The sequence below is a fragment of the Pelodiscus sinensis genome, chromosome 2, assembly GCF_049634645.1.
Source record: "Pelodiscus sinensis isolate JC-2024 chromosome 2, ASM4963464v1, whole genome shotgun sequence".
Lineage (NCBI taxonomy): Eukaryota > Metazoa > Chordata > Testudines > Trionychidae > Pelodiscus > Pelodiscus sinensis.
The window spans coordinates 61045105-61619572 of NC_134712.1; the positions used below are offsets into that span (position 1 = coordinate 61045105).

The window sequence follows — 574468 nt, forward strand, 5'->3', positions numbered from 1 at the left end:
TGGATGCTGAGCAGCCATTTTTCTTCCTGTTAGCCCAGCTGACAGAATTGGCACCAATGTAATCAGAAAAATGTGATGTAAGGGCTAGCACTGAACTGAAATTCAGGAGTTCTATTCCAAGCTCGGTTACTGGCCTATCGTGACCTTAGGCAAATCAGACCTCTGTCAGTTTCCCTATTTGTAAAATGAGGATATTGATGCTTTGAGATTTACTGAAGAAAATTTCTGTATAATTTATTATATACTAACATTGTGCAACTGGATAGATATCCAACCTTTTCTTCTTTTAAATTAGAAATTACACATTATTTTCTATGCACATAATGTTGGATAACTGTCACAGTAATTATATTGCTTGTGCATAACTACACTTTTCTTGGGGTGCATGTCTCCCCAGGCACACTTGTATTATTTGTAAGGAAGTTCATGAAAGCCAGTAAGTCAATGTAAGCAAAACCCTACCTATGCATCTTTGCAACTGGAGCCAGCAAGCATATTTGCACCTCCTACCATAGACTCCATGGGTTCTATGGGGCTGGAGCACCCCTGGGGAAAAATTGGCCAGTGCTCAGTACCTGCTGGCAGCCTTGCTCCTGCCTTCTGTCTCTTCCTTTCATCTATAGTAACCCACCCAGTGGCTCTGCTGACCAACTCTTCCACCTCCTTCCTACCTGCCAGAACACAGCGGCTGCTGCAGTGGGACAGATGCTTAGGAAGGGTGCAATGGGGGCAGGACATAGTTGGAGAAGAGGTGCTATTTTAGAGGAAGGGATGAAGTGGGGGCAGGGCTGGAAAGGAATGGTTGATTACCCCCAAATTACAGGTGGAGCCAGTCCCTATGCTAGTTTCCCACCATTTTCCTTCCCCATATTCCTATTTACATTGCCAGTGGCTGAGCCCCCTGCTTGCCCCACCCAGGTTATAGCCTAGAACTACAAACAAGGCCCCTACGCAGGAATTTCTGTGGGGGTGGGAGTGCTTTTTTTTGTAAACGTGGAACACAAAGGTGTGAATGCACCACCACACTCCCCCAAGTAAGCAGAGAAATCAGCCCCAGCCTTCTCCAGACCTGCCAGAGCATGGGGAGGGAGGATCTAGCAGCACGCTGCTCCTACCTTGCTCCTGCCTTCCTCTAACTGGCTGGAGCATGCTTACTTGGTGGACCATGGGGGCTGCTTTTGCAATCTTTCAATCCCCCCTCCCGCCGTACTGGCCTGCAACACATACAATGATTCTGCCTCAGCCTATGCACATTGCCCTTGACTCCATGCCGCCTGTGGAGTTGAGGCTATTCAGTCAGGCTTGGGGGGCAGTTACATGGGCAAAAGCAAAATGTAAGGCTGCGTCTACACTGGCACGATCTTGTGCCAAAGCGGCTACTCTTGCGCAAAAACTTGCTGCCTATCTACACTGGCCATGTGTTCTTGCGCAAGTAAATCGACGTTCTCATGTATAAAATCAGGCCTTCTTGCGCAAGAACTATCATGCTCCCGCTAAGGAATAAGCTCTCTTGCGCAAGAGCTCTTCCAGAAGAGGCCAGTGTAGACAGGCAACATGAATTTCTGTGGTTAAAATGGCCATCAGAGCTTTCTTGTGCAAGAGAGCATCTACACTGGCATGGATGCTCTTACACAAACGCACATGCCAGTGTAGATGCTCTTTTCTGGAAGAGTTTTTGCACAAGAAGCTGCCAGTGTAGATGTAGCCCTGCAGGTCCTTTACCAAAGTTAGGTTGAGGTAAGGTGTCTTGCCTGGGTCGTGCCCTGCCGCGTACACCTCCCGTGGGTGCACAGCAGCATTAGCCAATTGCAATAGCTCCTGTGTCACCAACACAAGCGTCCTTACCCCAGCTAACTGAGCACCCCTGGGACTGGTTACTAGAGGTAGGGAAACTGAGGCACGGCGGCTCACTCAGCAACGCAGCTGAAGCCTGGCTACCCCACACTCGGCCAAGCCGCCCCGCCCACGGGCGCCCCTCGCTCAGGGGCAGCGCGCGCCGCTCCTGCTGGGTTGGAAGCTGAATCCTCGCGAGAGCGCTCCCATGTTGCCACGTTCCAAGCGCCCGGTTTCGGCACGGAGAAAGAAGCGCAACGCATCCCACCCAATCCTTTTGTCCGTACCAATAGAACGCACACGATGCCCCGCCCCCTTCCGGCGAGAGCGCTGCGATTGGTGGAGGTGGCTCTCAATCGGCTTCCGAAGGGGGTGGGTCCTTTGGCCTCAGCCCCGCCGCTCACGTAGGGTCGGTTGGGCGGGTAGCGGCTCCTCCCCTCGCGAGCGCGCGCAGTCCCCTCCGCTACCTGACAGACGGTGACATGGCTCCGCGCAAGAGCTCCAAAGGCACCGGTGGCGGCAGCAGCCCCAGTCAGGGGCCCAGGAGAGGTCAGTGCCGCCCGCCCGGCCGCGGCAGCCCCGCCCCGTGTCCCGCGCCGGGGCTGGGCTTGAGCAGCAGGCTGTGGGGGCAGAGCCGCGGGACGGGGCGGCTCCTGGGAGCGCAGGCGGGGTGCGCCGGGCAAGGGGATGCCGCTCCCCGAGTGCCCGGCGGCGGGGGCCCGTCGAGCCTGCAGCAGCCTCGGCCCCTGGTGCCCCGCGGGGAGTGGGCGGGGCGGGGATGTTGGGGCCCCGCGGGACTGTGGGCGCCGCTCGCTGCGTTTTCGAAGTTGCCGCTCTCTTGAGTGTCTGGCTCCGGTGGCCGGGCCTCGCTGCACGCTGGGCTCGTGCGGGAGTCCCGGGGGGCAGGAGGTGAAAGCGGCGGGTGGGTGCGGGAAAGCGCCGGCGGGGTTTGTGCGCGTGTATCTGCCTCCCTCTGACTGCCTGGTCACCTTCAGCCTCCTCCATGTGTTTACGTGTCAGCTCAGCGCTTGGAGGGAAGGGAGGTCGGAACAGATGGTTTAAATCTGTTACTCAGATTTCATTTATTCCCCTTTTTGCTCGAGTTTGAAGTGGAGGAGAAGCTTAGCGTGTAGCTGAGCAAACAGAGGAATTCCTCATTGCAGAGGATTAATCATGAGTAGAGCTGCATGTATTACTAGGTGTGCTTAGCCCAGTAATTTTAAACTTAGAAGTCTTAGACAATCAAGTCTAGGAGTGTCTTAAATTCCTGAATAAAAAGCAGGCTGCTTTTTGCAAAGAACTTTACAGTGAGCGTTGCAGTGAGTGAAAAAGTGCACTTTGGCATATTTTTAAAATAAGACTGCTTTTAGTGACTTGATACCACCATGTATAAAATACTGATGTCAAAATATTCTTTTGTTACCGTAACTGTCAAGTTTTTATCTCTAGTAATCTGAAGGCTTTTTAATTAGCTGTAAATTAGAAAGTGCAGATATAAAGGAAGATTTATTTTCAGAAAGTAAGACATGAGCAACTTGAAACTGGGTTAACAAAACTAACAATAGAATTAATAATTTTTTACAGTAAACTCACATAAAACAAAGTAAACTTCTGGGAGGAAAATACATGTCAGGTGAAAGTATATTAATGCCTTTCTGGTAGTTATATAACTGTACAGGTTGTAAAGAGCTGATCTCGTTAGCTTTACGGTGAGCACGCTTTGTGCCTATACATTGTTAGCTCTGTGGACTTCTAATTTTTCAGTTTTATTTATCACTACTAGCATAGATACAAGGTTGATCACGTGATCTCAGCCATGTGCATAGTACTAGTAGAACTTACAGTGCTCTATCAGAGGTTTATACATATGGCATTGTACTTATTGATCATTTTGATAATTGAGTACAGTGGTTTCAAATGACTCTAAAGAAACAATGTGGTTGAGGTAATATCTTTTATTGGGCCAACTTTTGTTGGTGAGACAAGTTTTACAGTTATACAGTGTTTAATTAGGTTAACAGCTGGTATGCCCCTTAAATTTCTCTTGAACAATTGATCTGGGAATTATGGGTGTTTATTATAATAATCATACAGCAACAGGAAAGAGCTTATTTCAGTTTTAAATTCTGTAAAATGCGTCTTTTGAAAAACAAGACATTAAAAATGCATCCTGTATAGAATCTGGGCTACTATAGAGAACTCCAATACACCTTCCAAATTTGTTTTAACATTTCAAGTTAAAAAAGCCTGAAACTCTTGATCATATTTACCTATGATGAGTAAGAACTTTTCCCAAATATTTATTAGGGATGTTAAAATGCATTTATTTAGGTAAATGTTTACCTGCTGAAAATTTCAGCAGATACACATTTACACATGGGGGGAGGGAGGGGAGTTGGGCAGCTCCCTAGGAGCTGGTGTGCGAAAGACAGCTCCCTGTGCATACTGGCTCCCACGGAGCCACATCTTCCCCACACGCTGCTGCCTCTGCATCTGATACAGTGTGGGGGGAGGAGGCTACATGTAACCGTTTACACATTCATATCCTTAATCATGTGTGCAGTTGACCTCTGTAAAATCTGTCCTTTTATTTTAAAAAAGACTTGGCCCGTATGCTTACATAGGATCCCCTTCAGTTGTGAATGGTGGAAACTAGTGTTTCCATATTTTATTTGGCCAAGGAACTCTTTTAAAATTTAAAGAATTTTGTAGAACCCCTAATAACAGTCTAATATAGGCTGCTAAAAAATAGACCACAAATTAGCATTTGTTTATTATTATACTTACTTAACAAGGTCATGAGATCAACCTTTAATTTAATTGCACATATTTAAAAACAAAAATCACATATTATTTTTTAAAATCATAAAACGTTATTGTAATGGAATTTTCTCGCGGAACCCTTATTTTCACTTCGTGGAACCCAGAAACACCATTTGGGAAACACTGGTGTAAACAGAAGTAAGGAAGGGGTGTCTGCATAAGGCTAGGTTCATAGTAGACCCAGAAGGTTGGCTTACGGTAAGTCAATGGGGAAGTTTCTTCCATAGACTCCATGGTAACTTGAATTAAAGTCTCCAGCAATGTTATTCATGTAGTTGGAGTTGTGTACTTTAGATCTACTTTCTGTAATATTGTAGGCATAGGCTAAGAGCTCTTCACTCCAGCTCCCAGAAAAGAGAGATGTGATGAAGTGGGGAAATAAGTTTTACATTTGCAACATGAGGGTGTCGAAGACGGAGTCCTCTGATTTGTGTGCATCACCTAAGAAAGATTCCAGGTATCCTTTTTTCTCAGAAACTAATGAGGAAAGACTTGTCTTCACACCTATGCATGGCCAGGGACGCTGGAGTCAATGAAGTCAGGAGGAACTGCAATAGCATTGAATATCATGATATTTGAGCAATCCGTTAGTCATGAAGGTCTGACCCATTGTGGCATTAGTCTCACAAGTAGGAGATGAAATCTGAAACAGAATGAGTTTCTGAAATTGTTATACAAAAGTTGAAATTAATTTAGACTTTGAAGTTGAAATTAAAAAATAGAATTGACTTTTTAAAAATAATGTACTTTTAAGATTACAGAAACTGAATAAAGTGAGTAGAATTTTACCATTCTGAAAAATGTAGATGTTAAAGTATCTTTTAACATAATTTTGATGTATTCATAAGTAGGTTTTTTTTCTGTCATAGATAGGAGTTTATCTACGGTTATTGGTGATCTTCCTGGAAAGTCACACTAGAAAACTTGCACGTGTGTTAACCAATGTAATTCAGTGCATTGGAGCAGAAGTCAGAAGATCTGACCTGTAAAAGTTTTGGAGCTTAATTTCTCTTGAAACAGAATAGATCAGTTATGTTACTATAGTTAAACAAAACAGTGTCTTCTTTCCAACTATTACAGTAGACTTCTGATAATCCGGCACCCTTGAGACCCAGGGGGTGCTGGATTATCGGATATGCCGGAGTTTCGGGAAGTACTTCGGCGGGGTCTTTCAGGACCTGCACTGCGTGGGGGGGTTGGCAGGGAACGGTGCGGGGAGGGGCGAACCCTCCGCTGTGTTGCAGGAAGGGGGTGGAAGCCCCACACAGCTGGCTTGCGAGTGGCGGCGGTGGAGAGGAGGCAAGAGGCAGGCAGCTGTTTAAGGCGGGTGGGAGGTGTCGGTGGGGAAACGGCGTAGCAAGGGGTGAACTCTCGTATTGCGGGGAGGCAGTGGAAGCCCCGTGCAGCCGGCTTGCAAGCGGGAAAACTCAGCTGCTGGCTTGTAAGCGGCGGCGGCGGAGAAGGGGCAAGAGGCAGGCAGCTGTTTAAGGCGGGCGGGGGTCAGCGGGGAATGCTGCCTGCCTCTCACCACCTCTCTGCCGCTGCTTCTGGGCAGCTCCAGTTGTCTGGCTGGCAAGAACATTTCCGGGTTCCAGTAGGTGCCGGACTATCAGGAGTGCCGGACCACTGGATGCTGGACAATTGGAGTTTTACTGTACTTAGTTATCATTGCAAGAGGGACCAATTGAGAAATACATGCCCTTTGAAGAGGGGTAAAGTGTATTAGTTCCTGGTTTAAATCTAACTATTTAGCATTTGTATAAAGCATCATTGTACAGGATGCTTTTTGGGAAGAGGCATAGTATTTACCCCAAGGAACTTAAAATGAAGGGTAGTGAAGCAATATAGGGAGGGTAGCCAAACTTACTGACTGTCTATGTTGCATACAACAGTCTTGAGAAATTCAAGAACAGGTGCACACCTATGTAGTGTCTTGGCTTCAGCCCTGCTCTTGCGGAAGCCCTGAGCCCCAGTGGGTGTGCCCTGCGTGGCTGAACCCAAGACCCTCTTATCTGTGGGACAGAAGACCCTTCCTCTACTACCCTGCTGCAAGGTAGAGGTTCCAAGCATCCTCCCTCTCCTCGACTGGTATGTAGAGAATAGAGAGAGGCATGGCGGGCTCTGTGAGATACACTTCAATGGTAAAACAGCCGCATGTGGCTTGCAAGCCACAGTTTGGTCACCCTTGCAAGATAGTTACATGGTATGGGGCAGAGGACAAGTAGGGGAAGAAGTTTTGTACACGTTAATCTGAGGTCGATTTGGTTTACAAGATATTCATCACATGAGTTTCTTCATTGGTGTAGATTTTGTAATTGCCATTAGAATGTGAAAGTCATTACTGACTGCTTCACATCTTTAGATATTAGTATGAAGTAATCGAATGCTTATGTTCTTTACATTGAGAAATTATGGTGATTTTCCTGCAACTGTTTTTTCCTCAAAGTTGGTACAAACAAGCTGCTGGGCTCTTACTACATTTAAAATGCAGAGCTGCAATGCTGGTGGTTCCCAGAGCCTGCATGAGCCGGGACCATTCAGTCCTGGCTTGAGCCAGCTCCTGGCGCTACCCCTGCTATGACTCTGCAGAGCAGTCCTTATCGACTAATCATATAGTCAATATGAATTTTATTAATGACATGATTATTCAGATAATCACAATTTAACATCTCTATTTAGGATCAGATTTATGGCATTTTCATTTGGATATGGCTTGTTATAAAAACTTCTGTATTAGAGATGTACTTTAGTAGTGAAATGGATTAGAAAGAGAAGATTGGCTATAAAGGTTAACATTCTAAACTAGAGTTTTCAGCATGTTAGAATGTGCATATCAAGGGTTTGTGATATGATAGAGCAGGCCTAATATATGTATCTCTGCAAATTTGCGGGTAGCCTTTTTTTATTCACCCTCCCCCACTAAAATCTAACTCCTTATTAAACATTTGCAGTTCTCTCTGAATCATAACTATAACTCTCCTTATCAGAACAATGTTCTATTTATTTTCATTTATTGTCTGAGACTGGCTTTCGGAAAAAGGTTCAAGAACCTTCTTATTGGTCAGTTAAATATAACCTAGGAAGTATTTTTCTAACCCATGTCAGTTGGTGGCTTGCTTTTGCCCTCATCTAAGTCCTTCACATTTCTCTTATAAAACTTGATTTAATATCTATATGCATAGAATCTAGACTCCCCAATGAGTGACTGATACTCCATTATGCTATGGACTACCAACCAAACAATAAAAGACAGCATCTGATGTCTGCACCAAGTTGCTTACAGTTTACGTATACTAGATAAGCTCAGAGATTTCCTGTTGGAAAATTTCTGGGGGCTGCTGTTAGTGGGGAGGTTAATGGATGGTTAGTGGGGAGGTTAATGGAGGAGGGTGATGAGGTGGTATGTCAGTCCTATCCTAGGGGATATATCTATATTGGTGGGAGGCTGCGATGAACAGGAAAGTGTTCTGCACTGATGGCTGGCCCAGTAAAGGGCCTGGCTCACTCTGTACTCAGCTCTTTTCTAGGTTGTTACTACTTCGGTCCATCTGAGATTGATAACTTGGTGATTATGATAACCTTCCCCTCACAAGCATGGAGGAGACATTCAAGCATCAGTTGGCAAAGAGCTATGATATATGTTGCTCCCCTTTCTCATAGCAAATGATGTTCTTGGACAAGAGAGACTTATGTTCAGTCTGGCTTTCAATAGTCCTTACAAGATCAGAGGAGGATTCTCCAGTTATTTCAGATTAGTGGAGTGATTAGTTCTGTTGTTTTTCTTTTTCTGTAGTTTCCTGCAAACTTCTTTAAAGGCAAGATTGGAGACCTTTACCGTCTCTTTAATTTTATCTCTTATTGCAGAACTACTGTTTGTGGTATGTAACTATTGCTGAAAGGTAGCTTGTGTAATATTGACTCTTAAAAAAGGGCTTCAGAGGTAATCCTGGCTGTTAGAGGCTGGTGAGCCTGACTTACGTACCAGGCTAATTGGTATAAATCCTAGTACAGAGTAGAATGATGAGACACCGAACACAAGATATTGAGGAAAAATAATCCTGGCTTTTTGTAAAGGAAAGTTATGCCTCGACAATTAATTAGAATTTTTTGAATGTCAGCAAATGTGGGCAAAGGTGATCTAGTTCATATAGCAGATTTGGCTTTTTAGAAAGACTTCTATAAGATTCTTCATCCAATGCTTTTAAGGAAACTAAGCGGTCAAGGTATTACAGAATACTGTCATACATCAGTAACTGGTTAAAATATAGGTAACTAGCTGGACTTACCCGGTATTGCCCGGGAAGCTGGAGGAACAAAATTTAGAAAAACAGAAGCTGGTCCTGACAGCCTCCTGCCACACCTCAGCTGCCAGTGCCTGACATCTGGTCATTATGGCAGACCCCCATGCTTTTCTACTGCTGCATAAAGCAAAATCTCTGACTCAAAAAAGAGGCATTGCTATGTTGAGAATCAGAGTTATTTGACTTGGCAAACTTAGATATGAAAGTCACAATAGAAACTATGTCTCTGTTTTCTTCCTGTGGGCTTCATTTCTCACTCACTCCCTGCAGGATTGTCCAGCCCCACTTCCTTCATCCTCCTACAATCCTGCCCTCTCCCCACTCGCTCCCAACGGTCCAGCCCCCCCGGACCAGCCCACTCCCCAACGATCCAGCCCCCGCAATTCTGCCCTCTCCCCACTCGCTCCAGCCACCCCATTCATTCCCCGCTCTCACTTCTGGGTCCCCGATGCATCACCTTCCAGGCATTTTTTGAAAGTGGCAGATGAGCGGTAACACCAGTCCCGCCCCCTCCACCTACAGCGAGTCCCGGCAGCAACCCGCCCGCCCATTGGTCGGCCGCCGGGCCCTGAGCCAATCGCACTATTGAAGAGGGGCCTCCACATGCTTCCAGAAATGGCAGGGCAGTTTTTTTCCCCGCACTACCAAGCTCTGTGCAGCCCCAGGGAGAGGTGTCGGTCTCATCTCTTCCCTCCCACAGTACCTTAACCTTTCTTCCAGGAGAGGGTTTTATCCCAGGGTGAGTTTGGTTGCGGTAGGTCTTATAGTGTCCAAGTTATTAGAACACAAACATTCTCCTTTATATATTAGATAAAGGGTAGCAATAAAAATTCAATTTTCACAATGGCTAGAGACAGTGTTCCCTCTAAACTGTGCACTTGTGTGGCCACTTGAGAAATTTAGATGCTGCCCAACTGGTTAGCAGAGTGCCCATAGCTAGATTTTGTGTTGCTAATGGGGGTAACAAACTCAGAGCTGGTAGGTAAGGTCCCATGGGAACCAAGACAAAGGAAAAACAACTGAAGAGAACTGGCAGTTTTTCAAAGGGACGTTATTAAAGGCCCAGAAGAAAACTATATCATTGTGTAGGAAAGATAGAAAGTATGGCAAAAGACCACTTTGGCTTAACCATGAGATCTTGCATGAACTAAAAATAAAAAATGAGTCATATAAAAAGTGGAAACTAGGTCAAATTACAAAGGATGAATATAAGCAAATAACACACACATGCAGGGGCAAGATTAGAAAGGTAAAGGCACAAAACAAGTTCTATCTAGCTAGAGACATAAAGAAGACATTCTACAAATATATTAGAAGCAAGAGGAAGACCAATGACAAGGTAGGCGCATTGCTCAGTGAGAAGGGAGAAACAATAACAGGAAACCTGGAAATGACAGAGGTGCTCAATGAGGGAATAATACCCTCCTCGCCACCTCAAAAAAACCTCAACACCCCTCTGTTCCATACTTTCCTCACCCATACCCAACAACTATCCAAATTCACATCTAGACTCCTTTCCAGCAATTACTTCCTTCTACCTCAACTCTTCTGTTATATTTGCACTGCTTCTGAAGAGTATGGGAAATATAGTATTGTACTGTAGTTTAAATGAATTGTTATTCAGTGTTCTGTATTAACATATCTAGTAAGGAATTTGCTTGTCTAAAACCATTTCTTGAATATTTTTTTGTTGCCTGGAGTGTTACAGGCACACTTGCTGACAGGAATTTGAAATAATTAAAACTGGTGTTACTATATTTTGGTTTTTGCCAATAAAATATGCAGAATTGGAAAATATTGTGAGCAGAATTTTTTTAAGTTTTTGGTGGAGGATTCCTCCAGGAGTAATACTAATATGCATGCATACTAGGATGATATACTACTTTAATTATCTGTTTGAAACTGAAAATAAAGATATACAAAACTGTAGACAAATCCTGTATCTTTGTGTTGCCTCATCTCCCTTCCCTGTTCCCTCCAAGGTCTTTGAGGAAGCTGATTTTTTTTTCTAGTGTTTTGACTTGCTCATGTGTCAAACACCTTGTCCTCTTCTCCACTGTTTTGTCTACATTATGCCCCTGGCTACATCTTAGCCCTCAGATCTCATCTGTGCTTTGCTCACCTTCTTTTCCTAATCTCATCGCATAGCTTTTTCACTGCTTCCTGCTTCTGGAATGGCACACTCTTTATCATTCAGCATCCTCACTCATTCTCTCTTGAAATCCCTCCTGACACCTACTTTATTGTATCTCCTGGTTTTTTTTCTTGCTCTATTTCAGTCTCCTATGCCTCCCTTGGTCTTCTTTTGATTTATAAATTCTTGAAGGTAGCAATTTTTTAAAAGAACTTTGTAAAGACTTACTTAAAGTTAGTGCTATGTAAGTGTTAGGGCTGGGCTGATGGCCCAGTGTGCCTCACCCCATTTCTAAATTATGTGCCAGAATTAATTGTACTGTTCAGTTAAATCTGTTCAGTTTTTTATTTCACTTTTAAATCAAGATAAAATCTTTTCTTCACAATTTCCAATAGCAATTACTAAAAAAGTGTGGATCTTACTTGATCACTTAGTACAATTTCACTACAATGACAGAATACCTACTATTTGTACTTCGTTAGTTTGGCCCTTATTGACACCAAGCTGCATTATGGGAGTTTTGAAACACCTGTTTTTAAATTTTGCAGATACTTGAAAATGAAGAGATGGATACTGCATTAACAAGCTACTAGCTGGGGGGGCTGATCAAATCACTATTTAATTAGTGATGTTGGCATGTAATTGAATAGTTGTGTAACTGCATCAAATTTTAGAGGTTATATGACTATTTGATAGTTTCCAGGGGCAGGGCTGGCAGCCAGTGTGCTCCTGGCCTCACTCCTGGAGGCCTGGGGAGCCCCCTGCCACCCTGTGTTGTTGCCTCTCTATCAGAAGCAGAAGTATGGGGTGGCAGGAGGGAGCCAATAAGCATTGGAAGCCGGTTTAAAAAACTGTTTTCCATGCAGACCAGCTCCCGCCTGCTGCCTCTTGCTGCTGCCTCTGTCTGTGGGAACTCAGGCCCCACCCCCCCAGCTGTCCATGTTGAGCCTGCACCTGCAGTAGATAGAGGCTACCTTGTAGCAGCCTCCCCTTCCCCTCCTAGGGTACGTCTAGACTACAGGCTTTTGTCGACAGAAGTTTTGTCGACAGTGTCTGTCGACAAAACTTCTATCGACAAAGAGCGTCTAGACACATTCAGTTCTGTCGACAAAGCAAGCTGCTTTGTCTATAAACCCTGTAGTCTAGATACAACCCTACATGCAATAACACCTTCTGTCGACAGAACTCTGTTGACAAAAGGCGTTATGCCTCGCAAAATGAGGTTTACCAGCGTCGACAAAACTGCTGAGTTCTGTCGACGTTATGTCGACAGAACTCAGCGGTAGTGTAGACACAGGTATAGTTTTGTCGACAAAAGTCCACTTTTGTCGACAAAACTCTGTAGTCCATACACACCCCTACTGTGCTGCTGCCTCTCATAGAGGCAGCGGTCCGGGGGGAGAGGAACAGGTTGCACTGTGGAGGTGGTGCTGGGGGGAGCTGGCTTTTAAGCCACTCCCCTAGTACTAGCTCCTGCCTTCCTCCCTGCCCCCTGGCCTCTGTAGGAGGCATCAAGGTGGGGGGCAAGCTGGTCAGTGAAGCTGGCACATGTGGCAAGCCATCTCCCTATGTGTATTGACTTGGTTGCACTCCATGCTGCTGCCTCTCTTAAAGGCAGGAGTGCGGGGGGAGGGGACAGGTGGAACCAGTGCTCATGGGGAGCCATCTTAAAGCCAGTTGCACATGGGCTCCATCTCCCATCTTCCCCCCTCCTTGCTGCCTATGTATCGGGGGGAGGGAGGATGGAGAATGCATGTAGTTGACAAGTGTCATTATTGAGGGTTAGCCAGCAGCCTGGGGAGCAAGGGATTAACTACACCTAGCCAGTTAGTGGAGTGGCCAGTAGAAATGTAGGTAGGAATTTCAAACTGGGACAAAGGAATTTTGGTTTTTCCCTCCTTGGTCTCTCTGTGTGAGTTCCTCTGCGTGTCTCTGTGAGTTCCTCCACATGTCTCTGTCTCTCTGTCTGTCTCTCTCTCTCTCTCTTTCTCTCTCTCTCTCTCTCTCTCTCTCTCTTCCCCCCCCCCCCCCCAATAACACAGTTGTTCACTTTCTGTAAGTAGGGTAAAGTTTAGATAAATCTGTTAGGTTTTCTTGTTTTATGGTTTGGTTATGGAATCTGATGTCTGTGCACTGTTTAAAAGATGTTTTGGCTTTTGTTTGTAACTAAGTTCTAGGCCCATGGAGTTCTCTCTGAGTATATTTTGTTACCTTTCCATTATGCTTGCAACAGGAATATTGTTGTAATAATAAAAGTTCTTTCTCTTTTCTTTTTATTAACCTGGGACCGGTTAATTGTGTGCCCTGATTTTTACTTTAGGGGTGAGATTTCCCAAATGATCTTTCCCCTGATTTCTTTATTAATACTTGGGTGGTGGCAGCGGAAGTTTTATTCCCAAAATCTAGGCTTTAAGATTTTGGGGGAAGTTTTATAACAAAGCCTGGTAGATAAGGTTTCGGGGTACACTTGCTGGCCCCCACTTTTGCATTTATCATAACAGAGTGGGGAAGGAGCCATGACAACAGGATTAACCAATAAGCCTATGCTTATTGGTTAATCATGTAGTCTTCTATATGTTAACATCCCTACACTTAATGTGGGCCTCTAGTTCTATTTTTAACTACTAATTGATAGAAATACTTGGTTTTTGGTGTCTTAAACCACCAAATATGCCTTCTGATTTTGGACATTGTCATTCTAAACTAGGGATGTCGAATTTCAATTAATCGGCTAATTGAATAGTCAATGGAATTTCTATTGACTACAGGATTATTTGATAAAGGGGGAGCTCGCCTCTGTCATTGAAATGTACAAGAGTGGCTCTTGTACATTTCAAAGCAAGGGGTTCTGCAAGGAATCCATGCATGTGGAATTCAGACCCCTTGCAGACAGGGGCTACTACAGCCATGTGCGTGGGGACTGAAGCAGTTCCCTCTCAAGTGGTGTTCAGACTGCTGTGCCTCTCCCATTGAAATGTACAAGAGCTGCGGGTGACTCTTGTACATTTCAAAGGGAGAGGTGCAGCAGGCAGGACCCTGCTTGAGCGGGGACTTCTTCGGTCATGCTCTTGCTGTTTCTCCTGCTGTTCCCCCATGGAGATGGTGCTGGGAGGAACCGACTAAGTTGCCTTCCCCCTGCACCTGCTCCTCCGCCCTCAGTGCCTCTGATACAGAGGCAGCAAGAGAAGGGGGGAAGTGACTAGTTGAGTAGTGACTTTATTACTGGATAAGCCTAAGCCTAGACACTTACATTCCTATTCTAAACTAGTTTGTCTGCAAAGATTGTAAGTAACTTGTCTAGCTGATCCTGACACTGTCTGTTTGGTTCTGAAAGTCAGTGACTTTACTAGCCACTGGTAAAGTAGTGTCTATTAATTTGGTTTAAATTATGAGAAGAGGAAATTGCATACTGAATGTGGTAGTCCTAGCTCTTAGTATTCCAGAGGAGTTCTTGGATGGACAGACAGATGCACAGACACACAAACTTTCTGAACTATATGTAGATACATGTTAAAATAACCAATTTTTAAATGTCAGTATAATAGACATTTCTTCAGCCTAGTGCAAAGATACTCTTTGCTCAATCTTTGCTCCACCGTGAGACATAAAAATGACTCCTAACCTCAATCCAGAAGTAGAGAATGGGTACTAGAGCTACAAAATCCACCAAAACTGATACAGTTGCATGCTTAAGAGCAATCCCCCAATGTTATAAATATTTAATGATAAATACTTGTGATGGCTGAGCAGGGAACTGAACAAGATACAGCCATTATTTGAGTAGATAGTGGATTACTCTGTTGTAAGTAGCCCAAAATATGAAACAGTTGTATCTCCTGTTTGTCTCCCTCCCTTCACAATTTCTCAGGCTTTTGACACTAACCAGTCACAAGTGAGATCTTCCAGCAAACAGGACTCCCATGGTTTCAAACATTTTTGCCACCACTTTGTCTAATTCTGCTCAGAGGAGGGGGTTCTCCCGGCCCCCTGGCTAACACTTTTGCTAGCTACCTAAGTTTAACCCCTCAGTCACCAGATGCTGGTGAGCACTCCTCCTGTCTATTACATCTATTCAGTGACTGGCTTTGTATCTGGTAGCAGCATAAGGTGAATATGTCCGTCATCCTGCAATGTCACTGTGAACAAAATGAAGAAAAAATGATCAGTGTGATTCCTAAGGCACGGGATTATGGGTTTAAATAAGCAATGGCAACTGAGTCACAAAGCTTCTGTCATTCACAGGTGTGTAATGCCCTCCCCCAACAAAAGCTTTGTTGAGGCAAGTGTTAGTGCTTTGTTGGAAAGATGGCTCAATGCCACTGGTAGCGGGTGGAAGATTTTTGTCTGCAGTACTGGCAACCTGCGGTGTTTACACTGCCTGATTTTTAGTGACTAAAAGTTGTGCAGTGTAGACATACCCTAAGAAATCCATAATGGAGAAGTACCCACATTTCTTGGGTATTCTACGGCTGTGAGACAGCATGTTAACTACCTATGTGTGCCAGAAAGAGTTACTTAAGTGTTGCAGAGTAAGGGTAAGTAGGATACTATGTTTACATATAAAGTTGTATTGGACAAAGACACAAAAGCTGCTGCATGTTGATTTGTGTAATTGGTTATGCTTACTCTGTCCTATCTACTAAATTATAGGTCCAGCTTTAGTGTGTAAAGGGCCATAATAAATGTTCTCATGCTTGGTATCTGTTCTCCAGGTATGGCTCTACAGTAGAAGTCTCCCTGGTAGCAGTCTCGCTCCTGGGGAGCCAGTGAGTTGCTCCAACCCCCTACTGGTTAACCGATTAACCATGTACATCCCTAATACAGGCCTGCCTTTGAAAATCTGAGCAAGTAAAGTTTAGAATCCCAGATATTCAACTGTTGCAATAAAGACAAACTTGTGTAAGTGTATACAGTAAACTTCCGATAACCCGGCACCTTTAGGACCTGGGGGTGCCGGATTATCAGATATGCTGGACTATTGAAGGTGGGGTGAGGGGGATGGAAGGAGCGGCGTTGCGGAACCAACCCGGCAGCACCCCAGCTGCTCTGCCCTGGGCTTCCCCGAGTCAGCCACTGGTGAGTTTCAGCAGCAGCTGACTCGGGGAAGCCCGGGGCAGAGCAGCTCCAATTGTCTGGTTGCCTGGAGCGCTTCTGGGTTCCAGGAGGTGCCGGACTATCAGGAGTGCCGGACCACTGGATGCTGGACAACTGGAGTTTTACTGTATTATGTAGTAAAAGGTGCCACAGGACTACTGCTTGTATATTATGCAGTGATAGTTTAAGTGAGTTTAAGTCCGCTGTTTCTGTAAACTGAAAATAAAGCTTTGATGTACATATGGTCACTAAAAGAATAGTTCAGTCTTTTAAAAAACTTCAATTTTTAAAAATCTGCATTGGAACATGTTACCTCTGCTTAGTGCCCTTGCTAATTCCTTTATTGGATTTTTCATTGTAGAGATCTTATGCAGTGAAGTTCTGATTCTGTTCAGTTGGTTCTTTCCTGATGAAGATCATAATCTGGTAATTTGTGTGGAAAGCATGCAGTGGTTGACTTGTTTTTTTTCTTTCTGCTCTAACTGCATCATATGGACTGTCTTCCTGCATGTAGAATTTTTTGTGACTTTGAAATGAAAAGTGAATATTACCTGTATGAACTCTCTTGCAAACATTCCAGTATGAAATGATCAGGTACCCATATGCTGAACTTCTACAGACTGTAACTTTTGTACAGTTTTTGTTCATATTTTTAATGTTCACAAGAGATCCTAACCTGTGCCTTGGTACATATTATAACTTGCCTACTACTGCATAGTGCTGTTGCAGGTTTATATCTATTTATGAAAAAGTTTAATACCAAACACTAAGAATGTTGTTGAGTGAAATGAGCTACTGTTTTACTGTATAAACAAAGTGTTCTTTTTAAAATATAGGATGTTGATTGCTTTAAGGGAGAAGAAAAGAATTAAGTTAACCAGAACTTAAATCATTCAAAATTGGCATGATTACTCATCCCCAACTAGTTTGATACCATTTTATTTCCCATACTTAATACTATGAAAAGATGTGAACAGTATTTGGAAAAATATGCTCATGGAAATTGAATGCTATTAAATGAATTCTTAAAGACTGATGGAGAGAAGTGTTACATGTTCTATTATGGATGATGTGAAGAGTTAAAAGTGTTCTAAAAGTTAAAATGCCTAAATAGTGTTAGAGGCCAGAGTTAGACTTCTAATTTATCTATTAAGGATACTTACTTCCAGGGCTCGACAAATAATGTAATCTACTCGCCTAGTCTAGGCTACGTCTAGACTATATCCCTCTGTCGGCAGAGCGATGTAAATGAAGCACTTCGAAATTGCAAATGAAGCTGGGATTTAAATATCCTGTGCTTCATTTGCATAATCACATAATGATGCTATTTTTGAAATTGAAACAGCAGTCTAGATGCGGTTCTTTTGAAAACAGGGCGCTTTTTGGAAAGATCCTGTAAACCTCGACCTGTTTTTGAAAGAACCGTATCTAGACTGCAATTTCAGTTTCAAAATTGCGTCATTACATGATTATGCAAATGAAGCGTGGGATATTTAAATCGCAGCTTCATTTGCACTTTTGAAGTGTTTCATTTACATCTCTTTGCTGACAGAGGGATGTACTCTAGACACACCCCTTCCGTTGAACACAAAGGGAGGGATGTAAAAGAGTAGTTGAGCTGACTATTAGCACCCCCCACCCTTTGCTGCTTCTATATCAGAGGCAGCAAGCCGGGGGGAAGCAGGAGCTGGTGATGGTGGGAGCCAGCTTAAAAGCTGGTTTCCCCCCAACACTGTTTCTGCAGTGCCGCTTACCACCGCTCCTGCGCTGCTTCCTCTATTAGAGGCAGCAGTGCCGGGGGGAGGGCAGGAGAGGCTGCTCTGGCAGCAGCCCCTGTTTGCAGGAGTGGGAGCGGGGAGGGAGGTTCCTCTGTCCACAGCAGCAGCCACTGTTCACAGTGAGCAGGACTAGCTGTAGACAGGCGCTGCTGCTGGAGCAGACTGTTTGCAGCCAGCCACTGTGAACAGGGGCTGCTGCCAGAGCAGCTTCTATTTGTGGTGTCTGGGGCTGGCTGCGAACAGAGGCTGCTAGACCTGGGATGAGCTGGGACTGAGTAAGCCCAGCTCAGTCCTGGCTCATGCCAGGTTCAGGAGCAACCTCCACTGTGGCTCTAAGGATGTTGGCTAGTTGTTAAGAAAGGGTTTAAGTGCCACTTCTTGCTCAGGCTACGTCTGAGCACAACTCCAGGCTGCCACTCTGCACTCTAAAAGGGACAGAGAGGAGCTGGTGTGCAAAGATGCTGGCTCATTCTCTGATCCCCAACCAGGTCTCAGGACAACCCTCATGTGGCCCCTCTGCATTTTTAAAGGGACACAGCAACGGCAACCAGCTTGCACTGAGACAGACAGTAAAACTGACCAGCGGCTGAATCGGGGAAGCCGGAGGCAGAGCAGCTGGAGTGCTGCCGGGTAGGTCCCGTAGCGCTGCCCCTCGGGGCTGCGGGACCAGGAAGCCCGAGGCAGAGCAGCTCTGCCACGGCTTCCTGAAATCAGCCCCTGATCAGTTTCAGCAGCAGCCGACTTGGATACACCTGGGACAGAGCAGCTGGGGTGCTGCCGGGTTGGTCCCACAGGGCTGAAGAGCTGCTCTGCCCCAGGCGTCCCCAAGAGCAGCTGGGGTGCTGCCGGGTTGGTCTCGTCGCGCCAAGGGTCGGCGCTACCAGACCAACCAGGCAGCACTCCAGCTGCTCTGCTGCAGGAGTCCCCGATTCAGCCGCTACTGAAGCTGACCAGCAGCGGCTGAATCAGGGACGCCTGGGGCAGAGCCGGACTATCGGAAGGGGGGCTATGAGGGGTCTGGGGTGGCATCCCCCCACCCCAACCCAGACTACTCATAGCCCCCCCCCCCTCCGATAGTCTGGCATATCTGATAATCTGGCACCCCCTGGGTCCTAAAGGTGCCAGATTATCGGAAGTTTACTGTACTTATTTTTTTGTTTTTTTGCTTGCTTTTTAAAAAATGACTTGCAAGTTAGTCAGTCTGTTTCTATTAAAATAGTGTCCGTGTCTGTGCCTAAAGTGGTATTTGTAACATACTTATTCAACCATGGTAAGCCGTGGATGAGGAGGTGGGTAGGGAGTCAGTAGGGGCTAGGAGAGGCACTGGGGTGATGAGCCTTGGGCTGGTGCCAGAACACAACTGGAGGATGGAACCCTCAACCCAAGAGCTAAAGCCCGAGGCCTGAACCCCACAAACCCTGGGCAGGTGGGGAACTTTCACTAGCTGCAGGCTCCTCTAGTGTTTGTGACTCCACTTCTTGTTCCCCTCTCCCCCTGCCCCAATCTCTGCCCAGGAGGTTGTGGTTACAAGAAAAGCCTTTTGTGGCCATATTTGGGTAACATTAACATACTCAAGTAAAATATTAATGTGTCCAACACACAAGGTATCAATGTTTTCTTTATTTATGACAGGGGTGGGGTACCTTTTTGGGGGTTGGGGGCTACTGATCCATAGAAAAAATCAGTTGGGACCACGCAAGTGAGACGCTAAAAACCTCCAACTCTCACTGACGTGGCCCCAACTGAGACACCTCACTCCTCTTATGCTCCAGCCCCACGGAGTGAGGGGAAGGGACAGGGAGGACTGAGATTCAGGGCTTCCCACAGACCAGATTTAAACTTTCTTGGGGTTCCAGAGTTAGTGGGACAAAAAATGAGGGGTTCAGTGTGGTGGACAGGGCTGCCAACAAGTGGGATAGGGATGGGGGTACAGAAGGGGGTGGGAGGGTGCACAAGCAGGCTGGGAGTAGGGTATCTGGCTGGAGGGAAGGGAGCAAGAGCGAGGGAGGGTGCAGGAGCAGGGTGGGGGTAGTTGTTTGGTCGGGGGGAAGTACAGGAGCAAGGTAGGGTGCAGAGGCAGGCCAAGAAAGAGGTTGCAGGAGCAAGGGATGGTTAAGGAGCAAGCTGTGGGTATGGGGTCTTGGCGGGGGGAGGGGAATGAGTGTGGGGGATTGGAGTGCAGGTGTCTGGGCATGAGAGGGAGATGCTTACCTGGCTTCGTACCCTGGTACAGTGGAGTAAGCTAGACAGTATGTCACTGTGCTGCTGTGCCCCAAGAGGATGGGGGAGGGGAGGGAGCTTAGCTCCCTCCTGGCCAGCAAAGAGTCCTTAGGCTCCCCAGTCCCATGACTGTCCAGTTCGTTTACCCAGCCAGAGATGTTGGCTCCCAGCACCCCCCCCACAGCAGGACTCTCAGGAACGCTTCACAGGGTACGAGACAGCTAGGGACTGTGCAGCATTGACACTAGGGATGGTAATACAGTGATCTCTCACCTGGTACGGAGAAGCAGCTGGCCCTGAGGAAGGGTAGGGGAGCTGTTTAGGCAGGGATCCCTTGCTCAGTGCTGAGATGCTGAGTCATTCAGTGGTTTCAGGAGGAACTGTTGGTTGATGCTGACCTCAGTTATCTCACGGGATGTCAAAGAGGTTGATGTTCTGTCCCCATGTGGGAGAGGGGGAGGTGAAGTTGTCTAGCTTGTTACAAAAGGGGGTGATTTCAGAGAAATGGACTGACCTGGGCATCCATGTACTCCCTGAGAGCAGGCCAGGCCTCGCTCCACCCCCTGCATTGGTCCAGGGCTTGTGCTCTGACCATCGGTTTGTGCCCTGCTCCTTGGTATGGGTCAAGTTGTGGGCAGTCCCCGGGGTCTGCTCTTTGCACAGCCTTGCTTGTGGAAGGGGTCACATGTTACCATGTGCTCTCAAGTTCTACAATCTCTGAGCCTGACCCCATCACACCATAGTCTCTAATTCCCCCATTGCCTCCTCACCCGGGCCCTCGGTTTCCCTGCCCCTGATTCCCACCCCATTGCTCCTCCTACCCCAGGCCCTCCACTGCCTCATCACACTCCCCCAGCTTCACCATTGTCTCCTCCACCTTCTTGTTTCCTTGGACCTGGCACCTTCATATCCCCCAGCATCAGACACCCCAGATCCCATCTGTCAGTCTTGTGCAGTGGCAGCTGCCAAGAGCTGCAGTGGCATGCTGGGAGCCTCAGTGCCACAGGGACGTGTGTTCCAGCTCTGCGTGGGGTTCCTATGCTGCCCAGCAGTGGTGGGCAGGGAACGGGCAACTCTTGGGGGCACCAGGGGCAGATGTGAGTGGGGAGCTGGGTCTGGCAGGGAAGGTTGGGGCTTTTTTCATCCTATTGGGTACCCTCCCAGTCGGGGTTGGGGGGAGGAGAATGAGCTGAAGCCACTGACCACCTGGAACTCACTATGACAACTAGGCTATGTCTACACTAGTGGCTTCTTGCGAGAGTAATATGCAAATGAGGCTAAGCGTGGAATATCACCAAGCCTTATTGGCATACCTAATGAGACACCATTTTTTTTTTCAGAAGAGGCTCTTGCGCAAGAAGGAGCGACTACACTGCCGCTTCTTGCGCAAGAAAAACCCTCTTGCGCAGTGCCGTTCTTCCTGAAAAGTAATAGGTGTAACAGCACTGCGCAAGAGGGTTTTTCTTGCGCAAGAAGGGGCAGTGTAGACGCTCCTTCTTGCACAAGAGCCTCTTCTGGAAAAAAATGGTGGCTCATTAGGTATGCAAATGAGGCTCGCCGATATTCTACGCTTAGCCTCGTTTGCATATTACTCGCACAAGAAGCAGCAAGTGTAGACATAGCCCTACTGTTCTAGAGCAACGATGTGGCTACTATTGGTAAAATCAATGAGTTTTGTAGAAAAATGCTAATTTTAAGTACATTTTTTGTATTCATGCTGTTGAGTTTGTCATTTTGGTTTGAGAAGTCTCTCTCTATTCCTTTTTGCTAATATAAAATGACCAGTAGCCCTAAACAAAGTTAAGAATGTTAGAGATGAAGGGAGGGAATAGATCTGGAAGTTACGCAGAATATATATGAACTAACTCCTGCAGGCTCTTTGTAGAGCAGGAGTCTTACTTATTTACAAGTAAGGATGTAAAATCCTGTTTAATATGGTTAACCAGTTAAACATAATGTTTAAGCTGTTGACTGATTAAAGGGGTGGGGAGTGCTGGAGCATGTCTTCCCCCTTCCCCCGCTTCCCCCACCATGGCCAGGCTGGAGTGGCCCCCTCCCCTGCTGTTAAGAGCAGGGACTGCTCATGCTGGGCTGGAACACCACCTATCTGGCATGGCCAGGCCAGGCAGGACCAGTCATGGGCATGGGCTGCTCACTGGGTTGGAGCAGCTCTCTGCTCGGGATGAACAGGGAGCTGCTCCAGCCCCACCCGTTAACCAGAACTGGTAAGACTCACCTATTAAGGTTAACCATTCACATCCCTAATTTCAAGAGAATTTTCATTTGGAGTTGTTTGTGTTTTATCATGACTGTAGAAAGTAATAGGTATCAAATTGACCCAGGATATTAGGAAAAAGTTTACTGTGTATTTGTCAACACAAAGCAAGTTTCCTGAGTAAAGTCTAGCTTTAAAAATGCTACGTAGACAAACTCTAGGTCCAGACTTTCATTTTAATTTATGCTGCTGGAGTTAATGCCCTTATAACCTAGGCACTGAGGCATGACTTACTACAAAAAATACAGCAGCACAGTTTATTTCATTCCCCTGGCATGTTTGGAGTTCAGGGATTAAAGAGAGGAGACAGGACCAACTATCCAGAATGCCTTGTGAAGGGGAGGGGGTAAATTTGATTGTCGTCAGCAGTGGATTTCCATATGAGTATTTAAAAGCCTGTAGCTTGTCAAGACGGTTGCTCTAAAAATAGCTTGTGAGAAGAGTTTGCAGTCTGGTTTAGTTTCAGATACTAGCTGAGCTAGCTTTATTAAACTTTTTTTTTGCCACCCTCTCAAGACTAGAACGAGGGTAACTTGTTCCTTGTTTCGCCTTGGATGTTGATTTTTGGACTCAAGTATATTTATTTTATCCATGGATAAAGGATACTAATGCAATGGCTGAAGATTCAGGTATAATTCTAACCTTTGGCAGAAACAAACTAACCAAGAAACAATTGGAAATGCATAATTATGTATTTGTTTGGGTCTGTCTTTTGTTCTCAACAGAATAACCAGTTTATTGTGGTGTGTGACTGCTTTTGACTCTGTTCTCTATTTTGCTCTGCATCAAAAATTGCTTTTATTTTTGCTATTTTAAACTAATTCTGAAATAGATTTTTTTTTTCTAGGTTTTATGGCAAGTGGTCAGTCATATCCAATATAGTTTTGTAGCATAGTATTCTTATTAATGGGAAGCATTTTTTACATGGGAAGATTTTACTTGAACATGCTATTTCTGAACATGTTAAATATAAGAAAATTAACAAATTTGTTCCTACATAGTCTCTTTATTCATAGAAACCAGTCATATTTAGTACCTTAACATTTGTTTTTGAGGAGTATTATGTGTTTCAAGACTTTTATAGTGTCTGTTTGAAGGCATATGTCAGGGTAAGCAGAGGCTTACCAGATATGGAAACTGACCTACTTTCTACATAGCTAATGATATATGCAGTGAAGGGCTTCATAGTGGCATTAACTCCCTGGAATGAGTTCAAATCCAGAGTTGTCATTCCTTAATGGTTTGTTAGCTTTAATCTCTGACTCTGTATATGTATATTTGCCTCTGTAAATGATGACTGAATCTTATGATGAAGAATTTTAACATTTGCTTTTAAAGAAAAATTGTGACAAGTTAGCGCAGATATGTTTTGTTTTGAGTTCTTCGTAACAAAAGTGTTCAAAGCACCCAGAGATTAGGAATCAACGCTTGTAAATGGAAGCTGCACTTGTAACAAATGTTTGTGTTGTAGCAACTGATTGTGGAAGGTGTAGATAAAACTCTTCACTAAATGTGAAAATCTGCAGTAATAATATTTGGTTATGTATTTAATTAAAGACAGTGTTATTTAGATGTTCTGTCTTATTGCACTGTGGTACGCAGTCCTTTTTTCAGAGACAAATAGTGGTTAAGATGTTACGGGAGAAAAGAGTATACAAAAGAAATGAAAGTATAAAATGGAATCATAACTCTATTTACTTATGCCAGTATAGTTTCAATATATAATATAGTAGTGGGGATAGATTACCAACCACCTGATCAGGATAATGACTGTGACTGAAATGCTGAGGGAAATTAGAGAGGCTATCAAAATATAAAACTCAATAATAATAATGAGGGATTTCAACTATCCCCATGTTGATTGGGTTCGTGTCACTTTAAATGGGATGCAGAGAGAAAGTTTCTTGACCCCTTAAATGACTGCTTCTTGGAGCAGCTGGTTCTGGAACTGTCAAGAGGAGAGGCAGTTCTTGATTTGGTCTGAAGTGGAGCACAGGATCTGGTCCAAGAATATAGCTAGACTGTGGAAATAGTGACCATAATATAATAAAATGTAACAGCCCTGTGGTGTGAAAAACACCATGGCAGCTCAGCACTGAGGCATTTAATTTCAGAAAGAGGAACTACACAAAAATGAGGAGGTTAGTTAAATAGAAATTAAAAGGTACAGTGCAAAAAGTAAAATCCCTGCAAGCTGCCTGGAAACTTTTCAAAGACACCATAATAGAGGCCCAACTTAAATATATATCCCAAGTTAAAAAACACAGTAAGATAATAAATAAGTGCTACTATGGCTTAGGGAGCAACTAGTCAACTACCCGATAACCATTGGCTTATCAGGCAATTGAGTTACTATTCGCCCCATCCCCCCTGCCCCCCGCTGCCTCTGTATCAGAGGCAGAAGGGGGGCGGGAGCAGGAGCTGATGCTGGGGGGAGCCAGCTTAAAAGCTGGTTCTTCCCCATCACCATCTCTGTGGGGAGAGGTGTGGGGGGAGGAGGAGAGGCGGAATGGGAAAACTGCGTGAATGGGCACTGAAGCCCCATGGGGCTTGTGGTACACTTCACAGGCAGAGGCACAGCAGTCAGGGCCCTGCGTGAGCAAGGACTTTTTCAGGCCCATTCGCTCTGGGTTCCCTGCTGCACCTCTGCTTTCCCTCTCGCCTCTCTGTGGAGATGCAGTTGGGACCCGGCAGGAGGCCCTGGGTTCCCTGCTATGCCTCTGCCTTTTAAATGTAGCAAGAGCACCACGGGGCTTTTACTACATTTAAAAGGCAAAGGTGCAGCCAGGATAGTGAGCGTGCTACCCTACCCCTTGATTAGTTGAATAGTCGATGGAATTTCCATCAGCTACTCGATTAGCTGATTAATCGGAATTTAACATCCCTGCTGTGGCTTGGCTTAACTAAGTAAAAGAAGCAGTGAGAGATGAAAAAGGCATTGTTTTAAAAATGGAAGTTAAATCCTAGTAAGGAGACTGGAAAGGAGCATAAACTCTGACATGAAGTGTAAGAATATAATTAAGAAGGCCAAAAAAGAATTTGAAAAACAGCTAGCCAAAAATTCAAAAAGCAATAGCAAAATGTTTTTAAGAACATCAGAAGCAGGAAGCCTGCTAATTAAACTTTGGGGCCACTGGACAATTGAGATGCTAAAGGAGCACTCAAGGATGATAGGTCATTGTAGAGGAACTAAATGAATTCTTTGCATTGGTTTTCATGACTAAGGATGTTAGGGAGATTCCCAAATCTGAGCCATTCTTTTTAGGTAATAAATCTGAGCAATTGTCCCAAATTGAAGTGTTGTTAATGGAGGTTTTGGAACAAATTGAAGAACTAAACATTAACAAGTCACAGATAGCTAGTGCGGCACCAATCTTTAAAAAAGGCTCTTGAGGTGATCCTGGCAATTACAGACTGGCAAGTCTAACTTCAGTACTGGGAAAATTGGTTGAAACTATAGTAAAGAACAGAAGTGGTCAAACACATAGGTGAATATAACATAATTTGTTGGGGAAAAATAAATATGATTGCTCTAAAGGGAAATCATGCCTCACTAATTTACTAGAATTTTCTGAAGGTATGAAAAAAGCATGCGGACAAGCAGGATCTAGTGGATATAATGTACTGAGATTTCCAGAAAGCCTTTGATAAGGTCCCTTACCATATAAAGAGATTAAAAAGCCTGGGATATGCCATATGAAGAGAGATTAAAAAGACTGGGACTTTTCACTTTAGAAAAGAGGAGACTAAGGGTGATATGATAGAGGTCCAAAAATCATGACTAGTGTGGAGATAGTGAATTAGGAAAAATTATTTATTTGTTCCTATAACATAATTTCATTTGGTGACCCCCAGTTCTTAATAGGTAATAGGTTTAAAACAAACAAGAGAAAGTGCTTCTTCACACAATGCACAGTTAACTTGTGGAACTCCTTGCCATGAGACATGTGAAAACCAGGACTTTTTAACAGGGTTCAAAAACAATCTAAATAAATACATGGAGACCAGGTCCATCAATGTCTATTATTCACGATGGATAGGAATTAGGGATATGGACTGGTAACCGATCAACCAGATACTCAGTAAGCATCACCCTTAACCGGTCATGGTCTCTGTGTAATGGTTAACTGTTACCTAGGAGCAGGTCTGTGCCTATGGGAGCCAGTGTGCAACCATTAATTTTTTTTAGCGGCTACCCAGTTACGATAATAACCGTTTAACATTCCTAGTAGACAGCTTTACAAAGGTTTATTGAGCACTTGATAGTATTGAAGTACTCATGATACAATACTTTACTTGCACAGTTTGTAAAACCATGTATACTTGTATAATAAAATACTGTATCATATTATAGTAATCCAGTTTTCATGTTGACACATTTTTAACAGAGACAAAACATGGAGGAAACAAGAATGGGAAGAAAGAAGGCCTCTCTGGAAGCTCATTTTTCACCTGGTTTATGGTAATAGCATTGCTTGGAGTTTGGACATCAGTAGCAGTTGTTTGGTTTGAACTTGTAGATTATGAAGAAGTTTTAGGTAAGAATTTCATGTATCAATATGTGTAATGTAGTAAATCAGAAAATGTGTTACCTGTATCTTCGTTTAATTAAATAGAAGCATTTTCTGATTTCAGGAGGAAAGACTGAAGACTTAATCTTGCCTTTAGATAGGTGGGAGCACATAATCAATTTGCAAATTAACGACTATACATATATTTGCAAGTGTGTTATATTTACAAGACAAATACATCAAAGGACCCTTGATATCATAGGATGCATACTGTGCTTTGTGTATTGTTTAAAATTTACAGTTCTAATTGATCTAAAAAAAATTCTTATTTGTTAGGAGCGAAGAAATGTGTCCAGTTTTCACCTCATATTATAAATGCAGATGCTTTGTTAGTTTATCTCTATCTTTGATGTGGGTGAATCTAGGAGAATTAGACTTGAACTTTAAGGTACAGAAAGCATCTGATTTAAAATCTGATCAGGGTCTGATGATACAAATAATGGTTTTTGTATTTTTACCATGCATGCAGCCAAAGCAAAGGACTTCCGTTATAACTTGTCAGAGGTACTTCAAGGTAGGCTATTGGGAAACAAACTTCTTTCACTCTCCCTGGGATTAAAATTTATGCTTATCATATTCTGCTTTACTTTTTACTTTAACTTTTAATTTTTTTTCTGTTCCTTCAGTCGTCATTCAAATAAGACTCCAGCACACTATTATTCTAATTTTTCTTTCTATTCTAGAAAAAAAATATATTCTTGTTCATTAGGTGAATGTTACTTAGAAATTTTGTATGTGCTTTAACTTGAAAATCAACAGCAATAATTTAGTTTTTTATTGTTGCGACAGAGTGGTGATGGCTTATTTATTGTCTGTTCTCCACCTGTTCCTATCTTACTTTCAATACTGTGCTTTAGTTTGTTAAAATATTTTCTGTAAGATTTATTGAGAACAGGAAAGTAGCAGTTAACGCTTTGTTTTGTAGATATTTTACTGCTGTTGTAGTGATTGGTGACAGTTCTTTCATCCACGAAAAAGCAATGGCATGCTCACAGGCAGTATGAACCTCTTAACTTTACAGCTGCTGCCCGTGACCTTATAGCATTGAAATTTACACTTGAATTTTGCCATGGTATTAAGGCTTTATCAAAAACTAATTAAAACATTAAATGACCTACTAATTCAAGTGTTGATCCCATTAAACATCTACTTTTAGATGGCACAGTTTTAGGTTTCTTTTTCATTTTCTAAGAGCAACTACGTTCCCTTGAGTGTTAACTCTATGAAAGTGGTAGGGAACCGTTTTTGGGTCGGGGGCCACTAACCCACAGAAAAATCATTTGGGGGCCACACACAAGTGAGAGGCAAAAAGCCCCAACCCTCCCAAAACAAAATGCAAAACTTTTACTGACATGGTCCCTGACGGAAAAGATGCCCCCCAGATTCCCGTCGCACACCAGAGCATGGGGAGACTCAGCCTAGTAGATTTTGTGTGCTCCATCCCCATGCTGAGGCAGTGCTGGGGGATCCTGAGCCTTAGGGGCTGGACCCAGGCAAGTTGGAGGCTGCATCCGGGCCTGAGGTTCCCCACCCCTTTATAGCTTCTAAAGGTGCAGTGCCTGAAATAAAAAATTGTATATTAAAAAAAACTTTACTCATTATTACTGAATAAGACAGCTACCATTTATGATGTGTTGCTTTTGCTTATCCATGTATACCAGGGCTCATGGCTAGTAATGATGGTATACCCTGGATAGTAAGTTTACTGTAGCTAAGAAACTAATAGCTATTGGTGACATGTCTGTGAATTCTTGTACATTTTCAGTGGGATATGGGCTACTTATGCTCCACTAAACTGGTACTGAAACCAGCCTATTATAATTTTAACATTTGTATATGGGAAATGTCTAGAATAGCAGTCAATATGAAGAAATAAAAATGGTAATTATCTGAATGTCCTGAATTCAAAGTTAGCTACACAAAAGGCAATCTGAAAGGATGCAATGAAACACGTTTATGCAATCATATAAAGTGCACAATTTCAAATTGAAATGTATATCTACTGTTTTGTGTAACATAATAAAGAAATTGTACATTGAAATAGATATCGACTTATGCTTCAGTAAGAATCATGTGTAGACAACCGTGTTTGTGTGTATGGAATGTTTACAAACAGCTGTATAATGAACACATGTTAAATGTGTTTATTTGGTAGCATGTTACTGAATTCCTTCATTCTTACCCCTTTTTTTATATTTTAGGCAAGCTTGGGATATATGATGCTGATGGAGATGGAGATTTTGATGTGGAAGATGCCAAAGTTTTGTTAGGCAAGTACACAAACAACTTTTTGGATTACAATCTGAAGTCTATGTAATATAGCTTTCATATTTCGGATTGCTTGATTTGTCTTAGTTTATGATACGAAGTGATAAAATTGGGAATTAGGGCAATACCTTAAGACTGTAATTCATTTCATGAAAATAATATGAACTCTTTTTTTTTGACCTAGTATTTTTAAAATATAGATAGAATTATGTAGTACCTTGTATTGTTTGACTTTAACGTCTTAAAGTATTGATTTATCAAGAAATTTTACCAAGAAATGTTTTGAAGTGTTTTGCTTTATGTAATATGGACACTAGTACTTAAAATCCTCACAGTATTACAGCGTAGTGCAAAAATCCTCACAGTATTACAGCATAGTTCAAACACACAAACCTCAGATACATTGTAAATCAGGTTGTTCCAGAAGTATATAAATACATTCTCTATGGTTAAAGTAGGAGCGTTTTGCATTTATTTTCTGATTTTTCTCTGAGAGGGGTCTCAGAAAGTTCCAGAGACCACTGTTTACTTTTTGGCCTTCACAGGTCTTGCATAACATTTACTATCTCTTTGACATAAAGAAAAAAACTAGTCTAGGCTTCCTCTGCAGCACACCAGCATTGTTCCGTATGTGACTAGAGAATACCTTTTCTTGTACTCATCTGAAATCTATTTCTAGAACATAAACTTCAGGTAATATTCATGGGAATGCATTATACCAGATTCACAAAGGCCATTGAACCACCATGCTTCAAACTTGGATCAAGATGCAAGAATATTTCATATGCATCTGAAATTAAATTCCCTGGTGGGTTTTGACTAGCTTTTTCTTTTTTCTTCTTGTTTGTTCAAATTAATCCATTTAGAATTTTGTGCACATACAGAAATATTTTGAGTAACAATAGTAACATACTAGTTTGACTGTGTCCAAAAAAAATCTTTCGGAATTTCTCCCACAAGACCCTTCTCCACTATCAACTATTTTATAACATTGATTGTTACAGTCTTCTTTAAAAAGTAAATAGAGTAGATCAGAGGGCAAAAAGAAGTAGGAATGTTGATATCAAGTAATTTAGTAGTCAAATAGCCGAATGAATTCTTAACAGTTACTTGACTATTTGACAGTCCTTGATAGCGGGACTGGCAGCCAGTGCTCTCTGTATCAGTGGCAGGTAGGAACCAGGGGAACCAATTAAAAAACCATTTCCCTACGCAAACTGTCTGCCGTCTGATACAGAGGTAGCAGAATGGGTGGCAGCAGCCCCTGTCCATGGGGGAGGGGGGTTTCGAGCTTTTAAGGTGGCTCCCCCCAGCACCTGCTCCAGCCCCCCCGCTTCTGTAGAAGGCAGTAAGGGAGAGGGCAGGCGAGTCCACGGAGCTGGCAAGTGTGGGGAGCCTGCTTGAAAGATGGCTTCCTGCACGTATCTGCTCCATCCTGCCCCATCTCACCTTTCACGCTGTAAGAGGCAGCAGCATGGGTGTGCGAGGGGGCAGGTGGATCCAGTGCTCATGGGGGAGCCTGCTTAAAGCCAGCTCCTCACAGGCACTGCCCCCTGTTCGCTCCTTCCAACCCTCTTTGTTGCCTCTGGCTTACCAGTTGATTGGGGAGTCATGTTGACATCCCTAATAAGGAGCAAAATATTTATAGAAAAACTCACCTCACTTTTGAAAATTTGTGGTGGTGTTGATTATAAAACTTTGAAAATTGATATTCATTGTACGAAGCTGAAGAAATTACTTGAAATTTTTCACTATCTCCAATTCCATTTGAGAAGGTGTAATATCCTGAAATGACCTTCAGTCTTTGCATCTTGATGTTGGATCATAGCAAAATATTACATAAGACCGTTAAGACTGGCCATACTGAGTCAGACCAAAAGTCCGTCTGGGTCTGTATCTTGTCTTCTGAGAGTGGCAAATGCCAGGTGAGTTAGAGAGAATGAACAGTACAGATAATCAAGTGAGCTATCCCCTGTTGCCCATTCCTAGCCTCTGGCAAAGAGAGACTATTGACATCACCTGGCCTGGTTAATAGCCATTGATGGACCTATTCTCCATGAATGTATCTACTTCTTTCTTCAACCCAGTTATAGTTTTAGCCTTCACAATATCCTCTGCCAAAGAGTTGACTATGTGTTGTGTGAGGAAATACTTTATTTTGTTTTGTTTTAAACCTGTTGCCTATTTCTTTTGGTGACCCCTAGTTTTTGGATTGTGTTATATGTTGATGCCACACTTTAGTGCAAACTTCCAGTATAGTGTCAGGATGTTGTATATGCTCTCTGACCAGCCATTTATTGCTATTCTTCCCAGTTTCTGTCTGAAGAGATAGGCAGGAATCTTTGTTCATAGTCCATTTGTTTAGTTCTTTTGTGTAAGGAGAGAACTGCTGAGATCAGAGCTGCGTTCAGTTGGCTGAAGATCAGATAGCGCAAGGAGAATTCTAATCAAACCTATGGCTCTGGGAGAGCTACAGATTGGGAGCTATCATTGATCATTACATATACTTGTATTTTACCTTGTTTTCTGTCAGTTTATGATAAAACCGTTAACAGATTTTTCTTAGTCTTTCTTCAAATCTGAATTTTCTCATGGTGTATTCAGATAGAGTATTCTAATTATTGCATTTCATGACAGTCTCATTCTGACTGCACAGCTGGTAGCAAGATACTTGTGATGCTCTTAGATACATCTAACTTGATATGGTTGGGGATTCTGCCAGTTCTGTGACACTGTTTCTATAATAATCTCACCTTCCCATGTGCATAAAACATAAATACATTCTCCTTTTAAATATACTATAAAAGGTCACAGATCAGTTACTTCCCCCCAAATACCAATTTTTAAATATAATTTTACTATTAAATTACAATAATGTGTGTTGGAGGATGGGAAAAAAATAATTGGTGGTTTTAAGAAGTTCTGTTGCCCATTCATATGCAAACTTTAGGAATTAAAAAGTAAAACTGATTAAATGGTCATAGCATGATTTAATTGCAGTTCACCTTTTTTGAAAGAAACAGTAAACAAAGTGCTTGGTTCTGTATATTATCTATTTATACAAGATTATTATCCTATGTATTCATAGTGCTCTAAAGTTATGACCCTGCCCTGAGAAACTTGTAGTAAACAGTTAAGTCTGTTAAGCTAATGAAGACATGTATATTAATAAGAGTAGTCCACCTGCTTGTGTGTGACTATCCAAAAACTTTCATGATGTGACTATTTTACTATGTACCTTATGTTATTTTTTATTAGAATATTTTTGTCAAAGAATATATTTTGTGATGTATAGGGAGATACAAAGAGATTGTTTCCATACTGATTTAATACTGTCTCAATAACAAGATGATTACTGTATGATATTTAATGCTATTAAATTGTCATTTTCTAATTTTTAATTAGTCTTCAAAGCAGGAGAGAAACCATGGTGCTTTAAAATCGCCGATATTGATACCTCCTACTTGCAGCACCATAGGTGGTGTGCACTTACAATATTATTGTGGTGGTCAGTAGGAGGTTTCAAATGTGTTTAAATTAAGAACTTAATTATAAATACAATTTTATATTTTCTAAATAGTGAAAAGTCCTTCTTACCAATGTGCTTTCAAGAGGAGCAAAAGAAGTGTAAGTTTTTATTGCTGAGGTTTGATCAGTAGTTGATTTAATATACTATGTGCTACAATAATTATGTACATTGGAACATTAGGAGAAGGCAATATCAATCTTAAATTTCTCTTGTACTGATTTTTGGACCCTATTCCTGTTGGAGTTATTGACTTCATTGGGAACAAGGTTGGGTATTTGTGTACTACCCTTTATACTTCTGAAACAGTAGCATACACATGGGCAGAGAACTTGTATCCTTCTGCCAAAACAAAACACTTTTTCAGTCCTTGAACTGTATGTACAGGCAGTCCCCAGGTTACATGGATCTGACTTACATCGGACCCCTACTTACAAACGGGGTGAGGCAACCCCGCACTAGCTGCTTCCCCCCCCACCAGACCAGGGAGATGCGAAGCCAGCGCCCCTCCCCCCCCGCGGACCAAGGAGACGCGGAGCGGCTTTTCTCAGCAGACACCTCAGCTTGAGAATAAAGGACTGAGGGAAGTGAGGTGTGGGAGAATAAAACTGAGCTCTGGAGAAATGTTTGGCTAGAGTTTCCCCTACAATATGTACCAGTTCTGACTTACATACAAATTCAACTTAAAAACAAACCTACAGTCCCTATCTTGTACGTAACCCGGGGACTGCCTGTACATATCTGATGCCATCATTTGCAGGCCCTTATTTTCAGGTCTGAATTGATTTTTTTTTTTTTTTTTTTTAAATCTTTGGAAGTTGAATGATATATTTTATAGAAAAAACATATTGGAAATGGTGACATAGAACTACTATATGAATCATTGGGCTTGCACTGGTGTAATGGAGGGCAGAATTATGGTACTCCGAACCTATTTCTTAAACTTTAAGTAAATGTAAGGTTTTTGTATTATTTTTGACTGAAGTAAATAAATGTGTGGCTAATTAAAATCTATATGGGATTTTTCCATATTTGTTATTTTTTTTGTTTCTTTTAAAAATGAGTGCAGAGCATCATGTTCTAAATTGCCCAACCATGCAGTGAATGAGGTAATCAAGAACAGAGAAAGTTAGGTTTCTTAATTGTGCTATTCTTTCTATGGTATTTTACATGCCCTCCTAAAATGAAGCTTAACTAGTCCATTTCCTAAATTAGTTTCTTGTGTGTCCACTGGTCTAGCTATTGTATTAATCTTCTCATTCCAAATGATAGAGACTCCTTCCAAGACTTCTTGTTCCATTTTTCCTTACTTGCTAGTTCCTCCTGTTGACAGAATTGCCATCTCAGTCTTGTGCACTGACCCTGCTTAGCAAAAAGGAATATCCTCGTCTGCTGTTCTTAGAGCATGAGTTATTGGTCCTTTTTTAAACTCTTCCCTTGCTTTCATCCTAATTGACCTGATTAGTAGTGAAGGAGAATTTGCTTAGCAATAGATTTCTCCTCTAGTGCTCCCTCCTGCTACAGATAGAAGTGGCTTCAGTGAGACTTGAAAGAGACATGTGCTTAGCATTGCTTAGTGCAGAAGTTGCCTTCAGGTCATGTTTTCCAGGCTTATTGGGAACTATTTAGGAAAAATTGTACAAGACTGAGTTTTTAAAAAAGCTGCTCCTTAACCACACAACTAAAACCTGTAACTAGTTGATAAAATGGCCTTGCCATGTGAACAGGACTCCTTGGAAAATGTTACATATCCTAGAGACTGAAATTTACAGGCACTGCAAGTTTCTTATGCACTTCTTCACTAGCACATTCCCTTTACTTATAGAAATCTAAATTCAGCATTCTCCCCATCTGTCTGAATCATGAACACCATTTGGAATATAGAATAAGATATACTCTTTTCTGGGTTATTCCAGGCAGACCTTCCTGCAAGGTTGCAGCATGATCAGTATTCTAGAAACTCCATCAATATACAGTAAAACTCCGATGGTCCGGCATCTGATGGTCCAGCACCATCAGGAACCCAGAAGTGCTCTGGGCAGCCAGGCCATTGGAGCTGCTCTGCCCCCAGCTTCCCCGATTCAGCCGCTGCTAAAACTGACCAGCGGCTGAATCGGGGAAGCTTGGGGCAGAGCAGCTGGAGTGCTGCTGGGTAGGTCCTGTAGCACTGCCCCTTGGGGCTGAGGGACCAACCCGGCAGCACCCCAGCTGTCCCCGATTCAGCTGCTGCCCCAGGCTTCCTGGAGTCAGCTGCTGATCAGTATCAGCAGCAGCTGACTTGGGGACGCTTGGGACAGAGCAGCTGGGGTGCTGCCGGGTTGGTCCAGTAACGCCGAGGAGCAGCGCTGCGGGACCAACCCGGCAGCACCCCAGCTGCTCTGCCCCAGGCGTCCCCAAGAACAGCTGGGATGCTGCCGGGTTGGTCTCGCCGCGCCAAGGGTCGGCGCTATCGGACCAACCAGGCAGCACTCCAGCTGCTCTTGTGCAGGCGTCCCTGATTTAGCCACTGCTGAAGCTGACGAGCAGTGGCTGAATCAGGGATGCCTGGGGCAGAGCTGGACTATCGGAAGGGGGAGCTATGAGGGGTCTGGATTGGCATCCCCCCACCACACCCCAGATTCCTCATAGCCCCCCCTTCTGATAGTCCGGCATATCTAATAATCCGGCACCCCCTGGGTCCTAAAGGTGCCAGATTATCGGAAGTTTATTGTATTGCTTTTCTGGATTCCTGAATATTTATCTTTCCATATAGAAAGTGGATACATCTTATAGTCCTTTCAGAAGCATACTCCCAGTCTGTGAGGCAGCAAACTCCTTCTGAGTCACAGACTTTTATGTTCAGTGCAAAGTCCTTGTAAGCAGAAGGAAGAAGAGAACAATCAGAAAAGTCTCTGGTCATGTAACATCCAGGTAGTACCATGCAGAAGCAGAGCTTTTTGTAGCTCTCAGTCTAATTGTAAGATTCTGTTCTCAATATTGCATCTTCATATATGGAAGATTGGCACGCTCATATTCTGTTGAAGAATCTGTGGGAAGAAAATGCATTTCTTTATTTCTCTTGATGACAAATATGTATCCCAGCCCCTTCTTCCCTCCAGGGGAAAAAAAAATCAGTCTTGACACTAAAGCAATTGTACATAGCACACTTTACAGTCTGTGAAAACTCTGATTGCCTATGTTGATAGTGCTATTTGAAAGCAACATCTGGCTTCTTCTGAGATTGAGGATCTATTTAATCAAGGACAATTGACTGAGCCTGATCTACCTAGCAGAAATTTACCACTTGGGACTTAAGAACAAGTTCTTAATACTAAGTTTACTTCTAGATAAAATAGAAGAACTTCTAGCACTTGGGCTTATGTAAGAATCTGGACTTCTTATCTTCTTTTACTCCAGCAAAGGCATATGTTTCTTGTTTTGGTCTAAAACACATTATGAAAACCATCCAAGAGAAATCCTATATGCAATGTATACTCGCTTTTGGTTTTGTATTTGTTGTAAAGACTAAGGCCTATCTTTCTGAAGTTATTTTTGGCAGTTTTTCAAGTTCACTTCTAATTACCTGTTAATTGGCTGATTGTTGCCTTTTCCTATATTGTTGAAACACAATTAATTTCTGGCTTCTTTCTAATGGTACATAACCAGCGCTGTGGCTTCTTTGTGCAAAAACTGTACAATCATTGTTTGTATTATTTCTTCCGGAGACCCCACTTAGTTCAAGTTCCAGTGGTGTATGGTACCATGCAAACATTTAAGTCTCTCCCTCAAAGAGTTTACAATCTGTGCACTTATAATTTTGATTTCTTTTAGTAGCTCTTCACTGCTCTGGAGAGTCCCCGCTCAGAATACTTTTGTTTTAAAATGAATGAAGATGCTTTTGTAACATAAGAAAGCTAAAGTATAAAAAAGCATCTGTGTTTATCTCTGGTTCCTGCAGATCAGGTATTTTCTTGTGTGTGTCTATCCTCAGCTTTGGTAACTCGCTTTGAGTAGGTAGTTCTATCAGTATTCCAGCTAGAAGAATGTTAAGCAAGTAAAAAAAAAAAATTATGGTTATGGTACTATAGAAGACTGAGATAGAAAGGATAGAAAACAAGAAAAAGCAAATCTTTTCATACCCAACTCCATATATAAGCTGGAATGGGCAGAATAACTCCAGCACTTAATCAGGCCTGTGGATACTGTGAGAAATCATAATTACATATGATAAAATACATTTTGCTCTTTTATTGTGATTAACTTTTGTTTAAAATGCACAGTTGTTATCCAAGAACAGTGTTTAGTTTGTTGTGAGGGATTTAATAATAAAGCTCCAGAGTTTGATTGCTTTAAATTGGATTTGATTTAAGCAGGGACGCTTAGTTTTTTCAAGTGCTTGCTCATGTCGATTCCATGTTCATGGCTGCTTGAGGTATTTTTTCCCTAATACTATCCTTAGGGCCAGCTGTAGTACCTCCTGGAACTCCATGCCATGCATCAGTATAATGGATGCTGCCAGCCCGTTGCCCTCTCAGTTCCTTCTTACAGTCCTGTGATAGTTCCTGGAACATATTTCTCTCCTGTGCTTACAAGTATTCCTAGTTTGGTCTCTGTTTCTTGTTTATTGTTACCTATTAGTTGTTAGTAGTTAGATTAGTTGGTATATATAGTGGTCCCATTGCAGGAGGTTGTCCCAGAGATGTGGCATGCTCTGGTCTCTGGGTTTCAAAGTGGCGTGCTGCCTCTCATAAATCTATGCCAGGGAGCGATCCTTATGCAAGATGCTTCAAGTATCTTAGGGAAGCACATGTGAAGGGGCTTCAGGCCATGCAAGCAAAAGGACAGGAACATTCATTTGAAAGCCCTTTACAATCATCTGTTACTGGCATCTTGATTCCAGATTCTTTGGCATTCTCTTTCATCAAGCACTGATTTCCTTCTTTGTGATACCAGTCTCTGGAGTCATGACGCCAGTCTGCTTCCCCCAATCGCTACTTCCCAACGTAGGTGGCAGGGAGAAGCATTGACTGTCTAACCATGGTCTCCGAAGTAGGAGTGCTCATTGGAAGTAGAAGGAGGAATCCATTCCCTGATCATAGACACATGATCCGCCATATACACTGGACTTTGGGGTCATTCATGCAGCAGGTGTCTGGTCACTAGGACACTGGCCAACACTTTGGCAATATTGGAACTCTTGGGGGGGGGGGGACCCTGATGCCAGGACCCCACACGCTCCTGTTGGTCATCTGCGGCTGCAGCTGAGAAGCGAGTCATAGCTCATGCAGCTGCAGGAACCTGACTTGGACTCCAGTACCAAAACTCTAGCAATGGTTTGAGAGGAAGCTATGCCAGTCATCAAGGAGATTCCAGCTCTTTCCACAGCGTTAACGGTGTTCTCCTCATCCCCACTTGAGGTGGTGTCTGATCCTGCCCATCTGCTACTGTTGAATAACGTTTGGGTTCACTAAGAGCTCCTTAAACAGGTAACTTTGAATTTGGAGCTAGAAGTGGAGGATATGGAGTCCATAGACAGCCTCATTTACATTCTGGCTGCAGCAATCCCCTGTAAGATTGCACTGCCAGGCAGTGAAGAGGTGCTGAAATTGGTCAAAGTACTCTGTCAGGTTCAAACATCGAAAAGGACACAGAAAAAGTATTATGTCCTGGCCAAGGGTTATGAGTATATGTGTTTGCACCAATCTGTTAGTGTCTCTGTTAGTGTCCACTGTAAATAAACAGGACAGTCAGGGACAGGTGAGCACCATGCCTAAAAATATGGATGCAAACTAGACTTGTTTGGAAGAAAAACTTATTCCACAGCCAGCATCCAACTCAGGATCTTCAACCACTAGGGATATAATGCTATAATATTTAGGACTCTTCAGTAAAATGTAAAGGCTCCTTACCTTATAATTTAAGGCAAAAATGCCTCCCATTGTGGAGGATGGCAAAGCAGTAGCCAGGGCCTCCCTTCCAGGCACCTTGAATACAGCTGATTGTGGCCATAGCAGTGTCCTTTGCAGTGCAGCACATATTTGCAGTCATCTGGCCTTTCTCCTAAGACCTCACTATTGAGGACAATGTCCTGTTCTCTGAGCTGATGGACATTGAACAGTGTGGGCTGAAAGACTCAAGGTCCACATGATGCTAAATATGCCCCTGATCTCCAGAAAACACTTCTAGCTGCAACCAGCACACAGGTTCTCGGGATCTCCTAGGCATGAGCCCTTCAAAAAGAAAGGGAAGGGCTATAAAAGCAGAAAGCGTACACCTTCCATTTCTGTCTCCTGGTTGGGCTTGAGTTGATACCCGGCTGGCCCTAGGCAGACGTATTAAAGCTGCCTGGGGATGGCATGCCAGACATAGTCCAGGATCCTGGTTTTGTATTGTTAGTTTCGCTTTCATATACATAGTCCCAAATAATTTTGGACCACTGGGTGCTCTCCATTTTGACATTCAGATACACCCTACAGTTTTTATCCCTCACTCCCTGCTCCTTTTCAGGGACCCTTTTCATGAGTATCTCCTCATCTAGGAGATAGAGACCCTTCTGCTTCTAGAAGTAATTCCTCAAAACTTAGGGATTTTACTCCAATATTTCCTAATTCCAAAGGTCGATAGACCTCAGACCCGTCCTAAACTTGTGTAGCATTAACAAACATCTCAAGAAGTTGAAATTCTGCATGGTGTCCCTGGCCTCCCATCATTCCCTCCATTTTCTGTGGACACAGGAGATTCCTTTGATTTGTGGTGGGCCACTGCCAATACCAATTCACCACGCTCCTTTTTGGACTTTAATCAGCCCCAAGGAATTTTATGAAGCCTATTGAGGTAGTTAAGGCTCATCTGAGATGTTGAGGCATACAGATTTATCCATACACTGATGACTAGGTCATCAAACTTAGATTCAACACCTAAAGCTGAATTATCAAGATTTCAGTTTTTCATTTTGAGACTTGGTTACAGGCCTGAGGTGGGCCACTGGGACTTCAGCTATGCTTTTTCTCCCCACCACCACCCCATCTGGGGCATTGGGCTCAGGAAAGCACAGGCTTCAATCCCCCCTCCTCGACCCATGGAGTAATTTTTATTGTCAGAAGGGATCACATTGAAATGAAGTTTGATAATCCCTGCCTTAGGTGTGTCCCCTGGCCTTCTGTATTGTGAGGACTAGACCCTTCCATCAGTCAGTGCTGCTCTTTGTGTTGATAGTGGACAGGGTGAAATGTTATGTCATTCCAGAAGACTTGCTCTAGGTAACTGCCTGCATCAAGTTTTGCTAAAAGCTTACAGAAGTTCCATTCCTGGACTTCTTGACTGGCCTATTCAACAAAAATTCAGTTTGTCTGAAGTCTTCTTCACTTAAGTTATTATCCTGGACATCTGCAGAGCCATGACATGGTCATCTATTCATAACATCGCATCCCAGTGCACTATCAGGAATGGGACAATGCACACTTTGTGAGAGTAGTGTTACAGTCAGCATGCCTGTACACTCTGCACCTACAGGGGTACTGCTTGTGAATCACCTAACATGGAATCAACATGAGCAAGTGCTTGAAGAAAAAAAAGTTACCTACTTTTTGTAACTGTGCTTTGAAATGTGTTGGTCATGTTCATTCTGCGACTTACTTTCTTTCCCCTCTGTCAGAGATGCCAGAAAGAAGGGACTAAGAGGGCATTAGGACATTGGTGCTCCTTTTACTGGTGCACGAGCACGGCACTCTCGAGGGGCGCTACGACCAGCCCTGTGATACCATTAGGGGAAAAATCTCCATCAACTGTGCACATGACAGTATGCACACCTAACACAGAATGGAATTGAGCAATATATATTGAACAACAGTTTGGAAAACCATTTTTTCCTAAGATAGTGCTTGCATTTCAATATCAAGTGCCGCAAGAGCCAAGATGAATACGAACATGATTCAGTTTGCTTACAGGGAGAAAGGTGTGAAAGAGGACCAGATTTGCCTTGTTGCCAGTGCCCGTATTGTCCAAATTTGAATCTCTACTTCTTTGCAGGATGACGTTATAACCTCTTTTTTCTTTTCTTTTCCAAATTGGCATTCCTGTAAAGACTATCATACCATAAGATGTCTTTCATAGATTCCCCCTTCTTCAGTTTCCTTTTTCCACCTAACTGCTCTCCTTTTTTCTCTTTCTCTCTTTCCTCTATTCTTGTGTAGGCTTGACCAAAGATGGCAGTAATGAAAATATTGATTCCCTTGAGGAAGTCCTTAATATTTTAGCAGAGGAAAGCTCTGATTGGTTTTATGGCTTCCTCTCATTTCTCTATGATGTAATGACTCCTTTTGAAATGCTAGAAGAAGAAGAGAGCGAAGCTGCTGATGATGTTGATGGTACGTCACAGAATGAAGGGGTTCAGGGAAAAAAGACTTGTGTTATTTTGGATTTGCAGAACCAGTGACTAAATCAGGGGCTAATTTTATTGGCCTGTGAAAATGTTCATGAAATAATCAGTATTACTATGGCAGGACTTTATGGCAGTTGGTGGAGAAGGAAACAGACCAAACCCTGAACATTATTTAAATATGAGCTAAAAATCAGCCATTTGATCTAGTTTTACTACTTGAAAAGCCTTTCAGTGACTTTCTTCATTTTGTGACAGGGAAATTAACATTACACATTTGTGTAATTATGCTTAGGATAAAACAATTAAATAAAAATTGTCTGCAATTATATATTTGGCTTCTGCATAGTTTTACTTCAGTTTGCGCATTTTGTATACTAAAGTTGCTGAACTAACTATAGTAAGCTGTACTGTTACCCCTTACAAACATTTGTCCTTCTAACAAGCGTTAATTGAGGCATTTTGTAATGGGCTTGATTACAAGATATTCTGGCATGATTAATGTTATGTAAATATATATTGATATGTTAATCCTTACTAATATAGCTATTATACAAATGAGAGTTCTTATGAATTATTATGATTAATTATTCATATTTTTACTTTAAAATTAATTTTGTGATTGGCTCATTTCTCAAATACTTGCTTTTTATCCATTTAATTAGAAGCACTTTATTAATAGTGCTTGTAAAATTATAGAAATTATTTGTTGTAGGTTAGTTAACATACCTTATTCAGGAAATAGCATGTCAATATGATTGTGTAATTTGAAATAGTTTTCAGTCTAATTTTTTTGTATAATAATCACACCCTCAGGGCTGTTCTGACTTGTTTTCAAGAGATTTTTTTAGTGGGCATTTTATGAATGTGGGAAATTGTGAATATGTATTAATGTAATGCTGAATATATTAAAGGTTACTCCACAAAAAGTAGATTTTAATGTCTTCTATTTCTTGCCAAATTGAACAAACATGATTTCATTTTAAAAAGGTTAATCTTTTTTCTGTGAAATTGATTAATGCATGTTTCCAAAGTCTGTTTTATCATGCATGGATTGTTGATACTAACGTAATTGTTATAGAAAGGAAGGTTTTCAATAAGCTTTCATTCTTCTGTAGTTCAGAATCCTTGACTTGAGATCTCATTTTAAAAATACAAATATGGTATATTCAGATTTTTTTATTATTGAAAAGACCATAAGGACTTTATTAATGATGGCTTCTAACTTTCCTATGCTTATGTTTCAAAAAATTTCCACTATGAAACCTTGGATCACAGGGTTTTAATTTGTCATATCTAGCTGAAACTTCATGTGCTTTATTTTAAATAAATTTTGAATTGACATGGATATTTTAACGATATATAAATAGTTCTGTAACTCAGACAGCATTGATACACAATTCAAAATAAGACTAATGAAAGTATAAACATAGCTGGCGTGTTGAACTGCAGCTAAATTGCAGAGTGAGATGCAGAATTTGTCTAGAAATATTAGGGAATTGCAGACATCAAAAATTGGAAATAATTACTTAGTGTAGGGTATATGTAAAGTAGTAAAATGAAATGAAGAGAGGGAAAGGTCTGGTTGAGTGTAATGAATGTTAATCATCAATAAGACATACAGTAAAACTTCAGTAGGGCATCTAATTGTACGGCACTCCCGATAGTCCGGCATCAAAATGGCAAGAGCCTAGTGAATGAGCTTCGGCAAAAAACGAGTCACAAGGCAGCAGCGGCATCAACTGAACTAAACAAAAGGGTAAAAAAAGGGTTTAAAAAAACTAAAACATTAGAGTATACTGTATACAGTATGTACAGTAAAAAGGGTTAAAAAAAACTTTATATACTGTATGGTGTGTGTGTGTGTGTGTGTGTATATATGTATATGTATATAAAAATAACCATCTTATAGTACCTCCTGATAGTCCGGCATATCAGATAATCCGGCACCACCTAGGTCCCAAAAGCTGAAGACCATTAGAACAGTAGAAAATACCTTAGACAACAGGCAGAGGGATGGACTAGAAGATATCCTACTAGAGTTCGTCTCTCGGATGGGTTTTTTAAAGAGTGCTTATTATTGTCCTTAACTCCGTTCCTGTTGAAATCAACAATATGTCTACATTGTGAATTAAGATGTGACTGTAGTGTGGGCACATATATCTGCACTAACTGTAATATAGCCTCTGTGGGTAACAATCGTAGCGAAGATGTGCTGGCACAGACTTCTGTGTGTGTTAGCATCCTGAGAACATGTCCAGAGTCCATAGTTAGCTTGTTATGGGCAATGTTATAGTCATTGCTGAAGCACCTACATCTCTGGTGTCTTTGTTACGCAGTAACCTGATTATAGCTAATGTGGGTATTCCTGTGTTACATTTACACATTAATTTGAGGTGTTGATGTACCGTAAAACTCCCTTTGACATCAGTAGGAGCAGTGTTACGTCAGTGCTCAGCAGTTGTAAAATCCCACTCCAAAAGTCTATGATAAAACTTAGTTTCATTGCTTTGAAATAATTTTATTATCATCTGACAGTGTGAGAGACTTAGGTCTTCAGGGTCCTAATAAGTTTGGTGAGCTTTAATTTATTTTAGTATTTTTTAAAATAGGTTTGTTTTTGTTGGGATTTCCCTCAGAGACCTTTTGCATTCAGCTTATCCAGAACACCTTCACCAGTTTTGGGAGAAGACTTCATCCGTTTCTTTAGGATCCAGGAATAGACTTCATTCATTATACGGCTAGACTGGGGGGTGGAGGGGTTTGGATACCAGAGATATTGTGAAAAAACTCCACCACGTCCAGGGAATGCATTTGCTCTTCTGCGCTTTTTTTTTTTTTTTTTAGCAGAAGAGCAAACGTGCGCTTTTGGAAGCCCCCGTATTCCTCGTTCCATGAGGAAGAAGGAGGCTTTCGAAAGAGTTTTTTTTCCCCCCTGAAATTTGGCCCAGTCTATATGGGCCAAATTTCGGAAAAGCATCTTCTGACAAAAATATCGGAAACAGATACACATTTTGTGTATCTTTTTCCGATAGATCCTCGCAGTCTAGCTGTACCCTCAGCCGTACCTAGCCGTTGCTTAGTTTTGCATATAGCAAAGCTATGCTGAGTAAATCAGATTCAAGCATAAGGAATGGGTATAGTGCATACCACATACCAAAGTTACACGGAAACCCTCTTTCTTTATATGCATTTACATATAAGTTGCATCACCTGTCTTGATTGGCTTCATTATCTTTCAGGAATCTATCCCTGTACAATCTGCTGGTCATATAGAACCTGATCTTTGCATTCCATGTTTATCTTGTCCATTGTCTTAATATCAAGATGTTCCTGCTAGCACAGACATCCTTACTCCAACATGCTACTACATGTTAAGATCCTACTTACAGTCTAACCTACCACTCACCTTCCCAATCATGCCCATTAAGGAATGATTGAAATTACTTATGACAGGGCAGGCCTACAGTTATATTCAAATTAGCAAGGGAATAGTTTGAACTGAAACTCAATGCTATCATGTCTCATTGCAAACAATATACCTGAGCTTTGTGTAGTTTATTTTGAAATGCTTATAGAACACAATGGGGAGCTAAAGCTTTGCTTAGGTTTACTATACCTCAGGTTCACAAAGAGGACACTGCCAAAGGGGAGATCTGTGGGAAGGAGAGGAGGGATAGGTTTGGGGGTACAGTTAGGGGTACAGGAGGAGGTTCCTGTGTTGGTGTACTCACTTGAGGTGGGGGGCAGCATTGCTCCCTGTCACTGTGGCAGAGTGGCATGTGCAAGCCCAAGATCTAGCAACAGCTATCAGTCAGCACCTGCCTGTGGGATCTCTTGCTCTAGTTCTGAGATCCATCCAGGACCTGGGTAGGTGAGATGTAGCAGCTGTGGCTTTCAGGAGAATGGACAAATTGGGTGCCGGGTAGGGAACAACTGAGAAGTGGAGAAATAAGGACTTTTTCTGAGTTGCAGCTTGTCTGCTCTGCAAAAACCTAGAAAATTTTCTGTTTATAAAATCCCCATAAGACAGAGAAAGGTGACACAAAGAGAGGCCCTGTCTGGGGAAAAATCTAGTCATATAGTAATTTTTTGTGGCTTCATATTTTAAATACACAGAGTATATTAAAATATTTTACAAAAGCCAAAAATCCTACGAACAAGATACTCTGACAAATTGCATTTATAAAATTAAGTTTTCCAGAGAGCTCAGAAAAGCATTAGGAACTAAATTATGTGGCACTTGAAGAGCTGGGCACACTCCCTCAGTTTAATGGATTGGATCTGAAAATAAGTAGTTATGAGATTACAAACAGAAATCTTAATTGTAAATATGAAATGTGATTCTTCTAATTTGTGCAATATTATATAATTTTATTCTGAAAGAATCAGGTTAATTCTGTTTTATTATTTTTGTTTTCTGCAGAAGGGTTAGGGGAGCACTGTTAAAATGGTAAGATGGTAAAAATACTTAACTTCTGACCAGCTTATTTAAAATGCTGTTTAGTTTGCTGAGCTAATAAATGCTGGAAAGTAGTCAATTTATGTGCATAAGCTTTTGCTTGCTTTGCTGTGATACTAATAAAAACAAGTTACATAAAAGTTTATATTTCTGTTCCACCCACAAAAATTATAATGGCTGATCATAATCATATATTTAAAGGCTGAACTCCTGATTTCTGTGACACCTTCAACCGTACTTTTTTGATTGTACATCTTTTGAGATTACTATTGCATATATTTTGGAGCCTTTTTTCAAAATATCTTTGAAACTTTCTCTTAAACTGTTTCAAGGGCAGTTGATAAGACTACGCATTTTTAGATAACACTTCATAATGTTGTATCATTAGTTAAAGTCTCCAGTGACTTACCTTAGAAGAAATTAATTTTTTGTGGATTATTCATTTAGGTTACTTGTGGGGGTGGAGGGAAGGAAGGGAAGGCATTGAATGGCTGGGGATGATGCATCTTCTGTTGTGCAAAAATAATAGGACAGAACAAATCAATTTTCTAAACATTTTTTTGCTTACTACTTTGAGGTGAAAAAATCTGTCACTATGGTTCAATCAGTCTTCAACTGATGTGTTTTTCAACTCCATAGCCATTCAGCAAGGTAGTATTTGATTAATTGCGTGCATGCTGCACCACTACTGAGAGGTTTTTCAGTTTTTACATTTGTTACACTTGTGAATAATTCTTCCATTCTAGTGAGGCTAATAGGTCTGTAATTTATCTTCAAAAAAATAAATCCAACCTTTTTAAAGACAAATTTTCTATAGAGAGAAGATGATAATCTGAGTTATGACTCTCTTCTAACAGCATACCTTCTCTCCCAGAGATTCTTGGGATCCATACAATTGAAGAAAGAATTTTTAACTGATTTTTTGGTCAAAAATTTTCAGATGAGAAACCCTGATGAAATATACACTGGCTACTACTTAGTTAGATGAGCAGGTAAGCAAGTGAAACTTGAGAGAGCGTACTCTGGATAAATTGACAACAGTTCCTGCAATCCGGTTATACTAGCTGTGTAAACTGCAAAGCCCTCTTGCATTTGGGTGTGTGAGAAGAACTTCCCAGGCTCTTATTTGCCTGGCTGTGAAAAGGACCTGTGGAAGTTGGTAGGAAGTAGAAGCCAATTTGAGGTAAGTGATAGCAGGTTATAAGCAAACTATCTTGGTTGAGTAGATAGCCATACAATTCAAATGTAGTGTGTTGCAGAAGTCAGTTTTCTCTTGGGAAGCTTCGGGGGAAGCCAAGTTAGTCTGTACAGAAAAAAACAAATGGTCTGGTAGCACTTTATAGACTAACAAAACATGCTACCAGATCATTTGTTGTTGTTTTTTTCCTGGGGGTTCTTCTGTAGAGCATAGATGTGCAAAACCCAGTATTCAAGATCAGTGGATTTATAATCTAAAGATTAATTTATTGCTTGGAAACTTACTTTTGCAGTCTTCGTTTCACAATTTAAATACCTTCATTTGTCAACCTTCTGCTAGAGATAAACTTTCTGTATGCAAACTAAAGCTGGGTAGTTTGGGAAACTGCTTATTGGTGGACTGACATGAAACTCTTCTTTCTCCTACTCTGAGGTGCATGATGGGACTTTCTAGGGTATGGCAAAAAATTGCTTAGACTAAATGAGAACAAAAATTGAGTATGAAAATATAGCCTTTGATGTTGACTTAGAGTTCTAGTAAATGTGCTTTACCTTTGTAGAACATGGATAGTTACAAATAATGTTAATGCCAGTAATGGTTTTGAGGTAATTAAACTCTTAAAATGTAATTAAACAAGTATGCTACAGCTTTAATATAATTAACTAGAAGATTTACTTGTCGATGCTTAAGCCTTTAGTGCTAAGTTTTTTGTTTTTCTTCATTTAAATAATTGCTCTGGGGCTAGAGATAAGAGGTTCAGTATGCAGGATACCCCAAGGAGAGAGGACAACCCCAGCCGTGCAGCAGCTTGGTGAAAAAGCATCTGTCGGTGGCTGCTGCAGCAGGCACAGCCTGAGGAGGAGTGCTGGGGGGACAGTCACATAACTTAGGGAGAAACTCTCTGAAATGAATAGTAGATAACTGTCTCTCACCACGCCTTTCCCCCTGCTGGCCCAATTGAGGTTATAGCTGTCCTGATTTCTAACTCTGGCCCCTTGCTGCCCCTGCCCCCTTGTGGTCATTTTGCAGTATAACTGTCTTAGCAGGCACCTTGCTTTCAATTTTATGAAAAACATTCAAATTCCAGGTACATCCCATTTTCTTGACACAACTAAACCCTTACCTTGTTTTAAGTTATGATAAGAGGAAGCTGCATACCAAATTGGTGGTCCTGGCTCTTATTTAGAAGTTGTTGAACAAACAGACTTACAGACAGACATTTCTAAAATGTATAGTAAGATTATTAAGTTCAACATTGTGATTCTTGGGAATACAGGACTTTCTCTTGTTAGAAGCCAGCTCAGAAATATCTACAGTTTATCTTAAACAATCCACCTAAGCCTTGAAGTCCCATCAACTAGAAATTCTGTCCAAAAATCTGACATTTTATGACCCAGTGTTCATTTTTTAAAGAAAAAAAAATACCATCCTTAATTATTTTTGAATAGCCACAGGATTAGTAGACCCTACTAAAAAAAAAATCCTTGAATACAAAACAACAAACTGTACTAGCAGTTGTCTTTAGAAATATATACTGACCTCAGATTGCAGAGTGGTGGCCATATTAGTTTGTTTTAGCAAAAACAAAAGGAGTCTGGTGGCACTTTAAAAACTAGCAAATTTTATTAGGGTATTAGGACATAAGCTTTCCTGAGTTACAACTCACTTCTTCAGAGCCTGAAGATAAAAGGAAAAAAAAAAATGTATACAGACATGGGACTATGACATCCATGCTAATTGATCAGAGTGGATGTAGCTTATCTCCAGCAGCAAAGGAGAAGGTGAGAGTACCTGAATGGGAAAATACCTTTTGTAATGTGAGAACCACTCCAGGTATCTTTTTAAACATTCTCGCATTACAATAGGTGATTGCCACTAGACTCCTTGTTGTTTATACTGACATATACTCCTTGTTGTTTATACTGACATTAGTCGGACATATGATCGTTACTATGATGACCGTCGATATTGTCGTAGATCACAATCCCCACAACCCACTTGTCCAGCGTCTACACTTCGCGCGTCTTCGCCGAGAATTCCACCTGTGCCTGCAGAAGACGCTATCTCAGTTACTGATCAGGACGGGCATGAGAACAACTATACTCCAAATAAGGAACCGGAGTCTCCAGCCAATCATTCATCATCATCCCCAGACGATTCTGTCTTCCCTGGAGAGTTATCTCCCACAGAAGACCACAAGCAGTTTCAAGAGCTCTTTGACAGGGTTGCACAATCTCAGAACATTCAAACTACGAACATACAGCAAAAACAACACCCTTCGCTGAAAAACTTGCAGCCCTCACAAAAATCAAAACTGGCTCTGCCCTTCGATGAGGCTATCTTGGAGATCGCAAACGATATATGGCAGACTCCCGCCGCTTCCTTACCGAAGAACAAAAGGGCGGACAAGAAATACTTTATAAACCAAAAGGGTATGGACTTTTTGTTTACGTATCCCCAACCCAATTCCCTTGTTATGGATGCCGCCCAACAAAGATCGAAGACGGCTCAGAATAAAAACACTGCAAGTGACAAGGAGGCTAAATGCCTAGACATTTTAGGAACACTGCAAGTGACAAGGAGGCTAAATGCCTAGACATTTTAGGTAGGAAAGTATATTCTTCGGCCACTTCAGTCCTCCGTATGTGTAACTACGTGGCTCCCCTCGCAAATCATGATTTTTGACAATTACTCTAAATTAGTCCCCCTCCTAGAATACCTACCAGACTCCAAGTGCCAAATCTTGAGGGCGGTAATACAGGAGGGCTACACAACGGCCAGAACAGCACTTCAAATCGCCCTGGACACAGCAGATGCAGCAGCTAGAGCCACGGCTACTGCTGTAGTCATGTGACGTGTGTCCTGGCTGCATCAGGCAGCTGCCCCTAAAGAGTTGCTCAACAAAGTAGAAGACTTACCATTCGATAGACAGTCTCTTTTCGCCCAGGCCACGGATCAGGTGTTCCACTCGGGCAAGGACTCCCAAACGACTCTTAGAACGCTGGGGATGTATACGCCTCCTTATAAACGCAAAAGGTATACGCCCTATAATAAACAGAGACCCTTCTCTTATGCAACGTTCCGCTCCAAGCCATATGAACAACAGAGACCAAGGCAACGCCAGCAGAGACGAAGACAGCAACCTGGCAAGACATCCGGTCAACAACAGGGCCGGCAACAAGTTTGATGGGTCAGTAGAGGGACTGCGGACAACCCCTTTATCGGGAGCATCACAAGTAGCTTTATTCCATCATCGGCTGAGACCTTATCAACATCGATGGTCTCTGATTTCCATCAACGACATAGTAGTTTCAGGATATGCCATCCCTTTCAACTCCATCTCCCCCCCCCCCCCACTCCCCAACCTCCCCGTCCCTTTTCAGGGACCCTTCTCACGAGATTCTTCTACAGCAAGAGGTGTCCCGACTACTTACTATAGGAGCTGTGGAGAGAGTACCCGTTCAGTTCTGGGGGAGAGGTTTCTACTCCCGGTACTTCCTCACCCAGAAGAAATCAGGGGGTTGGAGGCCTATTCTGGACCTGCGTCGACTCAACCGCTACCTGCGGAAACAAAAATTCAAAATGGTTACGTTAGATTCTATCATCCCGGCTCTCCACAAAGAGGATTGGTTTGCGTCCCTCGACTTACAGGACGCCTATTTCCACATAGCAATTCACCCGGCCCACAGGTGATTTCTTCATTTCGTGGTGGACATAGAACATTACCAATACCACGTCTTACTCTTCGGTCTGTCAGCAGCACCACAGGTATTTTCCAAAACCCTAGTGGTGGTGGCTGCCTACCTCAGACGCCTCAATATTACCATCTTCTCGTATCTCGACGATTGTCTACTAAAGGCCCCTACCCGCCAAGAGGCGGCATGGGCAGTGACCACCACTACCTCATCAGTATTCGAGACGTTGGGCCTTATAATCAATTTCCGCAAATCGTCCCTAACACCAAGTCAGGACTTGGAATTTATCGGCGCAAGACTCGATGCACTGAGTGCAAGAGTGTACTTATCTACGGTAAGACTCCAGTTGATCCAGGATTTGGTGCAGTCTGTCTCAATTGCTCCCAGATCCAGCATACTCACTTGTCTAAAATTGCTGGGGCACATGGCTGCCACCACATATGTGGTGCCACATGCAAGACTTCACCTACGCAGTCTCCAGCATTGGCTGTTCAAGGTGTACACGCTGGGGGTACACGCTGTGAGCAAGACAGTGTCCATTCCTGGACGCGTCGAGGCTTCCTTGGCATGGTGGGACAACCCCAAAAACTTATCAGGCATACCATTCCACGCACGCAGGCCCACGGTACAGATCACAACGGATGCCTCTTTGATGGGCTGGGGGGCACATCTGCAGGAACATCGAGTTAAAGGGCTCTGGACAACACAGGAGTCCCTGCAACACATAAACCTCCTCGAACTGCGGGCCATATTCAACGCATGCAGACATTTCCTGCAGATGATCCGAGGTCTTGCAGTCCACGTTCTCACTGACAATATATGCATGATGTACTATATCAACAGACAAGGCGGGGCGCGTTCACGGCCCCTTTGCGCAGAGGCCATACGACTGTGGAATTGGGCAATCTACCATGGTATAACCCTCACCGCATCGTACCTCCCGGGCAAGGACAATACCATCGCCAACACCCTGAGCAGACACTTCCTTACTCAGCACGAGTGGGAGTTACACAACGAAGTGGTTCACGGTCTCTTCCATCTCTGGGGGTTCCCATCACAACAAAAAGTGTCATCAGTATTGTTCTCGGGCGGGTACTGGCAAGAATTCCCTGGGGGATGCTCTTCTGCTCAATTGGGGCTCTCACCAACTTCTCTACGCGTTTCCGCCTCTTCCTCTTATTCCGAGAGCACTGGAGAAGATAGCGACGGAGGGCGCAACAGTGATCTTCATAGCACCCTATTGGCCTCGTTAGACTTGGCTGACACAATTGTCCAGAATGTCGGTTGCTCAGCCACAACGGCTTCCACTGAGGCCCAACTTACTGTCTCAACGGCACGGTTCAATGCTGCATCCGAGCATCAATCGCATGCATCTTACGGCATGGCTCCTAACTGGTTTCAGCCACCGGAAATGACTTGTTCTCAGGAAGTGAAACATGTACGGATGAATAGCAGACGCCATAGCACTCGCAAGGCCTACACCTACAAATGGCACCGGTTCCAAGCGTGGTGTCTGGAAAGGGACTTGGACTCTTTCTTTACCGGTGCAGCATACTTTGGACTACATCTTCCATCTGAAGACGGAGGGCTTAGTGAACGCTTTGTTGAAAGTGCACTTGGCAGCAATCTCGGCCTTCCGTTCGCACATCGACGGACATTCACTGTTTGCTCACCCGTTAGTTAAAAGATTCCTAAAGGGACTTGATAACCTATATCCGACCTTCACAATCCCTCCGGAGCCGTGGGACTTATCTTTGGTACTGGACGCACTAACTCGTTCCCCCTTTGAGCCTTTAGCAACTTGCGACCTGCGCATGCTCACAATGAAGGTATCTTTCCTTCTAGCAATCACATCAGCACGTTGAGTTAGTGAGTTGGCGGCTCTTTCAGCCGATCCACCATACACTTTATTTTCTGAACAAGGAGTTCTGCTTTGCATTCATCCCCCCTTCCTGCCGAAGATAAATTCTTCCTTCCACATAAACGAGCCCATAAGTCTGCCAACATTCTATCCGAAGCCTCATTCCTCGCCAGAAGATTCACGTTTACATACCCTTGATGTTAGACGGGCACTGGCTTATCTACATAGAACACGCGCCTTCAGGAAGTCTCTGCGCCTTTTTATAGCCACGGCGGAGCGCTCCAAGGGTCAACAGTTCTCCACACAACGTATTTCCAATTTGATCACCTCCTGTATCTCACGTTGTTATGCCCTACGGCACAAATCCTTGCCAGGACAACCTCGCGCTCATTCCACCAGAGGCATGGCCGCATCTACTGCGTACCTTAGAGGGGTACCCTTGCAGGACATATGTCGTGCAGCAACCTGGTCATCCTCTCTTACCTTTGTCAAGCATTATGCTCTTGCAAAAATATTGAGGAATGATTCAGCCATGGCGCAAGCAGTCTTGGCCACAGCACAGAGATCATAAGTCCGAAGCACGCTAATAGTGTTGGACCACTGCTATGTACTCACCTCGAGTGGAGCACCCTTGGGGACACTACTCGACGCAGAAGAGAGGGTTACTCACCCTGTGCAGTAACGTCTGTTCTTTGAGATGTGTGTCCCCGTGGGTGCTCCACGACTCACCCTCCTCCCTGTTTCGGAGCTTCTATTTATCTCTTTCAGATGCTTCCGGTTGGGAGGAAACTGACAAGCCGGCCCGCGCTCAGCTGTAACAGTGCGAACGGCACGAGGCAACAGGAGTGCATGCGCGGGCCGGCATGTAATTGCCAGGATCACCTCTAGAGCCCTTTTTAGATATTGGCGTCATGTTAGCTATTATTAAGTACAGAAGCTCATTTAAAAGATAGGTTACAAATAACAGTTAATAGTTCTGAAATTTCACATTTGAGTACTTTCAGAACTCTTGGGTGAATGCAGTCTGATCTCGGTGACTTGTTACTGCTAAGTTTATCAGTTTGTTGCAAAACCTCCTCTAAGGACACCTCAATCTTAGAAAATTCCTCAGATTTGTCACCTAAAAAGAATGGCTCAAGTTTGGGAATCTCCCTAACATCCTCAGCTGTAAAGACCAAACCAAAGAATTCGTTTAGTTTCTCTGCAATGACCTCATCATCTTTGAGTGCTCCTTTGGCATCTTGATTCTCTGGGGGGGAGGGGAGCATCTCACTGTTTGTGTAGCAGGCTTCCTGCTTCTGATGTCCTTAAAAACATTTTGCTATTACTTGTTGATTTTTGGCTAGCTGTTCTTCAACCTCCTTTTCTGCTTTTATTATTATATTTTTACACTTAATTTGACAGTTTATGTTCTTTTCTATTTTCCTCACTGGGATTTAACTTTTTAAACAGTCTTTTTTTATGTGTCACTTATAAATGATAATGTTAAGCATTTAACTGATTGATATGTGGCTAGGGTTTTGTTCTGTTTAAATTATATGTTCACTATAATTGTCTCTAACAGAACAAAGCTAGTACTGATCCCACAAGTTTGTAAAACATTCAAATTAGATTAAAATATAGCAGTAATTTTAAAATGTAGTGTTCTTAGAGAGATGTTATTGATAGAATCCTGTGACCAAGAATGATGATAGACATTGCTTGGAAGTATTATCTGTTAGTTGGCTTGCTAAGTAGAAACACAAAATTTTACAACTGAGGGCTACTGTAAGAACTTGCTCAGAACGTTAGAACTTGCTGTTTTTTGCATAAAAAGAGCTAGATATCTGTAAATTATGGGTATCTATAAACAAGTGAAACATCCATAAAACATGAATAAGTTGTTTGCTGAGTGTTCTCTCTGTGACATATGCACATTTCAATTTGAAATAAAAATTTAAAATTACTCATCTTTTGGGAAATGGTAAACTTAAGTTCTGTATCTTTTTCTAATGAAATCACGCTCTTATTTCTGTAGAAAACTTTTGAAATAACCAGATTTTTTTTACTATCTTTGATTATTAAAAACTGTAACAACTTCAATAGACTTTTCCATGTCTGTGTGCTTCAGAAGTTTGCTAAATAACTTGTATTACTTCTGACTTTTGCATTGGTTCAGTAGTACCCCTCCTCTGCTTCAACAGAATGATTTATTTAGTTCTTATGGCAATTCACTGGAGGTAGTACAGTTACACAAGTGCAGCCTAGTTAAACCTTAGGTTTCACGCTGTTCTGTGCATGCGCAGATCATTCTGCGCCAGCTCTTCCGGGTTGTAATCTACTCGCCGGGGCGAGTAGATTACATTATTTGTCGAGCCCTGCTCATGTCCTTTTCAGTTAGGTGTGCATGCGCGCCCTGTGCACAAATTCCAGGGCTTTTTCCCAGGAGTGGCGCTGGCATATTGGTGCATATATACACCTGCTGGCTTCTCACCCTCTCAGTTCCTTCTTACCACTGGTGATATCCGGCACCGTGAGTTGCACCTGAACTGGTGCCGATGTGGGCTTTGGGTCAATGGACCATACCAGCACCAGTGCAGAAGTTGGCACCAGTACCGGCACTACCACCGGTACCAACTCTGTCAGCAGCACCGCCACAGGGTCCAGCGCCGCCCCCGGTACCTGCAATGCCCATGTTCCCATGGACTGCATCGGGGGGTCTGATACCGCAAAGTGTTCCTGCACTGCAGGACTACTTGTCTACCCAACCGCCAGCCCCAGACCAATGTACTCAAGGAGAGTGATGCTGCTACATCCAGTGCCATCAGAGCAGGAGCACTTGACCCCAACACGGATAATGCCTCCATAGGCACCGGGCCCAGTACATAGAGGGAAGCTGGCAGCCATGGCCCAGCACCAGAGAGGGCACCCGGAGGCAGCTCCCCCATAGTCTTCCTCTGACTACTCATCGGAGTCCGAGGCAGAATCTGTATGCTCGGCCAGGTCATCATACAAGTGGAGGTCTTGGAACCATTCCTGCTCGGATCATATATTATGGCAATGGAGCCCCTCGAGTTCGTACACTTGGCCACCTCAGTGGCAGCCACATCCTTGGTGGCCATTCTGGATTCTGTGGGCATACCACCAGGCCCAAGACACACCTCCCCTGGCATCAGTGTTTGGGTCACCAAGCAGGGGGAGTGTCCACATAGCAGCTCCCCTACATAGAGCCCCACCATTGGAGGAGAGCCAACCAGAGGACAACGACCTAGCAAGACCCCCAGTCCTAGGGAAAGATCCTGGGGACATAGCTCCTCCGTCAGTGGCAGGCCAAGTGGAACCCCCAGTGATGGGAGTACCACAGATGACGGAATTGGGCGAGGAGCAAGTGGGGGTAAGAGAGTCATTGTCATTCTCACCAGATGAGGCCTTGGTGGACCCTGCTCCAATACTTCCATCAGTGGATGCTAGGGCTCACCAGGACCTGCTTAGGAGATTAGTAGCTACCCTGGGGGGGGTCTGAGCTGAGGAGGTCCAGGAAGAGTTGAACCCCATGATGGACATCCTGTAGGCAGCTGCCCCGGGCAGGATGGCACTGCCGCTCAACAAGACGGTGGCCAAACTGTCAAAAACCTTGTGGCAGATCCCGGTCTCTATTCTTCCCACACAAAAGGGGGTGAAAAGGTGCTACTTTATTCCCTAGGTAGGCCACAAGTACCTCTTTATGCACCCATCCCCCGGCTCAGTAGTAGTGCAGGTTGCTGGGCAGAAAGAGCGTCAGGGCCCCCCCATGGCTCACGCCCAAAGCCAAGGAGCCTGGAAAGCTCGACCTCCTTGGGAGGAAGACCTATGCCATGGGAGGTCTTCAGCTCGGCATCGCCAACCAGCAGGCGATACTGGGGAGAGAAACCTACAACACCTGAGCAACTATGAACAAGTTTAAAGATCATCTCTCTCAGAAGTCGTATCAGGAATTTGGTACTATAACAGAGGAGAGCAGAACAGTTGCGTGAACAGCGCTGCAGGTGGCCCTGGATGCTGCCAACTCAGCAGCCCACACAATGACCACGGCCATATTTATAAGGAGTGCATGGCTACCGGTGTCAGGCATCCCTCTGGAGGTGCAAACCATGTTACAGGACCTTCCCTTCGAGGGGCGTGGGCCTGTTTTCAGATCAAACAGACTCAAAGCTTTGTAGTCTCAAAGACTGCAGGGTGACCTTGAAATCCCTGGGGATACACGCTCCGCCGAGAAGGCCTCACAACCACAGACCTAATGTCAGGCTCTTCCAGCATGGGTTCTGTTCTGACCAGGGTAGGAGGAGAGGCTCTAATAATGGCTGGAATGATCCACCTAGAAATAGGCGCAGAGGCTCGAGACCCAACTCTGATCGAGGCTCCGCCCTGCCCCAGAGCCAACAACCCAAGCTTTCATTTTGAAGGTACGGTTGGGGACAGCGTAACAATCACACCTCTGACACCCCCCGTTTGGTTGCCATTTGTCCCTTTTCTACCGGCCTGGTCTGGGATAACATTTGACAAATGGGTGTTAGACCTGTTGGAGAAGGATTATGTTGTTCCCTTTTTGTTATCCCTTCCTCCCACCTCTCATCCCCGTCCCTCTTCAGGAACCTATCTCATGAGATTCTGCTAAGACAGGAGGTGTCTACACTTCAGCTTGGGGCAATCAAGCCTGTCCCAGAAGAATTCAGGAGAAAGGGGTTTCTATGCCTGATACTTCCTTTTTCCCAAGGCAAAAGGGGTCCTACGTCCTATTTTAGACCTCAGGGACCTGAACTTGTTTGTGGAAAAAACAAAGTTCAGGATAGTCACCCTGGCCTCCATTATCCCTTCCCTACAGAAGGGAGACTGGTATGCTGCCCTTGATCTAAAGGATTCATATTTTCATATTTCAGTGATCTCTGCCAACAGAAAATTTCTAAGGTTTTCAGTAGTCCAGGATCTCTTTCATTTTCTGATCCTCCCCTTTGGCCTCTTCACAGAACTGAGAGTGTTTACCAAGTGCATGGCTGTTGTAGCGGTGTTCAAGAGACGCCTCAGAATCCAGGTCTTTCCGTACTTTGATGATTGGCTGGTAGGGGGAATGCCCTGGGAACAAGTGATAAGCTACATTGGGGTGACAAGGAGACTGTTGACTGAGCTAGGTCTCTTTATAAATGAGGACAAGTCACAGAATAGAGTTCATGGGGGCATGTCTGGACTCTACTATCGAGAGGGTGTCCCTGCCCAGACACAGGTTTCTGACCATGAACTCGATGATAGCGGACCTCCACAGGTCCCCTATGACCACAGCAAGAACATGTATGAGGCTACTGGGCCATATGGCTGCTTCCACTGATGTGGTGAGCCACGGCAGGTTAAGACTCTGACCCCTACAGCAGTGGCTTAGGAGTGTACACAATCCAGCGCAGTCACCATTGGACACAGTGGTTACCGTGCCAGAGTCAGTACTCCGCTCATTGGACTGATGGAGGCGGGAGGAGACTGTGTGTGCAGGGGTGCCATTTACCAGGCAGAGTCCATCGGTGCAGCTGTACATGGACGCATCGGACATGGGCTGGGGAGCCCACACAGGATCCCTCAGGACTCAAGGTATGTGGTTCCCAGGGGAGAGTTCCCTGCACATAAAAGTCAAAGAGCTCAGGGTGGTCAGGCTGGCGTGCTAGGCCTCCCTCCCCCAACTGGAGAACAGAGTGGTCGCAGTACTTATGGGACAATACGACCACTATGTATTCTATCAAACAAACAGGACTAACAAGATGGTTTATTAGGTGATGAGCTTTTGTGGGCCAGACCCACTTCCTCAGATCAAATTGTGGAAGAAAATAGGCATGACCATATATACCAAAAGGATACAATTAAAAAAAAGTGAACACGTATAAAAAGGACAAATCAAATTTCAGAACAGAGGGAGGATGGGGGGAGGGAGAGGTAAATGTCTGTGAGCTAACGATATTAGAGGTGATAATTGGGGAAGCTGTCTTTGTAATGGGTAAGGTAATTAGCATTTTTGGTAAGACCCCAGCGTAAAGTGTCAAATTTAAGCATGAATGACAGTTCAGAGGTTTCTCTTTCAAGTCTGGTGTGAAAATGCCTTTGAAGCAGTATGCAAGTAATCAAGTCATTAGAGACAATGCCCTTTCTGGTTGAAATGGCAAGAAACTGTTTTTTCTTTGTGATACTGTCTGATATCCATTTCATGTGCATTGATTCTTTGGCGAAGTGTCAGAGATGTTTGTCCAAAGTACATAGCAGATGATAATATAAATTATATTTCTGGATGAGCAGGAATATGTGTTCTTGATTTTATAACTGAATTGGTTAGGTCCAACAATGGTGTCAGCAGAGTAAATATGTGGACAAAGCTGGCAACGGGGTTTGTTGCAAGGAAAAGTTCCAGGGTTGGTATTAGTGTGGTATGTCCTGTGGTTGTTGGTAAGAATCATCCTGAGGTTAGGTGGTTGTCTATAGGAGACTATGGGTCTGTCTCCCAGAGCTTCTCGGAGTGTAGTATCCTGTTCTAATATAGGTTGTAGTTTCTTGATAATATGTTGGACGGGTTTAAGTTGGAGAATATAGGTGATGACAAGTGGTGTTCTATTGTTGGTTTTCTTGGGTCTGTCTTGAAGTAGATGGTTTCTGGGTATTCGTCTGGCTCTTTCAATTTGTTTTTTTATTTCTCCATCTGGGTAATTGAGGTTTATAGAGATCCTGAAGTTTCTGGTCTCTCAGTGGGATTAGAGCAGATGCGGTTGTATCGAAGGGCTTGGCTATAGACGATGGATCGTATGGTGTGTTCTGGATGGGAGCTAGAGGCATGAAGGTAACTGTATGAGTCAGTGAGTTTTCTGTAGAGTGGTGTCTAATTTACCATTGGTGATTTGTACTGTGGTATCCAGGAAATGGATCTCTCGTATAAAATGGTCCTGGCTGAGGTTAATGGTGGGGTGTAGGTTGTTGAAATCTCTGTGGAATGTCTCCAGTGTTTCTTGGCCATGGGTCCAGATCATAAAGATGTCATCGATGTAGCGTAAGTATAGAAGGGGTAAAAGGGGACGGGATCTAAGGAAACATTGTTCTAAGTCAGCCATAAAGATGTTAGCGTACTGTGGGGCCATGCGGGTACCCATGGCTGTGCCACTGATCTGGAGGTATAAATTGTCCTCTAAATGGAAATAATTGTGAGTGAGAACAAAGTTACATAGGTCTGTTGCCAGATTGGCAGTGGTGTTCTCTGGGATAGTGTTTCTAATTGCTTGTAATCAGTCTTCATATGGGATGTTGGTATATATGGTCATGCCTGTTTTCTTCCACAGTTTGATCTGAGGAGGTGGGTCTGGCCCACGAAAGCTCATCACCTAATAAACCATCTTGTTAGTCTTTAAAGTGCTACATAGTCCTGTATTTTGTTTCAGCTAGACTAGACTAACACGGCTATGTCTGTATTAGTATTATATCAACAAACAGTTTGGGGCTCCTTCCTCTCTCCTTTGCAAGGAAACCCTAGAGCTCTGGGAGTTGTGCATTTCCTGGAATATCCACCTGGAGGTATGATGTCTTCCCGTGTCCAACAACGTTCTGGCGGACAGGTTCAGCCGCTCCTTTTGTGCCCACGAGTGGACCATCAGGGCCAGTTTCTATGGGGAAGTCTTCCAGAGGTGGGGTTTATCCCCATCTGGACCTGTTTGCCTCACAATAATACACGATGCTAGAGCTACTGCTTGTTCATAGGCCAAGGTCTTGGGTCTCAGGGGATGCAATAAGAACATAAGAACGGCCATACTGGGTCAGACCAAAGGTCCATCTAGCCCAGTATCCTGTCTACCGACAGTGGCCAGCACCAGGTTCCCCAGAGAGGGTGGACCGAAGACCGTGATCAAGCGATTTGTCTCCTGCCATCCCTCTCCAGCCTCTGACAGACAGAGGCCAAGGACACCATTTTATCCCCTGGCTAATAGCCTTTTATGGACCTAACCTCCATGAAATTATCTAGCTTCTCTTTAAACTCTATTATAGTCCTAGCCTTCACAGCCTCCTCTGGCAAGGAGTTCCACAGGTTGACTACACACTGTGTGAAGAAGAACTTCCTTTTATTAGTTTTAAACCTACTCCCTATTAATTTCATTTGGTGTCCTTTAGTTCTTCTATTTAGGGAACTAATAAATTACATTTCTTTATCGGCCGTCTCCATACCACTCATGATTTTATATACTTTTATCATATCCCCCCTCAGTCTCCTCTTTTCTAAACTGAACAGTCCCAGTCGCTTTATGGGACCCGTTCCAAACCCCTAATCAATTTAGTTGCCCTTTTCTGAACCCTTTCCAAGGCCAAACTATCTTTTTTGAGGTGAGACCACATCTGTACACAGCAGTCAAGATGTGGGCGTACCATACAGGGGCAGTAAGATATTCTGGGTCTTATTAATACACATCCAGTGGCCCCAGGGGATGCTGTATGTGTTTCCTCTTCCCTTCCCCCCAGTCCATGAGACCCTCATAAGTGTCAGGCGTTTCAGGGCACAGGTGGTCATGGTAGCACCGGTGTGGCCCTGCCATCACTGGTTCACCACTCTGTTGGAGTTAGCGGTGAAGGACCCGGTGAGGTTGCGGCTGGTCCCAGACCTGATCACCCAGTATTGGGGAGGGGGAAAAGTGCTCCACCCGAACCTAACGGCCCTCCACCTGTTGGCATGGTACCTGCATAGCTGACCTGCTTACAGCGACTCTTCTCTCAGGAAGTATAGAAGGTGTTGCTGGAAAGTAGGAAAATTTCCACCACTGTACGAGGCCAGGTGGAGGCGTTTTTGCCCTTTGAACAGAGGCAAAGGCCATAAGCCTGATGCTGGCCACAGTCTCCCTAACCCTAGAATACCTGCTGCAGTTTAGGCTGCCAGGCCTCGCTACATGCTCACTAAAGGTGCATTTAGTAGCAATCACAGCCTTTCACTCGGGGGAAGGTCACAGGTCCATGTTAGTTAATACAATGGTAAAACAGTTTATGAAAGGGGTAGACAGGCTGTTTCCCCACACACGCCCCCCGGTACCTTCCTAGGATCTCAATTCTGACAGGTCTTATGAGGGCACCCATTGAGCCCCTACAGTGGTCTCCAACCTTTTTATGCCCAAGATCACTTTTTAAGTCTCAGAACAGGCGAAGATTTACTGCCCCGCCCCTTCCTTGAAACCCCGCCTAAATTACATGAGGAAATCTAATGTAAATGTACTGCGCAGGCACGCAGTTCAGAGAGGGCTCAAGAGCTTCTCTTAGAGCCCCTGAGATCTACTGGTAGATCACGATCTACAGGTTGGTGACCACGGCCCTAGACACTTGCTCTCTTAAACACTTGTCATGGAAGATAGCATTCCTGGTCACAATTACCCTCCAAGAAGGGTCTTGGAACTGAGAGCCCTCATTTCAGAGCCCCCCATACCTGATTTTCTTTAAGGACAAGATTAGAATGTGTCATCACCCAAGCTTTCTTCCCAACGTGGTATTTCGAGTAAGTGTGTTCCACGCACAAGTGCCGATCCTTGATATCTGTAGGGCCTAGGGTGCCGCTGGCTTGGGGCATCTGGGTGCCCAAAGATTATGTTGTGGCCATTGACGGCTATGCAGGTGGGGGCGCCGATCGTGCCTTCCACCTGGGGCACCAGCTGCCGCAGCCGGCCTCGGACTGCTCCTGTGTAGGGCATCCATGCGGTCCTCCAGGCATATTTTCTCAGAGCACTATGCGATAATGCAGTAGGCCAGGGCAGATGCAACTATTGGCATGGCAGTGTTGTAGTCTGTTAACATGTAAACAGTGTTAGTCTCCGACCCCGCCTCCTAAGTCACGGCTGGGGAGTCACCTAATTGGAATGGACATGAGTAAGCACTTGAAGAAAAAACTGTTATTTACCTCGTAACTGTTGTCCTTCAAGATTATTGCTCATGTCTATTCCAAATCCTACCCGCCTCTTCTTCGTTGGAGGAGTCCAGCAAGAAGGAACTGAGGGGATGAGGGCCCAGCAGGGGTATATATGTGCCGGTATGCCAGCGCCACTCTGAGGGGAAAAAAACTAAGGGAAAAAGCTCTGGAATCCGCGCACACGGTGCGCACACACCTAATTGGAATGAACATGAGCAACATATCTCGAAGAACAGTTACGAGGTAAGTAACTGTCTCGTTATCACTGATGTTAAAGCATGAGAAGTAGAGAATGCAGTTTGTCTTTCAGATCTCAGATTAAGTTTGTAGGGCTAGCAGTTCAAAAATTCTTTTCCAATGTAATAGGTTTTTTTTTTTTTTTCCAGCCTAAATTACCCAACTTAACTGTAGAGGTCGAAAGTGTTGGTGGTTTCATTTAGTAGTTTGAAAGTTGTTTCAATTAAAATACTTGTAGCCCAAGACACACACATTGTACTTGGTGTTCAACTCACTGATTGTCTATATAGTAGCAGATTTTACAATTTATCTACTGAAGTAAGCTTGCCCGTAGGTAGGGAAGGCTACCATCACTTTAGTGGTAATGGTCTTATAAGGTTTTTTGTTTCCAGGTTGCGAGATGAGTGCAGGGGTCTGCTTATGTTTGGTATTTTACCATTTATCTGTTCCATGAACATTTGATCTTAATTTGAGCTTAGTCCTGCGATCCATGCTGTCTGCAACAAACAGAAGTATAATGAAGAGCTCTTATTTTAACAAATATATAACACAAAATATATTTTGAAATGGTTGGCATTTGGAAGAAATCTGAAACTCTAACTACCATGAAGAACAAATGAAATTTTGTTGCACTAGATTGGTAAAATATGTATGTTTTTTATTTAATGTATTGAATATCCCAACCTGTTTCCATCTTATAAACATCAGGAGAGGAGCCAGGAGGGGTAGACAAGAGAAAAACTAAGGCCAAAGGTACTTCAATGCTTTTTGTTAGTGGGTTTTGTGCAAATAATTGCTAATGCGTGAAATGCATGAATTTTGCAAACCAGGTAATTGAAGTCTGGCTACTAATGCTAGCTATAATGGTTGTCATTTTAGTTGAAGATGCAAGAAACAAATATTGTGCAAATTATCTCAGTGAGAATTTCAGTTTCCTGTTATCAATCTGCAGCCAAGCTGAGTGCTTTTTCTAATACAGGATTTAATGAAATGTAAATTGATTGAAAAACACTGTGCAAGTTTGTTTGCATGATTTTGTTGATTATGTCTTATATCACTTTTGTTTCATATTGTGTATGTAGAGAGATACATTTTTCTTTTTTCCTAGTCCTCTTCAATGACATCTTTTGCTTTCAAATATTTGAAGGATTTATAGATTTTTTTTTTTTTTTTTTTTTCCAGGCAAAAGAGCGAGTATTAGTATCATATAGTTTGGAAATTTGCGTGAAATAATCCATAGACTTTCATCCAGTAATTTTTAAGTGTGGTTTAGAGATTGATAGAGTTTAGTGGTTGTTCTCATTATAATTGGATATTACTTCCAGGGTTGTTTGCAGGAAACCTTCGGGTTGTGTACTGGTGGCTGCTGGGTTAGGGTACACCGCCCAGTGCCTTCCCTCTCGCCACGGCTATTGAAAGAGGCATGTCCTGCCCCGCCACTCAGCCAACCAGCGCCAAGCAGGAGCGGGGTCTTCTGGATGCGGAAGAGTGGCTTACTGTGCCACAGGAGGGCTGTGCAGAGCCCTGCAACCGCGACCCAGGAAGCAATGCTCAGCTGGCAGCTGGGAGGCAGCACAGGGCTAGGTGAGCATGGCAGGGCAGGCACTGGAGTCTCCAGTGGTGGGGCTAGTGCTGGGAGGCTCTAAGAGGTGAGGGGCTGGCACTGGGAGGGTTCTGGGGATGAAGCAGTATTGGAGGACTCCGGAGGCGGGGCTAGTACTGGAGAGCTCTAAGTGGTGGGGCTTTAAGCGGTGGGGGACAGGCACTGGGGCATCTGGGGTGAGGAACTGGCGCTTGGGGGGGCTTTTAGGGCCGGCTAGAAGTAGAGGGGGTTATGGGGACAGGGCTGGCACTGGGAGGCTCTGGGCACTGGGCTAATATTGTGGACTGGGGGCTGGCACTGGATGGAGTGGGGCTCTGGAAACAGGAGGCTGGCATGGGGCGGGGGGGTCTGGTGGTGGTGGTGGTGGGCTCTAAGGGGTGGAGATTGCCTGTGAGGCATTTGGGATTCAGGACTTGCACTGGGGACATTGGGTATAGGGACTTGGGTCAGTGCATGGCGCTGGGGAGTAGTGGAGGGGTGGATGGGCTCTAGGGGTTAGGGTTGGCACTAGGGAGTCAGGGTTTACCCCAAACCAGGACCCCATAAACACTGAAAGCTGGCTTCAGCTGCGGCAGCTGGCCGCTCTGGTGAGGCTGGGACTTTTGGCGGATCCATAACATTTTATTGGAATATTTATTTGCATAATAAATATGCAAATAAGATGTTACCATCCACCAAAAGTTTGTGAATGGGTTTGCCAGACTGCAGTATAAAAAAGATTGGGAACCACTGGTCTACAGCACCAAATTAATTTTGTGAATTTACAGTGGAAAGATGGTTTAAAAAAAATTGTATACTGGTGAAAGCTCTCATGCACATATGAATACTATTTTTATGAACTTTGCATGCCAGCTGAATTTCATAGCCTTTATTTTGCATTGTGTTTGTAATAACTTGTTTTGAAAATGTCTGTTTCCAAAAATATTATTAATGAGCCATTTAATTACTAATTTTTTGGGTTCCTCCTGAAGGATGTTTTGGTATTGTAGTGGAAGAATGTGAAATGCTTTCAGTCCATTTACATCACATGGAGAACCTGTTGGGGAGGATATATGGTGGTTGAATTATAAATTTTATGAATTGAAAGAATCTAATTCTTTTAATATGCAGAAAATGTTTTGAGAAGCTATTGGAAAACAGGTAGTAATATACTACTATATTACGGCTTCCACTCTTATTTACTCTGGCAAAACTTCCAGTAGGTTTCAAGGAGATAATTTCCTGAGTAAGGATTGAATAACTGCTTCAGTTAAAGTATGTAGGTAAAAAAAATTCCTATTGCTCTTGCATAAGGAGAGACCAGACTTCTTTCTTTTATTTGTAGTTATAAATAGGGCTGACTGTAAACTGCTTTTTTCCCCCTATGTTGAATCTGTCATAGTCAGCAAGATATTTGCCTAGTTTTTAGGTTTCTACATAAAGTGGAAGGTTATTTTGGCATTGATTTTTTTTTTTTTTTTTTTTTTTTTTTGCACAAAGTTTGAAAGTAAGTAATTTTATTTTGCTGAATAGTCTTTTCTGCATATTAAGGAACATTAAATATTAAATTCTTCAAAGTGAGGATAAACATTAGCATAAATATTCTGTCCTCTCTTGAAATATTCAACTGGTTTAATATACCAAATACTTTATATTTCAAATGAGGAATACCACTGTAACTATTTCTTTTTTTTAATTGTACTTTCAGTAATTAAGGCTGTGTTGATCTGCTGTTTGCATGTTACCTGGCTGTTGCATTACAGTCCTAATCTTCTGTATTTTAAATTAACTGAGAAAAACTAAGTATAAAAGGGACAATGTCAAGTTAAAATAGTAATGAAAACACCAAAATTTTAAAGCAGATTTACCTCTCATCATGTTAATTTGCCTTCCATTTGTACAATGAAATCAGACAGATCACATTTCTTTTCCATACAGTCTGTTTCTAGTAATAGCCATTTTGGTTTTAATTCACTAAAAGTTCTGTTGGATTCTCAACTTTTTCTTATTCGTATTGATTTTTAGGTAATCTTTGGCCTAACTAAGGTGACAGTGTCCCTAAAGTGTTATATTGTAGATACCTGTATTAGTTACTGTAAATTGCTTGCTGTTTCATGAGGCTGAAAAATTGATGAGCAGATCCTTATTTTAAAGAATTTAGCTTAAAATGCAATACTTGCTTGATCTTAAGATTAAAAATACCAGGATCATGGAGATATTGTACAGTCATTAAAAAGCACAATTGTTCTATAATAAAATATATGCATAGTATTAGTAATAGAAATAATTTTCTTAAAGTATGAAATGAAAAATTCAGCAGTTTAATATAAGATTATTATTTTCTGCATCTGCTGTATGGTTTGAAACTTTAGTACTAAACTTGGATCTAATTTTGTTTAGTTTTATAGATGTATTAATAGCTTTAAATTGCCATCCTAATTAACAAGTAGTTAGGCATCAAGAGATCTTTCATCACAATTATTTCATTAATTTTGTTATGGTTTAATTAGAATAAAAAATAGACTGCTAGCTATGTGAGCATTCGATGGGCAGAGAGAAAAGAGAGAAAAATAGTATGGGATGGTATTCTTAGATTATTCACTTTGGAGCTGCAATTGACATTGAGTTGTGTAGATAACTTGCCCAAAATTGGTATTCCACAATCTAAAAATGGTGCTCTTAAATTAACATTTTTCCTTTTTTAAATGGAAATCTGAAAAGTAAAAGAAGCAATCAAAGAACCACTCAAGAAAACGAGAGAGAAAGAAGCGTCCAGGAAGAAGGAAAAAGAAGTTGAAGCAGAGAAAAAGAAAACCATGGAAGGAAAAGATGGTGCTGACCGAAAGGATAAGAAAGTTGTTGAGGTGGCTAAATTGAGGAAAGAGTCTGACAAGGGTAAAAAAGACAAAGCCAAGGAAAATGAAAAATCAGGACTAAAGCATCAGGGGAGACTGAAAAAATCAGCCACTGAAAAGGAGGTTACCCCTTCTAACTTAGAGAAAGACAAACTAACTAAAAAGATAGCTAAAATCCCTTCAGGAGTTTCTGAAAATTTAGCAAAAGAAAATGAGAAGAAAAAACAGCAATAGGAATTTGATGGGGAAAGAAACATAGTGCTTTGGTGACATAATTTAGTGTATTAGTACCATAATTTTTCTTAAAGCCATTAGTGTGAGTAGAGGTTATGAGACTGCTTCTGTGTGCGTGCATTTGTAAACACAGCACAAAGAAATATATCGGCTGTGGAGCTCAAATGTGAACATAATGTATTTGATGACGAGTCCTGTACATTAAAAATGGTTGGTGTAGCTTTGAAATCTGACTTTGCATACAGTCAAATCCTTAAATATATGGCTCTGAGTTTGTAGTAAAATTTTACCTTTTCCTTGTAGATATGTGAAAAGTGCAAAAACTTTGTGGATCATATGCAAATATTTATTAATGTATTACTAGAGGATAATCTGGACATCACCTAAATGGAGAAAATTCCTGTTGTAAGACTCTTAATTCTCATTTCATTAGAAAGTATGCAAACTAAGGATGGTAACTGGCTGTTAATTTACTAGTCGAGTTGTTGATGGAATTTCCATCGACTAGTCGATAGACACTTCCGCATTCCTCCTTTGAAATGTACAAGAGCCCCATTTCGAAGGAGGAATGCAGAACTCCATGTGCAGCCTGGAGCCAGCATGAAGTCCCACTGACTCGGGTTGCATATGGCCATGCCATCTTTGAAATGTACAAGAGTCCTCAGCGGGAGCTGTTGTGCATTTCAAAATGGAAGCACCCTTACAGAGCCCGGGGTCAGCAGGAGACTCTGCGCTGCCAATTTGAAATGCCATGCGGAGTCCGGGGTCAGGTGGGGACTCCCCAGCTGACCGCGGGTTCCACGCGGCTGACCCTGGGCTTTGCGTAGCACTGTTGCTGTGAAACGCCGAAAGAGCGTTTCAAAGGAGTGGCGCCACACAGCTGAGCTGGGGATCAGCTGTGCGGTGCTGCTGCTTTGAAGTACCTCTCTTTTGTCCCCCTTTGCTGCCCCTATCTGACAGAGGCAGCAAGGGAGAGAGGAATCAACTAGTCATTAACATCCTTAATGCAAACTCTGATAAAAATGTGTTTCATTGACGTCTATAATTTGATGCTTTTGAGTGTTGTAATGTATTTTAGTGGTCCTGTGACCATTTGTTTGTTGTTGCTATTATTATGCTAAATTACTGTAGACTTCATTTTTGTCTGAAACTTTTATTAGTTTACTATAGGCAAGATTTTCAAAGTTTTCAGCATCCTAAATTGTGGGGGAAGGGCGGAGGGAGACACAGATTTCAAAAGCTAGCATGATTCTTCTCAGTGGAAGCTTCTGTATGCTTTCTACTTTTGAAAATCTGGACAGTTACTGAGTTGTCTAAATGGCAGTTGTTGCATGCTGCTCAAATTTTTAGGAAGCTGATATTGTACCATTATCTGTATTTTGACTGGACTGTAGTAGAGAGCTAACTTGTGTATTGCAGCCACTAATAGAATAACTTATTCCTACAATAATTTTAGGTGTTCTTTTTCTATAGATTAGCTCACTTTTTGAATTGGGTGCTATTCTTGTTTTTAGCAATGAACAGTGTGAAGTATCGCAGTCTTATTAAGTGGAGTAAATAGGATGTTACAAACTGTCTTTAGAAATAGTGTATTACAATATGTTACAAAATCTATACTTAATTCATAGTTGGCATATTATAAGATACTTTATAAATCCCGACTTTATTGAACAGGAGACCTGATTTTATGCTGAATGAATTGCATAATAAAGTTACAAGACTAAAACAAAATCTGAAAATGATACTCAAGGGTCACTCCTGTAGTACTGAAATCTCACTAATTACTTTCTAAATACTTGGAAAATGAAATAAAGTACATACACATTGATCAGGGTACATTTTAGAAGTTATTAGCAAAAATGTGAGAATTAATATAGAAATGTCTCAGAACAACTCTGGAAAAAAATAATCTAAACCTCTTTTGGAAATGGAGATTTGCATAACAAGCCCAGACTTCTCCTAAGTTTAAGTTTCTGTAACAGCATTAACACTTACATTGTAGGCTGTTGGATGTGAAGATAAATATTTTATCAAGAAATACTTTTGTTGTAATTAGGTATTTAAAGTAATGTTATTGGCAAATTACACCTATGTCCCACAGTATATGGATTGAGGGTGTACACATCAACATTTTTTTCGTCTGATGCAATGAAAAGTACACATGGAGAAAGACATCAGGAATGCCTCCACTCTGTTCCAGTATTCAAATGACCCTATTGCAGTTAACAGCATCAATTATTTTACATTGCTTTTTTTCCTCTCCTTCTGGGTATTTGGAACAGAAGCCTCTGTATACAAAAAAAGCAACTTTCTAGATTTGAAATAAAAAAATCTTCAGTGTGAATAAAGCTGTTACATACTTATACATATTCTTATATATTTTTTAAATGGCACACATTGAGTGATATTGAGAATTAACCCTCCTTCAACCCCCCCAAAAAACCCCAAAACAAACAGTTCATCCTCTTAAATCCCGCTCTTACAAAGATTATACACATGGAAAGACTCATTAATTTCACTGGGATTATTCCCATGCATAAAGTTAAGCATGTGTGGATCTTTGCAGCAATGGGACATTAGTTAAAATGCAGTTGTTTGAAAGCAGCTTCATTACAATTTCTGATGTAGTTCAGACTATCCTCTTTCTCTAATAGTTAATCTAATTTTTTTCTGTAAATACCAATATGTATATAGTTTTAAATGGGATAAACATACAGGATCATGGTGTTGTGAAAGGTTAAATCACACTCTCGCTCTGTAATCTAATACATGGGATTGGGTCTCAAAACATCTTTCATTAAAATCAAACATCTAAATCCATCAGAGTTGTTTTTATATAAAGGCATATTTAAGAGCTTCAAAATAAAATGTGCAGAGTGTTTCAATCAGGGAAATTCTACTTACAAGGAACATCACAACAGAAGATGGTTCAACATTGTTTGCCTTCTTTTTGGAAGATGTTGATGTTGATCCTTTGTCATATTCTGAGGTCATTTGTCACTTTGTCTTGCATAAATATGTGGCAGTAGAGTGACCCAAATGATGTAGTCAGTTTTTTTAAAGTTGCTTGGTTTCCATGTATATAGTGTGTGTGTGTGTGTGTGGGGTGGAGGGGGGGGGGGGGGGAAGACAAATATGTAATGCTCATCTTTTTAGCTTTGGATTTGCGGATCCGCAGTTACGAACGGGGTTTGCTGCCCGTCTCCCTGGTCTGCTGGAGACCAGCAGACCAGGGAGACGGGGAGCAAAGCCGCAGAGCACGCGGGCAGCGGACAGCCCAGACGCGCCGCGGCTGCCCCGCTGCCAGCGTGTTCCGCGGCTTTGCTCCCCATCTCCCTGGTCTGCTGGCGCTACTGGACCAACCCGGCAGCACCCCAGCTGCTCTGCCCCAGGCGTCCTGATTCAGCCACTGCTGGTCAGTTTCAGCAGTGGCTGAATCAGGACGCCTGGGGTAGAGCAGCTTGGGTGCTGCTGGGTTGGTCCAGTAGCGCCGCACAACCCAGCAGCACCCAAGCTGCTCTGCCCCAGGCGTCCCCAAGTCAGCTGCTGCTGAAACTGACCAGCGCTGACTATAGGAAGCCCGAGGCAGAGTTGCTCTGCCCCGGGCTTCCTGGAATCAGCCACTGATCAGTTTCAGCAGCAGCTGACTTTGGGACGCCTGGGGTTCTTAAGTTGAATCTGTATGTAAGAACTGGTGTCGAGATTCAGCCTGTTGAAACTGATCAGCGGCTGATTCTAGGAAGCCCGGGGCAGAGCAACTCTGTCTCGGGCTTCCTGTAGTCAGCCGCTGGTCAGTTTCAGCAGCAGCTGAATCTGGACGCCAGTTCCGACTTACATACAGATTCAACTTAAGAACAAACCTACAGTCCCTATCTTGTACGTAACCCGGGGACTGCCTGTAGTTCACTTTGGAGCAATCTGTTTGTTTCCTGATTTGCCATTGCATAATTACAACACATCTGTTGCTCTGCCAGTTTATACTTAAAGACAAAGGGAGAACCTGAAGCGACGAAACCAAAACATAGGCACATACTTTAACATGCATTTTGTGCTCTGTAGATCTACCAAGATTGTAAACTGTTGATATTTTGAAAGATCTAAATCTGAGATTTTTTTTCTAGACTCTGTAGTAGAAGTCTAAATTGCCTTTTTAAAAATGAGTAGAAGTTAGTATACAAAGTGATGAACGGCAGTTTTTTAAATAATCAGGCTTCAGATATTTTAAGTACTGACTAATTTCAGCTGTGCTTGTGACTATTAGATCTCACAGAGCTGCTGAACTACTTGGTCATTTCTCTGTCTTAATTGTTCATTTAGTATCAATTTTGACTAAGTTCTGTTGAAAATAAATTTAAAAACCTATATAATCTAAGATGTCTAGGAACACTGGAAGTTTTGTTGAGTAGGGATGTTAGAGTGTAACAGTTTAACGGATAAGCCCGTGTTTATTGGTTAATGATGTCAGACTCAGCTGGCTCCTGGAGAGGAGACTTCCCAGTGGCAAAGGAAGCCACCTCCCTGGGAGCCAGGCTGACAGGCCCTGCTCCTGGGAAGGTTTCACAGGTGGCTAAGCTTTATACTGCAGAGCCTGCAGCTTGTAACCAATGAGATTTTCAGCAGTTACATGGTTACCTGTTTTAATCATATTTTAACATCCCTAGTCCAGATTAGGGATGTAAAGGGTAATTGATTACCTGGTAAGCATTGTCCTACTGCCATATTTACTGGTGTAACCAGTTAACTGGTGTTCCAGCCCAGTCGGGCTTGCTGTGCTGCAGGTAGGGGGCTGTTCTAGTGGCTCCCTGCCCACTACACAGTGGGCCGGTTAATGGTTAAATGTATAGTTCTCTGGTTAACATATTAAACCGGATTTTTACATCCTTATTGTTGAGGGACCTAAAGTTTTCACTGCTCCTTCCTTAAGTTGAGACATCAAAAATTAGTCCTATTAATGAACCCTGTTCAGGGAGTAATGTTGGATTTCGTTAATCATAAAACAAATCTGATGTATAATCAATTTCAAATCTTATGAGTTTGGCACTTTAGGAATGTTTTTATTAATGTGAGAGAATACAATTTTAAGTGTTTCAGTGAGAACAACACAGGACATGTACAGATAGATCTTGTAGTGTGGTTACTGAGTAACAATTCTTTTAGAGCGTGCCTACACAGCAGGGCGTAACTCGAAATAAGATACATAAATTGAGCTATGTCAATTGCATAGCTGATTTTGAAATAGCTTATTTCAAAATTGGGAGCATCTACAGAGCACTAATTTTGAAATAGAGCACTCTTCCTCCAACTTCCCTTACTCCTCTTACAGTGAGGGTTACAGGAGTACGAGTAAGAAGTCCTTCAGCTTGACAGTATTTTGACATTAATTTTGAAATAACTGCCTGCTGTGTGGAGGTGGACTAAGTTATTTCAAAGTAATGCTAGTCATTTTGAAATAATGTTGCTGTGTAGATGTCCTTATAAAAACAGAAAATTTAGGTTTATTGTCAGGATATTTTTCTTGATTGTTCTCAATATAAGTGGTTCAAACCTTTAACTTGTTACTTTCTAAAACTTAGCATAAGGAAGTTTAACAAATCTGCACTGGACACATGAAAGATGGGACTAGTTGGTCTTCTCACCTAGAAATTCTGTGATCCTTTTAACCCTGATGCTGATCACTGTATGTTTACAGCTCCTTTGTTTTCATCATGGTGAGATCCAGAGACACTTATTTAATTTAGACAGCAACTCTTCCTACATTAGGGGAACCTTTATCCCAGAACTTTGTAATTGTAGTTTTGCTGTAGTACTTATGGACTTGATTTGTGGACTGAGAACTAAAGGATCAATTGCTGAATCCAAAGGTAAAGCTATGCTCATAGCTTTCTTTAGAATTTATTGAGCTATTTTTATAAGCCTATTCAATTGTAATGAACTATGTGCTATGACTGTTTTTAGAGGAACTCAAGATAAGACAACCTTAAATATCACACAAACACACCTATTTCCAAATATTAGAAAAGGGTGAAGTGAAAAGAAATATCTGTTTTTATTAGCATATAGTATTTTGCAAAACCTATGAATGCATAATTGTGATGTGTTTAAATCATTGTGGATTTTGTTCAATAAACTTAAACCAATAAAAGAAGCTTGGGCATCTTTACCCATTTTTCTAATCTCATGTGTATATATTCTTATTCATGTTGAGAGGATTAATTTTTGTCTTTGCAGAGAATGTACTCTTAAGTAACTTAGAACAGTATATTTCTAGAATAGATGCTGAGGTGCTCACACTGTCCACTGAGGTGCTTTGATTTATTGACAATAGAATCAAGATGATCTCATACTGAGATATAATGAAATCAAGACCAAAAAAGCCTAAAGTTAACTTTATAACTGAAAAATGCAGGACTTAAAGAAAGATCTGTCCCAGCACAGTCAACACCAGCAGAATCTGAGGAGTCCATTCAACCTGCCGAGCAGTCATTCGTTACTTCAGGTAAGGTGTCTGCTAAATTGCACATGAAAACATAAGGCACACAGTACACTTGAATTATGGTTTGTGTCTGTTGATGTAATGTATGACCTTTCATTACAGATTAAAAAAAGTGTTCTTTCTGTTCCCAGCAATTTGCCAATTATCTTAATTTCAGTTTACTGTATTAATTTAGTCAGACTATTCGGCAATCACTAAATACTCAGCACTGATGTTCAGCACTAAATATTACACCTATTCAGTTTTTCTTGGCTCAGACAAATTCTTCAGGTTGAGCAACTGTGGGCTAGGCTCTGGACAAGGACTTCCTTTCTGAAAAATTAATCCATTTTACGAGTAATATTCTAATCTTTTGAGAAGCTTAAATTGCTCAGCTTGACATGAATTTGTTGTATATGCTCAGTATGTATAAAACTGAAGAACCAGATGGTATTGAAGGCTTATTGGTTTTACTAAGACTTATTAGTTAATATTTTGTTTACCTTTTGTTATGTTTAAATTTCAAATTCAGAATAAAATTCATGGAAAGATTAATAAATTAGTATTTTCTTTCCATATCTCATCTTTAAATATATAGGTAGGGGTGTGTGTGTGTGTGTGTGTATCTTTATAGATACACACTTCATAATATGAAATTATCTTCAGTTGATCGAGCACTGTATTTTTCTGAAATTCTAAATTGAAATCCCTGGACTCATCTTTCTGGAACTTAAAATGATCTGATGACTTGAAAATGCTCAACCTTTATCCAGACTCTGTGTGCTGTAAGAAGAAATAGTATCTAGAGTAACAATATGTGCCAAATAATGAAAGCGTAGGGAGATGCTATTGTGCATACAGGTGTTCATAACTTGCTATCGTCATTAAAATTGGGTATTCTTGTATTCACCTTGTAGTTGAGCACAAAGTGGTGAGGTGCATCTTGGATGTTTTTGGTTTAGCCTGTGCACAGTAAGTGACTTAGGTGTATATGCACATATGCAGTTGCCCATACCTAACTGTGGTAATCCGTTTGTGTATCCATCACATGGAAGATGAGATGATAAAGGAAGCAAAAAATAATATTGGAAAATATTGTGTTTTCACAGTTATGGAGCTGTAGAATTGCTGCAATAAGAACATAAGAATGGCCGTACTGGGTCAGACCAACGGTCCATCTAGCCCAGTATCCTGTCTACCGACAGTGGCCAGCACCAGGTGCCCCAGAGAGGGTGGACCGAAGACAATGATCAAGCGATTTGTCTCCTGCCATCCCTCTCCAGCCTCTGACAAACAGAGGCCAGGGACACCATTTTATCCCCTGGCTAATAGCCTTTTATGGACCTAATGAGAGCCAATTAGCTGAAACAATTTTTAATATAGATGGGGGGGATTGGGGAGAAGGGAGAGAGAGTGGAACAAAGGTTTTACCATAAGTAAATGGGTCAGAAATAGGACAGTTGTGTAAAAACATCAAGTACTTGGAGGTCTTAACATTGGAGAAATTGACACCACTTGCCTGTTATTTTTACAAAAAAACCCACCTCATTATCTTGGATAGTATTTTGCTGTTCTACAGCCTGACACACAAACACCATTGCCCATAAGGTAAGAGTGTTTTATTTAAGGGATTTAAAATAATGTAGGTTTTGAGAACCATTAAAAGTAATAATGAAGTGGGTAAGATACAGAGCTTTGCTGCTACTTAAAGCTGTTTTAAATTCTTTTCGGTGCCTGCCATTTTAATTTTTAAAAGGTATGTGGGATGTTTTGTTTTTGTTTTTTGTTGTGTATGTTGCAGTAAATGTTTCTGCATAGGTTGAAACCAGAGAGTTCTTGATAATTACTATATGGCAGCTGGAATGCAATTATCTGGAGTCAGTAGTGATACTGTCTCCTAAAAATATACAGAAAAGTTAATGATCTTGACATACTAAAGCATAAAACATAGGCTTTCAGTTAATCTTCAGTAAAACTGTGCTAGAAGCCTGGCAAATCTTTTGGAAGCTCTTCAGTTTTACTGTTTAAAAAACGCAACCTGTTTTATCTCACATCCTACCTCAATCCAGTTAATTAGAGGTGAAAGGAAAACTACGGTCAATTAATATGGTCAAGAAGTTGCTTTACTGAATATGTTCATCTTTTTACTACAAACTAATTTCAATAGTTTCAAAATATAAACTTTGTTGTGCTTTTCACCTATCTTTGACACATTTTATAACCCATTTAGAGCACAAGAAGGTTGAAGCAGAATTAGAAGAGGAAATCCAGTCCATTCTTCATGAAGCACTTCATTCACAGCCTGGTATGACTTCAGACAATAAGTCACTGGGGAATTTATAAATAGCATACAAAATTGAGAGAGATTCTTGATGATGGTGCACAGCATTTCCTGTCAACCCTATGTGAGAAGATAGCCAGCAAGTTGTTAACACCCTTGTGGTTTAGAGGACAAAGCCTGATGATTGGCTTGATTTTTTTTCAGAGGTTCTGAGTAACTTTGCTCCTATTGACCAGTCTACAAATAATGTTTCAAAATTTTGCATCTTGCCATAGCAAGGAAGGATAGGGATGGTGCCATGTCACAATGGTTCTCCCTCCTAGCTGTTTCTCCAGTGGATTGATGTACAGGCATTTTAGAAGTACATTCTAATAAGAGCCTACTGAATTACTGGACCTAAGAACTACTAGAGATAAATGGAATGTGGATTATTTGCTGGAACTTTAATTCAGGGGGTGCTAGGTATGGTGTTTACGTCTTCTTTACTTATTGTTAATCAGGAGAAAGGCATGAGGAAGGTACAGAGGAAGAATTAAATGATGACCAACTGGAGAAGGATGAAGTATATGAAGAAACTTTTGAAATTCCTACAACAGATGACCTTTATGTAGCATTAGAAGATGAAATGCCTGAAGCATCTGAAATACCCCCAGTTCAGGAAGGTATCTGAACCAATGAAAATGTTTCTAGTTGATTCTTGTAAAAATAATAAAATTATTATAATGGAAATTCCTAGTATAGCAAGAAAGAAATTCTTATTGATGTTTTTTCAGTCCTTTCTTTTGTGACAGGCTAGTTACTGCATTTGTGTACAAACCATTAACTGAGAACAGAACAGGTCAATATTCACAAGCAAATATGCTTCTGTTCACCTATCAGAGTGTACATTGCGATTTATTAGATGTATGTAATGCCTGCCTTTTAAGAGTGTGACTCAGTCTAAATTTCAGTATGATATAGATCAGTGACAAATGTTAAAATTAAACAAAAGCTATTCCCAAATATAAATATTTTGCAAATCAAAACAAAATTAGTGCATTTTAATTACTACCATATTAACTGATCCTATTGTCTTAAGCTTTTTTTAAACAAGATAATTTTTTGATTCCTTTAGATTTTTTTCATTCTACCTACACATTGTTTTATTCTTCAAATGGTCTTACTGTGGAAATTTACGGGCTGGGTTAAAGCCTATTTGAAATTTGACACAATAACTGAAAATAATTCTTTCGTTGTTGTTGCTCAGAAACTGACAGTCACAATCAGGTAGAAGAACACGGAGTACGTGAGCCTGAAGAAGTTGATATTCCCGGTACAAATACTTTTTTTTTTTCTTAATGGCACACTATTTTTTTTGCCTTACTGATGAAAATAAAAACAGAAAAGTAAAATAGATGTCACTAATCTAATGTTAAAACAAGGAAGGAGTCCTGTGGCACCTTAGCGACTAACAGATTTATCCGGGCATAAGCTTTCGTGGGGAAAAACCCATTTCATCATATGAATTGGAGTGGAAGTTACAGAAGCAGGGGTATAGATAGCAAGGAAGAAGTTGCTTATGTTAATAAAGCTAATTAAATCAGGGTAGAAATGGGTCATTCACAGCATTTGGTGTGGAGATGTGAATATCCAGAGAGGAAATTTTTTGTAATTCATTAACCACTTGAGATCCTTATTCAGTCCTAAGTTGATGGTGTTGAATTTGCAAATGAATTGCAGTTTAGCTGGCTCCTTTTGTAATCAGGTTTTGAAATTTTTGTTAAATTTCTCAGCTCATTCTCTTGTTGTCTTAGTCTGTCTATTCATAAAAAAACATGTTCTGTGTGGAATTTTACTATCCGACATACATGAATCGAATCACAGAACAGATGCAGTTGCAGGGCCTCAGTTTGTTCATTCAGTTGGTTTGTTGTCCCTATGTTCACAAACATGTTGGGGGTTGTATGCAGTGATTGAGAGCAGAATATGGCCACTCATGAAAATAACAGCTTATTTCATTAAGTATGAAAAAACAGCTTATTTCTTACTTTACAGATCCATATGAACATTTAATGGATGTAGAAGAGCTAGAAGTTTCAGGTTCGTACACTATTAAGTTCTTCCTATTACAAATTATTTGTATTTTTTATATACAGGCAGTCCCCGAGTTATGTGGATCCGACTTACGTCAGATCCGCAGTTAGGAACGGGGCTTTTCACGCCCCAGAGGACTCAAGTGGCGGGACGCCCAGATGCGCCGCGATCCCGCCACCCGCGTCCTCCGGGGCGAGAAAAGCTGCTCCACGTCTCCCTGGTCTGCTGGGGGGGGGGGGGGGCAGCAGACCAGGGAGACGCAGAGCAAAGCCGCGGAAGTTGCAGGCAGCGGGACAGCCGAGACGCGTGGTCGAAAAAACTGCCGCGTTCTTTCAATTTACTGGTAAAAAGTATTATGTTCCACCCAAGGGATCTGAATTTCTCTTTACTCACCCAATACCTAACTCTTTTGTGCTGGAGACTACACAACAGAAAACCAAACAGCAACAATGTCAGTCCACTCCATTGGACCATGATTGCAGAAGACTTGACTCCTTTGTTCGCAAAATATGCGTGTCTTCCACTTTACAATTTTGCATTTCTAAATATGCGGCTCTATTAAGCAAATATGACTACAGAAATTACACCAAACTTAACGACTTTATCGCAGATATTCCTGAGGCTAAAAGACAACAGTACAAGCGTTAGTATCAGAGGGTCACACGATTGCCAGAACAGCATTGCAAGCTATTGCATGATTGATAGCAACAGCTGTAGTCATGAGAAGGGCTTCATGGTTTAACTCTACTCCCTTCCCCAGAGAGATCCAATCTACAGTAGAAGATCTTCCTTTTGACGGTCAGAAGTTGTTTGGAGCTAACACCGATGAAATTCTCCATTCCATTAAGGATTCCAGAGTTACGCTTCATTTTTTAGGAATCCACAACTGGGCAGAAGGCAATAGGAGAAGACAATATAGGTATCAGCACTACCCAAGACCGTAATATCCTCTATATGCTCAACATTACAGCAGACAAGACCAACTCCAACAGAAGAGGCTGAGGCAGAATTCAATGATGCCCTTCTTCTACGAACTCACAACAGTTGCAGCAGTCCAGTTAGCAAATTTGAATATCAGTTTGAGGGTCGTAAGAGCCTCTCACCTATTCCAGCGGCATCATCACAAGAAAACTTGTTCCATCATTGACTGTTACCCTTCTTCAACAACTGGCAATGTATAACCTCTGACAGATGGGTCCTCCAGGTAATTGAGAGAGGCTATCTTATTCAGTTGGTGTCTACCCTGTTTACACCCCACTTCACAGTCCTCCTACAGGGACCACTCTCACTGGATTCTACTTCAAAAGAGGTAGAGCATCTCTTGGACATAGATGCGATTGAACCAGTTTCGAAACAATTTAGGGGCAAAGGGTTTTACTCCCATTACTACTTCCTGATGGAAAAAAGATCAGAAGGTTGGAAACCCATCTTAGACCTCTGGGCACTCAACAAATTCGTTCAGAAAGAAAAATTCAAGATGGTAACATTTGCCACTATATTACTGGTGATGGAACAAGGTGATTGATGTTAGTCTCTCGACTTGCAAGTTGCATACTTGAATATTTCCATCCACCCTGCTCACTTAAGTTTTCTTTATTTAAGATCATTTCTTCTTAAGATCTTCATTTCTTTGTAGATTCTCAACACTACCAATACAAGGTACTTTCATTCGGATTCTCTATGGCCCGAGGATCTTTCCAAAGGTTCTGAGCATATCTGAGAGAGCAAAGCATCATCATATTTCCTTTCCTGAACAACTGCTGCCTCAAAGCACGCTCACACATTTCGTGACGATCATTGTCAATCACAATACACCTATTCTGACACCTCACCCTGCAAGTGAATGATGCCAAATCAACGCCATCTCCTACAGAAAAGATACAATTTATAGGGAACATGCCTTGACTAAACAAGGGCTACCACATTCCTCTCTACAGACAGTTTACAAAAAATTTTGGCCTTGGTGAAAACCTTATGATCCAGTTTCCACACATCCGCATTCAAATGCCTTTGGCTGTTGGGGCACATGACAGCGTACTGTTTCGTTGTCAACAATACTTGCCTTCACATGAAATGTTTACAGAGCTGGCTGGGGCACGTTTACAGACCTATTACCCAAATCCCTAGATCTCCTAGTGGTAGTAAAGGAATCCCTACAGTGGTGGTTGAATCCACAGAACCTTTGTTCCGGAGTTCCCTTCCACCCACCAGAACCATCTGTCTCTATGACAACAGATGCATCTCATACAGGATGGGGCACGCACCCATGACATCACACATCCCAGGGTCTGTGGTCCAGCAGCGATAAGAACCTACATATAAACATTCTGGAACTCCATGCGGTCAGGAATGCATGACCAAATTCCTCTCGTTCACTGCCAACAGTCACGTAAGACTGTACGTAGACAATGTTGCAGCAATGTTTTATATAAAATGTCAAGGCGGAGCACGATCTCGAGCACTTTGCACAGAGGCCATAGCACTTTGGAACTGGTGCCTGAAATACAACATAAATATTATTGTGGTGCACCTTCCAAGCACCCTGAGCGCAATGGCAGAGGCATTCAGCAGAACCCTTCCGACCGAACGTGAGTGGCCACACGCATTGGCAGACATTTTCCGACAGTGGGGTCACCCCACCATAGATCTATTTGTCACGCAATCCAACAAGAAATGTTGCCTATTCTGTACCAGGGCAAGCATCAGCAAGGGATCAGTGGGAGATGCCTTCCTCATCAGCTGGTCATTCCATCTAACAAACGCGTTTCCTCCTATAACCCTATTGAATAAGGTAGTCCACAAGACAAGGAGAGACAAAGCCCACCTAATACTTATAGTCCCAGCATGGCTACTCCAACCATGGTTCCCCTTTTAAAGGCGATGCCCCGTGCGTCACCGATCCATTTACCTTACAGCAAGGATCTCCTTCATCCGGGCCCTCACGCCACCCAACCCACCCTAACCTCCACTCACTACACCTAAATGCGTGGCTTCTGGATGGTTCTCTGAGCTAGAATTGACTTGCTCAGAACAAGTACAGACAGTCCTTCTACGCAGTAGGGCACAGAACTACTTCAGACTTACTTTCAGAAATGGAAGAGATTCTCAACGTGGTATGTGCGCCACCAACTAGCACATTCAACATCTTCCTTAACTATCTTTGATTACCTTCTGCATCTTAAACAGGCCTCACAGTAAGTTTCATTAAAATTCATCTTGTTGCTATTACTGCCTTCCACTCTAAGATAGATGACTCATCCATATTTGCACGTCCACTCATTAAGAGGTTTTTAAAGGGTTTTCAGGCACTTTATCTGGACATCAATCCACCAACACCACTGTGGGACCTGAATTTAGTACTGAACGCTTTAACTCGGCCACCTTTTGAATCAATGGCCACCAGCTCACTATTACATTTATCCATTAAAACTGTTTTCCTCATATCCATTACTTTGGCGAGATGGGTGGGAGAGGTCGCAGCCCTAATGTCTGATCACCCATGCACCACCATTTTTAAAGACAAGGTCATTTTATGTACCTATCCCAAATTCCTTCCTAAGGTATACTTATCCTTCCACCTCAATCAGACAATACACCTTCCCACCTTCTTCCCCCAATCGACAATGCCAGTTCCTTCAAGATGAAAATGCACACCTTGACCTGCGCAGAGTGCTTTCTTTTTACCTGCAACAAACTAAACTTTTTGAGCATCTCCAAGACTGTTCGTGTTGATAGCAAACCACAATAAGGGCCAGGATGTCTCATCGCAGTGGCTTTCCCACTGGATTTCAGATTGGGAACAACAGAGCTTGATACAATCAGAGGTGCCCCCCTCCAGACAGAATAATGGCACACTCATCCAGAGCCATGGCTACCCCTCAATACCATTCCTCCGCAGAGTACCTACAAGAGACATTTGCACAGCTGCTACATGGTTGTCTGACCACAAATTTGCAAAGCACTATGCACTTATCCAGTGTCCTCTCTCCAATCTGAAACTTGCTAAGGCAGTCCTTTCCATTGCATTTCTGCAAGATCCAAAGCCCCTACCTCCCTAACAAGAAATAGCTTTGTAGTCACCCAGTGTGGCACACCCATGGGGACATCTTTCTCTCTCTCGAAGAGGTTACTCACCTTGATAATAAGTGATGTTTTCGAGATGTTTGTGCCTGCGGGTACTCCACAACCCACCCTCCCTCCTCTCTATTTCGTGATTCTGGCCTTCTCATAGGCATTGTTCTGGGGTAGAGAAGGAACTGGGGGGATGGAGGGCTTGTGCATGTGCAATGCCTGCCATGTAAGAGCACGTGACTGCACACACATGCATGGTCCCCGGGAACACTGCTCTGAAATCTCCAATCTAAGGCATGACGGCGGTGCACCAACCTAATGTGAAGCACTTATGGGGATACTCGTCTCGAACATCAGTTACTATCAGCGTGAGTAACCTTCTCTTATCCACCATGTTCTCTAAGTTCCTTTGGAGTTTCTGTTTTCCAGGGTGTAGTCCCCTCGTTTTCTGTAAGTCTAACCATTGTTCATTTTTCCTCAATGTATTACCTTGCATTTGGCTACATTAAAGTGTTCAAGTGAGTCCAGTTTATTTGATAATCCCAATCCCTTTATATTAATGACCCGTCCTTATTTATGACTTCATCAGTCTTTGCTTTATCTGCAAACTGTATCGGTAAAGATCCTGCATTTTCTTCCAGATCTCTGATAGATATTAAATAGCACTAAGACAAGAGCAGATTCAGGAAAGGCTACACTAGAAGTATCCCCAGTTGACGAGTCCTAATTAATTATTTTTTCAATTGTCAGCCAGTTTTTAATACAATTAATATGCACCACTTTGTTTAGTACTATTTTTAATCAAAATGCCATTTCACATAGTATCGCATGACTTGCAGAAGTCTTAAATATACTGTGTCAGCTGTTATCTTTATCACCCAAACCCCTAATCTCATCTAAAAAATATATAGTTTGCAAAACAGTATCAGGTTCATAACTTTATCCTTTCTTTCATCTTGAAATAATTCTTACCCTGTTTCTGATACCACAAGAGAAATGAAGGGGGGGGGGGGGGGAAGTGTTGTCTATTAAGAAACATTTTGTTAAATACAAAAATCTTATCTTTTTTTTTAATGCTTATTTGCTTTATAGTTATAAATTCAATTCTCTAGGTTCCAATCCTACAAATACACATATGCTTCATTTGATTTATGGAAATAATCCCACCAAAGTTAATAAGGCTGCTTGCTCATGTGCTTAAAGCATCTGCATAAAATATTTCCATGACTGGGGACTCCTATTATAGAGTGTGGACATGGATACTTATTTATAAAACTACATTAGTTCTACATTTGAGATGTAGGCAAATAGTCAACTACCCATTGCACCCCACCCCTTGCTGCCTCTGTATCAGACGCAGCAAGCGGGTGGGGAAGCAGCAGGCGGTTCCACCAGCACCATCTCCATGGTGCCGTCTGCCCTCTCCCCTGCACTGCTGCGGTGGACAGAGGCTGCTCCAGATACCACAAGCAGTCTCTGTCCGCGGCAAGCTTGGGCCCACTGTGGGCAGCAGCCCCTGTTTGCTGCGGCCCAGGCCACAGCAGGGGTATGTCCCGGATCCAGTGCGAGCTTGGATTGAGCTGGGTTGCCTTCCTGTATCAACTAATCAAGTAGCTGATAGAATTTTTGACTACTCAATTAGCCAGTTAACTGCATCTTATCCCTATTAAACATAAGATTTCATGATTACAAATACTATTAGCATTCCTATCAGGAATATAATTGTAGTGGGGTTAAATGTTTATCCTCAGACTATTTTTGGTTATTGCTGTGTTCCTTGAGTTTTTGATCGATTATTCTAAGCAAAGCAAGTAAATGCATCTTTCTTTTTAGATGAATTAGCACTGGAAGATGCCCTTGAACATCATGAAGGTAGTGTACGAGAAGACGTCTTTTTATATCACGTGGTTAAAAAGTTGTATTTCACTGGGGGGAGAGTATCATTTCTTCTTAGAGTTTAAGGACTCCATCAACTTTTTCAGTATTTAAATTTATATTATCGTGTCCATCCATGAACATTGTATAACTGTTACCTTTAGTGAACATATTGATCATGATAAATTTGGCTTGTTCTGCCATTTTAATATTTCACCTTCTTCTTTTTTGTAAAACTAGACCCTCCTTTCACCTCACATCCCTTTCCTCAATGAGAGAGCCTGGAAAACATAAACTAAATATATTGGTCTGGATGCTCATCAGTTGATGCTTAACATCAGCAACATATTAGAACCGCTATGTAATAAATAGACAATTCTTAAAATTCTAATCTGCCTGACAGCAGAATAATAAAGCCTTTCAGACAATTAGTCATTCCTCTCCAAAGACTTGAAAGAAAAAAATGGCTCTTAAATTATGTATAAATCTATTCTGCATATCAACGATGATTGTTCTGAGTATTTATCTCTGCTTGGATCAGTGTCCTGAAATGTAACTTTTTCATCTTATCTGGTTGAATGAGAGAACCCTTTTTGAACATTCATAGAGCTCTTGATTTATTTATTTTTAATGGGACATTAATCCAGTTATGATTGCTCCATGTGTCCAGTTATGATTGCTCCATGTGCGGACTTCCCCCTGATTTTAGTAAAGGCTCTGTGCATTTAGAGCTGCTGCATAGACAGGCCCCAGAACTTTTATTGGGAAATACACTGCATACACTTCATTGATTAGATGCATTCCAATTCTGTCATCTATGTTTATCACATGAGATCTATGTTATGTTTTAGAATGCTTTGCTAAATCAGATCCCCTCCGAACTTTTGATTGATATTAGTTTCTTTTGGTTTTTAGAATCAAAATATGGAGAAGAGCCTGAGACTCAAGATACAGGTAGAGATAATACTATTATTTTGGATACCTGGGAAGATATTTTGGTTCATAAACATGTGATTAAAGTGATGTTAAACTGTAAATACCAATTAAACATTATAATATTTTAGTTTAAATTAAGAATAATTAAGCATTAAACTTTAGATACTACTTAGTTAATGCTACCCAAACAACTTCAATTTCAACCTACAATCCAGGTGTATTATTGTGTGGAATCTGAGTTATGTCAGAAAGTTGCAAATAACCTCAATCAGAATATAATTTGGGTGGTGGAAAAGATGGATTATTCTCTTCAGCTAATGGTTGGGATAATGAGACTTTACTTATGAACAATATTTTGAGGGCTAAGAGATGAAGCATGTTTTTTAAGATAATAGCCTCAAAGGGTTCTTATCCTTCAGGTCTCATCACTAAGAGACAGGTTGGGAACTTCAGTAACTCAAAGCTTCTTGGAGGGCTTGCTCTGGCAGCTGTTTTGTGGTAGTTTAGCACCACTCCCTTCCACTTACTGGTTTTGTGCTGCCTGCTACCATTACCTTAGCCCTAAAACCTTCCAAGCCATTGCTTATTGACAGCAGTCAGGTAAGGAGCTACAGAACGTTCAATCAAAACCATTTGGAGCTGCCACTAGTTGCTCTGCTTTGACCCATTAATCCTGCTTTCACCAGTAGAGGCCCTTCATTGGTCTCTGTACCCTCTTGGCAGCATCAATAAGTTTATTTTTTTGGGACTCAGTGTGCTATATTCAGGAATATGAGGCTTCTTTTAGGCCTTTCCACATGAAAAGAGGTGGTTGAAAAGATTCTGTTTAGATTTTGAAGATGGCAAATTAAGAATAGCCACAATGAAAGTACAGGAAGTCCCCGGGTTACATCAATCCGACTTACGTCGGCTCCCTAGTTACAAACGAGGGGGGGGGGGGGGAGCGCAGCTAGTGCGGGATGCCTGGAGGCCGCAGCCCGGCGCAGGGCTGGGTGTTTAACGGCGGAGGCGGATTCCCCTTTAAATCTCCCCGCCTGCCCCTCCCCCCCCGCCCCCCCCGCAGGTCTCCCTCTGCGCTGCCTGAATGGAAATGCCGCCGCCGGGGCGCAGCTAGTGCGGGGTGCCTCCCCCACTGTCGCTGCCTCCGGCGGCGCGGGGGGCGCTTCCCCCCAGCAGACCACGGAGACGCGGAGCTAGCCCCCCCCCCCCCCCCCAGCAGACCAGGGAGACGCGGAGCGGCTTTTCTCGCCACGGAGGACGTGGGCGGTGGGACCAACCCGGCAGCGCCCCAGCTGCTCTGTTCCAGGTATCCAGATTCAGCCGCTGTTGAAACTGACCAGCAGCAGCTGAATCGGAGACACCTGGGGCAGAGCAGCTGGAGTGCTGCCGAGTTGCTCCCGCAACGCCGCTCCTCGGCGCTAATGGACCAACCCGTCAGCACCCCAGCTGCTCTGCCCCAGGTGTTCCCAAGTCAGCCGCTGCTGAAACTGATCAGCGGCTAATTCCAGAAAGCCCGAGGCAGAGCAAAGCTGCTGCGCGACTCCCTGGTCTGCTGGGGGGAAGCGCCCCCCGCGCCGTCGGAGGCAGCGACAGTGGGGGAGGCACCCCGCACTAGCTGCGCCCCGGCAGCGGCATTTCCATTCAGCGCCCGGTGCATTGTGGGATTGGGCTGGGAGTCCCGTTCGCGGGAAGAGGCGGAGGGAGGGAGAGGAGTGAGCTGGTAAGAGGGAGACCTTGGGGGGGGGGGGGGGGGATGGTGGGGAGATTTAAAGGGGAATCCGCCTCAGCCGTTAAACACCCGGCCCTGCGCTGGGCTGTGGCCTCTGGGCGCTGCAGCGGCCGGTCGGGGCGCACGGGGCACACTTGGCCCCAGCTCCAGAGACCGGGGGCGGGGGAAGGGGATGCGAAGCGCCGCCGGGGCCACTTTAAAAAAACTCCCCGCGCCGAGGCCGACTTGCATCCAAATTCAGCTTAGCATACCAGTTCCGACTTACATACAAATTCAACTTAAGAACAAACCTACAGTCCCAATTTTGTACGTAACCCAGGGACTTCCTGTATCTAATATAGCAAATGTTATAGAGATGGTAGGTCATGAGCTTGTTTTCCCTGTCTCTCTCATAAGAATGAGACAGTTGGTTAGATTAAAAGGTAGCAAGATCACTTTTTAATTTTAAATTAGAATTGGCAAATTTAGAAAAGGAAATATTTTTTCCACACTGTGTATAATCCAAGAATAGAACTCATTGCTACAGGATATCTTCAGAGCCAAAAATGTCACAAGTTTCAAAGAGAGACTGGTGTTTATATGGATGATAATAATACTGACAGTTTAATTTGTTTTGATTAACTGTTTTTGGAGGAGGTTAAGGCTCCAGCCTTAAGGTTTAAAAAGAGTTAAGTCAGTGTACAGCCATTTCTGTAATTAAACCATTGTTGCCTATCCACATTATGCCTCTTTCGTTGGCAAAATGCATCCATAATAGCAGCTGTTGCATCGACACAGAGAACAATGTACCATGGATAGCTATCTCACTGTGCAACTGGCTGCAGGGTGGTGTGCTGTGCATTATAAACACAAGGCTATAAAAAGAGTTAATTGGAAGAAGAGTGCTATTTGGCTGAGGGAGGCCTCGAAGGAGCATTTTAACATGGAGACACTGTAATGGGTGCTGCTGTAGTGTGTTGAGCCTGGCATGGTTTGTTATGCTGTGCTGTAAACTTTGTAATGTTTGCTGGGTATACCTCAAAAGCAACATATTTTAAGTCACTTTTCAAAGTAGCACTCGATAATGTGACCAAACTGACATTGCTGAACAGTAACATTAGAAGTCCACAGAAGTGTATGTTGGGAGAAATGAGTGAAAAGTTGTGTGGTGAGGTGGGGTAGGTATCTGAGTGTGTATGTTGGCATATTGTGTGTCAAGTGTGGTTGCATGCCTGCCTGCCTGTTTCCGCTATCATGGGTTTCATAGGGTTCTGTGTTTGGCTGTCGTATTTAATCTCTGCAGTGCCCTTGGAAGTTAGATGTATAGGATGGGTGGTAGTATGTGTAGGGCATTCTTTGTGGTGCTGTCCCCCTGTGTCCCTACACTGATTTCTCCCCATAGATGCAGCCACAGATACATAGGCTCCTCTCCCCCACAGGCTCAGGAGAACCAGAAAAGCAAACAGGAAGAGCAGTTTCTAAAGTTCCTGGGGCTTTAAAAAATGAGGAGCAGTGCACAGCTATGAAGTTGGCTGTGGGACAGCAGAGTTCAAATGGTGGGCATTGTGGGATGATACTTGGAGGCCAGCTATGACAGTGTAAGAAGTTCTTTGTCTACTCTGATGCTGGGTACTGTAACTACATTGCAAAAAGCTCTATGCCTCTCATCAGGTTGGTTTTATTATATCAACACAGCAGATGAATTCAGTTGGCAGTGTGTATACCTGCAGTTTTATTGACAAAAGCTGCCTTTTATCTATAGAACTGTGTGGTGTAGACAGGGCCTACCAATAAAGGAGTTCAGAGGCAACCTGGTATTAGGAATAGATAATCCCAGAGCTGCCTAAAGCAAGATTTCATATATTTTCTGAAGCTCACACAGGACACTGAATATTGGGCTAGAATATGGACCAGTGGTACGATTCACTGTAGCAGCTCTTACCTATCTATAAAAGTAATAGTAAAAAAGAGTAGAGAGAATTGGGGGTAGGGGATGGGTGGATTGACTCAGGGTTAAATGTAGTAGTATGTTAAATGTATTTTTATGTGCACTTATGAAAATAATTTAAATAACATTATATCCCCTGAGTATATGCAGAACTGGAGAGTGGAAAAACAGAAGAAACTGCAGGTAAACTGCTTTAGGAGAGCAACCTTTAGATATAATTAAATCTCCCCAATGCCAAAATAGAGAGACAACAACCCCAACTACTATTTAGTGTTGTTAGAGCCAAAAGGAGTTGGTTTTTTAAACTAGGGCACAGTTAACTTAAAATTCACTCTGAAAAAACTATATTTTTAAGTAACATCCAAGGTTACCATTACTGAAAGATTAGAGAGTGAAGTTAATTTTTCTCTGCTTGTAACCAAAAATGTTTTTGGTGCATTTACAATTGCTGTATATAAGTAATTTCACTGTTCTGCCTGCCTAGCCAGTTGTTTGCCCATATTTTTATAGCATGCGGAAAAAGGTAATCATATTAAAAAATAGGAAAATGATTTTGTTGTATATCTATGAAATTTGGCAGAGAGATTCTAGGTCATGTTAATATCTAAAACTAATTTTAAGGCAATTAACTTGACAGGGTTTTGAGCTAACATCTTTTTGTAAATTACACTGTAAATGACATCTTGCTCATGAATTGTGCATCCAGATGAAACAGGTAATTTAAAAAAAAATTTCATGTATCCTTTGAATGTATCCCCATTGCAGGTAAAGAGCCTATAAATGAACACTACTTTGAAGAAAGCATACAAGGTGAAAATAAATACATTTGTTTTTTTATATTACATTAATATGGAATAATGTTAAATGAAGATTGGGACTCTTATCATATTGACATGATTACTTTCTCAGTCTTGTTAGGAATTTTAGCCTCTTTAAAACTAAGCACAGTTTAAATTAATCCCCACTGAAATAGGCTCTATGTAGACTCTCTCTTCTGCTCTGGATAATGCAAGCCTGTTTGCATTTGTTGTTCTCTTTCAACAAAATCATGTACTTGTTTCCATTTTTAAAGAGTATTAGAAATTTCTTAAAATTGGAGAACATTTTTTCTTCCTTAAAATAACCTTTTTTTAGCATTTCACATTTTATAAATGTTCTCTTTACATTTAGCTATGATGTTGGCTCAAAATAATAAATTTGAAACTAAGAAATGTTGTTCCCAACAGAACCACCTGAGGATGCTGAAAAGGAAGATGAAAGTGAGTATAAGCAGTTGTTTAAGCCCTTCTTTCAAAGAGATGAAAAGATTATTTTTCTAAAGTCACTTACCTTAATAAAAATAGAAGACACTTATTAAAAATGTAATTGGGTTTTTCCCCTGTTGCATATAATAGTTTTAAATAGCTAAGTTCCCTTGAAAAGTAAAATTTGTTAAAAATAAGCATCCTCCTTACCCCATTTATAACAAAAAGTTTATTAACCATTCAATTGCTTATTGCCTCTTGTGGATCTAAGATTCTGGATGTGGTATCTGAATTCCATGTAGTTTGTACATCAAAGGGTGTCCCTTTCCATTCTCCCCCACCTCAGAGTGGCTCTGTGAGCATCCCCTTGCCTCACTTTCCCTCTTCCGAGAGGCTTATTGACCTTCCACAATCTTTTGTAGGATGGCCCCCACCTGTGGTAACTTCGAGATGCAGGTCACAATATGACATACCTTTGGGCCTCGATTTCCCCTTTCTCCTAGAGTCCCTAATAGCACCATCTACATTCTCTATGGGTGCGTCTAGACTGGCAAGCGGTCTACACTGGCTGCTTGAATTTGCACAAGAGCACTGACTTTAATGTACAAAATCAGTGCTTTTTGTGCAAATACTTTCACACTCCCGCTGGGGGAAAGCCCTCTTGTGCAAGAATACTTGCGCAAGAAGGCCAGTGTAGACTGGGAAGAAGTGTTTTGCGCAAAAAAAGCCTCGATGGCTAAAATGGCGATTGGGGCTTTCTTGCGCAAAATCGCGTCTAGACTGGCCACGGATGCTTGAACATACACTTCTCACGAAGGAGAAGGATGGTCTATTGGTTGAGGTGCTAGTTTGGGAATCAGACATAAACTTCAAAGACCTTCCTTAACTCAGTCCTGTAAGGTTTGGGAGCCTTAGAAATTAGCCTTAACTTAGAAAGTTGTCGCAAGTTTCACCAGTGTAGAACTTCACATTAGGTGTTGCTACAAATATTGTGTCTTCTCAGTTGCAGGAGTTCTTCCAGAACCAGTAAATGAAGATAGAGAGCCAGGTATATATATTTTTAATAATAGTCTTGCACATATGTCGTGTTCTTTTTTGCAGTCTTTGACTCTAAAACAGCTAATAAAATTTTATTTTATTTTATTTTATTTTAAACCTTGAAATCTAGATGAAACTCCTGAGGATGTAGACATTAATAAAAAACCACCAGGTATGAATATTTGTTTTGTAAAAGTATTTATTTTCATGTTATAACTTCTATATCTGTTCACTAATGTAAAAAAGGAGGAATGTAATTAATGTTACCTGTAGTGCATTAAAAGAAATAGTTTGAACTTTTAGGTCTCCCAAAATAGTGTTAATTTTGCTCATTGATGCACAAAATGTAAATATTTTAATTACTTGCAGATATGTATTTGTGTAATTTAATAGATTGTGTGTATGGACTCTTAATTCAGAATGCAGTGTTATTGTAGTCATGTTGGTCCCAGAAAATTAGAGAGAAAAGGTGGGTTAGGTAATCTCTTAGGCTCTGTCTAGACTGTAAGCCTCTTTTGAAAAGGAGCGTCTAGACTGCAACCGGTACTTTCGAAAAAGCACAGTTTACATTACATAGCATTACCTTTTTTTGAAAGAGCACTTTTGAAAAAAGGCGTTCTTCCTTGTAAATAAAGGTTTTCAGTGGTCGAAAAAACTGCCATGTTCTTTCGATTTATTGTCTACAGAACGTGGCAGCAGTCTAGACGCCGCAGGGGAAGTTTTTTTTAAAAAGGCCACTTTTTTCTACAAACAACCCTGTAGTCTAAACAAACCCTTATTTGCCCAACTTCTGTTGATGAGTGAGAAAAACTTTAAGTGGTCCAGTAATATTACCTCATCAATCTTGCCTCTCTTAATTTTGAAGATTATTTGAAAATATACAAGTTTGAAAACCTTCATATTTGTGACTTTGTCGTTGCTAGCTATATTCTTGTTGGGCTGAACATAATACAGAGTAGTGGTCTTGGAAGGGCCACTTAATATGCCAGCTCACTACACATGGAATTTCTCATCTGGGACTCTCTGGTCTGGTGACATCCATGGTCCAGTAGGACCACGGGTATTGCTGGACCAGAGAGCCCCCAGACCAGAGGGCTAGGTGACCAAGGGGTTGGCTGTGGCAGCCTTGGGACATTAGAGCCATGGCAGCCCAAGGAGCAGAGCCACGGCAGCTCCAGAGGCTCTAGGTTAGTGAAGCTACGGAAGCACTGTCAGCCCCAAGGAATGGAGCCCTGGTAACTCTGGGGTCATCACTGCCGCAGCAGCCCTGATGCCCTGCGCCCTGGCAGCGCTGGAGCCAGAAAGCTGCGGAAGCCCCAAGATAAGGAAGTCCAGCATTCCCTGGAAGTGGAGCCCTGGTAGCTCCATACCCACTGCAGCCCCGGCACCCTGGAGCTGTGGCAGTGTTGGTGCCTGAGAGCTGTGACAGTGGAGTCCCAGCAGTCACTGGGCGTTGGAGCTGTGGGTGAGCTGGGAACTAGGTCTGCTGACAGATCCTGGGAGAGCCCAGAGTCCTGTCAGCAGAGGGATGGAATTGAGCTCCCTTGGTCCAGCAAACTCCCTCATTTGAGACAAGTCAGATCCTGAAGGTGCCAGACCAGGGAGGTACAACCTGTATAAGAAAAATCTTACAAACCTTCCTCTGTCCTTGCTCAGGCAGTATTTCTAGCCAACTAACTAACTAACTAACTTTTTTTTTCCCCCGAGTAATGTCTATAGGATTTGACCCTGTATTAATGTACAGTAAAGTCTCGGTTATCCGATTTTCACTAATCCAACCTTCCGTTTTATCTGACGGTGCTGCCTGTCACGCGACAGTATGGGTCTCCAGGGACACTTCATACCACAATGGCACACAGCGCGGGCTCAGCAACTCTATCTCCGCACTCCACGCCTGGGCCAGCTCACGTCCATGCTGCGGACTCACCCAGGCCCAGCATACCTGAGCGCTGTGTCCCCCTTGGGGCCCAATCCTGGCCATCCTGCCGCGTTAGTGGCTCCGCTTTTAGAAGCGGGCCTGGACCCGGCCGGAGCAAGCAGGGAGTCTGGGCCGAGGCAGGAAGGGTAGGGAAGGAGGGTGTGTGGTGAGGGGAGGCAGGAGCACCGGGGCCTTGGGCTCATCCGGGAGGCCTGTGGGAGGAAGAGGAAGGGGGAGGCTGGGGGCAGAGGGGGAGGGAGAGAGTTGCCTCTGTGCGGAGCGAGCCCTGCTCCCGGCCGTAGCAAGCAGGGAGTCCGGGCCAAGGGGAGGAGGGTGTGTGGCGAGGGGAGGCAGGAGTGCCGGGGCCTTGGGCATGTCTGGGTGGCCCGGGGAAGAAGGGGGCGGGGGAAGTGGCATCCAGAATCCACCGGGGAGGGGGCAGCACACGCGCCAACTGCCCCCGAGACAAAGAGCAGAGCCTGCTTGGGAGGCTCCTCCCTCCCCCCCCCCCCCCCCCGCACCTCCCTAGCTGCCGCTGTCCCTGTTGTTCGACATTTCCGGTTATCCGACCATCCTCCGGTCCCGTTTAGGTCAGATAACCAAGACTTTACTGTAGCTTTTTTTCTACCTTATGAAAATGTTTGTTTAGTAAACTTAAAATCTTGTTCTAATATAACTAACTGAAAGTGTATATTTCAGTTGGTATTTCACATTACAATTATTTTAACTTTTTCAGTAAATTGCCATAGATTAAAAGATACTTGTTGTGAAGAGGCATTAAAACTATTGCTCATAAGAGATTTTAATAAGTAATGTCTAGTATCATACCCACTTGTCTGTTGTGTCTGCAGTTAGTGTCACATAAGTAAACTTAGGCACACAATACTAAAACTGTAACATTTTTTAATTTCTTTGCAACAGAGAAAGAAGAGCATATAGAAGATAATGTGGCAGATGAAACTCAGGAAACAGGTTTGTGTAGACACTCTTCTGCAATAAATCTCTACACTCCTAATTTTTGTATATAATATTTCTGTTGTGAAACATAAGGACTAAGACTGCTATAAAATGCAGTCCTGTTCTATAATTATAATAAGAGCTAATTTTTTTTGTCACCAGATTTGTTCTGCAAAGGTTAACAGTATTACAATGCATGCTATTTTTGAAGCTCTTAGTATTTACATTTTTGTAATAATACCTTTGCTATAATATATGTAATACCTCTTGTCACTCAGCCTCACTGTTTGATATTTTTTGGCTTTGAATACATAAGGACATAAGAATGGTCATGCTGAGTCTGGCCACTGGTTCATCTAGCTCAGTATGCTGTCTTCTGACAGAGGCCTGTGCAAGATTCTTCAGAGGGAGTGAACATTCTTTCCCTATTGTCCATTCCCAAATTCTGGTAGTACAATATATTTAATTTAAAATTGTTTTACTGTACATAAATAGGTGAAAGGTATTCATTACTGCAAAATGGATGACCAATGTACACGCACATTTTAAAATATAAACTAGGCTCAGTGTCCCCATTACAGACCCCTAGCAAAATCTTCTTTCTCCCTACAAGCCCTAAAAATAATCTGTTCAGCAGGCATTTTGAAAGAGTATCCTGTATTAATGAAATAGTTACTACTAAAAAAATACATGCAGAATTAAGAGTTTTGAAAACAGACACATTATATATAATTGCTGAAAAATTTGATTTACAGAAGTTCGTGCTGAAGCAGAGAATTACTCGAATGATGATTCAGTAGGTGAGTAATTTTTAGAGTATTCTTTTCTACTAAGCTTAAACTTTTTACAGTTGGAAAATTTAGGAAGAAATCATGCGAGAGAAAGTGAAGGTGCTCAAACATTATGACTTGAGATTGCTTTCTGTTTCTCAAGTAAGTCTTATCTTAATCTGCAAGCAGTTATCATTGAGTCAACAGCAAACAACTTCAGACAGCCCTATTCTAATGAATTTTAATTCATATTTTAAATAAGAAAAAAAGTTGCCGTAACAAAAATGGACTATCCAACTGCTAAAGAGATAAAATGTGTGTATTTGAAGAAAGCAGTGTATTTTTTAGTGTAATTTCTATATCCTTGTCTGGTGCAGAGACTTAGATGTATTGCTGAGTATTTTTGCCTTTGTCATTGGTTAACTGGGCCACTCCAGAACTTATAGTTCCTCCATTCATTATTTGAACGAACAGAGTGTTGCATAGTGTTTGTCACACCCATAAAGATGCTTCAGATCTGCAGAACTTAGACTATTTACTTTTACAAATAGGAACATCATTTGGTTTCTTCATTACTGTCCAGTAAATTGAACATTTTGCACATACTTTCTTTGAGTCCCACTTTTAGAGTTCAATATCATTACCAGTTTTTCTTTTAAAACAGGGTATACAAGTTCTAAGAGTACAGTGCAGAAGTTCATACAAAGTGATGGTTAGGCCTTGCAATTCAGAACAACAGATGTGGCCATCTGACTCTGGTTGCTCTTAGGGGAACCCTTTGTTTGAGGTAGATTCTGGAACACTCTCTGTGCTGCCCAGAATCTCTGAAGTATTTGTTTTGTGATGCCATCCCTAGCTATGTCTTGGAATACCCTTTTCACTAGAACTTGCCATGACATCCTTGACATGCAACCTTATATATATCTTCTACTGTAGCTGTGCTGTAGGAATCTGTATCTGACAGTGTTCAGTACTTCTAAGATCCATTTATGCAACTCCAGGCTTTTCACCTGGCATAAAAAGGCTGAAGTAGAGGTGACCATCAAATCTCTTATATTTGGGGGGGGGGGAGGGAACGCGCCGGGCGTCATATTTCCTGTCTCTTCTGGGTACAAGTCTGTTTCTTCGGTCTTTGGTCAATCCAGTAGAGTTTTAGACACAGGGCTAATATACTTTTTAATTTGTACCACTTAGAATTTGTCAAGTTTTTGTTTTTCAAGTACAAAATATTGTCTGGGTTTATTTTCTGGTACATGACAGAGATAGGCTCATCCTTTATTCAGTTTTCAGCAAGTTCTGTCTAGAGATTTTGGACATATATGTTAGTCAGTATTTAGTTTTATTCCCATTATTTCAGTTAATTCTTCATTTCAAACGGTTGAGCATCTTAAATTATACCTGGAGTCTTAGATATTTCATGTAAAGGCTATATTTCTGATTAAAGTTTTCATTATACTACTTTTGAATGCTCTGTTTTTAAATGCAGTCATATTCTGTTCAGTTATCATCTAGAGCAGTGTTTCCCAATTTCATTTGGCCACGGAACCCCTAGAGTTGCCTTAAAAAAAAAAAAAAAAAAAAAAAAAAAAAGCCCCTTCCGTGTTTCATTGAGGGGAAAAAAAGAGGAAAAAAAAACCCTTCGCCATGGTTCTGTCTCTTTAACAGGGGGCAGGGGAGTTCCGGCTCTTTGTGGAACCCTTGCTTTCACTTCACGGATCCCCAGGGTTCCCCGGAGTACCAATTTGGGAAACACTGATCTAGAGCATAAGTGGTTCAGTGGTTAACTTCTCGCCTGCTATTCAAGGTACCTGCATTTGGTTCACTTTTAGTCAATGCAGGAATGAAAGATCCAAGAACTCCGTGCTGTGACTTTTTAAAAATGAAATAGTTTAACCAAATGATTAGTGTGCTAAATTACATAATGAATTTTGACTGAGGGAATGTAAAATGTTTCTAATTGTACATAATCCTATATTGACTATGAAGTTTACCTAACAAAGGTATTATTAATCCTGGCATGGTACCTGCCACTGTATGACATTGGTAGTATCATTGTTGTGAGACTTATCTAAAAATGTAATTTACTTAATTGTTTAACAGTAGCTGTTTTAGAAAAGGTTTATACACTGAATAAGATGTGGCTGATGTATATCTTTGACAATAGTAAATTCAGTGAAGATAGACAGTATCTAGATTTGGTACGTTTTTGTTTTTGAGGTAGCAATCTTAGTCCAAGGAAAGTTACTTGTCAAGGCTGATGTGTTCCATGGAAATATTTCTTCTGCAGTACGAATAACAGTACTATATGGAGTACAATAATAAAGATGCTAACATTTTATGGCTCTGGTGTAATTAGTCTATAATTTTCAAAGTAGAGAATTGTCCCACTCAATATTCTGCAGCCCAGTACAAAATGTAATAAGATTACCTTGCTGCAGGATTTGCATACCATTTTGAGTCTGAATTCAAATTCCAGTCATCAACTTGAATTTTGTTGATTTTTGGTTTTGAATGATGGCATTCCTGAAATTTAGCATTATTTCTAATGTGATTTCTGCCTCAGTCACATGGTAGTAAATGTTTCCAATAGTTGCCCAAAGTTAAATGACGTATGTTAAATACTCCTATTGTTCCACATGTGTTACTATGTAAACCTGTTACTGTTAACAAAAGTGTGAATGAATAATGTGGAATAAATGTACCCTGATTGTTTACTGTGTGTGTTCCATATGTTCTGGTTTAAAGAGAGCCTTTAAAGTTGTTGCAGATTTTCATAACCCATGCTGAGACTGGCTCAGAGGTAGGCCAGCATTGTAGTGTCTAGTGAATCCATGTCTGGAGAAATTGTGTTTTGCTACCAATACAGAAAATTACAATAGCTAAAACAGTTTGATTCTGGTCTCAGCAAGTACCCCTTTTTCTAAGATAACACTTTGGCTGTGTCTACACTGCACTCCTTTTCCGGAAAAGGGATGCAGATGAGACAAGTTGGAATTGCAAATGAAGCAGGGGATTTAAATATCCCCCACTGCATTTGCATGAACATGGCTGCCGCTTCTTTTCTGCTCGGGGCTTTGCCGGAAAAAAGCGCCAGTCTAGACAGGGATCTTTCGGAAAATAAAGCCTTTTCCGAAAAGTCCCTTATTCCTTTAGGGACCTTTCAGAAAAGGCTTTATTTTCCGAAAGATCCTCGTCTAGACTGGCGCTTTTTTCCGGCAAAGCCCCGAGTCGGAAAAAAACAGCAGCCATGTTCATGCAAATGCAGCGGGGAAAATTTAAATCCCCTCTGCATTTGCAATTCCGACTTGTCTCATCTGCATCCCTTTTTCGGAAAAGGGGTGCAGTGTAGACACTTAAGTCTGAAGATGTTACTTTCTTTTACCAGCATTAACAAATAATTTAGTTTAGCATAGCAAACATGTTCTTCAAGTGATGTCCCCATGGGCGCTCCACTGTTGGTGTTGCATCCGTCCTGGTGCTGCTGCAAATCGGAGATTTTTCAGGCAGTATCTGGTCTGGCTGGGCATGCGCATTGGGGCACATGCCATTTGTACTCACAGACCATCCCCTCACAGTTCCTTCATTGGTCGCAGACAGAGCTCAACCCCTCTCCTCTACTTTTTGTTCTTGTAAAGGAGAATAGAGGTTGGCGAGTTTAGTTTAAAAATTGTTTTAGTTTCTTTGATCAGAATGTTTTAAAAAAAGAAAGACACACAGACTTTTCCTCATGTAAATAGTTTCCCCAACACCACTGCATGGCAAAACTGGGCCTAATGACGACCCTCTTGAAAAAAACAACAAAAAAACCCCCACATTCCACAAAGAGAAGAGAAGATTGCAAGAATAAACTTGGGGTCTTCTGGACTATAACACAGCAGTGAGAGACCTCAGATTGGTATGGCAACGCCGAGAAAAACTCAGCAAAAAACCCCCAACCCCCACATTTTATGGAAATAAGATACAGAAAGAAGACAGACATAAGGGGAAAAACTAATCAGGATGCCTGGTTCTCCCGGGTTTAAGAATGAGACAAGTATTGTGACCCGATGCCCACTTCAAATGGCCACAGGTCCTGTATTCGGTGCTTGGGTGAAACGCATGTTCCTCAGAAATGTGTGCACTTGCTGTAGCCACACAGCAAGGGCACAAAAGGACAGTAAGCTCAGATTAAGGATGCTCCTCTTTGATGTTTTACATCATCAGATGCTCTCAGCCAACATTTTACAACAGACCATGAGTGGGAGAGCCATGCGTGCATCCTATATGCCCCATTTTCCCAGTGCGGGTTTCTGACAGTGGACCTTTTTGCAACATATCAGAATACTAATTGCCTCAGTACTGCTCCAGAACAGGAATAGGACCAGGCTCACTGGTAGGCGCTTTCTTAATCACATGGGAGGCTCCCCTCTGTTATGCATTTCCCCCAATCTCTCTCATACCGAAGGTTATCACAAAGATCCAGTCGAACGATGCCCGAGTCATCCTTATAGCCCCAGCATGGGCCAGACAGATATGATTTCCCTGTCTTTATCGAATGTCTTGTTGATCTCCTTATCCTCTTCCAGTTTATCAAGACCTCCTTTCTCAGAATGCAGGCACCCTTCTCAATCCCCAACCAGAAATGCTACACTTCAAGGCATGGTTTCTCTCTGGTTCTCGGAGGCAGAAAAGAGATGTTTACAGCAAGTGAGGGATGTCTTGCTTCATAGTGCATGACAGACTACTCTCAGTACTTACCTGCAGAAGTGGAAACATTTTACAGCAGGGGTGAGCAATAATTTTTGAGTGGGGGGCCTACCTGGAAGGAGCAGAGCCTTGGATGCAAAGGGTGGAGCCTTTAAATAGCAGGAGTTGAAAGGGCTCGTGCCTCCCCTGCGGCTCCCAGGAATCATGTTAGCTGGCAATTAGAACTGCAAGTCCTTTCAATTCCTGCTATTTAAAGGGCTCTCCTCCTGGCCTCATTGCTAGTGTGTTGTCTGGGAGCTGGGGGCACATCAGCACTTTCAACTGCTTCTATTTAAGGGGCTCATGCCTTCCCTGGTGCTGTTGCCTGATTGCTGCAGGGAAGGCAGGAGCCCTTTAAATAGAAGGATTTGAAAGGGCCCACAGGTCCCTGGCTCCCAGGCAATGGGCTAGCGTGGGGCTGGAGGTGTGAGCCCTTTCAGTTGTTTCTATTTAAAGGGCTTGCATCTGCTGGGTGGTTGCCAGGAAACACAGCTGACCAGGAGATGAGAGCCCTTTAAATAGAAAGAGTTAAAAATGCTCGCAGCTCCAGCACCACTAGCGTGTTTCCTAGGAGCTAGAGACATACAAGCCCTTTCAACTGTTTGTTTAAAGGGCTTGCACCTACCCCATGCCTATCAGGCCACAATTGACATGCCCTCTCCACCAGCACCAATGCTGCCTCCTTTGGCACCTTGCTCGAAGGCACTGAGGGAACCTTCTGATTTTTGCCACCACTCGACACACACGCATAGCTACTATGTATCAGTGCTGGCTTCGGGACCGCGCTACCAGGTCACCACACAATGAGGTCCACAGACAATCTTCTCAGTCCCCATCACCGGTTAGGGGTTCTCACTGTTTACCGAGGTGACCAACCCACCTTGCACTACACTGGCTATGACGATGATTGCAGGAATGTGTTCTTGTCCCAACACTCCTTCTCCAACAAGACCAAGCACACCTTACGATAGACACTGACTACGATACTCCCATCATCCTCCTTGTTATTCAGACTGGTCCTACCATCCTTACCACCCATCATGGTGATCACCATGCCATCGTTGTGTTCCATTGAGGCACCATTCAACATCTCACTACAGGTCTGTGCCAGTCTCATGTCCTCATAGCTCCTCTCTTCTGACGAAGGATTTAGACACGCAAGAATGCATGCACGAAGAAACTGAGGAGAGGCAGGCTGTGCATGCGAACTCCAGGGGCATGAAGAGCATGCCCCCCCTGCGGCGCATGTGCGGCCTGACTAGACATTGCTAGAAAAATCTCCGACCTGCAGTGTCGGGACAGACCCAACACCAACAATGGAGCAAAGGGGGACACATCTTGAATAACTGTTGTTACTGCCCAAGGTTAGTAAAACTTCCCTTTTTAGAACCTAAGGAAAGCAGGATTTCATTTCTATATTAGCCTCCATATTTTTATTCATTGAAGTAACTGTTCTATGAAGGGTAGTTTAGCTGAGCTTGAAAGGCATTTACTTTCTCTTAAGTGAGCCTACATTGGTTTGTGTACAGAGTTTTAGAAATCTTATATGGTACAAGTTAAAAGGTCCAAATGTTTAATTACTGTAGATTTGTCATGGTTTCTTTGCTGGTTAGGGTTATCCTTCCGTTGTATTGTTTTATCTTTAATGCAGCCCTTCTCAAACGCTGAGATTGGACTTCTTGTACATGTTATTTCTCTTCTGGGAAAAGCTGGGAAACGGAGAGGCGAAGAGAATGTTTTTCTCTTTCTTCTTGGGACTTGGAATAAACTACATTTTTTTTAATTAGAAAATTCAGTGCTGATTACTAAATATAGTATAAAAATAAACTATTCAAAATGAAATGTCCCACCCAATAAAACGAAACAGGCTACCTTGTCTATACATACAGTACATAAGCAAAGGATTAAGTATTTTTCCTCACTCAGATGAGAAACTTTGGCAAAGTGTGGAAAATAATACTCATTTAAGAAAATACATATTGTAAGTAAAACTTAGTTTTATGTCAGTATGCAGGTTACAAATCTACAATTAATTAATTAGTAAAAGTGAATGTATAAAGGAAGTAAGTGTAAAATGTATGTCTTGCCTAAATGTCTGCATACATGAGAAGTGGATTTTGCTGTTACTGTATGGCATGTACATATGGCAGGTGAATGAAAAATATTCAGCACTCGTGTCATTTCAGATTTGACCAAGTAGAACTGTTAAATGGAAACACACATGTTACAGTCAGTACTTGGTAGTGTAACTTGTTCATGATGGGGAAGGAGGAAAAACTTCCTCCCAAATGCTGACATGAGTTAATTCTCTTTCAACCCCCGTCTTACTACAGCTGGCGAATTTCCCCAGCTCTTGTATGCCTCTCATGGCTGGTGTGCATCAGCTGCCATCTAGTCCTTTCACTAATTGATGGCTTTTCTCTTGTGTTTTAAGCACCCTAGCTTTCCATTTCCCCAACCCTAGTTTTTTATGGCATTCTGTGAGCATTTTCTGTACTCATTTGTCATTTTGGGGAGGGGAGGATAATTTTTATACATTTCTAACTGGATATGTAACTTTTGTTCAAATATAAATGCTACTTTCAAGGCATCAGACTTTCCTGGCTCCTCTCTTGTGTGAAAGCTTCTTTTCATATTTCTCTCTTCTCTTTTCTACTTCCTCCACTTATAAACAATTTTAACAAACATTTTAGAATGATTGAGTGTTCTGTCTTTTTTCAGATGGATACAAACCATTTTTAAATGATGAATTTAAAGTTTATAAATAAATACATACATACATAAATAAGGCCTTAATACTGGATGTCATCATTTTAAAATAATCTGTTAAAATCACTTAAATATTTATCAGAATAATAAAGCAGTCGTAGCATTTAAAAGACTAACAAAATAGTTTATTAGGTGATGAGTTTTTGTGGGGCAGACTCGCCTCTTCAGTTCATATTCTGAAAGTGAATAGGCCATGACCATTTTATAACAGAGGGAGGGGTACAATGAAAGAAAGTGGTAAAATTACAAACTGACAAATCAGCTCCATAGAACAGAAGGTGGAGTGGAGGGGGGAAATGATAAGGAAGGAGGAAATTGCTTATTGTCAGAGTCAGTTAAGTGGCTAATCTGGGGTCACTACGAATATCAAAAGGTAGGGAATTAACTCACAAACATCCCACTCTCCCCACCTCTAATATCATCAATTCAGACACTTACCTTCCTTCCTTCCCTCCCCCCCCCCCCCCCGCATCCCCCTCCTGTTCTGCAGTGTGATTTGTCCTTTTCATGTGTTCATTTTTTTAATTGTATCCTTTGGTATATATGGTTGTGACTATTTTCTTCCACTATTTGATCTGAGGAAGTGGGTCTGGCCCACGAAAGCTCATCATCTAATAAACCATCTTGTTAGTCTTTAAAGTGCTACATTGTCCTGCATTTTGCTTCAAAAGGTAGGGAGGCTGTCTTTGTAATGCGTAAGATAATTATCATCTTGATTAAGGCCCATTCACAAAGTGTCGAATTTTAGGATAAATAAAAGTTAAATATTTACCAGTGCATGTTTGCTGCTGAAGTCTTAAAGTCAGACCTCTGAATTGGTGGAAGTCACTGGTCACATACTTGGAACCAGAGTTTGTTGAAGTGCCAAACTATCTTTGACAGCAGTAGCCTCTTCTGCAGATACACAGGGAATATTTCTTTCATTTCATTTTATTCAACTGTTTAGCACAGTTCTGTGCCTAATTGATTGAAAGTTAAGAAACTATTTGGGTGTTAAAAAAACAGGAAAGCATGTTTTTCCTCTTGGTGAATACAATTTAGATATAAGAGGATAAAATCTCTTAGTTCTAAAATTGTGAAGGACCTAGTGACCAGAAATGACCAGTTCATTTCACCGAATATAGATACTTTCTTTGTTTAATCCAACAGGTAATTCTGAAGTCAAAATACGCTTTGACAAAAGCTTTTACTTTTGTATTCAGCGTGTTTAAGGTAGTTTTATTTAACTACAGATTGAACCTTTCTAGTCTGGCACTGTCGGGCCCTGACAAGTGCCGAACCAAAGAATTTGCCAAACTATGGGAGGTCACTATTGTCTCGGAAAATTACCAGCCCTTCCACTGTTTACTGGGCTCTTACAAGACTTGTAGGGTGTATATTAGAGCTAAATAACAGCACAGGACACTGAGAGCCAGAACTGGTGGCTGTAAATAAACTTTATGGGACCAAGGCACACTTGGCCACGTAAGTGCGCATCTGTCTAACTAAAATCATGTTGGACCGGAGAGTTGCCGGGTCACAGAGTTCTGGACTAAGGAGGTTCAACCTGAAGTAAAAAAAAGTTTTAAATTCCAATTTTCATTCAAATAGACTTTGATACAAATCATGAGTAAACAATTATTAACAAAGTAAAAAATCACCATTTCTAACATCACAAATGTAAAAATTAAGAACGTGAATAGATGTAGCTTAAGCTGTTTAATAACTTATATCTACACATTTATGTAATCTTCTAAATGTAGTGCAAAGGCTGTCTTTAGTTGTGACTCAGCATATTTAGAAAACAGCCAGTGAGATTAAACCTTTAAGAAAACAGAAAGCACAAATGCAAAACAAAATTAGAATCTGTGAAAAGCATTTACAATAAAACTCCAATTGTCTGGCATCCAGTGGTCTGGCACTCCCAGTAGTCCGACACCAACTGGAACCCGGAAGTGCTCTGGCCAGCCGGACAATTGGAGCTGCTCCATGCCGCTTCCTCAAGTCCGCTGCTGCCGCTGCTGAAACTGACCAGCTGCGGACTTAGGGAAGAGGTGCAGAGTAGTGCAGCTGGGGTAGTGCCGGGTTCGTCCTGCAGCGCCGCCCCTCACCCTCCTGCTCGTTGCTCGGCAGCATCCCATCTGCTCTGCCCCATGGTTTCCCGAAGACCGCCGCTGCTGAAACTGACCAGCGGCGGATTTGGGGAAGGGCGGGCAGAACAGCGGGTGTGCTGCCGGGTTGGTCCTGCAGAACTGCCCCTCACTTGAGCGGCGCTGCGGGACCAACCCGGCAAGTGAGGGGCGGTTCTGTGGGACCAACCCGGCAGCATCCCAGCTGTTCTGCCCCACGGCTTCCCCAAGTCTACCGCTGCTGAAACTGACCAGCAGCGGACTTGGGGAAGCCGTGGGGCAGAGCAGCAAGGGTGCTGGTGGGTTGGTCCCGCATCGCTGCCCCTCACCAGCACCTGGTTCGCCTCATGGCGTGCATTCTCTGCCCAGACCCTTCCCCTCCCCCCCCCCCCCAGGACCCATCACAGCCCCCCTGCTGGAGTACCTCCTGATACTCCGGCATATCTGATAATTCGGCACCCCCTGGATCCCAAAGGTGCTGGATTATCGGAAGTCTGCTGTATTTTAAGGATGGAAGGGTACAGTGATGCTCAAATGTTTCTTCCTGTAAGGGAATATGCCTGTCCCCCATCCCACCTCCCTTTCCCCTTTGGTGCTGAGGGTATGGTGGTATATCCTCTCTGCCCCCTATGGAGGTTGGCCCAGGTTTCACTGTACCCTCCTAGCCAGTTGCCCCACAGCTTGGGAGCCACTGAACTAGTCTGATCTCCTGTAAAACAGAGGTCATAGAATTTTCCAAAATAGTTTAAATCAATTTCATGTTTTCTGATTTTAAATCAATTCATCATATCCTTTTATGTTACTGTGTCACTGGAGTAGGGTTGTTCAGTATGAATTTCCTGTTGGTTTAAAATGCAACAGAAGCATTTTTTCAATTCAGTGTGCTTTATTTGTGCATGTAAGTGTCTTTGGAAAGGTTAGTTACTTAATATTAAATATATTTGATCTGCTTTGGTGTAAACTGAGAGATCCAGTAAGTTTCACAGGCATATAATAATGTCAGCAGGGTTGGCTTGTGGATATAGGGCCTGATTCTTCCCTCATGTAAAACTGTCAAGCTTCAAATAAGTTAACTTGAGAGACTTACACCAGCTAAAGATCAGGCCCATAATGTGGGAATCTTTCAACAGAGGGGTTTGTGTTTGTATAGGAGAAGGGGGTTTAGATAGGACTTGAGTATATTGAAGTTCTGAAACAGGATTCTTAAGGATTTTTGGAAAATGGAACCTCATTGGAAATCCTGCAAGCACTACAGCACAATAATACTTCTCAGAGATAGACTTGAATACATTGTGACATTCAAAGTTATATAGTATAATTGCTAAATATATTTTTTAAAAGCATGGAACTTCAAGCCCCAGTATTGATAACTGTAGGGTAGATCATAAACACATTTCATTTAGTTACAGGGAATAAAATTAATGATGTTTGGTTTAAAAAGAGTTTCAAAACCATAGGAATTGTGAGGTAAGGAAATGTAAACAACCCACAGTGTTGTCCTTGTAATTCGGGATGGGTAATAATTTTTGAAGGGGAGGGGAGCTACTTCACAGATTTCTAAAGAGGCACTGGGCCACCCTGGAAGGGGTGGGGCCAGGAGACTTCCTGTGCTCCCCAGCCCACAGACCCTGATTGGCCTGGGGGTGGAAGAGTGCATGAAGCTTTTACCCCCTGCTCCCATCCAAAGGGTGCACAGCAACTAGAGTGAACCACTGATGTCTAGGTGCTGTGCACTCCTGGCAGCGGGAGGAGTTTTCACGTTTAAAAGCATGTAAAGTCTCCCATTCCTTGACCCCACCCTGCCAGGCATGCATGGTGCCTAGAGGGAACCAATACCTGTTTTGAACAGCTGACAGTTTGTCTTGCCCCCCCCAATGTTACATGCCCCTGGTGGGAGGAGGACACTTCATGCACTCCCCTGCCCCAGATCTTGATTGGCCTGGGGTCGGGGGAGCAGCAGGGTGGCTGCAGGCGGGATCCGGCTTGCGAAGGCTGTCTTGCACACCCCTGCTATAATTCCATGTACCCTCCCCACTCATTCAGAATCTACACAAACTCTGTTTTTAATATTGATAATAAAATAGATACCTGTATTAGACTGCGTCAAACATTATAATCTGATGTAAGTAATATTCACCAAAGATATGTCTGATCTATGTTAAAGATTGTCCATTAAAAAATCCTCCATTATCAAGAATGTAAGACCAAATGCCTGTCAATTTCACCTTCCCCAAAATAACTGAAAAAGTGCAGTTTTTGGAATTTTTATAAATTGTTTTAAAACCACTGTGGTCAGCCTTTGCAAGGATGGGACTCTTACACTTTTGTTGTTCAGATTCTCAAATTCATGTGGATAAACTGTACCTATACAATCACCAGTATAATTGAGCCCACACTGGGGAATTATATCACTTGAACTGTATCTGTTCCTAGACCAATATTATTACAACAGCTCAAGCCATTTCTCAGGGTCTCCGAACAACCATTAGTAACCATAGCATGTTATTTACTAGAGACATAACACATCTTATATGAAGGGATCAGTGTGGCAAGGATAGAGGGAAGGTTCAGTATGACAAAGTTAAGATTATTCTGTATTTACAGGCTAGTCAAAACTTTCCCCAGCTTTCTGATTTTTTTTAAAAAACTTCAGATTATCTTGATTTTTCCTTTTATTATGTTGTCCTGTGTTGACATCTTTAAGTTTAGCTTAACATTTGTGTTAAAATCCCTTTCTCCCCTGTCACAGGTTCTTCCCTTCCACCTGTCATTGACTTTTAAATGTATAACATTTTTGTTTGAATATGGCCCTAATTTCCTTTGAAAGTTAAAATAAGCACAGCATATTCAAAGATCTATTCTTCAGATCAGTATTTAAAATTTGGGAGTCCCCATCTTCGATAGCAACTTTGTGATTATTCTTTAAGTAGTATAGCTGCTGGAAATGATAGCTTTCTCTAAATTAACTACATTGCTACAAAGTTGCATTTTTTTTTTTTTAGCATGTAGAGTTGATTTTTTTTAATTGTGTTTTGGTTGGTCCTTTAATTTAGATTTTTCCCCTTATTTTTTCAGATACTTAAAGCTTCAAAAAGACTGTTCCTACAGCAGGAGGACCAGCCCTAACCATACGCTACACAAGGGGAGCAGATGGTTGTGATAGATCTCATGGTGTAATTACTGAGCAGTTCAGGATCTTGGGAAATGAACACTAAAATATTATAAGTGGGTTGTAGCCAACTGTCATTTTATTACTTTTTTTTAAACATTTAGATGTTTAAATTTACATTCCTGTCTAACTTTGTCAGGTTTAGTGCATTCGTTTATTTTATTTCTCTTTCTTCCCTCTTTGTGACAGCTGTGTGTTTGACATTAATTTTAGATGTGCTATTGAAGCAATTTAATATTCTATTTATGACAAAGCATCAATTGATTTTTTCGAATATTAATATTTATGTGTTTGTTGTGGGTACGTACAGTAAAAATTGGGAACTGATTGGGCAACCAATGTAAAAATGTGATCATGACTTAAAAAACTTAATACTAATGTAACATGAGCTAACTGCATTTTTATTGGAAACACTAGTGAGACCTTGAACTGTGAAGTTTTGATTTGTATCTGTCTGCACTGATATCATGTCAACAATTACACTACATGAGCTTCTAATCATTTAAAATTCCACAGTCTAATTCAAAACATACACTTCTAATTCAAAACAATATATAGACAGATTATTACATGGCATTTTCCATAATCCTTTATATCAAATTTCAAATAGCTTATTTTATTCTCATTTGATTTTAAAACTTAAGGAACTTGAAGACTTCAATTCAGTCTAGCAGGAAGGCAGGGTGGGTGTATATTGGCGCATATGTACGTAATTGGGATCAGTTTGGACTTAGTAAGACATTTTTATTATCCAGAGCACTGACTAATATCATAGTTGGAATTTATGTTGTGTGATACTCAATTAACTATTTGGAAAAGGAAAAACAAAATAGATTTGCATAAATACCCAGCTATTAAATTTAAAAGCTGACTCAGTCAGATATTATTTACCTAAAAATAAGATTTTAAAATTTAAGAATATTGTAAATATAAAAAACAGTTTTAATGACTCAATTCTATTTAATTTAGGTTTTGAATGAATGAAACTTTTAATAAAGCTGAAATATTGTCTACCTATTGCATGCTGCTGTTCTACAACTGTAAAGACATCTTTTCATTCTTGGGCCTTTTCTGTGTTCCTTTTTGGCTCAGGAATAGTTGCTGTGATTATAATATTGTGAAGTCTGACATGGGAACTAGAGAAAATAAAGTACACTATTTTAATATAGGGTATCAGTAAAATAACAGAGATTTTGTTTTAGTTGGCAGGGAGATTTTTTTTTTTAATATTGTTCTGAGATTGTTTCTACATTTACACCCATAGGAAAGGACGTATATGCTTATTTGTGTGGGACTCCTATCACTTTGAGTTCCATGAGAAGAACTAGTATAAAATATGCCCCAAAAGATTTCTTTTACACTTATCAGGTTAGCAATAATCTTCTTAAACTGTGATGTGGGTTGAAGCAGAGTATGGTATTATTTTTGGTGTAAAAGTCTCAGTGATTGTTAATTGCAAAAGCAATACATTTTACAAAGCCATATTTTGTAGGGAGTTTGGGAGTAAAATTTAAGACTTGTAAAGAACAGAAACGTTACTGAATTTTTGTGTAATATAACATTCTGTAGAATTTATGGGACTATGAGGATGTGTTGTGATCAAATTTTGAACACTTGGTAATTAGGTATGTGATTTTTATGAGCTTCTTGTTTACAAAAGTGTGCCAAGCTGGGAACGGTCAAGGGGATCTTAAAAAAATGATTTCTTCTGTTTTAATGTTATCTGCAATAAAAGACAGAAGATTCTCTTTGCTTTGTGGTCTCTTTATTTTGTATTAAATACAGAAATCTGGTGTCTATTGAAGATATTTCAGTGCCTACTTATCTACGAATTAATATCACCATCTGTGTAAACATTTAATATACAGGAAGGATAAAACTCTAGCAAAATATAATATTTATTTTGGTTCTGGGGAGGGAAAATAAAGGGAGGGCAATCTGTTGACATTGTCAACTAGAATGTTGTTGCGTGTTTGCTATGCTTTTGAATCATGTCTGTCCAGTTTTAGAGACAATTGGTTGGCCAAAATTTGGTCTGGGATGTATATATTTTTTTCTTAGAAGGGATGACATTTTATTCACTGAAATATATCAGTCCTTGGTAAAAAGGTCACACGTTCAGTGTAAAATTTCTGGAGGATAGTTGTGCCAGATTTTGAGTTAGAAGTGTAAAATGAATTCTGTGTCTCTACCATTTTGAATGAAGCATATATAAACAAACAGGTCTGGTACGCTCCCCTGATTTGTGGATACTCCTGTGTGCTAATTCAGACTGGACCATATCTCGGTAAAGGATTCTAAGCAAGGTACATCCCTATCCTTCCCTGCACTTTTCCATGCCTGCTCTGTTGTGCCCTCAAAGACCATGGATTCTTGGATTTGGCTGTCTTTTCAGTAGTGTAAACCTGTAATTAAAATGTGATAGTAAGGTTGAAAATATATTATCACTTAAATTTCCTCTGCACACTGGGGAAGTACAACTTATATCAAGCTAGTATGAGATGGGTATATAATTGGTTGGAAAACTGTTCCCAAAGAGCAAGTACTTAGCAATGGTTCACAGTCAAACTGAAAGAGCATATCAGATGGGAGCCTGTAGTGATCAGCTGGTTCTGTTCAACATCTTTATCAGTGATTTAGATAATGACATAGAGAATACCTCTTAAAGTGTTTAAAAGTTCTATGGAGAATAGGATTAAAATTCAAAATGATCTGGATAAACTGGAGAAATGGTCTGAAGTATATACCTCTTACTGAGTTTCATCCTATTTTAGTTGCGCAGTAGAATAAACTTCCTGTCAGGATTGTTAACCACTGGAATAAATTGCCTCGGGATGTTGTGGAACCTCCATCACTGGAGATTTTTAAGAGCAGTTTGGACATTATCCACTGTCAGGGATAGTGTACCTAATACTCAATCCTGTCATGATTGCAGGGGACTGGACTAGAAGACCACAAAGTCTGTTCCAGTCCTGTGATTCTTTGATTCCCACTAATTGGAGATGAGCTAGTGATTATGATGTAACTCTTGAAAATAGGAAATTCTGGAATATACTGTAGGCATAATTCATATATTTGCATCAACATATATTTTGTCACATTTGATATAAAACTGTAATAAAAGTATTTGTAAATATTGTAATATAATTATTAAAAGTAACGACAGACTAATAGCTTGTATATTACAGGTTATATGTTTATAGGTATAGTTCATGTTAATTATATATATGGTTGTGTATTTAATATATATCTGCAAGATAGTGCATGTATTTGAATCATGAAAAGGGACATTTTTTCTAATGTGTAAAATATATTCAATTTTAGAAATACTGTTTTTGATGCTACATGAAAAGTAATTAGGTAAATGTTGTGGCAACATCTTTGTCTTCATGGGGGAGGACATTACATTTGCACAACCACTTGCTGACTGCTGAGAGCTGCTCTAGTTGGTACAATCAGTTTAAAGCAAGTTTACCCAAGTGTCTGTGTTAGAATCAGGACACTGGAGTTTTTTTTCAATAACTGCACCATGCTATTGCTCCAGAAATGTTCACTTTTGCACATTGGTCAAAATCAATGATGGCATTTAAGTGTTATAAGCCAGGGTGACAGGGAAATGGAGGTGCTTTGTATGAGAAACAGGGAAAGGGGTTGATGGGTGTGAAAGAATAAGTTGCTGGCAGGACACTTGCAAGGAGATGTCCAATCCTACATCAGATCTGGAGGAGGACAGTTGTTTGCAGTGTTGTAGATGTTTTCAATCCCGGATGTGAAAGACAAGAGGGGTGAGAATATATTTTGTGTAAGATAATATATTTTAAGTCTTCACCATGAAGAATGTATTTAAAACCGTGTGTACACATAAGATCACCTAGACATAAGTAGCATGGGAATGCAGAGGGGAACACTCAAGTATGCAGAAAACAAGGTAAGATGAAGAGCCAAAGGACAAATTAAAGGAAGGTACAATTGATGTCAGAAGTGAGCAAAAGATCAAGGAGAACGAGGATGGAAGAGAGACCTTAAGAATTGCCCAAGAAAAGGTAATTAGTGTTTGAGAGCAAAAGCAGCAGAGAGGACAGAGATCAGATTGGAGAGAATTTAGGATGTAGAGGAGGAACTTGAGGCAGTAGTTCTAGATGGCACATTGAGTGAACTTAGAGATAAAGTGGCGAGGGAAAATAAGATGAGAATATACCTTTTTACTGAGAGAGGAAAAAAACCCTGTAGAAGTAAGCCATGAATGGTAAGGGAAGACAGGTGAGGGGAGGAGATTATTGTACTGGATAGAGGGTGTTGTAGAAGAATAAAGCGTGAGAAAGGAATTAGATGAGTGGGAAGTTAAATTATTCATTATTCATGATTGCATCATTTACTATCCAGTCTTGCCTAATGATTTGTGGGTGGAGTTGAGGTGACAGAGAATTCCACATTATTAAGTTCTATGATTCTATAATAGTCAGATGCATCATTTTGTCAGTTGGAGACTAGGTTGTAAGTCTCTATCAAATACTTTATCAAATACTTTTTCATGGAGACACTGAAGCAGGGACGTAGAAAAATATTTTGTTAAAATGATGCATGCAAATAAGGCAAATGTTTTGTGCAAACAGGTTACTACTACATCTATGAGGGTATTATCAAAAAATGTATTCCCTATCCAAGTGGACTTGTAGAGTTTGAATATTTGGACTTGTGAATCTTTCCCCTTTTCTAATTACTATGGTAATTTGTAGTTTGAAGATTTTTATAATTTTACAGAGGCAAATAATTCTTGCACTCTGACGTTTACTTAATTTACTACTTAGTTAATAACTAAGTACTCTGACGTTTACTTAATTTACTACTTAGTTAATAATTTGACTTGTGCTCTGTAATATAAGGAAAATCCAGAGAATTGAGCGATTTGGACATATTGAAGTAACAGTAACCACTCCATAATTAACGATAGAGAGATCTTCAAATACTAAGCCAGCATTTGGCATATGCACAGGTGTAGTTTTCCTCATAATTTGTGTGTGTGTGAGATTTTGTGCTGCAGATCATTCCAGGATAAAATTTCTAGGAAGTTTAGTAAAAATGAGAAAAAGTTCTAAAGATGTAGTATGTTGAAAATGTAGATATACCTTACTTATTTGTTTCCTTTTCATCAGGTCTCTTGGCCTAGAAATTTCTAATTGGTTTTGGGGGTTTTTTTGTAGTCCTTGCCCAGGAGAATTGTCTTGTAGTATTTTGGAAAGAATTAGGGTGTATGTTACTAAGAGAAATTCTATGAAAACTAGAAATCATAGATCTTGGGCAGACTGCATTGGTGCATTCTTTCAGGCAGAGTTGTATTCTTGATTTTTTCAGTATAAAGCTGACCGAAGTACTAAGTAGGAAAATCAATATATATCACAGATAAAATGTTCATAAACATCTAAATGACTCAAGCCTAAGTTCCATTTTTCAAAACTGACTTTGCACCAAGGATCCAAACTGAGTGGAAGTTAATGAGACATAAACACATTTAAAATTTTTACTCCTATTTACAAGTGGAAGTGAATAGTTAAAATTAAGACCAGTTAATAGAAGCTATAGTACAAATGTAATCAAACATACGGTGGCTGATGAGCCTAGAAGAATTGTATAGTATGTCTGTGTGTGTGAAACTTTTATTTTGAAAAGATTAGAATAATGTTACTAGTTAGCAACCGTCTCTTAGATAAGCTATAAAATACCCAAGTATTTTTGATCAAAATTATTTAAGTGAAAATATGCTGCCATCCAATGGATTATTTGTAATTTAACTGTATCCTTTCCACAGGTTTTGATTTTCCCATAGCATGTTTATACTATTCTTCGCTAAAATGCTTATGGTATTTTTATTTTTAACCTTCCAGGAAAAAATAAAGAAACTGAAAAGGAACAAAAAGAAAAAGGTATTTTTTTTCCTCTTAAGAACTAATATAGTTATTTGACATTGAAGAACAAAGTTATACCTTCTAGGAAATGTGATTTTTTTCAATAAATATATAATTTCAAGTTAGACATGCATAACGTTTGTTTGCTTTTGCAAGTACATTTAATCTTAAAGGAGTTGAGAGTTGTGTTCTCTCAGGAAGTCTCACTAAGGGCTCGTCCAGACTACATCCTTCTGTTGAAAGAGGGATGTAAATGAGCCTGATCAAAAGTACAAATGAAGCATGGATTTAAATATCCTGTGCTTCATTTGCATATTTGCGTCCAATCGCTGTTTCGAAAAAGGGTATTTCAAAAGTGAAACCACAGTCTAGACGCAGTTCTTTCGGGGGGGGGGGGACCCCGCTTTGTTTCTCCTTTGATCGGGCTCATTTACATCCCTCTTTTGACAGAGGGGTGTAGTCTAGTCATAGCCTAATTGTTCTCATACACGTGATGCAAAAGATGGGAATAGCTAATCACAAATAGTCCCACTTGACAAAGATTGAAGCACATTAGCAGAATAGCATGGTGGGAGTTTTTACTATTTCATCCCATGCTGTTCTTCTGTAGATAAGCAAACTATCAGGCACAATTAAAATTGCTGTGTTCTTATAACACAGTCCCTTTGTCCCTCCTGGGAGTACACAGGTATTCTGTATGACAACGTATTTTCCAGAAGAAGTATTTTGAAGGGTTTTCAAAACTCGCTGAAACAAGGATTGGGGCAGGAACAGTGTTTGTTCTGTGTTCGTAGATAGTCTAGCACAACAGGGTCTTGGTCCATAATTGTGGTTCCTGGGGGCTACTATTACATGTATAATTTATTGTTACTAGTACAGACTTTGGAGGGAAAAATTACAAAGCAAATGTTTTCCTATGGAAATGCTACTTAGATATGGAGCTAAAAGCAAATTCTTTGTCCAAAGAAAATCAAGGAGTTTTCCCTTTCTTTTTCCAAACTCCCATTTCTATCTCTTAAAGGTCAGGATACTGTCCCTTAATTTTGTATCTGGTCTGGGATTCAATATATTTCATCCTCAGAGTCCGACACGTGAACCTGTGGGGAGCGAAAGTTCCACATTTAAGATGTAAAGAAGGAAATGTTTGGGTGATAGATTATTTTAAAGTTATTTGAAGTTACTTATGAATTTAGAATATTAGAACTTGTCTGAAGGAGATGAATCACTAGTCATAGTGGAAGTGAGGCTGGCAAATTATATATATATATATATATATATGCTAAAGATAAAAGCTTTTATTATATGGCTGGCTCATATGTGTCATAACCACACATACAGTATACCTGTCAATGAATTTAAAATCCTCGTACAGGAACTTTAGATATTTGTGCAGCAATATAGACTATGCTTAAAGCATGGCTGCATTAGTTAGTACAGTATAAATCTAGTATGAACTAAATCATATGCTAGGTTCAGAAATTCATACTTAACATCATATGCTTGCATTCAGTCTGGAAAAGGGGAGTATATCGTTTAGAGAAAATGGTTTGTGCATTAAATGGACACCAGATGGCAGTAAAAACATCTCTCATTCTACTTTGCTTACAACAGTGCATGAGTCACATTATAATAAGGCATCTCTACTTTACCACCAGGGTTCCTCCATATGTGACTGAATCCCCTGTGGTCAGGCAATGCACATTGAGGCCATGTTTATACTAGTGGATAAGTTTGAATTAAGATAGCTGGAGTTCTGTATGTTACGTGCGTAACTAGAATCAATGTACCTAGATTTAAACTTTGGCGATGTCTCCACAGTGGGAGATTGATGAGAGAAACCCTCCCATTGATCTCCCTTACTCCTTGCGATGAGTACGAGTACCAGGACCGAAAGGGAAGCCCTCAGTATTTGATTTAGTGGGTCCTTACTAGACCGCTAAACCAAACATCAGGTAGACCTCTGGATTGTTGAGCTGCCGGTACGTATGTGGCCCAAGTAGTATTGACTCCTTCACTAAGAGGCATCTATTTCTGCATATAGGAAATGGGGCTACAGGGCTTCCCCCTCCCCTTTCCCTTCTTCCCTTGCGGAAGCATAATTTGTATGTTTCCTGGCTCCTGAGTGCTTAGCCATGCATGTTTTCTTTCAGCATAGTGGATTTTTTGATGAAATTTCCATCAAGATTTTCCCCTCTTAAACTAAGCCTCTCTAGATTGTCGGAGTGTGAGACTGTCTATTTCAGGTGATGTTTCACCCTTTCACCCTCTATTCTTGGGGATGGGGAAACGCTTGACGTATCCTCCCACCCTGCAAGCAGCACATGGCGCTTCAGAGCGTTGCATGCTACTCACAAGGTGGGAGCAAGCTTCACACACTCCCCTGCCCCAAGACCCTAATTGGCCTGGAAGCAGGAGAGAGGCAGGACCTCCATGTGCTGAATCCACCTGCTTGGCGGGACAAATCCGGCCCGGAGGGGCCCTTTTGCCCACCCCTGGTTAAGATGCTTAAAGGATTCTGGGGAATCTGTGGTGTCACGGATTGGGCTCCTGTTTGATCAGATCCTCCTGCTGAGGTGTCCAAAAGCACTGTCAGCTCTGTTGATGGCAAAGAATCTTAAGATTAAACTCTTGGTGTCAGATGTGTTGGTTCAGAAATAGGGTGGTAGGAGAGAAAATGGCCACTAACCTGTATTTAAATATTTAAAAAATAATTTTTTTAGATCATGGACAGAAGCCCTTTTGTCAACAACTGATAGATTGTTACCTTAGACAAGTGGTTCCTAGAAATAATAAAGGGCAATGCACTGCAGTTTGAAAAAATACCCTGTTCCAATTCCCCCATACTTCCCTTTTCAGGGCATGTTCTCATGAGGTTTTTTTTCTGTCAGAAATTCTTCTGATGGATAGGGAGAAGGAGGTACTCAGACATCTGTGGGATTATGGATTTTATTCAGGATACTTCCTGTTGCAGAGAGAAGATTGGTATTAATCTAGTTTAGATTTACAGAAATGGATCAAATTCCTTGGGATGTTTCTCTTTCAGATGCTTACCCTGGTCTCCATTAGAAACCATTAGGAAAGGAATACATAAAATATTATAGAAAATACCACAAGGTCACTTATAATTAGTGACCACACATCCTGTTTTTAAAGGGACAGTCCCATATTTACATCCTCCTGCAAGTGTCCTGAGTCTTTCTTAAAAGCAGACAAATTGTTCTGAATTTTCTGTGTCTCCACATTAGTACTAGCAGGTTCTGCTGCTGCTGGTCAGATCCCTGCTTGACCAATTATGGTGATGGGTATGTAAAACTGGTGGCGGGGCAAAACTGACCACCGCTCCCCCTGCTGGTGCATCAGCACATGGTCTGCTGTATGCCAGCTCTGGGCCAGTAGAGCCCCATCCTCCATCCAGTTTCCAAGCAGCATTGACTGCGCACTGAGCAGCGGTGGCTGGTGACTGAACAGGGACCAGATGGCAACCAGTTACTTGTTGCCTCTGCTGCCCACTTGTCCGTCTTTTATGTGCTCCCCTCTTGCTGCCTCTCACTGCTATGCTCTTTCATGCTCCTAACCCCAGTGCTCCTGCATATCCCCCTCTGCAGAGTGCATCTTTTCCCAATGACCTGTGTACCCCTTGTGTTGCCTAAAGAAGATGCAGCTCCAGGCACTAGGTGGCTCTGCCCTAGGGGCCCAGTCAGGCAAGGAAGGCTGGAGAGTTCTGGCCAGGGAGTGTCAGGTCGGTCTGTCACCCTAGGCCAATGTGAGAGAGGGGTGCGCGCGCGTGGGGGGGGATGTTTCTCTGCCCATGGAACCCTAAAGCCTTAAAGATAAGATAAATAAAAATAATTCAGCTATGCAATATTTGTGTTTAACAGTGTCTCAGTCAACTTGATGTTAATTTGGAAGTTTGTACTGCACAATTCTATTTAATTGCCATTGAACTCACCTGAATATGAGTGATTTTTACCAGATACACTATACACAACATAGGGAAATACGGACACTGTACACCAGCACTTTGAATACCACATGCTGTTTTGATTATCTTATCTCAGAAAAGATGTATTAGAAATGAAAAAGGTGCAGAGAAGGGCAACACGAATGATTAGGATATGGAGTAGCACTGTCATCTTAGGAAAGAGCAGAGGGGAGAGGTGATACAGGTCTATAAAATGATGTGGAGACACTGAATAGCGATGTGTAAGAATGAGAGGACACCAGTAAAATATTAATAGGCAGCAGAGCTGAACCAAACAAAAGGAAGCATTTCTTCATATAACACAGAGTTATGAGGTGAAACTCATTGCTAGGAGATGTTGTGAAGGCCAAAGTGTAACTGGGTTCATACAAGAAGTAGCTAAACTAATGGAGGATAGCTATTAGTTGGTTGATTAGTGATGCAGCTCCATGCTCTGGATGTCCTTAAAGCTCCAACTGGCAGAAGCTAGCAGTGCATGAGAGATGGGTCACTTGAAATTGCCCTAGTCTGTTAATTCCTTTTGAAATATCTGGCACCAGTCACTATCAGAGAGCATACTGAGCTAGATGGACTATTAATCTGACCCAGTATGGCTGTTGTCTCTGTTCTGATGGTCCCTGCACTGTGTTGCTTGGTCATCGCTTCTTAATGGGAGGGTGTCTCAGAATCCCTTTTCTAGTACCAGTTGCTTTGGGATGTGCTCACCCAGTAGTGCCATGTCCTGGACTAGTGTGACACTGCAGGCATTCGTTTGCTGAAGTTTTACTTCTTTCAGGGCCCCTTAACAATTCCATACAGCCAGGGCCAGCTCTAGGCACCAGCAAATCAGGCAGGTGCTTGGGGCGGCACTTTGCCAGGGGTGGCATTTCAGGTAAGCAACCGGTGCCGCCCCTGGCAACGCCTGACCCAGCCCCACCGATTTAAAGGGCCGCGGTCGGGAAACACAGAGAAGCGCAGCCAGCTGGCAGCACCAATGTGCCCTGGAGCCTACTGGCCGCCCCTGTCTTCTCTCCTGCTCCTCACCTCCCCTGTCAACACCTAGCCCCACCCCGCCCCACTGATTTAAAGAGCTGCGGCTCAGTGCTCCCCGGAGCCTGCTGGCCAGTCCCGTCTCCTCTCTGTCCTGCTCAGCCCCGGCAACGCCTAGCCCCACCCCTCCAATTTAAAGGGCTGCGGCAAGTGGCCCAGTGCTCCACGGAGCCTGCTGGCCACCCCGTTTCCTTTCCTGCTCCTCCTCTCCCCCAGCAATGCCTAGCTCTGCCCTGCCCCACCCCGCCCCGCCAAGTTAAAGGGCTGTGGGCTGCGGCTGCGCAGCCAACACTGGCACCATGTGCACTTGGCTCCGGAGCCTGCTGGCCGGCCCTGGCTCCTAGTCCTGAGTCCTGCTCCTCCCTGGTGGCCGCTACCTCCAAGAGCCTCTCCACTCCAAGCCATCAGCCACCCCTCCGCCTACATAGTATGGAAATGCCAGGTAAGATGCCCCCTTTCCGTCTAGGCTTGCCATGTGTCCAGTATTTTTGTTTCCTGTCTGATTTTAAAAAAAATCAGAAAATACTGAACACCTGGCAAACCTACAAACACTCAGCCTGCTGGCCCAGCCCCTGACCTCTCCCCCCAGGCTCCAGCCCTCGACAGTCTGTCCCACAGACCCTTTGAAGTCTGTTCCTAGTATATTTTTCTTCATGTTTGTAGTAGAAGTAGAACCAAAAAAGGATCCAGCACACACATGAGAGAGAGAGAATATGTTTTACACTCTTCAAAGAACCACACATGCTGTTTCATAGATATTTCTTTAAAGCATTAAACTTTGTTGATCTGGGTAAACTTCTGTTTGATGTCTCTAAGGCAAGCTTCATTCCATATATAGGTTTATTGAGCACATACATCTCTCTACTTTCTCTAACACCTCATAAACTTGAATATATAATGGCTACTAACAAGATGGACACAAAAATAATGTGCACATGCACACCCACTGATCTCAGTTTATCTGATAACATAGATGTGTTAGAGCCACATAAGGAGCCACTGCATTTCAAAACAAATCGGCTACGTCTACACTGGCCCCTTTTCCGGAAGGGGCATGTTAATTTCAGCGATCGCAATAGGGAAATCCACGGGGGATTTAAATATCCCCCGCGGCATTTAAATAAAAATGTCCGCCGCTTTTTTCCGGCTTTTATAAAAGCCGGAAAAGAGCGTCTACACTGGCCCCGATCCTCCGGAAAAGGGCGCTTTTTCCGGAGGATCGGGGCCAGTGTTGACGCTCTTTTCCGGCTTTTCTAAAAGCCGGAAAAAAGCGGCGGACATTTTTATTTAAATGCCGCGGGGGATATTTAAATCCTCCGCGGATTTCCCTATTGCGATCGCTGAAATTAACATGCCACTTCCGGAAAAGGGGCCAGTGTAGACGTAGCCATCTAGTTTAACAATACAACGATTTATTGATGTAGTTTAGATGTCTTATGTGCTATAGTTATCATAATTGGTTGACAAGTATGTTTAAACAGAGTGGTATTGTTAGCTGATTGTAATTGGTTTGAAGATTGATTAAGTATAGCCATAAACTACTTGAGTTTTATATGTGGCACAAGTTCTCCCTTCTATTTTTGGTACTTAGTTAAGGAAATATAAACTATTTGTGTTAATAGTTTTTCATGTATTCAAGCCACAATTAAAAAGTAGCCTATTTCTATAAGAACAATAAAGTAGAGGTTTAAGGTACATTTCCCACTCTTGAAAAAGAGCTTTGTGTGAGCTGGAAATCTTGTCTCTGTCACAAAAACAAAACAAAACAAAACAAATTGCCAAGTGCAAACGTGTAAAAGCCAACAAAAAGGGGGGAGGCGGGGCAGCCAACATTTTTTTTTTGCTTGGGGCAGCAAAAAACCTAGAGCCGGCCCTGCATACAGCCTCAAAGTGTGTAAGACTAAAATTTTCCTACTGAGGTTCCACTTTATTTCAAGTTAATTTGGATATAATAAAGTCTTTTTGTTGGGCTCATGGATTGCACTCCTCCTTCGGCCTGTGGTTCTCTGGTCTGCAAATGCCACTCTCGGGTTCAGAGCGTATACAGCTTTACTCCCTGGGGCCTGTGTTTCTTAGGGAGCTCCTTTCCTTTAAAAGAGGATCTCTCTCTTAGCACCTTCTTGGAACTGAGTCCTGATGGCCTTGTATAAGGCTCAGGTGTTTGTTTTTCAATTAACTATTCATTAGCTTGTCGTGAGTTTGGCTTTGCTACTCTTAAAGGGGATAGTCACCATACGACATAGGTTATCAATTTTAATTTTTGTCCTTCCCTTTGTATTTTATCTGTCTGAAAATTGTCTTCCCTTCCAAGGCTTTTCTACCTCTTCTGCTGCACTGAGATGGGGTATCACTCAGAATCTAGCCTAGTCTGCTTTTGAAGATGCATAGTTTTTATAATTCAGATTTGGTTTTGACGTGAATTTTACACTCTCGCTTACAAATCACAAACATATTACTATGCAGACCCTTGTAAAAATACTGCAGAATCTTCTTATAAAGCTCTGTAACTCATGCTAACCCTGTGTGTTCATGCCCATTATTAGACTACTACAGTGTATTATTATGGAAGTCAATATGGACATCTATTTCTGGACTTAATGAGGGATGTATAATCACTTCCTGTGGGTGAAGCCAAAACTCATTAAGAGGTCTGGGCTGATGAGCAAAGAGGGGCTATACCAAAAAATGCCAATACCAATAAGTAATTGTTCTCGGTTATGAGCACCAGCATTAATGTACATTAATAACTAGTTTTAGCAGAAACCCCGAAGAACATTTTATGCTGCAGAGAAAGTCACACTGTGGAATAGCTGCTGCTAAAGATTTATTATAGTCATTAAATCCAACATCTTTAATAGTTCTAAAATACCTAAGCATTTATTGTCTTGATTACATCTCTAGATAAGTTAATTATGGGACATTTTTTGACCATTACACTAGTATAATTTTGAAAAAATCTTTATTCATTGCATTTCTAGCACTTTTAAATAGTCCTATCACACATTTATTTTGCTATCTTCTAATTTTTCATTTCTAGAAACCTATAGAATTATCTGATTATTAGGCCACCTGTAGCTCACCAAGTGAATATTTAGCCCACCAAACTATAGGGCTATGACAGGAGTATTCCATCATCATCAAATTCCCATTTTTCTGCTGCCAGTCGAGAGACAGAGCAATTTCAATAGCTAATTTGTATAATGATGAAGACATAGTTGGGAGCGAAGAAAAAACAGTATTTCCTGAGCAAGTTTTGAATTTCAAGTATAAAGTAGTTAGTGTCCTAGTTTATATGCAATACATAGTAGCTCCTCTTACTATCATTTCAGTGTAGCCTTTGTATCTTTGAAAATAGGACTTAATTTTACTCTTATACTGGAAATACTAAGCTTAATATGATATCTAATGCTAAACGGGAAATTTTTAAGGATGACTGCCGGAAATATCTATTTATTATTACTTTCTCTCTCTTCTGAAGAAGTGAAAAGTCCCCATTCACAGCTCAATGGCAGAAGGACATTCCAGAGACCCAGATCCTTACTGAAAAAGTCCTGCTAACCAGCCTCTCTCTTATATTTAGGAGGACCTAACATCACTTCCTCCATTGATCCCAACTATGACAATGTATCACAGGAACAGACCTTAAAACCACAAGAAGCAGCCCTTGTCTCACTGTAGGCAAACCTGACAACTGATCAAAAACCTAATGAATATTTTGAAACAATAAAAAATCCAGCACTAGCGGCTCCACATAATCTAACAAATAACTAAACATTTTTCCTCTTCAATTACTCTTACACTGAATGGCTCATTTTGCCTGAAAGTGAATACATCAGGGCTGTTTCAGGTGAAGCACCACAAAGTCAAGAATCCTTCAGGGAGAATGCTTTTGTATATGGGAGAGCTGCTTTCTCTCTTATTCTCTGGCCTGCCAGGTGTACTAGCACAGCTTCTCGTTTCTCGTAACAGGATAGTCATGCTAATAGTCTCTTGTCTCTCTCTTCAGGCATGTCAACACTAGGAAATTATTTCAAAATCACTAAAATCAAAATAACTCCCAAAATAACAAAATTGAAATAGCCTTATTCCCCAAGGAAAAGCAGGAGTACAGATTTTGAAATACCCAGTCTGTTATTTCAAAATAACCCCTTAGTGTAGACCAGGGCTTAATGTACTATGGAGTATGGAGGTTCCTCTTATTGTCCTCCTCTGTGTTTAAACTTACTGCACTCATCTGGCTCATTCTTGTTTCTCATTTAGTGCAGGAAAATTTCATACATTTTCAAGCACATGGATTTAATAAAAGTCCTTCAGGAAGCACAGACTAAAGTTTTATTTGTTTCTCAGTAACCTTAAGAAGATCAAGATCACTAGGTTACTTGTGGTGGAGTTTCTGTTCAACAACAGTATCTGAAGACAGACAAGCCCTCAGCCATGTAGAATCTGAAAACATTTCACTAGAGCAATATCAACAACTTTGGTAGAGTGATCTGAATACATGTTTAAACAGCAGTAAGTCAAAGCAGAGTAGCAGGGTCCATGTAGGTGATTAGTTCATGGCATGTTATAGTAGACCACTGTAAATGTAAGCTTGCTGTGCACTGTTTACCTAGCCATGCCCTAGGAGAAGGAACTATTAGCGCTATGCAGCATTAGTCAGACTATTCTTGGAATATTGTGTCCAGTTCGGGTATCCACTCTTCAGAAAGGATGTGGACAAATTGCAGAAGGTTCTGAAAAGAGCTTCAGTAATGATTCAAAGTCTGCACAACTTAGCATTCAGAGAGAGACTAAAGAAGTTCTTATTAGTTAGTTTAGCCAAGAGAAAGTTAAGAGGTGGCTTGGGTACATTTGACAGGGAAGAAATTTCCAATGTCTATTCAATCTACCCAAAAAAATGGCTGGAGGGCCAATGGCTGGAATTTGAAGCTAGATGAATTCAAATGAAAAATAAGGTGCACATTTTTAACAGTGAGGATAAATAATCATTAAAACAATTTGGCTAGGAATGTACATTTTTCCTAGGTATCTTCCTAAAAGATACTATAACTGAATAAGAAGTGACAGGCCTGATATAGAAACTCTCTGACCTGTGTTATGCAGGGGATCCAATCATACTGACCTATTCTGTCTTTCAGATTTGTTATTTTATGAAAGCTTAACTTATTTGGAACTGGTAATGTATCTTTCACTACAATTGTGCTTCATTATGCAGTGTAGATGCACTGTTGCCATTTGTTCATGATGATTCAATTAAAAAATGAGGAAGAGGAAAGACCATTCAATTTGATTCAGAGGGGTTACCGTGTTAGTCTGTTTTAGCAAAAACACTAAGTCTATGTCTACACTGCAAATGAGATGAAGCGTGGAATATCGCCCCGCCTCATTTGCATAATTAATGAGGCTCTGCTTTTTGCACAAGAGGCTTTTGTGCAAGAGCAATTTTTCCTCTTTTCAGGAAGAACAGCTCTTGCACAAGAGGGGCGTTTGTGCAAAAGCCTCTTGCGCAAAAATTGAGTCTCGTTAATTATGTAAATGAGGCACGCGATATTCCATGCTTTGCCTCATTTGCATATTTTTTGTGCAAGAGGGGGCAGTGTAGACCTAGCCTGAGGAGTCCTGTGGCACTTGAAAGACATTTATTTGAGCATAAGCTTTCATGGAGTGGATTCTTCAGTTTTGCAGGGATCTATACAAACGTGCAAAGAAGGAATGTTATGTTACTCTGAAAAGGACCAGTGCTAGTTCAGTCAGGTATTTTCACTTATCAACTGTGGGGTGTGCCACATCCACCCTGATTTTTCCTGTTTTAAGGACAAGAGAGGGGAAGGTAGTCTGGATCAAGTAAACAATCCTTGGCTCTTGGTGTGTGAGCACAGGCCCCACCCTCACTGGTACAACAAGACTATCAGGGTGGACAAAGTAGTTTCCTTCTTGCCTTGGTGGCCCGTTGGCAGATCTGAAGTGTGTGATAGAAAGTGATAGGGAAAGCTAATCTTTCAGTGGTCATAAAGGGGTCCTCCTCAGCTTGGTACGTACTTGGTGTACAGAAGTTCCCTCTCTCTCTTTTGTCTGGTTTGTCTGACATGTTATTACTGTTCTAGAATTATTAAAAATTGTTTATCTTTAAGAAACGCTGAACTAGAAGTATGTCCTGCGGCACACCAGTTGGAGGTGTGCTGCAGAGAGAACAGAATTTTTTTTTTTTTTCCTCAACAACTTTTCCCTGGGGCAGTGTTTCCCAAACAGTGCCCTGCAGAACCCCGGGGTTCCATGAAAAAATTCTGCTTCCCTGCCCCTGCAGAGCCCGTAGGCAGCTCCCGCTGTGGCTGCCCCCTCCCCAGCCCGCAGGACGGCCTCTGTCCCAGGGGGGTTCCACTGCTGCCTGTGGGGAACCCGGCTTGGGCTCTGCTGCCGCTCCCCCCCCCCCCCCCCCGCCTGGGGCGCACTCGAGCTCTGCTACCCCTGATGTGCTGCTGTTCTCTCTCCCCTGCACCCCTCCCCAGCCTGCTGGGGAAGTGGCAGAGTTTAATCTGGTGGGGATGGTTGGGGTTTCTACTCCCTGCCCTGCCTGGGGTGTGTGGTGTGTGTGTGTGTGTGTGTGTGTGTGTGTGTGTGTGTGTGTGTGTGTGTGTGTGTGTGTGTGTGTGTGTGTGTGTGTGTGTGAACTGAGCTCTCCACCCGATGCCCGCCGCCCCCCCCCCCCCCCCCAAGTAACAAGAGCATGCTCCCTGGAGGCTTTCACTGCTGCAGCAGGGTGCCAAGCCAGGTAAGTTTCCCCACTCATGCCCAGACCCCGCACCCCAACCCCTGCCCCACCAAGAGTCCACATTCCCAGCTTGCTCTGACACCCTGCCCCAAATCCCCTCCTGCACCCTCCCTTCTGGCCAGGCACCCTGCCCCAATACCCGCTCCAGGCCAGACATTCTGCGACAAGACCCCTCCTCTACCCTCCCTCCTGGCCAGACACATGACCTTATTTAGCATTTGTTTATTATTATCCTTACTTTTTTGTGGCCTATGATTTCAGCTCCATGTACCAGACTCTTATTAGGGCAGTCTTCCTGGGGGAAGGGAGGGGTAAGTGACCCATTTCCACCCCCCCCCCCCCAAGTCTCCTAGGTCCAGTGGTTGGGTTTTTTTTTTGTTTGTTTGTTTTTTTCCCCTCAACAAATTTTCCCTGGAAGCGGCTTGCTTTTTTTGTGTGTGTGCGCGCGCTTGATTACTTGACAAAAAACCCCTTGGTCTTACCCATTAAAAAAAAATTGTTTGGTGTTCCTCAGTCTTGCAATAACAGCCTGGAGGGTGTTCAGTTACCATCCTGGATAAAGAAACAGTTCTAGTTTCTTCTGATGTCCTCTCTTGGGTGAGAAAAAATTATACTGGTGCTTTTAAGCAAAGGGATAAAATACTGGACTATAATAGAGTTTAAAGAGAAGCTGGATAAATTCATGGAGGTTAGGTCCATAAAAGGCTATTAGCCAGGGGATAAAATGGTGTCCTTGGCCTCTGTTTGTCAGAGGCTGGAGAGGGATGGCGGGAGACCAATCGCTTGATCATTGTCTTCGGTCCACCCTCTCTGGGGCACCTGGTGCTGGCCACTGTCGGTAGACAGGATACTGGGCTAGATGGACCTTTGGTCGGACCCAGTACGGCCGTTCTTATGTTCTTACTGTATCCTGGAGGGACAAAATATACCTCCTCTTCTGAGCCTGATATATTGCGCTACTGGTATCTCACCCTTTAACTTTTCAAAGATGTGATCAGTTAAAAGTGCCTATATGTAAATATTGTTGATGAATATAAATAGTTGATGAATCGTGTGTATAAGAGGGCAATTAAAATAACTTGCAATCTATTAAAACCCAAATGATACAATGCTTCTTGACATAAAAATAAGATATGCATTATTCATCAGCGTTAATATTACAGCTTATTTTGTCTTATTTTGATCAATGAAAATAAGGTCTTCCTTTAGGTGACATGTTCCATAATTAGAAATGAGTCATGGACTATGAAATCTGATCTCCTCTGTGAAATCTGTCTTTCGTAAGGGAGGGGCAAAGCAGGGCTGGGGAGCTTGGGAGTTCCAGCCTGGGCTTGGGAGGGACGGGACGTGATTCCCCTGCAGGGGCCACTTCTGGAACAAGAAAAGACCTACCTTAACTAACCTCCCACAACTGCAGGAAGCTTCATGGGGGTGCCTGGGATAGCCCCCAATTCAAGTGGACAGGCTGCAGCCAGAGCTGTCACCCCCCCCCATCTCATTAACCCTGAAATTGATAAGACCCTACCCATTGTTGAACAACAGAAATTGTTTTGAGAGAGGTGTTTATATGCCACCAACTCATTTTTGAGTAGTTCTGTTACTGGGGATGTGTCTAGACTACATGGCTCTGTCAACAGAGCCATGTAGGTTAGTTTACTAGACATACCCAAATGAAGCAGCGATTTAAATGTCTAGTAAACTAATCTACATGGCTCTGGCAACAGAGCAATGTAGTCTAGACACCCTGGGTAACACACGTGTTCCTTTATCCAGGATGGTAATTGAACACCCTCCAGGCTGTCCTTGCAAAACCAGAGTGATTAGTGATTAGCATGATTATTAGTTTGGTACTTGAACAGAGAATGGAAATCTCCTCAGTGGTCATATCAGTCTGTATTTGTTTAGGAAGGGGTTTTCCCCCCAGAAACCAGATTAGTTAGATTCTTTCTAATGTCTAATTTAACAGATGTGACCTCAGCTGTTAACTTCTTTCAAGTGTAATAATCCTTTATGTATAATTTATCAAAATACCCCTGCAGGGAGACTACAGACTACATTTAATATACTGGAATACTTGATGGTTATATTGAAAGCCCCCAGATGAATCCTGCAGCATCTCACTAAAATGAGCAGATGAAAATGATTGCCCTTTATGTAATCTTTACTGTGTCGTTTTAGTTAGTGCCTCACAGCTGAATAATGTTTATGTTAACAGTTTGTTTTCCACTTTGCATATTGGCTTCCTGCTGGTATAGAATTGATGTTTAATTTTAAGGGGAATAAAAATATTATTTTGTTGAAACAGAGGAAGGACTCTTCCAACCCTCATCTAAACCAGATGTCAGGAAAAAGGAAGAATTCTTCTCTGAGAAAGGATATACCGAGTCTCTATCTGCCCAATTTACAGTGCTAGGTTTTTATCCTTGTAATTTCTTTTGTGTTGCTGTTTTTCTGATCTCCCCTTTCTTCCTTCTCATATCTGTATGTACAGCATTGTCCTCCAATCAATAGGAGTAGCTCTTGTGTGGGGCAAGCTGTCCCTTTTCCCCCTACAGAAATTTACCATTCCCATCCTCAACAGGTTTGAGAAGGGCAAGACCCAAAGTGTAAAGTAGCTCTGGTGTATGTTACCACTAGGCCCTAGTCATGAGACATGCAACTTTCCTCCATTAATGATGGTGGCCAGTTTCTTTGCAGTTAGTTGTTATTTCAGTTACATCCTGATTGATGCTGTAAGAACTGAGAAATAAATTCTGAAAGGTCACAAATCTAGAAAGTTTTTCTATCTTTTTTTTCCGTAGACAGAGTTCTAGTGCCCACAATTTTGTTACTTCTAGTATTCAGAGCCAAAATTAACTCAAGTACAGTAGTATTTAAAATCAAGTCATATACAGTAAAACTCCATTAGTCCGGCATCCAAAACTCCGGGATTCCTGATGGTCCGGCACCCGGAACCCGGAAGTGCTGGGGCAGCGGGACAGGCTTCCCCCATTCAGCTGCAGCTGAAACTGACCAGCAGCTGAATCGGAGAAGCCGGGAGCAGAGCAGCTGGGGTGCTGCCGGGTTGGTCTTGTAGCACTGCCCCTCAGGGCTGCGGGATCAACCCGGCAGCACCCCAGTTGCTCTTGGGGACGCCTGGGGCAGAGCAGCTGGGGTGCTGCCAGGTAGGTCTCGTAGCGCTGCCCCTCGGGGCTGCGGGACCAACCTGGCAGCACCCCAGTTGCTCTTGGGGATGCCTGGGCCAGAGCAGGTGGGGTGCTGCCGGGTTGGTCCTGTAGCACTGCCCCTCGGCGCTGCGGGACCAACCCGGCAGCACTCCAGCTGCTCTGCCCCAGGTGTCCCCAAGAGCAGCTGGGGTGCTGCCGGGTTGGTCCCGCAGCCCCGAGGGGCAGCGCTACGGGACCAACCGGGCAGTACCCCAGCTGCTCTGTCCCAGGCGTCCCCAAGAGCAGCTGGAGTGCTGCTGGGTTGGTGCCATAGCGCTGCCCCTCGGCGCTGCGGGACCAACCCGGCAGCACCCCAGCTGCTCTATTGCAGGCATCCCTGAGTCAGCTGCTGCTGAAACTGACCAGCAGCGGCTGAATCAGGGACGCCTGGGGCACAGCTGGACTATCGTAAGGGGGGGCTATGAGGGGTCTGGGGTGGCATCCCCTCCCACCCCACTCCAGTACCCTCATAGCCCCCCCTTCTGATAGTCCGGCATATCTGATAATCCGGCACCCCCTGGGTCCTAAAGGTGCCAGATTATCGGAAGTTTACTGTATTTAGAATCCAAAAGCATATAAGCTAATGGGTTGTCTCACCAGAACAACTTTGTCATGAAAATATTGTGCTGAAGGCACATCTTCGGTTGCTCATATGCCATAAATCTTTCTTTTTAACAGGTACAATCCTAAAGATAAAGAGAGGGAGGGAATATGATCTATTTGGAGTCCGAATACCTGATTTCTGTTGGTGGTTCATCCACTGACTTGCTGAATTTGGCAATTTGATTGATCTTATCTGTTCTTCAGTATTTAGATTATAAGCTCTTTACAGCAGAGACTATCTCTTATTTATATTTCTGCACATAACACAATGGTTTTAATCTCATTTGGGTACTAGAGATATTACTGTAAGGATATCAGTGGAGGAAAGCCTTTGAAAATCCTGTCCTTAAAATGGACAGGGATTCTGTGCATTTAAGCAACCCTAGATATTTTGGGAGTAATTGGCGACTACATGGATAATGAGACAATCCAAAGGCACATTAGATGAGTGAGGAGGAGGGAAATGTTATAAAGCCTTGCTTCAGGGGCTATACCAATCACTAGCTGGTGGGAAGATTTCTAATGGCAAGATTTTTCATAATTGTTCATTACTAGGTTTCTGGCACTATATAGCATATAGTGCTGGTCTGGATGATCCACCAACATGGTCCTCTTGTGTCATAAACCTGTTCCTCTTGTGGTGTAGATCAGTACAAAAGAGAGACCTAGCAAGACAGAATATCAGCTTAGACCACAAAGTAAAATGAAGATTTATTAAATCCTCCACTGGGATCAAAAGAACTATACTATATTATGTATGTTAATGGTTTTGTGTTAAAGAGCATTGCATTTTTCACTCCAAACCATATTCACTAGCATAGTTCATATGACATTGTGCAATTTGAGAGAGGCTGGTAATGAAATAATGTTCTGTGTTTACATATTATGTAAAACACTCAGAGGATCAATTTGATTATATCATAGTTATCTTGATGGAGTTATTTTCTTCTGTACTCATCTACAAGTGTTCATTTCAAAGAATGAGAGAGAGACAATTAAATTGTTAGGAAAGCAAAAACAATCAGTTAATGAAAAGAGATTTTCAGTTTCTTCTCTATGTTGTTTAGTAATAAATACTAAGTAGGAGCAATTTTTAAAAAAAATATTTTATAGGTTCTCCTTTTCTTACAAAGCAATTTTTGAAACCCAGTTAATCACGGTGTTCTTTCAGGAATCAATCAATAGGCTTAAAACAATGGTAAAAAATATGTGCTTTTATTGTATTTTTTTATCTAAGGATCCCAAAGTGCTTTATGTACTAAACATTTCAGAACAGCCGCTATAAGAGGGGTAAGATACTTTATGCAACTTTTAGATATCACCACCTCTGAAATGTAATTTAGCTATTGTTTAACAGTTCACAGTAATGCTAGATAACGGCTTATAAAGAAAATATAAAAGAATACTCTCTCCACGTGAAACTTCAGGAGGTCATAAAAATGTAATTACTAGAATTAAAGTTTGGATCAGACACAAGAGTGTTACGCAAAACCTGCATGTTTAATTAACACAAGCAGTTAGGACTAGGAGCAAGTAAAACATTTTAGCTAATGTTATATTCACTAAAAAGTACAGTTTTGGTCAATTCAAATGATTCATAACTTTGTGTTGCGTTAACTAAATAGTTAGGACTGAACTAAAAATCTTAATATATAAAGGAGAATGTTTGTATGTTTGTGCTTTGATAACTTGGGAACTATAAGAGCTACCTCAACCAAACTTGGCATGGGGTAACCTTTCCTCCAGAAGAAGGTTTTAAGGTACTTTTGGCAGTGCAGGGAGAAGCAGCTTCTCAGGGGAAGCGTCGGGGACAGTCACTCACTAAGGCTGGTGGTGGAAGGGCCACGCTCTGAGTGGCAGCTGCCCGGCTTACCTCTACCAGCCTGTTCCACTACTCAGGTGCCCCCCTCCTCCCTGCCACCCATGATGTCACTCGGCCCAGGCCTGCCCCCTCCCCTCTGGTGGTGGCCGAGGGTTGCCAAGCGGCGGGGTGGAGCTCGCGGCTGCTGCTAAGGGGTGGTGGCAGGTGCAGTGGGACAAGCCCAGCGGGGAGGTGACGGTGGCGGCGGCGGCGGGAGCAGCCCAGGGTCCAGTGCAGCTTCCTGGTCTTGTGGTGGGGAGCCTAGCACCTGCTTGCTGTGGCCCGCAGGAGAGGGGAGCCCCCGGCACAGCCCCATAGTGTGGCAGGTAGAGAGGCAAAAGTTTTGGGGCGGGCAGTGGGGTCGTTGCCCCCCACGGCACCTGCAGCCCTGGGCAAGAGCTGGGTCGCCCCACCCACCCTAGGTCCTGTGCTTGCCCTCTTCCATCCTCCCCTCACATGGGGCACTCCCAGCAGGACCCCACCGCCCACCCCGAGCAATGCCGGGTAACTCCAGCTAGTATCAATATATTTCAGTATCATGAGCTTTCATGGGCAAAATTACTTTTGCCCATGAAAGCTTAAGGTGCTACAGGACTACCTGTGGTTATTTTTAAAGTTACAGACTAACCCGGCTACCCCTTTGAGACTTTTAATATATTTTAGAAATATGTAAATGGAATGTTTTGTTTCAACTCAGCTTGAAAATGTTCATTTATATTTTGGCTATTTTGGAGGATGCTGTTTAATCTATAGCTCAGTCATTCAGACACTTGCTGGGGATGTGGGAGGGACTGGTTTCAGGTTCCCCCTCTGACTAAGGGATTGGAACATAAGTGTCTCACATTATACGAAATGGATATTCTGATGGGGTGCATCTACACAGCACCTTTAGTTTCAAATAAGCTACACAATTTGTGCTACGCAAATTGCGTTGCTTATTGCGAGTGTATTTTGAAATAGCTTATTTCATAATTTGGTACTGTCTACACGGCACCAAATTTCGAAATAACTCACTATTCCAAAATGCCCCTTAGCCCCCGTGAAATGAGGTTTATCAGGATGTTGTAATAAGCTGCCTGTTATTTCAAAATCTATTTCAAAATAACGGGCTGCTTTGATATACGCAGAATAGCCTGCAGCCCATTTTGAGAAACACTGTCTGAGAGAGAGAAGGTGATTCAGTAAATGGCACCTTTGCTAGAGTTTCATAGCAATATTGGTTTAGGGCTAAGCTATACATATTGGGCAAAATTGTGTCCTTAGCCATGGGAAATATGGTGTTTATTTTTAACTGTACTGTTACTGCATAGCACTGGCCCCTTAGAAGGGAAGAGACCCATACATCTGTGACTGGTCACTCCCAGTTGGACTTGACAAGGCACTTGGTGCCTACAAAGAAAGACATCAGGGGAGTCATGGCAAACCAGACCTTCAGTCAGCCAGAAGAATGGCATTTAATTTCATTTGCCATTTTGTCTCCTAGTCACCTAATTTTGTGAGATCCCTTTGTAACATTCCACAGTCAGCTTTGGACTTACCTATTTTGAATAATTTTCTATTATCTGCAAACTTTGCTGCCTACCTGTTCACCTCCCTTTTCTAGATCATTTATGAATATTTAGTGTAATGAGTAGGTTAAGAGGTAACAAGATAATTGAGAGAAAATTTCTGATAGTAGAGGATTCTTTAACCAAACATAATCAGATCCAATAGGTAGAATCCATTCTAGCTAGATAAATTTGAATTCAAAATAGATTTAAGTATCTAGCAGGATAATTTACTATTTGAAAAATATACCAAAGGATGAGATGGATTCTGCATCACAAGAGATCTTTAAATCACGATGGGATACAAATCCCAGTGAAAAAATAATTGTGGCATGGGAAAATATGTTTCTGTAGAGTATATGTTGTTAAACTAATTTAGAGTGTTTTCAGTCAAAAAATATGTCTGTATATGTCTAAGTAGCAGTTTGGCAGAAAAGGGCCTGGAGATTACAGTGGATGAGAAGCTGGATATGAGTCAACGGTATGCCCTTGTAGCCAAGGAGGCTAATGGCATATTAGGGTGCATTAGGAGGAGCATTGCCAGCAGATCTTGAGAAATTATTATTCCCCTTTATTCGGTACTGGTGAAGCCACTTCTGGAGTATTGCATCCAATTCTGGAGCCCCCCATTATAGAGAGGATGTGGATGCACGTGACCTACAAGGAGAGGCTTAGGGATTTGGGCTTATTTAGTCTGCAGAAGAGAAGAGTGAGGGGGGATTTGATAGCAGCCTTGAACTTCCTGCATGGAGGTTCCAAAGAGGATGGAGAGAGGCTGTTAGCTGTAGTAATGGATGGCAGAACAAGTAGCAATGGTCTTAAGTTACAGCAGGGGAGGTCTAGGTTGGATGTTAGGAAAAACTATTTCACTAGGAGGGGGGTGAAGTACTGGGATGGGTTATCTAGGGAAGTGGTAGAATCTCCATCCCTAGAGGTTTTTAAGTCTCAGCTTGCAAAGCCCTGGCTGGGATGATTTAGTTGGGATTGGTCCTGCTTTGGGCAGGGGGCTGGACTCAGTGACCTCCTGAGGTCTCTTCCAGCCCTATGATTATATTATTCTATGATTCTGTACCTTATCGGGTTGTGATTAAAGGAATCTTCCAAATAAAACTCTTGTCAGAGAAAGTTCAAGGGAAAGTCATAGTGGATTTTTGTCTTTTTCCTTAAACATTTCTAGCTGTGAAGAAGAAACCCAAACTCTTTAACAAGTTTGATAAGACTATTAAAGCTGAACTGAATGCTGCAGAAAAGCTACGTAAAAAGGTAGGTTTGAATTCTTTCTCTGGATAATATAAACCATGGCTACAAACTAACAGTCACAAAAATAAAAGGGATAATGAATTTGATATTTGTTTCTGTTTTTCCCTAAGAATTTGACACACATTTGATTGTACTTCAATGTTCATTTTAGCTTGGTCATTCACCTTTCATCCTTTTAGATCATAATGAATGTTCCATCATGTCTGTCATAGACTGTTTTGTAAAATTTACGTCTTAACCATTAATTGAATTTTGTAAATGTTTGCATCTTTGTCTCTAGGTGCATATACAAAATATTTTAAAAATTTGAAGACCCTGGTCAATGGATATACTGACAATGCATATCCAATTGTAAAATAAATATACTTTTCTATCACTGCAGGTAAAAACCTGAGTGAACAGACTCATTTTACAAATTGTCTTGAAGATCAATAAATTATGGCTCTGTCTTACTAATGGGTACACATAGCACCTATCCCTCTAGTGACATGTGCAAATTGAATCACTGCTACCAAAAAGCACACTGGCTGATCTCAGTTATCTTTAAAGCGATTAAGGAGATAGCAAATTCTGCAGATAAATAAAATCATATCAATTGATGACACCACCACAGGTTAAAATCTTTTAAAATCTTATTTTATTTTTATGAAATATAAATGCAAACAAAGCAAAAGATATAAAATATATATGCACAAGATGAAAAAATCACATGGATAACAAAATTCAGTATTCATTTTTTGTAAAACATGGGGAAAAAAACTAACCCAAACCCATCAACAAAAAACCCTAAACCCATAGAGACCACACAGGGCATCGGTTGTTAAAGTAACTAAATAAATATACAAGTGAGAACACAACCTATGAGTTTTGGGGACTAATATATATTAAACTGCAAATGGATGTATTAGTTAGCCTCTTCCCCCCCACAAGTATTGCTATTTTCTATTGATGCAGTAATAAGGCAATCTGTGTAGGAGGAATGAATTGTAGATTTCCATTTTCTGATAACTCTTTTGGCCACTAAAACACTGTAATCCATTTTAATGTGAACAGGTAATGTATCATTCTGCACCTCTTCAAAGCACAGGCTTGGAGAAGGAAAAATAGCAACACTTAAAAATAGCACTGACTATGGTGTTAGAGAACACGAATGTTTTTGACAGAAATTGATGATATGTGAAAGGTTGGTATGGGGCTGTTGGCCTCTCCAACATTCACTGCATGTTACCGATGTAGCCTTAAGCAAACTTTCCGGAGTCTCGTAATGCCTTTTTAATATCTGGTTCTGGAACTTTTGAAGTATCTTTCACATTAAGCCAGATACCCTCCCAGGTTTATGTTGTTACAATAAGGCTAAGTTCTTTTCTCCATTTTTCTTTGAGACCCAGAGTGAGTGAGTAATGCAAAGCTTTAAGCCACCTATAAGTAATTCCTTTTGTTTCCAAGTTTCTTAACATGTTCTGCTAGAGGTGAGAGAGTTGAAACAGACCAATTGCCCCCCTCCGTTGCATGAATCCTTCAGCATAGCTGCTGAACGAAAGAAATCCCAGGCTCTGGTATTTGTTGTACGTGTAATCAAGGAGACCAGTCTATTATCTTGTATCATATCTTTAATTATTGTTAATGTTTTTTCTAGCCATATTATTTAAGTGTAGATCTGGCTTTGATCCTGAGGGCAGGGTAATTCCATAGTGGTACAAGAATTAAGATCAGAAGCTGTCATCATCTTCCCAGGATGCCCCAGGGAAATGCACAGATTGGATTTTTCCTTACGTGTGGGGATAGTCTCTTAAAGAGGGAACCAAATAGCAAGGCCATTGTGGGTGCGGGGCCAGAGAACCGTTTTTCTGTGAGGGGCCGTTGACCCACAGAAAAATCAGTCGGGGACCACCCGCAAGCAAAAAAAACCCCAAACCCCTCACATGTGGTCAAGGCTTGGTTAACTCTTTTGGTTGCCTGGAGCTATTAGATTTGGTGGGGCCAAAAATGAGGAGTTCAGAGAGTGGGAGGAGACTGTGGATGTGGGAAGGGGTGTGCTCTTTGGGGTGGGGATGGTATTGAGGTGTTTGGGATGTAGGAGGGGACTATCGGGTAGCGCCAAGGGGCTTGGAGTGTGTGAGGAGACTCGGGTTGGGAAGTTGGACTGCAGGGGAGGGGTCTGGGCAAGAATTAGGGTCCTGGAGTGGGCTCAGGTGCAGGGCACAGAGTTGGGGAATAGGTTGAGGCAGCTCCTATTCGGTGTGTGTGGGAGGAAGCAAGTGGCTTACGTGGGCCAAGTTGATCTGCTCTTACCTGCAGCCAGGGATTCCTGACCAATGGGAGCTGCAGAGGCAGAGCCTGCAGGAGAGAGCTGTGCGGGGACAGAGCTTCCCCCGGTGCTCACGGCCATGTGTGTCCAGCTCGGTGGGCGGAAGTGCTTGTAGCCGCTTCCCCCAGCTAGGCGGGGCTGGATAACTCGCTAAGTCTTTAGTGCGTATAGCCCAAGGTCCTGAGCTAAGAGAACTTGCTAAATGATCTGGACTTTTGTGAGGGCTTCCTTTAGCCTGGGCCCCTGGGCTGTAGCCCCTAAAGCCTCTTCCTTAATCTGGCCCTGTCTAGTGGAAACGGGCTTGGGGTACTGGCACTTGTGCTCCGAGGCTCAAGGTTTCTGGCTCCCTAGCACAGAAACTTGCTGTGGACCTGATCAAATTAAGGAGAGGGCCAGAAGTTCCCCACATCTACTTCAAAGCCTACATTTCCATCCAGTCTTCCTTTCTGTTCAGCCAATTGCTCAGACAAACAAGTTTGTTTATGTTTACAGCAGGTAATACTGCCTGCTTCTTATTTACATCACCGGAAAGCATTTACATGACACCTTTGTTGTTCCTCCCTCCCACACTGTTGTTCCTCCCTCCCACACATGGCTGGAGCTGTGTTGCTATGGGCACTGTGCAAAACTTTGTCCTCGTTTTGCTCTTGCCTGCATGCTCCACCACTGTAGCCCCCATTGGCCAGGAATCCCAGCTAATGGGAGCTGCAGCAGGCAGTGCCTGCAGGAGGGCTAAACACATTATGGCCTTCACTGAGCCATCTGCTTCCCCCACTCCCAAAGGGGAGCTGCCCCATGTAAGTGCCCCCACCCTGATCCCCTGAACCAGCCCCAAGCCCCCACCTGTGCCGGTAAGTCACTAACTCCTTCCCAGACTGCAGTCTCCAGCCCTGAGCCCCTCCAGCACCCGAATTCCTGCTAAGGCCCTGCACTTCCTACCCCTACCTCTTGTCCTGTGGTTCCCTCCTGTACCTCAAATGATGTATCCCCAGCCCTACTGAAAGCCCTCCCTCCCATACCCACGCTCCTGCCTCAACCTGCAGCCCTCTCTGGACTCTTAGCTTTTGGCCCCACCACAGAGCTTAGGAGTCCCCCCAATAGCCTCAGGCACCAAAAGGAGTTAATCCAGACTTGCTAGATACAGTCATCTATTTTTTGTACTGCATTTTAAATTCCTTAATTGACCACTTTTGACCAAATTTCCTTAATGTCTAATGTGATTCACCTTAGTGTCTAGTGTTTCACAGTACAACTTCAACCCAGCTAAGTGGTTTTTTTCAGCCACTATAATATAAAACAATTGGTTTTAGCCAAGAACAGCTAATTATATTGATCTATATGTATGCACAAAAATGGATGTCTCTGGAATTTGCAGCCAATTTGGTCAGATGGTGTGTAAGAGAAAAACCTGTAATAAACAATATGAAATACTTTCTGCTTTATTTTATAGAATTGGGAGTAGTAATCTAATTACACTACACTGTTTATCTTTCAAGATTCTATAAGGGCTTTGCTATAAGATAAAGTATTTAGCAGAAATATCTTCCTTTCAGGGAAAAGTTGAAGAAGCTATGAAGGACTTTGAAGTATTAGTGAGCAAATATCCACAGAGTCCACGAGCAAGATACGGGAAAGCACAGGTACCACTGAAACTGTTGTAAATGCAAAAATAATATTTAGAGTAGCGGTTCCCAACCAGATGGGAACCCATTTTGACAATTCAGGAAGACTTGGTGACCCAAAGCAATTAAAAAACCGGGGGAGGAGAGGAGGCAGAGCCACCTGGGGAGACACTTGGCGACCTTTTTGAAATGTTATGGGGACCCATATTTGGGTCCCGACTCATAGGTTGGGAAACCCTGGTTTAGAGGTTATCTAATAATCGGGTCCTGTATGGAAAGCAGTTTGTTTCTGTATTCTGTACAGTGATCCCAGGTTTTAAGTGAGACTCCTCTTCTTGGTTATTTCAAGTATCCTCCTTCTGAAGATACTGGAAAACAAGCTCTGACTTTGTAATAATTCTTTGATATAACAACTCCAAAACAGAAATATTCATTTTATTTTCATAAAGCATGAAATTCAAAGGAATAGGTTTAATAAGAATCCATTCAAACTCATTAATCAAGATAAGCAAAGTGAAACCATCACAGCAGAAGGGCGTTGTGTGTGCTACAATTAGTAAGACATTCCAACCAGACTCTCCATCAGTTTTTATAAGGTAAATAAAGATGATGAAAAAACTAGTGCATGGACCCAGGGGTCAGCAACCTTTCCAAAGTGGTGTGCCGAGATTTAACCCACCTCCTTTGGACTGCGTCACTCTCCTGGGGGGAGGGGAGGGATTCTCTTGACTGCGTGCCCTGCTTGGTCCCCTGCCCTGGGCTCTGCTCCGGCTTTTCTATGGGGAGGGGAGGACCAGCAAGTGTGCATGCTTCCCTGGAAGATGGATATAGTATGGAGCCTCGGGGCTACCCCTCTGCCCCACAGGAAGCCAGCACTGGCTCCGGTCATGCAGGGGGTAGAGCTGGATCACCAGCACAGGTTGGGGTCAGGATGGCTGGGAGGGGAGTGGTTCAGGGAAATGATCAAGGCAGGAGCGGGTGGGTAGATGATCCCAGGATGTCCAGCCCTGCTGGGGGCGAGGTCCCGTGGGGGTCCAGTGCATGGCGTTCTCACCTTCCTGCCAGGGATCCAGAGGCCAATGCAGCTTTGGGGTAGGGAGACCCTCCCACGCATTATCCACTCCCCTCAGCTGCCCCAGTTGCCACCCAGCCCCGGAGCCGCAGCCCGGGCAACACTCTCCCTCTGACAGGGGCCTGGTGGCAGTGGTACTGGCAGCTGGGTGTAACTTTGGTGCCGTTTTTAGCCCACCTACTGGGGGCACCATGAGGCAGAAAGGGAGGCAAGCAGAGTGGGAAGTGCTGAGGCTGCAGGGCTGAGGCTGTGAAACAGGATGGAGAGTGGCAGGCTGGAGGAGGCAGGGATGGACTCCCAGGTGAAGGCACCTGAGGGGTGGAAGGTGGCTTCACCAAAGCAGGAGAATAGCACCCCACAGGGAGCTCCCCTCCTCCCCACGGCTGCCACACCCTAGTCCAGCTCCAGCCTGTTCCCAGCAGCCAACTTGGGGGCTGCCTCGCTCCCATGTGGCTTAGCCATCCCCAAGGCAGTTCTGCTCCCCAGAGCAGCCCCACTCCACCAAGTGGCCTGGCTGTCTCCGGAGCAGCCCTGCTCCTCCTTGCTGGCTGGCCGCTCCTGGAGCAACGCTGGCCTCTGAAGCAGCTGTCCACCATGCAGTCCCCCTGGCTGCCATAGGAACAGCTTCCACGGCCATGTGGACCAAGTCCTGGCCCTGGCCAATGAGGAGTGACCACCGTGGCCATATGGCCTAAATTGCACCCTGGCCGCTGGAGAAACTTTCCCAGCTGAGTCCCCACCACCACCAGCAGTAGTGGCTCACTGCTGTACGGCTGCAACAAATTGGGCAGGCAGAGAAGGTGGAGAGCACCAGCCACTCACACAAAGCCCAATCTGCAGCCTCTCTGCCTGCCCCCCAGAGCTGGTAGCTGTGGCTTCACACTGGCCGGTGTCACACCCAAAATTGCACTTACTGCACACATGTCTACCCCTGGCATAGACACTAATTCACCATGGACCAAATTCTCTGGTCAGGGAAACGGATGAAATTCTATTTAAACCAATGGATCTACACCCTTTTACACTAGCAGAACATTTGGCCTCAGTCTGAGCCTGTCAGTCATGATGTGCTGAATTGATTGTAGAAACAAAGAACTTCATTGAACATTGCAAACTTCTAAAACATTATGAAGCTGCAGGTAACAAGTTCCCAGGTTTTAACTATTGACAGCAACAATATGCTGCTAATGTGAAGCTTTTTTAAAAATTAATGCCAGTATAGTGGATAAAAGATGCCAGTATAGTGAATTCAGATTGACCTATATATATAGTTCCATTATTGAAGTACTTGTGATGCATTAAAACTACTAATTAGCAAGATATGAATGGAACCCAAGTCAGAGAAAATAGGAGAGGTTAGGAGGGATTCATAGAACACTACTAATCTGACTTAGCATAGAAAGCATATAAAATAATATCCATACTTTTAAAATTACACATGTGAGATCAGTCTAGCTTCATTTCATTACTGAAAAGTGCTTCACTGCAGACAAAGGGGAGAAGTTCCATGCCAGGGATGAAATCTTGGTTTGCCTGAAGTCAGTGAGATTTTTGCCATTGTCTACAGTGGAGCGCAGATTTCACCCTACATTTCAAAATGCATCTAAATCTGCTTTCAAACATGAAAAACAAAATAAGGTTCACAGAACATTCTTAGTAGAATTCTACTGGATCTTCGTAGGTTGAAGTTGGGGACAGGAAAAAACAGTTGGGCATAAGCGAAGAAACTAGGTAAAGGGCCAAGTGAGACTGCACCAAGTGCAAGGTATATGGAAGAGGTAAGGGTAAAAAGCGTGATGAACAGAGAGAAACAGGTTGGGGACCAGAAGGGTTCCAGTAGTGAACAGAAGCTGGGAAGGCAGCAGTCAATGGCAACACAGCAACCAGAGGGGAAATATCTAGACTTCTCATGCTGTCAGAAGGCTGAGACTGTGTCTCCTGGCTGTTTCCACCTCTCTGGGAGAAGAGCCTTGGCTGACTGCTGCTTTCTTCTTTGAAGGAGGAGTCCTGAGCGTTTGGGAACTGTCATTTCCCTTCCCTCCCCCGAACTCCTCTTGGCTATGGCTGCTGTTCCCCATGTAGTGAGGGGGTTTGGATGGAGGGGAGAAAGTGATGGATCCATGTGCTCTGGGCACTTTTCTAAGCCTTGTAGAATCAATGTTTTCATTCACATGATGCTTAAGTGTAACAACTTGTTTTTAAATAACACAAAATTTAGCTATAGCAAGGTAGATGCCTCAAGCTACTAGAAAATAATTAAGTACCTGGCAAATGGTGGTATCACCTTAACAGTAACTCAGATATCTTTCAGCTCCTGGGGCTGCTTCTCTTGCTTTCTCATTAGGCAACATCTGGAGAAGTTTAAAAAATTAGGCATTATCCACAGATAGCTCTGATCTGTGTACAACATAATCCTTACACATCATTAATATAGTCTTTTTAAAGCAGAAATTCTGATTTTTACCATTGTCACAGCTGTTCCCCACTCTGGCACTCTGAGTGCAGAAAGTGAGGGCCCACAAAAGACCTTAAATACCTCTATGGGCTCTACTTTTCTCTATGGACTCTGCTTACCAAAAAAAAAAAAAAAAAAAACCCTCCCGAGAGTCACAGATGCATTGACTCTGGGGAAAAAAGGCTGCCACCATCAAGTGATTTTCAAGAAACTTGAAAAACCAGGAAGGAACAGTTGAATTCTTTCCCCAGGGGTACCCCAAACACTTCTGCCACAAGAGAGCTTGAAAAAAGAAACAAAAGAAAACACAGAAACAAACTGTGTCTTTGACAGCTTACTTCTCAGGCCAGGCAGGCACACACACACAGACCTATTACCTTCCAGGACACAAGAATCAAATCATTGCCTTAAAATAGTTGATTTTATTAGCAAAAACAAAAAGATATCCTTGATAAAGCATACTTGGTTGCTAGGTGTTACAGAGCAATTGGAAAAAACAAATTAAAAGATAGAGAACATGGTATCCCTGGATACAGCTTAAATATAGTGAATGGGCAGGGGAGTACACATGGATTTTATACAGAGAAGTTTAACCAAACAACCAAAACAAAGAAAATACCCTGAATGTGACTAAACATACATTCCTCTCTCTGCTCATGATCCGCGCTGGTCTGTAGATCAAGGCCCAGTTTACTCCCATGCCCAATATTCCTTGTAGGCATGGTAATTCTGATTACTGCATGTTGCTCTCCCCCCCTCCCCCCCCCCCCAGCCATGAACTTAGAACTCGCACAATGGAAGAAGCAGCTAGGGTATCTATATACAATTCAGATGTCAATAGTCTTTCCCATTGGCTTTCCAGACTTTCTGCCAACATCCCTGCTAGCTACCTGAGTTTAACTCTTTAGTCACTGGGTGCTGGCCAACACTCCTCCTATCCATCACAATCACCCACAACATTTTTAGAATTTGGTATTATGTATTAGCATATGACCTTTGAAAAACTACAAAATGACCAGTTTTCAGTTGGAATAACTCAGTGACTTCGACTAAATATTTGTCCCAAAATCTCTCTGTATTAAGAAATGGTCTATGATGCTAGACCGTCTGAAATAAGAATGTTGTTTCATAAGAACATAAGAACTACCGTACTGGGTCAGACCAAAGATCCATCTAGCCCAGTATCCTGTCTGCCGACAGTGGCCACTGCAGGGGGCCCCAGAGGAAATGAACAGAACAGGTAATCATCAAGTGATCCATTCCCTTTCATCCATTCCCAGCTTTTGACAACCAGGGACAGGGGCCATCACCTCTTCCAATCCTAGCTAATAGCCATTGATGGACTTATTGTCCAACAATTTATCTAGCTCTATTTTGAACCGTGTTATAGTCTTGGACTTCAGAACATCCTCTGGCAAGGAGTTGACTTTCTGGCATAGATTGTCTCCACTATGTGAAGAAATACTTCTTTTTGTTTGTTTAACCTGCTCCCTATTAATTTTATTTGATAACCCCCTAGTTCTTGTGTTAGGGGAAAGAGAAAATAATTCTTTGTTCAGTTTTTCCACACCAGTCATGATTGTATAGACCTCTACCATATCCCCCCCTTAGGCCATGTGTATACTTACCTTATCAATCTTATGGTGTTCGATTTAGTGGGTCTAGTAAGAACCCGCTAAATCAAATGCTGAGGGCTCTCCTTTAGATCCCAGTACTCCTCCTCTTTGTGAGGATAAGGGAAGTCGACAGGAGCATTTCTCTTGTCAAACTCCCGCTGTGGGGATGGTGCCAAAGTTTGAATTAAGGTACACTCACTCCAGCTATGCAATGAATGTAACTGAAATTGCATATCTTCAGTTCAAACTTATCCACTAATGTATACCTCGCCTTAGTTGTCTCTTTTCCAAAATGAAAAGTCCCAGTCTTATTAATCTTCCCAAATATAATAATGTGTTATAACAATTTTGTGATTCCACCTAGAGTGAGGATGATTTGGCTGAGAAAATGAGAAGCAATGAAATACTGCAAAAAGCCATCAACACCTACGGGGAGGTTGCTAGTCTGCCAGACGTCCCTGCTGATCTGGTAAAATTGAGCCTGAAACGAAAAGCAGACAGGCAGCAATTTCTTGGTAAGATTTAAATATGACTTACATGTATGAATTCAGTGTGCAGAATTTATGATGGAGGTATTCAAATGTGCTTAAGCCAATGCTACTCAAAGTGGTCCACGAAACTACTCTGAGAAACCAGCTAACTAGCCGTTACAGCATGTTTATTTACCAGCTCCACAGCCACAGAGCCTCATGGCTCCCAGTAGCTCCAGTTTGCTGTTTGCAGCCAAGGGGAGCCTTGGGAAGCAGTGTGGGCCAGGCCACCACTTCCTACCGGTATACCAAACCTCTATACTTGCTGTGTATATGTGGCCTCAGGCAAGGTGCTCCCAAGGTTAAGTGTTTACACAGAATCACTTCTGGGCAGCCAGCCAAATAACCCTCCCCCTTTAAGATGCAGGATGGTGATTTTAGAGAGACAAGGTGGGTAAGGTCATATCTTTGACTGGACCACCTTCTGTTGGCGAAAATGCTGACTCTGGCTCACTTGCACCCGAAGAAGAGCTCTGTGTGAGCACCAAAACAATCTCTTTCACCAACAGCAGTTGTTGCAATACTAAAAAAAATCACCTGTTTATTTAATGGATGGGGTATTGATAGCATACAACTGTAATCAGTACATTCATGGATAATTAGGTAATCTACCTCTAGATTGTCTAATACATATGTTATCTTGTATACTTTTCCATGTATATTTCTGTGTCTGGGTTTTATAAAGTAGCCCATCACTATGGTATCTGAATTCTTACATGGTTTTTGTAAATAGCTCATACTTTTCTGCTAATAACTTAACTTATTACATTGTCTTCTTTACAGAACAATGAAAGCTTAATCATTATAGGCATGAAAAATATCTGCCCCAACCCTTATGCTGCATAAAATAAACTTTAAAATCCCTTCCCTAAAAAAATCGGGGGAGTTTTGGAATTTAAAAAAAAAAAAAAAAAAAAAAAAAAAAGTCTGAGCTCAGGGTCTGATAGGATTGTGGGTTCATCCTCGGGGTGGCCCGTCCATATAGGCGGACTAGATGGTCGCCTAGGGCACCAAGTTAAATGGGGTGCCAAATGGTGGCACGATATCATTGAGGGGTTTGGAGGTGGGGGCGTCGATTGCATGGTTTGCCTAGAGCGCCAGATGCTGGCAGCTAGTCTAGGGCCACCCCTGTTCATCCTATTTATTCCTTCCCAAATCATTATATTGGAGAGATGTGGTTTAGTGGAATGAGTAAACACCTTGGCATCAGGAGACCTAGGCTTGCACACACTGGCACTGACACTCCATGATTTGAAAGGAATCCCTTATGCACTGATTTTGAAAAGTAAATGTTGAGTGCCTCAGGTTTTTTCGTTGCCTAACTTTTGATTCAAATGACCTGACATTGAGTTGGCAGCATCAATATCTTCCACTGATTTCAGCTGCCTGGACTTGTGGGTGCTGATAATCACAGTGTAGGAATTTAGAGCTGGGACCCCAAAACTGAAGCTGCCAAACTAGTAGACACTTCTGAAAATTTAGATCCCAGTCCTGTGATGATCCAGGCTGACTCCTGCACTCGGGTGCGTCTAGACTACAGGGTTTTGTTGACAAAAGTGGACTTTTGTCGACAAAACTATACCTGTGTCTACACTGCCGCTGAGTTCTGTCGACATAACGTCGACAGAACTCAGTAGTTTTGTCGACGGCTGTAAACCTCATTCTACAAGGAATAACGCCTTCTGTCGATAGAGTTCTGTCAACAGAAGGCGTTATTGCATCTACACTGTCCTTTGCGTCTACACTGCCATGTCGACAAAGTGGCTTGCTTTGTTGACAGAACTGGATGTAGTCTAGACGCTCTTTGTTGACAGAAGCTTTGTCCACAGTATCTGTCGGCAAAACTTCTGTTGACAAAAGCCTGTAGTCTAAATGTACCCATATTGACTTCAATAGGCATAAAGGTCCATCCAGCTGGGTCAGATTTCAGGACTGGCTTGCTCATCATCTCTTTGTTCATCAGGAAAGTCCTAGTCCAGGAAAATAGTGAAGCACATACTTTACATTAACATGTGAAACAACTGATTTCAATAGAACTATTCTCACACTTAGTTAAGAACATGCGTAAATGTTTTGATTTATCAAGGTCAAAATTTGAGTTGAAGTGCTTTCCTGACTATGTGGAGCACTTTGAGATCTGCAGAAGATTAATAATTACAGAAGTGTAAAGTATTATTACTTGTACTGCACTACATGTGATTGTCCACGAGAGGCTCTCATAACACTGAAAGAAATGTACAGTTCCATCAGAGATTTGGTAGCTATTGCTTCTAAGGTGAAAATGAATTAGTTAAATGTATTCACATGTAATGAAGTCCACTTTTATGTTCTGCGTTATCCATGACCATTAACGAAAGGTAGGGTGCACAATTCTGAATTTGGGTTTTCCAGAATATGTAATGTCAGTTGTCTTTGAGCATTTATTTATCTTTTTTGTAACCCTTGTTATAATTTACTCTTGTCTAATCAAATTAGGTCACATGAGAAGTTCTCTGGTTACTCTTCAGAAACTAATTGATCTATTTCCCAGTGATATCTCATTCAAGAATGACCTTGGAGTGGGTTACCTCTTGATAGGAGATAACAGCAATGCCAAGAAAGTTTATGAGGAGGTGAGCTTCCCGTTCATATCAATTGAGAAAAAATACATTGTTAACATATGTATTTAAAAAATTGCGTACTTAATTTCCTTAATGTTTTGTAAAGCAAATCATGTGTATGTATAGCTCTTATGGGTTACCATAAATAACACTTTTAAGCTGATCTTAAATTGGTTACTCAAATGTTCCTGTATCAGAGGGGTAGCCGTGTTAGTCTGAATCTGCAAAAGCATCGAGGAGTCCTGTAGTACCTTATAGACTAAAAGATTTATTGGAGCATAAGCTAGTCTATAAGTTGCCACAGGACTCCTCGTCAAATATTCCTGTTATCAACATATTAAACACTCTTCTTTATAGATAAATAAAATTCAGGTGAAATTTTTTTCACATGATTAACATAAATTGTCTCCTTATTCCTTAGGGTAACCAGCTATGTATGTATTTAAATATATATACACATAGAAATAATAATCTTTATGATGGGAGATGAAGACTTCTGTTTGTGTAGGACAGAATGCAGCACAGATCCCTTACTTTCCTCAGTGTGCCTCTGCCCTGTTCTGGAGGGACAAATAAGTAGGGCCCTACCAAATTCACAGCCCTGAAAAATGTGTCATGGACAGTGAAATCAGACCACTTGTGTGAAATCTAGCTATTGGAGGAAAGGGGGATGGGCAGGGCTAAGGATGTCTCTGCTGGGACATCTACTATTCACTGGGGTCCAGCTGCTAATCTGCAGTGCTCTTGAGGATGGGATTTTCTCTTCCCTTGCATGGCTTCTTTTGAGGGAAGATGAGGTACTCTCTGGGTACCTCCTCTGGCTGCAGGAAGCTCCCAAGGGCCATGCAGGGGAAGAGGAAGTCCTGGTCCTCCCCAGCCTGGCTGGGACTAGAAGCTAGGAGCCCCTGGCTGGGGCACTCCCAGTAGCATGGCAGGAGGTCAGAGCTACCTCTGAGAACCACCCCTGGCTGCAGAAAGGTTCATGGGGCTCTGAAGGCAGCACAGAAGTGAAGGTGGCAGTCCTGCAGCACCCTGCAACACCTTTACAACCCCCATAACTTCCTTTCAGGTTTAGACTCCATCGGCCACACCACCAGGAAAGCTCAGATTTCAACATCTGAAAATATGAAATAGACCAATTTTAAAACCGCTATCCATGAAATTGATGAAAATGGAACATGAATTTTGTAGGGCTCTCAGGATGCGATAGGGTGGTCCAATCTCTGACCTTTCAAACCTTGCTCACACTGCCAACACAAGTGCCAGTCTAGTCACGTTTTTGTGCGGCAGCTTTTGTGCCTTGGATTGCTGCTGCTTGCCTGTCTCACACTGTAGCTGAATGGTCTGGACTGGAGCAAGCTCCACCCATCTGAGAGGGTTTCCCTGTCCACTGACAGAGAAAGCAGGAAACCCCTTCCACCATGTGTGGAACTGCATCTGGACTATCAGGTCAAAGCTCAGTCTGGGTAAGGGGCCCTTTCTTGCTGACCGTCCTTCCCCTGACAATGCTGGTGTACTTGTTGGAGCACCTGAGCTACAAGATTAACTAGATTGGCTGGCACAGAAGAAGCCTGTTATCCAAAGTGAGAAATAGGGTCTACGCTGTTGGGTGCCACAAGCTGGGTCCCATAGGGTAACCAGTTGCTATGGCAGCAAATAAAACTGTTGCTATACTTCACACAGCTCTATGTCTCCCTCTCTTTTGGGAGGTAGAGAGCTCTCCTGTTCCATTTGGTGCCCCAATTGGGCTAATGAGCTGTTGGAGCCAGGTGCAATATTTATAGGAGGGTGTAGCTGGAGCAAGGAGCCCAGTCCCAGCACCCAACACCACATGTGTTCTTAGTACAGTGTTTGCTGTGGTGCTGGAATCTTTTATAGACCCAACCTCAGAATGTTTATGTTCGTTAATATTTTGGCACGTCACCAATGTTTTCTTGAGGAACGTGAGACTAAAAAATTGGCAGCTTTAATAGTTTGTGTATCAAACAAATCTGCATAGAATTTCATGGAATGAAGACAAGATATGTTTCTAGCCCAAAGTCTGTCGTCCTTCTGATGTAGTTACAAACAATGTAGGTGTTAGAGCTTGTTAAAAAAGGTCACAAAATCCTTTATAATGTCAGGGGAGGAAAGCATAAGACAACCTAAATGTAGATAAGAGGTTACGATCAGCTCTACCTATAATTATTTTGATATGAGTACATTGTACACATTTTGCTGTATCATACCAAATACTGTGATGGAACCCAAAAATATTGTTCTGAGTAAAACTAGCTATGCTAAGTTATTGCTGGTCTGTTTTTAATGTCTGTTGCCATGCTGTTGTAGGCTTCATCCGTTACAATTATTTCCTTTCGCAGTTCACTAGCCAGTGTAATGAAGAAGACCACAATAACGCTTTGTCCTTGTAAAAGATCAGCTATTGCACCATTTGATAGCTTGGCTGATGTTCTATTTGAAAAAATGATCCCCCCACCTTCATATTCTGACACTCTTGTGAGCAAAACCCTGACATCTATACTCACAAAAAACTTTCATGGATTTCTTCGATATGATTGGTTAATGCAAGGGCTGTACCTCTGAATTCACTTGCTGATTCTACCACAGAATTCTTGTGTGTCACTTCTTCTCTCTGTGTCTCAGTTCCCCTTCATTAGTATGATGGTAATAGTTACTTTCTCATGTCTGTTTGGTTAGTTTACAATGTTAGCTCTGAGTACTCAGGAGCTGTTTGTCATGGGACAACACCTAGCACAAAGGAAGCCCATTTTTTCTGGGAGCCTTTAAATGCTATTCCCGTAATAGAAACAACTGTAAAAAACTCTAATCACTGCTTTCCTTAGTAAGAAATAAATTTGGATCTCAGTATTTGGCATAGTGTACAAGAAGCAAGATTTTTCTTTATTTGCTTCCCTTGAGTAACTTGAAAAATGTTGGATGATTCCTTCCCTATCACTGATATCACTATCACTTGGTTACAAAGAGGCACTCATCATTAGAGGATCAAGTCCTAAAATCCTAAATCAGTAATGTTACTCCAAAAAATTCCCACTGGAGACCACCCAGGGTTACACTAGCATGGGTTTGTTTGAGGAATTAGCACTCCACTGTATGCACTACAGAAATAGAGCTGCCTCCAAAGGTTTATACTAAAGAAGATACAGAACTACCACCAAAGGTTTAAACTAAAGAGGGAACCACCTATCTCTCACACACACTCATTCCTGCCCTCAGGCACTCTCACACTTACACAGGCATATGGGTGGCAGAAGGAGCCAAGGCATGTAGATTCTGGAGGGTCTGTCTGCTCATCATGGCTGGGGAGCTGGTCATGAAAGAGACTTGTAGAGAGGAGTTTCTCAGGAGCAGGGGAAGAAAGAGAGAGTCTCGCATGTGCTCCCTCTCCTTATATTGTGTCCGTATTGCCCCTGTGACTCATCTACCTCATCACCAGGGAGCATGCCCAGATTTCCCTTTATCCAGCAAAGCAGCAGTCTCTGATGACTCATCACCATATGCTCCAGCCTTAGCATTGCAACTTCAAAAACACACTCTCACTCACTCTCTCTCTCTCTCTCTCTCTCTCTCTCTCCATCACTCAGGGGAGAATGCAGTTCAGAGCAAGTTACAACCAAGGTGGCTGAGAGTTACAAGGATTACTAAATTTTACAAAGATTACAGCAAGTTGCAAGGTTTGACAAAGGTTACAATGAGTTGCAGTTTAAAATCTTAGACCTTATAGTTAGTATATTTTCAGAAAATGCATGTGTAAAATCAAGTAAGCTCAGACGGAGGCTTTTTATGCAATAAGTAATGGAATATATTTTGATTTAGCTTTACATAATCTACATTTAAAAATATTGGTGACAATCATTTGTCAGTTCAAGTAGTGATATGAATTCAGGTCTGTAGATTTTTTTTTTCTTGCAACAGCAAATGACATCTCCTAAGAAAATGGATGGAGATATTTATAAGTATTAGAAGTAATGCAAAGAAAATAATCTGAATTTGGGTCTTGGCTGATGAAGGCTTTTCAATTTTCATTTCTTTTCTCATCTTCTTATTTGTCATTGAAGTTGTAATCATTTTTGTAACAGCTGAGTTGGATACAGAAAATGAGATCAAACCAGAACTGTTTTAAAATCAATTTTATAAAGTTTCCATAAGGAGTCAGTGGCTGAAGAAGTACTATGGTGTGGTTTTAATTTCACAGGTGATCAGCTTAAGTGCAATAAGTCCTTTCTTTTCACTTCAAAGATGGCGAACCTGAACGTTGTACTTTGAATTAAGAGTTATATGTCTATAGCTAGAGTTTAATATGATGGAGAATATGCCCTATTTGACAAAACTGTGCACTGTGCTACAATTGGAAGGGAATGTTAAGAAATAGACAACTTTTTCCTCCTGTTAAATGTCTTTCCTTTGAATATTATATTTAGGAATTTAGGAACAGGACATTAAAAACAATCTTTGGAGAAATCACAGATGCATTTGTTTTCAAAGGTCTGTAGATCATGATTTAACACTCTTCATGGAATTCCTCATTTGCAGAGCAATTGCTCTGAAGGCAAATTCTCTGTTTGCACTTTTGTGCTACTGATTGGCTATTATTTTGAATAGTCCCTGAGGTTTATTGCTATATCCATGATTAATATTTAATGAACTAAGCAGCAATTTAGCATAACTTCTTTCTAAAAGTAATTAATATTCTATGTAACAATTGGATTAGGTTAATATACATAATTTACATTAAATGCTTCAAGTGTACTTTCTGTTGATTTTTATTAAATCACTCTCTTGGAGTGGTCATGAATGTAAATTCTTGCCTTAATGTAGATGGATAACTTAAGTGAACTATCATGCCAAATGATTTGTAAAACTAAGTCAGATGTTGTATGTTTGGCTTTTCTACTTTAGTTAATCAGATTAACAAAATTATATGGTGCATAAATACTTTTTAAACTCAATTTGTGTGGTCCGCTAGGCACAGCTTGTTGGAACAGAGTTATTATCTATGGAATATTGTAACCAAAAGATGTAAAATCAATAGCAATACCATTTATTTTCTAAACGGATGGTCAAACAATTTTTAACTGTGGTTTGCAAGTCCATATTTTTACCCTTTCTTTAATTCTGATAGAATGTTATAGATTTCCAGATTCTCTGTTTGGTTGAATCTTTGTAATCATTTATTCCTGAGCAAAGTGGATGTAAAATGCTATCATTCTTAGCTAGCATCATTTTACACACACTTTGTCCTTAGTTTACAAAGATATAAATGACTATATAAGGTGAAAACAGCACAGAATCTGGTCCTAAGGAATGAAAGAGAATTTACTTGCTCAAATAACTTTTTAAGGGGCAGGATTTTGTGTTAAGTTAAACAATATCTGGAGAAACAGGGAAATATGGGTGAAATCAGTATGTGCATTGCTAAGAACTTGTATATAACTAGTAGTTTCAGGAATGCTTGTGTACCATAGATCTGTAACTGCAATTTAAAAATATTGTGGGCTTCGCTATTGCCTTAGTCATGGTCTACACTTAAAGTTAAATCAACCTAGTCACATTGCTCGGGGAATAAAAATTCACGTCTCTGAGCACCGACACTGTCATTTTTCTAGGTGAGTGTTCCATCCTTGCTACATCCCGGGTCCTGCCCCTGCAAGTGCACCCTGTCTTCTTGCTGCCCCCATTCCATCTGCTCTGCTCCCTCTCCTGGTGCATCCTGTCCCCACTCTTTCCTCCTTCCCCTCAGCGCCTGCCTGCCACCAAACAGCTAATTGGCAGGGCTTACCAAGCAGCTGATCTGCAGATGATTGGTAGGTGCTGGGCACTCACTAACTTTTTTTTCTGTGTGCGCCCATTTCCCTTAGTGCCACCAGTAAGCCAGTGCACTATTGACATGACTAGGTCAATGGAAGAACACTTCAATCCATCTAACTATTGCCACATGGGGAGGTAGATTACCTACATCAACGGTAACTCCCCTACATCAGTGTAGCGAAAGGCTAGGCTATGGGGCTAGACCAGCAACTATGCTGCTGTTCCACTGTAATACCACAAATAGCACTGAAGTAAATATATATATATTAATCTAAAAAAAGAGGAGGTAAAAGCGGAGAGTGTAGTTTGAGGGTAGTGGAGCTTAGATCCACCTTCTTTGTTCTTCACCTTTTGCCTGAAACACTGCCATTATACAGGGATGAGAAGATGCATGTGATGTTGTGATGCTTCCCAGGGGAACCTTGCTACCACCTGCCCTTATCCAGGAGAACTGACAGCTTGCACAGACCCATGGGAAGGGTGGAGGCTCCATGCTCGCAGAAGGGGCAAGCCAGAGCACTGTACTATCCATCCACACCCCTCCCCAGCCCCAGCCCTCAGCGGTAACCAGAGCATTGCCGCATGCTGCTTCAGCGGCAATTTAAAGGGCCCAGGACTCTGGCGGCTGCTGCTGCCGCTGCCGCCACCGCCACAGTAACAGTGCAGCAGCTGGGAGACATGGACCTCTTTGAATCGCTAGGCTCTGGGGCAACTGTTTAATACACAGCACTTAAATTTGTTTATAGAAAAAGCACAAGTATACGTGTATTGAACAAAGACCAGAGAGTCAAATGAGAGCAGGCTGGAGTACCGGAAACAAAGGGTTATCTCTGAAATAGAATCCTAACATGCATGCTAGAACTTAAGCTTAACTAATAAGACATTGCCATGTCTAAAGCAAAGGCTCACCCCAAATCCTTCCAGGATACAATGGTAACTTTTGGCTGCGATCCTCCATTTTGTAATGATTGTGAGGACCGGTATGACAGACTCTCATTAGAAACCTCATGTGACACCCTTTGAACTACTATGTAGATACTAGACTCAGAGGATCCCTGTGCCCTCTGTTAGCTGGCACCAAAAGATCCCTAGGTCACAAATACACCTCCTACTCCTGTTCTCCAAGCCACTTCAATCTGTCCCTACCAACATCTCATTTCTCTGTTGTCCTGACTACAAACTTGAGTACTGCCCCCACCTCAAGTCTCATCCACACACAAAAATCCTTTAACTTGAATGCCCTGGTTCTTTTAACTCAAGCTGGCTGTCAAGTGTTATAGGCCCACGGTTCCCAACCGCCAATCTGCAGACTGGTGGTGAGCTGCAAACCCCTGCTTGCTGGGCCGCAGCACACTGCCAGGCCATTCCCCCAGCTTTTGATTAGCCCTGCCTGTTGGGGTTCCCCATAAGAGAATTCCTGCCCACTTCACCACACAACAACAGGCTGAGTGGGGCGGTGGGCAGCCACGTGTTCTGTGGCTGAACCAGGACCACAGTGAGGCTGTCCCTATCGGGGCAGCCTCCCCATGGTCCTGGTTCTAGCTCTGGCAGCTGCTATGCACCCAGCTCATGGGACCGTGTGAAGAGTGGCTGCGGCGCTCAGGGGGTCGGCTGTGGCCACATGGTGGGCAACTGAGGCCTGCTCCAGTGGGAGAGCTGGGACCTGCCGCAGCCACATGGCATGGGAAGGTGGGACTTGCTGCATGGTGGGGGGGCATGGTGGGAGGGTTGCTCCTACTCCAGTGGGCCTACTCTGGCGGAGGGCCGGGGCTTGCTACATTGCGGGATGGAGCCTGCTATGGCCTCGTGGCGGAGGGCAGGACCTACTGCATCCATGTATCGGGGAGGTCCCTGCTCTGCTGGGGGGAAAAAGGTGGGACCTGCTGTGTGGCAGCGGGGCTGGGACTTGCTCTGCCCGGCGGGTGCCTGTTCTGGCAGACGGGGCTGAATAACTTCATATGGGGCTGATGCAGGAGTCAGGGTTGTAGTGTATGTGGTAGCTGGGGTACATATTTTGATGAACCACAAACATTTCATTTGCATATTCATTATTTATATAACAAATATGCAAATAAAATGTTGCCAGTCTGCCAAAAGTTTGTGAATGGGTTTGTCAGTCCACAGTATGAAAAAGGTTGGGAATGACAGTTATAGGCTATAGCTAGAATTTGCACAGCTTGTCAGATGGTAACACAACTGTGCTGCAGTGTGGACAGTCTAGCTCCACCTGAATGATGTAATTCCCTTTGTGTGCCAAGAAAGGACAAATAAGTTCTCCCACAACTCACTGGGAAGAAATTCATAGAGCAGTTCAGTTTGCTGCAATGCAGAAATCCATGGGATGGACACCTACATGAAGAAGGGTAGTATGGGCATAGTAGCTCAGTGTTATTTTTGCAGTCTGACCACTCTCACCTGAACAAGGCAATCCCCAGAGAATTAATTCCAGTGTAGATCATTCAAGTTAACTCTGCAGTGAAGACATACTCTGAGACCTCAGAGAGGGGAAAAGAAAATAAAGAAATGTAGATGAACAGCTAATATATATGCAGATAATGTTAATTTCTGGAACTTTGGGTACAGGGGTGCCATAGCACCCACTGGCTTGAAGTGCTTTTCAGTATATACTGTACAAGACTTTGCTTGATTCCATGGATCACAGCACCCCTGTTATAAAAAATTGTTCCATCGCCCCATGTGTGCAGCTTTTGATTTCTAACCATAAAATTGTGCTTGTTGCCATTTTACTGTGCACATGAATTAGTGTAGCGAGAGACCAAAGTACAAAGAATGAGCCTGGAAAAACTTGAATGAGTCAAGTGATTCTTAAAGGGTTTGAAGCAGATGTCAGTATTTGTTTTAAACCACAACACGATTCTTAGTGTGCCAATCTCAATTAATTTTGTAATGAAACCCATTTATTAATATGTAATAATTACTAATTTGCTTTACACAGGTTCTGAGTCTGGTTCCAAATGATGGCTTCGCCAAAGTACACTATGGCTTCATCCTCAAGGCAGAAAACAAAATAGCAGAGAGCATTCCATATTTGAAGGTATTACTCCATTAGTTCTTCTCTTTCTTTCATTGAAGATACATTTTACTGGTAGAAAAAATGGGGAAATTGTGATAACACAGGTTTAGCAATGAGCACAATAGTTATAAATAACCATTTATATGATCCCAAAATATATTCATAACTGCACAGATTTATAAACAGAGACTTTGTTATACAACCAAGTTTCATCAAGATTTAAACATACAGTATTACTGTTTCCTCGGTCACTAATGAATAGGACCATTCATGATGGAAAGATTTCAGTTTCAAGCTGTTTTGAGGCTGGCAGGTTGGAGCCAATCTTGAGATTCATGAGTGTTCCCAAATCTTTGGTTTTCATACTTCTGATTGTTTGGGAGGGAAGTCTATAAAATGAAACCTGTCTTGGAATTTCCAGATTTTCTTTTTTAAAAAATGCCTTTTTTGGAGATTTTATGGAAGAGGAGGAAATTGAAAAAACAATGTTTTCAAGAATTTTTTGGCTGACGTGTTATTCATTCATCCGTAACTTCAGGATAACAAAATATTTTACTTCTATATAGTTATTTACGAATATATTTTACATGCCTATTATTTTACATGCCTATTCCTTGGATTGAATGGTCTGCTTGCTGTAACAGCTACATGAACTGTTTTACTGGTGTTTATTTCATTCTTTCTCTAGGAAGGACTGGAGTCTGGTGACCCTGGCACTGATGATGGCCGCTTTTATTTTCATTTAGGTGATGCCCTGCAGAGAGTTGGAAACAAAGAGGTACAAGTTTTGCATGTTTCTTGTTCTAAAAAATGCAATCCTGCAAGGTGCTCTGCACTCTTTTTCCAGTCCAAAAAAAGCATGTAAGCATGGTCTTAACATTGTGAACCTGAGTAATTTCATTGATTTAACAGCCCAGGATCTGGTGGATCTCAAACTGTAGGACATCAGCAGCAGAAAGTCTGCCTGGAATGTGGGTGCACAGCAGCTGTTAACAAATCTCAGTCTACTGGCAGGGAGGGAGCAGGAAGGGCACACACTGCAAGCCAGTCTGGGCATACCAGTCAGGCAAGTCAAACATGGGAGGGCTAGTCAGGGAACCAGGGAAATTCATAAATTCTCAATACATGAAATTTTTGACTAAAAGGTATCTTGCTACCACTACAGCTGGTACCAACCCTGGAGCTACAGGATCTTTTCCCTCAGGGGCAAAGATAAATGAATACTGTGTATATGTGCAGGTTTAATGCAACACACTTGCTCAGAACTCTGCTGTGGGAGTAGGTCTCTTGCTGCAACAGATGTATAAGTATTACTGGATTTTGGGAGATTTGAACCAGTGCACTGGTTTCCTGTATTTGTTTGTGTAAGATTAGCGGGCAAGCCAGAATCTTAGATCCTCAATATTATGCAAGGATCCTTTCTCCAAGAAATAATGAGCATAAAATATAAGGCAATGAAAACCAAGAGAGCTTTTCCTCTTTTATCTAATTTGGGAAATGGAAAGTTACACATGTAGATTAACCCTCCTTCTTTTGAGAGAAATCAGAAGATATGAGTTTTTTAACTATGAACACTAATGTTGACATGAAAGTAAAGAAAGCTTCATTCATAAGGAATATGGATAGCTGAAAACAGATAAACACTGTCTTGAGTCATCTTTTTGTATGTTATCAGTGGCATAAAAATATTTCAGAAGCATTGACATTCACATTATTTTCGAAATGCAGACCTCTTGAGTATCTTGTGTCCAAACAGTGTAACAAATTACCATATATATTGATTCATAAGTCGACTTTTTTTGGAAAAAATTCCCACTTGGGACAGGTTTATGAACGGATTCTAAAAAGGCAGAGCAGCAGCGACTGGGACCCAGTCCGAGCCGGGACAAAGCAGTCCTTGCTCGTGCTAAGTCCCAGCTGCTGTCACTCTGCCTTTTAAACATAGTTAGAGCCTAGTGGCTCTTACTACATTTGAAAAGCAGAGCTGCTGTGGTCTGGGAACTGACACCCACCCCCACCCCAAACTTACAGAGAAAAAAATGGTAAAATGTCACTGGCCTGTTTATAAGGTTCTAGACAGCTGTACTCTGAAGTCCACTTATAAACAGGTCAATTACTTTTTTTACCATTTTTTTCTGTAAATTTGAGGGGTTGGCTTATAAACGAATGGGTTTAGAGTGTATACGATAGTCTGCTGGTGGCATTTATGTAGTCAATATAAACCAGTGGCTATAATCAGACTTTGGTGATCTTAACTAGAACCAGATCACCAAACATGACAGGCCTTCAGTTATTCAATAAAAATCTTTTAGAACGGTGATTGTAATTTTTCATAGCACAATTACTCTGAAGCTACATTTCCAGATCCAGGTGATAACATGCTAGTCTGAAAAAGTTGGGGGTCTCTCCTGTGGAAGAATAATAAAAAATACTTTTACTGAATTCTTATGGATTTAAAAGTTCATTCACAAGTAAGAATTGGTTGGTCTTCCTTTATATATCTATGTATCTATAAATAGATACGCAAAATTGAAATGCTTTTATGCTCAACGAGGAGAAGATTAAGGATTTGCTCTGGAATAATAAGCTTGCTTGTAAGGCAAGAGCAGGGGTGGGAACTTTTTTTGAGTCAAGACTGTTGACCCGCAGCAAAATTCTGTGTGCTCCGGCTCCACGATGGAGTTGCAGGGTGGGCCCGGAGTCTCAGTATATGGATCCAGGCAAACCAAGGTCTGCATCCAGCCCCTGAGCCAGAGAATTAAATTATTGACTATGCTGATGTTTCCTCATGGACAGTTAATTTATGCCAGAGAAAGATCTAATCAATGAACTAATTGTGGCAGAGGAAATTTAAATTTGTCCCAATGGAAAGTCCCCTGTTAAGCTACATTTCTCTACCTGGCCTTGCCAGACTTGCTGAGCTTACAGATTTAAACAAGAAAAGAGATGGATGCATAAGGAATATATGGAATTGTCATCACAGAAGATAGACATTTATCTATTACAGCTAAATTAAGAATTCAGCTTTGGTAAATTGCAGAGGTAGAATGGAAGAGGCTCTTTCCAACTCAAATAATACTATAAAATGGTACAATAAATAATAAAAACATAAAATCAATGGAAAGGCTTATATAAACAATAGGTGGAGTAAGTGCTTTTCATGGGGAATATATGGACTAAAAATGTATTAGACTATTAATCAATTGGAAAACATTATTTCTACAGTTACCTTGAATTGTAGAGTGGACAATGCCTAATTTTTCTCTACATTAACAGATGTATTTGAAATAAAAATGCTTTTAATATAAGCTAGCAATAATCCCTACATATAAATAGCACTAGCGATCTCTCTCTACAGTCAGTAGTTGAAACAGGAAATTCATACTCTTGTCACCTTAGCTAGCTTTAGGTGTATTGCACCTGAGTGCAGGCAGTGAGCATTTAAAGTCTATTGATAGTGGAGATGAATGTAGGAGATAGCTGTGTAGAGAGTCTCTGGGTTAAGCTAAAAGGGGTAAAAAACGAGGGTGATATCATGCTAGGAGTCTACTACAGGCCACCTAGCCAGGTGGAAGAGGTGGATGAGGCCTTTTTTAAACAATTAACAAAACTATCCAAAGCCCAAGATTTGGTGGTGATGGGGGACTTCAACTATCCAGACATTTGTTGGGAAACTAACACAGCGAGGCACAGGCTATCCAATAAGTTTCTGGACTGCATTGGAGACAACTTTCTGTTTCAGAAGGTTGAAAAAGCTACCAGAGGAGAAGCTGTTCTGGATTTGGTTTTAACAAATAGGGAGGAACTAGTTGAGAACTTGAAAGTGGAAGACAGTATAGGGGACAGTGATCACGAAATAATAGAGTTCATGATCTTAAGGAAAGGTAGAAGGGAGACCAGCACAATTGAGGTAATGGATTTCAGGAAGGCAGATTTTGATAAGCTCAGAGAACTTGTAGGTAAGGTCCCATGGGAAGCAAGACTGAAGGGAAAAACAACTGAGGAGAGTTGGAAGTATTTCAAAGGGACGTTGTTAAGGGCCCAAAAGCAAACAATTCCGCTGTGTAGGAAAGATAGAAAATATGGCAAAAGACCAGCTTGGCTTAACAAGGAGATCTTGCACGATCTCAAAATAAAAAAGGAGTCATATAAAAAATGGAAACTAGGACAACTAACAAAGGATGAATATAGGCAAGCAACACGGGAATGCAGGGGCAAGATTAGAAAGGCAAAGGCACAAAATGAGATCAAACTAGCTACAGGCATAAAGGGAAACAAGAAGACTTTTTATAAATACATTAAAAGCAAGAGGAAGACCAAGGACAGGGTAGGCCCACTGCTTAGTGAGGAGGGAGAAGCAGTAACAGGAAACTTGGAAATGGCAGAGATGCTCAATGACTTCTTTGTTTCGGTCTTCACCGAGAAGTCTGGAGGTGTGCCTAACGTAGTGAATACAAGCAGAGAGAGGGTAGGTTTAGAAGATAGGATTCACAAAGAACAAGTTAAAAGTCACTTAGGAAAGTTAGATGTCAGCAAGTCACCAGGTCCTGATGAAATGCATCCCAGGATACTCAAGGAGCTGATAGAGGAGGTATCTGAGCCTTTAGCTATGATCTTTGAAAAATCATGGCAGACAGGGGAGATTCCAGAAGACTGGAAAAGGGCAAATATTGTGCCCATCTATAAAAAGGGGAATAAGAACAACCCAGGAAACTATAGACCGGTCAGTTTAACGTCTGTCCCAGGGAAGATAATGGAGCAGGTAATTAAGGAAATCCTATGCAAACACTTGGAAGGTAATAAAGTGATAGGGAATAGCCAGCATGGGTTTGTGAAGAACAAGTCATGCCAAACTAATCTGATAGCTTTCTTTGATAAGATAACGAGCCTTGTGGATAAGGGAGAAGCGGTGGATGTCATATACTTAGACTTTAGTAAGGCATTTGATACGGTCTCGCATGATATTCTTATTGATAAACTAGGCAAATATAACTTAGATAGGGCCACGATAAGGTGGGTGCATAATTGGCTGGATAACCGTAGTCAGAGAGTTGTTGTTAACGGTTCTAAATCCTGCTGGAAAGGGATAACAAGTGGAGTTCCTCAAGGGTCTGTTTTGGGACCCGTACTGTTCAATATCTTCATCAATGATGTAGATATTGGGATAGAGAGTACGCTTATTAAGTTTGCGGATGATACCAAACTGGGTGGGGTTGCGACTTCTTTGGAGGATAGGGACATAATTCAAAATGACCTTAGCAAGTTAGAGAAATGGTCAGAGGTAAACAGGATGAGGTTTAATAAAGAGAAATGCAAAGTGCTCCACTTAGGAAGGAACAATCAGTTCCATACATACAAGATGGGAAGCGACTGTCTAGGAAGGAGCATGGCAGAAAGGGATCTAGGGGTCATAGTGGACCACAAGTTGAATATGAGTCAACAGTGTGATGCTGTTGCCAAAAAAGCAAATATGATTCTAGGTTGTATCAACAGGTGTGTTGTAAGCAAAACTCGTGAAGTCATTCTGCCGCTCTACTCTGCACTAGTTAGGCCTCAGCTGGAGTACTGTGTCCAGTTCTGGGTGCCATATTTCAAGAAAGATGTGGAGAAATTGGAAAGGGTACAGAGAAGAGCAACAAGAATGATTAAAGGTCTAGAGAACATGACCTATGAAGCCAGGCTTCATGAACTGGGCTTGTTTAGTTTGGAAAAAAGAAGATTAAGGGGGGACATGATAGCGGTTTTCAAATATCTAAAAGGGTGTCACAAGGAGGAAGGCGAAAATTTGTTCCTCTTGGTTTCTGAGGACAGGACAAGGAGTAATGGGCTTAAAGTGCAGCAGGGGAGGTTTAGATTGGACATTAGGAAAAAATTCCTAACTGTCAGGGTGGTCAAATATTGGAATAAATTGCCAAGGGAGGTGGTGGAATCTCCCTCTCTGGAGATATTTAAGAACAGGTTAGATAGACATCTGTCAGGGATGGTGTAGGTGGAGCTTGGTCCTGCCTTGAGGGCGGGGGGCTGGACTCGATGACCTCTTGAGGTCCCTTCCAGTCCTATTATTCTATGATTCTATGATTCTATGATAGCCATAGTTATTACAACCCACAGGCTGAGGAACATATGTTGAAAATCGTCCTGTTTCCATTCCAGATAAGCTTAAACTATAAAGATATACAGTGTAATACATAACATTTTTATGATCCGTCCTAAAGACACAACTTTAAAAATCTCCTCTGAGAAACTTGCAATATTTTATAGCAGTCAAAAGGAAAAGTTCCAAGGCTGTCCACTGTTGTTGGATTTGTTAACATGGCTTTTCAGTGCTTCGTATATCTACTGGAGTAGCACATTTCGCAGCAATTCTCTTCTTCGTAGATCATCAGATTTTATACACCAGAGAATCAGGCAGCATTTTGAGAGTGAGGGAAACTTAAATGTAGACCTCCAAAGAAATAATTCTCTTTGGTTTCATAGTGCTTGATGATTATTTAAAACGTTTTCTTTGAAATCCGGCATAGCCATTCAAATGTAAAGTGCTTTTTTTCTTTGAAATAAAGAAAAGTAGGCTTGCCAGGTGTCCGGTATTGACCCCAACAATCGGGTATTTTCGCCTCCTGTCTGGTAAAAAAAAAAAAAAAAAAAATTCAGAAAATACTGGACACCTAAAATGTCCGGTATTTTCTGATCTATTCCCGGCCAGGAGGTGAAAATATCGGTGCTTACCTGGTTCCACGGGGAGCTGTCTGGCCCAGAGCAGGGAGACAGGATGGCAGATGGCCGCTGGCAGCCTGTTAGGGCTCAAAAGCGTTTCTTAAAGGGGCCATTCTGATTGCTCAACAACTTTGGTCTCCCCGTTTTTTTTCCCCTTGACAGAATTTTTTTCCCTGGTGGAGTTTTTTTTGGGGGGGGAGGGGCGGCTGTTCGGTATTTTTGGTTAAACTATCTGGCAACCCTAAAGAAAAGTTAGAGTTTCCAACCACCAATCTGTGGACAGAACTGCTGACTGTTGTGCCAAGGTGGCGGCCAGAGCTCAAGCCGGCTGTTCGTGGTGGCTCAGCTCCAGAAGCCGTGGGGGCTTTACAACAGTAACCTTTTTTAGGCAGTTTATTATGTTGGCATTACTGCCCGCTGCTAGATGGCATGTCAAATGTGCTCAGTTGGTTGTGTTCATATCTGTAAGAGACAACCAAAAGTGATTGTCCTTTCACTGAAGTGGTAAACACCTTTATTTCCACTGCAAACAATCTTGGGCTTTTGTCCTTTGTACCATGTGTGCAGTGACTGCATACTGCCAGGTATTCATTGTAACTGAAGGGGTAAGGGGGCTATTTTCTATTCTATGTTTATACTGTGTCTAGCACAAAGAGCCTTGCCAAGGCCTTTGTGTTACTTGAACACAAATAACAATTCATACAACATCAAAAAGCAAGCAATGTTCCACTTCCTGGTGAGTTCTCTTTGAGGCAAATCATCTTTTCTTTTCCTTGGATCTGTATGCTAGTGGCATAGAAAGGCAAAATTAACCAGCTGATAAAGGGTGCAAGCCTACAATTCCTTTTTTTATGAATAGTCCCACTGAGGTCAAGCTTGTAGGATCAGGCCAAAGCAAAAGTATGAGAGTTAGGCAGAACTTACTGTAGAGCAAGGCTTTGCAAATTCGAGCACACTGGGTGCAATCAAATGAGTTTCCATAATTGACTCAGTAAATCAAAATGTGCACAGCCACATGAAGCTAGGCAGAGAGAAGGCTGCCAGTCAGCATTCTGCCTTTAGGGGTTACTGCTCCCCTACTGGACAACCAGGACACTGGAACTGAGTCTTCTCTCTGGAGTCATCTGATCTTCCACCTCTGCCTGGACTTCTGCTCCCTAGCTGGCTTAGAGTGGCTGAGTCATGATAGAGGGGCTGAGCCTCCTGCTTGGCCTGTGGAAGCAGCAACTTCTCTGTTCCCCACTCTACAGACAGGGAACTAAGTAAGGCACAGAGCGGAGGATTGCCATGCTCATGGGGAGGAGCAAGGGGTTGAACCCCCACGTGAGCCCCTGAACTATTGGAACAGCCCCACTCTCTGTGTGTTAGTTTCCACCTGTGTTGGTGAATACAGACTGGAAGGTCGCACAACGCTGGTTGATCTGAGCTACCTACGCTATTAGCTTTTTTTCTTAAGTGCTTATTGCAGGCCTAACATAAAGGATTAAATGGTGCTCCTATAGGAAGCCTATTACTTTTCCAAGAGGGAGTGTCATTCAGATGTGTTGAAATGCCCTTTTAAAATTAGTAAATTATTCTTGTCTGATGAAGTTGGGCTGGTGCAAGTTGGTTGTAAACAACTGTGATCTTCTAGGCATACAAATGGTATGAACTTGGGCACCAGAGAGGTCATTTTGCATCAGTCTGGCAGCGCTCTCTCTACAATGTTAATGGACTAAAAGCTCAGCCTTGGTGGACAGCAAAAGAAACTGGTTATACTGAATTGGTGAAGGTAAGTGAGTTTCTCCCTCCTCTCTTTCTTATTCCTTTTAATATGCGTTGGAGTTTATTTTGATCATAAACTAAGTCTAAGGTATTTAAGTGAGACAATCCTAGTCCTTGGAGAAAGTGCAAATGAAGAGCTGCTGACCACAAACCCCAACATCAGCCCTGATATTCACTCCAGGAAGTTTAATTAATAGACTATAAAGCTAATTTCAGATGCTCTACAAAGGATATATAATAGATTGGACTGAAGTGACTGAAATAGATTTAATCAGTAAATACAACATTCATATGATAGGCCATTGAAGTTTAGTAAGTGCAAAATGACAGCAGAACCTCAGTAATTTTTGCCTATAATGGGCACCCCCTATGGATTGCTTAGTTTTCTAATTAGGTAGTAAGGCCTATATCCTACCTCCTTTGTACTAGTGGCTTTGTTGGGAGTTTAAATAGCATCAGGAATTTAAGCTGAGGTCCTAAGTGATGGATACAATTAAGGACAGCAGAATAATACTGTTTAGTTCTTTTAATGTGCTTTACTCATTTACTTGGACAAGTGTGGTTCAATTTTAATCTTTATAATTATGTGCAAAAGTGTATTCTAGTATCTCTTGTAATGAATATTGCCTTAAAAGAATACCTCACTGCAGCAGACCGCTATTAAATCTTGAGAAATGGGAAGAAATAGCAATTTTTTGCGTACTTGTGTGTCACAGGGTGTGAATTAGCAACAGTCCACTGTGTAGGCATTTCTATGTAATGCACTATATATTTTCATGATGAAACACTTGTTCCTTCTCAGGCAGCCTTTTATATTATGTTTGTATATACAATTTTACAACTTGTATTATAACCTACTGTGAAAGATTTAGTTTTAAAAGAAAGATAATTGTCCTTTGTAATTTTCCAGTTAAAGAAAAACAACACATTTTCCTGAATATAAAATCTGTATGTATCAACACATGTGCACACACACAATGTATATGAAGAAAAACAAGTAGGACCATATATTGCCTGGCATAAGGGAGGTCAGAACACAGGTTGTCCCATGGAGGAGCTGTGCACTGTGGAAGTCCTCAAAGCAGTGTCCTTTCAGAGCTAGTTCAAGAAAGATGGAGCCGGGCTTCTATTCCATCCACATCCACCAGCAGAAGCACAGAGGGGAAGTGAATACTGCATCCTCACCAAGGACAATGCAGTGGTCATGCTTTCCCAGCACTTTGGGAATTCTAGGAGCTGTTGTGCCTGGCTTTCTGAAGTACAGCGTCTCTCTGAATTCCTCATGGGGTGTGGTGTGGCACCTCCAAAGCATATTTAAGCCCACAGCATATAGCTATGTAACAAATCAGCAAGGAAGTAGAATCCCTGAAGGCACAGAAGTACAATCACAGTGAATGACAGCAGAGAGTAGGAACAATAAGAGGAAGAGCAATAATATAAGGAAGTGAAACAGTAATTGGGACAGATGGATGCCAAGGAAAAACTAGAATTTCTGAAGCCTGATATGAATTACTGTCTGCAATTTTCAAGCTTTTGTTGATTTGGATCCGAAAGCTAAGTATGGACAATATTTTTATACTCACATTATGTCTCACATATTAGTTGTTTATGATATTTATTTTATTTCAGATCTTTCATTTATCTATTAAACATATTGACCATGGTGGAATGTTAAATATTTTCATTTGTAGTTGTACACGGTTGTAGTTATACACAGAGCTGAGCAATATGGTCCCCGCACCATGTAGCATCACTACAGAGGTAGTCAGGTCAGTCATCTGTCCAAATAACTGTGAAACTTGTCCCTTTAACATTTATTAATTACTGTGAGCAAAATAATGATTAAAAGAAAAAGTTAAATCTGGTCATATGCACAGTACAACAAGGCAATGAGTAATAAAACACTCAGAGGTATTGCAATATTTAGTTCCTCGGCTGTGTTATTGGTTACAGATTGTCATTGCACTTGTACTGTATTACTGGGCTTGATTTATCTGTACATTTCACTTTAATTGGGGAAAGAGGTGTTTTATATTCTTTAAGGTAACCTTCACAATTGCTAGTGTGAGTCCAAAATATAAGTTGAAGGCATCTTCAAAAACAAAAGTTTGTTGTATTCTCTCCCACCTACTACCATTGCCCCCACATGACCCAATACAATAATTTCAATATTTTTAAAAAGCTAAAATTAATTCTAAAAATCTACTGCGATGCAAGCAAAGTGTGCAGTAGCATTTCCAAGATAGTGATAATAAGCTTAATAAAAACAGTTGTTTTATTAACTTAAACATTCTTGTTAGAGAAGAAACAGGCGACCCAGGAGTGGATTGGGTAGAAAGGACTACTTTATTGCTTACGCATGTTTATCTCAGACATTCATCACAATGTCGGGGTGGCAATAACCTGGTGACAATCACACCCTTTTATCTTTTTTAGTATGTTAATTCATATGTCTATCACTACTTTTCCTAAAGCCTTATTTAGTAATGTTAACTCCCATAAAATGAATATTAATAGACAAATAATGAATACAGTTATACCCACCCCTAATTACTGTTTATAGAACTTCCAGTCAAATCAACACATCCCCATACTACAAGATAACAGATTACAGAGATTACAAGGGATTTTGACCCTGAAAATATGTTATGCAGAGCCAATGAAGATAAGCAAAATCCACAACAAAGTCAAGCTGCATGCTTATCTATTTTCCAAGGCTGCCAGGAGAAAGGGGAAAAACATGTTTGAAAGGCAATGGCAATGCCTTTTCTGGCTATACCCCTTACCCACTAATGTAGAGCCATTTCAGACCCCTATTAATTTTTACATCCCCCAACAATTCTGACTTCTGTTTTTTGTTTAAAAGGAAGAAATCAGTGCAATTTCTCTATCCCACACAATAAAAACCCATCTGTACTCATTCTTCACTACTTTGCATCTTTATAGTCATTTAACATCTGTGCAAGAGGGATGTAAATTGCAACCAAACCAAATAGTAGAGTATTACTCTTCCATTGCATAGGGTACATGGCTTGGCTACACAAGGTGCAAGGCAGTGGATAATCAGGCCTGTTCTCCCTCAGAGCTATTCTACATACTATGCTGAATATAATTTTTTTTTTTTAAAAACAACGAATAGTCTAGTAGCACTTTAAAGAATAACAACACATGTAGATAGTATCATGAGCTTTCGTGGGCACAACCCACTTCTTCAGGTCATCTGAAGAAGTGCCCACTGGCTCACACCTCCCCTTATCGACTAATTGTGTTGTTAATACAAATTGTATTGACTACATGATTAGTTAGTTAACCACTTCTTAACATCCTTGCCTTATACCATTCTTTTTGTTTGTATTTTTGTTTAACTTTTACTTTCCAGCTGGTTAGTTCTCATTTAAGATGGACAAGAAGTAAGACATTTTCTGTACCCTGAAGTCATCTTTGCTAGTCCTACATAAGTATCCTCAAGATAACTTTATCCTTTCCTTATAGTATAGATTTGACATCTGGAAAGGATCCTAGTAATACTTTGCCAGCAATGTACTACAGTGAGTGGAAATCATTGCTTAAAGTGGATCATGTACTGTCAATTTTCTCTGACAATGTGGATTTTATTAGTTAAGAATGTCAAGCCATCCTCTAGAGAAAATTAAAGTGCTAGCTATCCTACCACGTGTCTGCAATCCATAATAGGCCTTGAAAGGGCTGCTAGGTGGTTAAATAGAACCTTTTGCTGGTCATTCTGACACCTCAGTTGAAATGGTTTAGAAAACAAAGGATAAAGATTAAAACTTAATTTACAGCTTAATTTCACCATTAAGACAAGTAACTATTTAATATAAAAAAGTTGGTGAAGACTTTAAGGAAAGCCCTGTCTCGCAAAGAGTAAAGGTATTAGACATTTATTTCTGTGACGCTAGTGATGGCTATAGATTAAATAGGCTTTGGAAAAACAGAGTGAGGATTTCTTGGTATGCTCAGTAATATTTTTTCTCTAAAAATCAAGTTCAAGTGAAGAAAAACAGTACCTGAGTGTAGTAAAGTGTTTAGAATTAAAATCTACAGGATAATCAGATGTAAAGCAACAATAAGATGCAATTAGTTTTTTTAGAAGAAGACATTGAGGAAAAATGTGTAGAGGTTTATAGAAATCAGCTCTTTTTAAACAAATGCTTATACTCAAGGTGCTAGTCACATCTGGATTCTTGGTTCGAACTAATATTGGATCCACAACTGAAAAGAGGTGTCTGGTCGTACACTGATGTTTGAAATTGTGCTTATAATACAGCCTAGTAATTTTTAACATTTTCCTGGGAAATGCCACGACTTGGAATAACAGCAAGACAGTTGGTCCCAGTCCTGCAAACACTCAGGCTCTTGACTTCAATTGTGCGTAGTTAAAGTTCGGTACACTTGGAAGTAACTTCAAAACCAGGCCCTTCAGGATAAACACTGAGTTGAGTTTAAACTTCTCCAAGTAGTGCTCAGGTTCCTGCATTCACTTTCCTTCTTCAAAGAAACAGATTTGAATATTTATTTGAAATGGAGAATTATCAATTTGCTTTGGAAACATAATCCAAACCAGTTGCGATTGCTTCCACAGAAACTGGTTGGAATACAAAGTCTTAAAAGGAGTGTACAAACACCTGTTGGTTGAATGTTGGCCTGTTTTGCTAGCAAACTTCTAGAAGTGGTAGTGAAGATGATAGACACAATCTGTAATATACACCCATGCTTTTCATGCTAGCAGGAGGAGGGGTGCTGGGGGTCAGTTATTGTCAGGGATTCACAGTGTCTCCTTTTGGGAGGGCAGGATACAGACCTTTTAGCAATAGATCCAAGCAGTGGAAGCAGTGCTTGATATTGATGTGTCAGGTCAAGCTGCAGTGGTTTCCTTCATCTCTTCCTGCTAGTAGATGATCAGTTATCTATTTTCATCTGGAATAGCTGGCTTTTACAGCTTTGAGCCTGAAATGGGGTTCACTCACCTGCCACCAATGCTCCAGTCTAGCCTTTCAAAGAAACTCTCAGTGGCTGATGCTGTCCATAAACTATTCTGCTTTTGGTTTGCAAAGCTCTTTGATATGCACGTAAGGCAGCTATAGTTATTTAGTACTACACTGTTATCTGTATTCTAAACGCAGCTCTCTTTCATCAGATCTAAGCAGTGCAGTTTTTCTCATCAGATTGGACACTATGGAGGTATACCAGTGGGGAAAAATGAAATCTCCAACGGGCTTGCTAGGGTTTACATCTGATCCTTCTACTTACCCAGCTTTTTGTCAAGGATATTTCCTATCCTCTTAAACTCCTGAATTCTCAAGCAGCAAAAGCCTAAGATTTTTTTATCAATATATATCAGGCTACGACACTAAACTTTTTAGCTTCTAGGACTTCTCCTCTTCCCCTCACAGCCAGAAAGAAAAGTGAAGCTGTAGTTTTTGTTGGAAAAGGATTTTTTTTTCCTTGCTGGAGTTAAGTATTCAGCAAGATTGTGGTGAAACCCACATGAGAAAAAAGGCTAGAATGAGCTCAGTAGGCAGCAAAATAATTGCCAACACTGTCTTTTATATTGGAGAGAGAGTAAATCCTAGTCACTGGAAAGAAAAAAGGAGATCTACAAAAGAAAGGGAGTTATAATCCTAACTTTCCTAGATCTTGGCTCCCCTACACAGTTTCTCAGAAAAGAGCTGGTAAGCATCAGTCATTTCATTGTTGAATACTGAGAGAATTCTAGGAATTTTGTTTCTAATGCTCTTTAGATACAATGTGCTGCACAGGTGGTATTGTCACATGGCTCGGTATAAACAGGTTTAGTTTTAATCTAGTTAGCATAGGTAACAATAGCTGTGTAGATATGGTGGCATGGATTTCAGCACAGCCTAGCAAACCAGAGTCCAATTCCTCCAGAACACGTCTTCATTGCAACTGGGAGTATACCTCTCAGCCTGCATAGCCAGACTAGCTTGAGCTAGCCTGTCTGACTCCTGTGTTCGAAGTTGGGTGGTTGGCCAAGCAACCATCTATGCCTCAACATTCACAGTGATATTTTCAGAGTTTTGAGTGACGCTGGTGCCAATCTGGCATGCTCCCAGCTGCAGCGTAGACTTGCACCAGGGAGGTGGGGTATATATTCAGGTTGCTAGCTGGTGCCACTGCATCAACACTGCTATTGTTGTTGGATTCACAAAGGGCTGTCCTTAGGATTAATGGGGCCCTATACAGAGTTATTCAACAGGTACTCCTATGCTCAATGGCAGTCATGGGAGTGGGGGATGACTTTTTAGAGATGTGATTTTATAATATTGAGCAGCACACCAATGTAATATTTGTAAAGCAAATTTTAAATTAAGGTCCTGTTGACTTACACAGCAAATTCAGAAACTGACAGTATGTACCTAGGGTTGGCAAATGCCTGTTAAATGGCTTCATTACAACTGGAATAGTTATTTCATGGGTTCACTGTTCAGCTAATACCGTGGTCCCCAACCCGGTGCCATGGCGCCCGCGGGGGCATTTCAATGCGCCCGCCAGGTGCTCGGGGCTGGCCTGGCCCCGGGCACATGGCGCACGGGCGCTTGCGGGGAGAGCGCGCTTGGCAGGGGGAGCGCCGGGCGCGCGGCACTCGGCGGGAGGCGGCGGAGGGGAGCGCCGGCTCCGGGCGCTCGGCACTCGGCGGGGGGGAGAGGGAGCGCCGGCTCCGGGCGCGCGGCCCTTGGAGGGGGCCCCGCCCCCGGGCACGCAGCTAGGTGGGGCCCCGCCCCCGGGCGCGTGGATGGGGGGGGCGCCCCGGGGCCCCGCCCCCTGGCGCCCGGCGGGCAAACGGCCACGCCCCCTGGCGCCCGACAACCTAAAAAGGTTGGGGACCACTGAGCTAATAGATCTGGCAGGTTTTTTCGCTTGCAAGTTAGAGTGTATCTGGCAGAACCAAAGCTACAGAACAGGGATACGAAGAGGCAGGTGGGTGGATTTTAAGCCCCAGTGGTGCCCCAAATTTTCAGGTGCCTTATGCAGCTGTGTATTCTGCTTACGGTAAGGAAGGCCCTGGATTCACACATTTTAAGGATAGATGGGACCATTTTGATCATCTACTCTGACCTCCTGCATGAACACAGGTCTTAATTTTGCACAGCAATCCTTGCATCAAGCCCATCACATTGAAACAAATGGTGTAGAGACAAACCAGTGAGGGTCCATTTTTCATGTTATTGAATTAAAATATTCCTACAGAAGTTCTTTTGTTTTCAAAAACTGGAGGGAGGAAATGCAATATTGCTCATGCAAAATGTGGTTTAGTGAAACAAGTAAATGGCTGGGAAATAGAAAATAATTTTGTATCATTAGGTCCCGTTGTTACTGTATTCACTTTTAGGAGTGTAAAATTAAAATTGATGGCAACAATTTCGATATTAGTTCTGTAATGTATAAGATTCTATGCAAACAATGTTCTAAGGGAACAGAGAGGAGTGGAGTTTTAAATTTCTCATACTAACTTTTGGAGAATGGTTCAAAGTTTTGAATGCATTCTGGATAAAAAGAGTGACAGATGTTTATGATTTAAACTTGCCCACCATTTTCACGGAGGGTGTGTATGTAATACTTCTGCTGGATTTTCAAGTCAAATATCTTCCTTTTCAATAGCATCAGTGTTCAAATAAAGCTCAGTAGACCTAACTGATGTTCTAACTTGTAATTGCAGAGTTAAGTGGAATGCTTATATTGTTCCCTCAGAGCTGTAAAACTCAGCTGGCACTCAAGTTCCAGATTATGGTAGTGGGCGGGTCTTGAGAGTTTGCTAAGTACTCGTGTACTGAGACTGAAGATCAGTGTATATATATTAACTTGCAATATAAAATGATCTGTTACACAGCCTTAGGCTAATCAGAAAGCAAATTAAAGTGGGGGGTCAGTCTGTGAGTTGGCTAAGAGTTATTGGAATGTTTATGATAGTAAAGTAATTGTTTCTGAAGAACACCACGATGGTTGTTTTTACAGCCTTAACATGCCTTGGTAGAAATTGAAAATAAGGAAAGTTGACAATGATGAATGCTGTTCCTGATGTTAAATTAGAGGGCGGGGGGGAACTAAAGCGAGAACACAAATTCTTAGTACAGGTTGAACCTCTCTTGTCTGGGACTCTCTGGTCTGGCGACATCCATGGTCCGGCAGGATCACGAATATTGCGGGATCAGAGAGCCCCTGGACCAGAGGTTGGCCATGGGGTTGGCCATGGCAGCCCTGGGACAGCAGAGCCGCAGCGGCCCCAAGGAGCAGAGCCCTGGTGGCTCCAGAGTGGTGGATCAACAGCAGCTCCCGTTGCCCCAGGGTAGCACAGCAGCAGAAGCCCTGGCACCCCAAAGGAGCGGAGCCCTGGTAGCTCTGGGGAGTGGAGCTCTGGCTCTAATACCCCAAGCCCTGGCAGCACTGGAGCCAGGAAGCTGTGGTGGGGCTGGGATAACAGAGTCCAGCAGCTGTGGGGAGCGGAGCCCTGGGAGCAAGGGAGTTCCACTAGGTCTGCTGATGGACCCTGGGAGAACCCGGACTCCCGTCAGTAGAGGGATGAAATTGACCTCCCCAGGTCTGGCAAACTCCCTCATTCGGGACCAGTCAGGTCCTGAGGGTGCCAGGCCAGGGAGGTCCAACCTGTATAATAATTGTGGTTCTCACTGCAGTCCCTAGAAAAGAACTGGAAGCTTGTTCGTGATGAAGGGCTTGCGGTGATGGATAAAGGAAAAGGGCTCTTCTTACCTGAAGATGAGAACCTGCGAGAAAAGGGAGATTGGAGCCAGTTCACATTGTGGCAGCAAGGTAAGTTACCTATCGATTTACTTTATTGCTTCCTTCTCCTTCCTACAAAACCAATAATATTTTATTACATTGCTGTATCCGTCTTTTGAGCCTGTAGAAGGAAGCCAATAAAATGGCATTTGCACCCAGAGCATAATGAGCAAGAATACTTCATGCTAAATCACATTGCCCGGTAGCACCTGCAGAATCCAGCACTACAAATAACCATCTTTTGGCAAGGTTGCCAAGATTTTGTTCTAGCAAAGTCAATAGTGCACAAGTACAAATCAGCCTGGAGGAAGTAGAGAAGTCGGGAAGGAAAAAAAAATCTATCTCTAGCCTTTTGTCACCCACCAACTGCAGTTCTGTCATTCAGAAATGATATGAGCTACAGTATGTGTTTTAATAAGCCAGCTGTTCTTTCTCTGAGCTGTGATGCAGGAGGCCTGAATATTGGACCGACCGTAGGGATTTACACATTAGAAAGAACTTTAAGAATATTTCAGTACTAAGGTATTGTTTGTCTTGATAGGAGTAATTTTTACCTTTTCTTGCCATCAAGCCTCATTCATAGGCTTATGACTTATCCCGCAAATGGATGATTTAAAAGCAGAGTGCAATAACTTTATCTGATATTACAAGCCACCTCTCTTTGCTTTCATTTCAGTTTCTGTCTTCTCTTTGCTTCTGTGAAATGGCATCAGTAATATAGGCACAGCTTCTGTAGAAAGCTCTTTGGAATCTTTGGCTGAAACCTGCTTGTATGAGTGGGAAGTGTAGCAATGCTTGTGTACTAAGTGTTTCACTTGCCAATTTGTTTTGTTAGGAAGAAAAAATGAAAATGCGTGTAAAGGCGTTCCGAAAACATGTGCTTTATTGGAAAGATTCCCTGAGGCTACAGGGTGCCGAAGAGGACAGGTACTTACTGACCTGCTTCATTGCTGCTGCGCAGGAGGGTGGGGTAAGGTGATGCTTAGGAGTACACACAGGGAATGCTTTCTTGAGCAGAGTTCAGTCAGTGGACCAGATCCACTGAGCCTGGTTCTGGGAGTTATAAACTGTATCCACTTGCACCAGCTTGGCTGCATAGGAGCATGAAGATTCGCCTCAAAGCTACTTCCACATGTCCTTCCTTGGGTTTTTGAGGCAGCTTTAAGACTCAGTGCAGGTTGCCAGCAAGGAATGTTGGCAAAGTATGTATCTCATCCCTGTCCAGTGCCTGTTCCACATAGAGGATAACAGCCTACTGCTGCTACCAGTTACTGTATTGTTAAGGATCTAAATGCCCAGACCCAACTGATGACTGGAGTCAGCATGATTCTATAGGATGAAATGTTGGTTTTTCAATGTTTTAACTAGGGACTTACATCCAAAAACTACATTCCAGGGATGATAGGGTTGCAAAATCAAACATTCAACATTTAAAGTACCATAGAAATGTAAGGCTAAAAAGGACCTCAAAAGGTGACCCAGCTGAGGCAGAATTAAGTATACCTAGGCCATCCTGGATAAGTGTTTAACGTGTTATTAAAAACCTCAAATGGCAGGGATTCCACAACCTATTCCAGTGTATTTCAGTGCTTGGCTTCCTTGTAGTTTAGAATTGTTTTCTATTATCTAATGTAAATCTCCTTTGCTGCAGATTAAGCCCATTACTACATTCCTACGTTCAGTGGACGTGGAGAATTCTTGACTACCATCCTCTTTATAACAGTCCTGAAGATATTTGAAGACAGTTATCAGCTCCCTCTCAGTGTTCTTTTCTCAAAACAGATGTATCCCTTTTTAACATTTCCTCATAGGTCAGATTTTTTAAACCTGGTATCATTTTTGTTGCTCTCCTCTGACCTCTCTCCGGTTTGTCTACATCTTTCTGAAAGAGCAGCACCCACAAGTGAACACACTACTCCAGCTGAGGCCTCATCAGTGTGGAGTGGAGCAGGACAGTTATCTCCGCTGTCTTACATAAGACACTCCTATTAATGTACCCGAGAATCATAAAACACTAGAACTGGAAGGGACCTCAAGAGGTCATCAAGTCCAGTCCCCTGTCCTCACAGCAGGACCTAAAACCATCTAGATCACCCTGATAGAATAATTATATTAGCTGTTTGCAGCTATTCAAGCTGTGGAAGGGAGGGGGAAGTAGCAGGCATGGATCATGAATCAGTAGATTGGTGCTCTGAAAGTGCTGGGAGGGAGGAGGAGTAGTTGGAAATGAAGGGCTCCAGTGCCCCAGTGTGTGAGGTGTGTGTGTGGGGGGGGGGAGAATGGGGCAGATGGGGTGCACAAGCTGTGGGTAGAACCCCAGTGGGCTGCGGTCTGTCCACCACTAGATTTTAATCATGTGGCTACTCAGTAATCTTGGTTGCCTATCACTGTCTTAGAGTACAGGCAGTCCCCGACTTACGTGGATCCGACTTATGTCGGATCCGCACTTACGAATGGGGCTTTTCTCGCCGGTCTCCGTGGTCTGCTGGGGGGGTCCAGCAAAGCCGCTGGACCCCCCCAGCAGACCAGGGACACCCGAGCAAAGCCGCCGCCTGGGCGGCTTTCCTCGTTTGCCCAGGAGCAAAGCCGCCCAGGCAGAGGGACCCCCGCCGCCTGGGCGGCTTTGCTCCTGTCCCCCTGGTCTGCTGGGGGGGTCCAGCTAGTGCGCCCCCCCCCCAGCAGACCAGGCTTTTGTTGCGGGACGCCTCGGGTAGAGCAGCTGGGGTGCTGCCGGGTTGGTCCTGTGGGAACCTACCGGGCAGCGCCCCAGCTGTTCTGTCCCAGGGTCCAGATTCAGCAGCTGTTGAAACTGATCAGGCTGATTCCAGGAAGCTGGGGGCAGAGCAACTCTGCCTCCGGCTTCCTGTAGTCAGCCCCTGGTCAGTTTCAGTGGCAGCAGCTGAATCTGGAGCCAGTTCCAACTTATACAAATTCAACTTAAAAACAAACCTATAGTCCCTATCTTGTACGTAACCCGGAGACTGCCTGTATATGCTAACTACTTTCATTAAACTCTCTGTTTAATCTTGTATTTAGCTGTGGACACTCTTAGGCCAAGTGTACACTAAAGCTACGTCTACACTACGAGTTTTCTCGGCAAAAAATATGCTAATGAGGAACTAATTTGCATGAGTCACAATCTCATTTGCATATTTTTTGCCGATCCATTTTTTCGCTAGGGTTTTTGTGCAAAAACCCGATCAGATCTTGCGGGAAAAAGGGTTTTTGCACAAAAAGAAAAAGTCCGCACTGCTTGTTTTTGCACAAAAACCCTAATGAAAAAACGGATCAGCAGAAAATATGCAAATGAGATTGACTCATGCAAATAAGTCCCTCATTAACATATTTTTTGCTGAGAAAACTCGTAGTGCAGACACAGCCTAAGAGTTTACTGTGGCGCAGCTGAACTGATGCAACCATGCTGCTATATGATATTTCGTGTAGCTGTTCCATGCCCACAGAAGAGAGCTGTCTTATCAACATAATTATCTACCCCCAATGAGCAGTGGTAACTGTGTTGGTGATAGAAACTTTCTTGCTGACAGCACTGTTAATACTGAGACTTGTGTTGATATAACTTGTGTTGCTCAGGAGGCTGGATTATTTAAACTCCTGAACAATGTAAATTATACTGACACAAGTGCCAGCATGGACCTTTCCCAGACCTGATGCAGAACTTGGTGTCATTCAAAAACTTGTCTCTTTCACCAACAGAAGTTGGTCAACTAAAAGAGATTAGCTCACCCACCTTGTCTCTCTAATATCCTAAGATAGACACAGTTACTGCAATGCTGCATATAGCAATTTTGGTCTGTCATCTTGGATCAGAACTGTAAAGTTCTGTTCTTCTCATGAAAGGTTAGTGAAAATGACCTTATTAAAGAATTGTATCTCTCTTTGCAGATCAAGTATTCTGTCATGCACCCAGGAACTCATGTTTGGCCTCACACAGGTCCTACTAACTGTAGGCTAAGGATGCATTTGGGCTTGGTTATACCAAAAGAAGGCTGCAGAATTCGATGCGCCAAAGAGAACAGGTATATTTTTTTCCTTCTCTTCCCTAAGGCATAAATAATTGGATTTCACTAGCTTACAGATGTGACTCACAAAACAAAAAAAGACAGTTCTGACGCATGTGTACTATTAGCTGATGGGTCTTTTGTTTGTTTATATATAAAAACTAGCAAACTTGTTTCAAATACATTAGTTTCAGTTGTCATGAAGTTATGCAACACTCTTGAGATGAAACCTCTTCTTTGCTATCATAGTCATTTATTTTTCTCTTTGTAACTGTGTCCATAGCCCAAAGGTTTTGAATCAAAGGCCTCAAATCCAATGATGTTTACCAATTGAATACTAGAGTATTCTCTTTCTTGTGCTTGGAGGTCAGTCATCTTGATCACCAAAATGTAGGCTCTAACTGCAGCTCTGCTTGCTTCTTTACTACTATGGATAATGAGCACTCTAGTCTGCCCGTACAGGTCAGGCCCGCAGCTGGTCTGAACTGACATAGTTCCATTGATTTCAGTTGAAATTGAAGCTAGTGAAGCTATGCTCATTTTACAGTAGTAGAGGATTTATCCCACTATGTGGCTTTGATAACAAATGTTCTTAATTTTAAAATGCATTAAGAAGGAAAACTCCTTTCCAATAGGATATGTTACATTGAATCTCTGTTTGTTCACCTGACGAACCCGTAACTATATATTTGAGCTCGGGGCTATATTCCCCAGAGGAACCTATAAAAGACCAGGTGTTAGCATCCGATGCCTGCCTATGGCATTATAAATAAAACCATAAAAATATAAAACTGAACAAAGGCAAGGTCTACCGTGAAACAATTTTAACAAGTGACCTTGCAAAAATTTGCCTTTCACTTGCAGATTCTTATTTTCTGAGTCTGAAACCACCTCTGGAATTCTAAAGCTATCTGTTGTTACCCTGAGAATTTTCAGAGATTGAGGATATTTCGTACTGCATCTGAGTGCATGCTTCTACAGTGGAGAGGCATTTGGTGATGAAAAACAGATGTCAATCATGACGACAATGTGTGGTTGAGAGAAGTGTTCTGTAAACCAACCAGAGCAGATGACTTATAGAATTTTGAGAGTAGGAGTTTTCAGCTATCAATAATCTAACTGTTATCTCTGCACAAGTGTTGGGGCTCCTGCTAGCATGTACCTTATATAAATATTCTGTGCTGGAGTCAGCATTGCAACTAATGCAGAATGTTCTGTCTAATCACTGAGGAATGCATTTTTTCTCAGCTTTCCAGCTCAATATTTGGAATAGGTTGCAAGCCCGGTACACATCTGGGCAGGAAAGAGTTGTGGCTAGATAGCTTAGAGGATTGTTAATAAGTGTGGAGCTTTTCACTTTTCAGTCACTGTTCTGAATTCAGGTCAGTAGTCACTGAAAGTCATCCAATGGCTGTTCAATGACCTGTGTGAAACTAAGTGGTGGTCACACTCCAGTTCCAAGCGAACCAGTGTCCACCACTCTCAATCCATTATCACAACAAGCATCCCTATTTGTCATAATCTGAGCAGACAGCTTAGCGGCACGCAGACTGAACTACCTTCTCTTAACTATCGCACTGGTCCCGCCACATCAGGTACTTGTCAGGGCGGCATGGGGAGGTGTGTGTTGCTACTGCTCTGCACAGAGAGGGCTTCAGGCCTCTGTGCTCTGCATCTGGCACATTCTGCACAGACTAAATTCACTAATTACAAATGTAAAATTAATACAGAAGGGCCGGCTTCTGCCTGGGCTGATATGTGCAGCTCTGGTCTACTTCAGCAGGAGCTGTAGATTCATTACCAAAGACACAATTCCCCCCTCCAAAATGATATTATTTGTCATAATAAAAATTAAGGGTTATGCACATGGTTGGCATCTAAGGAGGCATGATGAGAATAGTGAGGTGAAGGAATTGTCTCTGACAGGTACAATTCCCTCTCTGCTTCTTCCTTGCTGGTTTAGTCGTCATCTTCAACTAATATGCATAGTCTGACTCCCTGCCTGCCCCCTTCCACTTGTGTAGTGTGTTGCTTATTTGCTTCTAGGTACCCAGAGGCAAGGCAGGGTGAATGGGTGGTGAGGAAGTGACAAAGAAGGCGAAAACCACTAGTGTGACAAGGCCATGTAAAAGACTAATGCAATTCTAGGTCAGGTATTTCCAGTAGAGACAGGGACATTTTAGTACCATTAGACAAGATGCTGGTGAAACCTCATCTGGAATATTATGTGCAACTCTGATTACCTGTGTTTCAGAAAGATGAATTCAAGCTGGAACAGGTGCAGAGAAGGGACTCTAGGGTGATCAGAGGAATGGAAACCTATCCTGTGAGAGGAGACTTAGCAGCTTGGCTTGTTTAGCCTAACCAAAAGAAGTTAGAGGGGAGATACGATTGCACTGTATAGAAACATCAGAGGGATAAGTATCAGGGAGGGGAGAGAAGTTATTTAAATTAAGTCCCAGTATAGATGCAAGGACAAATGGGGGTCAGGAAGGAATTTTCTCCCGGGCCGCCCTTCCCCTCCCTGAGTACTCACGGTGTCAGCTGAACAGCCCTGCGTGCCTCCTAGATTTAATCAGGGGTATATAGTACAAGTCATGGGCTGTGAATTTTGTTTAGTGCCTGTGACCTGTCAATGAATTTTGCTGAAAATACCCATGACTAAAACGGAGCCTTAATCTTGGTGGTCCCTTCTGACCTTTGAGTCTCTGCATCTGTGAGGCAGGTTTTCTTCATACGATGTCCTTTCAGAAGACATGCATAGGCTCACAGTCTAGCCTTACATTTTACTCTTCACCCACTTCAGAGTGTTTGCTGATGATGAGTCTTTGTTTACGCTGTCACATTGTGATCAGCTCTTAGGGTGGCAGGAACAATCCCAGGTCATTTTTCGTGTATTAAAAGCTGCAGCATGCAAGATGCTTAATCATGGTGGTAAAAAAAAAAATTCAGTGTTAAAATATAATGACATTGTCAACGATTGCAGTTGTGATTTGTAATGAGAGGGAAATATGTCCCTTTCATAAAGTCAAGGTAAAAACTTCTCATCTATAACAGGTAGTAAAAGCTCTCTTCTGAGCAAATGATACAGAAATCCTTCCCAGACTAGCTCCATTCCATATTACCTTTTGGTCATAATGTGATGATTTTCTCACAGAATAAGGCATCCGGAAGATATTTATTTGCATTTCAATGGCAAGTCTTGTAGTAGATCCAAATGAAAGATAATGGCTCTGACAACTTTATGACTTTTTTTCTGTGTGTTGTATAAATCAGTCTAACCCACTATGATGCAAATGATTGAGCCTTCTTTTAACCTCTGGTGGCACTCCATTTGAAGGTTTGTTCTCCAGAGTACAGCTCCTCTTTCAGACTAACTAGTGAAGGAAGTGCTTTTCAGATGAAATTTAAAAAAAACATCATAGGCCTGATTTTTTTACTCTCTTATATCGGCATGTAACAACTTTGACTTAATTAGAGCAATATTAATGTAATACCTGGCATAAGAATCAAGGAGTATATTGCTTAAAACAGGTATAAATTTGGAATAACTGAGCCTTATTTAAAAGGAGCGTGCACATACAATACCTTTCTGAATCTGCATTTATCTATTACCAAGGTGGCAGTGAAGTTAAGAGGCAGTCATACTAGAAATCTGAAAAGATTCACTGTCAAATAGATCAATTAATCTGGGCCTTGGATGCTGACATCCATTTGACAGCCAATTTGTGATTTTTGTTACTTCACTGTACCTGCTGATTTCTCCATGTTTGTTTCAAATTTGTGTCTCAATCATGTTTCTGCCATTTTTCTTAGGAGACTATTGCATAGGCTAGTAGTTCTTAATAGTGGTTTGTTTCCTGATGGTGGGTAAAAATTTCAAAAGTTTCAAAGGATTTAGAAACCCAAATTCCATTTTCAAAAATGACTTAGGCCTTGTCTACCCTCGAAAAAAAGGATGGTTTGTTTTTCTAATTGAATTAGCTCAATGAAGCTAACATAACTCAGTTGAAAACCCAATTTAACCTTTGTAGACACAATTGAATATCTTTAATCCTTTCCCATCCCTTATAAATATTCTTCTTGTATCCCAACTAACTTTCCAATATATTTGGTTTTCATGCCTTTAATATGGTTAAAGGATTAACCAATAATGGTAGGTCAAAATTTTCAAAAGCGACTAGTGGTTTTGAGTGCTCACCTTGAAACACCTTGGGCCTGATGTTTAGGAAATGCTGAGTATCCTCTGAAAATTAGGCCTTTTTAAAGAGACTCAAGTGAAAACAAAGCATTCAAAATCACTGGTTACTTTAAAAACTTTTGGCCAAAAGTCATTTCATCTCTCCTACTCTGTCAATCCCTATGGCTTAATCAGTTTTGTTACTGTACTCTGAATTGTGTCTAGTTTTCCAAACCTTTGTGGTTATGAGGTGCCCACAACTGTGTGCAGTATCCACAGTACAGTGTCATCAGAATGCAGGGAGAAGAGACTATCACCTCCTGTTTCCATGAAGTGATGCCTTTTCATCTGTAGCTGAAAGTCACATTAGCCTTCTTAAACAACGAGAAGTCCTGTGGCACCTTATAGCTAACAGATTTATTGGAGCACAAGCTTTTGTGGGCATGCATGCATCTGACGAAGTGGGTCTTTGCCCACAAAAACTTGTGCTCCAATAAATCTGTTAGCTATAAGGTGCCACAGGACTTCTCGTTGTTTATGCAGATTCAGACTGACACGGCTACCCCTCTGATATTAGTTTTCTTAAATCCTGCACACCATTGCAGAGTGATACCAAATTTGCTATGTGCTCTCATCATAAGTCTCCTTCAAAAGGTTCAGCTTTTTCCTTCCCATTGTTATTGCCTTCATGTATTGTTACCCAGGTATGTTAGGTTGCACTTTTTAAAGCTGAACCTCATTTTATTTCCTGTCCATATTTTAACTTCTTCACCTCCCTTTGTATTATTACTCTGTTCTCAGTAGTGTATGCAACATTTCCTTCAACATCTTGGAATTAAGGCCCTAATCTTGCAAATTAACATGCACTCATGCAGGCGAATGAGGTGGTTGCCTAAGACACCAGGCTTTAAAAGGTGCCAAATTAGATGAAAGTGATTTTTTTCTATTTAAAAGTATATAATATGTTATCTCTTTATATATGAAAGTATCGAATATTATACGTATAAAACAGTGCATCATTGCCATGTCATTGAGTTATATTATTTATTTCACATTGGGGAGCACGGCTGTGTGTGTAAATACAGTAAAAATGTGTCAAGTCATAGCTTCAAAGAGTGCTGCCGGGGTCAGGGTCTGGCAAGTCAGTCATTCTCAGTAATCCAGGGTTGGCCAGTCATACAGTTGGGTTTGTGAGGCTTGCTGCTTAGTGAAGGCTGGACAGAAACCCACAGCAGCTGTTCTGCTGTGTTATAGGCTGTGATCCCAAAGATGCTGTGCCAGCAAAGAATTTGCATTGTGTTGGATTTGAAAATTTTGGTAAGAGGTTTGAATAAGATCATAAAAGGAGAATCACAAGTACTTGTAAGATTAAGCTAGAGTCGGCATTTCAACATGGAAATTCAAAAGATATTAATGCAGTAGATTTGTGAAGTGAACTGAAGGATATTTCATGACAACTTCCAAGATGTACTGAAGTTTATTTCTGAATGCAAACTCAGACAGCTTTCCCAACATCTTAATGACTCTTTGAATTCTCTTGACTCTTCCACTTTCTGTTCCTAGTTGGGTCTGTAGCTTTTCAAAGTTAAAGTTGATCAAGATGTACCTTCATTCTTCCATCTGAAAGAGAGACTTGCTGGCCTGGCCATCTCAAAATAACACAAAATAGCTTCAAATCTTTCAAACAACTTATTGCTCAATTTGCAAAAGCAAAAGTACAAAAAGCAATGTTCTAAATGTTTACACCAACAGATGGACCAGTGCAAAAGGGTTATAACTCAAAAACAAACTTCATTCCGTATCAAGGGATAAATATTTTCATAGCTTCCCAAAAATTCAGTTCCTATGGAAGGAAGACAGTTGCAGCTTGAAATGCAACTGTTTAGAGCACTGACCAAAAACACTGTGTACAACGCAAACTAGTTACAACTTTAAAGTGTCAGCTTCTAAGCAGTTTCCCTGTACAGTATAATTGTTTTAGAATTAATGAAAATAGAAAAAAATCAATACAAATATTTATTTTTGTTTTGGCATTGTTAATTCCGAATGCCAAGTAGATAAATTTCATTCTAGACTTCTCATTTTTCTTTATATTGAATCGGGAATCCTATTGACTTTGCAGCACAGAGCCCTTACTTAACATGCCATTAAATTCCTTTTCAAGGTCATCAATGAAGATGTTAAAACTGCACTTAACTGTGATCCTCCCAACTAATTAGATACCCCTGTTTCTCATACATTGCTTCTCACCATTCTCCTTTAAGTTTTGGTCTTCAACTTGTTAAAGAATGTGACTGCTCATACACAAGCCAGTTTGAGTGAATTGTCTGTATTATGTTTTGAGAGATACTATCAATTTTTTGCACTAAAATTTAAAAAATGTAGTGTTCCCTCCCTAAGCCCATGTCTACACAGGAAAATTGCACTTCAATAAGTTTACTTTTCCTGCTTGGCTGTGCTTTATACCCTGGAATACCCACTAAAGGTATGTCTACACTGCAAGCTTATTTCGGAAAAAGCTATTCCGGGAAGTTATCTTCCAAAATAGCTTATTTTGAAATAGAGCGTTCACACAATAGGGAAGCCTCCTAATGAATTGGTGCCAGGCTCCCCTAATGTGGATTTAGAGCCCCAGGGGGCACTGGGGAGGAATAACTTAGAATGGCCGGGGGGGGAGGGAGTTATTTTGACATAGCAGCAGTGAAGTGTCCACACACCCTCTTCCGAAACAGCTTTTTTGGAAGAAGCATTATTCCTCATGGAATGATGTTTATCAATGTCAGAAAAAGCCCTCCATTATTTCGATTTTCTTTCAAAATAACACAGTTGCTGTGTGGACGCTAGTATTGTTTTTCTGGAATAACGGCCGTTTTTCTGGAATAATGGTGCAGTGTAGATGCACCCTAAGAGTGCTCTCTTTTTGTGTCCGTATGGTGTGTCACTCCATGGAAGCAGTGCTTAGTAAAGCACAGTAGAACCATGGCTTTAGAAATGCCAGTCTTAAAAATGACCAGTTGTATAAACTATTGTTCCCATTTGCGGGGAGGCAGGCATCACATAATGGACGCGATGTCAATGAAAAGCAAGGTGGCATCCCATCACATTGCAGTGCTTTCAGAGCATTGGAAAACAATGGTAGTGGTTGGAAGGACAAGAAGAAAGCGATGCAGTGCACAATGCTGCAATTTATGCATCATACAGAGTATAATTTTGAAATGTTTTGTATTTTTATGAACTCCTCAATCCCCATTTCGCAAAGCAGAGGTTCTTCTGTAGCTTAAAGGGGCTTGGACAGAGCAGCATTGATCTGCCCTGTTGATTTAGTTATATCAGCATAATTATGCCAAAATAAACTGAACTAGTGCAGCTTTTTCTCCCCTGTAGACAATCCCTACTGCAGAGGTTTATGCAATGAGTTTATTCACATTCTTGAAGTTAAGTATGAATCAGGGCAATTCTGTTTTTTTAATCCAGTTTGTTTGACATGATTTGTTTATTTTTAAACCATGCTACTGGCTATTGCACATCTTTCCATTATTCTCTAATGTGTACATGTCTGAAATGCAAGTAGGGGGCTTGATATAAAGAGGCTACATAATTGAGAACGGTAAATGCTCAGTGCTTCCTAGACTCTCATTCTTGCATATGCCTATATGCATACAAAGAGGGTGTGTCTACGCAGCAGGGCTTAACTCAAAATAAGCTACGCAAATTGGCTACGTCAACTGCATAGCTTATTTTGAAATTGGGAGCGTCTACTCGGCACTTATTATGAATTAAGAGCACTCTTCCTCCTACTTCCCTTACTCCTCGTACAGTGAGGGTTACAGGAGTCAGAGTAAAAAGTCCTCCAGCCTGTCAGTATTTCAACATTATTTCGAAATAACTGCCTGCTGTGTAGATGTGGACCTAGTCATTTTGAAATAATGCTAGTTATTTCAAAATATTTTTGCTGTGGAGACGTACCCAGAGAGAATATAAAAGTACAGCTCAGTTTTTGGAGCTGCATCAAATTGAACTTTTATAGTTATTTCATTCAGAGCTACGATACAGGCATCTCATATCTCTTTATTAAATACTACATTCCTTAAAGTAAAACCATGCTGATTATACCTTTTCCGTATCTCCAAAGCAAATACCTGCCCAGATAAGTGCTCACTATTGGGTACCCAAAAAACAATAATAAAGGATGTTCTTCTCTATTACAGAACCTGGGAAGAAGGGAAGGTTCTTATCTTTGATGATTCTTTTGAGCATGAAGTGTGGCAGGATGCTGACCGTTATCGGCTGATATTCATTGTGGACGTGTGGCACCCTGAGTTAACACCTCAACAGAGACGCACCCTTCCTGCCATTTAAGAGTAAATTTCTGATATAAGAAAAAGATGAGGTTTAATTCATTGGAGTTCGCGAATATAAATATACAACACTAACTTGGATTGCCGTGTGGAACAGGTCAGCCTTCTAGGGGCTAGGAGATGTGAAGAAATTGTTCCACATTTACTATGGACTTATCTCAAAACGTTCCATTCTGTTTCACACTAACATGGCACTGATCTAATGGATTTGCTTATACTCAGCCAAAGAGCTGAAAGGCCAGATTTTTATAATGAGGAATGTGCAAATGTTTGTGACATGTCTATGTGATATGTACCAATACTACAGACGTATATATGCACATAGCTAGTCAATCATCTTATTGGCTATGTTAATGCACAAATATCTGATTTGTACATGCACTGTTACCTGGAAATGATGCGTATACAATAGATGTGCATAAACATTTGCAAACAGCTAGTTTTGGAAATCTGTCATACAATTTCTAATCATAAATGTTTTAGGTATGAAACATTATGCATATAGGAGCAACTGTAGATAATGTGAATGGATTGTTTTATTTCGTATTTTTCTACATGAGTAATTGTATTTTTCTATCAGAGCTGTACATGGATCACTTCCTTTTGTGAACCACTAATTTTTTTAAAAAAATGTGTACAATAAATGCACCTTCAGCTTTTAGCAGGAGGAGGAACTTTATAGGAACAGATCTTACTTTTGCGAAGTGTGGCAGCCTCTTCTTGCCATCTGTAAATGTAGGCTGTAAGATGAGTTTGAAAACTGATATGCAATCAGTTGTTTTCCTACAGTGAAAGAGTTCTTTAAATCTCCTTCAGCTACAAGTTTCTTTTCAGTTCTAGGACCTGATCCTGGGAAGTACTGAGCATCTGTGATATCCATTAACTTAAGTGGGCCTTGCAGGTGTTCAGGAGTTCAAAATTTAGAATTATGTTAATTGCTTTGTTCCCTATCATTTCAAGGCCCTTTGTGTCATGCCATCTTCTGTCCAAGAGTTGGACACAGCTCCATCCAAGGTTAACTTCTAGATTGACCTGAGTGGTCATTCCTCAGAATAAGAACCTAAGCAGAAGAGAGACAGAATTCCCTCAGCTGGGAGCAAAGTTCTGATTTGGAATTCTGATCCTTGCCTGGAAGCACTGACTTTTTGCTAGAATGTGGTACCAGATAAGACGAGATTTGAGCACAGTTTTCTTCATTTTATTAATTTCCATGTCAGCAATTAGAGAGTTTAGATTTTTGTTCACTATATCCCCAGAGAAAAGAATGGGCTGCTTACCCTCTCCCCATCTTAGTCTTGGGAAGCATTCATATTGCAGTAAATTGTCAAATGTCTTGTATTACTAAGGTGCCTTATGGTTGTAACTAAGCACCGTATGCACATACTCGGATTTTGGATATTACTAGGTCATATAGTACCATATAACACATTGCATGTAACTCTTTTTTTTTTTTTTTGGAGGTGTGCACTTTTATTTCCTTATTTCCTGCAAAATGTAGTGGTCATGCACTGAAGAAGACTTCAGTCTCCGCTAAGTATGATCCAGAAAAAAGCTCGAGTGTGCTTTCTAACCTAGAGACAACTGTGTATCCACCTGAACAGAAATTCACAACTCTCAGGTGAATTATCAGGAGGTTCTAAAATAATTTTATTCATTTCACACTTTGAAACATGTAAAATGCTTATTGAGGGTTTAGTATACGGGCCAGATCCGGACCACCAAGTTGCTAGATCTGGCCCATGGCCCAGCAGGAGTCTGTCAGTTTCCTGGCCTGCCCCGCCCCCACGTACTGCTCTGAGCAGTGGGCTGAGCATGCTGTGGGTCTGTGGGAGGGGGATGAGAGGCTTTGTGAGCTGTCCCTGCCCAGCACAATCTTGCTGCTCTCTTTGGTCAAAGCTGCCAGGCGGCACATGAAGTACCCTCCCCCTGGGCTTGCAGCATTCGGAGCAGCACATGATCTCCGCCGGTGGCTCTTCTGAGTGGTGTGCGGGGGTGGAGCAGGCAGGGAACCTGCTGGGATATTGGCCAGGAGCCACTTAGGTAAGTGCCTCCTGGCTAGAGCCTGCCTCTGGCACTCCAAGCCCTCTCTGCCCCCAAACCTCAGCCCCTCCCTACGTCCCTACCCTATGTTACCCAAGCCCTCTGCACCCCCACTTCTGCACCCATAGTCCTGCCCAGACCTGCACCCCAGTCACCTGCCCCCAGTCACAACTCAAATCCCTGAACCACTGCTCTAGATCACAGCCCCCCCTACATCCCTTTTCCAGGTCACAACCTCCTCCCAGACCTTGTACCCCAATCCTCTGCCCCTGGTCACAACCCAAACTCCTGCGCCCCTCCTGCACTCCTGTCCCAGATCACAACCTCCTCCCATACCCCGCCCCCTCCTAATTCTCCTCCAGGTCAGAATCCTCTCCTGCATCCCAGACTCTGCACCCCAGTTCCCTGCCTCAGATCACAATCCACTCCTTCCCAGACCCCACACACCCTCTTGCATTGCAGTTCCTTACCCCAAGCTCCCTTCTGCACCCAACTTCCATCTCAGACCCTGCACCTCCTACTCCAATATCATGGAAGAGTGCAGCCCTTGACATCTTACTGAAGTCATGGAGTGGACCCCCATCAAAAATTATTGCCTACGCCTGGTTTAGTAGAACAGTGTACGAGAACTATTTATAAATGAAGTGCCCACTATAACTAGGCTTACTGGGATGCTAGTTGCGTGGCATATTTTGTGATACCATAAAAAAAAACAAGAACGATAAATAACTTTTTTTTTAAATTGATCAAAAAGTGTTTGGCTTTGAACCAGAATTGCTTTCTTTTAGAATATACTTAATTCACTTTAGACTACATTGCAGTTTGCATTGCTTGGATTTAAAACCCAGTCTCTAGAGGTATAACAGATGTGGTTTAGTTTTTAATTTGTGAAAACTCATGTGCTTTTCTTGTAGCTCCGATTGTTCCATTATTGTTTAGTAACATTTCTTTTCTCTTCCTCTGAAGGTAGATGTTTTATCATTTGATATTATGATTGGCAAATACATTACACTGAAGCTGCACCCACAAGCATATTAATGTTCATTAAATAGTGTGGGCTGCTATATTGTGCATTAAAAACTAGAGTGCTTGGAATGTGGCAATTCGGATCATGTGGCTTCATTATTAGTAGCTTCTGCTCCACTGAAATTGCCTTGCCTCTGTTGTTTTGATGACAGGGAAGAAAGAACGTTGTGCATCCATTAAGCATATGGAGGAACTTATAAAATTGTACAGTGTATATGTGACACCTCATTTTAAGCCTTTTAAGTTGCAAACTGATGTTTCCTTAGAAGAAAGAACCTTTCTACATTGGAAATTCTAATGAAAGAAACAAATGAAAATACTTTTTAAAGTGAAAAATATCCTTAGGAAAACATTTTGTCCTTCAGGTGATTTGACAGAGAAGTACCATACAAACTAATCATAGAACTGGAAGGAACCCCAAGAGGTCGTCCAGTCCCCATGCCCTCCAGGGGGAGCTGTGAGGTTCCATGGCTATGGAGCCTTGAGATAAACAAAGCGGTGCGGGCCCGTAGCCCACATTGAGAAACACTGATCTAGACTATCCCTGCTCTTAAATCTCCAGTGATGGAGATTCCACAGCCTCCCTAGAAACTTACTCCAGTGTTTAACTACCCTGACAGGAAGTTTTTCCTAATGTCCAGGAGCAACTGGTGAGGAGGACCCAGGAGGCCACCAGCCATGTGACACCTCCCTCCCCACACAGCCTAAGGAAGGGCTGGGGCAACCCCCCTCTGTCTCAGGCTCCACACTACCTCTTCCCCCAAACTGATGCAGCCCAGGGACTGGTATGGGTCTGCCCCCCCCCCCCCCCCCCACTCACTGGCAACAGCATGGGAAATGGAGCAATGCAGCCCTGGCTCGCTCTGCTTCCTGCCAGGAGTGTGGCGGCAATCCCACCCTTCCCCCAGGTGACATGCCTGGGAGAGCAGAGTGAGCTGGGGCCATTGCCAGTGAGTGTGGGGGGTTTGGACCCCTGCTAGGGACACCAGGCCTCCCCGCTAACCCTCCCACTGGCTGCTGGCCCTTTGCTGCTCCTGCCCATGGTGGTGGTGGGGTGGCACATGCTGCCTTGCGCCCTTGTATGCATCACCCCTGCTAATGTCCGGCCTCAATCCCCTTTGCTACAGTATAAGTCTATTGCTTTTTTCCCCCCTCATCAGAACTTGAGGAGAATGATTTCCCCCCTTACTCCATGTAACAACCTTGTAGGTATTTGAGAGTTATTATGTCCCCTCTGTCTTCTCTTTTTCCCTAGGCTCTGTTTGTCAGAGGCTGGGTATAGGTGACAGGGGAGGGATCATTTGATGATTCCCTGTTCTGGTCACTCCCTCTGGGGCACCTGGCATTGGCCACAATCAGCAGACAGGATACTGGGCTAGACGGACCTTTGGTCTGACCCAGTTTGGCCGTTCTTATGACTAAACAAACCCAGTTCTTCTAGTCTTCCCTCATAGGCAGTGTTCCCTGTAAGCTGAGTGCTTGGGCAGACACTCAGGAGAGATTCAAATGCCACCCAGGTAATTAGCAGAGCACCCTTAGCTGGCACCATGTGTGTGTTTGTAGTACATATCTGCACACACTTTGCCACACACAACACAATTTATTTTGCGCATGGATGGAAAAAATTAGGGGGGAATGTTGCTCATAGGTCATGTTTTCTAGTCCTTTAATCATCTTCTCCAGTTTCTCCACATCTTTCCTGAAATGTGGCACCCAGAACTGAATACAATACTCCAGTTGTGGCCTAATCAGTGCAGAGTAGAGAGGAAGAATGACTTCTCGTTTCTTGGTCACAACTCTCCTGTTAATGCATCGCAAAATCATGTTTGCTTTTTTCGCAACAGTGTCACACTGTTGACTCATATTTAGCTTTTGGTCCATTAAGACCTCCAGATCCCTTTCTGCCGTACTCCTTTCTACACAGTCGCTTCCCATTCTGTATGTGTGAAATGGATTGATTCTTCCTAAGTGGAGTACTTTGCATTTGTCCTTATTAAACTTCATCCTGTTTACCTCAGAACATTTCTCCAGTTTGTCCAGATCATTTTGAATTATAATTCTATCTTCTAAGCACTTACAGCCAGCTTGGTCTCCTCCAGAAATTTTATAAGTGTACTTTCTATGCCATTATCTAAATCATTGATGAAGATATTGAACAGAACTGATCCCTTCAGAACCCCACTTGTTATACCCTTCCACCATGACTGTGAATCGTTGATAACTACCCTCTGGGAATGGGTATCCAACCAGTTAAGCATCCACATTAAAGTAGCTCCATCTAAGTTGGGTTGCGCAGTAATTTTTGCAGGGAGGCCACTTAATGAAGTTTGCAATATGGTCATGGGCCAGCTCTACCCCCTGGAAGAGGGCCTAGGGTGGAAGGGGTGGGGCTGGGACTAGCCTCTCATGAGAGTAGTTTGAGGCTGCAGGCTCTGAATTAAATATACAGCAAAGGGCTTGTGGCTCCCAGCCTTGCCACTACCCCATTGCTTGGCAGCTGCCTGGGATTACTTCAGCTTTTTAAAGGCTCACTGCTACGGCTCCTGCCAAGGTAGTGCCACAACTGGGAGCCGTGAGCCATTGAAATAGGATCCTGATGGCTGAGCCACTGCCTGGAAATTTGCTGGCACAGGCAGTAGGATATAAATAGAAAATGGCCAGATCCAGTCCACTGGATCAAAGTGTTAGGTAGGCTGGTTCTGGCCCCCGGGCCACATCTTGCCCAGCTCTGATCTAGGTTGTATTCCCTAGTTTGTTAGTGAGAGAGCCATGCAAGATTGTATCAAATGCTGTGTTAAAGTCTAGATAGATATACCACATCTACTGCTTCCCACTTATCCACAAAGCTTGTTATCCTATCAAAGAAAGCTATCGAGCTGGTGTGATATGATTTGTTCTTGTAATATTTGTATTGTATTGTACCAATAAATCAATAAAACATGTTTCTTTTTCCTGTTCATAGTTATGTACCTAAGCACAGAGTTAAATGAGAGCCACCATCTTTTATTCATGCACTGATATATTGAGATATATATTACAGGGCAATAGAGAAGTTTATTCATGTCACCACTGTATGTAATAGTCATAACTTCTTAATGGTCTCTAATCTTTTCTAGAGGCTGATGCTCACTCACTAGGAATTCAGTGGCACTCAAAATGTTTGAGCCGCACGACTCTTACTGAAATAAACTCAGGCTATTAAAATGTATTGCAGAATTCCGCAGATAAGATTTTCTCAGTTTTCTTTCTCTCTACCTCATGACTTACAAAATGTTAGCACACTCTTCTTCTGAGAGCATCATTTCAAAGCCAGCACAGGTAAGTGTCTTATCTAGGAAGACACTAAAACAAGGGATTGAGGCTATCTCTACCCTAGGAAACTCTTTTGAAATTACTAAATTCGACTGAAGAACTCCCGATTTAACAAATTCGAAGTAGCATGTTCTCACTACCTTGGACTTAGTGCCCCAAGCACTAGACTTAGAAGCACTCTAAGGAGCTGCAGGAGGCCTCCCAGAGGCCAATAAGTTTCAATTAGTGGCACTGGAGCATCCACACTACCGTCATTTCAAAATTACGATTTCAGAATTAGTATTACTCCTGATGAAAAGCAGGAGCACAGAGTTCAAATTCCATGGCCTGTTATTTTGAAATAATGGGTTTGGTAATGAGGATACATCTCTTATATATTTGACTTTGGAGGGGTTTCTTTGAAATAAGGTCCTAGTGTAGACCAGGGCTGTGAGACATTACATTACAATTTCTATGGAAGCCAGTGCTTTGTTAAACTACTTGCCAATCTGCCTAGTGCATTCTACCATGGATTCTCATGAGGGGAAACATCCCTAAGCTATATGGTTTCAATCTTACAACATGCTGTGTTCTCTGTGATTCTGGGCACTCCTGCAAAATGTGTAGGGCCCTCAATACTTGCTGACATCTGCATCACCTTGCAGAGCTCCTACCACCCTGCAGATCAAGCCCTATAATCTACCCCATACTTCTGAGAAATATAAACCATACAGAAATTGTACTCTTTCTGCAGTTATTCTGCCTGTACCATTAGTAGCTTTATTAATAGCTCTTAATCCCTACTTGTGTGTAATAGTGTCTGACAGACACCCCCATCTGGCCAGGTGTAAGTGTGATATTCTATGTCAGTTAGAGGTGGCACATTTTGCTTTCACTCATTAGAGATGACTGTGTCAGTTGAACTACATCATCACATCAACGTACCACTCATGAGTTATGTGGCCCTCCCTAAGGCACGGTTAAAAAGAATATTATGCTGTCTACTGTCAATGCATGTTGTGTATCTGACTTACATTGCCTTATTTGACACATGGGCACGGAACGCTTGTCCTAATAAAAGCTACATAATACAATGAATGGAAGGTAAAAAGTGCATGCAAAAATCTGTATAACTGTTTGAGAAAATAGTCACTGCAGATGAAATTTCTTAACAGTGGATTTTTTATTTTTTTAATCTATTTCCATTTCAGTGTAAGGATGGGATTCATTTTGTAAGTAGAGCATAGAGAGAAATAACAAACTGATCTTTGGCATTTCAGTTCTACATTTCTTTTCTTCCACATTTCCTTCCAGTCAAAGCATTATTTTATATAATTCATTCTAAGAGTTCCCTTTCCATTTTAGCCACAGCCTTCATCCGCAATCAATATATGCCTCTGGCTACACCTTTTGCTGATTGCAGGAGGAAAGAGGGTTAAATGGTTTTGCAGAGCTTTCATTTGCAGTAGTGACCTAAATGAAACAATCTGGATTGAGCCATTCATCACCAGTGAATGTTTCCAGTGAATTCTTCCCCACCCACACACACACAAGGCTAACAGGATGTTGAGCTGCCTGTGGAAAAACACATTAATGAAATTAAATAATCACATTTCAAATTGTGTGTGTCTGCTGCCCACATAGCTCATTACATTTATCTGACAGTTTTATAAAAGCTTCATAAATAAAAAATAATCTTTGCAGGTACTGAAATAAGTGAATCCTGCAAGTAGCCGGGGTGATATCACATACTGTAATGTTGAATAACATTATGCTGGTGATGTTGTGGGTAAAAAAGAAAAAAAGCTTGTTAGGGATTCAAAGGTATTAGAGATGTTATCTCGGGTCTCTGAGCTACATTAAACCTAATAATTAGACTGCACGCGATAACTTCAAAATACTGTACTTTAAAATGCACTTAATCTAAACATCATTTTAGGAAAACTGCAGCGCATCCCAGAAAAACCTCCATCTGTGCATCATTTGTATGTGTACAAAGGAGTCTGTCCTTCACTTTTCAGTCATTTTAATGTTGCAAAACTAAAAAGAAAAAAAATAAATGAATAATTTGTTTTTTACAACTAGACTCCTTACGATATCTGAGTTAGCATCCTTCACCAAAAGAAATCTCTGTGTAGCTTTGGCTGAACAGACAGGGGGCTTGTGACAATTGTTACTTGGTCTGGAAAAATGGAGGTCCTGTTTTCAAGCAAAAAGAGTGTGTGTGTTTGTTTAAAGCGTGCTGTGTGCTTTGCAGGTTTCTGATGCTGTTGAAGTTTGGCAATACGTTTGTGAGAGTTGGTAATGCAGAACTCAGTCTAGAGCCAGTAGAAGTTGGGTGTTCTCGCTCTCACCCAGTTCCTCATGTTTCATCGTGCCAGGTTCCACCACAGACTGAGACCTGAAAGCAAAAACACATCCATGCTAAGTGAGAGTGAGCAGAAATACTACCATCTTCAACCCACCTTAGGCTTCTTCGGAATATTGTGACCTTTCCTTTTTCTATGGTGCTCAAATGAAATGCATAAAAATACTGGGTTTACTATGTACAGTTGATATAAAATAATTGGAAAACATACATCTAATTGTGCTCCCAACATGGCAGGTGTTCGGTTTAGTTTTATGAGAGCAGCCCTTTCCTTAGGAATATTCCATAAGTGAGAAGCTCCCTCCTGAGATTAACTTGATGTCCCAGAGAATGAGCTCTCCCTGACAGAAGAAAGGCACATGGTGTGTATAGTGCATGGGAGGGAATAGGAGCCACAATACAGGCAGTCCCCGACTTACGTCGGATCCGCACTTACGAACGGGGCTTTCTCGCCCCGGAGGTTGAGGTAGCGGATTGCTACCTGTGAGCTCCGGGGCGCGAGAGCCCCGTTCATAAGCTGCTCCGGTGCCCCTGGTCTGCTGGAGACCGTCTCCAGCAGACCAGGGGCACCGGGCGGGTTCCCGCGCTTCTGAGGCTTTGCCAGAGCAAAGCCTCAGAAGCGCGGGAACCGCCGCTGCTGCCGCTTGAGACCGGGTGCCTGTGGTCTGCTGGGGACGGTCCCCAGCAGACCACAGGCACCGGGACTGAAGCCGCAGCTGCGGGGGGAAGGGGTCCCGCGCCTCTGAGACTTTGCCAGAGCAAAGCCTCAGAGGCGCGGCACCCCGCTGCCGCTGTGGCTCTGCTCCCCGTGTCCCTGGTCTGCTGGGGGGGGGAGCTAGTGTGCCCTCCCCCCCCGGCAGACCAGGCTTTTGTTTTGGACCCTGGAGCAGAGCAGCTGGGGCGCTGCGGATTGGTCCTGCAGCGCCCGCTCTGGGCACTACTGGACCAACCTGGCAGCATCCCAGCTGCTCTGCCCCAGGTCCTGATTCAGCCGCTGCTGGTCAGTTTCAGCAGTGGCTGAATCAGGACACCTGGGGCAGAGCAGCTGGGGTGCTGCTGGGTTGGTCCAGTAGCGCCGAGGGGTGCTACTGGAGCAACCCAGCAGCACCCCAGTTGCTCTGCCCCAGGCGTCCCCAAGTCAGCCGCTGCTGAAACTGACCAGTGCTGACTACAGGAAGCCCGAGGCAGAGTTGCTCTGCCCCAGGCTTCCTGGAATCAGCGCTGATCAGTTTCAGCAGCAGCTGACTTGGGGAAGCTTGGGGTTCTTAAGTTGAATCTGTATGTAAGTCAGAACTGGCGGTCAGTTTCAGCAGTAGCTGAATCTGGACGCCAGTTCCGACTTACATACAGATTCAACTTAAGAACAAACCTACAGTCCCTATCTTGTACGTAACCCGGGGACTGCCTGTACATATATGTGCATATGTCATCCTGCGCCCAATGACTAGGCCTTTGCTCCTGCCCCAACCTCCCTTCAGTCTGAGGTAACATAGCCTGACTGTACATTGAAAGAGCACTCATCATAATATACTTGCCCACTAGATACACTGCAGGGCAGTCGTTCACCACATTCAAGGCCACTGCATAAACCCATTACAATCCTCAGCACATTAAAACAACGCAGACAGGGACCCAGTCTCAGTGTTATCTGTGGCTTGGCTCTGACACTAATCATTGGTTTTCCCTTTGTCTTCATCAGACGCAGCTTAGTACCGCCCCTCTTCTCGCCCTCCCCCGCAAAAAAAATGTTCAGACCTTTCTCTTGAGCTATCTTTCTAATACTTAAATCCTGCTTAACCCCAGGGCAGAGTATTGATTTAAACAATCAGCACAGCATGCCTGATCTCAACAGCACTGAACAATCACAACAAAGAACCAGCCCTCATGTTTGGATTTTTTGGTTTTCTAAACGCAACAATTTTTATTTGTTGGCTTACCTACAGACAGCCCCCCCGCAACCTGAAGTAAATTCTTTCCAGCAGCCACACACGAAACCTCAGACGTACTCACCCAGGAACTATCCCTGCAATGAACCCCACTGCCAACTCTGTCCACACATCTATACAAGTGACACCATCACAGGACCAAACCTCATAAGCCACCACATCAGAGGCTCCTACAACTGTACATCCTCTAATGTGATCTATGCCATCAAGTGCCAAGCAATACCCCTCTGCCATGTGTATTGGCCAAAATGGACAATCTCTATGGCAAATGATAAATGGACACAAATCAGATATTCAAAATGGTAACACAGAGAAACCCATAGGAGAACATTTTAACTTACCTGGCCATTCCATTAGTGGATTACAAGTAGCCATTCTTCTACAAAGGCATTTCAAAAACTAACTTCAGTTCAGAATTGGCCTTCATATGCAAATTTGACACTCACTTTCATCGCTTGAGCAAAGACCTGAACTGGCTGGGCCATTATAAAACCTGCTTTCCTTATATTCAACACCCAATTGACATCAAAAGCTAAGTTTGGGACACTTCCAGCCAACTCAATTAGCCTCATTAGCACCTGCACTACAATTGACAGATACTTCCCTCCCTTCTTTTTCTGTTATAAATTGTAAGGGTCCCTCCTTTTCTGTCCACTTTGCTTAGCTGGGGAAGTGAGTTGTAACCACAAAGGCCTACTCGTTGTTTTTTTTTTATTTTGTTGATGTTGTGTATTGCTTTTGTTTGTTTCAGTTGGTTGGTTTAAGGAAGGAGTTGGGAAGAAAACAATGAAACAGTTGTTTATGTTCTCAGTTTTTTTCAGGTACATAGACTCTGTTAGTTAAAAATGTAGCTCTTAAATGAATGTTGTCCATTTACACCAATGAAAATGTCTCATAATGTTCTAGTTTTCATAGCAGCAAGATGACCATATTTACCAAAGGGAAACTGAGACAACTAATCAAGTTGGCATGAGCCAACCAGATGAATGTCCACTTTTGCCAAAACAGTCATGATAGCCAGAAAAGGGCTTAAAATTGAATGTCCCAGTCAAAACGATATGTATGGTCACCTTAGGGCAGCAAGATAATATGTTGCTCATATTTATAAGATGGTACAAATTGATGGAAGGTTTGTAAAATGAATGCATTAGTGTTTTAAATACAAATTGAAATGTTATATTCTTTATTTACATTTCCTAATTTTAGAAAGATCATAGAATCCTAGGGTTTGAAGTGACCTCAGGAAGTCATTGAATCCAACCCCTGCTAAAAGCAGGACCAATCCCAAATAATCAGCCCAGCCAGGGCTTTGTCGAGTCAGGACTTGAAAACCTCTAGGGATGGAGATTCTACCACCTATTCCAGTGCTTCACCACCCTCCTAATGAAATAGTTTTTCCGAATATCCAACCTAGACCTCCCCCCACTATAACTTGAGACCACTGCTCCTTGTTCTGCCATCTGTCACTACTGAACAGCCTCTCTCCATCCTCTTTGGAGCCTCCTTTCAGGAAGTTGAAGGCTGCTACCTAATCCTCCTCGCTCTTATCTTAAGCCCAAATCCCTTAGCCTCTCCTCGTAAGATTATTCCTCTAATAAAGGGGAATAATCACTTCCTTAGCTCTGCTGGCAATGTTGTTACTAATGCACCCCAATATGCCATTAAACTTGGCTACAAGGGCATACTGACTCATATCCAGCCTCTTATCCACTGTTATCCCCAGCTCCTTTGCTTAGCTAGTCAATACCCAGCCTGCTGCAGTGCATGGGATTCTCTGTCCCAAGTGTAGGACTCTGTACTTGTCCTTGTTGAACCTCATCAGATTTCTTTTGGCCCAATCCTCCAATTTGTTGAGGTCACTCTAGACCGTATCCCTACCCTCCAACATATCTACCTTCCCCCTAGCTTAGTGTCTTCCACAAACTTGCTGAGGGTGCAATCCAGCCCCTCATCCAGGTCATTAATAAAGATGTTGAACAAAACCTGCCCCAGAACCTACTTTGGGGCACACCGCTTGATATCAACCCACCAACCAGACATCGAGCCATTGATCGCTACTCTTTGAGTCCAATGTAGCCACCTTTTTGTCTACCTTACAGTCCATGTGTCCAAGCCATACTACTTTAACTTGCTGGCAAGAATACTGTGAGAGACCGTATCAAAAACTTTGCTAAAGTCAAGGTATATCACATCCACCACCTTCCCTGTATATACAGAGCCAGTTACCTCATCATAGAAGGCAATCAGTTTGATTAGGCATGCTGTGATCTATTACAGACTGCCTGCTTATTGATTATAATACGATGCACCTTTAAAAACCAGTTAAAATAAACAAACCACCTATTTTATAACAATGAAACTCTCTCTCTTGTCTCCTGTTTCAGGGCCTATTTCACGACACTAACAAATGCTTTCAAACCATACAAATCAGTTATGGCTTAGATGTGCACAAATTGAGTGAACTCTGCATTTGTGAATTCTATGCTCAATTTAATATTAAAACTAGGATTCACAGTAATTTTTTTTTTCAAAAATGTCAAAATAGATGAAGGCATATTGATACTTGCTTCACAGCAATTCTGTATCAATCACTCATTAAAACCTAGCAATGGAATGTAATCAGGTACACTGCCCAATTGTATCTATAAATTGTAGCTCCGCTACTTAACAACCAGTTAAAGCCACTTTGATTTTAACTGTTCAACGAGCAGTGCAAAATTTTTAATTACAGTAGATGAGTTTACCTTGACTTATACCATTAAGCCTGATAAAAATCAGGCTGTTTTCCTATCAGCACAATGCAACACTCATAAGAACATAAGAATGGCTGTACGGAGTCAGACCAAAGGTCCATCTAGCCCAGTATTCTGTCTGCCGACAGTGGCCAGCACCAGGTGCCCCAGAGAGGGTAGACCGAAGACAATGATCAAGTGATTTGTCTCCTGCCATCCTTCTCCAGCCTGTGACAGAGGCCAAGGACACCATTTTATCCCCTGGCTAATAGCCTTTTATGGACCTAACCTCCATGAAATTATCTAGCTTCTCTTTAAAACTCTATTATAGTCCTAGCCTTCACAGCCTCCTCTGGCAAGGAGTTCCACAGGTTGACTACACACTGTGTGAAGAAGAACTTTCTTTTATTAGTTTTAAACCTGCTCCCCATTAATTTCATTTGGTGTCCTCTAGTTCTTCTATTATGGGAACTAATAAATAACTTGTCTTTATCGGCCGTTTCCATACCACTCATGATTTTATAGACCTTTAACATATCCTCCCTCCGTCTCCTCTTTTCTAAACTGAAAAGTCCCAGTCGCTTTAACCTCTCCTCATATGGGACCCGTTCCAAACCCCTAATCATTTTAGTTGCCCTTTTCTGAACCCTTTCCAAGGCCAAAATATCTTTTTTGAGGTGAGGAGACCACATCTGTACACAGTATTCAAGATGTGGGCGTACCATAGTTTTATACAGGGGCAGTAAGATATTCTGGGTCCTATTTTCTATCCCTTTCCTAATAATTCCTAGCATCCTATTTGCCTTTTTGACCGCCGCTGCACACTGTGGAAGTTTTCAGAGAACTGTCCACGATAACTCCAAGATCTCTTTCCTGATTTGTCGTAGCCAAATTAGCCCCCATCATACTGTACGTATAGTTGGGGTTATTTCTCCTGATGTGCATTACTTTACACTTATCCACATTAAAATTCATTTGCCATTTTGTTGCCCAATCACTCCGTTTGGTGAGATCTTCTTGGAGTCCCTCACAGTCTGCTTCTGTCTTGACTATCCTAAACAGTTTTGTATCATCTGCAAACTTTACTACCTCACTGCTTACCCCTTTCTCAGTAAATGGAAGGCAAAAATGAATGGAAGTTCATCTCCAAAATATTTTTGTTGCCTTTACGTGATTACCTAATGACAAATTGAGAAGCAAAGAATAAGATGGTATAAGTTAGATTTCCATGACCTGTGAATGCCTGCTCTATATCTGTGTCTAAGTTACATGCAAAGAAGCCAGAAGATGTTCATTAAAGAAGAATGGAGAATACTGTAGCTTCTAGACTCTCAATGTGTAAGGCAGACCCATGCAGACTCCCTTATGCACGAGTAAAGCAGGTATAATTAAATGTACCTTTCTGAAGATATCTCCCATGCCCCAATTCACTCATCATGTAACTCCAATTCATGTGCAACTAAGTTAGCTGGCTCTGAAGGTCATTTTCAGCATGCACAAATAGGATATTATACTCCAATTATGGTATATCCTACTAGGAGGCTAAACTTATAGCCAGATCGTGAGTTGGGTGGAATTCAATGATGCTGCACCAATTTACACCAGCTGAGGATCTGTACCTAAGTGTGACATTTTCACATTATTGATTCCCATGGTGTAAGACGGGTAGGCAATAATTTTTGCCCAGGGACCACTTCAAAATTTTTTGAAGTAGGCCCAGGCCACCCTGGAAGGGGCGGGGCTGCCACACCCCCAGACCACGATTGGTCTGGGGGTGGGGGAGACCCTTTGCCCCCTTTCCACTAGGTATCCATGCCCTGGAAGAGGCTTCACAGGGTCGGGAGTGCAGGAAGCCTCCTCCCACCCTGCGAGGACCATGTGGCACTTTGAAGTGCTGTGGGCTCTTTGCAGGGCTGGGGCAAGGTGAAGGAAGCTTCATGCAGCTCCCCCGCCCGCAGGCCCTAATTGGCCTAGGGGCAGGAGAGCACGTAAAGCCTCCTCCACTCTCCCCTCCCGCCCTGCAAGCAGCGTGCGGCGCTTCAAAGCTCCACGTGCTCCTGGCAGGGTGGGAGGAAGCTTTGCATGCTTCCCTGCCCCCATGTCAGTTAAGGCATGGGGGGTAAGGGAGTGCGCAAAGCCTTCTCCACTCTACCCGCACCCTGCGCACAGCGTGCCACGCTTACCCTAATTGTCCTGAGGCCGAGGAAGCAGCAGGGCCTCTGCAGGCCAGATCCACGCAGGCCCACAGAGGCCCTTTTACTACTCCTGGGGTAAAAGAATGGTCTGGACTGATTTATAACCTAGATATTGTAAATTAACCTGAATGTTTTATAAGGTACAATAATGGCTTACTCCATTGTGTGTCCTCAAAGTGATAACTTCAGAAGTCATGGGGTTATGACTAGCTGCTGTTGAGGAAAGATTAGCTCATAGGGCCAGAGTATAAACTGCAGCCAGAGAAACAGATTGAATCTACGCAATTATGCTTTCCTGCCCCTCTATAATCCCCTATTCTCTATATTCAAGAAAATAATTCAGTCAATTCCACACCGTTGTGTGTGTGTTTCCTATTGAGTTAGGGAATGTAGCATTTTGATCAATTTAATTTAAAATTTAATTTAGTGTTGTCTATCCACTTTTTGAAAGAATGTTCTTCAGTGTATTTAGCTCTTGTGAATGTCAGTGGATAGACAGTCATGGGTAATAATGACCTTTGTTCATGTATGGAACAAGTGCAATGGAAAGGCAGGTGACCCAAAATCCCTCCAGTGTGTTTGTCTTTGTCTTTGGCCTGGATGATAATTCAGTCTCCCTGTCAACTAATTCCTATACTTCTGCAGTACGATTATCAAAGATGCCAACTGTGATATGAGTTTGGTGGTGTGGATCTCTGCTTGCTGAGGCAAAGGCAACCAGTCACTTCCAAGTCATTGTGTCCTATGCCATATGTGAACCAATACTCTAAATGGTAATGAAAAAGGGGCTAATTAGCCAATTTCTGGTCCCTCTGGCCTGCTTCCCCACCTCGTTATTTTTAGTGATTTGGTTGCTGGTTTTGTTCTAAAGCATTGCAATGAGTATCTTTTTGTCCATGTTTTTCATACAGCAAACCATAATTGACTGACTAAACTGAAACACCTCTGCTGAATGCCAGCATCTCAACTCAAATGAAGGTTGTGGATATATTACCTGCCCCAGTGGCACATGAACACTTCGGGCCTACTTGTGCTCCCAGAGAAGCTAATGGAAATTTTGGTGACGACATTGCATGAAGGATTGGGTCCTTCCTGTGCATTTCAGGAAAACATGAGTTACGAGGGAGGAACAGGAATCCTGAATGGTTGTGAGCCTGAGCAACTGAGTCATGTATTCACTCCCTGCCTCCTTTGCTAACTTCATTGGGATTCATGTTGCTTCTGTGGTAATTGAACATTCTGTACTAAACCCACAGGGGGTTGTGCCAAGTGATCCTCCACACACATTTCACTTAGTGCTGGTGACTCATTCCAGTTTAATACCATCCAAACATTAGTTGGATTTAAAGAGTATGAATCATCTTCCTGATAATATTATCTGAAGGTATTGATAAATGTGCCAAGCTAAAATGCTAGGGCTAGTCAGAGAAATGTGTGACTGCTGTCTCCTTAAAACTCAGTGATTTAAAATGGATGCAGGTTTACTTTATATTTAGAAGTGAGATCTGCTTGGGGGCAGGAGCTGGATATTTCAAATTCTGGCTTTGTTCTCCCAAGATCACAGTGTTCCTCCCACTGAAGGAAAGTAGAAAACATTTTCTACCCCTGGAATTGTTTCTTGTCTCAAGGTAAGCCTGTGATGTTCACTGATTATTCATGCAATACCCTTTGCTTCTGCTACTAGGGGAGAAAATCCACTTTCAGCAGTAAGATGCAAAAGAAATATTCTTGGAACTTCTTTTAATGGTATGATAGGAAAGAATAGTAATGCCCCAAATGTCTCATTGTCTAGGAATTTTGGAGCTATCAATACTAAATCTCAATGAAGTGTTCCTTTCAAGAATAGCATTAAAAGTATTTATTCTTATGCCACAGGCTCACAGCATTCAATCAATATCTATATTTTAGAGATTTGTGTGTCTGTCTGAGTCCATCCGTCTGTCTCTATTTGTTCAAGAACTAAACAGTAAGTGCTAGGGCCACCAAATTTGGTATGCAGCTTCCTCTTACCCTAATTTAAAACAAGGTCAGGGGTTTGGTTGTGCCAGGAAAATGGGAGGTTCCCAGAATGGGACTGTTTTCCAGAACATGGAGAGAGTGCAGAGAGGAAAGGCGCAATACCCACAGTTACTACTGGGTGCAGCAAGCACAGGGGACAGCTGTACTGCAGAGTGACCACTGGGGGAAGTTGCACCACCAAGGGAATTGCCAGCTGGGGCCAGGACTCGCCATCTTGCCTGCCACTGGCCCACATAAGTGGCCCCTGTGGTGGGGTGTATCTGCCTCCCTCCTTCCCCCGCACTGAGCATAGGGCATTAACTCAGCTGTGAGAGCAGAAGAGACCATACCGCCCCCCCCCCCCACCTACACTGCCAGGCACTGGCCATCCTGCATGGTCCCTCCTTATTTTTTTCCCCGGGCCTGGGGAATGCTGGAAGGAAGCCTGCATGCCCCCAACCCTGGGCAGGACTTGGCCATCGCCAGGTAAGTCTCTTTGTCTTCAGTAAATAACATTCTATTTAAGATGTTTTGAAGCTTTTTCTTCCTGGACACTCTGCCTCACTTAAACCAATGAAAGACCAAAGACACTAGTGAGGCTGCTTTGCATGAATCTAACCTGTAATCTTGCACATGTTCTTTCAGGGCCTGTATGTCATCAGCAGATTGGTACAGAGTACACAATTTTTATGATGAAAGAATCAAGGGTGGAGAGTTTTAAGGATCAAAATTAACATGCTTGAGCAAGGTCATTCTGTCTAGCTACAGGAGAACCTCAGAGTTACAAACACTTTGGGAATAGAGGTGGTTTGTAACTGAAATGTTTGTAACTGATCAAAACATGCTGGTCATTCTTTCAAAGGTTTACAACTGCAAATTGACTTAATGCAGCTTTGAAACTTTACTGCGCAGAAGAAAATGCTGCTTTTAATGATTTTAATGTAAATGAAACAAGCAGAGAAACAGTTTCTTTGCCTTCTCAAATCTTTAACCTTCCCTTTATTTTTTTAGGAGTCCACATTTAACACAGTACATCACTGCATTTGCTTTTTTTCTGTCTCTGCTGCTGCCTGATTGCATAGGTGTGTGGTTGACACAGCCAGTTTGTAACTCTAGTATTTGTAACTCTAAGCTTCTACAGTACATACATTTTAAAAATAGGTGGATTTATTTGAAATTATGCATAGAATGTGCTGTCACTTTTACAGTGTGTGATGGTGACAGCTGTAGTCCTCCTGAGTCAAGAAATGGGTGATTACACTGCTTTAGGATTTCTCTCATCTGAATCTTCAAGTAGTTTTTTGTGGTGGACTTGGAGTAACTGGGACTTCAAAACCCAGGCTGGGTTATCATGAGAGGAGCAACATCATTGTTTATTGGTGCTGGAGAGGGAGACAGAAGCAATTTCAGAATGATGTCTAGGACGAGAGCGTGCTCCCAGAACTCCTCTCTTAAGGGGGAGTTCCAACAGTGCAGAAGAAGGGGGTAGACCATTTACATTGTTATTTGGGGATAACCTGTAGAAAGACCCGAGTCTTGAATAGTACTCAGCAGTGACAAGATACATGCTCATCCTGATGAGCCTTAAGAAGTTCTGCAGGCCTGGGATCCTCCATCCCAACTAGCAGCACAAATGTTTGCACTCACTGACTGGTTAGTTACACACTGAAAGTCTAATATTTGTTCCCACAAGGGATGGCAGGCCATTTTAAAGGTGATTATAAAAAAAAAAAGCCCTTGTCTTAAATCTTGCCTTATCAATCGGTGTTTCATATATATTGGAAATAGATGGGGATTTGTACTGTATCAGTAGACACTTATTCACCAACTCCTCCTCTTGTGGAGGACCACTGAGCAAGTCAATTTCGGCTCCGGTGTTTAGTAGGGATCAGGTGACTCCTCAGCAGCCTGCATAGCCCTTCAGGCCCTGTGACACGTGCACAGAACATGGCCCTGATTCAACAAAGCACTTACATCTCACAGGAGGAAAAAGAGTCTTGTTGAATGGGGACTTTAAATTGAGAAGAAATAGTTTTCATCTGTTGCAGTTATACCCCTGCTAAACTTAGGCCTTTTTATGCTACTTACGTGCATAGTTAGGGGTGGGCACATCTGAAGCCCAGATTCTGTGGCTTTTGTGCAATAAAACTGTTCCATAAATCTGAGCATGAAACTGCTTAGGTGCATGAAGTGCTAGGAGTGTGTGTGTGTGGAGGGGGGGAGAGAATAAGTTAGGGGGGTAAGCTGGAGTTTAACTCCTTGGCAGAGTGTCACATTCACTACATGTAAAAAGTTTTCTGTGTAAGGTCCTGAGCTTGCAAACAGATATGCGTGTGTTACATTTTATGCATGCAGGTAGTTCAACTGATTTCAGTGAGTCTCTTCTCCTGTGTACATGAATGTCTTTCCAGGACTGGGAAGTAAGCATACGTCTTGTTCAGAGCTATTCAGTGATCTTAGACATCTCTAATGATTAACCTTGCTTAGAAGAGCAAATACAAAGAGGATAGAAGAGTGAATCCTCATGCACATGTCTGAAGCTTTAAGTAATACTCAAATATATTCTTACTATTGACAAGGGAAATGAAAACAAATGGGGGAGATTACCTCCTCAAGTGGGGATATTCTGAAGCTGGGAAAGCCAAGAAAACCCTGCTGTTTCTCCAGCAGATTAGCCCGAGTTTTCAAACGACAGCATGATGGAGCGATAGGTACACAAATATGTGAGAGAGTGCACATGCCTACATATCTGTGTGATGACTTTAATGTGATGACATTACATTCAGGCACAGACCCTGAAACAAGGGCCTGATTACTACTCTGTCAATCCAGTTTTATACTGCTCTAGCTCCACTGACTTCGGAGATATTACTTCAGAGTGGGGTACAACTGAAGTGAAGCAGCAGTCAGGAGTTTGACGGCTGAATTGCACTTCCAAAAGGCTTTATAAACCAACACACCCCCATTAACATCCTCCCGACATGCTCACCTTGCACGCCACCTTTTCCAGCTTTATGCCGCCTTATTTAATCTTTCCTTCCTGCTGCTAACAAGCTGATGCGCCTTTGCAAACATGCCAGTCCTGCCAAGGATTTGACTTGTTGTTTCTGGGCGTGAGAGGCTTTCAGCCTTTCAGACAGACACATTGTGGTGCATCAATCACACCACATCGTGAAACACAATTCTTTTACCTCTCACCTCCCATCTGCTCAGTTCCCTCTCCTCTGCCGCCCATTTCATGAGCACCTCGGGGCTGCTCATCTTGCAATCATTTTTTCCATTTGTAGAAAATAATAAGCGGGGAAAATGTTTCTGTTAAACGCACACCCATTCATTTTCTTACTGACAAAGCATGAGGTATTCCCCCAACCCATGCTGTGAAACCTGGCAGGGGTGGGAGAGAAAATGGTGGTTGTATTATACAGTATGTTTCCAAAACTAAACCTTCCCAGGAGGGAACCCAGTTCTTTCTTCTGTTTCAGAGGTCAAAGGGAATACAAGAATGATTGGAGCAGGACAAAGAAGTATAGATTATGGGTGATAAAAGGTGGCAACTTTTTAAATATGAACACATGACAATGATTGCCAATGGGCAGCAAGATCTTAAAAGATAAGCAGAGAAAATGCCATGTCCTTTCCTTGCAACTCTAATGCATGCATGCATGCCCCCTTCCATCAGCTCAGGGCCCTGCAATCCCTCACCTGAGATGCCAGATGAAGCTTTCCCTGTTTTAAAGTATGGAAGTCTGAAATATCAACCTGGCTCCGGATCTTATGCAAATAAAATTATACTACTGATCACCACCACTAAGATTTCCCTTGAGCAAGTCATGTCATCTTTCCATGCCTCGGTTTTCCCATTGATAACTGAAGTTAATTCTTTCTCCTCGCCTGTTGCTTTGTCTGTTTAGAGTGGACCAAAGACTGCCTTGTACTCTGTGAATGTGTAATGCCAATGGGCTCCTAAGGCCTCTCAGTTTTGTTTTGATGCAAATAATTATTTTGCACATTTACAGCACCTCATACCCATAGGTCTAAAGTGCTTCACAAAGGTGCATGATCATTATGCAGGGAGATAACAGAAGCACAGGAGTTAAGTGATCAAGACGCACAGTGAGAGAGTAGCAAAGCAAGAATAAAACAGAGGTCTCCCAGTTTCTCACTTACTGCCATTCCCTAATGGTGATCTTGGTTCCTAGCCACTGGGATGGTACTCACTTAATCACCAGCCAGTCAACATTTTGTTTTCTCAGTATTCAGTGAGGGCCTCAGGGCCTTATTTACTGCACTGCCGTTATGTGCTGATCTGAAGACAGTGTGATCAGTTTCTTCATATTAATGTGTCCAGATCTGAAGAAATGCTCTGTGTAGCTTGGAAGCTTGTATCTCATGCCAACAAAAGTTAGTCCGATATAAGATATCACCTCACCCTCTTTGTTCCTCTCATTTCTTCACATACATTAATGAATTTATCTTCACGGTAGCCCGTCGGGCGGTGGGGGGTCAGGAGATATTAGAACTGAGACACAACCAGAGAGGTGGTCAAAGGTATCCATTCAAAGGACTTGATTTTTCAGAGTATTTCGAATTACATAGCACTTAATTTGTCTTAAAGCACTGCTCCCACTCACTTCACTTTGCAACCATTTCTGCAAATCAGGGCTCAGGGGCTCAAGTCAGGCACCCAGAAAATGAGAGGCCACTGGCCAGGCTCCAGAAGGACTCCATGCTTGAATGAGCACAGACTCTTCTGCTCCATTCCCTTCAACATGTCCCTGTCTGGGTAAACTGGGACAAGAAGTCTGGTCAAGCTGGGAGTTGGGGAGAGAGAAACTGTGGGCGTTGGAGGATGGAGAGGGACGGGGGACTGGGAGTGGCCAGGGAAAGTGGGAGGATAACCCATGTTGGTTTCATGGGGGGAGAGACTCTTTATTGCAGCTGCATTTTCCTTGCTGACCTAGTCCAAGTCTCACCTCCTCCCTATACTCACCCCCAGCCTCCTTCTTCAGCTGGTTCCAGATCCCCATTGCTGGATCTCCTCTCCTCTGTCTTTTCCACCCCCATCCGCCTGTACTGCCTGTCAGTCTGCTGCCCCAGGGTCCTCACACCAGCTCAGTCTCCCAATTCTTTCCCCAACCTCTTTGTATAGGCAGTCCCTGTTCTCTCCTCCCAGCACTGCACCCAGCTCTTTGTCGGAGCTGTCTCTCCTCCCATCCCTTTCCCTCCTGCACTCTGTTCTCTACCCACTCCCAGTCCCCCGGCCCTCTTCATCCTCCAACACCCACAGTTTCTCTCTCCCCAACTCCTAGCTTGACTAGACTTCTTGTCCCAATTTACCCAGACGGGCATGTTGAAGGGAATGGAGTAGAAGAGTCTGTGCTCATTCAAGCACAGCACCTTCTGAAGCCTGCCCAGTGGCCTCTCATTCTCCCAGCTTGACCAGACTTCTAGTCCCAGTCTACCCACGCTGGCTAAAACCAGATGGCTTCCTTCTCTGTGCTGCACGTGTGCCAACGGGAGGTTACAGCCAGCACAGGAGAGAGACACTCCTCGATCTTGGTTTCAGTGCCCAATCTCAGTCTGGCCCAGAGCTGTCGGAAACTACAACTCCAGGAAAAGTCTCGCTTTGTTCCCATATCTCTGGCTAGCATGTTCAGCTGGCGATTGGCCAGCACTTGGCGAGGACTGAAGAGACTTCGGGAAATTGGAATTGCTGGAGATTTTAGCTGCTAACATCAATGATGTCTCTACTGTGGGAGTAATTGAGCCAAATATGGGTAGATTTTCCCAGCTATCGCAAAGGGTATGTCACTGTCCCTCAGACCTCCACCTGCCACATTTCTAGTGCCTGCTCCAAAGCATGGGGGAACTAGAGCTGTTCAAAGAAAAGTTTTTAAGACTATTTTAACATTGGCAAAACAGAGGATTTTTTCTTGCTTCATTCTTGAAAGCTAAATTCTGGCTAAAATTTCTCTCCCAGGAAAAGCTTGGCATTGAACATTTCAACCCTTCCGGTCTGAAGTTTGGCTTCCTTAATAGTAGGCAGTGCTATCAGTCTGGCTATAATATATCAGCTATATTTGTCTGCACTCTACAGTTCGCTGATTGTTGTAGTACTTGTATGCTGTATATGGATTAAAACCACAGCCAGAGCTACCACGGAGAGCAACCAGTTCTCTGCCCCACTCTAGGTTTGCTCAGGATCCCTAATGTTGTTGGTGTAGTCATGGCCTGATACTTTTGATCACACCTTCAGATTCCCTTGCCTTCTGGTTCTTTGGTGTTTCATATGCTGCCTGCCAGATGTCAGCTAACAGGGCAAGTGCACAGTCTCTTCCAGTAGTTTCCGAAACATTAGCAAAATCAAGTCACAAGTTGTAAAAATTTTTCAACAGCTAATAATCATCATAGGCTACCATACCGTACAGATTTTAGGCACCTGCTTTGACACCTGTCTCACTCATCATGAACCCCTGATGGGAAAGCTGGTACCACAAAAGCTAAGTAATTTCCTCTATTTTTGAACCCAGAATATGAATGGGTGCCAACTCCACCAGTATTTTCTGTGTCTATATGTATTTTTAAGAGAGTCTGTCCATGAGTCCGTCTGTCTGTCTATGTGTGTTCAAGAACTCCTCCTAAATGGCAAGAGCTAGGACCACCACATTTGGCATGCAGTTGCCTCTTCTCCTAACTTAAGGCAAGGTCAGAGGTTGGTTGTGCCAGGACAATGGGATGTGCCTGGAATTCGATTGTTTTCCATAACAAAGAAAGGGACGGGCTATGCTCTGCAATGACCACTGGGGGCAGTGAGTGCAAGGGACAGTTATACTGCAGAGTGACCATGATGGGGAAGAGGGGGGGGCAGCTGCACCAGGAAGAAATTGGCCAACTGGGGCCAGAGTTCTTCATATTGCCAGCCACTGGCTACAGATAAGTGGCCTCCCTGTCTCAAACCCCTCCTCCTGACCTTTGACCACAGCGCCGGATGGGAGCAGAGGAGCTCCACTGGACCACAACTCTCCCTTCCCCCAGGAGTTGTCAGGGCTAGGGCTGGTCTGCACAGACCCACTCTCCATGAGGAGCTGCCCCCCAGCAGCTAGCAGCCGGGACAGGGCACCACACGCCCCCAGGAAGAGCCAGGGGGAGGCAGCTGCAGCACTATCTTCACCATGGGAAGCCCCAGTGAGCCCCTGACCTTTCAGCCCCAACCTGATTTCTGCACCCCCTGCCCTGCACCTCCTACCCCCTGCCCTGACTCCTGCACCCTTATCCTCTGCCCTGAGCCCCCCCCACACACCTCCCAGCCCCCTTCCCTGACACTTGCACCCCTATCCGCTGTCCTGAGCCTGCCCCACACTCAACCCCCTGGCCAGACTCTTACACCCCCTCTCCCACCAGCCCCCTGTCCCGAAGGACCTGAGCAACACTGAGTAAGTCTTCTAGTTAGTTCTAACACATGGAATGGAACTATTTTAACTCCATGCTCATATGAAATATCTTTTCCCCTTCCCGCATCCCCCCAGCTGGCTTGGAACAGGCCAGCTCCCAATTAGTGAGGAGGACAAGGCAGTTGTTGTTCAACGGGCAATCAGAAGCTTTTACACATTTTCATACTGATTTTTATGTTATGGGTGTTTTTGTGCTTCTGCAGTAACGAGGTGCTGACTGTGAGCCAGCAGCAAATGTGCCCCATAAAAACAGAAGCATCTGCTGATGTGGGATTGTAAGGTCACACTGGAGTTAATAACTAATAAAACACTAAAAGACGTGACTTGCGCAACTTAGTCATCAGGAGCCAGTATGAAAAAAATAGGAACCCTGCATGTCTCTGCCCAAAATGAGCCCCTAGGTCAAGCTCAGCAATGTTCCCAAAATGTTTTTATTGTGCTGTCCAATCATGGCACCATAGTTAAGTAATGCTTTCCACCCCTCACTTAAAGCAGGGATTCATTGTCTTTGTTACATATGGAAAATGCAACCTGTCCTGTACAAACTTAGAACACCTTCTCTTGGAGCAAAGGAGGGATTTTCTGAGCCAGCAGAAGTAAATGTGTTAATTGGATTGTTATACTTGTTTTGAAAAGGATTCTTTAAGAAATTGAATCATGAGCATAAAATCTAATGTGTGTTTAAAAATCTGTTTGCTCTAATCTGGAGCCTCAAACATAAAAAACGTCTTAATCATAACCCTGGAAGGTGAGATGATCCAAGTAATTTAGGCACCTAAAGATGAAGATAGGGGCCTATTGGAATTTTCAAAGCACTTAACTAGTTAGGTTAGGCACCTAAATCCTATTAATGTCAATGGGAGTAATGCCTAATTTATTGACATACTTTTGAAAATCCTAATAGGCCTCTAACTACATCTTTAGGCACATAAATCCTTTGAAAAAATCTGATCCTTGGTCACTATGGGCAGAGTAAAGGATGTTGTGGTGCCTACACCGAGCATTTCCATCTGTTAGCATGTCTGGATTTCTTTTAAGTGTAACTGTAATTCTGAATTTTCTTGGTTTATAATGTGTGATTTTTGGCATAAGTGTCGCATCCTGGCAGTGTATTTTGCAATGGCATTGGAACACTTCTAATAGTGGGGGTGCGGAAAGTCAGCTCCCTTTATTCTCTCCCCTTTCACCAAACTGTGGCCAGGTGCAGGACCATGTCTATAGGAGGGAGGGACCCGGACAGGGGTAAAGAGACTGAAGCTGAGGTCACAGCTAGAGGCAGGTGTGGGTCCAGGAGCAGATCCCCACAGGTGACAGTCAGAATCCCAGGCACAGGCTGGCGGCAAAGCCCCATGAAAAATTCCCATACCTATGGTATTTTGCCCTTAAATCATTGATACGTGTTCTCAGCCTAAACTCTATCCTAATATGACTTATCTCCTAGTCATAACTCTGGTCATCTGAAGAAGTGGGCTGTGCCCACAAAAGCTCATGATACCATCTACGTGTTTTGTTAGTCTATAAAGTGCTACCAGACCATTTGCTTGCTGTTTTTTGGCTGGGTAGTTTTGTTAAATTTCATTTCTCAACAGTTTATTTCTAAGTGGTATTGAGTCATCAGACCTGTCTTTATTGAAAGCAAGTTCCTACAGGGTGCACTTCTGGCTGACATGGGCAACAGAGAAAGTGGAGGAGGAGCAGTCAGCTGACATACTATGTCCCAGTTCCTAAGTTGTCACCTACCACAAGTCAGAGACTCCCCTTCCATCACATCTGCCAAGGATCTAGCTTGCAGAGGAAGAAGTGACCCAGCTGTTGACAGGTGAAAGAGGCTTAATGGAGAGGCAGGTATTGGAAACCAAGGAGATTCACATGATAATAAGGGTACATTACACACTGCGGCTGCACCCATTCCAGACTAATGTGACATTCTTGGGAGAAGGGAAGATTTTTAATGATTTGTCTTTCTCTGTAACATGCACCCTCATTGCCATCCCAGCCTGCTAATGGAAGCTCAAATAGCTCTGGACAGTCATTTCAACTTGTAACTGGGATGTTGGGCATTCCTGACCTCGAGGCTTTATTAGTTCAACCCATTATGTCTAAGTGCAAAACGACATGCCCAGAAAAAGAACTCCAACTGGAACAAAATGCAGCAGCTCATGGATTAAGCATGTGAGTTCCCCTTGAGAACTTCAGGCTGGTGCTCTGGTCTTTCTACTGGCTTCCTATGGAATAGAGAGTCCAGATTGGGCCCCATTTCTTGATATTCAAAATTCTGTGTGGTATTGGTCCTCATTAGAGGTAAGATTACTTCTCCCTCCTTAATCACAAACTCCTACAATAGTTACATTGCTCAACCAAACAGGCTTACCATCATTCAAGGAAATAGGCCTATACAGAAGCTCTTTCCCATGGAGAGATGCCTGACCACTGTTCTCCCCTAGATAATCAATTTAAAACCGACATAACCACACCTTAAGAATGAGTTGACTTTGCCACTGCTGTATTAATGCTATTTTTCATATTTTATTACCTTGTCTATGTATTTCATTGATCTGAATCTTACTGAACAGATAAGAAGTTGCCGTTGCTGCTGCTTTTCTGGCCATTAAACTCATTAACTGGAGTCATCAGCAGTTTTGCTAGTTTTGCCATCTGTTATTCAGTATCGGATATGAGATCATTTCAGAGGATGGGGCATTTACATTTGTCATTTTTTTTTTTTACATCTCCGTTGTTGATTTCTGCTGAGGTGCTTGGCTGGACCAAAAGGAAAAAGCAGATGGTCTAACTAAGACTCTGTCCACGTAACAATATTTGCGAGGTCGTCAAGCTGCTTTCAAAATCTATTTTAATTCCTACTCTGAAGAATTATTTTCTTTGCTGTTTTTTTTAACGTTTTCCTCATTTACACAGACTGGCATTTGCTAAAATAATCATAGAATAGTTTATAAGAACAGATCTTACACAGTTTCATAGTGCTGGAAAAAAACCAGCTGATGATGGGGGAGGTAGATAGAATGGTAGTCTCATTGCTAATTAGCATTCCAAAACTCTATGCTCATTTCTGAATATCTAATGCAGATTATGTATAGAGCCCTGTGCAAACACACAATCTGAATCCACATCCATATCTGCAAAAATGAGGCACAGATATCTGCATCCTTATCTGCAGATACAGAAGCCCAAGGGTATAAAGCAGATATCTATGGACTTTCAGGGCTCTAATCATGTACCTATTTTCTATTTCATTGTATCTGTACCCTTTGCAGACCCACCAACAGAGGACAAGGAGGAAAGGGGGCAACTACCCCAGAGCCTGGTGATTCAAAGGGGCCGGGGACTCGAGCCGTTGCTGTGGTGGAGCCCTGAGCACTTTAAATCACCACTGGAGGGCCACATGACACACTCCAGACAGCTCTTAGGTCTGTTTGGAGAGATGAGGCACTATGTGCTGCACCCAAGGCAGTGCTGGTGCGGGGGTGCTGTGGTCCGGGCAATACTGAGGGTCTGCTGCCTTCAGACCCTCCCCTTCCAGGAGCACGGATCCACCGCCGCCCCCCTTTCCTCCCCCCCCCCCCCCACACACACCTTGCTCAGGAGCTTGGCATGGCTGTTGGCTCCCATAATCATTTCCCATCAATCTAGACTTCCTGGGGTATTTTCTTATCTCTGGTGTTCCATACTTTGATACGCTCAGTATTTCTTTGAAGTGAGAATTTCTTTCAAGCTCTGCTTTACTAATCTCTCAAACATTCGGTTTTTCTGACGGCTTAGTATTAACTTCTTGAAATAAAATAGGACCATGTATCGGTTAGGTTCTCTGATTCCATCTCTTGGTGATTTCTTTCTGATATGTAGTTCTTGCCTTATTTTCTCAGTGTAAATGATACTAAAGTCCTCAGAGGAAATGGAATAGTGTTTCACAGACCATACTTGTTGTGGAATGTGTGTACTCAGCTTAGTTCAAACATTGTGTACATTCTCCCCCTAGCTGTAGACCAGGGGTGGGCAATAAAGTGGCAGTGTTTTTCCAGGGTTAGCCTCTGGTTGGCCACCACCATTGTATTTACCTGTGCCTCCGCAGATACAAGCAATTGCAGCTCCTGTTGGCCGTGGATTGCTGTTCCCAGTCAATGGGAACTGCGGGGAGTGGCATGGACCACTGCTTCCCACAGTTCTGATTGGCTGGGAATGGCTATCCATGGCCAATGGGAGTTGCAATCTCCCATACCTGCAGAGGCACAGGTAAATATAGTGGCGGCCAATCAGGGGCTAACCTTGGGGAACCAGATCTGACCCGGAGGCTGGTACTTGCCTACCCAGGCTATAGATGGTCTCCTCTGTTCTCTTACAGAAGACTTTGCTTACTAGTTGCCTTTATATATTGCTCAAGTGCAGTGGTGATCATGTCTGTTTTCCAAGTTGCAGCAATTTGAGCTACAATTCATTTCTGCCTTTATTTATGATCAAGAGATGAGGCTCTATAGTTATGGGGTTTTCCCCCCCAAAAAAGGGGGGGTGGCTCTGATGATCAAAATACCCTAACACTGTCTTGTACATAGACCCACATGCATATATTCCTCCCATATTTTAAGTGAATAGTAGAAGGGTGCTGTAACAATAGCATATGTTTATATAACTTTGCATTTTCATTAGCCATATAAATAGTGTCTTTATAAATAATATACTTTAGTTCCGCCACAGATTACTGGGCTTGATACATTCCTGGGTGAAGTCCCATAACACGTGTTATGCTGGAGGCTGGACTAGAAGTGTTCATAATCATATCTTTCAGCCTTAAAATCTATGGTTCTATTAGGATAATCCTTTTTGTTCCTTTGAAAATAGTGTATTGACTAAAAGTGTCAGATATTTTTTATCTTTAAGCCACTAAGCCAGGGATGGGGAAGCTAAGGCTTGGGGGCCAGATGTAACCCCTGGCTTGCATGGATCCACCCTCCGAGGCTTGGGATCCCCCTTCCTCCCCCCAGCGTTGGGAAGCCTGCACTGGCATTCCAGCCCGCTCTCCCCTGCCGTCTCTCTGTGCAGACCCTGACTGTACTTTTCGGTGGGTCAGGGGCCTCTGACCCAAAAAAGGTTCCCTACCCCAAGCATACAACAGGTGTTGATCATCTGATACTTTATAAACAAAATCATGCCTTGAGTTAAGAGGGAAGTTTCATGATGTCAGTGAAGAAGCAGAGGTTTTCTGAGAGGAGAAAAAGAGAGAGATTAAATTATTTTAATGGGGGAAAAAACTCATGTGTATTGAATGAAAGTGGGAAATTTAAAATCAAGAAATCACTTATTCCTAAAAGAACACTGTTGACTAGTAGCTCAGGTGTATAAACAGCCAATGATTCTGCAAAGACAGGTGTGGGGAACGTTTTTTGGGTTGGGTACCGCTGACCCACAGAAAAATCAGTCAGGGACCGCACACAAGCGAGAAGCCAAAAAAACCCCAAACCCTCAGTGATGTGCTCCCCCAACTAAGAAGGAGAAAGGCCCTCCCCACATTTCCCTTGCACACTAGAGCCTTGGGGGGCCCAGGTTTGGGGACTGGAGCACCATCACAGGCTCCCCATTACTGGGGGAGAGAGGAAGTCCCAAGCCTCAGGGGCTGGATCCAAGCAAGCAGGGGAGGCCCAGGCGTGAGGTTCCCCACCCCTGTGCAAAGATGCGGTTAAATGTATATGCTGTGAGTAGATTCACTAAAGCCCATCAGTATATGTGTGTATGTAGAAGCATGTGCCTAAAGCTTTATAGGATCAGAGCCTAAATGTGGAGTCACACTTGGGAAGCTTTAAAAAAATGCATGTTTCCTCCAAATCTGTAATTAATTGCATGTCATTATGGCTTGTCAGTCCTGTCCAGCTGGATTCCACAGTCACAAAATGAGATGCTATTCCTGTTACACAGAGTAATTCAGAATCTATGAGCACTGGTCTGCTAGTGCCACCAGTGAGGTAAACAGATGTAAACTGCATTGAAAAAACAATAGTGGGTTGTATTTTAATTGAGAATAGAGCAGAGAGGCTGTGCTACTCACAGCTGTTGAGACTAGCAAGGATGATGGCATATTTCCCAGGGGCCTACATATCCCTACATCCTTGACTTTTCTTAGGGCAAGTCTACACTTGAAACTTTAATGAAGACTCTCTAAGATGACAGGAGAGAACACTCCCGTCAGCATACTTAATTCACCTCCCCAAGCTAGTGCTGTCTCCCCTAGAGCTTAGGTAGGTATAACTATTTTGCTCCGGGGCATGGATTTTTCACAGCCCTGAGCAATGTACAATAGAACCTCACAGTTACAAACACCAGAGTTACGAATTGAATGGTCAGCCACATACTTCACTTGGCACCAGAAGCAGGCCCACTGACAGCTGTTCCAGGCCACAGGAGAATGGTCCATGGGTCCTGACACATGCATACATCATTCCCAGGCGGACGAGGTCAGCCTGACATTTGGGCAGTGCTGTACCTGTGTTGGCTGGTGCCTGGTGAGCTGCCAGCTGCACAGCTGGGTGTGCTCTTTGGTATGGCCAGGGCTTCCTCATACACACCTACTAGGGTAGAACTAACCAACTGTTTAATGGTAAAGACCCAGAGCTCCTTACCCCAGCTCCTGGTTCACTCCTTCCCTGAGGCCATACTCTTCCCTTTCTCTTCTCTGCTGACCCATCTTCTACTCACTCCATTCTCCTTCCTTCTGTTCCTCGCTCTCCACTATTCCCCCCCCCCCCGACACTTTCACCAGGCTGAGGTATGGAGTTGGGGCGCAGGAGTGGGTAAGGGGTCAGGCTCTGGGAGGGAGTTTGGGTGTGGAAGTGGATGCAGTCTATGACAGGGAGTTTGGGTGTAAGCTTTGGGCTGGAGCAGGAGGTTGGGGTACGGGAGGGGATCAGGAGTGTCAGCGCTTACCTAGGGTAGCTCCCCAAAGTGACCAGCACACATCTCTGACAAGGGTTCCTAGGCAAGGAAGGGGGTCTCTTAGGGTTGCCAGATGGTTTAACTAAAAAATACTGAATATCCCCCCCACCCCTCAAAAAAAAAACAAGTGAGCAAAAAAAAAAAAAAGTTGTCATGGGGAAAAAAAAACCCAAAATGCAAAAAAATCTAGCATAGTCCCTTTAAGGCCTTTGGGGGTTTTTGATGGTGGCCATCTTGTTTTCTTACTCTGTGCGGGAAGAGAGCTCCCCTGCGAAACCAGGTATGTTGGAGAGGAGTCTGGGAGGGGCCCTGGGGTTGGGTTGGGGCAGGGGGAGGAGGAGGACGGGGCGGGGCGGGGCCCGGTTGCTGAGTGTGGTAGGGTTGCCAGATGTCTGGTATTTTCGCCTCCTGGCACTGGGAAAAAAAAAATCAGAAAATACCGGACATTTTAGGTGACCCGGTATTTTCTTTTTTTTTTTCTTTTTTTTTTTTTTTAACCAGCCACTTCCGGAGTGGTGCAGAGGAAGGCTGGGTAGGAGGCCTTCACTGCTTTTTAAGTCCTGGCCCCCAGAGCAATTTCCCCCCCTCCCCTCCAGCCACTAGTGGGCCTTAACTGAAGTATGCAATCAGGCAGTGCAGCAGCAGCATTAGAGGCAGAGAAGGAAGCAAATACAGTAAGGTACTGTGCTAAATATAAACTACCAAAAATAAAGGAACGTTTAAAAAAAGACTTGACAATGTAAGGAAACTGTTTCTGTGCTTGGTTCATTTAAATAAGATGGTTAAAAGCAGCATTTTTCTTTCAAAGCTGTATTAAGTCAATGTTCAGGCATAAACTTTTGAAAGAACCAGAATGTTTGGTTCAGAGTTGCGAACCTTTCAGCGTTACAAGCAGCCTCCATTCCTGAGGTGTGCGTAACTCTGATGTTTGACTGTAGCTACACCAGTATAGTGTTGTGTCGTGTACATTTGATCTCAGAGTGCAGTATTATTCAGCCATGGTGCTCAGAAATCCACAAACCTTGCTATTGTGCACTGGATTCCCCTCCAGTCAATTAGTGCAAATTAGTGAGTTTTGTGGATTTAAAAACAACCACTTTAATCTGTGGAAGCAGTATGCACAATCATCAAATCTGACAGTAAAGCTCTTCCTCTAGGCTTAAAAGACTAGCTTTACTAGCTCAAGAGGAAATGGGTAGTGACTGCATAGGCACCTAAAGGAGACGTCATTTTAGAGGGTTGTGCTGCTTGTTATACACTAACTGCAAGTACTATATTACGAGGAGGTAAAAATTTATCATTGACAAGTGTGGTCAGCATGTACCAAAGCAACAGCTGTGAATGTAAAACAGAACAGAAATTATCCTGCAGGGTGTATTATGCCATGGAAGTAGCATTCAGTTGTGAGAGTTTTTCACTGAATACAATGTAAAGGGCTCATTAGTTTCCACTTGTTTTTGTTCACAGTCAGTAGTGATCAGAGAAGTAATTATGGTACTGCCGAGATAATGGCTTTCCCTGCCATGGAGTAATCACGCTTCAGACTTAAGTGCCCTTCAGTTTCAGCTTCAGCAAAATGAGCTTCTGCTTATTAAATTGGGTTAGTCCAATAATTAGACTGATGACTAAATTCATAACCTGTTTGGGGAAAAACAGAGCTAAATTTGCAGTAGTGGCCAGTTCTCACCTTCTCATGTGTTTCGGTGAACACTCCCTCTCTAGGTTGGACGATGAGTGCTTCACATGCATCGCATTGTAGGACGTGTGAGTGTAGTCATTTTCATCACTGTAGTCAGGGCCAAGTAATGTCCGAGCCCAAGTTCCCATGTCATACGGCGGAAGCGTACCTCCAAATTCAGAGGGCAGGCATTCAGGGTGTATTAGCTGGTGAAGGCTGTTTAGATTGTTACCATGGAGAAAGATCTTTAAAAAACAAAAGAAAACAAATTCACAGTCAGTTCCTTATTTTCAATAAGCATTCTAATGTAGAGCTGTGTATGTACATTGCAATTTATGGATGGGGCTTTTCAAAACTACTCCGCATTAGCATAACACTGCTTCCATTGAAGTCAATGGAAGTTTCAGCATTGGCTTGAATGAGTACAGTTAGGCATACACTGAAAATACTTTAGAAAATCCATATGGCATTAGAGATGATTTCTACCTTACAATATGATATATATCATACTAAACCAGGAAAAGGGTGGGTTGTGGAATTATTTTTGAGGGAAGGAGGAAAGATTCCTGGAGGAAGTGGGTAGGAATATGGGTCTATTAGTGGACACCTCAAGACAGACCATGAAGAAGAAAGTGATAGAATATGATAAAGGGGTGGGAAAAATGAGAGGACTATAAGAGAACAAGAAGAGACAAGGTCAGAGACATAAACTAGAACAAGATTATGAAGACTTTTAAGATAAAGGCAACAAGCTGGAACTGGTACAATAGCAATTAAACCTGAAGCCCAGCTCAGTGACAGAATCTCTATTTCAGATAGGCACCAAAATTGACCTATTTATTTTCAGAGCTGTGCAAAACTCAGTAGTCTTGGTGTTCAATGGGGTCATGTGCAAACATTCTCCTCCATTTGGATTCACATTGGGATCCACATTCTCTCCTCTCAAATGAGTGGTTTTGAGTTTGGGATTCACACAAAACATGGCATTTTAACTGATTTTTCATCAACATTGCACAATTTGCTAATGTTGTGCTGTTTCAACACAAAAGTATAAACTGACCCAAGTCCCATGTACCTGAACACCTTTCTGCAAACTCAACCCCTCTTTCTGAATGAGTAACAAAGCACTGAACCACACAACTCTTCTAGTAATTTAGGGTTTTGTTTTAACATTCTGCCCAGCTCCCGCTTATTCTTCTGCTCTTGAATCTAGACCTGTTTTCAGTGGGAAGGACTCCTCAGCTTGTTCAGTACTCAACAGATGGAGCCCAGGCCAGATTTTGGTGCCTTTCTGAGATTCATTCTAGTGACCATGGACTCCAGGATAAAAATTGGTCAATGACTAAGGACAGTGAGGCCCAATAAACCAGGGGCATCCCTGCAGCGAAGACCTGCATGTCCTTCTGTGCGAGCAGATACAGAGGAGAGGAAGTTTGTATGGATACCATAGAAGTTAAGAAAGGCATCCTGCTGAAGAAGCAAAACTGGCAGTTTCCTTGGAGTTGATAGTACCCACGGGGCAGAGATCTAGTGTTATGGGTGCTTCTTCATACGGGTAGTTTCAGTGGGAGACTCTGCCTGTCCCTCCACTCTCACAGCTTAGTAGATACTTTCTGTTTCCAGAGACATGCCTTGTCCATTGTAGGACAGCATAACACCTCTTCTTAATAAGTATGTAAAGGTTCTCTGCTCCCTGACTTGGATTCTGAAAATAACCTACTTCTGCTGAATTACTGATTGAATCCAGGTCAACTGCAAACTCCAGCAGAGGTTTCAGTCCTAGCTGCAGTTCCCAGAGCCCCATTCCACAACAGAGGAAAAAAGAATAAAGCAAAGAAAGCAGGGAGCTATTCAAGCCACTCCAGGGCCGAGGCTTCATAGGATTTCCCCCCTCTAATTACCCTTTTCCTTGTCTTGTCTTTGAGGAATGGTTTGATTAGCGTGTACAGGGCATGGATGTACCAGGGCTGGTTGACAAAATGGACTCCTCCAAAGCGAGCAGGGAAGCTGTCCTATAGAGAAGAAAAAAAGGGAAGGCAATTAACAGATGTATCAAATTACTCAGGCAGCCAGCAGGACTAAAGTCAGAGGAACAAGTTTGCATCTTACCTTCTGATGCACTATTTAATCAGCAGTCTGTTTTTAGAGGAGGGGAGGAGAGATGTGTAGTGGAGGAGGACTAAGAAACACATGCATTAATTACCTCTATTTTAAGGAGCCACTGTCCCATTTCCCTCCATGCAGTCACTTTCACCTTGGTTTCTAGTGACTTTGAAAAAAAAAAGTGGATATCAAGATACCCCTGCCCAAATTGCTTCTAACTCCCTGCCAGCGTACCATAGTGTGCCAAGAAGGGAAATGCAGCAAGGGTGGGGATTACAGCTTGTTTCCTGAAGATCCCTTGAGGGGACTAATTTTAATTCCTTATTTGTGTTTATTGACCTGTAGGTTTTCGCTCACATTCCCCCACACAGCTCACTTTTTCACCCTTCCCCCACCTTAAATCATCGTTACAATAGTTGAACTTTCAGCCACCCTTCCCCCACCTTAAATCATCATTACAATAGTTGAACTTTCTGGGTGAGTAAGCAGCACATTATGGAGAGCAAGCGGGGTGGGAAATGCTGGTATGTGAAGGTGTTGGTGGGGAGGTAGGGGGAGGGAGAGAAAGCACAAGTATGTGACAGCACCATGGAAACTGACACTACCAAGTGCTTGCTGCTAGGTTTAGTACACATTAACATTCAGGTAAAGTAGTCTCACAGAGATGTTTGCTTAAGTGGAAGAGGATGCTACCGCAAAATGGTGCGCTTAATAAATAGGAGGCTACTGGGGGTTCTTTAAAGGTACATTGTAAATGATATTTTGAATCTGCATTCACATCTCTCAAATGTCAGCAGCTATCAGGGAACAGGCTGGGTTCCTTTTGCTTTTGGAAACAGTGCAGCTGCTGCTGCATGTATGTGCTGATTACACCCATAGAGAGAGAAAAATTGTCTGCTTTCTGACAGGATCAGGAGCCTCTTGATAGATGCGGTCACTATCGATTCTTTTTGCTAGTCATCAGGTCAAAAAGAAGGCCATTATGATTTCCATTATGATGATAGCATTTAAGAAGACCAACTTCTCAGGTAGGATAAATTTGTGTGGTTGTACTGATATCAATAGATCTATGACATATATCTCCAGTGGGGGAATATGGCCCTTAAAGTAGATGCGCCTGGAAAAAAATTGAAATATCTAAATGTGCAACAAAGCCAAAAGTGAATTTTTACTCTGTATAAGGACAATGTAAAAAGAGCACTGGAGCTCATCAGAAAATAGCATTTCCATCCATTGGGAAATTCCCATATTTTGATATTTGCTTTTGTCCACAGAATAACAAGTTCTGAAAAATTTCCATTGGGAATGTTTTGGTCAATATTATTCTCTGTGGCTGCCAAAGCCATCAAAGTGCCCCATGGGAGCTATAGTTTTGGAGCCTTCTTGGTCTCAGTCAAGGAAGAGATTGGACTTCAACATAAGAGATGTGATATGGCCAGGAAGCAAGGGAGTACAGAGGAATTGGGGACCTAGAATTACAACTCCCATAAGTCACCATGGTAGCTCAGGCATTGGGCTTAATGTTGACACAAAATAAAATGTTGTGCTTCTATTTCCCTGCTATTGCTCCTTTCCTGTGACAAATTCCAACTGCACTCCATTTTCCAATGAGAAAATGTTTTGCTTTGAATATTGGGAATAGCCCTAATGGCACCTTCTCCCAAAGTAGATTCCCAATTTCTATGTGCACTCAGAATTATATGAGCCAAGCAGTGGGTGGGGTATAGTAAGGATGTTAAGTATCGGGTAATTGACTAATCGAATAGTTGATGCATTTTGCATCGATTAGTCGATAGGGTGCCTGCGCTTTGAAGTATCCCCTCTTCTCCCCCCACCTAATAGAGGCAGCAAGGGGGGGGGGGGAAGCATTTGCTTATTGGATAGTCGACTAGTCCTTCACATTCCTAGTGTATATTGGCATCCTCCGGTTGGCTCATATACATAACATTTAGTGGGGAAAATAAGGTTTTGCTACTGTCAGCCCAACATAGCTCTGGAGCTCAGTGATTCTGGCTTGTATGGGATAAACTAAGCACAGTAGCACAGCACAATAGTGAAGCCCATGTATTCACATTTAAACAATTCGGGCCTTAATTACCTGTGGAAATCCCCAAAGGCAATAGGATTCCCAAAGGGGAATCCTGCAGAATCTTTCTTACTGAGTCTTATGAACAGGAAAGAGCCCATCTGACTTTACAATCCCAGCCTGGGTTTATAGGGCTGTTGGATAGAAACATACGTCATTTTTCTTTCCACCTCTGTACTTTCAATATGGATATTGCTGAGAGCCATCCCTGGAGACCCATAGTGCCATTTTCACAAAGTCACCATTCAGCAGAAATAGATTTGAAAGAAAGGCTCCTGTCTACAGAAGAGACTTGTATTGTTTTTCACTAGTTGCACTAAGCAGTGTGAGAGCTCTCCCTGATCCCTCATGGGAGCTCTGCTGATTTCTCTAAAGCAAGATGAAAATAACTAAAGTTGATTTTCTACTGGAGAGCTTATGCTTTGAGAAATTCTTTGCCATTCCTGTGCCTTTGTGTGCCTTTGGGAAGGTGCACTTCATAATGAGGAAAGATTTTTGTTGTCTGTCTTGAGTACATTTTCTTTTAATCCATGCTTGGAACGAGATTTATAGAACCTTTTCATTATCTGAATCTTTCTTTAAAAAATTGGGCCTAAACCTTCCCATTGACGTCAATGATAATTTTGTCATAGAATTTTCTGGGAGCAGGGACGGCATCTTGCAAATAATTTGGGAAATGCCTTAATGACCTGATCCAAAGCCATTTGCAATCAGGAGGAGTTTTTCAGATTCTGTACTGGCCATGAAACCATGTCACCTGAGGATTTCTCAGACTAGCTATCTGTTCACTTGTTTGGCACCATGACTATAGAATCTGACAGCCTCATAATCAGATGGTAGGAAACTTTGTTTTTAGTTACTGACCTCACTGCTGCTGTAGAAAAGACCTTCTGTTGCAGAATTCCTCTTTTTTTGTTTATCTGTTTTTCTTCTGCTCTCTCCCTTCAGTGCTCTTTTTCTCCAAGGCAATTACTGATAGAAATAAACACTGAAGTGCCAGAGTGGAACTTCCAAGAAAACAGTGAAGTCCACATCCGCTCCAGTATACCTTTTTATTGCAGTCTGGAAAAACCCTCTTCATTCAGAAATCAGAAGGGAGGACAACTGAGGGTCACCAGTTCTTTCCCTTGCTTAAGTTTTGTGTGCCACCTCTGCACTGAAATACATACCAGTTGGGACAGAAACCTGTTATGTTAAATAAGTTGGGAGGAAGATCTATGAGTTGAGTGAAAGACAATTTTTCACTACTTCCTCCCACTCTCTTTATCACATTCTTTTATTTATTTAGCCATGAACATACAGCAGAAACTTTTTACTGTTCTTTCTCCATTTTTTTTGTGCTGAAGGCTAAAAATCAGGATGATCTTCCAAAACACTAAGGCTATGTCTACACTGCACACTGTTGCACAAGAAGATATGCAAATGAGGTGTGGTGATGAGTATTGCCGCGCCTCATTTGCATACCTATTGAGCCACCATTTCTGCGGAAGGGGCTTTTGCGCAAGAAGGCGCTGTGTATACTGCTCCTTCTTGCGCAAAAAAACCCTCTTGCGTAGGAGCCGTTCTTCCTGAAAATAAGTGGCAGAACGGCTCCTGCGCAAGAGGGTATTTTTGCGCAACAAGGAGGAGTGTAGACAGCTCCTTCTTACGCAAAAGCCTCTTCCACAAATATGGTGGCTCATTTGCATATCTTCTTGCACAACAATGCACAGTGTAGACATAGCCTAAATGTAAGTCTTCTGACACCAAAGGATGTTAGGGCAAATAACCCTTTGAATATAAAAGTTAGAAATGAGTCTGAGGTAGAACGCTGGATCCAAACCTTCCAAACTGTGTGACTTGGGCCTCAGTTGCCAAAGAGCTGAACACAAAATCCAAACAAACTTCCAAATCTGGGGACGATGAAGTCTGTCTGTATTTGTGTGCGTTTCTTCATGAAGTTGATAGATTTCCACTTGCATGCATCCAAAATGGTTTTTACCCACAAAAGCTTATGCCCTAGGTACCACAGAGCTCCTTGTTATTTTTGTAGATGCAGACTACCACGGCTATCCCTCTGAGAATTCCAAATTTCTGGTAGTTCAGATTCAAATCACATTCCAAATCTGAATTTTGTGACTCACACACACATGGCTAATAACAACGTGTGTGTAAACCAACTGTAATCAAACAGCAAGATCACATCTCCTTCAAAAGTCCAATGCAATGTGTAAAAATCCCTTCCATGCAAATAAATGCACAGTCTATTCTAGCTGAAAAGCTTCACCCAGATTTGGAGAGGGTTTTATTTACAAACAAACACATTTAAATCAAAATGTCATTTCTCTTTACAATGACTACAAAAACTAAAGTTTCTTGCTTCTCAGTACATTTAATCATTCCCTATTGTGGTTTACAGCTTCCACAGATGATATTAACCATTCAGTAACTGTTTCTCCACAGAGAAGTAGTGTGACTGGTGCTATAGTGATACAAGGAGTCTTTGAGCTCTAGATCCATATGTCCAAAACTAGCCTAGTTTGGTGGTGATAGGAAATGAAAGCTATTGCCATGTGAGGTCTCTTCAGTAGCCTCTGGCTTTAGGTGAACGAAACATGTATTTCAAAAATGTCAGCTAACATGCTTTAACATCTTTTAAAGCCCTCATATGAGCAGGGCAGGTTTGATTAGCGATCTGAGGTGAATTCTAGTCTACCAACTAAATGAGCATAGAAGCTAAACTATTTTCTTGCTGTTTCCTCAGAGCAGGTTTATAGTGGTGATTCCCAGCTTTCTGCTATTTAGGGGATAGTTAGAAGATTTCCCGTTCAATCTCTCAGCATCTCCCTCCACTATATTCCATTTTTAAAGGACATTGCTAGATACAGTAAGAACTCATTAACTGTCCCGTTGCTAATCTATAAACATGATTCTCACCAAAAGTCCTCTCTTCGAAGAAGCATTTAATAAGAGGACTGTAGCTAAATCTTAGTGAAATAAGATTTTGCTTTTTTTTTTGACAAGGCATACCCACAAGCACATCTATTAATATGCGCTGAAATATTATCATGTTGAAAACTGATGTATAAAGTGGAAATTGGGACGCACTATCCTAGGGTTTGTGTGTGTAAGTGTGTGATGCTGTTGGGGTTTTTTTCATAGTGTTTATTATCCTGCCATACTGACTAATTCAGAAAATTCAATAATTCACAATGGGTCTGCTAGTCATTAGTGCAAATTAACGAGCTTCCTCAAAACATCTGTTCATGGGTGTTGGCAGATGGTAATAATAAATGAGGTTATAGAACACACATTTGTTTAAAAACTTTAATTTGTCCTAATACAATCACACTGTCATGTCACCTGGCATAACCAAAGAGCTTGTAAGGTAATCCTGGGGCTGAAAGGAATTCTTTCACTTTTTCCTCCTCTTTTACTTTGCTGAAGCAGCATTGAACAATCTTAAGAATGTTTTAAAAATCCAAATTCCAAAAAAGCATGCTAAAAATTGTATTCTGGGGTTCCCCCCAGCGCAGAGTTCCATTTAGCCCAAAACAGCCTCTGATAGGACTTCTGGTTTAAGTAATTGTCCTGTCACCCCTTTGGAATCCTGGTATGTCTGTCAGAGGTGTTACATGCACACACATCCTCTGACCAAAACAACATACAGCCTAATTATAGATGAAAAAACCCTTGGTTCAATCTCAACAGTGCAGTGGAGATTTTATAAATAGAAATGAGGAATTCAAAAGTTACCTGGACGCATTGCTCATCTGCATTTTGTGCAAAAATGCCTGCTGCTATTATATGTCGTATATGTGTGTACTCACTGCAGGCCCCCGCCGGGGAGGGGGGTGGAGGAGGGAGGGAAGAATGGGTAAAGTGGGCAACTATCCTGGTGATTCAAAAGGGTCCAGAGCTTCTGGCTGCTGCTACTGTGACAGCCGCTGGTGCTCCAGGCCCTTTAAATTGTTGCCAGAGCCCCACTGATGCTGCTTGGAAGAAGCTAATCCCAGCTTTGCCACTTCCACCCATGGTCCCACCCCTTCTGGGGATGCTGCATTTCTCCCCCACCGGCGTGGCTGTCAGCCTCACTGACTCACAGTGACTAAGTTATGGTGAACGTCAAACTATAACTTTGACTTTCTTAGCATTTGTGGGTATAAAATTTGACCCGCTAACTTACATTAACATGTTTCTGTTGGGTGTTTTTTGAATGTAGTGTCCTTGCTCTTTTAAAGAATGCGGAAAATAAACTAATTGGCAAAGAGGTCTGCAAGATGGTTTTATTATACTTCTGTGTACTGTACAGAGTATACAACATTTGAAATAATATGTTGGGATAGTGGGGGAGGAGGGCAGGTAGGCAACAGAAAGTCCATCTGATCTGGAAGTACTTTAAGATTTAACCTGAAGCCATACAATTTCTGGGGTGCTACAGAATCCTGTTCTAGAGGTCCGTTGACTGAATGCATATGCTATTGCTACTGTGAGGAGTCAGAAGTAGGCTAGAACACTGAACAAAACTCTGAGCTAGCAAGCTTGGGCTCACTGAAATATATTTACAAAAGTTGTTCATCAAAACAAGAGAGGAACTATTTTAGAGGCCAGATTTCTAAGAGGAGCCATGTTTCCAAGCCTCTTCAGGACAGCAGGCTCAGCAATAAACTTTGGAGAGTAGTTAAGGCCTTGGACCTAATTCTGTTTATCTTTGTGTTATCCTCTGGTGGTTCATTGGAGGGTGAAACTTTGGGTTTGGTTTGAGCTGGCATGTGCCAGTGATAAGAGGGCGTGATATTGACTTGACCCTGACAGTGTTTAGTATAAAAAGCTGTAATGATTTAGTCTGTTGGTAAAATGATTTTTCACCTGAAGATGTTCATGCTGTTTCAAGTTGTTGCTGTTAAAACTGTGTCTGGAGCTAGAGTTCCAGCTCAATAACATTTCTTTGGCTTTTGTCATCACTCCAGCTCCTGCAGCAGCTGACAGTTACCTCTCTTTTCTTTCATGAACCCTGTTCTCATCACTGACTGGATTAGGATGTTCCACCATCATGGTCTGCTGTAAATTGCTTTTTTTGGGAGGCATGAGAACAGGTTTGCATTTATGGTAGCACAGCACCCTTTTAGTATTGCAACGAAGCAGCATGTAGCATGTTGGCCCATGTCCTGGAACAGGACCTTCCAAAGTAAAATCATAAAACAGTGTCTATCATTAAAAGTCAACACGTGGCCACAAGTGAAAAGGCCCCTGTCATTTCCTTATATTTGGAAAAATAAAAGTGGGGTATTTCAGATAAAACTGGGAGCCAAATGAGACTGAGGACCTTTAAAGGGTAACTAGTTGAAAAACCTAATTTTTTTAAAATAATATTTTAAGGGGAAGTGATAGGCGGCTACACATTGAATTTTGGATGAAAAGCTGAGTCAAAACTTCTAAATTCAGAGAATTTTAAGTAGCCCTAGTAAGCAAGATGTGTTAAAGGAACAAATGGTGACCACAGATACATACCTCCTCTGCCATCAAAGATGACCCAGCATAAGCCACTCCTACGCTGGCCTAGGAGAGTAACTGCTTTAATCGCGAATAAGGGGGAGGCTCTTTTTTGTCTCGGTAGACAGAGATAATTGTTTGCACTTGCCCATTATATTATCCTGGCATATTGGCGATCAATGCAAGATTCTGGTTTGGACTGTGTTTCTTTATTTAGAGGTATTTAAAATGTGGCTCTCATTGAACAATAGTCACATGAGAATATGTTAATTCAAAATACAGACCATATTATTTGGACCCCAAATTTACATCTTTCCCCAACCTATCCTGACTAACAGCTCCCCCTCCCTATCTATTTCCTTCACAGAAAGCCTTTGAAAACAGAAGAGCTTTGCAGCCTGACCTGAGGGCAGTAGATCAGTAATGGCATCAAATCAATAGGTCAAAGAATGGGGGCACTGTGATTCAGAGGTGCAGAGAAGAAAACAGTGAGTCACTTTGACCAGATTGAAAAGGGCAGTGAAGAAGGGAAACACATAAATGCATGCAAACAGCTGGGGTGAAGTGGATAAAGTACATCAGCACATTTGTCATCAAGAGCTGCAAAAGCAAAAAGTGCTTTAAAAGAGAAACACCTCTGTAAAAGTCTCCTTAAACACGCATTGCTCCCCTGAACCATATTATTGAAGAAATCTCCACCATGAGAACAGCACTTTTACTCTGCATTTCCTTCACATTGGCCCTTGCAATATTTGCTCATCTCTTCTTGGCTGAAAGAATTTCAGACATGAGGAGAGTGGGTACTGAATGTCTTCTATTAAAATGTCACAGACAGGACAAATGCCTATAGCATTGGTTCAAGTGGATGAAACAACTAAACATAAGGCTATTAGGGAAGATCTGCTGGCACTTGCCTTTCATTGCAAGAGATCTATTAATCTGAAGCAAAACCTCCCCCTTGCCATGTGGCCAGGTATTAAACAGGAATATTGTCGCTGGACTAAGACTTATTCTGTGATCCATCACTTCTGTATAACAACTATGACAACAGTGAAAAGAGAATTTAATTATTTTATAGCAATGGGCAAAGTAGTCCAGATTAAATTAGAATATCACTGAAAGTTTGCTCAAGATCTGAACTGAACCTTGATTTTTGCCCCCGATTATTGTAGATTAAAAATGTATCTAATGTCTATGGTTTCACCTTTTGCAAAAGGTGGGGGCGCATGGGCTGTTGTGATGGAATAGAGATTCCTTGTCTGAAGAAGGGATGCCCAGAAATCTCATCCCAAACCGTATTTCGGCAAGACTTCTGACCTAGTCTTTCAGCTCCCAGGTTCTGAGAGTTTGGATACGTTGGTGTTGCGGACAAACACTTAGCTTGCTAGATTTTGAAGCAAGAGAGATCCATACCATGGAACCTCGTCCACATCTCTCATATGTTTTGAAGACACACAGAAAAAGACAGAGAGACCAACAGCTTAACTAACTTACTGCCATATTTGGGATCAAGAAGGAATTTTCCTTAAGGCCAGACTGGCAGATAATTGGGGGTTCTTTGGGAGGGGGTTGGGGAGGAGGAAGCTTTCCTCTGCTGCAAGGGGCATGGGTCACCTACTGGTTTCAACTACACCAAATGGTGGGTTCTCTGTAACTTGAAGTAGTTAAATCAAGATAAAAAGGAAAATAAGGACAACCCAGAGAATTACAGACCAGTCAGCTTAACATCTGTACCCAGAAAGATAATGAAGCAAATAATTAAGCAATCAAACTGTGAACACTTAAAAGATAATAAGGTGATAAGTAATAGCGTGGATTTGCCAAGAACAAATCATGTCAAACCAACCTAATATCTTTCTCTGACAAAGTAACAGCCCTTGCTGATGGTGGTAGGGGGCGGGGGTGCAGTAAATGTGCTGTACCTTGATTTTAGTACAGTTTTTGATACTGTCTCACTAAAGCGTCTCATAAACAAATTAGGGAGATACAACATAAGTGGCATTACTATAAGGTGGGCGCATAACTGATTGGAAGCTGGTTCCAGAGAGTATTTATCAGTGGTTCACAGTCAAGTTGCAAGGGCATATTGAGTGGGGTCCTGCAGGGATCAGTTCTGTTCAATATCGTCATCTATGATTTAGATAATTGAGTACACTTATGAAGTTTGCAGATGACACCAACCTGGGAAGGGTTGCAAATGTTTCAGAGGACAGGTTTAAAATTTGCATTTCTAGGCAAAGTAGAGAAATGATCTGAAGCAAATAGGCTGAAGTTCAATGGGGTCAAATGCAAAGTATTCTACACATTAAAGTATTGCACATATACAAAATGGGAAACAACTGCTTAGGAAGAAGCACTGCAGCAAGGGATCATAGTGGATCACAAGCTAAATGTGAGTCAACTGTGTGACACAGTGTCTTCCTTGTGTCTTCTATTCCTCTGGTCACTACGACTACTGCCTTCACTCCTAAGTGCCTAAATTAAGAAGAAACCACCTCTGGCCACATGCCTCAAACCTACAAAAACACCACATACACCTTTCCCCAAGGTTCCCTAACAAACTCTCTCTCCAACTCCCTTAGCAAATTCTCCCTTAAACTTTCCTGTTTTCAGTTCTGTTTGCTGGGTCCTGTGCCCCTTCTCCTGCCAGCCAGCATTAATGTTAAGTCTTGTCAAAATGTAATATCACAACACTTTCTGTTTGTCACATTCTTTAGACCCTGGTGCACACAGCCAGGACATGAGCAGTCTTTGGATGCTGAGGAGACTTGATTCTAGAGCCTGTTAGAATAGTCCTGACAAAACAGTCTAGGCCAGCATGTCTCTTTCAGAAAGATTTGCATGGTCTATATTGTCCTTGATAAATACATATGGAGAGGCATAACCATGATCTTGGGGAATGCTCTTTTGTGTCAAGTATCAGAGGGGTAGCCATGTTAGTCTGGATCTGCAAAAGCGACAAGGAGTCCTGTGGCACCTTATAGACTAAGAGATGTATTGGCGCATAAGCTTTCATGGGCAAAGACCCACTTCGTCAGATGCATGTAGTGGAAATTTCCAGACAGGTATAAATATGTAGGCTAGAATAAGGCTAGAGATAACGAGATTGTCTCATTATCTCTAGTCTTATTCTGGCCTGCATATTTATACCTGTCTCTGGAAATTTCCACTACATGCATCTGACGAAGTGGGTCTTTGCCCACGAAAGCTTATGCGCCAATACATCTCTTAGTCTATAAGGTGCCTCAGGACTCCTTATCGCTCTTTTGTGTGTTTTTCCTTTTAAAGAACAGTTGTATGGGGTTTAAATTCTGTAACCCCCTTTGGCTTTCATGGCAGTGTGACAGGATGCTGGGAACCAGCAACGGAACCAGCACCCTAATCGCTGTTTAACCATCAGTGCTCCCAGGAAAGGCTTAAGGAGAGAAGTTCTTGTTTATCAGATTGGGGAAGAGAAGCTAATGAGCTAGTTAGCCCATTAACAAGGAGCAAGGGAGTGTGGAGCAGAAGAGAGAGACAGAGCGAGAGAGAGCAGGCTAGCTGGATCCGTAAAGAGAGCTCATTGTATGGAGGGACACCTTTTCCTTCCCCACCTAGCAGGGCTGACAGCCCCCAGAGCCAAGGTGTGTGTGGGGGGGGGAGGGTTGGCTCTGCACCCCCAGAAGGGGTGAAGCCTTGGGCAGGAGGTGGGGATCCAGGGCATTCAGCCCTTAGCACTGCTCAGAGCATATTGCCGGGCCCCCCACTCAGCCTTCAGAGCCCTGCAGAGCAGCCATTTGCTCCCAGCCACTACCATTACTACTGCAGTGGTGGCCGGGAACTCTGGGCCCCTTTGAAATACCAGGGCACGGTGCAAGTGCCCCTTTCATCCCTGCCCCCAAGTCGGCAGGCCTGTCCCCATCCCTGGTAGAAGGGCTAGCTAAGCCTAATGACTCTGTCAACAGTTGGGTTGTATAAGAATGGGAAGGATGGTGAGATGAAGCCCTGTAAACTATACTGATATCTACAGTAAGATCACTGAACGCTTTGTGGAAGAGCAAAGAAACCAGTGGCAGCAGGTGTCCCATCACAGGGAGCTGCGAATCGAAATCCCAGTTCATTGCTGAAAATATGCCCCAAGACAAATTGAATAATAGGCTATCCCTTGGTGTAGCGGATAAAAACATTCCTGTATCACTGCCATTGATTTCTTTGTCACACATATATTATTAGTCTTCAGAACAATAGAACTGTATGGAAGGTACCTGACCATTTGACATTATTTGTGTTGTTCAATCTCCATGCCATTTCTAATATGCCATTAGGTTTGTTTTTTGCCACATCCCTCCATCCAGAAGTGAAACTTGTTCTATGTATTTGTGTTTCACAAAGACCAAAATAACCTGAGGGCTGACTTGACAGGAGTGGGACAAAGTGCTTGCTCTTTAATAACACATAATGGTGTAGCACTCTGCCCCTATACAATTCTTTTTTTCTAATAATGCAGCATATTTTCTAACAAGAAACCCAATTGCAATTGACTGTACTTGAAATGCATTTTAAGATCAAACGCAATACGATTAACACTAGAGATTTATGGCTTCATACTGAGCAAAGCATATTATTTAGAAAAGTTGTCTTTACAGTGACAGCTTTTTGTGTTTTTGTTCATGATATTTTCTATACAATGCATATACAAATCAGCTATGAAGGACATGGTGGACTAAAAGCCCTTCTGAAATACCATACAGAGAGCACAATATTTTTTTCATTATGATTATTTTATCTTCATTGCTGGGAGGTCCACCTATAATTAAGATTGCCCAATACTTTCCACTAGTAGTTACTGTGTTAATTAATTGCTTTACCAGATTGTAACAATTTGGGCTGAAATGTCCCATGCAAGGTCTGCCTTAGAGTAATTTTTAAAAGAGTATCAGCTAAAACCATTCAGACATTCCTGAGAATGAGGTTAGGGAAAATACCTTGTTTTGCCCATGTTAATAACATTCTAATGATCACTTTGTTTAAAGTGGTAGTGCCCAAATGCTTCACAGGAAGGACTTGAAGTTTGGTTGGGGATGATGATCAACTTGGTGTTAGGGATGTACATTTTGATATTTCTGTGAAAAAATGCCCAAATTTGGCCTAACTATGATCATCTAAAAATGGGGAGTGGTCGGGGAGAGGCAGAATCACAGTTCTAACATGCTATTTTACATCAGACTAGATGATCACAGTGGATACTTCTGGTTTTCGAATCTATGGATATGTGCTTGGTAGAGACTTGTAAGATTTTGGCAGCTACATTTTCTGACGAATTTCCCTGTAATTCCTCCTTTCTCTGCTACAGTATCAATGTAGGACAAGCCTGCAGACTACATGCAGATCTATCACTTTCCCCTTCTGAATCACAGAAGTCACCTCTTGACCCCATACTCAGTTGGTTATTGTCATTAGGTCCAGATCAACTTCAGGGTGCAGGCTGAAGGACATGGTGGACTAAATGTCTAGATGGTTCTGTGGTATTTTTTTAATTAGTTCTGATTATTTTTAGGAACTGTTTTTCTTGGTGCATGAGTAGGAAGCTGGGGTCATTCTCCAAATTTGCTGAACTTTGTAGCTAGCAGCAGACCTTGACATCAGGCTTTGACATCACCCACCTCCACCACCTGCATTCTGCTACAAAGACCTTTTACATCTGCACTTGAAAGGGAATCCTCTGAACTGTCATTCATGTTAAAATTCGACACTTACCAACAAGGACTTAACAAGTCTTTGAACTTTCTCACCCATTACCAAGACAGTTTCCCCAATTATCACCTGTAATACCATTAACTCACAAACATCCCACTCTCCCTACCTTTAATATCAGTAATTCACAGACACTTACCTTCCTTCCTCCCCCTTCCCACCCCCCCGCATCCCCCTTCTGTTCTGCAATGTGATTTGTCCTTTTCATATTTGTTCATTTTTTTTAAATTGTATCCTTTGGTATATATGGTTGTGACTACTTTCTTCCACTATTTGATCTGAGGAAGTGGGTCTGGCCCACGAAAGCTCATCATCTAATAAACCATCTTGTTAGTCTTTAAAGTGCTACATTGTCCTGCATTTTGCTTTAAGAACACAGAACGTTTCTCTTCTTTAAGCATCTTCTTGGATCTGGAGTAAAGCCATTGAGGGTTTATTACCATTTAAAGTATCAGATACAAATTGATCATTTTATCTGCTTTGACTGTCTGTTGTACTTACAGTTGTGGTTCCCAAGGTTGCAGCTGTTGTCTGGCCTGAGGGTTTAGGGGGATGGGAAATTTGCTGTTAAGGGCCCTCCACTATGGAATTCTTTTCCTTGTAGGTATGCAAAGCTCAAGACTTTTTACTGTTGTTTCTATTTCATTTTTGGCATTGTTTGCTTGTAATTTGTGTGCGTGTGCGTAATGGTTTGTTGAGGTTTGCCTAACCTGTTCAGAATTTACCTAGTTATGCTGGATTCTTCTGAAATGGCCACTAATCACTAATCCATCATAAAAGTCATGGTAAATTAATGGCATGGAGGGTTAGGTTTATTTTTAGGATATGGGCCTTGACAAGGTAAAGTTCATGCTTGTGAACATGACTGACAGCAGTAAGCAAAAGGAACCCCTCAATTCAGACACAGCAAAATCTTTATCACAAGCTAACTGCATCACAGCCACACTCCATTAATGCAGTATTTCTTTTAGCTCAGTAAAGTGCTAGAATCTAATATGAGTCATCAGAAAAGCTGCATTACTTACTGGTTGCTAAAGTATTTCACATATAGCCATCCATCATATGTCCATCAACTTAATTGACTATAATTGAAATTGATAGCTGGCACAGCACAATATCTAATCTTTTAAAATAGCTTCATTTTTATGTTGTTCCTTGGCCTGTTTTCCAGTGGGTCAAGGTAATTTCTGGCAGGCGCATTTCCAGCAGTTTGGTAAGAGTTTAGACACAATACTTCAAAACCAGAACTGGTACTGGTATAAAACATTAGTGCTGTGTGAATACTATTGAAAAAAATCCAAGGCTTAATACCCTAGGGGGCACCTGGCCAGGAATGTTAACCATTCATGTGTGTCATGAATGTGTAGTAATTTTGCAGTGTAGTGAGTCTTTAAACTAAAATTCAAGAGGAGGGCCATTAACACTCTTATGATCCAGAAGAAGGAATGAGTCATTCTGTATAATTACATGAGCACTGTTCTTCTCCAGTTCTATAGTCATTTTGGAGGGAAAATTCAGGTCACCACATACTTTGGCATCTCCCCCCAAAATGATTTCAAGATCAGTCAGAAGCACCAGTTTCATAATTGCGTGATCTAGTCCCTTGATTACCTTAATGGAGCACTGAAAGCCATCGAGGCACACTGTGACACAGGGTACTCCTTGGCTCTGACTGTCTGACCTTACACCCTTGCTGAGGCCCCATCCCACTTGCAATGATGTTGAGAGGAGAGCCTTTCCTTTCCCATCCCTACCAGAGAAGCAGTGATGGTAGGGTCTCCTTCCCTGCTTAGAGAGGCAGGCAGGTGGGCAGCAGCAGAGGTAGAGAATAGAGAGTAGGTGGCCGGAAGAGCTGGCGTGATTGGACTGGGATACGCACACAGTTTCAGTTGAGCTGGCCTTGAGACCAAGACATGGTACTCAATGGCTTTTTCATCCGGTGCATCACACTTCTATTCTCTGTAATTTGGGTTACTTCCATGGTGAACAGATTACATAGCTCTGTAACCCCCTTTCCCAACTCTTAAAACAGGACATAGTAAAGTATCCAGTATTGTTAATGCCATCCATTCCTAAATAGAAAGCATATACCAGGGAATTAATCAAGACATCTACAAAAATAGAAAGCCGCTAGCACCAGCAATTGTAATATCAATAAAATACAACTCTTGTTAGAATGTTCAGGAGTCGGACACTGCTTCTACAAGGCAATTTCTGAATTATTCAAACTTTAAAGTGGATTCTTCCTACAGAATCCCTTCTTTTTTCCTGTGAACAGTTAAACCCATTTTAACATGAATCATACCAAGGATAATTCATAATCTTGCTCACTGTTCATGCTATACTACCACTGTTCATGTTATGCTCTGTTTCTGTTCCATTCTGTCTCAAGCAATGTTATTGATCAGCACTGGGTTGCTTTCTCTGACCTATTTAAGTGTCTCTGTTACTCATATTGATTGATGTTGCTCCTTCACACCTTGCAGAATCCTACAGTGAAGCTGCTCCTTTTGCTGGCTGAACAAAAGTCTGTGGATGAAATCCTGACCACCGAGTCAGAGTGTGACTATTCAATCCAGTGGAACAGGATTGCGCTCCCTATTTTCTTGGCCAAGAGAGCATGGGTTTTATTCCTCAGTGCTGCATAATCATTATGGTGTGTCTACACTGTACTGTTATTTTGAGATAATGAGAATTATTTCAAAATAACGATGCGAGTGTCTACACATCCATTCCATTATTTCAAAATAATTTTGAAATAACAGCTTATTCCGAAATCTGTAAGCCTCATTCTATGAGGAATAATGCCTCATTCTATGAGGAATACTCTGAAATAGCTATTTTGAAATAAGGCGTATGTAGACGCGCCACTGCTGCTATGTTGAGAATGTCCCTCACCAGGGCCATTCTAAGTTTTCTCCCCACTGCCACCGGGGGCTCTAAATTGAGATAGCATGTCTACATTAGAGAAGCCTGCCTCGGACTAAATTTGAGGCTTCCCTGCAATGTAGACATGCTATTCTGGAATAACTATTCCGGACTAGCTTATTTTGAAATAAGTGTGCAGTGTAGACATACCTATATGTCTAGCTAAACGGCATGTATCTGTATCTTGCTAGAGATAGGTGCAAGATTAATGTGCATTTGTGAGGAGATAAACAAGATGGAAAACACTCTCTCTGAGCCACAGACACATACAAAACTCTAGTTATCAAATATGGTATGTCACCTGATTTGGGAGATTTGTTCCAAAGTGAGTGGCTCATGAATTTGTACCATCTTCTGGTTTCTGCACAAAAACAAGTGAAACTCAGTCATTTTGAATGAGTTCTGTTTCAAGCTTTGGGTTCAGGTTCATAGTCATGAACAATGTAACTGGAGAAGAGGCTGAAACCAAAAACGTACAAATTTTGCACATAGAGCAAGTTATGGGCAATATCTTCTCTATCCCCAAGAGAACCTGTATAAAACACTTCTCTGGGACTAAAGAATGTGAGCTGCAGTCATACATGCAGTATTTGAGCTCTTTATGAGCTCCTCCACTACGGATTAATCCTCCTGTGAATATAACTTGGAGCCTCAACTGTGGAACCAGGTCCACATGAGGTTAGAGTTAGGACAATGTCAGTATAAATGACAATTTGGTTCTACACGTGCTTACCTCTATAAGCCTGATTCACCTCCCATTACAGTGAATTGGGAGCTTTTCCATCAACTTCACTGAATTTTGGATCAATTCTTAGGAATTAAATTTCTTCCCGAGGTGTTTCGAGTGAGGTTTGGAATTATACTGGGAATGAATTCAGCCCTGTACATCTATCATGTTAAACGTACTTATGTATCTTAGTTCTGACTCCAGGCACACTGTTGTTGGTGATGTATAAAGGAGAAAATGTTTGCATCAATAGTGTTTGCAGGCAGGTAGTTTTTGCTTTATCTTTTAAACCGAGGAAATTGAATGTGAAAGTCATATGTGGAGGATAAACATGGAACAGCAAGATGCCATTTTTTCCAGTCACTTTTCAGCACATAATCACATTTCAGAGCCTTCACAGAGTGCTGTTTATTACTAACATATTGAAATCCTTCCCAGATATATATTTATAAGGAGGGAATCCTATAGTTTGGTAGGTACATATCATGTAGCAATATCAGGCTGTTCTTTAGAACACATCAAAATGGCATCTACATAATAGCTTAAGGTGTAACAAACTGCATATACTGCTAAAGGATTGCAAGTGCTTGTGTTTTTCATCTCAGGCTCGGGGGATACAACTGCATTATCAAGCAAGTATATTTTAAATGCTGCCTATGCTTTCTCTCAGGCTTGGGAAGATGGAATGATCTTAAATGGAAATAATATCGAACACTGCTCTGATGTAATTCTGAAAGACCGTTATTATCTGGGGAAGTCCATAAGAGAGTTGTCAGTTTGCAATGATGTCTGACTACCATGGAAATATTCAGCAACCAATATGAAAGAGCAACATACGGTTGAGTTGCATGCATTGGTGCATCTTGGTCCTTCCTATCTTCTGCCTGTGGCACACAATTATTGTGGACTGATACGTCTGTCTAATGCAGGTTATTGGGCTTAGTGCATGGTTAAGTGATGTGCAGAAAGTCAGAGTAGATGATATGACAGTCCCTTTTTGGCCTTAAAGACTATGACCATCCTGAAAGCATGGTCCACACTCCCCAAGGCTACTGTATTTTTGTGAATTCAGCTGCAACCATACTTGTCACAAAATCTGTGATATTTAGGGTGTAACTCTATATGAACTTCAAGTGAATTTCAGTACTTGCAAGGACTTCTCCCCTTCCCGGTTTGAATGCTTTGTTCACATGGGTTAGCATCAGCACTCAGAGATATGTCAAATAGCCAGAATTTCAGAAGTGTGCAGCACCTCAGGTGGGCTGCATTTTGAAATTCTGACCTTTAAAAGTCACACTGGGAGCTGAGCACTTTTAAAAATCTGGCCTCAGTTGTGGGTGCTGAACACTTAACAATCTGCCACAAGTGCTATAGAAAATCTGCCCAATTGTGACTAAATTATTTCCATTTAACTTTGTCTCCCAGATAATTTATGTGGAAGAAAACAAGCAGATAATTTATGTGGAAAAAAAAAAGTGACCAAAAAACCACAATTCACCTGCCCCCATCCAATTTACTGTTGTCCAGAGTACTCAACATTAAGATGTTAACAGTTACCATTGTGGGAAATTCTACAACAGTAGTGCTTCCAAACCCCTGGAAATTGCTAAGTGCCCACACTACAGCAGAAATGACTGAAAGGGCCCAAGGGACATTTTAGGTCATCAGAATTAATCTCTTCAGAATTCATATGTATTATAAATTCTGTGCTATGTAGCTAGTTAAATATTAGGGATGAAATTCTGACTCCACTGAGGTCAGTGAAGGCAGGATTTCACCTAGAAAGTAAAGAATGTTTTATATTTTAATGTATCCTTGTTGCCAGACTTGGTTTTATTCCTATTACAAGGGTTAACTGTATTTTTTAAGATTCTAGAAGGCAAGTAATAACTATGGTTATTCATATTTCTTAAGGCAGTGCTTAAAAGCTAACCAAGAACAAGGCTGGGTCACTGGGTCCTGTCCTCAAAAGTTGACAATTAAAATAGAGAAGACAGACACTGGGTAGGGAGGGGCTATAACACACCAGCAATAGTCGAATATGGTAGATTAGTTCCATGGTTTTCCATGGGGTGGGTGGCAGGGAGGGAGTTTACTTAGAAGATGATCAGATAAATGGAAAGAAAGGGAAGGGAAGAGAGAAGAGGGCAAAAGGAACAGGTATGGAGTGAAACTAAGGTGAAGAGACTTAGGCCAGGTCTACGCTAAGGGACAAAGTTGATCTATGGTACACAATTCCAGCTACATGAATAGTGTAGCTGGAGTCAATATACCTTAGGTCGAGTTACTGTGGCATTTCCACTTCAGAGTGTATGTATATCTCCAATCAATTCCCTTTACACTTCTCAATCTGATGGAGTACAGGAGTCAATTGGAGCCCTATCGGTGGTTGATTTAGCAGGTCTTTACTAGACCCACTAAATCAACCCCCAGGGGACTGACCCCCCACAATGTTGATCTGCAGGTAACTGTAGACAAGGCCGAAGGAAAGGATCAGAGAGGGAGAAGTGTTGGAGCAAACAGCCAATCAGTGAACAGAGAAAGTGCAGTCAATGCTCTAGAAAGTTTTTTGTCTCTCTTTGACTGTTTCTGCCCCTACTGGCTAGAGTCATTGGCCTAGCTCATCTGCAATTTTACACCTGGTGTGGGAGAGGGACTACCTAGGTCCTAGTGCCACCAGAATAGTAGTGAGCCTGGTAGTGGTGGGTCCATTATGGTGTTGGGTGTAGCTCAACTCTTCCTGGGCCCCATTTTATCCCCTATATCTAGTACAGCAGTCTCTGCTTTGTTTGTTTTTGCTCCTGTTTGCTGTAATCTCTGGCAGTAAATATATTTTATGCAATATCAAATCCAGGTGTAGAGAGAGACAAGTTACAATAAAATGCAATGAGATTCCATTCTTGTAGAAAACAACATGCAAACCATAAACTCCTTTGTTTTCTAGAAAAAGCACGCAGTTTGGATGCATCTACACTGCATTCTTAACTCAAAATAAGTGACGCAATTTGAGCTACATAAATTATGTCGCTTATTTCGAATTAATTTTGAAATAGAGCACTCTTCCAAAATGTCCGTTAATCCTCATGGAACAAGGTTTACAGGGAGGTTGGAATAGCACACCCATTATTTTGAAAGCTATTTTGCAATAACGGGCATTCTGTCAAGATGCAGAAAATGCTATTTCGGGATACTAAAAGTATCCCAAAATAGCGTCACTGTCTAGATGCATCCTTTGAGTCAGACTTTACATTCACTACAGATCACAGGTTTCCCAGAGAGGGCAATTCTTGCATGGGTTCCCCCAGAAGAACAAAAACTCATGTTGGTAATAAACAACCAGTCTCATCTGGTTGTGTAGGAGGATTGGAAGCTACCCACAGAAGTCCCTAAACATGATGTGAACATCCCACATACTTCAAATACTCGTCTGCCACTGGATTGTTGTCTATTAAAATTCTTCTCTTGACAGCGGATAGTGCTCATTCTCTTACTTCCCATGGGCCTTTAAAGCATCTCTTTTTCTGCAGAGGCCTGGATGATCAAGGGAAATGACAGCAAACCTTGTCTAACAATATGACAGGTTACTATTTCAATCATTAGAGTGAAGAAAGAAAGAAAATTACCTACAAGACATGGCAAAGACAAAATATGTTTTCAACAAAGGTCTTTGTACTGTACTAAAGCGGTATCATGTTTCCATTCAAGTCTATTTTCACTGAATTAGCTATAAAGAAAGTTACCAATTAAAATATACAAACATGCTGATCCATAGAACCCTGAAAATACGTGGATATCCTAACAAAGGATGAATATAGGCAAGCAACACGGGAATGCAGGGGCAAGATTAGAAAGGCAAAGGCACAAAATGAGATCAAACTAGCTACAGGCATAAAGGGAAACAAGAAGACCTTTTATAAATACATTAAAAGCAAGAGGAAGACCAAGGACAGGGTAGGCCCACTGCTTAGCGAGGAGGGAGAAGCAGTAACAGGGAACTTGGAAATGGCGGAGATGCTCAATGACTTCTTTGTTTCGGTCTTCACCGAGAAGTCTGGAGGTGTGCCTAACGTAGTGAATACAAGCAGAGAGAGGGTAAGTTTAGAAGATAGGATACACAAAGAACAAGTTAAAAATCACTTAGGAAAGTTAATGTCAGCAAGTCACCAGGTCCTGATGAAATGCATCCCAGGATACTCAAGGAGCTGATAGAGGAGGTATCTGAGCCTTTAGCTATGATCTTTGAAAAATCATGGCAGACAGGGGAGATTCCAGAAGACTGGAAAAGGGCAAATATTGTGCCCATCTATAAAAAGGGGAATAAGAACAACCCAGGAAATTATAGACCGGTCAGTTTAACGTCTGTCCCAGGGAAGATAATGGAGCAGGTAATTAAGGAAATCGTATGCAAACACTTGGAAAGTAATAAAGTGATAGGGAATAGCCAGCATGGGTTTGTGAAGAACAAGTCATGCCAAACTAATCTGATAGCTTTCTTTGATAAGATAACGAGCCTTGTGGATAAGGGAGAAGCGGTGGATGTCATATACCTAGACTTTAGTAAGGCATTTGATACGGTCTCGCATGATATTCTTATTGATAAACTAGGCAAATATAACTTAGATAGGGCCACGATAAGGTGGGTGCATAATTGGCTGGATAACCGTAGTCAGAGAGTTGTTGTTAACGGTTCTAAATCCTGCTGGAAAGGGATAACAAGTGGAGTTCCTCAAGGGTCTGTTTTGGGACCCGTACTATTCAATATCTTCATCAATGATGTAGATATTGGGATAGAGAGTACTCTTATTAAGTTTGCAGATGATACCAAACTGGGTGGGGTTGCGACTTCTTTGGAGGATAGGGACATAATTCAAAATGACCTTAGCAAGTTAGAGAAATGGTCAGAGGTAAACAGGATGAGGTTTAATAAAGAGAAATGCAAAGTGCTCCACTTAGGAAGGAACAATCAGTTCCATACATACAAGATGGGAAGCGACTGTCTAGGAAGGAGCATGGCGGAAAGGGATCTAGGGGTCATAGTGGACCACAAGTTGAATATGAGTCAACAGTGTGATGCTGTTGCAAAAAAAGCAAATATGATTCTAGGTTGTATCAACAGGTGTGTTGTAAGCAAAACTCGTGAAGTCATTCTGCCGCTCTATTCTGCACTAGTTAGGCCTCAGCTGGAGTACTGTGTCCAGTTCTGGGCGCCACATTTCAAGAAAGATGTGGAGAAATTGGAAAGGGTGCAGAGAAGAGCGACAAGAATGATTAAAGGTCTAGAGAACATGACCTATGAAGCCAGGCTTCATGAACTGGGCTTGTTTAGTTTGGAAAAAAGAAGATTAAGGGGGGACATGATAGCGGTTTTCAAATATCTAAAAGGGTGTCACAAGGAGGAAGGCGAAAATTTGTTCCTCTTGGTTTCTGAGGACAGGACAAGGAGTAATGGGCTTAAAGTGCAGCAGGGGAGGTTTAGATTGGACATTAGGAAAAAATTCCTAACTGTCAGGGTGGTCAAATATTGGAATAAATTGCCAAGGGAGGTGGTGGAATCTCCCTCTCTGGAGATATTTAAGAACAGGTTAGATAGACATCTGTCAGGGATGGTGTAGACGGAGCTTGATCCTGCCTTGAGGGTGGGGGGCTGGACTCGATGACCTCTCGAGGTCCCTTCCAGTCCTATTATTCTATGATTCTATGATTCTATGATTCTATCTGCAGCTCATTTTTACAGATATGGATATGAATGCAGATCTAGATTTATCTAGGACCCTGCAAATCTGTGGATATCGTGGATGTCAATGAAGATATCCGCGACTCATTTTTGCAGATAGATACAGATGTGTCTATCGTATTTCCATTCAATGACAACATTAGGGAAGCACAATCCCCTTTTCCATGCATTATTACACAGCCAGGCAAATAAAAATCAATGATTTTTCAAAACTGAAAAAATTGATTTTAAATGTAAACCAAATATTTTACTTTAATATTACAAAAACTATTTAAAATTATGATTACCTTTCTTAAAGCCCTATTGTTACAATGTATTGAAATTACTTAAATTACATTTAAAAAATTTATATTAATCAGTACATATCCATCCTAAAGACAACATAATTCAGTAAAATCTTTCTCTGCTATGTATAATCATCGTTATTTTGATGAAAAATAACATCAAAATAGTCTTAAATAGATGGTTTGTTTGGTCTATGTTTGCCAATAGCACACTTAGAAATCTGAATAAGGTAGAAAGGCAGGTCTGCTTGGAGAGTGTGTATGTGTGTGACTTTACCAAATGTAAGATTTTGCTGCATTATGCAATATGAGAGCTGTCTGTCATATTAAAAAGTCAAACAAGTGCTTTTACACACACCATGGTATTGCAGCCATTTTATTGACACTTTTAGGGTGAATTTTAAGTAGACCCACAATAGTGTGTTAATAATTCAACTGGTGTCCATATTATTTTGTAAAAAAGTGCTATGTAATGCATATAATATTTCTTGCGGTTACGTTATGTGATGATACAAAGGAACATGTCAGATCATCTGTGGTCCATTTAATCCAGTAGTTTATGAAAGTGACCCGTAGCAGAGGTTTCAGAGGAAAATGCAAGAAATGCCAGACTCTGGCCAGCAAGAACTTTCCCTAACTAGGTAACATGTAAAATCTTGTTGCTGAAAAGTACTCTCTAAACCTTGCCTTTAAAGTTCTCTCTGGGGAGACAGCTACAAAATCCAGAAAGAAAATAGGTATACAGCTGAAATACGAGAACTGGGTGAACTCCTTTGAACAAAACTCTTTTTGCTGAAAAAAAAAATTGCAGTTTTCATCTGACTGAAACATTTGGCAAATCTATGTAGAATTTTGAAGGATGATTTCAATTGAATCCCCCCTTTCCCTCCAAAAAATACCCTCCAAATAAAAATACTTTGTTTCAATATTTTTTAAACCAAAATACAGCATGTGGAAGCTAACTCACCATCCTGTTAACTCCTTCTTGAATTCTGACCCAATCACAGATGTTGTTGCTGCAAAGCTTTATTAAAGCAGGAACTCCTGATAGGTAGTCACACTGTGGGAAGGGCATATTTTCTAGTAGCTGATAAGCCCATTCCATAGATGTGCTGTTCAGTCACTAGACCTTTGAATATGCCTACAGGTTTCCTACCAGCAGCTTGGAATAACGTCTCCCTTTGCCAATTGGGCATCACAAGAATGGGTATGGCCTCCAAAATGTGGAAGGCCTGAAATGATAGAGAAAGCTTTTGTATCACGGCCACAGATAGGCCCTCGCCCTCACTACTCAACACCAAAGTAGTTTTAACTTACCCTTGTGCCTGAAATTCTTTCACTGCAATTAGCCAGGCTGTGTCCAGTGAGCTGCAGTGTTCTGTCTGAAGCATCCCTCTCACAACACACTGAAGTTCAGTATGTAAAAGCATTGGGTTTTGTCCTTGAAATTCCATAAGGGTTTTTCTTCTCTGTTCTTGCATTGAGCTATTTGAGGCAATAACTCTGGGTACGTCTACACTACAACGTTAATTCGAACTAACTTAGTTCGAATTAGTTAATTCGAACTAAGCTAATTCGAACTAATGGATCCAGACCTAAAAACTAGTTCGAATTAGCTGATGTGGTACAGTAGAAGTCAATGGGCGTGGAAGAGGACAAAACACACAGAGGGTATGTCTACACTACAAAGTTAGTTCGAACTAACTTTCATAGGCGCTACACTAGCGCTCCGTTAGTTTGAATTTAATTCGAACTAATGGAGCGCTTAGTTCGAACTAGGAAAACCTCATTTTACAAGGATTTAGCCTAGTTCGAACTAGCTAGTTCGAATTAAGGGGTATGTAGCCCCTTAATTCGAACTAGTGGGAGGCTAGCCCTCCCCAGGTTTCCCTGGTGGCCACTCTGGCCAACACCAGGGAAACTCTTCTGCCCCCCTCCCGGCCCCGGACCCCTTAAAGGGGCACGGGCTGGCTACGGTGCCCGTACCAGGTGCAAGCCTGCCAGCACCCAGCCAGCAGACCCTGCACCTGGCACGGATCGTTATTCCAAGGGGCTCACACACACTGCAGCAGCAGTCTGGGCCAATGAGCCTTCATGGGCTGTATTGAGAGGATGTGTTCCCAGGATAAATGTATGGTTCTTGAGAAGCAGGTACGGTCCCAAAGACAGAGGGACTTGAAGCAAGAGGAGAGGCAAGAGGAAAGGCTCAAGCTGGCTGCACAGCTTGAAGACAGGGTTTCAGCATGGGAGCAGGCATTTGCTACACAATTCTTGGAACAGGACTGGTGGCTAAGGCAGGAGGACAGAGCGCAGCAAACAGAACTGCTTGAATGGCTCATCTCGTTAATGACCACCAGAGTAGCAGCTCCTGCTGCATCACTGACACCTCAGCCCAAGTACCTGGCGTACTACCCCTACTGTCCAGGCACAGCTTGGAAGACTTCATACCTGGTCGGCTCATGCAATTGGGCCCCACGAGTGGCTGAGCAGGGCAACCTTGCTCAATGCAGCCATCCCTCCCAGCTCCAGAAGTGCTGGTCTGTAGTTATACCAAGAATCATGAGCAGCATCAGCCACTTTGAATCTTCTATGCCTGCTTATTTGGCTTCCTTGACTTCGTCCTACTCCATCATAAGCGCTGTCTGGTGCCTTTGGTGGGTCAGCAAATGCTGCTAATATATCCATCAGCACCTCACAGAAACTCTGCCCACTTCCTGGCACCGGAGCGAAAGTGCAAGCATGAGAAGTTCTTTAAAAGGCACCTCTTCTACATTGCTGGCTCCAGTAGCTAGGGCTACACAGACCCAAAGACTGCTCAGCAGAGCTCTCAAGTGTTTCAAACTTCCTGTACCAAGCAAAATGGGCAGTTAGCTTTTCTCGGGGTATGGCTACAGGAGACAGCTTTTAGTGACATTGCTGTGCAGACACAGCCATGCCGCTAAGAGTCAGGCAAACTTCTCACAGCAAACTTCCACCCCCTATGAGCAGCATTTGCTTTGTTGGTAGGAGAACACTCCTGCCACCAAACCACTATTTACACTAGTGCTTGCTGCCACAAAGCTTTTATTGTTCAGGGAAGGGGTTAAGCATCTGTGAATGACAAAATTGCCAGTTAAAGACAAACAGTGCACTTCAACTGAAGAACTATGTAGCCGTATAGATAAAGTGTTGCCTTATGCAATGTAGTGTGCCTTGCCAGCCATTCTTTCTGACTAGCAGAAAGGAATAGCTTTGTGGTGATAAAAAACACATTAAGCGGGCTGCTTGTGTTTGTAATTAATGTTAAGGCAGGAACAAACCAGAAGGGTCCTTGTGACTCACTATATCACTCTTACCCTTTGGATTTTAAGAATACTCTTACCATAACAATTATAAATGGTCTGGTAGCACTTTATAGACTAACAAAACATGTAGATGGTATCATGAGTTTTCGTGGGCACAGCCCACTTCTTCAGATGACCGGAGTTTTGAGTTTAGGATGTGCAGACCCAAAACAACTATGTAATTCTGACGTGTGTGAAGCAACTATGTAAGTTGTTTGTGTGAGTGAAGAATGTGAGTGTTTGGAAAAAAAATTACTCTGAAGGCTAGCATAACATGCAGATGGTCAGAGAAGGGGCTGGTAACGTGGGGATGCAAAGGAACTAGCGAATGTGTGCCCATAGTATTCAGTGATGGACGAAGGGCAGATTGGGCATACTGAAGTTAGAAGTAAGCACTTACAACATGTAAAAATAACAAATCACATCAAAAAAGACTAATATTAAACAACAATAAAAACAATCTCCAAATAAACATATGTTGCAAAATAACTAATTACAATGTAATTCAGCAAAAGCCATACATTTGCATAAAAATTCCTATTAAAATGGGGAATCTTTCATGGTTCTTTGAGTCTTTGTCCTGAAAAGATCAGATCATTAGTCAGATGGACAAAAACCCAGCCCCTCCCTCGCATTCATCTTAGCTGGCCACTAGGCTTATGTAAGCAACAAATTGGGAACTATAACATCAACAGGACAGTGTGTGTGTAAATGAATGCATATGCTTTTTATTTTGTATTCTCAATAAATATGATGTATTGCCTTTTCTCCAAAAAATGTCCCTGTGTTGCTTATAAGCCTTACAGCTAGAAGAGCGACATTTTGGTAGGGTGCTAGTGAGTCTGGGATAGGAGACTTGGGACTGCATGCTGCGGTATGGATACTAGTACCCCACATTAGAGCCTGGGTTAGAAAATTCTTGATGTAGGGTTAACTAACAGTGTAGACTTTCCAGCTCTGGGTTCTCAAAGCAACATGAGCTGATTCATGTCCATCTAAGGCTGGGATCACATTTTTGTGTAGATATAAACAGTAAAGGTTGTCTTCTGCCCTGAAGCACTGGCATATGGTATCTCTTTTTGAAAGGTTTCTTATCTTGTGAAAGATAAGACAGTATAATCCAGTGGTTAGAAGGCTAATTCTCTGAGGACCAAAGTGCAATTCCCCACTCTAATTCACTTTGTGATCTTAGACAAATTAGTTGTGTTGCCCTTTATCTCAGATTCCTTTGTCAGTGGTAAGAGGGGTAAAGGAACTAACTCCTTTGTAAAGTAGTTTGAGATCCAAGGACGACAAGCAATAATGTAAGTGACAAGAATTGTCATTTGTATTATAAATGTTTAAAATATGTGTTTGCTTTTCACCTTCTGAACTGGTGAGCATGACTGATTTCTGGACAAACTGGAGAAACGCTCTGAGATAAATAGGATGAAATTCAATTCAAATACAAAGTACTCCACTTAGGAAGAAACAAAATAGGAAATGACTATTCAGGAAGGAGTACTGTGAAAAGGGGTCAGAGTGAATCACAAGCTAAATATGAGTCAACAGTGTGATACGGTTGCAAAAAAAAAAGCAAACATAATTCTGGGATATATTAGCAGGAGTACTGTAAACAGGACACAAGAAATAATTCTTCTGCTCCACTATGAGCTGATTAGGCCTTATCTGGAGTACTATGTTCAGTTTTGGGTGCCAAATTTCAGGAAAGATATGGAAAAATTGGAGAAGGTCTAGAAAAGAGCAACAAAAATTATTAAAGTTCTAGAAAACATGACTTATGAAAGAAGATTAAAAAAACTGGGTTTGTTTTCTGGAAAAGAGAAGAAGACTGAGAGGGCACATAACAGCTTTCAAGTGCCTAAAAAGTTGTTACAAGATGGAAGGAGAAAAATTATTCTCCTTAATCTCTGATGATAGGACAAGAAGCAATGGACTTAAACTGTACCAATAGAAGGTTAAGTTAGGAAAATTTTCCTAATGTCTAACTGTCAGGGTGGTTAGGCCTAGGAATAAATTGTCTGGGGAGACTGTGGAATCTCCATCATTGGAGATTTTTAAGAGCAGATTAGACATCTGTCAGGGATGGTCTAGATGGTACTTAGGAAGGTCCAGGAAGATTCAGTGAGACTAACAAGTGTACAAGCATCAATTAAATGTCCTTAACGTTTATATTAACATTTTAATAAAATAGGGAAGTGTACTATGATCAGTTGAAATGGAATCAAAAGGCCCATGTGTCACTGCTCTCCCCAGGCTTTTATAAAAATTGGCTTATTAATATGTATATACGTAAAGATGGTTTATGAGAGGTACATCATGTAACATTTCATTTTTAAAGGTACAGTCTGCTGAATGTACGTATTCTATTTTTGTGCATGTATTTTTCCTATATGTGAAGTTAGAAATTTTAAATGGGAACCTGTTTTATTAGCCACGGTATACTAGAAAAAGCCATTAGTGTTACTTTAGGAACTTAATGGCTCTGTGATCAAGTCAACAAACTCTGAATGTTTTTGTTTTCCTATCAGCCCAAATGGGTGTTGGCCCTACCACAACATGTGTCCATGGCACCTGATGCTGGAACCCATGTTGGATCTGGTACTTTTCCAGTCAAGGTGAGAACATTTTGAACTGAGTGCAAAGAATTCCCACCTTGGGCAAAAGGGAAATCAAGCAAGAGAGGTAGTGGCCAGATGCTAAGAGACCCTCCTCCCCCCTCAAGATACCTGCTGGAAGCATCTAAGACTGAATGGGGGTAGGATTGAGCCTTGGGTAGGAGACTGCCTACCTTGTGAGACAGATGATTAAAACAACTGTTAGGGTAAGAATTTGCACGTAACAAGTTTCTTAGAGTATTAAGATTAGCTGGTGAGTTTTGTTTATTTTGTTTTAGGAATTTACTGTGATCTGTCTGTTCTCACTTAAATCCTACTTTTTATACTTAATAAAACACTTTTGTTTATTATCAAATCCAGTGTAAATAATTTTACAGGGGCAGAGCAACCATATTTCTTTCATTGATAAAGAGGGAGAATTTATAAGCTTTCTCTGTCTAAAAGTTTTATACATAGTAAGAGGATTTATTTAGGGCTTTGGTCTCCTTTGGGGCCTGTGTTCCTGGCTACAGTCTGTGGCCTTATAGCTGAGCCCTCCCAGAACTGAGATGGTTCAGTGTCTGTGTTGCTATACTGTGTGTGTTGGGCAGGCTGTTTCCCTGTGCCTTGCCTGGGGGAGACCAGAGCTACTGAACCAGCAGAACAGGGTGGCAGGGCAGCCCGGAAGGCAGGTTAGTGGGCTCAGTGGCATAATCAGCACACTGGGTGACAATCCCAGGGGGACCCCTGTGATACCATGTTCCCTGTGGAATAGGAAACGGGAGGAGTTAGGCAGAAAACAATTCAGGCATATGAACAGAGCAGTGCACAGGGTTTTTAATAACGTTGTTCAATTTAAGCTGCATTCAGCTACATACTCTGTGAATTAAATAATTATTCCTTCACTCCAGAATAATTTATCCTGATTTGAAAAGAGAAAGGCAAATCACTTTTTATTTTAATTGTTAGGAATTACAAATAGTGAAATCAAAACAGTGGGAAAACAGAATAAATTGCATATGGCTTGAAGAAAGGCGTATGTGTGATCTTTAGTTCTAACAATCATAAAACTGTAAAGCCATTTTATTCAATGGAAATAATGGTGACTCAACTGGAAACTGACTAGAGGCAGCTTTGGAAAGTTCTTTGAAAGCCTGCCACAAAAATCCCATTATGGTTTAGTTTCAAAGGGACTCAGGCTATGTCTACACTACAGAGATTTTTTTTTTTTTTTTGAAAAACAGCAGTTTTCCGATGCAATCTCATTCTTTCAAAAGAAAATCGAAAGAACAGGAGAGGTTTCTGCATTGGTAAACCTCTTTCTATGCAGAAGAAGCCTTTTTCCGAAAGAGCTCTTTTGGAGAAAGGCATGTGTGGGTGGGGAAGAGGAAAGAGGAAAAAGCACAGGTGCATGGGTGACCACTCCGTCCATAGTAATCACAGTTTAAATGAGAGATAGCATCCATTCAGCGTGGGCGCTGTCTTTTGAAAGAAGTTTTTTCGGAAGATCTCTTCCAGAAAACCTTCTTCTGAAAGAAGCCTGCAGTCTAGATGTAGCCTCAGACCAGATCTCCGTCAATGGACCTGCAAGATTTGGCCCAGCATGAAAGAAAAGGAAAAAGAGCTTATGTGATCACGACCAATAGAAGCTCTGCAGACCTATAGGTAGCACCCTACCAAATTCACAGTCCATTTTGGTCAATTTCACAGACATAGAATTTTAAAAATAATAAATTTCATTATTTCAGCTATTTAAATCTGAAATTTCTACGTGCTGTAATTGTAGGGGTCCTGACCGAAAAAGAAATTGTGAGGGAGGATCACATAGCTATTGCAATGACAGGGGGCTGTAGTATTGCTACCCTTACATCTTCACAGTCGCTGGCAGCTGCACTGTCTTCAGTCCACGGTAGTTTGAGTAGTGACTGCTGGCCAGTGCCCAGATCTGAAGTCAAAGCTGCAGCCAGCAGCAGTGCAGAAGTAAGAATGGCATGGCACGCAGAGCTGGAACCTTCAGTATGCAGCTACCACTTTCTGGACACCCAGCTCTGAAGGCAGCACAGAAGTAAGGGTGAAAATAACCATGACACTCCTAAAATAACTTTGTGAGCCCCCTACAGCTCCCTTTCGGGTTAGAACACCCACTGTGTAAGCTGTGTGCTTGTGTGGCTACTCAGGGACAATTCAAATGCCTCCCAATGGATTACCAGAGTGCCCACAGGTAGAATTTTGGTTTCTACTGGTAGTGCACATTCACGCATGCTTCCACACATAATGTATTCCACACGTGGATGGAAAAATTCCGCACATGGATGGAAAAGATTAGCAGAAACATTGCTAGTCTCTTCTGTGAAATCTGTATGGTATAGGATAAAATCACACAAAAGATCAGATTTCATGGGTGGAGACAAGATTTCACGGTCTATGATGACATATTTCATGGCCGTGAATTTGGTTGGGCTATATCTATAGGAATGTGTAGTGCCAATGACTGCTCCTGGCTCATTCTGCTCCTCATTACTAACTTTGCATTAGGCATCAGAAAACCAACTATGGCCATTCCCTTTCTACACACTTTGACCAAAACAGTCTCTGGGGAATTACATTGGAGTTCTTAACAGCAACAGACGTTACACCACTTATATAGCTATTATTATGTCTCTTTCGATATACCATTAAGTACTTTCCAGATCTGAAATGTTTTTACTGGTAAAAGATACACTGTCAGGTTAAACATCTACTTAGCGCCAGTTTTCCTATCTATGGCAAACATCAATGTATCCCTTTACACAGTACTTTACACTAGTATAACTGAAATAGCCATTTAATTACATTTGCAGGAATATTTAACTTCTGATTTCCTTTATACCGTGCTGTTAGTTACTGATGATTCAGATGTGAGCCATCCCTGGTTTGGATTTTGAAAAACAAAACTTAGCTCAGGCTTGACAAATCACAACTCATCCTTTCATTTTGTTCTGTTTGGGAAAAAAATGAGTGCCATATGAAAGTGTTTTTTCCCCTTTCCACCTAATTCTCCTTAACTCAGAGCTTAAAGGGGGAAAAGCAAAATAGGACCCATTTCCAAATTACTGGATGGGAAAATTGCTCAATTTCTAAGGTTACATCTAGACAGCAGAGCTATTTCAAGATACCAGAAGTATCCCCAAATTGCTATTCTACATCTTTAAATGTTCCATGTGCTGTTCTGGCATCCCCATAATCCTTGTTCCATGAGGGTTAAGGGATGTTTCAAAATAGTGCTTTATTTTGAAATTTGGTGCTGTTTTTCAGAATAGAGCCAAATTTCGAAATAAGCCATTTCGAAATTAGATTGAATTAAGATATGCAATTTGCGTAGCTCAAATTGCGTATCTTATGTTGACCTATGGGTGCAGTGTAGATGCACTCTAATTGTAAAGAATTACGGTACTTGAAGGTATCTTTCAAATTGCCATCGCTCAAGTAAAAGATAAACTCCAAAGAGAAATCACCAGGTCCTAGGGGTGAGAAGCTCTTTAGTGCTGGATTAGTACAAAACCTTTCCTGTACCCCCCAAAATGCTGTTGCATCATTACTTTCCTGATATCACATATAAACTCTTCCTTTATGTCTATACTGCAAAGTCAGGATAAGGGTCAGAAGCATTACTCTCACACTTTGCTCCATGTCTCACTGGACTCACAGTGCTATCGAAGCACACAATTAGTTCTTTAAGCATGATATTAACCATTTTGTCCTATTTGAAACAGACATTGTAATTATAGTACACTGATCCCTATTGGGAACTCAAAAAGAGAGACCTGGCTGAAAAAGCTCTTCATGGTATTGTTCAGGCTTGTGATAAAAACACGAGAGACAGCTACACTGTTGTGCAGCTGCATCCCATCACTGTGTTATCATTGGTTGCCCCCCAAATCTACTTGAACTCTAGGTTCAGTGGCTTCTCCCCTGAGGTTGGGGGAGGGGCCTTCAGATGCAGGTAGGATTTCTAGAGCTGCATAGGGCCAGGCTGCTTTCCTACCTTATTGTCCGTGGGAGCTTAGGCAAAGGCTTCTCCCATCCTGGCCCTGTGCAAGTGCTGATTGTGTTCCCTTGTAGTGCTGCTTTCAGATCTATTTATTCATCTTTGGCTGAAATGGTGGGATTAGTGGAATTATAGTGTTGAATTACCCCCTCACTTTGAACATTGTCAGTTGTCATTTCCTAGGCAGGTGCTGGTGTATGGGCTACTTTTGGCACACAAGTACCTCATTAAATTACTGGTTGCAATTCAAAAACTTCAGAGGCCGAGTTAGTGTGCAACTGGAAAAACTTAAAAAACAACAAATAGTTTAGCAGCACCTTGTGATTTTTGGCACTCTCCTTTCCAACAGCTGGAATCATGATCTTGCCTAAGGACCTCAGCTTTCATTTTTAAAAAATAGCTCCTCACCCTCATGGTGGCAGAGAAAACATGAATCGAGTACACCTGAAAGGCTCAAAAACCTAGAAGGCAAATAAAAGAGCCCCACATTTTTTTTTTAAAGCCTAATCATTTTAAGACAATCTCATGACTGCGTTGGGCTTTTATTACTGACATTTCAATGTTTGGGGTTGACGGTACAATTCAAGGGCTCCCATAGTGTCAATCTTGGCTCTCCCTGAACTCTGGGAATTGCAAGGACAAGTTGTGACTGACTCCACTGGTGAGCAAGATGCCAAAAAGTGGAGGATACAGGTAGGGAGTAGGTGGAGTCAAGGTTCAACTCCTTCCCCCTGCTGGCCTAATGGTCAGTGCGATGTGCAAGTAAAGAGGCCCTGGGAAACATTGTGCCTGTGTGAGTAACAATCTCACCAATGCTCATCCTGTAATAATTCATCCCTTCTACCTCACCTCCATTCTCAAGTTAGGGGTGCAAATACCACAGGTTAGCACTATGTGGAGACCCAGCTGAAATGTCTGAATTAATTTAAGCAAATTATATGTTTAGTGCACTGAACTCATATGTACAAGGCTTGATATGGAAGCAGCTTTCCACCAAGCGCCAGCATTTAGTACATTTTTCAACATTTTGATTTCTTACATGATTATTTTTATCCTTTAGGCAAATGTTTCGGCAGCCTGTGAATCTTTTTATGTAAATTAGCAGAAGCATTTGGCAATTTGTATCAAAACTGCAGCTTCATATATCATTGAAACTGAAAATAAACAAAGTTACATGTCTATTAAGGTACAGATTTGTTTCAGAAATGAAGTCTGTAACTCAGAGGGTGCAGTGCACACATTTAGAGATTCCCTGTTCATTGCCATATGATGTACTGAGGTATTTAAACAATACAATTTTGATGAAAATAATAATTTGTTCTAATTAACAGCAATGTAAATCAGAAATAGCTGCTGAAAAAAGTCATGAAAGGAGAATCAGATCTACAGTGGTGCTATGTCAATTTGAGCAAACAATGGATTTTTCAGTTTAGCAATTTTAAAAAGTTGGGAAAAATTTATTTCAGGTCAGCAGAAATAAACTTAAAATTTTCTGACAATTGAAAAATAAAGCAAGTTAATTTGGGGTCGAATGAAAAGCTGTGTTTTGACAAAATCAAAATGACCATTCCAAAACATTTTTTAATTTTTAAAATTAAAATGAAAGGCACTTTTGAAATGAAAGTCTCTACCACAAGATATTTTGATTCTTTATAATTTTGGTGGTGGGGGGAGGGCGAGAAGTTTCAATACAAACAATTCAGTGAAACTGTCGTCCCTAAATTGGCAATTTTCTCTGGAAAAAATTATGGATGAAGAATTTCGCCAGGTCCATTGTAAAGAGTTGAAACAGGTGGCTGTTTCAGCAGTAGATGAAGACTTAGAAATAGAAGGTTTTGTATAATTATGGTCATGATCTGAAGGGGGTAGGTGGGTATGTTTGTTTGTTAGAGGATTGTATAAGGAGAGGGAAAAGTTATATAAAGAGAGAGACTAACTGCTCTTTCTCATAAGCTGACAGCAATTTCTTTCACTTTACAGGGCTTATCTGAGATTTCTCCCTTGTATCAAAGCAGTTTTCATCTACACATTTTATATTGATCAGAGGAGAGAAGCAAGAATTAATGTAAAAATCACCTTTGGCAAAACTTGTTTAACAAAGGTTTTGTTGCTGTTGGTTTTATACACTTTTAACATAATGGGTCAGACCCTCAGCTGGTATAAATTGGTGTAGCAATACTGATTTCATTGGAACCACCTGATTTACACCCTTTCAGCTCTGGACTAGTGCCTATAATGAGGGGGCAGATTCCAGCTCAATCTACTAAATCCCTTATGGTACTTTAAGCCTAGTATTTACATGTTGATAATGATTCCACATGGGGAGACAACATGATTCATACTGAGTGAGATGGACAGGAAGAGAATGAAAGCCCTGTGAGTAGCTGTTGTCTGAATAAAGGGGGAAAGGTTTGGACATGTTGAACAGCTGGTCTTTGTTCACTATTGCTACCAGGTGTCTGGTTTTTATCCAGAACACCGAGTCAAAAAGGGGACCCTGGCAGCTCCAAGTCCAGTCAGATAATGGAAGCTCCATGCCTGCATTGGCTCTTCACAGTTCCTGGAAGAGGTCTGCATATCCTTGCAGCATCACATGCTGCCCCTGTGTCTACACTGTGTTTTTTTTTTTTGCAGAAGAGGATATGCAAATAGAGCGCTTATTTTTATATCTTTTAATTCTTTTTGTGGAAGAGGTTTTGCCACTAAAAAGCCCCGTGTAGATGGGGCCATTAGTCGGAACCCTCCCCCCTTTTTCCGCAAGATCCCTAATTCCTCAAATATCGAGGCTTACAGGATCTTGCGAGAGAGGTTTTTTCCCCCAACAAATGGCCCCATCTACACGGGGCTTTTTAGTGGCAAAACCTCTTCCGTAAAAAGAATCGGAAGAAGATATGCAAATGAGTGTGCCATTTGTATATCCTCTTCCACAAAAGAACCGCAATGCAGACATGGGTGTGTCAGGTCTGCAACGCCTGTTGGCCAAGAACTGTGAAACCTATCCAGCCCTCCCTATACCACCCAGACTTCATTGTGTGAGAGTGCAGTGAACCCTCTATATGCAGAAGGAATAGCACAACACCTGTGCTTTTCTGAACACAGAACCAGTTTCTTCTGTGTCTGGGACTTCTGAGGATTGGGGTAGGATTTTCTTATAAATCTGTGTGTACACTGCTCCCTGATTTAAAAAAAGAAAAAAAAATAGTGGAAGAGGCACATAGCACGGGAATGTGACAGGCAAGGCAATAAAATACATGGAACAGCATGTTCTCTTCTGTATTTAGCAAAGCAAACTACTGTAAATTTCCTTCCATTACTGTCTCCTGACAGAAAGCATATTAATAGTTGATGCATTGTCATAGAGCACATTTGCATAATTCTGACATTGAACACAAATAAATGGCACTGATGGCTCTGCTTCATAAAGTTTCCTTCCTGGCAATATTAAAGCATGTAGAAGCATGCATTAGCAAGCAGGCAAACATAGAAAGCTAAGCAAGGTCATGATTGAAGATGCAGAAATGGAAGGAAAAAAAGGAATATATAAAACATTTATAAATGTTGCTATGTTGCATTTTGCATGTACAGATTCTATTTAGAGGTTGTTAAAGAATGGGGTGTATGCTTTACATGACAAAACAGCTAAGGTGGAATGAAATTTGTATTATGTCAAGGAGGTTCAATGTGTCTGACTCTGTCACTTTTTTCAAAGCTGTCTCTACAGAAGCAGACAGGTTTCCAAAAGGAATGCTGCCTACACACATCAACAGATGTTTCATCCCCAGTGAAATCATTTGCAAAATGTTATTCCTCTATTTCAGCATGCTAAGCTTACTGATTTCAAAGAGCTCTGACTTGAAAGTGTGGCTTACAGGCTCCATGCAGAAGTGATGGATGGTTGTTCTGTGTGTGGGGTTTGAAATTTGCACCCCCATCCTATGCATGAGCGCATAATGAGAAAGTCACAGATTTTGCCCTCTGGTTGCTACAGCAGCACGAAAAATAGCAACTGGTGATACTATATACTTGTGCAATTGTGCTCCCTACCCAACATTAACAGAGGGGAAGACACTGTCTATGACCCAATGTTTGACACAGTGATTTTGAGGGAAAATAGAAAGTGCATCCAACTGAAACTGTTGTACTGGCAGTGCCATTGAAATTGGATAGTGACAATTTTCTGCAAAAAGTTCACGTCCTTGCAAATCATTCTGTTAGTGGGAGCAGCCTTTCAAGATCTATTATTCTGAGCCTAGTAAGTAGCTATTCAGACAGTGTTTGTACTGTATAACATAACCAAGCAAAGTGATGTTAAAAGAGGATTAGCATATAAAATCTCTTTCAGGAAAAAGATGATCACTTTTCAAATTCTTTCTTGTTACTTAAGCTTGTGAACTTCCACACCTAGTTTCCTCCATTGGATAGGGACATAAAATAATTCAGTATGTTCTATTGTGACTGGCTTTTCCCTCTGTCCTAGCCATGCCCACAACTAGAGCTAGGCAAACTATATGTAGCAAACAATTTATTCATTGAACAGAGCTCTGATAGCAAATTGTCCAACAACAAATTGCAATTTCCTCAGATGTGTTCCTTATTTACTGTATATGTTATGTGAGTATATTTCAGTATATCAATTATTCACCTACTATTTGCTACAGGTACTTCTTCAGATACTCACTTTTTGCAATTCCAGCTATTTTGGACAACTAACATGATAAGTTTCTCTTCCCTGATTAGATTGGTTTAAATCTTAAATTCTGGTTGCCAGTGTGAATTCTCAGAGTGATAGTCTCAAAATTCATTTTCTGTGAATATTATGCAATATTCATTTCCTGTGCCAGTTTAACAAAGATTCCTGATTGTTTTAGCTCATTTGCTAGAATAATTGCGTAGCATGAGCACACACACAAAGAAATAAAAACCATCAGAACAATATAATTCAAACACTTTGTGCACATGCGCACATGCACTTTACATTCACTGTTGACAGAATTCTGGTAGCAAGGTTTCTTATTAGGGCTCTCAGCCATATTTTGTAGGGAGCAACACTGTTTGCACAGTAATGTACCTAAATTATTTTGCTTTGCCTTGTCTGCTCAGCAAACTTGTTGATAGGCATATCTCTTTAAGTGCAATTGCTCTATTTTTTTAGTAGAAAGCCTGTAAAACACGGTGCTTCATTAAAAATAGCACAGCTGGCAGCTCCCAGAGGCACAGAAAAAATATTCACTGGGTAAGTAACATATTATAAATTATAATTGAGATTCAACTCTCCAAGAGAAAAGGGAAGGTAACTTGTCAGTTATGGAGCAGGAGTTTAGACAGTATAATGATATCATTAAGAAATGCCCTTGCAAATCATGCAAAATTATACTGTGCTGTTGCTTGCAAACCACAGGAGTGCTTTATTGTTCTGTCAGTGGCAGCTCAAAGAGCTCAGTGACCCCACTAACATTCACTATGGCAAGCTGGAGGGATGCAATTTATGGAATAGTTAATTATATTTGTGTGTGTGAATAACTAGCATAGTTATTGATGTGAAGTACATTCAAGATTATCCACCGCACACATGTTCATCCCCCATGGTTTTTTTTAAAAATACTACTCCTATTAGACATTTATATCTAACAGTGGAGAAAAGTAAAACCATGGGCCGGAGCTCTGTGGGCAGGGAAAGAGATGTGTGAGATTTGCATAGGTATAATATAAAACTAGAGGTCAGCAAAAAATTCTAGCAAACTTTTTTTTGGCAAAAAAATTGGTTTTTAACAGAAGAATAATAAAGAAGTATTTGCCTTCTTTGGAAAATGTTGACTTTTCATCAGTAGTTGAGCACCCATAGCATTTTGTTTTGGAAATGATGTTGTAGTGCCACATGAAGTTGTAGTTTGGCTGCCTCCTTATTCCTCTAGCCCTCAGGCTCACCAGCTGGATAATATGTCGATGCAAGGTTGCCGGGGACTCCTATGGTGCATTACAGAGGACAGATTATGGTGCATCATGGGATATATAGTTCAATGAAGTAGCCTGTGTTGCAGAAGAGAATGGAAATTTGACAAACCCCATGAGGCATTGCACTTGGATTTATGAATCAAAGCTTTTGACTTTCTGTTGAAAAGTTTTCAATTACCAATTTTTGGATTTTAGACCACCTCCCCCAAAAAAGGGGGGGATTTAGATTTTTCCATGATGGGAAAAAATTCATACGCATTCAGTAACTAACTCTACCTAACTATCATCGTTACCAACTCATTTTATTTTAGATAAAGGGCAGGCTCAAGAGTCATTATTACTTTCGGAGCAGATTCTAATAGCCTTACTTTCAATGAATAGCACTTTACTTCTTGAGTGGTCACACTGATGTCAATGGGATTGCTTGCAGAATAAGGTCTTATTCCTTTAGTGCAGAGGGGGGCAATAATTTTTGTGGGGGGCCACTCCAAGATTTTGGTAAGTGGTCAAGGGCCGCACTTTTCTGTGGAGGAGGTGCAGGGTCTAGGATGGAGATTGGGTGTAGAAGGGAGCATGGGGTAAGGGACTGGAGTGCAGGAGATGGTATGAGGTCTGAGAGGGTGTTTGGGTGAAGGAGGGGGTTGTGACCTGGGGCAGGGGAGGATTCTGGCTTTGGGGAGGGCTGTAGAAGGGGTACAGGATCTGGGAGGGAGTTGTGACCCAGGACAGGAGGGGTGCAGAGGGTTTGGGTGGTGACCTAGGGGAAGGAATTGGGGAGAGGGAGGGCCAGGGTTGCCAGAGGCAGGCCCTGGCTGGGAGGTGCTTACCTAAGCATCTCCCAGCCTACAGCACCCCTAAGAGAGGCTGGGCTCCATGCCTGCTGCAGCCCCAGATCACTTAAAAATACAGCCTGTTCCCTCCATGCGGCTCTCAACTCTGGGTGGGGTAAGAGGATTGCGCTACTCCCATCCCCCAGGCCAATCTCTCAGCTCCTATTGGCTGACTGTTTTCAGCCAATAGGACCTGAGAAATTGGCTGAGGTCAATTTTTATTGGCCAGTTGTTTCTGGCCAATAGGAGCTGGGAGTGAGGGATCACACAAAGCTTTTCGCTGTCCTGCAGAGCATAGAAACATAGAGGCTACACTATAAACTGCAGCAGGTGTATACCTGAGGATCCCGGCAGGGTAGTCCGCAGGCCAGATCTGGTGGCTTGGCAAGTCTAATCCAGCCCATGGGCCGTATTTTACTGGCCCTGCTCTAGAATATGTGTCAGAATCTGATCTTTGTATTAATCAAAATAGAATTTACAATACATTAAGAAATTATGGGAAAAAAAATAGAGATGGTTATGTTATGGTTCCAACAAAGTTTAAAGTTTGGATCAATGTAACTGCACCAATTTCCATGAGCTGAGTATTTGTCTCTAAATTAATTGACTTAGAATAATAAAGCTCAATTGGGAAGTAACTGATGAATCAAAGACTTAGCACAAGGAGATAAATTCATGTTCTTTTAAGGTTTGATTTTGGTACCAATATGGCTCCTTAATTCAAGTTCTTATTGATTATCAGTGGAACCTTATACTTTGAATAAAATTATAGAATTGTTAATGAAACTATTAATGATAATTCAGATAAAAGTTACAATGGGAGAAAATTATTTAACTTCTGATATGTCAGTTCAAACTTATTTCCCAAATAACTATAACTCAGAGTGGAGCCTATTTTCCACATATCACACAATAACTTTAAATATGGACTTACTAATTCAAAACGAATTCTAATTTTACATGGAATTTACCAATACAGTAGTTTTAATCATAAGTAATTTGCAATTCTAATCTTAGTTTATAAAAAGTTGTGGCGTTATCCTAAGCAAATGTTTAAACAGCAATAAACTCTTTGGCTCATCACTAATTGATGTAAGCTTCTGTCTTTTGCCTGACAACCTTTCAATTTTGTAAAATCCTAATTATGTGTTAGTTAAAATATATCTAGGCTGTAATTTCTCTAGACAGCTATGCTTTTGTTCAGCTATATTTTCACTGCATGTAAACTAGAGCTGGTCAGAATATTTAATGGAATGGGAAATTATGTTTTTTGTCAGAAAATGGTGATTCGTAAAATGAATATGTATGCAGAAAAGAGTTGGTTTCTACAAATCTCTTGATTTGAAAAAAGTCATGTTTCTCTGAAGGAATCAAGCAATAGGAAGCCATTTCTTTGTTTTCACCTCCAAGCATTTTTTCATCCAGCCCTGTGGCTAAAAAAACTCTCTCTCAGGAACGTGTTAACCATCCATCTCTTGCTGTCTGCTTCTGGCTGTTTTTCCCCTGACACACACACACACAGAGACCCTACCCATCCACCAAAGTAATACCCAGATTCCCTATGTTTACATTCAACTCCAGTAAAACTCCTCCCCTCACATAACTCACTTTCTGACTTATAAATGGGATGTGTTTTGGGTAGTGTGTCTATTGTTTCAGCTATCATACTCCAAAAAGGAGCATAGCTGTTCTTTACATTTATTCTAAATGAAGGGCTGCTATCACTGCACAACATTGTGAGGTTTCACCCACCTCTCCATGGTGACAACATAATACATCACATTGACACGGATCCCAGTGTGAACCATAACCATGCAAAATATCAATAACACTGAAAAATATTTTTTTCTTTAGCAGATGTTATTGAGCTCCCTTCCCCCAGACAGGAAATAACTGTGTTAAGATTATGACAATCCACCCACAGTATGCCATGATTACATGCTCTTCTAAGAAAGTTGCTTGGTGGCAATGCAGAATGGTACTAGGGGTACATCTTCACAATAGCGCTACATTTGTTATCCCGAAATAGCGTTGTGCGCGTCTGAACAGCACGCCCATTATTTCAAAATAATGGGCAGCTTATTCCAACTTCCTGTAAACCTCGTTGCACAAGGAATAAGGAAAACGCTGCAATAGCTCTCTATTTCAAAATTTGATAGGCTATCTCAAAGTAAGCTACGCAATTTGTGTAGCTCAAATTGCGTAGCTTATATCAAGCTACACGCAACTGTGTAGACATACCCTAGGATGACTAGGAAGAGGAAAGCTTTTGGAAATTAAAAAGAAGTTGTTGCAAGATATTTTAGCATTGGAAAAAGTCAGACTGGGATTTTTCAGCTTAGAAAAGAGATTACTAAAAGGGAATATGATAGGGGTCTATAAAATCATGACTGATTTGGAGAAAGTGAATAAGGAAAAGTTGTTTACTTGTTCACGTAACATAAGAACTAGGGGTCACCAAATGAAATTAATAGGTAGCAGGTTTAAATCAAACAAAAGGAAATTTTTCTTCATGCAATGCAGAGTCAACCTGTGGAACTCCTTGCTAGAGGATTTTGTGAAGGACAGGACTTTTACGGGATTAAAAAAAGAACTAAATAAATTCATGGAGATTAGGTCCATCAATGGTTATTAGCCAGGATGGGTAGGAATGGTGTCCCTAGCCTCTGTTGTCAGAAGCTGGGAATTGGTGACTAGAGTAGCATTGCTTGAGAATTACCTATTCTGTTCATTCTCTCTGGTGGGGTGGACCTGGCTTTGACCACTGTGAGGAAACATGTTACTGGCACAGATGGACCTTTGATCTAACCCAGTATGGCCATTCTTATTATCTTATGCAAAATCACCAGTGTTAAAATACTTTGAAATTAACAAAGGAATTAAGATATCAGTTGACGTGACATGGGCACATTCACAATCCATGGAAGACAGGAAATTTTAGGATTTTGCTTCATTATGTACATGTCTTTGGCAGTGAGAGGTACAGATACAGATCATTACTGATATAAACTCTAGTCATTATTTTAATAGCTACTAGTAAGAAATGTTTGCTTCCTAGTTTTAAGAAATCATCAATGTTAAGAAGCCATAAAAACTCACATAATATTCTCTTAGAGTTTAATTGGAATGACCAAACTCCATGAAACCTATACTAAAATGTAATAACTGTGACAGTAAAAAATAGAGCCTAGCGTGACATCTCCAATCTTTCTGTCTTAAGGAACACTAATGTTTGTATAGCAGTCTCCTCTTGCCAAGAGTCAAATGCTGTGAAAAGCCTCTTCCTGGCAAACATACTATTGTGCTGATAGATTCTACTAAACAATTACATTTATTATTTGAAAATTAAATTTAAGGCTGTAGCCTGCTGTGCCTTTCCTTTATTTTATTCTGTTTAGACTCTCTGGAGATATTAGTCCTGGATCTTCGTTTACCAGAGAGAGTCTGTTTATCTGCATTTGTTTCATATATAATGAGTCAATCCCTATTTTTCTTCCCTCAAATTTCAAAGGACAAAAACACTTTACTCTTCATCACAACAGCTGTCAGGCAGCAAGCACACACATTTTTTGGAACATTTCAAGCTGGCCTGTTCCAATGAAAACGAGATACTCGTCATTGCAGTTTTAACGAGCGGTGGCTGCACATTCAGCAATTCAAGAAAGGTGGCTACAGGTTGAAACTCTCTTAACCGGGACACTCTGGTCTGTCAGCATCCATGATTCTGCAGGACCACAGACGTTCCAGGACCAGAAAGTCACAATGGAGGGCTAGAGCCAGGGACCTCTGCAAGCTGGCAGGGTAGCAGGGCTTCCCGGCAGAGCTGAAGGAGACCTACACATGGCTGCGGGAGCCTCACCCCAGCAGTAGGAGCTCAGCACAAAAGTTGCGGGGCTGCCAGGAGTGGCAGCAGGAGCCTGATGTGCAGAGGCTGCGGGGTTGCACAGTGTGGCACTGAGAGCCCAGCACACAAAGACAGCTGGGCTGCCGGGCACTGCAGCAGGAGCCCAGTGTGCGCACAGGCCGTGGGGCTGCCTGGTGCAGCAGTGGGAGCCTGGAGAGCAGAAGTAGCAGGGCTGCCTGGTACAGCAGCAGGAGCTGGTTACAACAGCAGGAGCCTGGTGTGCAGAGGTGGTGGGGCTGCCCGATAAGGCCTTGAGGGCTGACAGGGCAGCGGGGCCAGCTAAAGGGGAGCCAGCTGGGAGAGCAGCAGCTGAGCCAGGGATGGAGGGAGCTGGCAGCAGGGGGCCCAGAAATGACCATCCCTGGTCTGGCAAAATCCCTCATCTGGGACTGGTCAGGTCCTGAGGGTGGTGGACCAGGGAAGTCCAACCTGTAGTGTTATCAAACATATTCTACATGGAGGTGGGAGTTTAATTCAATGAGCAAATGTTTCAGAACTCTTTAGGGCCAGTTTTTCAATTTTTGGTGTGTAAATTAGGTCTACAAAACATATTTATGGGTACATCCATTCCCAATCGGTATCTGTTTATCCAAATATATTTCTGTATACAAATGCATGTTTTGGGTGCATGCTAGCAAATAAATGCATTCACATTTTAGAATTCAAAGAAGTTCTGAAATCTTTTGTCAGAGCTGTCTGGGAGGCAAAGAAAAATATCTTCACCTCCATTACAGCATCTAATAAATTTTAATCTATAGACATGTGAAGGGTGGTGAATAGCCTGGGGAACTTGGGATTGTCTGTTTTCAGAAACAGCTGAATGTTTCTTGTTGTGAGGAGTTGTCAATTTTCTTTATTCCAAAGATTCATCAGCTCCTGACCAGATTTATGATCTCTCTGGAGGCAAAGTCAGGTCTGGCACAGACAAATGTAGATCTTGTCTGTTTGACTGTAAGCCACTGTTGTTCATGGAGGGCCTAGAGGTATCAGGGAGCTATGACTTGCAGATTAGACTCCCCAGGCTGATAAGATCAAGCAGGAAAGTACTGGGTCTGTTTCTTGAGGAGATTGTCAGTCCTTTCTTTCGGTTGGCCCTTGCTGAAGAAACCTTGACTCTCAGAATTCAGCCATTAGCTCCCTTTTCTTGGGAAGATAATTGGAAAGGTTCTGTGAAAAGGCCAACTCTGACAAAAGCCAGACTCTAAAGATTTCCTTGATGACTGTCAATCTGTGTTTAGGTGTGGATATGACAAAAGCTGCATTGGTGTGAATGGTTGGTGTCCTTCGAAGAATGGCTTAAATAATGGGCCAAATGCTCAGCTGGTGTAAATTAGTATAACTCCACTGAAGTCAATAGAGCTAACTCACATGAACTAAGATCTGGTCTCAGATGCCCATTCTAATTCTTTTATACCTGTTACTAGCTTTAGATCAGTGGTTCCCAAACTTTTCAGCATCACGCCCCCTTTTTGATTTTTGAGAAACCCTCACCCCCCCACAAAAAAAATAGCAGCAAAACTTGTTGAGCAAAAAAAAAATTGCCCTTTTAAGAACAAAGCAGGCATTGCCCTTTTAAAGAAGCCATTTTTAGGAGTTGTGCGTATTCCAGCAGATGCCCAAGCAGATGGATGGGGGGGGGCTATGTCGCCTCAGCACCCCCCCCCCTAGAATTTCTTCATGCCCCTCAGAGGGGGCACACTCCCCCAGTTTGGGAACCCAGGTTTTAGACACTATTTGTTGACAGGCTGAGGACCAGTGAAGGGCTATAAGGAGTATCTCTTCAGTAGCTCTCCAATCTAGTCTGTCAAAGAAATAACTTTGGGGAAAATGTTCATCTACGATGAGGGAATTCTTGTGTTGGGTACAAGGTGGTTCTATTCTCTCGCCCCTCCAGTTCAGTGTATATATTGCCATTAGTGAGGTGTTGAGTATACAGAATGCAGATGATACATATTTCTACATCTGTATTTTATATGACCTACACAGTACTTGAGTAGTGATAGAAATGTAGCCTTGTTAGTCTGGTGTAGCTGAAACAAAATAGTACATAGTCCTGTATTTTGTTACAGTACTTGAGGTGAGACTTCTCACTCTCCTACCCAAGAGGGGTAACTAGCTATGAATTAGCTGTCTTATTCTTAATTTGAATAAGAAATAATACTGGGATAGCAGCCAAATAGTAGCAAGATTTACATCCGTTCTTTTACCTGACAGACTATGCCCACCTTCTGTTACTCATGTTTACAAATTGAGGATCTTGATCTGACTATTTACATAGCAAGAGTAGCCAAGAATAAAGTTAATTTCTATTTCTGACCAACATCCATGCCTGAGGGGGATCTTATGATGCACTGTGGTGGCTCAGCCACATGGAGAGACTGTGGTGCTTTATGAAAAATAGAGCTTAGCTGGGGAGTTATGCACATAAAGGAGAAAGGCAGCTTGAGGGAACTGGAATTATAACTTCTATGAGGCACAATGGCAGCTCAGTTGGACACAAAGATTACTGTTGACTGAAAGTGAAACCTTTAATTTTGACCACACAAAAATTAAATGTGTCTATTCAATGGAAAAGGCCCAAGCAAAATAATCTCTATTCAGAACTATCAGAATTTTTTGGTACTTTTTGTGGACTGGAGATGATCAAAACTCAGAATTCCCAGAAATTCTGACATGTTGAAATGTGTTTTTGTTCAGATATAAATAAATAATAAACACACAAAAAATATAGGAAACAAAAATTCCGTATCAAATAAAAATTGGAATATTTTATTCTGATAATATCAGAATGGAGTTATCAAATCTTAAAAACTGAAGAATGGCCATACTGGATCAGACTGATACTCGAATCTGGGACAGTTTCTCACTTACAAAGAATGACTCAGCCATGCAGGCCCCTACAAAGAATTATTTTAGTTTCTCAATAATGACCTTATCATCCAGTGACCCCAATTGTTGGTTAGCAGGCTTCCTGATTCTGATGTTCTTAAACATGGATCTCAGAGTCTCAGTACTCTTCCAGGCAAATTCCACAAGCCAAATATACAGGAAGCCTTGGAACTTAATTTCATTCTTGTTGATTCTTATCACAAAGGTATGAATAAAGACATTGGCTGGATGGCCTTCTACATGCCACATCCTAATGACATAAAAATCCAAACAATAGGTACTTAAGAACAATTTACAACTTCTCTGTCAGCTTCATGTAGCATGGAGACTCTGACTATTTCTTTCCCTTTTTTCTCCTTCTTCCATTCCCTATTTATTTCAAAACTGGACCTTTTAATAACTCTATTCATCTGAAGAAGTGGGTTGTGTCCACGAAAGCTCATGATACCATCTACGTGTTTTGTATCAGAGGGGTAGCCGTGTTAGTCTAAATCTGCAAAAGCGGCGAGGAGTCCTGTGGCACCTTATAGACTAACTGAAGTGATGGAACACTATGCTCCAACACTTCAGTTAGTCTATAAGGTGCCACAGGACTCCTCGCCGCATCTACATGTTTTGTTAGTCTTTAAATCTTTTAATTGTACAGGGGACTGGACTTGTTGACCTCTCGAGGTCCTTTCCAGTGCTGGTATTCTATGATTGTTTAAGTCTATGCATCTTCAAAAAGATGTAGCCCACAGGCATCTTTATATTGGTACTTGCTTGAGTGCAGGAGATGGACCATGGCCCCAGTCCATCTATACATACCCCTTCTGGACTGGTCAATATGCCTAGGATTGCTCTTTCTCTTGTACTCAGAAAGCAATGACTGCAGTTCAATAGCTGCAGCCTTTAGAAATGCTGGTCAGGGAAAAGGAAATTTTGTACCTCTCCTTGCACATAGTGCACATCCACTGCAGCAGCTACTCCCTCCCTCCCCCAATTTTCTCATGAGACCATGGTCTATAAATATGGCTTTGCAGCAGAGAACACTACAAATATGTCACTCTACAAAAGGGATTGTGGTGACTGTTTTCCACAGTTCTCTGTATTTCTTGAATTTTTTTTAATTATCCAAGAATATATCATTTAAAGAAATGTCGTTATAAGTAAACCCTGATGAACTAATCTCTGTTTAATTAAAATTACAAGTCAGTGTTGCCCAAAACTTCAGGGATAATTAACAGACCAATGTCACAGACCTAGAAATATGACTTCACAGCAGGAGCAAGCAGAAAGAGAAAGTCTGTGAAGGGGAAAAGCTGTTCACATAGAAATGCTAAAAACAAACAGAAATAAAACCCCGGCAAGTTATTGGCATAGTAAATTGTTTTGATATAAATATAATCTTTTCCCACTTTGTCTCTGTATGACTATTTTTCTGTAAGATCTATCCTTTCCTCAGACATCAGTGAAAGATACTGAAATAGAAAATGGAAAACTCTAGAAAGAAATAAGGCATCTATTAAGACATATAAGCAACTATTTCCTCATGATGAAAGGATGGACCTCATTAATCAGAGCCTTGCTTAGAACACATTTGTCCTTGCCCATTTGATGTATAATTGAAAGTGCCACACTGTCCACATAGTTATTAGCATTAGAACAACCCATGTTTAAGCTGGAGATACTAGTTCTGTTTTAGGTCATTAAATAGGGTAATTGAGAAAAAGGAGAGCTGCCAATGAACCAATGAACTCATTGGTGCGATCTTACACGCAGAGACATTCAGACCTCATAAAAAATGGGAATTTGAGGAAAATGCGTCTTCAGGCCAAACTTGATATTTAACTAGCATTTATACATCTGTATATCTTTATAAATAAGACATCTGCATGACATCTCTATATGAATAATTTCATTACTATCAAGCGTATTAGGTACACCACTAGTGGAGGGAGTGTTGGGTTAATTAACAAGTGTACTGAATAACATCAATTCTCATTAGTGTAGTTGCATTGCAAGAATAGATTGAGTAAAATGGGGAAGGATTAGTTGCAAAGACGAGCATCTATCTTTCACCAGGTTGGAGAATGTGATTCACCTTATAGGCAGCAAGAAACATTATTACGTAGATTAATATTATTCAGTCAATGGATGTTTATTTTTCAATAATCTGATATTTCAAAGAAAGCGGGGCCCAAAGCAGTGAGTTTGGATCCAGTTCAGTTTTCCTAAGATTAAGAGAAATTATGGGGCTGTGCCCTCTGCTCGCTGTGCTTGCCAACCCCCCTCTCTCTTTTCCCCCCAGTAGCTGGGAAGAGCCAGGCCGAGGCGTGGCAGCCCTGGCCAATTCCAGCTCTCTTCCCCCTTCCCGTGCCATCAGGCCAGGCCATCCCCCACTTCCCCCTGTTCCCTGCTGCTGGGCAGAGCAGAGGCTGTGCCGCTGCCAGCTCCAGTTCTCCTGCCCCCCACCTACCAGGGTATTGGGCCAGGCTGAGGCTGTGACAGCCCTGGCTCTTCCCCCTCCCCCCAGCCTTGGCAGCCCCAACTCTTCCCTGCCTGCAACCGCCAGGAAGTGGGAGGGACTGAGGCCTTACCAGGACTGGCTTTCTCCCCCAGCTGCTGTGGGGGGAAGAGGGTGAGGCCAGGCCAGACCCGGCCCCACCCACTTCCCCGCCTCCCCGGCCTTGCCAGGAATGGCTCTCTCCTTTGGCTGCCGGGATGGGCTGGGCTGAAGCCCCAGCATGGCACGCCTGACTGAAGGCCATGCGGCTCCCACTCCCCCCTCTGAACATGGAGTGGGAGTGGAGTGGCTCACAGCTCCCTGGAGCATGGGGCAGGGAGGAGGCCACATGGCTGAGGGTGGAGGGAGGGGCTGTGGGACTCAGAGTAATACATGACTTCACTGTCATCCTGCAGGAAAGGTTTATTTTTAGAGAGCGAGAGAGAGATTATTCAGATAAGAAGTTTAGTTCAGCCAAATATAAAATTAAGAGGAGAATCTGCAAAATTTGTATCTGATACTCCCCTAAAGATCAGGAACTGGATTCAATTCCATATGTAGTCATAAAATAGTGAACTAATTCTATCCCCGTTGTAACTCCATCCACTTCACTGGCCTGATGTAGGGATGTGTTTGGCCCAATATCGTTCCATTAAAAAAAAAAAAAAGGAATGGGTATAGTCTGTTAACCTGCCTGGTTGGATATCTGCATGTGGAGAGAATTTACAAAGCACTAAAGCCATTTAAATATTTGGCAAACATGCTAAACCTTAACAGTAGAACCTCCCTGAGACCTTTCATTCAGATCAGAAAAAAGGCCTACATTTTTAAAGGTGAGAGTAATTGACAGCTGAACAATTTGAGGTTCAAGATCGATTCTCCATCACTAATAGTTTTAAAATTAAGTTTGGTTGTTTTTCTAAAAGCTGTGCTCCGGGAATTATTTTGGGGAAGTTCTATGGCCTGTATTATACAGGCCAGACTAGATGATCACTATGGCTCCTTGTGGCCTGGGAATCTGTATATTCAAGAGCTCCCCAAAGTTCAAGCAACACACTCATGCTGAAGTTCTGTGTACTTTGCTCTCCAATATGGGTCTTGCTTATATTTCAAAAATATCTGAAATAATTAAAATGGGTATTAGGATATTGACAACTGTATTAAAAAGAAAAACATACTGAAACTCTAAACAGTGACCACTGTCATAGAGGAAAATCAGTCACTTGAAAAGGCTGTGTTTTATGTAAGAACATTTGATTTCAAATCTCCACAATGGTTTTGTAATTAGTATGTGAGTTAAAGAAGTTCCTGATTATTCTGATGTCTGGTGAATGGCCTGTATTGGTTGACGTCAGACTGGTAGATTACATTTTAACAAAAAATGGGAAGGTGGGATGAACAGAATGGCTGTTTGGAAGTTATGATGTGCCATGACCTTCAAGAAGCAGGAAGGTGGTGTTTTCCAACTTCTGCAATCCAAATTCAGGAGTTTTCAATTCCCATTACAAAATTGTCCAGAAGTCTGCACAGCACATCAACACATTCCCCTCGTTTTGTTTATTCCACAAGTTATTTTTATTTCCACATATGTTTATTGCAATCCCCTGTGTGTTCTTTTCAAATACAATTTTTAAGAAATCATCCTCCACTAAGATCGGCAGCCTGTAGATAAACAAAATCCTTCAACATTACAGGGATTTATTAGAAAATAATGCAGTCTCAGAACCTGTAATAAAAAGCACTAGATTAAAGCACTAGACTATGACTCAAACAATCTGGGTTCAATCCTATGTAATTTTCAGCAAATCACTTAATCTCTCTTTGCTTTAATTTGCCATCTGTAAAATTGTGGTTAATACTGATTCCCTGTGGCACAGAAGGTGTTGTGATGATAGCTACATAAATACTTGGGAGAGAGCTGCTAAGTGGTAACCATGTAAGTACCTAAACCATTCATGAAAACACCTGATTTCTTTCTAATATTTTAAAATATTTGCAGGAATATAATTTTACAGGCCTTTTCTATTAACATGCTTACCAACCTGTTTCTAAGAGTTATGTTCATTCTGAATAGTGATAGAGATGCAGCCGTGTTAGTCTGGTGTAGCTGAAACAAAAGACAGAACTATGTAGCACTTTAAAGACTAATAAGATGGTTTATTAGGTGATGAGCTTACATGTGCCAGACCCACTTCCTCAGATCAATATGTGGAAGAAAATCGGCACAACCATATATACCAAAGTGATACAATTTTAAAAAAAAAGTGAACATGTGAAATTGACACATCAAATTATAGTACAGAGTGGGGGTGAGGAGGGAAGATAAATTTCCATGAGGTAGTGACATAGGGGAGATAATAGGGGAAGTTTCTGTGAGGAAGTTTTCCCTATTATCACCCCTATGTCACTACCTCACAGAAACTTACCTTCCTCCTCACCCCCACTCTGTTCTAAAATTTGATTAGTCAATTTCACATGCGTTCACTTTTTTTTTTTATTGTATCACTTTGGTATATATGGTTGTGCCGATTTTCTTCCACATATTGATCTGAGGAAGTGGATCTGGCCCATGAAAGTTTATCACCTAATAAACCATCTTGTTAGTCTTTAAAGTGCTACATAGTTTTGTCTTGTGTTCATTCTGTTTAGGAACAGAAACAAACAAGGTGACCTACGGGACTGTACTGGGGCATTCTGGCCCTTTAAGACAGGTTCTGGTTCCAGCACTAGCCTGTTGCTGGTTTCTACTCAGAACAAAGACATTCTGGAGGGAAGAGGTTGCAATTTCCAAAGCACATGAAAATTGTAGGCCTCTCAGCAGCGCATGCTGGGAAAGTGTCCCTAGCCTTTGTTTGTCAGAGGCTGGAAATGGATGACAGGAGAGGGATTACATGATGATTACCTGTTCTGTTAACTCCCTCTGGGGCATCTGGCATTGGCCACTGTCAGAAGACAGGATACTGGGTTTAGAGGCACCTTTGGTCTGACCCAGTATGGCCATTCTTATAAGGACAGCTCTCTTTTATGAATTTGAGGGAGACTGGGGGGTGAGTTAAATCTGTACTCTCCATGATAAGACAGGATGAGAAAGAGTAGAATGTGGCTTAATTTTCCAAGAGAGAGAGGGTAGGGGTTGGAACATTGATTGGGTCTTTCCAATCAATGTCCTGGGAGAAGCTTTAGGAAGAAGCCTATGAAAAGACCTGAGAGGATACCTAAGAAGTCTGTAGATTCAGCTTAATATATTCCCACAGGAAGGAGTTAATATGGACTTTATTACAAAACTGTCAAGTAGATAGAACCAAAGATTTCTTGACGTATTCAACTAGGGGCATTAGGCTAGTGAGCCAGACTGAGCCAAAGGATTTTGTGAATTCATGAAGTCCAACATTTCACACTGAGGCAGGACCTAGACCAAGGGTGGGCAACAGGTGGCTAGCAGGCAGGATCCAGCCCGCCAGGCTTGGGGCCGTCTCCTCAGCACCATTATTAAAAAACAGCTACTTTTTCTATGCAGTCTGGGCAGGGAGAAGAAAAAAAAATCCCTCAGCTCCCATTGGCTAGTTTCCAGCCAGTAGGAAATGAGAAATTTTGCTGAAGGCAGGGGGAGCGAATGAAGCCTCCCTCATTTCCCCCTCCTCCCCTCTCTCCCTGTGCTGGAGCAGAGCCTCACGGAGCAGCCCGCCCAGCACACAGGCAGGGAGGCTCAGGTCTCTGCAGAGCTGTTGGCTAGGAGCCATGTAGGTTAAGCACCACCTAGCCAGAACCTGCCTCTGGCATCTTAGTCCCTCTTTCCCCCCAACTATGTGCTCCAGGCCATCACCCAAACCCTCTGTATCCCCTCTCCCCACCTCCTCTAGGTCACAATGTCCTCCCAGACCCTGCACTCCTTCCTATACGCCTCCCTCAGGCCAGAATCCTTTCCTGCACAAATACCCCTCCATGACTCTGCACCCCATTCCTCTGCCCCCAGATCATAACTCCCTTCTTCACCCAAACCCTATCTCAAAACCCACACTCCCTCCAGCACCCCAGTCCTCTATCCCATGCTCCATTCTACACCCCACCTGCCATCCTAGACCCCACTCCCCATCTACAGAAGTGTGGCCCTTGACCACTTGTCAAAATTTTAGAGTACCTCCCCCCCCTTAAAATTATTGCCCACCCCTGAGCTAGACCATCTGTGAAAAATGTTTATTCAAACTCTCCTTAAAACCCTCCAATGGCAGTAATTCAACAACTTCCCTTTTCCATAGTGTTAACTACTGTTATAGTAAAAAAACCAACAAACCAACCAACCAACCAACCAAACCAAACCCCCTGAATATCTAACCTTGCTGCAAATTGCAGATTTCTTCTTGCCCTACCTTCAGTGGACTTGGAGAACAATTGATCACAATCCTCTTTATAACTGTTCTTTTAAAGTATGCAGTGGCCCCATTTTATACAAATCTGTTTTTCATCTGGCTAACTAGGCCACATTATAAAGTTTTACCTTGTTTCTATTTGTTTACCAGTGTCAGATGCACATATTTCCCCTGAACTGGACCAAAACGTAATTTAATGTCTCGTGTATTATTATGTTTGGAGGGCTTCTGCAGAAAATTAGGAACGTCTGAATGCCAGAACATTGATTCCCATCGAAGTCTTCCCTCTCTCTTCTCCATTACCCCCAACCCAAATATACAGTATTTGAGAATAGGATTCAGCTGTATATTTTCATCTCCTGATACACAACTACTCCCCCTTTCCTTTACCATCCTGTAAAGACACATTTACCCTGCACATGTACAGCATGCTTCATATAAAGCAGATGTTGCTGGATTTTAATCTCCAGGAACTCTGATGGCTTAAATCTCAAATCTCTAAACATTATTCTTAATTGCTATCGTAAGTACTGTAATACATGCCTCAGGCAAGAGTGATTTAGTATTCAAATGAAAGCAATAGATAATCAAAAATAAATGTCTGAAATTTGGTCTAGGCTACAACTGATTTTAGTCAAATGATTTTTTGATTGATTTTTCTCACCCTTGCTAACTGAGAAATATTATCCTGACTGTAATGACAAAACCCAGTTAACTGAGTGCGTGCATGCATCCCACATTTTGCATACCTGTAACCCTTCAATGGCCAGTTTGAGGATGGATGGTGTTAGCTTGGAGGCTTGCTTGAAGGAAAAATTGCTCCAGTCAATAATTAAAACAAAGCCATTTATCTGAAGCTCTTGATCTTCAATGAGAACTTCCAAGGACAACAGGATAGCCCGTAGAATATCTGTGAAGCTGTTCCTAAGGCCAAAGCAGATATAAAGGGTTATAATTATCTTCAGACCACAGGAAATGCAGATATGCCATGCCAGGGATTTTTCATGTACAGGGAAACAGCTAATTTTCTTTAGAAAAGACAGATATTTTAAAAGTATCACTAAGGTATTTGGATTTGAAAACATATATTCTATTTCTTAATTGGATAACTTCTGTTCGCTGATGGATAAAATGGATCCTGAATTAAATCTCTTGCAATTTTGTGGCATCTTTTACAATAGATTTTAGCTCAACTATATTTTAAAAATGTTTATCTATTGTAACTGAATCAGCTTTTGGCTATCACTCTGCATTAACTATGACAACTCGCAAGCCACAGAGCTAATGAAACAGAGATGCACCGGGCAGATTTTCCTGTGCTTCACAAAATTCAAGTGTTCTTTCATTAATTTTTTGTTTGTCTGTACCTTCTTTAGAAAAAATGAATCTGATAAAAACAAGAAACTGACTGTGAAATCCCACACACCCTGATAAATCAAAGATCTACGATCAGATCTTCAAGGCAATCTGCATTCTTGCTGGAAGAAAATTTTGAAAGACCTATAGTCATATGCTTGGAAACAGAAGCATAGTCTATAATTTAGGAAGTACCAGGAATAAACTATCTGAGAGTTCATCCCCTAGTATATATCCTTTCCTAGCCAGCATTGTCCTGGTCATATATTGGCATGCTCCGAAATATAGACACAGTACAGTAACACCAGAGTACAAATACTCAAAGATCTTAACACTGGTAAGGAAGACCCATTAGAATTTCAACACCGTTTCTGGAATAAGAAGCAGTAATTTTTAAAGAGACAGAGAAGAACCCTGAGTTATAAACCTGACAAATTAACTATCAGATGCGTAAGTAGTACATAAAGCTACGTTTAACTTTATGAAAAGAATGTGCTTGAGCTAGCCATCCTTTTGAATGCCTACATTCCACCAAGAGTCTGCATCATAAGGAGGACAACCAGAAACAGGCAGGCGAGTCTGTATAAGAATTACACAGTTATAAATCAAAGAGAATCTTTGAGGAGGGAAAGCTTCACTTTTTGCCCATAGTTTACATGGATCAAGCATAAAATGGAAAATAACTGTAACAGATCAAAAATGGAACTCTGTATTAATTAGCAGTAGGCTGTTTGCAGGGGCTCTGTCATCTCAGGAAGAATAAACAGAGACAGAGAAGGGAACACTGCATTTTTCTTACCATGAAATTCTAGGCTGGGAAAATTTCTTTGGCAAACAATGAACATGAATGTCTCAAGAATATAGCTTAGTCTTGATAGAAATGATTACATAATAAACTGGCACAATAGCCTTTGTTATCTTTGCATTGTATTTTTAAATTTCTAAGTGCTCTACTCATATGGAAAGACGGCTGCCATTTTGTTTGCAAAGCTGATATTGCCTGTGGCAGGAGAGAAAGACAGTGTGCTCTCTCATGGAAATTCTAGTTCTGATCTCTTTTACTGTATTCTTTAGTCTCTGAGTCATTTTCTCGCCACCATCACTCCAGCCTTCATCATCTTAAACCTGAAAAAAGTCCTTACCAGATTGGGCCAGTTGACATCACCATGTCTACTAGCATTGGTTGAATTCCAAACGTCATGAAGAATGTAGGATTCCATTCTCCTCCCCTTCTACCCATGTATCCTTTTCTTTCCTCATCTCATTTCTTCTCTATCTTAGTCCCCTCCTTTTTTTCCATCTGTCTGATAAGAGTCTTGCCCAGGTGGCCAAGACTGTATATTTTGCAACACTGCGGTAGGCCTGTGATCAGAAAAAGGCAGCTAAAAGCAAAGCTCTTAAACAGGTGGTACAAGTTTGTCAGATCCAGAGTGATTGACAAGACAGAGTGGTGCTTGTGTTTTTCCAGCAGTGATGTAGCAGCCCAGAGTCAGCACCGACCACAGAAGCAGCATTTTTTTGTCTTTGATGTTTTTTTCTTTGCCCTTTGTGAGTGCTTGTCTTGTTCTGTCTTCTTGGGAATGGGGACTGGATTTAACAATGGCAACGGGGACAGCTCCAGCCCATCAGTGCTAATATCTCTTTTCTCCAAAAAGGACAGTTATTACCATCTTTAATGCCCTCTAAGGGTGTGTCTAGACTACAGGGATTTTTCAAAAAAAGTGGCCTTTTTAAAAAAAATCTTTACTTGCATCTAGACTGCTGTCATGTTCTGTCGGCAGTAAAGCAAAAGAACACAGCGGTTTTGTTGACAATGGAAAACTTTGTTTTACGAGGAATAATGCCTTTTTTCGAAAGTGCTCTTTCGTAAAAAGGTGCTATGTACTGTAATGCAAACTGTGCTTTTTCAAAAGAGAGCATTCAGACTGCCTGGGTGCTCTCTCTCGAAAAAGCAGCTTGCTTTTTCAAAAGTACTGGTTGTAGTCTAGACGCTCTTTTTCGAAAGTATCTTTTGAAAAAGCCTCTTTCAAAAGAGGCTTGTAGTCTAGACTTAGCCGAGACTAGCAGACAAGAAAGTTTTTCCTTCTAAAAGCTCTCTTTAAAGGGAAAGAGAGCAAGAGAAGTTGTTTAAAATAAAACCATACTTAATACTTTACATTTCAAATTAACTTAATTTGAAACTGTTTAATGGTCAGCCAGTGACTCAGTAATGTTAACGCCTACCTTTGGCCCATATATTCCATCTAAATTAATACAGCACTACTCAGCAGGATTTAATCAATAAACACTGCAAACAACCATGGGCTTCCAATAAAGGAAAAGTAATTTCTCGTTCAGACTCTGTGCCCTGAATTCACACCCCATGGGCATTCTTGTCACAAAATGGGAGCACTGCTTTAGCAGTGGTCATGACTTCATAAATACTAGTAGCAGCTTTCTAAGAGGGGCACTGGTGTGGAAAATGTAATCACATTATAGTCATACCTCCTTACACGGCATTGTCTCTTTTGGAGCTGTCCTGGGTTGTTGTAGGTATCAAAACAGAAAAGGGGGGATTACAGGCACCTTGCACAATCATTTCATAGACTTTAAGGTCAGAAGGGACCATTATGATCATCTAGTCTGACCCCCTGCACAGTGCAGGCCACAGAATCTCACTCACCCCTCCCAGAATAATCCTCTCACCTATATCTCAGATATTGAAGCCTTCAAATACTTTGAAGACCCCAAGATGCAGAGAATCCTCTAGCTGTGATCTGTACCCCATGCTACAGAGGAAGGCGAAAAACCTCCAGGGCCTCTGCCAATCTACCCTGGAGGAAAATTCCTTCCTGACCCCAAATATGGCGATCAGCTAAACCCTGAGCATGTGGGCAAGACTCATCAGCCAGACACCCAAAAAGTTCTCTAGTAATTCCTATCATCCCTCCATTGACCTATTTCGCACTGATAATGAATGGTCAATTAGTTACCAAGATCATGTTATCTCATCAAACCATCCCCTTCATAAAACCATCTGGATTCCAGCTGGATTCTCTGCTAATGGCAGCTCTGTTCCCTAGGTTATGTCAGGGGAAAATGGAATAATCCTGAGCTGAATTTAATTCCACATATTCCATTTTAAAAATCTTTTAATGCTCGTCATTATAAGAAGCAACAAATAGGGCTTTACAGTGTGAAGAAATGGATTGGTCTCCTAGTTCTGGCCAGGAGAGGTTCCCTTACAGAACATTCATTGTGATGAGTAGTACTGTACCCACGAAAGTTCCTAATACTGTCTATTTTTGTTAGTCTTTAATGTGCTACAGGACTACTCATTGTTTTTAAAGTTACTGACTGACATGGCTACTCCTCTGAGATATTTCATAGTGATGTTCCTGGTGTTGCTATCTTTGACACTTTAAAAGATATGGGGTGGAGTAATTTTAAGCATGGATGGGAATTGCTTGCACAAACTATGTATAAGTTTTATTTAATTTCTAGATCATACTGAAATGTTTGTTATGATTAGGCCACATTTTATGGGTGTGTACACTTAGGTACAGACATCTAAATGTAGGCACCTAACTAAATAGCAAGATTAACAGAGCTACTGATCACTTACAGTTCCCATTAACTCTAATAAAAATTACATGTGCAAGAGTTGGACACCTGATTTTGTCACTGTGGGAGTATTAACTAATTTAGCATTTTCCTGCATACCCTGTCTACAAATTTGCATATTGTGGAACACGGCACACATAAAATGGAATGCTAATGCTGTTTCTTTTATTGGATGAGGTACAGCTAAGCATGTACACTGATCCTCCAGGTGGATTCTTTGCAAGCATGCAAAGTCAATGAATGCAGAATCTCTATGGAAATCATGCCAAATACTGTTTAAGGTTGAAGCCTTCATCTTTCTAATCTTGTGGCTTTCATATGAAGCACTCAGCTGTTTCACTGATTTGCATCCAAATGATATTCCATGCATTAACTCATAATAATTTTCTGGGACTCTACAGCTTTAGTTACTTTGCTTAATTTTCCATTTGTTCCCAGTTTGACACACTTACAAAAAGTGATATAAATTGCTGTTTCAAGACAGGAAATTACAATACCACTATGTGGCCTCACCATAGAGTCTACTTCAGCCTGCCATTAATGAGTTACTAAAGATATGCACATATCACTTAACAACAAAAGCAGGCAGGAAATAAACAGTTTGTTTGAGACCATAAAATATTTTTTGAAGTCAAACAAGTATCCTTAAAAAATAGAGAGTTAGTCCAATGGAAGTTAGTAGTAAGGAACAATGGCACAGTAGAAAAATGAGAAGGATTTGGCTAAGGAATTTTGAAAACAGATTAGTTAAATTTATAACAAGTTAATAAAAATACTTAGTTATAACAGAAGTAAATCATCTGTGAGAAAATTAATTGTCGCAGTGGATTTTCAGGTACAAAGGGAACAATTAATAGGGATAAAGACATTGCAGAAAAGCTAGATGATTTATTTGCATCAGTCATCAATACCAAAGATGTTGAGGAAATACCTATAATATTCAGATAATTAAGACTAGGAGATTAAGGTGGATTAAGATGAGGAGATTAAGGTGCCCAGAAAGAGATGTGAAAGAAATAGATATATTTCCGAGAAATGGCATCGCCCAAGCTGTCTGAAGTCTCTCTAGCCAACCTGCAAAGCATACTCAGATTTAACCATGTGAATAGAACTGCTGACTTGTGTAAAAGTCAGCATATGCTTAAGTGCTTTGCTGCATCATTGCTGTTAAGGATGAAACGCTACAACTGCTAACTGAAATATACAAATTTTCATTCAAATCTGCAGCTATTCCACAGAATTGAAGGATAGAAAATGCTACAGATATCAGGCCACTGAACTTTAGTTTAGCACCATATGGACTTATATGGGATAATGGGGATGACAACTTCTATAAAGGAAAAGTTTATTTCCTTACAGCATTAGAATATATACTCCATCTGAACAAAATAGTGGTTAAAATAGAATCAGATTAAATGTATTGGAACTTCTGATAAGGATTTACATTGTTCCTCATAATGTGTTATTGAAGAGACTAGTATGGAATAAAAATATAGTTTTGTCATAGATTAGAAACCAGCTAACAGAACAAACAACAATTAAAACCAACAATGAATACAAGTGATCTATTTTCATATTGGGAAAGGCTGACAGTACACTAACAAAAGGATTCCTACTAGGACTGTGGATGTGTAATACTTTTCCTTAAAAAAAAGTGAAAAAGAAGCTGAAGAACCATGTGGCAAATTTTGCCACTTCTCCAAAATGATTAAGAGTAATCAAATCTAAAGAATCTATCGAGGGAACTTCAAAGGGACCCAAGAACATGAGGTGAATGACCCATACAATAGTAGGTGAACCTTAGGCCATGGTAGGCCAAGTCTTCACTATGGGGAAGATTGATACTGCTGCAATCAATCTTCCAGAGTTTGATTTATTGGTTTTAGTAAAGACCCACTAAATCTAACCCAGAGGGTGCCCGCATCGGCACTGGTATTCCTGTTCCTGTTGGCCTCCTGCAGAAACTCAAATTAAGGTACGTCAACTCCAGCCATGTAATTAGCATAGCTAGAGTTGTATATTTTAATTTAATCTTCCGCTTTAGAGTAGACCTGATGTTAATGTTGACAACAAATAGTCTGGTAGCACTTTAAAAACTAACAAAATATGTAGATGGTATCATGAGCTTTCATGGGCACAGCCCACTTCTTCAGATGACCAGAGTTTTGGATGTCCAGAACCAAAAAAGTTCTGGACATCCAATACTCCGGTCATGTGAAGAAGTGAGCTGTACCCATGAAAGCTTATGATACCATCTACATATTTTGTTATTCTTTAAAGTGCTACTAGACTATTTGTTGTTGTTTAAGTTTTTGCTGATACAGACTAACTTGGCTACCCCTCTGAAGCTATTAATGTTGACGTATGCAAACTCATGAAGGCAGCACTATTTTGATCAACTCAGGCACAGGGTTGGGCTGTTCAGGAAAGTGTCCTGGCAACCATTGTACACTTCATTTATAAAGCTCCTGTGATCAACTGATGAAAAATGTGATGCAAAAGCCAAGCATTATTAGTTATTATGGTTTTATTATGCAGTCCCCTTTGCTATACATGGCATATCCATGATGGGGGCCCAATCTCCTTGGATTTATTTATTAGAAAAGGCTTGGTTGTTTGTGCAAAACGTTAAATTTAGTATACCTTTATCAGTGACCTCTGCTAAATGCGTGACCAGCAGGGATTAGTATTCTCATCCCTCTATTTTGTTTGTTTGCATCTTTGACCCCAAACCTGAAAATTGTGGACTGATGCAGTCTTGCAATGCCTCATTGACATAGATTGAGCTCTGCAGTCAGTTTATACATTGTAACTGCAGGACCAGGGCCCTCAAATATAAGCTCTTTGGAGACAGAAGATGTCTGTTCCCTGTGTTTGAACCACACTTAGTCCATACTGATTGGAACCATTGAGGACTATGGTAATATAAGTAACAATTCATGATAATAATTGTGAACTGTTCTCTAGAAATATGTTTCACTATTTGATCTTCAAAATGTGATGGTTGGTTGTGATTGGTCATCATTTTCCTGTTCAAAAGCTTTCCATAAGGACGCAAGAAAAAAACACATTGGGTGTGCCTAGACTATAGGGTTTTTTCAAAAAAAGTAGCTTTTTTCGAAAAAATTTCACCTGCGTCTAGACTGCAACTGCGTTCTTTCAAAAATAAATCAAAAGAACGCAGCAGTTTTTTCGATCATGATAAACCTCATTTTACGAGGAATGATGCCTTTTTTCTAAAGTACTTTCTCGAAAAAAGGCGCTACTGAATGCAAACTGTGCTTTTTCGAAAGAGAATGTTTAGACTCTTTCAAAAAAGTGACTTTCGAAAAATCTGCTTGTAGTCTAGGCCCTCTTTTTTGAAAGAGGCTTTTTCAAAAGTATCTTTGAAAAAAGCCTCTTTTGAAAGAGGCTTGCAGTCTAGATGATTGTGATTTAGATGATGAATCACTGTCCAGAAATAATGAATACTCAAATAGAAGACTTCACAGCCAACTCATACACAGAAAATAGTTTGTCCAAACTATCCAGCAAAATTATGAATTACATATATACTCACAGATATTGCTCCATTTGTCACTGACTCACAAACAGAGGAAAAGGGCTAAATTCACAACCAAGATTATTCACATAAAATATATTAACCAGCCTTCCTTATTTCCTTCATGGAATCACCAAATTAACTTAGTCATTTTCTCTCATCTCCTGAAAAATAGGAGCAATTTAGTAGAACACTCAAAACAGAGTTATCTTCCTGCAATATACGGTTTTCATGAGGATCATTTCGTCCATCAGAGGAAATCAGAATTTGCTCTTATCTCTACAGAATCAGAACTGGAACGAGCATTAAATTAGTTGATGTTAACTCCAATCTATTCTTCTCTAACATCCACTTTGGTTAGATAAGGCTGTTATTTTACATTATCTCCAGACAGGAATCTCTAATGGTTTTGTTACTGGAATTCAATTAATTTTTCAGTTCATATTGGTCAGTGCAGTACCTCTCTGGGATCCTTGGCTTACATTTATATGCAGTAACTGTAAGAAGAGTCTGGTAGGCTAAGATTAGACTCTGAAGGATATTTGTCTATGTAAAAAACCCTACCATGTAATTTAGCATGATGAAATGGGAGGAGGGGATAGATTCATGCCCCACACAGTTCCTGACTGGCTTTCCATTCCTCTAGGTATATTTTTTTCTACCCAAAAAGCTGGGAAACTGAGATTTCTCAATGGAGTGAAAATATTCAGAAGAATTGCATAGTCATTTTTTCTTATCTTTTCTCAGAATTTGCATCTGGCAGCAAGTCTTCCTTAGACATATAGAAAGAAATATTCACCATATTAGATTTCTGCTTGAAGTCCTTTTAGGTGCCCGTATTATCCCTTTATGAGGCTTTTTGATACCATTTACCACTTCAATAGGTCTCCATAGCAACCAATAAAAAGCAAAGGAAAAATGGTATCACGCAATCTACATCCAACCCTACATTACAAATTTCTTCCTACACGTATCAAATAATGGCCATTTTTTCCTTGATCATAGTATCAGTATATAAGGGGGGTTGGGGTAAGGATCCTTCTTTTGGTCAGAACTGGTGACAGACTTCACCAGGCCCAGAGCAATGTGGTAGGGGCTCAGCTCTGGAGCCCCCAGTAGGTGTGGGGTCTTGAGGATAAGGGGCAGGGCTACGGTCAGCCAGCCCTCAGTACCGCCCAAACCAGTGGCTAGTTAAATAGGCTGGTGCTCTGGCTGCTGCTGTGCTGTGGTAGTGGCAGCCTGGAGCCCTGGGCGCTTTAAAAATCATTGGGCCTCGTAGCAGTTGCCCTTTTCGCCCTCCTCCCCCATCAGTGGCCCTGCTCCTGGTGCAAATTCTATTGAGAATTTGGGTGTTTTGTGAACTTTTATTTGTGGTTGTATCATTTGTTTTTGTGAAACCAATGTAATGAAATCTATTTTTTTCACAATAGCAACAAGACACTCCCATTTAGTGCAGCTACAGAGAATTATTATAGAAGTTAGGTAATTGAAGTCACTTTTGTGTCCACCCATTTAATTATAACTAGTTTCTTATGTGCTAATGTATATAGCAACTACAGTAGATGGGATAAAGAGCAAATATCAAAAGCTTTAATGGACAAAAAGACAGAATTAATCCTGCTTGATTTGATCTCAGTAAAAGACTGTCTTTATCTTGGACTGGATGTTACCATGTTCCTGCTTTAATTTATGGAGGCTATTATTTTGTAAAAGTAGCAAGACCAGAGGGGAAAGAGGAGATACAGGACATGGAAGGAGAAACTTTCATTATTAAAAACTAGAGTCACCTCTTTGGAAGATTTAATTTACAAAGACTATAATTTGATATCAGTAGAGTCCTTGATGAAATTGCAGTGTTTGGTAAAATCAATTGGATGGATTTTTTTTCTCTATTGCTGTCCCACAATGACATTTTATTGAAAATGGAAAACCAGGACTTAGAGGTTTTACTCTTATTGATTTAAACACATTCTTATGACATGTTTGGGATATTTGAAAATAAGAGGAGTATCTTTTACAGCAATTATGCTATATTTTCTTTATCCTAGATAGTCCCACTATTTCTCAAAAGTATTAATAAAGGGCCTTTGCCACAATAACAAACTTCAGAGACAAAATACAGCTAATCAGGCTTTTGTGAGATAAAGCCCAGTATATTGTTTGTTAGTTTCCTTCTGTAGTAATGCAGAGAATGAAAACTTTCCAAATCTCCCTGCTTTTGAATTTATTTTTTAAACTAAAAATCAGATGTCTCACAGAACTCTCTGTCACTTCATTAACTTTCATTCAGTTCCATTCAGCATTAGCTAACATTTTGTAATTTTAGTATAAACGAGTGTATATATTTAAGGAAGTATGTCGGTTTCATTTCTGTGTATACCTGTCAGTGACTTAGGTTCGACTTCAGCAAGGTACTTAAGTCCATGCCTAACTTTATGCTTATGAGTAGTTCCATTGCTGTATTTTGTCCCTGTAGTTAATTTCCTTTGGACTATTCAGCTTAAGATGTATTTTAGCCCCGATCTCCACATCACAAAGGCTTAGTGACTCTCAATCTTTCCAGAATACTGTACCCCATTCAGGAATCTGATTTGTCTTGCGTATCCACAAGTTGCACCTCACTTGAAAACTACTTGTTTACAAAATCAGACATAAAAATGCAAACGCTTCACAGCACACTATGACTGAAAATTGCTTACATTTCAGGGGATAATAAGGAGAGTAGTATAAACACGTCATTGCCTGTTTTGTGAAATTTTAGTTTGTACTGACTTAGCTACACTTTTTTATTTATCCTGTTGTAAAACTAGGCAATTATCTAGATGAGTTGATGTGCCCCCTGGAAGATCTTTGAATACTCCAAAGGGTACATGTATTCCTGGTTGAGAGCCACCAGGCTAATTAATATATATATATGTGCTTTGTATTCTGTCACCTTTTACTCACATTGGACAGGATCTTAAGTAGTCACATAGATTTCAATGGCCTTACACTAGGAGCATGGTGCTACTCAGCATTAATAAGGATGCCATAATCTAGCACTTTATTATTTGTAGATCAGATCCTTTCCCCGCACATGTCAATTTTCAAAGAGGTAGCCAGCTGTGTCTGTTTTAGCAAAAACAATGAAGAGTTCTGTGGCACCTTAAACACTATCCGATGTATTTGGGCATAAACTTTCATGGGCTGGAGCCCATTTCATTAAATTCAGGTTGATGTACACCCTGGAAGATCTCTGCATACCCCCTAGGGCAGTGTTCCCTCTAAGCTGTGGGGCAGCACAGCTTCACAGGTGATTAATCAGCCCCACCCAGTCAGAGGCTCAGGGCTCCATGCACTGAACTGACTGACTGGGTAGGGCTGATTAATCACTTGTTAAGCTGTGCTGCCCCACAGCTTAGAGGGAACACTGCCCTGGGGTACTTGCATTCCTGGTTGAGGTTGCATCTGTTGAAGTAGGCTCCAGACCATGAAAGCTTATGCCCAAATAAATGATAGTCTTTAGGGTGCCACAGGACTCCTTGTTGTTTTTATGGATGTCAATGAGGCTATTGATGAAAGAGCTGCTGTATCTGACCTGGGACAACACAATCCAATGTTACTGGGCCAGGGGCTTTTTCAGATACCAAAATCTAAATGGTTTGCTTTAAAATGCAAAAAAGTCTGATACATTTTATTGATTTTAAAGTGTAACTATTTCCATAGGTCTCATCCCTTATGTTTTTTTTAGTATACCTTAGTGCACCCTGATTGAATTTTCTTCTGTGAAAAAGTGCATGAACAATACCTGCAACTATTTACATTCTATTCAGACTTCTGTAGCTGGTAAGATTAAGCATGACAGAAAGCATGACAACAGGCCTCAGGTGACCCCTCTGCACAGGGGTGCATTTAAGATCCACTGAACAGAGAACACCACGAAGCAATTTAGGATTGCTTCTCAGCATATGCTGGAGTCAAGTCTTAAACCAAGCTGCTCTGTGCTGGATGTGGGAAAGCTGAAAGTACCAAAACTGAACATCTCACCCAAAAGATAGCACCTCCATCATTTATGCAAACCTTTTTCATGATAGGTGTGAGCCCACTCCAAGCCATTTATGCAGCTGGAACTCTTTGATCCCATAGGGACATAATAAAACAGTTTAAGAAGGAATTTAGAGTAATATGTACAAAAACAAACTGTACTTGCTCCTTCATTGTCCCTGCACAAAAATGTCCATTTCATACATAAATACCACAGTTTGCAGTCACTCCCATTGCACTCAGCACTTTAAGTCTGAGCATAAACCTATCCTGACTGAAGTCAGTTGTAAGACTTAAACTGACTGCAGTGGGCCAGGATTGAGTATTTGACCCTAATTACATTTCTAACGTTAGCTGATATAGCTCTAATTATTAGGGGGTTATGATGAGACCTTGATTGGTGGTGAGGATTGTTTCCCCCATATTTGCCTAAGGCAGATTTCTTGCTAATTTCTATAAACAATCTGATGTCGGCCAATGTTGGAGACAAGCTACTGTACCAAATAGACCAGTGTTTCTTAAACTGTGTTCCACGGCATACTGATGTGCCGCAAGGCAGTCGGAGGTGTGCCGTGGAGAATAACACAGAATTCAAAATGGCCGCCCTTAAAGGGGCAGGAGCAACAAAAAATACTTGGTGTTCCCCATAAAAAAAAATTATTGTTTGCTGTTCCTTGGTCTTAAAAAGTTTAAGAAACACTGAAATAGACTATGGATGTGATGCAAAATGGAAATTTCTATCTTTCGCACATTTGGGACTTCTCACTGTTTCCTGTGAGCCACAAATTCAAAATCAAAATTATGATTCATTTAGGCTTTCAAAACCAAAACTAGAATAAATGTGATTTCACAAAATCAGTACCACAACCAGGCTGCCCTAGTCCATTTTGAATTTCCACCAACCACAAGTAGAAATTTCAATAATATTTTAAATTAAACATAACTAACAAGGATTTCTGTGTGCTACATGACTGATTATTTTATTAAAACTTCAAGTTTTACAATCATTTAAATCTGTTACTGTGGCTGTAAACCAGTAGTTAATCGATTCTCTCCCTTTGTGTGAATCAGTGCTCTCTCTCTCTCTCTCTCCCCCTCCCTCTGTGTGTGTGTGAGACAGAGAGAGGGGAGTTTCCTTTCTTGAACTAACATTGACTATCAGGTCAGGGTTTGACCTCAAGGGACTTATTCTATCCCTGACTAACTGGTTTGTATCAAAGGCTACATCCAGTTTTGCTCTCTGTGGGCAACACAGCTATTCAGACTAAGGTGCTTCAAAAGACACACAGAAACTGACCTAAATGATTCTGAGACCCAAAAGCAGCACTGCACACAAATGAGCAGAATCATGTACATTTCCTTTAGAAATGGGAACAAAGAGAAGGTTGTCCAGAAACTTCACACCCGAGAAGAAATATTTCTTGTGCTTAAAATACGGGACTGTGATTCAAAAGATGTGAGTTCATTTTCTGATTCTGCCACAGATTCCCTCTGTGACCTGGAGCAAGTCACTTCACCTTGTTGTACCTCAACTCCACAGCAGTAAAATGGAGTAAAATTCTATTTCCTTTCTCCGACCTTTCATTTAGCTCCTTTCATTTAGTGAGACAATATGGTCTCTCAGGCAGGGATTGTGTCTTACAGTATGTGGCACAGTGCCCAGCACAATGTGACTGTGAGCTCAATTGGAGTCCCTGAGTGCTACTATGATATAATTAAATAAAGTGAATAATAAATGTTTGAAACTGGTTCTTGGTAGGTGACCACAGCATTATTCTAGTGCTCCTTTATAAATACAAGCCAATAGGCCATCTATGGCCATCACTATCAGAGTTTTGGTGTAGCTATACTTATAGTCCATGTTTATATCTGTTTAAATTTTATTTTACTCTTGGCTGCTGTCTATATATCACCCTCCTGCTTACACATTCTGCACTTCACCAGAGCATGATAAATAAAAGCTTTGGTATTTATAGCCTTACTTGATTCTTTTATCATTGACTGGGAAGGCTCAGTAAACAATTTACATTTCAGACCTATCTCAATGGCACAGTGAGACAGTCAGTCTTTCTGGCTTAAGAGCCTGAGAGTATTTCAAGAAGTGTATTAAAAAATTTTGAGGCTAGATCCTCAGCTACACCAAAGCAGTGCTCCAGTGTAGCTGGGGAAGCTGGTTTATGTCACTGAACTGCCCCTGGATGTAATGGCCTACAAGGGACCCTCAACAGTCAGGAATAGCGAGAGCACAACGGTGATTTGGTCATGCTTCCTGCCCCAGCCACACTCAACTATGCTATGTCAGGGCTCCAATGACAGGCAAGATGAAAATGGGGGTGCTAGGAGCAAATCCCTGTGAGTTAGGGATGGATGCTCCAGAGCTGCCAAAGGAACTGGACAAGGGTGACTTTAAAGAGTAGAACATTAGAGTGATTCCAAGGAACACGAGATAGGCAGCACATGGCCAAAGCTTGAGCAGAGGCAGTAAGTTTTCACTGCGGCATGGAAAAGCATTTAAAGCAATGTTGCCCTCTCAGAGAAGGAGGGGCAATAAGAGTAAAGAAGAAGACTCATGATTAAGGCAAGAATGGGATAATCAAAAGAGAGACTTGCGTGGGGGATGTCTCAGCCCTCATCCAGAGATACCAAGATGGCAACCTAGGACTGGGAGGGGCTAGGACTAACGAGGTAAGGAAGCAGAGGAGCTGGGAACCAGAGGAAGGCTAGCAAAGGGGGTCCAGCTAGAGCCCCAAGCACAGAAGGATAGTCTGGGGACCCAGATAGAATCCCAGGAGCAGTGGGCTACAGTTGGAACCCAGACCTGCCAGACAAGGTCAGTCACTTATGGTGGGAATCCAGGCTGCACCTCACAGCGCAGGTCACTCCAACAGGAAAAGGGAGAGCAGGCTAGTTCTATGAGTTCCCTCGTAAGTGTTGATAAGCTATTTGAACAGCTGGAGTCAGCAAAGAGTGAAGTGGAAGATATCAAGTGCCAGAGAAAACTGTAGGCCATGGATATCTAATTCATAAAGCAGAGAAACAATGTTGACTTCACCTCATTATATATTACCTCAAGATGGAAGTGGAGACTCAGTGTACAGGGATGGACAAGCTGTGGTGTGAAGAGACCCTGAAGTCCTGGATGCAAAGCGGAGCTGAAAGGCAAAGCTGAACTTAAATCTCACTAGGTAAGAGAAACATGTGAGAGTAGACCCTGACTAAAAGGGGCAAAAGGACAGAGAAAAAAAAAACACTCTCCAGACAAAAGGTCTGGGAAGAGAATACACTTTTAAAACAGGACAAGAGACAGCAGTAGAATCTAACCCCTATCCTATCTGAGGGGGAGAGGTGGTATGTGTGCTGGGACTAGACCCAGAGGTTCCCCACTGGAGGCCTTAGCATCCTGTCACATCTCATCCTAGGAAATAACAGAAGAGAAAAGTCCTTAAAACTAGAGTGTGGAGAGAAAGTAGCCAGGGCCGGCCCGAGCCATTCGTGCACCCTGGGCCCCGGGAGCACGGCGCCGCCCCCGGGAGTGCAGCACCCTTAGGTGCCTGGCGCCACCCCGGGACACCAGTGCATGCGTGGCCCCGGCCCCGCCCCCGCCCGGTCTGGCAGCCATGCGTGGTGCCCCCTACAATGGGGCGTCCCAGGCAGTAGCCGGTTCAGCCCATAGCTTGGGCTGGCTTTGAAAGTAGCCAATCAGGGTCCAGCATGGCCATATAAAAGAAGCTGCAGAAGAGAACAGCTGTCAGTTGGGGTATATCTACACTACAGATTTTTTTTAGAAAAACATCTGTTTATCAAAAAAACCCAAAAAACTCGAGTTATGTCCACACTGCAATCGCATTTTTTTTTTAAAAATTGAAGGAACAGAGGGTTTTTTCTGACAGTGGTAAACCTCTTTCTACGAGGAAGAACACCTTTTCTGAAAGAGCTGTTTCGGAAAAAGACGTGAATGGATGAGGAAGAAGAGGCACGGGTGGCATGGAAAATGCACGGGTGCTCTGGTGGCCATTCCTTCCACAGTAATCAGAATTTCATTGCGAGATAGCGTCCAGTCAGTCTGGACGCTATCTTTCAAAAAAGTAGATCGCTTTGTTGATGCGCGTTGGCAGTGTGGACACTCTCTTTTGGAAGAAGTTTTTTGGAAGATCTCTTCTGGAAAAGCCTCTTCCAAAAAAAGCCTGCAGTCTAGACATAGCCTTGCTGTCTGAAGCTAGAGAAAAATGCTGTGTTTTTGGCTGAAAGACCAGCAAGACCACAAACTGCTTAGTTCTAGCAGGGACCAGGGAAGTGAGAGAGCTCCTGGCTGGCTGCTAGGACTGAGCCTGAGGCTATGTCTAGACTACAATGTTTTCTCAGAAAAAGGTATGCAAATTGTGTTCCACAATTTACATACCTTTTTCCGATAGTTTTGTCTGAAGAGGCTTTTCTGAAATTTGGCTCGTCTATACTGGGCCAAATTTCAGAAAAACCTCCGCTTTCGGAAGAGCCCTTCTTCCTCGTAGAAGGAGAAAGACAGGGCTTCTGAAAGCGTGCATCTGCTCTTCCGACAAAAATGTTGGAAGAGCACACGTGTTCCCTGGACGCGGCGGAGTTGTTTTCGGGATGCCTCTGGTATCCTGAAAAAACTCCGTAGACTAGACATAGCCTAAGATTGTTGCTCCCCCCAGTCCCTGCCAGCAGACTAAGGAGCTCCTGACTGGCTGCTGGGACAGAGAAAGGCTGAGCCTGGGAAGGGCTTCAGGAAGGTAGTGTTTCCAGGGAGAAAGCCCCGGAGATCTGGCCATATACAGGGGCCAGGACTACTTAAAAGACTGAGTCTGAGGAGGGCTAGAGAAACACCAGTTAGGGTATTCAGTCTACCAGGGGCTTATGTCAGTACTCCTCTGTTCTGATTCTTATACAGTGTGTTGGACTCAGCTGGAGGGCTGAATTACTACAAAACCACTGGACAGAGGTCACAAGACCTGAAAGATTGTAGGCACACCCAACCAGAGGGGGACACACACATGAAAGGTGGATGCTAACCAGTTACAAAGTTCTAAACCAGTATGATGCACTTCTTAGATTCAGAAATAAATAGGGGTCTTGTAGACATCATCTTTGCAAGTGTGCAGCAAGCTCTGAGCACTAAAATTCAGACCTTGAAGAGGACTGAGCACTAACATTCATACCAGAGGCCTAAGTGAGGGAAGTGATGACTGTAGTGAATAACTTAACATCCAGGCTACGTCTACACTGGCCCCTTTTCCGGAAGGGGCATGTAAATTTCACTAGTTGTCGTAGGGAAATCCGCGGGGGATTTAAATATCCCCCGCGGCATTTAAATAAAAATGTCCGCCGCTTTTTTCCGGCTTTTAAAAAAAAGTAGGAATAAGACCCTCCGGAAAAGGGCGCTTTTTCCGGAGGATCGGGGCCAGTCTAGACGCTCTTTTCCGGCTTTTTTAAAAGCCGGAAAAAAGCGGCGGACATTTTTATTTAAATGCCGCGGGGGATATTTAAATCCCCCGCGGATTTCCCTACGACGACTGGTGAAATTTACATGCCCCTTCCGGAAAAGGGGCCAGTGTAGACGTAGCCCCAAGGTATCCTCCATGGTTGCATTTTTTCAAGCATGAGCAATTATAAAATGCCCAGAAAATATTCTAAAGAACTGGAAACTAGATATTAGAAGAGAACTGAGTTTATAAAGCATATTTAAATGCAATGTGCACTATAGCACTGTTAGATACAGAGTCTGCTGACATAATCCTCACATTCGTAACTCACAAGAGAGCTCAGAGCGGTTATTGCTTTGTCCTTTTCAAATGCTTTTGTCTGAACTACAATAATCCAACCCAAATGTTTTTATCTAACAAACCAAGGGGGCAAGCCCCCCCCTTCAGTCGAAAGCAACTGCTGGAAATGAACCTGCAATGACAGGCACATCATTTACTGTGTTTCTATCTAATAAAGGATATATTGGGTTTTGATGTGGAGTTTACATCTTTTGTAACTGTTTTCTCAGTAAATAACTGAACAGTTTGAGTTTTACTGCACAGATGAATTATATTTTAAATGAACTGTATAAAGTGTTCATCGAGGGAAAATAAATACGTGTGTGATGCCTATTACTAGAGAATAATAGGGTGTGTGTGTGTGTATGTGCATGTGCGTGGGTGTTAGTACAGAAGAGTAGAGAAATGTTACACATTCATTGTTTGTTTTTTCACTTATTCATCCTATGTAGGGCATCCTCAGATTGCTACCCAATATTTACTGTCCTGAATTGCAGGCACTCTTCCATCCAAATCAAATGAAAGGCTTTAACAAAGTGAAACTAAATTTAAATTGCAGTGGATGGTTAGAAATCACTTGGATTAAAATGAGAAACTGAAAATGGAGCAATTTTCTATGGTTTTTCTGTTGGATCAGAGTTTATGCCTTTTTATTACAGTTTTGAAATTAATTTAGAGGAATAGTTTGAAGAAAGATTTTAGAGAGGTCTATTTTCTTTATGAGCTCAAACTGTTTTGTGCAGTTTTCACTTACACAACAGAGAATTAAGATTTGATTCAGGAAACCGTATTCACAGATCTTGAGAAGCTGTTTCTAGGAGTACAGATCAGGTTTAGAGGTGAAGGAAAAGGTGGGGGGGTGGAGGGAGAAATGGAGGAAGAAGGAAAGTCAAGCTGAAAAACAGATAGAACGATAAAGCAGAAGATGAGAAAACAGAATTGGAGATCAAGGGGCGGAAAAAAGGAACTGAGAGAAGTAAATCGGTAGATACCACAATGCATCATTAAGGTTAAAGAGGGAGAGATAACAAAGACCGAGGGTATGTCTAGATTACATTTTTTTTTTGAAAAAACTTCACCTGCATCCACACTAAATCATGTTCTTTCAAAATTAAATCAAAAGAACGCAGGGTTTTTTTCAACATTGGTAAACCTCAAATTATGAGGAAGAACGCTTTTTTCAAAAGAGCTCTTTTGAAAAAAGGTGTGCGTGGATGCAGAACAGGGACATTTTTCAAAAGAAGAGGCAAACAAAAAAAGCACCGGTGCCCATTCTATGAACAGCAATCGAGCTTTCTTTCGAGAGAATGTCCATGTAGTCTGGACGCTCTTTTTTGAAAAAGCAGATCACTTTTTTGATCCAGTTTTGAGGTGTGGGTGCTCTCTTTTGAAAGAAGCCTGCAGTCTAGGCGTACCCTCAGAGAAGATAAACAAAATGGAGAAAACAAGAAAGCTGGATGGCAAAAAAGAAAAGGAGCTAATTAAAGTTAGAATTAGAGCTGAGTGAATTTTTTCAGACAAAACTTTTTTTTGCCAAAAATGCAAATTTGAATTGACTACATTTTTTCACAAATTTATGAGGAATTTATTGAATTATTGCAGCTGGGGGAAAATCCTGAAAAGTTGAAACATTTCATTTTGAAATTTTTTAAATTGAAATGTTTTGATTTTTCAGTTCACAGAGAGTTTTTGTTTTAAATTTTAGTTCAATTTTGTTTTTAAAAATATTACGAGGATCTCAAAAATTATATAACATATTTTGTTGTGGATTGAACTAAATATTTAGTTGGACTTGAACTGAATTTTTTTCCAATTTCTTGGTTTGAACAGAACACTGAAAAATCAGTTATTCACATATTTCTACTGGGAAGTGGATGGAGAAAAATAATTATGTAAAGACACCAACATCTTCTAGTTTAGTGGCTTTTATTCTTTTACATGTTGTATTTCCCTGGCAGTCATCCAAGATCAGGGGCTTAATTTCTTTTTCAGCCTACTTCTTTTTTGAACTCATACATTGAACTACATAATGGATTTACACTGCTTTTTGGTAAGATATTGGGATGCATGTCAAAAGTTGTATTGAGAATGTAACTAATTTTCATGGAACAAGATGCATGGTAATCAACTCGAAGAGGTAAATGTAACAAATATTTGTTTTGTACTATGATGATCATTCAAAACTATCAGTGTTGTTCTCAGAGTTGTTCTGAACACAGACAAGGCACCTCAGTTGTATATATGTAGGGCTTAATTTTCCTCTCACATCATTGTCAATCATGAGCGGCGTAGAAAGAGCAGCCACCATTTGTATCTCTTCACTGGAAGGATTTGAATTCAATAAATGAAATAATACCGGGTAAAAGAAGAAAGCAAGAATTTGAGGCTCTATTTTATTCTATGGGCTCCTTATCTGCAAGTTGTTATTTTGGGAGATGGGCATAGGTAGGAATAACTGAAGTGGGAAAGATATTGATTTGTTCTGAAGAGCAATTATGATTTCTCATGCACACTAAATCCATATTTTATACTTTTTTAAAGTGTGCCATCATAATGCAATCGACCTCAATGGAATTATTTCTGATTTACACTAGTGTAAATGAGCAGACAAATAGACAATGAATTTTGACTTAGTACATTATTAGGGCTATTATGAGCGGTTATGTAAATCTTTGGTTTTTTAAAACAATTTGGATATGTGATATATACTGCTATATGGATGATACTCAGATGTATGTAAAAGCACATGAACATACATACTCCAGTCACATCTGAATCTCAGTGGAATAATGGCATTGTCTCTCAAGAAGAAGAAAACATTGACAAAGATTTTTACACTTTCAAAGGAACTCTACATGTTTCTTTGAAAAATCAACCTCTGTTGAGGCAACTTTGCTCAGCATGAGCAGAAAATAGATAGTTAAATGGTCTATTCCAGCAGGTAAGTATCTGGCTGTCTTGCATTATGATCTCTGCAACAAATGGGCCCTACATGATTTTTCCAGAGCTGAAATTCATGTTGGAATGATAGAAAAGGTAATTCTCTCTTATTGTCACAATGCTCTCTGCACTTATTAAAAATATCGACTTGTGAACACAGATAGAATTTAGTTGTAGATAGAGTTTCCTGTCAACTTGCATTTTCCATTTTCTTCCCTTTTATGTTTTGGAAACTCTTGCTCTGATTAATTTAATTACTGCTCAGCCTACTTTTTCAAGTCCCTGCTCTTATACACAGGTTTGTTAATTCCATCATACTTTTTAATCTTAAAAAACCAAGATATCGTATATCAAAGCAGTCACCTATCAATATTCATGACTTTTTAAATAATATTGGCTTATTGCAAAATACTGTCACATCACAAGTTTCTAACATCAGCAGTTTTGAAATATTACTTAAGGTCAGTCTTGCAATGTATTGTGAAATTCAGCACTTCACAGGACTGTTGTAGAAGAGGTGACTTATTTTATAAAATATATTTAATATTGAAGCTCAAATTTCAAAGGAAAGCATTATAAATAAATTATGGCCTTAGGATAACTTGTGCCTATATAAAGATATACAGTGTTATATTTAAAGAATTGGTCCCTCTTCTCTACTCATTTCTAAAGCTTCTAATACATACATTTCATTAGCTGGAGATCTGGAGAACAATCCCCTTTCTACACACTGTTTGCAGTCTACTCCTCCAGTAATGAGTGAAGATGTTTTAAATATTTTAATTAGGTTGATAAGTTAGAAGATGATCTGAATATCTAGTATTTCAATTGGAGTATTCTTACTGAACACATCTTAAGCTGGTTCATGGTATTATAGCAGCTGAAGGAGTTACCATATACAATCAAATATACAGCTTCTGGTTATTCCCAAGATTATTACCAAACATCCAAAGAGACAAAGAATCCAGATAAAATGTCACTTGGTACTGGTATTATCTCAGTTATATTCTATTGATATATATGGAAAAAATACCAAAAAAAAGTTACTTGAGTAAAAGAACTGCTACTTTGAAAAAAATGTAATTAAGTAAAAATCAAAGTATCCTTCTGGAAAACTGTACTTGAGTAAAAGTACAAAAGTATTGCATCTTAATTGTACTGAAGCGTCCAGAAGTAAAAAATAGCCATTGATCTACAGAAAAATCAGTCAGGGGCCACACAAGTGAGAGACAACCTCCCTCCCCCCCAAAAACCCTCATTGATGTGGCCCCCAACTGACATACCTTACTCCCTGGCACTCCAGCCCCCCGGCAGGGGAGGGGGAGGAGAGGAGGCAGGGAGGACTAAGCTTCAAGGCTTTCCACAGGCCAGATTAACTCTTAGGTGTCCCAGCGTTAGTAGATTTTGTGAGCCCAGGCTATGGGGCAAGTGGATGTGGTGGGGTTTAGTGTGTGGGAGGGGGCTGCCAGGAAGAAGGATAGGAATGGGGCTGAGGGCAGGGGTCTGGTGGGAGATAGGGTGCTAGAGGGGGCTGGGAGTGGAGGTCTGGCTGGGAGGGAGGTGCAGGAGCAGGCTGAGGGTGGGGTGTCTGAAAGGGTGGGAGGGTGCAAGAGTGGACTGGGGCTGGGAGAGCTGGGCGGGGGAAGGGAGCAGGGGGAAGAATATGGGTGTGGGGACTGGCCATGAGGGGGTGCTTACCTAGCTCCATGCTCCCTGCCACTCCACCCTGATCCCATTGGCCGAAATCTGGCCAATGGGAGCAGCAGGGAAAACCTCCCATGAGTAGACAAAGCGGCATTTTTTGTCGACAGAACTGGATGTAGTCTAGATGCTCTTTGTTGACAGAAGCTTTGTTGACAGTATCTGTCGACAAAACTTCTGTCGACAAAAGCCTGTAGTCTAGACGTACCCTTAGTGACCTGGCCAGAGGGCTGAGTCAAGAGGAGGAAGCTGCAGCTCCTGGAGTGAGATAGGGGCCACAAAGAGACAGAGTGATGATGTGCAGTTGAGGGAAGGGGTATCAGCCTGTAAGAGGTAATCTCTAGAAAAGGCAGAAGGAGGCAGCATTGAGTAGCGAATAGCATACCCTATCACACCTATGTATCAGAGAGTATATGAGAATTGTGTGGTGAGAAGTTTTTACTCTGTCAACCTCTTCAACTCCTGTCTGACGTGACTAAAGTTACTGGCTGTGTCTAGACTGGCCACTTTTTCCAGAAAATCAGCCGCTTTTCCGGAAAAACTTGCCAGCTGTCTACACTGGCCGCTTGAATTTCCGCAAAAGCACTAACTTCCTACTGTAAGAAATCAGTGCTTCTTGCGGAAATACTATTCTGCTCCCGTTCAGGCAAAAGTCCCTTTTGCACAAACCTTTTGCACAAAAGGGCCAGTGTAGACAGCTCAGATTTGTTTTCCGCAAAAAAGCCCCGATCGCAAAAATGGCCATCGGGGTTTTTTTGCGGAAAAGCGCGTCTAGATTGGCACAGACACTTTTCTGCAAAAAGTGCTTTTGCGGAAAAGCGTCCGTGCCAATCCAGACGCTCTGTTCCGAAAATGCTTTTAACGGAAAAGTTTTCCGTTAAAAGCATTTCTGGAAAATCATGCCAATCTAGACTCAGCCACTGTGTAATAGGCATGACAGTACTTATAGCAAGATGCAATTATCTGGCTTAAACCTGCAAACATTAGGGAAAAGTATGATCTACATGTTTCCGTGTACAGTAAATCCTCTGTAGCATAGGTATGAGAAATGATAGACCACCACAGTAGGCAAAGGCTTTAGTGAAATGGACTCATGTTTGGAATACATATTTATCAGAATGATCTCACTGCCGAAAATATGGTCATTAATCAACTGTGAACAGGATTTGTATGTGTATAAAAATAAAAGTACACTATCTACATTTACCTACTCTGATCCCAGTTAGCTGAAAAAAGCAGAAGAATCTTCCTGCCATAGTGATCACGTTTTTCCAACACTCCAGGAAACCCATCAATCAGAGCCCGTTTGATCCCAGGATCATCAGCCTTGAAGTTCTTGAACATATCCAGGTTTAACTGGCGGTACTGGAAGTACTGGGCCAGCAGTCTGAAGGCATCTGCTTGGTGAAACTTTCTGGCTCGGAGAAATCTCAAGATGAAGGCATCATCTGTACGTAAAAACCCAATGTCAGGCCGGGTAATGATCATGTCCCTGACCTGCTGGATATCCTGATGCAAAACGTCTGGGTTTTCATTCAGTTCCAGACGGGCTTTCTCTATAGTCTCTGGACTAAGTCCAGTTTGTAAATGAGTCATCTCTGCAAAGATCTCTTTTCCAGATTCTTAACTTCAGAGTATTTAGCACAAGAAATGCTGAGCCCATTCAACTAATGGCATGCTGTAAGTGTGATCCATTCAAAAGGTTTTTGCTGTTCTGCTGTTTGAAAAGGACTTGTTCATATCCTTGCAAAAAAGTATAACATTCAGTTCATACGTAGTGTAATCCATCCAAAAGCCAGGATAGCTTATTCCATCATTCACTAAAAGATAAATATATATAAAAAACATGGATTACATATGTGCTGAAGGCTTAAAGGAATGTACTTTTGACATCATCTATAATAATCACTGAACTGCTTCTGTATTTTAAGTATTTGGAGGATAACAACCAGTCTTTGAGTGGTGGAGTTAGCATATTGCTGTCATTGATATCTTGAATGCATAATATATAAGTATCAAAAAGACAATCTAATGAATTTATCATTATAGTGAACATATAGCAACTGCAATGTTGTATTTTCAGTACTAGATTATTCTCTCTCAATTAGTCTAGAGATAACAACATAGAAAGACCAGAATTTCATAACTTCATGCTCTGTTACTGATATGCTTTTCCCATGATATAAGAAAAGAGAAACATTTTCAGCCTTCTAAAATAAGCAAATTTACACTTTTCATGAGGAGTCTAGTATTTATTGTTGGTTTATTGTCAATATTATTTCAGAAGTTTCCCGTTGCTTCCCTTTATCCATTTATTCCCTTTAATAACTTTTCCCTAGACTTGTGCAGAGAACCATGATAAAATTGTGAACCCCAAAACAGTCAGGGTCATTTGATATATGGAGACCACTCTCAGAAAACATTTTCGACTACAGGTTTTCATTTGTAAAAAAGTTTTTCATCATTTTTCCCCCTGTGCCACGTTATCTGGAAGCTTTGTCTTCACTGCCATGTGTGTCTGGATGCAGCCTTGGTGTGAATTAGGGCAGCCTAGGAGCTACTCTCATTTATGACAACTACAGAACGATAACTCTTACTGTAAAATCCTATTGGAACAAGACACTGTAGTTTTACAGAAGTAAACTAAGTGAGGTCAACCACAGGTGGGGAGAATATAGTGTTGCTCTCACCTGGATTCCTCACCATTAAAAATTACAGGTGCCTCGTCGCCACTAGGATTTTACAGCAGGATAGCTAGTATGTATAAATTATACCACTAAAAATGCACCTTTTCAGGCAGTGAAGACTTAGGGTATGTCTACACTACAGTGTTTATTTGAGTTATCTTAATTCGAAATAGTTAATTTGAATTAATGCGTCTACACACAAAATGCAGTTTGAATTAGCATTTTGCTAATTCAAAATACAGCATCCACACTGAGTGGATACTGATTTGGATTTAAGACTGACCAGAACCAGGTGAGGGGTAGGGCATCAGGTCATTGGGGGTAGGGCATCCCCCCCAAAACCTGTCTTTGTATAGCTGTTGCCTGAGGCTATCTGAGGCTTGTGCTTAAAGACACACACACACACACACACAGAGGCAGTTGGTTCCCAGGTGTCCCTGCTTGCTTGCCTGCTTCGATGAGGGACAGCAAAGCATTAGTGTCTTGGAGTGCTCTGGTTGCCCTCACTCGGGACACCATAGCACTCTGCAACATGGAGCCAGAGCTGTCCCTATGCACTCTGGTGCTTCTCGTGAACATGTTACTGTGAGCCTGGCTGCACTTCCTGCAGGCTGCCATCTGGGAGGTCCATCGGGGGCTGTCAGTATCCAGGAGGCCCTGCGGGAGAGCTTCCACCCTGAGGAGCACTCAGAGCCTCCCTGGTCTGCCCCACTGGAGGCTTGTGCCTCATTCCTCCCTCACATTCTTCCACTTACTCCTCCTCCCAACCTGATGTCAAATAAAATACACATATTTTCATGAACACAAACTCTCTTTATTTAACAAAACTGGCGGGAGTAGGGGATGAAACTCTGGTGAGACTGGGGAAAGAAGGCAGGAGAAGGGAGGAGAGAGGATGGGAAAGCGGAGGGGGAAACCTGGGAGGAGGGAGCTGGAAGAGGGAAGCAAGGGGAAGAAGGGGGAGGGGAAGCTCAGGGCTCAGGGTTGGGGGGTCTCACTGGACCACATTGATTTTCATACGTACCTGCTCCTGGGATCATGTGTGGCCTTTGGTGGTCAGGCTGGCAGCTTTCCTCCATCTAGTACGGAGATCACGAACATTGGGGGCATCCCCCCCAAACCTGAGTAAGGTCCACCCTGATCTCCGCCCCGGATCAGGAAGGTGCCTGCCTTCTCCGGGCCCTGGCAGGCTCCTGGGAGCTGGCAGACTGCTCCTGGGGAGCGGTGGAAGGCTGGCTGCCAGTGGCTTGCTGGCTCATGTTTTGGGGCCACTGGGTCGGGGCAGTGACTGCTGGCTCTGGGCCGGCAGGCTTGGAGCTGGCACAGGCACTATGGCCATAGTCTACCCCTTTAAGGGCTCCGGGGAGGGTCGGGGAGGGAGAGGAGTATTCTTGCTTGAGGCTGGAGTGGCCGTTTTATTATAAGCTTTTATTTTCAATATCTTGCAATTTTTCTGGAAAAAATGTACCTTGTGTGTCTATGAATCTCACACTTGTTCTTAGCTACACTTATAAAGAGTCATGGGCTGTTATCAGCATAATAAAAAATGCCTCAGAACTTTCTTAAGAGTTTCACTGGTGTAAATCAAGAGGTACTGCCACAGAAGTCAATGGAGCTACACCTGTGTGAAGTAAGGTTAAAATCAGGTCCATATTTTTCTGCCTTTAAAAGAAAAAAGTTCAGATTTCTCTTTTGAAACTGAACATCTCAAAAGGAACTTGATTTTAAAACATAGACACTATATACCCCTCAGTGAGGTGGATGCTTTAGGAAATTTGAAGAAGGCTGTTTAAAAAATAATGTAGTTTTAGGGTATGTCTACACTGCAGTTAAAAACCTGCACCTGGCATGTGCCTAGTGACTCCAGCTCATAGGGCTTGGGCTAAGCGGCTGCTTAATTGGTGAAGGTGCTCAGGCTGGAGCCAGGGCTTTAGGACTCTGAATGCTGAGACCGTCTCAGAGCTCAGGTAGAGGAGGAAGTGCAGGCAGGGAGCCAATTAAAGCTTCCTAATTCTTAATCTGCAGCAGCTCTGGATGCCCTCCCCCACCCCTTTGGTAGGCTAGGAGCTACTCTCATTTGTGGCAACTGGATATGATCTATGGGATTATATGCCAGATGACAATTTGTGGGATAGAACTGAACTCTGCCCTGCCCCCTGCCTCCTTTACCATGTCTCCCTTATTAGGGCCTGGGCATATTCTTGGCTGAGCGGTGACAGCCAGATTCTGCCCCTCACCAGTGCAGAGGGGCAAGAAAAGGGGGAAAGAATCTGTCTCATTTTTTTTTGTTTTTTCATTTTTCGTTGTTCAGATTCTTAAATTATAGGAGGAATCTTTTTAACATAATTTCTATATAACAAGCATCACAAATGCTGCCACTGTTTTGTGTGACTATTAGTTCTGTTTCCTAAGTTAGGTTGTAGAAGCACCCATAATATGTTAAACACGGCCACAGAGGAACACAGTCTCCACTTCATGGAAATGGCAGCTGCCAGTAAGCGATTTAAAAAAATACCTTCTGCAATACAGCCATTCATTTTAAAATACATGTTAAGTTTGTTCTTATGGAGATGAGCTTCTTACCCTGTGGAACACTCTGATCACTGAGCTGAAAGTGTTTTCTCTAAAATACAATATTGGTACTTCAAAAAAAAAAATCCACAGCACATATAAACAAAGCCGTAATGGTCAGAATTCCACTAGAAATCACAGGCCTAGTTCCTCAGCTGTTGTAATATGCTGTAGCTCCATTGAGTTCAACAGAGCTATGCTGATTTACACCTTCTGATGGTTTAACCCTTATAATAGTTACAATAGCAACACACATTAATGCCAAAGAGTGACCCTGTTTAATTGTCACTGTGATTTCTTACATGGTACTGATCTCTTGAATTCCTAAGTATGTAACAGATGCTCATTCCCCATTATCATACCCACACATTGCCGTTTCCCCTTTCTCCTTAGGCTGTCTACAATTCTTACTTGGGTAAAACGCTCCAGATTTTAAAACCAACCTTGCATCTTTGTTCTTTCAGATAAGCACACTGACATTTTCTCCTCTGGAATGGTGTTGCTGTGCAGTTGCACAACAGAAGCTTTGTTAGATAAGAATACTGCTGAGAACATAGTATGACTTCTTCCTCTGCTGGGGTCTTTTCACAGCTTCTTAAAATAAATCATCCCTCCAAAGGAACAAAGCCCAAACACAGACCAGGAAAAATAATGATCATTTTTCAAAAGAGGAAACGTTGAATGAGAAGTGATGTATTCACCACATACGCCATGTCCCATACTATTTTTTTTATTTTCAGTGTATTGATTTCAGTTCCCAACAAGATTCAGAGAAAAGGCAGTATGCTTGAAATACTGAAAATATACTGGCTTCTTGGATTGATGGGCACTGGTTTTGCTTGGTAGAAGGGACCATAATAATATTGTTGGTTCACATGTTTAATCTCTGAGATATACAACTTGGTACTTGCTTTCCTCACAAAGACATGCACAAGGCTAAATGGAATTTATCAGCTGGTCAAACCAAAAACCAGACTGACCACATCATTATCAGTAAAAGGGATAGATGGTCACAGTAGGATGTTAGTCTATAGAAGCACTCTCTGTAGCTGTGATTAATTTAATTCCTCCAATTCGTAGTTCCAGTCCAAGAATAAGATGGGTGCCACTGGACAAACAACAAAACAAGAATAATTACAGGAAAAGTGTAAATAAGCCAAGACTGCTGGGAAAGTGGAAGAAGTGAAGTGTTAGGTAAGTGGTGAAGAAATCACAAAAGATTCAACAAGCAAAAGTCTTGGAAAAGAGGCTCAACAATTACAGGAGGCATCAAGAAAACAAGCTATGGAAATGATATACACAAAGGTTAAGCTGTACAGAAATCCAATCAGGTGAATAATACCATCAGTAAGGCTACATCTAGATTGCATCCATTTTTCGTAAAAGGGATGCAAATTAGACGTATCGCAATTGCTGATGAAGCAGGGATTTAAATCTCCCCCGCTTCATTAGCATAAAAATGGCTGCCGCTTTTTTTTGGCACGGAGCTTTGCCGGAAAAAAGCGCCAGTCTAGATGCGGATCTTCAGAAAATAAAGCCTTTTCCAAAAGATACCTTATCCCTTATTTTAAGAGGGATAAGGGATCTTTTGGAAAAGGCTTTATTTTCCGAAAGATCCACGTCTAGACTGGCGCTTTTTTCCAGCAAAGCTCCATGCCGAAAAAAAGCGGCAGCCATATTTATGCTAATGAAGTGGGGGAGATTTAAATCCCTGCTTCATTGGCAATTGCGATACGTCCAATTTGCATCCCTTTTACGAAAAGGGGATGCAATCTAGACGTAGCCTAAGAAAGGCAACTGGTAAACTGATAATAAATGCCGAAGAAGTAGCCTTTTTTCAAAAAAAACCTTCACCTGCGTCTAGACTACAGCCGCATTCTTTCAAAATTAAATCGAAAGAACGTGACTTTTCTTTCGATGGCGGTAATCCTCATTTCATGAGGAATAACGCCTTTTTTCAAAAGTGTTCTTTCGAAAAAAGGCATTCTTGAATGCAAACAGGGCTTTTTCGAAACAGAGCATCCAGACTGCCTGGGTGCTCTCTTTTGAAAAAGTGGCTCACTTTTTCGAAAGAAGAGGTTGCAGTCTAGACGCTCTCTTTCGAAAGAGGCTTGCAGTCTAGATGTAGCCTAGGTGAACAGGGCAGCTTCCAATGCACAATGGATATCAGCCCTGAAAACCACTAAGAAAAAGTAGAACAAGCAGAGAAGCAGTTAGAAAATGGGAAAGCTTCAGGAATAGACAGTATTGCAGCAGAGCTGCTAAAAACTCGTGGAACAAAGTGCTGTCAAAACATTAGAAAAAATATACGTGGAGGTAAGGGAGCAAGAGGAATGGAAGGGCAATAGTTGTAACGGTCCTCAAGAAAGAAGCCCTAGCAATCCAAATAATTATCAGTCCTGGGGAAAATTGTAAGGAAAGCAGTTGTTAACAGATTAAGGCTAGTGTTTGAGGAGTATAGGTGAGGAACAATGCATCTTGACATCAGACTCAAGTTGCGTTGATATTTACACTCCAACAGCTTATGGTGTAGGGGTGCAGTAGTAATAATGGGGCTCAAAGATATTCTCATTTTCATTTACTTCTCTCCAAACCAAAAGAATGCCTTTGTGAAGCATTATGGAAAATAGTAAAACCATACAGAATACCAAATAGGATAAATGTAATTATTAAAGTTATATACAAGGACTCCTATGGTGCCATAAAAATTGGTGGAAAACTAAGCAACTGTTTCAAGTTGAAGTTTGGAGTATGAGTAGAGGGTACAGTCACTTTTCATGTTGCACTAAATTGGATATTAAGAATGATAAATGAGTTGGTGGATGTGACATAGGGTGATCCTAAGTTAAGCTCTTTAGTTTATGCAGATGACATTATATAGCTGGCAGACACTGGAGTTAATGATGATACTGTGCACCCCCTTGGAAAACAGGTGTAGTTGACTGTATAATAAATGTCAAGAAGACCCAGCAGCTGAATCTTTGAAAATGGATAACAGAGAAACAAACAGAAGCAACCAAGTAAAAAATCTTGTGTATCTAGGAAACTTGATCAGTGCTGCTGGTTCCAGCATGAATGAGGTTAAAAGATGTGCTTTAACTACAAGTGCAAGATAAGAGTCATTGAAATTATAGACATTGTACCACAGTGAAAACTTCTCAAATCAGTATGCCAACAATATAACTCTGGGAGCAGCTGCAGAAACAGCTGCATGAAACAGACACCAGAAAGCTGGAGGCAATGGAGATCAGTTGTCTAGAAGATGACAAGTATAAAGTGAATGATTTTAAGCCAAATTAAGACATTATAGGAGTAGAAAGTGAAATCTCAGTATAAGATTTGCTGAAGTAAAAAAGATTATGTTGGTGAAGATGCCACTAAGATGAACAACTGACACAATGCCAAAGAAAATACTGTAAGTGTAACCTGATGCAGTCCAATCTAGAGGCCCATCAACTTCTAGATGGTGGGACATCATATGCAGGGAAATTACCAGTTGTGGAGGAACAAGCCATGAACAGGAATGCATGACACTGTGCTTTTATCAGTCTGTGAAGATGCTTTGAAGAAGCAACAGAACTTATATTGATCTTTCCATCAGAAGATCTCAAAGTGCTTTACAAAACTGGGTCAGCAGTGTTAATGTCACTTGATATGTGGAGAAACCAAAGAACAATACTTAAGTGACTTTCCCAAGGTCACTCAGCAAGTTAATGGTAGAGCCAGAAGTTAGAACTTGGTTATTCTGGGTCATCTGCATTATTTTCTTCGGCATCCTATCAGCTGTTTGGCTCCACCACTGAAATCTTTTCAACTGCAGCCAATCCTGTACCCAGATTTCTTTATTTGTCTTAAAATCTTCCAGACAATTCTTATCTCTACTGCCCTTCACACTACTACATCTGACCTTATACCTTATGAATCATCATTGATAAACTAATGCTATACATCACTGAAAATCAGATGATTCCAGTTTTCCAATGATGCATAACATTTTCTGGTCCTATGGGTTCCCATCAAATTAGCTAGTAACATCACATCATGTGTATCTTTGAACACCACTCTGATCACTTTGATTATCAGCTTCCTTTTACCATTAACTTTAGTTCCAGTCTGATTTGTTATCCCAATGTTCAGACTTTTTAGAGCTAGATCCAAAAGCCATCTGAAAGCCACCTGAAAAGCTTGCTTGTGGCTTTTAAATGGTCTCAAATATTAGAGAAAGCTCCTAAGCTGGTGTTAATGGACATAGCTCCAATAGGATCTATATCCCTTAAATTCAAACTCCTGGCATCCATGAGGATATTGGCTGCTCAAAGCATTTTGAAAGGGAAACGAGTAGGCAGAAATGGATGTAAAATAGTAATCCAGACTGGCTCAGTCTCCACTATGTGGGTGTCATCTCATTAAATTACTTTTTAAAAGATATTGATTTTAACTCTGTAAAACATCTCCGGGCTAGAATCTACTCCCTAATAAGGAAGGAGAGATGGAGTTATAACTATAACTACATATAGTACATATATAGCTCCTATTACATGAAGTACCATGCACTACTATGGTATTTATCCTTCTATCAACCCTGTCATGCAGTACAGTCCCCATTTTATAGAGGGGAAACTGAGGTGCAATGGGAGACAGTGACCTGCCCAAAGTCATACAAGAAATGTTTGCATCAGGGACATGACCACAGGTTTTCTGAGTTAGCACCCTCACCGTGTGATCATCATTCTATTCTTTATACCAGGATTAAGCTGTACTCATGGGCTAATTAGCTTTGTGTATGTTCTTCCCCATCACTAGGGAGTTCTATGAGACAGTGTGTTCAGTGTCCCTTCCAGGGCTCTTCAGCTCCCCCTTGTCTCCCATATAAGGCTGGGCCTAAATGGCACAATCTTGACCTCTGCCGGTTTAATTATGTTTTATGTTTAATTAATATTTGCACCTCTACTTTGATGCTCTCACTCTTCTAAACCCAAGAGGTTGTTAAAGTCCCATCTTAATAACTCCATCTCAAACATTTCCTACTTCTCTGTATGAAGAGCTAGAATGGCTCAGTGAGGTTAAATGGGAGAAATATCTCTTTTCATTATCTTTCTAAGTCTGGTATTTACATCACGGAGACATTGTAGCTTCTCTGAATGTAGGAATAGGACATGTTTGTAATGATAACATCAGTATGGGACTCAGCAGTGTTCTAAGAATTCCTAGAACTAGAAATCCTAGCTAAAGTACAAATACAAATGCTTCCTTAAGTTTATTGACACTAATACATGAAAGGTTCCTAAAGGTCTCACATTAATCTTTTTTTTTAACTTTTGGACAGGTCTTAATTGTGGAGTAATGCACACTATGGCTATGTCTAGACTGGCATGGTTTTCCGCAAATGCTTTTAACGGAAAAGCACTTTTTGCGGAAAAACGTCTGTGCCGATCTAGACGCACTTTTGCGCAAAAAAGCCCTGATCGCCATTTTCGCGATCTGGGCTTTTTTGCGCAAGACAAATCTGAGCTGTCTACACTGGCCCTTTTGCGCAAAAGTTTTGCGCAAAAGGACTTTTGCCCGAACGGGAGCAGCATAGTAATTCCGCAAGAAGCACTGATTTCAGACAGTAGGAAGTCAGTGTTCTTGCGGAAATTCAAGCGGCCAGTGTAGACAGCTGGCAAGTTTTTCCGCAAAAGCACCTGCTTTTGTGGAAAAACTTGCCATCCTGGCCACCAAAGTCCACATGCAAACCCAGGAGCAGGTTTGCATGAAAATCAAGGTGGTCCAGCAAGAACCCCAACCCTGGGCTTTCAGATTCCCCTCCCACTTCTTCCACTTTGTTCCCCCTTCCAGCTCCCTCCTCCCTGGTTTCCCCCTCCCCTCTCCCACCCTCTCTCTTCACCTCTCCCACCTCCTTTTCTCAGTCTTCCCAGAGGTTCATCCCCCTCCCCCCAGTTTTGTTCAATAAACCCAGTTTCTATTTTTGAACATACGTGTCTTTTGTTTGACTTCAGGAAGGGGGGTTATGGAGGGGTAAGTGGAAGGACGTGAGGGAGGAATGGGGCAGGAGCCCCCGGTGGGGTGGACCACGGTGGCTCTGAGGGCTCTGAGGGTGGATGCTCTCCCACAGGGCTTCCTGGATCCCGACAGCCCCCCAATGGACCCCCTGGATGGCAGCCTGCAGCAAGTGCAGCCAGGCTGATGGCAACGACCCCACGAGATGCGCTGGCATGCCCAGGGGCAACTCTGGCTCCATGTGGCCGAGTGTTGTGGTGTCCTGCGTGCGGGCACTCGGGGCACTCTAAGACAGGACTGCTTTGCTGTCCCTCATCAAGGTAGACAAGCAAGCGGGGAACCCTGAGAACTGTCTGTCCAGGGTGGGGGTAGAGTCCCTTTAAGCACGGAGCTCAGTTAGCCTCAGGCAGCAGCCCCACACACTAAGTCCTAACCTGATGCCCTGCCGGTACTGGTTCCAGCCAGCCTTAACTTCAGTTCAGGGTCAGTGTGGACCCACTCAGTGTGGACGCACTATTTCGAAATAGGTTCTGTGTGTAGATGCGTTAATTTGAATTAGCTTAATTCGAATTAACTATTTTGAATTAAGTTAACTCGAATCAACACTGTAGTGTAGACATACCCTTACAGATTACTTGAGTGCAGCACTTATCTACCCAATACTGGTAGTTCAGCCATAGACTAGGACAAAATATTGCATCAACTAGATTGGTATTTGTGGCACCACTGCACAGCAAGCAGAGCGGCCAAGACTGCACCATCTACTTCTATTGACTCTTGTTGTTGCTATGGCCTGATAAGCATTAGGAGATCCAAATAAAAAACTCTTAGTGTAAAAAGAGATTGAGAATTTGGCCAATTATCTCTAAGTCTGAAATTTGCATCATATGTGATACATAAGTTTTATAGAGTGGATGTCATTATGTAGGTGGACTCAAATGTCTTTTAAATATTTTGTACAAAATATCTTATACACTAATAAAATGATAGCAGTCTTTCCTCAAATAATTTGATATTAATAGGGAACCAAGTCTTGATAAAATGCTTATCATATGCACTGTCATCAATGAACTTTTGGCATGCAAAGTATGGAAAATTCAGAAGGAATAAAACAGGCAATAGGACATGTCTCACTCATAAAATGTGTGTCAAATAGTCCAAATATCAGTATGCAGTTCTGCACAAAGCACCATACTCATAGACTTTTGTCATAATCGATCCAATGGACTATACTACCTACGCATGTTGTTTGATATTCTTTTTTTAGGATTCGTTACTAGTAATGGGTAATGCAATGAATTCTCACATATAAATATGTTATCTATGAAACATGCTGAAATCTGATTGGCAGATGACTGAATGCTGAGGGACAAGAGTTACTATGTGGGCAGAGACTATTGTGTTACAATAGCTGCACAAACATATGTGTACGTTGTACCTGACTCTTAAATCAATTTATTCCTTTAAAAAACATGACACCTAATTTTCCTGTACTTTTGATACACATTATAAATGTTGGATCCTTTAAAAAAAAAAACAGTCCCCTCACTGCATGCTAAAGTTAATTGTACATGATTGGTACAATCCTGCAGTTTTTAGTTCTGATTGTGGCATAATTCCCAATGAAGACAACAGACATTTTTTCCTGGGAAGGGCCTACAGAATTATTCCCTTTACTAATGCTGTATTGCATTTATTTGGGAAAAAAAAGAGATTAGATTTTCACACCAATGAAATGAAGCATTTTCCTGTGGTTTTACCTCTCACTTCTTGCACACACCTGCAGTTCTCAATTTACATAAAAGGGGACATTTAATTTCATTTTAGAATGGATAAGGGTTTGTAATCTGATAAGGAACATGACAGATATTAGGATTTTGCTTTCTACAAATCCTTTGAGGAAAGAAAATGTTTGGCTAGTTCTCAGATTAAATCTCTTGAGATTGTACTGAATTCAAGAGGGATGGGTCTCTGTTTATTCTTCAAACAAAAACTGCATTAGTCACTACTCACTGAACTTCCCAACTCCCCCCCTCCCATAAAAGAACCTGATATTGCTTCTCTTTCCTTACATATGCTGTGTGTATGTGATGCAGGTGTCCAGATGCCACAGTAATGGGCACACTAGCTATAGCTATAGAGAGAATAAAATACTCTTGCCAAATGGTGCTATAAATGCATCATCGATTGCACACGTATATGGAAAGCTGCAGGGACTTACAGATCCAAGGTGTAAGGAATATACCATAAAACTGGTCAAGATATTTCCATTTTATATGATAGTGTTCTCTTTTGGAACAGCAGCAGCCCATCCTGGAGTTTGAATAAGGTATCCTTTATGTACAAAACATACTTTAATGAATTATATATGAATCAATGCTGTCAAATTAGTTCCTGCAATCCTTACACCGTAGAAGACAAGCGGATTCCCCACTGGAGTAAGTGCTATGCAATGTAAGTAAGAGTTGCAAAATCAGATCGGCACAAGATTTAGAAGTCAGGATTGATTAATGAATTGGGAACTTAAAGGGTTCCTTAAAATGGAATATAGCAACGTCTTATTCTTTTGTATTACTTTGCAAATGACTGATTCCTACAAAATGCTCCATGATTTTCAAAGCTGAGATGAATCAACACAATCCTTAAAATATTAGCAATATTTGTCAGAACCAATTATTTGGCAGAAACAAATGGACCCTGTTATGTTCAAACTGCATACTTAACTACAAATCAGTAAACGACATATAAGATTATCCAATTTAGTATATGGATAACTAATATTGAAAAATAAAATCCTCACCTTTGTTATGCCATGCCTGACATAATGTTGCATAGCATGCCATGTACATGCTGGTACCATATTAACTTTTCCTATACTAGAAAATCAGATTTAGCACCTGATTTACATGGAAATCTGCCATTCTATAATTTGATCAGTCCTTCCAAAATATGATGCAGTCACTGAATAGTGAAAGAAAGACCAGCCATTTGCTCCTTAACTTCATTTTTACTTAGGCTTATTTGGAGCAAATATTTAGGAATCCACATTTTGAGGGGGGGGGGAATCTCCCTCCCCCAAAAAGCTCCCAACATCTCCCCTCCCCCAAAGCTTTGAGCAGCTGAAAATCAGTTATGGCAGATCCTATCAAATGAATGGTGTCTCTTGCCTTTATTTGCTCTTCGGGGGATTTTACATGTCATGAGAGCAACTTACTCCTTGAGTTTCTGCAGTGGAGGAGCTAAGGGGAGCCGGGTGGAAGTGACTCACAACCCTCCCTCGCACGAGCAAACCACCAGTACTGATGATTTCCCTTCAGAGAACCAGGACATCGGATTGACCCTGATTGTTTCCCCAACCCATCCTCGCGCTTCGGGTTTCACATGCCGGGGGCATGGAGGGGGGGGGGGGGGACATCAGCAGCTCCCTGCTGGTCGTGGGCACGCGCCCCATCTGCCAGCCTCCCCTCACTGTCCCTCCGTCCCCAGCCGCGCTCCCCTCCTGGGAGCTAGATCGCAGCATTCAGCTCAACTTTCCTTGTGCCCCGGTCCCTGCCCTGGCGGGCGCGGGCTGCCGGGGCAGCGGAGGGGCCGAGAGGGGGCCCAGGCAGGGCTGCGGGGGAGGCCAGGCGGGAATGCGGAGCAGCTGGGCGAGAGCGCTGTCCAGGCAGGGGAGTGCTGAAACGCCGCAGCCATGGCAGGGCGGGGGAGGCAGGCGCCTCTGAAAAGCCGGAATAAAGCAAAGCCCAGTACCTCCAGTGCCGCGCCGCCGTGCCTCGGCCGGCTCCGTCCGCTGCAGGTGCCTTTGCCTGAGACGGCGGGGGGAGAAGGCTTCCTCGCTGCCGGCTCCGGGCTCCGCTCTCTGGAGAAAACGGGGGTGAGAGCGCCCCAGCGGCACCGGGCTGTGAATTTTTGGTGGGAGGCGTGGGCGCCGGAGCCCCGCACGGCGGCTGGTGTTCCCCCGGGTCCTAACGGCCTCCCGGATCACCCCCTCCTCCTCCTGCAGCAGGACAGACGAGGAGCCCACCTGACGAGAGAGCGGGCCCCCGACGCATGCCACCCGCAGGATGGTGAGGGTCACACTGGAAGCAGGATTGGGACACGTGATAGGAGCGCGCACCCCCCGGTGAGCTCCTCCGTGCTGCTGAACTCCTGCTAGATGGTCGGTTTTGCAGGCGTTTCTCACAGCGCCTGCAGCCTGAGTTGCACTAGGCAGATGGGGGGGGGGGAAGGGAATATCCACCCCTGGCTGTTTTCCACACCCCACTTCCCCAGTTAAACCTCAGCGGTGATGGCACCCCTCCTCCCCGCCTGGCTAGGACTATGGCTGTGATTCCAGCCAGGACAGGTTGTCACAGAGAAAGCAATCCCCCAGCGGTTTCTTGTTACCCGCGAAAACCTTCATGAGACTGGCAGCCTTTCACCTGTGGGCATTTGGGGGCTAGGGGGACGGGATATTAGCTGATATTGTTGACACATTCAAGGCTTCCCCTTTTAAAGTTCCTGAATACTTCTCCTGCTCTTCTTTTCCTCTTCCTTCCCATCTCTCCATAAGTTCTTGTGGACCCTAGACAGTTGTTCTAGTAACTGTTTGGCAGGTGACTCCAGAAGAACCATTGTGTTCATACTTGGCTGCTGGAGCCAGTGGATGTTGCAGGGTAACTGGACCCCTGTGTCCTCTGCTTCACTGTCAGGAGCAATACCTTGTGGGAAATTGCCATCATGTATAGTGGGGGACAGCGGATGCACATCACAAGGCTCAGAAAATTGTGTGAGATTGGAGACAGATGCCTACAATTCCTGCTGTGCTACCCTATTCTCCACAGCTCTCCCCTGCCTGCTAGCCACTTATGAACTCTCCTCTGGAAACACTGATGTGCACAGAAGGGTGCATCTCACTTCTCTATTGTATTTGCAAGGATCCCAGACAAACTAAATAGGATGACTGGATGGTCTTTACAGAACTACTGCAACTTGTGGGTGGCAGTTTTGGTTCCACCCAATGAGCACTGAGTAGTGGTGGGGAGAACTAAGAAACAGGCCTGAGATGACAAGAAGTGGCTCCAGAGCATTTGGATGCAGCAAAGCTAGATCCTGGAGTTGTGTGCTCAGCTCACCCCCCTCTAGAAGAGAATGAACACCAAGATGTGCTTACTCTGGATAAATGAATGGTCATCACCATGTGGATGCTTGCAGCAGTCCCAGATTCCTTTCAATTGATACATCATAAATATGGCATTGGAAAAATCAGTGGTAGAGATAATTGTCATTGAGATAAGCCAGCCACTAAAGTGTGCCATGAGGTAGAGAGTAGTGTAGTTGGGCAATGTGCATGAAATAACATGGGTTCACAGAGCTAGACATCCCAAACTAGTCTCTGTTTGTCAGGGGCTGGAAATAGATGACAGGAGAGGGATCATGGGTATGTCTACACTACATGGCTCCGTTGACGGAGCCATGTAGATGTGCTTTGTAGACATAGCAAAATGAAGTGGTGATTTAAATAATCACCACTTCATTTACATCAAAATGGCTGCTGCACTGTGCCGATCAGCTGTTTGTCGGCACAGTGCAGTAGTCTGGGAGCTTGACGGTCAACGTCAAAAGCCTTTGTCGACCACCCCATTATGCCTCGTGGGATGAGGTTTACCGAGGCGGTCAACAAAGGCTTTTGATGTCGACCACCGAGCGTCCAGACTACCGTGCTGTGCCGACAAACAGCTGAGTGACACAGCGTGGCAGCCATTTTTATGTAAATGAAGTGGCGATTATTTATATCGCTGCTTCATTTTACTATGTCTACAAAGCTCATCTACATGGCTCCATCAATGGAGCCATGTAGTATAGACATACCCTTGGTGATTGCCTGTTTCTGTTCACTCCCCCTGGGGCATCTGGCATTGACCACTGTCCGAAGACAGGATACTGGGCTAGATGGACCTTTGGTCTGCCCCAGAATGGCCGTTCTTATGTTCTTAACTATAATGGGCAAAAGATGGGACACAGATCCCCATTGTCTCTCAGACCTGCTGAATGTAATATCTTCTTTCTTTTCCCAGACTAGCTGGGTCACTGAAGAGTCTTTTTTTCCCCAGGCTTGCTGAGCCAATGCTCACTCCTGTTACATGTTTGAATTTATTAACAATTTGAGATTGTCAAATAGGCTCATATGGAATTATCTAATCACAGATGTTCAGTCTGAGATCAATACAACACTATACAGAATACAGAAAGAATAAATACATAATTACCCTTGGTATAAAATGAAAGAGCTGGCCGTTGCATCTCTGCCCTCTAATTTGGGATGCTGGAAGTTTTCACTCCCCACCTGATTTTCAATTCCCCCTGTCCTTTTAGAAGGTATGAAACAAGCCTCCTTATGGAGGAAAAAGCACTTTTCCATGGTTCATTTAAAATGTCATGTTTAAGATTTTTTTTTACTTCATCACTTATAAAATTTCATGGCATCTTTATTTTATCAATCATCTAATCTCAAAGGAATTCTATTCTAGTCATTATTGACAGCTAGAATAACCAGTAGTGTTCACTAAGTAACAGCATCTTTTAATAGATCTGCATTTCATCATTACAGAAACCATATACAGTTATAATTGTTCCTTATCAATCTCCCAGTCCTGATTATATTTCTTTAGACACTTTTACTAGTTTTAGGGGGTCTCTTTTCTGGAAATCTGTTTTCCCAGATTTGCAGGTACCACACATAATGAAATATGGTCCAATATTCAACAGATAAAATTCACTCACAGGTTATAAGCCAGAACTCTGACCTTACTATTCAAACATATTATTTGCTAATACTGTAAAGATTTTGAGAAAATAGCTCATATGTAATACATTTAATATAAAAGAAAAAGAAAAGGGTTAATATTTACTAACATTTTACATCCACTATGTCCTACTACCCCCCCAGTGTATCCATTGTTTTCTTGGCAATACTTTTGTTCTCCTCCCATGAATCCTAGTCTCAAATGCCTCCCCAACAGAAATCCCTGTATCCATCCTTCATGCTTGGCCATACCAGCTCAGCCTCCTGTCTTGCAACTTCTTTTTGATATTATATAGATCTTGGTCTCACTCCTGATGATATAATTCAGCATTTTGTCCAGCAACATCCTGTCCCTCTGGGGCACCTGGCATTGGCTACTGCCAGAAGAGAGGATATTGGGCTAGATGGACCTTTGGTCTGCCCCATTATGGCCATTCTTAACATCACCATTCTCACTCTTCTCAAATGTTTCATTTTAGTGGCTTCAAGCCTTCCCAAGTGCCTCTCTTTGATCATCCATGGCTCTGAACCATATAAGAGCTGATCTTCCTATGCTTTTGTAAAATTGATTTTGAATTCTGCTTTTCATGAATAAATCCATTTATCTTTTAAGCAGTTTTGCTACACTTCTTGATCAATTTCTCCATTTGCTGTTAACTGGCTCCAAAGGTACTTAAATGCATAAACCTGATTTAGGCTTTGGACATCAATGTTCATATTCATCTCTCTGGGTTGCATGAGAGTCACCCATGTCTTCATTCTTTTGTTTATTCATTTAGAGGTCATAGTTTGTTAGTTCTCTGATCCAGGCATCAATCATCTGGACCAAAATTTCCTCACTATAGGCTATTAATGAAGAATCATCTTCCATTTGGATTTATTTTCTTATGAAAGTCTTCATAAACATGCACTTTAAAGACTAACAACACATGTAGATGGTATCATGAGCTTTCGTGGGCACAACCCATGTCTTCAGATGACACTCCAGTCATCTGAAGACGTGGGTTGTGCCCACGAAAGCTCATGATACCATCTACATGTTTTGTTAGTCTTTAAAGTGCTACTAAACTATTAGTCTGTAACCGGAAAAACTTTAAAAACAACAAACTCGGCTACCCTTCTGAAGTTCATAAATATGAGCAGTCAAGGACTAGGGCTGATCCTGAGTGGAGCCTAACCTTCACCTCAAGAGCATCCATTACAGTGAAGAGCATTCTCATCTCTGTCACGGAACTGTCATACAAAAACTGGACATTCTCACTGGCATTCTCACCTCTGTTATAGAACTGTTGTACAAACACTAGACAAAGCCCACTGGTATCACTTCATAATAGCAATAGTTGCCAAAGCACTTTGTCAAATGCTTTCTCTAAAGCAAAGAAAATGCTCAACATTTCCCTCCAGCTTCATTTCCACCAGCTCTCTAGTGATGAACATCTTGTTGTTCGCTTTCCTTTACAGAAAACAAACTGCTTTTTTTCCTAAAATGGGCTCCACTATTTGATGAATGCAACTATCTGATTCCTTCCTTTTGTTTCTTGTCCATTCAATCACATATATTTCCTGCTGGCAAGTTGAGACCAGTTGTTCAACTAGTGCAGCTCTTCTTAAATTAGGTTTCTTGCTTTTCTGACTCCTTGATTTGCTATTTGCTTGGAGGCTCTGTAGGCAGCAACTATTTCTTCTGAGGGGTTATTTTCCATCACTTTGCTGGCTTCACTTATTTCTTACTTCTTTCTGAACCTCCTCATTCAACCACCATTTTATATGAGATTGAGGTCTACCCAGATTAGCACATCCACATAGCATATCAGCTCCTTGGATTGATATGTTCCTGAAGATACACCACTCCTTTTCTGCTATTACAAATTATATATCTCTTGGCTCAAACCTTTTAATTGTCTCTAAGCTTGACTGCAGTCATGCCACACAGTCCCCACTTCTGATGCATGTGTCATTTGAGCAAAGCTGAAGCTGTGTCTATTTGCCAGTCACAACTAGTGCCACCAATGAGACTATTTTTGCTCAAAGTAACCTTGCAATCTTTAACCGCCTTACTCTGATTCATATGGGTAAGCAATACATTCATTTATTTGCATACTGCACTGCTTTAGTATGTGTAAAGATAAACCATGTGCGGACTATCATCGTCTGATTGCCTAAATACACATCATGCAGTTCCTCTGCATTCTGTGATGCCAGTACATGCTCTCCCAGTATCTGATCATGGCCTGATTGACTTGAGTCTGAATGGGTTTTGAAAGCCCTTAGAATGAGTAGGAATCCTTCTGCTCTGGCCATATTCACTAGGTGTTGCAGAGTACAAGCTTATCAACTTACCTGCAAGGAGTTCTATTCTGTGACTAGGAAGGCCTGGGTGAATCATACATTAATGATGGAAACATTGGCTGGTCTGGTAAAATCCTTGACACCTGGGTTTTTCGAATCACTTAACTTTTTGACAAACTGAGACCAGGTATTTTTTTCTCAGATTGTCCAACTGACATTATTTTTTTGTGCCAACTGTGATATGTGATGATTGAGACTTTTAGTGCCCTGGCTTATGGAAGAAGCATAACAGTGACCTGGACAGAAGCATAAAAAGGTTTAACTATTGCACAAATAGCTGTAGAGAGAACATATAGTAGGTTGTTATCCTTTATGCAGACCAATCACTAAGGCTACGTCTACACTGGCCCCTTTTCCAAAAGGGGCATGCTAATTTTTCAGATCGTAATAGGGAAATCCGCGGGGGATTTAAATAAAAATTCCTTCAAAGTAGGAATAAGAGATCCTCCGGAAAAGGGCTTTTTTCCGGAGGATCGGGCCGGATCGGGGCCAGTGTAGACGCTCTTTTCCGGCTTTTCTAAAAGCCGGAAAAAAGCGGCGGACATTTTTATTTAAATGCCGCGGGGGATATTTAAATCCCCCGCGGATTTCCCTATTACGATCTGAAAAATTAGCATGCCCCTTCCAGAAAAGGGGCCAATGTAGACGAGCCCTAAGGGTATGTCTACACTGCAAAGTTAATTCAGAGTAACAGCCTTATTCCAAATTAACTTCTATAGCATCTACACAAGCAAACTGCTATTTCGAATTTAATTTGAAATAGCGGGGTGCTTATTCGAGTTTGGTAAACCTCATTCTATGAGGAGTAATGCCAAACTCGAATTAGCTAATTCAGAATAAGCACTGTGTAGACGCTTAGTCCAAATTAGCTGGCCTCCAGCTTTTCCCAGTTGCCCCTGGTGGCCATTCTGGACCAAACCAGGAAAGCTCTTCTCCCTCCCCCGAACCCCGGAGCCCTTAAAGGGGCAGACTCTGGCCATAGTGCCTGTGCCAACTCCAAGCCTGCCAGCCCAGAGCCAGCAGTCACTGCCCCGGCCCAGTGGCCCCAAAACATGAGCCAGCAAGCCACTGGCAGCCAGCCCTCCACTGTGCCCCAGGAGCAGTCTGCCAGCTCCCAGGAGCCTCCCAGGTTTCCCCCTCCCCTCTTCCACCCTCATTCCCACCCCAGTTTCGGTCAATAAAGAGAGTTTGTTTTTGGTAAGAAATGTGTTTTTATTTGACATCAGGAAGGGGGGTTAGGGAGGGGTAAGTGGAAGGAGGGAGGAATGAGGCACAAGCCCCTAGTGGGGCACACCAGGGAGGCTATTAGTGCTCCTCAGGGTGGAAGCTCTCCCACAGGACCTCCTGGATACTGACAGCCCCCCGATGGACCTCCAGGATGGCAGCCTGCAGAAAGTGCAGCCAAGTTCGCAGCAACGTGTCCATGAGAAGCACCAGAGTGCCCAGGGGCAGCTCCAGCTCCGTGTTGCAGAGTGCTGTGGTGTCCCGAGTGAGGGCAATCAAAGCACGCAGAGACACAAATGCTTTGCTGTCCCTCATCAAGGCAGGCAAGCAAGTAGGGTTGCCCAGGAGGAACGGGGGGGAGGGGAGGTGTCCCTTTAAGTACAGGTGTCAGATAGCCTCAGGCAGTAGCCACACACAGACACTCCTTACCTGATGCCCTGCCTGATCTGGTTCTGGCTGGCTTTAAATCTGATTCTGTGTCCAGTCAGTGTGGATGCAGTATTTTGAATTAGCAAAATGCTAATTCCAACTACATTTGCGTGTAGACGCGTTAATTCGAATTAGCTTAATTTAAATTAACTGTTTCGAATTAAGATAACTCGAATTAACACTGTAGTGTAGACATACCCTAAAGGAGTACTAGACACATGTTTTGCCACAGATAATTGCTGACAGCAGCAGAATGGTGAGACTCAGGAATCTTAGATTCAATGACAGGTTCTCGAGGGGAATGTGCGTTAGAGGTAACAGAAACTTCTGCCCCGCCCTTGCCCCTCTGTTCTGTCCTTGTCCTGGTCCTGTCTACCCTCTTTCAGTTGTTCATCCCAATCTATCCCCCTTTGGGTTCTTGGCCCATTTCCCAAATTTCTCCCTTCGCACAGTAAGTTCTACTCCCACCCTCCAAGATCACTGTCCAAGAGCCGGTCTTCCCCTATAGCTACCAGTCTCAGCTTCGCTTCCCAGCCTGTCCTGCTCTTCCATTTAGGTTCCTCCTCTGACTTCAGTTTCCCACCCCTTTCTTCTGTCCCCATCTTCCACTCATATACCTATATATACCATATACTCATATACCTCAGTTTGCTTGCCCTAGTCCCCTCAGGCTCTTTTTCCAAGTCTCCGTCCCACCCAGATTCCTGATCTGATTGCAGTCTTTCCCCCTGCTCCCAGGCTGCCACTCAGACCCTTATCTCACTCTGTGCCCAGCCAGTCTTCCCCTCATCTAATCTCAGTCTCTTGCTGCTGATTGGATGCCTTTCTCATCCACTCAGATGCCTCACTCCTAGTCTCCTGACCTAACAAGTCCCAGTCCCCATTCACTGCAGTGTCACCTCTGCAGCTCCCAGTCTCCCACTACTTTGTCCCAGTCTACTCCCTCCACACCAACTCTATCCATCTTTTGTCCCCACTGCATCTGAGTCAGGCAGCTTCCTCCTCCTCCTCCTCCACACTGTTTCATTGCTAGAAAAGTTGAGGGTGGGTGAGAATTGACACAAACAGACTCTTGATGTCATGGTTTCTCATGACTATTGTCACAGCTTCCCCTGGCATTCAGGAGGAACAGCTTCAGGGAAAATTTTGCTCAGACCCTACAGACCCAGGGTGGGGCATTGTCAGTCCTATCAGACTCGTCAGACAATTTACCTGCCAAACTCTAACAAGACTCTACTGAGCATGGGAGAACTGTGTTTTTATCCAAGGTTTATAAATTGCCCACATCTGGAAGTTTGTCATGAGCAGGGCTCATCAAACCAGGGCGAAATCCACTCACCAGCCTTGCACTGCGCATGCGCCAGACCTGCACTGCAGATGCACGCACCACCGGTGAACGAGGCAACCGGCTGAAATCTACTCACGATGGGAGAGTAGATGAACAGATTTGTTGAGCCCTGGTCATAAGAATGGCAAAAAGCACAATTCTAATATCAGAGCAAACTCCCTGACAAGCTCCGGCCCCTTGATCCAAGGTAGGAAGGTTGTAGAACTTTTCAGTGAAACAGCTACAGAATTTTTCCTAATTTTATTCTAAGGAATGACTGGATAATGTTTCTGAACTAGTTTTAAAAAATCAAACACTCAGCAAAGAACATTTCATCCTGAATGATATAAATATGCAATTGAAAAAAAGCACAGGCTCTTGCAATGGAACATATCAGGCAACTTTAACTATGGGCATTGTTATCAGCACTACTGCAACTCTGAAGTTACATTCAGTTAAAAATAAAAAGGAGGGAACCTCTCATTCTGAGGCAAGTCCCCTGCTTTTAGCAGAGAATGGTGAGCTATGTCCATTCCCAGATATTCACTCCCTTCCTCCAACCTCATATATTTAAAACCAGGACACTATGCCTCTTACAGTCTCTGACCCAATCACATGGACTGGGAGTGGTAAAGCAACAGTTTCCCATGGTAGAGGCAAGGAGCCTGGAGTACAGAAGGAGCCAGGAAGCACCCTAGAACATCTTCATAGACCCCCCCAAATGTTATTAGGTTTATTTCTCATTGCCAGTTTTGCAAACCCCACTTGTGTGTTAACTGTGGTTTTTCACTCTCTGAGCATCATCACCAATAATTCAGATTCTCCAGACTAAATTATGTCCTTAATAAAATTTGCACAATAATGGCCTTCAGTGGTTGGGTTTACACCATGTAATTTTTGGAACTTAATGAGCTAGTCTTTTGATAGTACATAAGGTGGAATAGAATCCTCTTCTTTCGTTGCTACATTAGCTTTACAGGACTAATGAGAGGGAAAAGAAGCAAGAACTTATTGTTTATCACTGTAGCTGTAACTCTATATAAAAAAATATGGTGCAGATAGACTTAGTAAAAAAGTGCAAAGCCGCGGGGAAGCCGGCAGCGGAGCAGTCCAGGCGCGCCTGGGCTGCCTCGCTGCCCGAGCCCCCCCGCAGGGCTGCCCGAGCCCCCCCTGGGCTGCCCGAGCCCCTCCGTGGCTTTGCTCTGCGTCTTCCTGGTCTGCAGACCAGGGAGATGCAGAGAAAGCCCCAGAGTATACGGGCGGCAGGACCGCAAGGTCCCGCAGTCCGTGTACTCTGGGGCAGCCCCGTTCATAACTGCGGATCCGACATAAGTCGGATCCGCGTAAGTCGGGGACTGCCTGTATTCTTGTATGAGTGTCTTGGTTGCTCTTATTGAAACTATTGTAATTAAACATTAATTGGGTCACAAATGTGCAAGAATTACACTGAAGTCCAGTGGTTAAGGCACTCCTAACAGGTAGGAAAATGTCTGTCCAAATACCTTCTCCTCATCTGGCAGAGAGGGAAATTAGAGCAGGGTTTCCACAGCCCATGTGAGCCAAGCCACTGTGGTAAAGGTTATAAGGAATGCTTCCATCTCTGCATAAAGTTAGACTTTTTTCTGAGCACACTTACCAGGTCAGGTTAGGCAGGTATGATAGATGGGTCTACATCTATCTTCACTTGGTTTAAGAATCATGTTGAGACTTTGATGTGAGATAGGTGCCTTGCCCGAAGCTTCAGTGTGCATGTCCAAAGGCATAAAATAGGTGCCTGTGGAACTTTTAGATGCCTTCAGGGCTAGGCAGCAGCTGCACAGGCATTTTGTGAATTGCAATATTACTTAGATCTGAAATTTAGATACCTAATCTCTTGGGGTATGTCTACACTACCCCGCTAGTTCGAACTAGCGGGGTAATGTATGCATACCGAACTTGCTAATGAAGCCCGGGATTTGAATTTCCCGGGCTTCATTAGCATAAAGCCGGTGCCACCATTTTTAAAAGCCGGCTAGTGCGAACCCCGTGCCGCGTGTAGCCGCGCGGCACGGGGTTCGCACTAGCCGGCTTTTAAAAATGGCGGCGCCGGCTTTATGCTAATGAAGCCCGGTAAATTCAAATCCCGGGCTTCATTAGCAAGTTCGGTATGCATACATTACCCCGCTAGTTCGAACTAGCGGGGTAGTGTAGACATACCCCCGTGGATCTGGGCATCCCTGACTGCAAGCAGGATTGGGCCCTTTAAGAGTCATCGAAAACTTATGCAGCAATGTGTGTCTGGTTTTTATGTTGTTCATGTGAAATGTATCCCTGTGCAGAGGACCAGCATAAGACCTGCGTACTACTTAAGATGTCAAATTAGGATGCAGCTGGATCTTAACCAGTGCACTGACCTCATGCTTTGCTCTTTGCACAGGTGTGAATTTCACCCTTCAGGATAAGAAGTGTTTAAAGTAATTAGAAGGGAATTCAAGAGTGGAAGGAGTTATGGACCACAAGTATCACTTAACTATGTCACTCATGTCTGTGCTGGTGCACACACAGAGAATGGCAACTGAAAGTATTCAGCACTGTAAAAGGTCAGCAGCAACGTTAGTGGAAGTTGTATGTATTTTAAGAGGACAACAGAACTTTAAGAAAATTCAGCTTGCCCTCTAGTTTCATTTTGTTTTTTTCAGTGTTAGGTCTCTAATCTTCAATTTGTAGCAAGTAACAGGTGGGTAGGAAATTTTCAAAAACAACAATAAAGAAAAATTTGACCTACTCTTTTCTTTTGTGAACAAGTTGCTGTATCTAAACTGAGGGCATGTCTACACTGGGAAATTATTTCAAAACTAGCCAATTAGCCCATCCTAAAACGGGCTTTTCAAGTCTCCCCTCCATATCCTATTCCCCTTCTATCTTGGTCTTCTCTCCCAAGCCTCCGGTCTCTCGCTCAGTCTGGCTCTTTCTCTCTCTCTCCCCTCCTTGTACTACCCCCCCCAGCTCTCCTGCATCTCCTGCCTCTCTCTCCATCTCTTCCTGCCTCTCACTATCCCTTTTTCTTCTCCTCCTCCTCCTGCATGGGGAGCATGGAGCCCAAACGGCTGTTTGTACCACTTGTTCCCATACGGCAGCCCAGCTGAGCAGTTGCCTATGAGCTCCAACTGCCCCCCCTGCACCGTTTCCCTTCACCCCAGCACTGATCCTGCAGTCTCCCAGTTGTCCTCCACCTTCCCCTCCCCCTCATTCCCCCGCCCTCCCCCCCGGCCAGGGTCTGTTCACGGCCAGGGAGCGGGGCCTGGAGCTACTGTCACGCCGCACATCACCACCCTGTCCACCTTCGCCTCCCACTGTGGTGCTCGGCTGACTTCTGCGCTGCTCAGCCGGACTTCCGCGGGGGAGCAAATGGAGCAAGCAGCCGTTTGGGCTCCCCCGCAGCAGCCCTGCTGAGTGGTGCACAAGTCAGCCAAGTACCACAGTGGGAGGTGAAGGGGAGCGGGGCGGTGATGTACACAGCCAGGCCATATACATCACCATCCTGCCCCCTTCCCCTCCCACTGTGGTGTTCTACTGACTCCTGCACCACTCAGCTGGGCCACCGGGGGGGAGCAAGCAGCGCAAGCAGCCGTTTGGGCCCCGTGGTCCCTATGTAGCACTGAGGTGCTGCATGGGCACTGTGGACCCCAAACGGCCGCTTGCGCCACTTGCTCCCCCCTGCAGCAGCCCGGATGAGTGGTGCAGAAGTCAGCCGAGCACCACAGCAGTAGGCAACAGCGCCGCCCAGAGGGAACAGTCAGCGTTACAGAGTCACAGACATTGGGCTACTATATATGGGTATGTCTACGCTACAAAGTTAGTTCGAACTAACAGACGTTAGTTTGAACTAACTTTGATAGGCGCTACACTAGCGCTCCGTTAGTTCGAACTTAATTCGAACTAGCGGAGCACTTAGTTCGAACTAGGTAAACCTCATTGTATGAGGACTAAGCCTAGTTCGAACTAGCTAGTTGGAATTAAGGGCTGTGTAGACCCTTAATTCGAACTAGTGGGAGGCTAAGGCTTCCCAGGTTTCCCTGGTGGCCACTCTGGCCAACACCAGGGAAACTCTATTGCCCCCCTCCCGGCCCCGGAGCCCTTAAAGGGCCACGGGCTGGCTACACAGTTTGTGCCAGTTGCAAGGCTGCCAGCACCCGTGCCAGCAGACCCTGCACCTGCCACACCATGAGCCAGCCACCCGATGACACCCAGCCCTCCACTGCTCCCCAAGACCAGCCTGGCGGCTCCCAGGAGCCTGCCCGGGGGCGCAAAAGGCGGGCGCCCGCTTGGTCAAGTGCGGAGATCGTGGACCTCATCGAGGTTTGGGGGGAAGCCTCCAATGTTCATGATCTCTGCACTAGCCACAGGAACGCGGCCGTCTACGGCCGCATGGCTGACAGCCTGGCCGCCAGGGGCCACCAGAGCAGCCGGGAGCAGGTCCGGTGCAAAATTAAGGACCTGCGGCAGTCCTACTCCCGGGCCTGCCAACCAGGGGCCGACCTGGAGGCCTGCCCCCACTTCCACGCCCTGGACCGCCTCCTGGGGGCTCATGCCGTCCCTGCCCCCCGGGACGTGATAGACCCCGAGGCAGAGGGCCCGCTCCTGGAGACGGAGGAGGAGGAGGAGGGCTCTGAGAGCCAGGAGCCTGCCACCAGCCTGCCCGGGGCCCGGGACCCGGGACCCCCGAGGCACTCCACAGAGCTGCTCGCCTGTGTCGTCCGAGGCCGGGGAGGCGTCCACATGTGAGTACCATCGTGTTCCTCTTATGTGTATGTGGGGCTGGGGCGAGAGGGAGCCCCGGGACCGTGCGCCTGGGCCTTGCCCACCAAGGAGCAGCAGCTGGGGATCCTGCAGGGGCCCTGGCCTTGCAGAGGGGAGCTGGGTTTCACACACCTGGGCCCCTGGGGTAATTGACCGCTGGTCTTGTTGCACCACAGCTGCAGCACCTGGGCCTGCAGGGTGCACCACACCGCCTGCAGCAGCTGCCCGTGCCCAGGCAAGCAGGAGAGCCAGGAACGAGGAGGAGTACCAAAGGCGGCACCTCCGGTTCATGGACCACCAGCTCCGCACTCAGGACCACTGGGTCCAGGAGGACCTGAGGCTGCGCCGGAGGAGTCTGGAGGCCCTGGAGGAGCAGGGCCATACCCTGCGAGGCCACCTCCAGAGCCTGCTCGACCGCTTCCCATTTCCTCCTCCCCCTGCTCCCCCTGCTCCTCCTGCTCCCCTTCTCCTCCTGCTCCCCCTTCTCCTCCTGCTCCCCCTGCTCCCCCTCCTGCTCCCGCTCCTGCTTCCTCCACACCTCCTGCCCCCCCCTCCACAACCATTTCCCACCGAAGCCCCCGGACCCGCAGTGTGGCGAGACGGGAGAGGCAGCCGGACTCCCACCCCTGAGCTTTCCTTTCCCTTCCTCCCTTCCCTCCCCTTCCAGCTCCCTCGTCCCAGGTTTCCCCCTCCCCTCTCCTACCCTCCCCCTCCTTCCCCCCACCCCACTTATGTTAAATAAACATACGTTTTTGTTTGAAAACCAGGTGTCTTTATTTTACAGTAGGTAGGGAGGGGAAAGGGGAAGGGGGGTAGGGTGGAAGAAGGCCCCAGTGGGGCATGCAAGGGAGAGGTCAGTCCTCGTCCTCCACCAGGAAGCTCTCCTGCAGGGATTCCCGGATCCGGACGGCCCCCCGCTGGGCTTCCCGGATGGCGGCGGTGCAGGGCTGACCGTAGTGTCCAGCCATGCGGTCAGCCTCAGCCATCCAGGCTGGCAGGAAAGCCTCCCCCTTTCGCTCACACAAATTGTGGAGCACACAACAAGCTGCCACCACGGGAGGGATGTTGTGCTCGGCCAGGTCCAGATGGGTGAGGAGGCATCGAAAGCGGGCTTTCAGTCGCCCGAAGGCCCCCTCCACCACGATGCGGGCCCTGGTCAGCCTGGCATTGAAGGCCTGAGGGATTGAGGTGCCCCATGTAGGGCTTCATGAGCCAGGGCTGCAGTGGGTAGGCGGCATCCCCCACCAGGCAGACGGGCATGTCCACGTCCCCGACCCTGATGTGGCGGTCGGGGAAGAAGGTCCCAGCCTGCAGCCGCCGGCACACGGAGGAGTTGCGGTACACCCGTGCGTCGTGTGCTTTGTCGGACCAGCCCACATTAATGTCCGTGAACTGTCCCCGGTGGTCACACATGGCCTGCAGGAGGATGGAGAAGTACCCCTTGCGGTTGACGTACTGGGACGCCTGGTGTTCCGGGGCACAGATGGGGATGTGCATCCCGTCGATGGCCCCCCCACCGTTGGGGAAGCCGAGGGCGCCGAAGCCCCGGATGACAGCGTCCAGGTCGGCGAGGCAGACCACCCTGCAGAGCAGCACCCGGTTGATGGCCTTGACCACCTGCGGAGAGAGACACAGCAAAGCGCCAATCAGTTTGGCGCCCGGGTGGCTGGGAGCGTTCGTGCCCTGGCAGTGCCCCCCGCCCCACTCCTGGTAGCGCCCCCCGCCCCACTCCTGGTAGCAACCCCCCTGGCGGCGTGTAGTACGGCCGGGACAGACCGACCCCTCCGGTGCGGGGCGCTTTCGCCTCCTCCCGCCCCCCCTTTGTCCCTGGGGCGGCCCATCCCCTCCTTGCAGCCCCCCTCCCCCCCGGCTCGGTGGCCGACGAGTGCCATACCTGCATGAGCACCGCTCCGACGGTGGATCTCCCCACCGAACTGGTTCCCGACAGATCAGTAGCTGTCCGGCGTGGAGAGCTTCCAGAGGACGATGGCCACCCGCTTCTGGAGGGGGATGGCGGGCCTCATGCGAGTGTCCCTTCTGCGCAGAGCAGGGGTGAGCCACTCGCAGAGCTCCAGGAAGGTGTCCCTCCTCATCCTGAAGTTCTGGGTCCACTGTCGGTCCTCCCAGCGCTCCAGGACGATGTGGTCCCACCAGTCAGTGCTGGTGTCCAGACGCCAGACGCGGCGGGGCACGCCGGTGCCGGGGCGCCGCCGCGGCTCCTCCATGGCCCCCAGGGCGGCCAGGCGGAGAGGCAGGGGGCTGACGTGCACCAGGTGGTGCCAGGCAGCCTCGAGCCATTGGTGGCAGGCTTGCAGCAGCAAGTCCAGAAAGTGCACCAGAAGGTGCAGGGCGAGCCGTGGCTCCATGTTGCCACCTGCGGCGGCCCCCCCGAAGGGAAGCACCGACACAGACGGGCACAGAGACCAACGCTTTGCTGTCCCTCGGCGAGGTTGGCAAGCAAGCAGGAAAAGCTGAGAACCGGCTGTCCAGGGGGGGTCCCTTTAAGCTCGAGCCTCAGATAGCCTCAGACAGCAGCCACACAAAGCAACTACTGACCTGATGCCCTGCCAGAACTGGTTTCAGCTGCCCTTAAATGCCCCCCTGCGTCCAATCAGTGTGGACGCGCTAGTTCGAATTAGCAAAACGCTAATTCGAACTAGTTTTTAGTCCTAGACGCGCTAGTTCGAAGTAGCTTAGTTCGAATTAACTAATTCCAACTAAGTTAGTTCGAATTAGCGCTGTAGTGTAGACATACCCTCTATGATTACTTATTTTGAAATAGTAACTCCCCAAATAACTGTTTCAAAGTAGCGCATCCACGCTACAAGGCACCATTGAAATAGAATAGAATCACATTGAAATAGCACATCCACACTCATTGGATCCTGAATCACATTTAAAGCCCCGAGAAGCACTTTGGGGAGGGCATCATGTGAGCAGTCATTTTCTGTAGCTGCTTGATGAGGCTAGCTGAGATTTGTGCTTAAAGGGATGTCTCTCTACAGCCACATCTCACAAGCCACTTCTACACTGACTATCTCCTCGCAGGACAGCAAACTCACACCATGTGCTCTGATTGCCCTTGCAGATGCCACAGCTCTCCCAGCATGAAGCCAGAGCTGATGCAAAGCAGTGCCAGGCTCTTGGACCTCCTGCTGCATCTCAAGGCACAGTTTATCCACACTGCCCATGTGGTGCTTCAAGACTATGATGATCAGCCTGGACTGAGGGACCCTTCACCCAGGCCCTGGTGCTCCTGATGCACAAAATTCCCCTGCAACATCCCCTGCATGCCATGAAATGGGAGACCATTTCCGACTGGTGGGACCGCATTGTTCTGCAGTGGTGGGATGACTAGCAGTGGCTATAGAACTTCTGCATGCAGAAGGACACCTTCTTGGAGCTCTGTGAGTGGCTCACCCCTGCCCTCAGGTGAGAGGCACCCATCTGTGACCCATCATCCCCCTGCAGAAGCAAGTCACCATCGTGCTTTGGAAGTTCATCATGCCAGACAGCAACCGCTCTGCGGGGGTGGGTGCAGGTTCCTAGAATTGGAGGAGGTGGGTGTGGGGAGTTGGGCAGGGAGCTGGAGAGGTAGGGTGGGGTGATGGTTGGTGGACTGCCCCATACACGTGAGCACGCATTCCATGACTGATGTTATAGAGGAGCATGTGGCTTCATGCGGGCATGACAGCTACTCCCACATGGTCTTCCTCAGCTCACGGTCAGCCCAGCACTCCTGGTGGTCCTCGCTGAAGCTCCAGCTGAGGGAACGGCAGCAGTCTAAGTGTTCCCACACCAGGTCCTTATGGGTTCACCTCTGCCTGTGGATCTTGTAAGGTTGGGAAGATGGCATGGGAGGTGGTGGATGCACCATGCTCACAGCCAGCCCAACTATGAAGAAAAGTGACAAGGGCAGTCATCCCAGGAGAGGTGTATGAAGCGTATCCCTAATCCTTGAGCTGACACTGAGCTGGTTCAATGGTGGTGTGCATCGAGCAAGGCCATGCCTTCCCATGCCTGGGGACAAGCAGGCATGGGAAGGTGCTGGCCAGGCCTGGATCCTGAGGGTAGGAGAGGGGAACAGGGTGGCTTGGCCTCCTTCTGTGTCCCTCATACATTGGATCCAGCAGTGTCAGAGATAGAACTTCTATATATCTGCCTGCTGGAGGAGAGAAGGGGAGGGTGTTGGGGGAGTGTGTGTGAGCAGCAGATGCCACTTACCAAAGAGAGTGCTATTGGGGTCCCCTCCTTTCCCTCCTCCCAGCAGGTTTCCATGCAGGGGATCAGTCTCCTCCATATCGCCATGCTTGAATGGGAGCAGATGCTGCCCAAGTGTAGCCATAAACCTGTGCTGTGTGCGACACTACTGTGTGTTTCCATAACACTAGCTTCTTTAGTGGTGGCTTGTCATGGGAAGGTGTCCCACCACAGAGGCTGGAATAAGGCATGCTTATACAGGAACCTTGTGAGAAGGATCAAAGGGTTCCTGTGTGAGAGCATCATGGAGCTGAGTGCTCTGGATTGGTGCTCCATGTACACCCATGTGCACAGATGGTTGTGCGAGCCCTAGGTCAAGAAGGCTGAGAGAGAAGTGTGCAGCTCCTCACTGCCCACTGCCTGCCCCCATGTGCGTACAGGAAAATTAGAGAACTCATCTGCAGTGCCTTCCCTGGATTCGTCTGAGCTCTGGGAGACATCCAGGGAGGGGGTACTGGCTTTAAGCAGATGACAACCTCCTGGCTGGTGGGCATGGTGTCCAGGATTGCCTGTCCTTGTCCTCCTCCACAACCCTGCCCTCATGGAGGTTGATGATGGGCATGTCCTGTCTGGAGTCGAAGACGAGGGTGGGGAGGTGATCCAGCCCCCCTCCCAGGTTGGCATCCAGCTGCTCATAGTAGTGGCATATGTGAGGTGCTGGCCCAGAGTGGGAACTTTCCTCCCTGAACTTTGTGTAGGCCTGCTGGAATTCTTTTATTTTTATTCGCACCTGGTCCAGGGTGCAGCTGTGCCCCTTCTGGGCCAGGCTGGTGGCCATCTGGCAGTAGAATTCGGCATTTCGCATCTTGGTGCAGAGATCCTGGATGTGTGTCTCCTTGCTCCAGATCTTGATGAGATCCAGGATTTCCACACCAGCCTAGGCCAGTGCCCTCTTTTACCCCTGGCTAGGGGCTTCAGAGGTGACTGCAGGTGTGTGTGGAGGGCTCAGAGGGAGTCAGATGTGGGTCAGATGTGGCTCCACAAAAGTAGGGTGCTCTGTGGCATGGGTCTGCCATGGGCTGATGTGGTGCCACAAGCCCGTTCCCTTCTGCCTGGAGCTTTAAATTCTGTAGCAGAACAGAAGCATTAGAGATGTCAGGTGTGTGGCTAGAGTGGAGGTTTCTGGAGGCCCTCTGGAGGCCAATTATTTCAAAATAACAGCAGCAGAGCATCCACAGTAACGCTATTTCAAAATAGCAATTTTGAAATTAGTGTTATTCCTCTTCACAAGCAGGAGTTACTATTTTGAAATAACAAGCCCGTTATTTTGAAAACATGGGCTTGGTAGTGTGGACGCTCGCCTTGTTATTTTGAAATAAGGGGGTTATTTCAAATAGCTCCCTAGTGTAGACATGCCCAAATAGTCAACTTTTAATAACTATTTGGGAACTCATTCTCTTCCCTCATCTATAATTCTCTTTGTTTATTTCCTTGCAAAGTCAATATACCAAAAGCTCCAACAGGTTAAAAATTATGCTTAAACTGTTTAGGGCCAATAATTTACTATTCTTAATGGAAAAATGACACCTGTATAAAATTTCAGAGGATTTCATATATATGTTAGAAGCTTTTGGATACGTTTTCAAACTCTAAAACTACTTTAAAGTATGTACACAATGTGCTATTTTCACCAAATGAAAAATGTTCACTAGTTAATTGTTGATCTGATGAATTTAATCATAGAAAGCCTGATTCACTAATGCTTACTCAGGCTGGATAAAAGTCACCTATCTGTTGAGGGTTCTCACAGTTCCTGTGCATCACATAAGTCCCATGTAAAGCCAGACAAATAGGTCATAAGTGGGGATTTAATAAAGTCGCAGCCATGGGTGAGCCATCTACACAAGATGAATGTCATCTGTCGAATATTACCACCCTCCAAGCAATCTCAGTTGGCCAGACTCTTAATGGTGTAAATCAGCATAGCTCTATTAAGTGCAGTAGAGATTCCCTGTTTCAAATCAGCTAAGGCTCTGCCCTGCCTCTAACTAGTTTCCATAGAATTGTTTATAGGGTATGATTTTGTTCAGCATGAGTGAGGGAGTGAGGGTGGCAGTATCATGCTCAAGGTCGGGAAATTTTATGGTTTTCACTGTTCCTCTTGAACATATGCCGTATCTTGGATAGCTGAGTAGGATGCTGGCTTCATTTTTAATATAGGTAGTTTGTGCAGTGGGGGGGACAGCTGATATCCGTGAGAAATTCTCTCTTGAATTGCTGGATGATTTTATATGTATTTGGTAACTTTACTGTGCCCAAGTGCTGTCAGTCAAGAGGACAACAACAACAAAAAATACTTTCAGAGAAAATAATGTTTGTTTATATTTTGATTGGCCCCGTACACAAGTTTCCATAGCAAAGGGGGTGGAAGGAACAGCCCTACCATCTTGTGCAGGTCATGGAAAGCCCCTATGCTGTGCTCTGGGGCCCTCTAGTACAGCATCCTCCTTATTCTTCCTGGGTGTCCTATGCTCTAAATAAGGGGTGGGCAATAAGATGGGGGCGGTTCACAAGGGTTATCCCCTGGTGGGCCACTGCCACTATAGACCTGCTCCTCCACAGGCATGGGAGACTGCAGCTCCCATTGGCTGCGGATCACTGTCCTTGGCCAATGGGAGCAGCAGGAAGCGACATAGACCAAGACTTATCCAGGAGGTAGACAAGCCTAGGGTTAAGATGTAGAATTATTTTAGAATTATAACTTTTTTGTTAAAAACCTGCATTCTAGAAAGGATAATGGTTTCTTGGTCCTATGGGTTTTTTTTGTTTTATTTTTTTAAAGAATAGTGCAGTTATATAAACCACACAATCAAGTATTCTGCATACATTACATTTTATAGAAAATATTTTGGAAATGGTTGTGAGACTTTTAAACATTTTATTGGCGCTATATATTTGTGTTCTTCCATCAGCCACTCGGCTTCCTTAATGCAAGGGGTCCTATTTCTCACTGTATGTTTTCCTGAAGTGTCCTTGCTCCTAGAATTCGCATCCCCCACTTCTGTCCCAAACTATATAAATTGTTGACCTCAAAGCACAGTGCAAAGCTATCTGCTGTCGCAGATGATTGAAGACAACTGAAAGGTGAGTTTGATTGAGATTGCTGGAAATGAGGCAAATCTCCGTGCATTGTCAGTTGGTTGTTTAATATGTTGTGTAACTGGGGGCAGTTTTAGACTGAATTTGTTATTTTAAAATATTTTGTGTAGTATGTTTAAACAAATGAAGCACAAAAGTGTATGACACTTTGGCTAGCGACTCTATAAGCCTACAATAATATTGATAGTAAGATCTTACATATGTGCAAACAAGCATGCATGCACGCACAATAACTTCAATTATTTGAATGTCACTGGGGACATTGAATAATTTCACATTTTTGTGGTTCTGGATAACTGGGAGAATTTTCAGTGGGGAAAAAACAGATGGGGGACATGACCCCATTTTGGATAGCTGAAATTTGTGTAATTGGGGTTGAAGTGCATGCATGTGCATACATAGAGAGAGAATGAGATTAGGACCCCAATCTCTAGATGGTGTAAATCAATATAGCTCCACTGAAGACATCAGAGCTATGCTGATTTACACCAGCCAAGTCTGGTAATTAAATGTACAGGAGTTATTTCACTCATCTCTGGGGAGAAACACAGTCAGCAATTTAACAGCTTACATTTATATACCAGGAAATGAAAGCCATTGAAACTGCCTTCTAGTGCAAATTCATTTCCTAGGGATGCAGCATTCAAGTTGGGGCCTAAATATTGACAACATCATCTTGCTAATGCTGGGTACATTTAAACATCTTTGGTGAGCCATTCTGCAATCTACACAGAAGCTATAGCAGATCTAGGGTCCTGTAGCAGCCTGACAGGCTGGAAGCTTTTTGTGCTTTATGCTTGTCAACCTGGCAGGTCCCTCAGGAGAAGAGGCTGCTGCCATCCCCATTCCACATACATGCTGATTTAATCATTAAAACGTGTGTTCGTCTTATGTTCCCAAGGCCTAACTGTGCACAGCAGGTTTAACTAAATTGCCAATAAGAAACCCTCTAAATCATCTGCTGCCCTGACTCACAGCACCAGAAGCAGATGCAGCAGCAGATCCCAGGATACACAGGGGCTGTTTACCAGCAGCTCTGCCTTTTTGTATCAGCCAAGTATTTTCATCATTAATAAACAATCAAGAAGGGGAGGGGGAGAAAGACAGGAAAGAAAAGGAAATGCCAGGGCAATGGCACTTTCTCAATGCCTTTTGTGTCATTATCCACGCTGTCAGCTGTTCAACAGGAGAGGAGAAGGACCCTCTACCCCAAGCAACCCTATATTTTATGTTCAGAAAAGGATTAATAGGCTTGTTCCAGGGAGCATGGACCGGGAGGAGGCTGGCTGGAGTAATGCCAACAAGCTGTCACTTCACAGATCACAGAGCAGTGGATCTTGTCCTTCCCTTCCTCTTTTGGCTGGGACTTTAATTGCTCTGAGGGACACATCTCTTATTCTGTCAGTGTGTGTGTGGACAGATAGTGGAAGGCAAAGAATATCCAGTATCTGGATATTTTGGGTGTGTATTTCACTATTTATGCATGCTCTGATTATAATAGCTATTGAAAGAAACCCTTAGAATGGAGAATTAATTCCGGCAGAAGTAGCCCCTTTTGCCAGGTGTTACTTAATTCTGTTGCCAAGCCATCTCTGGAAAGCCAAGAAAATCCAGAGATTGTTTAACCCTATGGGTAAGCTAAATTGGCACCTAAAATTGGGTCTGGCCACTGAACCCTGAAAACAAGAGCAGGGTTTGGGCCACTCCTATGATGATACTTCAGTAGAAAGCTAGACCACATATGACAGATGCTCCCCAATATAATAGCCAGACTTATTACCCTTAAGAATAAGCAAAATTGTGCTGCCTGTAGGATATTGAGAGAATTTCAGTAGAGGAGGCTACTACTTCAGGTTTGATGTGATGGGCATTCTATAATGTGTAATTTTGTTGGCTGAATTAGTATTTTCTATCTTTTGGGTAAAGAAAAAACATTTCAGTGCTGTAAAACAAAATGTAGTGCAGATTATTGACACATTTCCAAGTGATCGCTTAGGCATGTCTTTTTTTTTTTGGTAGTGCATGCATATCTTTTGTCAAGTAAATGCTCACTAAATGCACTAGGCCCAGCCTTCAATGGCATGAATCAGCATAGCTCCAGTGATTTCAATGTTGCTCTGCTGAGTTACACAAGCTGGAGAGCTGACCCAATTTTATCTTAAAATATATTGAATTGATATAGAATATGCCATTTTCATAAAGGTTTTGATGAGCTGTCTGAGTAAAAATGCCACATTTCCCTACTGAAACCTCCTCCCCCCCCCAGCTTTAGGTTAAGTAGATGAGGTTTTGGGGTTGTGAGCCAGAGTCAGGGCTAGCTGGCCATTGAGAGTTTATTCTACTTGACTCACTCAAGCTCAATGAAAGGGTTCCTTTGGTTCCTCTTTACTAAGTATGGCACACTCGGGATTGAAAACTCTCAGGCTAAAACTCCCCATCACTGTGGTATCGAGTGTTTCACAGTCTTCAACACTTTTATCCTCACAACACCTTTGTGTAGTAGGGAAGAGCCCTCATGCCTATGATATAGATGGGGGCTGAGTTGCAACACAATCAAATGACTTGCCCAGGGCTGCACCAAAGGTCTCCTGAATCCCTGGGCAGCACCTGAAGCATCGGACCAATCTTGATAGGCTGCAGAAGCACTTCAGGGGAACCATTTACTTCACTCTGCACCATCACTTGAAATGTGCAAATCATACCCATGATCAAAGAGACTGTCATTTCTTCTACAACTCTTATCTACAGCTCCACTGCCATTTTTTTGCAGAAGAGGCTATGCAAATGGTGCTCTCATTTGCATATCTACTTCCAATTCTTTTTCCAGAAGAGGTTTTGACGATAAAAAGCCTCATGTAGATGGGGCCATTCAAAAATTGAGGTTTACAGGATCTTGCAAAAAAGGTTTTTTTTCCCAACAAATGGCTTTTTATCGGCAAAACATCTTCCGCAAAAAAATGTGGAAGAAGATATGCAAATGAGAGCTCCATTTGCATATCCTCTTCTGCAAAAAAAAATGGCAGTGTAGCAGTGTGTGTGTGTATATATAAGTGTATATATATGTATGTGTGTGTGTGTGTGTGTTGGTATTGTTCTTCACTGTTGCTTCTAGTGCAGTTTCCTCAATAAATATTTTAGCACCCCTGTTAGCCCCATAGGCACAGCTGTAAGAAATCCAGGTATGTTAGGTTGCACCTCTGTCTGAAAATGGTTTTAAGCACATTGACAAATGAGTATGAGGGTGCAGGATTCATGGTATTGCCTAATCCCTTCATTATTTATTGGGTGGTTTCTAGTTTCAGAGGTGATGCAAGGTAAGTATTGCTGAGAAAGCAGGAATAAGATTTCATGAAGAGTTGTGGCTAAAAGCATGCAGTGGCATAGTAAAATGTGCACTGAATATATAATATCGGAGGGACCTAATGCCATTCCTCAGAATCAGTATTGTAGCCTCTACTGTGCTTTATTTAGATTCCTATTCCCTTCTCTGCACTGTGGCATTGGAGGAGTTGTTATGTGCAGTGACTATTAAATACATTTTCAGGAAATGCAAGAAGGATGCATCAGTGAGCTAGCTTTGAAAAGATGGTTTACACTTAGACCCGTTAATATAAAATAAATCCTTGGATTCTGGAAGAAAGGCTCTTATAACAAGTGTGTAATATAGGAAGTATTCTCCAATGGTTAATTTACAATACCAAGGATCAGAAGATCTGGGTTTTGTTCCTGTCTCTCTTGTAGATACACTGCATGACACAATAGAAAAGGACAAATCTCTTACCCTATTTGTACCTCAGTTTCTCTCTCTATAAATTGGGGTTAGTTAATATGTCACAGGGGCATTGTAGGCACTAATTTAGATGGGAGGCACCAAAGAAACTCAGAGTATTGGTAATACTAACAGGATCAAAATCTTAGGGGCTCCAGTTGTATTTAATTTGACTAGTGAACCAGGAATGTATTGGCCAATGGGCCATTTCTGTGGACCAAATGTAATTTGTGACTTGCAACAACCACAGTGCACACCACAGAACAAGAGACTGCAATGAAGCCAAGATCTTGTGCACTATGCAGACACCCCTATTTTTGATTACTCAGTTGAAATTCTCTTAGTGCTTCAAACCATTCAAAGCACATTGACTTCCATTGGGGTGGGGATTTTATTTGGTGTACATGGGTTAATTGTTCTGGACTTTAAGGCTGAATCATGCTTGGATTCCAGGTTTTGATAATTCTCCTATTACCTGCATGGGGGAAGACAGCATGTCTCCCAAATTGGCAGCACATGGAAAGTGTCCAACATTAATACAATTATGGTGACTTAATAGTCATGTATGCTCACATATGCCTGTTGAGGTAAATGGAAGTCTTTCCATTCACTTCATTGGGCATTATGCCAGACAGATATATAGGAGGCTATTATGGGACTAACCTGGAGTTGGACCTCTCTAATCCAGCAAGTTGGACCTCTCTAATCCAGCACCCTCACGACCTGACCAGTCCCAGATGAGGGATTTTGTTGGACTAGGGGAGGTCATATTTGGATCCCCTGCTATCAGCTCCCCCAAGCCCTGGACCAGCCACCAGCCTCCTGGCTGGCTTTCCCTTGCCATCAGCCTTGCTGCCCTGCTGGTCCACCCACTGCCTTCCTTGCTATGCCAGGCATCCCAGCTCCCTGTGTGCTGGGCTTCTGGCCCTGTTGGGCAGCCCTGCTGTAAAGCACTGAGATCCTGGCCCTGTAGCACTGTGCCAAGGTCCTGGCCCTGCTGGACAGCCCCACTGAAGAGCGCTGAGTTGTGCTTGGCTACCCAGTTATGGCATGCCAGGCAGCCCAGCATCGGGGAGCCCAGCCACCAGACCTCCACCAGGATCTCTGGTCCTGGAACATCCGTGGTCCTGCCGGACAATGGATGTTGCCAGACCAAGAAACCCCAGATTACCGAGGTTCAACCTGTAGAGGACCCACTTTCATTTAGTTTAACAGCCTTGTGTAAGCACAACGAGGATCAACTAACAAGGCTCTTTCATGTAGTCTAATTATCCATGTATTAGGTCATGTGGCTTCTTACCTTGAAGAACAGGGCTTGGTTCTGGCAGACTATGGAATAATTCTAACATGATGAAGAAGGCTCCTACAGAATGATAGCACAAGACAACAAACTGAGCAGTAATCATGTAGGCTTTTGACTTTTGCTTGACTGAACATTAGCGACATGTCTTCAGCTAAGTGTGCTATTCACTGATGAAATGCACTGTTCTTTGGGTGTGCACTTTACATGCAAATGCACTGTTCCTTGAGCGTGCACTTAACAAACTGCGCACAATCTTGACTGAGTTTGCTCAGTGAGTGATTTTTTTCAAGCATTCTTAATACAGCTAAATCAAAACCAATTTCCTCCCAAATTAGAGCCTGCACTGCTTTCATGCCATATTTCTCCCTTTAACCCTCAGCCATTAAAACACCCAGGAATGTCAGAAGAGCTCTACTATTTGCAAAATAGATGGCCAGGAATAGCCCTAGCTGTTTTGCCAGCCAGCTTGGAAAAAGGTTTTTTTTTGTGTCCCATATGTAGCCGAGTGGATGGGGGGGTGAGGGAGGGTTGTGGAGCTGAGGGGCTTAGTGATACAGCCCCCCCTGAAAGTTGGCACCCAAGGCAACAGCCTGCTTAGCCACCCTTAGAACCAGCCCTGCATGTGGCCAAACCATTTTTGCTTAAACTTAAAACAAGGCTCTGGGTCAATATATTTGCACAAAGTGGGTACTTCAGAATATGCTATAATTATCCGTGGCCACAAATATGCAAGTCCAGGAGACACCAGCTAACTGAATGCATGCAGCACAAGGGAGAGAATTAACTGAGCTCCTATTAAAAAGAAATACTGCATAGCTGGAGTCTTTTTATTTTACCTTATTACCTTAAAGGTTTGGATGGGGAGAGGTGACACATACACGAACCCTACATCTCTCTCATATGAGGTTGGGGACGACTGACTGACCTGATGCAAACATGCCTGCCCTGCACTTTCCACCCTCTATGCCTAGCTCTTTTGGTACCTGGTGCCACATTTTCTTAAGGCAACAGGTGGGGGATGCAAAGGGTCATGGGACCACCTCCACAGATTTCTGTCAGGGTTCATACCAGAACGTGGCCAGCAGCAGCCTTTTGGCACTCTGCAGGAGGGAAGGGAGGGAAGCTACTTGCAGCAGAATGGAGCTGGGGCAAGGGATGACCAGGCCCATGTTTTTCCTGAGGTCATCTAGACCCTCCTAACCTTCCCCCAATCCCCTGTTGCTATGCCCTTCCTGCCTGTACAGTATAGAAAGGCAGCTAACACCTCCAAGCTGCTGCTGGCCACCAACATAACCCAGTCATCTGTTATTCCCTGGTTAAGCATGGGCAGGAAGAGGTTAAAAGCCTGAAGGTGCACCAGGGCTCAGAGAATCTGTTTACAGGAGTTTCAGCCAATGTAGTCAGAGAGGTTGCTCAGCAATGGAGGATGCCTAGGGGGCAGAGCAGCCTCACACTGCCTGGGAACAGGACTAAGGGTAGGAGGGCAACATGTGAAGAGGGTGCTAAATGCCCCTGATCGGGAACCTGCAGGTTCAGGTCATGAACAGGATGGAAACAGATTCCTCCCCAGCACCCCAGGGCTTAACTGAGGGGCAGAAAAGTTTCCCCATGCCGGTGTGATGTGGGGCTTTGGACCAGCAGGGGGAGCAGCTGGCCCTATATGCAGCAGCTTTCCCTGACCACCAGCCTTGCACACTCACCCCCATTGTCAGCCACTGTACCACTCCAGTCACCATTTGTGGGTGGGAAACTGGGGAGCAAGGCCAGCTGTAGGATCGATCAGTACTGGAGAAAGGAAAAAGATAGAAAATAAGGGCCAATTTAAAAAGTAGGGTCACCTGTGGGAGGGCTTAAATACGAGACTGTCCCTATAAAAATGGGATCTCTGGTCAGTCTAGATACGAGGTTCAGCCACCCTTCCCATCCATAGGGATGCACCCCTGGCAGCACAGTACCTCCTATCGGAGTAACTTGGAATGCCACCAAATCACCAGCACCATTTCTTTGAGTACACAGGGAGACTCCGACCTAAGTGCTGGCCAAGCAAGGCCCTTTTTAGTCTGCCAAGAGAGGTGAGTCCAGCCATGGTAGAGGAGACGAGCAGCACTCCCTGAGTCTGACCCTCCTGGTGGCATAACTGGGTGCCTCCGGCATGGTGGTTTCTTCAGTGCTGGGATCTGGAACTGCTTCTCAACCACCACTGCTGGGTCTGGGTTCTCATTACTACCCATGCACATGTTCATCTTGTCTCCCCAGGCAGGATGAAAAGAGGAGTGGGGCTGCAGTAAGACAGGCTGTACCTTGTTGGTATGGTCCTGATAGATGATTCTGACGTTCTTACTGTGGGGAACCACAGGGAGAAGAAATATTCTGTTCTCCATAGGCAGTTGTCAAGGTTGCTGAGCACATGCATGGGGTAGAGAATGAATTCCATGAATGAGTAGGAGGTGGGGATAGGCATCCCCTAAGGATGTGCAGATGAGCCCCGCCCCTGCCTTTAGACCACTAAATGATCCACCTGAAATCACCTGAGAGATGGGGATGCTTCATCCCCACTGCACAGATCTGGAAGTGGTGGGATTAGGGTCATGCAGGGAGTTTGGCAGAGCAGGGTCTTGAGGCCAGATCATGGGCTTGGAGGCTGAACTCCTTCCTCTGCCCATGTAGGGTGAAAACAGGAGCACCCGGTCCTCAAGTTCTTTTGAAGTATTCCCTTCTCATGTCCAGCCTCTTCTCCCCTGAACATCCACTGCAATAACAGGCCTGCTGTCCCCAAAGGAACAGAGCACCCTCACTTGTCTGATTGACCTCAGCAGCAGCTCCCAGAGAGCATCACAGCACTGAGTTAGATTGATTGTGAACAGAATCATGAGTTTTATTACCAAAGTTTAAGATTAAAGGGACAGTGGATAAGGATTATGGGAAAAAAAGGATTATATAATCCTTTTCCCTCTCTTGTCCTGGAAATCAGCTCTCAAGCACCCAGGACTTCAGCAAGTAGCCTGGCAGGCATTTCCAGGAACAGCAGGAAGCCCTTCCACTAAAATTTGTATGCTCTCGGAGGGTAGCCACAGTTTCAATTCTGTTTGTTCATCACCTAAAATGCCATATCCCTGATTAGTAAGTGAACTGTCTATAATTCAGCCTCTCTCCAGTTTTCAGCTCTGTATTGTCTAACTAGACTAATAGCACAGCTAGATAAATTGCTGACTAAAAGCCCAGTCCCTAGCTACATTTACACCTGGATCAAGGGTGGGCAATAAAATGGTGACAGTTCTCCAGGGTTGGGCCCTGGCTGGTTACTGTTGCTATATTTACCTTCGCCACCACAGGTATGGGCAGTTGCAGCTCCTGTTGGCCATGGATCACCTTTCTCAGCCAATGGGAGCTGCAGGAAATGGCACAGACCAGGACACCACTTCCCATTGCTCCCATTGACCAGGAACAGAGATACATGGCTAATGGGAGCTACACTCACCCTTACCTGCACAGACATAGGTAAATATAGTGGTGGTGGCCCATCAGGGCCTAACCCTAGCAAACCGGATTCAGCCCATGGGTGAGTATTTGCCCACCCTGGCCTAGATTATAAACTCTGCATAGCAGGGATCACTCCCAGGGAATGAGAGTGCTGCAGGGGTCAGTTACGTATGAGGCCAGGAGCAGGCATGATTTAAACACCATCAGCTTCTTAATGCAGCAGCTACAGCCTCAGGCCACAAGCAAATGAGCAGGCAGGGGGTTTGGGGCTGGCAGTGATGCTGGTGCTCAGATCCCAACTTTATGGGGGGAAGCAATGGGAAGCTCCAAAGGCAGCAAACTGAGCAAGAGCATCAGTTGTCACTGTCTGCCCAGTGTTGCCAGTAGGGAATTCATGATCACAGAATCCACTGAACTCAGACGCTTGACACCAAAAATCTCAGGCAGCTTCAACATATGCTAAAGGAGAATCTCCCACGGTTGGTTACAGTCTGAGGTCTGTGACACACAGTCAAGCAGTAGAGGGCAGCAGATAGCCAAGAGCTGCTCCAGTGGTCCTGGGGAAACACTTCACTGAGGGTGGACATCTTGTCCTGGTGCTCAGAGCTCAGCACTTAGGACAGATCATGACCCTGGCAATGGGGGAAATAAGATGTAAGGGCACTCGGTGATGAAAATAATAACTATATTAAATTGCCGCGCTATCCTGCTCACCAATCACGCACTCTGAATCATCAGTGTGAAAATCTCCTTCTTAAATGAACAGCCTGGGTGGCATCAAAACTGCATGTGAGGAGTGTAGTGTGAGTGTGGGACATGCCTTCACTAGCTGAAGCCACTCCCCATCCCAGAACAGCTCATCTGCCACACACTGGATTTCACCTACTGCTGAGGCTGCTTAAGAGAGGTGCCTATTGTTTTGTGCTACTGCTTCTGTTCTGGACATTACGGTACCTTCTGAAGGGTAGAGGGATTTGGAGTCTACCCTTCAAAAGGTAGGGGGGTAGAAGCCCTGGGATCCTCTCATGGGAGGAGAACCCCTGGGATCCTCCATGGCCACAGCTGGTCATGGATTTTATAACCCCACTGTGAGGGGGCACCTTTAACAGCCCCCTGCCACCGCATTGTCTGAATGCTCTAGCACAGAGAGAGCCATGCCATTAGAATCAGCAGCTCCTCGGTTTTCCCTCCTCCAGGTGCCAGCCCTGCTCAGGATGTAGGAAATGACCAGCTCACCAGCCCTATGCCATGAGGCTGTGGCACAGTGTAGTGCTGTCTAGGCCTTGTGGGTGACTTCCTCCCTCTCCCCCCCAGATGAATAGGGCCATCCCTGGGGGGAGCAACACCCGGGACAACCCCTTCCACACCCAGGTTAAGGAAGATACAATTTGTATCGCCTGCACGATGCGTCGATAAGGGGAGGCTCACTCCCGGACTGCTGCGCCTCTGCATTTTAAATGTAGTAAGAGCCCTGTGGCTTTTACTACATTTAAAATGCAGAGGCTCAGTGGTCCTGGACCCAGCTCATGCAGGTCCAGCAGCCCCTGTCCGCGGGAGGGCCCGCAGGATGGGGGGCTTCTCAGAAGCCTCTCCTATCCCCCAGTGCCTCTGATAGAGGTGGGGGGGCTGGCGGTACCACGGAGAGTGCTGAGGGGAACTGGCTTTAAGCCGGCTCCTCCCCAGCACCAGTTCTTGTTTCCTGCCCCTCCTTGCAGCCTCTCATACATAGTCATCATTCACTCTACTTCCCACGGCTCCTGCCTCTGTGATGAGTGAACAGGGGCCTGACCCCATGGGAGCACATACATGGGGATAAAGACTTTACTCAGGGTTTTATATGCCACTGATTCTAACTGAAGACTTTGTGAAATGATGGCTTTTGCTAAAGCCACAGAGGGCAACATCATAAGCAAGTCAAGGCATTCAAGGTAGTCCAAGTTGCATCTTCAAACCAACTCGGTGCTCACGTTCTGAGGGTTGGATGGTAAAAAGATCCCTTACAGTGAGCAAACTGGAATATGAGGCCTTCTGAACTTTGGGAATGTTTGAAATTCAAAAACTGACTTAGCTCAGATTGTTGCTAGAAATCCTTGTGCGCATAATGGGCGGTAGCAAGTCCCTCAAGCCAGATGCTGCGAAACGTGGAAATGTTCAGACATGCTAAGAACTAAGTATTTATTCTTTCTTATTGGACGCAGGTTGGTATTGAGCTTTTAATTAGTTACAAATAGTCTTTAGTGAACAATTTAATCAATAACATGGGGAATATACCACAGTGAGAATAAAACACTAAGATACTCATATTGTACAGTTCACTTTTATGATGTCCTAGTTCACTACCTGCATGTTTATTTCTTTGTGAGTCACCTTTTTAGATGGCCCACATCCCCCTTGCCACAATGCCCCAGGCTATTTGAGAAAAGCTTGAGTTTAAGATCGGAAAAAAGACAACAAAATCCTTCAAAGAATAATATGCTTCGTATGAAAGAAGATGAAAATAAGAAATGTTAGTGAAAAAACTATGCAGTACAGTATTTCAGAAAAAATATGCTATGCAGTACAAGATTCTCAGCACATAGCAAAAATCTGTTGACACTTGTTTGAATGTATGTATAGCTCTAATGTTATCTGTCAAACAACTCAATTGTTTACATGTTGATGTGGAGCGGAATCATCTCTCAGGGTTATCTTATCGGCCCACCCGCCTGGCTGGCAACTGGCATCAAATATCTGTGTGTGGGTTTGAATCAGCTCCACTCATGTGAGCATTTGTTCATTTGCTATGCTCAATATATGCTGGGATGCAAGATTTATTATTGGTAGAGAAGCAGAATACATAGGAAAACCAACTAGAACTGGCCTTATTCTTAACATTTTCTAGTTTCACAGGCTATCCAAAAGCAAGAGAACCTTTCCACATAAGTTTATGGGACAACACTTTAAGGCTATGTCTCCACTGTGCATTAAGATATGCAAATGAAGCTCAATGATGAATATCACCGCGCCTCATTTTCATACCTAATGAGCCGCCATTTTGTGGAAGAGGCTTTTGCACAAAAAGAATCTGTCTACACTACTCCTTCTTATGCAAAAAACCCCTCTTGCGCAGGAGCCATTCTGCTGCTTATTTCCAGGAAGAACGGCTCCTGCGCAAGAGGGGTTTTTGCGCAAGAAGGAGCAGTGTAAACAGCTCCTTCTTGTGCAAAAGTCCCTTCCACAAAATGGCGGCTCATTAGGTATGCAAATGAGGCATGGTGATGAATGCATATCGTCTTGCGCAACCATGCACAGTGTAGCTGTAGCCTAAGTGTTTAATGTTATCAACACTTTTAGAATTGGCAGTGATAAGGAATGTGTTGATACCAGCCTAAAATGTCCGCATGCTACTGTGCTAGGGTATTTTGAGCATGGTAAGCCATGTAAATTTTAAGGACTAACTGTGGCCTAAATAACCACTCCTAGCAATAAGGAAAACAATTGATAATCTATCCCAGTGGCAGTGGCTTAGGCACCTGGTTCTTTGTTAAAATACCCCTCTACAACAGTAGCAGAAGGATGGGGAAAGTGGGAGATTTAGCATATGGCTCCAAAGAATTAGTTGATACTGAATTTAAAAGGTGCCAAATTGTATGTGTAACCCACACACTTAGTGGTTCACTGTCCCTTGTAGTGGCACTTAACCACTTACAGCAAGAGATAAGAATGAGTGAACTCCACACCATAAGCTAAGACCCAGCAGGCTTTATAACTCCAGAGTTCCCAGGTTCAAATGTGCCCAGTGGCAGTTACATAGGGGCTACGTCTACACTGGCATGATTTTCCTGAAATGCTTTTAACGGAAAAGTTTTCCATTAAAAGCATTTTCGGAAAAGCACGTCTAGATTGGCAGGACGCTTTTCCGCAAAAGCAGTCCATGGCCAATCTAGACGCGCTTTTCCGCAAAAAAGCCCCGATAGCCATTTTCGCGATCTGGGCTTTTTTGCAGAAAACAAATCTCTGCTGTCTACACTGGCCCTTTTGCGCAAAAAGTTTTTTGGAAAAAGACTTTTGTCCAAACGGGAGCAGTATAGTATTTCCGCAAAAGCACTGACAATCTTACATGAGACCGTCAGTGCTTTTGAGGAAATTCAAGCAGCCAGTGTTGACAGCTGGCAAGTTTTTCCGCAAAAGCAGATGATTTTGTAGAAAAACTTGCCAGTCTAGACACAGCCATGTAGTAGCGACTTCAGCAGGGGAGATAAGGAAGCACCCTGCTGGATTGGACCCAAGGTTCTGGGTGATAGCGTCCTATATTAAATGCTGATGCTTTTCAGCAAAGTTGACTCTTAAAAGTAGGCAGCCAGCCATTCATTGTGTTTATTAATCTGCTAATCTTAAAAAAGGCTCCATTTTCCTTTCATAATTATGATAAAACGGACTACTGGGCCTTGCTTTCCTGAGAACAGTAAATCAGTTTAATTGCAGTGGGCAAGATGTTTGGAGTAATTTGGAGTGTTCTGAAAACGTACGGCCTGATTCAGCATGTCATTGCTCCAGTTTTATACCCTTGATTGACTTCAGTGGAGACAGGCAAGCTTAAAACTGGAGTAATGCTGGGATGAATGAGACCCTTAGATTTACTCTTAAAGTTTTCAATCATCTTTGTACTAAAAGGTAGAGAAAAGGAATACTTTCATAGACAAGCCTATTCATTTATTTAACCAATAGCAATATTTATGAGTTTTATAAATTAATCAGCAATTAATTCTTATGGAAGATCCATTTTTCTGGAGTTTATTAAAAATACACTAGCTATGGTAGTTTCATACCATCTCTCTGGAACATTGTGAATGAATAGTTACACACATTAACATGAAGCAGTAACTAAGGCTATACAAAAGGGAAAACTATGTAGCACTTTAAAGACTAACAAGATGGTTTAATATTAAACCATCTTGTTAGTCTTTAAAGTGCTACATAGTTTTTCCTTTTGTTTTAGCAAGATCAGAATAACATGGCTACCTCTCTATTACTAAGGCTATACAGAGAGGCAAGATGGGTGAGGTAATATCTTTTATTGGACCAACTTTGGCTGGGGAGAGAGACAAGATTTCAAGATACACTGAGCTCTGATCCAGGTCTAGGAAAGGTACTGAGACTCCCACAGCTCAATACGAGGTGGAACAGATCATCCAAGGGACCATTCGATTAAATGTACCAAGGGCTGTGGTGGATTCTCCATCACAGACCATTTTTATTGGATTTTTTTCTGCACTATATGTGCTAGGAATTATTTTGGAAGTTCTATGTCCGGTGCTATGCAGGAGGTCAGACTAGATGGTCACCATGATTCCTTCTGGCCTCAGAATCAATGGAGGTGAAGTTAAAGATCAATAACCTCAGCCAATCATTAATCCCCAAGAAACATCCTGTGCCAAGATTTCTATAGCCAATATCAAACTTATAAAGATGAAAGCATCTGTAAAACTCCAACTTTTTAAGGGCAGTGTTTCCCTGTGTATTTCATTTGTTGAAGGTTAGGTACATGATGTTATCCATGTGTGCATTACATTACGCATTAGGTTACTGTGTGCTATATATGTTCAAGTATAGCACAAGCACTGTCAATCTCTTTCTTGCCTCCAGCCTTGAATTTAGTAGTGCTGGATCAGGCTGAATAGCTGCAATTGGATTAAGACACCTAAGATTATGTTCAAAGCAGAGATGTTTTTGCACAGATGATGCAAAGTATTTGAGTAGGAACCAAAGGCCAGTGTTCACTCAGGCAGAATGTGTGCAGTATCCCATGGATCAGTCCCAAGAGCGGAGAATGGGCAATGCCTTTATTTAAAACCTGTAAAATAGGGAGTGCTGAATGTGGTGAGAGAAGTCTGATGAAAACACAAAATTATTTAGTGTGTATAGATCCCAGGAACGCCAAACAAAACCCAGTCCTGGTCTAGAAAATTAGGTGGCATAACGACTTAGCTCAGGAATGTGAAAATTCCACAATACTGAGCAATGGGGTGGAAATAATCCTTTCAGCAACCTAGATACCACCTCACAAAGAGGTAGATTAGCTATGCTGATAGGAGGGCTTCTCCTCTTGGTGTAGGTAGGGTCTACACTGAAACACTACAGGGATATAGCTGTTGCTTCTCAGCTAGGCTGCTGTAGCATTTTAAGTGGACAGAAGCCTCAATAACTGCCCAATGTAATGGCTGACACAATTTAGTTTAGATAAATAAAAGGATTTTAAAAATGTACTTTGGGTCTGATCCAAAACTTATGAATTGATTCTTGTACTAAGTAACATGATCATTTTGGGTCATTTGAGTGGACTCAGCAGATGTTGACAAGGCCCAGCAAGGGACATAGGGGAAAGATCAGAAACATGAAGAATAAGACAAGAAACCTCTTATTTTTAGGCAAGACTAGGACGACTAGAGGTATTTAAAGTGGGAAGGTGATGGCTATATTAAAAGTATGTAAACTAATGAGTAGTGTAATGCATACTATACTGGTTGGTCCCGTTGTCCCTTTACTAAACTACAAAAACAAGACATCATTTATCAAATCTGAAAGGCAACAAATTGTGTAAAACGATAAAAGGAAATACTGTATTTTGGACCACATATAATTAAACTGTAGAGATTGTTGCCACAGGATATTATTGAAGGAAATGTTCAGAAAGGAATACCATCTGCGGTTAAACTAGATATGAACATGTCAAGGTATAGCAACCCTCATGCTTCAGGCTATAAACTGATTGCCAGCTGGGTTCAGGAAATGCGGTTCCCCTACATGGCCTAGTATTAAATGAGGTTCCATATCTATTCAGTAAAGCCCACTGCAGAAGGAAGGACAGTATGTTAGATGGTATGTTAGATGTTTCTTTTAATTAGTATTGCAATCACTGTCTCTTTACATAATTCCCCTTCATGTAATGCAAGAATCAGGGGTCACTGAATGAAATCAATAGATAGAAGGTTTAAAACAACAAAAGGAAGTACTTCTTCATGCAACAAACCACCTTTGGAACTCTTTGCTAGAGGATGTTGTGAAGGCTGAAACTATTACTGGGTTCAAAAAACAATTAGATAGATTAATAGAGCCCATTAGTGGTTATTAGCCAAGATGGCCAGGGATGTACTTGCTCTGGGTGTCCCTCAGGGTATGTCTACACTACAGAGTTTTGTTGGAAAAATGGCCATTTTTCTGACAAAATCTGAGTTACATCCACACTGCAATTGCATTCTTCCATAAGCAAATCAAAAGAACACAGTGGGCTCGTCTACACTGGCCCCTTTTCCGAAAGGGGCATGTTAATTTCACAGGTTGTAATAGGGAAATCCGCGGGGGATTTAAATATCCCCCGCGGCATTTAAATAAAAATGTCCGCCGCTTTTTTCCGGCTTTTAGAAAAGCCGGAAAAGAGCGTCTACACTGGCCCCGATCCTCCGGAAAAAAAGCCCTTTTCCGGAGGATCTTATTTGAAGTAGGAATAAGATCCTCCGGAAAAGGGCTTTTTTTCCGGAGGATCGGGGCCAGTGTAGACGCTCTTTTCCGGCTTTTCTAAAAGCCGGAAAAAAGCAGCGGACATTTTTATTTAAATGCCACGGGGGATATTTAAATCCCCTGCGGATTTCCCTATTACGACCTGTGAAATTAACATGCCCCTTTCGGAAAAGGGGCCAGTGTAGACGTAGCCAGGGTTTTTTCTGACATTGGTAAGCCTCTTTCTACAAGGAAGAAGCTTTTTTCTGAAGGAGCTCTTCCTCTTCACCCCTTACTGTTTCACACTCTTGCGCCTTCCCCCCCCACCAGACACTTTCTCTAGCCCACTCCTACCTCCACCCCTCAGCCAGACATTCTGCCCCCAGCCTGCTCCTTCCCCCTCTCCCCAGGCCAGACAACTGCCCCTAGAAATAGGGGGGGTTAGCGAGTGTAGCAAGCAGGGGGCACAGCCCCCTCCCTAGTCATAATCCAAAGAGATAATATTTTAAGTCTTTTTCTCAGCCCATCGTAATAATCAAATAGGAGGCAATTTTTGATCTTACAGCACTGAGCTGAAGAAGATAATTTTTGCTAGTTTTGACGGCCATTTTAGTGTACTATCTGTTTTAGATTGTGTATCTTTTCCTTTGGGTTGTTGCAAAAGGCATTATGTCATGTGATTTAATATAACTGAATTGAAATGTAATACCTCCTCACTTAATAAGAATGCTGGAACATGACCTTCACTAATATTTGTTGTGTGCTTTGAGATCTTGCTCTAGAAGTGCAATGTATTGTTATTTATTTAAAGTTGTTCTTATATTATAGGGGTGGCCAAACCATGGCTTGTAAGCTGTGTGCATCTCTTTTGCAGTTACAGTGTAACTCACACAGCCCTTCATGCCCCTGCCATTCTCCATGGGAAAAATTAAAGCAGGCTGGAAGAAGCCTGCACAGAGCCGGCTATGGAAAGCACTTATAGGAAGCCAATCAAAGGACAGCTTGCTGAGACAGCTCTGTTTATAAGGAACTGCTCCGCAAAGCAGTAGGCAGTAGGGTCCTGACCAGTGAGGGGGAAGGACTGGTTCCTTGGGAGAAGCACCTTGGGCAGAGTAGCGCAGTATTGGGCAGGCTTAGGAGAGCAGAGGAGGGGCTCTAGCCTGATACCTCTCTGGCTGTGGCCTTGATACAAGGACTGGAAAGATTCCAGTGTCACATGGAAATGGCCCAGGGAACACTGAGGGCAGTTAAGGGGAGTGGAGGAGGGCAGGGCCTGGGTCACCTCCTTCCCCTTTCACTGCACTTCACCACACCAAATTATGGCTTTACAGACTGCAGCTTGCTCCTCATGGGAACTAGATCTCGGTTACAGTTGGCGATGGTGGCAGGTGTGAGATGGGGGACTGTAGGCAGCCCCCAGAAGGGGGCGCAAACAGAGTGGTGGGAACTGCCGGAGGATGTGTGGGCAGTGTCCCGAAGAGGATGCCACAGTCGAGGGAGCAAAGTGGGTCCAGAGGGCACAGCAGAGCAGAGAGTGACAATGGGCAAAACACTGGCCAGAAGAGTTGAGGAACAGAACTAATTCCAGGAGTAACCAGCAGGAGGTTGTGGTAGTGAGTCAACCCTGTTACATCTGCCTACCAGACTGGGGAGGGAAGGAGGTTCAGGGTTTCTGCCCTGTGCAAGGGTGATGAGGCAAATACAATTGGTGCTGGAAGTGTTATCTCCCTTCCTCTCCCAACAGCTTAAATCATATCCCCAGGCACTATCCCCATTTCCCCTCAATGACCCCTCCCTGCAGCTCCAATGTGTTATCTCTTTGTGGAGAGGTAGCAGCAAAGGGTTGGCAGCTGCACTGAGGGCCACTGGTTTAGTTCCATGGGGAGTGGCAGGAGCAAAAGCAGTGGCTCTCCCTGCAGTTCCTAGCTGCTTGCAGCTGTCTCGCTCATGGCCACACAACTCTCACTTTCTGACTCTAGCAGCTGCAGTGCTGGGGTGGGTCCAGGTGGCACCAAGTGACTGAGGCCAGCAAACCCTGGTAAAAATTGGGAGGGTGGGGAAGTGACTTGATGTGTCTTTCCTTTTTGTCACCTCCAGCTTCTGCCCAGTGGGCAAAGGGTCTTGGGCCTTCAGGCCTGCAGGGCACAGTTGTCAAAGTTCAGAGTTTCAGCAGAAGTCAGGCTGAAACCCCACACCCTGGCAGTTGCACTCTGGTTCTAGATCATCTGAAAATGATTGTATGATGTTTGGGAGGTCACAAGTTTGGTCACCTGTTAGATTCTTACAAATTAAGAGTCATATTTCAGTTATCAACTCTCAGCAAAAAACATAGCTTTCTTATTGCACCGCAGCTGTGAAAGAGGGCTGTGTAGTCACAAGGCTTTTCGCTATCCATGAAAACATTTAGAGCATGACAAGACAAGCTTCCTTATTTAATGTTCCCCAAACCTAAACTGGATGGAGCAATTCTAGTAATGAGAAAGTAGCTCAGGCTCCCATTAATCGTTTGCCTTCCTGCTGAGGAAAGCACCAGAAATGTTGTTGGTTTCATAATGTGGACTAGGCACTGTACTCCATTAATTTAAATCAATCACTTTGCTGACAAACAGCAGTGCCTTTCATTCTCTACCACAGTGGACAGGATTCAGATGGACTACACAGTTACAAAAGCCAATTTATCCTATAATCAGTCCTATAAGGCATCCAGTCCTAGCTCTGCAAACGTCCAGTGCCTTTATTTCATCTGGCAATAAAAAACTACACAACAATAATTTCAACATTAATTTTGACTTCAGAATAGTTCAAGGACAAAAATCTTGAGAAATCTTAGGTACCAGGCAAATGATCCTATTTTTTCAGGTCTCATGACATTTAAAATGAGTCTCTGTGATCACGTTGTTGGGTATAACAAAGCCAGTTCTTAGCCTCCTACTTAATCCCAGCAAGCATCACAGTCCTCTACCTTTGTCCACATGAATTATCATTGTTGTCTGTTATCTGGGTCCCCAGACACTTAATAGTCTTTTCTTTGGTGCAGCTTGATCTGGTGCAGCAGTAAGAATTGCTGCAGGCAGTGTCTGACAAACACCTGCCATTTGGTCAATGTCAAGTCCTTTAGGGAGAGAGGGCATTTGTTTTATTATTGGAGGGAAAAATCCCATATTCATCAAGACCCAACCGCCATGTTCCAGTCCAGCTGGCAATACTAATAGCTACAAAGCTGGTCTCCTGATAAGAACATTCATTTGGGTCATATTAATACTATGTAACAATAGCAGAAAATGTTCCTTTCCTCTGTCAGTTTGGATTTCACCTTCAACTACCTTTCATTGATCCTAGAATTGTAAGAGTCTGCATGAAACAGCACCTTGTGTAAAAACACAGACTGTTCAAGTACTGTGCTTGGGAGAAGGAAGCAGTAACAGTGAGTGAGCCTAAAGCATCTTCTGTCATTTATCATCATGCTTTTATATGGGTGTGGGGTGAATGTGAATTCCCCTCATTGATTTTCCTCCCCATTTATTGAGGTTAAAATGGATGTGGCTAAAAACTTCATCTGGTCACTATGGGCCACCTTAGTACCATACTCAGCTATCCAACATAAAAGAAGGCCCTTAGTCTTTGGGGAAGTGCTTCCTCCCCCCCCCCCCCCATTGTCCAACATGCCTGGCCAATACCTATGTTTTCTCCTTTGCTTGACTCTTTTGTGTCCTCTCTGTAAAAATAGAATCTGTCACAGACAGCAGAGAGTCCTAAAACAGACACTAGGTGAAACCCTGGCCCCAGTGAAATCAATGGAAGCTTTTGCGTCACCTCCATTAGAATGGTGATTTCAACTGGGGGCTGTGTCTACACTGGCATGAATTTCTGGAACTGCTTAAAACGGAATACTATTCCGTTTTCAGTTTTTCTGGAAGAGGAGTGTCTACATTGGCAGGCTGCTTTTCTGGAAAAGCCCTTTTTCCGGAAAAGCGTCTGTGGCCAATGTAGACGCGCTTTTCCGGAAAAGAGCCCCGATCGCCATTTTCACGATCGGGGCTTTTTTCCGGAAAAGACTACTGGGCTGTCTACACTGGCCCTTTTCCGGAACAGTGTTCCAAAATAAGGACTTATGCCCGAGCGGGAGCAGAATAGTTTTTCTGGAATAGCAGCTGATTTTGTACAGTAGAGCATCATTGCTTTTCCGGAAATTCAAGGGCCAGTGTAGACAGCTCGCAACTTATTCCGGAAAAGCGGCTGATTTTCCGGAATAAGTGGCCCACTGTAGACACAGCCCTAGTGTTTCAGTGATCACCTGAGTCAGATTGTGGCTGGGACTTACATGGGAATCCAAGGTGAGAGAACACAAGGAGGCTCCCCCATTTTGAGGATTCCCATAGAAAGCTTCACCACAATCGTAGCACTGTCAAACCGGAAACAAAATATACATTTATCCTGGGTTACAGCTGGCTAAATGCCATGGCATTTGGTAGCCATGTTAGTCTGTAACTTTAAAAACAAGCAGTCCTGTGTCACCTTAGGGTACATCTACGTTGCATGCTTATTTTGAAATTTATATTTGTATTTATAAATTGTGTATTTATATCATTGTATATATATTTGCACAGCAAATGCCCATCACAATAGAACTGAGCTATTTTGAAACAGAGCATCCACACTCATTGGACACTGAATTGCAGTTAAGGCCACCTGGAAGTACTTCAGGCAAGGCATCAGGACAGCAGTCACTTCCCTTAGCTGCTTCCTGAGGCTATCTGAGATTCTTGCTTAAAGGGACCCCCCTGTAAAGCTGTGACTCAGCTCTTCTCCTTTGCCTACTTCCTTGAGGGGCAGCAAAGCTTTTTTTTCTGCCTGATTTGGTTGCCCTTGCAGACACCACAGCACTCCTGCCATGGAGCTGGACCTGCCTCCAAGCAGTTGATGGCTCTTAGCCCTCCATGCCACACCTCCTGCTGCAGTTTCTGCAAGATGCCCTTGTGGCACTGCAGGAACAGGACCTCCAGCTCATTGTGGGGCACCTCCTCTTCTCTCTCCACGCACCGCTCATGACGCATGACCCCTCCCGCCCTTCCCTGCACCACTGCTTTTAGCAACGGGACACCAATTCTGACTGGTGGGACCGGATCATCATGGAGCTGTGGAGCAACTAGCAGTGGCGCCAGAATTTCTGCATGCGGAAGGACATCTTCATGGAGCTGTGTGAGTGGCTCGCCCCTGCCCTCATGTGATGGGACACCCACATGCGACCCACCATCCCCCTCCAGAAGTGGATCACCATCGCTATCTGGAAGCTCGTCACACTAGACAGCTACCACTCTGTGGGGAACCAGTTTGGCATGGGGAGATCGACCGTCAGGGCCATGCTCATGCAGGTATGACTCTCTCATGCTATTGTCCCAAGGAGGCGGTGAACTGCTGGAATGACACACCCCAGGCAATGGGAGGGTGGAAGTCCCCTCCCCGGGAGGTTTTTCAGTCCTGTCTTCACAAAGCCCTGCCAGGGGAGTGGGGTAAGTGGGGATTGCTACTGGTTTGTGCAGGGGGTTGGGCTCAGGGCCCTCCCAAGGACCCTGGTAAGCCTGTAATTCTGTTTGTCTCCTTTTACAGGTGGTGAGGGTCATCAGCATGCCGCCATGGGCTGCTGCTAGGGAGCTATTGACAGCACCCATATCCCCATCCGGGCCCCCAATCACTGAGCAGCCGAATACATCAACCACAAGGGGTACTTTTCGATAGTCCTGCAGGCCCTCATGGACCACCACGGCCAATTCACAGACATCAGCGTTGGGTGGTTGGGAAAGATGCACAACACCCGCATCTTCAGGAACTCCAGCCTATTCCAGAAGCTCCACACTGGCACTTTTTACCCTGACCACAACATCAGGGTCAGGGACATGGCCATGCTGATGTGCACTGTAGGGGATGCAGCCTACCTTCTGCTCCCCTGGCTAATGAAGCCCTACACCGGACACCTTGACCAAAGCAAGGAACGCTTCCACGGCAGGCTCTGCAGGGCCCTCGTTGTGGAGGATGCCTTTGGTCATCTGAAAGGGAGGGTCCGTTGCCTCCTCACCCGGCTGGACCTTGGTGATCAGACCGTCCCCCAAGTGGTGGCTGTATGCTGTGTCCTCCACAACCTTTGTGAACATAAGGGGGAGATATTCCTGCCAGGATGGGGGGCAGAGGCTGAGCAGCTCACCAGGGCCTTTGAGCAGCCATGCACAGCTGCTATCCGGCAGGCCCATCAAGGGGTTGTGTGCATCCAGGAGGCCCTGAGGGAGACCTTCAGCCTGAGCCAGCTGTAAGACTCTCCCCTGGGCCTCCCCAAAAGGAGTCTATGCAGTGGCCCAGTGTGCCTTTCCTTCCCACACCCCTCCGTTCCTCTGCCCTCCCTCTCTCCCTTTCCCTCCTCCTCCCCTGCAAACACAATAAACCACACTTTTTTTTTTTGAAAGAATAAGCTGGTTTTGTTCAATTGGGATAAATGTAACTGGGGAGGGACTGGGGAAAGAACCTGGGAAGGGGGAGGGAAGTGGAAGGAGGAGGAAGAGGGGGGAGGAGATGCTCAGGGGTGGGGCTGGTACTGGTTCCTGCTCAGGTGGACCCACTGCCTCTTGTGTGGGGGCTCTTGGTGGCCACGGGTGGGGGGAGTAAGGGGAGAAGGCGAGGAGCAGGAGTGAGATCAGTAGTGGCCATCAGGTGGTTGAGAGCGGCGGTGAAAGCCATGCACATGGTCTGGCTCTGCTGCAGCTGCTCCTGCCAGGTGTTTTGATGCAGCTCAAGGTCCACCTCCAGTCTGTGGTCCTGCTGGTCCAGGGGGCGCTGCAGGGCACATAGGCTGGTGATGTGTGCCCACTGCAGGTCTTCCTGGGTGTTGGAACAGAGTCTGGACACCATGTATGAAGGAAGCAGAAGGGTTTATTAACAGCACTGGTGGAGTGTCACTTCACTTATTAGGCTTGGAAAACACTGCCAGACAATAGGTTACAATGGATTATATAAGATGCTGATGGGCGGGTGAAGTGATGGGGGGCAGATCCCGGACCTCCTGGATAGGTGCTAGCCGTGAGGCAAAATGAGAGCAATAATCTAAAGGTTACATAGTGTTTTCTACCCATAGCTTACAGGATACCCTATATCTAGCTAAACACGTACTTAAAGCAGACAGCAATTGACAGTTATGTGTTAAGTGGCGATGTGTCTGTTAGCTTCAGGAAGGTATCTTTACACAGATGTGATCCATTCGTGTTGCAACTGGAGATTAAAGCAGAGACAGTAAGCATTTGTTCCTAGTACCATTGACTGTGTTATGTCCTGTCTCTCACCCGTTGTCTGGATTGTTAACTCTATGACGAGCTTCCTCCGATGGGCTGGGGGGGAGGGGAGTAAACTTCACTACTGTATCTTTCTTTGACAGCTTTAAGGGCTGCAGGGGAAGGGGAACTATAGAGTTCTGATGGGTGTGGCCAGAGTGGCCAGCAGGGCACCTGTGGGAAGCCCTGGAGGCTAGTTATTTCAAAATAACTCCAGCTGCCCTGTCTACACACACCCTATTCCGAAATAGCTATTTTGAAATAGGCGTTATTCCTCCTATATAGAGGCTTACAGATTTTAAAATAAGAAGCCTGTTGTTTTGACATTATTTTGACATAACGGGCTTGCTGTGTATACGCTCAGTTATTTAAAAATAATCCTGCTGTGTAGACGTGCCCCTAGAGACTACCAAAACCATCATACTATATTTTGTTAGTCTCTAAGGTGCCTCAGGACTTGTTTTATGGGATTTTGAGTTTATTTTATTTTACTGTGTTGTTCTTTAGAATGCTCTACCATATGATTGGATTCTCTTGCAGGAAGGCAACAGATTTTTGTCTATGTTCTTCTTTCTTGTGGGACTGTTTTAATAACAGCAGTCATTTTGGCTCTTAAAAACAAACACTTATTAACATATCATTCAAAATTTGCATCTGATAGTACAAGCAGTATTGCTGTCCCATTATGCAGGGGGTACTGCGCTCTGCAGTAAAAAATGAGAACACTGTCATAATATCTATGACAAACATCTAAAGAGACTTTCAGTGACAGAATTTGCTACCCAATCTAATGAATAGTTTGTTTAATGTAGACTAGCTTTATTTTTTAAAACCATTTTTGTACTGTACAACTACAATTCCAATTGATCTTTCTGTGTTTTCTGTTTAGGTTTAATAGCATACTAGGAAATGAATCTATTTCTTTTTCATGAGAGATGCTTTTATAATTGCATGCCTGTAAATGTCCTTTATGTGTCCAAAAAAGAAAATCAAGATTTGTGAAGTAATAGGGGAAGGATGGGGACAAGATGACATATTGGAGACACTTTCAGAGTCCTGGACTCACATCACCATTGAATTACTATTAAAGACAGGTTTCATGGTTTCATTCAATCTCTATACTAGGTTTCTGAACTACAAAATTGGCATTGATTGTTCTTTTTTCTCTGCAGACAAGTCTGAAACTGCAGAATAAATCAGTTTTAAATGCATGGGCACAAAAGTGTGTGAAAAATATTCCAATATCTGTCATATTGTATGCCAGCTTAGACACATGGTTAGTAAAAGTTATTTTGATTTTTTTATGAATAACATGAATGATCTTAACCATCTCAATAGATCTGTTACAGATTGTGCTGGAGATGTGTGAGACGTGTATATTGATCAAAAGCTGTCAGAAGTTCAGCTGTAATGGTCAAAGTAGAAAATGCTTTATGACTCATCTCACACTTCTTTATTGGAAATCTCTATCCAGAACTGGTAAGTTAAATATTTTGCTTCTCTAAAGTAATAAAGAAGGTGCAGTTGGAAGGTGTCTCACACAGCTATTTAAACAAAATATGTGGATAGCCTCCAGAGGATATAATCTTTCAAACAAAATAATAAATGTTCTTGTTAGTCATTACAACTAAAGATTATGGGTAAAATTGTCAAGTGACAATTTCAAAATAACAGAGTGCATATCTACATAGCAAGCCCGTTATTTTGAAATAATTTCGAAATAATGGGCTTTTTACTCCAACTTCTGTAACCCTCATTTCAGGAGGAGTAAGGGAAGAGTGTTCTTTCTTCAACTTCCTGCTGTGTAGATGGCACCAAAAGTCGAGTTAAGCTACTTCAATTTCAGCCACACAATTAACATAACTGAAGTTGCATCTCTTAACTCGACTTTAGCCCACAGTATAGATGCACTCTTAGGAACCAAAGTCTCATTGACTTTTAATGAGATTTAGGTTCTTAAATGCCAGATTTACAAAGATGCAGCTGGGAACCTAGTGGGATTTCCAAAAGCAGATTAGGGACCTAGTTCCTATTTTAGTTCCAATTCCAGGATTTCAAAGGAGTTAAGCATTTCACTTGGGTGGGGGCACTACTGAAAATCCCACTAGGATACAATCTCCATCTTTTCACATAAATATGTTTGAAAATCTCACCTGTGTCACCTTTGAAAAGGGGACTTAGGCCTGGTTTACAGTACTAAGTTCAATCAATGCAAGGCACCTGACATCAGTGTGCCTGGGCATGTGTCCACATTTAATTTTGTTTCCCACCAATGTAAGTGCCCCAAAGTAACAGCATCTTCCTCAGCAAGACAGAGCTTTGGTTAATATAAGTAGGTTGACACAGTGTGAGTGTAGACCAGGGGTAGGCAAGAGAGCCTCTGCAAGTTGGATCCAGCCCATGGATGCCCTGCTGCTCCCCCGTCCCTAGGCCAATCATAGCTGGCGGTTCACTCTAAGCACTGAATGCCTGTTGCAGGGTAGGGTGAGAGAGACTTCACATGCTCCCCCACCCTCCTGGCCCTGATTGACCTGGGGGCAGAGGGAGCGTGCAACATCTCCTCCCTCCGCCAGGGGTGCAAGTGCCTCAAGGGAACCACCAGCTGTTCAGAACAGCTGGTGACTCTCTCCTGGGGGAGAGTGGGCACAAAGACTTCATGCACTCTCCCACCCCCACGCCAATCAGGGACTGTGTGTGGGGAAGCACAGAAGTATCCTGGCCCTGCCCCTTCTGCCCAAGACCCTGACCCTCCTGGGGCCACTTCAAAAATTTGTGAAGTGTCCCCCCCCTTCTAAAATTATTTCCCACCCCTGGTGTTGACACTAACATTACTTACATTGACCCTTACTGTCCTCTACTGGCTGCCCCACCCTGACCTCTGGTCACCATTGTGGATTCCACTGCCCAGGGGAAACTAGAAGCCCCTTCCCTCCAACACATTCCATTTCCTGATTGGCCAGCTTGGCAAACACACTTGGTAGCTTTGCATTGTTGAGGGCCACTGCCCAGCTAATCATGCCCCAAATGCACTCTTGCCTGGAACAGACAGTAGATATTGAATCCCCTGGGCCTTTGGGGAGAAGAGGCTTTGCAGGCACAGCTCTGATTCAGCCATAGAAACACTGGTATCTATGAGCTGATTGCTTAGGGGATGCAGAAGAAAGGGTATGACAGGGACCAGCAGCAGTGTTGCAAGAAAGACAAAATGCTGCAGCAGGCAAACCACAAAGTCAGTCTGTTATGGGGTAGTACTGGCCCTGTAAGGAGTCAGTTGACTCTCTGGGTACTACAAGGGAGAAGACGGGATGGTCCAGAGATCTGGTGGGTCAGAAGAACCTGAGAGAATTGGAAAGATGGAGGAGTCCTCAGTATTGCCTGAAAGGGAACGAGCTCGGAGGAAGAGCAGAGCTGGGTTGAGAGCGTGTGAGAGGATGCCCCAGAACAAAGGAGTGATGAGAATTCCCTCATGAGCCATGGAGCCAAACACTGCTAGTGAAAACAAAGGATAGGCAAGGGAAGGGGGCGGGGGTGAATACAGACAAACTTCTCCAGGCCAGACAGCCATGGCCAGAAAGGGCTGAAGGCTGAGCTCAGCATCTACCTGCTGACTCTCTGGGCTGGAAAGCTGAGGACAGAGGACCAGAGAGGGCTGAGGGCAAGGCAAAGCTGGGTAAGGGAACTGTGTCTGAGAAGAATAACAGGGCAGAGAAGTACCCTCCCTGGAGGAGCTAGGGTGAGGCACAGTGAGGAAAGCTGGAGCCCTGTCAGAGTGCTGGGGCATGGTGAGAGGCATCAGACCTGTAAATGGAAGCTGGGGCATGGTGAGAAATGCTGGAGTTGATGGACTGTAGAGATCTGAAAGAGTAACTGTATTGTTTGGACTGTGCTAGGGGATTATGGCTGTGGAGCCTTTTGTAATAAATTATCCCTGAAAAGGGCTATTCATACTCTGAAAACTTGAAGAGTTATAGGGACTCCAGAAGAAAAGAGAAACTGAGGCAGATGCACCAGTTGTGCTGAAGTCTGCTGCAGAAGGGTGCCCATGCCAAGGCTTGCCTTATCACATGACCATCTTAATTTAAGGATTTTATAAACATCCTCCCTACACGGACAATATAAGAGTGTAATTATGACTGAAGTCTTAATTGCCATGTAGTTATTTATCACAATACTTACTGTAAACAAAAGTACTGTCACTAAATCGACAGCAACAACAATCAAAATAAAATAAACTAGAGCACTTCAAAAAAGTTCACACACAGGGTATGTCTAGACTACAGGCTTTTGTCGACAAAGCTTCTGTCGACAAAGAGCATCTAGACTACATCCAGTTCTGTCAACAAAGCAAGCCGCTTTGTCGACATGAGAGTGTAGACGCAAAGGACAGTGTAGATGCAATAATGCCTTCTGTAGACAGAACTCTGTCGACAAAAGGCGTTATTCCTCGTAGAATGAGGTTTACCGCCGTTGACAAAACTGCCGAGTTCTGTTGACGCTCTGTCGACAGAATGCAGTGGTAGTGTAGATGCAGGTATAGTTTTCTTGACAAAAGTCCACTTTTGTTGACAAAACCCTGTAGTCTAGACATATCCATAATGTTTTGTCATTGAAAAAGTGACTTTGTTTGTATTGAAGCAGTCTTTGGGAAAGTTTGGACACAAGTTTTAGAAAAACCAATCACAATGTGGGATTTTTTTAAGGCCGATCTTATTAGAATGGAAAGTTTCGATTTTTTATTTTGAAATTTGTATTATACTGAAATGTTACAAAATTAAAAAAAACAAAATGAAACTTTTTTCCCCTTATCTAAATTCATTTTTCCAAAATATTTCATGTTGTGGAAAATTTCAAAATATGATGATTTGATTTGATTTGATTTCAACTTAATCATAAATGATCTAGAGAAAGATGTAAGCAGTGAGGTGGCAAAGTTTGCGGACGATACTAAACTGTTCAAGATTGTCAAGACCAAAGCAGACTGTGAAGAACTTCAAAAAGATCTCACCAAACTGAGTGATTGGGCAACAAAATGGCAAATGGAATTTAATGTGGATAAGTGTAAAGTAATGCATATTGGAAAAAATAACCCCAACTATACATACAATATGATGGGGCTAATTTAGCTACAACTAATCAGGAAAGAGATCTTGGAGTTATGGATAGTTCTCTGAAAATGTGTTCAGCAGCAGTCAAAAAAGCAAATAGGATGCTAGGAATTAAAAAAGGGATAGAAAATAAGACAAAGAATATCTTACTGCTCCTATATAAAACTATCGTATGCCCACATCTTGAATACTGTTTACAGATGTGGTATCCTCACCTCAAAAAAGATATTTTGGCATTAGAAAAGGTTCAGAAAAGGGCAACTAAAATAATTAGGGGATTGGAACGGGTCCCATATGAGGAGTGGCTAAAGAGACTGGGACTTTTCAGTTTAGAAAAGAGGAGACGGGGGGGGGGGGGGATATGATAGAGGTATATAAAATCATGAATGGTGTGGAAAGGGTGAATAAAGAAAAGTTATGTACTTGTTCCCATAATATAAGAACTATAGGACATCAAATAAAATTAATGGATAGCAGGTTTAAAACTAATAAAAGAAAGTTCTTCTTCACACAGCATACAGTCAACCTGTGGAATTCCTTGCCAGAGGAGGCTGTGAAGGCTAGGACTATAACGGAGTTTAAAAAAGAGCTAGATAAATTCATGGAGGCTAGGTCCATAAAAGGCTATTAGCCCCTGTTTGTCAAAGGCTGGAGATGGATGCCAGGAGACAAATTGCTTGATCATTGTCTTCGGTCCACCCCTCTGAAGCACCTGGCACTGGACACTGTAGGCAGACAGGATACTGGGCTAGATGGACCTTTGGTCTGACCCAGGATGGCCATTCTTATGTTCTTATGATTTGGAATGAAAACAAATGTCAGAACCATGGACTTACCCACAAAACTGAAATTCCTGTTCCCAGTCAGTTCTAAAAAAATACATATAGCATATTTTATAATCAGACTTTACCACAATTTCACTGAAGACAAAGATGAGAATACTAGTTTCATGTTAGCTAAACAATTCCATCCCTCCAAAACCAGCTTAAAGCTTTCTTCTTACACATCTTTTTCTTTCTTCTGAGCCAGCTTCATGATGAAGGCAGGAATATCTGGCAAAGAAACAAACACAAATCAGTGTTTACAATTTTGACATCCATGTTCCATCCCTGGAGCAGACATCTGCTTCAAGAAATCCTGCAGTGAAAGCAGCAAAAATGTGCTGTGTACTGCCATTATTCTATTTGCAAGAGAACATGGCCTTTATAAAAGTGTAATAAACCCACATAAATATTCAAGGCAGATGGTGACCTTATGAAAAAATACTATATTCTCTGCAAGGCATTACTGGTACATATTTATTATGTGTAATTTTCTTAACAGCTTTGCCTGTGTATATTAAAACTATATATATATATACAGGCAGTCCCCGGGTTACGTACAAGGTAGGGACTGTAGGTTTGTTCTTAAGTTGAATTTGTATGTAAGTCGGAACTGGTACATATTGTAGGGGAAACTCTAGCCAAACATTTCTCCAGAGCTCAGTTTTATTCTCCCACACCTCACTTCCCTCAGTCCTTTATTCTCAAGCTGAGGTGTCTGCTGAGAAAAGCCGCTCCGCGTCTCCCTGGTCTGCTGGGGGGAAGCAGCTAGTGCGGGGTTGCCTCACCCCATTTGTAAGTAGGGATCTGATGTAAGTCGGATCCATGTAACCCGGGGACTGCCTGTAGTAGAATGTATCTGTCTGTCTGTCCGTGAGTCTGTTTGTTCAAGAATACCTGCTAAATGATAACAGCTAGGGTCACCAAATTTGGTATGCAGCTTCCTCTTCTCCTAACTTAAAGCAAGGTTAGGATCTGGTTGTACCAAGACAACTGGAAGCCCTGGGAAAAGGACAGTTTTCCATAATTGCAAAGGGAGAGGCTGCTATTCCAAGGATGCAATATGAGAGTGGTCACGGGGGCAGAGCTGGAGGGGTGCCTTGTGGAGAGGGTAAGAGAAGGGACCCCTGGTCCCTAGCCTCCTGCGCACACACCCCACATCCACAAGGCCCTGCCCTGACGGATCTGGGCAATGTTGGGTAAGTCTGCTACTGTGTTTTATATAATATGGATAACCTTCAAATGTACTCTGGCCTGATTCTGATGTCACAGCATTTTTATACTGATGAAAATTAATTGACTTGAATGGAGGGTAAATAGGGGAACTGAGGGCAAAACTGGGCCCACCATACATTCAAATATGAGCTGAATACTCCAATATGTATTTATTCTTAAAGTTGGCTACCATGAAACCCCAAATATGAGGCACTAAGAATATGTCTGTGAAGGGTGCACCTTATTGCCAGCAGCAGATGCTTTGTTGAAAGGTGAAAGAACCCCAGTAGGCAGATGGGTGGCTAATTTGTTCCCCGTCAAAGTAACCCTAATTCCCAATAGTTAGATACAGGCAGTCCCCAGGTTACGTACAAGATAGGGACTGTAGGTTTGTTCTTAAGTTGAATTTGTATGTAAGTCGGAACTGGTACATATTGTAGGGGAAACTCTAGCTAAACATTTCTCCAGAGCTCAGTTTTATTCTCCCACACCTCACTTCCCTCAGTCCTTTATTCTCAAACTGATGTGTCTGCTGAGAAAAGCCGCTCCGCGTCTCCCTGGTCTGCTGGGGGGAAGCAGCTAGTGCGGGGTTGCCTCACCCCGTTTGTAAGTAGGGATCCGATGTAAGTCGGATCCATGTAACCCGGGGACTGCCTGTAATGGCTTAAACACAGATAGTGAACGGGTCATATCCCTTCATACTATTAACTGAAATATTATAAATTAGGATATTCTTGTCCATATAAATGACCAGTCCTTCATTGAATCTTGCTAAATTATTGTCCTCAATAACTTCTTGTAGCAATGAGTTCCACAGATTTATTATATGCAGTATGAAAAAGCATTTCCTTTTATCAGTTTTGAATTTGCCACTCTTAAGTTTCATTAAATATCTTAGTTGTTTTGTTATGATATAAGGGGTACGTCTTCACTAGAGTTTTGTCGGAAAATCGGCCATTTTTTCAACAAAACTTGAGGAACGTCCACACTGCAGTTGCGTTCGTACCCTTCCATATCTATTAATAGCAGCTCATAATCTTCATTTTGCATTCTTTCTCCAAATTAAGAGGAATTTAAATTAAATGAGGGGGCCTGTGCAAATAATTGTCCAAAGAGAGAATTTCTAATGAATGGATATTATAGATGTGCACTCTTTCTGCTGAATCACATTCATGCTCACTAACACATCAAGGCCATATCTACACCAAATGGAGGAGTAACACAGCAGAGGTCGATCTTCCGGTGTTCAATTTAGTGGGACAAGTAAGAACCTGTTAAATCGAATGCTGAAGGAACCTCCGTCAACTCTGGACCTCCTTGCCGTTGCGAGGAGTATGGGAAATGGACAGGAGAGTTTCTCCCGTTGACGGCCAGAGAAATTCAGCTTAAAGTCTATTGACTCCAACTATGTTATTTACATAGCTGGAGATGCAGATATTAAGCTGACCTTCTGGTTTAGTATAGACCTGTCCTAAATTAGAGTCCCGCATTCCAATATAAACAAATCTATTTCCAGATTAAATCTGTGGAGACTTTATGTTGATCATATCCAAGATGAGATGATTGATCCTTCACTCTAGCTCAGTCAGGTTTGTTTATGGGTGCTCAGATGACTAGAATTAAGAGAGAGCTTAGTCACACTGTTCAAATGGCTAATTGGATGTTCAGGTTCCTACCACCATTGGTGATTTTTTTTTTAAGCAGCAAAGAATATATCATGCTTAAAAAGCACTCACTGAGGTTCAGTAACACAGATTTTTGAAGCAAACGAGGAAGTCCTGGTCAGCAGAACAGTCCTCCCACTGCAGCCTAGCTTGTATTCTAACCCACACATCTAGCAGAAATCTCCTTATTAACTGCCTGTCCACCCACCTTCTCTTTTCCATCTGCCTGCTCACCTGCTTCACATTCCACTTCACCAGTCATAAAGCCGACCACCAGTTAGATATGCCAACTTGACAAAACCCCCTGGGGAAGCTCTTGCTGCAGTGCTATAAACACCAAAGCACAACTGAAAGAGTGCACAGCTGCTGCCTTCAAAAGACACCGCCTGATCTCTGAACTGGAAACTGGCTTTCACCCTAGGCTGCAAGTAAAGCAGAAGCAACAAAATTGAATCACTTGAGGAAAAGCAAAAGTTTGAACATGAAGTAAATAAGAATGACACAGATCTACTGAACCAAATAAATTATTTGCCACATCAAGAAGGGTCATTAAAAAAAGACAAGTTTACAGTGCTGTGGATGAGGGAAGCAGAGATGAACGTAAGGAAAATTATCTCCCTGAAAAAATGCCTCTAAATTCTTGACCTCAAAACCCTCACAATGAAGAGGTTAAACATTGGCCTCATCACACATGAGGAATGAATCACAGATATTTTGGGGGACCCTGTTTAAACTGTGTAAATTACCAAGTAATCAAAAGTACTTCATTAGTGATTTAGATGATGGCATAGATAGCACACTCTCAAAAGCTGTAGGTGATAGCAAGCTGGGAGGGGTTGCAACTTGCAAGTACTTTGAGGGACAGAATTAAAATTCAAAATAGCCTGAAATAAATTGGATGAAATTCAGTAGGGACAAATGCTTAGGAAGGAACAATCAACTGCACACCTAACAAAATGAGAAATGACTGCCTAGGAAGGAGTACCATGGAAAGAGATCTAGGGGACATAGTGGATCACAAACTAAATATGAGTAGGAGCTTCAGGGGGTAGCCGAGTTAGTCTAGATTAGAAAGTGCTACCAGGCCATTTGCTTGTTGTTTTTTTCTGTAACAGACTAATAAAACATGTAGGCTGTGTCTACATTGGCCCCTATTCCGTAATAGGGATGCAAATGTAGCACTTTGGAATAGGCAAATCCGCGGGGGATTTAAATATCCCCCGCAGTATTTGCATTAACATGGCTGCTGCTTTTTTCCGGCTTGTAGAGAAGCCGGAGAAAAGCGCAAGTCTGGACGCGATCCTCTGGAAAATAAGCTCTTTTCCGGAGGATCTCTTATTCCTACTTTCAAGGAATAAGAGATCCTCCGGAAAAGAGTTTATTTTCCGGAGGATTGCATCCAGACTGGCACATTTCTCCGGCTTATCTACAAGCCGGAAAAAAGCGGCAGCCATGTTAATGCAAATGCCACAGGGGATATTTAAATCCCCCGTGGATTTGCCTATTCCAAAGTGCTACATTTGCATCCCTATTACGGAATAGGGGCCAATGTAGACACAGCCGTAGTGTAAATCTGTTGGGAAAAAAAAGCAAACATCATTCTGTGATCAATTAACAGGAATGTTGTAAGCAAAACACAAGTAGTAATTGTTTTGCTCACATCCATTCTGATTAGGCCTCAGCTGGAGTATTATACCCATTTCTGGGCATCACATTTCAGGAAACAAATGAACAAATAGAGAGTCTAGAGAAGAGCAACAAAAATGATTAACGTTTTAAGAAAACATGATCTCTGAGAGAAGTCTGAAAGATTTGAGATTGTTTATTCCAGAGGAAAAGAAGACTAGGAGGAGACATAGGTTTTCAAGTACATAAAAGATTGCTATAAGGAAGAGGGAGAAAAATTATTCTTAACCTCTGAAAATAGTACAAAAAGTATGGGCTTAAATTGCAGCAAGGGCTGTTTAGACTGAACATTAGAAAAACTTCCTGCTAGTGTAGTTAACTGCTGGAATAAATTGCCTAGAGAGGTTGTGAAATCTCTATCACTGGAGATTTTTCAGAGCGGGTTAGACAAACACCTATTAGAAATAGTCTAGATAATACTTACTCCTGCAGGGAATTGGACTAGATAACCTCTTGAGACCCTTCCAGTCCTATGATCCTATGGAAGAGAAACACTCTCTCTTAATCAGATCCCATAAGAACAGTTATGTTTTTATAACCAGTTCATGACACGTGGATCTGATTCAGACATGACAAGCATGCTGAATCCTCAAAGAAGCTTTTTCCCCAACACAACTCCTGTGTCAGTAAAGAGCAAGTAGCATGCACAATACAGCTCCTGTGTTTGTGAATGCTGCTTGTCACCTTCTTGAACTGTGCAATCTGGGCAGCTATCCCATAGTACTGTGGCACAGGATGCAGTGCAAGAAAAAATGAATACTGAGCAGCTCCAAAAAGTATGCAGGGCAATTACCCTGGGGACTGGAAATTAAAAGGGGTCCGGAGCTTCCAGCTGGAGCCTTTGGGCCCTTTGAGTTGCTTTGAGAGTGCTGCTCCATGCAGCTGTCAGAGATGTGCGGACATGCAGATGGGTGGCTAATTTGTTCCCTATCAAAGTCTAACCCTAATTCCCAATAGTTAGACAATGGATTAAACACTAAGCTTATGTCTACACTACAAGGCTTTTTTTACGTCCATTTTTGTGCAAAAACCGGCGGAGTGTCCACACCTCAAGCACGTTTCTGCGCAAAACAACAACAACAACAACAAAAAACCCAGTAAATCAACAGGACAGAGGGCTTTTGCCAGTAGAGTTATTCCTCTCCCTATGAGGAATAACTCCTTTTTGCACTACAGCTCTTGTGCAAAAAGGCAAATGTGTTAATTGCAATCAGAGCTTTCTTGCACAAGAGCGTTCATGCAGTGTGGACACTCTTTTGCGCAAAAGCACATCTCTTTTGCGATGCACTTTTGAGCTGTAGACACGCTTTTGCACAAGAAGCTTTTGCGGAAGATCTCTTCTGCAAAAGCTTCTTGCACAAAAACCCTGCAATGCAGACAAAGCCTGATAGTGGAGGTGTCTTATCCCTTCAAACTATTAACATGAAATATTATAAATTTGAATATTCTTGTCCATATAAATGTCCAGTTCCTCATTGAATCTTGCTAAATTACTGTCCTCAATAACTTCTTATAGCAATGAGTTCCACCGATTGATTAAATGCAGTATAAAAAAGCATTTCCTTTTATCAGTTTTGAATTTACTACTCTTAAGTTTCATTGAATACGGTAATTGTTTTGTTATGACACAAGGGATATGTCTACCCTTGTGCAGTGTGGACACTCTCTTTCGGAAGATGTTTTTTCAACAGATTTCTTCCAAAAAAAGCTTCTTCCGACAGAAGCTTGTAGTCTAGACGTAGCCAAGAAGAACAGAAACACCCAACCTAGTGTCCTTTCATAGAATCTCAGCTGTCTGTCTGTCTTTACATAACATGATTGCTTTTGAATGACACATCTGATAAACTCCAAAATTTCAGGGAATGAAGTTAGGCATCAATGGGTAGAACCCTACTGATTTGGGAGAACACTGGAAAAACAGAAGGGGGGGAAGCGGATACACAGAAGCTCCTTGCCTCTGGTTAGCACGCTCAGCAACTTCAACCACACCTGTAATAGCTTTCAGATAAAACAAAAACAAACAACCAAACAAACATTTGATGGCAGTCATTAGGACTTTCAGTATAAGAACACACCCTAATTGAGCTAAGCCCATACTCCAAATACAGTTTGAAAATGCCAACAGGCAGAAAGAAAAGGGGTTAAATGGTGGGGACAGGGAGAAGAGAAGGGGCACACAGAGCCCCTGGCATGGGGCTGGGAGTTACGTGTTGTGGTGATTCACTGAAACAGAGGGAGATGGGAGAGTGGCAGACAGGGACTCTATGGGATGCAAGAAGTCCCTGGCATGTACCACAAATTTGGACTACTGAAGTAACAGTTTGTGACCCCCTAGTTTTATATACATGCCCTCTCTTATTTACTGCCTTCCTATGATAAGCAATCCTAGTCTTCAGTGTGGCATCATTTGAAAGGCTTTTCTAATCACTTCCATCAACCTACTCACATTCTCCTGCATTCTGCATGATGGTGCATACAGTCTATAATGTATAATTCTATTTTCAGCTGTTTAGGTTGAGTGCTTTGTTTTATATGAGGATTTGTGCTTGTGGCATGAGGGGCAGGAGTGAATGTCCTACTAACATCACCACCCCCTCACCACTTCTCAATGTAGTTACCTTGGTCAGGGTCACCCTGAATCACTGGTAGGTTGACTCTGGGCTTGGTGTCCAGAGTGTATTGCGCTGATCACTTCATGTGGACATGCTCAAGGAGGGAAGGAGAGTTTTTAATATTGTGAGGTGTCCAATAATATTTAAAATGGGTTTTTTTGTTGGGCTATTCTTTTCTTATTTTCTTTTGTGTCTTGTTTTGCTGAACTTGTGGTTTTATTCTTTCCTGTTTCTCTGTAGGACGCAGAGGCTGTGTCTACACAGCAAGACGTTATTTTGAAATAATTTTGAGATGGCCAGCTTCTTACTCCAACTCCTGTAACTCTCATTGCACGAGAAGTAAGGGAAGTCGAGGGAAGAGTGCTTTTCCTTCAACTTCCTGCTGTATAGACAGCACCAAAAGCCGAATTAAGCTATTTCAACTACAGCTACGCAATTGACATAGCTGACGTTGCGTAGCTTAATTCGACTTTTGCCCTGCAGTGTAGATGTGCCCAGAGACAACAGAGGTCCCGGCATGAGTCTGTAGGTAGAACACACCTATAATCCCTCAATATGGCCAAGGGAGATGTGCTCATTTCTCGATCTGGTTAATACAGCAAGGGCTCTGGGCCTCAAGGCTATACTAAATCTGGCATTACAGGGCTTCTTTGTCCAATTCCCCTCCACAGATGCCAGCCTCACAGCCTAGAAGTCTCTCCTCAAGATGAATGCCAGGGGGTGACATCATTCCCTGTCTTGGCTCAGCCTCACCACAGCCAAGGACCATCTGGCAGCGACAGACACATCAGACAAAGACATCTCCACAGATTGAAACATAAAGCTGCCATTTAGAAAGACGTACTGGGGGAAACCAGACTACACTCACCCTGCACAGGAAATTTGTTGTCCACATTCTGATAATTAGTGCTGGTTGCTATCATTAACCAAATGCTTCTGATGTCAGGCATTATCAATGCTCGTGTCCTTACATTTTCAATTCTTCTATCTATAAGTGTAAATACATCTGTCAAACAGTTACACTGTGACACCTGTGTTTGAAACTCTTCAGGACAGGGGTTAGCTCTTAGTTGTACGTCTGTACAGTGTGTTACATAGAGGGAAAGAGGCCCATTTGTGCTCCCACAATACATATAATACATAACCTTATCCTAAGTTTAAATTGTACTGTATATATTCAGACACAGAAACCCATTGGACATGGAAATAGTGTTAATTTTCTGCTAAAAAAAAAAGAGTCAGCATACTTACTTTTAATATAAAAATCAATTAACTTGAGTAAAGTCTAGTGCATCTTTTTAATCTATCGATTTCTTTGTAAATGTGACCCAGTGGTCTATTTAGCAGCACAATTCAATATTTATTGATCTGGCTGAAGCTTCACTTCCATTCTGTCATATATCCTGAGTAATCATTGCATAAATATTTGCATTAGGAATAGTGGCATGATTTATAAAGTTAACACGCTATCTGTGCAGACACTTAGTACATGGCAAACAGTGGGGGCAAATCTACATGACATTAGTGTGCTATGCACAACTGGTTATGTGGACTCTGCTATCATGCACTAGAAGTATCCCACTGCATTCAGAAAAGGCAAGTTAAATTCTCTGAACAGGTGGCATTCTCTAATCATTATGAAATGCACCAGAATTACCAAAAAAAGGAACTCTAAAGCCCACTCATAACCAGGAGCTTTAATCAGTTAAAAGTAAGCAAAGTGGAGAAAATGTCCCGGCATTACCATTAGACTACAAAATTAAATACCTCTGTAGGTAAGGAAACGCCAGTGAAGGCATAAAAATGAAACTAGCTCAAAATAGTCTGAATGTGTGGCAGAAAAAAAAAGGATATGGTCTGATGTTTCATTCCCTCAGGATTTAGTCACAGATACAAATGTGAAGAAAGACAAATGTGAGAGTCTCTAGAGGGGTGAAACATAGGCCATTCTTATTCTCTCTCTAATAAATTACGCATATACCAGTTTGGCTTGCTTTTACTGATGGAATTTGCTATGCCCAGAGAAGTGTTTAATTTTAGATAAATATCGGAGCCTGATAAAAATTTAAGGGTGCCTCCCCCGATTTGCAAGACTGTTTCACACTGGAGATTAGCAATAGAATATTGAGTTTTGTCTCCTGTGGCACTAGTTTAAATCTAACTCGTGTAGACAGCGGCTAAGATTAGAGCTGCACAGGTGTGAGCTCATCCTGTTTCGGTTTAAAATAGAATGAGTGCTAGAATTAGGCTTTACATTTGGCAGTACCAAGATATCATGCTCTTGGGTCAAAATCTCACAAGAACAACTTCTCTAGCAAGATTTCATGCATACCTGAACCCGAGTTGGAAAATGGGCGCATTCTGACTTTGGATCAGATCCAAAACTGAAAGTGAGGTGTCTGGAGCTGAGGATTCTAGTTCAAACTCGACCATCTGCCCCTCCTGAAATTTGTAGGATTTCAGAATAGAACCTTTAGTTTTGAATTATTTCTACTTGAAAGTCATTTTTCTCTTCAGGAATCTGTGTCTTTAATAATTCAGCAGAGGTAGCCAGGTCACTAAAACCTAGTTTCTTGAAAGGCCATTTGTGAATAAACATAATGACTAGAAACTCCAATAGATGCTTAGCATCCTTTAACTGCCCTGCCTTTGTTTCTCTTCACTTCTATCGGAATCTAATGTATAATATTAATAACTCTAAGAAACTTAACACAAGGAACTAGTAGACCTGCTGCTGTGTTCTACAATGTAAATGCTTATGAAACCAGTTGACATTTTTCAACAAGAATTTTCACTAGGACGTAGTGATCAAAATGATTAGGCAATAACGACCCATGTAGGCAAAACTTTTTGAGGTTTAGGAAAGTTTGAGTAACTTCAAATATTATGTTTTTGTGCTTTTCTATGCCTTCAATTTCTGGACAGAAGCAAAATACTGTGAGAGAGACTAGTCTTATCAGATTACAAGTATTTCCTAAGAGGCATGAGCAGTTAAGCTAAGGCTACCAGATCTTTTGAGTGCTCATGAAGGGTCATGGAAGAATGGAGGATTAATTTTATTTCTGTGGATCAGGGGTGGGCAAAGGGGCCTCCGTGGGCTGGATCAGCCCACCAAGCGGGTTGATCTGGCCCGTGGCCACCCTGATGCTCCCCTGCCCTCAAGCCAGTCGAGAGCTGGGGATGGGGGAATGCACAAAGTCTCCTCCCCCTGGCGGGGTGCACATGCTCCTGATGGGGCGGGGCAGGGGAGCCAAAGATTATGTCCACTCATCCACCCCCAGGTCCTTCCCAGAGGCTGGGAGGCACAGGGAGGGCAGGCAAGGCACCTCCTGAACTAAAGGAAAAGCCTCCCTCAGCCCCCTTCCTAATGCTTCTTTCTTTCCTTTCTTCCTTCCCTCCCCCCACATCCCATTGGCTTGGGGGTGGAGAAAGCACAGGAAGACTCCTCACAATGCCAGGGGCATGTGGTGCCTAGAGGGAAGCATTAGCTGTTCAAAACAGCTGCAGGGCTACGTCCACACTGCAGGCTTTTTGTGCAAGAACTGTTTTGCGCAAGAGTTCTTGCGCAAAAGGTCTTGCACAAGAGCGTGTCCACACTTCCAAGTGCTTTTGCGTAAGAGATGTGCTTTTGCACTGTGGACGCTCTCTTGCAGAAGAAAGCTCTGATGTCCATTTTAGCCAGAGACGCTCTCTTGCACAAGAAATGCCTGTTGCCTGTCCACACTGCCTTCTTGCGCAAGAGCTCATGAGCAAGAAGGCTTATTCCTCATGGAGAGAGGAATAACTCTTGCACAAGAAGCCATCTGTTCCGACACCTTTCTGTAAATTTACTTGAGCAAAAATGTACGTGCAGTGTAGACACACCGCAAGTTTTTGCGCAAGAACAGCCGTTCTTGTGCAAAAAACCTGCAGTGTAGATGTAGCTGTGGTGGGTCTTTCTAGGTGCTGGGTGCCCCTGGCAGGGCAGGAGACAAAGACTTCACATGCTCCCCCACACTCAGGGTCTGTGAGTGAGGGAACATTTGAAGTCTCCTGGCTCCACCCATTCTGCCCAAGGCCCCGTCCCTTCTGGGGTGGCCCGCAACCACTTCCAAAATTCACAAAGTGCCCACCCCGATGTGGATTATAGTCCTATTTGCAACCTAGAAACACATTTAAAGTTATATTAAATGGTGTATCTTACTTAAGGTACAGAACAATGATATCTGAGATCAGATCAATGGTCCAGCTACCTCAATAGCCTGTCTTGTGACAGTGGCCAGTGATACCTGTTTCAGAGAGAATAAACAGAATAGGGCAAATTTGAGTGATCCGTCTCTAACTGCTTTGTCCCAGCTTCTGGTAGTCAAAGGGTTAAGGACACTTGGAGCAAAGAGGCATGTCCTTGACAATCTTGGCTAATAGGCCTGTCGTCCATGAACTTCTCATTCTTTAAAGTAAAACTGCGGAGGAGGGAAGAGAAGAATAGTTCCAAACTGGACTGTAGGAAGGAGCTGTCTGTGCATTACAGCTCTTCTGTGACAGAGCAGCAGCACCAAGCTGGGAAGTACGAGAGTTGGTCTGGCCAGGAAAGCTCACTCAATAAGACAAGAGAGAAAGTAAGATTCTTGGGCTAGTTTGGGTTTGGGCCTTTCAGCACACCTGGGGGACTCGTCATATTTACTGGGAAAACTGTTGGACAGTCTAAGAAGCCCAGTCTTGGTTGTCAACTTCCTGCTAAAGAAACATTGACTTATTTTGTGTTATGTTTGCTGCAACCACAGAGTGCAGTAGAGTTTGTGCCTTTCAGTTGTCTTTTTGAACTCCTCTCCCCCCAAAGATAACACGTCTGCCCATTTAGACATTGGGAAACATGGGGCTAGAGTAGGGGTGGGCAATAAAAAAACCCGGAAGCCTGCAAGGTTAGTCCTTGGCAGGCCACCGCCACTATGTTTACCTGCACCTCCGCAGGTATCAGAGGATCGCAGCTCTGGTTGGCTGAAAATTACTGTTTGCGGCCAATGCGAACAGCGGGAAACATTGCAGACCGGGATTCTGCTTCCTCGCACTCACATTGGGCATGAGCAGAGATTTGTGACCAACAAAAGCTGCGATCTTCTGATACCTGTGGTGGTGCAGGTAAACATGGAGGTGGAGGCCCGCCAGGGACTAACCCTGCAGACCAGATCCAGCCCGTGGGCCACCTCGGGCTAGAGCAATGTCTTCTTACATTGAGGGGTGTACAGTAGGAGTGAGCCATCGAGCCAAACTGCAAACCCTGTATATAATGGAAGCCACTTCAAGCCAGAGGGACAGCAGCACCCCTAGTTCCAGCACTTATGCGTAGGTCATTCTCTTCACTATACATGGAATCCTGTGTCAGGGCTGTGATTTCCAGTGTTAGTCTCTGTGAAAAATATTACAGCCTTAGTTCTACGTAAAAATAAAGCCCAACGCTGGAGCCTGTACTCAGGGATAGGTCCCACTAAAGTTGTACAAGATTGTTGCTGTTTATCACTTGTATTATGGTAGCATGTATAGGCCCTGATCAGGGATAAGGGTCCTATTTTACTAGGTACTGTGTCTACACATCATGAAAAGACATTTAGCACCCAAAGAATTTACAATCTAAACATAACAGACAGCTGGTGGATGAAACAGATGTGGAGAGTGAAAAGTAAAATGATTATCAGTGGAGTAGTAAATAATGGTTACAGCAGTTGTCAGACCACTATTGCGTGCTCAGAAAGTGCTCAGTACTTCACAGTATAAGGCCCTGCATAAAGTTGGCAGGATTCAGCCCAAAATATTTTATGCCTCCCAGTTAGCTCTACCAAATGAATAACTACCCTTCTCCAAACTTCCACCAGTTCTAACAGGAATGATTCCCAAACACAGATTTTTTTTGTAGCAAGATGACGAATTATGCAGGTTGGTATTATTGTTTTTAGCTGTTAAATGCCAGGTAAACATCAACATTTTAAAAGAAAATCAATATTTGTAAATGGAAAAAGCCAAAATCACCCGAAGAAATGATTCCCACGCCTTTAAGTGAACATTGCTAACAATGAAAAGCAATACTAAAATATGAAGTGTAAAAGAATTACTAGACAGAGCTTTCAATATTGCTCCTTTGGGTTTCTCCTTAGTCTTCCTCTCTCCGGCACTTAAACAGATTTCTGAAAAAGGAAAAGTATCTAAAAAGTGAGCACTTACAGCTTCATTGTCCTGTTCAGGTGATTGGCTTTTCAATCCTTTTGACTTATCCTAGTTAGCATTTTTGTTGGATGTTTTAGTTCATGTCTACATCACCCCAAGTGTTTTTTTTCCCAATAAGGCTCAGTATTGACCTAATTTTGTTCCTATTGAAATCAATCCAACACAACACTCATGAAAAGTGAACTGATTTGCTTGTGACACACTCACCTGATCTGTCTGCAACAAACAAGAGTGAAAGCAGCACCTTAGGGGAATAAGGGCATTGTGAAGAAACTACATGAATTCTTTACATCAGTCTTCACAGCTGAGGATGTGAGGAAGATTGCTAAACCAGAACCATTTTTTTTGGTGGCAACTGAGAGGAATTTTTTCAGATTGAGGTGTTATTAAAAGACATTTTGCAACAAACCGATAAAGGAAACAATAAGAAGACACCAGGTCTAGATGGTATTCATCCAGGAGTTCTGAAATAACTCATATATGAAATTGCAGAACTACTAACTGTGAATTATTAAATCAGCTTCTGTACCACATAACTGGAGGATAGCTAACATGACACCATTTTTAAAACAGTTTCAGAGGCAATTACAGGCTGGTATGCCTAATTTCAGCACTAGGCAAACTATAGCCAAAAAAAACAGGTGTATCAGGTGCATAGATGAACATGATTTGTTGGGGAAGAGTCAACATGGTTTTTGTAAAGAGAAATCATACCTCACCAATCTACTGGAGTTCTTTGAGAGGGTCAAGAAGCAAGTGGACAAGGGTAGCCAGTGGATATATATTGTATTTCAGAAAGCTTTGACAAGGTCCCTCACCAAAGGTTCTTAAGCAAAATAAGCTGCCATGGGATAAAAGAGAAGATCCTCTCATGGCTAGATAACTAGTTAAAAGATAGGAAACAAAGCCTAGGTGCAAATGGTCAGTTTTCAGAATGGAGAGAGGTAACTAGTGTTGTACCCAGATGTTCTTTTCTGGACAAATTCATGGAGAAGGAGTTCTTTCAGTGGCTATTAGCCAGGATGAGCAGAGATGGTGTCCCTAGCTTCTGTTCTCCAGAATTCGGGAATGGGTGACAGAGGATGAATCACTCAATGCTTGCTTATTCTGTTCATTCCCTCTGAAGCATGTGACATTAGTCACTGTTGGAAGACAGCTCAGCAGGCTAAATCAACCTTTGGTCTCATCCAGTATGGCTGTTCTTATGTTAATATAGCTGTGAAGAAGATAGCCAGACTTTCTCTTTTCCATTTCATTTCCTCTCTGCCAGCAGTATTGTTAGGGCTAATAAACAGATCTCACTATGATGAAGGGTGCATTCACCTACCCTTGTTAGTGACTCTGGCCTTGAACTTTGGGAATTTTCCCTCCCATGTTATATTATTAAGCACTGTGTTCTATCCAAAAACCACATTCTTTCATGTTTCTCTTAGGGTCTGTGGGCAGGAGTACACAGATTTGCACAAACACATATTAACTTTATGCCATTGCTAACTGCATTCTCCTGAATACAAGCACCAGCCCAAAACTACATGCAAACAAAAATTGCTCACAGGAAAGTTTGTCAAAAGTGAATGAATGAAGAAGAAAGTTATCAAAATATGCTTTAAAACAGGTGAAATAAACAAATGAGCTCACTAGCTGACCCATCGTCAGTGACCACACTGGCTCATAGTGTGTCATCCTTGCCTGCAGGCTAGGTTGGTACATGGTTTTTTTTCTATAAAAAGTAATAACATTTGAGTATTTTTGCAGAGTAGACAGTACCCCTAACCATGCTTCAGTAACCAATTTCAGAGTGTGTTACCATAGGGTGCTGCTACTACACTACGCGCATTTTCTCTGAAGCATGTGGAATATTTAAGCAGATTGTCAAGTAATGCACTGATAGAAATATAATGAGGGGAGTGGAGTGCAGTAGGCACAAATGTACTGACATGACTGATGCATAATAGGAACATAGGAACTACCCTACTGCATCAGACCTGAGGTCTATTTAGTCCAGTAGTCTGTGTCCAAAAGTGTCCAGATGCTCCAAACAAAGATGTAAGAAACCTGCAACTGAAAGATATGAGATAATCTGCTTCCACCCACTCCCATTAGGTCTCATCCTAATCTCTAATAGAGATTGGTTTAAACTAAGAAACATTAAGTTTAATCCAATTTTTTTGTTAGCATGGATTATGATTGTGTTGTGTATACAGCATTGCTTCCTGCTTCTGATATACCTAAAAAATTGCTATTCCTTTGGCTTGAACACATCTTTCAGGCTTTGCAAAAATACATTTTTAAGGGTACCCTTAAGAAAGCTGCTATCTTCTGTGACCAGTTTTATTCCGTAGTGTTTTCTTGCATTTCATTGCATTCTTTGACATAGACTGCACAATGTTTGCTTTGGCTCACATAAAATATGTATTTTCAGACTGGGAGATTTTAATGTAGTTGTGACAACATACTGAACTGACTTTCCTCCTCCTAGCAACAGAGAAAAATGTTATATTCACACAGTGTAAAGGCAGAAAATTGACCAAATTTATAGTAGGTCAATAACCAATCAAGTGATTTCATGAAAATGTCAATAAAGTTTCCTTCAGATTTCAAAATGTGAAATTTCATCAAAGCTGGTCATTGCTACTCCAGAGAAACATGAGCAGAAAGCTGAGCTTTTCACAAAGCTGGACTGAGATATTTTTAATTACAGTGACTAGTCCCTTTGTCCCTGTGAAGTCCTTGATAGCTACAGAACTATTTCAGAATTAATATACTACCTAATGTCAGTGAGTGTTCCAGTCTATCCCATAATTTTCTATAACACACGATTGGTGGCGGGTATCTCCTAGTTGCCCATCATGGATTGCTTTCTGCAAAGTCCCACATAACATCTCATGAGGAGGCTAATCAATTTCCAAAATGCTTGTGCAATGCCTAATCCCTGCTTACCACCACCTAGTGCTCCATTTGTATTTACAAAAATAACCACATTAACAATTGCAGTAATTTAGCAAAGTCCATTCCATCTTTTTAGTGTTCCGGAATGACCTTCATATTCAATGACAAGAACCTGAAAAGAGGACATACAAAAGTATAGTACATTTTGTTCAGTAAGGTTACACCTACAGTTGCTCCCTGTCTTGAGATAGGGATGCAAATGTAGTGTACCGAAATTGCTAATGAAGTGCGGGATTTAAATATCCCATGCTTAATTAGCATAATCGCATCCAGGCGCCATTTTGAAATCGCGTTATTGCAAAATAAAAAGCCCCATGTAGCAGCGTTGTTTTGAGAGAAAACCCTTCTCTTGAAATAACTGTTACTCTTCATTTTATGAGGAGTAACAGTAAATGAGGAGGAACAGTTATTTCGAGAGAAGGGTTTTCTCTCAAAATAACGCTGCTACACAGGGCGTTTTATTTCGCAATAATGCGATTTCAAAATGGCGCCCAGACACGATTATGCTAATTAAGTACAGGATATTTAAATCCTGCGCTTCATTAGCAATTTCAGTACATTACATTTGCATCCCTATCTTGAGATAAGGAGCAAGTGTAGACATACCCTAACATCAAACAGATTACTGTAGGATTTAAGCAATATACAGCACTACAAAGGAAATTTAAAAAAATCTACTTATAAGCTACAAAATCTTTTGATGATCTATAGCAAAAACATGGATGGGGAAATCTCGCCATATCAGAGCAGGCAAAAAATGAAAATGGAGTAATATTTTATTTCAAAATTTGCTGAGATTCTGAACATTAAAAACAGATTGCTAACCCAGCTGATCAGTTAGACAAAAAAGAAGACAACAATTTCATCAGCACTTCCCCTTTTTTAAATTAAAAAATGTGACCATCTCCATTCCAGATATCCATTACACTAGGGGTGAAATCTGGCTGCACTAAGTCAAAGACAAAAAGTTCCCATTGACTTCAGCGGGACAAAGTTTTCCAGCTTGGTGCAACGTAGCCTAGGGAAATATAGGTCCAGTTTTCAAGGTAGAGAATTGAATATATAGTAGGGAATTAAATAGTACTGATCTAATTTAAAATATTGTGGCACTATTCAGAATGGGACATTTTCTCACCACTGGTAGTCAATCACGGTCAACCATGATTGCATTGTTTGCTAAAGAGGAAGGGAAGTATAGTTGCTCATTCCAAAGGCTCTCTGTGAATATACCATTTTATACGGTGATTACAGAAGCCTAAATATGAAAACATGAACAAACGTGGTTACCCTCTGTCATATTGAGCTGGTTGCTTTACTTATCAAGTCATATTCCAGCTACATTTACCAGTTTGTAACCTGTTCCAATGGTCAATTGCTCTCATTGTTAAAATGTGCATCTTATCATTCATGAATTTCTTGTAACAAGTAAGAGGAACATGGAGCACCCCCTGTTGATCCTGAAAAAATTGCAGAAGCAAGATTTGTACTGGTTAGACCAGGGGTGTCAACAATATTGCCTGTGGGTTAGATCCAACAGGCAGAATAATTTCATCTGGCCTTGCAGACTCCTCACAAATCTTCAAACTTGGCTACAGAACCCTGGATCTCCACAATGCGGGTGTGATTTGTAGAGCAACAAACTCACACAGTCTACAAATCATACCACTGTAGTACAGGCTCTGGTGCAGCAACTCAGAAAAACCTTAACATAAAGGTGTAAAGCCAACTGGTCACATTTAAGAGATGCTGGAGATGCCTAAGTCTGGCAGAGGATGGTTCATGCCCAGGTTAGGCTGGAAGAGGTCCAGTCAGTGAAGAGCACTTAGCCACGTGATGGAGAGTAGATACCTCAACTTTGCAAGTCAAAGAAAAGGAAACTTCAAATAAGTCAAAAGGTTAATACCTATGGCAACTGGTAGAATGGCAGGTCACCTTTAAAGAAAAACAAAATAAAGGGCACGCCCTTTGTTCATTTCTTTTTATCAGCTTGTGACAAGTGGCCATTATGTCTTTATCCATGACAAGAAATGTAAATCACAAGTGCTGTGCTTTTCAGGAGCAATTTCATATTTCTTTGTGGGCATGAATAGAAAGCCCACCTGCTTGATTTGTAAGCAGCAGGTAGCTATGGTAAAAGAACACAACATTCCAAGACGCTATGAATGAAACCCTGATGAGAAATATAATAATGACATAGGAAAGTTACACAAAGAGAGATACTCTGAATTAGCTGAGCATTTGAAAAAAAGCAGTAATCAGTATTCACTAATGCTAGTCACGTCAGTGATGCTGCTGTTAAGGCGAGCTCTGTGATTGCTCATGATATAGAGGTGTCACAAAACTATTTTCTGAGGGACAATTTTCTGGGAAGCTGCATACTAAAAGCAGCAGAAATAATGTTTTTGCAGATATCAGCCACTCAAGGAACACAATTGTTGAGAGAATCAATGATTTAGCTCACAATTAGAACAGTCAGCTCTGGGACAAAACAAAGTCCTTTGCTGCTTTTTCAATTGCAGTTGAAAGCACAGATGTAAATGATGTAGCTTTGCCAGCTCTGTTCATTTGTGGAGTTGATAAGAACATGTGCATAGCAAAGGAGCCTGTATGATTGGTGCCAATGAGAGAAAGAACAGCAAATAAACTCTTTAGCAACTTGGCAGAAGTGCTGAACAAATGAGATGTGGACTGGACAAGAGCTGTGATTTTGGTCACAGATGAAGCATCCTCAACGGTGGGCAAGAAAGCAAGAGCTGTGACAAACTTGTAGGTCAAGATTAACACCAAGAAGTTCTTTGTAGTAAAACTCAGCATATGAATCATGTGAGCAGGGTTATGGTTGCTAAAACTATATATTTTAGTAGCAGACTTATCTGGCGTTACCCAGGTCCTTCAGTGTAGGGGGCTGGCAGTGTGCAGGCTGTGTCGAAGCACTTTTTAGCATTGCATGGTGAGATCTAACTTTTCATGGATCCAAAAGGGAAAGAAGTCCCTGAATTACAGGACAACGAGTGGCTTCAAGACTTTGCCTTCAAGGAGCGCCATGCTTTGAAGTGTCCCTAGCCTCTGTTTGCCAAAAGCTGGGAACAGACAACATAAGATAGATCACTTGATTATTAACAATTCTATTTATTCCTCTTGAAGCATCTGGTATTGACCACTGCCAAAAGACAAGATCCAAGTCTAGATGAAACACTGGTCTGATCCAGTGTGACCGTTCTTGTGTGTTCCGGAGCACTTAAATTCACTGAGTGCACACATATAGAGGGCACAACCATGATGTACCATGACAACATGCACATCTCTAAAATTAAACTTCAGCCGCAGGAAAAGCAACTTTCCTAAAGTAACATAGCAGATTTTCCCACCTTTAATTTATTACATGGTACTGTCAGGTCTCAACGCGATGATGCCACAGAAAAGTGTGTGGATAAAACTGCTGAACTGAAAAAGAAATGTCAAGGACGATTCTCTGATTTCAGGAACCAGGAAGGAAAATTTGCAATTTTTAACACTCTGTTTTCCACCAGTGTGCCTAATGTACCAGAAAAGCTCCAAATGGAACTTACTGAACTGTAGGGCAATGCTGGAAAAGCAAGTTTTCCAATATTGGAATTCCCGAGTTTTATCACTATCTCAGAACAAATTATCCATGCTACAAGTCCTTTCCATTGAGAAGTCCCATCACATTTGGGAACACATGGGTGAATAGGCATGCTCCATCATAAATATCAACAAAACTAAGCCATGATCTTGGCTAAGTGACATATCTGAATGCAATACTCAGTGTAGCTTTAGCCCAATCACTTGCACCAAATGTTGATACACTGGTTCGTGCTAGGTGACCCCAGGTACAGGGGAGCGCAGTATCAGTCACTAACATCTAAAATAAAAGTAAATAATCACCAACCCGATTTATTTTATCTACTTCTATTTCAATAACTTTTGGTTAAAGGGGCTGATGCCAAGTGGCTGGGAATCAGATCAGGCCAGCCACATTGAATGAATTTTAAATTCCTGGAATAGACTGAAAGCAATATCACAGAACCAGTGATAGGTGAGATTCCCACAAGTTTGGATTTGCAAATGAATGAATGAAACATTTTAAAAGCCTCCCACTGTACACCATAATTGTACCTTCATCTAGTTTGATCCAATTCCTATTAACTTCAGTACAATCAGCACTGCTCCTCTAAATGCAAAATGTCCCTTTCTGGAGCTGTATGGTGCTGAGAGTAATTTTATATATAGCATTTTATGAAATATAATATACAGCAGCAGCTGGCATTTTTCCCACTAACCCTTGCAATTCACCAAAGATTTTAGAACCCTTTTTCCATTTTATACTTAATATCTGTAAAAGTCAAATTCTACTTCATAGATATTTGAGAGCTGCTCCCAGTGATTTCAGAGGGAGATACTCCGTCTTGGATGTCAGAGATAAGAATTTGTCCTTGAGTATTTCTGTGTAAGAATCTGGCTCTTCTGTACATTTGATTAACCTGGCTGGCTTCAATATCTCTCAGGTTTTCCTGCCGATGCCATGATCTGAAATTTGAATCCCTACCTTACTGGACTTCTTTTTTCTTTCTTTTTTAGTTCTTAGTTTCTAGCAAGGTAAAGTGTTCTTGATCCTTACATCCATTTTCTGTCACCAAAAGGGGAGAAAATAGCCTTTACTTTAGTGTCTCATTTCTTCCTTCTCCTTGGATATTGTATTTTAGAACTAGGTATTTCAAAAGCTGTTCAGGAACTAAGTACTAATTTCAGCAATTGTGTGTCTCCTAGGCTATAAAATGATCTCCTATAGCGAAGAATAAAATGTCAGCTGTCTAGACTTAACAAACTCTTTCCTTATATCTCTGAAGACCTTAATAACAAGCCTGTTAATAAGTCTCAGAAGGGCAGACGTGTAAGGGTACGTCTAGACTACATGCCTCTGTCAGCAGAGGCATGTAGATTAGGCTACCAGACATAGTAAAATGAAGTGGCGATTTAAATAATCGCCGCTTCATTTAAATTTACATGGCTGCCGCGCTGAGCCGACAAACAGCTGATCAGCTGTTTGTCGGCTCAGCGCGATAGTCTGGACGCGCGGGTGTCGACATCAAAGGTATTTGTCGACCACCCAGGCATGCCTCCTGGGATGAGGTATACCTGGGTGGTCGACAAATACCTTTGATGTCGACACCCACGCGTCCAGACTATCGCGCTGAGCCAACAAACAGCTGATCAGCTGTTTGTCGGCTCAGCGCGGCAGCCATGTAAATTTAAATGAAGCGGCGATTATTTAAATCGCCGCTTCATTTTACTATGTCTGGTAGCCTAATCTACATGCCTCTGGTGACAGAGGCATGTAGTCTAGACGTACCCTTAGTCTGCAACTTTAAAAACAGTGAGCAGTCCTGTGGCATCTTAGGACATGTCCACCCTTATTTTGAAATAACAAGACAAGCGTTCACACTATCAAGCCTGTTATTTCAAAATAATAACTCCTGCTTGTGAAGAGGAATAGTGCTATTTCAAAATTGTTATTTTGGGAGTTATTATTTTGAAATAACTTATTTCAGAATAACTCTCTAGTGTAGACATACCAATAAAGACTAACTATACACACACACACACACACACACACACACACACACACACACACACACACACACAGAGAGATGCCATTAGAGAATCTCTAATTTATATATAACACACTTAACCAGATGAGCTGGAGTGGAAATAACAGGATCCAGACAGGGCTATATTCAGCAGTTGCTTCTGAGTGCTATTGCTGAAGCCTAGGAGAGACACGCGCTTAAAGGGATCCCCCCCCCCCCCTCCGGACAGCTGTTTCTCTGCTTCTGCTGCATGCTTGCCTACCTCTTTGAGGGACAGCTAAGCTCTCGCAGTGCCTGCTTTGGTTGCCCAGCTTTTTTGGACACCACAGCTTTTCTCTTTGTGCCAGGGAGTCAGAGCTGCCCCTGGGCATGCGATGGCCCCACATGGCCATGCTGCAGTTTCTGTAGCACTTTGTGCCAGCTGCCTTCCTGGTCCTGACCAAGCTTGACTCCAAGCTCCTTCTAGAGACCCTCTCCCTGAGTGAGAGAGTAAGACCTGTGCAACCACACCCCACAATGGAGAGGCATTTTTGGAGGCTGGACACAAGATCGGACCGGTGAGACCGGCTGGTCATGGAGCAGCGGGACGACCAGCAGTGGTTTCAAAACTCCCGCATGTGGATGGCCATCTTTTTGGAGCCGTGTGCCTGGCTTGCCCCTGCCCTCCAAAGATGAGACACCCACCTGCGGCCCGCCATCCCCCTGGAGAAGCGAGTCGCTATTGCCATGTGGAAGCTCAACACCCCCGACAGTTACCAGTTTGTGGGCAACCAGTTCGGCGTGGGGAAGTCCACCGTTGGGGCCCTCCTCATGGAGGTAAGGCACTCTCGGACTTCAGTCCTTTCAGGTGGGGGGGAGGGGAGAGGGAGTCCTGCAAAAGGGGGACCCTATGGAAAGGGGGGTGGAAGGGTGTGGGGCTGGGCTGGGGTTAAGGGGGATGCTCCATCCCCAGGGGGTTGTGCCATCCTGCCCTCACACAACCCTGCTACTGGGGGGGGCAGCCTCATAGGGGATGGCCCCTGGGATGTTTGGGTGGGGTAGAGAAGGGGAGGGAGGCGGGCATCTCCCAAGGGCTCAGGCACTCCCTCTCATTCTCTGTTTGTGTGGTTTAGGTCTTCTGCAGGCTGTGAGGGCCATCAACTCCATCCTGCTGCACAGGGTCATCCGCCTGGGAGTCCTGGACCCAATCGTGGCTGGATTTGCTGCCCTGGGGTTCCCAAATTGCCCTGGAGCCACAGATGGGACCCACATCCCAATACATTCACCTTAACATGAAGCAGCCCAGTATATCAACCACAAGGGCTATTTTTCAATGGTGCTACAGGCCCTGGCCGACCACCATGGACATTTTATTGACATTTTTGCTGGGGGGGCGGGCAGTGCACATGATGCCCGTGTTTTTCGTTACTCCAGACTCTAAGGCAAGCTGGAGGCAGGCACATTCTCCCCCACCTGACTTTGTAGTTGGGTATGTGCAGATGCCACTGGGCATCATGGGAGACGCTGCCTACCCGCTGATGCCATGGCTGATATAGCAGTACACCGGCCACCTGGGCCACAGCAGGGACCAATTTAACTCCCATCTCAGCTGGGAAAGAATACAGGTGGAGTGCGCCTTCGGCCACCTCAAGGTGAAGTTCAGGTGCTTCCTGACCTGCCTCAGTGTGGGGGAGCACAACATCCCTGAGGTCATCTCAGCATGTTGTGTCTGTGACGGATTTACGGGTGCGAGCACCTCGCGCCCCCTCTCTTTGACTCAGCGTAGAGCCGGGGGCGGGGCTCCGCGGACCCCCCGCCTTCTTTCTTCTCCTTGTCCCTAGCCTCCTGGGCTCGCTGACCGGGCCGCCCAGGAAAGGGGTGCGATCACCTCTCGACCCGGGAGGGCCGAGAGGGTTCGGCGAACCCCGAGTTCAGGCCCCCTCCTTCAGCCGGGGGGGGGGGGTGTCCGTGGTGTCTTACGGGGTGGGGGTTGGGGACCGGACCCGGGCCAGCTTCTGCGGTGGGCACCGTCCGCCTCGCGTCCGGCTCTTGAGGGTCGTAGGAAGGGTGGGGGAGTGGGGGACCCGGGCCCGCCCTCACCTCCGGGTCCCAGCCCGAGGCCCTAAGTGGAGTTGGCGTCTACGCGTCGCCCTCCACGGCGGATGGGGCGGCAGCCCCCGACTCCTCCGCCCACGGGCGCCAAAAGGGCCCTGCCTCGGGCTCCTTCCACTCCCTGCTTGTCCGCCCCGGCGATGGGGCTGATTGGGGTGCACTCACCGCGCCGAAGTCTCCGGGTGCGTCCCAGCGCGAGTCGCCAGCTGCTGACTCCTTCCTTCTTGGTTGCCCCGGGGGCCGAGCCCTTGGCGCCCCTGGAAGCCAGGGTCGCTGCCTCCTCGCTCCTGCCCCCCCTTCCGTCTGCCCGGCCGCCATCTTTATGGGCGCCGGGGAGTGACGTCCGGGCGTTCCGCCCTGTCCGTGCGCCGCCGCCGCCCCCGCCTTTTCCCCAGCGTGGGCTCGTGCCCCGTTTAATGCCGCCAGCCGAGGCGGGCGGGCTGGCTGCTTCCGCGCGGCCCGCCCCCTCCCCCGCTCCCGGCGGGGTGCCCTGGGTTGGGCTTGCCGCGGCCCCAACTCCGGGGCTGCGATGCCGGTCGGCGCGCCGTTTGCGGCGCGCGGTTTCTCCCGAGGGGGGGGGAGTCCCGCTCCCTCCTCGAGTGCGGACCCCGCCGGGTCCGTCACACACCTCCCCCCCTTGGAGAGGCGCGCCCCGGGTGGAGACTGTTCCCCGATTCGGGAGAAAAAGTCTGCGTTCTGGTGGGTCGCCCCCGGCCGATGCACCACCTCAAAACAGTACGGCTGCAAGGCCAGGTACCACCGCATTATACGGGCGTTTGTCTCTTTCATAGAGTTCAACCAAACCAAGGGTGCGTGATCAGTCACCAACTTAAATTTATTCCCCCACAAATAATACCGTAAAGTGTCAATCGCCCATTTCACCGCAAGTGCTTCTTTCTCTATTGTGGCGTATGCCCTCTCTCGTGGCAGCAGTTTTCGACTGAGGTAGAGGATCGGCTGGTCCGCGCCTTGTTCCTCTTGGGCTAGTACCGCCCCGAGTCCCACCTCCGAGGCATCTGTATAAAGAATAAATGGTTTGTCAAAGTTTGGCTGCCTCAGCACCGGGGCGGAGGCTAGTTTGTCTTTTAAGGTCCGAAAAGCGAGTTCTGCCTGTGGGTTCCACCTCACCCTGGTTGGTTCTGTATTCCTTATCAGCTCCGTTAACGGGGCTGCCAGCGAGGCGAATTGGGGCACAAATCGCCGATAGTACCCGGCCAGCCCCAGGAACTGGCGGATCTGTTTTTTGGTTGTTGGGATGGGGTAGTCTTTCAGGGCTTGAACCTTGCTGTAAATTGGTTTCAACTTCCCCCGTCCTACTGTATACCCCAGGTAAGAAACCTCCCGTTGGGCGAAGTGGCATTTACGGGGGTTGGCCGTGAGGCCCGCCTTACCCAGGGCTGTCAGTACCGCATCGACGTGTTTTAAGTGTTCTCCCCATGTGGGACTATAGATGACAATGTCGTCGATGTATGCGGCGGCGTACTCCTGGTGGGGTGTTAGTACCCGGTCCATCACCCTTTGGAATGTCGCTGCCGCCCCGTGGAGACCGAAAGGCATGGTCCGAAACTGGAACAATCCGAATGGTGTCGAGAAGGCTGTCTTTTCCCGTGCCGCGGGGTCCAGGGGGATCTGCCAGTAGCCCTTTGACAAATCTAGGGTTGTTATGTAGGCCGCCTGCCCGAGTCGCTCCAACAGTTCGTCCACCCTCGGCATCGGGTAAGCATCGAACCGGGACACGGAGTTTACCTTTCTGAAGTCTATACAGAATCGGGTGGCGCCGTCGGGTTTGGGGACCAAGACGATTGGGCTGCGCCATTCGCTGGTCGATTCCTCGATTACCCCCCACTGTCTCATCTGCTGCAGCTCCTGTTTGACCGTATCCCACATTTTTCGGGGTAGAGGGCGTATGGGCTCCCGCACCGTCCGGCCTTCTTCGGTTATAATCCGGTGTAGCCCCAGCATCGTACAGCCCGGCCTGGTCGTCAGGGTCGCTTGGTGTCCCCGGAGCATTTCTTTCAGCTGTCCCTGTTGGGGAGGTGTCAGCTCCGGATCCCACGCGAGCTCGGTCTTTCCGCCTTCCTGCCCCCCCCCCCAGGGCCCCAGGTCCTCTCCTTCGGAGGGTGGTGCGATTAGCAGGGCCTCTCGGGGTATCCATTTCTTTAGCAGGTTGACGTGGAAGAGCTGCGTTCCTTGCCTGCGACCGGTGAGTCGCACTTCATAATCCACCTCCCCCACTCTCTTAACCACTTCGAAGGGTCCCTGCCACTGCGCTAGTAGTTTGGATTCTGTCGTGGGGAGGAGCAGCATGACTCGGTCCCCCGGGTGGAAAACCCGCTGGCGGGCGTGGGCATCGTAATATTTTACTTGGCGCCTCTGGCTGTTCTCGAGGTTTAACCGGGCGTATTCGCCCAGTCGGCTCAATTTCTCCCTCAGGTGGGTGATGTAATGAACCGTCCCCCGCCCTGACCCCGTTGGTTGCTCCCAGCCCTCCCTCAAGAGATCGAGGATCCCACGGGGCCGCCGGCCGTATAGCAACTCGAACGGAGAAAAGCCGGTCGACGCCTGGGGGACCTCCCGTACCGCAAATAGGAGACTCGGGAGCATCAGGTCCCAGCCCCGAGGGTCTTCTTGCGCGAACCGCCGCAGCATACCTTTGAGCGTCTGGTTAAAACGCTCTACCAAACCGTCCGTCTGCGGGTGGTAGACTGATGTTTGCAGTCGTTTGATCTTCAGCAGTACGCACAGCTCTTTCATCAGCCGGGAGGTGACGTTAGGTCCTTGATCCGTGAGGATCGCCTGTGGCAGCCCCACTCGGGAAAAAATCCGCAAGAGTTCCCGGGCCAAGGTCTGGGCCTTTGTATTTCTCAGGGGGACTGCCTCCGGGTATCGGGTGGCGTAGTCTATTACTACCATAATAAAACGGTGTCCCCTCCCTGATGGCTCCAAGGGTCCCACCAAGTCCATGGCCACCCGCTCGAACGGAGTCCCTACTACGGGGAGGGGCACCAGGGGGGCCTTCGGCACCCGCGCTGGGGCCGTCTTCTGGCACTCGGGGCACGATGCGCAAAAATCCTGCACCGCCCGAAAGACCCCCGGCCAGTAGAATCGTTGTAAGACCCGTTCCAACGTTTTCTCGCGTCCGAGGTGGCCCGCCCAGGGGTTCGCATGCCCCAGTTCCAGTACTTCCCGGCGGAATCGGGTGGGAACTACCAGCTGTTTTTGCATTTCCCCCCTTTTTCCCTCTGAAACCCGGTATAAGCGATCCTCCCATACCTGGAAGCGGGGTCCTTGCAGCGGCCCCTCCGGGCCTTGCTCCGGATCCTCCGGCACTCCGGCTTGGTCCCAGGCATTCTGTAGGGTGGGGTCCATCCTCTGCTCCGTCATGAAGTCTGGGGCTGCCTCTATCTCCAAGCAGGCGGCCTTACCGCGGAGTTCCTCGTCGTGGCACAACCCCCGGGGTTCCGTGGCTCCCCCTCGTCCCGTGGGGGCAACCGGGCCCTGAAGCAAGGCTCCAAACCCGGGCCAGTCTCGTCCTATGAGGAGGGGGTAGGGCAAGGTCTGGGCCTTCCCCACCCGCCAGAGCCGGTCCTGCCCGCCCCCGCTCAGGTGCACCTGGACGGTGGGGTAGGCGCGGGTGTCCCCGTGGACGCATCTCATCCAGACTGGCTCCCCTTCCGGTCGTCGGGGGGGGATGAGGTCAGCCCGGACGAGCGTTACAGATGACCCAGAGTCCACCAGGGCTCTGACCGGCTGCCCTTCCACCATCATGTCTCGCACGACTCGGTTTCCCTCGTCGGCCCGGTCCCCTGCCGGGCTGGCTCCCTCCCCTTGGTTCAGCGTACAGTCCATTAGGGTGCATTCTCGCTTAAAGTGGCCCATCTGTCCGCACTGAAAGCAGGGGCCGCGGGTCCCGGCCCGGGCCTCTCTCGGCACCTTCTCCGGCGGTTCCTCCCCGCTAGTTCTCTCTGGGGGCGGGTGTGACCACACCGGGGCTAGGCGGGGGATATTGTCCCGCGCACGGCGTGGCTCCGGGGCCGGTTCCTTCCCTATGGGCTTCCCCCCGATCCGGGGCCCCCCTACCTTCGTGCCGGGTAACGCCTCTCGTCGGACGCCTCCCTCCTCTTGCTCCGCGAGTAGGTGGGCCTCCATTAGGTTCACTGCCTCCTGTAAGGTCGTGGGTCTGTTCCGCCGGACCCATCGCTGCCCTTCTCGGGGTAAGATGTGTATGAATTGTTCCATTACAATCGTCTCGGTGACTTGTAGGCCCGTCTTCTGTTCGGGCTCCAGCCACCGATTGGCCCATTCCCGTAGGCGTTGAGCCACTGCCCGCGGTCTGTCTCCCGCTTTGAACCCCTCCTGCCGGAACCGCTGCCGGCAGGTCTCCGGTGAGTGGCCCAGCTGGTCCAATATTGCCTCTCGGACCTTGTAGTAGTTCAAGGCATCGGTGACCGCTAGGCTGCGGTAGGCCAGTTGGGCGGGCCCGCTCAAGTAGGGGGCCAGCAGGGTGGCCCATTGTTCCGGCGGCCAGCGGGCCGCTGTTGCCACCCGTTCAAAAGTTGTGAGGAAGGCTTCGGGGTCGTCCTGCGGGCCCAACTTGCTGAGCCGCAGGGGTAGGTTGGGTCCTTCTCCCGCCCCATTGGGTCCTCCCCCCGTTGCCCCCCATCTCCTTTCTACGGTTTGTCGCCACTGGTTTTGCTGAGCGGCGAGTTCCTGAACTAGTTGCCGCTGGTGCTCTTGGAACTGGCTTGTCAGCTGTTGGATCAACTGAGTCTGTTGTTCCTGCTGAGCCTGGTTCTGCAATCGTTGGTTCCCTTCGAACCACTCCAGGAATTGGCGGGGTTCCATCGCTTCTTCCGGTTCCCCCGCGTCTTCTGAATCGGGGATAGCTCGATGCTCTCGACCTCGTTCGTCTGTGGGGGATATTAGTTAACAGGTACCCACATTCTCCACCAGTGTGACGGATTTACGGGTGCGAGCACCTCGCGCCCCCTCTCTTTGACTCAGCGTAGAGCCGGGGGCGGGGCTCCGCGGACCCCCCGCCTTCTTTCTTCTCCTTGTCCCTAGCCTCCTGGGCTCGCTGACCGGGCCGCCCAGGAAAGGGGTGCGATCACCTCTCGACCCGGGAGGGCCGAGAGGGTTCGGCGAACCCCGAGTTCAGGCCCCCTCCTTCAGCCGGGGGGGGGGGGTGTCCGTGGTGTCTTACGGGGTGGGGGTTGGGGACCGGACCCGGGCCAGCTTCTGCGGTGGGCACCGTCCGCCTCGCGTCCGGCTCTTGAGGGTCGTAGGAAGGGTGGGGGAGTGGGGGACCCGGGCCCGCCCTCACCTCCGGGTCCCAGCCCGAGGCCCTAAGTGGAGTTGGCGTCTACGCGTCGCCCTCCACGGCGGATGGGGCGGCAGCCCCCGACTCCTCCGCCCACGGGCGCCAAAAGGGCCCTGCCTCGGGCTCCTTCCACTCCCTGCTTGTCCGCCCCGGCGATGGGGCTGATTGGGGTGCACTCACCGCGCCGAAGTCTCCGGGTGCGTCCCAGCGCGAGTCGCCAGCTGCTGACTCCTTCCTTCTTGGTTGCCCCGGGGGCCGAGCCCTTGGCGCCCCTGGAAGCCAGGGTCGCTGCCTCCTCGCTCCTGCCCCCCCTTCCGTCTGCCCGGCCGCCATCTTTATGGGCGCCGGGGAGTGACGTCCGGGCGTTCCGCCCTGTCCGTGCGCCGCCGCCGCCCCCGCCTTTTCCCCAGCGTGGGCTCGTGCCCCGTTTAATGCCGCCAGCCGAGGCGGGCGGGCTGGCTGCTTCCGCGCGGCCCGCCCCCTCCCCCGCTCCCGGCGGGGTGCCCTGGGTTGGGCTTGCCGCGGCCCCAACTCCGGGGCTGCGATGCCGGTCGGCGCGCCGTTTGCGGCGCGCGGTTTCTCCCGAGGGGGGGGGAGTCCCGCTCCCTCCTCGAGTGCGGACCCCGCCGGGTCCGTCACAGTGTCCTCCACAACATTGTGGAGAGGAAGGGGGAGGCCTTCCTCCCAGGGTGAGGGGCAGAGGCCAGCCATGGACAACTGCCATCCGCCAGGCCCATCAGGCCAGGGTGCACATCCAGGAGGCCCCAAAGAGGAATTTCAAAGACCCCAGTAACTCTTCCCCGTGCCTGCCCCCTAGGCACCTCTGGCATGCTCCACTATCCCTTTCCCACAACAACTCCTCCCTTCCCCCTTCCCTGACTTCAGAATAAACACACCTGTTTTGATTTCAACACAGCGAACTTTGTATTTCTCTTTCAAAAAAAAAAACTGGGCAGGAGGAGAGAGGCTCATAACATGGAGGGGGGCTCAGGGCTGGGAGTGACATGGGGGGCGGCTGGATGTCCCACCTCGGTGCAGGGACCTCATCAAACTTGGGATTGGGTGGGTCCTGGGACCACAGGAGGTTGGGCACAAGAGGGGGCTGGAGCAGGGTCAGGGATGGCAGGGAGGCAGGCGGAGGGGGCATGGGCATCGCTTGGGGAGGAGGCAGAGGCATCCCTTGGGGGTCGGGAGAATGGGCATGGGGGGGGGCAGGAGGGTGGTAGGCTGGAGCAGCGACAGCAGCCGGGTGAGCCATCATTTCCCGCATGATGGCACACATGTTTTCGCCCTGCCGCATGAGCTGGTCCCACATGCGAGTCCACCAGTCTCGGTCCTCCTGGACCTGCTGCACCAGAGTCTGCTGCATGTCACACAGGTTGCCCACATGCTGCCTCATTAGCTCTTCCTGGACCCTGGAGTGTTTTCAGGTCCCCTGGGGTCGGGCAGCTGGCTCGGGTGTCGTGGCTCGCCCATCAGTCCCGGCTGGCCCAGCTGTGGAGAATACAAAGCAGGAGAGGCAGTCAGTCATCCATGCAGACACTATCCCTGAGGCCATGCCCTCCTCTGTGAGCAATGACCAATAGTCCTCAGGCCAGAGGATAGGGGTGTCCCGGGAGCAAGGCCATGTGTGGCCTGCACAGCAGGACCTGCCTCACAGGGGCCCAAGGTGCCCAGGGAACCATATTGCACACTTCCCCCCACCCCATAGACAAGCAGGCCAGGGAAGAGTCTGCCACAATAAGATCCCATGGGTGGCAGGGGAGCCGGAAGCAGCCTGACCCTCCCTGGGGCCCGCACACTCACCTGCAACTTGCAGCACTGTCCACTGGAGCGGGTGGTGTCTTGCAGATGCAGGCAAGCCCATGTGCTGTGTGTGTCACTCCTTGGTAAGTATGGGGTTGTGCCTGTGCCTTTGTGGCTAGCCTGCTTCCCCAGGCCCACACGTGTGAGAGCCTAGGAGCAGGAGCCTGGGCAGGCTCAGGGTTGCCTGCTGAGTCTGCGTGGTGCACACTAATGCTGCACGTGGTTCCACATGCACGGACTGCAGCATGATGTCCAGCCCATGCAGGCTGAGTGACTTTCGCACCCCTATCCCTCTGCGCCTGCCTCCCCCACCCTGTGTGAGAGAAACTGAGAGCCCTCACCTGAAGATTCCCCCCCAGCATCAGATGATGCCTGGGACACGTCCTGGCTCACAGCATAGTATCACAGTGGCCATGACCTCCTTCTCCTCCTCCTGCCCCTGCTGTCCATCCTCCTCCGTGACCTCCGGCCAAGTGACGACAGGCATCTCCAGCCCATATTCAATGACGACAGGTGTGGAAAGGGCTTTCCCACCCCCTAGGACGTGGTGAAGCTCCTGGTAGTAGGGGCAGGCGTGGGGTCCTGCCCCGGAGTACGAGCTGTGCGCTCTGACCCTCACATATCCCTGGCAGAGCTCCTTCACCTTACTCTGGATCTGTTCTAAGGTCTGGGCTGGATGTCTCTGCTCTACCAGGGCCTCGGCCATCTGGCCTTAAATGTCCGCATTGTGGCATTTGGAGCGGACATCCTGGAGATCCACAGCTCGAGGAGGAACAGGATCTTGGCTCCAGACCACGAGGGTGCCTGCTGCTTGGTACTCCTCAGTGGATCCTGGGAGCCCTGATGCTGCTCCCTGCGAGGGCCAGGGGAGTCTCTGGGTCAGCAGGCCTGTGGCAGGGAGAGCCGTGTGGTCAGGGTGCTGTTCCAGGGCTGGCTTCCTGCCACAAGGCTTGCCCAGGGTGCCTGCAGCTTTAAGAGGGGACAGGAAACAGGAATTATAGAGCTGTGATTACTTTGAATGGAGTGGCCACCAGGGCACCTGCGTTATTTCCTGGAGGCCTCTTCTTTAAAAAAAAACCCTCTTCCCTGTCCACACATGCCTTTTTCTGAAAGAGCTCTTTCAGAAAAGGTGTTCTTCCTCATAGAAAGAGGTTTACTGCTGTCAGAAAAAAACCTCTGTTCTTCTGAATTTTTTTCCGAAAGAACGCAATTGCAGTGTGGACGTAACTGAAGTTTTTTCGGAAAAACAGCCATTTTTCCAAAAAAAAAAAAAACCCATCTGCACTGTAGGCGTACCCTGAGGCTTTCTGGACCTACTGACAGCTGCTCTTTGCGGGGGGGGGGGGGGGGGGGGGATTCAGAAGGCAGCAGAAGCACTTTCACACTTCACAAGGAAGTATACTCCAATATTATTTTTATTAGTATGAAACAAGCAGTTTCAAGGGCTCTCTGTCCTCCCAATGTTTGCCATATTCTAACATAACTTAAGTGTTGCCTACTGATACTGCTGAAATTATTTGCATCAGAAATAATAATAAAATGAAGATTATGCAAAATTATTGGTGTGGCGGAATTAATTCAGCATCATTTACAGATCCTGTCTGAATAATATTTTGGGATCCCTCATTCTTTTTCTTTGTATCCCTTAGACATTGTGTCCCACAGAAAAAAAAAGTCTAATTATTTTAGTGCTTGTATTGGATGATAATAAATGTTTATAACTTTTTCTCATTTTAGAAGAGAATTTTATATAACCATATGTAGCCAGACAGGAACCCCCCTTGTAACATCCATTTTTGCTTGCCTGGAGCATACAGGGCACACAGAGCAGAAGGCCCAGGCTGTGTGACCATGAATGGCTGTAAACAGAGATATGCCAATTGCTGACCAAGACGCTGCCAAGGAGTGTCCTTGACTCAAACCCATATTGATACGAACACACAGCCGTCCGCGGGGGGAGGAATCTCTCGCCCAGTAAAAAAATGTCTAGTATTCACAATTTAGTTATCTCTCTTGCAAGTGTAAATTAATTTGAAACTTGCTTGTAAGAACTGGCGCCACAAAACGGACCAGTACAATTCGGCATCTTAGATAAGAAAGAGGATACGGGCCCCCAGGGGTATATAGATGGGTCCAGCAGCACATTTTCTCTGAGTGTTAATCTACCATCTATCTGCTGGTCGGGTTAGGGGTTTGATCTCCCGAGGTTCCAGAGGGGACGCCCACCTCATATTCGTCTTTCCTAGGAATTGAGAGACCGGCCCTGGCCTGACACGCTGGAGTCGAGAGGCACAGAAAGGGGTAAAAATTGTACCTGGATGTGGTCCTTTGTTTAAGTATATATATACATAGTGTTAGAGCTCTTTAAAGATTAAGCTGTCACTTGGTACCATTATTTCTATTTTCTATCTTTACCTTTTTCCTGTAATCATTTTTAAGACATATATATAATTTGCTAGCATTTAAGAAATAGAGCAATAGCCATTGTAACCATATGCTTTTATAAGTCTTTTAATAAACCTGTAACTGTTTAAGCTTTAACCTGACTCCTTCAGTTGCTGTAATAGAACCAAGCACAATTTAAAAGAACTTCAGCCGGTCATAAAGGGACAGACATAGGGAGATCTTGGGCGTTTGGATCTGTGTCACTCGCACCGTTGGGGCACCTTTTCAGCCTTTCCTAGGCTGCCCGCCGCGAAGGAACCCCTGTGTTCTAGCAGCTAAAATCTAAGGTGTAATAAGCTCTTCCTATATAACGGGGTGTCTGTTGGCCTGCTGGCCACCCTCTGCGCCGGACCCCGGTCCTAGCAGTAAAGACCCGGACGTTAAACCTTTTCTCGGAAACACACACACACACACACACACACACACACACACACCCCTGACCATCGGCTGACACTGTATCAGGTTTACTAACTTGAAATTTTCTGATATAAAATTGTATTAGTGCATGATGTTCAATTTCAGCCAGGGCATAGATTCTTGGTGCCCATTTCTTATTTCAATGATAATTGCAACGTAAGCCAGCAGCGTGATCCAGTGATTTCAGTGGCAGTGAAACTTCAGTAGTGTTTGGGTCATCTGTGATTCCACACCTGATCCTCATGCTGCTCAAGATCCTGAAGTCCCAAGGACTGGAGTTAAGACACTGGTGTAACTGATACCTGACTCTCGTCCTAGGCGGCAGCATATGATACCTCCGTTGGATATAGAGGAGAATGTGCTAAGACGAGATTGCTAAGAGGTAAACAGTCTCATGATCCACTTCATAAAGGAAAACCTGCTCCATGCACACCATCTTAGCAAGAAAGGGAAACCCAGTCCTATTTATCGCTTTACATCATTGCCAGACACGTAGACTTAGCCAACATGCAGAGTACAGTCACTACATATGGAGTTACATGCGCAGTGAAAGGCCAGCTGTGTCCACATTTGTCAATGGTTCCCCTGTGCCAGAGCTCTTCTCTGCTGCCAGACTGTTCTCTTTGCAATGGGGAGAGACTCCAGCAGCAGGAAGGCAATGAGACACCACACTGCTAAAACAGCAATGTAAACATAGGAGGCCTGTAGGGTATAGAACTTGGGTTTTCAGGTATATAGAGTAGCCTACTCTATTCAATTAAGCCATGCCTCACAGTCTAAACTGCTATTGGTACCTGTCATAGCTGAGCGTTCAGTGTGTGTACTTTACATGTTGCCATAAGCGTAGATGTACCTGTAGAAACCGAGCTTCACACATCATTAAATATCAGGAGAACCCAGTCATATCCATTACTTTACATTTGCGATGCAAGGATGCATGCATCACTTCACGTTAGAAACAATCTACCCTCCTACACAGAGAAGAGAGAGACTGCCACACAAATCACCTGGCTTAAGGAAAACTTAGACTCATGTATCATTTGAGAAGACAGTATTACCATGCACCATTTTACAGCTGAGAACCACAGTGTCACAGGGCAATGAACAAAAGAGTAAGTCCTTGGAATGTGCTAACAGGAACTTCCCATTGCTGGGTATGTATTGTTTTGCTAAAATAAAGGGTCTCGTATATTATTCCACACATTTTTTGGAGGTGTGAGCCCCAATGGCATTATAAAGGAAATAAAACAAAATATAAGGAAGTTGAGGTTAATGGCCTATTGTGAAGGGGAGAGCACACCCCACACTGAAGAGGAGGGGGGGCTAAGACAGTGGGTGCAGGACTTCCTGCCCCTTTTCCTAGACTGGGCATGCACCAAGCTGGAGCAGTATGAGAGGCAGCAGAGCAGCTCAGTCCAGGCTGACCAGCGAAGGAGAAGGGCCTCCTGACAGAGGTCCTGAACTGCTGCAGCCAGCCAACCCGGCAGTGAGACCCGGAGACAGCCTCAACGCAAACCCCGTGGAATCCCAGGGAGAAGCAGCTGCCAGAGAGCTGGAAGACCCAACTATTATGTGGGACATTGATTCAACCAAAGCAGTAGGAAGTGACCCTGGGAGGGTACAGGATGTGTGTCTCCTCACCCCATATCTCAATGAGATCCAGGATCTCCACACCAGCCCAGGCCAGTGCCCTCTTTCTCCCCGGCTAGGGGCTTCAGAGGTGACTGCAGGTGTGCTGGCAGCTGTGGAGGGCTCAGAGGAGTGCTGGGGTCAGACATGGCTCCACAGAAGGAGGGTGCTCTGTGGCATGGGGCTTGCCAGGCTGATGTGGTGTCAGAAGCCCTTTAAGCTTTAAATTCTGCAGGAGAAGTGGAGCAGTAGAGTTGTCAGGTGTATGGCCAGAGAGGCCACAAGGGCAGCCGTGAGGTCTCTGGAGGCCAATTATGTCTAAATAACAGCAACTGAGCTTCCACACTAGTACTATTTTGAAATGTGTTATTCCTCTCCACAAGCAGGAGTTATTTCAAAAGAACAAGCCTATTATTTCAAAATAATGGGCTTGGTAAAGTGGATGCTCAACTTATTTCAAAATAAGGTGAATTATTTCAAAATAACTCCCCAGTGTAGACATGCCCTTAGAGCAAAAGGGATTACCATTATCTAACTTTTTTAATCCTCAAGAATGGTTTAGTGTGATTTGGATTCCATTCTAGCTCTTAACGAATATTTTGGACCAATTTTATTTTATTCGGGACAACCAGCTCATCCCCAAACTGTGAACTCTTGGTGTGAAATAATGCAGGAGATTGACCTTTACTACTTACAAATAATCTGGAGGCAACATCTCTGGAGGAAAGTGTGGCTGCATTTTCCTAAGGTAAAATGATTTATTATATCTGATATAGACCCTACATAATAATGCATGTGGCCAAGTTTCCTTAATGAAAAGTGATGCCTGAAGAAATATTTCTCTGGTGTAGAGTACAAGCTACACCTGGCTTTTCCCTATCTATAGTGATGCATAAGACGCAGTTTTTCTGATATCCACTGATGCATGGATTTGCATTTCCCTTATGTACATCGGTATAAGATATAATGCTTTTCTGATCCCCATGGATGTATGATTCAATGTTTCCCATGTGAAAAGAGAAACATGAGGAAAGAATTCCTTGATGCAAAGTGATATGTGATGCCTGGGTTCACGGACATAAATTGATGCTGAGATAGCAGTTCCATGATGTAAACTGTTGTATGAGCCTGAGTTTTTATGATGTTCATTGTCACTGGTGGCTGCGTTTCCCTTAAGTAAACATATTACAAGACACAGCATTTTTCAGATGTCCTTTAATATCGAAGGCCTCCAAGGAACGTATTCATCCATGTGTCTCTGATTTAAAAAGCGGGACAATCTACCATTCACTAAAGCATGATATCAGTCTGTCATAATGTAAATTGCAGTATCTAATTCCCACTCCAACGGGGCTATCCATTCCAAGTTTGCATTCCAATATTTCAGCAGATGCTAGGAGGTGAATGTAACATCCCTGAAATCACCTAACATCAGAGTATCTAACAGACACCACACTCCAGGAACAAGCATCAAAACTCAAATACACCTAATAAGTTCATTGCTATTTTAAAAATATAGCAGTCTGGTAGACAAAGGCAAGATTTTGGCAGTGTCTTGCCTTATTGTCCATGTTATGTATTTTCTTTATAATTCTGAATTTCAAGGCCCCAAGTTCAAAGAAATTGCTTGCCACTGTTGAGCATTTTGAAATATGAAATTATTTCCATTTCATCCTGATTTACAAGGTAGGTGACAGTAAAACTACTTTCATTGCATCTCAATATTTTCAATACAAATTTCACACACAAATTTATTATGGAACATAATTCACTAGGAGGAGCATATGTTATGTCTGTATCAGTTTCTGTGTTAGCAGTATACCTTGCTATTATGCCCTCTTCTTCTCTGCACACTATGACAGAAGGCATGTTCTTTTTGTATTCTCAAAGCATGCCCTCAAATTCTTACCTATTCACTTATAAGAATTAATTTTCTATATACCGGCTCAAGTCTGTATAGGTCAGGTTCTTTGGTGGCAAGTTGTGGGGGAAAGGAGGACCCAGGCCCACCCCCTACTCTGGGTTCCAGCCACTCTGATCAATCTTGCTTTAGGGACCATACAGACCCCAGAAATAAATCTTGTATCATAAAGCCATGCATTTTCAATACCGTCCCTAGTTGCCTGCAGTGATTCCCCTTAAGAAAACACCAAGACCCTTTGCCCCATTTTGAAAGCTCATCCTTCCCCGCAGCTGAATTCACCACGTTTAGGCAGTTTGCCAAGATGTGCACTTGTCAAGGGACAGCAAGAATGTAATTCATATATTAAAAGGGGAATATTTTATTATAATGATTCAATAACTTGTGTGAACTATCAGCCATGCTTCTGTGTATCATTTCTTGTGCTCCTGCAGATGTGGTCTTCAGGGGACTCTCTTACACAACTACAGAGAGCATCCACCAGATTAGGAAGCCAAACCAAGGCAGAGAAAAGAAGACATGTTCTGAGAGGCCAAACAAAGAGAACAGGGGAAGTGGAAAGAGACTGAAAGAAAAGTTTAAAATAGAAAGATGGAACAGAAAAGTGAGTGAGGAGCACATCACAAAGGGCCAGACCAGATGATAAGTGATGACGGAGCAAAAAAAAGAGATGAAGTCCCCAGTCATTCTCAGAGAAGAACAAATGCAAGCTTTACACACATACCCACCCCGTGCAACTGTTACATAACTGCTTTCCATGCCCTGCCCAAATGCCTCATACATATTCCTTGCAACATCCCAGAATGTCTTGGCCCCACTTTCATTCCACCCCTTCAGACAGCTTCCAAAATGATAGCTGGACAGACATACAGCTCTGAGAGCGGAAATGTCCACTGTGCTCCACAAGCACCTGAACTACCACAGAGAAGGCCCCCTTTCTATTGACGTACAACTCTGTCTCAAGATAGTCCAGAGCGAAAATTGGAATACGTGGGTGCCATCTTTCGCCCTGTTGCAATTAGTGAATGCCATTTCCATAAAGCCATCCAATATTTCACATATATTTCCAAGAGTCGCAGTCTTTCCTAACAGGATGCAATTAGTGGCCCTGCACAGTTGCATTACCACACCCCCAACAGTTGACTTATTGACTCCAAGATGATTTGCAGTGACTGGTAGCAGGCTGGAGGCACCAGCTTTCACACAGCACTCACCATGCACTTCTCCATTGAGAGGGCAGCTGTCATTTTGGTGTACTTATGCTGCAGTGCTGGGAACAGCTCGATAGATAGTTCCAGGAAGGTGGCTTTCCTCATTCAAAAGTTCTGCAGCCAGTCTTCCGCATCCCAGACCTGAACAGGTGATCCTATCACTCAGTACTTGTTTACAGAGCCCCAAAGTGATGTTCCACCATGTTCAGCTTCTCTGTGAAATGCCATAAGTAATCTCCTGTTGTTTCTTTCTGTGGCACACAATAGGTCAGGAAACTCTTGCTCCTTTTCTGATTGGGTGTTCATGATCTACTAAACGATCATCTGCCATGTGTTCATAACAGTGACCACAACGGTAGAGATTAGTGCGGGATCCATACTTTTAGACAGATATGGTGGGTAGATATTAAACAGGGTCTTCGGTAAAAATGCTATGAAAAAACCCCATGGAATGCTAAGAGAAAAAGAACAGCATCATGGAACATTGAGTCCACATTTATGATATACCGTGATCCACTCCAACTTCTCAACTTCTAACTGCAGAAAGGGGTGAGAGTTACCCACAGTGCACTGCACTCTGTCTGCTAGAGTGTCAAGTGTGATATGCTCTGTCAACAGAAGGAGCATTGTGCAAACATGTAAGAGTGATATAATTATACCAGCTTTTGATTATAGGCTTAAATTGTGTCAACAAAACACTGTAGTGTAAATAAGGACTAAGTTGTCCAACCCAACCCATTTGGACAATGTGAGGATCTCTTGCAATGATGGTAACGTTCAGCTCTTCTGCAGGAATCTCATTTGAGAGATTTGTTTCAAAAAAGTTATTGAATATATTTTTTAAATTTTTACTGGGGAATTTAAGGACCCAGGTTTTCTTGGTCCAAAATGATGCATAATTTCATAATTCACTAACTTAAAGTGGTGTGAAACTGGTTTACACTAATTATAAAATCAGAATCTACAAGGCTGGTTTCTGTTCTGTCAAGTGATGTAGACGGCCGCTTTTCAAAGCATAAGGATGGAATATATAGATATAATATAATATATGAAGATGTATATTTCCTCAAGGACACTGTTATGGGGCTATGTTTTTTTTATGTCAAATCATATGAGTGAAGGTGACGTTTTCAGTTAGAAAATTAAGCATATAGATGGATTATTTTGGTGCAAAGTGTTAAATGATTTTTTTTAGGTCTGTGGATTGCACTTAATTTCTCTTCGGGTATGTCTACACTATAGCGTTATTCCAAAATAGCTTATTTTGAAATAACGCGTCTAGACACAAAATGCATTTTGAAATAGCGTTTTGCTATTTCGAAATAGCATGTCCACACTGATAAGATGCTGAATCGCATTTAAGGCTGGCCAGAACCAGATCTGGCAGGGCATCAGGTGAGGAGTTCCCTTGAGTCCCTTCCCCTCTCCCACCTTCCCTCCTCCCCTTTCCCACCTTCTTTCCCCAGTCTTACCTTAGTTTCATTTCCCCCCCCCCCCCTCCAGTTTTGTTCAATAAAGAGACTTTGTTGTAATGAACACGTGTCTTTTATTGTACAGCAGGAAGGGGGGTTAGGGAAGGATAAGTGGAAAGACGTGAGGGAGAAATGAGGCACAAACCCCCAGTGGGACACACCAAGGAGACTGTTACTGCCTGAAGAACGTGCTGCCAGGCTCACAGCAACACATCCAAGAGAAGCATCAGAGTGCCCAGGGGCAGCTCCGGCTTCATGCTGCAGAGTGCTGTGGTGTCCTGAGTGAGGGCAATCAGAGCACGCAGAAAAAAAAATGCTTTGCTGTCCCTCAGAGAGGTAGGCAAGCAAGCAGGGAAACCCTTTAAGCACAAGCCTCAGATAGTCTCAGGCAGCAGCCAGTCTCAGGCAGCAGCCAGTCTCAGGCAGCAGCCACACAAGGTAACTCCTGATATGATGCCCTGCCATAACCAGTTCTGGTCAGACTTAAATGCGATTCAGCATCCAATCAGTGTGGATGCACTATTTCGAAATAGCAAAAAGCTATTTCGAAATGCATTTTGTGTCTAGACGCATTATTTCAAAATAACTATTTTGAAATAACGCTGTAGTGTAGACATACCCTAGGTGTGTGGGTTACATGAGCAGCTGGAGAGTTTGCACTCTACCTTGTTCTTGGATTTGCCTCAAGAATTGAGGCAGAATTACTCACTTGAAAGCAAGCTCTCCTGATAGACTGGGATTCCTGGAAGAAGGGATTTCCCTGCATACCAGTAAGAGGGGCACAGACATCCTTCCCCCTCTGAATCAGAGGGAGGCAACAACATCTGAATATGTCATTAGGACCATAGCCTATTTTGGGGGGATTCAACAGAATACATGCTGAGTCCTGGGCCTTTGTAAGGGTATGTCTACACATCAGTGTTATTCTGAAATAACATAGTCCGCATCTATACTACAAGCAGTTATTTGACAATGTCGAGTTGGAGGACATCTTACTCTGACTCCTGTAATCCTCATTTAATGAGTAAAATAAATTGGAGGAAGAGTGCTCTCTCAGACTTCCTGATGTGTAGACAGCGCCAAAAGCCGAAATAAGCTATTTCAACTTAAGCTACACAATTGATGTAACTGAAGTTGCATAGCTTATTTCAGTTTTGGCCCTGCTGTGTAGACGTGCGGAGTTAACTCCCAACAGTCAAGAGGCTCTAGACCATATTAGAGTTGGTAAGCAGTCTACATCCTGAGGCAGAGGAGCACTGGCAAACAGGCGATGGCACTAGCCATGAGGCAGGGGAGCAAGCACTGGCCACAAGATCTGTGGTGGTGAGGTGGTAGTGGTAGGGAAATGCAGGCCCACCCTACTCCACTGCAATACAGCCTTTGGCCTTAACAGTATTGGGGTATCCAGCCATTGGGTCAGTGGGGAGCCTCCCGCAACACACTGACCAGCTATTAAGGAATATCATCATCATATTAAAACCCTGGGATACTTCCTACCTGAGTTCCTGAGCTTCATTAGGGCATTTGACCTCCGGGATTCCTATCAACTCTGGCTCCTCCTCAGCCTCAGGCCTCTCCAGGTCCAGGTGCTGCCTGGCTCAGCAACAGGCTTGGCTGGCAGCAGCAAACAGGGCATGCCTGTCTCCTTTCCTGGCTTGGCCCCCAACTGAGCTAGGGGATCCATTTTAAATACTTCCTGGCCTGCCTCAACTTCTGATGGGACAGCCGTGCCTGGCTGGACTCTCAAAAGAGAAGGGACCAAGGGCAGCTGGGCACAAATCTCCGGGCTGCTTGCAGCATGGCATGTCCCCCACCCAGCTCTTAGCACTGCCTGGAACATGCATGCAATGTGGTGCTCAGGCAGCGATTTAAAGGAACCAGGGCTCCAGCTGCCACCGCTGCTATGACCCCCATTGTACACCCCCCCCCCTCCCCGCCCCTCGGCAGAACTGTTTCTATGAGCTGTAATATTATATGCACCTATGATGATGATGTGCGGTTTCTCTGATGTAAACTGATAGGGAAGAAAACAAGCTTGCCAAACGAACACTTCCTGCGGTTGGATTTTCTGAAGGCTAAGGGATGTACTATTTTTGCAGAGGTCAGCTATGGTAATTTATCAGTCTGTGTTTCATTCTAAGAGAAAGTAATATGTGAGGCTAGGTTTTTCTGATATGAATTGATGTTTGAACCTGGATTTCAGTGAAACTAATGGATATGGCCACATTTCCCTGATGCCCAATGATGAAGGAGTCTGGCTTTCTTTGATGTTCTCTGATGCACAATTCTAATTTCATTGGTATAAACCAATGCACGGCTTGATATATCCTTGGCTTAATATGATCCATGAGGCTGGGTTTCCCTTTTGTGGACATACAGAGGACTACAAAGATACAGTTCTCTGACGTTCATTGATATATGATTCTCTGATATTCAGAGAAACTCATTCCCATTCATTAAGCAGATGCAGTCTCTTCACACTTTAGTAAAACGCAACCACCCGCATTACTAGTTATCAGAAAAACTGAACTTCCTCCATCATTTACATCAGTGACAACAAATCTTGTGCATCATTTTTTACATGCATCCTCAATCTCATAGATACCTAGGCAGAAGAGATGGTGACTTTATGAATCACTTTACATGAAATAAATGCAGCTTATCAGAGTAGGGTTTCTAGTGCTTAACTATACTTATTGTTAAAAAGTGCTTCCTAATATTTAACATAAATCTCTCTTGTTGCAGATTAAGTCCATTACTTCTTGTCCTACCTCCACTGAACAGAGAGAATAATTGATCACTGTCTTCTTTATAACAGGTATTAACATATTTGAACACTGCTAATAGGTCCACCTTCGGTCTTCTTTTCTCAGGACTAAGGCTGTGTCTACACTGGCAAGGTTTTTCTGGAAAATCATCTGATTTTCCGGGAAAACTTGCCAGCTATCTACACTGGCCGCTTGAATTTCCAGAAAAGCACTGATGATCTAATGTAAAATCATCAGTGCTTTTCCGAAAAAACTATGCTTTTCCGAAAAAACTAACACTTTTTCCGAAAGACTTTTGCCCGAAAGGGCCAGTGTAGACAGCACGGTAGTGTTTTCCGCAAAAAAGCCCCAATCGCGAAAATGGCGATCGGGGCTTTTTTGCGGAAAACCGCATCTAGATTGGCCACGGACGCTTTTCCGCAAAAAGTGGTTTTGCGGAAAAGCATCCTGCCAAACTAGACGTGCTTTTCCAAAAATACTTTTAATGGAAAACTTTTCTGTTAAAATCATTTTCGGAAAATCCTGCCAGTGTAGATGTAGCCTAAGTATATACAGTTGTTTTAAGCCTTTCCTGATAAGCCAGGTTTTCTAAACCTTTTAGCATTTTTGTAGCTCTCCTCTGGATCCTCTCCAATTTGTACATCTTTTCTAAAGTGTGCTACCCAAAACTGGACACAGTGCTCCAGCTGAGGCCTCATTCATGCTAAAAGTAATGGGACGATTACCTCCTGAGTCTGATATACGACACTTCTGCTAATATACCACTCAATGACCATAGCCATTTTTGGAACTGCATCATATTGTTAGCTCATTCTGAATTTAAGATTCATTACGATGACCAGCAGTATTACCCTTCTCAGCAGTATTACTGCCTCACCAGTTATTCCCTATTTTGTATTCATGCATTTGACTTATTGTTCCTCAGTGTAACACTTTGCACTTGTCTTTCTGGAATTTCATCTTATTGATTTCATACCGATTCTCCAATCTGGCAAAGTCATATTGCATTCTTGATCCTATGTTCCACAGTGGTTCCAACCACTCCCATCGTGGTGTCATCCTCAGCTTTCATAAATATGCTCTCCATTCCATCACCCAAGTCATTAATAACAATTTTGAATAGCACCAGACCCAGAACAGTCCCCTGCTGGACTTCAGGATAGGTCTCCCAGTTTGACTGTCAACCACTGATAACTACTCTTTGGCTACGTTTACACTGGCAAGATTTTATTCAAATACTTTTAACGCAAGAGTTTTTGCATTAAAGTATTTGCACAAGAGAGCATCTACACTGGCATGTGCTTTTGCGCAAGAGATGTGCTTTTGCGCAAAAGCATCCGTGCCAGTGTAGATGCTCTCTTGCACATGAAAGCTCCGATGGCCATTTTAGCCATCGGGCTTTCTTGTGCAAGAAATTCATGTTGCCTGTCTACACTGGCCTCTTGCTCAATAACAGTTGCGCAAGAGGGCTTATTCCTGAGCGGAAGCATCATAGTTCTTGCACAAGAAGCATTGATTTCACACATTAGAACGTTAGTGTTATTGCGCAAGAACTCCCCGCCAGTGTAGACAGGCAGCATGTTTTTGCGCAAAAGCACCTGCTTTTGCGCAAAATCATGCCAGTGTAGACACAGCCTTTGAGTGCTGTCTTCTAAGCACTTTTTTTACCCGCCTTATAGTACCACTTTCTGACAGGGAAGCTCTCGCTGCCTATTTATATCATGTCTCAAGTCTTTTATTACTGATCTGTTGAACCCACTCTAACATTTGACTTCCTCATAAACCTCTTTGTACAATGAACACTGGGATTAGACTTCATCCTAATTACATTTTTGCCACTATACAGTTTTCCATTATGTTTTTCAGTTTGCCAAGTATTTAAAGAAAACAAATTAAACGGACACTTTTATTCTTTTTTGCCTTTGTGCTACTTCAAAGGAATCCTTTAAATTCAGGTCTGTGTATCGGGTGGTTACTCATGTTCTCCTTGCATGCCGCTCAATTTCACTCCTGTTGCAGTTTATCCTGCAAAATCTAGTTGCATATTGATACCCCTTCCTCCCCATAGAGTCACTTGCTATCTTTAACAGAATGAGCAGGGAGGATTCCTTTAATCATAAGTGCATAGTTACTATATTTCTTGTCTCGTTTACATCAAATATGTTATCGCTTGGCTGGTTCTCAGTCTGCTACGCCTGTTCATCAGAAAATCCCAGCCTCAGGCCATTTATATTATGGAAAAAAGCAAGCACCCATTTCACATTGCATTGGAGCAACACAGCACTGTAGTCATGGAGAATCAAAAATTCCCCCGTTTTCAGGAGTACCTGACCTCAAGGAAACTCAACCTCATATCAAACTGGAAAAGGAATTTGAGGCCTGGCTAATCAAGATACTCAACCACAGGCTTCACTCAATATTAGTAAAATCTCTGCTCACTCATTACTGAATATCGGAGAATCCCTACATCATCTTAAATTGGGAATAATTAGCGTCAGCCATGCCTTTACTATAGGAAAACCTCAACCTCATTCATCACTTCTCCACACAAGTGCTCTTTCTTCTACATCATTTTACGCCAGAAACAGAGCTGACTGGCCATGTGTAGTATTTTACATCTCTGGCTTAAATGAGATTTCACATATGATGGTTCAGCATCAAACACCATATTTTAAAGGAGCTGCCTTTGCCCATCACTTCATATCAAAGAAACACAATGGTCAGGATAGTGACAGGGATGTAACCGTGTTAGTCTGTTGTAGCTGAAACAAAATACAGGACTATGTAGCACTTTAAAGACTAACAAGATGTTATCTCATCATCTAATAAACCATCTTGTTAGTCTTTAAAGTGCTACATAGTCCTGTGTAAAGGTCAGGATCACATTGAGAAATGCCAAGAATCATGCATTAGTTTACATGCATCAGCCTCTTGTACCACTTTAAATAAGGGCAATCCAGATCTAAAATGATTCATGAAATGTGTTTTTCCTGGTACAAACAGATTAATGAGGGAGATTTACTGATTGAATCTGATAAATGATGCCATGCTTCCTATATTTAATATGATGTGCAAGGCTAGGTAGTAAGAATGGAAAAAATACATAAGACTAGGCTTCTTTCAGTGTGTAATAAATGAGACTTGGTTTCTTCTATATTATATAATTCATGGGGTAAGTTTTCATGCTGTAATGGAATAAGCGTCTGTGCCTTACTCATGATAAGTAGTGCTTTATGTTGCATTTTCTGTATTTAAATACAATATATTTGGCTGAAAGTATAAATGTGAAGAGCTATCAAATATATTTGGGAGAAACATCATATCTTAAGCTAAGATAATACTTGGTTTTATAGTTTATTAGCATATTTGCCTGTTTTGTATGACAGAATTGACTTAGCAATATTTATTGTTAAAAACCCCACACCGTTAGAGCAAATAGTGGGTTGCAGTTATCTGTGCAAAGGAGCTGTCCAATTCATTTTACTGGATATACTGACCTCTGGTGGTTCATAACAGGGTATGAATTTCTTAATTCTTAAAATATTAGTCACCTGAGGCATGTCAACACCAAAACATTTTTTCTTTATAACTAATCCATCTAATTATTCAGACATGAATATTTATGCCTATTTAATTAGAAAAAGTAAATATAAACTTCCAAACTTGTTTGGTGCACACTTTGCCCAATATGAAATTTGAAAGAGGGAATTTGTGTTTAATTAATTAAGAGAGTTATGATTAGTTTTTAAAAGTTGGTTTTAATATGATATTATTCATGTTTGTGCACTACTATCTAAGTACATAGACTATATCACTTATCTTAGTTTAACTCTGTTGATAATAAGAGAACATCTTGATATGGCTGAACTCTTTAACTTGGCCTTTTCATATACAAAAGAGTTTGAATCAAAGGAATACGAATCCTCACTTCCAAATGATTCTTTCCTAGCAGAACATTTCCCAACCTCAGAAGAGGTCTTACTTTTCCCAATGTTAATTTTTGACGTGTGACTATTATTTCCATAGTTAATTATACATTATAGGAAAAGTTATTTTTCTGTCTTTAGATCAAGTCTTGAAGGGCATTTTGTCAGTTTTAGGATTGTGAAAAGGATTTCAAAAGACAGACCTTGTATTAATAATACTGCCCTTTGATTTTACTTGTCTAATCTCTACTAGGATTTCACAGTTATTTTTAACATGGGTTAGTCTTTACCACTCAAGGGAAGGCCTGAAAGTGTTTCAATCAAGTTCATTTTAACAATGCAACCAAAAAATGTACAATAAGATACAAAACACTGATAACAAGCTGTCTCTTCACTGAGTTGATTTGTTCCTATAATTATCTTTTCCCTTTACTGCCTATCCGTGAATTTCATTTCCCAGAGATATATATGAAAAAAGTGAGACATTCTTGAAAATATATTTTCTCATTAGCTTACTGGACTTTAGTGTTCCAGCTTTTTCAGTGATTCCCTTTTAATTAGATATCAAAAACTAAGGCCCAGATTTGTAAAGGTATTTAGGTATTGTGGTGCTCAGTATACCAGTGGTAACTGATTTAGGACCTCGGTGATTGTCTATACAAAGAGTTTGTAAAATCTGAGGTATAAACCTATCCCACACTAGCCTGCTGATCACTAAGCATCCAGTCACACATTATAACTTCCAAGATGCACTTTGCTCCGGTTTCAAAGCAGGTAGATCAAAGAGCACTAGGGGGCATTTAGCATATTTAGCAGAGGCCACACAAACAACACTTAGTGTAGGGGTGAGGAACCTTTTTTGGGTCAGGGGATTCACAGAAAAATCTCTCAAGGGCCACACGTAAGTGAGAAGTAAAATGAAAAGTTCCTGAATGAGAAGGAGAGAGACACTCCCCACATTCCTCTTGCACATCAGAGAGTAGGGGGGGCCCAGGCTAGTATATTTTATGTACTCTAGTCCTCTAGGTGGGTGGCTGGGGGACTGGAGTGCCAGCACAGATTCCCCAATACTGAGCCTCAGGGGCCAGCTCCAGGCAAACGAGGGGCCACATCCGGGTCCCAGGCCTGAGGTTCCCCACTCCTAACTTAATGCCTGGTATATTTACAGCCCAGTTTACCTCAATCTAACTGTTCATTTAGACAAGACCTAAATCTCACTTTCAAAAGAGATTTAGGCATTTAGGAGTCAAATTCCATTGACAGTCAATTGGATTTAGGCTCCAAATCTTACATGCTGTATTAGTCTATACAGTGCTACCAGACCATTTGCTTGCTGTTTAAATCCCTTTTGCAAATGAAACTTGCTGTGAAGCTTTTCAATGCATAGATACCTTAGAAATTTGGTCCTAAGATGGTGCTTCTCCATTCACTTGCACTAATGTGAATCAGGAGTATAATTAAGTCCCAGGCAGACTGCAAAGAGCTACAAAAGAGCTCTCAAAACTGGGTGAGAGGACAACAAAACAGCAAATGAAATTTACTGTTGATAAATGCAAAGTGATGCACATTGGAAAACATAATCCCAACTCTACATATAAAATTATGGGGTCTAAATTAGCTGTTACTATTCAAAAAAGATCTTGGTATCATTGTGGCTAGTTCCCTGAAAACATCCATTCAGTGTGCAAAAGCAATCAAAAAAGTGACAGAATTTTGGGAATCATCAAGAAAGGAATAGATAAGACAAAAATATCAACTTGCCGCCATTTAAATCCATGGTATGCCTACATCTTGAATACTGCGTGCAGGTGTGGTCACCCCTTATCAAAAAAGATACACTGGAATTGGAAAAGGTTCAAAAAAGGGCAAAAAAAATGAGTAGGGTCTGGAACAGCTTAGCTTCCCTGTGAGGTGAGATTAATAAGACTGGGACTTTTGGGAAAAGGGGTATGTCTACACTAGCCCCCTAGTTACTCCTCATTCCGTGCCATTCCATTTTCTTTTTTCTAATTCCAATTTCTTTTTTAGGCCCAGTCCCAGGTGTCATGACTCTTTTGCCAGCTAATCATGGGGGGGGGGGGGGCAGGTTGCACAGCCATATGCACAAGCATACAGGGGGGAGCTTGGATGATCAGCCACTCATGTGGGTGGGTGGCAGACGGCTCAGCTGGCCACAGGCACCATTGGGGATGAGGGCCTCTGGCTGGCCCCAATGTGAGTAGAGGCAAGGAGGGCTCAGGCTGACCCTGAACATGTTGGGAGGATGTGGATGGCCCTAAACAAAGGGAGGTGGCAGGGCAACTGGGGACAGCCCTTGGAGGGCAAAGAATAACCTCAGCTTGGCCCTACATGGGCAGGAGACAGGGAAGGCTTGACAGGGACCTCAAATTGGAGTGCCCCATTTTCCCTTTGGGAAAACATGGTTTCTCTATGTAATGCTGTTTGTTAGAGAAGCATTTTTTTCCTCCATGAGAGGTTCTCTTTCACTTCTACAATAACCTTCTTTTCAGCTCCATTTTCATTAGGGCCTTGCATTGCCGTATACAAATCTTAGGTCTTTAACCCTTCCTCTTGTACTTCAACTCCTTCTTGGGCCTGGCCTCATTCTGTCTTGGGCCTGACATTCCCTGGGGTTCAATTCCCTTTCTAATGATTTAGTCATTGTATCTTGGGTCTTGATAACTTTGATAACCTGGGAATGTTAAATGGCTTTTCACAAAACTCCCTCAGTTCCTTCGGTCACCATTGCCCTCCTTTTTTATTCACAGACAAGCTAACTCTTGCTCTCATCTTATGGCTACAGACAGCATCCAATCCCCTGAATAGCATACATATATATTCATTCATTAGCGTGATCATTTATCAGCCAACCCCACAAGGCTGGCTTGTAAATAGGTAAAAATGGAAAAGCTCTGTGACCCTATCATAAGACAATCCTAGATTTCAGGGGTTGGCAAACTTCAGCTACTGGCCTGCCAGGGTAAGCCACTGGTACACCAGGATGTTTTGTTTAGCTGGAGGATCTGCAGGCATAGAGCCCTGCCACTCCCAGTAGCTGCAATTTGCTGTCCTCCACCAAAAGGTGTGGCAGCCAGCACGTCCCTTGGCCTGTACCACTTCCTGCAGCTCCCATTGGCCAGGAATTGCAAATTACAGCCACTGGGAGCTGAGGGGCTCCATCCTGGCAGACATTCCTGGTACACAAAACATTCTGGCATTCCAGAGCCTTTCCCTGCTGGGTCAGGAGCCAAAGATTGCTGACTCCTGTTGTAGATCACCAATGATGGAATGTCAGTTCTGAACTTGGCTTCTTTATTTTTAATTAAATTATATATTTATGATGTTATAATTAAGATAAAATGAGTATTGATATAAATAAAATGTATACACATTAAAAACATAATTTTTCTCAGTTCATGTCCATGTAATCAAATCATTTAAAAACATGTGCTTCCCTAAAGTTCAATTTTCCTAGTACTAGCTGTTTGCTTTTCTTCTTATTGTTCTACTACAGGACTAGACTAAAATTATCTTACGATCAATATAAGTACACACTATAAAAATACTAGCAATTTATTATCAATATTGCAGTCATTTAAAGCTTTGTTTAGGGGAGTAGATTGGCTTAAATTAATGCTAAAAGAATAGGAGGCAGATCTGCATGAAATTTTGACCCATGCATTTGGAAATGCTAGACCTTATAAGCCAATCAGAAAAATATAATGAACAATAGTGCTATGGCACTGGTGTCAACCTGTTAGTGTGTAATTTGATCTCTTCATGCATATTGACCATTGGCCATTATAAGTCTTCAGCCAATCTGAAAATGTGTAGAATCTGTATTAAAAAAAAAAAAAAAGTAAATAGTTTGTTATTGACACAGACATGGCAATCCACAGGGCTGCTTTGAAACAAACAAGTATAATTTGACAGTGATAAAGCAGGTGATACTCCTGTATAAAGTCCTATGAAATCTATAACTAAATTATTTTCTAAGAATTTCACACCAGTGTTTAATATTAACAATGGTGAAATCAAAAGAAAATGGTTTGCTTATGACATAGCGTTCAAACTTAAAGTTGTTGACTGTGTAGAACAAACAATAATTGCACCATTGCTCATGAATTCTGTATCAATCAGAAGTAAGTAAGAGAATGACCAAAAATAAAAAACACCATTAAAGGACATGCTAAGAGGCAAGAAAAATGTCCAATGAGATTTGCTTAATTTCCTGGGCAGGAGAGAGCTCTCAGTGTTTGGGTTGTTGAATCTTGACAAAATGGGTAGTTCGTCACTAGAACTGGAATTCATCTGCATGTTCTACAATGCCAAAAGATGTCAAATAGAAGTCAAGAAAGCCATCAATGTTTGTCTAATCAGCAGGTTGGGGTACTTGCTTCATGAACTTTCACGGTCTCTGTCTTCCTCAGAGAACAAAGAGAGCACAAAAGTTGCTGAGAGATCTGCCAAAAATTGAATCCCGTCCAAAGGTTTATTATAAAAGATCGGAAGGAATATGCATTTGAGCTGTCACAAACAGGAAATATGGGTGACACTGAGGACATTTGATCACCCAGGCAACAGAACGGTAACTGGGGTTGGTGAAAAAAAAAACAGTTTTAATTAAAACTACACGCCATGAAAATTCCACTTTACAGTGTTTTTATGATGTTTGGGCAATGGATCAAAGCTTCCTACAGCTCCCCTTGGCTGGAAATGGTGAACCACAGCCAATAGAAGCTGCAAGGCTCCATGGCTACAGATACTTTACATAAACAAAGCAGCAAGGGCCTAACAGTAGGTTACCTAGGTGGGCCTGCAGCCCACTTTGAGAAACACTGTTGTAGATAATGTCTCTTGACATGCCTCTGCTTCCCATACTTGGAACATATTATCCTTGGGACTTCACTCTTCTCAGTACTGAACTTTGTTCCATCTGACATTTTGGTTGGCTTTATCAACCTTTGGGGGTCTTCTGGCATCTGAAACACAGTGTTCTACATAGCCTAGACCTCTTCAGGTGTGTCAGTGCACTTCATCATCCAGCAACCTTTTGGTCTCTGCTATTCTAGACACAAACCTAACTTCCATGCTTCTCTTGCCAAAGCACATGCAGCGGCACACAGGACAAGCAATGGCTGGACCTGTTTGGATGCTGTGATGGCTGTTGGGCTCCCTGTCATTCCTAGGACAGGTGCACCGGGAATCATTGCTGCTGCTGGTATCTGTAGACCTGGAATATCCAATAGCACTCGCCACTCAAGATGTATGAGCATTACTCCGTATCATCCGTCTTTGGTGAGAGGAGCTCTGTCGTTCCACTTCTGGTAATGTATAACCTTCATCTGATAGTGCTCCCTTGTGGTGGGATGGGGAGCTACACCACTGGACTCCATCCCTTTCATATCACCACACAAAACCCTCTGGTCATCAAGTCCTTGTTATGAGCCAGTCCTTTGGTCAACAGCCTTGTTCCCTTCAGGATAACAGGGAATCAGGTGTTCCCTGGATATAACGGGTCAGCTAGACTTAGGTCTCCTGAATTTACAGTCTTCTCCAAAGACTTTGAGTGGAGAAGGTAGGAGAACCTAGGCCCGCCTACTCACTGCACAGGGCTTAAGCTCAGTGGCCATGTTTAGAATAGCCAGAACCAATCTTCCTCAGTCTTTTGTTGCGCTCTGAACTAACTCCTACCTCTTCTTCTGTAAGCTTCCCTATCCTCCTGCATTGCTTCTCCTTCCTTGGAGTGTTGGCTTCTCAGGGAGCTTCTCACCAGTTTGCTGGAGGGATCCTCTCTGTTCTCTCACTGAAGTCAATGACAAATTCCCATTAATTTCAACAGGGCCATGGAGTTTTTATATTGATCGTGTCTGCCATTTACAGTATTTTTTTTAGGACCAGCCACTTGCCCACACAGAGCCCCAGAACAGTACCTGACCTGGTCTCCCCCTTTCCAACTCCTTCTCTCCCCTACTTTGCATTCTGGCTTTCCTTTGTCCTACTCAGCTTTTAAAATGTAAATGTTTAAATCTGAAAGTGTTGATTGAAAAAAAACACATTTGAAGCTTGATCAGTGATCAGAGCAGGGGGCAGAGTAGAAGAAAGACTTGCCCAATCACAAAGGATTTCATAGACCTCAGTTTACTTCCCTGCTCCACCACAGACTTCCTAAGTGACCTTGAACACTTAATCTCGCTCTGCCTTAATTCCTATTTGTAAAATGCAGATAATATCACTTCCCTACCTTACAGGAGTGATGACCCAGTTTTAATCTCACTGTTAAACAATTCAATATCAATTGACATTTATTAAATAGTTTTGGATTTTTTATACATCTGGAAATATATTGATTTCAATTACAACACTGAATGCAAAGTGTACAGTGCTTGTTTTATATTATTTTTATTACAAAAAGACAAAGAAATAGTATTTTTCAATTCATCTCATACAAGTACTATAGTGCAATTTCTTTTTTATGGAAGTGCAACTTACAAATGTAGATTTTTCTGTTACATAACTACACTTGAAAACAAAACAATGCAAAACTTTAGCCCCTATAGTCTACTCAGTCCTAATTCTTGTTGAGCCAATCACTAAAAGAAATTAGTTTATTTACATTTATGGGAGATAATGCATGCTTCTTATTTACAATGTCACCTGAAACTAAGAACAACCAGTCACATTCCCCCTTTGTAGATGACATTGCAAGGTATTTGCAAGCCAAATATGCTAAACATTTGTATGCCTCTTCATGCTTTGGCCACCATTTCAGAGGACATGTTTCCATGCTAATTGCACTCATAAAAAATGTATGTGGTAATTAAATTAGTAACTGAACTCCTTGTGGGAAAACTGCATGTTTCCTGTTTTTTACCCATATACTGCAATATATTTCAGGTTATAAGTAGTCTCATATAATGATCCAGCATACATTGTTCATTTCAGAAAACTTTCACTGCAGATTCGACGAAATGCAAAGGTGATACCAATGTGAAATTTCTAAAGACAATTACAGCACTGAACTCAAAGTGTAAGAAACTGAAGAGCCTTCCAAAGTCTGAAAGTGACAAAGTATGGCGCACACACTCAGAAGTCTAAAAGCACAGCATTCTGAGGAGGAAATTACAGAATCCAGATCATAAAAAAAAAAAAAAAAATCAATCTTCTGCTGGTGGTATCTATCTCAAGATGATGAAAATGAACATGTGTCACTCTGCACTGCTTTGGATCTTTATCAAACAGAACCTATCATCAGCATGGTTGCCTGTTCTCTGGAATGGTGATTGAAACATGATGGCACAGATGAATCTTTAGTATATCTGGCATGGACAACCTGAAGATGCAAAGAAGAGCAACAAATATGATTAAAAGCGTAGAAAGCATGATCTATGAGGGAAGATTGAAAGAACTGGGTTTGTTCAGTCTGGAAAAGAGAAGACTGAGAGGGAACATGATAACTCAAGTATCTTAAAGGTGGTTACAAGAAGAAGGTAGAAAATTGATCTTTTTAATGCCTTATGATAGGACAAGAAGTAATGGGCTTATTTTGCAGCAAGAGAAATTTAAGGACATTAGGGAAAACTTCCTAACTGTCAGCATGCTTAAGCACTGAAATAAATTGCCTAGGGAGGTTATCAAATCTCCATCAGTGGATATCTTTAAAAGCAGGTAAGACAGACATTGGTCAGGAATGGTCTGATTGTGCTTAGTCCTGTCATGAGTGCAGGGGACTGGATTCTATGAGCTCTCAACGTACCTTCCAGTTCTATTATTCTATGATTCTGTAACTAACGTAACACCAATTTTTATTAAAGGCCCACAAGGCAATCCTGTCAATTAAAGGTTGATAAGCATAAATTCAGTGCCAGGCAAATTGGTTGAAACTATAGTACAGAACAGAACAATCAGACGTGTAGATGAACACAATAAATTGGGGGACAGGAATCATGCATCACCAATCTATTTGAATTATCTGAGGACATCAACAAGCATGTAGACAAGGATGATCCAGTTGATCTAATATATTTGGATTTTTAGAAAATCTTTGACAAGGTCCCACCCCAAAGACTCAAAAGCAAAGCAAGTAATTCTGGGATAAGAGTCGAAGTCTTTTATGGATGAGTAACTGGCTAAAAGCAGTAAAACAAAGGGTAGGAATACATGTCTAGTGTTCTCAATGGAGAGAGGTAAAAAGTAGAGTCTCCCAAAGATCTGCACAGATAGCAATGCTGTTCAGTGTATTCATAGATGATCTAGCAAAGGGTCAACAACGAGGTAGCAAAATCTGTAGACAATACATAAATACTCAAGATAGTTAAGACCAACATAGACTTCAAAGAGTTACAAAGGGATCTCACAAAACTAGGTGACTGGGCAATAAAAGGCAGATGAAATTCAATGTTCTCCGAAAATATCTGCTCACTGTGCAGCATCAACCAAAAAGCAAACAAAACCACACAAAACAAAATGTAGGAAGCGTTAGGAAAAACAGGGCAGAATATATCATAATGACACTATATAAATCCATGGGACTAACAGATGTATTGAAGCATAAGCATTCGTGGGCAAAGACCCACTTCGTCCGGATGCATGTAGTGGAAATTACGCTTTTGCAGATCCAGTCTAACACAGCTACCCCTCTGATACCATAAATCCATGGTACTCTCACACCTTAAAAACTGTCACCTCGTCTCCAATCAGATATAACAGAGTTGGAAAAGCACACAGAAGGACAACAAAAATTATTAGGAGCACAGAACAGCTTCCATATATTAGGAGAGATTACATGTTTATGTTAAAAAACAGAAAACTAGGGAAAGATATGATAAAGGTCTATAAAATCATGAGAGGTTTTGAGAAAGTGAATAAGGGATTTTTATGCACTCATGTAACACAAGTCTGAGGGGTCACCCAATGAAATCAATGGAGAGCAGTTTTAAACCTAACAAAAGAAAGTACATCTTCACACAGTGCACAGGCAACCTGCAGTAATTTTTGCAAGGCAGTGTTGTGAAGAACAAAAAAAGAATTAGATACATTTATGGAGAACAGATCCATCAATTGCTATTTGCCTACATGGTCAGAGATGCAACCTTATGCTCTGGGAGATAATTGCTCTATTCTTTTCATTCCCTCTGAAGCCCCTGATACTGGCCAATTTTGGAAAACAGGATACTGAGCTAGATGGACTAGTCTGACCCAGTATGGCCGTTCTTTTGTTGTATTCTAATGACAGGATTTTCAAAAGTGTTGAAGATTGGCCCAAATCTGCCCCCACTGAAACTTGACTTCAATGGGAGAGGAGTCAGACCACAATCAAATGCTTCTAAAGACCCTCTACCAATTCAGAGTTCAGCTGCCATCTGGAAGTAATGAACTGGTATTGGAATCCAAAGTGCTGATGTACCAAATTAACACAGCACCCAGGTGCTGATGTGTTATTTCCAGTTGTTGATCAGTCTCCACTATTCATGTGCAGACTTCAGTGACAAGCACATTAGAATCCTGATGCTGCAGTGCTTTTGTGCCATTGCGTTCATTATTGCTTGAGCTGGTCAAGAAATGTGGAAATATTTTACCAAATCAAAAGGCAAGTATTTTTTTTCAAAAAAGCATCTCCCTTTTTTGCTCAACTCTAAAAATCAGTTTCAATAAAACCTTAAAAATTGGACAGTCACATTCCTTGCCTCTCTTTTTTCCTTTGCTTCTGTTTTTGGTTGGTTGTTTTTTCCCTCCTAGTATTTTAGATTGCTAAGCATTTCTCTCCATCTCCCTCACTCATCTGTTTCTTATTACAGATTTTTTTTTCTCCTCTAATTCTCTAATATGTCTCCTGAGCTTATTCCTTTTCCTTGTTCATCCCAATATATTCACATTCAGGATACAGCTCTGTACTTTATACTTTATTCTGTTTTCATACCTTCATCATGTTTCTTCCCTCACTTCATTTCTGTCTCCACCTCTCTCTTTTCATCACGAGATCTAAATTACCCTGTCTAGGTCACACTCTACAGTTCCTCCCCATGTTACTCTTTGTCAAACTCTACATTCCCTATTTCTACCCCATTTCCTTCCTCAGCTCCTCTCCTCACACTTTCCCCCTCCCCCGATCCTCTAATCCCCATAGTTTGCCAGTTCCAATCTCCACCCCCTCATCCAGGGATTTCACTCAACTGTTGACACTTTTCATCTCCCCTTAGAGGTAAATAAAGAGTGGGCTGAAGCTGTCCCTACTTGGCCCCATTTCAGTACTAATACCCATGTGGGTGTTAAAAATGTGTATGGCCCAAATGAGTATGGCCCAAAAAAAGATATTGGACACCTCCTTATGCAAGATCACAACTGGAAGAACTATTTGCATAGTCCTATATTTTCCCTCCCAGAAGGGTCAGTTAGGAAAGAAACCTATTGGCTTAAGATTTTGTGTGGAGATAAAAATAAGAGGTTCTTGCTTTTAAGAGTAGTTTATTAAGGAGGGGGCAAAAAATGTCATGCAAATTTTACCTTCCACTGAAGTCTGTCTGAAGATGGAAGATGGTTTAATTCTCAATTGTTAGATTAACCAAGTATACATATTAACTATTTTAAAAGGAACAAAATCTTCTGTCTGGCACGCAGGTATGATCCTGATTAATGATACTGGGAGTTACACCCCATAGAACTGACAGAGGATTTTGGCCCCAAATATAGGATTGGATGATGTGCATTTGTTATTTATTGTACCATGACTATTGTCAGCAACAACAACAAAAATTTGCGAGTGAGATGAGAGGCAGGATTAGAAGGGGAAGCTATTAAGTGAGGGGGTTATTCTTGGCTCATAAATCCCAACACACTGAAATAGATAACAGACCCCTAACATTTACATTCATTTCAGCCAGCCCTGCCTAAAGTTCACTCCTGTCCTGAAATCTGCTGAACTGTTCAGCACGTCTACCCTGAAGTAATGAATTGGCAAGCCTATTTCTTACCATGATTAATGAAGCCTCGCAGATGCAACCTATTATTTGATCCAAAGTTAAAATAGTGATTTACCATTAATCACTATAAGGAATAGGCTACCAGATTCATAATTCTAAGCAAGCCCATTTCATTAAGGATCCAAGTCTTTCTTTTGTTAACCCAGACGCTCCACATATTTCACAGCCCTTTGCTAATCACCTTCCTGACATTCTATTTCCTGATGAGTTTAAATAAAAAGTCACATTCCATGGCAATATTTTTCTGAGACCCCCAAAGCCTTTGAAAATTGAAACATTTTCTTACATTTAAAAGAAAATTTTGTTCCTATAGAACGATGCCTCAGTCTATTACAGATGAGCCAACAATGGCACCCAGTGGCTGAACAAATTAATCACACTTAGATTCTCTTGAGGCTACTTTTACTGTTCTGCCAAGACAACTTTCCCATAAAGAGATGTGTATTTCAGATATATGTGCTATTCTTCAATAGAGTACCAGCCCAGTCCCGTCTATCCATAATTATGAACTGTTGACTTTAAAGAAAGATAGAAAGTAAACTCAGATGTTTTGAACCTGATCTTTCTCTCCCACTGGGGTAAATCAGGAATAGCTATATAAAAGTCAAAGGTATTCCACTTGTGCAAGTGAGAGGAGTATCAGGCCCTTCATCTCTTGTTTCCTTGTTGAATTTACTGCATGCCAGAAATGACTGAAAGTGGTTATAGGAGGACAGTTAGTTGGTGGCCTGAGTAAATGCAACAGCAATCACAGGCCATTACCACTACAAACAGCACCAACAGACACCTTTTTTGCCTGTCACCACAGAGAGATCAAGGATTAAATAGATAAAAACCCAGATCAGCATTAAGCCCCAAGTTACATTATGTGCAGGTGAAGACTGGCCACAGGTCAGCCAGACTCCCTCAAATTATTTTCTTCAGCTCTTCTGCAGGAGTTTGCACCAGTGTACAGCTCCATCACCTTATAATGAGCAGTAACAGGTACTCTTCTCACGAGGCCTGATCTCCTGACTGGCACAAGGAGAAAAGTGCAGATCTGGCCTCTTCTTCATGTGAATTCCTTTTGTGGCATCTGGCTCTGATACTAGCACTATAATGCGATGCCTGTGTTCCCTTATTGCTCATGCCGCACCTGTCATGTGGACAAAGACACTTCAGCTGTCTGGAGTAGCCATCTGGCTCTTTTCACAATCACTAACTTCACTGTGAATTTCTAAAGGAAGGAAGCTGATTATAATACTCAAGGTGCACTGTAAATAATAAATATGTAGCAGTGCAGATTTTTAAAGCACTTTATACACAGATGCCTGTCAGGGAAGATCTAGGCAGTGCTTGGTCCTGCTGTTAGGACAGGGGACTGGACTCGATGACCTCGAGGTCCCTTCAAGTACCATAAGCCTATGATTCTATAAACATTCAAGCGCAGACATAAGTTGGGATAGTTCCTGTAAGCCTAGGATTGGAGAAGAGCCTGGAGACCTGTATAGGACTCAGCCCTAGTCAAGCCTCCAATGAGCCTGGATTAACAAATTTTAGATTAGAATTCCAGAGATGTGGACATTCAGGGCATGTCTAGATTACATGGCTCCGTTGACGGAGTCATGTAGATTTGTTGACACGGCAAAGGGAAATGAAGCGGCGATTTAAATAATCACTACTTCATTTAAATTAAAATGGCTGCCACGCTGTGCCGATCAGCTGTTTGGCGGCACAGTGCTGTAGTCTGGACGCTCCACGGTCGACATCAAAGCCATTTGTCAACCTCTCTGGTAAACCTCATCCCACGAGGCATACTACAACCCTAAGGCCTACAACCCTAATCTACATGGCTCCGGCGACGGAGCCATGTAGTCTAGACGTGCCCTCAGTCTAATATACATTTATCTATGCCACATTCTGTGGAAAAGTCTAAAGTTCTAAATTTTTTATTGCTCAAACAAAAACCCAACATTTATTGCAGAATGAAAATTCAAAAAACACCAGTTTAGAAACATTAGAACATTTCTCTAAATAATCATGGGTCATTTTGTTTTGATTATACATTTTTTCATTTTGTGGGGCAAAACAGTTTGTTTCAAAAGCGTGGAGATCAATTTATCTAGCGGCATTCCCAACACTTCCACTGCTTACTGGGCTCTTAAACTCCATTCATCTGAAGAAGTGGGTTGTGCCCATGAAAGTTCATGATACCATCTACATTTTTGTTAGTCTCTAGGGTGCTGCAAGACTATTTGTTGTTTTTTAAGTTTTTCTAGTTAGACTAACACGGCTACCCTCTGAAACTTTTGGGCTCTTAAAAGACATGAGGGGTAAATTAGAGCTTGTGAGGGCTGTTCCCCACTCTGGCACTCTAAGTGCAGAAAATGGGGACCAGCAAAAGACCTTAAATACTTTGCGCCTCTATAGGCTCCACTTACAAAAAAACTCCCCAGAGTCACAGGCACTCACTCTAGAAGACAGGTTGCCACCATCAAGTGATTTTTTTTAAAGAACCCTGAAAAAAATCAGGAAGGAACTCCTGAATTCCTTCCCCAGGGTACCCTAAGCTTTTCTGCCACAAGAGAGCTTGAAAAAAGAAACAAAAGAAAATACAGAAAACAAACTCTGTCTTTGATAGCCGACCTTCCAAGGTAGACAGACACACACACAGTCCTGTTACCTTCCAGGACACAAGAATCAAATCATCTCCTTAAAAAGCAGGGATTTTAAACAAAACAAAAAAGATAAACTTGATAAAGCACACTTGGTTGCTAGGTGTTACACAGCAACTGAGAAAAGAACAGATCAGAACACAAAGCAGCAATCTCTTTGGTCTGTAGTTTAAATATGCTGAGTGGGGGAGGAAAGCACATGGAATTCACACAGAGAAGTTTAACCAAACAACCAAAACAAAGAAAAGTACCCCGATCGTGACTAAATATTCATTTTTCCCTTATTTACTCATGATCCCTTCACAGTCCAGTCCACTTCCATGTCCCGAATTCCCTGGAGGCCTGGTAGTCCAGATTATGGTATATTGCTCCTTCCAGCCCTTAATTTAGAACAACATACCCACTAGCTATCTTTAGTCACTGGGGGCTGGCTAGCAGTCCTCCTATCCATTACAGAGCTAAACGGCAGCAGGCCAGGACTGGTGGCTGTAAACAAACTTTATGGGACCACGGGAAATTTAGCCGCACCTGAGATAAGTGGACATCCAGCTAAGTAAAATCATGCTGAACAACAGATGTTACCAGACTAAAGTGTGCAGGACTAGAGAGGTTCAGCCTCTATAAAAGTCCAAACACAATTAAATGAAACAAATCTGACAATGTTTTCATCTTGTCAAAACAAAAAGTTTCAATATGATCAAGACTGAATGAGGAAGTCAAAATGGTTTGGTTAGATTTTCTCTCATTGGAAATTGTTTAAACTGACAGCGGCATGAACCATTTCAATTTTGACGAAACTCCATTTTTCAAAGTAAAACTCTACTGTTTAAAATATCATGATCTGCTCTAATCACTCATCCCATTTTCAGAGGTGTAAATGTAGAAAAAATGAAGTGACTTTCTCATGGCCTTACAAATTAATGGCAGAGTCAAGGATAAACTGTAGGACTCCGAAGTCTCAATTCATTGCTCTCTCCACTGGGTGATACTTTCCCCTCTAGATTATTGGGACTACTGCCATATAACTATTGTTTTAATGAACCATGAGTAAAATGTGGGCTTGGTCTACGCAGGCTTCTCTACTGCCACCAGAGCAGAGCACCACAGCCAGTGATAGCACATGGGCCAGCAGTGACCTGCCCTGGTCTGGCAAATTCCCTTGTTTGGGACTAATTCGGTCCCAAGGGTGCCAGATAAGAGATACAACCTGTTCAATAAAACCCATTTGAGAAGCCCGATTAAACATATCCTAGACTACTCAAGGAGCTGATTGAGGAGGTATCTGAGCCATTAGCTATCATCTTTGAAAAGTCATGGAAGACAGGAGAGATTCCAGAAGACTGGAAAAGGGCAAATATAGTGTCCATCTATAAAAAGGGAAATAAGGACAACCCAGGGAACTACAAGACAGTTGGCTTAACTTCTGCGCCAGGAAAGATAATGGAGCAAACAATTAAGGAATTCATCTGCAAACATCTGGAGGATAATGTGATAGATAACAGCCAGAGTGTATTTGTAAAGAACAAATCATGTCAAACCAATCTGATAGCTTTCTTTGGTAGGATAACATGTCTTGTGGATGAGGGAGACACATACATTTTGAAGATAACATCAAGCTGCGGGGGTTGAAGAGCTTTGGAGGGTAGGATCATAATTCAAAATGATCTGGACAAACTGGAGAAATGGTCTGAGGTAAATAGGATGAAGTTTAATATGGACAAATGCAAGTACTCCACTGAGGGAAGAACAAAATGGCAAGTGATTGTCTAGGAAGGAGTAATGCAAAAAGGGATATAGGGGCCATGGTGGACCACAAGCTAAAGGTGAGTCAACAGCGTGACAAACAAACAAAACAGCATGACAAAAACAAAAAACCAAAAAATCCCCAGAAGTCATTCTGGGATGCATTAACAGGAGTGTTGTAACCAAGACATGAGAAATAGGTTTCTGCTCTACTCTGCATTGTGCACCATATTTCAGGAAAGAAGTGGAGAAATTGGAGAGGGTCCAGAGAAGAGAATGATTAAAGGCTTACAAAACATGACCTATGAGGGAAGATCGAAAGAAGTGGGCTTGTTTGGTTTAGAAAAGAGAAGACAGAGGGGACATGATAACAGCTTTCAAGTGCCTAAAAGGACGTTACTAGGAGGAGGGAGAAAAATTATTTTCCCTTAATGACTAATTATAGGACGAGAAGCTGTGGGTTTAAATTGCAGCAAGGAAGGTTTAGGTTGGACATTAGGAAAAACTTCCTTACTCAGCGTGATTAAGCACTGGAATAAATTGTCTAGGGAGAATGTGGAATCATCATTGTCGATTTTTAGGAGCAGGCTAGATAAACATCTTTCAGAGATGATCTAGATGGTGCTTGGTCCTGCCGTAAGGGCAGGGGACAGGTCTTGGTGACCTCTCAAAGTTCCTTCAAATTCTAGTATTCCTTGATTTTATGATTCATGGTCATACCAGCTAAAGCTACTTAGCTCACGAACTGTATTTTTAAATCAGCACAACCTGAAATAAAAGACAAATTAATCTATTTTGGCTGTCAATCACCTTTCATTTTTATTGGAGCCTTGTACCGGTAATAGTCTGACAGCAGAGTGGAACATTTGTTCACGTGTCCTGGAAAATCAAAAAATGTTTTCCCTCTTTCATGGTACGAGTTTCTGAATTGTGATTTCTAGCTCAGCCTTGGTTAGGTACACTCAGCAGAGATGTGCTTTCTGTAAATATTTTCCTTGTCTGTCCATCAGGTGTATCATACTAGAGCAGAAATGGTATCAGCAAAAGCTTGAGTTCAAGTGCATGAGCAGATCCTTACTAAGATGACAGGTCAGTACTTCTACAGTAGATGACCTATAAGTCTGCATGTAAATATGTGCACAACAAGGTTTAAATGCTTCTGAAAAGTGCCCTGGAAAATGAAGTATTCTATTTACCAACAGAAAAGGAGCCACAAGCGCCATGCAAATGCATGCTTTCCCATACTGCCTTGCCAAGACACCTCAACCCTGACCCTGTTGGACTGTCTTTCAGAATAAGAAACCAGTTCAGTCTCCAGGCCTATTCAGAGTCCTTTTCTTTTTGAGTCACTCTCTCAGTAAACATGCCAATTACTGACATTTGCAGTGTTAGCTTTGCAGTATTGACACCTGTCCACTGGGAACTCAACTGACACTACCAAATGCTTAATGTTCTCAGAATTGCCCTTTTTATGCTTTGTGATTTGGCAAAGGATCTGTTTGGACACTGCTTGACTGCATTCATTATCCTCAACTAGAAAACATATAATTGCTCATCTCACCAGTGGGTTGGGGTTTTTTTTTTTAATTTATGATCTGATCCAAGTGTGTTGAAGTCAGTGGAAACTCTCTTTTTTATTTCCTCAGGCTGCAGCTAGTTTTGAGAAATAAAATGTATGGTAGTAATCTGATGTTTCCTGCTTTTTTGATAGAGAGAGGCAGAAGAATCATAGAAAAGACTATAAACAGTAATTAAAAATACACTTTGAAATGGACAAAGAACAGGACAGAAGAAATTCTTTTTCAAGTTCATTTTTGTGAAAAAAATTCCTCTTCTTTCCTTAAGGTGGCAGCATTTATTTACAGCTCTTAAATCACAAGCAGAGGTTTCAAACCTGCATGGGAGCACACTTTGTGTGTGTTCAAATATAGTTGGTTTAATTTTCCAGAAAATCTGGCACAAGCAATTAAAATGTTAATATTGTGAGGGAAATGCCTCTGTTGAAGTTCAAGAGTCAGTTGTGCTTGGTGGAAGGAGAAACAGTCTATTGATTTTGAACAAGGTCATATCTCAATCAGACTTGCCACCTGGATTATTTTTGTTTGCCTTGATCAGCTACTGAGTCCTTGATTTCACAGTTAGTTTGAAACCACCTTAATGGAGAAAAAAAATCCCACCAAGAGTTTTTTCCATTACAAAAATGAATTCCTTCACCTGTTTTATCTCTGACCACCTGTGTACCTCTTAACATTAGCTCATTGAAGAGACAATAACAGCTTTAAATTGGCAAAACCAAATTCTGACACCATTATTCACACCAAGAAGTACTTTCCAAACAGCACCACTGAAAGCAGCAAGACTGCTACTGAGATCCTTCATTTGGAAATCGGTTTCACATCATCCTAGCCACCTTACGTCATCGTCCAGACCCCATTGATTGACCCTTTTGTTTATTAAGACTTTAAAAGACATAGATATGAAATTTATAATATATTTTATTCTGTAATGTAGCAAGAAATATTTAAAAGTAGGGCTCTGCCCTTCTTTATGACAATTTACACTGATCAGGATGTAGAACCACATAGCACTGAGGATGACCTATTGACACTAAGCATACGTATGCACCATCAAATGATCAGAACACGCTTCTTTCAATCATTAAAAGCAAGAGAGAGATAAGGGGTAGACTGGAAGATAAAGACCATGTGTCCATCTTGTTTTTCATCTTTTTGGCAACACCCCCTTCCAACCCAAGCATGTATTTCTTCATTCACAAGCCAGAGAAATCATATTGCTCCTGCTTCAGGACCATGGCTACACGAGAGACGAGGAGACAGGTGATATGAACATTTTTCACTTAAAGTAAAATAAATTGTATAATTTCTGTGATATTTCTGGCCAAGATTCACTGAAACCATCTGCATGGATAAATACATTAGTTTGACTATGCAATGTTACTGTAGTCATGCTGGTTACAGGATATTAGAAAGACAAGGCGGGAGAGGTAGTGACTAATTTCTGTTGGTCAGGGAGATAAGTGTTTGAGTTTACACAAAGCTCAAACCTGAAAGATGAGCTCTCTCTTAGTTTACCTATTTCTTATATCTATTTACCGCAATTGGACATACTCACGGATTCATATGGTATGCAAATGTCCCATTACTTATGGTAACTCACCATACCATGTGCAATGTGTCTGAGTTGCATTTGCACCCATGGTAATTTTGTGAACAAATTAAGCACTCAATTGTGCATATGTTTTACACACTGAGGTTTAGATCCTGCCATAAGAACTGAGTGGTGACCAGTTAAACAAATCAGCAGAGATTTCTTCTTTTATGGATCTGATTGCAGGCTCAGATCTTTAGTATGGAAAATCAGGCTGAAGGTCCTTATCTTGTTTAATTGGAGTTTCATGATTATCTTGTAAATCGAGCTGGGGTAAAGCAGAGTATATTTAATATTTATCTGAAAACTAATATTCATGAAAGTGCAACTTTATAACCTGATTGCCTTGGGTTGAGTTAATACAGACTTCCCCTGTCAGATGGAAGACAAAGCCCAGACTGTCTCTCCCTATATTCTCTCAGAAAGCACAACTGTGAATAACCTAAATAGCTCAGTGTTCGCAATAAAGGATACTAGCACTGCTTTGGACCAGAGCAGCTGGATTGCCTTGCTCCAGTAGCAGAAATTTAAGAAAACCCAAAAGTTTGTGCTTTCCCCCTTTCACTAAAGAGATATGATTTTAAAATAAAAACACCAAAAACAGACCAAAGTACATATGAATTCAAGACACAGAAAGAGAAAGTGAGTTATGATTTGTTTAATCCTTCACTTTTCCTTCTCTAGCAAGTCTCTAAAATCTCTTGCTTTGAATTTATGACATGCTGTACAAAAGGGACTGTCTATAGATTTAACATTGACATTTCCTTCATGCATTAATCCTTTGAATCCCGTTTACTGTACAGTTCTGCTGAATGAAAGAAAAATTATGTTTTTATTAGCAAGCAAATTATAACGAGGAACATTTTCATCACTGCTCAAGAAAATACTGAATGGGAGCCACAGTCATTGGCACACCAGAATGTGCCTTTACTATGAAAATACAGAACTGTTTAGGAAACAATGAAATTTATTTGGCAACGCCTGAAAACATTTACTATCAGAATCAACAGGATTACTCAAAGTAGTAAGCACTATGTCCAGGATTACATAGTTCTGTGTAGAGCCTTTAGTTTGAGAACAATTACACAGATGCTGTGGGTAAGTATTAAAATCCCTTTTAAAAAAAACTGTGAAAACGCTATAAGAGTTATTATTGCATACAAACTGCATTCACAACTTGTTTTGATTTTGTTCTATGCTTCAAACACATTTGTCATATACCTTGCCCACTGCCAAGGGGCACATTACCTTTGCCATTCTTTCCTGCATCTGGTGTTTTTGTTTTTTGTGGGGTTTTTTAACTCCTAAATAATATGCTTTTAATTCTAAAAAGCAACACAGAAGTTGATAAAAGGTAACAAATGTATTATGATCAGGATAAAATAATCACAAGAAAACCCCCCCACAAAGGATAACTGTTTCCACACTGCTATACTACACACAGCAGAATAAGGCTTGGAAATACTGTACTTCCAGGCCATACGTTTTCACAAAAGAGTGCTGCATGTTTCTTATTAATTCTAAGTAAGTTTGAGCTACCAATGGAGAAATAAATGACTTCTCCAGGCCTCCCATCTATTCAAAATGGTTTCTGGTCAATCAAACCTGCAGGTCATTCCTGGAAAAGTGACCACAATGCTAAAAATGTGTGCACTTTCCCCTGAAGTACACAGGTTCTCTTTTCCACTCTGCCACTCCACTTTAAAGACATTGTTGATGGGAAGAGGTTAGAAGTCTTCCAAATGCAGATGACCATTTATTTCCTGCCAAGATTTAGACAAAGATTTTTAAGAACCCACATTAAAGCGTGATGCTTAAGGACGTATCATCATCATTACTTATTTTCAAAGATTTATGCTCTATTTGACCTACAAAGTCTTGTATGAGCATCTTTAACACACACACACACACACACACACACACACACACACACACACACACACACACACTAAAAAAATAAATCTTGCCATGTAATATGCAGGTAAATTAAAAAGCCTCTTCCCAGTTAATGCACAGATGCAACAGCTGTGAAAGACTCCATCTCTGCTAAATGAGGGTCCAGCTAACATACCCACGTGTACCCAAGAACCACAGACTATCCATTTGAAAGCATGCCCTGTTTTTATACTGCTTACTTCACGGAGGTGAAAACTGCTTTTTTAGGAGCAATGGCAAGTTGCACGACAGATTACAGCACTATCTGGCAAAGGCAGGATTGAGCCCTAAATATACAGAAGGCATCTCCCAATGACAGGTATCAATTGTAATTTAAATTGTTTCATTTTTCAAACAGGGAGCATTCTTTTCAATTAACCCCCTCCCTCTTTTTTTTTTCCCTCCAGAGAAAAAAAGTCCGTCCCCCCCCCCCGACAATGGAATGTTCCAAGTGGAGGAAAACACCTTCCCAATCAGTCAGGATTTCACAGTATTCTAAGGGCTACACTTTGCCAACACTCTCAGAGAAACAAGTGTGCTTCAAAACTTAGGCTGCTGTTTGGCTGGCATGGAGGTAATTATACATGATGAAATATACGAGGGAAGACAATAAAGGGCCTGATCTTGAGAAGTGCTGAGCACTTATGTGGCACTGAACTCCATCAGCTCTCATTGACAGGAGTTAAGGGCATGCAGCACTTTGTACGAGTTGCTAAGCACCTTAAAGACCCAACCATAGCTCTGATTTCAGAACATTACATTAACAAGTAGAAGGTTTTTTTTTTTTTTTTAAGTGTTGTTATTTCTGGCTCAATTCTTTACCAGAAGCCCCCTTCCTACCAAATTAAGAAACATTAATAGTACCCTCCTTAAACTGATTTAAGAGTTACCCACACTCAAATCAGTTTAAGAAAATCCTCACAAAGGAGATGCAATTAATTTAGGTATATCAGTTTAGCTATATTAATGCAATTTCTATATAGATCAGCTCTTCATTTAAATGAATACCAGAACAACTGTTGTTTCTATTAGAGAGAAAATTTTTCCTTACAACAAAAGCCTACATGTAATGCAGGATTACACATGAATGTCAAAATGTGATGGAATATTTTATCTATATCACATGTGTTTCCAAGCAACTTTGGATACTACATCTCCACCAAGGACAAGTCTACACTACCACCTTATATTGGTGTAACTTAGGCCACTCAGGGATGTGAATAAACCATCCCCCTGAGCACCGTAAGTTACATCACCAGATGCTCCAGTGTGCACAGTGCTAAATTGGGAGAGAGCTTCTCCTGCCAACATAGCTACCACATGGTAGTGGAATGGATTACTGATGTAAATGGGAAAGCTCTCTCCCATTGGCATAGAGCAGCTATACTAGAGATCTTATAGCAGTGCAGCTGAATCAATGCATTGCACCGCTGTACGCTCCTTAGTGTAGATATAGCCATAGGCTAGTTGTAATTAACAACTGTGTTTAGACACTCTGGTGCTAAGTGTTCAAGAACATGCTACAATAGGGAGATTTAAGTTTTGAAAACTTGATACGCATCAGATTCTAATGATCGCCAAAGGGCCTTTGCAATTTAGGGTGTCAATCCACAACAATGCAAGGAAAGGAAAAATCCTGTACCGGAGGAGCATGCCCTGGGGAAATTGCACAAAGGGCATTAGAAGCAAAGGAAATGGGTGACAACACCAAACACAATAGGCTCTCTGTTCCTGCCCTTAACAAGCAAGAGGAGCACACATCTTGCACAGGACTTTCATATGAGATGCAGACCTCATGATTTGACAGCAAGCAGGTGTAATGTTTAGAAAGGCTTGTATGTCCTACACTTTCCCGCTAAATCAGCATTTAAAAGACTCAAACATTGCTGTTAGGGCTCGTCTACATTGGCCCCTTTTCCGGAAGGGGCATGGTAATTTCAGAGATCGTAATAGGGAAATGCGCGGGGGATTTAAATATCCCCCGCGGCATTTAAATAAAAATGTCCGCCGCTTTTTTCCGGCTTTTAGAAAAGCCGGAAAAGAGCGTCTACACTGGCCCCGATCCTCCAGAAAAAGCGCCCTTTTCCAGAGGATCTTATTCCTACTTTGAAGTTCTTGAACTTTGAAGTAGGAATAAGATCCTCCGGAAAAGGGCGCTTTTTCCGGAGGATTGGGGCCAGTGTAGATGCTCTTTTCCGGCTTTTCTAAAAGCCGGAAAAAAGCGGCGGACATTTTTATTTAAATGCCGCGGGGGATATTTAAATCCCCCGCGCATTTCCCTATTGCGATTTCAAAAATTACCATGCCCCTTCCGGAAAAGGGGCCAATGTAGACGTAGCCCTAGTGTCTTTGGGTCTCTCTAATACAGAGGAAAAAGACCCTCGTAGCAGCAAATTTAAGCGTATGGACTAATTGACTCAGTCAATAAGGTTGATGCTAAGGTGTGCATGGAGTTGCCCTATTTTAGTGCATTTGGGGGCATATTTTATCTTTCTCTGCTTCTTTGCACTCAGTTAGGCCTAGACATTTTTAGAAACAGATGAGGGGTACCTGGTACAAATGGCCCCTTCCTTTTTATCTTTGGTCTGCCTCTTGCTCTTTTAAGATATGCCGCTGAGTCCCTCTGCTTCTTCAGAAATATAATGAGCTATCTCCTGGGCTCAGCCACCATCCCCAGTAATGTAGTCCATGGTCTTGATCACCCAAGAGCCTAGACAATCTACTTTGGCATAGACTCTAACAGAGAACTATGGCTGCAGAACATTCACCAGTGACAGAAGATGGTTTCCCCTCTCTTTGGGGGCTTGATATTACTGACTTAGAAGGGGCTTGGGTAGGAAGTCCATGCAGATTCAGTGCATCTCCTTCGTAGCCTCAGACCCAATCCCTCCCAAATTCTTTATTCCGCTATTGGAACTACCAGAGAGGGCAGGCATCAGTATCACCTGCCTGGCCTGGGGAATGATTACACACTGGGATGCAAGGAGCAATAAATGATCCCTCTCTGTGCCAGCTTGAGTGACTCAAAGGTATGACATAGGTAGGAGGATTAGTAAAAGGAGGATTAGTCTGTATTTCCTGGACCCTGTCATAAGACAGATCAGGGCTATGGGATCAGTAACTTTGGGCCAAGTTTACAAGTAGTAATGTCCCTGTCACATGGCAGAGTCAGTATTATTGACTCTTTCATCTTGTGTGTGAAATATTCCTGCCTGGATTCCTTATTTGTCCTTCATTATTTAACTCTCAGAAAAGCTTTTGCCTCTCTTCCTCCAGTTGGCTATAAGGCAATGAACATACATACACACACAAAATTAAGGCCAGAACCTCTGCTAGTGAGAGCTGGTAGGCATCCATTGATTACAAAGGGTGTGCATAGCACAACACCAGTTTAGGAGCTAGCTCCAAATTGTACATAATGTTTCCACTGTGAGGCAAGCCCACAAAAGCAAGAAACATCATGTTTGACACCATACCTTTAATGCACCTTCTTCTATGTAGGTTCGTGATCATTGCTATCTTTACTCTCACTTATCTACTGACTGTGGTTTTAAGTACAATGTATACATTATAGGACTTTAGGTTTTTCAAGCTATAAATATGACACTTCCCATTAGATACTAATTTAAACTTTTTTTTTTTTTGCTTCTCATGTGTGTGTAGCCTCTGACTGATTTTTCTGTGAATCCCTGTCCCAAAAAAGGTTCCCCACCCCTTCTGTAACCGATCACTGTCTCCATTTGATTTTTCCCCACTGTAGAGCTCAGTTCAGCACCCATCCTTATTGTTTTACATGGGTTTTATTTTAGACACAATGTGTTAGGTTTCGTGGACCTGAACATAAGCATATGCCTAAAGTAAAGTGTTTGCTTACATGCTCTAGTGGACGCAAGTCATTTTGGGTATACAGTCACCTGTATCTCAATAGTAAAGAGAGATTTTGCCTGCCTGTCTCTTCCTGAGCTTTTTCTCAGTGGGATCCAGCTGTTCACATGTCCACAATTCACCTGAAGAAAGACTGAAGCACTAGAAACTTTGCTATTTGTGTTTACTTTAAAACATAAATAAATGAATTTGGTGCTGGTGAAAGGTGCAAGCTTCACAGTCCCCAAGCATAAAGTCCTGTCTTTTCCACTGACAGCAAGCTTGTGCGAACAGCCTTTTCCTTGCCACCCTGCCGGTGTGGCTCAATGCTGTACTAGAAGGACTGCAACAAGGGCTGAGAGGATAATTTATTCCCTGCCTTTGGTTTCTCTGCTGGGTCTGCCAATTTGTACCAGTTGTACTGGGGAGACTGGACTGATCTCCCCAGATTCAATCCACACAAGGGCTCAAAGAGCCTTCAGTTAGATCAGGGGTGGGCAATAATTTTTGATGGGAGGCCACTCCAAGAATTTGGAAAGTGGTTGAGGGCATTCTTCAAAAATATTAATGGAGGAGGTGCGGGGTTTGAGATAGAGGTTGGGTGCAGAAGGGATCTTGGGGTAAGGGATTGGTGTGCAGGAGGGAGTGTGGGATCTAGGAGGGAGTTTGGATGAAGGAGGCAGTTGTGACCTGGGGCATTAAACTGGGGTGCAGGGGGTTTGGTTGTGATCTAGGGCAGGGAATTGGGTTACAGGAGGGGATGCAGGGAATTAGGGTGCAGTAGGTTGGGTTGTGAGCTAGGGCAGGAGGGGACTGTGATCTGGGACAGTGGATTGAAGTGCAGGAGAGGGCAAAGGGTTGGGGAAGGGAGAGACTGGGGTGCCAGATGCAGGCTCTAGCCAAGAGACTTACCAGCCAGCAGCCCAGCAGTTTCTCAGGCAGGCAGGCAGGCAGGCAAGGGGCCTGCCCCACACCCACACAGGCTGCAGCCATGTGCTTTGTGAATAACTATGAGTGAATACTGAGCCCAGAGGGGAGGGGATGTGGTGCTTCGTGGCTGCCTGTTATTCAAACAGGCAGCTCCCACTGACCTCTTTTTGGCCAGAAACTGGTCAATGAGATTGTGCTGGGGGCGGGAGTAGCACTTGAAACCTTCCTCCTCTCCTCCAGGACTCAGAGTTTTTAAAGGGAAACCACCGCACAGCCGCGTTTCTGAGCGGCGTGTGGATGGGGCGAAGCAAGCAAGGAGACTGCCTGGGGCTTCCCCGCAGCATCCACAGGCCAGATCCAGTGGCTTGGTGAGCCGGATCTAGTCCATGAGCCGTATTTTGCCCAGGCATGAATTAGATGGTGATACAATTATAAAAAGCAATTCCACTTCGCCCCTTGCTAAAAGGAAGCCTGTGCTGCTTATTAGGCAAAGAAAATCCACCAAAGCCTACACTGGCACACCTAATTTGTGCATACACAGATAACATGGAGGTATGAATATACACAGTACAGAGCCTCAGAGAATGAGATACCATATTGGTTTTCCATTAGGATTTCTCTCTGTCATTCCCCTCCACCCATCTTTTCTTTGCTAAATGTAAACTCAACAATCAAGTTCAAATGATTATGCGATTATGTAAAATGACCTCCTCTATCAATAGTAATAATTTTCCAAACTAACTGAGGTTCTCACCTGACCCCGTTACAATAATATCTGAGCACCTCACAATTGTTTTGATGTATTTATTCCCACAACATCCCCGGGAGGTAGGGAATTCTGTTACCTCCATTTGTAAGCATAAGGCATAGAGGAGTCAAGGATACATCTACACTGCAATTAAAAACCTGAGTCCAGTCTGTGCCAGGTGACTCGTGCTCTTGAGAGCTGTTTAATTGCAATGTAGATGTTTGGGCTCAGGCTGCAACCTGAGCTTGGGGACTCTCCCACCTCACAGGGTCCTATAGTCTGAGCTCCAACCCAAGTCTGGAAGTCTACACCACAGTTAAACAGCCCCATAAGCCCAAGCCTCACAAGCCCAAGTCAACTGGCATGGGCCAGACACAGGTACCTAAATGCAGGGTAGATGTACTGGAGTTATGTGACCAGGGTCACACAGGAAGATTATGGCAGAGCAGGGAAGCATCCTAACCGCTGGATGTGCCATTCTTTCCCTCAACTTGTACTGAATTCACCCCGGCGGCTTCAGAGGTAAACAGCTCCATATCCCAATTCCAGTCTGCTAAACGGGGCAATCCCTCTATATTTACCTCAGTTGTGAATAAACCAATAGGTATTCTTTTCAACCTCTTGCTTTTAACATCTTTTCTTTAAACCTCAGAAGCCACTCAAACACTTATTTTTCAGCTTGCTTTCCCATATACTAAGAACAGATTTTTAAATTTCCCACTTCCCTTTTGCTAGTGACCAGGTCAGAAGTGTTGTAAGGAGGAATGCAATAAATGTCAGTTTGTCTGAGAAGACACACACGGTGATTTAGATTCACCGTTCATAAACAGTATTATCTTCAGTGCTATCATAAACCTGGAGGAGGAATGGGTTACCCCAGACCTTTGGCATTTCATGTGAAGTAAAGTTATACAATTAAATGTGTTAGGAAATATCCATAACTTACCAAAAGCAGAGCACAGTTAAGAGCATTACCAGCTGTCAGCACCTGAGGAAGTAAATTGACTGGCCAGAGTATTGAGATATGAAAACTAAAGAGAAAAATTGCATGTGCCTACTTACTTTACTGCTACAGTGTCATAGGTCATATGTCCTGCTAACCCGTAAGAAATAATAGGAACTCTCTAAGATAAAATATAGCTCCAAGTGTGAAATGGGGCATGGCACAGGAGAAGTTAAGCAAGGACAAACAGATTACTAGAACTCTGAAGTGTAAAAATATAGGTCTCAGAGACCTCTCATTTTACTACTGCAGCTTTATTAGCTAAACCAGCTGTTGCATATAACATTGTTTTCAGGGTTTTTTTAAAAAAGAGCCAATTGTCCCAATGTATCTCTTATTTTTTCTCTCTGGTCATTTCTTTGTAAATGGGAATTAAAGTTCCTGTATGCTTTTCAAATACATAAATGTTCTTCCTTATAAATTTACTTTAAAAAATGCAATTTTTTCAAACTTAATTGCAGCAATTTTACGAGCCATCTTGTAATCTCAAATGTGTGGTGCCTGTGACAGTGATTCTACAAAACTCTGCTAATGCTCTTGTGCATGCAGTAATAACTAATAATTGAATAGGATTTTCTGATCCATAAAAGGTTGAAAAGACAACCCGAATGGGTATCTTACTCCAAACCTCTGGGAGTGAAGAGGGGCAGTAGCGTTGGGTGTTTTCCCCCACCCAGGGAGGAGGGTGAAGAATATGTGGTCTCCACAGCAGGAAAAAAGATTAGGAGTGGGAATCTTCTGCCCTTGGGAAGGTGAAAAGAAACTGCCTGCACCTCTCCTCATAGTAAAGTAGGTGCAGAATCCTTTATCTCAATGCCTGGTATGTTCATGGGAGACAGGGTGCATCTTAGCATGTAGCAAAAATAAAGAATTAATGGAGGGTAATGCAATCAAAGGAAGTCAACATGGGTTTAAGGAAAATAGCTCCTGTCAAACTATCGAGATCTCTCTTTCTGATGCAATTTTACGTTAAGTTGAAAATGTTAGTAATGTTGATGTAATATACTTAGACTTTTCTAAGGCAGTTGACTTGATACTGTATGATGTTTTGATAAATAACATGAGAGTATAAAATTAAGATGACACATACTAACAGGTTAAAAGCTGGCTAACTGATAGTTCTTAAAACGTAAGTCTAAATGGGAAACCATCATTGAATAGATGAGTCTCCGGTGGGGTCCTGAAGGAATCAGTCCTTGGCCTTAAGCTACATAACATTTTTACCAAGGAATTAGAAGAAAACATAAAATCAGCATCAATAAAGTTTGCAAATGACACAGAAATTGAGGGAGTGGTAAATAAGGAAGAGGATGGGTGACGGATTCACAGTAATCTGGATTGTACGATAAACTGGGCACATACAAACAATATAATATGGCTAAATGTATATATCTAGGAACAAAGAATGTAGGCCATATTTACAGGACAAGGGATTCTGTCAAGAGAAATAGAGTTAGGGGTCCTGGTTCATAATCAGCTGAGCAAGAGCTCATAGTGTGATGCTGTGGCCAAAAGAGCTAACGTAATACAGGGATGCATAACTGGAATAGAGAGATTATTTTACCCCTATAGGTGGCACTGGTATAACTGCTGCTGGAATAGTACAGCCAGTTCTGGCACTGGTAGTTCAAGAAGGATGCTGATAACCTGGAGAAGGTTCAGAAAAGATCTATGGTTAAATTATTGGAAAACATGCCTCACAGGGTGTGTCTGTTGACAGAGAGGCATAGATTAGGCACATCGAAATTGCTAATGAAGTAGGGATTTAAATATCTGGTACTTCATTAGCATAATCAAGTCACACCTTTGTTTTTGGGTCAGGGGAGAGTTGAGGAAAAAAGAAAGGTCGCCTGCCCCTTTAAGGGCAGCCATTTTGAACTCTCTTCTCCGCAGCACACCTCCAACATTGCTATAAATCATGGGAATGGTTTGCAAAGGATCAGTATGGGGCAAGGATTGGAAGAATAAGGGGGATCTGCGGCCATGCAATAAGACGGAGATGACACTCAGGGGCAGCAGAGGTTTCCCAAATATGTGGGAGGGAGCAAAGGACTCCCCTTCATAGCCCCACCTGCCCTTCCTCTTTCCTTCAAGGCCCCATCTTCAGTGAAGCCAGAAGCTGGAGCATGTCAGAAGCCAGGAGGGTCCACAACTCTCCACAGCTGCCCACTTACCTCTTATCCTACCCTGGCTCTGGATGGGGCAGGGTCTTATAGCCATAACCTATTCATGGCACAAAACATGCAGGAGTTGTACATCCTTCATCAACCCTGGGCGGAGGATGGGGACACACCCTGGACAGATGGATGATACAGGATCCCACAGCAGCTCAGGCTCCTCAGCTGGGCTCCAGCTGCCAGCCTATTGAAGGGGGTGGGGCCTAAGGGGGAAGAGGTGAACCCATGGCAAAAAGTGGACAGGACAGGCCCATCCACTTCCAAGAAATGGGAAGGCTGCGGCCTCCTGGCTCCCCTCTCCTCAACATATTCTGACACCCCAGTAGCAATCCAGCTAGTGCCTTGGGGTGTTTGAAAAAGTCAGAGGTACAGGGATAGTGAGTCATGTGGTATGAATTAAGAGCAAGAGTAGGAATGAGTAAGAATTAAGAGTGAGATTAAGAACGGGAAACTTTCATACTTTTTAAAAAGCTTTCCGAGCAGTGATCTTGTAACAGCAGCCCAGAAGCCCTCAGTCCTATTTGCTTCTTTGAGGCATGAGTCTGAAGCAGCACTATCATCTCACACTCAATTCCCATGGGCTGTGTCTACACTGCACCCCTTTTCCGAAAAAGGAATGCAGATGAGACAAGTCGGAATTGCAAATGAAGCGGGGGATTTAAATTTTCCCCGCTTCATTTGTATAAACATGGCTGCCGCTTTTTTCCGGCTCTGGGCTTTGCCAGAAAAAAGCGCCAGTCTAGATGGGGATCTTTCAGAAAATAAAGCCTTTTCCGAAAGGTCCCTTATTCCTGATTTTAAGAGGAATAAGGGACCTTTCGGAAAAGGCTTTATTTTCCGAAAGATCCCCCTCTAGACTGACGCTTTTTTCCGGCAAAGCCCCGAGCCGGAAAAAAGCAGCAGCCATGTTTATACAAATGAAGCGGGGAAAATTTAAATCCCCCGCTTCATTTGCAATTCCGACTTGTCTCATCTGCATTCCTTTTTCGGAAAAGGGGTGCAGTGTAGACACAGCCATGGAGTAAATGGAAGAGAGTGGTTCTGGCTGATTGCAGGGTACAGAACATCCTTACTCTGGGGTACATGAAATGCTTGTACCAGAACATGTAATATGACTCACTGCCACCCATTCCTACCCTATTCCTTGAAAGACAGAAAACAAGTTGTGGCACTAAAACAGAGCAGAAGGTAGGGAGAGGCGAGAATAGCCAATATGCTCAATGCATGACAAAGAGCTATACACCTGGGTAACATCACTTCACTGTCTGGGTCTTAACATGGCTCCAGACAGGCAGCAGGAACTCCTCTTGGGAATCTGAGTCACATGTATAAATTAAGGTTGTGAAAATGCAGTAATTGAAGAGCATGTTTGTTTTTGTGTGTTGATCAAACATTTAATGCTGTCATAGAAATACAGATAAGTGCAAATACTGGAGTGATCCATAATAGTGTGTAAGATGGGGTACATTTTACAAACCCTGACCTCTGAAATATGGCACGCACAAAACTCCTGAGTTTTGTATTAAATTACAAGTGCAAACAAAAGTAACGGGTTGCAAAATTGCACGGTGCTAACCATTGCTTGGTAATATCTTTTGTCAGAGCTACATAATGGCATTGTCTGCAGAGGATACAGGAGGAAAGGGAGGGGAGGAAATACTCTATAGTCATAAAATGAAGGGGCATTAGTAGAAGCTGGGACAAAATCCCTATGTTGTGTTTTTGGCCTCCTTCCAGTAAATGACATTAGAAACCAATATCAAGAGTAGAGCAGCCATAACTCCTACGTTGACTCATTCCCCTGTAATGGTAGCTACCCAGCTGGCTGGCAGGACGCTTTGCTGTAGATATGGTCTTTGTGATCACGTCACATAAGCAGTTGGCACTTTCTTCTCCTTTAGATCATAAAGGAATAACTAAAATGCAGATAATAACACATGGATACATGAATGTTATCATACACATAAAACAATTATTTTATAATAGAAATGGAATCAGAATTGTCTTTTCATGACTTTTGATCCTGCTAGCACTGCTGAAAAGCGCACAGCATTATGTTAGATAGCCAGGAAATGAAAGTCCAGATGGAAAGAGATTAGGGACTGCACTTTGTGTTTGTTTAAATCAGGGCCAACCTTCACGTTCCGTGTTCATACATAAAAAAGCATGAGACTCATAACAGTGCAAGATTCAGGCTTTATTCTTTCCTTCACACATGCTGTTCTTTTTCATGAATCAACACCTAAAAATAGACTTCTCCAAGTTCTTAAACACAATAATACCTTTAGCATCCACTATTGGGAACTATTTATCATGACATTCCTTTTGTCATATTTATTTGCAATAGCAAAATTATACATGATTACCATAAGCGGTGTACTTTACATTCTGCTATACCCACACAAAGTCTATATCATGCATTTAACTTAACACCAACTCTGTTTTTATTAGCAAACTTTTAACTTGCTTAGTAAGATATTTTCCTCTTTGTTTGTGAGGGACATTCTTTCGCTCCTTAGTGTTGTATAAAGTCGTATGCATACCTTGCAGGTGGTTTGAAGTTGGAGTGCAAGTATTTTTGTGATGACAGGAGATGACCTTACACTTCGTCTTTCTGATAACATGGTGTTCTGACATCCATCATTACTCATGCTTTTGTTCCTTCTGCCTCCTACTGATCAAGTCTCAGTGGAGCACCTATTTCCATCCTGTGTGTCTGTATTCTTGTTTTGGATTCATAGTGGGCAAATATTTTGTGGTTTAAGTGAAATACATGCTTACCCTCTCTTACGTTCTCTCATTGAGGGTTTGTCCATCCAAATGCATGATTTGTCCCAAAGAAATAGTTTGTAGTTCTAGGAGATCTTCAGCTTGTTGATATAGTAGCTTTTATCCTTTGCATGCCTCTCTTCCTTTTCATCAGTTACTCCGTATATCGTCAATATTTGTAGTGATTCTGGGGCCATATGCACCAGGCCATGCATGTGACTTAAGTGTTGAATTGGGCTGCTATCAAGGCCTTCTGAGGAAGAATTTGTCCATTCCACAGTGACTTGCCATATATTTGTAACTGCTGTCAACTTTGCCATTTGACTGGCTACTGTATAATGATGTTGTGATATAAATGAATTTCCATTCTTTGGTAAATTGTATAAATTCACTGCAAGCAAACTGGAGTCTTGGCATGCCATCTTTGCTGAAATGCACCACGGCTTTGTCTATAGTGGGCACTGAGATAGCTTCTGACTGTTCATACAGTTCCCAGAAATCTGAATAGTAGTCTACAATAATGAGGTGATTTGTGTTGTTTGCATAATGTGTGTTTGCACTGCATCTTTTTGCTGCTTGTTCTACATTTCTCCACATAGAGCACACCTGCTCACCAGCTCCCTCATTCCTTGGTCATACTTGGCCAGTATATGGCATCTCTGGCTTTCCAGAGTCATTCTTCTCTTCCAGAATGGTTCCGCTATATTACTGAGAGAATTTCTGTTCTCGGTGATCTGGGTATTATGATTTGGCTGTCTTTACATATGGTGCCAACTCAGATGATCAGCGTGTCTCAGTGTTCCAATATTTTTTGAGCAGGCTTCTCCTCTAGTGTCTGACCATTCTGACAGAATAATAGAGATGAGCACTGTTAAATATTTGGCTTGTATAATCTGCTCTCAGATTCTTTCTAGCTCCTGCCTTGAAACCATAGCTGGCTTGGTTAATGATTTGTATGTCTTTCTGTGTTTTCTGTGTTTCTAAGACTCTTATATTCTTGTTCAATAGCCATATTTTTGTGCTGCCAGGCTGCTCCAGAAAAAAAAGTCCGCTATATACATCTTAGTCCCTTTCTTGACGTGCACATCTGAGTAATAGCATTGCCGCTTCAGTGGCATATAGTAAACGCATTTGGAGGATGCCAACATGAGCTTTTTTAAAGTGTCATCTAGTGGTTTATGGTCATGTTCTAGGTGAATGGTTTCCTGTTCTTGAACTTTTCATGTGCAAACCCTATTATAAGGCAACCCCCCCCCCCGTTTGGGTGTCCTTTTTTTCCTATTTGCAACAATCAACTTGATATGAAAGCTATCCGCTGTCCCTTTTGCAGAAATGAAGCTCCAAACCCGATCTCACTGATATCACGCTGTTGGTTTCTTGTTCATTCACATCAGAGTATTTCAGGATGGGACAGTGGGCCATCAGTCCTTTGACATGTTTATGGCTCCATCATGTTGAGGTAAGCATGTCCATACTGCATATCTTTTTCCCATAGGGTATGTCTAGGCTACCTAATTTTGTTGACAAAACTGGAATTTTGTCGACAAAACTATACCAGCGTCTACACTACCGCTGAGTTCTGTCGACATAACGTCGACAGAACTCAGCAGTTTTGTCGACGCTGGTATACCTCATTTTACAAGGCATAACACCTTCTGTCGACAGAACTCTGTCGACAGAAGGTGTTATTGCCTGTAACGTTGCGTCCAGACTACGGAGTTCTGTCGACCAAGCAGCTTGCTTTGTCGACAGAACTCAATGTGTCTGGACGCTCTTTGTCGACGGACGTTTTGTCGACAGTATCTGTCGACAAAACTTCCGTCGACAAAACGCGGTAGTCTAGACGTACCCATAGTCACCTCAGGTCTTGGAAGAAATTATGTCACCAGTTTCCAAATCTTAACAGTCTGACATAATTTAGTATATGTAGGTGTGGTCATTTGCCGTATTGCTTTCACCTATTCGGGATCAGATTCTCACTCTTGGGAAGTCAGCAAATATCCCATGTGTAATACTGCAGCAATTTTTTTTAAACATTTACACTTACTTCTCTCCCTCTTTTTAAGACAGAGGAAGATGTAGTTGAAATCTTCCACAGCTTACCCCATCTCCATACATCAGCAAGGCATTAGCTATGCCACTGATCCCAGCAAGTCCTGTTTTGGGTGATGTTGCTATTCTTCCACAGCAGGTTTGATCCCAAATGGCACTCTCAACCATCTACATCTTTATAAAGTTGCTTTTCTTATATGGTAGCACTTGCCAATATCTATGTTCAGCAGCAAACACTGAGAATATTTTTACTTTTGTCAAGTCAAGTAGGATTTCTTCAACTGTAGGCAATTGGTGGTGATAACTTTTTAATGCTTTAAGTTGCTGGAGTCTATGCAAATGCATAGCCTGCTAAGCTTCTCAGTGGCTATATCATATTGCATATCCAACTTGTGGGATCTGTGAATTTAAGCAATGATTCTTTTTTCTATTCGCTTTACTGGTCCCATTATTTTTTCCTTTTTAGACACTATTCGGACAAACAGATGTCATACTGCCTAAATCATTTTATCTATTTCCAGGTGTAACTTGCCTGGAAAACACTCTAGCCTTACAGCTTCGTCCTTGTAATCTTTTAACAGCTTTGCTGCATGGATGCCATGGTGTATTGTCTGGTCTCAGTATGTTTTTTGTTTTGCTTGTGTATCTAATGTATGAATTGTTTAGCCCAGGTTCTTTTAGTTAAAAGCTGTGGTTTGTGTTGTATGTATTACCTGACTGTATTCTTTTCTTTGGTAGTCTGCTTGAAATATATACAGTCCTAGTGATATTATGAACATATCATACTAGTTTAGCTTGGCTGTGCTCCATGGTATCTTGCGTTCGTCTCTTACATAATGCTGAGGAGGTCTTCGTAGCCTATCAAATTCACTGATTCCCTACTATCCAGTTGGCATTCCATTTTCTAGTTGTTTGTGCACCGTCACCTCCTCTTTATATCTGATGCTAATCAGAGTTTAACAAACCATTTATTGCTGCTGTTGTGCACAGCCGTCATGGGCCAGATCTCATGCTCTGAGTCACTGTTTGGTTCCATGAGGCAGTGTATTTTTTTGTTTGTTTTTATTGTCTGCAAACTGTGGCTTAGTTATTTCTCTTGCCACAAGTACTGAATGTGACACCATATGCTGTGCTGTCTCAGCAAGCAATTCCTGAATGCAGAGTTCTCTGGATTCTGAGACATATTCCAACATCCATGTTTCCTCTTGGGAAGCTATTTATTGCAACACTTAGGACTCTGGTGAAGGCTGATAAGGTCATTTGCTCCCCACAAACTCAAAATATTAACCAATTAAAAAATACAAAGGAAGGATGGACGGTTGGGGCTACTATTAGTGCTGAGGTTTGTGCACAGGTACCTGTTAGAAAAGGACGGGTTACCCAGAAGCGGATGGGGTACATGGGCTCCTTTATTACAGATACTCATTCTGCCTCAGAACCCTGCCCGTCCCGCCCCCCTCCCCCAAAAAACCTGGCACCTGAGTGAGCAACAAATTGATTACCGGTTCACCTTTTTATCTTAATTAGTAGGTAAATGCACTTGTCATTATATCACCCCTAAAAACTGAATTTAGTAATGTGAACCCCCGTACAATGCATAATCATAACCATGTGATGAATATAATTATTCTTACCCCTGTTTACTGCTTTAACAGAAGCAAGCAGTTTTACATTACAAACTTCTTGAATTAATTTACAAAGGGGGGAAAGAAGGAGCTGTGAACTTGAACATGTTCCAGAGTGTGTGGGATGGAACGGGGAAAGGGGACAACATACAGTTATAGACAAAGACAATTCATTAGACATTATATCCTTGGTACTGTTATATGCTTTTCTATTCCAAGCAAGCATGAAAGAAGGGAAAAAGGCATTAAAAACATGTCTATTAATCAATAAGGACAGTGCCTGACCATGTTGTATCCCTATCACCATGGAAGCAGTTACCCAGACCCCTTTATTTAATTCTAACATACCCCCAACAGTGCCAATATTGGGAAAAATCTACCAAGAGTCAAGATCGGCTAACCCTAGCACCTGTCCAATATCTACTGAAATCGTTGTGAGGCAATGTAACTTGGAGGATAGGATACCTAGACTGGGACTCAGGAAATGTGGGTTCTATTTTCAGTTCTGCTGCTCGACAACTTTGGGCAAGTTGATTTCCAACATCTCAGTTTTCCCATCTGTAAAATGGGGTTAATGATGCTGACAGCCTTTGTTAAAGTGCTTTGAGATCTAAAGATGAGAGGAGATATATACATTATAGAAGGAGGAGTAATGGAATTGCAATGTCTGTTGGGTCACACCCTGGAGGTTTAATGAACTAAATAGCAGTTGCCCCTTTAGTAAGTGTTTCGTTTGCATAGTGTTGGGATTTTGTGGTTCCCAGAGAGTCAGGTACTGGGCAGAATCAAGGGTCTTCAATTCAATTCAATTCAATTCAACAAGACTTTATTCAATGTGCACAAACAGAGACCCCCAGGTACTAAAATCAGCCAGAGCCCCTCGAGCAAGGAGCCCCTCCCCTTGCTGTTTTATAGCACATGGCAGTTACAGGTTACATAACACAAACTTCTAAACCAATCAGATTCAACCTTTCCATATATGGCTTTGTTTGTCACATGCTTGTACTTCTCCACTCCACATGTTGAGTTCACCCCCCTCCCCTTGGCCTTTTCTAGGCTGTTGCTAGGGTGGTGAGCCACAGCATGCTTCTTTTTGCATACCTACTTTCCAAATCACATTTTGTTTAAAATGAACACATACATACCCTTCAATAGTCAGGGGCTAGAGGCTGAAAGCAGGAGAAGAGCCATCCCCATTTCAAATAAAACATCTGAATGATTCAAGTCACTTCCATTTTGTGATTATAATGTACTATTAAATGGCAGAAGAGACCTAGGGCCCTTATTGCAAGTCTCTTCTTCTCCCCTTTCCTACTAGGCTACTAATAATGCTGTTGGTTCCTATTCAACAAGCCTGGCTGTTATTTAAAATCTGCGTGTGTCATGTGAAGGCTGTTGCCTTAGCTGACACACTGGAGACCGAACTTCCAGAGCTAAAAGCACAAACTGCTACAGCTTGACCTGAAGAGCCAAGACTCCACAGCCAAGAGTTACAAAAACTTGTATCTTCTATGTAGCAGCACAGTTGAAGACTTACAAAACACACTTACCAGTGGCAACATTTTCACAATATTTCAGCAGCTGCTTGCAGCAGAATGCTTTGAGGTCTGCAGCTTGTCTGTGCCCAGACTTCTATGACTGACTGGGATTTGGTGAATATTTTCTTCAACATAGTTCAATATAAACTAGAATTGTCATCCTTTAATTTTATCCCTTATCTTGGGTTGTATACATCTTGTAGTTAAGGTTTCCCTAAACTTGGAATTTCCTTTAAGTTTTTTTTTTTCAAGTAAGTCATATAAAGTCACTGGGTTTAGATTATCAACCAGGGTCCAAGTTGTCTTGTAAGATTGCTTTGCTAAATCAGGGTGCTTTAACACACAAGAACGGCCATACTTGGTCAGACCAAAGGTCCATCTAGCCCAGTATCCTGTCTGCCAACACTGGCCAATACCAGATGCCCCAGAGGGAGAGATCACAACAGGTAATCCTCACATGATCCTTCCCGTCACCCACCTTCAGAGAAAAAGACACTGATGACTTGTAGATGGAACACTGTAACCATGAAATAAATAAAAACCCAACAATACTTATAAAATTATGACACTCCATTTTCTGGACATTCTTGCTGGATATTCAGTAAGCTAAAGTCTTTTCTCAGTAGTTAACTCTTTAGACCTAACCCTAATTGCCTTGCCCGTAAGGGTTAAAACCACAGACAGTGGGTTCTAGAAAGTCCCCAGGAATAGTAGGAAAGCAGCAAATGAATTGGCAAGAAGCGAGGAGAGCCAATGGAAACAGAGTATGGGCTTTTGAATTGGAAGCTGTGGCCAGTGGAGAGCCTGGAATGATCTGGCATGGAAAATCCAGCTACATCTATGCCTAGGGCAGAACCCAGTCTTGAAACTATAGATATGTGAGTAGAACAGGGAATGTTTAGTCAGATACAATCAGGTTATTTTCTTCATTTTGGGGTTTGTTGGACTTCTCTATGCTGAGCATATGCAACTACCCCTTATACTGTAACTCTCCAAGCTGAATCCCAGGGAAGCAATTTTCTGAGTTTTTAATCCTTTTTAGTTGCTCTGTAACACCTAGCAACCAATGTTTCACCAAGTATGGTGTTGTGTTTGGGTTTTTTTTGTTAATAAAGAAGCACCCTGTTAAGATCATAATCTGACTCCTCTGTCCTAGAAAGCAGGAGGTTCTATATGCACATGCCTAACACTGCAGTGCCAAACTACTAAGAGAAATTAAAGTTCCCTTTTCTGCTGAGCGCAGCCGCTAAGTTTTCAAGCTCTCGCCAGACAGAGGGTTAAAAGAGCTTGAGGGTAGCCTCAGGACCCCATTCTTTCATGTGCCCTTTGAGAACACATCTACATAGCAGGGTAAAAGTTTAATTAAACTACACAACTTCAGCTACGTCAACTGCATAGCTGAAATCGAAATAGCTTAATTCAGCATTTGGCGAAGCCTACACAGCAGGAAGTTGAAGGAAGAACATTCTTCCACTGACTTCCCTTACTCCTCGTGGAATGAGGTTATAGGAATTGGAGTAAGAAGTCCTCCAGCTCACCATTATTTCAAAATAAAGGCTTGCTGTGGAGATGCACTCTTTGTTATTTTGGAAAAACTTTATTCCGAAATAACGCTGCTATGTAGACAAGGCCAGGGAACCTATGATCCTGGGGAGTTTTAACACAAGCCTTTCGTAACAGGCTATTTTAATGTCTCTTGCAGGCCCCCTCCTTCTGCGCTCAAGTTGCCAGAGTGGGAACAGCCTTGACACCAACTTTTCACCACTCAGAGGATTCTCTTATACTAGAGCGGGGGTGGGCAAGATAATGGCGTATGGGCTGAATCCTCTCCTGCACCCTATCCCCTCCTGGACCCTGTGCTGATCCTGGTCCTGATGCAATCCCAGCTGAAGTGCTGAAACACAGTGGTCCGAACACTTTACCCAAGATTTCAAGGATGCCAGAATAGTACACATGGAAAAGGGACAGGCATGACTGCAGCAATTATTGTGGCATTTCACTTCTCTCCATTGCTGATAAGACTCTTGGTAAGCGATTGCTGAAAAGGTTTCAGGTTATTGCAGATCCCAGTGTGGTTTTCATTCATCATGAATGATATGCTATTTACCTTATGCCAGTTACAGGAGCAAGCTGCTGAACAACAAATGTCCCTGTATTTTGCCTTTGGCAACCTTAGAAGAGCATTCAGTTCTGTTGGGAACTCTCTGGTGCCTTCTCGCAGAGTTTCACTGCCCAGACCTTATACGCTGCTTCCATAACAACATATAGGCCCACAACTCATAGGTGTTGACTCATTTGATCCCTTTCCTGTAGCCTATGGGGTTATACAGGACTGTGTGTGTTTGCACTTGGCTCCCGCTTGTACTACTGGTACAGGTGTCACTTTAAGGACACTGCTCAATAGCAGGCTTCTAAACCACTGCTGATTCAAGGCCAAAAGCAAATCCCAGCAAAGAGAAATAAAGAATCTATCGTACACCAATGACTCAGTTTGTGTTGCCCTTTCTGAGAATGACCTGAAACATTTGCTGAATTCCTTTGCCCCTGCTATATCCCTTTTTGGCCTTTGTATTAATGTACAGAAATCTTGTACAGTTTCTCCTGGCAGAAACCCATTACTTCCATCACCACCAGAAATAAAATTGAATGCCTGCCAATTAAACATCAAATCCTTCTACTACTTAGGTAGCATGGTTACAGATGATAGCTCCATTGCTAGTGTACGTTCACCATGCTTAAAGTCAGCTCTCTCAGTGTTTGATCATCTACAAAAGAGACTTTGGACAAGATGGGGGGGAGGAGGAGAGGGGGAAATTAAGTTGTCCACAAATGGCAGGTTTACAGAGCTAAGCTACCTTATCTTCCGTACTCATTAGAGACCTGCCCCCTTTATTGTTGTCTTATCCAAAAACTTAACTGCCTGTAACAACGGCACCTGCACAGCATAATGGGCATCAAATGGCCTGACAAAATCACCAACAACAAAATACTACAGCTGGCAGCCATGTTAAACGTGGAAGCCATGCTAGTGCAGAAGCAAATGACTTGAGTCAGACATGTCATATTGGGCATGTCTACACTAGGAATTGTTTTGAAAAAAACTCAATTTGAAATAATTCCCAAAATAACAAAATTGAACTTGTGTATTCCCCTTACGAGGGAGCCTCGAAATTAGTCCAAGGCAGTCTTCGTTATTGTGAATACACTACCTCGACTTAGAGCCCCAGGAACCACAGGAGATTAATTACTTTGAATGACACTGTGGGGTAGGTATTTTGAAATAGCAGCTGCAGAGCATCTACATTACTGCCATTTTGAAATAAGCACTATTCCCCAAGGAAAACTGGAGTACAGAAATAGCAGGCTTGGTAGTGTGGATGTTCTGCTTATTATTTGAAAATGAGAGGTTATTTGAAACAACTCCCTAGTGCAGACCAGGGCATTATATGGCAACAACCACCTGCCTAAAAGAATTCTTTGCAGTGAATTTGAAAACAGGCCATAGGAAGGTTGACCATCCCAAACCCTGCTACAAGGATAGCACCACATAGCACATACAGTCTGTCAGGCTGGACTTATTGATCTGGGAGGCTACAGCCCATAACAGGTGAGCTTGGCACTCCACTACAAAGGAAGTAGAATGTGCAACAGAATAGTGTCACACAACCATGATTAACAGTAGGAAGGAATATAGTCACCAACTTGCCTTGACACGTTCCATGTACCCTACTGTACTAGTGACAATCATTATCATGTACTCTAATAAGCTTGCATAAGGGGAGCATGATAGTCTGTATGTGTGTGTATGGGTGTGTATGTGTGTGTGCATGTGCATAGGAAGATGAGGTATTGCTACCATGTTGTCTGTTGAAATTTTTGCTTTTAAGCTTTGTCCACTTCCAATTTTATTTATAATCCCTTTAATATGCTTCTCCAAATCCTGAGCAGTTTAAAATATTATTAAATGTTTTCTTTGCTAGCATAGTGTTTATTCAGTGTATGTCTGTGTGTGGTGTTACAGTATGTATCCATATAAAAGTAATATTGAAGAATTAAAAAGTATAATCCATCACAAAGATATTTATAACAATTGAAGCTATCCTGAACACGGAGTTTATAGAATTCAAAATCAGATTTAAGCAGTTGCCAATGGGGATAAATGTACACTTACTCCAGCACTCATTGACTTTAAGGCTGAAGGGATGGGAAAGATTCACAGTGACTGATGCGAAGAAGCAAATTAAAAGTCGTCAGGGTTAAAACAGATTGTCTGTTTGTTATATTAGCCTTTTATCTTGCATGTTGGAAGACAGAATACAACTGGGCAAGTTCTTCAGTGCAATCTCTATCCCTTTTTCCCGTCCAGACAGCCTCTTACTCTCAATCCAGCATCAATTGCCAGGATCCTGAGCTTAAAAGTAGAGACCAGGCTGAAATGTATCAGTGGAAAATCTCCAGATGCACTGGAACACCAGGCATGTACTGAATCAGAGGACATTAAAGATTTAAGCTATAAATACTAACTCTGTTTGCCAGGAAGGAAGAGAAGAGCAAGACTCCTAGAGATAACAACATACATACCTTGAAGTAGCAAAGTAGCATTTTCTGGTGTCTCGGCAATATACCTTACACAGCAGTATTGTTTCTCTTTTCATACATACCTGTTGTATGTTTATATGACTGTTTTTCCATTCACAGATTATTTATATTAGACTAGAATATTTAATTGGTGTTGCTTGGATACTTATTTAATTTTTGGTTTTTGGAAAATAAAATGTATGCCTTGCTGGCTGTCCACAGGGGGAGGGGAGAGGTGGGCCAGCTCCAAGGGGCTGGCCCCAGCCTCCAACTGTCCCCACCATGGCCAGCAACCTGTCCAGGAGGGCTAGGCTCTAGGAGCCAGCCATGATCTCTAGCAGCCCCACACACCCCCACCCATGGCCTGCAGCCTGTCTGTGGGGAGGAGGGGGAGGGTCCTGTGCTTCTCCCCCCCCCCCCCCCATAGCCTGTAAGCTGTCTGAGGAGAGGGGCAGGGCTCCAGAAGCTGACTCTGGCCTCCAAGATCTCCCCATCCCTCACCTCCAGCCTGCTGGCTGCCTGTGGGGGGCCAGGCTCTGGGGGCTAGCTCCGGCCTGCCCCCACACACCCTGCCTGTGACCTACAAACCTGTAGGATGTCCGCACCTGGCATGATTCCCTGCCTTGGCCCGGGCCCTGGCCTCTTCGGAGAGGAAGGCTCCTAGGTGGGTCAGGGGATTCTGGGCAAGTAGGTCTGGAGGTGAGGAAGGGCTGGAATCAGGGGGTAGACAGACAGGGGACTTTCCTCAGAACTCTTTTGGGGCAGGGTGGCCACTTATCTGCTCTGTTGCAGACCCCTGTCCTCAGCTGGCAACTCTCTTACTAGTACTAAATTTCTGCAGTATAGCTGTCCCACGTGTTTGCTGCCCCAAGTAGTAACTGAGTATCACGTCCCTACCTCTCTCTGCCCCCTCACTTTACATGTTCTAGAAATTTGTCCCATTTCCAGCACTTCCCGTTTTCACGGCACAAGCAAACTCTGATCTTTCTTTAGGTTAGGGTAAGAGGAAATTGCATACCAAGTTTGGTGGCCCTAGCTCTTACTCTCGCAGACAGACAGACATCAATGATATATAGATAATCATTGTTAGTCTTGCTAGACAAGGACTTAATCTTGTCTGTGTGAGCAAAGGCTTTCCACTCTTGCCGTATCTCTGTCACCATGTATTAGTCAAGTGCAACACAAAATGGCTGAAACAACAACTACTTCATTAATGCCACACTGAACTTAAAGAACACACACAAAATCCAGGTATCATAATAAAACAACGGCATGAAGCCGAACCCACAATGCAAATAATTAAAACTGGGGGCAATACAAATAATAGGGGCTCATATCACCATCACGATGATCGGTAATGAAGGTGGGTAGATGTCCGGGATGGAAAAAGGGAACTCAAGGAAACAGGACAGAACTGTAGAGGCTCACACAGGTGAAACGTCATCTCTCTCCTTTTTTTGAATCTTCTTTTCTTGATTTGATGTCGTGTGCAGTGTGCAGACAAGAAGGCAAACGATGGAAAGTATGTGTGTGTACATGAATAGCAGATCTGAGAGATCCAGCTGCTTGGCCTTACTGCAGTCTCCTTAACTTAAAACAAATAAGCCCTGTGCCAGAAACCATTACAGGTGTGGGACACAAGGTTGCTCCACCACAGAAGCGTGTCCCAGACACCCTCTCTGGTGGGAGATTACCAGTCTCTCTGGTTGCAGCAATGAGACTTCTGCCTCAGACGGCCTATTAAGCCCAAGAGCGTACCCCAGCTGCCTGGAGGGGCCTACAGAAAGCTGTCATTCCAGCATCGAGTTGTGCAGAGTGAGCACATGCAGAGAGCCCGGAGCAGCAGGCGAACACCCTTTATAAACTCTATTGTCGCTGGGCAGATTAGAATCATGTTACCCCACTTTTCCCGCCCTTTCCAGGCAGGGGATAGTGACAGGGAGGCTAACCACCATCTTTAAAGGGAAAAATCAAAATGGTGGACATAAAAACAGATACCCCTCCCTCAACAGTCTGACCATTTCCTTTCAAGTAAAAATCACCCAACAAAGTTAGCTCTTTCACAATCCCAGCAGCCCTTCCCTGTACTTCTGCCTTGTTGAGGAAGAAGGTGAATTCTGTAGCCATCTCTTCTTATATGTTAGCACTGAAGGTATTTCCCGTGTCTTGGTGCCTAGATGTTAAAAATCCCAGGGGCTTAACACAAAAAAGTAAATGTCTCATATGCACTGTGCCTACATGCTGGGCCAAATTCATTGTCGGTGAAACTCCACAAGAATTATACCTGAGGCAAATTTGTCCCAGTATTCTCAGAAAGTTTTTTTTTTTAAAGAACATCTTATTTCTGAGTAATTGCTGCTCTGTGTAGCCCTCCCATCACACCCAAAGTGCCAGCTTGCAATTACTCACCATAAGAGTTGAAAGTCACAAAGGGTACAAAGTTAGATTGGTGCCATCCAGCTGGAGCAGACGGTCCAAGCCACAATTCTTACAGATTTGACTCTATTATTTAGTTTAAAGGGAGTAATAATGTTGAAACCAGACTGCTTAAACCCATACATACAAATATTTCTGTACTTGGCCCACGCAAGACTCTTGTGAGCTTCACAGAGAAAATCATGTTCCAGTTCATGTGGGGAAATTTGGCTTTGCTAGAGTTGTCAGAAGGTGGAATAAGTGTAGGAGAGCTGTTTATCAAACATTTATTTATATCCTAAGGTTTTAAAGCCTTTTCTACAGTAGCTATTTTTGTAGTTTACTTGTAAGAGAAGAGAAATAGCGACATTTGGGTACTAAAAGCCAGGTAGAAATGTAGTGTATCACCACCTCTTCTAGATGCACCCTAGATGATGAGGGCATGAAATTTTCATGATTTGCAAATGCTAAGAGAAAAACCTAGACATCTGTTACCATTCTTCTGATTACTACTACTCTGCCGAATAAAGAGGCCTAGTAAGGTGGCTGACCCCAAACCTGGTTTTATTTTGCAAAGCCTGTAACAGCCTGTTTTTGTGGAGGGAAGTATTTAAAACAGACACATTTCAAACCACCTTTCAGTGCTGGATGCACTCTCTTACAAACAGCAAATCAGAGCGTGCAGACAATGCAGGAGGAAATCTTGTTTTAGATAAGGAACAGCTTTCAAATTAAAATCTTCAAGAGGTTATTGCCTATAATTGGGGAGGGGAAAGAAATTACCAGAATGATGATAAAAAACTTGCCATAGCCCATCTATAAATTCCACCTGCTGACATGCTTTAGTGGGCAGACAAACCCACCCGAGGGAGGAAAAGGGAAACCAGCAGCAGGACAGGAAGAGGTTAGCAAGATATGAGTGTACAGGAAGCAATAAAGGTTGTGGAGGTTTAGCAGGAGTCTGGTGTGTGTTTCACTGAATCCTTGGTTAGGGAACAAACTTGACAACATTTTCGGGTTTTGTATAGGAACAACTGCTCACTTGTCTAAATCTTGCCCTTAGTGCTGATCTGTATCAGCCTTCAATTTACTTTTGCTTCCAACTGAGTCACAGTATGAGTCAAGCACATCCCCGCCCCCCCAGCTCCTATGCAGATGGTGTGCAGAAAAGACAATGCAGAGTTTGTTTTAAGTGTGTGGCTTTTTTATAAAGTAGTATTAGGCTTAATATGTTCTTCCATTTCCTGCCTACAGCTAGTTTTGCACTGTGCAGACAGGTGGTTTTTCCCAGGGCTGGGCAGGCAATTTGGGTGAAAGCGCAAAGGTGTGTGAACTTGTAAGCATTCACCCCTGCCAAACTGAACCCAAATTTTGCAAGTTCCGATTTGGCAGGCAGCAGTGGCATGAAGGCAAGCCACAGCAAAACAAAGAGAACACTCTTGGAGCCCAGCCCCAGGAAAAGGCGGGGAGGGGGAAATGAGGCCAGCAACTTCTGAGCAGCTAGGAAAACAGAGTCCATGTCTGAGAGCCAGTTCTCTGAGCACAGCCTGAAAGAATATATGAAATACCACACTAGATCAAATCAGTGGTCCTATCCAGTCAGGAATCCGGTCTCCTAGTCTGGCCAGTAACAAACGCTTCTGAAGTAGGAGCAGCGTTGCTCCTGTACGCTCCAATAGACAATGATCATTCAATAATATGCCAATGAGTGAGCTTTCTTTGTAATTAAGCCAGGAGTTAGTAATTGTCTCATGCCTCAAAGCATGAGGTTTGATATTCTATGCATTTTTAACCCAGGTAGTTTAACTCTGTATATATTTAATATCCATAGTCTTGGATAATATTTATTAATCCAGCTAAGCTCTTTTCTCAGTAATATTTTGTGGCAGTGTAACGGGGTACACTCACCGCCACAGCGCCACCAGCCGTCAGTCCTGGGAATTAGCTCAGATGGCAGGTGGAGGGATCCCTTTCAGGACATTGCCCTCCAGCAGTGCCCACAACAGCCTCTAAGCTCCCCCCCTTCCAGGGGCTGGTTGTAGGCTGGTATGCCATCGGGAGGAGGCTCCTCCGCCTCTGGCGTAGCGGACAGCCAGTCCACCCCACTACGCTACCGTGCCTTAAAATAGTCCAAGTCAGTGAGTCTATAGCCGGCCTTGCTTCAGGTCCGGGGTGAGAGGCAAGAGTTCATGTGCCCAGCCTTGCTTCAGGTCCAGGCCATGGGGAAGAAGTCTAATGCGGACTCAAGTCTCTCAGCCCTAGTTCTGCCCCTTTAAAATGTCCGGCCCAGATCTCAGCCAGGTTCCAAAGCACAGTAAGCAAGCCCCGGTCCTTGAGCAGGGCGGGGCACCAAACATAGGTTTAAACAAGCCCAGGCCCTTGAGCAGGGTGGAGCGACAAATACAGGGTACAAGCCCAGGCCCTGGAGCAGGGCAGGACAACAAAACACAATAAGTTGAGCTTGGGCCCTTGTGCAAGGTGGAGCAGCTAATCAAAAGGGCGGCCCAGCCCTAGCTCAGGGCGGGGCAGCAAATGGTGGCCAGGCCTTGGTGCAAGGCATGGCGGTGCACAAACTGGAGGCCCATCCCTAGCTCAGGGCAGCAGCAAATGGCTACCGGTTGTCACCCTAGAGGCCAGGTCCTGGTGCAAGGTGCGGCCGCTGACGAACTCCAGCAGTCAAAATGGTGGCGCCAGGCCCTAGTGCAAGGCGTGGCCATAAACAGATACAGTGAATAGGACCCAGCCCTCAGGCAGGGCGGGGACACCTAACCTAATACACAACAAGCAGGCCCTGGAGCAGGGCGGGGCAACAAAACACAGTCTATAGGCCCTGGTCCTAGAGCAGGGCGGGGCAACAAAACACAGTCTATAGGCCCTGGCCCTAGAGCAGGGCGGGGCAACAAAACACAAACACACAGGTTTGTAGAAGCTCCTAGTTCAGGAGCTGGGCAGGTAGCGCACCTGCAGCAGTGAAGGGGAACCCACCACCCCATAAGTGGGTGGCAGGGGGCGCAGGCCCACCCACTCCACTGCGCCCCGGCCCAAGGGCCCTGAATGCAGCAGTGCAGCTGCTACGGGCTCAGCAGGGGCTCTAGCCCGCAACATGCTGACCTAGGGCTGCTCTCAGCCCGTATTACCCCCTTGGCCACTCCATCTCCCCCTTCGCAGGTACCTGTACCTCCAGCAGGTCAGTCAGGGAGTCGAGGGCAGTGTCGTCCCAGCAGGGTCCGGGTGACCCAATCCAGGCTTCAGTGGGTTGGAACCTTGCAGCGTCCAGCGGGTTCACCTGGCCCCAGGGTTCAGGCAGGCATCGGGGTTCCAGCCAGTCTACCGGCTCCAGCAAGCCCTCATGGTCCCCGTCAGTCGGTAGGTCCTCTGGCTCAGGCAAGACCTCAGGGTCCCTGAGTGTCCACAGGCCTCGGGGCTTGAGCAGGACTTCAGGCTCAGGCCATTCCTCCGCATCCCCGGGCACCAGCAAAGCCCGGGGTTCCTCTGACTCAGATAGTAGCTCTGCTGGCCAGCTGGGCCAAGCCTCAGTGGCCCTGGCAGGGAAGTCTTTGCTGGCCTTAGGGGAGGCAGCAGTGGGATGCCCAGGCCAGGTCTCAGCCTCCTCAGCCAGAAGCTCTGGACAGGCCTCTGTCTCCCTCAGAGGCTGGGCCCTGACTGAGCTCTCAGCCAGGCTTTTTATAGTCCTAGCCCCACCCCTTGCCTTCCAGTCAGGTGACTGGGTGGGGCTAGGCTGCGCCCAAAAGGGCTTCCGGAGGGGTATTTTGTCCCTTCCAGTAGTGGGGGGATGTCTTCTCCCCACTGCAGGCAGAGATGTTTTAAGTATTAAGTTTCAGATTTAAACTCATTGAGTGCCCCTCCGTTCTTTAACTAAACAGCACTCAAATGATCTCTCTGTACCATCCACTATTTTATGTGCTTCTCTTGCCATTTTTCTAAACTCAATCAACTTCATCTCCATCTCACAGTCTTTTCACACCTCTTATCATACCCTTTGTTGCTAGTCTCTGCACTTAAAAATAATCTATGCCATGTAACATTTTTTAGGTGAAACTGACGAAACATGAAAGGAGTATTCCAAGTGAGGGCGTACCATTGATCCATTCACAGAATGACATTGTAAAGCATTCAGTATTGTTCTTCATCCCCTTCTGAATACAGATTAATAAGGAGGCCAGCAAAAGAAGATTCAACTAGGAATCTATGATCAGAATGTGCCCTAAAAGGAAGGAAGAGTTTAGGTTCAGTGAATTCTGAGTCTTTGCAAAACTTTGTGCTAAAAACGCAGAAACCAAATCTTAACCTATGATGGTGGGGGGAGGGAGGTCAGTTTTACCTTATGAATAGAAAACAAAATTGGCATTTAAGGGAGGCAATGCTATTTACATTCTGGTCCATCAGGATTTCCAGTGTAGTTTCATTTGGATAACTTATCCTCTGCCTGCCCTCTTAAATGAGCTGCTTAGCTGCATGGTTGATAGAAGCTGACTGCTAGCTTTCACTCCCAAGAGGTGGCTGCATTTCAGTGGCAAGTAAAGGTGATACCACTACATGTATGTGAAAGTGTTTTACTTTTGGTAACCCTTTCTTTGTGTGTGAAAAACATTATTATATACAGACCTTCCTAACTCCTGCAACCTTGCACAAATTCTTGGTGTATAGGGATAACCCTTTTCTAGGAATTTTACAATTTGGAGAGGCCACTTCAATCAATTTCCTCTGGGACTCTTCAGTATTGCCATAGAAACAGACTAGGTGTTTATTGTTTTATCCCAGAATTCTGTCCCCTTTTGATGCCCTGCCCTTTAGTATTGAAAATTAAGCAGTTTTACTCTGACTTAAAATGGGATTAAATATGAAAAAAGCAGATTTAGGAAGGAGGAGCTTTAAGGATTTAGAGATAATTGAATCTAGTAAACTCACTTGAGCAGATCTTGTTGGAGTGGTTTTTTCACTCCCTCTAAAATGCACACATACTCGGTCAGAACAGCAGCAGCATATACGATATTCTGGCTTTGTTTTTTCCTTTAATGTGCACCTGAATACTATAGCTTAGAAAATGTGTATCCCAGTGTGTCTAGCTTTCTGGTAGGCAATTGAACTTTAAAAAGTACTCTTGGTGAAAAAAAGGATAAGAGAAAGAAGAATTTCAGAAGATCTGAAAAGCATGTCAGTCTTACATGACAGATTCCTTCTAACAGGAATATCAAGAAGAAAATTGTTTGTTCTGTCTGAGCATGTCATTACTCAGCTATTGCTTTGCCTTCATTATTATGATTGACTTTGCTCCCTCTGCAAAATATAAAGAATAAATACTGAAAATATAAAAAGAGAGTGGTGAAAGGAACGTAGAAAAAAGAACACAAGTGTAGGTATATTTAAGAGGAGTAAAGGGAGATCTGAGGTAACAATTTATAATAGATTTCCATCATTGATCAGATTATTCAATATGCAAGTACAGGTTGAACTTCTCTAGTCTGGCAATCTCAGGACCTGAACCAGAGAATTTGCCAAACCACAGGAGGTTAATATTGTCTAGCAGCATTACCAATACTTCCACTGCTCATTAGACATTTACAAGACAACTAGGGGTAAATTTGAATTAAATAACAGCACAGAATACTGAGAGCCAGGAATGGTGGCTATAAACAAACTTTATGGGACTGCAGGAAACTTGGCCACACCCATGATAAGTCGACATCTGACTAATTAAAATCATGCCAGACCACAGATGTTGCCAGAGCAGAGAGTTTCACCCTGGACTAGAGAGTTTCACCCTGTATAGTATACAATGACAAATCTAGGAAGGTTACTAGACGGGCTTGTAGTAAAGGCAATGGAGAGGGATTCAGGAATTCTGGCTTCAGTTCCTGGCTCCGACACAAACTTTCTGAGTGACTTTGAGCAAGTCACTTGATCCATCAATGCGTCTCTTTCCCACCTGTAAAATGGAGATAATAATACTCACTCTCTTTCACTCCTGGTCTGCCTTGTCTATTTAGATGTTAAGCATTTGGGGGCACAGAATGCTTTTTAATATGTTATTTTTTTCACTGATTCATATATTTTAAACACAGAAGGCATCATTGTGATTTAAACTATATCAATCTAGCAATTTTAAAAAATCTGACTTTAACTGTTATTTAACGTCCTTCTCAGTTACTATCAGAATGGAAAGCATTTTATCATCATATGAGATCCATATGTTGGCTTTTTTCCAAAATACACAATACAAATATTTTGGACGCTTCCATCTTTTTTGCGTTATTATTGACAAGTGTACCATTTCCGTCTAACAATGGAACTTTGTTGGCCATAGATTTCTCCTTGTCATTTTGTTTCCCATATCAATTTTCTACAATTTTTCACATCTACTTTATATTCATTGTTAACAACTTCCCCTTTTTGTCTATTATGGGTATTTTGTTAAATTATTGCTGCTTTCACATCCCCTCTAAGCTAATTTTTTTTTAATGCTGTATCCTTTGTTGATTGTTGGAAGCAGTCTTTTGGGGCACCAGGTAAAATTTTCTTAAATAGTTCCCAATTATCAGTTAGATTTTAAACAGGAAAAAATGTCTCTCCTAGATGAATTGGCTCAGAATTGTTTTCAGCTTTGTGAAATTGACCATTTTAAAGCAGAGAGAGAGAGGGAGAGAGAGAAATATTATGCAATTTTAAAATCCAGCGCTGGGGAGCCTGGTTGTTATCTGAAGTTCATTGGGGCTGCAACAGTCAGTGTGTGTGTATGGTGCTTGGTACAACTGGTTCTCCTGTTCTGACTATGGCCCTAGTTACTATCTCCACACAGATCATAGAATCATAGAATATTAGGACTGGAAGGGACCTCGAGAGGTCATCGAGTCCAGTCCCCTGCCCTCATGGCAGGACAAAATACTGCCTAGACCATCCCTGATAGACATTTATCTAACCTACTCTTAAATATCTCCAGAGATGGAGATTCCACAACCTCCCTGGGCAATTTATTCCAGTGTTTGACCACCCTGACAGTCAGGAAGTTTTCCTAATGTCCAACCTAAACCTCCCTTGCTGCAGTTTAAGCCCATTGCTTCTTGTTCTATCCTCAGAGGCCAAGATGAATACATTTTCTCCCTCGTCATGACACCCTTTTAGATACCTGAAAATTGCTATCATGTCCGCCCTCAATCTTCTCCAAACTAAACAAACCCAATTCTTTCAGCCTTCCTTCATAGGTCATGTTATCTAGACCTTTAATCATTCTGGTTGCTCTTCTCTGGACCCTCTCCAATTTCTCCACATCTTTCTTGAAATGCGGTGCCCAGAACTGGACACAATACTCCAACTGAGGCCTAACTAGTGCAGAGTAGAGCGGAAGAATGACTTCTTGTGTCTTGCTCACAACACACCTATTAATGCATCCCAGAATCATGTTTGCTTTTTTTGCAACAGCATCACACTGCTGACTCATATTCAGCTTGTGGTCTACTATAACCCTTAGACCCATTTCTGCCGTATTCCTTTCTAGACAGTCGCTTCCCAGTCTGTATGTGTGAAACTGATTGTTCCTTCTTAAGTGGAGCACTTTGCATTTGTCTTTATTAAACTTCATCTGGTTTACCTCCGACCATTTCTCCAATTTGTCCAGATCATTTTGAATTATGACCCTATCCTCCAGATTAATCGCAATTATGTCGTGCTCGCATTTGCATTTCCTCTTCCTTTCCTTTTTGCGCAAGAGGCTTTTGTGCAAAAAAAGAGCTGTGTAGACGGCACCTTTTTGTGCAAAACCTCCCTTTTGCGCAAGAGCCGGTCTTCCTCATTTTTTGCGCACAGCCCCCTGGATGCCCCCCCACCCAACTGCTTACCTGGTTCCGCAGGGGCTTGTCTTGTGGCGAGAACAGAAAAACAAAATGGCCACCAGCAAAAAAGCCTCTTAAAGGGACCATGCTGATTTTTGTTTGTTTGTTTGTTCAACAACTTTGGTCTCCCCCTTTTCTTCCCCCCCCCCCAACAGAATTGTTTTCCCCCGGTGTTTTTTTTTGGGGGGGTGGTGTTTAGTATTTTTGGTTAAACCATCTGGCAACCCTACTTTAGCCGGATGCTAATTGAGCTAAGTGCAGCTTGCAGGCCATCAGTTGAGAACTACTGCTCTATTCCCATTCCTAGGTTTAATTTCAGTCTCTGTTTATATGTACCTAGTAAAGGCCAAGCATCAGCTGGTATCAACTGCATAACTCCACTGAAGTCAAACTCGATGCAACAATTTACATCAAATGGGGATGTGGCCCTACCTCTTTTCAGGATGGGAGACTGATTTGCCACATAATCTCTTCTCTAAGTATCCCGAAATAGCTACCCTGCGTCTTTTGAACGCATCCGCAATTTCAAAATATAGCAGACCAGCTATTTCGCCATCCTTTGTTTCCCTGTAAATCTCATTCTACACGGAGTAAGGGATGGCTCAAAATAGGGCTTTATTTCGAAGTATGGCACTGTGTCAAAATAGCCTATTTTGAAATAGACTTGAAATAAACTACACAATTTGCATAGCACAAATTGAGTATCTTATTTTGAGTTTCGGGTGCTATGTAGTTGCACCCTAAATGGGTCCAGTTGCAACATACTTCTAAAAAAGAAACTCACATTTTCTTCTAATGTTGCTGTGGGTGGAGAGTTTAATCTTTTTTACAGCATTATTAGTACCATACCAAGGCTTAAATCGGGGTGGGGAACCTTTTTTGGGTCAGGGCTACTGACTCACAGAAAAATCAGTTAGGGGCTGCCCACAAGTGAGAAACAAGAAAAACTAAAAAAAACCAAACACGCACCACTCACAAGCATGGGCTCCCTAATGCTGGAGGCAGCCACAAGCCTGAGGGGCCAGACCCAGGCAATCCGGGGGCTGCATCTGGTCGCTGGGCCTTAAGGTCCCCACCCCTGGCTTAAATGGAGAAGATGGGAACATATCCCATTAACCATGTAGGTGAGATTTTAAAAATTACTAGACTAGAAAACTGCAAAATGCAAGAACTGAAAACAAAGTAAAATTAAAGTGAGACAAGCTAGAAAATACAGAATAAGGGAATAAACACTATGCTTACCCTTTCCAATTGTGTTTAGATATTGCAGGACTTTCCAAACAGTGGATGATTTCTCATTTCATGCGTGTTGCAAAGCCTATTCATGAGCTGATTGTGTAGATAAAAATTAATTCTGTTTAAATAGTAGCAACAAATGTGAGCCAAGCAACAGCTTATTATAAGTCATTAGAATAATAATTTGCACTTCTAGCATGTATTTCACCTGACCAGCTCACAGCAAATATTAACTAAGGTTGAGAACCTCTTTTGAGGTCAATAAGTATTATGGGTGAAATTCTGGCCGAACGGACGTCAATGGGTATTATGCCTTTGTAAGCTATGTTTCAAGCCAGAAAGAGAAAAGCAAACTTTGGCCTCAAATATTTTTCTTATTTTAAATGAAAGCAAACAAATCAAGAAAGAAGATAAGTCTGTAGAGGAGAGCACAGTGGAGGGAGTCGCCAGAAACTGTGTACTTACTCTGATTAAAATGGCTGCTGGTTCTACCCACAGGCACATCCAGCATCACATGCCTTCTCTGTGGAAGCTGCTGGATGCTTAGCTCTTTGGAATTCCAGCTTTCAATGTGAAGTATACAGAAAAAGTAAGGTCTTTTTAGGGTGACCATACATCCCATTCTGAGTGGGGAAGTCTCTTCTGAAGGTCCTGTCCTGGCCATCCTAACTTTTTTTGACAATGAGCAAGTGGAACAAATGCCCAGTTTAGCCAAAGTGGGGTAAGCATGGAGGAACACATGGGTGGGGGGGAAGGAGTGAGCAGCAATGCCATCCCCATACCGGAGGAAGGCCTAGGGAGAGCAGCTCTGGCCAACCAGCCCAACATTTGGACAGGCATCAGGGGTTGCAGGCTGAGGGGAACCTTGGGCCAGCCTCATGTGTGCAGGAGGGCTCAAGCTAGCCTTGCACAGGGAAGGGAGAGGGAGACCTCAGGCTGGCCCATGCAATGTCCAGTTTTCCCTTTGGGAAAGTATGGTCACCCTAGTTCTTTTAGGCCCATATCCTGAAACCTGAGCCACATGGGTCTTTATGGAATTCCATTGGCTTCAGCAGGACTCTGTAGAGGTCTAAGGCCCTGCCCAATTGGTCTAACGAGCCTTAGATTATAAATTCAAGTCAGGAACAATGACTTTGTTAATGTTTGTAAACCAGCTAGCACATTGTGGGCACTAAAAATAATACATTACAATTTCCATTTAAAATAAATACTGATTATTGCAAATTCATAGGTACATATACCACAAATGGGAAACCTAAAGAAAAGATAATGACTAGATCCCAAAGACAAGATAGGTGAAGTAACATCTTGTGTGACTCAGCTACGTCTACACTATGGACTTCCTAGATCTGAAATATAGAGGTTTTTGCGGGGAAAAAACGCAGTGTAGAAGGGGCCATTTTTTGAGGAATAAGGGATCTTACGCAAAAGTTTTTTTTTCCCCCAAAAAATGGAGCCGTCTGCATTGTGGAGTTTTTTCATAAAAACCTCTTCCACAAAGGATTGGAAGAGAATATGCAAATGAGAGCACAAGATTTGCAAATGAGTGCTTCATTTGCATTTCCTCTTCTGCAAAACTGCCATAGTGTAGACATAGCCTCAAAAGCTTGTCTCGCTCACCAACAGATGTTGGTTCAATGGAAGATACAGCCACATCCAACCTTGGCTCTCTAACATCCTGGGGCTCACATGGCTACAACTACACTGCATAAGATCACACAATCTGTCAAAAACAGTATTAGAACCCTGGCATTCTTGATTCAGTCCTAGACGCTAACCACTAGCCACACTACTTCCCAGAAAAGGACTATACCAAGGTAAAGCATTTAAACAAGATTTATTCTTAGAATGGAGGAAAGGAGACAAATAAAAAAAAACTTTTAAAAATCATGTATGTAAAGTGTTTAAATGAAAACAGGCCTTGCCAAGGAGGTAAAAGTCCCAGTTTTTTAATTCAAGTTCAAATAGCTGCCTTCTAGTTTGGCTGCCAGCATCAAAGTCTCATCATAGACTCTTCATTCAGAAAGCCAATCGCTTCTCTAAATCCAAATGCAAAAGTGAATTGGCACCCTTATATATAGTCATTCCTGATAAGACTATGACTCACTTCTATCATGCACTACAACAATTTAAAGACAAATCAAAACATTTATGTTATAAAAGTCACTCCGAAAGCAGTCCGCAAACACTTGAACATTTGAAATAAGTGTTCATGAATGGATGCTGAAACTGGACTTATTTTGCTCCTGATATTATAATTGTCACAACACAAAGCACCGAACTCCTTAACAATAGAATTATATCACTTATAAGGGTACGTCTAGACTACAGCAAAGAGCGTCTGTCAACAAAGAGCGTCTAGACTAAAGCCAATTCTGTCAACAAAGCAAGCCGCTTTTTCGATAGAGTCTAGAAAAAGCACAGTGTGGATGCAAATAGCGCCTTTTGTCGACCGAACTCTGTCGACAGAAGGTGTTATTCCTCATAGAATGAGGTTTACAGCTATCGACAAAACTGCCACGTTCTGTTGACTTACTGTCAACAGAACTCGGCAGTAGTGTAGATGCAGGTATAGTTTTGTCGACAAAAGTCCACTTTTGTCGACAAAACCCTGTAGTCTAGATACACCCTACAGAATAAATTATAGAGTATTCACCACGGTGTTCTGTGCAAAAGATCTATACAGTAGTGCAGTGTCTTTAATATTAAACACCATTCAACAGTAACATTTGAATATTACAAATAATAAATGAAACCCTTTTCAGAAATTAAAAGAAAGAGATACAGCCATGCTACTATAAATTGCCTTCAGGTTGCGCCATCAACAGAATAATGAAAAAGAAAATAAATTTTAAATTCTCGTGGATGCCTAAAGTAGGAGATGTAATGCTTGGAGAATCAATGTTAATGCATGCAAACTGGATGGATAATAACAACACAAGGTTACCAAATGGAAGCCGATATATCTGTAAAGCAGAAGAGAGAGAAAATAAATAAAATTATAGAAACAACAGGAAGAATAAACCCTCTGTCAATGTCACTTATATAATAAAAAAATAATAAGTGGATCGGTAAAACCAAATACATACCTCAATCAGCCACCAAACACTTTGGAAGTCCTTCCCATGACTCAGACTTCTGTCCTCTCCTCATAAGATGCTACTTTGGGTATCTTCTGCAAGCACCCCACTCTGGCAATGTACGAACCATCCAAACACAAAGAAAAATAATTGTGGGTTTTTTAATAACAGAAAGTAGGACTTACACATGTACTTATTTCAAAATCTATACATTTCAGATCTAGAAAGTCTCATGGTATTTTAAATATTTATCAACTTACCAATTCCTTTTCAATCTTAGAACATCATATTGCTAGGAATACAAATAGTAAAAGCAAACAAGAGTTATCTAAATACTATTTAATGGGGGATTCCAACAGTTTGTCTTTTAAGGGCTGATTTGTGGTTGATCATCTTTGCTTTGAAGCTCCAAAGGTGTTATATAGGGAACACAGGCCACCAGGCTATAGTAAATTACAATACAGGAAACACATAATTCTACTGCTCTTCCCTCAACAGGATGTTTATTCCCTCTTGCAAGATGATAACATTGATTTCCAATTACCTTATTATGGCAATTTATAAAAGTGCCCATAGGCAGGATGTTCATGAAGAAAAAGACTGGCTCACATCTACGTTAACACCTGTGAATGGCCTCTGAATTTAAATTCCTCTTATAACAGCACACAGAGGGATAATATAAATACACCCAGCTAAAAAAGGGACCAAAGATGTTTGGGGCAAAGATGCTGTATACATATGTGTTTGTACCATTCCTACACTAGTGGGGCTCTGATCCAGCCTAGCTCGTCTGTACATTCCTGTGATACAACAACAACCACCCAAGATTTTAAGTAAACACATTTTTATGTTCTGAGCACTGAGACAAAAGGTCTTATCTTGTAATCACTGAGTATTCAACAGTTCCCTGGGCAAAATTCTGCTCTGACTCAAAACTCTCAATGAAGCCTATTGACTTGCATGAAACCCCTGACTCCAATGGGATTACACACTTTTGAGTGAAATTCAGTCATGTTCAGAAGCAGAAGCCAATATAGGCCTATGAAAATTGTTAGCTTGAGGAGTTAAATGGTCCATAAACCTGGTGCTGTCTGGCCATGCAGTGGGATTTAAAGACTCAGCCTTTAAAGGTGAAATTTTTGATAACAGAAAAGTGTGGTCCAAATAGTTCCCTTTAAAAGGCTCTATCTATTTAGAGACATTATTGAGCGTTCATGGCCATGTAGTGACAGAGGAAACTGGCATAAAGTAATTGCAAAGCAACCATTAGTCCTCCCCACCTAATACTACCAGTACATGGGGCCATTGAGAGGAATAGACCCAACCTAATTGGCTTTCTGCCCACCATCATCCTACAAGTAGTCCTAGTAGGGGCACTTTTGCCTCCTCCTCCCATGTTTTCCCTGGGGCGGCCCATCACCTCCTTGCAGCCCCCCTCCTCTCCGGCCCAGTGGCCGGTGGGTGCCATACCTGCATGAGCACTGCTCCGACGGTGGATCTCCCCGGAGGGTTGCAACTGGGAGACAAGTGAGAGCATCCTTCAGAGCTGCCTTAACCTGCACTGATGGTTGAACCACTCATGGTGTCACAAGCTAGGGACAGCATAAGCTGTCTACACGAAGTCCCTGCACCAGGATCAGCAACTGGCATGGGGATGAATTTCTCCCACAGACAGCAGGGACTTTTCTCATCTGAAGGAAGCATTGACTGGAAAATAAAATCTATCATCCTTCAAACTAACAGATACAGGAGGTATACCTTTGACAAGCAATTTCAAAGTGGTTATTCAGATCATGTGTGCACATACTTGCAGAGAGATGGCATATACGGTGTACATATATTGGACGCTACAATAAATTAGTCAAGCATCTCCCTTTAAACTAGCTGGAAAGGGTCACCTACTGAACTTTTTTTTCCCTATGATTCATGAAAATCTCTTGATATTTGTCACTCCTCTGTAGCCATGTTTGTTCAGGGATTACACAAACGCCTCTGCATTTCCATTCATCTATTCTGGGAGCATGTGCATGGGAAATTACAGTGAAGTATTTAGTGGTTAGGGAAAGAGTCACAGAAGAAGTTCAGCCATACAGTGAAAGCCTCCTTCTTTGAACAGGCTGAAAACAAATACAGCACTTTGAAGAGTAAGGGATTCATGAAAAGATAAACAGAGAATCTTCTGTTTTCAGCTGTTACCAAATAAATAGCATTGCTAATGACTGTTTATATCAAACTCCTATACATATGGAGATGAATCTCAATTCAATACTTCTGAAAGACCAGTTTTCTACCAAAAATTCAAACTCCCCACTGGAACTATTTAATACATTGCAGAAATCCATACTCAGCTGTTGTAAATCAACATAGTTCTATTGATGTCAAAGGGGATATGTTAATTTGCACTGAGAAACTGGCACTTGGAATATAATATATTTAGTCAAATTCACAGGATTTGGGCTAAATTCTCCTGACATTTAGAATGGTTTTAATTTGGAGAAAATTCAGTGACATCAACTGACTTACTCCAAAGTCACACACCATTTGACAAGCTGCCTTTAATTCCTTTCATGACTTCACCTCATAAAACCTTCAAGTGAAGTTCAAATCTTTTGTTTTCAGTGTGTTGCTGCTGCTGAAGTTCATCTTCTTCTTCTAGCCCCCCTGTTGTCACTTTCCAATGCTCACATTCTCTCTGTGTGTCTCTCCTCATCTCTTGGCTACTCTGGATATGTCTTTGCTGCACAGTTAGACTGGGCATATGCCATACAGAAAAACCTTTTACCCAGGTTTATATGTGCTTTGAACCCATAGTCCTTACCCAGCTGGAGGTAAAGGTTAAATCCAGGTCTTCTCTTTAATGTGGGCTCTAACCTGCCCACTTTTTGGTGTGGAAGCAGACAAAACCCAGGTTACAGAGTTCAGGTTTTGTTAGAACTCCAATGCCTTCTCAAAATTCCCGAGGAATGTATTTTCCTGTCTTCTATCTTCCTCTACACTTGAAGTCATCCGCCATATTAGATAGATTAGATCGATAGATCAGTAGGCAGGCAGGCAGATAGATAAATAGATAGATCTGGTCAGCATTTGAAAGCCCTCATCTAGCAGGGCCTTCTCCATTTTTGCACAGTACTCAACAGAGTTGTTATCTAGCATATTCTCATCCTAGGGGTGACATCTACACAGCATGGCTATTTTGGGATATCAGGAGGTATCCCAAAGATGGTACCCCACATCTTCACAAGTTGCCCATTATTTCAAAATATTTTTCGAAATGATAGGCATGTTCCACAAGGGTTAAGGGAGGCCTTGAAATAGCACATTATTTTGAAATTTGGTGCTGTGTAGATGTACCAAATTTTGAAATAGCCTATTTCGAAATTCAATCAAAATCAAAATAAGATATGAGTTTAGGGTGCTGTGTAGATGCACCCCTCATGTGCAGCTAACTGGCCTAAAGCCCACAACAAGGATCTGGTATGAGGCTCTGATGTATGGTACATCATTTGGGGAGATGTACCCCAAAATCAGCACCTTTATGCCATCTCCAAGAAGCTGGCAGAGAAGGAGATTAAGTGGGTAGCAATTCAGTGCGGGGGGGAGGGGAAACCCTGAAGACACATCCCAAAAGGCAAAGGCAGGCCCACTGACAGGGTGGGGGTGGAGGGAGGGCAAAGGGGGCTGCCCCAGGGTCTAGTAATTTAAAAAACTTTCATAGGCACTTACTTTGAAAGGCAATTAGTTTTCTGTGTAATGTTTTAGTAGATCTCTAGCTCTCACCACAGCAACAGCAGAAGCAGGAGCCCCAGGATCCTTTCAATTGCTGCTGGAGCCCCAGGTGGTGCTGAAGGCTGCCTGGGGAAAACTATTCTGCCTAAGGTGCCATCCCCTTCTCCACCCCCACCTTGCTCAGGGTCTGATGAAATCTGTCAGTGACCTGGACAAAGGACACCAACAGCAAGTCTGGAAACGGTCAACTTGCCCTACTCAAGTTTGGCTGGCACTTGGCACTGCTCTGAACAGAATTCAGTGTCATGCTGGCCAGGCTTTTGAGGCCAAAAGGCCTTATCTTTGGCCTAGGAGACCCAAAGGAGACCTCTGCAGTAGAGAGCCTGGAGGAACAGGAGCAGATGCTGGAACTCAAACATAGGAACCTGAGATGTCCTCAGCCCAGAGTCTGTGGGCCTGATCAGAGTAAGGGAAAGTGGTTGGAGAATGGACCAGAGACGAAACACCACAAACTACAGCTAAAGTCAGAAAATAAGGTGCAGCCATCTTTGTTATTATTAGGGAGGAAATGATAGAATAAGACAGAAGGGCTTATTGGTTTATGATCAATGCAGTTATTGTTATGTAGGATATTACATGCTGTGGGGGCAGTTTTTGTTTCAGCTGAGGGCAAAAACCAATGCTGTTTCTTTGCCTCCCATTTCCCCTTGACAATGTGAAATAAAAGATGTATTACAAGTGTAAAAAAAAATTGAACATGCAACTAGTGATTTATTCAGAGCTGGAATTACAAACTGAGCAAGACACAAGGGCAATATTCACATTGATACTGCACTATGTTATCTCACACTGGAACTAACATTAAAGCACTGTCCAAGAATTTGGAGTTTAAATCTACTGTATGATCTAGAGTTGTATTAAGTGGAAAAGTTTCTTGGTATGGCTGGTAAACTGGGTTTGCTAAACAAATATCTCCTTCACATAGATGGTCTTCTACTAGAGACCTGGAGAAGTTGGTCCCTTTTCCAAACTGAAATCTCAATAAATTAACATCTTCCAAAGCCGACTACCCCAAATTGGTGTTCAAACCAATACCGGTAAAAGTCCCTGATCTGTGGAACCAAGCCAGAAAGAGTTATTGAATTGTTTTAATAAATTGTTTGCCATTGTCTGAGTGGGCTGACGATTTGAGATGAGGTGCTTCTGAAAAGGCAAACATGGAGAGGGACATATATCAACATGTGGTCTTGCTGTTACACAGAATGTTGGTGCATAGAGTAGAAACCAGTCTCTTCTATTCCTCTGTGTCATTGTTGCTGCTACTAGTTGCTCTGTGGTGCGGGGATTGACTTTCTGCCTTCCCTGCCAAGGTTTGTCTTGAAAGGTTCTTCTTTCTCTTGGGAGCCCTCATCTCTTAGCACCAACTGGTTGACACTGGACAGCTTCATAGCGGAGTCTCTTGGCATTCAAAATACACGCACCAAAATGTCCAGAGATTCCTTCTGACTGGTGCAAAAAGGAGCTGGTGGTTGATGACTTCTTGGATTTCTTTGCTGGCAACGGAGTCTTTCTAATATCCAGAATGTTTCACAGGCACTTACTTTTAAAAGCCATTCATTTTCTGCATAACGTTTTAGTGGATCTCTAGCGCGCTCAGCCATATGCTAGCACCAAAATTACATTTGAATTGAAAATTCTCAGTTTTGTTCAGGTGATGTATGTTTTTGATTTCCATATGTTGTTGAGTTTAGTAAATGCTGTGGTTGTCTTACCTATCTTTGATATCATGTCATTCTTGAAGTAATTTGGGAGTAATATGGCTTCACACAGATAAATTATTCTACTTTCTTGGTATTTTTGCCTTTAAATGTGATGCTACTGCTTGATGTCTGGGTTTTAAGAAGGCACAGGCAAGGGGAGCAGAGATGTGGTGTACAAGTTGATCATCTGCCAATGCTTTGTTATTTTTCAGTATTTTGACTGCAGTCTGTAATCATGGGCAGTTTGATGTGGGCCCATGTTAATGTCAAGTTGATAGGTCCATACAGTGCATTTAAACCTGGTAGGCTGGGTCTGTTGAGGACTTGTTTGAAGTGCACCGCACATATTCTGCCTCAGTTGTAAGCATCTTTGATTTTTTGTTAGGTCTCCAATACCTCTGTCCTGTTCTGAAATTTGGAGTCACCTAGCAAATGGCTTTGTGCAATTTTTAGTGCACTTACCCAAGCAGAGCTAATGCAAGTCTGTCCACCTGCACTGGGAATCACACCTCTGAACAGCAATGCAGACATTCCCTGTGTTTGGAAAAACAATAAAAATCCTACCATACAGAACAAGCAACACAAACACACCTATCACTTGGATTGATGCAAACTGCTTATAAGACCTATACTTGGCGGATGAAATTGCACTATTGCAATGTGGACAGGAGGCATGACATCACTGTAAATAAGCAGTGAATCAGTTATTCTCAGTATAAGTATTCAAGGAATTGTAAATGCCCTGGCATTAATAATTCATTCAATATTTATTGTAATCACTCTGCTTGTAATGATTTCATTTGGTACTAATTTAAATGTCATATGGACCATTTCTATAAGAATCGCTGTAATTAATCTATCTCTAAAACAAAAAATATTAACAATCAACTCACATCATTAGGGTGCTTAAACTGTTGGCAGCACTTTTATTATGATTATTATTTACAAACTGGAGGAAGCAGACTATTGCCATATATGCAATTATCTATGCTTTCCATACGTATAGCACAGTATTTTAGCCATAGACTTTCATATATCCCCAGAGCCTTGCCAAACTGATTTGTCTAATCAATACACCAATGTCCTTATCTCTAAAGATGTCATCTTGTATTTATGGTCATTGGCAAGTCACTATACATAAAGCGATCTCAACTGGTTCTTTTCCTTATTGACAAAATGCACCGTATATTATCTGTACACCAAATTGGACTCCAAGACTTTCCACTCTTCTTTCTTCATAGCAGAGTCAGAGAAAATGATAAGTAGGAAGCCAAGGTTTAAAAAACAAACAATCCTCAAGGAATTTGCATCCAAGAATGGGGATTTACACAAATAGCAAAATGACGCTTACTTTAGAAAAGGCTTTATTGGTTAAAAAAAAAAAAAAAAAAAAAAATCTTTAATCAGATTTTGATTCAGTTGTACTTCAATTTAGTATTTGCAATACAGTAGTAAGAACACCAAATGCAGTCATTTCTTACAGTGAGACAGACAAAAGCATCAAATAAGAACAGGCATTATCGCGGTTTAACTTCACCCTGCCCTTCACCTTATGAAAACTCCAAGGTAATCAAAATGGAGTCCCTTTTAGAGCAAGAATGAACTATGAACTCTCTTTAAATTAAATGAAAATAAAAGAAGCCAAAGTCAAGCAACAGTAAAGCTGAATTTAGTGTGGGGAACCTTGAGAGATAGCCCTTCATATTATTCTTACAATGATTTTGGACACATGATTACCCTTGTATCTATCTTGATGCTTAATTTCCAAATCCTGGGAACAGACACCAGATGCCTGCTGAGATCTTTTTATTCAAAGTTTCCCCACTGCACCCCACTGACGCAACATAACATTTTGTGCTGGGCCAGTGAATAGCTTATTGTAAAATACAGGATTAATATTAATGCACATTCTTAGTGGCTTTTATCAGGAATACAGTGTGAGCCTCCTTGAAAGATTTTTTTGTCCTCCTCTTGGGGTATGACAGTATGATGTATATGATCTATCATGGTTATTTCCTTCACACATTCTTAGTGCTATGAGAGCAGCCACAGAGTGATGGTAATCTTATGAAAACTCAAAATGATTTGTTTATTACTGAAGGTTTATTTAAGGCTGTCACCATGACCTATATCCATTAGTAACCTCAAGAATTCTTAAAGGGACACTGGTCCCATTACCTGCTCTTTTCAGCAGTAGTCTCTGATAGCTGAGAGCTGTGGCTGTTCCTTCTAACAGCCTCTTATAAATTATACCACTATCTCACTCTCCTCATCAACCTTCCTTGTTCTACAGTGATCTTGTCTGAAAAAAAAAAAAAAGTTTAAATCCTCCTGTATCATCATGCATCTAAGGTGAATCGAAAGAGGGGCAGGCCGCTGTAATAATGCTTTTCAATGAACTTGGTCTCAGTGATTGTGTGTAGGTAGCAAATCATGTCACATATCAAGCAAGATACAGTTTTAGGATTATAAACATAAAACACATTAGTTCGTTTTATACGTTCCTGTTTGGTGGCTAAATCACCCTCTTTTCCTCAGTAGCCCCCTTCCTCCAGTCACCCCTTCTCCCGCCCCAAAAAAATCTGAATCTTTATGGGCTTGATCCCCTGGTCTGAGTTCTGCATAGGACCCAGTGAGAATGATGCCACCTTTAAGAGCCCAATGTGGAGGGCTGTAGTCATGCCCCTTTCATTGCCCTTTATCCTGATAAAGGAGGGCCAGGCTGTACCTGTTCTGTGCTACTTGGCGATTCCCTCATGTCGGGAATCTTCAAATAGCTGTTTACGGAGCTAAATCAAAGACCAGAATTTGGTTCATTACCTATGATCTCAAAACCAGGCTGGATTTAACTGGTTACATTCTCAAAAAAACAAGTGATGGGCGGAGAGACATGTAGGGCATATTGATAGAGATGTAGCCGTGTTAGTCTGGTGTAGCTGAAACAAAATACAGGACTATGTAGCACTTTATGTAGGGCATATAGCATTAATTCCAGCAGATTCTTTTCCCACAGCATATATTCAGCTATTTTACCCTATTCAGTTTTAAATGGCTCAAGCACTGCAGGTCTCATCACTCCAGTCTGGCAAGTCTGCTAGGAATTCTTCCTGATAGTCATCCTACAATCTCCATTTATTTCGGTTTTTCCAACTAGCCACAACCCAGAAGAAACGTCAGTATTTCTGTCTCTTGCCTTTATGGGCACTCTGCCAGTGCTTTTAGGCAGCCCTGTTCCATGCCCTTGTTTAGCCAAGTTTCTACATGTACTTGAGGAATGAAGATTGAACTAAAAAACTGTATGTACAGAAGCTGGGCTTGATCTTGCAGTCCATACACAGTCAATACCCATACTGAAGGAGAAAAGGTCTTGTGACACAGACCTAAGACTCTGCTCCTATGTGGCCCTGTTACCACTCCGTGCCTGTTTCTCCATCTGTAGTGTGGAGATAATGATACGTACTATATAAGGAGTTGTGAGGTTGAATTCATTGGTGATTATAAGGCACTTTAAAGTGGGAAGTTGCTAAGTAATCAAGTGTTGTTATTGGTATTAAGGACTGAATGTTTAGGCCTTATTAGCACAATTTCTCTCTTCAGCCATGCACACACAATTTTCACTGACATCTAGGCAGATATTGGCCTAAATCATTTCAGCTTACAACATCCTCAGCATGCTGCCATGTTCCTTGTCTTTCTGGGAATGAAATGGGACAAAACATTTTAATATCAAAAACTGGGTTAACATGGATTAATAAAATTATTCCTGAACAGAAAGGGCCAAACCTGCCCATCCATCTCTCTAAAGCATCACTACAGTACTCATCACCAGTGTACCAAAGCACTAGCAAAACCAAAGCAAGGCTGAGACACATTTGTTTCTATTGTATTTATAAAAACAAGCACCTTTTGTTGGGTCTCAGGGCATGGACACCTTCATAAGTAATATCAAAATTAACTATATATAAACCAATGTAACCTGAAAATTAATTTCTAATTGCCTCAATAAAGAGCACCAGCTCTCCAACAAACTTCCCAACCACTTGTTCAATGGTTCAGCAAAGCACCCGTCAGGTCCCTCTCCCATTCACACTAAGGCCCAACTGAACTGATGGGGTATACGTACTGTGCACTGAATGGGGAAAAAAGAGATGGCTCCAGCAAAATGACCAAGGGTCTGAGTTCCATAATCAAGGACCATCCATGAAAATCCCTTTTGCCCCTGGAATTTAAATTCTAGGTACTATAAATAGAAGCACTTTGTCTGGTTTCACTGATCAAGGGTATTCACAGGGAAAGCATCACTCACTTAGGCATCCAATACTATATAGGCCTTTGTACCACCACACAAATCCACTTATAATAGAGGTGCCTGTGTATTTTTAACAGCCAACTGTTCATTTTGTCTACCTAGAGTCAAACTAGTAGCATAATGTTATATACTGGTGCCCTAGAAAATACAAGCCAAGTCTGCCCAAGCAGGTATCATTTTTAACTATCCCACAGCTTGTCTCCAGCCTAGCACCTACTTTTCCCGCTGTTGTGGAAAAGTCCTACAAAATATAATATGAATGAAACCAAGAACGTCTCTAGAAACACAATAATATTCTTCAGAAATTATTCTACAAAACTATAGAATCGAAGCTCCAGTGTTAATTGACACAGCTCCATTGAAGTCAAGAGAGCTCTGAGGAGTGACAGGGCCAGAGAACTGAAAACAAAACTAAAAGCTTCCTACAGAATTCTATCAGAAGAAAGGAATTGTCAAATTCCACAGAAGTTAAAACCCTATACAGAAAACTTTTCTGTAATGTACACTCTTATTTTTATGGTTCCCAAGCAACTTAGATGCCTCACTAAATTAGACCACATTTGAAACCAAATAAATAAAATGTTAACATTTGCAAGTAAATAATAGATACTTTGAAAAGGAGTTAATTTGGAGGCCATTTTAAGCTCACAAAGAAGGGTATCCTTAAGACCCAAAGGCAGAGAGGAAATTATACAGGAGTATCTATCCTGACATTGCAAAAGTCCCATTCCCTCTGAATGAACAGGAGAGGGTCATACAGCAATAAATGATTTTACGTATGCAACTCATGCCCTCAAATAGGTGGCCTTTTTGCCTTGGAAGTATGCTTCCCTTTTTAGCCAGCAGTGTTGATGAAGTGTTTGGAAGTCTTACTTGTGGAGGGAAAGTTACTTTTATTTTCAGCAATAAGAAAAGCAGCCCTTCTCTGTGGCACTACAATTCCAATCACAGCAAATGGCCCGAAATGACCATCTGTTGCTCTGTTGAAATGTTTGAATGAGCAAGTGAAAGAGGAGGAGATGGTTGATACATTAGAGCTCTCCTGAAACACTTAAATACATAAATATTACATCTGAAATTATTCAATGTTACACGAGGGAACTAGGAATTCTGATTTTTCGGGGGGGGGGGGGCAGTTTTAATAAGATTCAGTTGTTCATGAGGGAACCTAGCCTCCAGAATGACAGAGTTACATGGGCCCTAAATATATCTTGGCTATCATTCTGGAAAATATTGCCTAACTCAATGATAATTTGTTGAGCTACACGTAGAAATCACTGTGTAAAATTTGATGGTTTGTGTTATGCAAAAGGCCAGACTAGACGATTATAATTATCTTTCTAGCCTTAAAAATCTATGGACTCTTAAATTTTACATAAAAGAGTTTATTCAGAACAAGGAATTTTACAACTAAGTGTAAAATTATAATGCTAATATATTTTAAATAGACATTTTTAACCTAATCCAATGTAAATTTAATCAATCAAAGACTGATTTTTAATTTGCTAAAACAGAAATAGAATGAATATAAATTAAACTGATCTGTACTTCCAATCTCTTACTGAAGAAGAGTTTGAATCAGTTGTGATATTTAAAATAAAGAAATTTCATTTCATTGGAAATGAAAAAACAACAACAAATATTTTAGAACAAAACTCCAAGTAAATAGTAACATTAATCCTGTCCTTATCACAGAGGGACCTTTTCAAACTGCTGCTAAACATAAACTGGCTTCCTCAAAACTGAAATGCACATGAGAAAGATTGGCATCTGGTAATGAAAGTATTGCTTCCTGGATCTGTTGGGTAAACATCATTTTGATTAAATCATTTGGGGTTTAATAAAGAAGAATGGATGCTGCAAATACACAACAAAATTGGTTGGGACTATGTCAAGCACAAACTATATATTCTGTATTGTGATTTTTTTCCTCCTGGAGGGTCTCAAGGTTTTCAGTATTCCAAGCATGTAAAAAACAGCTTCACAGAATATTTAGAACTTAATTTAAAGACAACTACAACTTTACATAAACGAGAAAGATACAGGTATCATGCTTGCATAGTTCAGTTCATTTACGTCCTGTGTAGCAGTAGCAGTATAGTTATAGGACTAAATTATACTGAAGCAGCAAGATGGATTCATTGATACAATGGGACTTTTCCATCTCTACCATTTGGCTCAGAAAAACAGCTAAAGTATTACTGTGTTAGGTCCTTGACTGAGACAGCAATTGTTCTAAACTCAGCCAGTAGGTGGGGCACAAGGCTACAAACTCAGCTAGGTGAAACCACAATCATTGTGCTGCATAATAGCCAAGTATTTTGATTCATAAAAAGCATAAATCCTACAAGATGAATAGTAATAGGAAAATGAAATGACTGCTTTTGCCCCATAGGAATAAATTTTATAAAAGCCTAGAATCCAAGATGTTCAAGCAAATATTTATTTAATGTGATTTATTTATTCACATTTGCATGACTATTCTATATGATCATGGAGATGGATTATTTAGATTTTATAGCTTCTAAACGTTTCTGTTGATTGTGAATTTTGCTCAGCTGCGTGGACCTCAAAGAAGTCCATTTTTTTTTGCATCTTGCATGTAAACAAATATACAGTAAAAGAACGTAGATGTTGTAAGAGCTATCCTGCATTTTGGATACGAGGAGGCAGAAGCGCTAAGGAACCACTAGTTTACACACACCAAGGCCCATTCAGAAGAATAAAAAAAAAAAACTTTTTAAGGAAATGCATCGCCGTTAAAGACATTAGTGGTATAAAGTATTACATTTATGGATGTAATGACTCCTGAAGAATTATCATCAGATCTTTGCCCTGGTATATACATACAGTTGATTTTGTATTATTATCAAAACTACATAGAATTTAATATATGAATATGTACATTTATTTTTCTCCTACTTTTATTTCTAATGTGCCTCAGACCATAAGCAAATATGTATTTGTGTATTTTTTCAGTAGATATTATCCTTAGGGGAGAGGGACAAAAATCACATTTCAGTGTGCTCCCTCCACACGCAAACACACACGCATGCACGCACACACACACTAGATCTGCTGTCTGTGCACCACTCCCCTATTGTTTTCACTGTAACTGATTTTGGCACCAGCTCTTTAGCACTTTGGAAGGGCCTTCATTAGCACTGGGATACTGTCCAAAAGGAATCCAGAAAAATCAACACATGGCTGCTCTTGTTCTCATGATAAATGACAGCTTTGGCTGAAAAACAACAACACTAAAGAAGCAAAACAAAAACCAAAAAGCAACAAGGGTAGCCATAATGTGAATAGAGGAAGTCAGACATAACTAACTCAGCCTAAATGGGGGAAACGGGTTTGACTGGGGGAGGAGGGGAGGGCAGAGGGAAAGCTTGGATTGGTACTGTATTAAAGAAGATAGTTTATCCTCTTTGCTGACATAGATGGGGCATTCTCTATGGTGAGAAGGAAAAAAGGTGAAAGAAAATGGGGGAATACATAAACCCAGAGCCCACTGCTTTGGTGAAATAAACAAATAGGCAGCAGCAGACTGTGGGCTATAGAAAATAAAATGCCTGCTTTCACCAGTTAAGTAGGGAAATCTGTACCTTTATAAGATAAAGATTACAAATGCAGAGAATATATCAGTGCTGTCCTTACTAAGGCAAAACTCCCCCACCTACCTGTCCTGAAGTCTTTAACCATTAAGTATGCTCACTAACTTCAGTGGGAGCAGTGCCTCAAATTGAATTCAGGAGTATGCCCTAAGAAGTGTCTTAAACTTCATGTAGTTCAAATTTTTTTGGTGCAACATTTTTCCTTGAAAAAGCTTTCTTTTCAAAAGCAAAACTTCATAAAAATTTGCCAGGAGTTTTTTTTTCCTGGAAATTGTGTGATTATGTTACCACAATGTTTACAGAAATATTAATTTAAAAGTCTTCAGAACTGTTTTTGGTAAACCAATATTTTCAATAAAAGTCACTTTCAAAGAAACAAAATGTTTCAGAAACCCAAGTAAGTAAAAATTATGGTAACAAATATCATGGAAAATGAAAAAAGCGGGTCAATAAAAATGGAAACAATTTTTTTCAGAAAATGGCTTCCTTGTTTTTCATCCACTCTAGTAAAATTATTAAATATTATTTTGGGATGTACTAGAATCAATAGGAAATTGCCTTTAGTATCTAAAACCTAATTTCAGGCTCTATTATGGAAGCTGAAAACTCTCACATGTAGGCCCTGTTTCCCACAAACACCAGCAGGTGCTTAACTGTATAGCTGTGAGGAATCCCACAGTATATCCCATAGTAGGACTCCTCGTAGTGCATAGAGTTAACATCAAGCAAATGTCATTTTAGGAACAAGATCATATTCAGTACAGTAAGTAGGGGTGTAAAATCCCATTTAATCAATTAACCAGTTAAACATTATGGGCTGGAGCAGCCCCTTTCCAGCAGCAAGGGGGCCTAGCTGGGCTGAAGCAGCTCACCCCCCATGGCACAGGCTATTTCAGTCCCACCACAGGCTGCTCCGGGCATGGTGGATTTGACTGGGATGGAGCGCCCTCAGCTCACGCCCCATGTAGGGGCTTCTCTAGACCGGCTGGGTCAGTTGCACTGAAGTGGGGCAGGGGAGCACCTCCAGCTCAGCCAGGCCCAGGTGACCCGGTTGGGCTGGAGCACCCCTCACACGCAGTTAACTGGTAACCGATAAGCATCACCCAACAAGAGTGATGCTTACTGGTTAACTGGTTAACCAACCCCTTAACTGTAATTAACCCCTTAACAAGATTATTTATGTGTAAAGTCACAGGTGCATGCAGATGTGTATAAAATAGCCACAAACGGATAATCTCCTGGAACAACTTGGAAATTGGCATATGTGCAGGTCTTTACATATCTGAAAATATAATCCTTTGCAAAGGAAAATAAATGCATTCCTGAGTGCATATGACCGCAATCCGAGTAATATGTGGCTTTGAAACTTGAAATTCAATTTTCCCATTATTTAAAATACAGTAATAGAAAATAATCAGTTTATTGAATTTCACAGAAATGCAAAATTAGAGAAGCACAATATTACTTCCAATGAAAAAGCAGTACTTTCTGGAAAATATTCTAGTTTTGTACCTTGCCCATCTCATATAATCTTGGAAAATATCAAACAACTGGTTAAAAATCAACTTGAGAATACACAAATGCAACCAGGGGGTGAGCAATAAAAAAAATGGCAACCTGCAGGGTTAGTCCCCGGTGGGCCGTTGCTGCTTTGTTTACCTGAGCCTCCACAGATATTAAAGGACTGCAGCTCTGGTTGGCTGCAAATCACCATTCACAGCCAATGGAAATGGCGGGAAGTGTTGTGGACTGGGACGCCGCTTCCCGCTGCTCGCATTGGCAGCAAATGGCAATTCACAGCCAATGAGAGCTGTGATCCTCCCATACCTGCAGAGGTGCAGATAAACATGGAGGTGGGGGCCCGCCAGGGATTAATCTTGTGGACTGGATCTGGCCCGTTGACCAGAATTTGCCCACCCCTGCACAAGACCATCATGGGCAACCTGTAGCTTAAGGGCTAAATGCAGCCCATCAGGGTTCTATGTGTGGCCCACAAGACATTTAGTTTACCATTGCCCATGCACAGGGTTGCCAGATGCTGCTGCGTTTTGTCCACATAGTTTTTCCCTAAAGGAATTACAGAAGTGACACACACTTAAAGCAAGGGCTCCCTCTGCATCTATTCAAAGTGCTGCTCTGGTTCAATCGGCACACCCCACAAACTCTAGGTATATAAGCACAACTACTCTATTCCAAGAGGTTGTCTTGGTTATGACAATCTTGCAGCCCACTGAGATGTAGGAGGGCTACTTATGCAGCTAACTGACTAGTCTAGGTTACCCCTCACTGCACAAAGACCCTCATGCATCATCTCCATTGCAACTTGTTCATTATCAAATAGCATCACTCACTCCTCATGAATATATATCTTATTAGAGAACAGACAGCATGCTTACATGAATTTTAAATGTTTTCTTTCGAAGTTCATCTTTTTATGGGAGGGAGAACAAATAACAAGTATATATTCCTGGACTGCCCACAACAGTGATTAGGTAAAGTTGGTTTATTAGATCTCAGACCCAAGTCTAGATCCATGCAAAATAGTCATTTAAAAAAGTGCACAGATTCATCTTGTTTGGAGTTCTATTATAGATTTGAAGCTCAGATGGAGTCTGCGGGTCTGCTATAGCTTCTGAATCTGGATCAGGTTTACAGCAAATCTGGAACCATTTTTGGTTTTGTAACAACACAGAACTAGGAGCTTTCAGCAGTGGTTTCAAATGAGTTTCATTTACAGTTTTGGGGTTTATTCAGACAAAGACAAATTCAGGGGCACACGTGGATCAAAGCTGAACATTTCCCACAAGTCCCTCTGCAAAGCTAAATCACTCAGAACAATCAGTTAAGAGATTTCTAAATTCCCCTTCAGACCCACCCAATAAAACTTTCATCAAATGGATAGATCCAATTGATATAAAACACAAGTCTGTCTTAATGCAATTTGAAGTTGTGGGCTGCCTTCTGGGAGAAGGTTAGATGCCTGATGTACCTCCAGCTGAATCATTTTTTTCTGCTTTATGCCATTAAAGCACTTGTTCACCATATCCCCTACCACGCTGCCATCAGGGAAATCTAAGTTTGGCAGCAAGCTGGGATCCCTGCCTCTAAGCTGAAAGAGGTTGAGCTATTTGCAGAAATAATGCTTTCCAGACATACTAAACAGCACTCAGCTTTCCAGATGGAGTGGCATTAGTGTTGCTCCCAGCCATTTCTTCACCTTCTGGTATACTTGTCACTCCCTTCCTTATGTACCACGAGTCTTGTGGTTTTGGAGACTTCATGCATTTTGGGAATCTCTGATATCGGCCTGCATCTCACACCCTAAGGAAGATACAGATTGTTGGAATGCTGCCATCCCTCTCCCACCCTCCACCAACCCCCTGGAACGCAACAGATTGTTAGCTGAGGGAAGCAGAGACCTTGAAAGTAGCCAAATATTAGGGAACTCCCAGCTCCTCCTGGATTTGATATTTCTACTTAAAATCCCTACGAATGAGAGGGTTTGGCATAGATGCTGCCGGCTAAAGAGAAGTTGATGGCAGCCAACTTCAAGGGATCGAAAGAGACAGAGAAATTCAGTGACAGAGGTAACCACCCTTTTGCAAAGCCAAAGCTTTTAACTGTCCCATGAGGCCTACAGACTGTCTGGTCCAATGACTAAGCGCCAAGCCTTGAGCTTGCAGTTCTTGGACCTGCAGTACAAAAGGCTAACCCTGACTAGGTCAGCTAGATCCTATGAAAGTTGAAAGTCAAACAATAGGATTTTTTGTTGTTGTTCTTTTTCTTATGAATCCCCAGTGGAAGAAATCCACCAAACAAGCATGTTGATTTTGGCACCAGCATACAGTCACTCTGTTCTAAAGATGAGTTGACAGGTTCAGATTCACAGATTTTCCTTTTCTAAAAGGTTAATTCAGTATTACCATTGTTTTCAAGTTATTCATGCGCATATTATTCTATTTCCCTGTGTTACAAAATCATGGGGGGGTCTGCGTTAAAAACATCACACCCCTTCCTTTCCTCAAACTTTTTTTTAATATAACCTCCCCTTTAAAAATATCAAATGAGCTGTTCTCACAAAAACCTGAAGCTGAGATGAGTTTTTTGGGCTCTTAGAAACAAAGTCTCTTTCTGTAAAAGCAAAGTATTTGATATGTAGTCTCAGCTTATGCCTGAGTTTCAGAATGACCATGTATTATAAGGGGACTATACCGAGGCTGAAAGAAAAGCTCCTGGTATCTATCAACCCTTCTTTGTGAAATTACCAGAAGTTGCAGACCAGTAAAAGATGTTTCTAACTGAAAGCATTAGTCAGAGTCAGGATGTGTGACAGCCAGTGCTGTGTGGAATGCTGGGACAGAAAACTTCCAGACACTGATGTATTCATGCACCCAACCTGCAACTAACATTTTACCATTTATGCCCTGTGGGACTTTCCTGAGCACATTGGACTGTGTAGGTTTGGAGGGAGGAGAGAAGATGAAGAAGGGGAGGCAATTACAGAACTGAGAACATGGAGCCTGATTCACCAGTACCTTGTAGATCTATGTAAAAAGCTACCAGCCTGCTATGGTAGAGGTTTCAATCCACTTGCTCTGCTATAAATGACTTCAAAAGGTACAGAGTATCTCTGCCCCATAGCCTTATCTTTAAGGCTGAAGAGTAGGAATCAAAAGAACTGAGTTCTGCTCCATGCTGTGACCTTGAACAAACCAGTTTCTACACTGCCTGTCGCTAGTGGTCATGTGTGCCAATGCACACTGGTCTCAAATGCTAAACAGAATCCAAATGATACCAGTATGAACAAATGTAAATAACTTGCACAAAGTGCAATACATGGGATTCAAGCTCAGTTTCTCACTGTGCCCCAGTTTAATCATGATAATAATATGCAATTGACCCTTAGGAGTATTAAGAAGCTTAATTCATTAACATTAGCAAAGACCCAGAATCTAATTAGGCACCCAAATGCCTTTAAGGATCTCATCCAAAGTGCTTTGAGATCATCAGGTGAACAGTACTATGCAAATGCAAACTATTATTGTGCCACAATAGGAAGTGATTTTGTATAGTAGACTGCAATTCCCCTGCAGCCTGACTGTGTACAAAAACAAAAAAAACACACTGCAACTCAATTTCCAAAAATGGGTGTGCATGGGTTTCAGTTCTGATTCAGTATTCATGCCCAATCAGGGCCTGGTCACGAAGTAGTGTAAATTGTGGCATCTCCATTGACTTCAGTGGGACTGGAGTGATCTTCACTGATCTGGCTCACAAGCCATTTAGATTCAATGTTACATATCAGGCCTTATGACTTTAAAGAACAGTTTTTTCTCCCCTCTGCCTCCTCCTCTTTACGTGCATTCAGGGACTGAGTATCCCTTCTCTCTTACACCAACCTGGGGCAGGCAAGTTTCTGCCTCTCTGTCCCACCTAAAGGAGGAAATGGCAGTGTCATGTTCTCTCCTGCTGAGGCACTGTAGGGCTGCTTGTGTGTTCACTCCATGAACAGAGAGAGAGGACAGAGTATTAGATGTCTCCTTCCCCTAGCAGCAGGGGTGCAATGGGTTCTTCTTTTCTCACTGGGCTTGGCTTTAAAAATGTATTTGACATAATGAAAGCTGCTTAGGTGCTTTCCTGGATTAGGGTCACAGCCAAGGAAAAGGAAAAGGACATGGCTACTTAGATATATTCTTGTTCCCTGACCCATACTTCCAGACAAGCACATCAGGTCAGGAAGAGCACCCACCTAGATACATGTCTAAGGACTTTAAATATGGGTGATGGGGGGAAAGAGCAACAGCCACAGTTCCACAAGCAGAAAGCTGGCAATGCATGCAGGAGCTTGGCAGAATGGCAGGAGTGGGGACAGATAAGTGTTACACTTGGTTTACCAAAGAATAGGCAGAACTAGCTGTGAACAATGGGGTGGGGTTAGAGAATACTTTAACCAAACCTGAATGCCAATGACCCTAATCCAGATAGCCAAGGTAGTTAGGGAAAATATATTATATTTGGCTCGAGGTCAAACACTAGGCTTGCCTAGTCTCCTTCGTCTAGTCCAGAACTTCATTATACTGAACCTTTTGCTATCCTGTTTAAAAAAAAAAGGATTAGTCTGATCTGAAACAAAGAGGAGCTAGTTATTTATTTCTGTCAGGTTCTGCTTGGAAGGTTTGAAGATTCCTCCTAACAGGCATTTTACTAACACAAAAAGTTATCCAGAGTGTGATGCCTGCTCTGACCTGCAAGTTGATGAACAATAAATCTTAATTACAGCTAAATGCCAGAATTTGAAAAGAATGAGGTAACATTAGTCAACTGTGAATTGGTCCTGACTCCTGCTTCTGATCTGGCTAGAGATGCAGCTGCAGGAATACATAAATTAGTGTTTTATTTGTTTATGCCAGTACAATCAGTGGTAGCTGCTTCTTAAAAGCATTTCCAGAACTAGTGGGCTTCCTGGCATTCATCCTATTAGCATCTCTGATGCAGGTGACATCTGCAAACTTTAATTTTAAAGGACTTTAAGTTTTGTAGTTAGGTTAATAAGAAAGCACACTATCTCGGCCGTTTTCCAAAGCGTAGCGCAGTCTCATGACATCTGCTCAGTTGGTGTTTGTTACCTTTGGGCTTATTCAGGAAACCTTCTGAGTAACCTTTTTTGTTAGCAATCTGCTTGATAGGCTCTGCAGCAGACTAGCACTGGAGTGCAAATGCAGTTGCTAGTGGAGGTGGGGGGGTGGAGATTTTCTGTGCTGTAACAAGCTCTTTGGTATTCTAGCACTTACATGTCATGATGTGAAATAAAATCACCCAGTCCTCCTCCTCCACACTTCCCTCCCTTTGTGAGATTCTGCCATCTTTATACAAGTGCTGGAATTTAGTCCTCAGCACGACCCAGTTTGCTCAGTTCAGGGTGGTGTCCATTTTGGAACAGGAATCTGCTCCGAGAGGGACTTGCTAGGACAGGATTCAGGCTCTAAACATCAGTTATCAATGTGCATGTCTGCTAGTTTTAAAGCTAGCAAATGGGAAAAATGTATGTTCCTCCAAACCTCTGATGATATCTGCTGTCTACAGATAAAGAGACAGATGTTTAAAGCTATTTAGACAGCTCATTCTTATTGATTTCAATGGGAATGAGGCACCTAAACGCCTTTAAAAATCTGGACCAAAGTGACTATTTTAATAACTATTTTAATAATTAACAGTGGTATTGGTGGGGCAGAGTGTGCTGATAAATTACATTGGCTGAGTGAAGCCTCATTCACCACAAAGCAACAAAGGAGTCACAGAGCAAATTGTATCCAGTATTCAAGGAAAAAATGAAAACAATGTTATGAGAATTCTACTTGTAAGCAATAGGGTCTGGTTTATATGCAACAATGCACATCTCCTTGTTGAAATGTAAAACACATACCCTGTATGAGATTCACCTTTACCAAACTAAAAGTAACCTTGTAAAAAGTATAGCTGATAAGCAAAACCTGTTATTGTGGGAGCATCCATATATTTAAGCAAACTGGATTATTCTTTGAGACATTCTTCTCTATAAACTAAGTCACACTTTGAAGATTAAACTGAAATAGAACCACAGACATAAACCAAAGTAATGCAGCTAAAATGGTGCATTCCTTTCCATCATCTTAAGAACATGTATTCCCTCCTAAACATGTAAGAGTGCTACAAGATCTCCTGCTGATATTATATAGGTAAAGTCAAGCAGTAAAGTAGTACATGGAACTATGTTGATTTTCATCACCTGAGGACCTGGCCCAATCTTTATAATTAAGGACTGGATCACTCTATATACATCACTCTACTACATACATCACTCTACATACACTGTAGACCTTCTGTTTGTTAGAGGCTGGAAATGGATAACAGGAGAGGGATCACCTCTGATGATTACTTGTTCTGTTCACTCCCTCTAGGGCATCTGGCATTGGCCACTGTTGGAAGAAAGGATACTGGGCTAGATGGACTTTTGGTCTGACCCAGTATGGCCGTTCTTATGTTCTTTATGCCAGATGGCAGAACACTGCTGGTGTTTGACCCCACGTGGCAAAACATTGCTCCTGCCTTTGTGGAGGATTTAACACTCTATCTTTGAAGGACAGAGGCTTCTTTTCCTTCATTGTATGGAGCTGTGTTTGGACCATTCTGGGTTCTGCCATTCAGACTCATCCTTTGGATGGCAGGGTCGAGTCTGATGAAGTTGTTGGTTCCACTGTGTGGTGTAGCAGCAGCCACTGTCAAAGACCCTGGTTTCTAGGTAATAAGTCTCAACATAGCTGTTTTGATGACATCTTCTTTCCTACAATCTTTCGCTGCTAGAAACCATACTCAATGGTCTACTCAATGGAGTGCTTGTTTTTCTTATTTACCTATGAATCAGCTTCAGTTTTGAGGAAGACCATGCCACTTTGTACAGCTTCTTCCCTCACCCTCTTTTCTTATGCATTCCCTGAACTGGATGGATATCTGGCACCAGAAGAAAGGTAGCCTCAGAGAAGAGAAACAACATTTTGATTTCTCCTCCTGCAAGGCCCAGTTTAAGATCCTCTGCAAAGTTATCCCCATTCATGGTGTTCAGCTGGCTGTAGCCAAAAGCTGTACGTGTTGTGTAGATGAACAGAAACATTCAGGTTCCTGTGCTGTAAATCAGGTGCATGTAATTGCACTTAATTCACTTTTTTAAAAGTTACCTTTTTTTTATTCTCAGGGGTTTTTTTTAGTTCTCCCCTTGCATCCTAAGAAAGGGAGACCCCCTGAATAAGTCAGTGGCTCAGAGTTCTGATTAAACTGAACTCAGTTCAATGAAAACATAATTTTTTCATACATCAGATGAAAGGACTGACCTGCTCTCTCTTTTGAGTTTCTTCTGGGTCAGGATACCCAATTAACCTGCTACAGCCCCTGGTATTGACAGGTACTTGCTCTTCAGTTTGAAATCAAGTCACTCTCCTGTTTGGGAGCTTCACCATTCACAAAGCGTTCCTGTTCTTCAATCTGACAGAACAAAGCAGTTACAGCCACTATTAAAAATAAAAACACAGCATTCAATAGGTATCATTTCCTCTCCCATAAAAATGTGGTCCATGTTGAACTGCCTCCACACCTCCCATGGCAGATGTGCCTACCACTTCCATAAATGGGGACAGACAGCTATTTGCAACTTCAGAAACAGAAATCAAGTTATGGAACTTCTTTTCAACCAATGTCCACATGATCATATCGTGGAATGCACAAGAGATACCACCAGAACACATAAAGGAATCAATTGGATTGCCTAATTGGACTTGAACATATCATGCTCCTGTTTTTAAGCTATGCAAAAGAAGACTCAATATGAACTGTTCTATGCTAGGGTTATACTCTATAAAGTTAAATTATTTTGTAACTGTTTGGCTACTAACAAACTACACCAGAACTACAGTCTTTGTTAAGCATCAGATATTGATCCTTGTTCCCAAGCTGGAAGTCTAAAGGTTGGATTCTGTTGGGACTTGGTTCTTAGTGCAGTGTATGCAACAGTGATTTCACAAAGTCTATATGCCCACTTTGCAGGATCAAGTCCCCATTCATGTATAAATCTTTTCATAACCTGCCACCATCTATCCAGAAGCTTAGGATTGATCTGCAACTAAACTCAATACAGAACCAAGTCCCACTGATGATTTTTTAACCTGCTGTAGAATTAAGGGCATGTCTACCCTTCTAGTTGTGGGGGGATGACATTCTCAGCTTGAGGATATACACACGTGTTAGCTTTCATCAAGCTAGTACACCAAAAATATAGTGCAGCTGTGGCAGCAAAATGCCACCAGGAAATGCTAGCTGCCCCCAAATAGATGTCTATAGTCTTGTATGGGTACATAGCCTGTCTTGCCACTAATGCAGTGGCTATACTATTTTTAGCGCATTAGCCCAATGAGTATCATACCCCAGTTTGAAATGTAGACATAGCTCAAGTGTAGTTATATTCCAGACTTGAATTTCCATTGCACTGCTCCATGTGTAGCCATTTAAATGAGTGCAAAGAGAAGATAAAACACAACCAGATCAGAATGAACAAAGGAGCTGCAATACAGTGGAGAAGAGGCCCTCTTTTTCTATGAGCAAGCCAAACTGCATTTTCTGCTTTGTATGGTATTTGTCCATTTATCTCTTTAAACACAGACAGAGCTAACTCATTTATGAATTTACGTAGGATAGTACTGGACAGATGGAACCCAGGAAACAGTGGTCTATACCCTCCTTTGATCTGATTTTAATCATCATAGATTTCACAAAAATACGACGACTTGGGCCATTTTTGTTATAGTTTAATTTCATGCACATGCTCTAGATTATATGTCTCTACCATACTGTAGAATAAAGAATTATATGCAAGAAAGAATAGATGCTAATTGCTAACTTCCCAGGAGTCCTAACTTGTCTGCATCCCAAGACACTTTAAGGGCTTCTAGTCATTAGAATTCCCTGGGTTTCTAACTCCCTTCCTTGCACGCCATCTGGTCTCTCTGTACTCCAGCTGTAGTCCACCTTCCCCTCACCATTCACACCTGATCTTTTTACTCTGTGCACCTGAAACAGCCCTAGCCCAATCTATCAAGCAATATAAAATTAGATAATTAACTGGGCTTTATCAAGTATCAGAGGGGTAGCCGTGTTAGTCTGAATCTGCAAAAGCGACGAGGAGTCCTGTGGCACCTTATAGACTAACTGAAGTGTAGGAGCATAAGCTTTCGTGGGCAAAGACCCACTAATGCATCTGACGAAGTGGGTCTTTGCCCACGAAAGCTTATGCTCCTACACTTCAGTTAGTCTATAAGGTGCCACAGGAATCCTCGTCGCTTGGGCTTTATCAAAAGCTTCAAATGGCCAATCCATCTTAAAAACCAACATGTTCTTTCTACTGTAGCCAATACGATATTTAAATGGGTATGACGGGGCTTCTTGGTAGTAAGCCTGAACCCACTCAAACTTTCTAGGATTAAAATTTCCTTTATAAGACAAAAAAAATGTTAAGGTCTGTGTATTTAGTAGGTTGTTCCTTTAATGCTTGGTAGGGGGATATTTTGACTGACAGCTCATTCACCCCTCTTCCACTGACTAGCCAATCAAAATGTGGTATGTAAATGAAGGTGCAATCTCCAGGACATAGCAGGAAGGGAAAGTAGAATAAGTGCTGTTCAAGTGGCAGCAGCTGGTAGTGTTCTAAGGGAATGTGTTTGAACAGTGGCAGGAGGTAGGACTGATGTGAAGGGACTGTTATTTCTTTATTCCACCTTGTCCCACCACTTAGAATCAACTATCTTTACAACAGAACTGGGCGCTCTCTCATTTTGTTTCTTTGTTATTTTCCACATTAGGAAGCAACACCGGAAAATGGGTTATTTGAATAGTTTACAGTCAAAAACAAGGAAAAAAACCTCTTACAAGTCTCTTTCTGTAAGGCAGTCTTTTGTAACAGTACAATGAGCTGTACTGTACCAGCAAAGTACCTGTTATGCAAGATGGAAGCCAGTGAGCAGTGAAAACATAAATAATAGGTGAACCACAGTAGGCCTGGCTATTTGGTTCAGAGTTTTAGAGAAACATAACCTCTTGAATTTTCTGGTTTTCACTGTGTTGGAAACATTACCACAAGAATAGTTGGAGGGAAAGGTATATTTTCTACTTCTGGTCTTGGACCAAAGTCAGAGTGAAGAGATACTCAACAATTTTGACTGACACCTTTGAAACCTGGAACAAGATTTAACCGTGGCCCAAATTATGGGCAGAATCCACTCAGAGGTTTTATTTTATCATTTCAAAGCACTGGTCTATGCCTACAAAAAGACACACACAGCTGTTGCCTTCCAAAGTTTTCACATACTGAAAATCAGACCCATTCACCTTTCTAATGTTTGCATCCACAGCCACAGAAATATACCCCAAGTGTTGCAACTGCTTCCACTGGGATCAGATTCTGCTTTATCATCCCATAGTAAGGCCATTGACTTCCACAGAGTTATTCTGGATTTACACTGATGTACTCAAGAGCATTTTTATCCCCCCAATTCATAGCATTAAGTGTAGTAATTCCATTAAATATATGCTGAATTTGTCTCTGCAGAACTGAAACAGTATTTATTACAATAAATTATATAACTCCTTTGAAGTCATTGTTTTTAATACAGCTCCTACATTTTCAATTAGGTGAACCAAACATGTATCTCAGGTTTCTTTCTTACCAATAATTCCTGATTCTCTCATGTTTTTCTTCCTTTCTGTTTTATAATAAGAAAGTCAGTAGAAAACACTGAGTTCAACACTTCAGAAGTGGAAGCCAATAGCATGCACAGGCAGCTGAAATTAACAGGGGCACTGATTCAGCTTCCTGTGTTTGGCTTCTGCTTCCTGTTTCTGTTTCCATTGAAACTGATATCAGATAATTGAAAATAGAGTAAGGATTTTAAATTACCCACTTCAAAAACTTTTTCCTACCGTGATATTGGGGAGATGGGCATATATAACTGAAATACATTTGAATTGTTAATTAAATACACATTTCTAAAACATTTTATTTATTTTTAAAATGACAAAAATATTATTACCCTTCAAGTAGTGCTGTTACACCGTCTACTGTCCCTCTTCTGTGGGGAATATTAATTTCCCCCCTTGCACTTTGCAATGTACCAAAAGCACTTAGGCATCCCGTGTAACATGCATGCCTTGCTCTGTACTGTTACTTATCCATTAATATTGTTATGCCAAAATGGTTTGCACATTGGGCATCATTTAGGCATAAATGACCATCCTGAAGGTGACAGTGTGGGCCAAAGCACTCTCCTTTGTCTGGCTGGTAATGCTCTGAGGTTTGTCTGCAGTTGTACAAAGGCGTCTAAGTACATCTTTGAAGCCCATGTAGAATTCCAGAGAAAATGTTTTGGGCTAGAAGGGTTTCCCAGGTGAAAAGCTCAGGGACTGGGGGCAGGATGAGAACACTGTTTTGTTAAGCTTTGAAATGTGTGAGAGACAGAAAGCAGGACGTAGGTGCATTTTTTAAACAAATTATACTATACACATCTGATTCCTCCATCATTACTTTTTGTTCCAAATAGGAATCCGACCTGCAAGACCCCCAGGCATGCTACCACTTGACAAAGGGCACTGACACATTCTGGATGTAGTCTGTGATCAGTTAGGCTATGAGATGAAATCTTCAGTCTTCTATTTTAACAGAATCATCCCATGTTTGCAGTTCAATATTCTTTCCCCCAGCTCCAGTGATTGCCCCTTTTGTGTAGTGGCTGAAGGCAAATCTAGTAGCTACCTGATAATCCGACAAAGCTGTTCTACCCCCAGACGATTTTTCATGCCTTTTTCCTCACAGCAGTCCTCCAATTCTATGAAACCTAATGATTAACCTGAACTTGATAACAGAATAGCACAAAATGGTAACTCTGCATGAGCTAGTATTATACTTTGCAACCTACAATTACGTGGATCCAGTTTAAAAGCCAAAGAACATTATTTCATTAATTCAATTAGTTTCAATGCCAATAAATATTATATATTTGGATTGGTTTTAAGTGATCTGTTCCCCAACAGGTAGCTGGGGAAACACAATACTGTTTGACAAAACATCTAATAAAGTGTCAATGTCTTTAAATCTTCCCCCTCCCCAATAAGAAAAGGAAGAGAGAAAGCAATCAAAGTAGATCTATATGGGATGGTAGTTTTAAACCACCTAATTACTGTAGCTGCAGCCGGTTGTCACTAAAGCCTGGATCACAAAAGGTTTGCTCCTGTGGAAATCAGCCATGCGTGAGAGATCAGGAATTACAGCTACTTTACCAATGTTAGGGATTTGCTCTGGTCTCTGAATCAAACCTTTAAAGAGATTTCCTCCAGTGACAAAAGCCCTTTGCCTGATGCTAATGCACAGCATGTAACTAATTTACTTTACAGAAAAGTAGCCTATAATGTAATCACAGCTAGTCCTCACCCTAACTTCTTGAAATGACTTTTATGAGACTTTTTTATTATAACACAGGCTTCTCGTTATTATTCAAAGCCATCACTGTTGAGCAGGGAGAAGAGATAGGTCGCTAGGGAGAAGAGATACCCAGATCATAAGTAACAAATGGTGTCAATGGCAGAGGGATTGATTTTTTTTTTCTTGAGGGCTGGGTCAGCAATCTTAAGGTTGAGCATACTCTGCTACTTTTCTATGTGGGGTTGTTGCTTGCATGAGGATTTACAGGTCCTAGGCATTGTTTTTTAAGGTCTGCAAACACTTATACACCAGCTTAAGTTTAAGCACATAACCAGTTCTACTCAACTCAATGGGCCTACTCATATCCTTCAAGTTAAGCTCATGTGTGAACATTTGCATGATTGGGACCTAAGCTGGCAGCACTGGAGGAGTTCACCATGTCACTGGTAATGAGAGCATTCACAATGCGTGAAAGAGAAGCCTACCAAGATTTATTTGGTAACTTGCACTGAAAAGCATGTAAGAGGCAGGGCTCAGAGTGCAAAGCACTTAAGGGACACAGTGAGGAGAATAAGAGAGCTAGAATCATAGTTTAAGGCCTAGTTTACACTAGAAAGGATTTGCTGCTATAGCAATACCAGAAAACCTTCCCAGTGGAGACACAGCTCAGACCGGTTCCCCCAAACAAACTAAGCTATACTGGTCAGAACACTTTTTTGCCATTTATAAATATCTGAAAAGAACAGTCATTATTATACCAGCAAAAGTGTGTAGTGTGGAGCTGAACTTGTTGTCTAGAGAAAGATTCTCCAAGATACTTCTGCTTTGTATTTGTGCCCCCTGATCTTGGGGGCCCTTTCCAGTGGTAAGGAAGAATTACTAGTGTTCCCTACAATACAAGAAAAGCTACAGTGAAGAGTGGCCTAGTGGGTTGGAGCCTAGACTAAGGATCAGGAAATGTAGGGTCTATTCCTGGCTTTGGATGACCCTGTGCCAGTCACTTCACCTCAGTTTTGAGAGCTACTGTTAGGTTGTGATGCATGGGAGTACTGGCCAGCATTTGATAACTAAAGGGTTATACGCAGGTAGCTACACGGTGTTGGGAAGACCCAATGGGACAAGGTGATGAGATTTGAATTGGAAGATATACCTGCCTGTTATTTTCTTTGTATTGTTATTTAGTTAAACTTCTCTATGCTAAGTCCATGCGCCTCCATAGACATTGTATTTTAAGCTGTGTCCCAGAGAGACAATTTCTCTGTGTTTTAATCTGTTCTTCTCTCAGTTGCTCTTTAACACCTAGCACCCAAGTATGCTTTATCAAGTATATCTTTTTGGTTTGTTAATAAAATCACCTTTTTTAAGGCAATGATTTGATTCTTGTGTCCTGGGTGGTAATAGGAGGTCAGTGTATGAATGCCAAAGACTGAGAAGTCAGCTATCAGGAGGTATGTCTCCACAGCAGTGTTATTTTGGAATAACTGATGTTATTTTGAAATAACAAAATGTGTATCTACACAGCAAGCCATTATTTTGAAATATTGTCAAGATGGAGGACTTCTTACTCCGAGTCCTATAACCCTCATTTCATGAGGAGTAAGGGAAGTCGAAGGAAGAGTGTTCTTCCTTCAACTTCAAAAAAGGCCACTTTTTTTCAAAAAAACTCTGTAGTCTGGACCTAGCCTTTTTGAGGAGTACAGGACCTTTCGAAAAAGGGTTCCCCCCCACACCCCGAAAGAACTGCATCTAGACAGCACTTTCACTTTCGAAAAGCCCTTTTTCAAAAGAACGTGTGGCCGCCATTATGCAAATGTAGCGTGGGAAATTCAAATCTTGGCTTCATCTGCAATTTCAATCTGTCTAATTTACATCCCTCTTTCGAAAGCGGAATGTAGTCTAGACATGCCCAGAATGCCATAGTGGGAAACAGCCTTGACGTTGGTATTATTATATATTGCATTCCATTCACCACAGTCTTACTCCAGTTTTCCCATTTTGCACTGGTGTGACTCCACTGAAACCAGTGCCGTTACAGTAGCTTAAAGCTATAGCAATATATGGGTAAGTCAGACCCACTGAGTTGCATTAAATAACAAGGATTTCCTAGTGCCCCGTCTAGTGTGGCCCTTTACATTTTACACAATTACCACACCATGTAACTGCAAAGCAAAAACCTACAAATCTCCCTGAGCTTAGAATTTAGCCAGCAGAGACTCACACAAACACTGATTCTTGTTCTGACATCAGACTCCTCCTGGGAGTTTCAGCTAATACCAAAGACCCAATTCACAACATAGCCTACTCTTTTAAGGATAAGAAAATTCTAAAAGAATCATTATCACAGGACAGATTTTTCTGATAAAGGAGGAAAGGCTGTTTGTTACTGTCATGAATGATGCTGTTTCTTTTTTTGCAACTAGCACTTCCATGGTGCTGGCACAGTAAAACTCTCCAACTGTGTACAAAATTCAGTTCACCAACCAAGGCAACATCCTTTCAAGTTACTGCACACTGAGCATATTATGATTTGTAAATTCATTCAACACAAAGAAAAATGAAACATTAATTTCCCCAAAAGACTGAGGAATCTGCACAACAGATTTGCAAGAGGGATGTAAAATGCATTATTTAATATTTAAAACTAACTGCATCACAAAGCAGTGACCCCACACTTGATGTCCATGCTAACCCAACGTGATTAATGGTCAGAAAGCTTCATCATTACTATATAAGGCTCAATCAGTGTATTAAAAATTAAATTAAAATAATTGCTAATTGTAATTTAATTAGCTTGCCTTAATTACTTTGCTCAATGTTTGAGTGTTTTATTGTCATGATGAGATCTTCTCTCATTTGGGGATGGACTTTAAGTGGACTTTTCCCTTAATTTTCAGCTTTAGAAATGTGCTAGTGAACATTTTACCCACATTTTGAAATTTAGCATTAACAATATTATCACAAATTATAGAAAGTATCCAGCACTAACTTTTGAATGAAATATAACCAGAGCACTGGCAGCCTCAGCTGTTAATTTGACATACAGTATTTCATAGCTGACCTAAAACACTTTCCAATTTGCTTGCAAACTTTATCCCCAAGATAGCTATGTGAGCTGCCTTTGTGACTATGTATGGATGGAGAAGATGAAAGGGCATTCTACTAAGCCTGCTTGGCTTTCTGAGCATCCCAACTTTGCAAACAAGGTATCTGCAAACTAAAGATAACTTCCCAATGAGATTCATCAGAGGTGTACCATATTAATCTGTATCCGCAAACACAACGAGGAATCCTGTGGCCCCTTAAAGGCTAACAGATTTACTTGGGCATAAGCGTTCATAAGCAAAGACTCATTTATGCATCTTACAAAGTGGGTCTTTGCCCATGAAAGCTTATGTCTAAATAAATCTGTTCATCTAAGGTGCCACAGGACTCCTCATTATTTTTCTTAATGACATGAAGTCTTTGTAGTTCAGTTGTTTTCTTAATTAACAAAAGCTCCTGGCCTCTAAGCAACAAAACAGTTACACTATTGATTTGTATTGTGTCTTAAAATATATTGTATAGGATCCACTCCTGACCATGTTCTCATGATATCTAAGATGTTTAAGAGAGATGAGCTAGCTAGGTAGTATTTCTAACTGTGCTTCCATGTCTCATGCAGCTTACAAATGTAGGGGCAAATCATACCCTCCTGTGCATCACCTATGGGAAGCGACTGCAGGGCAACTTTGAAGTCACCCACAAAGTTTCTCTTCTGGGAAGAGGTTACAAACAGTTGTGAAGGTGGACATGAATATCCTTTTACAGGGTTGGTTGCTTTGTACTACTTCTCTAGTGCTTCTCCCCCTCCTGTTCTGGCCACCCTGAACCTATGAAATCTTCCCCTGTCCGAACCACAATTTACACTGATACAAGCAGCACTGTCTCAGTCACAGATGTCTACCATCCAATTATAGATGAAGGCCATAGAAAGCTGCTGCTCCTCGCATTCCTGACAACCCACAGCAGAGCTCAGCTCCCATGGTTTACCATAAAATGGCTTCTCAGAGATCACTGGGAGTACAGTCAATAATGCCGATGCACTCTAAAGCAAGAGCAAAGTGGGTATATTTAGAAATGTAACTGGTTATTGTGGCTTAAATAGCAATTTGTAATAAGCATAAGGAAGGAGCATGTGGGACATGCAAGTTCCAGGAAACAAGCAGTCATCTCATGTTAGAGAGCAAAGAATGTACCATGGAAAGGGGTATTAATATGAAAAACAGAATTAAAATTAAAGTTTCAAAGTATTAAAATTTTCACTGCAACACTTAATAAGAGCAACAGGGAAATAAGAAGCCATATTGTAATTCCTTAGGAATATTGGGAAAGGCAAAAGACTTCAATTTTGAGTTATCTATGGTGTCCCAGTGCTTGGCAGGCAGACTCAGTAAATAAGTCTGTTTCACCAAAAACAGAAGAACCGCAGCAGATGATGATGATGACAGACATTGTAATTTGATTTCATGTCTCATTGCCTGGTGAGGGCCATGCAAAAAACTGTCAATTCTACTGGCAAAACAGAGAGGGCGATGACAGCAATAACAAGGTAGATAGTATGTTCATCTCAAAATGCACAGGTAAGAATGGGAAAATGCAACAGATTCGGAGGTTTCAAAACCATTAGAACATTTTTTTAAATGATGGTACATTTTAAATTTGAATCTGTCTTCTCTTTTTCATCCCTAAATGTATCACAAACTTCTGAAGTGTTCAAAGACTTAGGAATCATGAACTTGTAATCTGTGTCTAACATTAAAAGGGTCTAGGAAAACTTACTCAGAAAGTATAAATGATTGGGAAAGCTCTTTGGTCTGACTGTTAGGAATGCTAGTTGTGGAAAAAACAAACCGATGCTTCTATAAATTCAAGAGTTTTAAAAAGTATCCCTCTGTCACTGAATATACCCTGTGTATACTCTAGTCTACACATTATTATAATAATTTTTGTACAAGGCGTGACTTGTAAGGTTATCATTTGAAAACTCAATTTGCTAGTCATTGTTTTGCTCAAATGTGTATGACAACACGGTATGTAAAGTTATACCATTTCCATGTAAGATATTAACGCATATTCCAAACTGAGGTTGGCAAACAGGTCTGGCTCAAACAAAGGGACATGTATTCTGCTTAATTTTTATATAAGGAGTAAACAGTCATCAAGGAGGAAAGGAAACAATGGAAGTATAAAGAAGTGAGAAAAAAGCAGCAGGGAACATCCTTCCCCATATACGTTCTGTTTCCTGGTACTCAGATGGAAATGTTTGTAAGATGGGGATCAGACTATAAAGAGAAGACACATACTTTATGTAACTTGTAGTGTCCAGGAGAGGGCTAACCCATGGCTGGCCTTACCATGAAGCGAACTGAGGCGGCCACCTCAGGTGCCAGAGGGGGGGGGGGGGGTGCCACTAGGACAGAGTGTAGAAAGTTGTGTCTGCTGCTGGTGCATATGTATTCTCTCTGCTTAGATGCACAGAGATGGTGGTAGAGTAGAACAGGAAGAAGGCAGAATTGAGATCTTTTTGACCCAACTGAGGGGGTATAGGGGCAACATTTGAGCTCTCCGCCTGAGGTGCCAAAATGTTGTGGGCCAGCCCGGAGGGAAAAAATCTAAGGCTGGAAGTAGGTTGGGGGTCACTCTGTCATATATAACCAAGGCTGGAACGTACCCCAAATGTGACCGGCATGGTACAGTCACACACAAATACTCAGGGTATTGCTTGCATGCTGGCAGACTCCTTGTGAACTTCCCAGGGAGCTCTTTCAGCAAGGCATTATAAAGCATCCACTACTGCAGAATGGAGTGAAACAGATGCTCATTAGTGTAGATTGCACCTGAGTATATCACACCATCCTTTTTCCCGGTGTCCAAACGGCTGACATCATTTGTGGGACCTCACCAAGTCCATTGCTTTCTGCAAGGAGGATATCTGCTATCTTCAAATTCAGCACTTCCCCATATAGTCTCCTGGTGGATGAAGTCTCATAGTACACTAGAGGTTAAAAGAAACTAGTCAGACCCCAGCAGAGAATGCCAAATATGAGCCTGGCCTCCCCCATGAATTATCAAACACAAAGGACTGCTGGGGAGTCAAGGAAACAGAAAGATGAGTCAGTGATGGTGCCTATGGCTGGTAAGGGAGAGGGAACTGAGGAAGAGGAAAAGGAAGAGAGAGCTGAGGGCTAGGTGGTCTGCAAAAGTGAATTAAGGAAAAGAAAAGGATCAATTAGGGCAAACAGGAAGCATATGATAGGAAGAAGGTAGGAAGAAGCTTGAATGCTTAGAGAGGGGAAGGAGAAGGATTAGGCCAAGTTCAGACAAGTTTCCAAATATGGGAATGCTTTTAGAAGCCACATAAGCATATGTTCATCTCCTGAGGCTCTGCCCTACACTGCTAAACATGAGATCTACTTGCTTTGCAAGATGGGTTTATTAGAAAATGGCCCCCATTGCGGACAACTTTGTTAATCATAAGGTGCAGAACTGCAGATCCTATCACAAGCATTCTTCTTAACATATGTGTCTGGCAGAGACTGAAATGCAAGAAGAGTGGACATCAGTTGGTATATTTGGCAGTGTAACTCTGAACCGAGATTTTCTCTAACTAAAGCACTGTTTCACTTCACAGCATATGATACCACCCTACAGGTGTTGGATTCTCGAGAGATAATGTCACTGAACTTTGCTTTGAGCTTGAGGTTCTGCCAATTCAGAGAAGAGAGAGGCTGAAACCACTGATTTCTACACACCTTTGACCCCAAACTGTAACTCTGCTCAGGTCTGCTTACTGATTGAGCTTCAGCCTGCACAAAGTTTCGCACATCTCTGCTTATAAGTGGTTTGTTTCTCCTCAGCCTCAAGGTTATATTTTTCAGCTGGGTGACACCTAACTGGCAGAACAGACTGTAATTGTACTCATCTCTCCAATTTAATCTGCATGTCTGATTTGCAGGCTTACCAGATTGCCAATTGCACCTGTAAAAGAAGTCGAACTCTTGGGAAATGTAGCCACTATCCTGCTCTGGTTGACAAGAGTAACGAAGGTCCTAGGCCCAGATTCTCACAAGTAATTAGGCTCCTAACTTCCATTGAAACCCACTGAGGAGCCAGGTCCCACTGACTTAGGGTAAGATAGACCCTGGGCAAGGTGGAGGGGGTAGCTCCATGCTCCCAGAAGGGAAGGGGCCCTTGGGAGGAAGAGATGAGGCTGCGCCCCCTGGAGCATGCCACACCACTCCCACCTTGGCAGCCCTCAGAGCCATTCACAGTACACTGTACTATGCTCCAGCGGCAATTTAAAGGGCCCAGGCTTCTAGCCACTATTGCTCCTGCATCAGTGGCAGTGGTGGCTGAAGTCCTTGTGGGCCCTTAGTGGGGAACTGCCCACTTAGGTCTCCACCCCCCATCACCAAGCAAGGATTCTTGTCACATAGACTTGATTAAAACAGGCACATTCCTGCCCATTTTGAGCTAAGTATCTGTCTGCACTTTGGACTTGATCCTGTGAAGTGCCAACCACTTCCTAAGAGTTAGTGCTCAGCAGCTTACAAGAACAAGTCTGTTTTCAGCCTGAGAGCTTGCAATGGCGAGGGTTTGATACAGCTGTTTGCCAATACTTTTCCAAACTATGCTATGAAGCACTGAACAGAAGGATGATTTCTCTCCCCACTCCATAAATCCATTTAAGATAAGATTATGAACCATATTCACCCAATTTTTGTTGTGAGCTTAGTGTACCACCGTCCTCCTGTCAGGGTTACAGAAGGTTTAGGCAGCATCCAAGAGGCTCTGATTCTAACTTCCATATGTGAAATGGCAGCTTCTTTCATTCCTCGAACAGAGTAGGTCTGTGTTCCAGCCACACTTTGAGGTCACTGCATAAGCTATTATGGAAATGCATAATGTGTGCACAGAGCTTAGCAGGAAAGGGCTTGTTTTAATAACTAAATGCATGTTAGCAGCACACAGAGAATGTCCTTTTCAGCAGCTCCCTGCCATGCTGAGATGACAAAAAAAATAACAGGGAACACTTCCTCTCTGAACAAATCTTTTGATCCAAATATGGATCTCATTCCAAGTTAGTGAAGAACTAGCACCAAGGGACTCAAATCCAGCTTTTCAGTATTCTTTCCCAGACTATGTTTTCTACTCTTATATTTCTTCCCCTCGATGCCAGTGCCCACAGAAAGGAGAAAAACAAAACAAAAACAACACTGCGGCTGGCAGGCTGTATGAAACCTCTGCACATGTCACCTGCTTCCAGTGCTGTCCTTCCAATATCCATCCCTGATGAGCTGGCTCAGTTGTGAAGGTAGCTCCTAATTACCTCTCCTCTGGTTTCTCATTTTCCCCCCTGAGTACAGCCTTTCCAAGAAATAACACACATGCATACACCTGGCACTGTGAGATAGGAAAACTCACCATGGATACCAGGCTACCATTCCCAGCCTGACTGGTGCTTCTGGGATTTGAGTAACTATCTCCAGAACATTGCAAGCTCCAGGTGTGCATTACCTAGTACCTTGAGACACTGCATACAAATAGCTAAGATGGAGAAGGGGGAGGGGAAGAGAAAGCAAAAGGTAATCTGAATTGTCCTTTTAATATGCTACCCCATGCCAGATAACAGCAGCTTTGCTTGCACAATGTGTCCAACTGGGCATGATAAATAGACTATCACTACATAGTGTGTGTGTGTACACACACACACACACACACACACACACACACACACACACACACACACACTAGGCTCGGGATTTTAAAACATGTTTATTTACAGGGGTGGTGGAGACGAGCTCACTATGTTTTTTAATCAATAGAAAAAGCTGACTAGAAATAAGCAGGACCCGCCAGAGTTGGGACTACAAATAAAATTGTACAGTAAATATCCACCAAGGTAGCCCAAAGGGTTAAACTGACAAATGAACAAATACTGGAGCTCCTCTTGTTACAGTTTAAATGCTGATTGGAAGGAAGAGATCACTGTAGGTCAGCATGTCCTTTACATTGTGAATAGCTTGACAGGGGCTAATAAACTCAGCCACCTATGGCAAAGATAATTTATTTTATATTCCTAGACATCACATGCCATGTATCTTTTTTTAAGAGAAGGATAACAATCTGGTTCATAGAAAATGTTAAAACAGGAGGATGTGAAATTTTGGCATCTAAGTACAGCAGGTCAGGACTCTCCACCCTTTTGTGATACAGCATAATCCTATTTATACCTTTGCATTTTTCTCTTAAGTGTGGTGCATGAATGTTGACGCTAATGTGACTTTGAGCCAGTATGTCGTGGTTCAGTGGACTTCTTGGGGACTGGGGAGAAAGGTAAATCCACACAGACCACTACCTTTCAGGCGCACAGATACGCAGCCCTCTCCTGTCATAAAATCAACCCAGTTGATTTATGAAGTGCCTCTTGAATCAAGATAATTATAAACTCACAGATTTCAAGTTTATTTCCTGAGTAGTCCGGTTGAGGACAGCTCCTTTACAGTCTTCTAATGAGGAAGCCAGACCCTAGAGAGCAGTCTGCTTTGCTCCTGTCTTGCACTTGCTACATTTCACATGGATGAGGTAATTTGACTGCAGATGAGGTAACCATGCGACTTGCCCATGAGCTGGAAGAGGTTACCATATGATCATTCATGTAAACATAGGGACTGTTCCCCTAGGACGCTGACTGACAGCTGCGTTCTGCTGTTGTGCTGCGCTCCGAGACTGGTAGAGGAGAGGAACCGGTGGGAGTAACAGCACTCTCAGAGCCTGTCTGCTCTCTTAAAGGAGACAGATCACTTACTGAATAGTTGTCACATACTATAGACACCAATACACACAGCAAAAACAGCACAGCGCTGAGCAAAAGATGTCTCGGGCCTGCTTTGCTTTAAACCAGTCCAGGGCTTACAAGAGACGCAATATGATCCACTCGGTGGGTCATAACTGAGGGCGATGGACAGTTTGAGTAAAATGAATCTGAAGGCATGTTACTGTGCAAATCAGACTGTGCTACCGCCCTGATGAGTAGAGTCCAGAGAAACAGAACAGGCAGAGTCAATAATTGGGTTTTTCCCCCCAATCAAGAGGTTTCCCATCAACCACAAATCCAAATGAGTTACTGTAAGTAGGGAAGAGTAACTGTGCCTCAAATCTCTCAGCCAGCTAACTTGTTGTTCTTTCTGTGAGATTGGGAAAGGAGAAGCTGAATGAAAGTTAACCCCGCCCATTCTCCAAGGACTGCGCCATCAGCATCACAAGTTTTCTCTAGAAACAGTGTCCAAATGGCACTGCATCAGTGACACAGGTAGCAAGTTTAAAACAAAACAGCACACAGTCAACTTGTGGAACTCCTTGCCAGAAGATGTTGTGATGTTAAAGACCAGGACTTTAATGGGATTAAAAAAGAACTAGATAAATTCATGGCAATTAAGTCCATCAGCACTCATTAGAAAGCATAGGTAGGAACAGTGTTCCTAGCCTCTGTTTGTCAGAAACTGAGAATGGATGATGGGAGAGGGATCACTTGATAATTCCCTATTCTATTCATTCCCTCTGGGGCACCTGGCATTGGCAACTGTTGGAAGACATGATACTGGACTAGATGGACCTTTGGTCTGACCCAGTATGGTCATTCTTATGTAACATTACTTTTCATAGTTCATGGAATAGTCTTAATATTTTGTTTTGGAGTAGGATTCAGATTTTGCATTCTTTTCTTCTATTCCTACATTGCCACTTCTAAACAGGTATACAGCTCTTCTTTTTGTTCTCTGTCCTTCTGCAAGTGTCTGGTTACTAGTCAGGGGTACTTCTTCCTGTACTGTAAAGTACTTTCCTCCAGAGGTTTCAAGACACAATTGTATGCTCCTTTGCCCACAGTGTATCATGTCAGGGTGAGAAACCTATTAGAATATGTTTTGCTTGTGGAAGCTGAATTTTTTGTACATGACAAAGATTTCAGAAGTGGGGTGAAAGTCCCTGCATCTCCAAGAGGCTAAGGGGAATTATTTTCTGCTAATGGGCACAATATTTTCCCAGTGACATAGTATTCTGACCTTATCTCTCTGCTGGATGCAGCTATAGACTGCCTAAGGCCCATGGGATTTGCTGGCCACATTAGTCTAACAGGCAAGGAATTTCCTAAACTACCCCCCGCTCATGACATTATCACGATTTACATTATGGCAGAGCTTAGAAATACCATAGAAGGATGAGAGCCCCATTGTACTAGATGCTGTACTGACAAGTAAAGACGGCAGTCTCTGCACTAGTGAATTCACCTGTCAGAATGATCAAAAACAAACTGGGAGTGGACTAGGAGGATGAAGTAACAATTAAACTTAAAAAGAACAAAAGGTAGCAGAGGAGAAGAAATTCTCAGAGCCCTGTGTTGTCCTTTGGAGTCTGTTTAAATGCGTGGTAGATTGTGGGAATTTCCCAAGTGCATCCTTTTGGCCGAAAGTCTGCCCAGGATCAAATTGTAATGCAGTTCCAAGCAGCAACTTCTGCCTCAGTGGACTCTATTTAACCTCACAATGTTTGTTTAAACGAGTAGTTTAAATAAACTTAATTTCAGCACACTGACTGCTGTGGGCGGAACTCTGTTCTAGAGAGACCGCAAACCAAGATGACACTATAGGAATAAACCACGGGCAATCTAGGGCCCCCAAGACTAATGTTGGTGGTACAAGCCCCTCCAATATACGGAGACACATGTTCTATTCAGCCCCAGAGCCACCAGATTTACAAGGCTGCCCTTACCAGACCTAGCCCTTAAATAACTGTGCTCCTTAAAAAGTCTGTTTGAGGCTGGTTCAACCAATCAGTGACAGTGCAAAGCATTCCCTTGTGTAAGATCCAAGTGCCGGGCCCCAACTCATTCCCTGACTCCCAGGACAGCAGGTGCTAAAAGCACTGTGGAGTCAGCATGCTCGGCCCCGAGAGGGGAGGAAGCACTTTCAATCATTCTCTAGTGAGCCTGCCTGGCCAAACTAAGGAATAGCACTAATGGGCTCTAGAGGGGAGAGTGCCACACTCGTATCTCTCTCCTCCTTCCCGAGAAGCAGTCCCAAGGAACAGGTTTCATGGGATTAAGATTAATATAATTAGAACATATACAAAACCCGTACTTCACCAAACAAGCCAAGGGTGTGCCTGACCATTATGGCAGTGCAAAGAATTGTGGACAAAAGGAACCTTTTCTCTCCCTTAATCTGCCACCCTTGTTTAACAACAAGGCGTGTCCCCAGCAAGCCACCTGAAGTGCAGGAAAAAGGACAGGGGAGGGCATAACATGCTGTCCCTCCCTCTGCAGCAGCCAGCAGAACTGGCCCACCCTATGACAGAGAGCGCTCTGCACCAACTAGAGGAATGATACAGGACACGTGCTTCCCGGCATAGCGACAAGAGCCAGCAAAAGTTGCACTTTCTGAGACACTGCCTCCCTGGGGTGATGCAGCTCTCGGATGTGATTTGCTCAGACACAGCCTGATTGAGCCCACGGCATGCGGTCCGCCTGTAAACTCACTAGTGCAGGATGCTGGACTCAGACACCATTTAGCTAAATTTAAAAAAGAGCTTGCTAATTTTATAACCTATAGCATTAGCTGTCGAAGATACAGTTAATCATTCCCATGCCTCCTGCTGTAATCCGATTGCTTGCACAGTCTCGCCTCCTCGCGAAACGGGGCTAGATGAAATAGGCTTCTCACCTTGTTCAGAAGCATGAAGCATTGGTCACTGCCGGAGGCAGCATACCTGGCTTGACAGAACAACAGGCTGATCACACATAGCAAGTCCCTAAGTATGTTACCATTTCAACTCATCTGAGACTACAAGGCAGCCCCAACCCAAAAAACTTGGGTTACTCTGGAGCTTTGTTCTCTCCTGTAATCTTTCAAGCTGGGGTTCTCACACTGAACACTAACTAGAACACTATTTTAGGTATGTAGATGGTCCCCACTACTGTAAGGGCCTAAGCACCTCACAATCCTTAATGTACTCATCCTTACCGCTGTGCTGTGAGGAAGTGCTATAATCCTATTTCAGAGATGGGGAACTGAGGCAAAGAGAGATGGAGGGTACATATACAATTCAATAAAAGACTCAGAGCATGGCCATAGCTGGTCTGGGTCAACTGACGTGGAACTAAAAGTTGCCCCTGTAAACATTCTGGCTTGGACTGGAACTAGGGTTGCCAGGTGTTGGGTTTCTGACCGGAATGCCCAGTCAAAAAAAAAAAAAAAAAAAAAAGACTACACGTTCTACCCTTCATTTATGGCTCCACCCTGAAACCAGTACCCCAACCCAGCACTTGTTCCCTCTTCCAGTACCCAACCTCCTGCTTCACCCAGGAGCCAAACCCCTTGGGGCTCTACCCTCCAAGCAACCCAAACCCCTCATCCTTGGCCCTACCTCCGAGCTCTCACCCCTTCTGCACCCAACCCCTGAGCCAGTCCAGTGAAAATAAGCAAGTGAATAAGGAGAGAGACAGAGGGAAGGTAGGAGGATGAAGTGAGTAGTGGGCAGGGCCTCAGAGAGAGACAGGGCCTTGCAAGAGGGCAGGGAAAGAGTGTTCAGTTTTGTGAGAGTAGAAGTTGGCAACCCTCACTTGTGCCTGGTGCCTGGGACTCTCCCCCTTCCACAGAGCCCCAAAGGTCAAGCTTCAACGCTGACCCCTTTCCCCACACCCCCCAATGGCTAAAGAGCAATTTTAGAGCAGCATAGCCTGAGACTTATGAGCCAGAGTAAGATGACCTGGGTCAGCTGAGCATGTTTAATTGCAGTGCAGACATACTCTAAATGACTCACCCCAGATCAGACAGGAAACCCATAGCAGACTAGAGACTTGAACCCTTTCCACTGGGTCATCTTTCCTTCAAAGCCTAGTATCAGCTCTGGCAGGTCAAGCATAGAAGTTGCTAACAGTGCTCTTTGCCATACCAACATACCCAACTCTAGCAGCAGATGAGAAGCATGCTCAGTGGATAAATATGGTAAATACAATTTATGACAAACAGAGGTCATAATGAAAAAAAAGTTAACAGGCATCAGTGGCTTGTTGTTAATCCTGGCACCTGAATGTGATCTCACCTCAGTGGGTAACACATAGCTAGTCCTTTCTCAGGCATTTTTTGGAGTGAGCATTTTCAGAGAAACACCTGTTACTTGGGAGACATTCAGAAGAATGTTAAGCCATAATTAAACAATAATGAATAAAAAAAAAGTGTGTGTTACTATCTAACTTCTAGACAAATGTGTTATTTAAGTGCTGTTAATTTTAAACAACATATGATCAAAGATCATGTCTGGCTTTGTTTCCCTTCAGCTTCTGGCTTATGTGCTCATGCCAGACAGTTGTGGTTTGTGTCATATGGCAGGAAAAGCTTATTTTACATGCTGTCTAAATTTGTGCTATACAGCACATTAAAACATCTCAGTCAGCCCATCAGAATAAAGTTATCACATCATTTAGTATGGCAAGTGAATTGCAGATGTAGGGAAGAGGGACAGTGAGAGATAATAGGGATTTTTACCACCAATGCTGGTACCACCAATGCTGAAGGCGATCATACTGCTGCCTTGAAAATAACTAAAGCACAGACTGCTATATTCCCTGGGTACATGCATTTGAATAATGCTATGTAGTCAGTGGCTACTAGTGTAGCTTATCTGAAGAACACTTGAAAATTCTAGCACTGTCAATCCCAGACATTCTAAAAAACATGAGTCAGATCCAAGAAAGGAATTTAATTGACTTAAAAACCATGAGATTTTAAAGCGCATATACCCTGGGTTCTTTTTATTTGCCTTCTGGTTTGATCCTTTGGGGTTCACCTTTTCAAGCTTTTCCCTCCACAGCCATGAAAGGCTAGAAAATTACAGTACTTTTAAAAGTAGATTATGCTCATTCTAATTATTATTTTCCAGCTCCCTTCCAGGCAGTAACTATTTCTTCCCTATCAGAGTGAATGCTGATGTCTCTTGTTGACACAGGACAAAAAGGTGGATCCCTTACACTCTGTCCAAACAAGTGATCAGTTTCTTGGCCCAAGTGGCGTTCCAGCCTTTTCAGGCTCCTGGTCCTATTGCTGCAGGGATTTCTGCACCAGCCTTCTGGGTGACAAAACCTCTCCCCTCTCTCTGCTACAGGCAACTAATCCTGCAACTCCATACCATGGGCTATCCACACTCAAAGTGCCATTTCTCTTTCCCCAGAATCACTTGTGGTTGTAGCTTCTTCCTTGGCTTCTCCTTCATACAAAGTCCTCCTTTTGTAGTCTGCCTCATGCAGGCCCTTTCCAGGCCCTGCAAGTTCCTTATGGTTGTTTCTCCAACATTATCCTTCCCTAATCTCTCTAGACTGCAACTCTCATGAACATCTTATACCTTTGAATCTCTTGAGTCACACAGACTTCTGTTACTATATGCTGTAGCCTGCCCTTGACACATAAGTAGGGCCCTACCAAATTCATGGCCAGGAAAACACATCATAGATCACGAAATCTGGTCTCCACTGTAATATCTACCTTTTTGTGTGCATCAACGCTACACTATACAGATTTCACGGTGCAGACTAGCAATTCTTAACCTCGAGGTCCTGACCCAAAAATGGGTTGCTGGGGGTTACAAGGTTATTATAGGGAGCGCACAGTTTTGCAACCCTTCTTCTGAACTGCCTTCAGAGCTGGATGGCCAGAGAACAGCAGTGGATAGCAGGGTGTTCAGTTCTGAAGACAGCACCCTGTCAGCAGCAGCGCAGAAATAAGGGTAGCAATACTATCCCCAAGCTACCCTTATGTCTATAGCTTCAGAGCTAAGCGACCAGAGAGTAGCAACTGCTGGCGAAAGGCCCAGTTCAGAAGGCAGCAGTGCGGAAGTCAGAATGGAAATACCGTATCATGTCATCCTTGCTTCTGCATCACTGCTGCCTTCAGAGCTGGGCTCCCAGCCAGCAGTCACTGCTCTCCAGCTGTCCTATGACTGTGAAATGACCAAAATGGACCATGTAGGGCTTTGTACATGAGTCATATACTTCCCATTTTCCACAGCATTTATGCCTTGCTTGGTCATGTGATCCATCTGGAGAACTACAAGTCTCAGAATGTTTATTCTTAAAGGGATGAGACTCCAGACTCTGATTTTACACACTTCTTAGAATAATCACAGCAGGCACATACTTTAATCTTTCCAAGAATGCTGTTCAATATAGACCAAGCCTTTAGCCACTATGCAACTTCACATTTCTGAAGGTTTTACACCTCTCAGAAACCTAGAGAGAAAATATCCTGGCAACTTTGCAACAGACACTGTAAACGAAGATCCTGAACAGGAGCAAGGGAGGTAGGCTTAAGTAGCACTGAGTAAAGCTTAGCCCTTGGTACACATCCATTGACTTTAGTGAGCTAACACTAGAATCTGTATGGACACACCTCCCCTCACTAGAGGCCTGGGTTCAAATATGGTGTAGCTCATGGGTGAAATGACTGGAAGGCTGTCAAGCATCTCCCAGTTGCAAGAGGATCAGATGTGGGCCTGAAGGGCAAAGGAAGAGGTAGAACTGATGTGTATCTTGGTGGATGGTGTTGATGTAGCTGCTAGGAAACAAAAGTAACTCATGTAAGAGCACAGCAGCAAAAACATACCAAAGAAGCCCACTACAGTAGCAGTTAACTTCAAAAAGGAGCACGACACAAAAGTGAGGAGGCTAGTTAAACAGAAATTAAAAGGAAGAGTCACAAGAGTGAAATGCCTGGAAGCTGAATGGAAACTTTAGAGACCTCATAACTGAGGCTCAAATGTTTTTAAAGGGCTGCAGAGGCAATTCTGGCATTTGCAGGCCAGAAAGCCTAAATTCAGCACCATGCAAATTGGTTGAAATGATCAGAAAGAACAGAATTATCAAACACAGATGAACAAGATATGTTGTAGAGTCAGCATGACTTTAGTGAGGAATGATTTCCCTTTGCAAATCTCAGAAATCTTTAAGGTGGGAGAGTAAACAAATGTGAGCGAGTTTGATCCAGTGGATAAACAAGTTGTACCTCCCTTAACTGGGTGACTCTAGTCCAGCAACATCCATGGTCCAACAGGACCACATATGTTCCTGGACCACAGAGTGTGGGTATAGTGAGGTCTGGCTATGGGGCAGTAGTGTAGCAGCAGGGCTGGCAACTCAGCCAAGGGCCTCGTGTGCAAGGCGATGGGAGGCGCAGCAGAGAAATCTGGCCTCAACTACTGGGCAACTGCATGGGGCCAGCAGCAGTTGTGTAGATCTGGCCCTGATGGCAGCCAGGAAGCTCCAGCCCCAGCTGCACTGCTCTGGTCCTGGCGGCAGCTAGAGAGCTCTGGCTCCAGCAATACAGCTCCAGCCCTGGCAGCAGTGGGGCCAGTGGGAGCTAGAGAGCTGCGGCCCAGCGAGTGACCAGGCAGCAGTGGGGGGGGTTCGACCCCAACCCAGGGTGGGTGGGAGAGAGCAGCAGTTTAGCATGGGCCAAGAGGGGAGAGCCTGCTGCTACACTCCTGCCCCATGGCCAGACCTCACTATACCCAGACTCTGTGGTCTAGGAACATATGTGGTCCTGTTGGATCATGGATGTTGCTGGACTAGAGTATCCCAGTTAAGGGAGGTACAACTTGCCCTGATCCGGCAAATCCCTTTGTTTGGGACTGGTCAGGTCCTGAGGGTGCCGGACCAGGAAGCTCTAACCTGTAGTGTATTTGGACTTTTAGAAAGCCTTTAACAAGGTCCCTCAGCAAAGGCTATTAAGCAAAGAAGGCAGTCATGGGACAAGAGGGAAGATCTTCTCCTGGATCAGTAATGGCTCAGAAGAGAGGAAACAAAAATTAGGAATAAATAGTATTTTCTCACAATGGAAAGAGGTATATACAGTAAAACTGTGTTATCTGGCATGCTCTGGGATTAGGGCGTTCCGGTTATCTAAAAATTCCAGTTATCTGAGGGACCCAATCAACCTAGGAAAAACCAAGGGATAATAATAGTAAAACTCAAGTTTTTAATATTAGTAGTTTTGTAGTGTGAGGCAGGTGGTCTCACATTTCTATTCTGAGTTAAAGATGATTAGTACTTAAATAAAAAATTACGCCAATCATGGTAAACCAAGCCAGGCCTGTGCACCTGAAGATGTGATAGTATTGTGGCTGGGAGCAATGCCAATTAAAGTTTTCTGGTTAACAGAGTGCTGGATAATAAAGGTTTCACTGTAGCAGGGTCTCCCACAGATCTGTACAGGGACTAGGTTGTGAAATATGTTAATAAATTACTTGGAAAAAGAAGTAAACAGAAAAGTAGCAAAGTTTGCAGAAGATACAAAATTGCTCAATATAGTTCAGACCAAAGCTGATGGCAGAGAGTTACAAAAGGATATCACTCAACTGGATTCAAGGTGGATGAAATTCAATGTTGATAAGAACAAATAATGCACATTGGAAAATATAATCTACATAGAAAAATGATGGAGTCTAAATTAACTAATACTACTCAAGAAAGATCTTGACATCACTGTGAACAGTTCTCAAAACATTTGTTCAATGTGCAAGCAGCAGTCAAAAAACTAACAACATTAGGAACCATTAGGAAAAGAATAGATAAATAAGAAAGCATAAAATATAATGTCACTACTAGTTGAACCTCCCAAATCTGGGACTCTCATCCAGGTCGCAGTCGAACCACTGATATTGCTGTACCAAAGAGTCCTGGAGTGGGAGCCAGACAGAAGTCCTGCAGGGGTTGAGGAGCCCCAGCTGGGCCAACAGCAGCTGGGCTGGGCAGCAGCTGGGAAACCCTGGCCCTAGCTGAGGAACCCACAGTGGCAATGGCACTAGCATGAGCCAGGGAACCTCAGACTGCAACTTAGAAAAGAGATGGGTAAGGGGGATATGCCAGAGCGCTATACAATCATGACTGCTGTGAAAAAAGTGAAGAGAGAAGTGTTATTTACCTCTTCAAATAAAACATAAAGCTGGGATCATTCTATGAAATTAATAGGCTGCAGGTTTAAAACAAGCATAAAGACAGACTTTTCCACAATATGCACAGTTAATCTATGGAGTTCAAAAATCAGAAAATGGCTCACAAAACATGAATTATTTTTTAATCTCATGAATTTGGAAACCGACTGATAACTTTCAAACTTTTGCAGCTGACAATACTGGGGTTATATTCAGTCACAATCAAACAAGAGGCCAGATAACAGAGTGATGGATTCCAATCTAGAAAGAGGCAGAGAGACTCTTCACAATGGTCATTTCGCCAAACCTGACCCAAGTTTATCAGAATGGCCATGGAATCACTGTGGGTCACGACAGGGAAGCAAAGACTGAATGATGCAGGGAAGCTGACATACCACTCACATACCACTGATGAGAGAGGAGCATGGTGGTGCGAGGCGCCAGACCCCACAAATGAGAAACAGTGAGATGAAGAATGAAAAGGAAATGATGTAAATATGGGCTGCAATTTCTGACTGGATTTACTGAGGGGGCTGGGGTTCCATAGCATAGCAACTTAGGAAGCCACAATCTGGCCTTCTACAAGGCAGTTTTGAAAGTCTCTCTCTTCCCTGCTGTGACTGTGTTGTTCAATGGCATCCTGTTGCTGCTGCTTTGTGGCGCCCTAATGGAACGTGGATAGGAGTTCTAATGGACAAGAGCACATGTATGAATAACTCAATGGAAAAGTATCACATTCTAATTTCCCCCTCACTTTCCTGAGTGGCACAGTGTCTCAATTAGAGCTGGGTGAATAATAGATGTTTTGATTCAGTGACTGAACTTCGTTCAGATCAAGCTGCAATTACAGTTTTTCTTGCTGAATTGAAAAACAAACAAACTGGAGTTTGAGTCTGGACAAACTAAAATGATCAGTGTGCACCAAAACTGAAGTTTAGTTTAGGTTAGTGATCTTGTTTTTACCCTATTTTGCAGTATTTTCATTTTGTTAAACCCAGTTAAAATTTTAAACTAAACATCTGGAAATTAAAAGTTAAACACTGTGTTTCAAAAATATTGACCAAAAATGTTTTAATTTTTTTGGGAAATTTTTCTCTATTCTTTTTTCGACTCTGTCTATCCACAGACATCAACCTGAATTCACGAACAGTTTAAAATGACTCTAAACTATATTTTCTGGCAAATTAACTAATCAAAACCATTTTGCCTATCTCTAATCCCAAAGCCAGAACATCACTAGGAATGATCTTCCCAGGGAAGCAGCTGTCTCAAAGCTTCACATTAGTACCTTGAAAACAGCAAGCAGAAGTTTTTTCATAAGAAAAAACTGCCCCCAAACCAAAAACATGAAAATTTAAGAAGGCAGCTATTCCCAGATTCTGCCAACTCCTAGAATCCAGATTTAAATGCAGCTTGAATACTAGCAGGTGCAGCAGAAAGCTGGGTGAAAGTGATCTCACTGTACTGATTTGGTGTACAGTATGTACTGTACTTGGCCTGCTATTTTTAGAAAGACTGAGCTCTCTCTCACACACACACACACTGCACACCCATTTACCACGCAAGAGTGTGCGCGGGGCAAGAGGGGGGTGTCAGAAGCAGAAGATTGCAGCTGAGGTCAATGCGTGTCACAGAATAAGAGTGAAGGTTTTAAAGACAGTAGTTATTACATATGACTCAATGCAGGAATCACTGGGTGAAATTCTATGACCTATAGTATGCTGGAGATCAGTTTATATGATCTTAATGATCCCTTCTCATCTTAAAAAAAAAAAAAAAAATCTATGAATCCATATAGGAACCTTGAAATGACCAGATTCCTCAGAAATTGGATTTCTGTTGCTTCTTTATTTATTTTTTAACATATTGTCAGACACAGCAACCTCCTGGACAAAGAAAGAGATGGTAGCCATGGTCGTAAGTATTCTTTTTTTCTTATGGGTAATCTTGCGGGAAGGGGGACAGAGGGCTCTTGGTGCTGAGCAGATTTTGTTTCATTCAAGGAGACAAATTAAAAATCAGAAATGTGTAGCTCTTCTAGAAACAAAGCACTAGAATGAATATGTGGGCAGCCCAAGTAATTTAGTGATAGAGTGTTTTCCTAATAAGCTTTTTAATCTGCACTTTCCCAACCTCAGATTAAGTAGCTCTCTACTCTCCTTGGAAAGATCCACTGAGCTAATGATAGCTGCACTAATTGCTGTTACCTTTTGCCCGAAAGACAAAGGGGCTCCCTTATTGTATATTATTACTTTGTAATTTTAAGTGTATGAAAAGCTTGTGCACATCACCTTGTTATTATAATAAAAATTCAAAATGTAAAAACTATACAAAGTATGCATTTAGCATAATTTTTATGTATGCTAATTTGTAATAGAAAATTAGACAAGCTGTCTGTGTCAAGATGCTTTCCAAAGTAAGGCTCTGCTCCACAAACATGGGACCTGATCCTGCCTCCTTGTCATGCATGGAGTAGCACCGTACTCAGCAAGTAGTCCAATTCCTACCCTCTGAGATGTGTATCACTGGATGCAAGAGCCATTTCAGCTCTTGCAGCAGCCTGGAATTAGTAAAGCTCAAAAGTGACTTAAAATCACCATCCCCTTGGGCTGTGCCCCTGAGATATGCAGCCCAGCAGCTCATCCATGAATTATACCTGAACAATTATGGGACACCAGGGGAAACAAGTTTTAAATATCCATCCCCTCTGTGTCAAAGCATGCTAGTTTGGGACAAACCAAATTCCTAATGCCAGACTCATTCACTTGAACCTTTCAACTCTGAAGGATGAAAACAAAATGGAAATGAAAAAGGGTTGCTATTAATACTGAAAATTGTAAACAAGCAAGAAGAAGAAGAAAAAGACCAGTAATCTCTGAATGCTTCTAACAAACACCCTTTAAATCACTATCTTACCTTGTTCAAATTAAAACATAATAGGTACTTCTTTTATAATAGTATAGATTAAGGCTGAGAATACAATCATTCTCTCTCATCAAATGATCCACGCCCCAATCACAAAACAATATGGGACTGAAACATACTTCTGTGGAAAGTTAAATAAAACAGACAAGTATATTTCTCAGAGCCCTTCAGTAGTGTTCCAAGGACTAGTGGAGCAGGTAAGTTGCAGTTTACAACTTTCATTTTTTACATCTGATATGGGCATGCTGTCTTGCAGACTAACCACATCCTCTCTCGTAGGCTGCTTCTCCCTTCCTGCCAACTAATCACAACTCATACAGCTGTGCTGAGAGGCAGCTTAGGACAAGAAGTGAAAGGCAACTGCTTCCAATCAACCTAACCCCATTTTCTTTCTTTCTTCCAGAAGGATTATCTCTCTATCTCCATCCATCCATCCATTTTGCTGAAAAGAGAGGGGAAAAATGTAGTTCCCCCAAATTTCTTCAGCAGGAAACATTCTCTAGGGACCAAACCTTTGGTAGATCATTTTCTACTGCTCTGACATGTCAAATACTTCAGTGATTCACCAGTCATCTAGCTAGTGCAGTATGATTCACCTGCAGCAAATGGGAATGACTGCTTCCCAGAAGTGTTATTGTTTGCACTATAGTTTAAAGCACACACTTCTTTTAGGACTGGAACATACCCAGAAGCAGCTGTCTCTCTCAGCTCCTAACAGTGAAGAGTCTCAATTGACCTAGTACAAGGAACAAATAAAAAAGTGAAGACATTCCGATTCTGATCTTAAGAGCTACGCAAATCAGAAAGTTTGAGGATCAGTATAATCTCATATTCTCTATTTGGAGAGTGAATGTTGAAAAGAAAGAGAAGTACCTTATACTCATCTTTCATTTCCATTTAAAGGTGAAAAAAGGAAGACATGAGAGAGGGAACATAAGTTAGTAGGGGCATATATTATAGTGTGCATTTCCCAGTAAGCATAGGATACAGTTCCTTGGAGAGGGAATATCAGAGGCAGAACTGATGTGACATTAAATAAGATGTCTGGTGGCAAGTACATTAAGCTTGTAGAAAAGGGCAGAGATGTAGCAAACATGTGGCTTAGTCTTGGAAAGCCTTCAACTGCACCCTTTTGACTCAAAGGGGAGTAAAATTAGCTATGCCTTGGGGGAAATATCAAGATGTAGAAGCAGGAAGGGGCCAATTCATTAAGCTGTTCCCAATGTAGAGGAACCTCTTAAATTCCTTCATAATACTGGCTATACGTAGGGTTACCAGGTGGCTTCAAAAAAATACCGGACACACTTGATCTCAGATGCCAGGGAGGGAGGGGACCACTGGCCGGGAGGGGAGCGGGACTGGCCGGGAGGATGGGAGGGGAACAGCTGGCAGGAAGCAGAGCTGGGGGGAGGAGAGATGGGGAAGATCGGGGGGGACTGGCCAGCAGGAAGCAGGGCTGGCCAGGAGGCGGTCCGGGGGAGTGGAGCTGGCCGGAGGAGATCGGGAGGAGAACCAGCTGGCGGGAAGCAGGGCTGGTCGGGGAGGGATGGGGGGAAGGGCGAGGGGGCAGTGGGGTTGGCCAGGGGAGATCAGGGGGAAGGGGGAGACGGGCCGATGAGAAGCAGGGCTGGCCGGGAGGGGGTCGGGAGGAGCGGGGCTGGCCGGGAGGGTAGAGCAGGGGGAGAGAATCGGCCAGTGGAGAGTGGGACTGACCCGGGCGCATACAGATCCTGGGGTGCTGCCTGTCCCGTGCATGGTCCCAGTGAAGCACAAGTGAGTCCAGACCCGGGGATTCCCTCCTGCCCCAGCCCCGCCCCCTCCCCTTGTGTAGCTGTGTACACTGCCTGGCTGGTAGACATGCTCATGCAGCATGAGTGTGTCTGCCAGCCAGGCAGTTCTCAACTGTGTGCTGATATGCATAGTAATAAAAAAACTTACCTAATTAGAAAATATGTCCGGTATTTTCCTAATTTTTTTCCTGGCAATAAACCTCAAATACCGGACTGTCCAGTTCAAAACCGAATACCTGGCAACCCTATACGGGGCTGGTGAGGTCCAGGGTACCCCAGGTGTTATTCTGCCCCACTATCAGGTCTGGCTCAGGCATAATCACAAAACCTACAAAGAGGGGCGGGCTACCCAACAAGAGGCTACTGAAATATGAGTGTGATGTTTGCTGTTTGTACTCTAGGGCACCTGGTGTGGAGTGTGAACTGCTTTGTGTTGGTAAGAGCTCTGAAACCAAGTCCTCTAATGAAATGGGTTGTCCCTCCACATATTCCTCCTAGAATCCTCCCTCTGTTACTGAAGATTCGTTCCATAACCAGACACACACACACCATCTTAATTGCCACCTGGTGGAAATGATATTCTCTTCCCTGATGGTGACAGCAGAGAAATGTCAAGAGGTGTGGTGGGAAAAGACAGTCGCATTTTAAACCTGGACCCTTGAAAATGCAGGGGGGAGGGGCTGAACAGAGGAGCTTCACAGCAGGACTCAGATTTGCTCCAAACAACCATGGCAGTTGCAGTCAAGCTATGGAGAGACAAGCAGTGAAGACAGTGGAGTAACAGCCTTCAGGACCCCTAGGGAAGAGAAAGAGACACAGGCTGCTAAACTGACACCAGCCAAAAGTTGGCTGCATTTTCTTTGAACCATGAAGGAATAGCACAGGCAAGTCAGACGTGACCATGTTAAAGGAGCCATGAGAAAATAAAAACAAGTGACAGCTGACTCTTGAAGGCCTTGTGGGGGTGAGGGGAGAGAGAGAGAGAGAGAGATCAAAATATTGGGGGAAGGGCAGTCTGCAACCCAGGAGCCTTCTGCAGCAGCAGATGGAGGGAAGTTACTGTTGATTCCTGCAGGGTCCAGGAAGGAAAGGGACCGAATAATGAGGTAATCACAGAAATAGGCAACAGGGGCGAGAACAAAAAGAGGACACAGGAGAGAGAATCCCAGAAAGAACTGTGCACAGGGACTTTTCTCACTGATGTTGCTGCTGTGAGTATTGCTAGCTAGCTAGGTGGAAGTTTCAGGAAAAAGGCCTGTTAGGAAGACTACGGGACAACAGATCAGAATGAGTCTTTTGTAGAAGTACATGAGAGATACGGGAGACCATGGCATGGGGAAGTTTGGGGATGATGGAAAAGGATACTACTATTTGGCCACAGAATAGGGATTTCTTCCAGTGCCCCAGTAATTAGGAACAAAGTGAGAGGACCAGGTGCATTGGAGAGCCTAATTTTCCTCACTCTGGATTTTGGTTTGGGAGCTTCCTTTGATTAACTATGGGATACAACAGCAGAGATTGAAATTGTGTCGTCTGCCTTTACAGCAGCACCGATTGCACACTGGTGCAGACAGTTCTTGTTACAAGAGACACTTACTTATGACTGGTGCCTCAGGGTTAGTGCAAGGTCACAATTAGAAGTCTCCCTTCGTTTGAATGAATGAGAACCAGTCCATAACCACAGGACAGGGCTAATAGTTAAGGACCCATTTCCATCATTTAGGTAGAGCCTATTATAAGGGATGGTGCAGAGCCACTTCACAAGGAGCTTAGGTAGGAATTCTTGCTCAGGGAGATTCTCTTTCATCAAGCTCTCCTGCATCCACATATCCGCTCATACAACCCTTCATGGATTCAAGGCAGATTGTTTTGCCCAAAAAGGGGCAAGGGAAACAACCTCTCAGAATTAATTAGGTCCTGAAGTTGAGCCTAGCCATTTTGTGGGACAAAAAAAGAGAGGTCATAAACAAGGAAATAATGGATGAGAAACAGACTTTTGATTGGAAGAAAATAATTTTAAAATACTTTGGGGAAAAGGTTAGCCCACCAGCCACTATAACTAATTTCCTTTATAATATGCAAGAACAAACATCACATGGAACATGTCTAATACCTGAAGAACTTTAAAATGGGGAACATTGATTCAGTTCTAAGCTGGCTTTGAAACTTAGTAGTTTGCACATTTCAGCAGGTGTGGTGGCCTACCACGAAACATTGCCAGGAACCTCACTCTCTCTCAGCCCTTCTCCTGGGATTCCTACTACATGTTTTAAAAACGGTACACTTGTTATTTTAGAAGGAAGGAGAATATTTTGTTTTCTGGCTATCATTTTTTTCAGCTACGCTATTTTGGGTTCTTCAAATATGTCGACACTGCAGTGGGGACCAAGCCTCCCAGCGTGGGTACATAGATTCATACTAGCTTAGTTCGAGCTAACATGGCAAAAATTGAAGTGTGAATGTTGCGGCACCAGTGGAGGATCAGGTTAGCCACATGACCTTGGACCAATCTGACACCACCACCACCCCCCGGTCCAAACTTAGCTAATTAGACCCAGTCTCTGGCAGTGCTGCAATTCTGTGCTGTTGTTTTTTTTAATATGGTAGCCCAAGATGAATGAGACTGCCTGTCACTCCTTAGGCTGGGAGCCATACTCCCAGCTACAGTTTAAAGGTACCCTTAGATGACCAAAGGTACCCTTAGATGACCAACCATCAATGCATTGTACCTTATTGACCTATTGGATTATACTAAAGTGAATTCTGGTTTGCCTAACTATCACACCTCCCCCATAATATTTTCTATTGTGATGTGTTTGTAAATTCCTTGCATATAATTTTCAAGCACCCAAATGGGTTAGAAGCCTGTGTCCCAATAAAAAGCTTTTATGTTGTCACTGTTCATCATATCATTCGTGTATCTGCATAAGCACGCACTCTATTTTTGACTCTTCCCTCTACAGTAAAAATTAAAGACGGTCAGGTGCACAGTTGAGAAGCAGGAAGTTGGATCTTGTGGCATAGACATGTATCAAAAGGCAAGTCAGGAGTAGCATGTATCATCATGTCTGAGAAGGTCAAGCTTTGCATCTAAAGATAAGATACAACAGGAGACTGATATTTACAAGGATATATATTCATACATACATTCAGACCCACACACACCTGTTGCAGTGGTGCCTCTGACAAAGTAGTTGGAATTCCTGGAAAGACTCCTGATACACTGAGCATATCCCACAATTTCAAAGCCAAGGTAGACACCCCAGGAAAAGTACGTTTCTTCTTTGGGTAAATAAGTATGATTAAAAAACTATTCTATATTTTCCATTAGAGTCTCTCAGTAACTGTGGGTCAGAACTTACTTAGGCCCTGAGTCTGCAAACACTTCTGTAACATGTTCAACATAATGGTTACTCAATTGAGTATATACTGCATAAATATTAAATAATAATACATGCTTTGTCTGTTCATGATCCCAAACAGAAAAAGGCATAACCAACATTAATTCACTCTAATACCTTGAGCAGCTTCCAGATGCAAACTTTTAAGAATATGTATTTTATAGATATGCCTCTTGTGCAAGTGACCATAACTAAGTAAAATAAGTGTAGTGAATTCATCATTCCATTCTAGAACTGCCTAATCCAGGCCAGGACTTAGAAAGGCCCACTGTGACACGAGGCACCACACTGTGAGAATCAGTCTGGGAGCTAGACAGCTAGGAAAAAAAAAAAATACAGCTTTGGTCTGTGTCCAGTAGCCTAAATAAAAAATTTCCTTTACATTCATTACAGCAGTCTTACGTCTTCTCTACCACAAATATGCACTACTGTATAAATGCATAGACTTTGCTGATGCAACATTGAAGTTGTACTGTGAAATCTCAAAGTCAGGAAATACAAAAAGTAAGATTCCAACAATGTGACATCAGCCAAATTGCACTTTTATTTCTCATGGCCTACATTTATTATTGGTAGCCCCTGACATTCAAAAATCATGAGCTGAAGTTCCCAAAAATCATATGGTTGGCTTAAAATTGTGAAAGTTTCTAATTTTTTTAAAAATTTGCTTCCTTTCTCTGAGTATTTACACTTCAGTCATATTTTCAATCTTCTCTCTTTATTACCATAAAGGTTAGAAACTTATTCATTTTGGAAACAGAAGCAGATATTCTTACATAGTCACATGACTCCAGGGGCTGGGACTTTAACAACCAAATATCATAAGATTCATGATGAAATTGCAAGACTTACCAATGCTGTACATTTTACAATATAAATAATACTAAGCTACACATTAAGCCAGAAAAACAGGAATTAAAAATATATATTATGTGCAATGCCTCTGACTTAGCATTTGCATTTTCTAACTTTCTGTGATATTGTCATTAGCATTGCATTATTAATATAGTTTTATTAAATTAATTTCCTTGGTTTAAAAAAAGAGACAATTTAGCTTAACTTTAGTATTACAACAATTCCAAATAAGCATTGACATTCACACCTCTCAGAAGTGAATGGAGTGGGGAGTGATTAATTCCCACTATGGCTAATACCCACACTACTAATTGGACAGAAGCCACTTCCTGCAAGACTGGATTAAACATGACATCAGCACACTAGCTTTTACTTTGCAATGAAAAGAAAACAACAACCCTCTTCAAAATCAAGAACAAACAACAATTTAGGACATGCAGACTATTGTAGATTAAAGTGAACATCACACACCAAAGCTAAAATTGTCTTATTCTCATGGACATGTTAGTACCATGCAAGTATCCTGGTATCCTGATCATTTTTTAAAATCTTTGTGCCTTTGTACGTGCCATAGGCAAACTGTCCCCAGAACAAGCCCCTGGAGCGGTCAGAACTAGATGGGAATTATGAGCTTTGTAAAGCCATCAAGAAGGTGGCCTTCAGGAGAGTCGTTAAAAGATTAGCAAAGGAGACCAAGCAGAGAGTCATTTTTCAGTCAGCTTCTTTCATTTGTGTATTCTCTTCAAACCAAGCAAAGAGCACCAATCCGTAATGAGGACTATGTCCAGGGTGACTTCACTCATTTTTGCTTAGCATTGTGACTTAAGCCAGGAGCATAAGGATTTAAATCTCTCTCAAATAGAATTCGGGAAGGGTTGCAAACCCTCCTGCTTCCTAATTTAAACCAAACTCAAGGGCTAGGGTAGGAAGAAAATGTTCTGGGGGCTGATTATCCCACAGTTCCCTATTGTGGGTTATTTTTTACACTATCTTCAGAAGAAATTTGTGAATATAGCAGAGAGAGGCTACTGGACTAGATGTGGATCCAGTAGGGCCATTCGAGTTAGAAAATGCAAATGTTGAACTTCCAACAGCAATGTTAAGTCAGAGGCATTGCACATAATATATATTTTTAATTCCTGTTTTTCTTGCTTAATGTGTAGCTTAATATTATTGTTTATCTTGCAAAATGGACAGCATTGGCAAACTCTTGCAATTTTATCACTAAAGTTCCAGCACCTGGAGTCATGTGAATATGTACCAATCTCAGCTTTCATCCCCCCCCTTCCAAAATAAAGATTTTATTGACTATCCTGAAGGCCAGCCTCCTAGAATCATAGAACTGGAAGAGACCTCAGAAGGTCATCAAGTCCAGCCCCCTGCTCTAGGCAGGACCAATCCCATAGCTCCTGATAGCTTTACAAAGCTTGTAATTCCCATCCAGTTCTGACAGCTCGGGGGCTGTTCTGGGGACAGTTTGTCTATGGAAATCATCAGTATGTCACTGAAGCACACACAAAGGCACAAGAATATAATGAAAACATGACTGTTTTGTTTGCTTTTGTTTTCACTGTATTCGCTCCTATTAATTTGTCATCATGCCCTTTCATTCTTGGATTACTCAAATATAGATGATGTAGGGAACATGTGCAGGCAAAGACCAAATGTGGGAAATGCCAGCTTCTCAAAAGTGACTGTTTCAGAAAGTTACAAACATAAAATCAGAAAGATACAATGGAAACTATTTTACAGTCCTAACTATAATGAGGACATGAGCTGTATCCTGTGCTTCGGGCAAACAGAGGTGCTGGCCAACATATCTGATTCTAGTCTCCCATTTCTGCCTCGCCCTCTCATTCTGCTCCCACTTATTCTGCTCTCCTGTCACACCTTCTCTATCCACCCTTTTGAAAACTGACAGTGGAGATAGCAGACAAAGGATGAGCAGCATGGCTGTAGTGGTAGCCATTCAAAGAAGCATGTCACACAGTATTCTTTCACTTGCATTCCTGCGCTTGCCAAACAGTTCCTCTTTTAAAGAAAAGTCTTTTCCTGTCACCCTTTTTGCTAGCCCACCTCTTTAAACTATCATGTTTACTGCTCATTTGCTTGCAGCCCTGTTTTCCAAAGGTGTTTTTGTGGCTTAATTTTTCAGCTGCCACAAACCTCACCTCTTCATTGCTGGATATACACCCCTGCGACACACAGCACTAACAGCAGACAGACAGGACCTGCCTTGCTGTTCCATTCGTTTGAACAGGCATGCCATAAAAAAGCTGGGCTGAAACACAGCAGAAAAGGGGTTAAAGGGTCTAATAGCAGAGGCCACACAGCAAACCAGAAGTTAGACACAGCTGCGCCCCTCCCCCATCCTTCCCTTTGCTGCTGCAGTCCTCCCCCTTTCCACTGAACAGCTCCGGCAGTACTGCATTACTCAAGTGCCTCTTTCACCCACTGTGCTCCTGCCCCACTTGTGTGATGTAAAACAATCCTTTTGTTTCCTTTTTTAAGACATTAGCCTCATGGGTCCATTATAGGAAAGAAAGGTAGCTGGGGTTCTTTTATCTGAAAGAATCCATTAAGAGGGTTTTTTTTCTCCTGCCTGGTGATCAGCTCACCCCTGCACATTATTCCATGGTTATCTACTTACCACACTTCAGAAGTCTGGCAGAGCAAGTCCACTGACTGCAAATTCAGTTCTGCCAGCCCAAAGTGCTAAAAAAGCATGAGTTCAGTCCCACAAAATCAAGTGATTTACTTTAAACTGATGAGATTTTTGAAAATGAATTTTGGAGTCCTTTTCTTTGACTTCTGTTTTTTTTAAGACCTGGTGGTTCACATTTTTAAACATTATGCTGCAACCAGGAGGGCTATAAACTTACCGTTTTGTTTTGTTTTGAATGAAAGCTGAAATTCCCACATTCACATGACTCCTGGAGCTGGGGCTAAAAGCAAAATGCCAAATATCAGAAGGCTCATGATAATATTGAGAGAGAGGACACTCTTATTTCATGATGTTTAATTACATTGTATGACATTGATTTGAATGTTTGTCTGTAAGCCCTATTGTCCAGGATACTGCTGCTGAACCATAAGGCACATGTGAAATAATATCAAAATGATTCAGTTCCAAAGTCAGCCCATATTATTAATGAAGATATTAAGCTCTCCTGTTCTGTACAACGCAGGACAAAGAATCCTGAGGGCAGATCCTAAGTTGTCATCATTCCAATGAGGAATTGCTTCTAGAATAAGTACTTTTAGGGCCAGATTTCTCAAAGGTAAGTAGGTGACTAAAGATGCAAATAGGTGACTAGTGGGAATTTTTAAAAACTGAAATCGATGGGCGTTCGGGTACCTGGAAGCTTTAAATCCTACTAGATGCCTAGCTGCATCTTTAGACATCCACGTACCTTTGAAAACCAGGTCCTTACAGTGTTGATGGGTGCCATAGAACGGTGTTTCTCAACCTTTTTTTTTTATAAAGTACCCCTTTTAAAAAAAATTATAAGTACCCCTCAGTAGCTACAGTTTTCAGACACACCAATTTTTTTTTTCTATCATTGCAACACATTTGTTTAAACAACTTTATTGTAGCCAGGTGGGCGATGACATTTTTGAGTGTAAAAAGTACAAAAATAAAGCACTGTAAAACTTAACACAAAAAATCAGTTTTCTCAAATTTCAGTTGTGTTGATGTACCCCCCCCCCCCCCCCAAGCTTCTCTTGAGTACCCCTAATGGTACTTGAACCACTGGTTGAGAAACACTGCCATAGTATACCTTTAAAAAAAAAGAATTAATTTGATTAGAACAGTGACAGACAATCTGCAGCTCTTGGACTGCATGCAGCCCATCAGGTTTCAATGTGCGGCCCACAGGACATTCAACTGGTTTCCCTCTGCATAGGTTTTTTCCTACCAGTATTACTAACCTGACATGCACATAAAGCAAGGGCATGTGAAGTGAAGTGCTTGCTGATTGCACACAACATTGACTGTGAGAGCCAGGCGTTCCCTCTGCATCCAATTAATGCACTGCTATGATTCAGTTGGCACTCCACACAAATTCTAGATACACAAGTGCAGTTACCCTAGTCCAGGAAACTGTCTTGGTTACAACCATCTTGCGATCCATTGAAATGAAAGAGGGCCACTCATATGGCCTACTCACTAGCCTGGGTTGCCCATCACTGGATTGGAGTGAATAAATGTGAATGGCTGCTGAACTTGTGAAAGAAAGAAAGAAAGAAAGAAAGAAGAAAGAAAGAAAGAAAGAAAGAAAGAAAGAAAGAAAGAAAGAAAGAAAGAAGAAAGAAAGAAAGAAAGAAAGAAGAAAGAAAGAAAGAAAGAAAGAAGAAGAAAGAAAGAAAGAAAGAAAGAAAGAAAGAAAGAAAGAAAGAAAGAAAGAAAGAAAGAAAGAAAGAAAGAAAGAAAGAAAGAAAGAAAGAAAGAAAGAAAGAAAGAAAGAAAGAAAGAAAGAAAGAAAGAAAGAAGAAAGAAAGAAAGAAAGAAAGAAAGAAAGAAAGAAGAAGAAAGAAAGAAAGAAAGAGTGTGTGAAGATTTTGTAGGGGGGGAGAGAGAGAGAGAAAGAGAGTGTGTGAGTGAGTGTGTGTGTGTTAAGGAGAGCAATGGGTGGGTACCTGTGTGTGCCTTTGGTTTTCCCTAATTGAAAACAAAAGATCTTTTAAAACTTTCTTCAGAAACAGCTTTGCATAATACATTTGAAGAGACAGCTGATGGAAAGAACTAGAGGTTTCATGTGCATCATCAGAAAGTAATCTAACACGCATTAATTATTTATACCTTCCTTAGAACTTGTGGCCCAAAATGCACACTCTGCATGTGTGCAATGCATTACCTTGTCTCCTTGTCAAAACAATAAGGGAAAGAAATACCAACAGGCACACAGAAGAGGATTGCCTACAACAGCTTTTAGTTGTTGGTCTGAAGGGAAAGGGAAGAAGGGGAGTGGAAAAACAGTTTTGAGCCATCACAGCTCACATGAGTCTCAGGAGAGACATATTGCGTGGTGTAGGTTCTATGTACTAGTTTTTGATGTGGCTGCTTTAAGAAATGCACCTCAAAGTAAAGGATGCTAGGGTATGCATGCTCTTTTCAACATTCTGCTGTTGTACTCCTTAAAGTGATGAGCTCTACTACTGAAATATTAGAAGTTTGTCATAAAAATGCAAGGATAAATGTCCCTTTAATGGACTATACAATGCAATGGTAACTTAATACATCAGCCCAGAATCCTTTCTGTGGTGAACTCTTTAGGATCATCTTTTGCTCTTTTACAGTGAATATAAATGTTTTCCCTACTTACCATATGTTAGACATGTACTCTACTGAATCCACTGACACAATTATGTTAGGCCGCAGGCAAAGGGAAAGGAATGGCCTCCTCTAACACTGAGGTGGGGGGTGGAAGCAGTGTGTGTGTTTAAGGGACAATGTCACTTTCCTCTTAGTCAAGATTCTTTGTCAATTGCTAGGGAAATAATTGACCTCAAGCTACTTCAATCACAACCAATAGAAAAATGGAACAGTGATGAGTCCAGCTGTTCAAGAAAAAGCAGACAAGAGGGGGAAGAAACAAAGGTAGCAGTAGCAGAGCTGACATGAAAAATATTTAAAGCTTCATGTTGGGATTCTTGTGCAGTTAAGGAATTTTTCTCTGAAAAACATATAGCTCTCTGACACTCCAAATCTGTGTATTTTGGCCCACAAAATAAGTTTTTTGAATATGCTCATTAAAAGAAAAAATGCTACATTACTTTTAATAAAGCTGCAGTTGGCAGAGTGACCCTTCCACAGCATTTACTATCTAACTTTTTAAAAATATCATCTCCACATTCCCAAATGAAATTTGACGACACACGTTGCTGCTTCACCCTCTGTTCACTTCAGTTCTATACCATATTGGCTCATAAGGCATTCTAAAATCATAGATAAAAGGCCATATTCTGATCTTTATTCCCCGGTTGTAAATCTGGAGCAACTGGCAGATGCAGGATATGGCCCTTAAAGCCTTTAATAGGAAAAAAATTCCAAAATAATGCTCCTCCTTAAATGCTGTGGCAGGCTTACAGTCAAGAGTGGCTTGTTAAAATACATAGCATATTCTAAATCACAAGTCATCTCATGGGCTATGATGATCCTGCTTCAGTATAATATAGTTTAATCGAGTAAAAAAAATAATCAGTGAATAGATTTCGTGCCACCAGTGTGGTAACACTTAAGTACCAAATCAAACAGGATCTAAGCCGGGCTTAAGCATGCAAATCTACTGCCCTCCACATTCAAGGTCTGATTCTGCAACTGGTGTAAATTGAAGATAGAGCTTCTAACCCCGGAATGCACCAATTCACACTGCCAGAGGAGCTGGTACTCATTGTCTCAGTGCTGCTCTGGAGTTTAATGCTATGCGAGAGGCAGTGAGGAAGACGGGAGAGAAATTGCTCAGAATGATTCCAAAGTGGCTTAAGTAGGAGCAATGGGATAACAAAGTAGTGTAACACTTACGCTGATTGTGTAAGGCCAGGCCAGGGATTACAGAATCCCTGGGTACGGCCAGATGTATCTATGTACACCATTTAAATACAGTTTAATTTATCTAGTCTAGACAGAGCCTCTGTGTGATGACATTAGGTCCCATTGCTGTGCCAGTCAGACTGGGAAGTAGAGCACCAGGGAGAACCATAAGGAGCCCTTTGTGTTAGTTGTAATAATCACCTTTGCATTAGTTGTAATAGTGCCTGGTCTCTTCTGCTGTGAGAGCACAAGACAAACATGCCTAACAGTGAGATCCAAATGTTATGTGATGGGGCATACGTGGTAACAGCATCACAATTTGATTGACTGAGCAAAGCATTGAAAATGTGATATAGGAATCTCTCCTGAACTGTCAGAAGGATGGACTAGAGTTGGTATCTTCTATGACAGGGCTATGCAACTTTGGAAGCCCCCAGGGGCCACAATGATACCCACAGCACATGCCAAGGGACATAACTTAAGTGTGGTTGCATAAATATGCAAATAGCTTCCTTCACACTGATGGGCATGAATACAAAGATTAAGACAAAACTACACAACACACAGGCCCCATTTAAGTCTTCTCTGCTGATATTAATAAAATGCAATATTGACCCAATTTCCACCCCTATGACAGCACTTTTAAAGAGCAATGACAGTCCAGGAATTTAACTACTAAAACACATATCAACAGAAGATCATTATATTGACTACTTTTTTGTTTTGGCTTCACAATTTTAACAAATCAAACAAAAACTGCCAATACAACATTTACTGAAATATAAGTACAATAAATGTGAAGGTAAAGGCACCAAGAGGAGAAGTGGCATGGCTAGAAAAAGAACTCAGGAATCCTGCTTCCCAGAATCCCTTCTTTTTCCCACCCACCCCACTAGGTACCAACTCCCACAGTCCTCATAGAACAGAGACTGGAATCCCCAAATCTAATCAACAGACCCACTGTCTACCTACAGGAAAGGAAAGAAAGCCAAAAGTTTTAACACCCACTGCTCTGACCCAATGCACCCACTCCTCCCCCAGAGCCAGGCACCCTAGCCCCCCTGTTCCAACCCAATGCCCTTCCCCCTCCCCTAGAGCCAGGTAAACTCCAGCCCCCTGCTCTAATCCAATGTCCTTTCCCTCCCACAGAGCCGGGGACAAATCTAGCAGGGCAGAGGGTAATGTCCTGGATCTCACTGGAGCCACACGCTTTTCCCTCCAGGTGCTGGGGCCCATGTGCAGAGTGTCTGTGAATGGTCTTGGTGCGCTCCTCCAAACATTCCATTGAAGGCACATACTGCTGCCCCCTACCTGGCCCCCTTTGCAGATTTATTTTGCCTTTTTAAAAACCCGGACTTTTTTGCCTTTTAAAAAAACCTGACCAGATGGTGATTTAACATGTGAAAACAAGGACATGTCTGGGAAAAACTGGACGCATGGTAACACTACCCAAGCCCCAGTGCAGACCTCTCTCACCCCAGCCTCACTGCCTGGCTCTGCTGCCACCTTGCCACATCTCTCACTGCCTGACTTCCCCACTGCTTCTTGCTGCCCCCGTTAGTCCCTGCGCACGCGACGACTCGGCCTGGCTCAGTGCGGCGCTGCGCAGCTCCATTCGCAGGGAGGCGCTGCTGCTGTGGCCGATGTGGCAGGTGTGCCCTGCCGCCACCTCTTGCTGCCTCCCCGCTGGCCGGCAGCTCCTGTGCACGTGGCCTGACTCAATGCAGCAAGCGAGGCTCGCGGGGAGCCACTGCCACGGAAGCCCACAGTAATGAGGCAGGCAGGCAGCCTGGGAAGCAGCTCAAGGCACCGTGGGCCATGTACAAACGGGCTGCAGGCCACATGCAGCCCATGGACTGTGTGTTAAGTAACCCTGCTTTAAATGTAGAGCCATAGCAGGGGTAGATCCCGGAACCGTCACAACCCAGGGCTGAGCTGGGTTGCTGGCCAGACTGCTAAAAAATGTACTGGCAAGGAGAGGGGGTGAGAAAGGGAGGGGAATGCGTGTAGTCTTTAGCATTAACCTATAAGCTTTTGCTTATCAGTTAATCAGTTAATAGACTATACTACTACATCCCTATTTCTAAGTACTTTGTATGCAAGACAATAAAAGTTCTTTCTTGGGAAGATATGTTTATGGTGGTGTTTTTTTGTTAAGCAAGTTTCTGCATAGGGACAGTGACCTTTGGAAAAGAAGCTGCACATGAATTGGGAGAGTTTGGGGTTTGCCATGGTGTCAGATTACAACTGGTTCTTAGGGCTGAACATAAGAACGGCCATACTGGGTCAGACCAAAGGTCCATCTAGCCCAATCGCCTATCTGCCGACAGTGGCCAGCACCAGGTGCCCCAGAGAGGGTGGACCGAAGACAATGATCAAGCGATTTGTCTCCTGCCATCCTTCTCCAGCCTCTGACAGAGGCCAGGGACACCATTTCTATCCCCTGGCTAATAGCCTTTTATGGACCTAACCTCCATGAAATTATCTAGCTTCTCTTTAAACTCTGTTATAGTCCTAGCCTTCACAGCCTCCTCTGGAAAGGAGTTCCACAGGTTGACTACACGCTGTGTGAAGAAGAACTTTCTTTTATTAGTTTTAAACCTGCTACCCATTAATTTCATTTGGTGTCCTCTAGTTCTTCTATTATGGGAACTAATCCATAACTTTTCTTTATCTGCCCTCTCCATACCACTCATGATTTTATATACCTCTGTCATATCCCCCCTCAGTCTCCTCTTTTCTAAACTGAAAAGTCCTAGTCGCTTTAACCTCTCTTCATATGGGACCCGTTCCAAACCCCTAATCATTTTAGTTGCCCTTTTCTGAACCCTTTCCAAGGCCAAAATATCTTTTTTGAGGTGAGGAGACCACATCTGTACACAGTATTCAAGATGTGGACGAACCATAGTTTTATACAGGGGCAGTAAGATATTCTGTGTCTTATTTTCTATCCCTTTCTTAATTCCTAGCATTCCTAGCATCATCAGAGGGCTGAGTTGCTCTTTAAGAAAGAGGCTTTGGTGTAGGGCTAAGATTTGTGGAAAAAGGAGCTAAGAACACAAGAATGGCCATACTTGGTCAGACCAGAGGTCCATCATTAGTGAATATATTGCTAATGATGCACATGGAGAGCGCTGTTTCCAGATCCTCATGCTTTACCTGAGGGTATGTCTGAACTATGCAGCTTTTAATGACAAGGCTGGGTGGACACAGTCCTATTGCTAAAAATCGGTGCATGTGAATGCTTTTTGTTGGCTCTTTTAGGGAAAAAATACTTTCATCACCAAGAAGTGGATTTCACTGTCAGCAGGAGCGCACTCCTGCAAAACATTATTCACACATGCACTGCCAAGGCATTATTCACACATGTACTGCCTTCACAGGAGGAGGGGGTTAAGCAACAGTGAATGACAAAAGCTGTGTCAAACAAGTGCAAGTGTAGACAGAATCTGGTATGTGCGGTAGAGCTGAGAGGAGGAGAAAGCAGGAGCAAAGGCCAGACACAAATGTTTCCAATGGTTCCTGTGAATGATGCATGTTGGGCAGTGAACATAGTGTTCTGGGCAGCCCTTCACCATGGACCACTGAAAATCCCTTTTGCTTACTTCACATGAATGGATTGTAAAACCAAAGCACCCCAGTCCGATTCATGGGCATTGGTGTGCTACCTATATTTGAATAGGGCTGGGCCACATCTATTGTAGTGGGGAAGGTCACTTGCAAAGGAGGATGATTAGGCACCTTGGAATTGTTTTTCATCTTTTATAACCCCGGGCATATCTTCACTGCTTAAAAAAAGAAATAATATGGTGTGCTTCTAAAGGATACGCCTACACTGCAGAGGAAGATCAAAGCTGCCGCTGTCGATCGTCCAGGGTTCAAATTAGCGATCTAGTGAAGACAGCTAATTCAAAGTGTGCGGGGTGCTCCAGTTGATGCCGGTAAACCTGCTTTCACAAGGAGTAAGGGAAGTCGAAGGAAGAGTGTTCCTTCTTCCACTTTCTGCAGTGTGGACAGCGCCAAAAGCTGAGTTACACTACTTCGACTTCAGCTATGCAATTACTGTAGTTGAAGTTGCATAGCTTAATTCAACCTTGTTCTGTAGCGTACATATACCCATAGCGTGTTTTATCAAAGGCTATATGATTTTAAAATATTAAAGGCTAGCTTGGTTATGTGGCAAGGTTATGATATGGGACAGCGAATTGCTGCGCTATCCAGGAGTAACCCAAGGAAGGAACAATGAAACCCTGCTCCTCCTCTGCTTCAGGCTGGGTAATTAGATACCAAGGGCCTATATCAGTAGCAAATTGCTATCCCCTTCTACACACTCTCATTGCTGGCTGTCAGAGGAGAGCCAACTCTCCACCATCCCCCACTTACCTGCTCTGGGGGACAGGAGGAGGTGCGCGGCCTCTGCATGTCCTGTTCAGGTTTGGGAAGCCCAAACAGAGTCATAACAGGAGAGGCTTATCCCATCCACTTGTGCCCCTGCACTCGCATGCAGGCAGAGAAACAGTCTTGCCATCATTCATTAAAGAAACACAGTCAATTAAAAAAGGCAAAATCCCACTCTGACTGAGAATATTCTAGGGGTAGCCCCTAAAGGTATTCACACTGAAAGAGATCAGGAAAAAAAAAAGGCTCTTCAGTCTCCTTTCACCTCGCCTTGCCTGAGTGTATTTCCTTGGTGCATTTGGCACCACTCATTGTCTCTCCTCTATAATGAATTAGTCACTGTATTTCCCCTTTTTATGGTGGGGATCTTTCATTTAACATTTTTAAATAGGAAAATGTGTTTATGAAAGCAAAATAATTGGAAAGGGGCCTCAGGTGCAGGTCTCAAATTATTTTTAACTCCCTTTTTAACAGGACTGCACTTCAAGTTGAGGGAATTCCTTTAGGCAATCAAATTGCATACCACCCTTTGGCGGGAAGAAGAACTGTACCAATTTTAAGTGTGGGTAAACTGAGGCATGATTAAATTAACTTGCAAGGCTACACACTGAATAGAGCGATGCCAATTTACACTAGCTAAACTCTAACCCATTGACATTATTAGGAGGGGCAGGTGCTCAGTACCTCTGAAAAAAATCAGACCATTTATTTAGATTTCACTCATTAGATCCTCAGCCTGCTAATACTGTGCTTTCCCTTACATCATCCTCCATCTTGCCAAGAGCTGTGTGTTACAATCTGCCATAAACACAAACACAAAGCTAATGATTCCAAGAGAAATTCCAGTTCCTCCAGAAGTTGTGCCCCTTTTGCCCTGTGGAGGCATTATGTTATCTAAGGAATCACACAGTAAGAGACTTGTTTTCAGCTTCTCTTTCAAAAGCTCAACTCAGGAGCATCAAACACTTGCCACTTCAGTGATATTAGAACTCCATAACACTCCCCCACCCTCAGAGATACACTCCATTTTCAAAAGCAGCAAACATTAAGCTGATGCAGTTTTAGAAAATGAAACCTCAACAAAACATCTTTTTCCTCCCTCTTGCAAACTTCAGGCCACAGCTGTTTTTACCACACAAAATCTTCCTGAAATCAAGTTAATGGAAGCCTGGGCTTCCCTTTTAAACAGATGAAATGGGGTAGGGGGTTGCCATAATTGGATCACTTACGGTGTGACTAATCGCAGTCGTCTGTAACCACAGTGACTGTGGTTTTAACCTTACTTGGTCATTTGTAAACCACATTGATAACCCAGCCATCTGCATGAGGCAGTGTCTGTCTGTGAGCTCACGCCCCATCCCTAGAGTATCTGAGGAAGCTTGGCCTGTCTCTTCATTACCTTCCACTGGAACTGAAACCAGCTCACTCACAGTGCCCCCTCCAGCAAGGGCCAGTGATGTGATTGGAACTGATTGGAATTTTACAAACCCATTTGAGGCAGGTCTCTCCTCCATCGCCTTCCAGATCTTTTTGTGACAGACTTCTGTGCACTACAACAGGCAACAGAGTTGAGCACGGCAATACCTGAAACATGCAGCCGTTTGTTTGTTTGTTTTTTAAAGTACAAGAAACAGAACCACCCAGCAACAGGCCTAAGCTGAGACATACTGACCTGGATCAGAACGTTCTCAAAGCCTAGGGTTCTTTGACTCCATTACAGAAATAGACGAAGCTGGGAAATTTGGATCTGAAGCTAAGTAATGTAATCCACACTTGTCACAGCAGTAGTATCTGATTGTCTCTGGCTAGCTGGGGTATCTATACATGGCCAGAGTGTGACTGATTACCAATGAGGGAGAAGATTAAGTTTTGAATTTTGAGCAAGAACCATTCTTAAAAGCTATTATTAACCTCTTTCCCTTTAATCAGCCAATTGCTAACATTCTAGCATCCCCGCTTTTTCCCAGATGACCCGATGAACCTGAATGCAGTTCAGGACAATTTCACTAAGGCTGCTGCTACTGCTCATCAGGAAGCGCACTCACAGAGGGGTGGTGAATCATTTGTGTTTCTTTTCAATAAATATGCAGATGTTAGGTTTTGGGATCCCCCTTGGGCCCTATATAAATATAGTGCACAGTGATTTTAGCAGTTGTCGCTGCTCTTGTTCATTTTCAGCTTAGAGTTTACTTTCTTGAAATAGGGGGCGGAAGGAAGCAACAAATGGGAAGGAAACTGGCTTGCTTGTGAAATCCAAAACCAGATTGGTAAGAAAAACATCATAAATTATGGATCCCCTGGAGCCACCGGCAGCCTGTCATTGTGCATGATCTGTCTCCATTGTACTTTTCTGTGTGGGTGAAACTGTTGTAAACTAACACAGGGCATGCTTTTTCTGCCTAGGATCACTGCCGGCTGCTCAAATAGACCTGTGCCTTCCAGCACAAACACGCCATTGGAAACCAAATGTTTCATGTAACTGATAGTGGCCCCAGTGGATAGGCAAGCCCTTGAAGGGGGATGAAGGAGAATGAGGGTTTCAGCTGATCTTGTTCACTGGAGCTTAGTACTGGTAGAAGCACCAGCTGCAAGGACAGGGACACACAGTCTCGAAGAGCACAAGGCTGGCTATTGTTCCATAATACACTGGTTCAAAAGACAAACAGATTAGGGTTGTTTAGTTTAGCAGCAGCATTGTGCACTGTAACACACGAGACCAGGGTTCAGGAGCAGACATGACTGCCTCTTGCTCTAGGCTGGTGGAGCTCGGGCACATTGAAAGATAGAGTGCTTCCTGGGAAGGGGGAGGATAATGACCTCTCACTACATAGGGTTGGGGGAGGGGAAAAGACTCCATGCCTGCCATTCAAGGGAACGGCATTAACAGTGCACTCAGGGGAAGCCACCTGTCTGCCCTCTTCACCAGAGAATGCCTGGTCCCTGCCTTCCGGAATGGTGAGGGTTAAAGGGATCAAGGTGGGATGCTGTGGGCCACAAAATGGAGAACGAGAGTAGAGGGGGGATTGTTAGGACCCCTGGCTGTACTAGTCTTCATTTGTTGCCAGCTGCAGAAAGGGCGGAGAGGGAGGAGAGCATGAACTCAAGGTCAAATGCTGAGGGGAGGAGGTGGAAGAGGAGATGGTGTGCAGAGAAGGAAGGGCATCCCCCCACACAGACAGACTCACTCTCTCTCTATTCACCACACAGACGCACACACAGAGGCACTCTCTCATGAGGACATTTATAAACACACACAAATGGGATGCAAAAGAAAAATCTACTTTGCTCATGCTCATTCTCTTTCTTCAAAGAGCAGATGTGCTGTGGCTCCTGCAAACCTTGATGGACACTCCCTCACTAAGGCTCCCAAGCTGGGCTCTGCATTTAGAATAAAAATGTAATAAGTGGCCCTGCTAAAATAATTTTCATGCTTTTTTTTTTTTTTAATTTTTAGAGAAAATGTGTGTGGGGGGAGGGTGAAGGTTTAACTAAAACCTCTTTCTATTGTAACATTTGCAACTGAAATGTTGAGCATCCGGCTAGTGCATGAGAGCCAGATAAGCGAATGTGACTGGAAACAAAATCAAAGCTGGCTAATGAGCTATTTTCATGACAGGGACAAAAGTAAACAAACTGCAAAAATAATTAACAGGACATGTGCAAGGTTTGTTAAAAACACAAGTTAAAAGACGTATTAAAAACAGATATTTTTAGCAGGATAATATTTTAAGATATTACACATTTTTTAAAACAAGGTTCCTCCTTATTTTTCAGGGTTTTTGGCAGCATTTCAACCGGTCATCAGAAGGTGGGCAAGTCACTCAATTCAAATTCAAAAGCAACTCTGTGCCAAATTGACCTGCTGTTATTTCCCCTTTCAGCTACTGTAACCAACACCACACAAACAATGAATTATGAGATTAGAGGTCCTGAAAAATGGACTCGTTCTGCAGATGTTGTGTCTGGAACAAGCTGCTCCGTCTAATGTTTGTTGTGTCATCTCCCCCCTCCCTGCCAAAGCCCTACATTTGCTGGGTGGTAATTTGTGCCATAAGGGTTGTTTTGTGAAGGGTTAATTATCATCTTCAACCCAAAAAAAGCAAAGGGGGAGGGGGAAACCTTATTTGATAAGAGAATGGCTAGTGCAGTGAATAGAAGAAAGTGAATTTTGACCTGAGAGAAAAACCACACACAGATCAGGGTTATTTTAAAGCAGAAAATACGTAAGAGTTGCACAGGCAAACTGAGGGGTGAAAAGTAGGAGACAGCATGTTGTTTTTCAGACCCAGGAAGCCAGCAATGAAATCTCATTTGCAGGGATGGGAGGAGAGGACGCCCTCAGAGAGGCTGAGAGATTTCTTTGTTTTGTTTGTGCACTCAGGAAGAGGCGGGGGAGGTGAAGGCTGGAGGGAGGGCGGAGGCAGAGGAGAGTGAGTGAGTGAGTGTCTGTATGTGTGTGTGTGAGAGAGAGAGAGTATTTGAGTCAGTATACTACTGTCAGCTGTTCAGCACTGTAACAGCTGGTACCTGTAGACTATGATACAGTGCACATTAGTGGCATCATGATTTAGCATCGCAGCATTAAAATTTAATTGCTTATTAGGATGATTGGGGTGTTTTACTATAATGGAACCAACACATCATCCTTTAAATGGGTCGTGATTTGGGACTCTGCAAAGATACTGGGTGAACTTCTGAAGCCGTTTATGTTAATGGGAGTTTTGACATTCTTTTCAATCTGCGCAGGCTTTTGCCTATGAAGTTAGCTAGTGATGCTGAGTGAGGTGCATTCTCTTTCACCTTGTATTACATATGTACCTAAAATTTAAAAAAATAATCAATAATTCAGTCATTTAATTTTTAACTCTTGTTACAAAAGAAGAGGATGGAAATAAAGGCCCTCTCCATGCTGTGGGACAGATTGTGCTCATACAGCTCAATCCACAAACAGATCCTCCCCTTTGCAAGTGGCTCTCCCCTGCAAACAAAAAGAGTTTAAGGGGAAACCGGCTGCCTGCTTGGCAAGGTTTCCTTCTCTCCTCCTTTTCGCAGACCATGAAGGGGTTCTCTGCAGAGCTGCAAAAAGGCAGTGATGGGGCTTGGGTGTGTTTCTCAGGAGTACGCTTCCCTTGCTCCCAGTGTAAATGTCCTTGGCAAGTTATGTGCAACATTGTGTGTGTGTGTGGGGGGGGGGGGGGGGGGGTAATATCTTTTACTGGACCAATTTCTGTTGGAGAGAAAGACAAGCTTCCAAGCGACACTGAGCTCTTCTACGGCAGTGGGAAGGGAGCTCAGCGTCACAGAAATCAATACAAGGTGCGACAGACTGGAAAGTTAGTCCAGCCAGAGGTTGTATTAGCTTTCCTGTAAAGCCCCGCCCTTGTGGCTCCCTAGTCAAACAGCCCTTCCTCACTTTCCTCCTCCTCCTCCTCCTCCTCCTCTGCTGAGAGTCGCTTAGCAGGGATCTCCGTTTCCTGCCAGGCCTGCTGCCCCTATTCCCATTACGCAGCGTCCCTCTGCCATCATAGCGCTGCCTGTTACCGGAGCAACAGCAGACATTGTGTAGTCCAACCTGGGGGATAGACTGACAGAGCACACAGTGGGAAAGGGAACCCCATAGTCTGCAGTGACAGCACAGAGCTCTTCTTCCCATGGGAAGCTGGGGATTTTGGATTTAAAGAACAGCATCATACCCCAAAATCAAGCTCTCAGATCTCCAGGGAATACACAAGAACCTCGCCTAGGTGGTCGTTGCCTGCATGTGCTGCTCTCGGTCTCCTCTCCACCAGGGGGCACTACACAGTTGCTACTATGGTAACAGGGAGAATGGCATAGTGACTGGTGCCTATGAGGAGTGGGGGTGCAGGAAGGGCCACCCTGAGGAACAGGGAGGAAGCATGTTGGGGCACCCCATTTGCCATCAAGATTTTGGCAGGCCACAGGGGTGTGGTGCACCTCCCGAGTGCTACACGAGTCACTTACGGAGCAGGGTCTGACTGAAGGATCAGAGCACGGGGGGCAGAAGCATCAGCAGTTGAGCCAGGTCCCCTGAGGCCATTGAGGGGTAACACTGAGCGGTACCCCCAGGGAGATACTATATTTGCTTCTAAATGCACTTTGTTTTTTTAATCTTCCCAGACAAACCATTTTTATGTATGAACAGCTTCCCGGGGGGGGGGGGGGGGGGGGGAAGACACTGTTCAGGGGTGTTGCAACATTGCTGGACAATAGATTCAGGTGCATTTTCTTTCTCTATTCTATCTGCTTGGCCAGTGGGGTTCTGCACTGCCTATGGTTTTAATCTCTGGCTATGTCTACACTACGGGGTTTTGCGGGCAGAGGGTATGCTAATGAAGCGCTCATTAGCTCATTTGCGCAAAACGGACCCATCTACACTGCTTGTTTTCGCACAAAAATCTCTTGCACAAAAAAAGCCTTGAACACAGAATATACTAATGACAGCATGAAAAATGCTAATGAGCACTTCATTAGCATACACTCTGCCAGCAAAACCCTGTAGTGTAGACATAGCCTCTGTCTCTATTTTTCCGTCTCTTAAGCAATCTGACAGTTAAATTGTCGGGGGGGGGGGGGAATAGAGCTATACATCTGCTTGAGACCTACTTTCTAATCCTGGGCTCAACATCAGCTATGTCAAATCACCAAGTATCAGTTTCCCTAACGGAAAATGCCTAGCTGTCATATGAACTAAATTATACCTACAACATGCCAATTCTCTTTATTAAAACCAATAAGTAACAGGAACAGAACTGTGGCAGCTCATACCCTATGTCTTATTCCCAGTTTTGGAAGTCATATTCTCAGATGGTGCTACATCCTCCTGGTTCTGCATTTCCTGAGTTGTATTTACAGGCAGCCCCCGGGTTATGTACAAGATAGGGACTGTAGGTTTGTTCTTAAGTTGAATCTGTATGTAAGTCGGAACTGGCGTCCAGATTCAGCCGCTGCTGAAACTGATCAGTTTCAACAGCAGCTGAATCTGGATGCCAGTTCTGACTTACATACAGATTCAACTTAAGAACCCCAGGCGTCCCCAAGTCAGCTGCTGCTGAAACTGATCAGTGGCTGATTCCAGGAAGCCGGGGGCAGAGCAACTCTGCCTCTGGCTTCCTGTAGTCAGCCGCTGGTCAGTTTCAGCAGCGGATGACTTGGGGACGCCTGGGGCACAGCAGCTGGGGTGCTGCCAGGTTGGTCCAGGCGTCGTGGGCAGAAAAGCCTGGTCTGCTGGGGGGGAGAGGGCACTAGCTGCACCCCCCCCCCCAGCAGACCAGGAAGATGGGGAGCAAAGCCTCGGAGGACGCCAACAGCGGGACAGCCATGGCGCGCCTGGGCTGTCCCGCTTCGGGCGTCCTCCGCGGCTTTGCTCCGCGTCTCCCTGGTCTAACCAGCAGACCAGGGAAACAGGGAGCAGCTTTTCTTGCCCCGGAGGATGCGGGCGGCGGGACCGCGGCTCATCTGGGCATCCCACCGCTCCCGTCCTCCGGGGCGAGAAAAGCCCTGTTCATAACTGCGGATCCGACATAAGTCGGATCCGCGTAACTCGGGGACTGCCTGTATATAGAGCCCTATGCTAGCTAATAAAAACCTAAATCCTACTGTATATGCATAAAAAGAAACTCCCGCTATACACAACTACTGTGCCAATTTTCTTAAAATTTGGTCTTCAGTTAGCAATGAGATCTACAACACAAGCCATGTTTCAACAAAATCTAATTTATCCATTGTTGACTTATCCATGAACAAAGTTTGTGACTTGAACAAGTGATCCAATTACTTTTGTTTTATAATTTACATGCAAAACTCAAAAATAGACCAACAGATTTTCTGAAATTCTATCCCCTCTACAAAAAAAAAAAATATTACTAATGAAAATAGCACTAATGCATGTATTAGGACACAATCATTTTGCTAAACCTTACTCACAAATCTATCTTTTTTGGATCTGTCTAGATCACTACTGGCAATTGAAGACAAAGGATAGATGTATTGCTGAGTATTTACTTTGGACACCATTTACTTTACTTTGCTATAGCCCCATAACCACATAATCTTTTTCACAGAAGCTTTCTCAAGGTTCAATGGTTATCAGCCTCTACTGGAATATATTAGTGCATATCTAACCATATCCATTACCTTGTGTAAACTTTTTTTTAATCTGCAGGCACTGGCATTTGAATTATGGCTCTAACCTTTGCTTCATTATTTTTTAACTCTTTACGGAAATCATTTCCTGACCCACATATATCATTTCAGCAACTTTATACTCAGTCTTATCTTTGCTAAATTTAATGTTTTAATCTCTTGCTACCTGTATTATCTTTATATGAATGCTATCATACTCATCCCTGTCAGCTGCAACTATATACACTTGCTCATGCAACTTTAACATAATGCATTTACATGCTCTAGGAATACTACTTCTAAAATATTTCACTGACATGTTTAATCCTAAAAGATAACCAGCAACATTTGTAATGTAGCTGTACAGCATTGAGTGGCTAAAAACGGGGTATTCCTTACCCAATTTCACTTGCCAATACCCATTTTTCTCATCTGGTTCTGTAGAAATCTTCTCATCTATTTTGATCATCTTCTGGACTACATATAGGATAGTGCTGCCTGTTAAGCTAAGGAATAAAATTATATATATTTATATGTTATATAAAAAACCTGACACCCATTATTGTGCTAGGTTCTTTTCATAGGTACAACCAAACTGGTAGCAAATCAGTTGTCTTAATAAGTGCTATTGTAACCCACACACCTAGTGTGGTTCACTGTCCCATGCAGTGGCACCTAGACCATAGCAACAGATAAGAACAAGAGACCTCTACAGTGGGGGCTGGACACTCCTATACTAAGTTCCAAAGGGCCCAGGCTCAAATACACCTGGTGATGGTTACACTATATTTTCTGACCTAACAATATTTACTATGAATTTACCCGTATAAATTTACTATAAGAGGTGTCTTTGTACAGCTCTGTTTGACTGGAATATTGTCATCAGCACAAATATCTGGCTCAATTTGGAATCTAATTTATTTACATAAGTTAATTTGTTCTGACATCCTTTTTGGCACATCTGTGGTCTCTAACATTTATGCTGTGTTCGATGTCCAATACATCACATACCCTTGTTTCTCAGTGATGGTACTATATCAATTTTGAAGAGTGAGAAGCTACACTGTGCTGTCACATTCAAGATCGCCACCCTTTTTTGATCTTTATGTGCTTTCTGCAAAAGCAACTACAGTCACACTGGGGCTCACAAAGTTGTAAGAAACCAAAAATTATCCCATAGATTTGATGGATTATTCTGACTTAGACTCCAGCGTCCATTATGAATGGTCCTGGGACGTGGGATCATTTCTGCTCCAGCTGATGCTTCAGTCCTATTGATTTTCACTTCTCACATGACCAATAAACACTCCGTCACAGTCTCAGTCTTACCTTTGGTTGGGCTACCATAGTCTCAGGTTGATATACCCCACTCGTCAGCTGTCACCATTTTTGGAAAAACCTTCCCATCTGTTGCATTAGGCTACATGTTATCTGGGAAAATCACCTGTGTGATAGTCTGACTTTAAAAATATTTGTATACATTATTCTCACTCCCTGCCAGGAAGGAATTCTCTTAGAGTTAGGGTTAGGCTTGTTTTGGTGATTCTTTATTGGATTTTCCCTTATTAGGTAACCAGAACTGAACAATTATATTGCTATATAGAGAAGCAAGGTTGTTGTAACCACTTTTTCTTTCAGTTTTTGTCCATCAGAAACATTGGTAATTCTGTTTCTATTCCATTTTTCTTCTTTCAGCTGTTATGCTTAATAGAAGGCTGGATCAACCTCATCAAGGAAAGAGGCACCTGTCCATCCTTTTAGCAGTGAAGCACACTGAAAAACTGCTGTAGGGTATAAAGATCAACGGTGTGAAAAGATTTCTGTCTGGTGAAGGAAGTAGGAACCTTAATGGACTCGTTTGCTGGGGAACCACTACTGGTCACAGCTTTGTCTGATATTTTTATTGGGATTTTGTTAGCACTATTAGATTTTGAAAATTGTACGTCATCTTGACTAAACTACAAATGGTGTTTTCTAAAGTACTCAGTGTTCGCTTAAGTCAGCTCCCATTGACTCTGCTAGTCAAACGTATTGGGATTTCAGAGGGAGCAAAATTAGCTTTTGAAAAATTTCACCAAACTTTTCTAAAACAGTTTCTAAGTCTAGTTTTCCTTCTTCCCTAGTGATCAATGTGTTACAAACTCTGTGTGTGTGTTCGTTCTGTAGGACTATTTAAAATTATGGTACATGGATAGGCATGGTTTAGGCAGGAAAAACAGTACATGGTGGAATGTTATCCTGTCCAAGATTATGCAAATGTTATATCCAATACTTTGCATAAACATTGTACTTGGTATAATATTATTATACACTGGTAGGTCCATAGGTAGCTGTTATAGGGCTTTATAGGACTGATAAGTTTTTGTGCGAAACTGAATTGTTATAGCTCAAATGACTAAGGATGTATTATACAGTTTTCTGTTTGAAAATCTGTGAATTTAAAAATTGCAAAATGTTATCCAAACTTTTGATGCAAATTTTTTGTTCCAAGCTTAGAGAGGGGCCTATATTTATTATGGCAATTTTCCCCACTAGGTCTTTTATTCAGCATGGAAATGAGAGAGTGATGTTTGCCTCGTTAGCCTTTGTCTCCTGCACATTATAAAGGTTCCTCCCCCATCATGTGCAATAAAGTGGCTACTCAGATGTCCTTGGTCTTTAGGGAGTTTCTAGAACAGCTTCCGTGCTGAGGTTGAAATAATCTGCAGCCTGAATCAAATATTCAAGTTGTTGCTGAGGCTGCCTGTCAGCAGCAGCCTGCTCTGTGAACAGTCCTGCTCTTCCTTACTTAAATCTTTTTTCCTGACACTCTATTTTAGAGCGGTTTACTGTATGATGACTATCTGATAATGGGTTGACACATACAGAAAGGCTGGTTAGGGACAGTTAGCCTAATTTTAAAAGGTGCTGGGCATCCAAAGTTTTTAGTTCAGAGGAACCCTAAGAGCTGAAATCCCGATTGTTATGCGTTATTTTGTGGCATCAGTCACATGGGTCACAGTTAGCGCTTATACCCACCACATAGCGGGAAGTCAGTTTCCACTGTGCCCAGGGGGCTGTTATAATCATTCTATGCCATTCCCTGGTAATTAAATAGCCCAGACTAGTCATAGTCTAGGCACCTCCAGCTGATATGCAAGATGCAAAACTATCTGCAGTTTTACTGAGAGAGAGAGAGAGCCCTAAGACATAGAGCAGACACTCTCAAAACTGCATGGGCACGTGGAAGCTGTTTGTTCCCAGAGACTGTAATGAGGTTCTGCATGTTACACTTACCAGTGCTAGGCCTCAGGAAAAAGCCAACTGGAGTCTATGCCACAGCCGGAAATGGCACAAAAGGACATAAGGCCAGAACAAAGGTAGCCCAGGCTGCATTCTAATGTGATCGGCAGCAAAGAGATTGGGAACTAATACTCTAAGGCCTAGTCTTTGAGTTGAGATAGCACTTAGTAAGGCAAAATAGAGCCCTTAGCAAGAAGCTATATTTTTCAGGATAGCAAAGCATAATAGTTTCTATTCCATTGTGCGTACACATCAGAGAACAACAAAAAGGCAAGGGGAGCTGCACACGCCTTCCTGCCAAGCACATGCTGTCATACTTTATCAAGGGTGATGTGACAAACATGTTGTTTAAGTATCACCAAAGTTAAGAAATTTTAATTCTTGTCTCCTCTGAACAGTTCTGGGCATTCCCATAGAGCAACGATTACGCAGACAGAGTTTTGCCTACCTGAAGAGTTAAAAAAATCTAGGTCCCTTCCCTCGGATCATGAGGTTTTTAAAACAATTTATACCTATTGGGTTCTTGGTCAGGTTTTCAAGCTTTTTTCCTGCAACCAGAAAGGCTAGAAACTCTGCCTTGTACATAAAAGCTAGAATCTTTTGCTTCCAGGAACTGGGGCGCTGAACAAAGCACCGAATATCGCAAGACTCACAATAGAAATCATGAGCATTCGTTGCACTGCAGATGCTTCCAACCTACAATTGCCACACCAAATCAGATGAGTGGTCCATCTACTTTCAATCTACTTCAAACCTGTCCATAGGATGGTTCAGGGCAGCTGCCACAGCCCCCAAGCTTTTGGGGGGTCCTGCCGCAGCCACCTCAACCATTCTATGGATGGACCTGGCATGGGCAGCAGCAGGGGGCAGCCTGCCCTCCCCTTCATTGTGGCAGTGCGAAGCTGGAACAGCCTGGAAGCCTGCTCTGCCCTGCCACCCTTTCCTGGCCTGCATTCAGCTTCTCCATGGCAGCAGGAAATAGAGTGCCCTGCCCCCAGGGTGCTCCATTTCCTGCCACCACAGAGAAGCATGCAGCAGATGGGGAGGGTGGCGTGGCAAAGCAGGCTGCTGGGCCACTCCAGCTTCTGCCACCCTAATGAATGTGGGAGTGAGGGGAGACCCCTGCTTCCACCCAGACCCCAGTGATCCACTGGCTTGCATCATGTGAGGGGAAGGAGCACAGCAGTGGCAGGAAGGGGTGTGACAGCGGCAGTACTTAAAGGAAAGGGTGGAACCGGGCAGGGCCTGTGGAGGGCTGCCCAGACCCCACACCTAGGGCATGGTGGGGAGTAGAGGCGGCAGTAGCTGCAGGCCTCATGTCCCCCAAGAGATAGTCTGGACTTCAGAATTGGGCCAGAGACCAGTTATAAATATTTATAGTGCACCAAGTTAAATATGAGTCACCAATGTGACTGTTACAAAAAAGCAAAACATGATTCTGGGATGCATTAATAAGCATGTTCAAAAGTTTCAGAGGGGTAGCCATGTTATCTGTAGTAGAAAAAACTTAAACGACAAATAGTCCTGCAACACCTTAAAGACTAACAAAAAAATGTAGATGGTATCATGAGCTTCGCGGGCACAACCCACTTCATCAGATGAATGGAGTTTAAGGGGTCCAGGTTTCAAATAAATAGAGAAAGAGAGGGGCTGAAGAGGAAAAGGAAAGGAGAAAAAAATGGGAAAAGAATAGTCAATTAGAATTTCCGTGCTAAATGAAGCTGATAGAGAGAGGCTTCCAAGTACCCTTAAGTACCTGGTGTTTGGCTTTTTATATCATTAGGATGTGGAATGTAGCAGGTAATCCAGTTAAGGTCTTTGTTTACAGCTCTATTGTAGGTATCAAACTTGCAAATGAAATTAAGCTCTGCAGCTTCCCTTTCAAACTGTCTTTTGAAATTGACTTGTAATAATATGAAAACCTTGAGATCTGTTAATGAGTGCCAGGGCAAATTAAAATGTTTCCCTACAGTTTTCTGTGTTTTACCTTTTCAAATATCTGATTTGTGTCCATTAATCCTTTGTCGGAGGGACCATCCAGTTTGGCCAATATACATGGCAGAGGAGCACTGCTGGCACTTGATAGCATAGATCACATTGTTGGATGTGCAGTTGTAACCCATGCACTTAATAGGGAGCTATCCCTTTAAGAGACCCCCGTGGGGGAGGTAGGAGTGAGTTGAGTGTTACTGTTGCTGGGCTTATTTAGCACTCCACCCAGAAGCTTCTGGAGGTGGGTCCAATGGTTTGGGGTCAGACTTTATGAGCAAGCAGGCAGGGTAGCTGCTTTTCTAAGGCCTGTGTGAGCTGGAGGAAGCTAAGCCAGGAGCAGAGAACTTGCTGCTGGTTCTTTACTCTGCAGCAGGTAGTGGTGGTGTTAACCTTCTACAGGGGATCAGGGGCAATGCTACTTAGAGCTAGGAGAACCTGGGAGGGGAAATAACTTGTGTTAATTGTTTGCTTTAATGCTATTTTGATTTTAGTCAGACTGTTCTAGTTCATTTTCTCAATCCATGTGATTTTTCCAGCTCCTCTGTAAATGTAGCAACAGGGAAAAGAGTCATTTCTATTTTGTTCTTCTCAGGTTTTTTTGGTATTTTCTTGTAATAGGGTTTCTTTAAGTCTGTTCATTTGTGAGCTAACTGACAAGTTAATCAGTGAGCTGCCTGCCTAGCAGTGACCATAGCAGAGGAAGAATCTGCCTGGACTCCAGCTAGGCTTCCCTACAAGCAAGTGGAGAGAGAGACTTCAGACTCAGCATATGGTGCGGAGTTGATATCAGAGGCACAAACTGAGACTTTGGTGAACCATATCTAAGCTCTTGGAACCTCTTAGTCTTTTCCTACTATGTTTGTGTGGACTGAACTATTCACATTTCACTTTTAGTTTTCTCTTTACTTATGTTTAGTGTAATTATAGACATTATTTGTGGATTGTAAAATAGTTGTGTTCTGTTGTAAGAATTAGAATATTTGTTTCTTCATAAAATTTTGTAAAGTTATTTAATTAAATTCATTATTTTAGTTTTTTCTGGAACTTGAATGTAGGGAGGCTAACACTGGACAATCGTTGCTGAAATTCCTAACAAACTCAACTCTGGGTCTCCAGTACTGCAGTGGAAGTGGGGGTTTCTTTAGACACTGGAGAAGGGCAGTGAAGTCTAGCCCACTCAAGGTTACACAGTAATGAGAGCCTCTGATGTGGTGGTTTATGTGGTTGGGTTGCTTGTATGGATGTGTGGACAGAGTTGGCACCAGAGTTGATTGCAGGGGTGGGTTCTTGGATGAGTAAGATGGAGGTGTGTTGTGTGGTTACGGGAAAGAATTTGTTTGAGGTTAGAGGGTTGTCTGTAGGCAAGGGTTGGCCTGTCTCCCAAGGCCTGTGAGAGTGAAGGGTCTTTCTCCAGGCTAGGTTGTAAGTTGTGGATAATGCATTGGAGGTGTTTAAGTTGTAGGCTATAGGTGATGACAAGTGGGATTGTTTTGTTCTCTCTTCTTGGCCTGTCTTGAAGTAGTTCATATCTGAGTACTCTTCTGGCTCTGTCAATCTGTTTTTTCACTTTTCCGGGTAGGTATTTCAGTTTTAAGAATGCTCTATATAGATCCTGTAGGTGTTTGTGTCTGTCTGTGGTATTGGAACAAATCCAGTTGTATTTTAGGGCTTGACTATAAACAACATTTTGAGAAATGTGTCTGGGATGGAAGCTAGGAGGCATGAAGGTAAGTGTACAGGTTGATAGGTTTCTGGCATAAGGTGCTAGAAATATGTCCGTCATGTAATTGTACTGTAGTGTCAAGGAAGTGGATCTCTTGTGTGGACTGGTCCAGGCTGAGGTTAATGATGGGGTGGAAATTGTTGAAATTCTTCAAGGGTCTCTTTCCCTTGGGGTCCATATGATGAAGATAACATCAATGTAGCGTAAGTAGAGTAAGGGTGCTAGAGGGCAAGAGCTGAGGAAACATTGTTCAAGGTCAGCCATAAAGACATTGGCATATTGTGGGGCCATGCGGGTGCCCATGGCTGTGCCCTGACTTGATACAAATTGTCTCCAAATCAGAAGTAGTTGTGGGTGAGGACAAAGTCACAGAGCTCTGTGACCAGGTGTGCAGTGGTGTCATCAGGGATGGTGTTGCTCATAGCCTGTTATCCGTCTGCATGTGGAATATTGGTGTAAAGAGCATCTATGTCCATGGTGGCCAGGATGGTATTTTCAGATAGATTAGTGATGTTTTATAAGAGCGGCGAGGAGTCCTGTGGCACCTTATAGACTAACTGAAGTGTAGGAGCATACACTTTCGTGGGCAAAGACCCACTTCATCAGATACATGTAATGGAAATTTCCAGAGGCAGGTATAAATATGCAGGCCAGGATCAGTCTGGAGATGACGAGGTGGATCCAATCAAGGAGGATGAGGCCCACTTCTAGCAGCTGATCTGGAGGTGTGAATTCCAAGAGAACAGAATTCACACCTCCAGATCAGCTGCTAGAAGTGGGCCTCATCCTCCTTGATTGGATCCACCTCGTCATCTCCAGCCTGATCCTGGCCTGCATATTTATACCTACCTCTGGAAATTTCCATTACATGCATCTGATGAAGTGGGTCTTTGCCCACGAAAGCTTATGCTCCTACACTTCAGTTAGTCTATAAGGTGCCACAGGACTCCTCGCCGCTTTTGCAGATTCAGACTAACACGGCTACCCCTCTGATACTTGATGTTTTATAGTTTCCTCAAGAAGTCTGTAGTGTCTCAAAGACAGCTAGGAGTGCTGGTAGCATGGGGTCTGAGGAGAGTGTCAGTATAGCCAGATAATCCTGTTGTAAGTGTGCCAATGCTTGAGATGATGAGTCGTCCAGGATTTCTAGGTTTGTGTATCATGGGTAGCAGATAGAAAACTCCTGGTTGGAGATTAAGGGGGAGGGTTCGTGTAAATTTGGTCTTGAGCAGTATCATGGAGCTTCATGAGCTGCTGTTTTGGGTGGGTTTTTTTGGTATTCTTTAGTGGGATCAGAGGAGAGAAGCTTGTAGAATCTGGTGTTGGTGAGTTGTTTGATCGCTACCTGTTCATAATCTGTTCTGTTCGTGACTACAGTGCCCTCTTTGTCAGCCCCTTTGATTATGATGTTAGAATTGTTTTTGAGGCTGTGTATAGCATTGCGTTCTGCATGACTGAGATTATGTGTTACATGTTGTTGTTTGCTGATAATGTCAGCTCATCCATGTTTGTGGAAGCAATCAATGTCGAAATCCAGACTCGTTACAACCATTAGCAGAGGGCCACATAGAAGCCTCCCTTTTGTGGGACTGCTGTGGGGAGCTGCAAGGTCAGTGTGTTGTACACTGTTGTGTTGGAAATATTCCTTAAGTGGAGGTGGCAAAAATGTTTTGTTTTGGCGGCCTTATACCTGAGATCCACCAACATCTTGCTGAGCTCCTGGGACCATGAAGCAACATCCTTTGCAAAAGGCTTGTTCTGGTCAGGTTCCATTGCAAACACAGAAGACACTTTGCTGATGTTTTTGCAGCCTGGTGATCAGAAGACAATGGAACGGTTAATGCTGACCAGGTAAGCTGCTGCTTGAACCAAGAGGGTTTGCTTCTGTTTTCACTGGAGGAGATTGGGAATTTTTAGGATAGAGAGGACAGAGGAAGCTGTGACACATGGGATTGACTGTGGGCTCCCAGGACCTCTGTCAAGCAGAGCTGTGCCTACAATGCAAAACAAGAGAGCTCAAACTATGGGTCATGGCTTGACTTTGGCACAGAATCTCCACTCCTGCAGAACTCTTAAGTCATAGCTGGAGTCTGGGAGATTTGTGTCTATCAAAAGGGAGTTTGGGGTCAAGCCTGAGCTGGGGCTTATACTTCAGTGTTGACACACCCTTACACAGAGAGAGGCGGGCGGTGGCTGACTCAACTAATGGAAAAATCAAGCAAAACATGGAGGCAGTGCAGGAATTTGTTCATAGCCTGCCCCAGCCTAGACAGGATAAAACAAGGGAGGAGCTCAGAGAATAGGAAGTTATTCAATTAATGAAGCATCCATTGCGGAAATCTGTGGATATGAACTATAAAAACAAAGGCAGGAATTACAGATGCTCAGATTCACCCAGCAATATTAATTCAGTCACACCACACAAAGTTGACAGGTATATGAAGTTACATGGTTCTACCCACATGAAGTTCTTATTAGAACTTCAGTTTTGTAGTTCCTGTCTTTACCTTCCAATTGCAATCTAAATCATGTCTTAGATCATAGCTTCCACTACTTTAACTTTTTTCCAAGGACCTGGATGGCATGTTCATGCCATATTTTCCATCAGTATCCAGCCTGAGCTGGGGAACCTAATGATTGAACCAGCTGACCAAATGAATCCCGGTCACATGTCACTTGAGGCATGTTGCACATATGCTAAAGGCCTCCTTCCCAACCAAAAATCCCATAGCTATTATTATTTAATAAATAAATAAAGGTGGCATTGGAGCTCTGCAAGTACTGGAAATGTCACAGCACACAATAACTAAACTGCTAGGCTGTTTTTATTGCACATGGGGTAGATCAGATTTTTTTTTTTTTTTTTTTTTTTAAAGAAAGCTAAAAGTAGTTTAAAACAAAAATATCAGACTTCTCTCGTGGCTCATACTTGCTGAAAATGTGTTGACTTACCAGGGAAGTAATGACTAGAAAACCAAACATTTGTTAAAAAAAAAACAAGATTAAAAAAAACTCAACCCCCGCCTTCCACAAAAGACACTTACCTTCACTCTAACTGTTGTTCTATGAGATGTGCTGCTTATGTTCATTCCAATAGGTGCGCATGTGCCATGTACACGATTGTAGAAAAGCTTTTCCCCTAACAGTATGCCTCTTAGGTCAGCTGTGGAGCTCCCTGCAGTGACGCCTCCACGGCACGGCACACAGGGCTCTGCTGACTATCACCTCAGTTCCTTCTTGCTCGCACTCCGATAGAGGAAAGGTGTGTGGCATTTGGAACCTCTTGAAGAACACTTACAAAAGTTAGGAAACTGTTTTTTCTTCGAGTGATTGCTCATGTATTCCAATAGGAGACTTCCAAGCAGTTTACTTGGAGGAGGGTGATCAATGTGCGGCCACCTGTAGAACTGCTCTACCAAACACTGCATTGTCCCGTTTGCTGAGTGATGGTGTAGCATGCAGCAAATGTGTGAAAAAGAGTATCACGTCACTGCTCTGCAACTCTCCTAAATGGAAACTTACATAAGGAACATGGCTGAGGAAGCCTGCACCCTTGTGAAGTGAGCTGGCAGGGCTGGAGCTGGGGCCTTAGAGGAGAGACGCTGGGACGAGACAGGCAGTCTCCATCACTCTTTCCACTACTGCAATAAAAAGTGGTGATTTATGAAAGAGGTTGGTGCATTCAATGTGGAAATCTAGGACATGCCCAACATCTAGACAACAAAACGCCCGCTCCCTAGAAGTGGCATGGGGTTTTAGGAAAAAAATGGGCAGATAATTGTCCTAGTTTTCATGGAAGAGGGAGATCACCTTAGGCAGAAAGGCTATGTGGGAACAGAATTGCACTTTGCCTTTGTTAAAATATGTGGGGGTTCAGAGGTGAGAGTTTAAAGCTCTTGATACCTGTCTGGCTGAGGTCATAGCCACTAGGAAAGCCACTTTCCAAGGGACAGGTGGCCAGGGGGGAATGCATAAGGTGGGAGAGGACCAGGTTGAGGGACTGGGCTTTAACCAGGGGGATAACTTTTTCAGCCCCTTGAGGAAGTGCCCTACAGTGGAGTTGGCAAAAAGGGATCTGTTTTTACCCTCTCCCCTGGATGGAAGGCCAAAACAGCAGCTAAGTGGACCTTGATGGATGAAAGAACCAGCTGCTTGTGCTTAAAGCTCAAAAGGTGATCTAGCACCAAGGGCATGGCTACCTCCTGAGGTCGAACGGCCTTCAGGAGGGACCAGAGTGAAAAGCGCTTCTGCTTGGAAAAGCATGTCGTCCTAGTGAAGAGGTGGGGAATCTGTGGCCCCGACTTGCCTGGATCCAGCTCCCAAGGAAGAGCAGCCTGCAGTAGCATTCCAGCCCCCCTGTTATCCCACCATGGGTCTGGAGCACTACTAGCCTGGGGGTCATCAGCACCAGACCCAAAAAAGGTTCCCCACCCCTGGTCTAGTGGAAGGTTTTTTATTAACTAACAGGACTTCCCTAACCAAATCATAGCACTGAAGCTTCAGTTGGGTCAACCATGGAGTCTCCATGCGGTGAAGGGACTGGAGGTTGAAGTGCTGCAACCGGCAGTGATTCTGGGTGAGAAGGTTGGAATAGAGCAAGAGGGCATTGCGTGCGCCCACAGAAATCCTGAGCTACGCAGGCACAATGAGGATAATGTCCATCTTATCCTCCAAATTTTGAGGAGGATTTTGTGTACTAACAGGAAGGAAACGAGTACAGCAAGTGGACCAACCACAGAATGAGAAACGCTTCCGCTATGGAGATGTAGCTGTGATTCTGAAACAAGCAGAACTTGTGACACTACCTGTTGCCCCTGGTTGCAGACAGGTACATGTAAGGATAACCCCACCTCTGGAAGATAGAGAGAGTAATATCTGTCATGAGGGACTGCTGGTGAGTGTTGAAGGAGCAGCTGAAGTGATTGCCAAGGTGTTCTGGGCCCCCAATAAGTGTGTGTCTTGCCAGTGGATACAATCATAGAACTGGAAGGGACCTCAAGAGGTCAAGTTCAGTCCCCTGCCCTCACATCAGGACCAAGCACCATCTAAATCATCCCTGATAGATGTTTGTCTAATCTGCTCTTAATTATCTTCAATGATGGAGATTCTGCAGCCTCCCAAGCAATTTATTCCAGTGTTTTACCACCCTGGCAGTTAGGAAGTTTTTCCTAATGTTCAGCCTAAATCTCCCTTGCTGCAATTTAAGCCCATTGCTTCTTGTCCTGTCATCAGAGGCCAAGAAAAACAATTTTTCTCCCTCCTCCTTGTGTCACCCTTTTAGATACTTGAAGCTAAAGTCCCACAAGCGGAGGGCTTCAGGCCAGAGGGGAGAGGAGTCAACACCACCCTGATTGTCTATATAGTACATCACAGCTGTATTATCTGTCAGCATAGTGATGCACTGGCCCTATTGGTGGTGAAGGAAGGTCTGGCAGGTGAGATGAATCATGCTTAGTTCCCTGACATTGATGTGCAAGGAGAGTTCTGCCTGAGTCCATAACCCCCGATAACAGAACTTGCTCATGTGTCCTCCCAATCTGTCTGACACATGTGTGATCAAAGCCAGGGAGGGCTGGGACCTGGTGAAGGGAACTCATGGGGCTTTAGCCACCAGTCCAGGGAGTGGAGAACCGAGGTGGGGATGGTGGCCAGACTGTCCAATGGGTCCCTGTTGGGCTGATGCACTGTGGCAAACCAGGTCTGAAGACACCAAAGGTGGAGCCTGGCATGCCATACTACAAACATGCAAGCCGCCACCTGCTAGGAGCCCCATGCAGTTTCTGGCTGTGGTGATAGGGAATCTCTGGAGACTGTGAATGAAGCCCATGAGTATCTAGAACTGAAACTCAGGCAGGTAGGCTCCCAGGCGGGTAGAAACCAGGAGGGCTCCAATGAACTTTATTTGGAGAATTGGGACTAGCTTGGACCTGGGGGAGTTCAAAATAAGCCCTGTTCAGCAAAAGATCACTTACGCCAGTTCCATGTGCTGGCGAACCTGTTTCTTGATGAGCCAGTTGTTGAGGTATGGGAAGAACGGTCCCTGGCGTTTGCACAGAAAAGCTGCCCGCTACCACATGCACTTTGTGAACATTTGCACTGCTGAGGAGAGGCCAAATGGAAGGATGGTGAACTAATAGTGGCATCTGTTGACAATGAACTTTTGAAACATCCTCTGGGTGAGAATGATAGAAATATGGAAATACACGTCCTTCATGTCGAGGGCAGCATACCATTCCCCCAGGTCTAGGGAGGGAATGATGGAAACCATATGGAACCTGAACTTTCTTACGAACGTGTTCAGGTTTCTAAGATCCATGATGGGCCTGCACCCTTCTTTGGCTTTTGGGATTAGGAAATACCAGGAATAGAAACCTCTGCCCCTGTATTCCTGAGGAACCTCCTCTACTGCCCCCAATGTGAGGAGCGACTGCATCACCTCATATCCTGGCAGAGAGCTGTAAGATGAAGTAATTTTTCCAGTACTGCAGCAATCTTCTCACCTGCACTATTTTGTCCAAGAATATCAGTTAGTTTTCAATAAGAGACAGAAAAACAAGTCTGGAGGGAAGTCTCAGATTTCAGTGTGATGCTTAAAAAAAATGTAGTTTGTTATCATTAAGGCTGTGCACATATTCTGGTAAAGATTTAAAGGCCTTAAGCAGGACTTTCTAAACATTTCCCCTTTATTCTAACTGGAGCGAGATTAGGCCCCAAAAGAAAGAAGCAATGGAGCAGAGATGTGTTGAAAGAGGTAGAGCGACTCAAAGGGTATTCCAGATGGCAGGAGGTGTGGAAGAGAATGCTGTCTCCCCACTACTGGAAACAGCATAAAGAAGCAGAGTACAAGCTCTTCTGGACAGGGAATTATCTATGTTCTATAAACTATAATGTAAATATATGGCACTATGTAAAAGTTTAATAACCGGGCTGGAGAAGGAAAGGAAATGGTTGGGGATGATAAGACACAGACTTCATATGTGCAGTAGGCTAGGAAAAAAAAATTCCATGAGCGTTTTAAAAGCAGTCCTGATTTGGATCCTGAAACAAATGGGGAGCCAGTGGATGTCTGAATAAGGGTGATGTGGTCAGACTTCCTGGTACCAGGGAGAAGGCAGCAAAAGTAGGAGTCTTGGGAATAGTATGGAAGAATTTTGCAGAAGACTCACGATTCTCAGATATTGATCTACAGAGGCACAACTGCAGCGGTAAGGAGAGAGTTACAGATGTGGAAGGTGAGTGATCAGATCAAGGACAATGCCTGTGTTATGAAAGTAGAGGCCAACAGAAGGGCTGGATCAAGGTGTCAGAGAGAAGATGAAGTCGTGCCTTAAAAGGTCAAACTCAGATTGTTCCAACCCTAATATACAGTCCATAATGAATGACCAGCCACCTCCACCCATGATGTGAGAGCGCTACACCACCAAAATGTATGCATGCTGTTTAGGGTTGTTCAGATTGTGACCATTCTGATCCAAGATTATTCTATGGAAAGTGGCAAGTTGGACAGCATTGTTCTCTACTTATGTAAAACTTTAATCTTTTTTGTGAATATGTCATTGTATGCTTGGTGATACTGAATGGTAGAGAGTACACCAGTGGCAGATAAATAGAAAAGACATTTTATTAAAATAATGAATCTATTTTAGTCTTTCAGATGTGGATTCATGTACAAGTGAAACAATACACTAACAGCAGCCTTACTGATAAGCAAGAGCGATAATGCAGTATCATGACAAGGTAAATGAAGGTACAACCTCCTTGTTGTTTAGGGCTTAGATTTCTCAACACAGATTGCAAAAACAGAATCCTGACCCCCACTGTAGCACAGGTGATCGCTGTCTTTGACTTCACTAGCGTCAGGGTGTTGCCCATCTGGCCTGCTGCTAAGAAAACTTCATACGGTTACTCAACTTTGATATTTGTTATGCCCACTTATGACCAGCATTTTCCCACCATGTGCCTCCCCCCCCATTGCCTAAATCAGGGATGGGCAAAAGCCTTTTAGTGGGCCGAATCCGGCCTGCGAGGCAATTACAGGCCCCGCCCTCAACAAGCGAGGGAGGAAGAAAGGAGCTCAGCCCCACCCCCCACCCAGCTGCTGCAGAGGAGGAAGCACTGGGGCTGAGGCTCCTCAACAGGGCTGGCCCCGGAGGCGCCGTTATCACAGCAGTAGCAGCACCTCCAGGGCCGGCCCTGGGCCAGGGCAGTGGCTCCTCCAGGGCCAGCCTCAGTGTTCTGATCATGCCACTTCCTGCCCTCTGGTGTTCCTCACCCCTCTGTAGATCAATGAACACACTGAACCACTTCATCTCTGGGAGGACACAATTCTAAGGGGTTAGCACCCAGGAAACCAACCCTCAAAAAGGACCAGTACACCAAATAAATCCATCTTTCCCTATGTAAAACTTTCACACAGGGAAAGCTCATAAGGTAAGTTATCTTTATCAATGAAAGAGATATGTACAGTGATTGCTCCTTCCTTCCCCCCCTGTAACAATCATTTACACTGGGTTTGATGATAATTAAAAGTGTTTTTAATTAAGTATGAAAAGTAGGATTGAAGTGGTTGCAAGTGAAAACAGATCAAAGTAAGTTACTAAATTAAAATGAACACTAAATGCTAGCTAGTTCTAATCCCCTAAGAAACTTGTTACATGCAAATTCTTACCCTAAACAGCTGTTCTTCTCTCAGGTAAAAGAGTTTCAAGTCAGAGTTGATCTTTACTCTGGCCCGGGTCTGTAGCTTCTTCAAAAGTTCTTTATATCCTCTCATAGTGTGCCAGGCACTTTCAAATGCCAGCTGAAGACAAAGGACTAAAGGCTTCCCATTGCTTATACAGGCTATCCCCCAGGGCAGGAACACTTTGTACGACACCTCCCAGTCCCATAGGGGAAAACAAACAAACAAACAAAAAAACCCACTCACCAAAAACAGGTTCAAGATTGATTCCAGCACCAGTCTTTCTAGGACCAACCACAGTTGGACTCACAGGACAAACACAGCTATTCACAGGTCACTGGTTTGAGTTCTGAGTCATTAAGACCCAGAGCCTCGGTAATGGCTCATTAGCACATTCAAAAAAGATCCACACTTCATATTTCTAACTTCACATACAAAAATGATATATACACAAAAACAGATCCATCAGCTTGTAACTAACATTGATAGGTTACATGAATAGTTTTGCATAAATCATCTTTGAGTTATGCATATTAATATTTGTTTTCATAAAGCAGGGATGGGGAAAGACGTGACAGTGCCCACCATACTTCTGAGACTCCAAAACCCAAACCAAACCACAGTTTAAATGGGCTTCCAATAACTTTCCTTATATCCAGTAAGGAAGGGATCTGGTACATACACCCAGACAAATGCATTTTGATTTGCTGACATTTATGAATACTTCTAGTCTGTGAGAAAGCAGGACATGGTGACGTTCATTACTGTGTAATAGCCCCTTTCATCGTCAGGACCATAATTAACTCCATAGTATTGATACAAGCTGTAATTTCAAGTCATGCAGAGGAAATGAATTAGCCCCTTGTCTCATCTTAGTTGGAGTCCCCAATTTTTAAACACTCTCTTCCAATCATATACTCTGCCCCCTGGTGAGTTTATTAGTCCAGGTCTCCTCTTCCCATTTGCTTGGAGGGCAGATCACATTCTCTATTTTATGTAAGCTTGTTTAGCATGTTTCATTACAGTGGGAAGTGGATTCAGGTGTGGTGGACCCTGGACTTGTGTACAGCCTAAGAAAACGTACACCATTCTTAACTAGACAGTTAACCCAGTGGGGAAAATTAAAATGACCAGGGAGTAAAATTCACACTGGGGCAGAGGGCTGGCACCAAGTCTGTGCAATCCTTAAGGCTTCAAAATAGGGACTAAATTGGATTGAAGTCCTGTGCAGGCCTTGTCCTGGCCCTCCCCACTGGGAGGGATTTCACTGTGACTTATGCGTGAAATTTGACTCAATTGGAGTAAAGATCACTGCTGGACTTGTAGTCCGTTTCAGTCTGGCACCTGATATGGTAGCAAACATGGGGAAGAGTGGGATCAACTATTTTATCCTAACAGGACTCTGCTGGCAAAATGGGTTAAAGAATCAAGGCAGCAGGGCTGGCCTTACAGGTGGGCATTGTGGTTAAGAGGCAAGGAGCAGGGTGACGCTGGGGTGCTTGGCCACAGAAGGGGACTCAAGGCAATGGGGGGAGGAAGGAGGCAGTGGCATGGGTGGGAGCCCGGGCAGTGGGGACCAGGGTCACTAAAATGCAAATTTGTCCAGGATGCCATTTTCCCTCAAGCCGGCCCTGCAATGAAGGAACATTTTACTTGGAGGGAGCGCTGGTTAGCTGAATGGGAGGAAGCAAAACGTTTTCACAATCCCTTTGACAGTATAAGGAGGCTCTGTGGGGTCTTCAAATGGTTTAAAGTAGTAAAAGTTTCAGTCCAACAGGAAAAATATCTGTATTTCTATTATGACAGCAAACCCCAGCTACAAATTTTTCCTGCTTACTACTAGGGTGAAAGCAGTGCTTTCTGTATTATCACAGCTCTAGAGAAAAAGTTTTGAGAGCCATTAACCTATTAAAGTTTATATATTAAGAGATGTAAGGTTTAATTGGCTGCAGTATTTTAAATGTTACCTACACCAACTCATTGTTTAAGCTTTTGTTTTTCATACACAAACACAGATCCTGGAAATCAAATGGCTAAATTATTAAGGGAACCTGAGCTTGTGTGTTTTTCTTGTAGAAGTTTGTCAGCCTTTCTATACCTAACAATGAGAAGTCCCTCACTTTGAATTTAGTTACCCCTCAAATAGAAAGCTAAAAACATCCTTCCTTTTTTATTCTTGTAGACGCTCCATTTATTTTACCATTGAACGTTTACTGGACATGAATGTTTGAACAGTTTACGTAATTTCCTGTGAGCCCTGTGAACAAAGTGTGCCATTGTGAACTGGTGCTTGTCTTTCAGCAAAGTTTAATATTAATGTACTGTTGTTAAGGTGGCTAAACTTCACCTTTATAAGACGGTGCATCTGATCAGCCAAAAAGCAGGGTTACAGCTAATTAAAACAGTATACATCTTCCTAACATCATATCCTCACTACTGAACTTCTAACCTGACATAAATACATTGCATACTATAACCTGTTTCTCCTGATTATTAACCTTGAGCATGGCAACCTATAAATCATCGGTGAAACAGCTGGTGCTCAGCATTGCCCCAAAGGTGTATGATTATGATCATTTTATATATATCTTGGTATGCAGACATGAAAAATTCATTGAAGAGCTTGGTATTCTAAGACTTATTGTAATGAATTTTCTTAAAAACATAGATCATGCTTAAAATAGGTGTCTGTTCATTATAATGCAGCCATTTATATCTTCTTGAATTACCTAGCCCAGGCTCAGCCATTTTCTTTAAGTCAAACATGATGGTTCCTAAACAGATTTACAGTGGCCAGCTTCCCTGCACTGCAGAGTAGGACTTTGCATTTTATCTTTGTGCCCTTTATTTCCACAGAGGCTAAGACAGGAGTATACAAGAATATTAAGGGAACAGGGTGAGAATTATCCTAGATCTCAGAATCCCCTGTGACATCCTCAGCATGGATTTGAACTATTATGTTTGGTGCTATGGATATGGCTAAAGGTATGAGACTCATATGCCGGGTGTGTGTGTGAAGGGTGCAAAAACACCCCCCCATGATCCGCTAAGTAAATCCGGCTGGCCAGGGGAAGGCAGGAGCAGCGTGCTGTCCAAGCCTCCCTCCCTCATGCTCTGGCCAGCCAGGAGAAGGCTGGGGCTGATTTCCCTGCTTACTTGGGGGATCATGTGGAGGTGTTGTAACACCCTTGCAGTTCACATTTACAAAAAAAGCACACATACCCCCACATACAAAAATTCCTGCGTACGGGCCTGGGTATACGCAAGATAAATGCATCTCAGTCATTTGGGATCTAACAGGCAAGAAGTGAAACTACAGTAAACCAAGTCTGTGTGAGGCAGTTTTATAAAAGAAACCATTTGCAAAGTAACTTTCATAGTAATACAGTGAGTGGCCCGTCTTCCATAATGAGAAATTGTGTGAATGAATTTTGTGAAAAGTATAAGCAGAGTGAAACCTAATGGGCAGGGTTTCAAATAAAGTGGCAAAGGAGTATGCATGCCAGGCCTTTCCCTATGGCAGGTGAGCTATTTGGCTTACGCCTAAACAAGCTGTTATAGAAACTCAGGCAGATACCTGTTTGAAGCCGTTATTGTCCACATACCTCTGGCCACGAATGTATTTCCCTCCCTGCTACACCTACACTGTGTACAGGTGCCAAACCCAACCGGGGGAGGAGGGGGGTGGAGTGAGTGAAAGCGCCTCTCTGAGCAAGTCACTAGCTAAAATGATAGCTGGTCCCTACAACACAATATGGTAGTTGCCTTTCCCAGGAATGCTTTTGCTAACTATTGATTCCTGGTGGTAGGCGGCTGTAAGCCTCCACTACCACCGGCTTATACTGGTAATTTACCACAGTGCACACCTGACTATTGTTTGATGCAGTGCAAAAGGCCTGTGTCACCTGCTACTTCTAGTCCCCATTGTCTTCTCCAGACAGGTGTCATTGCTGGGGGAAAGAGTAGTGGGAAAGAAACCTGTTTGTGCTAACTGCTGGCCACAGTTCATTTTGCTTGTTTATAATACAGAGCCAAAGAGGACATGATGGGCACAATAAATGAAGAAGATTATCTCCTTATCATAGCCTAGAGCAGCTACCATTGTTTCCATGATCTTCCCCAAACCTGTGGAGCTTTATCAAAACTTTGGAGAAAAGAATGGGGCTTCGTGTTCCTATAAAATAAGTGGGAGAGGCAAAGATGTCACTGACTAGCCAGGGAAACAGCTACCACATCTTTCATATCTTCAAAAGGGGGCAAATAATAAAGCCATCAGGAAAAAGAAATTGAAACACACCCTAAACTATTATTTAAAACAAACCTTAAATTACCTGTCTGTTCTGCTTTCTGCCAACCGGAGAGGCTAGTACACAGCCTAAAAGTGTGCTGCTACGGGGGATTGATGCCACCCAATTGCATTTTTACTAGCTTCATGGTCAGTGTAAAGATCAATGCGGTTTCAGTTTACTTTACCACACCTATCAGATGGGATAAGAACAAACACAAAGCATTTAGCTGTTAGACTATTCCACTATTCTTGAATACAGGCAGTCCCTGGGTTACGTACAAGATAGGGACTGTAGGTTTGTTCTTAAGTTGAATCTGTATGTAAGTTGGAACTGGCGTCCAGATTCAGCCGCTGCTGAAACTGACCGCCAGTTCTGACTTACATACAGAATCAACTTGAGAACCCCAAGTCAGCTGCTGCTGAAACTGATCAGCAGCTGATTCCAGGAAGCCCGGGGCAGAGCAACTCTGCCTGGGGCTTCCTGTAGTCAGCGCTGGTCAGTTTCAGCAGCGGCTAAATCAGGACGCCTGGGGCAGAGCAGCTGGGGTGCTGCTGGGTTGCTCCAGTAGCGCCGCTCCTCGGCACTACTGGACCAACCCAGCAGCACCCCATCTGCTCTGCCCCAGGCATCCTGATTCAGCCGCTGCTGAAACTGACCAGCAGCGGCTGAATCAGGACCAGAGCAGCTGGGGTGCTGCTGGATTGGACCAGAAGCGCCCAGAGTGGCGCTGCGGGACCAACCGGCAGCACCCCAGCTGCTCTGCCACAGGCGTCCGGAGAAAAGCCTAGTCTGCTTGGGGGGGGGGGGGGGGGGCGTACTAGCTGCGCCCCCCCCCACCCCAGCAGACCAGGAAGACACGGGCGGCGGACTGAGACGCACCGCGGTCCCGCCGCCTGGGTCCTCTGTGGCTTTGCTCCCCGTCTCCCTGGTCTGCTGGAGACCAGCGGACCAGGGAGACGGGGAGCAAAGCCGCGGGGGAAGCCGGCAGCGGGACAGCCGCGCGGCGTCTGGGCTGTCCCGCTGCCGGCTTCCCCCGCGGCTTTGCAAAGCCGGCAGCGGAGCAGCCCAGGCGCGCCTGGGGTGCCCCGCTGCCCAAGCCGCGGGGAAGCCAGCAGCGGAGCAGTCCAGGCGCACCTGGGCTGCCTCGCTGCCCGAGCCCCCCCGCAGCTTTGCAAAGCCGCGGGGAAGCCGGCAGCGGAGCAGTCCAGGCGCGCCTGGGCTGCCTCGCTGCCCGAGCCCCCCCCGCAGCTTTGCAAAGCCGCGGGGAAGCCGGCAGCGGAGCAGTCCAGGTGCGCCTGGGCTGCCTCGCTGCCCGAGCCCCCCCCCCGCAGCTTTGCAAAGCCGCGGGGAAGCCGGCAGCGGAGCAGTCCAGGCGCGCCTGGGCTGCCTCGCTGCCCGAGCCCCCCCGCAGCTTTGCAAAGCCGCGGGGAAGCCGGCCGCGGAGCAGTCCAGGCGCGCCTGGGCTGCCTCGCTGCCCGAGCCCCCCCCGCAGCTTTGCAAAGCCGCGGGGGGGCTCGGGCAGAGAGGCAGCCCAGGCGCGCCTGGACTGCTCTGCGGCCGGCTTCCCCGCGGCTTTGCAAAGCCGCGGGGGGGAGCGGGTGGGGGGGAGCGGGCAGCCCAGGCGCCCCTGGGCTGCCCGAGCCCCTCCGCAGCTTTGCTCTGCGTCTTCCTGGTCTGCAGACCAGGGAGACGCAGAGAAAGCCCCAGAGTACACGGGCGGCAGGACCGCGAGGTCCCACAGTCCATGTACTCTGGGGCAGCCCCGTTCGTAACTGCGGATCCGACGTAAGTCGGATCCGTGTAAGTCAGGGACTGCCTGTATACCGAACAGGCAATACATATATTCCAAAAAACAGTCAGAATGCAGCAAGAAAACCCCTGTTGTTGATGCATTAAGATATCGCTCAGCTGCTGCTGAATGGAGATCTAAAGTGCTACCTCCCCATCATGAGCCACACACCAATTACAGAAACATAATCCGCTCCAATTTACATATGATCCTGTTAGCACTTCTACAGTGAACTGTTTTTTGAAGGGCTTCCTTAAAGTATGGAAAGAAAACCCTACTTGGCCTAGGGTAGAATGAAACCTCTTGGCAGGAAGGCTGCTTTACAGAGGTCAGACTAAATCCATTTGAAAAGTACCCACCTGTGAAATGTTTCTAGCCAAATGCTATATACACCCAGATACCGAGGCTGTGTATGATGATCCCCACTATCTACCTACCGCAGTGAAACTGATACATCTGCATTGAAGGCCAGTCATGGTGAAATTGAAAAGGCACCAGTGTTGGCAAATGAATAAGGAGGTACCAAGCCACAAATGCTGAAGACATTGTAATAAAAGATATCAATTAACATTTGCCTGCCAAGAGATACAGAAAACTCGCTCTCCTGTAGTGACACGTACATCTAGGATAGCGGAGAAACAGAAGCTGTCCTCTGTATGGGGAGTGAAACTTGGAGGCAAAGAAAAAACAGTTTGAATGAAAGTAGCTTAAAGCTACTAGATGAAAAAAAACCCACTCCTGTTAATGTGGGGTCATTGCAGGACAAATACCCATTCATGACCAAGTTGGGTGAAGAAAACTGTTTTCAAGCTAGGAATTGGTAGTTTGACCGATAGAGTATTAACTGTATAAGTTTTTAAAATTCTGCAAAGTACCAATTTCAGCAAGACTAGTGGGAATTGGAAACAAACTGTTCCAGACTGCTTATAGCCATCTCATCTGCCATGAGATTGCAATAAAGAACAAGAATTATTTTCCTTACCATGCTGTATTGTACAAATGCCCCTGCGAAAATAATTATACACAACCCTGGGGGGCGGGGGGGAGAGCAGGGGAATAAGCCTTTAATAGGAATGTTGTTCCATGATAGTGTGGCTAGCTGGGGGGAGGGGGAGGGGGGGGCGTTAATTGGGAAAACCACAAAACTGTCAAGAATCCCATAAACCTTCCAAAGGTGTAGTAAGTTACACCTATCATATTCCTCTTCTCCATTGGAATGTGACACATGGGTTTTTCTTTGCCTTTTGTATTATGATGCACTACCAGTAGTTTAATCAGGGAAGTGCATGTCACACATGGAATGGAAAGTAAGAAAAGTCAAATAGCAGTGAGTTCTATAGTCTTCAACTGGCCTTTAAGAAAGCTTTATCTCCTGCACAAATGACATTTACCTTTACAATAAAGAGTTTCATTGTACCAATGAAACAGAATTAATGACTGCAGTCCTGGTCCCAGTCTTGAAGTGATCTTTCTGATACCCTCAGACCCCATCATTAACAAATGAAGATACAAATTGTGATCTTAGATTTGACATAACTTTCTAGGGCAAGCAGGTGTAGCAAGTGGAGGATAGATCTGATGTGCCTTTGGAAGTCCATGTTTTCTTGCCCCAGTAGATTGAGTTACAACAGGCCTGCCATTATACAATGAAGGAGTGTAATACTGAGTCCATCTTCTTCCCAACATTCCCTATAACAGGCACAGACTGTCAATGAGCTGATCCTGTATCTGAGTTACAGGATACACTGCTTCAGATCTGCATATTCCTCATCTGAGCAGGGTATGGGAGATGCTTAGGAGCTACATGGGATAGATTTAGTAGCCGATTTGAAGATTGTTTTTGAGAGGCAAGTAAGACTTCAAAAGTATTGTGTAGTATATAGGCCATAGACTTATGCATCAGCTCCAAGTATTTTTTAGGTCTGCTTCTCTATAGTTCCACCACATTCTCGGGATCATTATTCCCAACCAAGTAAAAATGGAGCAGTGCTGGCTGTGTGGGTATTTGTCAAGAACTTCATGAGAAGGTAGGAATGTAGGAATGGATGGCCATCTAAGGTGACCCGCCTGGACATAACAAGGTCCAGCAGGAAAGCATGGACATTCAAAGAAGTTTGGAGGAGAAGCCACCACCCATTCATCAGTTCCCAAAACAGCATTGCCACATGACTAACATGGCAAAAGCCAGAAGGAACAAGCCTCTGGAGGAAACAGTAAAGAGGGAATGATACAGTTATAGACTAGCTCCACCTGTAAGTGAGGAAAATATCTTTCAGCATTGGGAAATTGGGGAGAGCACTGAGACTTATGACTCCTGGAAAACCATGGGGCTTTGAGAAGTTTTCACCACGATTTTTACTACACTTCAGTAAGAATACATCTGTCAATTTTCATATCCTGTGTCATCTAAGAAAACAAAATGCCCAAGATATTGAAAAAAGCTAGGGTGGCAACTATAGCAAAATCAGGAAAGGACCATTCCTTTCCAGCTGTTTACCATCCAGTATCAAGATGTGCTTGCCAACTTCTGAAGCAACTAATTCAGGAAAATGCCCACCTAGTAAAGCAAGATATGGATGATGACCAGGAAGACTGATGACCTCATAGGAGCACGAGTGACCGAGTTTTTGCGCTTGCCACCTATATAAAAATGGTTTTCAGCAAGAGAAAAGGACAGGGACTGTTTCTTGACTTGACAGCAACATAGCAAACTGCTCTGCTGGTCAGGATGTCAAAAGATGTTACTACACTATGTTATAGGTGCAGAAATTATGTAATTGCAAGCAATGCTAGAACATGGACTGAGCACTAGAAGATCCAGAAGAACAGACTACACCTCAAGCAACTGTTCTTATCCCAACTTCTCACAAAATTCACAAACGATCTTCCTGAAACAAATTCAAGGCCACTGAACTATGAAGATGACATCCACCGAGCTTCAGGAGAGAGACTCTAAAGAGACAGAAGATACTGTGCATTTTACTAAATGGCCGTTCATCTCATCACGTGAGACAAGAGTTGGTGAAATAGTACCTTTGATTGAACAGTCACTCTGGGACCGACACAGCTACAATTAAACACCTCATGATTGTCTCAGGAGAAATAGTCAGACTCTACACCGCTGATTCCAAGGCTGTTGAATGGCTAAATCCTGTCTGATGTTAATCTAAGCCCTCTTGACATGGTTTTATTTCTACATTTCTTTGTTGTATTTTGAATCTTTCTCCATTTTTAATGCACCACCTGTCACATTTGCAGATATTGAGCCCAGATCATCACGGGTGCAGTCTCATAGCCAATCAACCCTTCCCCCTGTAGTACCTGAGCACTTAATAGTCATTACTTAATTTATCCTGTGAAATACAAAAAGTATCATTACTTGCTGTTTTATGGATGGGAAACTAATTTCCTAAAGTGATACCGAATGAATCTGAGAGAAACAGAAATTGCACCCAGAATCCTGCTTCAATGTTTTAACTACCAAACCATCATTCTCCCTGGACTTGTAGACATACAGCTTTTAGAAATTAAACTGCACCTCTTGTCTATAAAAAAATAGTTACTTACCTTTTGTAATTGTTCTTTTCCAAATGTGTTGCTCACGTCCACTCCATTAAATGTGCCTGCGCGCCATATGCATTATTGTTGAAGAATGTTTGGTACCCTTATCAGTATCCATCAGGTCAGCTGTGGATCCCTCTGGTATGTAAGGCACTTCCAACTCCCCTCCCATTCTCAGGTCCTTCTTTCCCTATTATTCTGACAGAGGGGAGAGGAGAATGTGATTTGGAATGGACATGAGCAACACAACTTGAACAAGAACTCTGAATCTTTCTTTGGAAGCGTTTTTCCTTCAAGTGATAGTTCATGAGCATTCTAATCAGTGACTTGCCAGCAATTTCCCCCAGAGGAGGGGTTAGAGATCACCAGGCTGCAGATTGCTGGACTGTCCTGCTGAAAGCCGCATCATCCCACACTTGCTGAGTGATGGCACATGAAGGCATGGATAGTGAGAAATGCTACAGAGGAAACCTGTGCCCTTGTGGAATGTGCTGTCAGTGCCAGTGCTGGGACTTTAAGTAGTTGCACACCCAGATGCAAGATGTGATCCAGGATGAAAAACTGGGCTGACATGGGGAGGCCTTTCACTCTCTCTGCTATTACAATGAAGAGTTGCATTGATTTATATAATGGTTTTATAGATTCAATGTAAAATGCCAAGGCACAGCTGATTTCCCTATTGGGGTATGGGATTTAGGAAAGAACTCCGGCAAAGGTATATCCTGGTTGATATGAAAATGCCAGAACCACCTTAGGCAGAAACACTTGGCAGGGGAGTAGCTGAACCTTGTTTTTGAAAAAGACAGTACAAGATGGTTTTGAAGTGAGAGCTCGGAGCTCAGACACTCATCTGTCCAAGGCTATGGCTACCAGAAAAGCCATTTTCCACGAGAGGTACAACAGGTTGCCAGGAGCTTAAACGGGATACCCACGAGCTTAGCAAGAAATAGGTTCAGCTCCCAGGGAGTTATTGGGTCATTAACCTGAGGGTAAAACCTGTCCTAGCCCTTAAGGAACCTTTCCACCACAGGTTTTCGAATACTAATTTACCTCCTGCCCCCAGATGGAAGGAAGAGATGGCTGCAAGGTGGACTCTAATAGATGAAATAGTTAGGCCCTGGTGCTTTCAGTGCAAGAAGTAATCAAGCACCAGGGGGATGGATGGGGCCTAAAGTGGAAGGACCATGGTTGAGCAGACCAGAGTGAAAACCATCTATTTTGTCACATCACCTGGGTAGAAGCCTTCTGGCTATCCAGGAGCACTTCACACACTGGGTGCGAGCAATGCCTCTCAAGCTGAATCAGCCACAGAGACTCCATGCCATGATGTGAAGGGACTCTCAGCTGGGGTGCTGGAGACAGCCACACCAGCACCCCCAGTATGAGAGCTGCCCTATCCTGCTGAACTTTGAGCAGGACCCTGTGTCTGAGGGGGAAGGCATAGAACAGTTGACCTGATCAGGACAGGGGAAAAGTGTCCATAAGGGCCCCGGGGCTTTGGTTTTGAAAGGAGCAGAGAGGTGGCACTTGCAGTTTCTCTTGATTGCAAATAGGTCCACATGGGGAGAACCCCACTTCTGGAAGATGGACAGGGGGATGCCTGCCTAAATCGACCATTCACGGGTTCTGAAACAATGGCTGGGGGAGTCTGCCAGGGCTTTCTGTACCTTGGGTAGGTATGGAGTGTACAGGAGAACGTGATGGGCAATTCTCAAGTCCCAGAGGAGCAGGACTTCTCAAAAGGAGGGAGAAGCACCCTGTTTAACATAAAATATCACTGTGGTATTGTCTGTTAGTACCAGGACATGCTGGTTCCCAAGTGGCTCCTTCAGATTCAAGCTGTGATAGTGGGGAACTGCTGAAGAGAATGGATGGGGTCTGATGTGACATGGAAGCAGCTTTCTGACAGGGAGGCTGTCACCATGGTGGAGTCCAAGAGAACCCCAATGAACTTTGGATCAGAACCAGGATGGACTTGGGTTCATTCAGGAGGCAGTGTAGGCCTGCAAAGACAGCACTGGCCAAGGCCATGTGTGCCAGAACCCATTCCCTAGACCTGCCCCGGATCAGCCAGTTGTCTATATGCAGGGCCTGACAAACAGCGGCAAAAACTGCTCACCAGCCCCAAGAGCTGCATTGCGCATGCACGCACCGCAAATGAACGGGGCACGTGCTGAAATCTACTCGCCACGGGTGAGTAGATTGTATAGTTTGTCGAGCCCTGTCTAGATTTGCTTTCTGATGAAAGCCACCACTACTGCCACACATTTTGTAAACACCCTGGGAGCCGTGGAAAGGCCAAATAGCACCAAGAACTGATAATGGTGATCTTTGACCAGAAACCTGAGGAACTGCCTGTGAGCTGGGATACGAGAGATATGGAAATATGTGTCCTTCAAACCAAGGGTGGCATACCAGTCCCCTGGATCCAGAGAGAGAATGATACCAGCTAGGAAGACCATGAAAAAGAAGTTACCTTTTGTAACTATTGTTCTTTTAGATGTGTTGCCCATGTCTATTCCAATACATGCTTGGTCTCAAATAGCTTAGGTCTCAGTGGTCCAAAGTAATTTGAGACCAAACACATATTGGAATACACATGAACAATCACTCGAAGAACTTGAGCCTCCTGATAAGGATGTTTAGGTTCTGCAGCTTCAGAATAGAAATAGAACCCCTTGCTCCTGAGAACATCCTCTGCTGCACTCAGAGTGAGGAATGTGTGTATGTCCTTCATGAGAAGGGGCCCTGAAAAAGGGACAGGGAAGGGGGACGGGAGGGCAGGGGGTAATGAAACTGGGTAGAATATCTCCTTTCCTCTATGCTCAGGACCCTCGCAGAGTGCCTGCTACACAAACTCCATCTCCGTGTGCGGGTGGCTGAGTCCCCTTCAGTGTGCCAGAGGTTGGTCCTGGCAGAAGTCACCATGATTGGACACCTCCTGGACTACAACCGGGGAGAATGGGTGGATCCTCGGGTGCTCGCCCAGTGCATTGGGATCTCCACCCTTCTTACACTCTGGAGAATACTTCAGGTGGTGAGGGACGCTTTGCTGCCTGTTACTCAGGTTTACCTCAACTGGATCCTGAGAGATGGTGTACCCCATCCGCCCTTCACCTCTGGCCCTCGGGATCTCTCCATCAACCCCCAGCCCCCATGCCTTCCCGAACACCTCTCCCTTGTCACCTGAGCCAGCTGCATGGGTTGCAGTCGGTTCCCTTTGCAACTGCGTTAAAGCCATATGGACATGCTCATGCTTCACACTCTTCACTTCCCCATCCTCACGTCTTGCTCAGATAAGAAGTGGTGGGATCTCTTACCTCCAGTAGAGGGTGGGAAGCCTTGGTAGGCCAGCCTTTATTCAACCTTTGTTCTGCGGCTTGCCGGGGACATCAGCTGGAAAATCCTCCATAGCACCAAACCACGGGCATGTACTTGGCATGGTTCACCCCCGTTTCCAACACTTTCCCCTTCTGTGGTGTGAGGGAGACCCTGGTGCACGTGTCTCTCAAGTGAGCCAGGTTACAGCCCCTCTTTCCACTCCTCCAGACCATCTTGTTGACGTTCTTTCTGCACTTCTCCCCTCACCAATTAATTTATGCACTCCCCATTCACAGTTCCACAAAGTCACAGGACCTCTTCGTCAACCTCCTGGCTATAGCCAAGATGGCAATTTACAACACCAGTGAAGAGAGGTTGGCTGAGGGACGGGTCTGAACTATGGGGCCTATTTCTGCTCCTCCATCCGTTCACACGTCTGGGCAGAGTTCCACTGGGCAGCATCCACTGGCTTTTGAGGACTTCAAGGGGAAGTGGGCATTGTCCAAAGTTCTTTCCTCGGTGTCCTTGTCCAGCTCTCATTTTAGCACTTTGACCTCCACAGTTGTCCCTGTTTTCTTTTAATTTGCCCCCTGTAATCACTTGGCCTTGTGGGCTCTGTGCACCCTTCCCGTAGGCATGGGGGCGGTCCTTTAGATGCCACCTCCCAGAATCCAATAGGACCATGCTCAGGACCCAGAGGTCTGAGGTAATCCGGGCCCAGGCACAGTAAAAGCGAGACAAGTGATTGTTGAAAGGGAAAGGATCTGGCTTGAGAACTGGTACTCCGTCCTCGGTAGCATCCTCAAAAGTTGGGTTTTGATCCTGGGAGAGACTTAAGGCCTATGGTACAAGTTGGGAGTGAGGCTGACCATGCTGGTGATTCTGGCCTCTGCACCTGGATGACTCTTGCCTGGTTGACCAAAACAGAACCAGGCAGGGGCCTGCAGTCAAAGGGCCTTCTTTGGGGTGCAGGGTTATGGATCCCCACAGATTTGAGTCACCATAGAATGCAAAAATCCGTATTCTCTGCAAAGAGCTCAGAGCAGTCAAAAGAGAGGTCTTGAAAGGTTGTCTGAACCTCCAGAAGCATGCATGAGACCTGCAGTCACAAACCCCTCCTCAGAGATGATGGCAGTGGCCATTGTACGAGTGGCTAAGTCTGCTGAGTCCAAGGCCTCCTGAAGGGACATTCTGGCAACCAGTTTACCTTCCTAGTGGGAATCAGCAGGGAGGAGCCTCCTCGAATTTGTAAGAGCACCCCAGAGTAGCAGCTCAACAGCATGTGTTGGTTGGCCACCTGCAGTTGTAAAACCCCCACAGAATAGATCTTGTGCCCCAAAAGGTCTAGTTTCTTTCCATCCTTTGATTTGGGCATCGATCTAAATCATCCCTGGCATTCCTTGTGGTTTGCAGCATTCACCACAGAGGACCCTGGTTGTGGCTGCATGAAAAGGTGCTCATACCCCTTATGGGATATAAAGTAAGCCCCCTTGGCAATAGGGCCATGCTATTGCAATTCAGGCCCCTTTGCAATAGGGGGTTTGCCACAACACCTTAGTGTTAGTTTGTATAATTTTAATGAATAGGAAGGCAACTCTGGAAGGGCCCTCAGATGTCTTCTGTAGGGTCTGCATCTTTGATTATTTCCTCCACTTGCAGCTGAAGGCTCGGAGCTACCTGTCTCAAGAGATCGTAGTCATCCCTGATGTCTAGGGTAGGGAGCATGGTGGCCGATGGACCAGCCACAGACTCATCAGGGGATGAAGACAAGGAGGCCTGTAAGGCAGGGACTTCCTGGGCCTCCAATTCCCCAGAAGGAGAATCTGGGGCCTCCCAGCGTTCTGAGACTGGCAGTGCAGGTGCTAATGTCAATACCGGGGGAAAAATGTTTGCGCTGCTACGATGCACACTGAGATGAGGGGGGAGCCTTAGAGCTGGGCCTTGAATACCCGAAGGGGATTCCAATGCTGCAGTCGGTGCCCCTTGAGTGGATGTGTATTCCCAATCCCCCGGAGAAGAGTGTCTGTAAGGGGGATGACGGTGGGGTTCATGGCTCCGGCACCACTGACATGGCTCTAGACTTGGTAGGACCATGGGGTCCAAAAAGGCCACTGGACTGGCAGTTGCTGTTGCTGGCGTGTCTCAAGGGCTACGGTGCCGGGAACAGTGTCACATCTGACTTTGACAAGTTCTCCCCCAAGTCTGAGGAGAGGTCAGAACTCCGCTGGGAAACGGGACCACAGTGATATAGAATGGCACCACCTCATCACATGCTGGCCGGTTGTGCAGCTGATGGCACAGAGGCGGCTGCTAGAGATTGTGTTGGATGCTTTGCTGGAGCTGGGGTCCTTGTTGAATGCTGCATTAGCACTGGTGCCAACAGTATCACACTGAGTCCTGTTGAGGTGGGGACTACATGGTCATAGAAACAAAGTCCCTGGCAGCCTCAGAAGCGGAGGAATACTCCAACTCTTCTGCCAACTACTCCCAATCTGGAGACAAGGAGCACTGGACTCAAACCCCACACTGGGGCCAGAGTCAACGGTACCAAGGCATTCAGGTGCCCAGACTTACGGTGCATCCTACTGGTGTCCTTATGAGGACGCTTGCCGGGAGACCAGCCTTTATCTGTCCCCTTTCTTAGTGCCACATAAGAAGAGGATTGGTGCCAGTAGTGCTTCAGCACCTCTTCGCACAGCGCTGAAGGGTCCTGCACCAAGGCCCATGTTCTGCTTATTCCCAGAGCTGGCATTGACTCTGGCATGGATAGAGGCTGGAAAGCTGCCTCCACAATTAGGAGCTTTGGGTGATAATTCTGCTCCTATTTCGTGCAAGGCCTAAAGCTCTTGCAAGTAGGACACATACCTGTTTGAGGGCCCTCACTGAGGCACCATTAAGTTCCTGAGACCATAGCATGCTCCCCGCCCCCCCCCCCAGCTAACTAGAACCGAAGTACTCTAACAACTAAACCAACAGATACCAAAGCACTTGCAATGCTAAGAAGCCCCAATGACCATAACTGGTGGTAAGACGGAACTGAGAAGGTGGGGGAGGGGGTCAGCAGTTCCTAATATATCTCATCCAAAAACTGCCATGCCAGGAGGCTCCACAGCCAAACTGATGGATACCACCAAAGGAAAAATTCTCCGACGCCTGCACACAGTGCTTGCACACAAACAATCACATGAAAAAAAAATCAATGGATGCTGGAATTAAACAGACTTACTTTTAGTTGTTAGAGATGTCAAAGACTAACAACATGGACAATTAAAAGAGCAACACTGCTTGTAAAACAAAAACCATACCTGCTGGATGCTAGCCTGCAAACAAGTTGGAATTAGAGTGGGACTCATGACAACTAAAAAAAAACAAAAAAAAAAAGTAATATTTTTTGATGACCTACAAGAAACAGCATTGAGATGGGCAGTCTGCAGTGCACAGCAGCACCTTGGTTAGCTGATTACCCATTTACCAGATGGCAAGCCTGCTGCAGATTACCAGACATCTGAAAATGGCATATCTACTTGTGAGGGCCTTGAAGACCAGGAAGAAAAGACAGTGCTTCACAGCTACAATCTAATATGGAACCTCAGCAGAGATGACTCAAGTGTAGCATTGTATGGGACTTCTATCAAGATTTCCTTGAGTCACATCTGTCTATTAATGAGCTGCTGTGCAGACTGGATACTAACATTTTAAGTGCAGTTTTTATCTGCAGTTTTGAACTATGAAAAACCATTTATTTCATCCCTTTCCTTTACAAAAATCAATAGCATGAAGGGAAAAAGCTAGTGCTCTTCAAAAAATTATTCTAAACCAGGGTACATCTAAAAAGTTTTCAGGAACCAAAACCAAATATGCCATGTCAAATATTTTATACAGGTCTTCTGACAACACTTATTTATGTAAAGTTAATTCAGGAAAACACAGAACAGATCATTACTTTTACCCCTTTCCTCTATTTGCTATGTATTTTAGATATGGGGGGCCTGACATGCATTTAGGGAAAATTCATGTTTTTAATTATTTTAGGAAATGCTTCAGGCTATTCAGAGTCTGCACAGATGCTCATCAGCAGCCAACCATGGCTGAAGAAGCAGAAACTATGGATTGCAGAAATATGCCATCTTTGTCTGGGGAAGAACAATGCTTCTGCAGAGAAATACAATGGATGTCTCTTATTTTCTACTCACCCTTAGAAAAAAAATGGAAAGGATCATGCAGTTGCCTTGCAGGGCCTCTGAACTGAGTGAGAGAACATTAGCTCTGCAGCCACAGATATGCAAATCCTTTGTGTGTCCAACAATAGCAGAAAAACCCTGTGGGAGGAGACTGATAGCACAAACACCAGAGCTGGAGTAGACTCCTACACGTACAAAAAATGACAGGTTTCAGAGTTACATAAATCTGCCTCTGAAAGGTTAAAGCATCATCCAAGAGGAACAGACCACCAGATACCCCAGTTGCTGATAACATCCATCTTAAATCAGCATTTGATACACAATTGTAATTACTACTGGACATTTTAAAGGTTGCACTTCATTTGCCATCTATACCAGTTAATAGATGTGTTTCAGGGCCATCACACACATTTTATTATTGATAAATCCAAGGTTCAAGAACTGCACATTGCTGTCAGGATTCAGTATTAAAATGCTGCACTATATTTTAAAATAAGGCATGTATGTAAAAATGAGTCTATTCGTTCCAAGATTCCATTCTGGATGGCAATTCCCATTCATAATTGTGGGTACTCCTCAGATCAATGATACTTTCAATAAATCAGCCTATGTCATTTGAGCAAAATCAGACAGTCATGTGCTGGCTTTTTAAAAAGGCCAGACATGTTACAAGGATTTTAATATGGTCACTAACCACTCATTTGTGACTGAAATTTGTACCCTAGTCTCTAGAGTAATACAGCTAGTTCAGTAAGACACTGAAATATCTAGAACACCGGCAATGTTAAAGTTCCCATTACCCATGTTAAAGGCTTGTCCATGCTAAAGTGAAGCTGTAAAGGCTATAGCAAAGGCAAATCTAGATATCACATCTGCATCTCATTCTGAACACAAGAGTTTTTTAGAATTAGGCCATTGTTTACCAGAAATGGGTACTATATTATATTTACAAAATTATGACCTAAAGTTAAATGCAGACCATGTTTTAACATTGACTCGTATACCTTAATTTTGGAGTGAAGATTTTGGATATAGCAAGAACACTCAATACTTTTATGGAGACCAATGAAAAAAATGACTCTCAGTTCTGCCTGAAAAGAAACTTTCACCTGAAAGTTGTACAAAGGCAACTATTTATTCTTGGATTTGAATTTCTCTTGACTTGTTTTGTGCCAAACAGTTGGCTGAAGCCAATTTTAGGCTTGTAGAAACTTTAATCAACATTTTAAAAAGACAAATTACTGGTTCCTCCCAAGGTATCATCTCAGCCAAAGAGGGGGAAAAATTAAGGACCACTTATAGCACCTTCCACACAATCAAACCCAAAGAAATTTACAGCACAAAGTCCAAGCAGCAGCCTTTCATGTTCAACTGGCTGAAACAGAAAGTATCCTTTAGCTTATACCTTTCGGGCTCCACAAGTCAGAGGGGCCACAGTCCCCATTAGATGCCCTCTATGAATAGATAGATCCCAGACTCATACCATAAGTTCTGAAGGTCACTGAAATGCATAGTGCCAGATTAATAGAGCTCTAAATGTCAATGTGATTTTATATGCCATACAAAATTTTATGGGAAACCTAATAATGGAAAATGGGTTAAAAAGCCTGCTATCCTCTAATTCCCCAAAAAGACCCTGTCTTTGAGATACTTAGCTCTCTGCAGTCAATGTTACGGTCCCTCATGTAGGAGTCCTGTATTTGAACATTATTCCAATAAGTAAAACAAAAAACCTGTAGCAATTTCTGCAAACACACAGGTTTAGTTTAAGACATTGTTATGAAACTGTAGAAACCAAAGCTACTGGGAGACTCCGGGGACCAGAGTTATCTATTTCATTGATAAGGATTTTCCATTGCTTATACTTTGTAACAGTTTTATTTACTGCCTCAGTTCATAGAACAAGAATATAAATTTTATAAAAATGTTCTTTAAACATGTATCTTCTTTAATCTGATAGTTTGAGCATTTTTGTATTCTGGGTAGGTAGCCATGAATATTAAATACACAGCCTTAAAAAGGTTTAGTTTAATGCTGAATTACAAAGTACATCATTTCTGTACTATGAGACAAAGTTTCCATTTGCAATCGTTTTCTTGGTTTTGTTCCCTGATTTTGCCAGTAGGTTTCAAGTAACCACTCTAGAGATCAAGAGAAAATGGCTGTTGAATAGAGATGGACTTCTTGTAAAGAAGCAGGAGACATGTACTTCACATTTACTCGTAAGTTTAGACCAGTATCTTACCTGATGCACGGCAACCTTCTGGGCAGGTTTTTTCCTACACAAATAAAAATATAAAAACTTTTTATAAAGTCTTTTCAACGGCTAACAATGTAAAAACATTTATCCAATGAAAGCAAACACTTTATATTTTCATGTAATACAGAACTTGGACATTAGATGGCAATCCCCCTTGCTTCATTTTTTAAATGAAGTCTATTATCCATTCTAAAAACAAGTATAACCTTTGTTTAGAAATGATAGTAGATGACTTACATTCTAAATGTAAAAAGTTAAGGTGTTTAAAACATAGGCTGTTTTGTTTTGGTTATTAACTTATTTAATAATAATTCTTTACCTAGAATAAGAAGTTTCTCTGAGTAAGAAACGCAGGTGCTACATAATGCTAACTATTGCTATAAGAATATTTCAGAGGAACATTGTATAGGAGAAGAATAGCGGTAAGTGGTCTAATGGGCATTCCATGCTAGGACGCAGATTTTTCTGTGCTCATACATATTTGTCATTAGTGGGTGTGTCAAAACCAT

General features: G+C 42.9%; 2 protein-coding genes across 14 annotated transcripts; one reads left to right on the plus strand and one right to left on the minus strand.

Moving 5' to 3' along the window:
- The first annotated feature begins 2187 nt into the window (after positions 1-2187).
- On the plus strand, positions 2188-190334 carry ASPH (aspartate beta-hydroxylase). Of its 12 annotated transcripts, none has more exons than XM_075920630.1 (31): positions 2191-2382; positions 26847-26996; positions 27499-27543; positions 29231-29299; positions 63251-63295; positions 73620-73709; positions 75916-75990; positions 76467-76628; positions 77213-77278; positions 78001-78045; positions 83944-83982; positions 84901-84939; positions 88728-88760; positions 89343-89387; positions 89804-89836; positions 90825-90869; positions 90990-91031; positions 93699-93749; positions 94490-94534; positions 113158-113196; positions 133353-133438; positions 137297-137383; positions 142873-143023; positions 145514-145650; positions 154421-154519; positions 155187-155276; positions 162846-162983; positions 171649-171784; positions 172590-172681; positions 175658-175791; positions 184162-190334. In XM_075920630.1, the coding sequence occupies exons 1-31, from the start codon at positions 2316-2318 to the stop codon at positions 184310-184312; spliced, it is 2526 nt and encodes an 841-aa protein (XP_075776745.1). In that variant the 5' UTR covers positions 2191-2315; the 3' UTR covers positions 184313-190334. The 12 variants fall into 12 exon arrangements, with proteins under 12 accessions (XP_075776754.1, XP_075776747.1, XP_075776745.1 ...); XM_075920638.1 differs by having other exon boundaries at positions 2193-2382; positions 88719-88760; XM_075920635.1 differs by lacking the exon at positions 2191-2382 and adding an exon at positions 22459-23087 and having other exon boundaries at positions 88719-88760.
- A 2180-nt stretch (positions 190335-192514) lies between these two features.
- CLVS1 (clavesin 1) lies at positions 192515-311648 on the minus strand. 2 transcript variants are annotated; one of them, XM_006113635.4, is made up of 6 exons: positions 311366-311648; positions 297565-298177; positions 274163-274337; positions 219874-219984; positions 217982-218217; positions 192515-193069 (listed from the first exon to the last, which is right to left on the minus strand). In XM_006113635.4, exons 2-6 carry the CDS (start codon positions 297951-297953, stop codon positions 192982-192984), a joined length of 999 nt encoding a protein of 332 aa, XP_006113697.2. In that variant the 5' UTR covers positions 297954-298177; positions 311366-311648; the 3' UTR covers positions 192515-192981. The 2 variants fall into 2 exon arrangements, with proteins under 2 accessions (XP_006113697.2, XP_006113699.2); XM_006113637.4 differs by lacking the exon at positions 192515-193069 and adding an exon at positions 214414-214570.
- Positions 311649-574468: the final 262820 nt, after the last annotated feature.

What these genes read in the sequence shown, in the direction of transcription:
- CLVS1 (XM_006113635.4), bottom strand. Translation starts at nt 297,953, where the DNA reads ATGACTCATTTACAAACTGGACTTAGTCCAGAGACTATAGAGAAAGCC. An exon ending in GCTAACTGGGATCAGAGTAG is followed by an intron (nt 274,338 to 297,564) that starts GTAAATGTAGAT and finishes CTTTGGCCTTAG; the next exon opens with GAACAGCTTCACAGATATTC. An exon ending in TGGCCATTGAAGGGTTACAG is followed by an intron (nt 219,985 to 274,162) that starts GTATGCAAAATG and finishes TCTTCTCTATAG; the next exon opens with GACAGCTTCCCTGCTCGCTT.
- ASPH (XM_075920638.1), top strand. Translation starts at nt 2,316, where the DNA reads ATGGCTCCGCGCAAGAGCTCCAAAGGCACCGGTGGCGGCAGCAGCCCC. An exon ending in TGCCCTTGAACATCATGAAG is followed by an intron (nt 83,983 to 84,900) that starts GTAGTGTACGAG and finishes TTTGGTTTTTAG; the next exon opens with AATCAAAATATGGAGAAGAG. An exon ending in CTCGAATGATGATTCAGTAG is followed by an intron (nt 94,535 to 113,157) that starts GTGAGTAATTTT and finishes TTAACCTTCCAG; the next exon opens with GAAAAAATAAAGAAACTGAA.